General features: G+C 48.0%; 21 protein-coding genes and 1 pseudogene across 42 annotated transcripts; 8 read left to right on the top strand and 14 right to left on the bottom strand.

Annotated features, from left to right (window-relative positions):
- Positions 1-4,111: 4,111 nt before the first annotated feature.
- Positions 4,112-56,926, bottom strand: PCNX3 (pecanex 3). Its single transcript, XM_035098162.3, has 35 exons — positions 55,931-56,926; positions 49,728-49,921; positions 48,852-48,954; positions 46,390-46,429; positions 45,711-45,806; positions 42,548-43,846; positions 41,760-41,889; positions 41,488-41,657; positions 36,346-36,442; positions 34,656-34,791; positions 33,143-33,303; positions 32,356-32,509; positions 32,158-32,190; positions 30,549-30,720; positions 30,327-30,437; positions 28,784-28,875; positions 28,377-28,486; positions 27,328-27,433; positions 26,317-26,409; positions 25,243-25,393; positions 24,659-24,806; positions 23,054-23,231; positions 22,242-22,350; positions 21,384-21,513; positions 19,391-19,449; positions 18,028-18,243; positions 15,975-16,228; positions 15,011-15,241; positions 14,334-14,437; positions 13,419-13,566; positions 12,974-13,204; positions 11,226-11,500; positions 8,534-8,730; positions 7,131-7,558; positions 4,112-4,820 (listed from the first exon to the last, which is right to left on the bottom strand). The coding sequence occupies exons 1-35, from the start codon at positions 56,081-56,083 to the stop codon at positions 4,629-4,631; spliced, it is 6,501 nt and encodes a 2,166-aa protein (XP_034954053.2). The 5' UTR covers positions 56,084-56,926; the 3' UTR covers positions 4,112-4,628.
- A 12,366-nt stretch (positions 56,927-69,292) lies between these two features.
- On the top strand, positions 69,293-112,536 carry MAP3K11 (mitogen-activated protein kinase kinase kinase 11). The gene is made up of 10 exons (XM_035099353.3): positions 69,293-71,702; positions 97,084-97,264; positions 99,641-99,789; positions 99,963-100,138; positions 102,545-102,785; positions 104,113-104,226; positions 105,561-105,687; positions 107,004-107,089; positions 109,356-109,700; positions 110,741-112,536. Exons 1-10 carry the CDS (start codon positions 71,009-71,011, stop codon positions 111,178-111,180), a joined length of 2,553 nt encoding a protein of 850 aa, XP_034955244.3. The 5' UTR covers positions 69,293-71,008; the 3' UTR covers positions 111,181-112,536.
- LOC118076523 (large ribosomal subunit protein eL21 pseudogene) lies at positions 101,790-102,380 on the top strand (annotated as a pseudogene).
- Positions 112,537-114,993: 2,457 nt separating the features above from the next.
- KCNK7 (potassium two pore domain channel subfamily K member 7) lies at positions 114,994-130,706 on the top strand. The gene is made up of 3 exons (XM_035098829.3): positions 114,994-115,426; positions 128,693-129,088; positions 130,132-130,706. The coding sequence occupies exons 1-3, from the start codon at positions 115,099-115,101 to the stop codon at positions 130,347-130,349; spliced, it is 942 nt and encodes a 313-aa protein (XP_034954720.3). The 5' UTR covers positions 114,994-115,098; the 3' UTR covers positions 130,350-130,706.
- A 3,257-nt stretch (positions 130,707-133,963) lies between these two features.
- Positions 133,964-178,169, bottom strand: EHBP1L1 (EH domain binding protein 1 like 1). 4 transcript variants are annotated; one of them, XM_088659842.1, is made up of 20 exons: positions 177,258-178,169; positions 165,339-165,396; positions 165,014-165,109; positions 164,197-164,250; positions 162,818-162,996; positions 161,327-161,481; positions 159,441-159,476; positions 158,035-158,127; positions 155,483-155,822; positions 149,976-151,725; positions 148,441-148,610; positions 147,527-147,575; positions 145,677-146,939; positions 143,691-143,745; positions 143,414-143,490; positions 140,952-141,072; positions 139,334-139,433; positions 138,887-138,960; positions 136,456-136,570; positions 133,964-134,845 (listed from the first exon to the last, which is right to left on the bottom strand). In XM_088659842.1, exons 1-20 carry the CDS (start codon positions 177,359-177,361, stop codon positions 134,758-134,760), a joined length of 4,977 nt encoding a protein of 1,658 aa, XP_088515968.1. In that variant the 5' UTR covers positions 177,362-178,169; the 3' UTR covers positions 133,964-134,757. The 4 variants fall into 4 exon arrangements, with proteins under 4 accessions (XP_088515968.1, XP_088515970.1, XP_088515969.1 ...); XM_088659844.1 differs by lacking the exon at positions 149,976-151,725 and having other exon boundaries at positions 155,701-155,822; XM_088659843.1 differs by lacking the exon at positions 159,441-159,476.
- Positions 178,170-186,956: 8,787 nt separating this feature from the next.
- Positions 186,957-197,703, bottom strand: FAM89B (family with sequence similarity 89 member B). The gene is made up of 3 exons (XM_035099279.3): positions 197,498-197,703; positions 196,840-197,082; positions 186,957-189,778 (listed from the first exon to the last, which is right to left on the bottom strand). Exons 1-3 carry the CDS (start codon positions 197,534-197,536, stop codon positions 189,494-189,496), a joined length of 567 nt encoding a protein of 188 aa, XP_034955170.2. The 5' UTR covers positions 197,537-197,703; the 3' UTR covers positions 186,957-189,493.
- Positions 197,704-200,421: 2,718 nt separating this feature from the next.
- Positions 200,422-205,333, bottom strand: ZNRD2 (zinc ribbon domain containing 2). Of its 2 annotated transcripts, XM_035099455.3 has the most exons (4): positions 205,305-205,333; positions 204,999-205,147; positions 201,625-201,709; positions 200,422-200,954 (listed from the first exon to the last, which is right to left on the bottom strand). In XM_035099455.3, exons 1-4 carry the CDS (start codon positions 205,321-205,323, stop codon positions 200,560-200,562), a joined length of 648 nt encoding a protein of 215 aa, XP_034955346.1. In that variant the 5' UTR covers positions 205,324-205,333; the 3' UTR covers positions 200,422-200,559. The 2 variants fall into 2 exon arrangements, with proteins under 2 accessions (XP_034955346.1, XP_034955345.2); XM_035099454.3 differs by having other exon boundaries at positions 204,999-205,326.
- Positions 205,334-210,091: 4,758 nt separating this feature from the next.
- On the bottom strand, positions 210,092-222,182 carry LOC132591094 (uncharacterized). Of its 2 annotated transcripts, XM_035099452.3 has the most exons (3): positions 221,693-222,182; positions 212,982-214,335; positions 210,092-212,059 (listed from the first exon to the last, which is right to left on the bottom strand). In XM_035099452.3, exons 1-3 carry the CDS (start codon positions 222,039-222,041, stop codon positions 211,834-211,836), a joined length of 1,929 nt encoding a protein of 642 aa, XP_034955343.3. In that variant the 5' UTR covers positions 222,042-222,182; the 3' UTR covers positions 210,092-211,833. The 2 variants fall into 2 exon arrangements, with proteins under 2 accessions (XP_034955343.3, XP_034955342.3); XM_035099451.3 differs by lacking the exon at positions 210,092-212,059 and having other exon boundaries at positions 212,464-214,335.
- A 4,193-nt stretch (positions 222,183-226,375) lies between these two features.
- LOC148683114 (uncharacterized) lies at positions 226,376-228,039 on the bottom strand. The gene is made up of 2 exons (XM_088659885.1): positions 227,888-228,039; positions 226,376-227,716 (listed from the first exon to the last, which is right to left on the bottom strand). Exons 1-2 carry the CDS (start codon positions 228,037-228,039, stop codon positions 226,519-226,521), a joined length of 1,350 nt encoding a protein of 449 aa, XP_088516011.1. The 3' UTR covers positions 226,376-226,518.
- A 1,568-nt stretch (positions 228,040-229,607) lies between these two features.
- Positions 229,608-238,913, bottom strand: CCS (copper chaperone for superoxide dismutase). 3 transcript variants are annotated; one of them, XM_035099458.3, is made up of 8 exons: positions 238,693-238,913; positions 237,808-237,880; positions 236,272-236,409; positions 234,147-234,327; positions 233,987-234,047; positions 232,885-232,962; positions 232,186-232,289; positions 229,608-231,210 (listed from the first exon to the last, which is right to left on the bottom strand). In XM_035099458.3, exons 1-8 carry the CDS (start codon positions 238,735-238,737, stop codon positions 231,057-231,059), a joined length of 834 nt encoding a protein of 277 aa, XP_034955349.2. In that variant the 5' UTR covers positions 238,738-238,913; the 3' UTR covers positions 229,608-231,056. The 3 variants fall into 3 exon arrangements, with proteins under 3 accessions (XP_034955349.2, XP_088516239.1, XP_034955350.2); XM_088660113.1 differs by having other exon boundaries at positions 238,351-238,759; XM_035099459.3 differs by having other exon boundaries at positions 238,570-238,752.
- Positions 238,878-242,066, top strand: CCDC87 (coiled-coil domain containing 87). The gene has a single exon (XM_035099450.3). It carries the CDS (start codon positions 239,096-239,098, stop codon positions 241,700-241,702), a length of 2,607 nt encoding a protein of 868 aa, XP_034955341.1. The 5' UTR covers positions 238,878-239,095; the 3' UTR covers positions 241,703-242,066.
- A 2,516-nt stretch (positions 242,067-244,582) lies between these two features.
- LOC118076594 (RNA-binding protein 4B) lies at positions 244,583-257,314 on the bottom strand. 4 transcript variants are annotated; one of them, XM_035099456.3, is made up of 4 exons: positions 257,274-257,314; positions 253,365-253,787; positions 247,705-248,362; positions 244,583-245,159 (listed from the first exon to the last, which is right to left on the bottom strand). In XM_035099456.3, exons 2-3 carry the CDS (start codon positions 253,774-253,776, stop codon positions 247,713-247,715), a joined length of 1,062 nt encoding a protein of 353 aa, XP_034955347.1. In that variant the 5' UTR covers positions 253,777-253,787; positions 257,274-257,314; the 3' UTR covers positions 244,583-245,159; positions 247,705-247,712. The 4 variants fall into 4 exon arrangements, with proteins under 4 accessions (XP_034955347.1, XP_088516238.1, XP_088516236.1 ...); XM_088660112.1 differs by having other exon boundaries at positions 257,223-257,294; XM_088660110.1 differs by lacking the exon at positions 257,274-257,314 and adding an exon at positions 256,533-256,790.
- Positions 257,315-261,099: 3,785 nt separating this feature from the next.
- SPTBN2 (spectrin beta, non-erythrocytic 2) lies at positions 261,100-372,549 on the bottom strand. 2 transcript variants are annotated; one of them, XM_035099449.3, is made up of 39 exons: positions 372,302-372,549; positions 334,356-334,459; positions 323,152-323,338; positions 318,303-318,313; positions 314,887-314,980; positions 306,770-306,921; positions 301,754-301,927; positions 300,320-300,411; positions 299,954-300,034; positions 299,493-299,608; positions 298,575-298,687; positions 297,041-297,228; positions 294,124-294,241; positions 293,078-293,236; positions 291,957-292,259; positions 291,132-291,285; positions 289,922-290,792; positions 289,059-289,196; positions 286,025-286,781; positions 285,730-285,932; positions 285,014-285,104; positions 282,291-282,437; positions 281,548-281,811; positions 281,120-281,344; positions 280,132-280,221; positions 279,054-279,326; positions 278,098-278,228; positions 277,362-277,566; positions 275,948-276,322; positions 274,906-275,150; positions 274,272-274,410; positions 272,914-272,998; positions 272,270-272,466; positions 270,956-271,104; positions 269,937-270,012; positions 267,601-267,836; positions 266,564-266,737; positions 265,190-265,232; positions 262,662-263,453 (listed from the first exon to the last, which is right to left on the bottom strand). In XM_035099449.3, the coding sequence occupies exons 3-39, from the start codon at positions 323,306-323,308 to the stop codon at positions 263,220-263,222; spliced, it is 7,260 nt and encodes a 2,419-aa protein (XP_034955340.3). In that variant the 5' UTR covers positions 323,309-323,338; positions 334,356-334,459; positions 372,302-372,549; the 3' UTR covers positions 262,662-263,219. The 2 variants fall into 2 exon arrangements, with proteins under 2 accessions (XP_088516234.1, XP_034955340.3); XM_088660108.1 differs by lacking the exons at positions 314,887-314,980; positions 318,303-318,313 and having other exon boundaries at positions 261,100-263,453.
- Positions 372,550-378,382: 5,833 nt separating this feature from the next.
- On the bottom strand, positions 378,383-415,939 carry LOC118076589 (acylphosphatase-2). Of its 8 annotated transcripts, none has more exons than XM_035099446.3 (6): positions 415,659-415,937; positions 407,590-407,711; positions 387,343-387,538; positions 383,872-383,888; positions 382,628-382,737; positions 378,383-379,033 (listed from the first exon to the last, which is right to left on the bottom strand). In XM_035099446.3, the coding sequence occupies exons 3-6, from the start codon at positions 387,395-387,397 to the stop codon at positions 378,919-378,921; spliced, it is 297 nt and encodes a 98-aa protein (XP_034955337.1). In that variant the 5' UTR covers positions 387,398-387,538; positions 407,590-407,711; positions 415,659-415,937; the 3' UTR covers positions 378,383-378,918. The 8 variants fall into 8 exon arrangements, with proteins under 8 accessions (XP_034955337.1, XP_088516227.1, XP_060125727.1 ...); XM_088660101.1 differs by lacking the exon at positions 415,659-415,937 and adding an exon at positions 409,927-410,211; XM_060269744.2 differs by lacking the exon at positions 407,590-407,711 and having other exon boundaries at positions 415,659-415,939.
- Positions 394,173-414,819, top strand: TOP6BL (TOP6B like initiator of meiotic double strand breaks). The gene is given in 15 exon segments (XM_088660107.1): positions 394,173-394,413; positions 395,277-395,330; positions 396,760-396,860; positions 398,902-398,985; positions 400,609-400,664; positions 404,516-404,587; positions 406,328-406,520; positions 406,802-406,955; positions 408,366-408,503; positions 410,078-410,199; positions 410,425-410,535; positions 411,435-411,533; positions 412,360-412,483; positions 413,798-414,066; positions 414,691-414,819. Coding segments are annotated over 15 exon segments (1,857 nt in total). The 5' UTR covers positions 394,173-394,187; the 3' UTR covers positions 414,745-414,819.
- On the top strand, positions 415,799-426,337 carry RCE1 (Ras converting CAAX endopeptidase 1). 2 transcript variants are annotated; one of them, XM_035099444.3, is made up of 8 exons: positions 415,799-415,939; positions 418,853-418,955; positions 420,455-420,534; positions 421,687-421,765; positions 422,734-422,901; positions 423,953-424,024; positions 425,096-425,158; positions 425,742-426,337. In XM_035099444.3, the coding sequence occupies exons 3-8, from the start codon at positions 420,475-420,477 to the stop codon at positions 425,987-425,989; spliced, it is 690 nt and encodes a 229-aa protein (XP_034955335.1). In that variant the 5' UTR covers positions 415,799-415,939; positions 418,853-418,955; positions 420,455-420,474; the 3' UTR covers positions 425,990-426,337. The 2 variants fall into 2 exon arrangements, with proteins under 2 accessions (XP_034955335.1, XP_034955331.1); XM_035099440.3 differs by having other exon boundaries at positions 415,805-415,939; positions 420,451-420,534.
- A 585-nt stretch (positions 426,338-426,922) lies between these two features.
- Positions 426,923-473,695, bottom strand: ACTN3 (actinin alpha 3). The gene is made up of 21 exons (XM_035099438.3): positions 473,338-473,695; positions 451,142-451,256; positions 450,669-450,788; positions 449,532-449,618; positions 448,511-448,598; positions 446,528-446,606; positions 445,832-445,913; positions 444,470-444,555; positions 444,008-444,100; positions 443,377-443,607; positions 442,475-442,622; positions 441,203-441,353; positions 439,797-439,905; positions 439,553-439,693; positions 438,794-438,976; positions 437,376-437,510; positions 433,186-433,365; positions 432,246-432,392; positions 430,257-430,322; positions 428,989-429,147; positions 426,923-427,689 (listed from the first exon to the last, which is right to left on the bottom strand). The coding sequence occupies exons 1-21, from the start codon at positions 473,470-473,472 to the stop codon at positions 427,531-427,533; spliced, it is 2,694 nt and encodes an 897-aa protein (XP_034955329.1). The 5' UTR covers positions 473,473-473,695; the 3' UTR covers positions 426,923-427,530.
- Positions 473,696-479,026: 5,331 nt separating this feature from the next.
- On the bottom strand, positions 479,027-485,161 carry CHCHD10 (coiled-coil-helix-coiled-coil-helix domain containing 10). Its single transcript, XM_035099203.3, has 4 exons — positions 485,000-485,161; positions 481,515-481,731; positions 479,942-480,092; positions 479,027-479,328 (listed from the first exon to the last, which is right to left on the bottom strand). Exons 1-4 carry the CDS (start codon positions 485,044-485,046, stop codon positions 479,309-479,311), a joined length of 435 nt encoding a protein of 144 aa, XP_034955094.1. The 5' UTR covers positions 485,047-485,161; the 3' UTR covers positions 479,027-479,308.
- Positions 485,162-486,838: 1,677 nt separating this feature from the next.
- LOC118076325 (phosphatidylethanolamine-binding protein 1) lies at positions 486,839-496,840 on the bottom strand. The gene is made up of 4 exons (XM_035098989.3): positions 496,625-496,840; positions 494,137-494,246; positions 492,953-493,053; positions 486,839-488,715 (listed from the first exon to the last, which is right to left on the bottom strand). Exons 1-4 carry the CDS (start codon positions 496,757-496,759, stop codon positions 488,498-488,500), a joined length of 564 nt encoding a protein of 187 aa, XP_034954880.1. The 5' UTR covers positions 496,760-496,840; the 3' UTR covers positions 486,839-488,497.
- Positions 496,841-503,813: 6,973 nt separating this feature from the next.
- Positions 503,814-526,298, top strand: VSIG10 (V-set and immunoglobulin domain containing 10). Its single transcript, XM_035098819.3, has 9 exons — positions 503,814-504,069; positions 507,724-508,008; positions 510,621-510,926; positions 515,939-516,211; positions 516,344-516,637; positions 518,149-518,259; positions 519,325-519,337; positions 520,809-520,942; positions 524,282-526,298. The coding sequence occupies exons 1-9, from the start codon at positions 503,994-503,996 to the stop codon at positions 524,350-524,352; spliced, it is 1,563 nt and encodes a 520-aa protein (XP_034954710.2). The 5' UTR covers positions 503,814-503,993; the 3' UTR covers positions 524,353-526,298.
- Positions 526,299-528,549: 2,251 nt separating this feature from the next.
- On the top strand, positions 528,550-548,197 carry WSB2 (WD repeat and SOCS box containing 2). Its single transcript, XM_035098473.3, has 9 exons — positions 528,550-528,841; positions 531,427-531,598; positions 533,022-533,242; positions 534,381-534,515; positions 535,107-535,207; positions 536,023-536,195; positions 536,880-536,993; positions 544,238-544,345; positions 545,893-548,197. Exons 1-9 carry the CDS (start codon positions 528,763-528,765, stop codon positions 546,053-546,055), a joined length of 1,266 nt encoding a protein of 421 aa, XP_034954364.1. The 5' UTR covers positions 528,550-528,762; the 3' UTR covers positions 546,056-548,197.
- A 366-nt stretch (positions 548,198-548,563) lies between these two features.
- On the bottom strand, positions 548,564-561,946 carry RFC5 (replication factor C subunit 5). 3 transcript variants are annotated; one of them, XM_088660099.1, is made up of 11 exons: positions 561,841-561,946; positions 560,623-561,174; positions 559,761-559,897; positions 558,340-558,419; positions 557,081-557,154; positions 556,332-556,491; positions 555,048-555,129; positions 552,386-552,515; positions 551,330-551,407; positions 550,104-550,158; positions 548,564-549,552 (listed from the first exon to the last, which is right to left on the bottom strand). In XM_088660099.1, the coding sequence occupies exons 2-11, from the start codon at positions 560,762-560,764 to the stop codon at positions 549,456-549,458; spliced, it is 1,035 nt and encodes a 344-aa protein (XP_088516225.1). In that variant the 5' UTR covers positions 560,765-561,174; positions 561,841-561,946; the 3' UTR covers positions 548,564-549,455. The 3 variants fall into 3 exon arrangements, with proteins under 3 accessions (XP_088516225.1, XP_034954362.2, XP_088516226.1); XM_035098471.3 differs by having other exon boundaries at positions 560,623-560,687; XM_088660100.1 differs by having other exon boundaries at positions 559,761-559,892; positions 560,623-560,687.
- Positions 561,947-565,802: the final 3,856 nt, after the last annotated feature.

The raw sequence follows: 565,802 nt of genomic DNA, 5'->3' as shown, positions 1-565,802 counted from the left end.
TGGATGAAGAGGAGCTGAGACCACCCTGAAGATGGGACTTCCTTCTCCAAGAGGCTATTCCCTGCAGCTACGAGAGAAAGCAAATCATTCTGGTTTCTGCTTTCTTTTTTTAACCGAGACACAATCTAAAATTAATCTCCAAAAGATCCCTCGTTTCCCCCCTTTCCCCACTTACCAAGGAACATGCCTGTGCTGTCCGAGGATGGAAATAGAGCTAGGTAACAACTGGAATTTATGTTTATTTTTTATTTTTTTTAAAAGGGAGATCAACCTATTTTATGTGTCTCCTTCCCAGCTCACCTAGGTACAACATGAAACCTGCAAATCACCTGACAACACTTGAACATCTGTTTCAGACTTCCAGGTTCCATCCTATTACTGTGATCCCATCATGGCTCCAACATTAGCCAATGCGCCCCCCCCCCCCGGTTTAATCACCTATTCCATTCCACCAACGTGGTGCCCTCCAGGTGTGTTTGACTACATCTCCCATTTGTCCTATCCATGCTGCGCTGGCTGGGGCAGATGAGAGCTGTAGCACAAAAACAGGCCTCTGGTGAACCTCCAAGGAAGGAAAAGACGCTCGAATGAGAAGCCGCTACAGGTGTAAATGCATCTATAGCTATGTTTGGGCAATTATTAGCTCCCGTGTCCATCTCTCTTCTGACATCTGCAAGCATCTGTAGGATGGAGGCCTCTGCACATGTGCAAGTTCCCCTGAGATCTGAAATTCTGTTCCTGGGGAGACTTTGTGCATTCAACTATATGTGTGAAGGTGCAGAGAGATTTTCACACCTCACAGGCACAAAACGGGCCCAATTCCTTTGTACAGGATTATTGGCTATTTGTTAATTCAATGTTGGGTGTGTTTTGTTGAAGTGAGAACCAAGTGCACGGAATGGTGTGGGCAAGGAGAGAACTAAGTGATTGTGGATTGTGTGATTCATTTAGTTGTGTGCAGTGTGAATATGCAAGTGAATACGTCCAGCAACTCTTTTACATTTTGGGGGGTAATTATGACTTTTTATGCTATATTGCAATTCCATTGCATTTTGACATATTTGGAGATATTTAATTATGTTACTAGAAATGTGGAGTTCTTATTAGTAGCACTATCAGTCTTCTTCAGTTTTGAATGTGGAATTTGTATTTCTCACGAAGATTATTATTCCTTGGGATTTGCAAAACCACTTAGCTGCCGAAATATGAAGCGGTATATATCTATATCTATATCTATATATGGTCTCCTTGCTCCTGCACTGCTGAACTGTGCTGTGCGCTCTTGACACTTAAATTCCCAAGATCACTCAACATAAGATGATGGCCAAGCGCAAGATCTCCAAGCAGATGTTCTCAGACAACTGCAAGTAAGGACCATTAATAACTGAAGGGTATCAGGAAGGGAGCAAACCTAGAAGCAGAACACTTGCCCAACATGCAGGTATTTCAAGTTTTCATTCCCTGGTTTCTCTAAAGGTCGGAGTAAACAGGTGAACTTGCAGTGCTTGAGATCCTGGGTAGTTGCCATCCGTCAGGCAGACAATGCTAGGCAATGGCCAAATGATCTGACCAGGAATAAGGCAGCTGCCTATATTCTTAAGCACTGCCAAAGGCTGAAGGGTGTGAAGGAGTAGCTTATTTGTACCGGGGGGGGGGGGGCTCAAAATCTAAACACAGCAGCCAGCAGTGTCCTAGGGACGGCTACGGAGTTCAGGCCACTTGGTCTCCTTCCTAAACAACAGAGGCCTCTAGATATCAACGTCTTCCCAGTGTCCCTGCTCCCATCATTAAGCAGTAATTCCTAGATTCACTTCCATGGAACATTTCGGCCCCCAGTTTATATCCCCAGCATGGTGGACAGACTATGACTGCCTTGACTACAATTGGGGAAGATGCAGCTTCACAAAGCTCTCTGGGTGACCTTGGGCCCTTCACTTCCTTTTTGGATCTAACCGACCTCGCAAGGTTGTTGTAGGAATAAAAGGAGCTGGGAGCTCATTGAGGGAATCAAACACACAAAGGGAATCCTGCCTGCGAGTGGCTGCCCAACCATGGCCACCGGCTGGAGCGACAAGAGCACTCTGCACATGCTCTTGCGCCCCCTTGCCTCCTGTCTTGACGTATACCGGGAAGAAGCCCCCGCGCCCCGCCCGAAGCCGAGCTTAGGCACGGGAGAGTTGGGTCTTTTGTCACACAATAGCGGCGGGGAGCCGGGAGCCTGTTCTGCGGGTGAGCGCCTGCGCTGCGCGTGTGCGCGCCCCGTCTGCCTTGCTCTATGTAACAGCCCGGCTCCTGGCGCAGGTTGCGTCCGTGTGCGCGCGTGCCTCGCAAATGCCCTCTTCTCGGTGCTGGGATTTGAGGGCGCAACGAAGTGCAACGTACACGGTATTGTGTGAAAACGCCCGCTGCGCGCTTTACGACCGGGGAGTTTGCCTCGCTTGCATTTCCCGGGGCGGGGAGAGAGAAGGATGTCCTTAAAACGCTTCAATGGAGGCGATCTCTTTCCCAGGCAGCCAATGCATTAAGACTAGCACCCATCCATCTTTCCCCCGCCCCGTTAGAATCGGCAAGCCCTGATTTGGAGAAGCGGAGGAGGCTGAGCCTCTCTCTCTCTCTCTGCCCCTTCCAGCCCACCTCTACCCACCACGGCTTCTCCACCCGGGTTCAGTCAGGGCGGAGGTGCCGCCAGCTTCGCTTCCCTCTCCTTCCCCGCCTGCCGCCGCCTGGAGCCCGATCCACGTGCCGGAGCGCATGACGCGCGGCCAGGGCGCACAGGACGGAACTGGCCCGGCCGCCGCCGCCTGCCTACCTCTCCACGCCGTCCGCGCTCCAGCTCTGCAACCAAACCGGACGCTGCTGTTGCCGCTGCCGCCGCTCGCCCCGCGTGTCCCCTCCCGGCCGGGCGCCCGCCCCCGCTCCGCTCCCTGCGGCCCTGGCACCGCCCTCTCCTCCTTCCTCCTCTCAATCGGGGGCGGAGAGACCCAGATTGGGGAGGAAGGAGGGGGCGCTTTGCGGCGTCACACAACGCCAGGGAGGACTCACAAAGCGCGCGCGTGGGGGGGGGGGGAGTGGCGGGCGGCTAGCAGGAAAGCACGGCTTCTTTCGTTTCCAGGACAAGAGGAAGATTCTGAACATGTGCAGAGTACTTTTGAGAACCGCTCCCTCCCTCGCGGACACAACGCCAAGACTTGAGTTAGTGCCCTGATTTTGAGGATGATAAAGACAGAAAGAGCGCACACCACGTTGGGGGAGAGGACAGACCTCATTCTTCCCCCCCCCTCCCCCAAACAGTTTGTAATTAACTCACCCTGTTTTATCCATCTGGAATGTTTTATGTGGCCAACACAGCTATGTTTCCTCCAGGAGGCGAGGGCTTTGAAGTCACCCACCCTGAATACCCACCCCCCCCAGGGAGCAAATCAGCAGCACCATCATGACACACTAAGGGCAACGGGGTGGCTGGCGGGGCTGTTTTGGAAAGATGCTCAAGAGCGAAGAACAAGTGAAAGGCAAGTTCCCGAAACATACATGAAAGGTAAGGTCTCTAAGGTGCTACTGGAAGGATTTTTTATTTTTTGTTTCGACTATGTCAGACCCAACACGGCTACCTACCTGTATCTAGCACAGAAAACCACCTCCTTCTCGTCTTCACTTTGCCAAGGCATAGGTAGGTTCAGGTGCAGTCCTTCTCCCCCCACCCCCAGCAGGAAGACACTCTCTCCATCCATTCCTAGGCAAACAAGGCCCCCATCTTTGCAGCTGGGATAAAATTGAGGGTGGTGTGTGTGGAATCAGTTCTCAAGTTTCCCCTTCCCTCCACTTCTGCCTTGCATTTTCCATCGTACACGGCGGATTTCTAAAAAGGTCTCAGGTGTGAGCACCTATGATCTGCCTGTAAGAAGGGCTGACAAATCCAGAACCAGTTTGAAAGAGGCGCAGGAGGGGGGGCAGAACCCCACCCTGGAAGAGGAGGAAAGCAGCTGCTCTCTTACTCAAGGAAAGTGGGACCAGTGAAGGAGATGCAGAAACCACAACCCCTCTTTTCTCCATCCTCACGCAAATATCTGGCTCCCCGCCACCCACCACAAGGTTACAAAACATGATGCACAGGTGGATGGCTGTTGTCGTATTTTTTTCCTGCATTTTTAATTTTTATACCAACCAAAAATCCAGGATCCAGGGATGGGGGAGGGGGTGGTAAAGAGGAAAATAAAAACAAACAAACAAACAGAAATATCCCCAAGGAACAACGGCAGAAAAGAAAAGAAAAATGTCCTTGAGTGTCACTAGTACAAAGTTAGTGTCCAAGGTGGGTCCCTGTGCAGCGGTTGTGGGAGAGAAAAAGGGGGCAGTGCATGGGATCCTCCCCCCTCCTCTAACCTTTCGGGTAGACTGAGCCTGCCCCTGCAGGCAAGGAGGGAGGCGAGGCGAGAAATGGGGGCACAGAAGGCTGTAGCAGGGCATGAAAAGGAGCAGCCCCCACTCCCCTTATTGCTGTCCATGGTCCTGAATGAGGGAAAGCGGAATCAGAGTGCATTCCCCCCCCCCCAAAAAAGGGGGGGCGGCAGAACAAGAGTCAAACGGGACCAGCCCGTAATTCTGTAGGAGATGAAACAGCCCCATCCCACTCAGTACTGGTGTTCTAGGAGGGGCTGCACGGCCGCTGGGCTCTCCTCTTCCTCTCGCTGCCTCTCCCACTCGGCCACAACTGGGGCAGGTTCTGGGGGGCTGCAGTTCCCTCCGGGTGTCGCTGATGGCTCCAGAGGCAAGGGGGGCGTGGAGTCGCTGGTGGCCTCAAGGACTGGTCCTGGGGTAGAGGGCTGAGAGAGAGAGAGAGAGGCATCCATGTTAGTATATCAGATATTTAGAGAAACAGTACTCAAACCTGCCCAGGACAGATTAAGCCCCATTGAACTCAGTAGGGATGACCTTTGAATAGACCTGCATAGGATTTCACTTTTTATCTTAAACATCCTTTGGCATAAAAATCATCCAGTAGGAAAGGAGAACAACAGGCTTTGGTATTATTCCATTTTTGGGTTAAACTGGGGTGTGTTTTTTTTACCCTTTAATACCTTGCACTGTAAACCAGTACCAAAATTATTATACTTTCTGATACTTTACGCCGCTGGGGGGATTTGAATGGAAAGAATACCAGAATTCCAACTGGCCTCAGAAAGGGGCATGAGGTACAAAGAGTTGGGGAGGGGAGAGGATGCGGCTGTGGTTGGAGCTGGGGGGAGGGAGACAAGGGTTAGGACCCAAGGGATTCATCCAGACACCACAATGCACACTGTCTGCAAATGGCTGGCAAATCCTCTTCCTGACCTTCAAAATACACCCCCCCTCCTTGTTGTTTATGGGGGAGGGGGAGTTGGCCTAATAGCTTTCCATTAGCACTAAGAGGATTGCAGAGCTAAGGATGGCACCACGCTGAGCCCTGCCACCTGGCTGGGGTGGGGAAGGAAGAATATTGGTTTTTTTCTTCTCTCTCTCTCTCTCCTCTCATTAGCCATAGCCATCATATCTGAGATTAGGTCCTAAAGCACGAGTGGGGAACCTGCACTGCCCTCCAAGGGTTGTTTATTTGTCTTTATGTATGGGCCGCTTCCCAGCATAAATTCATCAACGCAGATGTAACTAAAGAAAGCTTTAATCGTTTTAACGTTTTGTCACTTTTGTGTCCACAACCCTGAGCTCCTTCGGGAGGAAGCGTGGGATATAAATCAATTCGATAAACAATGAGCACACAAAAGCATGAGCAATAAAATCGTTTTGACAAACTCTAAAGCCAATAAAGCCAACTTCACAAGTTCTAAAGCAATGAAACAACTTCTGCAGGTATGCCCCTCGTATTGCATAAAGGATTGGACCACACAACAGGGAAAGCTTCTTAAGACAACAATGTCTTGAGTTGGTGGAGATGTCAGGCGCCATCCTGGTGCCCGGGCATCTTCACTTGGTCGCAAGTGGCTGGTAGGTAAAGGTAAAGGGACCCCTGACCATTAGGTCCAGTCGTGATCGACTCTGGGGTTGCGACGCTCATCTCGCATTATTGGCCGAGGGAGCCGGCGTACAGCTTCCAGGTCATGTGGCCAGCATGACAAAGCCGCTTCTGGCGAACCAGAGCAGCACACGGAAACGCCGTTTACCTTCCCGCTGTAGCGGTACCTATTTATCTACTTGCACTTTGACATGCTTTCGAACTGCTAGGTTGGCAGGAGCTGGGACCAAGCAATGGGAGCTCACCCCGTCGCAGGGATTCGAACGGCCGACCTTCTGATCGGCACACCCTAGGCTCTGTGGTTTAACCCACAGCACCACCTGCGTCCCCAAGTGGCTGATAGCCAGGTGCAAAACGCGCCTGGCAAATTTTGAATGCTGGACCTAAGTGGTTGGGGGCTTTGTAAATTAATACAAGGACCTAAAGCCTGGCTCAGCAGCAGATGGGCACCCCATGCACGTGTTTTAACAATGGTGTCACATGCTCTTGGCCAGGTGCCGCCATATCGTAACCAAGCTTTTGCCTGATGGTTCCCCGAGATCAAGCAGCAGATTCTTGGATGAATTGGGTGCCATTTTGGCTTTCGAAATGGCACTGATCTTTCAGTTTCTTAGAATTCCCAAAGAACACCAGATATAAGGCTGCTGGGTAGAAGTTTACAGAACAGGCAGAAGGGACAATGGCTGAAGACCAGTTTCCATGTTATTTCAGAAACTCAGAAGAACTGGCTGTCTTGCAGAGGGACCAGACTGGCTATTTCCCACCATTTTATCAATTTGTTTATTACTTAATTTTATATCCCGGCTTTCCGTGCAGCGGGATCCAGGATGGTTCATAACAATGGAAGAAAACACAAAGTGCCTTAGCAGAGATTCCTGCGTCGCAGGGAGTTGGGACTAGACAACCCTTGGGTCCCTTCCAACTCTACGAATCCATGAGGCTATTAAAACATCTGCCTACTTGTGATATGTCAGGATACAAAGAGGAAGGGAAATAATTGGGAGGAAGGGAAGGGGGCAGCCTACTGAAATTCAGCTGAAGGGCAAAGCTTTCCTGCTGGCTCTCTGCAGGGCTGTAAAGGCAAGTCAAGTCTACTAAAAATGGATGGAGGTGAGCAGATACACACCTGAGGTTTAGGGCTCCCACCAACACCCAGAGTCCCCAGCACAGCCACAGCGGGAGATGTTAGAGCAGCGTTGTCCTTTGTGCGGGGTGAGGGTGTTCCGGGGGGGACGTCGCTCTCGCTCCCACCCAGCCCGTTCAGTCCCTTGCGGCTGGGCAGGCTCCATTTGCCACAGAGGCCCTCGTAGGCAAAGGCGGAGTGGGCCCCGAGCCCTGGGCGGAGAGGCAGAGGGGCACGTCCCGGCCCCTCAGCCACAGAAGCCAAGGAGCTGGCGCAGGAAAGCTGGCTTCCCAAGAAATGCGGACCGGGGGGCCACGACGCAGCCGGCGTAGGTGGGGGCCGTCCTTCGCCCTGGCTCAGCAAGGGGCCTGCCGGCTGGGGCTGGACCAGCCAGCTTTGGCTCGGAGGAAGAGGAAGGCCGGACTCTAGTTCTGCAGAGACAAATGAACAGCAACGTGGCCACCACAGCGATGTGACAGGACAAGCCCTGAGGGACGAGCAGCCCTGAGCATCTTATTGAAAGGGCATTGGACAAAATTCAGGGAGGATAAGGCTGTCAATGGCTATATGTTAAGAAATATGCCTGAACATTGAGCATGGATAGAACAAACATCATTACATGTACTTATGGATAAGTGTTTAATGGTTATATACCAATAATTTTTTTTGTTTTAAAAGGCTGTCAGTGGCTTTTAGCCATGTTGGCTATGGTCTTCTTCCATGGTCGAAGACAGAGAACAAAGGGAGTGACTTCTCCAGGATAACTCTGAGCCGTAAGGCACAAAGGAGATCAGGAATAACTAATATGGACATAGTATTTGATAAAGAAATAAAGGAACAATGGATGGAAATTAAAACCTCACACAGGAAGAAGAAAGGAGAACTCCATTTGCAAATTTACAAATTACTATATGTGTTAATGCGAATTGAAGTTAATCATTGCAGCTGTGGTATAAGGGACTTCATGAAGAATGGATTGTATTTGGTTTGAGCAACAGTTTGGAGGCAGAATTAAAGGGGATCAGACCTTGAAGTACAGCACGTGGGAAGCCACACAAAATTTATAATTGGCTATGTAATTTATTTGCATTTGAATTGGTATTGCTATTTGGTATTAATATAATATGGCACATATTGGATTTTTGCAATTTAAAATTAATAAAAATTATTTAACAAAAAAGAAGACGAAGAAGACAGTGTCTGCACAGGTGGGGGGGGGGGGGCGAGTGCTGTTGCAGGATTTCCATCCAGCAGGCTCTCCTTCTGCTGGAATCCCAGCCCTCCTCCCGTTTCCAAAACCTCGCCCTCTCTGACTCCCACCCATACCCGCCGTGTTTGCCCCTATTATGCCCCATCCTTTCACCAAAAGCCATGTCGCATCTGTGGGGGTGGGGAGTCCTCCTTACCTGCCTGAGGCTGGGCAGTGGTGATGACTGGTTCGGCGGGGTTTGCAGCCCCCGTGCCCACACTGTGAGCGGTGCTCCCAGGAGCCTGAGACCCGTGCACGGTGGGATTATTGCTGAGGGAGGAAGAGCCACCACCGCAGTCCGAATCCTCAATGTTCCCTCCGCTATTGCAACCAGCCCCACAGCCTTTCTGCAACCTGTGAAACAGAGGATGAAATTGGGACAGGTGTTGAGCAGGTGGGGGTGCAAGCAAAGGGAACAGCCCACCCAGTTCTTGTAGTTGCCAAGACCAAAGCAATGGTCAGACAACGACTCATTGATATTGAAAGACAACAGGACTGCTCAAGTTGTCCTGAATATAGATCTGGAGAAATTGAGAGATACATAGCCGCCCCGGCACCTTATTTCTCCTTTCTCCTGTCAAAAAACGCAAGAAGGGCTTTTACACTTGCCAGAAATGCGGCATTGCCCACGCCTGTGCTGGAGGGGCTTTACAAAAAAATCCCATACGCCCAAAGACTCTGTGTATGCCCTCTAGGGGAAATAGGAAGCCCAGAGCACTTCCTCTTCAGATGCCCCCTCTATGAAGAAGCTCGAAGGGAGATCCTGGATCCCATACTGGTGAAGTTCGCAAGCCTCCCGGAAAAGCAATTATACAACATGCTCCTGCTAGGCAAAGACCAGGAGATAACCAGGGCGGTCACCAGATTCTGTGCCCAACTATGCAGACACAGACTTTCTCCCGAGTCCGTCTGAATTTCCCAACATATGGTACCCGAGCGAGTTAGGCTCAGTTTTCTGCAGCTTCTATTTTAAGGGTTAAACTTTCAGCATTGTATATATAATTAACAATGTATTTTAAATGTTCCACAAAGTGTCATATATACGTTTTGCTCCCTGAAACTGTTCTTTCAAAAGGGACTCACAGTATTTTATTTTTATTTTTATCTGTATTTTATATTTTTCAATGAACTGGTCCTCGACCGTAATAATAAATAAATAAATAAATAAATAGTTGCCAAGACCCCCCCAACCTTGAATTTTATTTATTGATTGTATTTATTCTTGCCTTAGCCCTGCTGTCTTTGGAAATAGGCTCCACCCTGCGCCACAGAGAACTAGTAGGCGTCTTCCTGAGTGCCACATGGTCAGCTCAACAATGGAAGAGCCAGAATGAAATACCCCTAAACATATGGGAAAATAATATGTGGGATACAGTGATGTTTGAGGGTCTCGCCAGACACAGGAGGGCTATTAAAGGCATAACAAAAAGAGGCACCTTCCAAGAAAGTGGACCCCTTTTTTAAACTATGTTAGTGGCCAAAGTCAAGACTTTGTTATACCATGGCGGCTAACAGATTGAGATTAAATCCTGACAAAACAGAAGTACTGTGGGGGACAGGAGGCGGGCAGGTGTGGAGGACTCCCTGGTCCTAAACGGGGTAACTGTGCCCCTGAAGGACCAGGTGCACAGCCTGGGAGTCATTTTGGACTCACAGCTGCATGGAGGCGCAGGTTAATTCTGTGTCCAGGGCAGCTGTCTATCAGCTCCATCTGGTACACAGGCTGAGACCCTACCTGCCTGTGGACTGCCTCACCAGAGTGGTGCATGCTCTAGTTATTGCCCGCTTGGACTACTGCAATGTGCTCTACGTGGGGCTATTTTTGAAGGTGACCCGGAAACTACAACTAATCCAGAATGCGGCAGCTAGACGGGTGACTGGGAACGGCCGCCGAGACCACATAACACCAGTCTTGAAGACCTACATTGGCTCCCAGTACATTTCCGAGCACAATTCAAAGTGTTGGTGCTGACCTTTAAAGCCCTAAACGGCCTCGGTCCAGTATACCTGAAGGAGCGTCTCCACCCCCATCGTTCTGCCCGGGCACTGAGGCCCAGCACCGAGGGCCTTCTGGCGGTTCCCTCACTGCGAGAAGCAAAGCTACAGGGAACCAGGCAGAGGGCCTTCTCGTAGTGGCACCCGCCCTGTGGAACACCCTCCCATCAGAGGTCGGAGAGATAAACAACTACCTGACATTTAGAAAATACCTAAAGGCAGCCCTGTTTAGGGAAGTTTTTAATCTGTGATATTTGATGTATTTTAATGTTTGTTGGAAGCCACCCAGAGTGGCAGGGGAAGCCCAGCCAGATGGGTGGGGTATAAATAATAAATTATTATTATTATTATTATTATTATTATTATTATTATTATACCAACTGCTCCGTCTGTGAAGTGGAGAGGTTATGTTAAGTAACATGTTTGAGCACTGAATGTGTAAGCTTATGTCTAAAGTCAATGGATGGAACAAATGCCATCAGGTGTACTGCTGAGTGTTCTTGTATTTGCTTAAAAACCAGAAACAATTTTTTAAATAAAAATAATAATGTTGCATTTATATTCCACCTTCATCTCCAAGGAGCTCAAGGTGGAGAACAGGGTTCTCCCGCTCCTCACTTAATCCCAACAACAACCCTGCGAGGTAGCTTAGGCTGAGACACAGTGACTGGCCCAAGGTCACCCCGTGAGCCTCATGGCTGAGTGGAACCTGCAAGCCCCCAGAAGTTGCTGACCTCCAACTCCCATCACCTCCATGCTAGCTGGAGGCCCGCAGGATTTGGGAGGGCCACAGTATCCCCCATCCCAGCCGCAGGGAAACATGGAGCCTCCTGCAACACAAGGGAGAGCCTCACCTCTCCCAGCTTCTTATGAACCAAGTGGAGATATTGTGCAAGCTGATGGGGCCCCCCCACAGTGAGCGCAGCTGCGGGTGGCTGCCGGCGTACGAAGTGGTCAGGGGAGAGACGTAGATGGGGTATCCGATGGGCTGGTCGCAGGAGGAGTTGATCATGTTGCGCAGGGCCTGCTTGGCGTTCTGGATGCTGCCGCGCTCGGGGTTCCGGTTCCGGAGGAACACCAGCTCCTGTTGCTGCCCGGCCCACAGACCCCGCACACATTCCCGGTTCACCTGGAACAGAAGGAGGGAGGAAAGCGTTGCTCCGCAAGAAGCAGCACAGGAAGGGCAAGTTTCCAGCTTTGGGAGCGGGAGCTGGGTGCAGGACGGAGTCGAAGGGGCACCCACCAAAAGCCCAAATTAGCTCCTCAGCGTTCTCTTCTTTGCACAGTTTCACCGTCTGAACCTGGAATCTCTGCACAAGTCCCAGGAGAACCCAGGCCAATAGTAGAAGTTCTGGCCACTGCCTGAGCAATGGGTGTGCGTGTGCTGCAACTGCTTGGCCTTGCTGCCCCTGCTGGTTCAGTCAGTGACACACCCAGCTGCTCTTCTGGTCGGGATCCAGGCAGGTCTGTCTCGCCAGAGATGCCTCTTCCTGCAAAAGGCACCTCTGGGCATGTCAGGCATGCAAGCTCAGGCTGGCAAATGCTTGCAGGTAATCGAGACAGAGGCTCAAAGACTGGAATGGGGATAAGCAACACTTCCAGGCTCTCTCGCTTTGCAAGCCTCCTCACACCACCTAAAGCATTGTAGGAAAACCCTTTTGAGGTCATTTTAACAGACATTCTAGGGTGGGTGCGTGGGTGCGTGGGTACACACACAAGGCTGCATCCCTGCCTGTTCTACTTGCCAACCCCACCCTAAATATTCCACGGTATGAAGATACTTTACTCAAACCTCTGCCATTGTTTAAAACCACCCTTTTCTTTTCCCCAGCCCAGCTTTGCTCTAACTTCTGCTGCTGTTTTTCCCATCAGTGTTCCTCCCTTTTCACTCCCATGCCATGCCCACTAGTGTTGTGCGACTGCAGGCCTCCTCTATTGCTCCCCTACCAAACCCTGACTTCATGAAAATGCAGTAGTATTGTGATGTGGCGAGGCGCTACAAACCCTCCAACGAGGACTGCATGACAACAACCTTATATTTTTATGTATACAGAAAGATATAGGCAGTTTTGGGTGAGATGGTAACCGAGGCTAGGATGTTCTTCTGTAAAAAGGTGCAAGGTGGACAGGATAACTATCGCCAGCCAAACTAAAATGCTGGAAGGGGACTCAACAGAAAGCTTCCGCAAGTCAGAAAAACCCTGATGGTGAAAAAGATGCAAACTATAGGGACCGACTAACCCCAGCCCGCTGCCCTTAAGATGTTTTGGACCACAACTCCCATCAGCCTCAACCAGCATGGTCAGTGGTCAGGGAAGGTGGGAGCTGGAGTCCAACAACATTGGGAGAGCACCAAGTTGAGGAAGGCTGCTCTAAAGTTTATTTTTAGGAGCTGGAGAAACCAAGTGAAGTCAAACGCACTGGTCTGTCTTTGTTTCCCAGTGTGAATGCTTCAGGCTCTGCCCCGAACAATGCTAACGTGGGCAATCTTTTCTTGCTACCTGAGTCCTCACACTTCCCTGCCCACAGAGCTCAGCTTCTCCCGCACTTCCATGAAAGAGGAAAATCCATGCATCTCCCACAATCTCAGCCTTTTGCCCACCTTGATGACCCGGAATCCGAGGTAGCGCTTGTTGAGCATGATAATCTTGTACTCATCGCTGGCGTCGTCCATCACGTGGCGCAGGGCCAGCAGGGCGGGTGTGTTGGTGAGGATGGCACTGCGCCAAGCTGGGTCGCCCTCGTGCGAGATCACCATCTTCTCTTCGTTCGACCGTATGGCGTCGTACAACACAGCTGGGTCGTCGTACTCGTCCGGGGAGGTGAAATGGTCCTTGAAGAGGAGAGGCAATGCTGTATTGCAAGGGGCAAGACAGGGAAGGAGCACCCCTGGCTCTGAGCCTTCTTCCCCTGGGGGTCCCCTTGGGGGTTCCCCAGTTGGTTTCTCCCACCACTCCTCTGCCTCCAGCCAGTCCATGACACAGTCTGGCTCTGTAGGGCAGCTTCCGATGCTCCTACTTAATTACGTGGGTGGGGCAAAGGCACACCTGGTGTAGCTTGAGTGACATGCGCACTCCGGGTGCCACCACGTGATGCAGCAGGTCCATGTCAGCAAAGACCCACTCATCGCGGGGTGATGTGATTCGGAAGTCCCCCTTGAACAGTGCATGCAGGCCGTACAGGAAGGGCTCCAGGCTGCAAAGAAAGGAGGAGGGAGGAATCATGGAATTGCAGAGTTGGAAGGGACTGGGGAAACCCAGTCAGATGTGTGGGGTACAAATAATAAAAATTATTATTATCTAGTCCAACCCCCTGCAATGTAGGAATTGTTTTGCCCAATGTGGGGCTCAAACCTACGATCCTAAAATTAAGAGGCTCATGCCATGATTAAGAGCCTTAGATTAAGAGACTGAGCTTTGTTGTTCAGGCAGGCCACACAGGCAGGAGTCTTTAGCAGTTGTTCCCTATACAGTCATACCTCTTGTTGTGTTTGCTTCATGTTGCGGCTTTTCGGGGTGCAAATGGCACCGCAGAACGGGTCGTGTCCGCAACTAGAGGTACCACTGTACAGTCATACCTTGGAAGTCGAATGGAACCCATTCCAGAAGTCTGTCTGACTTCCAAAATGTTCGTAAACCAAAGCGCGGCTTCTGATTGGCTGCAGGAAGCTCCTGCAGCCAATCGGAAGCCAAGGAACTCCCATCAGATGTTCGGGTTCCAAAGAACGTTCGCAAACTGGAACAGTCAATTCCGGGTTCGTGGTGTTCGGGAGCCAAAACATTCAAGTACCAAGGCATTCGGGATCCAAGGTACATTATTATTATTATTATTTAAAAAATTGATATGCTGCATCACTAGGCAAACAGTAATATAAACCTGTGTGGCAAAGCATTGCAATCAAACCTACACTGGGGTTCTTAACACAGAGGGTGGGGAGGAGGCATGTGTGGGGCTGGTCTCACCTGGCTGACATGCTGTGGGAGGCAGTGCCCAAGGCCCGGCGCCCCAGGATGCAGAGCCCAAAGCACAGAGTGACCAGAGGGGAGTTCCACTCCCGGTCCACCGGCTGCAAGGAAAGAAAGAAAGAAAGAAACACACACACAGAGGCATGGGAGGCAGAACGGGGCCCACGCACAGAATCTGCATTGGTCAGGGCTGGAGTCAGATGCAGGTCAGCATGAAGAAGCAGAGTCAGGGTTGTCAGTGAAGTTAACGCTTTATTCAAGGAAACGGCATGCAGCTCAGCAACACTTCTTGCCCTTACAGAGCAGCTGCCAAGACTGAAGGTCCCAACCTTCCACCCCTTTGAAGGCTCCTCCTCTCCCAGATGTTTCCCAAGCAGTCTCAAACTGTGTCTGCAAACATCTGGTCTCTGTTCTGACCTCCTCATTATGCTGCTTGCTCTTGGAGACCAGGGTGGAGGACGGCTTGTTGCAGCAGGAGAGGGAGACTCAGATGGGCGGCATTTAAATAATAAAGTTATTATTACTATTTATTCCGTCTCTGGAAGACTCACACATGGGATTGGGGGTTTGGGAAGACTTCTAGGAGAACCAGGTGGAAACCTCCTTTTTTCAGAGAGTAAGCAACCATTTCTCTCCTACGACACCTCCCCTACCCACAACAGCCCATGACTCACCTTCTCCCTGCGGCTAGCACAGTACTGGATCCAGTCGAGGTAGATATTGCAGAAGGAAGCCAGGGTGATGCCTGCCATGCGGTGATCGTAATCCTCGTCTATGTTGAGGTTGAAGGTGGGGTCGCTGTCTGCGTAGTTCAGAGAGGTGCAGGGGCGGAGGGCCTCCTGGATCCCCTCGTTGCCCAGCCACTCCTCGAGCTTTGGAGAGCCAGTCACATAGTAGATGATGCTCTGCCAAAGGGTCAAGGATGATGAGAATTGAAGTCCCAAAACAGATGGAGACCCAAGTTTGGGAAACCCTACTTCAAACTTCTGTTTTGTTTATAAATCGATTCCAATGAAACATCCCAAACCAGTCAATAATAAAGACATCAATAAAAAAAACTATTCCAACATTAGACTGGGAGAAAAACCGCAACTTAAAAGGCTTGTTGGAAAAGGAAGGTCTTCAAGAGGCACCAGAAAGTTAACAGAGGCAGCATCTGTCTGATACAGGGATGGGGGAAAATTCCACGGTAAAGGCCCCATTCCTAAGACCAAAGTGACTGTATGAAGCTCATGCCTGTTGGCTTGTTAGGCGGAGATTTCACTGTCCAAATGCAACCGGAAAAGGGGACCCCCTAATACCAACCAAATCCTTTGGGAATTCTGTCTGGTAAATATTAGATATGCACTGTTTCCAGGGCTCCCCCCCCTGGAACTTAGTTCCACCACTTCTCAGGTGGGCGCCACTGCCCTTCTAAAAGAACGAGGGAGATGTTCCTGGTGAGTTCCGGCACCTCTTTTTCTAGAAAAACAGCACCGACCATCTCTGTTGCTTTTCCGGTGCCTGCTTTTCCGGTGCCTCTTTCAACCGACCTTTTGATTTTTAGAAAAATAAAATTATTGTGGCGTAACGTTCATGATGAGTAACAACCCAGAAGTGCGGTAGTACAGATCTCCCCTCCGGGGCAACGAGGTTCACCTTGACGTAATAAGTGATGAGGATCTTCCGAAGATCGAAGACCTGGAGCATGGAGGCGGCGTTGTTGTCGCTGATGCTGTAGCCCTCCAGGACGTACTTGGTGGCGGCCACTTCCCAGGCCAGCCAGCGCTGCCCAAAGGCCGCGTTGAAGCTCAGCATGCGCGGCAGGTGGCCCGGCTCGCAGCAGCAGCAGCCCTCGTCCTCCTCCACCCCCTCCGTGATGGCTTCCACCTCTCGCTGCTGGCAGTAGGTACCTAGAGAAGAAAGGGCAGCCCGCACATTGGTCTGCGGCAGTGGGCCCTGACCTCTCTGTGCCCCATGGGCCATAGTCACCAGTGGCCCATCTTGACAGCAGGGGATCTGACCCCACACTTAAACAAGAACACAGAGATCTTTGCCAATAAGTTGAGGACAGGGGCTATTGCCCCCTCCTTGCTCATGAAATAGCCAATCTATTGACTAGGGTAAAGAAGATAAAGAAGGCTGATCGCCGAAGAATTGATGCTTTTGAATTATGGTGCTGGAGGAGACTCTTGAGAGTCCCATGGACTGCAAGAAGATCAAACCTATCCATTCTGAAGGAAATCGGCCCTGAGTGCTCACTGGAAGGACAGATTGTGAAGCTGAGGCTCCAATACTTTGGCCACCTCATGAGAAGAGAAGACTGCCTGGAAAATACCCTGATATTGGGAAAGATGGAGGGCACTAGGAGAAGGGGACGACAGAGGACGAGATGGTTGGACAGTGTTCTCGAAGCTACGAACATGAGTTTGACCAAACTGCGGGAGGCGGTGGAAGACAGGAGTGCCTGGCGTGCTCTGGTCCATGGGGTCACGAAGAGTCGGACACGACTAAACGACTAAACAACAACAAATTGACTAGGGAGGGGGGGGGTCATTGGCGATTCGCATCACAGAACAGAGGGTTCCAAACCTCTCAACAACAGACTCTTAATTTTGTTTGCCTGTGCTGCTGCCATCAAAATTGATGGGGTTTTGTGCAGGGGAGGGCAGATTCCACCTCTGGGCTGGCGTGTTGCCTACCTCTAGCCTGCAGGCTAGATGCAGTGCCGGAGCTCAGTGGCAACTCTGGTATCTCCACTTAGAAAAGAACCAGGAGGGAGGGGATGGGGAAAAGCCCCTTCTCTGCTGCGGACCTGCTGCTAGTTAGCGACAGTATTTTAACTGTTCTTAATTCTGAATCTTAGGGTTGTTGTAACCCACCCTGGGACCTGCTGGCAGAAGGTGGGGAATAATTTTTAACAACAACAACAAAACAACAATATTAATAATAATATCATAGAAACACAGGGCTGGAAGGTACGCCGAGGGTCATCTAGTCCAACCCCCTGCAACGCAGGAATCTCAGCTAAAGCATTCATGAAAGACGGCCGTTCAACCTCTGCATAAAAACCTCCAAGGAAGGAGAGTCCATAACCTCCTGAGGGTGACCGTTCCACTGTCAAACAACCGCCAGCCTTCCACACCCTAGTTACCTACAGGTGTTTTGGACCTCCACTCCCATCATCCTTGACCACTGGCCAAGCTGGTTGGGGCTGATGGGAGTTGTAGTCCAAAACATATGGATGGCACCTGGTTGCAGAAGGCTGCAGTAGGCAATACTGGAAGGCTGTATGGGCAAATCAACTCTGACTTGATATAAAGAAGCTTCCTATGCCCAGAGGCCAAGTTCAGTCCCCAGCATCTCCCGGCAAGGCTTGGTGTGTGTGTGTGTGTGTGTGTGTGTGTGTGTGTGTGTGAGAGAGAGAGAGAGAGAGAGAGAGAGAGAGAGAGAGAGAGAGAGAGAGAGAGAGAAAATATGGACCAGAGACAGCCCCTGTGTCTCCACCCAGATGTTGGGCGTCCATCTCCCATCAGCTCCAGCATCAGGGAAGGTGGAAGCTGTAATCCAGTCTTCTGGGGCCCTCCAAATGTTTTGGATTACATCTCCCATCGGCTCCCACAAACAGCCCCAGGAGCAGTCTTCTGCCCCAGGAAGATTCAGCAGGAAGATTTTGGGCTTCCCCATCGCTTTGGCCTCCCTGCCGACTTACCGCGGAACTCGAGGCCCCGCAGCTGGAAGGTCACCAAGCCGTTGCCAATCTCGATGAGGTGCACGAGGGCGTTCAGGTAGTCCGAGGCCAGGATGAAACAGTCCCCTGTAGTGTAGTTGCCCCAGCGCCCCAGGATCAGGTCCCCGCAGAGTGTGTGCTGCAAGGAGCGTGTCAGGTGCTCGTAGAAGATGGAGTTCAGGTTGTTGTCATCGGCACCTGCGAATCGGGGCAAACCGCATGAGCACAAATATGTAGCAAAAGCACAGGGGAGGCAGAGAGGAGCAGATAATGTTGGATTCCCAACTCTGCCCTCATCATTTGGGACCCAGAAGGGCTTCCCTCCACAATAGGCAGGGTAGTGATTTGGGCAAAGGAGGGGAGGGGGCTTTCTTTGCCCGTGGTACATGACTGCTGCTGGCTTCCATGGCAGCTCAAGTGTTGCAGCACCTGCTTTGCACCCAAGAAACTCCCAGAAAGCTTCACCATTTAAATGAATCAGTCGATGAGAACTTATCTCTGCCCAAAACCACAAGGAGCCACAGCCAGCCAGCCAGTGTCACCGGGCTGACGGTCAAAGACCCTGACTCAGTGTATGGCAGTCTCCTGCCTTCAGGGATGGGGACTGCAGCTCAGAGGTAGAGCCCCTGCTTTGTGGGCAGAGGGCTGCAGGATCAGTCCCTGCCATCTGACGCAGCAGGACTAAGGAAGGTTCTCTCTCAAACCCTGGAGAGCTGCTGCCAGCCAGAATCAGCAATCCTGGGCTAGATAGACAATTAGTCTGACAGAATGTAAGTCAGCCCTTATGGCATTCACACTCCGAGACCATTTAAGCAGTGCACCGACTCCTTTATCAACCGTACTACGCTTTAGCCTGGGAAGGACCTATGTTTATAAGCAGAGGCAGAGGCAGCAGGCATAGCGGATGGTTCCTGCTCTTGCAGCAAGGAACTGCAGCCAAGGGACAGGTGACTTGTGGAAAAAGCATTAATCACCTCCCATCATTATGCCTATCAAATTCAAACTCTGTGGCTGCACTAAAGTTACATCAAATATGGCCTTTAGTCTTTCAAGCCCGCAATGTCTGGATACAAAACAGCACTTATTAGTCAGACCCACGCTTAAGATTGCACAGCAAAATTATTGTAAATGTGCAGGTTTACATAGAAAGGTGGGCAGAGAGCTGGAAAACAGCCACAGAACTAAAGCGCAAGATTTACTCTTATGGAATAGTGACTTTTTTTCCAGACCAGGTTGACGTAAGAAGTGCACTACCGGTAGGAGCCAGAGAAAAGAGTTCTGTGCCTCCACCCGCCCTGCGGCCAGCCTCAAGCTCTCCAGTAAGGGGCCACCCCTGGAAACACACCTGGGTTGCGGTCAAGCTGCGTGGCCAGTCGGGTGTTGGAATGGTCAACTCTCTTGGTGCTGAGAAGGAGAGAGAGAGATTAGACAAGGGGTGAGGGGAGCAACCTGTGGTCCTCAGCCTGACTTATAAATGTCTTTGCAAGTAATCACTTCGGACCTCCTGATTTTTCCCAGGGCAGGGAGGGGAGACAAAAGGGGGCAGTTCACCCACTTCTGGCTTTGGCCTGCCCACCCCTGGATCCAGTCCCACCCACAATCAGCAGGAATGTGGTCCTTGGCACACACAAAAAAGGAAAAAGAAGCATTGCCCACCCCTAGATGAGACCTTTCTCCAGAGTAAGGGAGACCAAGAGCATGGACCCTGTGATCCAGTGAGGAAGGGCGGTAGCTCAGTGGCAGATGAGTCCCTTTGCAAGCAGGAGGTTCTGGGTTCCGTCCCTGGCATCTCCAGGTAAGGCCGGGAATTGTCTCCCACTTGAAACTCTAAACAGACAGAGCCACTGCCAGTTTCCCAAACTTGAGTCTCCAGTGGTTGTTGGGACTACAACTCACATCATCCCTAGCTAGCAGGACCAGTGGCCAGGGATGATAGGAATTGTAGTCCCCAAACAGCTGGAGATCCAGGTTTGGGGAACTCTGGTGTAGACCAAGAGTGGGGAACCTGTGGCTTTCCAGACATCGCTGGACTACAACTCCCATGGGCCCCGGCCAGCATGGCCAGTGATGAGGGTTGATGGGAGTTCCCCACCCCTGGGGTAGACAATGCTGGGCTAGAGGGACCAATGACCTGTCTCCATACAAGGCAACGTTTACGTCCCTATTGCAGAAAGTTCACTCTGGAGTCAATTTGGACTCACAGCTGTCCATGGAGACGCAGGTCAATTCTGTGTCCAGGGCAGCTGTCTACCAGCTCTATATGGTACGCGGGCTGAGACCCTACCTGCCCACAGACTGTCTTGCCAGTGGTACATGCTCTGGTTATCAACCGCTCGGACTACTGCAATGCGCTCTACTTGGGGCTACTTTTGAAGGTGACCCAGAAACTACAACTAATCCAGAATGCAGCAGCTAGACTGGTGTCTGGGAGAGGCTGCTGAGACCACATAACACCGGTCCTGAAAGACCTACATTGGCTCCCAGTATGTTTCCAAGCGGGTGGTGCTGTGGGTTAAAGCACAGAGCCTAGGGCTTTCCGGTCAGAAGGTCAGCGGTTCGAATCCCCGCAATGGGGTGAGCTCCTGTTGCTCGGTCCCAGCTCCTGCCAACCTAGCAGTTCGAAAGCACGTCAAAGTGCAAGTAGATAAATAGGTACCGCTACAGCGGGAAGGAAAACGGCGTTTCCATGCGCTGCTCTGGTTCGCCAGAAGTGGCTTTGTCATGCTGGCCACATGACTTGGAAGCTGTACACCGGCTCCCTCTGCCAATAAAACAAGATGAGCGCTGCAACCCCAGAGTCGGTCACGACTGGACCTAATGGAACCTTTTATGTTTCCGAGCACAATTCAAAGTGTTGGTGCTGACATTCAAAGCCCTAAAAGGCCCCGGCCCAGTATATCTGAAAGAGTGTCTCCACCCCCATTGTTCAGCCCGGACACTGAGGTCCAGCGCCAAGGGCCTTCTGGCAGTTCCCTCACTGCGAGAAGCGAAGTTACAGGAAACCAGGCAGAGGGCCTTCTCGGTAATGGCACCCACCCTGTGGATTCCATCAGATGTCAAAGAAATAAACAACTATCTGACTTTTAGAAGACATCTGAAGGGAGCCCTGTTTAGGGAAGTTTTCAATATTTTATGGATTATTGTATTTTAATATTTTGCTGGAAGCCACCCAGAGTGGCTGGGGAAACCCAGCCAGATGGGCGGGGTATAAATAAAATAATAATAATAATAATAATAATAATAATAATAATAATTTATTATTATTATTATTATTATTAGCGGCTGAGTGGCAAGGGAGGTTGGCTCCAGGGTCTCCCTGCAACATGCTCAGCACTCACTTGTAGTCGCGCTCCCAAAACTTGACGGGGCGAGCGTAGGACATGATGAAGACGGCGCTGCCCAGCAGCGGGTTGAGAGGGGTGGAGAACAGAGCAGATAGGACAGCCTGGACAAACAGCATTGCAGAGTCTGGACAGGCAGGCAGCAGTCAAGGAAATGTCAGCGTCAAGTTCAAAAGGGACAAAGTCAAATACCCGGCTACTCTTGCTGCTGTCAGCACACCCCAGGTGCTGAAAGTTACAGCCAGCCACCTGCTCTCTGTCTCTCACATTCATCAAAATAGGGTGCCATAGGAGTGAGAGTGATGCACTGGGATCTGGGAGACCAGGGTTCACACCCACACTCAGTCAGGAAGCTCGCTGGGCGACCTCGGGCCAGTCACTGCCTCTCTCAGCCTAACCTATGTCACAGAGCTGCTTTGGAGATCAAACAGAGAGGCGGAGAACCATGCTGAGCTCCTTGAAGGAAAGTTGGGGGTATAGATAACAGGAAACAAGTAAAAATGTTGGCCGTGGCAGCTCCAATTCAAGCTACTGAGTCACTGATGAATCAAATCTTCCTAGAAGCAGCTTATGCTGCCCCCCAGAACATCATGTGGCAGTGAATCCCACTGGTTAAATGTGCAGTCCTGAGTCTGCTGCCACTCCTGTTGGATGACGGGGGTTGTGTTGAGAGCAGAGGGCAGAAACGGAGTAGGGGGAATTATTTCTGTTTGCAGCACTCATCATTTGTAAAACACTCGAGTGTTCCTCCGCCAAGTAAATTTCGTGAAATGAATGGAATATTACTGAGAAAAACTCTGAAAGCGCTGCCCCCCTCACCCCCACCCCTTGGCTGCCACAATAGGAAAAGGATACGAGGTACGGCGAACGGCTGAGCGAAGGCGTGGAAAGCAGAGCCCCACGTGATCTGCCAGGGGGCGATGTAGGTGAGCACAAACCGGAGCTTGTACAAGAGGTCCCATAGCTGGAGAGGGGATGGGGTGCAGGAAAAGAAGAACGGAGAAGTTTACCCACACGGAGCTCAGTTCAGCAGTAGAGAATAGCGGATTTGAGCTGAGAGGGAGCAGATTTGCCCCACTCCAGAGACCAGGATGGCTAAGGGTCAGGCCCCACCTGAATTTGATAAAGGAAAAATTGCCCATCAGAAGTCCTGGGTCACCTTCCCTATTCCCAATGGGCTGGTCCACAATATGGGGAGTCTCTGCCTGTCCTGCTCCCCTGCCCCTCCTCTTTGACCTGCACCAGACACTCCTCGTCAAAGACTGCCCTGCACGCCACTTTCCAAACTCCTTCCTTCCCTTTGTGATTTGCTATGCTGCCAGGGATTGGCTCTTTATTGGGTAAAAAAGACAAAAAGCCCTTCCAGATAGCGGGTGACGATGCAGTCCTCTGGACAGGGTAACCCAAAACTCCTGGGTTCCCTCCACAGAAAAGGAATGAGAGGTACAAATGGTTAAAAGCAGCAGCAGCAGAAACCTTTGGTTTGCCTTTGTTTAAACTGTAAGGCGGCTAATAGGTTTATTGCATTTTTGTATGTTGCGAACTGATTTTTTGAGTTTCACCTGTACAATCCCTGCATTGCAGGAATGATCCTCAGGGTTCCTTCCAACTCTATGATTCTAGGACTCTCCTCCTGACAAGAGAGGGGGGTTCAGGTCAGCACCCACCTTGCTAAAGAGGATGGACATGACAAAGTAGTCGGTGAGGAAGCCCTCGGAGTACTGCTTGTAGTCAAACTGGAAGAAGAGGACAGTGAAGCCCAGGGCGACGTACTGCTGAGGGGGGCAGCAGAAGGAGCAGCGCAGAAGTTTCATGCCTGCAATGGTAATGAGGAGGGCTCTGCAACTGGGGTTAGAGGGGAGGCGGGGAAAGGGAAGAGAAGAGAGAATATGTCACTCGTGCATCTGTCCTCCACCCCCAGCAGAAAAATAAATAAAAAGGGAAACCAAGGTTCATTGCACAAAGTTTATTGCTAGCCAAAGGCATTTGGAGGTCAGTGTTCATGATTTCTGATCACAAATGGATCGTGCAAAGCTTTTGCAAAATGTTTTTCTGCAGGCTATGCACACCGCCGCTCCTGCTATTCATGGGGAGAACCCAATAGCCAAATGCAGACACAAAAGTTCCCCCCCAGTCTCTCACCCTCCCGGTACGCTCTGGCTTCTGAGATTCTGCCAGGCGCAGCCCACTGACGTTCAAAGCACAGCTTCATAAATGCAACAGCTAGAAACGCACTTACCGGTAAACATGCACATAAGCACACACTTTCGGTTCAGCGCTAACTCCTCAGCCTGGGCAGTAACTGAAGTACACACACAAAAATCCAGTCTTGCCCCTCAACGGCCAATGCTATTAGATCATTCTGAGCAAATGGTGAGCAGGCACAGGATTTCATATTGCAAATTCAGTATGCTTAAGGATATTGGCTTACTAGGCTAATCGTTTGCTACCTTTTGCTTGGAAGTTATATGGACATCTCAGAAGTCAAAAAATGGTTGGAAGAAGCACGAGTGGAGTTTCTCAGTGCTCATGGCCCAAATACACACCCACACCCAATCCCTGTGATCAGCAAGCACACAACAAATTCTGAAAATGATGCAGTTACACAAGGGTTTTCTGATAGCCATAATTTAGAGCCGCTTTCCCCAACCTGGTGCCCCTCAGATACGTTAAGCTACAGCTGCCATCAGCCCCTGCTGGCATGCTGATCGGAATTGTGCTCTGAAAGGCACCAGGTGGGAAAAAACCACATTCACAACATACTTTTAAACACTATGGTACTGCTTTAAGCAGTCATGGTTCCCCCCCCCATCCAAAATCCCGGGAGCTGTGGCTTGTTAAGGGTGCTGAAGGTTGTTAGGAGACCACTATATTCCCCACACAGAAATACAGTTCTCAAGAGTGCTTAAACAATTTATCTCTCTTCACGGGGAAGTCTGGGAATTGCAGCTCCATAAGGAGAATAAGGAGTCTCCAAACAGCTCTCTGCACCCGTAACAAACTACAGCTCCCAGAATTCTTTGGGGGAAGCCATGACTGTTGAAGCTAGCATCATACAGCTTCGAATATATACGGTGCAAATGTAGTCTTAGGGAATCATGTTTTCCTGGTGCAAACATTTTTTGCACTAGAGAACCATTAAGACAGCTTTCAACCCTGAAGTGCAGAAGGTGACAGAGAGAAGGAGAGGAGGGAGAGAGGGAGGGAGAGAAAGTCTACCACAGCAGCCCCTCCCAATGTACAATGAAGTTGCAGCCCAGAGTGGGACTTACTAGATGCAGAACTTGTCCTGCCGTGGAGTGCTGACCGAGTGGGCATCGATGGTGAGAGCGTTAAGCACCACGGCTGGGTAGATGAAGTATTTCTCCACACACTGCAGCCAGGCATAGAGCTTCTCAAACCACATCAGCTGGGCAGCACCTGGAAGATGTTGAGTGGAGAAAGGCACACAGGAACATAAGATGATGCTCCATCACCTGCCTGGCCCATCTAGCTGAGGACTGTCTTCACTGACCGGCAGCAGCTCTCCAGGGTTAAAGGCAGGGGTGTCTCTCCCAGCCCTACCAAGAAATGGCAGGGATTGAACCTGCTTCGTGTGCAGAACCACTGAGCAACAGCGCTTCCCTGGGGGCTCAAGCTTGGCTGCACTGCGTCTCAAGCCTTACCTACTGTAGGAGCTCTGCTTTGTGTCACAGAAGTCCAGGTGCACAAAGGCATCATCCTGTGTCTGCACCACCCCAGGGCTGAGCCGAGGGCAATGGACCCTCCAAAGCCAGCCTCCCCCTGCTGCTCAAGAGCTCAGAGGAACATCATGTTCAGGGACGCCTGCCCGCGTACGTGTACCCGGGGTACTTACTCCGCACTTCGAACTGGCTGTACTCGCGTGGCTTCAGCACCGGCTGCGAGAGGCAGAACCAGGGCAGCTGCTTCCGCAGCTGGGGCAGCAGGTAGTGAGTGACGAAGCCCACCAGGCCGGCCAAAGCGTAGAGCACGTAACCTAGAACAGACTGGGGACGGCAGAACAAGAGGCGGGCAACGCAATAAAGTACACTGCAGGCACATAAAGGGTTACGCTGTTACGCATGTGAGCTCAGAGCACAAGCTCACTCACTATTTTTCTACTACCGGTATGTGTGCAGGTTTACCAGACTAAGTAATGCCTACCTGAGTGAGCAGCTCAAAGAACTGCTGGACTGCCGGGGGGCGGGGGGGGGGCGGCAGGGGGGCACTGGTGCCAACAAGCTGGGCAGAAAATAGCTTAGTCAATAGAGCATGAGACTCTTAATCTAGATCAGTGTTTCTCAACCAGTGTGCCTCCAGATGTTTTGGGACTACAACTCCCATCATCCCTAGCTAGCAAGACCAGTGGTCAGGAATGATGGGAGTTGTAGTCCCAAAACATCTGGTTGAGAAACACTGATCTAGATGACCCTGATTGTTCCTTCACACATGGTTCACAGGAGGTTTTCAATTTTCTCTCTGAAATTCTGTGGGGGGCGGGGTTGTCGCCCGATCCCCTAATCCTATTCTTTTTCTAGGCCTTCACAGCTATTCCCTGGATAGCTCAGTCGGTTAGAGCATGGTGCTGATAACACCAAGGTTGCAGGTTCAATCCCTGTATGGGAGACCTGCATATTCCTGCATTGCAGGCGGTTGGGCGAGATGATTGCCAGGGTCCCTTCCAGCTCTATGATTCTACGATTGCCTTCCTTCCTTCTGCCTCTAGTACCACCCCCACCACCCCCATTACTGCCACTGGGTCCAATCCACAGACATCGGCAAACCTGTGGCGATCTCAAGTTTTTGGCTACGGAGTGCTGGCCACCTCCTTGGCAACCCCTGCTGCTCCCTGCGCAAAGCAGAACCCAAGCTCCTTTGGAGCCACTGTCTCCCAAACCCACCAGCGCCATGCCTTTCTTCCCACGGGTACCTCAAGAGCAATGAAGACGGTGCTGGCACTGATGGCAAATGTCAGGACGGCAATGACGAGGCACATGACCAGGTCTGAGTGAAGGATCTCCCGCTGCGTTGGGGCGAAGAGGAAGAGGAAGTGAGAAGCTGGGACTTTCTCTGTGCCCGTCGCCCTTTGCTTTAGAGGTGGCCGGCTGGCTTGCGTCACAGAGAGACACAGACACCTGAGCCCCACACCCTCCAGGGAGCTCCCCTTTCTTCAAAAAGCCCATCACAACTTTCTCTTATGGATGGTCGCTACTATGTCGATATTTTAAGCCAGGCATGTCCAACTTTCAAGAGACTGAGATCTACTGAGATCTACTCCCACTATAAAATAAGTGGCAGTGATCTACCAAAGTTGTTGAGCTTTTTTTAGGAAATCAAAGTTGTTGAGCTTTTGTGGGGGAGGAGGATCCCGCGATCTACCACGGACACCTGTTGGACGGCCCTGTTTTAAGCTGATGGACCATTCTGGGACGGCCCGTTGCTAGGAAACCATTTAGCAGTGAAGAAGTAAAACTGCATTGGGCAGATCCCCTTCTTTTTCCTTTTGCAGGCTGCCCCACCCACCTCACCAGCAGGGATGGGCAGAGCAGCTGAACTTAAACCACGTCAATTTTGCACATGACCAACAGATAGCCCCTTGGCAAGCACAAGTCTTTTTTATTTAATCCACATGAAAGGCAGTTTACAGGCTGTATTTCAACTTCCCTACTCCTCCTACTTTTTAAATTTTACAGCTCATAGCCGGCTGGAGAAGTGAAGAAGCACCGTCACTTTAAAATGTGGGTGGAAATGCTCCTTGGGGTGATGGTGTGCTACCCTTCCCTGGGATGTTGCACAGAAAATAAAAATTAAAAGAGCAGCTCTCCTCCTGCCGCCTGGCTCAGTGCAGACTATGCCCAATTTGCAAATGAATTTGGGGGCTGAGCCTCAGGTGAGTGAGCTTTTGAACACCCACCCAAATTCCTCAAGCCTCCTTACTCACCAGGGAGCTGCGTAGTTTCTCAGGCAGCGGATCCTTAATGCCAAGTGGGGGGCTCTCCACATTGCGGTTTTCAAATTCAGGGAAAATCTTGCTTCGTATCAAAGACCTGTCCCGTCCGGGGGAGACAAACAGGGAAGAGAAGAGCTAGGGTTAGGAAATCCCCAGCAGGCTCATGCCTCTCCCTACATGAAGCCGGCTTGTGGAGTCATAGAATCATGGAATTGTAGAGTCGGAAGGGGACCCCGAGGGTCATCTAGTCCAACCCCTGCAAACGCAGGAATCTCAACTAGATCAGCGTTTCTCAACCGCTGTTCCGCGGTACACTAGTGTGCCACGAGACGCTGGCTGGTGTGCCGCGACGTGCGGCGACGAGAAAGGCGATTTGCATTGTCACGTGCCTGGCGGCCGCCAATATTCAACACTGACCTGCCGGAAAGGAAGCCGGCCGGGTCATGACGCAGGGCGAGCACAGCTCTCAACAGCCACCACCACGGGAGGGTGGTTTTAGACAAACTTAAAGAAGCTGGCTGGATGAGCTCAACCTGAAACTTGCTGAGCAAAGGATTGTGCTGGCAGAGAAATCAGCGGCTTGTGAAGCCTTATTACAGGAGATTGCAACCAACACAGCAATTGGCAAGTGTTTCTTACAGTCATAATTCTATAGTCAATATAGGGCGGCACAGAGTTAAATTTTTTAACTTTTTTAATGGTGGTGTGCCTCGTGATTTTTTTCATGGAACAAGTGTGCCTTGGCCCAAAAAAGGTTGAGAAACACTGAACTAGATCACACATAACCGACGGCCATCCAACCTCTGCTTCAAAAGCTTCAAGAAAGGAGAGTCCACCACCTCCCATAGGAATCTGCTCCACTGTCCCCAGCACTCCTCCCCTCTCTCATCCTTCCACCTCCCAGCAGGTATTGATTGCAAACCCTGCTCTCTCCCCACGCCCCCTGGAATTGTCTCCCTGCCACTCAGGAGTCCCAACTCCCTCCTTGCTCTCTGCTGCTGCAGGTTGCACTCCCGATCCATCCCGGGTGGGATACAGACCAGAGCACAGTCGGGTCACTGCTCTGGCGGCTCAGGTGATACGAGAGTGCCATGAGGAGGCCACAGAAGACGGAGAAGAGGACGGGCACGTGCTGGTCACCCCACGGAGTCTGGGAGAGAATAAAGAGGAGAGAAACTAAACCAATCAGACTCAGAGAAAACCGCAACACCCTCAAAGCCCCCGCCCGAAACCCAAAGCCAGCAATACACAGCCCTAGCAGGCAGCCAAAAGTGGAAACACCCCCCCCCCCCAACCTAGATGGCACCATTGCTTCAGACCAAAAGGTTGCAGTGTGACCAAAAAGCAAACCACCTGAACCTGCCCTGGAGCTCAATGCCAACACCCAGCCCCGGCCCATTCCCCAAAGGCAAGTCTGGCCCGTTCGCTCCCCACAGAGGTCAGGTACCTTGATGGCCCCAAGGCAGAAACCGTACAGAAGGGCAGCCACGAGGAGGCTGCGCAGGAGAGCAACAAGGGCAGTGAGGGGACTGGTGGCAGCTGTGGGTGGAGAGAGAGAGAGAAAGAAAGAGAGAAGGCAGCACCATAAATTATCATCATTACAGTCGTACCTTGGATCCCGAACGCCCTGGAATTTGGACATTTTGGCTCCCGAATGCCGCAAACCCGGAAGTGACTGTTCCGGTTTGCAAACATTCTTTTGGAACCAGATTGTTCGACGGAGTTTCCTGCAGCCAATCAGAAGCCGCGATTTGGTTCTGGAATGTTTTGGAAGTCGAACGGATTCCATTCGACTTCCAAGGTACAATTGTATTATTACACAATTAATGTATCAATTGCCTTCTAAACCACTGTCTCAAGGTGATTTACACACAATAATTATAGACCGTTAAAAGCACAAAAACAACAGGTAGGTTTAAAACAAGACTGAAACCCTAACAAAGTAGAAACTCATAGGTAAGACACACTTATCTAGCAGGGAGAGCTTGCCAGAACAAAAATGTATTCAACTGTTTCTGGACAGTGCAAATCATGGGTGCCTGGGTGTCATCTCTGGACAGGAACAGTCCACAGAACAGGGTCTACAAGCCCTGCTCCTCTGAGCTACTGCAGAGGCTGCTTCTGAGATCTTAGGAACTTGCAGGAGGAAATTTCCCTTCAGACCACAGCAATGTACTGGGTTGTAAAGGTGCTCTCTAAAGCGACCTGGGCCCTGAGCTGAATAGGGCTTTATTTGTCAGCGCCAACACCTTGAAATTGGCCTGGTAGCAGATCAGCACTCAGTGCTGATCTCACAAGCAGGGCGTCCTACGCTGGCTCCCTCTCATCTGCCCCATACCACTCCTGCAGCCACAACCCAAGCACAAGAGCACTCTCGCCTCCCGTGCCAGCTTCCAGCAACCGGTACCCCACCACGGTGATCCCTGCACAGTCATGATGAGGCGCGATTCCTGCATTGCAGGGGGTTGGACTAAATGACCCTGGGGGTCCCTTCCAGGCCCTACAGTTCTAGGACACTTAAGTCCTGTGGGCGGAGTGGGGGGAGAGGTGCAGCCCACTCCTCTGTGCACCTCTGACCCTGTTATTTCCACCTGCCTCTGCATTAACAGATCGGGAGAGTGGAGGGAGACAAGGGAGAGCTTTTAAAACATTTCAGGGGCTGACAAATTGGCTCGGAGGCAGGGTGGAATCACAGCTACGAGCGGATCGACCTCCTGACCCAGTTCTGAGCCCCTCCAACTTCTGTAGTGCCTCTTGCACTCTGCACTATGGGAGTCCCACCTTGGACCCACGGTTTGAAGTGCTACAGTCCATACCCGGCTCTACTACAGATGCTTAGCTCGGCAATGCATTGTCCCTTTCCCACGTGAACCGGGGAGGACGAAGAGGAATGTGCTCTGTACCTCCAGCAGAACCCCGAGACCCCATCAGCCCCACCCACCCCCAGCACTACCCCCGCCCCTTTCACCCTTCCCCTCTTCTCTCTGCACCTGTTCCACCAAAGATGTTCATGTCCACTTGCTCCAGAAGGTACATGAAGCAAGTGTTGACTTGGGGGAGGAGTCCGAAGAGGAAGATGGCCGGGAAGCAGAGGGTGAAAACTGGGTGAGAAAAGAAAAAAAAACGGAATCAAGCCACGGACGTTCAAATGACCCCCATGAGCTGCCCGGGGATTCTCTCGCCAGCCACGGGCCACCCCGCCAGCCACTCACCGATCGCCACGTCTCGGGCGCAGTAGAAGAAGCCGGCGGAGAAGAGGGTGAGGTCATAGAAGGAGACGGGTGGGAGGGGCACGGCGTGGGCGCAGAGGTCCAGAAACCAAATCAAGAGGCACGCCACGCAGAAGTAAACGGGGCGGCTGTAGGCGATGATCCAGTTGTGCCCCTGCCGGAGGAAGGGAAAGCAAAAAAGCCCCCTTGAGAGCAGGGGCCAGAGGTGCTTTCTCTTACAGACAGCAACTAGCACAAGGCTGTGAGGTCTTCATGTCTGCCTTCCAAGGCACGCAGCGGAAGGCAGCAAGGAGCAGGGGGCTGGTTCCACAGGCCAGATCCTTATCAGGCCCCCTCCCATTCTTCATTAGCATGCTGGATGATAGCCAGGTCATATGTCTCCGTCAGTGGCACCGGGAGGGGGGTAAGCTGGACTCCTCCAGTCAGTAAACATGCTTTTACTGAGATCTTACAACTCATCCACCTAGAAATATACTTTGCCTCTTCTGTGCTCCCCTTGTATTTCCCCACCCCACCCCCCTGATGCCGCTACCTGGCTGTTAAAATCAATTGTGCAGTGACTGGCATTGTGCACAGAAATCACCTGGCTGCTGGGCACTTGGGAACCTCCTGTGTCCAAACAAGGTAGGACTGACCTTCCTGCCTATCAACTTCCTGCAGGGTTTGATTGTGCGCCAGGTGCATGAACCCCCTTGCCCATCAGTGGGTGAGTCAAGCCTCCTTCAATAATAATAATAATAATAATAATATATTTATCTGCTGCCTATCTGACTGGGCTGCCCCAATCACTCTGGGTGGCTTCCAACAAATTAGACACAATAAAGCATCAAACACTCACATCTTCCCTATACAGGGCTGCCTTCAGATGTCTACTGAAAGTCATGTAATTGTTTATCTCTTTGATATCTGACAGGAGGGCATTCCACAGGCCCTCTGCCTGGTTCCCTGCAACCTCACTTCCCGCAATGAGGGAACTGCCAGAAGGCCCTTGGAGCTGGACCTCAGTGTCCAGACTGAATGACTGGGATGGAAATGCTCCTTAGGGCAGTGTTTCCCAACCTTGTGCCTCCAGATGTTTTTGGACTACAACTCCCATCATCCCTAGCTAGCAAGACCAGTGGTCAGGAATGATGGGAATTGTAGTCCGAAAACAGCTGGAGGCACAAGGTTGGGAAACACTGCCTTAGGGTATACAGGGAATAAGCCATTTAGGGCTTTGAAGGTCCATTCCAATGCCCAGCCTATCAAACTGGAAACCCTGGTGGAACAAGGTTGGACCACAGGCCAGAGGTTCCCACACCTGGCTGAGAGCAATTGCCCTCATTGCACACACCCCGGCGAATGGTGCTTCCTGTCCTGTCCTCCCGCTCCCAGCTCTTGGGTGCATGAGGCCCACTAACAAACCGATTCCACACAACATGCACAAAAGTGCATCCAAGGGAAGCATCCTTAATCAACCAAAGCCGTATCTGCTTTCCTTGTGTGTGTGTGCGCTCTCTCTCTCTCTCTCTCTCTCTCTCTCTCTCTCTCTCTCTCTCTCTCTCTCTCTCTTTCTCAAGCCTGCTCAAATTCCCAGCAGTTTGATACTCACATGCATTGGCGAAGCAGCATCAGGTTGGACACTCTGAAAAAGAAGAGGAAAGGGGGAGGGGGGTTAGATACATCAGGCCTCCTTGCAGAGAAAATGCACCCTCAGGACAACCGGGGGAGGAGGGAAGCAGTACTGAAAATACACTCATTGAATGGCAAAGCTACACGCTCAGCCGCAGACAGGGCTCCATGGACTCACCTTCAGCAGAGAGTATTGGCAGCTGGCAATGACCACGCAGAACTGGAATACCCAAATGTCCCGGAAGAAGCCCTGGAGGAGGAGGAGGTATCCAAGGAAAGCTACCAGGCTCACCAGCACCACCACAAACACGTTCTCTGCCACTTGCCGGTTCCTGGAGGGGTGGAGGAAGAATGGAGCATCACTGACCATCCACTGCCACCTGGCAGAAATAGGGAGCAGGGGAGGGAAGAGGAGGAAGGCAGGGGTTGCTCCCATCATCGCGAGGCAGCAGGGACTTCTCCTTGAACTGTTCCATCCCGGCTGGTCATTAGAAAAACGCGCAACTAAGATCTGCTTCCTTATGTTGAATCGGAAAGCCCAGTTTTCACCTTTCAGCACACTTAAGAGGCATTCCAGGGACACGGTGGAGATCAGAAACAGGCAGGGGGCTGCTTTGTTTTCAAAAGGGTTCTGCTATTTTTCTCAAAAGTATTGTCCAAATCCACCCAAGGGCTCATGAGCAAATCCGTATCTTGTGACTGCCTGGCAGATGTGGCCATTTGGGCTACAGCTTTCCAACGCTGTGAGGTTGCAAACAGGCTTCAGAAACCCAAAGATCTGGACAGCTTGTAACCAAAGAGGTGCCAGCCGTCCATTCAGCAGTTGCCTGAGAGACTTTGCCGGCCTCATCTTGCACCTTTATGGCTGGCATATGCCCAGTGGCACCTTTTGCAGGAAGAAGCATCACTGGGGAGACAGGACTGCCTGGATCCCGGCTGGACGAGCAGCTGCGTGTGTCACTTACCGGTCCAGCAGAGCCAGCAAGGCCAGGCGGTCGTAGCGCACTCGCATCCAGCGTCCGGGCAGCACCCAGAACTTGTAGTATTGGCGCGGGTGGCATTTGTCCTCAATCATCAGCGTGTTCTCCTGGGATTCGTGCAGCGATTCCTGGTCCAGAAGGTCAAACTGCGGAAAACAGCCAATTAACTGGATCGGTTCTGCCACTCCACTCAGGACCCATCCCATCACCCCCAAAACCGTTTAAAAGGAAAAGGAAAGAGACTTCGCCTCCTGGCCAGAAAGTAAAAGCAGAACCCACAAATAATGCCCCCTTTCTCAATTCTCCCTTACTTTTCAATCACTCTGCCCCTGCCTCCTTCAGTTTTTGTCCCAGAAAAATCGAATTCTGCTAAGCCCGTTTTTCACAATTGCAATAAACTGGGGGAGTATATTATTATTATTATTATTAATTTCATTTCTATACCGCTTTGTATTTTAAAGGAAGAAAAATCGGTTTGCAACACACGAAAACATCAATCCAGAATTAAACAAACTTCAAGTAAACTAGTTAAGAGGCCTCTAAGGTGCTACTGGAAAGAATTTTTTTTATTTTGTTTCAAGTAAACTATTTCAGATCCTTCTCTAATATCAGATCCCCATATTTATTTACCTACTTAATTTATAGAGCTGCCCTATAGCAGTAGTACTCTAGGAAGCCAGTGTGGTGCAGTGGTCTGAGTGTTGGACTAGGACTTGGAAGATCAAATAGAATTGTTGTTGTTTAGTCATTTAGTCATGTCTGACTCTTCGTGACCCCATGGACCAGAGCACGCCAGGCACTCCTGTCTTCCGCTACCTCCCGCAGTTTGGTCAGACTCATGTTGGTAGCTTCGAGAACACTGTCCATCTCGTCCTCTGTCGTCCCCTTCTCCTTGTGCCCTCCATCTTTCCCAGCATCAGGGTCTTTTCCAGGGAGTTGTCTCTTCTCATCATGTGGCCAAAGTATTGGAGCCTCAGCTTCAGCTTCAAATAGAGTATGGCTGCATTTTACACACATGTAACTTGTGCAACTCCAACCACATGTGGTTGAAGGCAGGTTGCTTGAAATTGCGCAGGTTACACCCAAGCAACGCAGAGAGATGCAAAGCTCTTTTGTGTCCAATTCCCCTCGAGTTACTCAGCACAGAAAGAGCTTTTAAGCTCTCTGCCTTATTTAGCGGGGAAGGCCTGCTGTGTGCAACAGCTCTCAGATGCTCTCATGAGATCTCGCAGGGCAATCTGAGTTCCTGCAAGATCTCCGGGAAGCACCCCTAGTCTTCCAGAGCTGGCATGCTGAGCAAGTCTTACCACCCAAGCAAGGAGGAGAGCTTAAAAGCACAAACAGACCCAGCTGCTTATTTTCAGGTTCATACCTCTTCTACCTGTAATTTCCCACATTTGAGGCCTTACAAAATTACAAAGCGATGCAACCCAACCAGGGCTCTTTCCGAGGAAGCCCAAGTGATTTCAATGTTGCCACCTGGGTCCCAGGGCCTCACCTCAGGGATTTCCAGTGGTACCCGGCGCACTTGCATGCCCTGAAGAACCACGGGGCGTGGCTGCAGCAGCGTAAGGGCAGGCGTCCCTTCCGGCACCTCTGCAGAGTTGAAGCTGGAGGAATGTGAATGCCTGTCCCTGCCAAAGCAAACAGAGGAGTGTGATGGGGCAGCGATCACCCGAGATAGGGTGATGATGGGAGGCATGTGTCCCAGGGCAACCAACAGGTCCTATAAGTGGGAGTTTGCTTACTTCAGGAATAGGGAAGCTGCAGGCCTCCAGATGTTGCTGGACTACAACTCCCATCAACCCCATGCTGGCTGGAGGCTGATGGGAGTTGGAGTCCGGCAACATTTAAGGGCCACAGATTCCCTACACTTTCACCACCAGTTACTTTTGGATAACCAACGCATGATACCAATTCAAGCTATTTCTTGATTAAGTTTACAGTCCTGCTAGTAGCTCCCTGGTTCTTGCCATCACCTACTGCAGGCATCCCCAAACTTCGGCCCTCCAGATGTTTTCGACTACAATTCCCATCATCCCTGACCACTGGTCCTGTTAGCTAGGGATCATGGGAGTTGTCTGCCAAAACATCTGGAGGGCTGCAGTTTGGGGATGCCTGACCTACTGTATCCTCACAACAACCCCATGAGTAGGTTACGCTAAGATCTGGTGACTGGACTGAGATCACCCACTGGGTTTCATGGCTAAGAGGGGGATTCGAACCTGGGTCTCCCCAATCACAACTAGAGGAGGAAGGCAGGAAGCTGGATTTCTTGGTTAAGACGGGGATTCGAACCTGCGTCTCCCCAGTCACAACCAGAGGAGGAAGGCAGGAAGCTGGATTTCATGGTTAAGAGGGGGATTCGAACCTGCGTCTCCCCAGTCACAACCAGAGGAGGAAGGCAGGAAGCTGTCTGAAACTGAGCCAGGCCATTTGTCGGTCTAGCTCAGTACTGTCTTGCACTGACTGGCATCCGGGCTCCAGGGAGCTCTCCCAGCCCTAACTGGCCCCACCAGTAATTGAAGCTGGGGCCTTCTGCATGCAAATGATGCGCCTTCCACTGAGCTATGGCTCCTGCCTGGCCTAAAACCATTAGACAAGGAACACAGGAAGCGGCCTTATAAAGAGTCCAGCCATTTATCTATGCAGCTCAGTGTTTGGGAAACCCTGATCTAGATAATGATTGAGAGTCCCCTAATGTCCATTGATTTCAACAGGTTTAGCCTGACTGTATGTCGAATGAGGGAAATATATGCTCCTGAGCTATCGTATCTTTAAAAGATTTACAAGTATTTCAACAAAAATCAAATGTTCCAGGAAAGCCTTGAATGCAGCAATGTTCAAACCACCCAAAAGTGCAATCATAAATGGCTACTGAGATGTAAGCTTCATTGAGTTCAGTGGGACTTCCTTGCAGTTAAGTGGGTATAGGATTGTAGTGTATCTTTCTTTAAAGAAGAGATTTGTTTACTAATGATTATTATGAGAAGATGATATTTACTAATGATTATTACAAGTGATTACCTCATTATAAACATGCTAACTTAGCCATGAGTTTAGGACCATGGCAAACTTTTTCCAGAATCTCCCCCACCCCCCACTCGCCGCAACTTTCAAAGCTTTCCAGAAAGCCCACATCCACATGCTACATCAGCAGCTCAAGTTTAGAACACAGGAGGCCTCACCAGCCACTGTTGGTTCCGTGCTCTGCACTGACTTGCTGTGCCACAGGATTCTCGTAGCCACCCCCGGCTAGTCCGAAAGTGTATGAGCGCCGGACCCCTGGAGAGAAAGGGGGAAAGGATAGGAATATTGAAGCTGGGACCTTCTACATGCAAATGCAGAGAGGCAAAGAGAAATGAGGGCATCCACTTATTCAGGGAGGTACATTCTGGCAGACACCACTTCCTTTATCATCCTGCCCTTAAATTTAAGATCTACAGGGGAGGCCCTGCTTGTAATCCTATCACCCAGCGATGTGCATGAGCAGGGCCTTCTCTTTGGTGGCTCCGTATTTTCATAACAACTTCCCCTCTGAGGTGTGTCATGCTTCAGCCATGTTGGCAGGTGAAGATGCACCTCTTTACCCGGGGAATGTGTTTTTATTCTGGTTCTCACTGCTGTGCAGTCATTCTTATTGAGATTTTATGATGGCTTCTGTGTTTCGGTTTCAGCCGATATTTGTTGTTGTTGTTGTTTAGTCGTTTAGTCGTGTCCGACTCTTCGTGACCCCATGGACCATAGCACGCCAGGCACTCCTGTCTTGCACTGCCTCCCGCAATTTGGTCAAACTCATGTTCGTAGCTTCGAGAACACTGTCCAACCATCTTGTCCTCTGTCGTCCCCTTCTCCTAGTGCCCTCAATCTTTCCCAACATCAGGGTCTTTTCCAAGGATTCTTCTCTTCTCATGAGGTGGCCAAAGTATTGGAGCCTGAGCTTCACGATCTGTCCTTCCAGGGAGCACTCAGGGCTGATTTCCTTAAGAATGGATAGGTTTGATCTTCTTGCAGTCCATGGGACTCTCAAGAGTCTCCTCCAGCACCATAATTCAAAAGCATCAATTCTTCGGCGATCAGCCTTCTTTATGGTCCAGCTCTCACTTCCATACATCACTACTGGGAAAACCATAGCTTTAACTATACGGACCTTTGTCAGCAAGGTGATGTCTCTGCTTTTTAAGATGCTGTCTAGGTTTGTCATTGCTTTTCTCCCAAGAAGCAGGCGTCTTTTAATTTCGTGACTGCTGTCACCATCTGCAGTGATCAAGGAGCCCAAGAAAGTAAAATCTCTCACTGCCTCCATTTCTTCCCCTTCTATTTGCCAGGAGGTGATGGGACCAGTGGCCATGATCTTGGTTTTTTTGATGTTGAGCTTCAGACCATATTTTGCGCTCTCCTCTTTCACCCTCATTAAAAGGTTCTTTAATTCCTCCTCGCTTTCTGCCATCAAGGTTGTGTCATCTGCATATCTGAGGTTGTTGATATTTCTTCCGGCAATCTTAATTCCGGCTTGGGATTCATCTAGTCCAGCCTTTCGCATGATGAATTCTGCATATAAGTTAAATAAGCAGGGAGACAATATACAACCTTGTCGTACTCCTTTCCCAATTTTGAACCACTCAGTTGTTCCATATCCAGTTCTAACTGTAGCTTCTTGTCCCACATAGAGATTTCTCAGGAGACAGATGAGGTGATCAGGCACTCCCATTTCTTTAAGAACTTGCCATAGTTTGCTGTGGTCGACACAGTCAAAGGCTTTTGCATAGTCAATGAAGCAGAAGTAGACGTTTTTCTGGAACTCTCTAGCTTTCTCCATAATCCAGCGCATGTTTGCTATTTGGTCTCTGGTTCCTCTGCCCTTTCGAAATCCAGCTTGCACTTCTGGGAGTTCTCGGTCCACATACTGCCTAAGCCTGCCTTGTAGAATTTTAAGCATAACCTTGCTAGCGTGTGAAATGAGCGCAATTGTGCGGTAGTTGGAGCATTCTTTGGCACTGCCCTTCTTTGGAATTGGGATGTAGACTGATCTTCTCCAATCCTCTGGCCATTGCTGAGTTTTCCAAACTTGCTGGCATATTGGGTGTAGCACCTTAACAGCATCATCTTTTAAAATTTTAAATAGTTCAGCTGGAATATCATCACTTCCACTGGCCTTGTTATTAGCAGTGCTTTCTAAGGCCCATTTGATTTCACTCTCCAAGATGTCTGGCTCAAGGTCAGCAACCACACTACCTGGGGTGTACGAGACCTCCATATCTTTCTGGTATAATTCCTCTGTGTATTCTTGCCACCTCTTCTTGATGTCTTCTGCTTCTGTTAGGTCCTTACCACTTTTGTCCTTGATTATGGTAATCTTTGTACGAAATGTTCCTTTCATATCTCCAATTTTCTTGAACAGATCTCTGGTTTTCCCCATTCTATTGTTTTCCTCTATTTCTTTGCATTGCTCATTTAAGAAGACCCTCTTGTCTCTCCTTGCTGTTTTTTGGAAATCTGCATTCAGTTTCCTGTATCTTTCCCTATCTCCCTCGCATTTTGCTTGCCTCCTCTCCTCCGCTATTTGTAAGGCCTCGTTGGACAGCCATTTTGCTTTCTTGCATTTCCTTTTCCTTGGGATGGTTTTCGTTGCTGCCTCCTGTATAATGTTACGAGCCTCCATCCATAGTTCTTCAGGCACTCTGTCCACCAAATCTAAATCCTTAAACCTGTTCCTCACTTCCACTGTGTATTCATAAGGGATTTGATTCAGATTGTATCTTACTGGCCCAGTGGTTTTTCCTACTTTCTTCAGTTTAAGCTGGAATTTTGCTATAAGAAGCTGATGATCTGAGTTACAGTCAGCTCCAGGTCTTGTTTTTGCTGACTGTATAGAGCTTCTCCATCTTTGGCTGCAGAGAATATAATCAATCTGATTTCGATGCTGCCCATTTGGTGATATCCATGTGTAGAGTCGTCTCTTGTGTTGTTGGAAGAGAGTGTTTGTGATGACCAGCTTGTTCTCTTGACAGAACTCTATTAGCCTTTGCCCTGCTTCATTTTGAACTCCCAGGCCAAACTTGCCAGTTGTTCCTTTTATCTCTTGATTCCCTACTTTAGCATTCCAATCCCCTGTAATGAGAAGAACATCCTTCTTTGGTGTCATTTCTAGAAGGTGTTGTAGGTCTTCATAGAATTGGTCAATTTCACTTTCTTCAGCACCGGTAGTTGGTGCATAAACTTGGATTACTGTGATGTTAAAAGGTCTGCCTTGGATTCGTATCGAGATCATTCTGTCATTTTTGAGATTGCATCCCATTACAGCTTTTGCCACTCTTTTGTTGACTATGAGGGCCACTCCATTTCTACTACGGGATTCTTGCCCACAGTAGTAGATATGATAGTCATCCGAACTGAATTCGCCCATTCCCTTCCATTTTAGTTCACTGATGCCCAGGATGTCGATATTTATTCTTGTCATCTCATTTTTGACCACATCCAGCTTACCTCCATTCATGGTTCTTACATTCCAGGTTCCTATGCAATATTTTTCTTTACAGCATCGGACTTTCCTTTCGCTTCCAGGCATATCCGCAACTGAGCGTCCTTTCGGCTTTGGCCCAGCCGCTTCATCAGCTCTGAATCTACTTGTACTTGTCCTCCGCTCTTCCTCAGTAGCATGTTGGACGCCTTCCGACCTGAGGGGCTCATCTTCCAGCGTCATAACTTTTATATGCCTGTTGTCTTTGTCCATGGAGTTTTCTTGGCAGGGTTACTGGAGTGGCTTGCCAGTTCCTTCTCCAGGTGGATCACGTTTAGTCAAAACTCTCCACTATGACCTGTCCATCTTGGGTGGCCCTGCATGGCATAGCTCATAGCTTCTCTGAGTTATTCAAGCCCCTTCGCCACGACAAGGCATTGATCCATGAAGGGGCCAGCCGATATATTGTTTTCAATAAGATATGTGTACCACAACCTGGGACCTTTGGACAACGGGTTGAGTTGTACATACCACAAAGAAAGAAAGAAATTCCAGAAGTCCGTTCAACTTCCAAAACGTTTGAAAAGCAAATCGCGGCTTCTGATTGGCTGCAGGAAGGTCCTGCAGTCAATCAGAAGCCGCAGAAGCCCCGTCGGATGTTCAGGTTCCAAAAGAACATTCACAAACCGAAACACTCACTTCCGGGTTTGCGGCGTTCGGGAGCCAAAAAATCCGAGTTCCCGGGTGTTCGGGATCCAAGGCACGACTGTATTACACTGAACAAAATCCTCCTGAGGTGAAGGGAACCTAGCCCTGTCCACAAAACACTGGTGAACGACCTCGAAGCAAGACCTGCCCTCCTGAATTACTATTATTGTTTAAATTTTACACCACTAATAATAATTATAATAATAATAATGGTAGTACTGGTACCAGTAGTAGTATTTTACCTTTCTTATCGCAGGGTAGCAAACATATCAATAACAAAATATTTTAAAAAAACATTCTATAAACAGTTACCATTAATTTAAAATTTTCTTTAAAAATTAGTTAAAAACTGTCTGAAAACAGTGATCTCGGGGTAAACAGGAACAACTTCAAATTCCTCCTGAAAGTCACTGATGAGGAACACAGGTGCACCTCTCCGAGGAGGGTATCTGTCAAGGCTCAGGGAATCCTATCCCTCCCCCAGTGGCAGCCAAAAATGCAGAAAACACGAAGAGTCCTCACCACATAATTTATTCAGTATTCACAGAGAGAGACAAAGGAATGTAGTATCTAGGCCATGATGGCGTTGCTCCAAATAACAGTCCCACCCACCTACGTCGTCCCTATTCTACGTCACCCCTGCACCGGTTAATCTGAGATTTCTGTCTCTGAGCTCTCTGCTCTACTACCCGTAATGCACGCCTGGTTCTGGGAGGCAGGGGTGGTCAGGAATGCTTTCCGAAGACTGAGTCTGTCAGCTGTCTCTCCCCTGGTGCTTGTTCTTCTTCCTGCGGTTTATCTTCCAATTATTTCCCAGCTTCTGCCTTCTGCAGCCTCTGAACTATGCCCCTCTGCAAACCACTGTTCTAAATCTATACTGTCCTCCCGTTCTCAGGAAGGTTCAGGAGAAGGGGGAGCGGCCCCCACCATTCCTCTTCAGTCCAATCCCTGACAGCATCCCACAAAAAAAGCCACTGCCGCTTCTAAGCAGTTTTCAAAGGCTGCTTCTGAGCAGCTTACAAAATATGACAACATGAACCTTTGAACATGAACACCAATAATTTAAAATTCAGAATAAAACAAAGGGAGAACCAGGAGGAGAAGCACCTCCTGTGGCTCGGCCCCCCTTTTCCCATGCAGTGTCCGCCCGCCCCTCGCTCACCGCTCTCGTCGTAGAAGTAGTGCACGGCACCTTCAGACGTGTCGTCGAAGTTGCAGGCTTCGTGGATGGCCCCTCGCGGCAGCAGGAGGGAGCTGGCGAACTGCAGGGCGGAGGGGAGGGTGAGCGCACGAGAGTGCGAAGAGGCCCGGCCTCGCTGCAGGTCCTGTAAACTGCGGGGAGAGGCAGGAGGGTGAGAAGAGGCAAGATAATAATTTTTTAAAAAAACACCAACTGAAAAAGGGGAAAGTGCATGCGTGTGCTGTGGTGCTTACCTGGGTGGGGACCCCATCACTGAGGATGGGGGGGTAGGGTTGCTGCCCGCGTTATGCCGTCGCCTCATGGCCTGCATGCGCTTGATGCTGCTGGACCGGTCAGGCTTGGGCCCGTCCTCTCCAGTGGCAGCTGCAAGAGAAAAGCCCAGGCGATCCTCTGCTGAAGATGTCCCATCCCCCCACCCCCCGCTGCCTCCAGATTCTGGTGACAGGCGACTCCCCACTAGGGCTGGGTGATATATCAGCAAATGGTCTGAAACCGGTATAGTGCTCAGGTTGTGATACCGGTTTCAGACATTTTGAGCTGGCGATAACATCACGGTGGCCAGGGAGTCACAATGTATTCCCTGCCCAAGTTGCCTGTAGAGCTGGGCAACTGGGCGCGTTGTCGCAGGAAGAGTTTGGGGGTCTTTGGCACGAGCCCTGGAATAGCTGAAATAAAGGGCAGAAGGATCTTGGCTGAAGGCAGGCTGGGAGAGATGCCTTGGGGAACCAAGGGGCAGCAGCGCTGCACTGCTGTAGGGAACCAGCCCCTCTTGAGATGACCATGCTGCAAGGTCTGTACTTCCTCTCCATGCAGACTAAAGGTGGATATATGCAAATAAACCAAATATCTTAAAGCTACGACAGCCTCCACCGTGTCTTGCTTCTCTTAGGAACACGGGCCCTGGGTTGAGTGCCAAGAACCCCCTGGAATCTTGCCATGGCTAGGCAGAGACTTTTCTAACAATGTTGTGAGCTCTCCCCTTGGGCAGTCAAGCCACACCTGGAATATCTCAGGGACTTACCTCCTCCGACGGCCCCTTCGGCCTGCAGCTCCCCCCTCCAGCCGGGCTGGTTGGCAGACTGGCTCCGCACAGCGCTGCCCAGTTCCTGCTCCGCTGTCAGCTTCCCGGCGTGGGACTCCAAGTCCGACTTGGAGACCGTGAGGCAGCCCGCGGGCTTCACTTCCATGTGGCTCCCGTCCATGCTGAGGACACGGGCATGGGTTTTGGCGCTGGCCGTGCTCCCGGAGCGCTGGGCGTAATGGGAATGTTGGGGCGGGAGGGTGGTGCCTTCGGGGGGCAGAGGGGGAGGGGGCTTGGTCTCGGCAGTGGGGAGACACTGCTTGCCGTGCTGGGCGGGCGGGTGGCGCTCGGGAGAGTAGCAGGAAGTGCTGGAGGAGGTGTCAGTGCTGTAGTTGTGCTGGGAGTGCAAGCTGGAAGCCCGGCTCAGGTCGCTGCAGTCGCTAGAGTCCTCGTCGGCAAAAAAGCCCTCGGCGTAAGCCTTGCTGTCCAGGAGGGTGCGCATGGGCAGGTACGAGCTGCCGTGCTTGCGGGAGAGGCGCCGGCGGCCCTTGAGGCCCAGCTCCTTCGGCCGGACCACTTGCTCCGGCTCAGGACACCCCCACAACTCGGCGTCGCCCTTGACCGTCTCCAGGGAGTTGAGGGTATTCTGCGTGTCGAAGCTCAGCTCCCCGAGAAGGCCCAGCTCAGGGGAGCGCAGCAGCTCGCTGTCGGAGAGGGCATCGGTGTCGCTGCCACCGTCAGGGGGTGGGGATATGCCAGGTCCACCCTCGTCTCCCCGCGCCCCTTCTCCAGGGCCGGGGCCGAGCGAAGGGCTGTCCAAGTGGGTTGAATTGGTCTTCTCGCTGCGGTAGCTGCTCAGAGTGCTGGGGGTCTCTTTGTCGGTGCCGCTGAAGCAGCTGTCCGAAGAGCCGGCCTTGAGAGGCCGCTCCGGGTGGGGTTCCAAGGGCTGGTAGTCTGTTCCGGAGCAGCGCTTTTCCCGGCGGCCATGACCCCCGGCCTCCGGCAACGCCAGGCTCAGGAAGCTCTGGCTGAGCTCCTCGCTCAAGCTGCTCTTGATTAGAGGGCTCAGCGGCGTGTCCCCCATGCTCTCTGTCTCGCTGGCGGTCCAGCGCGGTGCGGCGCGGAACCCTGCCCCCGCAGGGGGAGACTGCTCCGAGGAATCTGTGCTCTGCAAGGAAGTCTGCACTGGGAGGGAGGGAGGCTGCTTCCTCCCAGCAGGCGGGGGCTCTGCCTTTGGAAGAGGCAGCAGGCTACCGCTTGCACCTTCCACGTCAGCAGACACCATTGTGACATCACTGGCTGTAGAGAGGGCAAGGCAGAGAAGAGGAGGGCATTACACACAAGTGCACATCTCAAGACAGGGACATTTATTAGCTGGCTGGGATCTTAGCCACACCCAAGGATGTATGCACAGAAAAGCATATAAAATGGGTCAAGTAGCAGGCCTACATATTCGGGGGGCCCTTTGCAACCAGCTGTGAGGTCTGGGTAACCACTGTTATCTTCTTCAATGGGGTTGTTTACAACAATCTTTACAACATCTCTGCTACTGACGCTCAAACTCTGGGAACGAAAATTTAACACACACACACCCCTTTTTAAGCAATGTGAACTATTCACTTCTGGGGCCCGCCGGGAAACTTAAGCTTCATTCGTTTCGCAGTAGATCCACCCCTGAAATGGGAGTATGATGGGTAAAGATATGAATCTGGAGCAATGATATCTGAGTCGCTATGGGCAAGCAAAAGATGGTATGTACAGTTGATGGTATGCACACTGATGATAAGAGGAAGCAAAAATAAATAATCACAACAATATAAATAAAAAATAAAAGTGGAAAAACAACTTTTCTGCCCACAATCTCAGGCAAAACAGTGAAATCACTCCAGAGTGTGACTTGGGTAACTGGGGGGCTTGAGATTTGACTCTCTGTTAACAAAACATAAGAACGGAAACAGCATTGATTCAAAATGGTCCCGCTTCCAAGTGCCTTGGACCACTCTACCGTGGGAAGCAAGTCTTTTTGACATTGCTACAGGCCAGATCGCGTCAAGCTAGCTTTTCTGAGACAGTCTTGAATTGTTTCCCCATGAAGTGCTCTCAATGGAGTGCTATTTCCACTCACACAGCTGCCAACAGCAGGGCAACAAGTTCCTTGTACTGAACAAGAGATATCCAGCTCACTGTCTATTGATGGCAGCACTCAATAGGTCTACTCTTAGAAACAATCCTATGTGTCTGAAAAAGCCTGCAATCCACACATTAATCTCCAAGCAGGAAGATTAAAGACACTCCTCTTTTCGAGAAGCAGCAATAGGAATATACGAAGTTGCCTGAGACTTCTACCAAGTGAGCTGCCAGAGGGGGATGGATCACTCTGGCCCTCTTGCGCTGCTGCATTTCCATGCTGATCACGGAGAAAGAGATTTTCCTCCCTCCATGATTAGCAAAGAGGAATGGAGTGAACTGTCTCTCATCTGTCAGCCCACTCACTCGCCTGCATAGAAATTCTGGTCGCCTATGGCGAGTTGCTTCTCTTTTTGTATAACATTTGCCGGGGGTGGGGAGTTGCACATATTATCTATGAAAAAAGGCTCCCAAGTGACAGGGCTGGGAAAGATATTGACAAACAAACACACCAGAGGAAGGTAGCAAAAAAGGTGGTGATGGAGACCACGTCCCATGAGGAACAGATGGATGTGAATATGAAGGTGTGATTGAGAAGCGACATGTAAACCATCTCCAAATATTCAAAAGGACTGTCACACAGATGATGGCGCAAATGTTTTCTGTTGCTCCAGAGGGCAGGCCCCAAACCAAGTTACAGGAAAGGGGATTTTGACCAAACATTAGGAAGAATTTCTGGACAGGTCAAGCTATGCAACAGTGGAACGGTGCTATGCCTTAGAAGGTGGTGCATTAGAGGATTTTAAGCAAAGGTTGGATGGCCACCTTGCAGGGGTGTGGTAATCGTAAGGGATTGGACCATACGGCTGTTGAGATCCTTTGAAACCCGTTGCCAGTCAGAGCAGAAACACTGGGATAGACAGGCAAACAGCCCAGCTTGGAAGAAGGCAGCTTTGTAAGTCTATAAAACTACTTCTTCCCATCTCATTCAGGGCCTCCCTCCATCTTGCCCCACCAACCACAGCCAGGGACCTACCACGGTTCTCGGGGGAACAGTGCTGGAGCATGTCCCGGTCAGCTGCCGTGACAATGACGTTGTTGCTGCCTTGCTCACGCACGAGTTCTTTGATGTCTGTAGGATGAAGCGATAGGAGCTTGAGAGGCTTTCCCCCCTTCACAGACAACCCACCCCCTCGCCACACTTCATTCATGCCTCCAACCTCAGCTATAAAGCCAGGGTTCTTTGCTCTACGGCAGATGAGGGCATCTCTTCTCTACCGAGGTCCACGTTCTCTTGGGCGTAATCTGCTGGGGGCTGCATACTGGTCACAGGCACTGCAGCCCCACTTCCTCCCCCCTTACATGAAATTAAGCCAAGGGCCAGATCTAGACCTAGGGCTGCAAATTGCCCCGCCCCTGCTTTGAAGCACATGGCTGGAGAAACCCACCGCCTCCTGCCGAGCTTAGGAGGGTGAGATCATCGGGGCCACTTTCTGCCATTGCCACTTTCTGCCCCTATTCAGAAACGCATACGTTGGAAAGCAATCGGAAAACGGCAGAGTGCCCACAGTATTGTAGTGCTGGGAGGATCAGGTGCAAGTCCGTTCACTGCAAAGGGGCCTTACGCAGAGTGGATTTCTCCCACCCCCTCCCCTGCCACCGATTTATAACTGGTATCACGTTCTGCACAGAATCAGCAGAAGGAAGAGTCTCACCTCTTACAGGCCTCCCGTCCTCCAAGTGGGGCAGCAGATCCTAAAAGGCAAAAAGAAAGATCAAACAGCTCTTTCACAGAAAGATTATTGGGGGAGGGCAGGAAAGAAGCTTGGACCGCCACGCCTTTCAGAGCAGCCATAACTCAGTGTGAGTGTAGCTCGTGCAAAAAAATCCCAGGTTCGAATCCTGGCATCTCCAGACATGGTTGTAAGAGAATCCTGCCTGAAACTCTGGAGAGCCGCTACCAGTCACTGTAGGCAACGGACTGACTCAGTATAAGGCAGTTTCCTATGTTCATAACACTCTCTTCTCGACCATGTCTGAGGTCCAGCTGAAGGGCAGTGGAGGCACGCCTCGTGCAAGGATCTCTCAAGCAGCCCATGCCCTGAAGGGCCAAGCACCCGACCCCTTACCCTGCTTCTCCCGTGCAGCACTTCATTTCAACCAGAGCATTTGAGGGCTTAGCTAGAGTGCCTCCCTGCTGAAGGGCAGGGCTCAGATGCTTTTTATCATTGTTGCTGTTCCCGCTTTTCATTTTATTACACACTAGCTTGCCCTGCCACACATTGCTGTGGCTAATCCCTGTGACTGCCCCCACCCTGTGCCAATCCATGACGTATCCCGCCCCCTCCTCCCCCCACCCCCGGCTCATCCCTGTGACTGGTCCCACCGTGCCCTGACCTATCCCGTCCCGTTCCGTCCCCTCCTCTCCCCAACCCCCACCCAGGAAAGTCAGTACCTCCATTCAACCTAGTTTGTAAAGGCTTCGACCTAGTATGTAAACGAGAGCCGAGGTGCTGTTGAGAGGGAAGGTTTTATAGGTGCAGTACTAGTGTAGCCTCTGCTAGAGGGCGCTGATTTGCAACCTGGTTCTTTTCCCAGCATGCATTTTTGTCTGAGTGGTGTGTTTTGAAATACATTTTTTGGGGTTTTTACCTGGCACAGGTGTGACATCTGTCTTTGAATACGGTACGGGGTTACTCTCATATTCGCATGTGGCATTGTGTGAAAATTTGAATGCAATCAGTCAAGTGGTTTTGGTGAAACGTGGATACTAACGGACATGGCCTCATGGCCAGTTAACGTTTATATATATATAGATAAATAGATAGATAGATAGATAGATATAGATATAGATATATAGATTATATAAAAATTATGGTGCTGGAGGAGACTCTTGAGAGTCCCATGGACTGCAAGAAGATCAAACCTATCCATTCTGAAGGAAATCAGCCCTGAGTGCTCACTGGAAGGACAGATCCTGAAGCTGAGGCTCCAATACTGTGGCCACCTCATGAGAAGAGAAGACTCCCTGGAAAAGACCCTGATGTTGGGAAAGATTGAGGGCACTAGGAGACAGAGGACGAGATGGTTGGACAGTGTTCTCGAAGCTACGAACATGAGTTTGACCAAACTGCGGGAGGCAGTGGAAGACAGGAGTGCCTGGCGTGCTCTGGTCCATGGGGTCACAAAGAGTCGGACACGACTAAACGACTAAACAACAACAACATATATATACAGTAGATATTCTGCTTCCGCTTGAATGAGTGACCCCTGGGAGTCCTGGGCTTCTGATCAGGTTTGCACCTTCCTTGTGGGATGGCAGCATCAGCAACTGCCAGGCCATCCACTTGAAAACTGGGATGTCTCCAAGTCTGTGCATGCTGAGTTAACCTCAGCTATGTCTTTTACGTACACAAGATAAAGGAAAGGCTACAACATTGGGGGCTTTTGGGGTGGGGTGGGGCGGAAGGGAAGGGAAGCAACTATGGGATAACATGGTCACGGTCACCCCCTCTCTCACAATGCTATAACCCAGGGTCATCCAAGGAAGCTGAGTGGTGGGATATTCAGAGCATACCAAAGGGAATACATCTTTACAAAGCATGTAAGTTAAATGATGGCATTCACCTCCCATAAGATGCATTGCTGACCACTAGTTTAAAGGCCTGCAAAGGGCAATTAGACAGACCTAGAACAAGGCTGTCCAGAGCTACTAGTCCCATTGGCTGTAATCTGCCTCCAGGGTCAGAAGCAGCCTGACACCGCTGAATGCCAGTCACAAGTGGGAGAGGGTTAGCCGCTGGGGGAAGCAGGATAGGGCACTGATCTGATCCAGCCGTGCTCATACAAGATTCTGCAATGCACAATCCAGGCAGCAAGAGCCTGGCATCTGTCCTTCTGTACTCTGCAAATAAATCCTAGAGTCACAGAATGAGAAGACAGCAGGCAGTGCAATTCAGCCAGACACCTTCCCAGCAGCATCCTATGCCACCCCCACCCACCCCCTCCAAGCTTCCAAGGAAGGTGGCATGTCTCAGCAGCTCATTCTGCAGTGCCAGGTCCGGTGCTGCCCCCTTGATATTTTCTCCCGCCAAAGGGGATGACCGTGGTCCCGATAACGCCACCAGTGCTCTCAGCCCCCATTTCCCAACCCTTAGAGAAGCTTCCTTGCTCTTACCATGACCTGGTTGAAGCCAAACACAGAATGTTGGGAACTGCATCTCACAGGAGGCGTGGAGCTGACCTTCCGAAACACTGTCATCTCCACCCCGCCAGGGTCTCTGCGAGGAGAGAGGGAGAGGAATGGAGCCAGGGCCAAGTTTAAAATTAAAAACAATATGGATTGGTGAGGGGCTATAGCTCAGTAATACAGCATCTGCTTTGTATGCTGAAGGTCCCAGGTTCAATCCTCAACGGCGTATCCAGGTATGTCCCCTGCCTGAAACCCCCAAGAGCCGCTGCCAGACACTGTAGACCAGGCATCCCACAAACTGCGGCCCTCCAGACGTTTTGGCCTACAACTCCCATGATCCCTAGCTAACAGGACCAGTGGTTGGGGAAGATGGGAATTGTAGTCCAGAACATCTGGAGGGCCGAAGTTTGGGGATGGCTGCTGTAGACAATGCTGGCCTAGATGAACCAACAGTCTAGTTTGGTATTGGGCAGTTTCTTAAGTTCCTTTGCTGCTAAATGGGATTCGTTAGACCACAAAGCTAAATTCTGTCTCCAGCTGACAGAGGCAATAGGCTTCTGGATACTCACTGCTAGGAATCACAGATGGGGAGAGTGATGCTACACTTGGATCCTGCTTTTGGGCTTCTCGTGGGCATTTAGCTGTCTGCTTTGAAAACAAGACGTTGGACTATATGGGCCTTTGGCCTGATCTAGCAGGGCTCACCTTATGTTTTTAAGCAAAACTGTCACATCAAATAAGAATAAAAATAATAATCTCGCCAGTACAAGGGGGATGAGAACAGAGGCAGGGCAAAGGCGGTCCATGCAAGTCACCCAACTGCAAGAAGCTGAGACGCACCCTCTCAGACCCCCTGCTCACCTGGCCAAGTTCCCCTCGTCCGCTGCAGCGCCATCATCGGCCTTGGCACCTTCAGCAAGTGCAGAGTTCTTCTCTACAATCTCACCCTGATCAAACATGGTGTGCAGGCGGTAGTTGATGGTCTTGACTGTGGTGAAGAAGGTGGCAACCACCGCGCAGTAGACACCTGCCACCACGATACTGGGAGGCATCACCTGCCAGGGAAAAAGATGGCTGTGCATTAAAAGGACAGTTGTTAGATAAAGATACCACAGGTATTAGCATCCACGTTAAAGAAATCAACAAACCACTTTGAGTGCGCTGTTCTGAAATGCGCAGCTTTTTAGTACATGTATTAAAGTAGCCAGAAGGAAAAAGGTCTACATTATTGTAATGAAAGTGAGAGGCATGATCCAACTGGAAGGGAATTCCAGTGTTTTGGGGCTACCACTGGGAAGTTCCCATCTCCTGTGTACATCAGCTTAGTTGATCTGAAGAGCAGGCATTCAAGAAAGATTTTTGAAACAGATATTTAGTGCACAAACACAATAGTATCTAGTCCCAAGCCATTTAGGGTCTGGAAGGTTAAGACAAGCACTTTGAATTGAGCCCAGAAACTTGTTGGCAGCCAATGCAATTGGCACAAAAATCAGAGCTATGCATTCAGATTTCCTAGCCTGCCTTTTCCAGGCAGCAGCATTTTACACCAGCTGCAACTTCCAGTCTATTTTCAAAGGCAGCCCCGCAGGAAGTGCATTGCAGCAGTGGTGGCAGCCCAAAGCGCAGCATAGGTTGCATAAAGCACACACACACACAAACACTAGGCACCTGTTCTTTGCACAATAGAAACTGATTCAGAAGCACACCTGAATATCTGTGCCTTTGTAACTTCCGAACAAACACGGTTCAAATGGCACAATACTTCTTTGGAACCAATTCACGTTCAGAATGACAGAAGTGAGCTTCTGAGCTACACAGAACTCTTTTTCAGGTGCAGGTATTCGAAGCAAAACAATTTTTTTAATTGTGAGAACATAGAAGGCAGTGCTGTAACTTCAAGCTGGTGCAGACACCATGAGTGAATGTTTTAATGTTTATGTTCAACTCCCACGCCTGGTGAAAAGAGCTATGTTTAGCTAAAGAGCTCCACTGAGCCGGACTGAAGCTATCTGCACAAAGAAACTCAGCATCTTTTTCAAAAGAACACTGAGAGCATCAGGATGCTCAATTCCCTCACCAGATGCCGAGAGAGAGCTCTAAGGTTAACGGTCCAGAAAGAGGTATCACAGTTCAGTGGAGGAGCATATACTTTGTACCCAGAAGGCCTCGTTTTCAATTTCCAGCATCTCCCCTTTAAAGTAGATAGGAAGCACTCTTTTCTGCCTAAGAATGGGACAGCCACTGCCAGTCAGAGTTGACAACAACACAGTAATCATGGTCATCATAGTAATAACAACTTTTTGCTTATACCCTGCCCATCAGACTGGGTTGCAAGATTCCCAGTTTAGTACAGAGAGTCTTCTGAGCATTATTCAGACTGAGGATTTTGCTTTGCAGACTTGCAGCGGCAAAATCCAAACAGGACACTGGTGAGCAATTTGCTTTCAGTGGTGATGCTTTGCTAACAAGCCTATTTTAGTCCCCAAGCTGGAAAGAATCTACAGCAGGCATCCCCAAACTGCGACCCTCCAGATGTTTTGGCCTACAACTCCCATGATCCCTAGCTAACACGACCAGTGGTCGGGGAAGATGGGAATTGTAGTCCAAAACATCTGGAGGGCCGAAGTTTGGGGATGCCTGATCTACAGGAATACATCATCTGCGGCACTCTTGATTGGACCACTGAAATTCCCACACCTGAGCAACCCCATCATGTCTCACCCCAAAGACACTTTGCAGCAGTGACTCAGAGAAACCTGGCCATTATTAAGTGACAGCCATATCCCAGAACCCCTGATTTCCCTCCATTCCCAACTGCACAGAATGGGCCTATTTCTTTGGAACCACTGAAGTTCCTATTGAGTCTGTAGTGGGAAGAGTTGAGAAAAAGCCAGAGCCACAAACATAAAGAAGGGGCTGTGGTGGAGCCACAAGTAGAGCCCACACCTTCCAGGTCAACCTGGCTGCAGCCACGCAAAAACATGTGCAATAATTCCATGTCCTTTAGGCACCTAATTGGGAGCATGCCAAATTCCTTTTATTTTTAGGAAAACAGGCTTATACCGAGACAAACCATTGAACCATCTACCTCAGTATTGAATTCACGCACTGGTAGTGACTCTTTGGGATTTCAGATGGGGGTCTCTTCCAGTCCTACTTCAAGGTGCTGGGAACTGAACCTGGGACCATCCTTCTGCATGCAAAGCAGATGTTCTACCACTCGTTTACAGCCCTTCCCCTGTACTCTGTATAGGCACATAGAAAATACCAAGTAAGACCACTGTCCAACTAGAATTGCCTACACTGACTGGCAGCAGCTCTCCAGGGTTGTTACCTGAAAATTGAACAAGTAATTAAGACTGACGAAGCAGCTTCAGAAGTGGCGCTGACTCTCCACCTGTAGTGAAAACATTGCTGGGAGAAGGCATTTCAAGCTTCTCCTAAGCAACATGAACAATCCTTCAGGATTCAGCCTTCTGCAAAGATTTGGGGCAGGGGAGTCAAAGTCGTCGGGCACCAGGCACTACTAGCCATGTACATACACCCAAGCCACAAGGACCCAGTCCCCCTCCTCCGCACCAGCCGTCCAGCTCCAGTTTCACACAGCAACTTCCCCATTATGATTCTCACATGCTTGGCAAGGAGCAACTGCAAGCAGCGAGGCGAGACTGTGTCTGACACAATAACTAAATTCCCAAGGCTTTGGGTTTCTTTATTATTATTATTATTTACAACATTCTTATACCAGTGATCAAAATTCGCCAGGTGTGTTTTCAACTGGTGCGGGTCCAGCTACAATCATGTAGAGATCTCTGGATGTCAGGTTGGCAACTGACCTCTCCATCTGGCTGGCCCTTCCAGCTTTCTTAAGCAGGTAAGTAGAAGAGCTTATTCACTGTGTTTATGTCCCACCTTTTCCTCCAAGAAGTCCATGGTTCACCCCCCCCCCACTCCTCAGTTAATCCCTACAATAACCCTGTGAGGTAGGTTAAGAGGCTGTGACTGGCCCAAGGTCACCCAGTGAGCTTCATGACTAAGTGGGGATTTGAACCCTGATCTCCCAGGTCCTAGTCCAACACACTTACCACTACACCACACTGGCTTCCTAGAGGTCTTCTGCTATGGGACAGCTCTCCCTCTCTCTCTCTCTCTATATATATATGTGTGTGTGTGTGTGTGTGTGTGTGTGTGTGTTAAGTTTTCAATTTTACAATTACATCATTTTCCATTTTTATACAATAGATCTTTTAGACTTCCCACCCAGCGTTCCATGACAGTTCTTTATACATCTTGCGTAGCTGCGTATACATTAGTTCCTCGTCTCATTTTCTACATTCTCATAACCTTTATATTGTCAACAGTTGGTCACAATGTATCCCCTACCTGGAATTAAGTCAGTAAATAAATATGGGGAAAGCAAAATGCACTTAGAGAAGTATCTGAAATGTTTTCCTTGAAGCTTGAGTTTATTTTAATTTGGATTGTTTTATTTAAGGTTTTAATGTGTTGCAAACTGCTTTGAGATTTTTTTCTTTAAAATATAGAAATGAATTTAATAGTAATAATAATAATAAATGTCACTGTAAAAAGAAAAGTGACTAGGCATTCCATTGTGGCGACCGTAACCCTGGTTTAAGGTGCCATTTGGCGGTTAGCTTATATACCTGAGTTTCTAACACTGGTTTACATCACTCATCAACAAAGTCCTCTGGGTGTTTGCAAAATCGAGGAAAACTGGAAAGAGAAGTTGCTGAATTGGAACTAATTACCAAGCTTAAAACCATGGAGCCACCTGGGATGAATAGAGAAATTGGATTCTTATCTCATTATGCATGATCAAGCTTTCTTTAGCACCTCAGCCCTTGTCCCCCCCCCCCAGGACTAATTGCAGCCATCAGCAGCCGTTAACAGCCATCCACAGGTTTACCACTCCCATCAGCCCATCACCCATCCCCACCCACCCCCACCACCCTCTGTATATATATATAAGGGACTGACACTTCCGTTTCCAGTGTATCTGAAGAAGTGTGCATGCACACGAAAGCTCATACCAAAATAAAAACTTAGTTGGTCTTTAAGGTGCTACTGAAGGAATTTTTTTTATTTTGCAAAATCGAGGAATCAGCAAAGCACAAACATAAAATCAACCCATGCCAAAACATGTATTAAAAATAGTATCAAAGCAACCAGCATCAAACAGAACCCAGCATAAAGTTGTGCTCTCTGGAGGAAAGGTGGGATGCAAATGTAATGTAATAAATAAACAAATAATGACCGGCTGGAATGGAAGCAGTTCAGGAAGGGCTGGATTGGGCCCTAGTTCTGTTGCTCTCTCCAGTGTTCAAAACTCCCATTGTTCTAGGCGCATTTTGCAACAGGGAATTTCATTAGCGCGAGCACTTTCTGAGCTCTGGGCGCAGTACTGCACCTACGATTCCAGAATACAACTGCAGAGTGGAAGGAAAGGAGGACCTTTTTCTGCCTCCCCGTTTCCAGCCACTCTGAAGACTGGAGAAGAGACCCTCTTAAGAATATTAGAGGGGTGGGCAGGGGAAGGACTAGAGCATGTGAAAAATAAGCATAGTATTTTAGCTGGAATTCATTCATTTTCAGCTTTGTATTCTGGTTATAAAAAAAGCACACCTAGACATTCTGTTGTTGCGCCCATAACCTAGGTTTAAGGTGCCATTTAGCTCCTAGCTTTCCTAACTCAGTTTCTAACACTGGCTCCCTCTGCTGGCTCCTGATGGAATGGTTGGGGGTCACTGTGGTAAACAAGATGCAAGTAAGATCCAGCAGGGTTCTTCTTTGTGATAAGCTCCATTAACACACACACACACACACACTTGCTATTTTGCCTATGGCAACTCCCCTCCCAAAGTGCACAACGCTTGGAAGGATTTTTGCCAGAACCTGGAGTGTTCTGTAGTACAAATTACCACCATTACCCACCCACCCCACCCCCCAAACCTAGTTTTGGTCCTCAGAGTCTCTGCTCATTACACAGCAATATTATGTATCTACTAAAACCGCCGGGACTAGGCTCTGGCTTTTGGTTTGAACGTTTGCAACTAGGTTGGCAAGGGATTTGTAAATGTAGTTCAGTGCGGAACTATTGAGAAAACTGTCTATGTTTGGCTTGCAAAAGAGAAAATTAATGGGGAGAGGGAGGAGAGAGGACAGCATTTTTCAAATATCTGAAGAGCTGTCATGCAGAAGAAGATGGAGCAGGCTTGATCCCTGGTGCTCCAGCGGACAGGACTTAAACAAATGGGTAGTAACTGCAGGGATGAACATTAGAAACAACTTCCTAACAGCAAGAGTTGTTTGACGGTGGAACTGACTACTTCAGGAGGCAGTGAGTTCTCCTTTGCTAGTGGTATTTTAGCAGAAGCTGGACAGCCATCCACCAAGGTAGGCTGTAGTTGCATCCTGCAGCACAGATCCTGCAGGAATAGATGGCCTGAGAGATAAGTTCTCAGAGGACCAGGATGGCATTGCTTGGAAGCCATGAAAGCTAGAAGCTGGTCCAAAAAGAGAAAAGGCTGGTGGGGGGTGGGAAGAGAACTTCCACTCCATGTTTTTAGTTAAGTCACACTGATTAGACAATCAGTCAGGCATTGGACTCTTCCATCTTGGACCTGAAATTCTAGGCATTCCAAGCCAGTTGTCCATCCACCCATCTTGAAATTCAATCAGTAATTATTCCTATCTCTGGTTAAGCTTCTCACTTCAAGCTTCCCACTTTGCAAAGACAACACTATCTTAACGGCAAGATTCAGGCTGTAAAATGAAGAGCTGCCACTGGGATTACTTGATGCAAGAAGCTGAAATTTCAAGAGCTTCTAACGTTCTTGTCTATACAGTACCTTTGTGCCTTGAAAGAGGACAAAGAAATGAGTGAATAAATAAGGAGGGGAAGCTTCTTCAGGTATAAGCAGCAGCAAGGAGGGAGGCTCCTGCTGTACAACCCTTTGTACCCTGAAAAGTGCTACAGGACGTTAACACCAACATACCAACACTCCCCCCCCCGCCCCCCGCAGCCTACTGAGACCCAGACTCACCATGTACAGCAGGAAAGGGAAGATGAGCAGGAAGATCCAAGTATAGAGGTGGAAGCAGTTGGAGAAGGTGCTCTGGTGTGGGTCAAAGAACCAGCCACCGGTCAGTGAAGCCCAGACGCCCTGGCGTAGGATCTGCAGGACCTGCGACCCCATGTCCACGGTGGGGCCGCCTCTTCCTCTTCTTCTTCTTCCTCCTCCTCCTCCTCAGGGAACACCACTGCCCAGCTGGCACTCACAGATTCCTTCATCAAGGCAGCTTGAGGCCCATGATCCACAAGGCCTGGGGAATCCAGAACCCTCTCCTCCCCACTTTTGGGTCTTACTTCAGCTCTCTCTACAAACCCTTTCCTCTAGCAGCGGGTTGGGGAGAGGGGGGCAATTCACCAAAGGTCCATGCTCCCCTTCAGCAAGGCAGGTTCGCCACACCACTATCCCCCCTCCCACTCTGGGCAACCATACCCTACCCTCCCCAACCTCCACTGTGGAGAAGCTTCTTTCTCCACTATCTCCACTATGGAGGCTCACTATGGAGACTCATGCCATCTTGGCTTCAAAAGATGGGGCTCCGCCCGGGCACCTTGGTGGATCTTCGCAAGGGTTGCAGTGGGACTCCCCTGGAGGCAGGACGACGGCAAAATGGGACCACGCTCGATATAGCACAAGCTGCTCCAAAACACTAGTGACGGCGGGAACCCCAAAACCTAGCCAGCCTGCACTGGAAGTGGCCCCTGGGGGTGCCAACTGGGGGTGCCGGCCCAGGCGGGAGGAGACAGCCCCGAAATTGCTAGGGGGGCCCTCGGGTAAGTACAGAGCAAAATTAAGCTGGAGAACGGCCGCACCTCTCCAAAAAATAAAAAGGGGAGTCAAAGTCCAGTTTACTTCCGGGGTCGAAGGTCAGCCCTACTTGGCCTGAGCAGAGAGGGGCTCCCGGTGCCTCAACCTACTCAGGGGCTGGGGAGGCCGGAAGAAGAGCCCGAGAAGCAGCAGGAGCAGCAGCCACGGCACCGCGCATGCGCCATCCTCTCCCGTTTCCCCTTGCAGGCAGGAAGTAAAAGGGAAGGGTCAAGAGGGAGAGCATGGATGGGGGTGTCGCTCTTGACGAGATCGCAGATATATGAAAAAGGTGGAGAGAGATATTTCGGTCTCAAAACGGGAAGTCAGTGAGGTCTGTCCATATATATATATATATATATATATATATATATATATATATATATATATATATATATATATATATATATATACACACACCTCAATTTTAAAAAAATCCCAATACGTACTGTATTTTACTGAAAAGTCCCCTTTGACTTAAAAAAAAAGGAAGACAGATGCAAAGATAGGAGTAACTCGCTTTTTCTAGCTCGCGGCTTTCTGCACGTAGGATTTTTGGTTGTGTGAGTTTTTCAATACAGTATCTGTGAATGCTGCGAGTGACGGGGGGAGTTCCCGCTGAATAAAAATCGGACACGACTAAACAACAACAAGAAAAAAGCACGAGCTCCTTTTTGCTACTGCCCTTCGTTCTACTGTGGGCACTTTGTTCTCCAGTCACGGTCACAATCCTGGATTTCTCCAGCTCTAACTTCTGCGGCGGGAAGAGGACACTTGAAAAGCTTGTTCAATGGGAACCTGAAAGTGACTTATCCAGACAAACTGATGCTCCTCTTCCATTTTAGCCTCTATGAGACGAGGAGGTGCCTTACGCACACATTGACCTTCCTACGCATGCGCACATATGGAGCTCCCTGTGGCCGTTCAAAGGAAGCAGGGTCCTGCGCACGCGCCTAAAATCTTCAACGGCAGAGAGCGAAAGTGAAAAATACGCATGCGTGTCTGAAACCGGAGCTCGAGGGGGGAAGAGGGCGGACATTCAGCCAAAGAAGATACCCTAAGGACCAGTGCGCACGCGCGCATTGCTAGGTTCCTGTTTTTGTTGAGCGGGTTGAGAAGGCGGGGTTTTAGGTGACGATCTTCTCTTCGATTGGCGTACTCAAAAATGAGAAGCAGCCCTATCTCTCACTGAGAAACGGATCTCTATGCCCTAGCCTAGCCCAATCCCTCAAAGTTTAGGAGAGCAGCTGATGGATGGGAATTGCACAAAGATGCCAGAATCCCTACTCTCCTGCCATCATCCTATAATTTCAAGACGGGGTGAAGTGGGGTGTCGGGCCCATCCAATCCTGACTACATTGGCACAAAAAATAATAATAATTTGCAGCATGCATATAGATTTTTTCGAAATGTTCTGCTTGCTAAATCTATTATCATCGAAGTCAACCTTGCAAAATTGTCTGTAATTCCCAGACTGCCCTCCTAAAGTGACCACGGAGTAAGTCCCATCGATACAGTGGGACTTACTTTTGAGAAGACGTGCATAGAATTGTGCTTCAGCATCCTTTTATCAACCCTGTAAAACTGATTGGTCTTCTTATCCTCATATTGCAGAAAGAAGAGGAGGGTGGCAGGCTGAGAGATTGGGGATTGATGTGCCAGATTTACGTATAAAATAAACAAGCTATAGCTTAGGGCCCCACTCTCTTGGGGGCCCCCCAAAAAATTAAAGGGAAAAAAACCTGGATGTACATTTCCAAAATATAAGATTAAAATAAAACCTACATACAGCAACAGGGATGCGGATGGTGCTGTGGTCTAAACCACAGAACCTAGGACTTGCCGGTCAGAAGGTCGGCAGTTCGAATCCCCGCGACGGGGTGAGCTCCTGTTGCTCGGTCCCTGCTCCTGCCCACCTAGCACTTCAAAAGCACGTCAAGTGCAAGTCGATAAATAGGTAGCGCTCCGGCAGGAAGGTAAATGGTGTTTCTGTGCGTTGCTCTGGTTCGCCACAAGCAGCTTAGTCATGCCGGCCACATGACCCAGAAGCTGCAGACAAACGCCGGCTCCCTCGGCCTATAGAGCGAGATGAGTGCTGCTACCCCAGAGTCGTCTGCGACTGGACCTAATGGTCAGGGGTACCTTTACCTTTTTTACATACAGCAACAGTGTTTTGTGTTGTGTAGGCTCCTATGATGTACATATTTTGTTATGTGCAAATGGCTTTCAATACCTATTAGGTCAATAAATTACCATATAGCATATATTCAACACATAAAGACAGCTACAATTTGAGTGTTGACAAAGGACAGCTGGACATATAAATGGCCCCATTACTTTCAGTAGCTTAAGGCCTCATCAAACCTAAATCCGGCCCTGCCCCTATCACTGCTTCAATCCATATCAGCCCTAGAGGTGTTGGTGGAGGATAAGAAATAATTCAGACATAAAGGGGATATGGGTGGGCCAATGGAATTATAAAATAAAAGCCTTTGCAGGTGATGTGGTGTTTTCTGTAGAAGAACCATTGACAAGTGTACCTAAGCTATTGGAGGAAATATGGATGCAAGTCTTAAAACAAGTAAAACTAAGTGTTATGTCATGGTTGCTGTACCTATACAATTTCAGCTCTCCTAGTAATCAGCTCTGGGTAGTGATTCAGCATGCTAGCAAGGAAAAGTGAAAAGCCCAGTCTAACAAGAACAATCTTATTTATTGCAGGGAGAACTTGAACTTGACTCAGGAGGGAAAGGACGAGCTCCTTTTATACACTCATGAACAGGAGTTGGGGAAAGGATACATTAAGATTTTGGCGGGACCCAATCAGAATAAGGATCCAAGTGTGCTAACAAGTTTGTTGTTGTTGTTGTTTAGTCGTTTAGTCGTGTCCGACTCTTCGTGACCCCATGGACCATAGCACGCCAGGCACTCCTGTCTTGCACTGCCTCCCGCAGTTTGGTCAAACTCATGTTCGTAGCTTCGAGAACACTGTCCAACCATCTTGTCCTCTGTCGTCCCCTTCTCCTAGTGCCCTCAATCTTTCCCAACATCAGGGTCTTTTCCAAGGATTCTTCTCTTCTCATGAGGTGGCCAAAGTATTGGAGCCTCAGCTTCAGGATCTGTCCTTCCAGGGAGCACTCAGGGCTGATTTCCTTAAGAATGGATAGGTTTGATCTTCTTGCAGTCCATGGGACTCTCAAGAGTCTCCTCCAGCACCATAATTCAAAAGCATCAATTCTTCGGCGATCAGCCTTCTTTATGGTCCAGCTCTCACTTCCATACATCACTACTGGGAAAACCATAGCTTTAACTATACGGACCTTTGTCGGCAAGGTGATGTCTCTGCTTTTTAAGATGCTGTCTAGGTTTGTCATTGCTTTTCTCCCAAGAAGCAGGCGTCTTTTAATTTCGTGACTGCTGTCACCATCTGCAGTGATCAAGGAGCCCAAGAAAGTAAAATCTCTCACTGCCTCCATTTCTTCCCCTTATATTTGCCAGGAGGTGATGGGACCAGTGGCCATGATCTTGGTTTTTTTGATGTTGAGCTTCAGACCATATTTTGCGCTCTCCTCTTTCACCCTCATTAAAAGGTTCTTTAATTCCTCCTCGCTTTCTGCCATCAAGGTTGTGTCATCTGCATATCGCAACTGTCACCGCACCCGTTTGAAATACCCTGGAGCGGGAAAGGTAGTTACAGAACTAGCAGTGAAACTCATGTATACATATTAGATCAATACATTACACTAAGGTTTTAGCGAAAAATATGGATGCACAGGCAAAAAAAAGATTGGCAGATGGCCAGTGGGCTGACTGAGAAAAAGGTGAAGTACTGTATATGGAAATATGGTTAACAGCGAAAAACTCCAATATATTTCAAGATACTTATGTAAAGACATGGAAAGATATAAGAAAAAAATCTTGAGTTATGGGGAAGAATGAAACTCTCTCTAATGGGAAGAATTTTGACTATAGAAATGAATATTTTTGCCTAAAATGCTATTTTTATTTCAAACCGCTCCAATACCGTAGAAAGCAGAACAAGATGCTTCAAATAATGGCAAAAATATATTTCTAGGTTTGTCTGGCAAGGGAATAAACGGATAATTAAATACAAAATTAAAATAGATAAAAAGAGGTGGATTTTCGTTGCTAGACGTACTGTTGTATTATTAGGCGGCTTGCCTCCCCTTCTGCCCCAAAGTGTGCTGCAGTGAATCAGGCCAGAGTCCAGCTTGCCACCCGGTTTCCCAGGCGCTGCTGCCCGCCTTTTGCCAAGGCAAGGAGAGACCCTTCAAGGGAGGTGTCTGGATTTTCCCTGGTTGGAGGGGGGGGGGATGAACCAGAGACTGGAGGGAACCCAAGCCCCAAAGTCTCTTTCTTAGATGCCTGGGGCAAGGGGAGGGTGGGGGGAGCTGGGAAAAGAGGCAAGGAAAGGGGATGGCTTTGGGCTCAGAGCCTGACTGATGAGCAGGGGGGCAGTGGCGTAGGAAGGTCAGGTGGTACCCGGTGCTGAAAATTTCTTGTCGCCTTCCCACACAATGAAATTATGAAAGGAAGGAAAAATTAAGATACTTACAGTTGCAAGTGTTATTTTCTGGTTTATTTACTTAACATTGTGAGCATAAGCACTTAAAACCTTTTTTTTCCACTATGGGAATTTCTTATGAATGAATTTTTTTTTACTTAATTTCGCTATTTTGCAGCCTACTGTTGATGTGGGCTGCAGGAAGCTGAGGTGCTGTGCGAGTGCAGCTGGAAAAAAAAAACAAGCACCAGTGCGGATATGCCCCCACTCTTAAAGAGCTTACCTAGACGAGCCAGTGGCAGAGGAAGGGGGATGCGGAGGGTGTGGACCGCCCCAGGTGTCAAAAATATGAGGAGTTTTTTTTTTAAAAAAAAAAAGGGCTCACAAAACTTTTTAGTTCAGTCAACAAAGGTAACGAAGCACTGGGCACCACACTGCAGGGGCCGGCACTTACTCTGCCTATTTGGTAATCCAGTCCGGCCCCTTTGGCTGCAGGAGAGAGAAGAAACGCAAGTTGAGGGACGCCTCATGATGTGCTGCAGCTGTTCCCCACAATGAAATGGAAAGCCTCCAAGGAAAGAGAGTCCACCACCGTTCCAGAGAGTCTTACCATCAGAAAGTTATTCCTAATGTTTAGTCTGAATCTCCTCTCCTGCCCTCCTTTGTGACCTCTCTTGCTTCTCCCTTAAAAGCCACTGACTTGCAGGGGGCCATTGTGGGTTAGCAGTGAGGCGAGTTGAGTAGTAGAGAGAGGTGGTGGTTGGAGACAATAGGGAGAGGTGTTCATTTGATTGTTCATTTGATTTGATCTTATTTTATTTATTACTTTTATTTTATTCATTTGATTTTATTTTTATTTTATTATTTTACTTTTTTATTTTAACACTTTTATTTTACTTTTTATTTTACTTTTTGTTCTTTATTTTCATTTTCCCCCCATTTTTATTTTGTGCACATTTTGTATATGTTTTGTATATATTTATTTTGTGCATAGAGGAGTAGTTAGGGGCAAGTATACGGTTAGGGCCGGGCTTAGGTTAAGGCTTAGGGCTTGGGGGTGGGGGCTCAGAGTTAGGCTTGGGTGGGCATTTTAGATAGTTAGCTAGTTTAGAGAGGAGGGTGGGAATTTTTCATGAACAAAATGTGCAGTCTGTAAGTAGCATTCCTTTGCTTTCTCTTGGTCTCCTGGGGGGGGGGTGAGTCCTGGAGTCCCCTGCACAGCCTTAGCTCTCTGGAAATTGACTCGGCCAGTCTTCTCCAGAGAGCCCAGCTCCTTCACACTCTTTCCCTCCCTTCCCCTTTTCTCTCCCCTCTCATCATTTATGTTTTCTAGGACATTTCTAGCCCACTTTCCTCCCAGGAGCTCAAGGTGGCCTTCATGGTTCTCCTTGCCATTAACTGTTATCTTCACAGCAGCCCTGCAAAGTAGGCTAGACTGGCCCAAGGTCCAGCTTCATGGCTGAGTGGGGATTCGAACCCTGCTCTTCCAGGTCCTCGTAGTCCAGCCCTCCAACCGCTAAACCTCTGCCTGGCTCCATTTTGCATCTCTCCAACTGCCCTACGACATTGACCTTCTCCCCCTCCTAGGGGGTCTCCTTCCTCTCCTCCAGGAAGGGCAGGGCTGTCCTAAGAAGAGGAAGCAGAGCAGCCCTTTAACAGCTGGCAGTGCTTCTATTTCCTTTGGGCTGGAGCTCTTGAACCCAGAGCGTCTGGGGCCTCCTTTCTCTCTCTGCCAGCCCTTCATGCTCTGGGCTGCCTCTTTCCAGCTCTGGTGATGCCCTTTCAGGTCACTGAACTGCAGAGAGAGGGAAGGAATTGGGCCAGACGCCCCTCTTCACACACAAACACCCCCCAAGAATTGGGGCTGCCGGCTTCTGAGTCTCTCTCTCTGCTCGTCTCTTCTAGGTTCAGGTGCTTAAGACGCCTGATCAGCTGCAGCAACAGGGTGGCCCCCCCTGCAAGGCCCAGAGCAGCCTGTGGCGTCAGGTGAGCAAGTGGCCCTCCTTTTTGGGACAGAGGAGGGCAGGAATGGGCTAGGGGGGCAGCTAGTCAAAAGATACACAGAGCCAGATGGCTGCATCCGACCCAAGGTCCACCTGAGCCAGCGTCTGGAAACCCACCCACTCCCAGCAACCACTCCGTTTTGTGGGGTCCAGTGGAGGAAGCAGGGGGCTGGGCTGGGGGGTGAGGTGGGGGGAAGGTTGTCTGCAGGAGGGGCACCTTCCCTAGGGAGCCATGTTCTGGGGACAGGAGGCCAGGATTGGCCCCCAAGGCCTGGGGTGCCCCTCCCCTGTAGTAACTCTTGGAATCCAGGATAAAACTCTTGGAATGGCCTCACCAGGGGCTCAGGGACAAACTCACCTGTCCCCATGTCCTTCTCTTTGCAGATGTGCTGGGGATCCACATCCCTTCCCTAGCGGTGAGTATTGGATAAAACGAGAGCAGGAATCCCTTAGACCTGCCCCCCACTGCCTGGGCTCTTTGCCCCCCACTCTGCATTCTCAGGTGTGGAGGAACCTCCCACCCCACCCCACCCCTGAGGAACTGACAGCCTGACTTTTGCATTTCAGCTGCTGGAGGAAGATCAGCTATACCTCCTGGAGGTCATCCAGCTCGGCTCAGGGGGCTCTGAACCCTGAAGCGCTCCAAGCAGGAGACTGCCAAAGCCATTATGGTCAGTGATGGGTGGTGCGAGGAACCCCCAAGGGGAGGGAGGGGCAGAGAGGGGCTTTGGGGAAGGGCTTGTGCATTTGCTGGAGAGGAGGACCCTTCTGGCTTAGGGCATGGGAATGCCAATCCCCTGGAAAGACAAGCCTGGCATTTGGGGTCGGAGCCGTCCTCCGGAGACCCCCGGAAGGAGCTGGCTTTCCTCCTCTGCTCTCTTCCAACACATCTTTGACCACTTGGGGTGCTTTGGGGATCGCCCCCTGAGCCTGGCCCTGGCTTTGGAGGCCCTCCTCCAGCTGATGTGAGTGGGGTCTTTGGGGTGGGCGGGGTTGCGGGGTGGGGGGTGGGCAGAACTCCAGGGGGAGCTCTGGGTGGGCAAGAGCAGGCAGGAGGGAGAAGGGGGCAAGGGAGGAGGCAGTGTCTAACCCCTCTCCTTTCTCTCTCCAGCTTCATGAGACCCCATTTCAGCTGCGATATGGTCAGCGCTATCCTGCATAGGACAATGGAGGCTGTTCTTGGGGGCACAGAAAAGGAGGAGGACAAAGAGGTATGTCCTCTGCTTTGACTTCTCTTTGCACATCTCTTTCTTCTCACACCCTTGCAAGATTTAACATAGCATCCACCTCTCTCTCTCTCTCTGTAATATAATCTTCATTGGTTTTCCAAACTTCATACTTCCCATATACAGTCATACCTCGGTTTGAGTACGCTTCGGTTTGAGTACTTTCAGTTTAATCCGGACCCGTCTGGAACGGATTAATCCACTTTCCATTACTTTCAATGGGAAAGTTCGCTTCAGGTCAAGTACGCTTCAGGTTAAGTACAGACTTCTGGAGCCAATTGTGTACTTAAACCGAGGTACCACTGTACCTCCATCATTCTGCCCAGACACTGAGGTCCAGCACCGAGGGCCTTCTGGCGGTTCCCTCGTTGCGAGAAGCCAAGTTGCAGGGAACTAGGCAGAGGGCCTTCTCGGTGGTGGCGCCTGCCCTATGGAACGCCCTCCCAACAGATGTCAAAGAGGAAAACAACTACCAGACTTTTAGAAGACATCTGAAGGCAGCCCTGTTCAGGGAGGCTTTTAATGTTTAATAGATTATTGTGTTTTATTTTTCTGTTGGAAGCCGCCCAGAGTGGCTGGGGAAACCCAGCCAGATGGGCGGGGTATAAATAATAAATTATTATTATTATTATTATTATTATTATTTATTATATATAGAAGGGGACAAGGCAAAGATGCCCCCTGTGTCATGACTGAAGCTGCATTTGAAATAGAAACTTCCTTAACGCTATTATTTTAAATCACTTGGCTATACTAGATCGGAAAACAACAGATCTCTGCCTGCAAGGTGCTTACTAAGTAAGTGTGACAACATTAAGAGATGTGGGGGAGCAATTAGCAAAGGCGTGGTTCAAATCTGTGCTCTACCATGAACAGCCCAAGCTGCATTAAGCAAGGAGCTCAAGTGACCTATGTCACTCCTCCCCACATTTTATCATCACAACAACCCTGTGTAGTAGGTTATGCATTCCTGTGCATGCTTGGATACGACATACTCATTTTATATTATGTATTTATTGTATGCATTGTACCTTTACTGTTTCTTTATTTCATATTCACATGTATTAATGTATTAATTTCATATTCACATGTATTAATGTGGCTCACACTTTGGGTGGTGTATAAATAAAAAACCATGCCATATCATGCCATGTATAGGATGCATACATGTACATGCATAGGATGCCTAGGATATGTTGCTGCATGTTGGTGTGCATGTTAGCATGGGGTGCTGCTGGGAGGGCTTCTGCACATTTGTGTTTGTGTGTTTCAGAGAGATGGAAAGGGAAGGAGGAGCTATCATGCGGATCAGCCGTCTCTCTGGTTTGACTTACTCTGCTCCCTTGCCCTGCAAGGGAAGATGTTTAGGACCGAAGGACGAGAGGAAAGTACGGATACATGGAGGCAGGTCCGCACCATACACTTAAAACACATCCAGATCTCATTTAAGGCACATGGCACCCCTCCCCCGCCCGAGGGGGAGGGGAAAACTTCAGTTCTCAGGATCCTTTGGGGGAAGTAATGTGCTTTAAATGCACTTTGTGTTTTAAATATATGGTGTAGATCTGACATAAAAGTTGTAAAGCAGCACAATATGAGACTGTGGAACATGTTTTCTGCTTACACAGTGTAAAAGTTAAGCCAAGCCCCTGAAGTTTTACAATTTCCATGCTTTTTGTTGCATGCATAAATATATGCCATAACTCTTCACATAAACATAAGGTTTCAACGTTCCTAGAATAATTGATTCCTAATAGTGAATGCTATCTAAACTTCAGTCTTTTTTTTAATGCATAATGATTTGTATTCTACCGTCAAGTCTGAGAAGTGAAAATAAAGGCTGAAAAGCCATGCCTGCCTGCCGATTCCGAATCAGATAGTAATAAATCACAGTAACATGTCAGAGGGGTTCTGTGATCTTGAAAACATGGGTTGTGACACCATATTCACTTGTCCGTGTGCCGTAAGGTATGAGATACGAGGGCAGAAAAGTGCACTGTATTTGTAGTTCCAGTTTACTCTGCCAAAGATTATCCCTTCAACAGGGATTTTAACAGAAACCCAATGTACAATGTGTTTGCTGGAACTGGCTGCGTGACTACAAGCCTTACTGGTCTGAAAAGGATTCCCACAACTAAAAGTGTACCTTCCATTTTTGCTCTGTGGAGATGCCTGGTCTGAAGAGGATTCCCACAACTAAAAGTATACCTTCCCTTTTTGCTCTGTGGAGATGCCTGCATCTTAAGTGCTTTAGAATGCCATCATCTGTCCCCGCCAAGTCTCAGGCTGGTAGAAGCCCCAAATTGTCCTAGGTTTTGTGATGTCCAGCCCCACTTCAGCTTGGATGTATCGAGGATCAACCAGCAAAACTGTAAATAAATCATAGAATCGTAGAGTTGGAAGGGAGCTTGAGGATCATCTAGTCCAGGCACCCCCAAACTGTGGCCCTCCAGATGTTTTGGCCTACAACTCCCATGATCCCTAGCTAACATGACCAGTGGTTGGGCAAGATGGGGATTGTAGTCCAAAACATCTGGAGGGCCGAAGTCCATGGGTAGGCAAACTAAGGCCCGGGGGCCGGATCCAGCCCCAACACCTTCTAAATCCGGCCTGCGGATGGTCTGGGAATCAGCATGTTTTTACATGAATAGAATGTGCCCTTTTATTTAAAATGCATCTCTAGGTTATTTGTGGGGCCTGCCTGGTGTTTTTACATGAGTAGAATGTGTGCTTTTATTTCAAATGCATCTCTGGGTTATTTGTGGGGCATAGGAATTCGTTCATCCCCCCCAAAAAAAAATATAGTCCGGCCCCCCACAAGGTCTGAGGGACAGTGGACCAGCCCCCTGCTGAAAAAGTTTGCTGGTTGGATCTAGTCCAACCCCCTGCAATGCAGGAATATACAGCTGTCCCATATACCGTAGTGATTGATCCTGCAACTTTGTGTTAACAGCACCATGCTCTAACCAACTGAAATGAGTGCTAATAAATTCCCTTCTTTCTAGAAAGGAGAATTAGAGAGAGGTGATTCTCGAACAAAGATGAGCTGAGGGAATGTCTCACACTGGAATAGGACTAAGAGTGACTCCACGACTGGAGCAATAAAAGGAAAGGGACAAAGCCTAACCCTGAACTTGCGCAAACCAAAACAGCGCAGCCCAGCCCAGGCATTTGTATACAGGAAATCACTCACATGATCTGCTTCAGCCTTTCCTGTGTCTGAATGAAACCGGAAGAGCAGGGATAATAGCTCGTTTTCCCACAATTCCCTCCTTGATGATTGCCCCATCAATGCCCCAAGGCCACAGGTTCAAGGACTGCTGTGAGCTCTGTGCTATTTTCCAAAAAGCTATCAGAAAAGCTTGAGTCAAGGAAGCACAATCCTGCCGGAAACATCAACCCAGAAATTCTGCCCCCAAATGCTTGGGAATCTGGCAAGCAGAGGAGACATGGAGTTACTGCTTGATCAGTTTCAGAGAATGAGTAATGTCAAATCCTAAATGTGTGATCTCTCTTGACACATCTTCACTATGCTCAGAAGCATTAGAGGTTCCCATAAATTATTTTCCCTACCCCTTGTAATCACCAATTGTTATTTTTAGAATGTTCCAGGTCTGGGTTCATGCTCAATTTTTCCCTATTCCTTTCAGTATTTGATTGTAAGCCTGCAGGCTTCTTTTTTAAAGAAGAAATTCTGACAAAAACAGAACAATGAAGAACAGAACATAGGGTTGCAATATGGAGGTCCATTCTTAACCTGAAACTGTTCTTAACTAGCGGCGTGCTTTCGCTAATGGGGCCTCTTGCTGCCACTGCGCCGCCGGCACACGATTTCCATTCTCATCCTGGGGCAAAGTTCTCAACTCGAGGTAACTCTTCCAGGTTAGCGGAGTTTGTAACCTGAAGCGTTTGTAACCTGAGGCATTTGTAGCTCGAGGTACCAGTGTATTTCAAAAAGTAAAATTCCTGACACCCACAAAGTTAAAATAGTGATTTTAAGTTTCTGCTGCTTTTTTGATCGTGTGGCCATACACCTGAGTTTTCCCTGACATTTTGCCAATCCCCCCGATGCCATTTTTACACCCAAAAAACAGTACATCAGGAATTTACCTGACGTATGGCAAGCCTACCTAAATATAACATAAACATAAAAATTACATACACCTACAACCATTAGTTAAATCTCTCTTCTTCTTTACTTATGACTGGAATCCTCTTTTTGAGGGTCTGTGGTATCACTTTATGCAATTCCACAGGTGGTCGGTCATGCATGGCTAGTGGTTGCCATTGATGTTCCTTTTGTGCTATGTATTTAATAAAGAGATGCCATGTTGCTTGTAACTTTTCTTCTGTTTTTTTTAATTTGTTCGTTTTTCGCCTTTTGTGTTATTTCCCCCTCAATACAATTGCCCAAGTTTGCTGGAAGCATTCAAATAGCAAGTTGTCTCTCAGATCCAGGGGTGGTCAGCAAAATTTTTCAGTAGGGGGCCGGGTCCACTGTCCCTCAGACCTTGTGGGGGGCTGGACTATATTTTGAAAAAAAGAAGAAAAAAGAATTCCTATGCCCCACAAACAACCTAGAGATGCATTCTACTCATGTAAAAACACCCCACAAATAACCCAGAGGTGCATTTTAAATAAAAGGGCACATTCCACTCATGTAAAAACACGCTGATTCACGGACTGTTATAGAAAAATATTTTTTTTCTATGATTTCTGTATCTTCTTACAGGATCACAACATTGTGCTCCAAATTTGGTTTGGTTTATTTGATTTATTATATCTCTATGCTGCTTTCCATTCAAATGAATCCCAAAGCAGCGTACAAACAAGAACAGAACATGTAACTGAACATCACAAATACAATGTAAATTGTATAAAATAATTAAGAAATCACCAGTGAAACAATTACATTTTATAGTCAACTTTATAGTCAGTTTCAGGCTCTAAGTCTTGTTCCCACAGTTTAGAATCTAATAATACTAATTGTTTCTTGCAATATTGTCTTATACATTTCTAATACAGTCCACTTATCAGTGAAGGGTCCAATTTAGAAATAAACCATTATTTATTCAATTCAAGGCTGTTGGGAACCAAACCAGGAGTGGTTAACCTGTGATGTCCAGATGTTGTTGGAGGACTCATAACTCTCATCAGCCCCAACTAGCCTGGCCAATGATCACCAATGATTGGACTGCAGAGCAATAACACCCCAAGGGGCACAGGTTGGCCATCCCTGCCCTAATCCATCCCACAGTATTCAGTGTGGGCCCCCCCCCCCGCAAAAGGGAGCAGTGTTTGCATGCTCCCCCGATGTCCCTTCTTGTATATATTTTCAATTGTGGACCTGGTCTCTCAGAGGAGGTTCAGAGGCTTTAGAAGTCTTCCTTTGATTGGCGTGAGTTGCAGGAGAGCGCAGAGTTTCGATTTTCACAGAACGCTGCGTCGGGAGAGAGAAAAAAACCCAAGAGTGCTGTTGGACTCCAAAGCTTGCCCCGCGCCCCTTTTCACACCAAACGAAGCTGCTCCCCTGGGAAGGGAGACAATGGTTTTGTGTATCTCCTCCCACGAATCTGGAAAGCAAGAGCCCCCGCGTTCTGGAGGCCGGAGCTGACCCTTCGCTGGAAACACCCTTGCCTTTTGTTCCACCGGGGGGGGGGGGGAGGGAGAGAGAAAGAAAGAGAGAGAGACCCGCCTCCCCCGGGGCAGGCCGAGGAATTCAAACCCCTCCCCTGCCCTGCCTTCCCCGCCTCGCTCCGTCCGGCACTTCTGCCCAGGACCGAGCGAAGTGAAGGTACAAAGCCCAGGCAGGCGCGCCATCGGGGCTTCCTCCTCGACGGGACGGTTTCCTTGTGTGACGGGGGTCCTGCCTGCCCTCCACCCGTCCCAGCGCCGGCTTTGAAACGGGGGTAGCGAGCGAGTCCTTTCCGCGGAGCCGGGCGCCGCTTCGCCTGGAAGCTTCGAGGGGAGGGACCGGACGGGACTGGATAAGGAAGCTGATCGCGGCGCAGATCCGCTTGGAGAGCCTCGGACGGAGGGTGCCTTGGGAGAAGAGCAGGCAAGACGCCAGGGTGGGGACGGGGGACGACCACGATTGCCTACATCGGATCGCGTTGGCGAGTTCGACGGCGGCCCCCCTAGCGAGTTCCCCGCCCGCTTGGGAGGAAACCGGCCGTAGGGAGCGGCCCCCTGTTCTCTGCGGGAGAGACTAGACGGGGCTGTCCTCCCACCCCTGGTGTGGGCGATGGAGAGCCTCTGACCCCTGATTCGTTGAGAGGAGTCTATAAACTCAAAGGGCTGGATCCTGCTTCCTTGACGGGAGGGGGTTTGGGCAGGCAGGAGTCTTCACCCCACTTCCCTGCTGAACGCCTCTGTCGCCCCCTGCATGGTCTCGATCCAGTGGGAAGTGGCGAGGAAGGCAATGTTAGTGACCTAGATGTGGGGGGCCTTGGACCAATGAGGCCCAGAGGACCCCAAGGAGCCCCTGGGAAGCATGTTTGGGAAGGCCCCACTAGTGGCCTGGGGGCCAGGTTCGCGGAGCGGGGGCCCCACGGCCTACGCCAACCCCGTCTGGACGGCGTTATTTGACTACGAGGCCGCCAGCAGTGACGAGTTGACCCTGCGGAAAGGCGACTTGGTGGAAGTGCTCTCGTGGGATGCTGCCATCTCTGGGGACGAAGGCTGGTGGGCCGGCAAGGTGAACGACCAAGTGGGCATCTTCCCTTCCAATTACGTGACGCCCAAGACGGGGGGCTACGCGGGCCCCGAGAGCCCCCCTGAGGCCGACTTCCGGGACTTGAGGCTGGAGGAAGTGATCGGGGTCGGTGGCTTCGGGAAGGTGTACCGCGGCAGCTGGAAGGGGGAGTTGGTGGCGGTCAAGGCCGCCCGCCAGGATCCGGACGAGGACATCAGCACCACGTCGGAGAGAGTACGGCAAGAGGCACGGCTCTTTGCCATGCTGCAGCACCCCAACATCATCGCCCTCAAAGCCGTCTGCCTCCGCGAGCCCAACTTGTGCCTGGTGATGGAATATGCAGCCGGGGGTCCCCTCAGCCGCATGCTTGCGGGCCGCAGGATCCCACCCCACATCCTCATCAACTGGGCCGTGCAAATCGCTCACGGGATGCAGTACCTGCACTGTGAAGCCATTGTGCCCGTCATCCATCGTGACCTGAAATCCAACAACAGTGAGTAGGAGTGTTGAGCTTGGTGGTGGTGAGGGATTTGCATATATTTGCATATATTTTGCCTAAACAAATCTAGCTTGTTGGTTAGTTTGTGTCAAAAATGTGCATCCCTGCCTTTCGCTTAACGATGTTTTAAGATCAAACAGCGGAATGAAACACGAGAAAATGTAAGCGAGCCATAAACTGACAATACTGTAATGAAAAGAACAACAACCGAGGAGGGAAAATAAGAACAAAACACGGAAAATTAACTCGGAACATCCCTGTTGAAATAATGTCGTTTTTAAATGTTGGCTTGAAGATGAGCAGGGAAGAGGCCAGGCAGACCTTTTTGAGAGAGAATGTCATCTTCTGGGTGCCACGTTGAAAAAGGCTCTGTCTCTTTCCCCTCCTAACCAAACGGAAAGCCTCAGCAGCTTGACAGAGGTGATGGGCAATTCCCAAGACACCACCCTGCTTGCAGATTTTAGCACAATACTTAAGAAAACGAGGACACTGTAAGCCAGGAACAGGGAGCATCAGGCCTGGGGGCCAAATACGGCCCTCAGGACCTCTCTAACTGGCCATTGAACCTCACCCAAGGCCATAGCCCTCACCGGCCCTGCTCTGTGCCATAGTTTTGCTTGGTTTGCCTGTCTTCGGACTGTGAGCAGGTGTCTTGTTTGCCTGGGTGCAGGATGGAAATATGTGGGGGAAGCGGGAGCCATGCAATTGCCTCTGGCTTTTATGTGCCCAGAATGCAACCTACTGCACAAAGCTAAGCGTCTCATGTATTGCTCTGCCTACTTTTGCATCTGGCCCCTCCCACCCCTGGCATGCAGCACCTAGAGCATTGGCCACGAAGGAATGTGACCTTAATGTGGGGGGGGGGGACTTCCCCATTCCTTCCTTAAGCCTTGATAATAAATGTCAAAACTGCAATTCCAAGTTGCATCAATTTTACGGCCTAAGCTATGTCCTTCGTAATTTATTTTAGCTTCGGGGTACACAATCCAGCAGGTGGTAGAAAATAGCTTCCCCCTTGGGATTGTGCCCCACAGGGGGCAGGGAACCACGGAAAGCCTTCCTTTCAGCAATGGCACTGATCCTCACCTGTCTGGGGTTACAGGGAAGGATCCCATGGCTGACAATGTGACTTCTGGAATGGTGTATGCTCAGAGATGGAGGAAATATACAATACCAATGAAGGAAGAATGGCAGACAAAGTTAATAGGATATATAGAAATGGCGAGACTGACAAACAGCATAAGAGATCAGGATTTTTTTTAAAAAAAACCTATTTGAGGAAGATTGGAAAGGTTTTATTTAGAGACATAATTGTAAACATAGTAAGAAGTTAACAGTGACAGAATAAATTAAGCAGTAAAAAATACTGATATGTGAAGATGAGGAAAATAAGATACAGGGAGAAATTAGAATATGATGTGGAAAAGGATAATAAAATGCAGCACGGAAGGGGAGTCAATTATCAATTGTGTGTTTCTTTTATTTGAAATGTTGTTAGTGGTTCAAGTGTAAAATAAAAATGAAGGAAAGAAAAGGTGACTTCTGGTACAGGTATACTGGGAACAAACAGCGCCCTCAAAAGAAGCACCTGTTCCCCATAGAGAATCCTGGATAATGTAATTTAAGGGTGCTGAGAATTGTTGCTCTTTGGTAAACTACAGTTCCCGGGATTTTATTTGCTTTTAAAGCATGGTGTATATGCAGCAATAGGAACATAGGAAGCTGCTGTATAGCAAGTCAGGCCATTGATCTATCTAGCTCTGTATAGTATATAGAAACAAAGAATTGTAGACTTGGAAGGCACCCCAGGGGTCATCTAGTCCAACCCCCTGAAGCGTGGGAATCTGCACTAGCTGGCAGCTGCTCTCCCAAGATTTCAGCCACGGGACTCTCCCAGCCTAACGGGAGATGTTGAAGGTTTAAACTTCGGACCACCTGTGTGCAAAGCGGGCACTTGACCACAAAGCTACATCCCTTCCTGAAGGGGCAAGCTGCCCAGTGGACAGGAAGGTTTTGGAAGGCACAGGAAAGGAGCCTTCCTTTAAGCCAGAATCAGGCCTGGAACTTTCCTTCAGTTCTGGGACATGAGAAGCAAGGGTGCCCCTGAGCACATCCAGAGTACTGTCCCTCCCGCCCCCGCCAACTAAACACATTTTTTTCTCCTCCCACCTGCCTTAGTTCAAGAGGTGAACGAAGGTGGAGGCAGGCATGAGGACTCGCAGGTCCAGTTTGGGAATTGAAGTTCTATCTGCCACCCTCTCACTGTTCTCCTCCCGTAGTTTTGCCACCAAACAGCAAGCAGAGCGTGACCTCAGTGACCCAGAGCCAGAAGGAAGTGACAGCAACACACACACACACACTCTCTCCCCCTCCCAGAAACTAACTCTACACTGTCGTTTCCTCTTGTGAGGGCGAGATAAATGTTTTTCTTTCCATGCAAACAAGAGCCTGATGATTTGGAGCCTTTTCCTCTCTCTCCAGGCGCTGGGCTTCCTCCAGCTGTAGATTTGGGGAGGGGAAACCAGGGACAAGGAGGGGGGATTTTGTACCCTACCGTTGCAGCCCTCGCCCTAATCAACTCTTGCTTTGATCTGTTTGAAAGCAAATCTTCCTGTGGCAGAAGCCCAGATGGCCAGTCGCCTCCCTTGTGCCGGTTGCAAGGCACTCTCTGCACATGTTCAGAGGCACATTGTCCTCTAGATGTCGTGTCTTTTTTTTTAATTTTTAAAATAAGCTTCATTTAAATTTAGTTTAAAATGCATTCAGTACTTACTCACAGACATACCAAATAGTAATATACAAAATCATATGTAAAAAATAGTAATAGAGTAATCTAAACATAAGAACAATAAACTAACGTTGTAAATAATCAAAAGCGAAACCATAAGTGTTCTCAAAAATACTTAAACAATAAAAGAAGAAAGGAAGACAGAAAAGAAAAGAAAGTAAGAGAAAGAAAGAAAAAGGCAAAAAGAAAAACAAGAGGGAATATACATTCATTCCATCGTTCATATTCACAAATCCAATATTAAAGACTTCCACTTATCTCTACCCCAGATTTCTTTAGATATTTTTCTCTAGGTACTGCAATCCCAATTCTGTATAGTTAACTAGGCATTTCCAGTGATCATCCCTCCCAAAAAAACACTCATATAACATCCAAATTACAAAATAGAATATCCTAAAGTAGTATAATAAATTATCCTTTTCCCGTTGTAGATGTCGTGTCTTTCAGGCAGAGCACTGGTGGAAGGGTTCCTGTTTCAAAGCTGATCGGATGGTGGCTGTTTTCTTAGTCCCATTCCAACTGCCCGCCTCCATCGGTCACATGAGAATTTGTTTTAATTCTGGATTAATGAATTTAATTCTGGGTTAATGAATTTAATTCTGGGTTAATGAATTTAATTCTGCATTAAGGAATTTGATTCTGGGTTAAATGGGGAGCATCTGGTTGGCTACCATGGGGAACAAGACCACCTGCATTCATGTGCTGGACGCTTGCTGAGAACCAGCCAACACATGAATGCAGGTGGCAATTCAATCACGTGGACCTTCCACATCAAACACATTCCCTGCCTCAGAAATGCAAGCATGTGAGGGACAAGGGTTCTAGGCTGGTTTCAATTTAAGAAGGATAAAGCTGGAACATGGGAACAGGAAGGCAAGCAAGGTGATCAAGCAGAGGCTTGACAGCCATCTGTCCGGAATGCTTTGATGGTGTATCCTGCTTGGCAGGGGGTTGGACTGGATGGCCCTTGTGGTCTCTTCCAACTCTATGATTCTATGATTCTAAGACGCTGGAAGAGGTGAGCCTTGGCTCTTAATCCGGCAGCTCTGCTTCTTACGCTGCGGGAACGGTACCTAGCAATTTGTTCCCTAAATTGTAGTTATTACTGTTTGCAAAATGCCCACCATTATGTCAGGCACGGTGTGAGAGGAGGACAAGCCCGTATATGGCAGGGAGTGTTCACTGCAACAGGATTCCAGGACTAAATGGGAGCTGCCTTTGGAGGCAAAGTTAGGAAGGGAGTAGATCAGGGGTCCCCAGACTACGGCCCGGGGGCCGGATGCGGCCCAATTGGCCTGCCAATCCGGCCCGCGACAACGCACGACGCCCGCTCTTATGGCGCGCAGCGCGGCAGCGCTCTTCCGGGTCAGGAAAAAAGCGCCGAAAATCCTTTGTGCGCATGCGTATGGGCCTCTCCCGACCCGGAAGAGGTCATTTCTGGTGCACTTCCGGGTCGGGGGAGGCCCATACGCATGCGCACAACGGATTTTCAGCGCTTTTTCCACCCTGGAAGTGCGCCGCCGCGCCAGTAAGCACGCACTTCCCCGCCAGCCCGCACAGGCGCGCGCTCCCCCGTCCTCCGGCCCGCCGCGCGATCGGCGCGGTGGGAACCGGCCCAAACGCCGGTAAGTCTGGGGACCCCTGGAGTAGATGTTAAGCTTCCATCCTGCCCCTGTGTGCAAAGCACTGTCCTCCTCGTTTCTTGGTTGCCCCTGAATGTGACAGAATGCTGCAAACTGGCATATACTGTATGCATATATTTTAGGCCCGCAGATCTTCCTGGCTCAGGGGCCTCACCTATCCTAAGAATGATTACTTCCCCCAAAGCAAGGACAAATGCTGCTGTCATAGAATTGTAGAGTTGGAAGGGACCCAGAGGATCGTCTAATCCATGAGTAGGCAAACTAAGGGCCAGGGGCCGGATCGGGCCCAATCGCCTTCTAAATCCAGCCCATGGACAGTCCGGGAATCAGCATGTTTTTACATGAGTAGAATGTATGCTTTCATTTAAAATGCATCTCTGGGTTATTTGTGGGGCATAGGAATTCATTCATTTCCCTCCCCCAAAATATAGTCCGGCTCCCCCCAAAGTCTTGAGGACAGTGGACCGCCCACCTGCTGAAAAAGCTTGCTGACGCCTGGTCTAGTCCATGGGTAGGCAAATTAAGGCCCGGGGCCCAGATCCAGCCCAATCGCCTTCTACATCTGGCCCACGGACGGTCCGGGAATCAGCGTGTTTTTACATGAGTAGAATGTGCCCTTTTAAAAAAATGCATCTCTGGGGTTATTTGTGGGGCATAGGAATTCGTTCATTTCCCTCCCCCCCAAAAAATATAGTCTGGACCCCCACAAGGTCTGAAGGACTGTAGACTGGCCCCCTGCTGAAAAAGTTTGCTGACCCCTGGTCTAGTCCAACCCTAGGAATATGCAGCTGTCCCAAATGGGGATTGAACCTGCAACCGTGGCGTTATCTGCACCACACTCTTACCAACTAAGCTATCCCATTAGGGCACCAGATAGGGAATCTCTTCAGCCTATAAGCCATGTTCCCTTCTGTGGTCACATACCCTTTGTAGGCAGGGCTAGCAGCAAAAGTGGGCGGAGCAAAAAGAATGTTAACTTTACCATTGTATAATCAGCTAGTTTCTAAACACACTCAACACATCACTCTGTATCCTCCATCAAAGAAGCATGATCAGAGTTCAATGACACATTCCAGCCTGGCAAAAACACCCAAAGGAGGATGTGGAGCAGGGCCGTTGCTGGATTGGTGCCAGGGCCAGACAAATCTATCTTTTCCCACCCCATCCTTCTCTTTCATGGGTGTTCGCCCATTTTGTCACGTTTCCACCTTAATCTATTCTTGATTTATTTTAAAAATCAACATGAAAACTGGCAATCAAAATTGATTTTGATTGTTCGATTGTTCTTAAGGACCAGGAATGTGTCGTGAAGATTCAAAGAAGGTGACGTTTCAAACAGCACATTTGTTCAAAAGGTGTGGAGTGGATCAGTTTCAATTGGCCAGGATCAAATCCCTCAAATTTCCCCTATTTGAAGCATTATTATTATTATTATTATTATTATTATTATTATTATTATTATACCCCGCCTGTTTGGCTGGGTTTGGGTTTCCTCAGCCACTCTGGGCGGCTTCCACCACATATAACATTAAAAAAACTTCCCGATATAGGGCTGCCTTCAGATGTCTTCTATGTAATTCTTTATCTCATTGAGATCTGATGCGAGAGTATTCCACAGGGAGAGCATCATAATAAGAATAACAATAATTTTATTATTTATTACCGTGTTTCCCCTTTTTTAATACGTAGTCAAAAAGTAAGCCAGGGCAGCAATTTTAAGCATTTGCGAAGTATAAGACATACCCCGAAAATAAGACATGCCTGCCAACCCTGCCGAGGAGGCCTGCCACCCCACAGCCCAGAAATGTGAGCTTCTGGAATTTCTCCTCCAAGGCTTGTCACTCCGCCCGGCACTTTTGCAGTAGCTGTGCCATGGTGCCAGGGCCGAGCGCGCACTCCTCCCGCTGCTGCTGCTGTCCGGAAGAGCGACGAAGCCGAGCGAGTTCCGCCCCCCCCCCCCGACCTGCCGACCCGGCCAGAGGGCCGCATCGGGCCCTCCCCGCCGCCGCCAGCCTCTTGCCGCCCCACCCCCAGCTGCCGATCCGAGGAAGCCCCGCTGCCGCCACCAGTCCCAAAGCTGCGCTTCGGCTCGGGGGAGTGGCGGGGAAGGCAGGCTGGCAGGCGGCAAGCAGCGCCCGCTGAGCTTCGGCTCCAGGGCTGTTGTCGCCTGCCTGCTTTCCCTGAGGAAGCCCCGCTGCTGCCGCCAGTCCCCCGAGCTGCGCTTTGGTTCAGGGGACTGCCGCGCGCCTGACATCACCGGGGCCAGAATGCGCTCCCCGCGCGCCTTCTCCCGGGGAGCCTCGGTGCGGCGCTTCGCAGGCAGCCCCCGCGGGAAGCCTGCAGCTACAGCGGGGACCTGACCTGGCAGCGGAGGTGGCGGAGGCAGCCCTCCCGGGCCATTTGCATGCGCCGCAGATGGGAGCGCATTGATTCCTGCAGGTTGTGCGCGCACGCCCAGCCTGCTCTCCCCGCAGCCCAGAACTGGCAGCTGCTGCAGCGCGGAGTGTGCAGCAGCACCGGGCGGAGCACCCGAGCCAGCGGCCGGGCCTCTGCCTGGCCCGGCTGAGGAGGCCTGCCACCCCGCAGCCCAGAACTGGCGGCTGCTGCAGCACAGAGTGCTTGTAGAGCCCAGCAGAGCCACGGAAGCAGAGAGCCTGCGAGGAGGGAGGAGGAGGACTCCTCTGTGCTGCTTGGCGGTGGCACTTTAGCAGCATGGTCATGGACACCCCGGGGTAGGGGCCCTTCCTGGCAGGGTGGCTGCGGCCCCTCAGCACAAGCCGAGACCCAGGGCCGACGGGGTGCTCCCTCCCCAGCCCAGCCTGCTCCATCTGAACGTGGGGAGGGAAGGAAGGCATGGGCGTATGTGTATGTGTGTGTGCGCGCGTGCACGGTCTAGCCTGCCAAAAGTTCTGCGGGACAGTGAACCAGCCCCCCACATTAAAAGTTTGCTGACCCCTGTTCTGGACAGTGTTGCATGCTCTCCACCTGCTCTGGCTTCCCATATATTACCAAGCTAAGTTCAAGTTCTTTTGTAGATATACAAAGCCCAGAACAGCTGTAAGGTACTGTAATAAAAACAGTAATAATAATAATAAAAGACATCCCCTGAAAATAAGACACCGTGTGTTTTTTTGAGGAAAAAAAGTTATAAGACGGTGTCTTAAAAAAGGGGAAACACGGTATATATTTTATATTATTATTTGTGGTGCTTTTAGTTTGCCCTTTACTGAAGTTGCCCTGGGTGGCTGTACATAATTTTCCTACCATCACCCCTGAAATTTATATTTGCACCAATCCTTTGAGGTAGGTTAGGTTGAAAGAGAGGAGGGTGACGCATTATCATCCAGCAAGCTTCAAAGCCTAGCAGGAATTGGATCCTGGGGCCTCGGGTTATTATACTTCTCTTAATCTCGCATAGACGGGTTAACAGAGACTGAGATATTTGGGTGATGGGGAGGGGAGCTTTCTTGTCCAGTCACACCTGGAGCTGGACCCCAAAAGTCAGCCTTACCTGATGTACCAGATTCTGTGATTGGGACTTACTTTGAGTGTGTTTGTGCCACTCCCAGACCACTTTTCCAGCACTGTGCTCAGCTATGGCAGAAGTGAAGCAAGAAGCAAAGTACCCCTGAGAGCGTGCAGAGTGCATTTCTTTTGTTTTCTAACCAGCCCCAGCCATTCCATCCGGAATTTGACAATTTGACAGAAGGGCACCCTGTTCAGAGCACATAGCCTCTCCTAACAGGCTCAAAAAACCTTGGCACCTACCTTACCCTATAGAAATATAAGCTGCCGTAACAGAACGTAGACCAGAGCTTTCCAAACTTGTCATGGCGGTGACGCACTTTGTAGACATGCATCATTTTGCGACGCGGTAATTCAGTTTTGCTAGCAAACCAGTAATTCAGCTTTACCAGCAAGCTCTCTTTCCAGCCCACGCCGAAGCCGACACGATAACATGTCGCGACACACAGTTTGGAAAGCTCTGACGTAGACGGTCGTTTTTTAAGTAGTTGGAGGTGGCTTGAGAGAGATTTCGCTTCCTGTGATGTACACACACATGCAAACTTCTTTCTTCCTACTGTCACTGCTGATCAAACACGTTTTGCGGGGGGGGGGGGGTCGGATATGAAAAACTTGCCAAACCTGTTTATCACAGGTGAACATGGAAGGAGTAGGTACACCCCCCCCAAGCAGTGATCCCTCTTTCAAAATGCTTTTGACTCCTCTCAAAGAACAACAATTGCTTTCTTCAGGTTCTCCCTTCTTTATTCTTATGTGTGTGTGTGTGTGTGTGTGTGTGTGTGTGTGTAAATTTGTCACTCATCTCAGTATTTGACCATCTGGCAATATCTGAAAGCAGCATGAGAGTCGTCTTCAAATATCTGAAAGCTGTCCATCATGCAGAAGACCTTCACACCATGCTATAATACTACTTTATAGTCGTGACTTCTGTGCCAAAAAATCCTGGGAGTTTGCGTTTGTTAAGGGTGCTGAGAGCTTTTATTCCTCTATTTCCCTCCCAGGGCTACAGTTTTCTGAGTAGTTTAACAGTCAGCCTCTTTTACCAGTTAGCACTAGAAATGGTAGCTTTGGGAAGGAGAAATGGGTCTCCTCTCAGGGCCCTGAACGAGCTGCAGCTTCTTTCGGAGAAGCCATGACTGTTTAAAGTGGTATCATAGTGCTTTAAATGTATGAATGTGGCCTCTTGCTAACTGTTGTTCTGGAAGTCTAGGTGTAGAGCCCTAGGTCTGGGAATGGCGGGGAAGAAGGTTTTGGCTACAGATTAAGAGAAAGGTCCTAGTGGCAGAAGCTGTCCGACAGAGAACCAGGCTGCTTGGAGAGTCGCAGGTGGGCTCTCCTTTGCAGGGGCTGTTAAATCCCAGAGTGGCTGTCGGTCAGAGCTGTGGCACTGTAACGTCCTGCACAGAAGATCCTTTGTGGAGTTCATCTCGTGCAACCCCTTGCTCCACGAAGGATCTTCAGTAGATTTCAGGGCTTGCCATTAAGCCAAACCAACACTAGAGTTTTCATGTATTGATGACTTCATCAATACATGAAAACTGTGTTGGTTTGGCTTAATGGCAAGTCCTGGGGAGCTGACTGGGGGGAGGGCAGTTGCTACGGTATCTTGTGAACCGCTCTGTGATCTACGGATATAGGGCAGTGTACAAATTTAATCTAAATATATAAAAATGTAGAAAGGGCGAAATTGTGGGCTCCACTTTTCTCTGAAACCGCTTGACCGATTGTGTAGAAATTTGGACATAACGGTTCACGGCAATACCCGAGCGTTTGCATAACCTCGGATTGTACACATCTCATACCTAACACAGGTAAAAACGTGTTTTTACCCAAACAAAAACAGCGCCCTCCAGTGGCATAATCCTGACACCACCTCCTCCACCCCCTCCCTCCCCATGGAGACTAGGCCACACCCAACAGACCCCGCCTCCAACACGAGCCATGCTGCTCAGGGAGACCCCTCCGCCGACGGAGTGCACGCTCAGAGAGCCAGCCCACCCCAGAGACCAGGACACCCCAGACCCAGGCCGTCCCAGAGGTCCGGGAACCACTGCCACGGACCACCAGACAAGCCTCTCCACAAACACACACCCGTCCTCGAGACCCAGCCCGCTCCAGGAACCCCTGCCGCACTGCCCAGCAGTCCCCACAAAACACTCAACTACCTCCTTGGGACCCACCCCGCTCCGGGAATCACTACCCCGCCGACCACCAGACTCCGCCAAACACGCACCCGCCTCCTCAGGAACCAACCCACTCCGGGAAACCCTTCCACTCCCCGGGACCCGGTCCCCCCCAGGAGACCCTACCATCCACAGACCTACACCAACCCTCACCTATCCTAACCTCCATCAACTCTTCCATTCCAAAAAGGACCTCCCAGGTAAGAAAAAACATTTTAGACCCGCCATTATTCCCATGGCAACACGTGGCCGGGTACAGCTAGTAAATAATAATAATAATAAACACAGTTTGAGTCAAGGCTTGGCCCTCACCCCTGTTTCCGGGCTCCAGTTTGCTGTCAAACATACAGTATGCTAACAGAGAGGAGAGTTTCTTTATACCCAGGCAAAGTGGCACTTGCAGCTTTACATCACAATATTATAGAATCATAGAATCATAGAGTTGGAAGAGACCACAAGGGCCATCCAGTCCAACCCCCTGCCAAGCAGGAAACACCATCAAAGCATTCCTGACAGATGGCTGTCAAGCCTCTGCTTAAAGACCTCCAAAGAAGGAGACTCCACCACACTCCTTGGCAGCAAATTCCACTGCCGAACAGCTCTTACTGTCATGAAGTTCTTCCTAATGTTTAGGTGGAATCTTCTTTCTTGAAGTTTGAATCCATTGCTCCGTGTCCGCTTCTCTGGAGCAGCAGAAAACAACCTTTCTCCCTCCTCTATATGACATCCTTTTATATATTTGAACATGGCTATCATATCACCCCTTAACCTTCTCTTCTCCAGGCTAAACATACCCAGCTCCCTAAGCCGTTCCTCATAAGGCATCGTTTCCAGGTCTTTGACCATTTTGGTTGCCCTCTTCTGGACACGTTCCAGCTTATCAGTATCCTTCTTGAACTGTGGTGCCCAGAACTGGACACAGTACTCCAGGTGAGGTCTGACCAGAGCAGAATACAGTGGTACTATTACTTCCCTTGATCTAGATGCTATACTCCTATTGATGCAGCCCAGAATTGCATTGGCTTTTTTAGCTGCTGCATCACACTGCTGACTCATGTCAAGTTTGTGGTCTACCAAGACTCCTAGATCCTTTTCACATGTACTGCTCTCAAGCCAGGTGTCTCCCATCCTGTATTTGTGCCTTTCATTTTTTTTGCCCAAGTGTAGTACTTTACATTTCTCCTTGTTAAAATTCATCTTGTTTGCTTTGGCCCAGTTGTCTAATCTGTTAAGGTCATTCTGAAGTGTGATCCTGTCCTCTGGGGTGTTAGCCACCCCTCCCAATTTGGTGTCATCTGCAAACTTGCTCAGGATGCCCTCAAGCCCATCATCCAAGTCATTGATAAAGATGTTGAACAAGACTGGGCCCAAGACAGAACCCTGTGGCACCCCACTAGTCACTACTCTCCAGGATGAGGAGGAGCCATTGATGAGCACCCTTTGGGTTCGGTCAGTAAGCCAGTTACAAATCCACTGAATGGTAGCATTGTCTAGCCCACATTTTACCAGCTTCTTTACAAGAATATCATGGGGCACCTTGTCAAAGGCCTTGCTGAAATCAAGATAGGCTACATCCACAGCGTTCCCTTCATCTACCAGGCTTGTAATTCTGTCAAAAAATGAGATCAGATTAGTCTGACATGACTTATTTTTCAGGAACCCATGCTGACTTTTAGTGATCACAGAGTTTCTTTCTAGGTGCTCACAGACTGTTTGCTTAATGATCTGCTCTAGAATCTTTCCTGGTATTGATGTCAGGCTGACTGGGCGGTAATTGTTTGGGTCCTCTCTTTTCCCCTTTTTGAAAATAGGGACAACATTTGCCCTCCTCCAGTCTGCTGGAACTTCGCCTGTTCTCCAGGAATTTTCAAAGATTATTGCCAGTGGTTCTGAAATCACCTCTGCCAGTTCTTTTAATACTCTTGGATGTAGTTCATCTGGCCCTGGAGACTTGAATACATCTAAACTAGCCAAGTATTCTTGTACTACCTCCTTACTTATTCTGGGCTGTGTTTCCCCTGCTGAATCATCTGCTCCATATTCTTCAGGTCGGGCGTTGTTTTCTTTCTTGGAGAAGACTGAGGCAAAGAAGGCATTGAGGAGTTCTGCCCTTTCTCTGTCCCCTGTTTGCATTTCACCATCTTCTCCTCTGAGTGACCCCACTGTTTCCTTGTTTTTCCTTTTGCTACGGACATACCCATAAAAGCCCTTTTTGTTGCTTTTAACCTCTCTAGCGAGCCTGAGTTCATTCTGTGCTTTAGCTTTTCTGACTTTGTCTCTACACGTGCTGGCTATATGTTTGAATTCCTCTCTGGAGATTTCCCCCCTTTTCCATTTTTTTGTACATATCCCTTTTAAATCTTAACTCAGTCAAAAGTTCTTTAGATAGCCAGCCTGGCTTCTTTAGGCACCTTCCATGTTTCCGTCTCATTGGTATTGCCTGAAGTTATGCTTTTAATATCTCCCTTTTAACAAACTCCCAACCATCATGAACTCCCTTCCCTTTTAGTATTACTGTCCATGGGATTTCACCCAGCGTTTCCCTAAGTTTTCTGAAGTCGGCTTTCTTAAAGTCTAGAATTTGGACCTTAGTATGCTTGGTTGCTCCTTTCCGCTGGATAATAAACTCCAGAAGAGCATGGTCACTCCCACCTAATGATCCTGCCACTTCTACCCCACTAACCAAGTCATCACTATTGGTTAGGACCAGATCTAAAATGGCTGATCCTCTTGTTGCTTCTCCCACTTTCTGGACAATGAAGTTGTCTGCAAGGCCAGTGAGGAATCTGTTCGACCTTATGCTCTTGGCTGAGTTTGACATCCAACAAATATCAGGATAGTTGAAATCCCCCATTACTACTATCTCACTTCCTTTGGAATGCTTGGCCATCTGTTCCAGGAAGGCATCATCTGTGTCCTCAGTTTGGCTTGGGGATCTATAGTAAACTCCCACAATGAGATCACTGTTGTTTTTCTCTCCCTTAATTTTGACCCAGATACTCTCAATTTGGCTTTGAAGTTTTAAATCCTGGATCTCTTCACAGGTATACATATCCCTAACATATAAAGCTACTCCTCCTCCTTTCCTGTTTGGTCTATTTCTCTTAAATAGATTGTATCCCTCTATTACTACATTCCAGTCATGAGACTCATCCCACCAGGCTTCAGTGATGCCTATTATGTCATATTTAGTTTGCTGTACCAAGAGCTCAAGTTCATCTTGTTTATTTCCCATGCTCTGTGCATTAGTATACAGACATTGAAGACCGTTGATCATTCCCCCATGTCTCTTATTTAAGGATATTTTCGTCCCACCACTAGGTCTGCATGCTGCTTGCTCCATTTGGTCCTTGACATTTGGATGATCATCTTCAGCATTTGATAGACTCCTACCTTCAGGACCACTGTCTCCCTCCCCCACATAAGTCAGTTTAAAGCCCTCCTGATGAGGTTTTTGAGTTTTGTGGCAAAAACATTCCTCCCAACTTTTGTGAGGTGCAGTCCATCACTTGCCAGAAGTCCATCTTCAAGAAACTGCAGACCGTGATCTAGGAATCCAAACCGTTCCTGTTTGCACCATTTGCGAAGCCAGTTGTTCACTTCCCCTATTTTTCCCTCTCTCCCTGGGCCATGTCGTTCAACTGGGAGGACAGAAGAGATGACAATTTGTGCATCTAATTGCTTCAACTTCCTGCCCAGAGCCTCATAATCATTTTTGATCTTCTGTAAGCTATGGCTTGCAGTGTCATTGGTTCCCACATGCACCAAAAGGAAGGGGTATTTGTCGGTGGGTTTTATGATTCCTTGCAGCCGTTCTGTTACATCTTTGATCTTGGCCCCAGGTAGACAGCACACCTCTCGAGACATCTTGTCAGGCCCACAGATCACTGCTTCTGTACCCCTCAGTAGGGAATCCCCTATCACCACTACACGCCTCTTCATAGGCTTGGTTGGGATTCTTCCATGTGCTGTCCCTTCCAAGGTTACCTGCATATTCCCGGAGGACTGACTTTGCTGCTCGTCTTCATATTCCTCATCAACTGTGATGAGGGAGAGATCCTCAGGTGGAGTCTGTTCCTCGTCTTCCATGAGCACTTCAAAACGGTTGTGTAATTCTAAGCACTCAAAGCGATCCCTGGGCCTTCTACTTCTATGAGTCACGTTCCTCCATACATCTGGCTGCTGTGTTGGGGAACTGACCTCCTCCTCAGGGAGATCCCCTGTCTCCTCCTTGGTGCAGACAGTGTGCTCTGCTGCATCCAAGAAAAGCTCCAGCTCCTTAATTCTCTGGAGCGTAGATACACGCCCCTGAAGCTGCTGCACCTTCTCTTCCAGAAGGGCAACCTTGTTTTCTAGTAGGGCAACCAACTTGCAATTGTTGCACGTGTAGCTACCCACATCCTTTGGCAAGAAAACAAACATTGCACAGGAATTGCAGGTGACAACGGTTGTTCCCTCCACCTCCATCTTGAAAACCTTGAAGTCAAGGGGGAAAGAAGAAGAGGCCTAGGTCCACCCTAACAAACGTGTCAGACTTGCTGCCCTAGATCAAGAAGATGGGTCAAACTGCGCGCGCCGCTAGGCGCGCGCCGCTGCACTCCAAGCTCTGACTAGCTCCGCCCACAGCTAATCACCTGAACTTCCTGACTCACACTTCTAGGTGAAAGGTCACAGCCAGAAACAAACAAGGTCACAGCCAGAAACAAACACCCACACAAGCCTGAACAGTCACCCAAATCCAAGAGGCAGCAGCCCTAGAAAACCAGCACAAGCACACAAACAAGTAAGAAAACAGATAAGCACACAAACTTACTCACACACAGCCCCAAAAGACAAAGCCACAAAACCTACAGAGTGTCTCCCAAGCTCAGCTCACCTTCTGCTCCTTCCTCAGTCGCTGCACTCCAAGCTCTGACTAGCTCCGCCCACAGCTAATCACCTGAACTTCCTGACTCACACTTCTAGGTGAAAGGTCACAGCCAGAAACAAACAAGGTCACAGCCAGAAACAAACACCCACACAAGCCTGAACAGTCACCCAAATCCAAGAGGCAGCAGCCCTAGAAAACCAGCACAAGCACACAAACAAGTAAGAAAACAGATAAGCACACAAACTTACTCACACACAGCCCCAAAAGACAAAGCCACAAAACCTACAGAGTGTCTCCCAAGCTCAGCTCACCTTCTGCTCCTTCCTCAGTCGCTGCACTCCAAGCTCTGACTAGCTCCGCCCACAGCTAATCACCTGAACTTCCTGACTCACACTTCTAGGTGAAAGGTCACAGCCAGAAACAAACAAGGTCACAGCCAGAAACAAACACCCACACAAGCCTGAACAGTCACCCAAATCCAAGAGGCAGCAGCCCTAGAAAACCAGCACAAGCACACAAACAAGTAAGAAAACAGATAAGCACACAAACTTACTCACACACAGCCCCAAAAGACAAAGCCACAAAACCTACAGAGTGTCTCCCAAGCTCAGCTCACCTTCTGCTCCTTCCTCAGTCGCTGCACTCCAAGCTCTGACTAGCTCCGCCCACAGCTAATCACCTGAACTTCCTGACTCACACTTCTAGGTGAAAGGTCACAGCCAGAAACAAACAAGGTCACAGCCAGAAACAAACACCCACACAAGCCTGAACAGTCACCCAAATCCAAGAGGCAGCAGCCCTAGAAAACCAGCACAAGCACACAAACAAGTAAGAAAACAGATAAGCACACAAACTTACTCACACACAGCCCCAAAAGACAAAGCCACAAAACCTACAGAGTGTCTCCCAAGCTCAGCTCACCTTCTGCTCCTTCCTCAGTCGCGGCACTCCAAGCTCATAGGGGTTGGATGGCAATGCTTCAAACCCCGTTCTTTATTCTCGTTACAGGAATTCCAACCCCCTTCAGTGCATTCCCAGGGTGTCTTACCGTAAATGCAATTAAAGAGTTAGAGAAGCACCACCATTTAACGCAGCAGCTGAAAAGCAAAGCCAGGAGATAAAATTATTCTTAAAAGCTGCGGTTGTTGTTTGTAAATGCACATCTTTGCCCCATGCAGAAGCCAAACCAGAGTCAGCGCCACCCACACCTCCTTAAGGAGAGCATTTCACAATTGGGGCACCACCACAGAGAAGGCCCTTTCCCCGGTCACCACCCAATGCGCTTCTGATGGCAGAGAACAGCCGCCAACGAGACCTAAAAGCAGGGATGGGGAGCTTGCGAAAAAGAGGTCGGAATAGGCCGATAGATATGCAGACTGTCCCTGGATCAAGTGACTTTTCTTCTCAGAGTTCTTAAGCTAGCTCAAAGTTGTCAGCTGAACTAGCCAGATGTTTAATCAGTCACAGTGAGTCCATGAAAAAGAAGACTCTAGTTGCCCTAAAATGGCAACTAGACATTCTGTTTTGGCGACTGCAATCTCGGTTTAAGGCATGCATCCCCAAACTTTGGCCCTCCATTTTGGACTACAGTTCCCATCTTCCCCAACCACTGGTCCTGTTGGCTAGGGATCATGGGAGTTGTAGGCCAAAACATCTGGAGGGCCGCAGTTTGGGGATGCCTGGTTTAAGGAGTCATTTGGCACTTGGCTTATATACCTGAGTTTCTAACACGGCGAGTCTTGGCTTTCCTGCACACTCCTTTGAGGAATCTGCGTGGGGATTCTCAAGTGTCAACTTTTGAATTGGTAGCGGCAGCTGGTGTGCCTTTAAAGATCTTACCACTCCTTTTGTGGCGCTGGCACAGTTGTTCTGCACGCACACACCCCACCAAGGTGAGAATCTCAGTTCTGCCTCTTCTCTCTCCTGTCCTAGAATTGTGAGCCAGAACTCCCAGACAGTTGGGGAGGCCACGGAGTTGTGAAATCACGAGCAGAAAACCCCAGCATGCCAATTGTGCAATAATCACCATGGGAACTCTTTCGTATGTAAAGCAGCAGTCCTTGGCAGTATAGAATCACAAGTAGGGACCCCGAGGTTGCTTATGTGCATGTGATTGAATGTCCGTGTGAGAGGCAAGATGGTTTCTGTGTAACATACATCCTTATGTTCCAAGTCTTTGCTCCGCTGTTGCAGACCATCCAGCTAAGGCAGGCATACGCAACCTTGGCTCTCCAGATGTTTTGGAACTACAACTCCCATGATCCCTAGCTAACAGGGCCAGTGGTCAGGGATCATGGGAGTTGTAGTTCCAAAACATCTGGAGAGACAAGGTTGCCTATCCCTGAGCTAAGGCATAACTGTTTCTCTGTGTGTGTACTAGCTGAGGAGGGAAGGGCAATTCACTCTGGAGCTGCCCCAAGAACTCCCCCTGTATTATACTTACTAGTAATATTATTTGTTCAAGGTTGTTTTCCATCTGAGTCTTATTCTGTGTAGACCTAGCGGGAGGTTGTGGACTCTGCTTCCTTGGAGGTTTTTAAGCAGAGGTTGGATGGCCATCTCTCATGGATGCTATAGCTGAGATTCCTGCATTGCAGGGGGTTGGGCTAGATGACCCTTGGGAATCATTCCACGCTATGATTCCATGATTCTATGATCCAATGCAATCTATAGCCATAACCATAACTAGCTTAGGACCATTGATTCCTGTGGGTCTACCCTGATGAAAACGTACTTGTTGACGACAACCCTAGATATATTTATTTATTACCTGCCCTTCACCATGATGTTCCAGTGTATTAAAATCAGTTAACACTTTAGAGCACTATAGTACCGCTTGAAACAGTTATGGCTTCCTAATAATAATAATAATAATAATTATTATTATTATTATTATTATTATTATTATTATTATACCCTGCCCATCTGACTGGGTTGCTTCCAACTTATATAAAAACATAATAAGATATTAGAAACTTCCATTCACAGGGCTCCCTGTATACCGTATACCGTATATTCCGGCGTATAAGACGACTGGGCCTATAAGACGACCCCCAACTTTTCCAGTCAAAATATAGAGTTTGGGATATACTTGCCGTATAAGAAATACGACCCGGCGTATAAGACGACCCCTGACTTTTGAGAAGATTTTCCTGGGTTAAAAAGTAGTCTTATACGCAGGAATATACAATAGTTACTTATCTCTTTGGCTGGGGGGGGGGGCGTTCACATAACTCCATACCCTCCAACGATTCTCCAATGAAAATAGGGACATCCTAAGGAAAAGCGGGACATTCTGGGGTAAAATCAGAAACCAGGACAGCTTCTGTAAATCCGGGACTGTCCCTGGAAAATAGGGGCAGGTCTGAAGTGTGGGTGCTGCCACGCTAAAAGATGGATTGCTTACAAATGTGGAGTGAGTGTTACGTGGCACCTGAATGGGTGCCAGTTCCACAGATCAAAGTGATTTGGGTGGGTATGTAGGGAGAAGAGGCGACTTGTTAAGTTTTGTGTGTTTGTGTGACGGTGCTGGTAAGCAGACCTCCCTCCCGGGATCTCGTAAGAAGGCTGTGGATGTTGGTGGAGGGTGTGGCGTTGTTTTACAGAGGGCTTTCCTTGCGTAGGGTGTTCTTTCAAGGCAGAGGAGGGAGGGAGGGAGGGCTAGAGAGAGTTGTTCGCCAGCCTCTCTTAAACAATGGCCCAGTGGTTGCGGCAGATATCTGGTCCCTTCACTTCCTCCCCAGTGGCTTCCTGCCTGCTCTCGCTCAGGCTTCCTCTCTGTCCCAGCCGACCGGGGAAGGGGAAAACGTCTAGGTCTCAGAGCAACAGCAGCAGTTGGGGGCAGGGAGGGTGCCTTCTTGGGGTACTTCTGTCGGGGGAGCCCCTTCCCTACAGCCCAACGGAACAATGGACCGATTCTCCTGCCAGCGCCACACACAATGGGGCGCTCAGTGACGCAGCGTCCCAGGGAAATGCTTGAGTCGCCTACAGGTCATGGGGCCAAAGCCCAGCCAGAACGGCGGGGCCGGGATTGCCTCTAAGCCAGGGCTGCAGAAAGGGCTTGAGGGCCAGGGCTGAGAGGTATCAATGCTCCCAACTGGTACTAAAGGAACGTGGGAGGAAGTATTTTTGGGTGTCTCAGAGGGAGACACCCATACCCATTTCCCAGGATCTGGGAGGTACAAAATGGTAACAGCAGTGCAGAGTGCAGTCTTGGGTAACCGTATCCTGTGCTCACACAGCTGGATTAAGGAGACAGGCTTTCTTCTGTTTATCGGGTGGTGGTGTTTGTATTTATAATGCTCTGCAGCATCCGTCAGTCATGAGAGTGATAGACACTAATCCACTTACGCGTTAGGTAAGGCAGATAGATTGCAATTCCAAATATGTCAGATCAGAAAGGTATGGCAAGGCAGCTCTGTTTCAAGTAGCATTAGGGATTATTCGGTTTAAAAGGTAAAGGGACCCCTGACCAATAGGTCCAGTCGTGACCGACTCTGGGGTTGCGGTGCTCATCTCGCGTTATTGGCCGATGAAGCCGGCGTACAGCTTCCAGGTCATGTGGCCAGCATGACAAAGCCGCTTCTGGCAAACCAGAGCAGCACACGGAAACACCGTTTACCTTCCCGCTGTAGCGGTACCTATTTATCCATAGCTGCCAAGTTTTCCCTTTTCTCGCGAGGAAGCCTATTCAGCATGAGGGAATTTCCCTTTAAAAAAGGGAGAACTTGGCAGCTATGTATTTATCTACTTGCACTTTGACGTGTTTTCGAACTGTTAGGTTGGCAGGAGCAAGGACCGAGCAATGGGAGCTCACCCCGTCGCGGGGATTCGAACCGCCGACCTTCTGATCGGGAAGCCCTAGGCCAGGCATCCCCAAACTGCGGCCCTCCAGATGTTTTGGCCTACATCTCCCATGATCCCTAGCTAACAGGACCAGTGGTCAGGGATGATGGGAATTGTAGACCAAAACATCTGGAAGGCCGAATTTTGGGGATGCCTGCTCTAGGCTCTGTGGTTTAACCCACAGCACCACCCACATCCCTTTATTTGGTTTACTCATAACCAAAAATACAGTCGTACCTCAGAAGTCAAACGCCTTGCAAGGCGAACGTTTTGGCTCCCGAACTCTGCAAACCCGGAAGTGATTGTTCCGGTTTGCGAACGTTCTTTGGAAGCCGAACGTCCGTTGTGGCTTCCGATTGGCTGCAGGAGCTTCTTGCAGCCAATCGGAAGCTGTGCCTTGGTTCCCCAATGTTTTGGAAGTCGAATGGACTTCCAGAACGGATTCCGTTCAACTTCCGAGGTACGGCTGTAGTGAAATGGACCTAAGTCTAGGTGGACGTGTACAAAGGGCTTTTGCCTGTCTGTATCTGCAAGGAGGAGGGAAGGAAGAGTGTGACAGCTCAGGGCATAAGAGCCAACTCCTAGGGGCCAACGTCCCTCCCCTCCACACACAAATAAAGAATTTGAGGGGGCCAAGTCCCTCAAAGTTGATGGGCATTGCTATTCAAATGGTGTGGGTGAGCCCCAACATGTGATGCAGGGCTGGGCTTACCTCCCCCCACAAATGTTTCATTCAAGTTGGCACCCCTGGCTCAGTGGATATCTGCTCAGGAAGGATATCTGCTTGGCAGGCAGAAAGTCGCCATTTCAATGGCGTCTCCAGTTAGGGTTTTTGAGAGCATCCTTTGAGCACTGGACGTTTTCTTAATCTCTGTCTGGCAGCCGCTCAGAACAGGCAACAGCTTTCTAACAGGCAAGCTGCAGATTGTTAAATGCACGATCACATTTAATGTACCGCACCTGCTTAATTGCGCTCTATGTGGGGCTACCTTTGAAGGTGACCCGGAAACTGCAATTAATCCAGAATGTGGCAGCTAGACTGGTGACTGGGAGCGGCCGCCGAGACCACATAACACTGGTCCTAAGAGATCTACATTGGCTCCCAGTACGTTTCCGAGCACAATTCAGTGTTGGTGCTGATCTTTAAAGCCCTAAACGGCCTCAGTCCTATATACCTGAAGGAGCGTCTCCACCCCCATTGCTCAGCCCGGACACTGAGATCCAGCGCCGAGGGCCTTCTGGCGGTTCCCTCACTGCGAAAAGCAAAGCTACAGGGAACCAGGCAGAGGGCCTTCTCGGTAGTGGCACCCGCCCTGTGGAACGCCCTCCCATCGGAGGTCAAGGAGATAAACAACTACCTGACATTCAGAAAACACCTAAAAGCAGCCCTGTTCGGGGAATAATCTGTGATATTTTAATGTATTTTGGTATTTGTTGGAAGCCGCCCAGAGTGGCGGGAGAAACCCAGCCAGATGGACGGGGTATAAATAAATAATAATAACAATAATTTAAAAAGGTGGGGGTCAGGAAGCCGACTCGGAACCACAACACAAAGGGAACGGGGTTAAACCTCCTCTCTTGCCATGGTGAATACATACACATGGAAGTTGCTGGTGTAGATGCTTCCCTCCTGGCCAAAGAACAGCAGTCGGTGCGGTGATATTTATCAGAGGCCAGGCACAGAAGAAGGAAAAGGTTCAACAACCCTCTCCCTACCGCATGCCACTGTCTAGATCCCTGACCAACATCCCCCCCACCGTCCCCCCCAAATGCCTGCTCTTAATGAAATGAAACAAACCTGCCCACGCTTAGTGTTCCTAAGATTTGTCGTCTCCTATTCCGTGTGTGCCCCATTATATATTTAACATTGCCCCCAAACTGTTCTGGGGAAACATCCTAAGAAGTAAGAGCTGTCTGGAGGCAGAACAGGCAGCCTCGGGAGGTGGTGGGCTCTCCTTCCAGGGCCGGCTCATCATAGACCCCCGGTGGCGCAGGGCACCATGGCGCCGGCCCGCCAGGAGGGCGCCGCGAGCTGCGCCCACCCGCCGGTCCGCTGCGCAGCTGCGCGCGGCGCCCACCTGCCCACCGCGCTGGGAAACGGGGCGGGAGCGCGCCAGAGAGATCGCGCTGTGTCTGCCTGTCCACCCGTCGCGCAGCAGCACCGCGCCCACCCGCCCACCGCGTTGGGAAATGGGGCGGAAGGGCACCGGAGAGATCCGGCGCACCATGGCGACAGGGGCGCTTAAGACGGCGCTGTCTCCTTCACTGAAGGTGCTTAACTAGAGACTGTCAGGGATGCTGTCACTGGAAGATTCTTGCCCTGGGAAAGGGGTTGGGCTAGATGACCACTAGGATCCCTTCCAGCTCTAGGATTCCACTTCCCCTCATTTGTTGGGGGAACTTAGAGAAGAGCATTGATGACTAAAAACATCTAGATGCTCCTTCTGGCTCCTGGATCTCAAGTTGTATAGGTCTTTAGGGGCAATCACTACCATCTCAAATAGAGGTGTTTTTTTTTTAAAAAAAGGACCAGGAATTACAGTACATGTGCTTTTTAGGACGCGGGTGGCGCTGTGGGTTAAACCACAGAGCCTAGGGCTTGCCGATCAGAAGGTTGGCGGTTTGAATCCCCGCGACGGGGTGAGCTCCTCTTGCTCGGTGCCAGCTCCTGCCAACCTAGCAGTTCAAAAGCACATCAAAGTGCAAGTAGATAAATAGGTACCGCTACAGCGGGAAGGTAAACGGTGTTTCCGTGCGCTGCTCTGGTTCTCCAGAAGCGGCTTTGTCATGCTGGCCATATGACCTGGAAGCTGTACGCCATCTCCCTCGGCCAATAACGCGAGATAAGCGCTGCAACCCCAGAGTCGGTCACGACTGGACCTAATGGTCAGGGGTCCCTTTACCTTTACATGTGCTTTTTACAGCTTTGGCCTGTTGCATTCCTGACAGACAGGCATTAGTTTCTGATGACTGGTCCCAGGGCGCTAGTGTTGACCTTGGAGCATCAAACAGGTAGAGGCCTTAAATATGAGGACTAGCAACTTGAAAATAATGCCCAAAGCCATTGGAATCCAGCAGGAAATTGAAAACACACTTGCAGCGGCAGGAGAGAAGTATGAGTTCAATCCGGACAATCCACCCCGTACTGAGCAAAATTATTTCATCTCCCTACTTTGAAGAGTAGTGATTGGGGGGGGGGGTGTGTGCCAGCTTTTTGGACCATTGGGGCGCGGAGCCAGGACTCCTGGGTTCTTTTGCCTGTGAAGTTCTGAGTTGGGTTTAGTAGGTTAGCGCAGAGGAGCGTGACTGCTTCTGCCTCGCCCTGGCGCAGTTTCCATGCTCTGTGTGTGTGCCAAGTGCATGGAGGAAGCTTGGCAGCGTGGGCAGAAGCTGCCAGCACAGGAAGCTCCTTTTGTGCCAGGGAGGTGCTGACAAGGGTTCCTTCCCAGGGACCGATTGCCACATAGTGCAGCAATAAGAATTTCAGGACAGCTCTGCCGGATCAGGCCTATCTTGCCCGGCATCCTGTTCTCACTGCGGCCAACCAGATGTCTGTGGGAAGTTCACAAGCAGGAACCCAAGTGCAGCAGCCGTGATCCCCAGCAACCAGTGTTTGGAGGCATATAGTGCCCACAATAGCATGTGTAACATATCGCCATTGTGGCTAGTAGCCAAATCATAACCCCGTAGCCACCAAAAGGGCAGTACTGTACTCCAGAATGGCAACATAAGCTGGCAGAATATACGCAGCTTTGCAGACTTAACAAGGAGAACAAGACAACAAGGAGAACATACATTTAAAGAAGATTGGAAAACGTTTATTGAATATATTGGAAATAACTGTGTACAGCTGAAAGTGCTGGAAGCATTAAGATAAATTAAACAGTGTAAATAGGTTTTGGTGGATGCAATAATGGAATACGGAATGTTTTTGTTTTTGTAAGATATGCAGGGATTTGTGATGTGCAACATGAACCATGGAAAGAAGAATGGAAGTCATTAATATTTTAAGGATGTTTAAAGGCGTATTTAAAATTGTAAAACAGAAAATTATTTATATATATATATATATATATATATATATATATATATATATATACACACACACACACACACACACACACATACACTGTATATATACTTTATATATACTGTGTGTATGTATATATATATATATATATATATATATATATATATATACACTGTATATATGTATGTATGTACCGTATGTGCGCGCGCGCACACACACACACACACACACTTTATATTCCTGCGTATAAGACTACCTTTTAACCCAGGAAAATCTTCTCAAAAGTCGGGGGTCATCTTATACGCTGGGTCGTATTTCCTATACAGCGAGTATATCCCAAACTCTATATTTTAACTGGAAAAGTTGGGGGTCATATTATACGCCCAGTCGGCTTATACGCCGGAATATACAGTGTGTGTATACACACACACACACACACACAAAATAATAATAATAATAATAATAATAATAATAATAAACAAAACAAAATGGCAGTACTCCAGAGGGCTGTCACAAAAGGCTGTCAGCCTTTGTAATTTAAGTTCCCTTTAAGCCAGGCACCCCCAAACTTCGGCCCTCCAGATGTTTTGGACTACAATCCCCATCTTCCCCGACCACTGGTTCTGTTAGCTAGGGATCATGGGAGTTGTAGGCCAAAACATCTGGAGGGCCACAATTTGGGGATGCCTGTTTTAAGCTGTTGCTGTTTGTTTGTTTGTTTGTTTGTATCCCACCCATCTGACTGGGTTGTCCCAGCCATTCTGGGCTGCTTCCAGCATATACAAAAACACAATAAAACATTAAACATTAAAAACTTCCCTACAAAGGTTGTGTGATCCAGTATGCTGAAGTCCATTAAGCACCTTTAACTTGTTATTTACCCCTCCCCCAATATTTATTAAGATAATGTGCTAAAACCCAAATAGCCTTAAAAAATAAAAGTGTACCCTTAACTTTCCATCCCACCAATGTTGGGTCCATGTCCTATCTCAGCATTAAGACAAATTCCTATGGCCTAAGACATGGGAGACCAGGGTTTAACACAGCCATGAAGCTCAGCAGGTGACTTTGGGCCAGTCACTATCACCCGTCCTGGCCCGCCTCATAGGGTTGTTGTGAGAGTATAAGCTTGAGAGGGGAAGAAGTCCATATGTCACCTTGAGTTCTTTGGAGAGAAAAAGGTGGCGCCACACAAAATTATTATCATGATGGGGCAATGGTAGATGTCCGTGTTAACTGGAGAAAAAGTATTTCATTATGCTTGTGACAAAGGCACTCTGAGCATATGAAGGGTGTCTTATACTCACTCCTGATTAACCCCTCAGGTGTACATGGGGAATTTTAAGGAAAGGCTTCCAGGTTATGAGCAACGAGGGCCAGGGAAGTTTTGGCCCGGTTAGGCCTCTCTGATGTGTCTTCCTGGATGGAGGCCTCCAACCTCCTTCACTGGCTTCCCTCAGAATCCCATGTCTGTTTCTTTTCTCCCCTCAGTCCTGCTGGCGGAATATGCGGATGATGGAGATGTGAGTGGGAAGACGCTGAAGATCACCGATTTTGGGCTGGCCCGCGAGTGGCACAAGACGACCAAAATGAGCGCGGCGGGCACCTACGCCTGGATGGCACCGGAGGTCATCAAAAGCTCCACCTTCTCCCGGGGCAGCGATGTCTGGAGGTGAGAGGGTGGGGTGGGCCCCGTCTAAGGTTGGGTCTTGGCCTTGGAGCCCAAATGTGCAGGGAAAAGCAAGGACCCGTTTTGTCCTGGTACACCTCCCTTGCCAAAGCAGAACACCCTGTTTTGAAAACCGTGTCAGAGTCCCAGTTTACTAACACGCTCTTCACATTCTCGCTCAAAGTGTTAAAATTCCAAGGGTCCATGGAAGTCCACGGCAGGTAAAGGAAGCAAAATTCTGCATGTGTGTAAGAAAAGAGTCTCCCCTCTTACACACACACACACACACACACCTTTCAGGCGTGGTTTGGAGCTTCGAAAGGGAAGCAGCTCAGACTGAGGGTTCGTCTGGGAGCTGGAGGTTCCAGCCCTTTCTGGCTCTCAGCCAGGTCCTGATCCAGGCAGGTGCTGACATGCACTTCCCCCTCCTCACATGCAGCTAGCCAGGCACTTTGACAGCAACTCTGAAGCTGCTGACTGCCTTGCCATCTCCCGTGGCCCTGAGGGAGACTGGAGGGTCTGAGAGTCAGCCAGTTGGTGCGGGGATCCCTATCAGGTCCTCACGGTAATTGGTAATGTGGATATCTGCTGTGGGGCCGGATCTGCTCCCCTTGTTCCTCCGCCAAGAACACTCCAGGTCCAGGTTTGGGCAACGCTGAAGCCAGGCAGTGTACGTTTGTGTAAGATAGAGGCAGGCAGAAACAGGCCTCCTTCGCACCATACATTTAAAGCGCTCTGATGCCACTTTTAAATAGTTTTGTTTTCCCCCCCCAAAGAATCCTGGGAAAGTGGGAAGGGTGGCGAGCGTTGTTAGGAGACCTCTGTTCCAGAGCTACACTTCTCATAGCGGTTTACCAATCAATTCCTCTTCGTGGGGAACTCTGGGAAACTGTAGCTCAAGGAAGGGGATAGGGGCCTCCGAACAACTCTCAGCTCCCAGGATTCTTCGAGAAAAGCCAAGACTGTTTAAACTGGTATCCCAGTGCTTTAAATGTATGTTGTGAATGTGACCACAGGGGGCATACACAGGACAGGACATTGGGTAACAAGTGACTGAAACCATTTTTCATTGCCCATCATGGGTGTGGTGCAAAAAACCCCTTGTGAGCTTGCAGCTCGAAGTCTCGATCGCAAGCATCCGTCTCAAGTAAGCGTAAAGAGATGGGCTTCACTTTCCAGGTACATGTTTGCTTGCCGTTTAGCCCTGCTAATTAACTGAGGGGAAAGACCCCCGGGTGGCTTACAAATATCAATAACTAGCTGTACCCGACCACGCGTTGGCTGTGGCTTAGTCAGGGTCCCAGTTTCCCAGGAGAGGCTCATGACACCCCTCTCTCTGTTGCCCCCGGCGCGTGACATCATCTTCCCCCCATGTTACGTCACCCTCCACCCCGACCCCTCTCTCCCCCTCGCATATTGTATGCACATTTTGGGGAGGGCCTGGGCGGTTCCCCCGGCGGATCCCGGTGGGCGAGGGGGCAGGTGGTCCAGGTGCAGTCTCTTATCGAAGGTGGACATGTCGAGGGCGGGGGGGGGGAGAGGAGAGGCAGCGGCGGCGAAGGGACAGGATCCGGCCCCCACTCTCCCAGAAGGAGCCGCCGGCCACCCACTCCCAGTACCCTTTGCGCGCTCGCACCGGAAGGATGCCACCGTGTACCCCAAGGTGTCCTGGGAGTAAAAAATTTACTATAGCGTGTGTTGCTTTGACGTCCAATAGATGGCACTGTTCTTCCAAAAAAACCATATTTTTACCTGTCACAGGTGTGACATCTATACAATCTAATTATATGCAAACACTCCCGTATTCGACTAGAACGTGTCAAAATTTCAAAGCAATCGGTCAAGAACTTCGGAGATTTTGTACAAACGGACATTTACATTTTTATTTATATAGATAAAAGAGTCTCTGCCCTCAGGCTTACAAGCTAAATTGTTGTTGTTTTTATTATTTGTACCCCACCCATCTGACTGGGTTGTCCCAGCCACTCTGGGCAGCTTCCAACAAATCTAAAAGCATAATAAAACATCAAACATTAAAAACTCCCCTCAGAAACATTGCACAAAAGGAAAATAGATTGGGAAGGAGGAGGAAAAAGACATCCGGCACTAGTTCTTGGAGTTCTAGTATGGACCAGCTGGAATAGATCAACTGGAAGGGGACAGAGTGGAACGCTCTATGTCTGGATAAGATTCAAGAGGAGGGACTTTATAATTCCCACCCCCCTCCCCTGCAAAGACCAGGAGAGGAGGGAAGCCTAGAGCTCCACTGTTTGGCCTGTTTTGAGAGGGCAGCAGAATATCACCCTGCAAGCGGGGATTCTGGGTGGCTCAACAGCACCGTAGAATTTAGCCTGCTCTCCCTTGTCCTTTTCCCTCCAGCTATGGGGTACTCCTTTGGGAGCTTCTCACTGGCGAAGTTCCGTACAGGGGCATCGATGGCCTTGCCGTGGCCTATGGGGTCGCTGTGAACAAGCTGACACTTCCTATCCCGTCCACTTGCCCAGAACCCTTTGCACGTCTCATGGCAGGTAAGCAGGAAGCAGTAAAGGAGGCGGGACTAAGGGATTCCACCGCGAGGTGGGATGCCTTGCAAAGAAGGTGGGAAAGGGTTGACCCAGGGAGGCTACCCATTTCTGGCACCGGTTTGAGCTCTGTGTGCATTCTGTCTGTCTCCCTCCCGCTTCCTTGTTGGTCCCACCAGAGTGCTGGGAGCAGGACCCCCACCGGCGCCCCACTTTTGCATCCATCCTGTCCCAACTGACGGTGCTGGAGACCCAAGTCCTCCATGATATGCCCCAGGAGTCCTTCCACTCCATGCAAGATGATTGGAAAGTCGAGATCCAGGACATGTTTGATGAGCTCCGTGCCAAGGAAAAGGTGAGGGAGAGACGAGAGGAGCTGGAACGTTCATTCGGGGCAGGGTTCGGGCCTAGAATCTTGCCGTTGTACCAGAACGCAACATTTTTGAAGGCAGCCTTTGCCAACCTGGCGCCCTCCAGATGTCTGGGACTACAATTCCCATCAGCCCAATGGGAGCTGTCGTCCAAAACATCCAGAGGGCACCAGGTTGGCAAAGACTGCCTGGAGGTATCAGTCAATTCCCCCACTCCTTTTATTATACGGTCACAGGCCTGTTAAAACAGAACAAAAAGAGAATAAAAATATGATAATTGAAACGTTCGCTTATTTAAAATACAAAGGGTATAGCATACATATTTAAAATACCAATATGATGCAAGGATAATTCATCTTCTCCCAGAATGAGGGCACAGGATTCCACCCTGAAACTGGGACCTTGCACGTGTCCCCGTATTACTGACTGATAGCGCTTCTGAAAAAAACATAAAGTGTAATTAATGAGTATGAATGGGCTTTCTTTTTAGCTGGGAGGGAGGGTTGGTGACTGCCATTTATTTCCCAGAAAGCCACAGTACGGCGCCACAGCTGGGGCATTCTGGGACGATAAAATGTTGACGTCCAGGAGGCGGCAGCAGAAGACAAAGAAAGGTGAGGGTGGAGACAAAAACAAATGTGGGTAATTAAACCAGGGGTGGGGAACTTTGGCCCTTCATATATTACATTACTGTAACTCCCATTATCACTGGCCATTGGCCATCGTTGCTGGGGCTCATGGGAGTTGTGGTTCAGCAACGTCCGGAGGGCGAAAGGCTCCACATCCCTGAATTAAAGGAAGGCGAATTTACTCTCTGAATTGCAAGTCAAGTGAGGGGTTTACTAATGAAAATGGGTGGGAAAGCAATTTCTGTGCACCCCTTCACCCAGGTCAGTGGAAGGGCCCATATGCTGGCTGGGACTGATGGGAGTTGGAGTCCTGGGGAAGGGCCATACCTCAGTGGCCGAGCACCTGCTTTTGCACACAAAAGGTCCCATTGGCCATGCTTGTCGGGGCTGCTGGCAGTTGTAGTTCAGCAACATCTGGAAGGCCAAAAGTTCCCCATACCTGATCCACACGAACCAATGTTCTGACTTAGTACAGTCATACCTCGGGTTGTGAACGCTACGGGTTGTCTGTTTTCCACAGCTGTCAAGTTCTCCCTTTTTAAAAGGGAAATTCCCTTATGCTGAATAGACTTCCACGCGAGAAAAGGGGAAACCTGACAGCTATGGTGTTTTCGGGTTGTGCTCTGCGCCGAACCTGGTACAGGTTACTTCTGGGTTTCGGTGCTCGTGCATGCGCAGAAGTGCCGAATTGCGTCGTGCGCGTGCGCAGACGTGGCGCTGCGGGTTGTGAACGTGCTTTCCGCACGGATCACATTCGCAACCCGAGGTATGACTGTATAAGGCCATGTTCACACCATACATTCAATGTACTATGGCACGACTTTAGACAGTCCTGGCTTCCCGCAAAGAATCCTGGGAGCTGTAGTCTGTAAAGGGTGCTGAGAGTTCCCTGTGGAGAGGGGTGGATTGCTAAACCACTCTGGGAACTGTAGCTCTGTGAAGGGAATAACTCTCAGCACACTCCACTACACTTCCCATAATTCTTTGGGGGAAGCCATGATTGCCTAAAGTGCTTTTAAAGCTTTTTGGCCTCAGACGCCATCTTGCAGTAAACCGTCAAGATGACCAACACCAAGGGGAAGAGGAGGGGGACACGTTACATGTTCTCAAGACCCTTTCGCAAACATGGTGCGGTCCCTCTCGCTACCTACATGCGCATCTATAAGAAGGGTGACATTGTTGACATAAAGGGCATGGGCACAATTCAGAAAGGCACGCCCCACAACTGTTACCATGGCAAGACAGGAAGGGTATACAACATTACCCAGCATGCTTGGGGGCATTATTGTGAACAAGAAAGTTAAGGGCAAGATTCTGGCTAAGAGAATTAATGTGCGAATTGAGCATATTAAGCACTCAAAGAGCAGAGACAGCTTCTTGCAGCGTGTGAAGGAAAATGAAAGAAAGAAAAAAGAAGGGAAGGAAATTTGGTTTGAACTAAAACACCAGCCTGCTCCTCCAAGAGAAGCCCACTTTGTGAGAAACTATGGCAAGGAGCCAGAGCTACTGGAACCAATTCCATATGAGTTTATGGCATAGTGTATATGAACAAAATAAAAGACCATGTTGAGGACAAAAAAAAATTATAAAAAATAAAGTGCTTTTAAAGGTATGGTGCGAATGTGGCCTAGGTCAGCTTCTGGCCCCGATACTTCTCATTGGAGAAAGGAAGCTCCGTCGCCCGCAGGTTTACAACAGCCAAATACTCGCTCTCTTGCTCTGCCCAGACCCACACGCGTACCTTTCCCCCCTTCTTCGCAGGAACTGCTGAGCCGTGAGGAGGAGCTGAAACAGGCAGCCCTGAAGCAGAAGTCCCAGGAGGAGTTCCTGCGTCAGCGGGAGCACGAGCTGGCGCAGTGGGAGCTGGAAGTCTTTGAGCGGGAGCTGAGCCTCCTCATTCAGCAGATGAACCGGGAGCGTCCCTATGTCAAGAAGCGGAAGGGGACCTTCAAGAGGAACAAGCTGAAAGGAAGGGACAGTGAGCACATCAGCATGCCACTTGGTAGGGCCCACGGGGGGACCAGGCAGAGGGCAAGGGTTCCCGTCAAGGATGACTCTTGGTTGGAAGGGGTGTCTTGACAACAGGCCTTCTAGGAACATAGGGTTGTTGTAGTTGTGGTTTGTTTATTTATACCCTGACGGGACTCAAGGCAATTGTATCCAGTGCTAGTCCTACTTAGAGTAGACCCACTGAAGTTAATAGACACATCTAACGTATTACAGTGGTACCTCTACTTACGAATGTTTCTACTTACGAATGGAGCTCCGTCCGCCATCTTGGATGCGGTTTAGATAGGATTTTTTCTACTTACGAATTTTTAGATAGGGTTGCTTCGACTTACGAATTTTTTTCTCCCAACGCATTCCTATGGGATTCGACTTACAATTTTTTTCTACTTACGAATGTGCGTTTGGAACGCATTAAATTCGTAAGTAGAGATGCCACTGTAATTTCAACCAGGGTGGACTTGATTTAAATCAAATCATTTTAAATCACTAGTCAGTAAGAGTTGGTTTAAATCACGATTTAAATCACTAGTCAGTAAGACTTTGTTTTAAATCATTTTTTTTAATAGAAGGATTCGTTATTGTCGTTATCATCTTAATATTTACAACCAGGTAAAGGTTTCGTTTTTGGAATAATAATAATTTTCAGAGTGGTTTTTACAGTTATATCAAAAATTACTGATTTGGTTATACATAGACAGATAATTATGAAATTATCATGAGGTTTAATAAGTTAACTGTTTATATTTAGACAACTTTTCTGCTGTACTTTATTGGAAGGAGAAAAATAATAATTTCCTTAATAACAATTTAAACCATTTATTTAACTAAAATCTACTCACAGAGTTAAAAAGAGGCAGTGATCTACCCCATTTTGGGGGGTTCAGGTTGTTGAGGTTTTTTTAGGGAGGGAAGCCGTTTTTTAGGGGTTCAGGTCAAAGTTGTTGAGCTTTTTTTGGGCAGTCAAAAGTTGTTGAGTTTCTTTGAGGGGAGCCAGTGATCTACCAGTGATCTACCACAGACGTTCAGTGATCTACTGGTAGATCACAATCTACCTGTTGGACATGCCTGAACTAAAACAATAACATTATAGCATATGTATCCATGTTTGTTAACTGATGTTGTTAAACAATTTTCAAACAAAAACACCTGTTGCCAGTCCTAAGTTCAGTGATGGGGATGAAGAACCATGAGCCCAAACTTTGGAACATTGACAGAGCCTCGACTTCTGAGATGGCCTTTTCTAGATCAAATTCATTTTAAACTGTGCATTGTTACAGATGGTGCTACTGGGTAATTCATGCCCCCCCTCCTTATTTCAGATTTTAAGCATCGCATTACAGTAATGGCTTCTCCTGGATTGGACAAAAGGAAGGACTGCCTGGAGGTGGGGGCAGGTGGCTCCCCTCCCTTCCAACGACTCCGAGCTATCCGATGTAAGTAACATTTATTGGGGGGAGGTGTAGAAGTGGAGCAAATGGAATCAGGTGTGTTCAGATTTCCTCTAGTTAACCCCAACCAAATCCTGGCTGTTTGCGGGCGATTTTGAAGTGAAATGACATAAAGGTCTGCTTCTTGTCAGGTGAGGCATAAAGGGGCTGCCAAAATGATCAAGAGATTGGAGCAACTCCCTTATAAGGAAAGGTTACAACATCTGGGGCTTTTAAGTTACGAGAAAAGGCAAGTAAGGGGGCAGGGAGACACGTTAGCGCAGGCATCCCCAAACTTCAGCCCTCCAGATGTTTTGGACTACAGTTCCCATCTTCCCCAACCACTGGTCCTGTTAGCTAGGGATCATGGGAGTTGTAGGCCAAAACATCTGGAGGGCCGCAGTTTGGGGATGCCTGCGTTAGCGGGTGTATAAAATTATGTGAGGTGTAAAGAAAGTGGCTACAAATACTTTTTTCTCCCTTATTATAACTAAAATTCGGGAGCATCAAATGAAAATTGAACGTTGGAAAATTCCGGTCAAACCAAAGGAAGTATTCCACACAGTGCGTAGTTAAACCCTGGAACTCACTGCTGCAGGAAGCAGTGAGCGTCGGCTGCTTGGATGTCTTTAAAGGGGGATTAGACAAATTCAGGGAGGATGAGGCCATCAGTGGCTGCTAGGAACAAGGGCTATGTGCTACCTACAGGATAATCAGTCCTCTGAACACCACCAGCTGGTAATTGCAGGTGGGGAAGTGTGCTGTGGCTCTCAGATCCTCCTTGTGGGCTTCCAAAGGGCATCAGTTTGGTCACTGAGCAAGCAGAATCCCAAATGGGCCTTTGGTCTGATCCAGCAAGGCTCTTGTGATATTCTTCTTAGGGAACAGCTGAGCCTGGTACGTGGATTTTGTGCAAGCCAATAAACTGAATCTTAGCCATGACACAACAATTCTGTTTCAGAGAGGTGGCATATGACCAGTTCTGGATGGAGCTGCAATCCCCTGAGGGAGTGGCTTTCCCCCGAGGGAACTCTGGGAGTTGTAGTTCTTTAGTTTTGCAGGGCAGGCTCCAAATTCTAACTGTTCCTAAGAGGAGGAAGCAATTATGGTTTAAACCAGTTAAGGTTTGTGTGCAAAAGTGCCATTTAATACATGTACCCCTTTCTTTTTTATTTTATATTCTTTATTGAAAAATAAAAAAAAATGGCGTCCACGGAGTAAGATAAGACACAAAAAAGAAGAAACAAGAAATAGTAGCTATGTAGAAAACAGAACAACATCAAAAAAGGATAAAGTGGGAAAAGTTGTTTCTCTTTGCCCTCCCACCCCACCCTTTGCAGTGGAGCCAAGTGAAAATGATCGAAACTGGGGTCGCCAGTCGCCGCGTCGAGGGGACGAGATTTGCAATGGCCGCACAAAGAGCTCCAGTTCCCCCAAACCATGTGAGAGCAGTACGCAGAATGGCAGGTAGGGGGCAGCCTTTCCCTTCTCCCCCTATTCCCTTGCTTGCTTGCCCTGCCTGGCCAATTTTAGAGAATAGGGGTGCCTGGGTTAAAAGAAAAGACTGCAACTCAGTGGCAGAGTACCTGTTTGGCATGCAGAAGGCCCCGGGTTCAATCCCCCAGCCTCTCCAGTTAGAAGGATCTAGTTGCAGGTGATGGTGAAGACCCTTCTCTGCCAAGACCCTGGAGAGCAGCTGCCAGTCAAAGCAGACAATGCTGGCCTAGATGGATGAACAGGCCGACTCAGCATGAGGCAGCATCGTAGGTCTTAATGACGGGAGCAGGCTGTACTGTCACAGACTGGCTGGGTGCAGAGGAGCGGTGGGAGGCACCAGCTGGGGAACCTCCAGGGGAAGAAGGGGATTGGTGGTGGGAGGACAATGAATGGTCAGAGGGAGAAGAGGGAGCAGATGGGAGGAGGAGGAGGTGTCGGAAGCAGAAGAGGCAACAGGGTTTAGTGAGCAGGAAGAGGCTGTGGCAGAGAACAGCCCAAAATTGGAGGCAGAAGCAGAGTGGGGTCAAGAGGCAGCAATGAAGCTGGCTGCTGAAGAATCCAGGGAGTCTCCCCCTCCTGCTGTGACCTCCCCCCGGTCTCCCCAAACACAAGAGAGGAATATTGAGGGCACAGCAAAGACATGCAAGGCAAAGGAGCCTCAAGTTCAGGGGTCCCCAGACTTACCGCGCAGTGGGCCGGAGGGCAGGGGAGTGTGCGCGCGGCGGGCCGGAGGGCGGGGGAGTGCGCGCCCGTGCGCACACGCACACGGGCGGGGAAAAATCGCCAAAAATCGCTTGTGCGCATGCGTATGGGCCTCCCCCGACCCGGAAGTGCATCGGAAATGACCTCTTCTGGGTCGGGAGAGGCCCATACGCATGCGCACAAAGGATTTTTGGCGATTTTTTGCCGATTTTTAAGATCTTCGCCGCGCCGCGCGCCGTAAGAGCGGGCGGCGGCAGCGGGCGGCGGGGGTCGTCGCGGGCCGGATTGGGAGGCCGATTGGGCCGCATCCGGCCCGGGGGCCGTAGTTTGGGGACCCCTGCTCAAGTTGTTTGGGGAGCGGGGAGAGTCTTTGAGAGAGGTAGGAAGGCAGGGACCTTCACTCCTTGCCTCATAGAAGCAAGACTTATTGGGAAGGGTAACTGTGACCACTAGGCCTGTGCTGTTTTGATTTCTTTGACTGCAGAGTTAGTTTCACTGACGCCGGTGTTTTATATTGCTGACTTGCTCCTGACACGTACACATCCCCTGAACAGGTTGCAAACCCTTTCTTGTCCCCCTCGCAGGAGAAGGTCGCGGCTAGAAGAAACGACGTGGTACATGGAGCCAGAGGAGCTGCCCGTTCCTGAACAGACCCAGCCCAGCCCAAACGGTGAGCGCTTTTCAGGGTTTTTTGCCCTGTTCTGTCTCCTGAATTGTTTCCCCTGAGGAGCTGTAGCTCAGTAATAGAGCCTGTGCTTTATATCTGGAGTCGGGAACCTCTGGCCCAAGGGCCTTTTAGGGCCCACCAGGCCTTTCTCATTTGACCCATTTTGGCCAAGCATTGCCCAACTGCCCTACACCTCGGCATCATATCTATGAAATGAGGCAGGAAAAGTTGCATCTGGGCCAAAGGGGAATCGCGGGTGCCGTCCTTCAGCCCCACCTACATGGGCGAAAGAGGCGCCCCATCGCTGCTTTACATGCATTTCCCGTTACCTGGCATGTTTATACTGCCCCTGGAATAAAATGAACACCTGGAACCTGGGAGTTTCCCCCTTTTCTTTGCTGAGCTAAATCTGACACATAGGAGCTGCCCCAGATATAGTTTTCCCACAGCTGTTGCATGCCAACAGGACTTTCCAAACGGTAGTCTGCTGAATCACCAGTGGTCCACAAGAGCTTCATCCAGGTGGTCCAGTGCCATACCTGATGGGAATTAGAGCTCTCTAAGGGCTAAACTGCAACTCCCAGGTTTCTTGGAGCTATGTGCTTTAAACGTAGAATGTGGCGATGACTTCAACAGTTCACAGTCTGTGGTATTTTGGGTTCCCCTTACAAATTTTCTAAAGTGTTTTTTTTAAAAAATGGGGTACTTCTGCAAGACTTGAGGTGTGCCCAAACCTGTCGACACTTCCCTCTTCTATGTCAGGAGGTGTCAATTTGACTACATAAACCAGGGGTAGGCAACCTAAGGCCCATCACCTTCTCAATCTGGCCCACGGACGGTCCGGGAATCAGCATGTTTTTACATGAGTAGAATGTGTAATGCCAACTACATGGTCTGAGGGATAGTGGACCGGCCCCCGGCTGAAAAAGGTTGCTGACCCCTGACATAAACCATGGGTAGGCAAATTAAATCCGGCCTGCGGACGATCCGGGAATCAGTGTGTTTTTACATGAGTAGAATGTGTCCTTTTATTTAAAATGTATCTCTGGGTTATTTGTGGGGCATAGGAATTCATTCGTCGTCGTCGTCATATATATATACATACATACATACACATACATATATATATATATACACAGTGGTACCTCTACTTACGAATTTAATGCGTTCCGAACACACATTTGTAAGTTGAAAAAATTTGTAAGTTGAATCCCATAGGAATGCACTGGGAGAAAAAATTTGTAAGTCGAAGCAACCCTATCTAAAAATTCGTAAGTAGAAAAAATCCTATCTAAACCGCATCCAAGATGGCGGACGGAGCTCCGTTCGTAAGTAGAAACATTCGTAAGTAGAGTTATTTGTAAGTAGAGGTACTACTGTATAGTCCGGCCCCCCACAAGGTCTGAGGGACCCCCTGCTGAAAAAGTTTGCAAACCCCTGACATAAGCAATAGCACTCACAACCTTAACAATAGATACAGAGGGAGTGGTGTCAGCATATGCCTGTGAGAAGGGCTCTAACTCAGTGGAAGCACTCCAGCTTTGCATGCAGAAGGAAACAGGTTCTATCCTGGGCATTTCCAGGTCAGGATGGAATGTATGGACTGGCTGGAGGCAGAGGAGTGGTGGGAGGCATCAGCTGGGGAACCCCCAAGGGAAGAAGGCTCAAGGCCAGGGAATTGGTGGTGGGATGGTGATGAATGGCAAGAGGGAGAAGACTGGAGGGGGGGGGAGGTGTCAGAAGCTGAAGAGGCAACAGGGAACTTCAGTTATGTGTGACCCTGCAAAATTCCAGATTCCCCCCCCCCAAAAAAAACTGTTTAGTGCTAGTTTTAGTGCTGTTTTGTGCCGCAAACCCTGTGTTTCATGCCACCACCACCCTCCAAAAAAAAAAGAGTCATTGACAAATTGGGGTCACAAGTTAATGCCAACAAATCCAACTTTGTCCAGTTGACTTCAAGCAGGTGCCCAGGTATAGCGTCGGTTTTGTGCCGCAAGCCCCGCATTTTGTACCAGCCTACAAACTGAGCAATTGACACTCAAATCGGGGTCATTATTAAATGACCCCCAAACCCAACCTTTGTCCGATTGACTTCAAACCAGTGCCAAGACAGTCTGCTGGTTTGGTGCCGCAAACCCCACATTTTGTGCTGCCCCACCCCCAACTGAGTGGCGACTTAATTGGGTACTTAAGTGGGCAAAGTGGGGACTTAAGTTTGTAACACTATGTCAGGTTGTGGTTTGACTTTACAATTTTCTTACCCTAACAGGCAGTGTTCCAGTCGACTCCCCGGAAACCGAGGACCCAGTCCCAGAACGCCCCAGTGCCCCCCGACTCATCCAGCGGGCCCTGCTTCGGGGAACAGCCTTGCTTGCTTCTCTCGGGTTGGGCCGAGAGCTTCCGTCCGCCCTCCAGGAGCCCCCGCCACCCTCCCCTCCGCAAGAGTCCACCCCCACCGTCCAGGTGGAGCTGTGCAAGGAGGAACCTCCTACGGATCTCCTCGTCGATGTGGCCTCTGGGGGCAACAGGGGGACCTTGCCTCCCCTCTGGATCCAGATGTCACCCAAGATCCCGAGACTTGTGGAAGGCCGAGGGAACAAAACCCAGAAATGGGGTAAGTCCTGGCAGGAGAATTTAGGAGGCTGCAGAGGGGCGGGGTTGAGCTGGTGCAGATGAGGGCTGCAGCTCAGAGGCTGAGCAGACACTTTGCAGACAGGCAGGCAGCTCCTGGGTCAGCCCCCACTGTCATCTCCAGCTACATAGCTGCCAAGTTATCCCTTTTTTTAAGGGAAATTCCATTATGCTGAATAGGCTTCCCCGCGAGAAAAGGGAAAACTTGGCAGCTATGCAGCTAGGGCTTGGAATTGTCCCCCTGCCTGCGCCCCAGAGAGCTGATACCTGTCCTTGTAGGCAATGCTGAGCTAGATGGGTCAGTGGACTTGGACCACATTGGCGCAGTTAAAGTGCTATTCTACCACTTTAAACCGTCCCGGCTTCCCCCAGGGAATTATGGGAGTTGAGTATTGTTAGAGGACCCCCCTTATTCCCTTCACAGAACTACCATTCCCAGAATTCCCTGTGATTCTGTGAGGGGGAATAAGGGTCTCCTAACAACTCTGAGCATCCTTAACAGACTACAGCTCCCAGGATTCTTTGGGGGGTATCATAGCTTCCTGTTTTCGTAGGATGGAGGCCGTAGCCAAATCTCTGGGTGTTAAACCAGCGTAAAAGGTGGCAGCATGGCTGAATATAGTTTTTTGAAGTTTCACAACCAGATTCCAGTTCCCCCCAGGGTTTCTTTCCACTTGAGTTAGGCAGTGGCGTAGCAAGGGGGGGGCGGGTCGCCCCAGGTGCCACCCTGGAGGGGAGGGTGACACTCGGCGCGTGCTGGGGAACATTTTTTTAAAATTTTCTGTTGCATGAGATTTTTCAACTGTTCTTATATGTTCTTTCAATGCTGATTTCATATCTGGTCGGTTTTGTTCTGTAAGCTCTAGTGTTTTTTTGCAATTCATGTTTTTCACTTTGAGCCAGAGCCGTTGGGGGGGGGGGGTGACAAAAAAAATTCCGCGCCGGGTACCACCTGGGCTTGCTACGCCTCTGGAGTTAAAGGCACCATGGCTAACGTGTGCTTATGTTCTCTGTTCCTTACAGATGGTGCTCTCCCTTCTCCCTCCTCCCCCCGCAGCCCCCGCTCCCCACGCCCCTCCCCCCACGCCAGCCTCATCTCCAGGCCCCGCCCTTCTCCTGTCCGCAGCCGCATCGACCCCTGGAGCTTTGTGTCTTCTGGGGCCCGTTCCTCCCCAGTCCAGTCCCCTCGCCTGGGGCCGCGCCAGTTCAAGCCACTGGTTCCTGAAAGCACCAATCCTTTTGCAGCTCCCGATCCCTTTGCCTGTGGGGACTTTTCAGCCCCGAGGGAGCCAACAGCGCCAGCCACCCCCGACCCCTTCCTCGTTGCGTCCAGATTGGCTCCAGCGGGGCGGCTCAGCCCTTCTCCGTTGCCGCGCCAGACCTCCCGCCCGCTCCCGCCCGAAGAGGAGCTGCCGTGGTGGACAGCAGCTGCAACCGCTCAAGGACGGACGGCTCCAAAGTGAAGGGGAAAGCAAAAGAAGGAGGTCCCGCCTTCCCGAAGCACCTTTTCGTTCAGGAAGTTGGCGCCTTGAACTTTGAACCCCACGCTCAACTGTGATTGGACATGAGGCTGCACATGTAGTCGAAGGCTGGGAGCATGGGCTCGCTGTCGAAAGGGGAGGCGGGAATCGCTGTCAAAGGGGGAGAGGGGGATTTTCCCACGCTGTAGGGGGGAGGTGTGGGGGCATACCCCCACACCCCACACACCTGAGTACCTTCTTCCCTTCCTCCCCCCCCCTTTCCATTCACTGAGCGCCTTAACCTCAACAGTGTTGGGAAGACTTTGCTTCTTTCTCAGCCAATTCCTTCAGGGATGTCAAACCACGGGATAGTATTGAGTGCCCCACGGAAGTGATGAGGGGTTGTGTATATTGGGCAGGGGGTGGGGGTGAGGGAGAGCGGAGAGCCCTTTCTCACGCCCCTCCATGTAATGAACACTAACCGGTCAGACCCACTCTGGCAAGCCACTCTCCTCTCCTCCACCTTTGCTGGAATGGCTTGTGGGGCTTCCACGACCCCCGCGTTGGCCAGGCTCGCTCGCTGGCAGCTATTATCTTCATTGCGTACCAATTCTCCATTCACCTTGAGGGGCACAGCTCCACCCTGCCATATCTAGGCCTTAGTGGCTCTCCCTCCACTAAGGTGGAGCAGCTTTATCCAACCTGGAGCCCTCCAGATGTTTTGGACAACTCCCATCATCCCACAGCCAGCAAGTGCTGATGGGAGTTGTAGTCCAAAACATCTGGCACACTCCCAAGTTGGCCAAGGCTGGCATGGAGAGCCTGTGAAGCAAGCAAGACTCCACTCTCCTTTCTCTGTATCCTTTGTCCCCAAGACGGGCGTCGCGCCTCCCGGTTTATGCAAGGAGGGGAGCCTGCCACAGCTATCTTGACCCAAGCAGGTCTGAGGATGCTCTGCAGCATTCAAGAGCGAGCCACGTTACACAAGCATGAGAGGAGATAGCCCAGAGTGGGGGTACACACTGGAGCCAGATTGCCCCACCTGCTTGTGACTGTCTTTTGACGTGGACGTGTAAGAGGAAAGCAAAGAATGTCTTGCACTGGGCCGCACTTGCAACAAAAAAAGCAGTGCTTCTGCCTGGTTGGAGCCTGACAGCCACTAGCACTTTGAATGTGCAATTCTACTGTGTCCGCCTCTCCCCTCTCCCCACCCTACTTGAAATTCACACGTGAGTGCCAGGTTCCCTCGTGCCCCTTCTTCCGCTCCACGAGGGAGCCACCTGTGTCAGGCCCAATCTCAACTTGTGACGGGCCAAGCCTGTGAAATGAGACCAAATAAACCTCTGATTGCTGCCTCCATTCCGTGTGTCTCCCATGGTCCATAAAGGGGGTCTGCAACACCTCCCTAACAGTGGGTGTCATAGCTGCCAAGTTATCCCTTTTTTAAAGGGATTTTCCCTTATGCTGAATAGGCTTCCTCGCGAGAAAAGGGAAAACTTGGCAGCTATGGTGGGTGTGGGTCAGGGTGAGAGACAGAGAGCAAACTCCTTCCGTGTTTAATCTGGTGACTGGCATCTGCAAGAGTCAAAACAGCAGCCTTGTCTTATTCCATGCCTGCATTTGTGATAACTTGAGACTTCGGCCACATTCCCATTCAAAGCACTACGACACAACTTTAAACAGTCACGGTTTCCTCCCACAAAGGAAGGGTAGTTTGTTTAGGGTGCTCAGAGTTGTTAGGAGACCCCTATTCCCCTCATGTAATAACAACCAGCCACAGTGAGAGCCAGTGTGGTGTAGTGGTTAAGAGCGGTAGACTCGTAATCTGGGGAACCGGGTTCGCGTCTCCGCTCCTCCACATGCCGCTGCTGGGTGACCTTGGGCTAGTCACACTTCTCTGAAGTCTCTTGGCCCCACCCACCTCACAGGGTGTCTGTTGTGGGGGAGGAAGGGAAAGGAGAATGTTAGCCGCTTTGAGACTCCTTCGGGTAGTGATAAAGCGGGATATCAAATCCAAACTCTTCTTCTTCTTCACAGGGCACTGAGTATTGTAGCTGAGAATTGGGAGGGGAATAGGGAAGTTCTTTAAAAGCAGAGTGTTAGAAACTCGGCTGGAGTATATGCCACAGGCCAAGAAAGATTCCAAGAGTGGTTAAATATTTTGTCGGAGGAGGAGGGGGCGAAGGGACCTTGGCCCTTAGGAGTTGACTCCTATACCCTAAAATGACAGCTGGTGTTGTGACGCTGGATTTTATCCTGAGTGATGCCCAGGACTGGACTCAATTTGTGTAAGGTTTGCCCCTTAGCCTTTTCTCCTCCTGAAAATATCCCATAAGGCAGCAGAGGTTTAAGGGCAGAGTTTTCCTTCGCCTAGATGGGCTAGCTTCCCAGGCTGACGAGCCCCACCTGCCCCTCTTAACACTATTAAATTAAATATCCATGTAACTCTCCAATTGCCAAGAAAACCTAAGACAGCCACGTTTGATTTCAAAAGAGGAAGTTCCTCAAAATGAGGAAATTGGTTAAAAAAAGAAAGTTGAAGGGCCGGGCCAAGAGGGTCAAATCACTATAAAACGCTTGAAAGTTGTTAAAAACGAAGGGGTGAGTGTGCTAGCTACCCCCCCCCCCAAAAAAAATCACTGCCAGAGGCAAGTTGAGTGACAATATGGCCTTGTAGACTCCCAATACTCGAGGCTTCCTGTGTGTTTTATAACCATGATTTTCAGAGGTTCTGAAATACACAGAGGCCCCACCATGACTACAGAACACCCCCCTTTCATGAATATCACCCTTCTACTTGTGGAGGTGGGTCAGAAGGGGGGCGGGTAGCACAGTTGCCCCTTCCCTGGCACGTTCTAGGTAAAGGTAAAGGGGCCCCTGACCATCAGGTCCAGTCGTGTCCGACTCTGGAGTTGCGGCGCTCATCTCACTCTATAGGCCGAGGGAGCCGGCGTTTGTCCGCAGACAGCATTCGGGTCGTGTGGCCAGCATGACAAAGCTGCTTCTGGCGAACCAGAGCAGCACACGGAAACGCCGTTTACCTTCCCGCCGGAGCAGTCCCTATTTATCTACTTGCATTTTGATGTGCTTTCGAACTGCTAGGTGGGCAGGAGCTGGGACCGAGCAACGGGAGCTCACCCCATTGCAGGGATTCGAACCGCCGACCTTCTGATCAGCAAGCCCTAGACTCTGTGGTTTAACCCACAGTGCCATGCAAAATGTCTGAAGAGGGCTAAATTGCAAAATTGGCCAGTGTGGCTTTGGACTGCATTAATAGAGCATCTCCTTTGTGTGTAGACTCTCCCAGGTTCAATCCCTGGCATCTCACAGGTAGGTCTGAAACCCTGGGGAGCCACTGCCTGCCTGCCAGTGTAGACAACACTGAGAGAGATGGAACAGTGGACCTTGACTCCGTATGCAGCTGCTTCCGATGTTCTTTAAGTGACAGGAAGCAAGAGTTCTGCTAGTGAGACTTCATCTAGAATGCCGTGTCCAGTTTAAGACGCCTGGGGATGCGGGGAAATTGAGCTTCAGACTTCCCATATGCAAGGCTCTTTGATTATGGTGGGAAAAACACTGGCTGGCAGCTGCTCTCGTGTTTTTTTGTTTTGCCCAGCGCTACCCGCAGAAGTCTGGGATTGAACCGGAGACCCCTGGCCAAAAGGGTCATTTTTGCTTTTCTTACGACCTCTCTGGACATAGAAGCGCACTCTCGCTGAGGCTGGATGCCATGAGCTATGCAAAGTTAGACGGCGCGCCCGGAAAGCCGAGCTGCGAGGGTTAAAGCAGCTGTGCGTCACGGGGAGAAGGAACCGGTTGCCGCGCCCTGGGCTGAGGCCAGCTCACCTGGGACAGGTGAGAAGAGGCTGCTGGCTCGCTTGCTGGGAGAGGGAAGGGCCGGGCCGGGCCGGGCCGTCGAGGATGGCGCTGTGTCCGACCGTGCCGCCGTCGTGGCGCTACGGGTTGCTGCTGGGCGCCTACGGGCTCTTCCTGCTGGTGGGCGCCGCCGTCTTCGCTGGCCTGGAGAGGCCTCCCGAGCGAGCCCTGCTGGCCGCCCTGCGCGACGCCCGCGCCCGCCTGCTGGCCGAGCACCGTGCATGCCTGTCGGAGGAGAGGCTGGCCGGCCTCCTGGAGCGCCTCCTCGACGCCGGCAACTACGGCGTCTCCGGCCTGGGCAACGTCTCCGGAGACGAGAACTGGGAATTCACCTCGGCTCTCTTCTTCACCGCCAGCGTCCTCACCACCACAGGTAGGTAGGTCGTCGAGCTCAGCCCGGGCATCCCTTTCCTTTTGGAGCGGCGCGCTCAGCCCGGGCATCCCTTTCCTTTTGGAGCGGCGCAGGCAGGAAACCAACCGGGAGAGACTCCGGCTGCCCTAGGCTGCCCGAACAGCAAGGATGGAGGAACCGTCCTGACTGCCCAGCTGTTGGGAGGGGAGCCACTGTGGTGCAGCTGTTACAGGGTCGACTAGGACCTGCGAGACCAGGGTTCAAATCAGCACTTGGCCATGAAGCTCGCTGGGTGACCGTGGGCCAGTCACTGCCTCTCGGTCTAACCTACCTTGCATGGTGGCTGCATGGAGGAGGAGAACCATATGCACCCCCCTGAGCTCATTGGAGGGAAAGATGGGACAAAAAGGCAAAATGAATAATGATGATGCTACAGGAGAGCCACCTGCCCCGTGCCTGGCAGTGGCTGGCTAAAGTCCCCTGCAAACAAAGGTCTTTTTTTGCTCTCGCTTGCTCCCTGATCCTTTGAGCTGGCGATGTTGGGGATTGAACCTGCGGCTTTCTGTGTATGCCATGCCAGGCACTCTGCTCATTGAGGTTCCTTCTGCATGGCAAGCTTTGCACAGAGAAACAAAACAGCCCTTTTATTTATTTACCTAATGGCATTTTAAAGGCAGGTTGGCCATTTATGAAGTAGGTTGTTGTAGTCTTACAACACCTTACAATGTCACACAAGCAAAAAAACAAAAACAAAACAAAACACATTTATATATTGCCAGGACTTTGGAATCAGTATAAACATAACGTGGATATAAAATGTGCCAGCATTAAAACTGAAGAGCAGAAATAAAAATGCCCGTAAAAACCAAGACCATAAATAAAAACAGCTGCGTGGAGAAGGGTTGCCTCCACTGGATAGCTCAGCTGGCTAGAGCATAGTGTTGATAACGCCACAGTTGTGGGTTCAATTCCTGTATGGGACAGCAGCACATTCCTTCATTGCAGGTGGTTGGAACTTCCTAGCGGAATGAGCTGTCTGACAGTGGAACAGTCTGCCTTGGGAGATGGGGGCTCTCCTTTGCTGGAGGTGCTTAAACAGAGGCTCCCAGGCCAAGATGTTGCCTTGGGAGGTGGTGGCCTCAGTGTTTCAGCTGAGGCTCTCGTTGCAAGTTTCATGCCCTGAGCAAGGGGTTGGGCCTTGATGACTTTCAGGATCCCTTCCCCTTTTAAAAACTCTTTGGGTTAGAATCATAGAGTTGGAAGAGACCCTGGGGTTGTAATGTTAGTTATTCTTAGAGCAGACCCACTGAACACACTGGAATTACTAGCTTAGGCACCTACATATCAATGGGTTTACTCTGAGGATGCGGCCTAACCTTGGATGCGGTCTTCTGACTTTGGATATAGGGTTTGGGAAACCTCTGCTTGGGGGATTAATTTTTGTCTCCCTCAAGCAGAGATAAGCAGGAGTGAGCCCACCATTGTGACAACTCAAATGGAATAGAGTAACAGAATCATAGAACTGCATACCCTCCAACATTTCTCTGATGAAAATAGGGACGTCCCATTCCATAATTATAATTTTTACTATTTATAACCCACACATCTTACTGGGTTGCCCCAGCCACCCTGGGCGGGTGCCAACATATTAAAAAAAAACATAATAAAACATTTAACATTAAAAAAAACACTTCCCTATACAGGGCTGCTTTCAGACGGCTCAGGGGTCGGATAGCTCCAAACCCTCCAACATTTATCCAATGAAAATAGGGACATCCTAAGGAAAAGCGAGACATTCCAGGATCAAACCAGGGTGGCTTCTCTAATTCAGGGACGTCCCTGGAAAATAGGGACACTTGGAGGGTCTGGAATTGTAGAGTTGCAAGGGACCCTGAGGATCATCTAGTCCAGGCATCCCCAAACTGTGGCCCTCCAGATGTTTTGGCCTACAACTCCTATGATCCCTAGCTAACAGGACCAGTGGTCGGGGAAGATGGGGATTGTAGTCCAAAACATCTGGGCCGCAGGTTTGACATGCCTGTCTATCGCTACTACAAGCCGAATAAAGAGCGTGAAATTCACTCTCGACTCCGAGTATATTTCAGCAGGTCTGCTCGCTCTATCTTCTGTGAGGAAGCCCTTCAGATGTTTGAAGATGGCTATCATGCCTTCATCTTCTCTTCTGCAGACTAAACATAACTAGTTCTATTCCACACAATAATTTGTTTCCAGACCCCCTCACTTGCCTGGCTGCCCTCCTCTGGATGTGCTCCAGTTTGTCAACACCCTTCACAAAATGTGGTGCCCAGAACCGCACTCGCGACGCAGCCTGACCCGGCACAGAAGAGGGTGCCACAGTTTCTCCTTGTGATCCTGCCTGACCATGTGTATCTAGGAACACTGCCTGAGTCCAACTCTTAAAGGCAGTGTGCCATCAGGTCGTCATGGGCTAATAGTCATGAAAAGCCTTTATTATCCTAGAGGGCAAGTTAGATTCTCAGTGTCAGGAGGCTAAAGCAGAACAATAGCACACTGCATTACAGTTCCACAAAACAAATAGAATGGAGGTTGCTATTTCCTAGCTAATACCCATTTCATCTTCTTTTTCAAACTGGATACATCCATGGATGAGCTTTGTTCGGACATGTTATTCCGCCTTTCCAGAAAACATGAGCAAATATGTTCTTTGCAAATTATGAGCGGAGTTCCCAAAAACGTCATAGAAACGGTGGCCTGGGGTGGCTCCTTAATCACATGCAGAGGTCGGGGAATAGCATTTTTCCTGTGCCATAATGCAACTTCTTCTGCAAGTGCTGATCCTTAGAGAGCCAAAAACTCCTATCGCACTCCTACAAAAGGATGGGAATTATGGTGCAAATGCAGAGAGGGGAGAAAGGGCAACGTGCCCATTCGACCCAGTGTTGCCTACTCTGACTGGCAGCAGCTGTCCCGGCTGTCAGGTCCCAATACAGGCCTTTCCCCATCGCTGCCTCCCTGCTCCTTTGAACAAGGTCAAAACTCCTGCATGCAAAGTGGGACCGCTGTCACCTAAGTCACAGCCCTCCTGAATGACGCTAAACATCAGAAGAAGGTGGTGGTGGTGTTTTGGGGTGACGAATGGTGCTTGTTCCTCCATGTTTTATACCTGCAGCCGAGGATCAGCTGGGCAAAACCAAAAGCAGAAAAAGCCCCACCCTTGTAAGACTACAGACGCGAAGATAACACGACCTGGATCAGTTGCCCTTTAACATACTGTGGAATAGTTCTGCACACACAATCAGAATGATTAATATCTGAGACGTGGCCTGCCCTGGATGAAATTGCTCTGTCCAGGAATGATTAAATCTGCAGTTTGGGGTCCACCTGCACTGTCAATGGAGGCTCAATGGCCTTGGTGGCTAGAGTGCTTTTTTTCAGCTCTGGCCGCTTCGCCAGAGGGACATCCCAAATTTACAGAAGCCATCCTGGTTTTCTGATTTAATCCCGGAATGCCCCACTTTTTCCTTAGGACATCCCTATTTTCATTGGAGAAATGTCAGAGGATATGGCATTATGCGACTCCTGAGCCAAGGAAATAAGAAACTTTACAACCTTTAGAAGACATCTGAAGGCAGCCCTATAGAGCATAGGGAAGTTTTTCAATGTTTAATGTTTTGTTATGTTTTTTATATATGTTGGAAACAGCCCAGAGTAGATGGGGCAACTCAGTCAGATGGCTGGGGTTTAAATAATCAAATTATGATGGTGATGATGGAATAGGACGTCCCTATTTTCAATGGGAAAATGTTGGAGGGTATGAAAGACAACTCGGAAACTTCAACTGGTCCAAAAATTAGCAGCCAGATTACTGGCTGGTGTCCTCTTCAGATCTCAGATAGCCCCTGATTTAAAACAGCTGCATTGGTTGCCAGTTTATTTCCAGGCCTCACTCAAGGTGCTCACACTAGTGTTTTAAGGCTCTACTCCTCAGCTCCCAAGTGATCCACCTCCTTCCCTACAGATCCCTTTTGATTGATCTACTGCCCTCAGAAACTTGGTGGGGTGGCAGCCTGGGAGAGGGCCTTCTCTGGGGCAGCCCCTAAGTTGTGGAACTCCCTCCCCACAGAGTTAGGGTTGCCGCATTTCAAAAAGTGAAAATCCGATCATAAAACTGTTGAGCTTTTTCTTTTATTTTTTTGAAAAATCTCAACAACAACAAATGAAGCTATTTTAAGTAAATTAAGACAAAATCTACACTTCCAACATGGGAAGTCCTGGACATTTATGCGATTTCCGCCTGGACACTGTCTCCAACAGCCAGATCCTGGCTATGTCTGGGAGATTCTGGACATATAGCAACCCTATCACAATATTTAAAAACAGTTAAAAAACCAAAATTAAACAATAAGGTGAAGGGACCCAGGTGGCGCTGTGGTTAAACCACTGAGCCTAGGGCTTGCTGATCAGAAGGTCGGCGGTTCGAATCCCTGTGACGAGGTGAGCTCCCGTTGCTTGGTCCCAGCTCCTGCCAACCTAGCAGTTCGAAAGCACATCAAAATGCAAGTAGATAAATAGGAACCGCTACAGCGGGAAGGTAAACGGCGTTTCCATGTGCTGCTCTGGTTTGCCAGAAGCGGCTTTGTCATGCTGGCCACATGACCTGGAAGCTGTCTTCGGACAAACGCCGGCTCCCTCGGCCAATAATGCGAGATGAGCGCGCAACCCCAGAGTCGGTCACGACTGGACCTAATGGTCAGGGGTCCCTTTACCTTTACCTTACCTCGGTTTATGAACACAATTGGTTCCGGAAGTCTGTTCATAAACTGAAGCGTTCATAAACTGAAGCGAACTTTCCCATTGAAAGTAATGGAAAGTGGATTAATCCATTCCAGACAGTCCGCGGAGTAACCGTTCATAAACTGAAGCGAACTTTTCCATTGAAAGTAATGGAAAGTGGATTAATCCGTTCCAGACGGGTCCGTGAAGTACTTAAACTGAAGCGTTCATAAACTGAAACATGGGTGTAATTGGTTCCGGAAGTCTGTTCATAAACTGAAGCGTTCATAAACTGAAGCGAACTTTCCCATTAAAAGTAATGGAAAGTGAATTAATCCGTTCCAGATGGGTCCGCGGTGTTCATAAACCGAAAATTCATAAACCGAGGTGTTCATAAACCGAGGTTCCACTGTATTAATGTTGTGTTTTAATTGTTGTAGCATGCCCTGGGGCTCTAGAGTGAAGGGCAGGTTATAAATTATTGTATAAACAAATAAATAAACAAATAAATAAATAAATAAATAAATAAATAAATAAATAAATGGCAGGAGATGCACAATTGTCTCTCTAGCCTGTCAGCACATTGCACAGACAGACTGTTATTATGCCAGTTCATTCTTCCAGAATAAAAAAGCTCAAAAACACCAACACCCTGGAGTTAATCCAGATCACCCTATCTGGAAAATTCACCATACCGACACGCCTAGACTAGTGCTCAAATTACAGAGGAGGCCAGAGCGGCCCATCCCATTTTGCAGAAGACTTTTTTTTTTTAATTCTTTTTATTACATTTTCCATACATACATACAACATACATACATTTTCCATACATTCAGCAACCAAAATCGGAAAGGAACATACACCCCCAAACATGCGATACAGCTAGGAACGGATGTGAGTTTTTACAAATATACAAATATAAAAATTCCAAAATATGTCTTGTTATTTTTGAATGAACTGAAAATTGTTACAAATTCATCCGCTTCGTTGCGTGGTTTATTTCAGTTCCTTTTCCCATTTATAATCAGTCCTCTTCTGTTTCACCTGTGTTCGACTTCCACCTCTCTATCTTTTGGTCTTATTCTTCCTTTTAGTCGGTTTTGCGCTTTTTAACATTATTCCCGTCTTAAATTACCTTGCGATTTAAACATAAATTTCTGACTAAGGTTACTCAAACTTGTTGCATTTTGTAATAAGAACCAGCTGGCGTCTTAAGTTTTATCATACTCCTTTAAATATTTTGTAAATTTAATCCATTCCTTTTGGAACTTTTGTTCCTTCTGATCTCTTATTCTCCCCGTTAGCCTAGCCAGCTGCATGTATTCTAACATTTTATCTCTCCAGTCCTCTATAGTCGGTAGTTCAGTTGATCTCCACCTCTTGGCCAGAATAACTCTCGCGGCAGTGGTGGCATACATGAAAAGTTTTTGATCCTCTTTTTTTATATTCCTACTCAATATACCTAGTAACATCTCCTCAGGTTTTTTGGGGAAGGTGTATCTTAATAGTCTTTTCAATTCATTATATATTTGCTCCCAATAAACTTTGACCTTATCACAGAGCCACCATAAATGGTAATAGTCTCCCTCTTTAGTAGACCACTTCCAACAATTTCTATTTTTGTTTTTATTAATTTTGGCTAATTTGACGGGCGTTAAATGCCATCTAAACATCATTTTCATGATGTTTTCCTTCAGAAGAGTGCAGGCCGTAAATTTAATCTGGTTTTTCCATAGATTTTGCCATTGGTCAATGTTTATGTTATGGCCTAGATCTATTGCCCATTTAATCATGCACTCTTTAGTGATTTCGTCCTTTGTATTCCAATCCAAAAGGAGGTCGTACATTTTTGTTAACAGTTTATTCTTACCTTCCACAATTTCTAATTGAAATTTAGATTTAGTAGTCTCGAATCCGTGATTTTTATTGTCATTTTTGAACAGGTCTTGAATCTGGTAATACTGGAGCCATCCTATACCCTTTTCTTTCAGTTGTTCGTATGGCTTAATCTTCCAACCCTCTTTTGATTCAACAAGAATGTCCTCATACCTTAACCAATTCTGCTCCATGTTTGTTCTTTTTATTGTCAAAATTTCTGTTGGTGACAGCCACCTTGGAGTTTTTCTTTCTAATAAGTTTTTATTTCTGGTCCAAACTTCGTATAGTGGTTTCCTAATCACATGGGATAGGAAACCTCTCTGCGATTTAACTTTATCCTGCCACAAATAGCTATGCCAGGTGAATCTGTTATTAAATCCTTCTAGATCCAGAAGGTCAGGGTCTTTTAATGAAATCCACTCTCTTAGCCATATCATGCAGGAGGCCTCGTAATATAGTTTGAGGTCTGGCAACGCAAAGCCACCCCTCTCCTTCTTATCAGTTAGTATCTTGAACCTAATCCGTGGTGTTTTCCTCTGCCATATATATCTTGAGATTTCCTTCCTCCACTCCTCAAATATACCGACACCCTTTATTACTGGTATCATTTGAAACAGGAATAGCAGTCTAGGAAGTATGTTCATTTTCACTGCGGCTATCCTCCCCCACAGTGACAGATATAGTGTTTTCCATGTTTCGATGTCTTTTTTTATATCGTTCCAGGTTTTAATGTAGTTGTCATTATATAAGTTTATATTCCTTTCAGACAGCCAAATTCCAAGATATTTTACCCTCTTTACCGCTTCGATCCCGTACTTCTCTTGCAGTTCTTCCCTCTCCCTTTTTGTCATATTTTTAATAATCATTTTGGTTTTTTTCTTATTTAGCCTAAATCCTGCTAGGGTTCCAAATTTATTCATTTCTTTCATTAACTCGTCTATGCTGGTTTCAGGATCTTCTAATGTTAAGACTAGGTCGTCGGCGAAGGCCTTCTGTTTATACTCCTTGCGACCAACCTGTATCCCTTTTATCTCTTTATTTTTCCTGATTTTATCTAGAAGGACTTCCAAAACCAAGATAAATAGTAGGGGTGATAAGGGGCACCCCTGCCTTGTTCCTTTAGAAATATTTAGCTCTTCTGATAAGTTGTTGTTTATTATTAGTTTGGCCCTTTGCCTTGTATAAATTGCCTCAATACATCTTCTAAATCTTTGACCCATACCTTTCTTTTCTATTAATCTTTTCATGAATTCCCATGATATGTTGTCGAACGCCTTTTCGGCGTCGACAAAAATCAAAACTGCTTTTTTATCTATTATCCACTCCAGCAATTCGATGATATCAACCACATTTCTTACGTTATTTCTCATCTGGCGTCCTGGCAAAAAACCTGCCTGGTCGTTATGTATTATTTCCGATAGAACTTTTTTGAGCCTAGTTCCCATAATGTCTGCAAATAATTTGTAATCTAAGTTCAACAGGGAAATAGGTCTGTAATTTTTTACGTCCAGCAGGTCTGAATTTTCTTTCGGGATTAGGGTAATGAAAGCTTCCTCCCACGACTTCGGAATCTGTCCTCCCTCCAGAATATAGTTCATTAATCTCGTTAATATCGGTATGATTTGTTCTTGTAGTTCCTTGTAGTACTTGGCCGTCAGCCCATCTGGGCCTGGTGCCTTTCCCATTTTCATTTTTCTAATTCCCTCCTGTACCTCCTCTGTTGTAACTTGGGCATTTAGTATGTTGACCTGTTCTTCATTTATTTTCCCCACTCCACAATTTTCTAAGAATTTTTCTATTTCCTCTCCTTCTTCCCTCCCTTTCTGATAAAGTTCCTTGTAAAATTTTTGGAATACAGTTCTTATATCCTTTGGGTTTCTTATCATTTTGTTATCTCTTTCGATCTGGTTTATATGGTTTTGTTTTTGCCTTTTTTTAAGTTGCCAGGCTAAAAGCTTACCACACTTATTTGCATGTTCAAAGTTCTTTTGTTTTAGCCATCTTAATTTCCACTCTACGTCCAAGGCAACCAACGTTGAATATTCTGCTTTTAGCATATTTATTTTTTGTCCCAATCCCTTGTCTGTCGGGTTCTTTCCAAGCTGTTTTTCACTCTCCGCCAGATCTTTCATTATTTGTCCTATCTTCTTTTCCCTCTCCTTCTTTTTAATACTGTTCTGTTTTATTAGGAAACCCCTCATAAACGCTTTCCCCGCATCCCAAATCCAATTCAGTTCTGAGCCCCCTTTTAGATTTAATTCCAAATACTCCTTAAATGTTTTTCGGGCCTTATCCACAATTTCCTGATCAAAAAATAATCCCTCATTCATTTTCCAACGATAACAGGAGGGATATTCTTCCCGCAATTCTAAATATGTCGAGTTGTGGTCCGAGAGGGTCCTTGGTGAAATATCTGTTTTACATATTTTAGGTCCCAACTCCCTTGATACCCATATGTAGTCTATCCTTCCAGAGCTCTGATTGGGCTCTGAGAAGAATGTGTAGTGCTTAGAGGTGGGGTTTTTATATCTCCAGCTATCTATTAGGTCTAGCCTTTCTATCATGTTGAAGAAGGACTTCGGTAACCTGCTGTCCGTATTAATTTTCCTCGCCCCTGTTCTATCCATTAGTGGATTGACCACCCCATTAAAGTCTCCCATTAAAAGCATTTTTTCCTCTATAAACTCCATTAATCTTTTCTCCAGTTTTTTGTAAAAGGAGGCTTTCCTCTGGTTTGGTGCATATAAGCCTACTACCAGTAGTTTTTCACCTTGCACCATAATTCGGACTGCAATTACCCTGCCCTCCTCATCTTTGAAAACCAATTCCGGTTTAAATTTTTCTTTAATATAAAAAACCACACCTCTTTTCTTTTCATCACTTAGGGTAGCAAATTCTTGGCCTAATTTTTTGTTCACCAGGATCCTTTCGTGTTTTTTCGTAATGTGAGTTTCCTGTAAACAAATCAAATCTAATTTTTCTTTTGTTAATACATATTCAAATTTGTTTCTCTTACTTTTGCTATTTAATCCATTCACGTTCCAAGATTTAATTTTCAATGCCATAGTTTATATCTCAGTTAAATACCTTTTATTTGTTTTTATGGAAATACAATAAACCCAAATCCTTTATGTACGTTCCTCCTTATCAATATCTATATCTGAATTTTCACCTTCTCCTTCATCGTTACTTTTCTCTCCCCCCTCTTCTGGTGACTCCTCCTCTTTCTCCTCCCCTCCTACCGCTCCCTCTTCTTCATATTTTTCCATTCCTAAAATCTGCCCATACCTTCTACCAAATTTGTCAATGTCGCCTTGGTTTTTGAACGTGAATCTCATACCCTTGAAATGGAAAGTTATTCCATCCGGAATTTCCCATCTGAAACCTATATCATTTTTTCTTAATACCTTAATAAATTCCCGGAATTTTTCCCTTTTGCGTAACACTCTTGTGGGCACTTCTTTAAATATGACTATTTCCTTCCCGTCAATTACGAACTTGTTTGAATAACTTAGTTTTAGAATTTCGTTTCTTATGTACATAGAATTAAAAATAACTAAACAATCCCCAGGTACCTTTTTTGCCCTTGGTTTTATCGGTTTCATCTTAATTCTAAACGCATTCATAATTGCGGTTTCGATCTCTCCTTTATCTATGCCCATCCACTTTGCTAGCTCCACCGAGAGTTTCTCTTTAATATTCTCTCCCTGTTCTTCCGGCAGGCCCCTAAATTTCAGATTTTGTTGTCTTTGTCGGAATTCCATCAGGGCCATATTATCCAGCATTTCCTCTTTCTCCTTCTTTAATTTATCTCCTCTCTTAAACTTTCAGTTTCTTTTTTAACGTCTTTCACGTCTCTCTGCACCTTTTTGGCACCCTCTTCCAGGCCCTTAGTTTTCCCAGCCACCTCTTTAATTTCTTGAGATAGCTCCCCCACCACCTTCTCAAATTTTTGATCAATTGAATTCTGTATGTCTACTAATTTTTTTTCAATATTTTGCTCACTTTGTCTAATTTCTTTTTTGATCTCACTTAGGAGTCCTTCCCAGTCTTTACCATCCTCCTGTCTGGAGGGGCGTCTATCTGAAGGGGTTGCTATCGATTTCGTACCTCTTTTTTTCCCCATTTTCTTGTTTCCAATTAATCCCCTCTTTTATATCTCTCACTCCTATCCTTCCCAAGTTGTTTTCCTAAGGGGGAAACACAGAAACACTACTCTAGAACCCTTTCCGTTTCTCCCCCCTTTAATTAGTCCAGGAAACAATCGTTGTTTATCCAACAAAGCCCCTTAGAGGTGTAAGTCCGTTTTCCCCCTATCTGCTCCCAGTAAGTACCTTTAATATTTTAAACGAGTTAAATGTCTCTCTTTTGGCGGGGGGCCTTTTCTCCAACAGTAGATAGTTCTTTGTTGTGGGGAAAGACACACAATCTCTCCTCTTAAATGTTCCCAGTCGTCCTCTTTCGCAGCACGGTGTTTAAAGTTCAGGCGTCCTCTGTTTGACTCTGAGGAAAATGAGTCGAAGCGAGGTGTGGGTCCCAAGGTACCCAGTTAAGTTCATAAGAAACAATTTAGTGATTGGGCAGTCTATACGGACCGGAGTGAGTTGTTAGGTAACGTTGCACTTAGTTCAAAGTCTTACCAATAGCTTGGTTTCTCATTTTTAAGTCCGTACCTCTAAGCGTTTCTCCCCCTCCGATCTACAGGATGGGAGCGGCTGAGGCGGAAATCACTCCAGTGGGGGTTTCCCGTTGTTACTTTGTTGTTTTTTAGCAAGTTAGACTTTACGAAATTCAACTTAAACTGGCCAAGGGAAATAACTTTGTAAACTTGAATTAAATTTAAGTGTTTTAATCTAACACGCACCTAGTTGTTTCGCTGGCTTCCAGTCCGCGGAGAGGGTAGCTATATTTCTTCGTTGTTATTTTCCGCTCCAAACCCCGAGGCTTTTAAAGACGAATCTGCCTGTGAGTTTCTAAGAATAGATTTACTTTCTCTTCCCCCCGCCTTTCTCTGGGGGGAGGAGATTTCTACAGTCACTCTTTTCACAGGGCTGGTATTACGTTCCTCCTCGGCCGGTAAGTAAATTGTCCGCCGGTTGCCAATTCTAGTCGGCGTTTTCTTGCAACCTTTAGTCGAGCGCCATTTTAACTCCAAGCAGATAGAGCTGTCCTTGAAAGTAAGTTTAACCCCCTCTGGAGCCCGGCAAACTCCTTCTTCTATCTCTTCATTCAAGACATTAAAATGCCTGCCAGGGCTGCAGATAAATATCCCTGGAGGCAGGCTGCTTATCACGGGAGCCTGAGGCTGCGTGAGACGCGGTTGGCGATGCTTCCCCCCTCGCGTCCACCGCTCAATCCCCTCCTGAGACCACTATTTGGGTCCCGAAAGAGGGGAGAGTGGTTTAAGGACGCCGCTGGGTAGCCTATTTCTCCAAGGTAACTCCCCTTGGATCTCGGGTCTGTTAAGCCCTACAGAACCCGGTAAATTCCCCCGTCTCAGCCGAAGCGACGCAGAGCAGTCACTTCGCGCTCCCTTCCGTGTCCGCAGCTCGCCGGAAGACTTTTTAGAATGATTTTATTATAACCAGAAGAAGCACTTGGTGTGATGGTCTCTAGCACACCATGCATTTAAAACACCCTTATACCCAGAGATGTAGTTCCCCGGGGGGTGGGGTGGGTCAGTGGTTGGGGAGGGTCAAAGGCACATTACTATTTCTGCAGCAGGGACCCTCCCTCCAGGACCCTAGAGCAGGCATCCCCAAACTTCGGCCCTCCAGATGTTTTGGACTACAATTCCCATCTTCCCCAACCACTGGTCCTGTTAGCTAGGGATCATGGGAGTTGTAGGCCAAAACATCTGGAGGGCCGCAGTTTGGGGGTGCCTGCCCTAGAGCCACCAAAACAGTGCGAAAGGGGAGCTCTTTAGCCACTAAGAAGATGCACTCCCATTCATTGTGCTGACTGGAGCCCCTCAAAGTGAAAGGCGGATGAATCAGCCACTGAAGATTGGCTCCTAGGGTCACTCTGGAGGAGGCGCATAGGAAGAACATGAAGGTTGCCTTGTGTTCTATGTGTTCCCAAGCTAAGCATTTAGGAATACTGAAAATGCAGGGGGCTTTTGTTTCAAGAGGCTGGCGTGCAAATTCTGTTATGTACAACGAGGAAAACACAATGCGAGTCAATCTGACATGGGCAGGTGTCCCGCCCCAGAATAAATAAAATAAATAAATAAAAACACTTAACTAAAAGTAGAAACTATAGAAAGATTTTGACAGGTTTTTCTGAGCACTTGGGTTCAGAAGAAACAACTTGTTGAGACATTTCATTCCAAATCTGCTAGGCAGAGGATGGGGACAGGTGGGTGTCCTGCCCCCCCCCAGCATCAATCCTGGCTGCACCCATGCACTCCGAAAGCAGATATCGGTACGCTCCAAATCATTTGCACCAAACATAGCATATCTAGCTGAAAGGCAACACCTGGAGCTCTATCCTCCAGTCGTCAGAGTTCAAAGAAACATTCCCACCAGGAAAAAAAACACCCAAGGAACTTGCAAAATAGCAGGGTAGTATAGCCTAGCAGATGGGTCTGGCCTGTGTGAAGGCAGGCCACATAACGGAGACTCATGCAGCGGCGCCTGTTCCTCTCGCCCACAGGTTATGGACACACGGTCCCTCTCTCGGCTTTGGGCAAAATATTCTGCATCCTTTACTCGCTGCTGGGCATCCCCATGACCCTGTTGCTCCTGGCCGGCCTGCTCCAGCACCTTCTGCCCCTCCTCAGCCACCGTCCCGTCCGGTACATCCAAACACGCTGGGGTTTCCCGCTGGCCCGCGTGGCCCTTGTCCATGCCATGGGGCTGGGGCTGGCAACCCTGGGGCTCTTCATCCTCATCCCCGCCATCTGCTTCTGGGCCCTGGAGGGCAGCTGGAACTTCCTGGAGTCGGTGTATTTCTGCTTCATCTCCCTCAGCACCATCGGCCTGGGCGACTACGTGCCGCGAGGGAGCTCACAGCCGCCTCTGCACGAGCTCTACGAGCTTAGCATCACTTGTAAGTCACTAGGCGGCGCTGCTGCACATTAATTATTATTAATGCGTAATTATAAGATCACTGTTATCTTCTTAGTTACGGAATCTTAGAAGGGGGCATGGCTGTGCCTACCGTGAAGGGACCCTGCATATCTGAATTTGCCATTGCACTATTGGTTGGGAATGAAGTCTTAAGGTTAAAGGTTCAGGCTTCAAGGAAAACTTCCTTCCAAGTCTCTCTCTCTCTCTCTCTCTCTCTCTCTCTCTCTCTCTCTCTCTCTCTCTCTCTCTCTCGGAATTTAAACTAGCCAGAAGCTGTTCAAATCCCCACTTAGCTAATGGGCTCGACCAAGCAGATGGGCTCAGATTCCCACTTAGTTTTTAAAATGGGGACTATTGACCTTCCGCAGTGTTTGAAACAGAAGTGGAAGCAACTTTCACAATGCACTTTTTGCTGCGGATGCGAGCTAGAACATTGTTGTTGTTATTGTTGTTGCGCTCTTCATTCATAAGAGTTCAAGACTGTTCACTGAATCAAATGCAGGATAAAAATAAGTAAATAAGTAAATCAAAACAGCAAAACAAAAACCTCCGCCTTCCCGCAGACACATTTAGAAGGGTATAAAATATTAATCAGCCAAAGGCCTGGTTGAAGAGGAACGCTTTTGCCCGGTTCCTAAAAATATATAACAAAGGCGCCAGTTGATCCTATATGCAATGTTGTCTCTGCCCCAAATGGTCACAATCTGGATTAAGACCTCCATAGCAAACGTAGGGGAGACATGGCCATGGGAAAAGTAGTAAAGAGGTTGGGTAGGTGAGGCATGGGTGGGAGGTCAAAGGGAGAAATGAAAGAGGAAGCAAGGTACAAAATATTGTCAAATGGGGGAACTGAAACAATGAGGACTAGTGACTTGGTTTCCGGTGGAAAGGGCCTATAAAGGGGGGCATTGTGATTAGGAAATGCTACGACCATGCCCAAGATCAGGTGGGGAGATTTTTTAAAAAAATAATGCTGCCCCTCCCTCACTGACCTTTATTTTCACCCCCACACCGCCACACCAGGCTATCTCCTCGTTGGCTTATTGGCCATGCTTGTGACTCTTGAGACGGCCTATCAGCTACAGGAAGTCCGGGTTTTTGTGCATTTCTTCGCTCCTGCCAGTGACCCACCCCAGGACGACGATGACCGTCTGGAGATCTTGGCCAGAGACCAGCTTGCCTTGACCACAGTGTCTGGTTCCACTTCCCAAGATGTGCCTATGGAAAGAGATGCCACTTGACATCTCCTGGGGGGAGCCAACCCTCCCCCAGTCACTGTTGGTTTTAACTGGTGTCTCTGTTGATGGATGTCTTTATTTGCGTTCTTGCTGTTTTATTGTATTTTATTATATTTGTATTATTGTTGTTGTTAACTGCCCTGAGCGCCATTTGGCGGAAAGGCAGGGTGCAAATTTAATTGATGTAAAATTAGAAACTGCACTGTCAGCTCCCCTTGCCAATGTCCAGCCTCCAGTTTGCACCCTAGAGAGGAAGATTACATGTGATGGAGAAGCATGCAGAGAGGAAGCAAAGACTTTGCAGGGCATGGAGAAGTCGTAAGTAGGAAGCCCATCTTTTCTCTCGGGATGAAAAGGAAAGAGCTGAACCCTTTCCTCAAATGCAGCACTTTGTGATTCTGTGGGATGCCTCCATTCAAGTATGGTTGATCTATGTCCGATTGCTCTTCTAAAATGGCGAATCCAGGAAGCAGTGCAAATTTGACACCACCTCCTAGAAGACTCACATGGAACTCTCCTTCATTCTTTCTCGGTCCACATTCACAACATAAGTAAAAAGCACTACGATGCCACTTTAAATTAGAGTTATGGCTTCCCCCAAAGCATTATGGGAGCTGTAGTTTATTAAGGGTGAAGAGAGGAGACCCGCGTTCCCCTCACAGAGCTGCAATTCCCAGAGTGGTTTATCAGTCGACCCCTCTTCCCAGGAATGATGAGAACTGTAGTTCTGGGAGGGGAAACTCTCAGCATCTTTAACAAACTACAGCTCCCATGATTCTTTGGGGGAAGTCGCAGCTTTTAAAGTGGTATCTTACTGCTTTTAAGTATATGGTGTGAATGTGGTCACACACACGCAGCACATTAGGACCTGAGAGAGGCAGTAGCCATGAAAATCCCTCAACATGCGTAGCTATTAGGCTGCCCCACACATAGTAATTTTTAAAAAGCTTCCATTCCATACCTACAATGAAGGAAAGCTGTGGTTTGGATGGGGAGGCCCTGTATGCTCCTCCCAGTCAATTTCTAGGTGTTTCCCACTCTGGGTATGTTTAGCCTGGAAAAGAGGGGACTGAGAGGAGATATGAGAGCCATCTTCAAATATCTCAAAGGCTGCCGCATGCAAGAGGGAGCAAGCTTGTTTTCTCCTGCTCTGGAGGGTAGGACCCGAACCAATGGCTTCAAGTTGCAAGAAAGGAGATTCTGACTAAACACCAGGGAGACGTTTCTGACAGTAAGAGCTGTTCCGACAGTGGAGCGGTCTCCCTCGGCAGGTGGTGGACTCTCCTTCCCTGGAGGTTTTTAAGCAGAGGTTGGATGGCCACCTGTCATGGATGCTTTAGCGGAGATTCCGGCATTGCAGGGGGTTGGACTAGAGGACCCTGCCAACGATTCTGTCATTATGCTGTCCTTTCACTAACAGAGGCAGGGCGTATTGTGGAGACTGCTGTTGTGCTCAGGCCCTGCTTGTGGGCTTCCCGGAGACAGAAGGCTGGCCACTGGAAGAACAGGGTGCTAGACTGGATGGGCCTTTGGTGCGATACACCAGGCATCTTCTTTTTACGTCCCCTACTTTCTGGTGGTCTGCATCACAGACAAGAACCATTTTCAAGGGCCACACTCCCATCGTTGCAGCCTTCTGGGGGCCACATGCCAGAGGTGGCGCAGGGCCAGAAGCAAAAACAAACCAAGCAACGAATGCAAATTTTACCTTTGTACGGCAGGTGAGTTTCTACATCAGGCATCCCCAAACTTTGGCCCTCCAGATGTTTTGGACTACAATTCCCATCATCCCTGACCACTGGGTCCTGTTAGCTAGGGATCATGGGAGTTGTAGGCCAAAACCTCTGGAGGGCAGCCTGTTCTACATTCACTCGTGTATCCACCAACCAGGAAAGCACAAGGTGTTAGCAGAGTTTGAGAGCATATTCCAGTCTAGCAAAACACTAGGGTGAAAACCACAGCTGAGCAGAGGATATGTAGCCTGGGCAGATTCCAAAGGGCCAAACATAGAGGCCCCGAGGGCTGCATTTGGTCCCGGGGCTTCAGGTACCTGAACAAAGCCAGTGCAATTACGTTTATCTGGCTGTCTAAAGGGTAATTATTCCGGCTGTACGAGTAAGTCAAGGCACTTTATGTATCATTGTCAGCAACACTGGTACTTAAAATATAAGAATATATTTTTCCTGTTTTTCAAATTATTTTTACCCCACCCTGGGGTCCTTTGGGAGGAAGGGTGGGCAAACTAAATAAATGAGTGGTGATTTTGGAAACCACCCAGAGAATGTTGGGTTTGGGGCAGCACAGAAAGGCAGTTACCATAAATAAATAGTCTGTGTGACTCTTTCAGAGGAGGGCAGTTCCCTTGTAGCAATCAGTGAGGGTCACAATCCACTGGCAAGGGAGGAGGAGGGTTAGAGTAACATACTTATTTCTGTTATTTGAACAGCTTACACAAGTCAATTAGCACAAAGATGAGATTAGACAAGGAGTGGACAAAAGCAGGCTGATTGTAACAAGCCAGGAGCGAAAAATAGAGGTGGTACAGGCCACTTCCTAGAAGTCTTTGCTCCTGCCTAGTCAAGGGACAAGGGCTGTTTCTCAACCCAGCACCTGCATGCCAGAAATAACCCTCCAGCCATCTCTATTGCCCCTTGTCTTCTTTCCCATATTCTCTGATTCCTGCTTATTTATGTACCCAATTCCCTTTATATCCAGTCTTTCCTCCCAACCTAACTCTGTGAGGTAGGTTACGCTAAAACATGCCAACCTTTTTAGTCCAGTGGGCACGTTTGGAGTAAGGGCCCCCTCTGTTCACTTCTCCTCCCCCTCCCCCTACAGAGTAAGTGCATACCAACAAACTTAACTTTCCCCAAAAGATCTGTGTTAAAGCCCTGAAAAACTTGCCAAAGTTCAGAAGGAAGTGGGAAAGAGCCCCACTTCCTCCTTCAGCTCTATGTACTTTTCGAGGGAGAAAAAGGTAACCGGCCTCATGCCCTCATGTCCAAGGGGGCACTAAGTGGGGGGGGTATGCTCAGAGGCTTTGTGAGTACCACAAGAGGACCTCGAAAGTGTCACATATTTTGGTGACCCCCCTGGGCTAAAATGTGCTGAATGGCTCAAGGTTATAGAGTAAGCTCCACAACTGACTAGGGATTTGAACCATAGTTCCCCAGACCTTTGTGCAATACCGCCATACAGTACCTTTAGGCCAGGCATCCCCAAACTGCGGCCTTCCAGATGTTTTGGCCTACAACTCCCATGATCCCTAGCTAACAGGACCGGTGGTCAGGGATGATGGGAATTGTAGTCCAAAACATCTGGAGGGCCGAAGTTTGGGGATGCCTGCTTTAGGCCTTCATTCTGATAAGCCCTAGGCCTTCCTGCTTACTTTGTTCTAATAGCATACAGCATTTCCTGTTCTTTTGATACCCCTGCCAAGCTCTCAGTTGCCACACGGAAGGGGGGACTGTTCACCAACATTCTATAGCTATACCTCACAGCAAGTGTTCAAAGACTTTCTGTGACAGAAGGGCAGCTCAGCCAATGGCCATGAAGCAGCAGGCGATTTCCAGCATGTAGAGCGAACACACCACAAACAACCTTCCTCACGCACCTTGTGTCTTTTGATATATTTATTTCAAACTCTGGTACAAATTTAGTGCAAATAACCAGGGAGAGACTGGGCTGAGGGGGAGGTGCAAAACTGGGGGGGGGGGCGGCAGAGGGAAGTTGGCCACTGTCACATCTGGCTGTAGGAGTATTCAAGGCACTTTGTGGCTTTTGTACCATCGACCAACAACAAACATTGATCATTAAAAAATAATAATAATAGAGCCAAAGAAACTTTGTAAAAACGGCAGAGGTGGGGAGGAGGCACCCGTTTTCAAACCCCAAAGAGCAGCTCACATGCATGTGCGCACACACAAAAATCACACACACACACACACACATAAATAAATATCGTTCCTAAAATTTGGAGAGTGTGAATTTGAAAAGCTGGTTTCTTCCCTCTCCAGGTAAAGCAGGGTACATGGGCACTGCCCTTTAAAAGTGGCATCTTCTCTGGGGAGGGCATGGGCATAGGGTAAGAGAAAGAAAGAAGAGTTTGGATGATCTCCCTTGCCCCAGTGGGGGAAAACAAGCAAACACACACACACACACACACACACACACACACACACACCTCTTTGGTATGAGCAGTCAAGCAGCTGCCCCCCCCCCCCGAAGACTGTGGGCAATGACGTGCTCTAGCAAGGCTGTGGCATGGCAGGTGAGGCCCTCCCAATGGCTAGTGGGGATTTAGGGCTGGGGGTTGCCTTTGGAGTGGCAGAAGTGCTCTCGTGTGCTGTGCCTCCTGCCATCCCATGTATGGGGGAGTGTGGGGAGAAGAGGCAAGTTGCGCCGGCCCATCTCAGCTGACACGGCACTTCTCCTTGCGGCTGAGCTTGTGGCGTCTCTGCTGCAGTCCACGTTCTAACCGGGCATCCTCTTCCAGGGCTCTAAAGTGGTGTTGGAGGGGGGGGGCAGGTGGAAATGGGGAAGAACAACAACGAAAAACAGCATTAGTGGGTAGAAAGTAGAGCCACATCACCGACAACAACTGGTTGAGTTGTTGTCGTCGTCCCCCTCCCGCGCTCCGTAAGTACTTATCAAGAGCCCTGCTGGCCAATGGCCCATCTAGTCTAGCATCCTGTTATCACAGTGGCCAATCAGATGCCACAAATGGGAAACCGACAGGCTGGACCTGAGTGCAACAGCGACTCTCCCCACCTGTGATTTCCCGCATTCACCGAACACACTTTTTAAGGATCACACTTTTTAATTGTTGCACCAATTCTGTATATCAGCAAACTGCGATCCTTCTGAACATTCGCCCTCCTCGACTAGCAACCATCACCTTAAAACACATGTTTCCCTAGGGAGGCAAGTGTTTTGTTTTGTTTTTAGAAAGGGAGCAAGAACTTGGAAGTTTCGAGAGGGGTGGAATTACATTTGTCCTTCACTCGCTAACAACATTTATCCCCTCCGACCTGCTTTGAAGAAAAACAAAACAAAAAGGAGAATTGGTTCCATGAAAACGATTCAAAGGAAAAATCAAGGTTTCAGTCCTTACTAGTTTGTAAAACCCTCTCATCCTCCACCCTAATTTTTTAAAACAAATTATTTTAGATGTTCCATTCAGAAACAAACTCTGCTCTCCAATGTTTACGTTTGACGGGAGCATCAGTGTTTATTGGGGTGGGGCAGGGCAGGGAACAGGCTGACACAATAGCCAACCTACTTCAATGCAACGAGTCTCTCTAAAAGCTGGCATGATATCCAGGTACCTCATAACCCCTATTATCTTACTGTTTTCATTTCTATACTGTAAAAAAAAAAAGCTCAATATTTTAAGAATACTGTATATTAACTCTTCTTGTCAATACAAGTTTCTCTCTGCAGCTACATGGCAAGGACAATAGAGAAAATTTAGTGTTACATATTGAGCCTCAAGGACAGGGAGCCAAATGAAATGGGTGTGTGTGTGTGTGTGTGTGTGTGTGCATGTGTTTGGACAGTATTTTCATTTACAAAGGTCTCCTTCTCTAGTGTCATCACTGTCATTGAACACCCCTCCCTACAGCCCTTTCCCCAAATTCTGACCAAAGGGTTAATATCTAAAAAGGAAAAATTCTAACGCTCACGCATTCCTGGATCAGGAAATGTGGTTACAAAGGGGGGAAAGGTACTCTGCACATGTGCAGAGGCACTGGTGCCTTTGCTGTTGCTTGAGTGCTCAGAGGGACCTGGTCCTTGTATCAGGAGCCTAGAGTGTAGGAAAGCTTGTGCTTTAACTGCCAGCATCCCTCTTCCCTCACACTCCAAAGAAGAGATGAGCCACTCACATCCTCTCTTTGATGTGGCTTTTTGGCTGCAAACAGGAGGATTAACAAGCTTGTGCTTTAACTGCCAGCATCCCTCTTCCCTCACACTCCAAAGAAGAGATGAGCCACTCACATCCTCTCTTTGATGTGGCTTTTTGGCTGCAAACAGGAGGATTAACAAGCTTGTGCTTTAACTGCCAGCATCCCTCTTCCCTCACACTCCAAAGAAGAGATGAGCCACTCACATCCTCTCTTTGATGTCCAGGTCTCTCACCAGCTCGTCCCTCTGGTTCACCAGCGACACCAGCTCTTCCAGAAGGAGCTGCTCCCGCTGATGTTGAGCTTCTGTTTTGTGCCAGTCTGAAGTGGGGAGAGGCATAGCAAGAAAGGCTGATCCACCTTCCAATCCACAGATATACAAAGCCACATACAGATGTACAGGTGAAACTCGGAAAATTAGAATATCGTCGAAAAGTGCATTTGTTTCAGTAATGCAACTTATATTTTTTTCTTTTAATTTTTACAAATGCTTTCTTTTGGAAATTCCACAGTAATAATAATAATAATAATAATAATAATAATAATAATAATAATAAATTTTTATTTATACCCCGCCCTCCCCAGTCAAAAACCGGGCTCAGGGCGGCTGACACCAACAGAACCACAATAAAACATAAAAACAATTAATTAAAATACAGATTAAAATACAGTATTAAAATTTAAAGTGCAGCCTCATTTCAAGTAGGCCATAAATCCAAGCCACGAGGGAGAAAAACACAGGGGTCAGGCTGAGTCTAACCCAAAGGCCAGGCGGGACAGCTCTGTCTTGCAGGCCCTGCGGAAAGATGACAAATCCCGCAGGGCCCTGGTCTCCTGGGAAAGAGCGTTCCACCAGGTTGGGGCCAGTACTGAAAAGGCCCTGGCTCTAGTAGAGGCCAATCTAGCCATCTTATGACTCGGGATCTCCAGAATATTATTATTTGTGGACCTTAAGGTCCTCCGCGGGGCATACCAGGAGAGGCGGTCCCGTAGGTACGAGGGTCCCAAGTCGCATAGGGCTTTAAAGGTCAAAACCAGCACCTTAAACCTGATCCTGTACTCCACCGGGAGCCAGTGCAGCTGGTAAAGCACTGGATGAATGTGATCCCGCGGCCGGGACCCTGTAAGGAGCCTCGCCGCGGCATTCTGCACCCGCTGGAGTTTCTGGGTCAGCTTTAAGGGCAACCCTGCGTAGAGCGAGTTACAATAGTCAAGCCTGGAGGTGATCGTCGCATGGATCACTGTGGCCAGATCGGGGCGAGAGAGGTAAGGGACCAACTGCTTGATGCGGCGGAGATGGAAAAATGCCACCTTTGCTGTGGATGCAACCTGCGCCTCCATGGAAAGGGAGGCGTCAAAGGTTACACCCAAACTCTTGACAGAAGGCGCTGGTAATAAAACAAATAGTTACAATAATACAAAAATAAACAAAATAAACATCGCTATTACATTTCATTAATTACATTCCATTTATAATTGACCCGCCTAACGACAAATACAGTAATTACAATTACAACAAATAAAAGGCTTGACATATCTTGCTTTGCATGTCATGCATCTATCTCATATATTGGTTTCACCTTTTAAGTTGCATTACTGAAATAAATGCACTTTTCGATGGTATTCTAATTTTCCGAGTTTCACCTGTACATGTATATATTAAAGGTAAAGGGACCCCTGACCATTAGGTCCAGTCGTGACCAACTCTGGGGTTGCGCGCTCATCTCGCATTATTGGCCGAGGGAGCCGGCGTATGGCTTCCAGGTCATGTGGCCAGCATGACAAAGCCGTTTCTGGCAAACCAGAGCAACACATGGAAACGCCGTTTACCTTCCCGCCGGAGCGGTTCCTATTTATCTACTTGCATTTTGACATGCTTTCGAACTGCTAGGTTGGCAGGAGCTGGGACCAAGCAACGGGAGCTCACCCCGTCACAGGGATTCGAACCACCGACCTTCTGATCAGCAAGTCCTAGGCTCAGTGGTTTAACCACAGCGCCACCTGGGTACCTCATGTATACAGTGGTAACTCTACTTACGAATGTTTCTACTTACGAATAGAGCTCTGTCCGCCATCTTGGATGCGGTTTAGATAGGATTTTTTCTACTTGCAAATTTTTAGATAGGGTTGCTTCTACTTACGAATTTTTTCTCCCAATGCATTCCTATGGGATTCGACTTACAATTTTTTTCTACTTACAAATGTGCATTCGGAACGCATAAAATTCGTAAGTAGAGGTACCACTGTATATTAAAAACCACAAATAAACCTGGGCCTGCAACACACACACTGTAGGACGATTAAAACATATGAAGAAAACAATTTTGAAAACAGCAGTAGAGAAAACCAAAACATTGGAATAAAAACCAAGCACAGAATAAATGGCAGAATAAGCTTTTTTTTTTTTTTAAGGAACACTGAAACAGAACTTTCATCTTGCCACCCTGCCCTGCCACCAAACTTCCTAGATCTCTCCATACTCCCTTCTTCATCAACATCCCCAGTCAGGAAATGCTCCAGGGGGCACAACAGCCCAGCAAACCGGGCATGCTAGAGAAGCACTGACCCAGCCTCCCAGGCCCCCTTTCCCTCTGGGTTCCCTTTCCCAGTCCTCCACTCTGGTTTGCAAGTCCCCACCTTCAATAGCTATCATGGCTCTCAGCTCACGGCTCAGGAGTTCAAATCGCCGCTCCAAGTCTTGCTCTTCCATCCTGGAGAAGAAAGGAAGAGGCTGCGTTCAGACACCCAAAAAGTACCAGTAACTCCTCTTAGCAGAAGCTACTAAGAGTTACAATTCCCAGAGTTCCTGGGAAAGAGAGACTGGCTGTATAACCAATATAGTAGCTCTGTGAAGGGAACAGAGGTCCACCAAAGATACCTGGCACCCTTACTAAACTACAACTCCCAGGATTCTCTGGGGGAAGCCATGGCTGTTTAAAGTGGTACCACAGTGCTTTAAACATACGGTGTGAATGTCGCCTTGGATCACATGAGCGAGCCATCATGCTGTGTACTCCATCAAGCAGTGGAAGTCCCGCCCCCTTTAGTGCTGCCATTTCCTCTTCCCACCCCTCCTGCACTCACAGCAACTGCAGCTGGTCTTGCCGTCGGATCAGGGCATTCTTTTTATTCACCAGCGTGAACCATTCCTGGATCAGCTCCTCCTCCCTCAGTTTGTCAGCACCTGAAGTAGATCAGGGGAAGAGAGGAGGGTGAGGATCTCTGGTGATCTTTCTTCCCCAACATGCAAATATCTGGAGGACATTTGTCACTCCCGAGTTTTACCATTGTGAGCACCTTTCCCCGCCCTTAAAGCCATTTGTGTAGGGCGTAAAAAGGCAGGGCTGCAAAGGAAAAACCAGCGTGCTGCCAACTGTTCCATACTAAGCGGGACTTGCAAGTGTTTCACTTTAAAGGGCTTCATTTTCAGTACTGATCAGCATTGATAGCAAGCCCACTTTCGTGGCTGTGCTAGAGGGACTTGCTGTCAGCACCAATCAATGCTGAAAACGAGTCCCTGCCTGAGGGCCACACGCAGGGCCGGATTTAGGTTGATGAGGGCCTAAGCTACTGGAGGTAATGGAGCCCTTTATATGTCCAGCTGCCCTTTGTCAACAACTAATTGTCACTGTTTTTTTGTGTTGAATATATGCCATATGGTAATTTATGGACCTTATAGGTATCTAAAGCCATTTGCCACTGTTGCTGTATGTAGGTTTTATTCTATTTGTTTTTTATCTTATATTTTGGAAATATACATCCTTTAATTTTATTTTGGGGCCCCCAAGAGAGTCGGGCCGTAAGCTATAGCTTGCTTAGCTTATATGTAAATCTGCCACTGGCCACATGTGAGGTTGGATGAGTGCTTGACGGGCTTGTAGGGGTGTTGCATGTCACTGGACATCTGTGAGTGGGGCCTAGGGTGAGCAGGGACATATAGAAACACAGGAAGGGTGCGCCCAGGAAGGGGAGGCTTTACCCTCCCCCTCCCACCTTCCTCCCTATCACAGGAATGTACTTTGCACGGGCAGCATAGCTGCCAAGTACCCCGTTTTCTCCGGAAAACCCCCGATTTTACTTACCTTTTCCTGGTGGTCCCCCGTATCACTTCGTCTCCCGTTTTTCTCCATTATTTTCTCCTGCCGGCGACCATATTTTTTCTTTCCGGATTTGCCCTTCTATGGGCACCAAAAATGGCCGCCGCCGGCTTCAAAAGTCGCATCTACGCATGTCCGGAAGTGCATAGACGCGACTTCCGGTGTCGGCAGCGGCCATTTTTGGTGCCCATAGATGGGCGAAGCGACACCGGAAGTTGCGTCGACGCACTTCCTGACATGCGTAAAAGCAACTTTTGAAGCTGGCGGCGGCCATTTTTGGTGCCCATAGAAGGGCAAAGTGACACCAGAAGTTACGTCGACGCAACTTCCAGTGTCACATGGCTGCCGGTCCCAGATTCTGCAGTCCGGGACTTGGAAGGTAAGACGGGCCAGAATTGTGAACTCAGCACAGAGGTAGCAAAATGCGGGGAAAGTCTCTGCAGGCTTGCCTACTCTCGCCCATGAGGTTGCCCCCTCTCCAGAGTTTCAGGCAGGGGTCTTTCCTAGTTCTACCTGACAATGTCAAGAAAGGAACCTGTGAACTTCTGCATGCAAGGCAGATGCTCTACCCACCAAGCTGTGGCTCCCATCCCCAGTTTTCCTACCTGATTCCATAAGGCTCCGCAGGTCCTTCTCCACCACAGCTGCCCGCCCATCGATTTGCCGCTGTTCATTCTCTAAAGCCCGGAGTTCAGCAACCACATACTGGCTAGTGTCTTGGAATCTCTAGGGTGAAACCACAGCAGTCATTAGACGTGGTGTCTGTCTTGGGATGGGGGATGTGAATGCCACTCTGGGGTATGGAATGGGGCAGGGAAGAGCTAGACTGTTGCCCACAGAAATGATATCCCAGAAAGCATAAACACCTTGCTGGAGATGAAAACAAGACCCATTATACAAGAGGACATTCAAACCTGCTTCATTACCTGCAGATTATCCCAATCTGCTTCGTAGTGGTGAGAGTGTGACTTTCAGATCTGGGAGATCTGGTTGTTAAAGTCCCACGTCTGCCACAGGGTGACTGGGTGGCCTTGGGCAAGTTTGCATTCCGCTTCAGCCTCAGGTCCCAATCTAAAATTGGAGCAACAGTGGCCAGCCTCACAGGGTGGTTGTGTGCAGAAAAAACCCACACACAAAGGCTGTTCACTGCTTTGCCAATTTAAAGGAGCAGCAGAAAAACGAAGAAGGTGCAACTTATTCTCATTGAAAAATCTACTTTTTTGTTGGTGCAGAACTATTTAGGCAGTGGTGGCCACCAACTCAGATGGCATTAAGACTCTATGAATCGAAAAAGAAGATGCTATATGTACTTTTCCTTGTTTGTTTTGTAACACAATATTTTTTTAAATAAAAACTAATTAAAAAACAAAAGAGGACTGGACAAATTCATGGGGGAGAAGGCTATCAATGGCTATTATAGCCAAGGTGGCTGTTCTCTGTCTCCACTGTTAAAGGCAGCTATGCCAGTTGCTGGAAACCACAGCAGGGGAGAGGGCTCTCATGCTTCGGTCCTGCAACTGGCTGGTCACTTTGAGAATAGGATGCTTGCATAGTTGGAGCACCGGCCTGGTCCAGCAGACTCTTCTTATGTTCTTTGAGGAGAGGTTCTGCAGGCTTGGGACATTTTCATAATAAGGAGCAGTAAAGCACATTATGAGCAACTGATGAAGCAGTCTGGTAGGAAAGCAAGCCACTGATCAATCAAGCCCAGTATTAGTTATTTTTGACCGATAGCATCTCTCCCAGCTCTGCAACCTGAGATCCTTCAAATGTCAAGGATTAAATCTGTGACCTTCTGCATGCAAAGCATGAGATTTGCCTCTAGGTTACGAGGCCCTTCTCTTGTAACATGCAGAAAGAGAGGAGACCAGGAACTGCCTAGAAAACAAGCCCCACCCCATGGTTGGTAGAATTAGCTACCCAAATCTCTCCTGGGTTACTCATATGCTTTCTAGAACAGCTATGAGTGGCAGACAGCGAAGGGTAGGTAATAAACAACCAAACAACAACAATTGCTATATTAAAACTAAAGGGCCATTTCACACAAGCCCGGCTCCTGAAATTAGCAACATCCCCACCATCTTTGGGCACATATGGGACATTTTGAGGTTTCTGTTTCCAATAAAGGAACTTGGATGACTCACTCGCTATGAACATGGTTGGTCTGGGTAGGAACTGAAACGGCCTCCCGTGCAGCACAGCAGTCATATGGTTCCCCCAAGGCCATGCAATTTCCTGTGGGGACTTGTGCTCTTTCTTGAGAGCTAGAAACTTGTCAAGTGTTAAAGCCAAGTTTCTTAGGATTCTGAATGAGCTGCCCAACACAACTGCAGCTAAGAAGAACCTAGTCTAATATATGTTGCTCATCTGCTATTACTGGAGGACCGCTCTGGTGAGTTAAACCAAAGTTTTATCTAGATCAGGACACTTATATTCAGCAGTAGTCAGCCCAATGTTTCTGAGAAGCTCATGGACAAAAGGAGCTGAATTTTGACAATGGTTTGTCCCCATAATTTGGGAAATCAGAGGCAGATTGCTTTAGGACAGTCATCCCCAAACTTCGGCCCTCCAGATGTTTTGGACTACAATTCCCATCTTCCCCGACCACTGGTCCTGTTAGCTAGGGATCATGGGAGTTGTAGGCCAAAACATCTGGAGGACCGCAGTTTGGGGATGCCTGCTTTAGGACATGGAGGCTCCATTTACTGTAGTTATGTTTTACTAAACGGTTAATAATAACTGCAAATAGTCTCTGCAAATAGTTATTCATGCTTTTCATGCCATTGTTCAAGAGCTCTCAACCAGGCAAAAAGGGACACCCATGAGGGCAGAGGTGGATCAGATTTTAGGATTCAAAGTCTTTTTTTGTGTGGAAATGTGTATTTTATAAAAGCTGTGGTGTTAGGGGACTAGCTTCCTTTTTCTGGTGCGCCTTTTTTTTTTAACCAGCTGAAACAGCTACTAATCAGAGAAAGGCTGCTTTCAAATGAGGCAGTTTCGTTTTAAATCAGATCTTGCTCCAAAAGCGATTCTAAGCTCACGAGGCCCAATTCTTCCCGTATCTTACCGGAATCTCTTCTTCATTGGTGCTGATCTTCAGGCTGGTGTCCTGGGGCAGTTCCTGGGAGGTAGCAGTTGGAGGGCCTGTGAAGAAGAGAGCCAGAGATAACCAGGCTGAGCAAATTACATTTTTTTTGTGGGGCTGGGGTGGGTAGAAGGGATATTTAGACCAGAGCACCTGCTTATGCAGGGGACCCTTCAGAGACAGTTGGGAGATGAAGGGAAAAGCAAGCCACCCACCTCTTTAGTTCCAGCCTACCAACTCTGCAAGGATCCAAACTCACCTGGGTGCCGCTGAACTTTTGGTCGGGGTCTTGAGCCCCCATCGCTAACATCCTCCTGGGAGAGGAAGGAGGGAGAGAGAGAGAGAGAGAGAGGAAAGTGGGTCTCAGAAAGGAAACCGAGTCATGTAACTTTCATCTCTGAAAAATATTGAACAGTCGGGAGACAGAAGTGGAGAGGCTGCATCCTCTCCGCCCCCGCCCCCCATGTTGTGGGAGCCTGGCTCCCATCATCTGCGGCCATGTGCCATGTTGGCTAGGCTGGTGAGACCTGCAGTCTCAACCAGAGGGCACCATGTGTTGGCACCCCAACCTCCCAAACCCGATGTGCACCAGAAGATTTGGACTACAACTCCCATCTGCCCCAGCCATCCTGGCAGGTGTTGAGTCCAAGATATCTGGAGGCTGCTACAGAGCACCAGAGCAAGTGTTTAATTTGTACATTTAAACAAACAACAGGGTAGTATTGCCCTAAAGGGGTGGGGAACCTTTGGCCCTCCAGATGTTGCTGAACTACAACTTCCATAATCCCTGGGCCTGATGGGAGTTGTTTTAATGCAACATCTGGAAGTGAGAAATTGCAAGTTTTCGGTCAGCATTTTCACCTAGACAGATCTATGGTCTTTACCCTTTCACCATGCCATGGCACATTCGTAAATGAACATGGAAACATGGAGATGGCTGGCAAGCGAGCAAGCCCTGAGCAGAAACCAGCCAGCTAGGGGGGGTTGCCAGCTGCCCTGATCAGCTGCAAATGCAGATAGAGGTGAGGAAGACATTAAAAGAGAGAGGTCAGACTTTATCCGTCTGGCCTGATATTGTCTGCTCTGAGGGGAAGCCGCTCTCCTGGGTGTCTGCCAGAGGTGAATATATTTCCCATTACCTCCTTCCTGATCTTTTGAACTGGAGGCGAAAACATGACCTACAGCCCATTACTAGCAGGCTATTCTACAGCAGGTGCATCCCGCCTGGCTGCCTGCACTAAAATTAGCAAACCAAGCATAGAAGTAGCGCACGTAAAAGGCACGTACTTGGGAAGCGGAAGATCAGTGCTGGCTCCAGGTTTCCATCAAGATGGCCTCTGCATGGCTCCCCCCACCCCACTTCCTGGATATCGTGCACAAACACACATACCCCAAGTACGGAGAAAGAAGTTTTTATTTTATTAATTGCTAAAATGATTAGTAGTTCACCAGGACAACTCAAAAGTGAGAGGCACACGAAATTTTAAGCTTTCAATGCAAACACTGTTATTTGTGGACAGAGCAAAAACCACACAGAACAACCTGTTCACCAATGAGAAACAGAACAGAAAATCAGGTTAGGGCAGAGACAGGGAAGGCCTGCAGCTCTTCCAGATGTTGCCTAACTGCAACTCCCATCTGTCCCAGTCAGCAAAGCCAATGGACAATGACGGCACAAGTTGCTAAGAACATTTGGAGGGCCCCAAGGTCCCTAATCCCAGGGTTAGAAGGAATCAAAGGCTGTGCAGCTAAACTTCCAAGACACGGGGCAGCACCACCAACGCACCCAGTTTGATTCACGAAATCCAAGCAGTGTTCCAAGAGGAGGGCACCTGTTATAAAACACAGCCAAAAAGGCCCAGTTCTCGAAACCTGTCCATCGAAAGCAACTGCCAAATTTCGAAAGCAGGAGACCAGTGCCAGAGTTCAATGGTGCCTGGAAGCCAAATGGGCAGCTTTGGCTGTGCTGATGGAAATGCAACTCTGCACGTGCCCAGCAGCACTCTCTCCACAGCAGCATGTTTCTCAAAGCCAAAAGCTTGGATCTGAAGCCGTTGCAGGGCCAAAGCCAGGCCTAGGTTAGACCCTCCTAGATCAAGCATCCCATGCTATAAAAGCTCTTAGTTCGGCAGGGTAAGGGGTTAGCAAAACCAGAAGCGCAATGATAAAAAAGTGGCCATGCAACATTAACCCGGCAATGCGCCCAAGCAAGCTTGTCCAGTGTCTCCCTGGGAGTTCCACTCACCATGGCCAGCCGCCTGGCAGGGTCCTCAACCGGGCTACCAGGCTCCCCTTCATCCATCGACAGGGACTCGCTTTTGAGCCGTGAGCGCCGCTTCTTCACCAGGTCTGCATCCCGCACATGGGCGAAGGTGGACTTGGCAGCGTGGGGGCGTGGGGGGGCTACCGGGCCTTGGCTCCCTGTGGAGAGAGCGCGCTGCAAGGGGCGTTCAATGCTGCCCCGTGATGCAATCCGTTTCAGCCGCGGAGGGGGAACCAGCTTCTCCCCATTGCTGGTGGGCGGCTTCCCCTCAGGCCTTGCGGCTTCTGTCCCAGAAGCCTCTGCTTCCGCACCATGAGCGAGAGTAGCCCCATTGGCCAGCAGCTTCCCATCGGGCTTTGAGGCAGCAGTCTCACAGTCGCTCGAGGGAGAGACCTCTTCCTGCCGTTCAGGGTTTTGACTGGCCTCAGTGCCATTAGCCACAGCTTGTTCACCAGGCTGCGGGGCCTCAGTCCTAGAATCCAGTTGGGCCTGAAAACTGGCCCCACGTTCCATGGCTGCAGCGCCATTAACAAGTGTGTTCCCATCAGATTGGGAGGCCTCCGCCTTAGTGGGAAGAGACTGTGTGTCTGCAGTACTCTCAGCCACAGCCTTCTCATCAGAATTCGCACCCTCAGCTTTACAGTCCACAGTTCTGAGGGGCTCGGGTGTGGCTTCGTCTGCTGGCTTGACGGCTGCGCCATTGACAATTCCCTTCTTGTCAGCTTCCACCATGTTCACCTCCTCATGTGCCCGATCTAGTTCCACAGGCTGTAGCAGCTCAGCACTGTTGGATTCCGCCACCTTGTCCTCTGTCACAACTGCCTTCCCAGAATCCTTTGCAACATCTGCCTTCTCCTCACTCTGAGAATGCTCGGGGGCAGCATCCTCCAACTTTGGCTCCTGGCCTTCCTCTGGCATGGTGCTGGACGCCTTTGCCACCCCAGAGTCCTCTGCGCCTGACCCCCTGGGCTGCTCTATCTGGGAGGCGGCAACGTGGAGGTGCTGGGAGTAGAAGTCGGCGGGGTCAATGGAGCCAGACGAGTCTGTGTCGAATTTGCCCACCTTGTAGGTGGTCTGGTTGCTATTGGCGGCAAACTGCACCACGTTCAGCTCTTGCCCGGTGAAAAAAGCCCGGATTTGGCACAGGTAGGTCATGACGATCAGCCGGTCGGGCACAGCCAGGAAAACCATGTCGGCAGGGTCCATCACCCGGGAGATCCCCAGTGAGGCAAAGCCATCAAAGGCCTGATTACGGAAGGAGAGAACGAGAGAGGAACTTAAGCCTGTTGAAGCCTTTTCCCAACCATAGGGCTTTTTCCACAGCAGGGTTTTATTTATTAACATCATGCTCTCCTCCTCCTCCCCTACTTTCAAGGTGGCATATATAGTTCTCCCCATTTCATCCCCACAACAATTCTGTGAGGTAGGCTGAGAGTAAGCAACTGGCCCAAGGTCACTAGTGAGCTTCATGGCTGAGTGGGGATTTTAACCCTACCTGCCAACACTCTAACCACTACACCAACTTGACACTCTTACCCATTTTACAGATGGGAGGACTGAGAGAAACAGAGGCCTCCTGCATCTGTCCTGTCCTTTTCACTCTGGGCCACCCTCGAGTTTTCTGAATTAATTATCCCCAGAACAACCCTGTGAGGTAGTCTAGGCTGAGTAACTTTGACTTAAGGCCACCCAGAAACTCAATAAGGATGTGAACCTCTTCCCAACAAGGCCTTGGGACCTCCCTATATTAAAGGCATCCCTCTTTAGCATCTCCACTCAACAGCCTGGCCCAATTTCTTCTGGCTCAAGGAAAGCTGGAGCTACAGACTCACCAGTTTATTGTTCTCTTTGATATCAAGCGGGTCCAGGGCTTCGTAATTGCTGAAGGTGGGAAGGGGGAGAGGAATAAAGTCTGTGAGCAGGCTTTGACCTGGATCACCTGGGACCCCAAAACTTTCTATCACCACCACCACCACCACTGTCCGTACTTGGCCCTACTGTCACAATGACCCCCAACCTTTTCTGGTTACCTCTGTTTAAAACAGTCTCTCCCCAGGTGCCTTGATCTCTTTTCTATCCCTATGCTTCTGGAGGTTTCATTGCTCAGGCCAGGAGACACCCTCCTCCCCACCCCATTCACAGGGGGATCCCCTCCCTCCAACAAAGCCTTTTGCACTGCTGGAGCAACCCCTAGCCATTGGCTGGCCGGGTTTGAGGGGTGCATTCATGGTGCCCTGCAAGCCTAGCTTTGCAAGACTAGACGACCCTTCCAACTCTACAGTTCTATGGTTCTAAGGCAGATTCCCAAGTTCTTCGCATTTCCTGCAGCATCACTGCAAAGGCAGATTTGCTGAGCTTTCTGGAATATGCAAATGCATATAAATTCAACGGGGGAAGGCCCATAGTTCAGGGGCTTTCAATGGAGGAGGTCCCAGGTTCCATCCCTGGCGTCTCCAAGTAGGGTTGGGAGAGATTCCTGCTACAGGCAGTCTACGCATTACAGAACTAGCTGGACCAATGGTGTGACTTGATAGAAGGCAGGCTGCTTCCACTACACTGATCTACTCCTTCTAGAAGAGATAATGAATCCAGACAACATTCTTTAACTAGGTTAACTGTACGAGCCACAGGCAGGACACTAATCCTTTGGGTCTGCGATCAGGACAGCTCCCTTACGTGTCAGTTCTCAGCCGCCACCATGGGCTCCTATCAGAACAGGAGCTCTGCACGCAAGACAACAACTCACATCTTCTCTGGGTGGAAGTGATGCAGGATGGCACAGAACGCCAGCCCATTGCGCCAAGACGTGGTGAAGTTGGTGATGCGGACACCCCGGGAGCCTGCCGTCACTTCCTGACACCACTCCAGCAAGGATTGGCTGGAACTCACGAGCAATGGGCTGGTGGGGGAGTCAACCTAAAAAGGGTGGGGTAGGGGAGGGAAGAAGTTGGTCATGGGTCTGGGTGAGGGGACACGGGATAGCTCCCTCCCTGCACCCACAATGTGGCAAAAGTTTCTAGGTCACAGGTGGGGTGTTGCTGGGCCACAACTCCCATCGTTCTTGGGTATCAGCCACATTGGCCGAGGCTGGTGGGAGTGACAATGCCTGGGGAAAGCAGCAGTGAAGATGGCGCTTGCATGCCATCCAGCCACTGCTAATTGGGTCTATCAGCATTTCAGTATGCTTGTTCACGCACAAGGGTTAAGATGGATATGCAACTATTAAGGTCTGCTCAAGATGCTCAGCTCATTGTCCCAGTGTTAGCTTCTGCTGGGTGGATAGCAACACAGCCATTCATTCGTTCTCTCTCTCTCTCTCACACACACACACACACAACTCCCTTTCAAATAACATTCAGGTGCTCCCCACAATGAAGCACCAGGTAAAGGACCTTTCCATTTCCCCTGGCCTTTGGGATGCATCGAGCATTTAAAAAAATAAATTCTATTGTTTTTCTGCCTACTATTGTTACTCTTTTCTGCACACCTGTCTGTTTACGGAATGGCATTGACAACATTTTACTATTGTGTACTGCCATGTGTGGGATATGGTACTGTTGGCCAATCTGCTCTACTGAGCTTGTTGGAGCCAACACACACACACACACACACACACACACACATGTAGGACAGCTGTAGCTTTCTGCTTTGCACGCAGAGAAATCCCTGCTTGCCTGAAATCTTGGGAGAGCCGCTGCCAGCCATTGCAGACAATACTGAGCTTGATGGGCCAAGGGTCTGACTTGGTATAAGGCAGCTTTCTATATAGGCCAGGATGCAATCAACAAACCAGCAAATATCCCTGAACCTGCCCACGGTGACCATGGGGCACGCTGCTTCACCTGTCCCTCTGCAGCATGCTATGCTCGCTGGGAGCCCCAGCTGGGTCTCTGTAGGTCTCCTGCTCTACACTGTATTCCTGCCCCCCCCCAGGAGGAAAGGAGGAGCCATCATGAGCTCTGCCTCTTCTCTCTCAGCAGGACCCTTCTTGCTCCAAATCCCGCACCCACTTTAACTGGTAAGATTCAACACTCACTGCTCCAGAATCAAACACATTTAAAAGGAATGAGGTTCTGGGATCCCATAGTTTCAAGTTATCTTGCAACAAGGCTCCAACCACCATGCTCTGACCTCGGCCCTCCTATCACCACTTCCATATTTTAAAAAGCAGGGAGCGTCCCACAACAAAACCAGAGTTAGCTGCACATTGAGAAAGCAGGGGAGAGAACTGGCCATGGGTTGTCGACAGTAAGGAGGATGGCATGGCGCGGCCTTCTGTACCTGGGATTCGCCTTGAGCTCCAAGGTCTGTTGTTGTGCCACGGGGTGGGGGGACTGGTGCCAGAGTTTCCTGGCTGGACCGGGCACTCCTCTCCTTGAGGGAGCTGGGAGCTGGGAGAGGTAAGGCAGGGCCCTGAGGTGATGGAGGACTTGGGGGGTGAGGAGCTTCAGTCGAGACTACCGCTTGCTCTTTGTTTGGCAAATTATCTGCCTCTGTGCTGGATGTTTTTTCTGCCTTGACCTCTCGGCTGTCTGACGGACTGCAGCTCTTCAGCCATTCTTGGCCCATCCCTGCCCCTTTTAAGCTGGGGGCACTGCTCTCTGGAAATTCCAGGCCCAACGCCTCACTCCTCATGTCCCCATCTGGCTTGTGCGACTCCGCTGCCGCCGTCGTCTCCAGAACACCTTCCGGCCCTTCCTCTCTGCCGCGTTCTTCATTGCACTGCTCTTCTCCATCCTCAGAAGCCATACCTTCCACTTGAGCAGCTTCCTCTTCTGCTGCCTCCTCCTGAGAGGTCCCTCCGGAAGCTCTTCTCCCCTCAGCATTCCTCCCATTACCTGCCTCTCCTTCCTCCGGTCCTGAAAATGCTGAGCCTTCTGGCGGGCTTTGGAGACTGCTCTCAGCAGCTGCCATTTTGTCATCCACATCCCAACTCCTCTCAGGACTGGGTGAGGAAGTGAGGACTGGGGTGGGCATCTCTGCCATGCTCACCTCTGCCACCTCTTCCCTGCCCTCCCTTGCAGGAGACAGTGGTGACTCAGGCGAGGTTTGAAGGCCGCTGCCACCCACCCCAGCCAAATCTTCCTCTGGCACAAATTCCACCTGCTGCAGGGGCACTTCTGGGAAAAGGCTTATTGGTGGGCTGGGGCCTTCAAGCCCTTCAGACACTTGGCAACGGCCCATCTCTGTTTTGTCCCCTATCCAACTTTCCTCCTGTTTGGGAGCCTCCTCGACAGAAACAGCTTCACATGGCTCCTGGCTGGTTTCAGCCTCAATCTGCTCCCTCTCTGGTTCCAAAGGGTTTTCCACTGCACAGCTCAGCTCGTCATCAGGAAGCCCTCCTTTGAAAGCAACCCCCTCCTCCTCCTCCTCCACCACACTCCTTGCTGGGCCAAACAGGGGTACCTCAGGCAGGCTGCCATCTCCAGGAGTCCATGTCCCCCCTCCCCATTGCTCCATCTCCACCACAGCGCTACCCCCACCAAGTGAGACAGAAGCAACTGCTAACAGGGATGGATCTCCTGCTGCGCTAGTCCCTGCTTCTCCAAAAAAAGCAGCCATGGGGGGAGGCCCCATGAGGGGAGACAAGGCCATGAAGGCCGCATCCGAAGGCGACCCCATGGACTCTGCATCGTCGGCGACTAGGAGGGGCCTGTGTTCAGCGAGGGGTGAGTCTTCTGCAAAATACATCACCACAGAACCATGGGTGGGAGAGGAGGGTCCTTCTGCCAGGCTCCTGCAGCCTAGTCTTTCCCTAGGCGGGCTATCTGGGGCACAGGGCACGCTGAGGGGATTGGAGCTGTCCTCCACCCACGGTGTGGCCACCTCTGCCGAGGGGCTTGGAGACTCTGGGGACAGCGGCATCTTCTCCAGCCTGCGTTTCCGCACAGGGGGGGCCTCAGGTGCCAACGGAGGCGAGAGAGGGAAATCTGTGGGCCCTGGGCCTGGAGGTCCCCTGAGGGGGCTCTTCTTCCTCCTCTGTGGCACAGGGAGAGGGTCCTGCTCTCTGGGTTTCCAGATATCGCCAGGCCTGGAAGCAAGCAAGAAAGGGAAGTCCTGAGAAATTGGCCCCAAAAGGACAACACATCTTTCTTCAGCCAGCGAAAAGTTCAAACCCCTTCCTGGGTGAGAGTTGGGATGGAGCCACCACCGTCTCCCAGCCTCAACCTTTTCCTGTTTTCCTACCAGCATTTTCCCATGGGATCCTAACTCTCCATCTCCGCTCTGAGACCCACTTCACTGCCTGCATGTGCATGCATGCAAAAAACAACAACCATTACATCCCCAACACTGCAGCAGCCTTCTAGACTGACCCTGGGCAATAGCAGCCCTGTTTGTTTTTTTGCAGGTTAGCAAGCATTGGGAAATGGTACAGGACACTGCAAAAGTCCACAGAGAAATGGAAAGGACGGGCATGGTGGGGAAACAGGAGAGACAGGGGCAGAGAAAGCAAGTCAGAAAAATAACCTCAACGACACGGATAGGGAACCTGCAGTCCTCCTGTTTTTGCACTACAGCTCTCATCAACCCCTGACCATTGGATACCCCTGTTCTTTGTGGATGGAATTATTCACCCCAAGGACCCTCCGGATATTGCTGGACTCCAGCTCCCATCAGCCCCAGACCACACAGTCAAAAGTAAGGAAATACGGGAGTTGGGAGACCCACAATGTCTGGAGGGCCTAAAATTCCCCATTCTTAATTCAGAGCATTCCTATGGTGTAGAACGGACCCATCTAATCACTGTAAGCCACACTCAAATGACTACATCGGATGCCCTTTAAAATGTGTTGGAAAGTTTTTGTTCTTATTTTTAATATGTGTTTTTTTATATTGCAAGTTTATGTTGAGATGAAGGGTGGTGCACACATTTTAATAAAAATAAGAATAATAAGAACTTCAGGTTCTTTTACAAATGACCCCTGCCCCAAGCTAGCTCTAGATCACCCCTGCCAGTGTTTGAATTATGGAGGGAGATAAAGGGAACTTGCTTCCCACATCCTACATTAGTGACTGTTATTAAAAGCTAACAAGGGAGGGGTATGATATGACTGAGTTGGGACTTATGGGTGTCATTATGGGACCCTATAGCTCCTCCTCCAACCATAATATGAGCACTGATCCATGACAGGGGATTATGCTGCCCATCCATTTAGGTTATTAAACACTTTCTACATATTTATTTCAAAGCGCCCAGAGGACGTTACGTTATGAAGCAGCAAAGAAATGCTGCAAATAAAATAGCTAACTTATGGAATAGTTAAAACTTATGGAACTCACTGCAACAAGATGCAGTGACGGTCACCCATACAGGCACATTTAAAGTGGGGTTAGACAAGTTTGAGGAGGGTAAAGCTATCGATGGCTACTAGCCACGGTGATCGATGGCCACACCCTCCAGCATCAGAAGTGTCATTCCTCTCTGAGGAGCAGCATTGGAGAGGGGGTCCCTGCACTCACAACCTTCTCCCACCAGACTTGCCACTGGGACATCTGGCCAGATGCTGGCCACTAGGTAGCCCTTTAGTCTGACCAAGTAGCCAGGCTCTTCTTACGAGAAGGAGAAACTCGTGCAAAATCTGCTACCACAAAAGTGAATCAGAGCAACTGGCTGCCCTCTTGCACAACAACGCAGAACCCTTTGCAACAAAAGGGGGTTTGGCTTTGTTGCTGTTTTTTTTTGAAGTTCCCTACAGAGGCAAAGCGGGAGACCAGTGGAAACCAGCAAGCGTGACCAACTTCCCCTGCTTGTGATTCCCAGCAAGTGGCGTGCTAGAGGCATCCTGCCTCTGATCCTGGAGGCCACAGACAGCCTCCCTCTCCATAAATTTGTCCAATCCAGAATTTCCCAAACTTGGGTCGCCAGCTGGTTTTGGACTACAACTCCCATAATCCCCAGCTAGCAGGACCAGTGGTCAGGGATGATGGGAATTGTAGTCCAAAAAAAACCCCATCAACTGTTGGAAACCCTTTGGGAAACCTTGATCTAATCTAACCTGAAAGCAGGACCTGAGCTTGAGATCACCAACAACTGGTATATGGAGGCTTTGAAATTGCTCCCTCCCACACACACCTAAGCAAAGCCATGTATTCGAGACTCATTTTAAAGAAAAGTGCTGGGAAGGAGGGAATACTGTATGCTTTTTGCAACGGGGCAGTGCAGTGTCCCGCTTCCTTACCGGCCCCACCCTCGTCCTTCTTAACAGCCAGCGATTTCCCCTCTCCCCAACCCCTCCCTGCCCCGAGAGGCCTCTCACTTCCCGTTCTTCCTGCGAGCAAACTTCTCTTTTCTTCCTGCAAGTGGAACAATCTTACTTCTTCCTAGCCTTGGGGGTTGGGGTAGCAGGGACAAGCAGCTATATCTGGCAAGCACCTTCACACCCAAAGAAAGGAGAAGCAAAACTCGCAGCTGTCCGTCTCACTTTGCTCCTTTGCTACCCACATGCATTTCAGGCCCGCCCAAAATAAATAGAGGCGCCTTCCTCAGCAGATCAGGCAGACAACGAAGCACGGGGGATTCTGCACTTCCTGTGTCCAAGAAGAGCGTGAGAGAGAGAGAGAGAGAGAGAGAGAGAGAGAGAGAGAGAGAGAGAGAGAGAGAAAGAAAGAAAGAAAGAAAGAAAGAAAGAAAGAAAGAAAGAAAGAAAGAGGGGGCTATCTGCATGATTCATTTAAAATGCTATGATAATGCTTTAAGCCAGTGTTTCCCAACCTTGGGTCTTCAGCTGTTTTTGGACTACAACTACCATCATTCCTAGCTAGCAAGACCAGTGGTCAGGGATCAGAAGGTTGGCGGTTCGAATCCCTGTGACGGGGTGAGCTCCCGTTGCTTGGTCCCAGCTCCTGCCAACCTAGCAGTTCGAAAGCATGTCAAAATGCAAGTAGATAAATAGGAACCGCTACAGCGGGAAGGTAAACGGCATTTCCGTGTGCTGCTCTGGTTTGCCAGAAGCGGCTTTGTCATGCTGGCCACATGACCTGGAAGCTATACGCCGGCTCCCTCGGCCAATAATGCGAGATGAGCGCGCAACCCCAGAGTCGGACACGACTGGACCTAATGGTCAGGGGTCCCTTTACCTTTACCTTTAGTCAGAAAACAGCTGGAGACCCAAGATTGGGCAACACAGCTGCTTTAAGCAACCATGACTCCCCCCGCCAAATAATAATAATCCAGGGAACTGTAGTTTGTTTGGGGTGTTGAGAATTGTCAGTTGTCAAGCCTCAGAGAAGAGCGATTCTGAAAACTGTAGCTCTGTGAGGAGAGGAGGAGGGCTCCTAACGGCTCTCAGCAGCACCCTTAACAAACTACACTTCCCAGGATCCTTTGGGGGAAGCCATGACGGTTAAAGTGATATAAGAGTGCTTTAAATGTTATGGTGTGGGTGTGGAGGGAGAGACAGCGTGAAAGCAAGAGCACAGAGCAGAGCCCAGGGCCAAAACAGAAGTGGATCTCAAATGAAATGTATTTCCCCCCTTTTAACAATAGAAGTTGTAGCAGAAAGAAGAGAAGGCTTGGGACCGTTTCGAACACACGGAAGGGGGATTTAAGCCCATCCTCAGTTCCACAGTCCCATTATTAAAACAAAAAACCCACCCCCACCAAAATTGCACCCAAAAGGAAGCTTCCATCAGTGACGATTATTAAGACAGAGAGAAAAACAAGCAGCCATGAGAAATGCATGCAATGTCGCATCTTGTCCCTTTGCTCAAACCCAAACAGACGCTCCTCCTTTTAAATTCTGCGACACTGCCCAACTTCCCCCATCTCCCGATAAAGCAGCACTCACCTAACTTCCATGCCGTCCAATGGCGCCAGCTGTCCCCGGAGCACTTCGGGTCCTTTCTCTTCCTTCTCTTCTTCAGCCCCTGCCTGTGCCAACTCTGAGAAAGTCCCCGCAGCTTGGTTCCGGGTGTTTGGGTCTCCTGAGACGCCAGTTGCTCCTCCTGGCAACACACCACTTGCCCCTCCGTGCCCCACACTCCCAGCACACTCTGCACCACTTACTGCAAAGGGTGCCGCCCCAGAGATGGTAGGGGCTGGCTCTGCCGCAGGTGGAAGGCTGTCCAAGGGGGCAATGGTGCCACTGGGAACAGCACCGAACGGTCTCCTGGGAACCTCAGCAACAGCTACAGGGCAAGAGAGAAGAGCTCAGGTGTTGGGAGGGATGGGCAAATCAGTCAAAATCCATTTCTTTCAGTTTCTCTTTATATTTATTGAAAAAGTACATGTAAATAACACAAATACACATAAAAACAAATAACACAAATATACATATAATACATATAGTCCCTACAAACTCAAAAAAAGACACCCTACCCACCCCCGTGACCTCCCTCCACCACGGCTCGACTTCCTTAAATTTTTATTTGATTTATTTCATTGCATTTCTAAGAATCTTCATCTCTTACAACCATTCCTGATTTCATTCTCATCTTTGCTTTACCTACTTATTCATATTCTCACATCTACTTTACATATTTAATCTATCCATATTAACATATTCTTTTTAGAAGAGTGTTTTTCCACTTATTCTTCAAAGCAATTCCATTCTAATTTTAAATTTTGATTTGTTTGGGATCGTATGGCTGCTGTTAGTTTTGCTAACTCTATATATTCACTTAGCTTATAAATCCATTTCTCTCAGTTTCTCATTTACCCCATCTGAAGTTCTGTTTCCACATCAGTTTGCATTAACGATACAAAAAACAATGAAAACTCATTGGCATTTTGCACAAAATTTCTCCTAATGGACACAGTCTCGTGTGCAGTTTTGCCTAACACGGTGCACATTTTTCGCAAAGCAATCTTCCCTGATATAATGCTTTCTTCTGTGTTATTTTTGCCTGAAAGCCTGGAGAGCGGCTGCCTGCCAGTGTGGACAACACAGCGCTAAATGGACAGATGGTGTAATTCCATATAAGGTAGCTTGCTACATTCCTATGTTCTTTTTTAACTGGAGATGCTGGGGATTCAAACTGGGACCTTCTGTATCCCATTGGGGCTTCCTACCTGGACCCTTAGAGAGCCACACCGTGAGACAATGTAGAGCTAGATGGTCTAAGCTAGGAGTGCCTTTTCCCAGCTGGATCCTGGCTTCCCTAACGGTCCACTTGGCCAATCACTTGAAACCATCACAACATCAGGTAACCCATTTTCCCTTTGCAGTCCAGCTTAAGTTCAAAGGAAGATCCTAGCAGGGTTTGCAGTCACAGCTGATCAATGCTGACTTATTGGCTGTGCTACAGAGTGCCCAGGAGGTCACTCCCCAATGCAGCCAACCTCAGCAGGCTTGAAGTTAGTGCCCATCATCTGATTGGTAGTGACAGCAAGCCTCCCTTGCTAAGAAGCAACAGGGAGAACACTTTCAGGATGCCAATTGCTTGTTGGCAACTGCAACCCATGTGACAACATCTCAGGTGTGGGAGAAGCAGGTGTAGTTTTTGCAAGATAACACTGCAAGCTAAATGGGGACCTGTGCTGGACCCAGTTAAGGCCTGCAAGCAGGAGGTGCTCAATCACGGGTCTAGACCTGGCAAAAGACTGCTTCAAATATTTATCCTTTTTAATTCTCTCTAGCAGGGACCCAGGTGGTGCTGTGGGTTAAACCACAGAGTCTAGGGCTTGCTGATCAGAAGGTCGGCGGTTTGAATCCCTGCAACAGGGTGAGCTCCCGTTGCTCGGTCCCAGCTCCTGCCCACCTAGCAGTTCGAAAGCACATCAAAGTGCAAGTAGATAAATAGGGACTGCTCCGGCGGGAAGGTAAACGGCGTTTCCGTGCACTGCTCTGGTTCGCCAGAAGCAGCTTTGTCATGCTGGCCACAAGACCTGGAAGCTGTCTGCGGACAAACGCTGGCTCCCTCAGCCTATAGAGCGAGATGAGCGCCGCAACCCCAGAGTCGGACACGACTGGACCTGATGGTCAGGGGCCCCTTTACCTTTACCTAATCCTCTCTAGCACAAATGAAACCCCCTTCTTCCCTTACATCTGCTTCTCACCCTTGCCAGTAACGCACCCCTTCAGTCATCAGTCAAAGCATCACATCGACACCAATCACTTCTATCACTTTAACAGCCATGGCTCCCCCTGCAAAGAATTCTGGGAGTTGCAGTCCGTCAAGGTGCTTGAACATGTGGCTCTATGAGGAGTCCCCTAACAATGCTCGGCAAACTACCGTTTCCAGGATTCTTTGGAGGAAGCCTTGGCTGCTAAAAGTGGTGCAACGGCACTTTCAACATATGGTGTGGATGTGGCCGACTTCTCCCCTCTGCCCAGCCCACTCCCCTGCAGAACAAGGGATGCAGAAACCTTTGGTAGGCAGACTCCTTCCGCCCGCTTACCTTCCTTCCTGGAAGGGGTAGCTGTTGCCAATGAGCTCTGAACAGATGGGTCCTCCTCTTCCTCGGCCAGAGTGTTCAGATCCCGTGAAGTGTCTGCGTTAGGAGGAGGAGGAGAGATAAAGGGGATTAGATACAATTCGTGGAGGATAAGGTTATCCGTGGCTACTGGCCACAATGACCATTTTCTACCTCTGAATGCCAGTCACTGGGGGTCACAAGCTGCTGTTGTGCTCAGCTCCTGCTTTTGGGCTTCCCTTTGAGGCATCTGGTTGGCCACTGGGAGAACAGAGGGCTGGACTAGATGCACACACACACACACACCCCAGCCTTTGGCCTAATCCAGCTTTAGAGCTCTTCACATGTTCTAATCTTAATCTACTGCCTGTACTGAATGCCAAACACTACCAGAGCAGCCCCCAAACTTCCTGGTCCCTTTGTAGTCATTTTAGTCCCCCTGCTAGATGCAGGAAATGCGGAGCTAAAGAATCTCTCTGGAAACAACAATGACAACAACACAAGAACACACTGCTATTTGTGCCTGGAAGGCTGCCCGCTCTCTCTTTCTCCCTCTCGCCTTGTGAAGCCTCAACCCTTTAGAGCCCCTTCCCAACTGAAATGAAACCGCAACACAGGCTTGCAAAGGATTGACCCTTGCAATCCAGCACACCTCTCCATTTTGTCCCCTTCCTCTCCTACTACTGCCATCATTTGGACAAGGGATCACCAACTATGAGCACATTTGGCCTTTGGAGCGACTGCTGTGGTCACCTCCATTCGCTTCTCTCCCCCTTCCCCAGATCAGCCCCCCCCTCTTTGGCAGAGCATCAGAGAGAGCACATGCTCACATTTTGCTTTTTCTGGGTAAAAGCCAGATTCTGTGGAGTTAAGCTGAGCCTTGAAGAGCCCATAGAGCTGAAAGAGGAAGTGGGAAAGAGTGCCACTCTTCCAATTTCCTCCTTTAGCTGTATGTACTTTTCAAAAGGCCTTGCTAATTGACCATGGGGGAAGTCAAAGCTCAAGAGACTTTGTGGGCAGCAGGAATGACCTCAAGGGCACCACTGCACCCACAGGAACCATGTGGGCAACCCCTGATTTAGATTGCAATCTCTCTCTCATGCACACAAAATAGAACACCACCTCTTACGCTAAAACACATTCGCTGGCCTTGCTCTAAAAGGGCACCAGGTTGGGGAAGGCTGCATTACACAATCACAATCATTCTCTGCTGCATGCTAATCAACCCGCAACAGACAACACCCTCCAAATAAGCAGCCACAATTGTGAGCATGAGTCACAAGTTCCCCAGTACGCATTGGGAGAAAGTCACAGAGGTTGAGTTCCAGCCAAATTATGAAAACGATGGTTCAATGGTGCTAAGCAAACCTTGGGCGTCTGCCTATGCCTACCTGCAAAATAGCCCGTCAACACGTTTTGGAGAATTCCTGAATGGATGAAACAGTCAGACAGACAGAGAATAAAGAGAGAGAGAGACCGTGACTTAAAGGCAGAAGCAAATGCAAAATCACTGGCGGAGAAACACTGTGGGGGAAGGCGAGCAATGATACAGCAGATTCTAGGAAGAGGGCAGGGCATGCATGAGTAATTAAATTTGGAAAAGGGACATTTGAAAAGCACAACGATGCTCCCAGCCAGGCAAGAAAGACGCGGTATCTCTTGAGAAAGAAAAGCAAATTGAGTCCAGAAAGCCAATGGATGTTTGATGGGGTGGGAAATTCTGTGATTGTGCTGTCCAACAAGAGGAAGTGGGACATTGTACAGGGGATCAACGTCCTGAAAATTTCACCGGAATATAAAAGAACCTGCATTATACCCAGTGAGATTTTTTCCCCTCCATCTAGCCCAGTATGACCTGCTCTGACTGGCAGCGGCTCTTGGGGTCTCATCATCCTGTGGATCCTGACCTTCTGAGGGAAGAGGAAGCACAGAGTATACCCAGTACAACCAGCATCGAAACGCAGTGGGATAGGAGAAGATGGATAGTTCACTCCATCCCTCCTCTGCTAGTCAGCTTGGTTTTCACTGTATTTACATGTTTCTCCTCTTCCAGAGAAAGCATGGAAATGCAAGCAGGTAGCCTCTTAGCAGGCTAGTAAAAAATGGCAGGCTAGTAACTTTTATGAGCTTTTTTTTACTGAACAACGGTTGCAACCTTCCCTCTCTCCTCCTCTGGCACGGCACAAGTGATGAATCGGAAGTGTCCACTTCTGCTTTTAAACTAAGCAAAGTTCCCTGTTACATAGGTATGAAGTCAGGGAAACACCGGTTTGTTTAAACTATAGATCATGAAGAAGCCAGAGTCATAAACCACAGTTTGATCCTGATTTTTGAACTAGCCATAGACTAACCAGTTTTCTCCCCAAGTCCAGATGTAAAGAAGCTTGGAAGGAGAAGGAAAACATTCCAATCTCCCGAAGGGGAAGTACACAAGCCCAAGGCTCATAGATGTAACCCTAAACCAGCCATGGGAAACTTGCTGTCCTCCAGAAGTTGTTTGTGACTTCCGTTCCCACCAGGCCCAGCCAACAGGGACAATGGTAAGGGCCATCGGCGATAAGCTACTGTTTTTGTGCTGGTTTCCCATATTTATTTGTTTATATGATGCCTTTCTACCCAACATCAGGCCTCCAAGGCAGCTGACAGTAAGCAAGATTAATACACAGAAAAATAAAAGCATAATGAAAACAATAAAACCTAAACCAGAGAGTGGGAACCAGCAGCCCCACCCCACCCCAAAGTTGCCGGATGACAACGCTTTATCATCCCTGACCACCAGTCATGCTGGCTGGGGCTGATACGAGCTAGTGTCCAGCAACATCTGGCCACATGTTCCCCACCCTTGGGGAGTTTGGCCACCCTTTTGCTTAGGTTCGTTTTCATTAATTTCTCTTAAGCAACGGCACTGAAAATTCAAACTACGCTTGACAAGAGCCAAGTAAAAACATACGGCAAGACCTCAATGGTTCAGCAAGTTGATTATTTACAAAGAGTCTTGGAAAACCAAGAGGCCGAAGCTCCACAAAAGACCTCAGCTCATCTGCAAGTTAGCTAAAGTGAACTTTGACAAAACCCAAGCAACTCGCTCGCTCCAATTCAAGCTCTAGCAAGGAACAATTAGCTCTGGTTCCAGGAACCAGGAGTGGAGGCGGAGGGGGCGACTTCCAAGACTGGAGGGAAAATACTGGCACCCCTCTTTCCTCTTTCGTTGATGAAAGAGGTCTGCAGGGCTGGGCCCAAGAAATGTAAGGTTTCTGGCACAGAAGGGTCCCCCCACCTTTAGACGATGCCCCCTGGCTTGCACTATCCTCTTGGCGGCTCTTCTTCGGGGCTTCCTCTGACTCCTCTTCGCTGTCAGCAAAGTCCTCCAGGTTGGCGATATCGGAGGGTTTGACGCTCATCAGGCTTGCCAGACTTTGCATGTCCTCGTCCCTGCAAAGGCGAAAGGGTTAAAGGAATGTCACAAGAAGGCCAGCTGCTTTTCTGCCACCCACCCTCGCCAGGACATTTTTGGCCAAAAGTGACTCCCCTGAACGATGGATGCCAATCCAGTTATTGTAGATCTTACTACAGGAAGATAGGAAGCTGTTTATTCATCTAGCCAAGTACTTTCTTCAACCAATTCCAAGTGCTGGTTTTGACCTATAAAGCCTTAAACAGCTCAGGACCACAATACCTCAAGGACCACCTCTCCCCATATAAACTGACCCTGGACTCTGCGTTCATCATCTGAGACCCTTCTTCATGTGAGGGTCAGAGGGTGGCAACACAAGAACTGGCCATTTCTGCATTTGTGGAACGCCCTCCCCAGGGAGGTTCTCCTGGCGTCTCATTATATGTATTTTAGGCGCCAGGCGAAAATGTTCCTCTTCAAACAGGCCCTTTGCTAATTAATATTCTACAACCTTTTAAATGTGTTTGTGGGAAGGAGGAGGTGTTGTTTTGTTTTAACTATTTACTTGTGGTTTTTACCTTGCATTTTATCCTGTGGAGACCACCCTGATATCTTGTGATGAGGGGCAGTATATAAATCTAATAAATAATAATTTATTCAATTTTTTGTTTTTATATCGTGGTTTTATGTTGTGAACAGCCCAAGACCTGCAGGTATAGGGCAGTATGCAAAATCAGTAAATAAATAAATTTTATTCTGTCTAGTGGTGACTTTCCAAAATTCCTGTCTCGCTAACTGCTTTCCTTTTCCATCACCTACAAACCAAAGATTCCTTCCAGTAGCACCTGAGAGACCAACTAAGTTTGTCATTGGTATGAGCTTTCGTGTGCATGCACACTTCTTCAGATACCATGTATGAAAGCTCATATCAATGACAAACTTAGTTGGTCTCTAAGGTGCTACTGGAAGGAATTTTTTAATTTTGTTTCGACTATGTCAGACCAACACGGCTTCCTACCTGTAACTAAAACCAAAGACTGTTATCAACATTCAGAGGAGGTGCTCCGTCTCCTGAGTTAATAGGCCCCTGATGCGGAGCTACCTTTGGCCAAGTTCATCTAGCCCAATATTGCCTGCTCTGACTAGCAGCCATTCTCCAGGTTCTGTAGTAGGGAAGAGTCTTTTCCCATCTAATTCCACCTGATCCTTCCAACTGGAGACAGCAGGACCAAGGACAGAGGACCTTTTGGAGGCCAAGCAGGTGCTATGGTGCTTTGCCCAAAGAGAGGGCAACAAAGGATTCCAGGACAGCCTCATTTTTAAAAGGGAGGAGGTCCTCCCGCCACAACCCTCTCCCTGAAAGGCAGCACTCACGTGGCTTTCCCTTCACGGAGGAAGACGCAAGAGAGGGTGAGCTGCAGTGTGGCAGACACCACCTTCACCGACCGCGGCTTCAGATTCAGCTTCAGGTCCACTTGGGTGGGCGTGGTGCTGGCAAAGCGCTTGAGGTTCACATCCACAGAAGCCAGGACCTTCCGGTGCCCCTTCGATTCCTGGCGTGAGGGCATTAACAGTCACGATTTCCGCTTAGGACAACTGACATCCTCTCCGCGCACATATTCACAAACTCGCCTTTCCAGCTTGCCCTTTATTCCTCCCACAATGCATGGCTTTCAAGCCCCTTATCCCTGCATGCCTCCTACCCGCCATGAAGAACCCATACTCAGCCACAATCTCATGTCTCCGGCTATCAGAAAATTGCCCTCGTTGCCAGCATCTGCCTGGGATCAAGTCAAAATACTGCCTTTCCACCTTTAGCACTGGGGAATGTTTTCCAGCCTGAGGGCGGCTTTCCCTTTTGGGAAACCTCCCTTAGGGAAAATCTCAGTGGTAGGCAGGGCAAGAGGCAAAAGTGGGAGGAGCCTTGAATGTAAATATTACCTTTGTGCAGTAGTCTAGTTTCTACACATCCCTACCCACCTCTCTATCCTCCATCCAGGCAAGCAAGAGGCTTTGTCAGAGTTTAAAGGCCACATTCCCGCCAGGCAAGAACACTTGGGTGTGTGAGGGGCACGGCCTGAGGAGAATTCTGAGGGCCAGACAGAGAGGCCTGGAGGGCTGCATCCCATTCCCTTGAGCCTGAGATTGCCCATCCCTGCTTCCTTGCTTTGACTGTCTTTTTGGATCATGTAGTGGGGCCTTCAGGGGTAGAATCATAGAGTTCTATAGTTCTACGGCACCTTGGAGAAGTTGCAGGAATCATAGTTGCAGGAATCTTGCAACTATGACATCTCTCTGCCTAAAAACCTCGAGAAAATAAGAGCCCGGAGCCATCTGAGGCAGCCTGCTTTGCTGTCCAACAGCTTGGCATAGGAAGCAGTTTCTCTGAAAATTCCACCCATTCCACTTTGGAGCAGCAGGATGGAGCAGCAGACATGGCACTTTGGAGCAGCAGACATGGCAGCCCATTGGATAGTTTAAAATGGCTACAGGATCATAGAGCTGGGAGGGAGAGAGGGAGCACACACATCCTTGATGGACTTGCAAGCTGCCGGAGGGATTAAGACTGGCACGGCACCACAGCCACAACCTCAGAGTGAAAAATCAGTGACATAGACATAGGGCAAGGCACACTTATAGCAAGAAAAGATGCCCACAGCTTTAGACAAAAGGCCTGGACCCCTGCCTCCTCCCAGTTCCAGTTCCTAGGCCCACCATTTGAGGCTTCCAGAAACAGGTTCACTTCCACATACGTTTTCAATCACGAAGGTCCAGTCTTTGTCTTCATATTCCTCTACATGGGGATCCTGGAAAAGCAATGAGAAGAAAGGTCACCTGGTGTGGGGGTCTGAACATACAGTGCCTAGGGCTGCAATCTGATCACAAGCACCCTCCATCTAGGGATAATCAAGCCTCTTTCTAGGAGATCAGACCGTTTATCCATCTACCACAATATTGCCTGCTCTGACTGGCAGCGGCTCTCCATGGTGGGGAACCGAGTGCCACATTCCTGTCTAGGCAAACTTCTGTGAGGTGGGGAGTGGGGACGTGCCAGCAGTGGGCAGGGCCAGCGGGAAAATAGGCGGAAAAACAAACGTAAATATTAACTTTGTACAGTATGCTACAGTCTATGTACACTCGCACGACCCTCTTTCTTTTGCAAAATGCATTATCGAAGGCCACACTGACGCAAAACAAAAGCACTGTGACACCAGTTTAAACAGTAAATGGCTTTCCCCAGAGAATTCTGGTAGCTTGTTAAGTGATTTGGGAGTTGTTAGAAGACCCCTACCGTCTTCCCAATGTTACAATACCCAGAGTTCCCTGTAAAGAAGAATGGATAATTATGGCTTTGTGAGGGGAATAAGGGGTCCTTTAACAATAATCAGCACCCTTAACACACTAAAGCTTCCATAATTTTGGGTGGGGAAGCCATGACTGTTTAAAATGGTATCATAGCACTTTAAACGTGCGGTGTGGATGCGGCAGAAATCCTCCTCCTCCTCCTAAGGCCTTCCTTGTGTCAGTCATAGAGCCCACAACAGACTCCCACTCCTGTGGCTGCCATACCCGATAGAGCGTCACCATGATGTCCACATTTTCGGGTACCATCCACACCACGGTACCCCTATAGGGGTTCTTGATCCCTGGCTGCCAGCCATGAGCCTGCAGGTGGAAAAGCAGATAAGAACAAGCTAAAACATCAACCGGTGCCTCCAGAGGTGCAGCTTCTGCTGGGATTTGGACCCCGCACCTTAAGGCAGCCTTCCCCAACCTTGGCTTTGCCAGATGTTTTGATCTATACAGCTTCCATCCACCCCGGTCAGCTGCAGGAGGGCCCCAGGTTGGGGAAGGCTGAGGCCAAACCCCGCCGTAGTTGAGAAAGTCAACACACCTTGGAGCAGATCCGCCGGTTCCTTCGGGTCCAGACCACAACCAGCTTGTCGGGCTGCCTGGCATTGGGAGAGAAGACAATTCAGAAACAGGAACAAAGAGGCAAACGTAACAGAACCCATAGAGATGTAGAGGCTACGTACCTCTACCTGTTCTTAGGCCTAAGACAGAGATGGGGAACCTCTGGCTCTACAGATGCGCCTTGATTACTTTTATATATCCCTGTCCGGCTGGGGCAACCCAGTCAGATAGGTGGGGTACAAATAAAACAACAACTTATTTAAAGTATCTAAAAACTGAGAGCCAGTGTGGTGTAGTGGTTAAGAGCGGTAGACTTGTAATCTGGGGAACCGGGTTCGTGTCTCCACTCCTCCACATGCAGCTGCTGGGTGACCTTGGGCAAGTCACACTTCTCTGAAGTCTCTCAGCCTCACTCACCTCACAGAGTGTTTGTTGTGACGGAGGAAGGGAAAGGAGATTGTTAACAACACTTTGAGACTCCTTTGGGTAGTGATAAAGTGGGATATCAAATCCAAACTCTTCTTCTCTTCTTCTAAACATATCTAAACAGTGCTTTTTTTCTGGGGGGGATGCAGGGGTACGCATACCTCTAAACATTTTGTGAATCTAAGTTTGGCCTCATTGAAGGGCAGTAGTATTTCAATATGAGTAGGAAAATGAGAGTACGCCTAAACATTTTTTGAGGGGGGAAAGAACTGCATCTAAAACAAATTAAATTAACAGGTGGTTTTTTTAATTTACTCATTGCATTTATATGCTGCCTTTCTGCCAAGGTGCCTATTAAAGTACTAAGACACACACACACACACACACACACACACACACACACACACACACACTTGACCACTTCAGTCAATGGACCTGGCACGGCTACAGGCACCACGTAGTACCACTTGTGCATTTGTAAGTACTCAATCTTTTAGTGTGGCAGCACCTAACACGGGAACTCCCTGCCTATTGGTATTAGGCAAGCACCTTCAATGTACTCTTTTCAGCACCTTCTGAAAACATTTTTGTTCAGACAAGCCTACCCGGATATTTAGAAAGTTTATGCAAGTCTTAATCTGTTTTTAGTTTTTTTATTATTAGGAGGGAAATAGCATACTGGCAAAATCAGACGCTGGGCATTGCTTGTAATGGAACTGGGGAGTAACACCACTGCCCCACACCCCATACCAGGGAATGCAATAGCAGCAGCGGTGGGCTATTAGGCAGAAGAGATGACAATGTACCAAGTCATCCCCTAGTACCACCAGTACACTCCTGGTTGGCCTGGGGGGCAGATCATAGCTTCCCTTTTCTCCTGAAACCAACTTGGGGAAGAGACCAGCCAAAGAGTTTCTTCTTCAGAATGGCATGCAAGAGCAACTTTCCCAGAAGTCAAATTTGAACTGGAATTGGGGTGGGGGGTGGGGGTGGCACTTGCCACCACTGAAACAGAGCCCAAGAGTAGTAGCATTAAAATATTTTTTTAAAAAAATTGTCCAGTAGCGCCTTAGATACCAACTAAGTTTGTTCTGGGTATAAGCTTTCGTGTGTATGCACACGTATCTGAAGAAGTTTGCATGCACACGAAAGCTTATACCCAGAACAAACTAAGTTGATCTCTAAGGTGCTGCTGGACAAATTTTTATTTATTTTGACTGCTTCAGACCAACACGGCTACCTACCTGAATCTAAAATATTTTTTGTTAGCATTCAAAATACAAAGTCCTGTGTGTGTCTACACAGAAGCAAATTCCTCCGAGGTCATTGGGACTTCATACCCTCAAACATTTATCTGATAAAAATAGGGATATCCTATTTAACAACAACAACTGGTGGTGGTTTTATTATTTATACCCTGCCCATTTGATTGTGTTGTCCCAGCCACTCAGGGTGGCTTCTAACATACAGTGGTACCTCGGTTCTCGAGCGTCTTGGAGCGTTTTGGTTTTTGAACGCTGAAAAAGTAAATGTTTCCGTTTTTTGAATGCACCTTGGAAGTTGAACGGTCTTCTGGAACGGATTACATTTGAAAACTGAGGTACCACTATATATCAAAATCTAATAAGACATTAAACATTAAAAAAAGTTCTCTATACAAGGCTGTATCCAGATGTCTCCTAAAGTGTGTATCTTCCTGCCTGGGGGGAGGGGGGGTCGCATACCCTTCAACATTTCTCCAATGAAAATAGGGACATCCTAAGGAAAAGTGGGACATTCCAGGATCAAATCAGAACCTGGGACGGTTTCTGTAAATCCGGGAATGTCCCTGGAAAATGGGGAAACTTGGGAGGGTCTGCGACTTGTTCCAATGTAAGGCCGCATCCACACCTTACATTTAAAGCAATATGATACCACTTTAAACAGTTGTGGCTTCCCCCAAACAATCATTCTTTAAAGGGAATTCTATGAATTATAACCCTGTGAGGGGAAATAGGGGTCCCCTGACAATTCCCAGCACTGTAACAAACCACAACTCTAATAATTATTTGGGAGAAGCCATGACTGTTTAAAGTGGCTCCACACCGCTCTAAACATATGGTTTGATTGCGACCTACGTCTCCATATGGACCGAGGCCTTGACTGCCACTTTATATCCCACCATTTACTTATTTTAAACAGTTCCAAGTCACTTCCACTTCCAAGTCTTGAGGCAGCCTGAAACAATATTAAAAGGCATATCGAAACATGAAAATATACAGGAAGAAAACACAATTGAAAAACCAGGAGAGTGTTTAAGGTTATAATGCCCTGAGCCGTGGGCACCAGTGAAGGCTTAGGAGGGCTGTTCTAGCCATCCTCAGGCCTTCAAATTTGACATAGGGTTAGTATCTTGCACCAAAAACAGCATCTTATAAAAAGCCTTCAGCTGGGCATATGTCAGCCTTTGCCAACCTGGGATGGAGTTGACCAACGTTGGCACAAGCTTTTGTGGGCTGAAGCCCACTTTGTCAGGTGCACAAGCTTCAAGGACCACCACACCAGCCTCAAGACCTGATCCTCGGCAGAGAATGACTTCTTTGGTGGCATGTGGAAGGGAACCCGTGGCTTCCGTGGGGCAGCGGAAAGGAAGACTTCCTCATTTTCCTTTCCGGAGTGGGCTTTTGAAACCAAGAAGCTCTGGGGCCAGGCAGTAACTTGAACTCTGGGCTCAGCAGCACAGAGGTTATTTCGGTGGGAAGCTTTATCTTCCCCTTCCCAGGCTTCGCCGGGCGCGGCTCTGATCCTCCTCGGAGCAGGGCCAGGTCGCACCCAGCCAACACGGGTGTCAAAAGAGACCAGCCCCACGGCTGCCCTTCAGGCCTACCGCCTGATCACATTTTCCTTCATTTCTCAAATCGAATCAGGAGTATTTGCTCTTTAGCACACATCCCCCCCCCCTCAGATAAAGCTCCTCTCCCCGCCTGAAGTTTAGGATTAAACTGGATTTAACCCCAAAACCTTCCCCTGGTTCTGGATAGGACCCAAGTGTCCTGGCTTCCTCTTTGCCAAAGCAGTTTACAAGACGCTAAAACATCAAATAAGACAATTCAGAATAAAGCAAACCCAAGCTTCAAGGAAAATATTTCAGATCCTCTTAGTTACATTTTGCTCCCCCCAGTCGCCAACATGGCATCCACAGATTTCCACATGGTCGCAGCTGGACCTGTGCCAGTCGCAAAACGCGTCTAGCACCCGGCTAATTTCTAACACTGCCTACTATAGCATGGGGTGGGGGACTTGTGGCCTTCCAGATGTTTCAGGAGCCCAGCTCCTATGATCCCCCTGACAATGGGCCATGCAGTCTGGGGGCTGATGACAGCTGAAGTTCAGCAATATCTAGAAGGCCACAGATCCCCTGCCCTTGTATTAAAGTAGAGACTCCTGTGCTCCCCAATCACAACATACAGTGCACCACACACACACACACATCTCTTGATGAAAGTGATGCCCAGCTTCATCTTAATAGCCTCTATACGGTAATTCTCTGGGCTAGTGTCCAAAGGCTAATTTTAACCCCTGGGGGCTAGGAGTCATAAATCCGCTGCAGGTGCTGGGTTAAATCTGGGCGCAGCGAGGAAACTCAATACACCCACCAAGCTTCCTTCTCTTCATCACAGAACAGCCTTGCAGGACTCTCCCCCTTCACCTTCACCCAGAATGGAAAACCAGAGGGTCAAAGACCCCCAAGAGAGGAGGCCTCAAGGCATAGGATAATCTCGGAACGAGGGACTGGAGGTCAAGTTTACCCCCAAGCTCCAATGTGTAGGGACCCAACTAAGGCTACACTGTGTAGGTAAGATAAAGGTCAAGGACCCCTGGACAGCTAAGTCCAGTCAAAGGCGAATATGGGGTTGCGGCGCTCATCTCGCTTTCAGGCCGAGGGAGCCGGCATTTGTCCACAGACAGCTTTCCGGGTCATGTGGCCAGCAGGACTAAACCGCTTCTGGCGCAACGAAACACGGTGATGGAAGCCAAAGCGCAATGAAACGCCATTTACCTTCCTGCTGCAGTGGTACCTATTTATCTACTTGCACTGGCGTGCTTTCAAACTGCAAGGTTGGCAGGAGCTGGGACAGAGCAACGGGAGCTCACCATGTCGCAGGGATTCGAACCGCCGACCTTCCAACCGGCAAGCCCAAGAGGCTCAGTGGTTTGCACTACAGCGCCACCTGCATCCTACACTATGTAGGAGGGAGCAAGAGAACAAAGAACACTCTTGGCATTCCCACAGGCACTCTTGTTCTTCAACATTTCTTTTTCCATTTTGCAGCTGTGTTTGGCTCTGGTGCTGGAAAACAGGGTCTTGAGCAGACTATTCCCCTTTTGGGTGCTGCTTTGGGCTACAATTCCCATTGGCCCCAGCCTGCACTGCAGCTTTGGCCGGGGTGTAAACCTGTATCCTTTTGTAATGCCAACATCAGATAATTACAATTATATTTAAATGTTTCTGTAGTGTTTCAGGGTGGCAGGTGGATGCTTTGCCTCGCTTCTCCACCCCAAGTCTGCTAATAAACTCTACTTGACCTTCCACATCCTAGTGTTCTTCAGACACTGGACTACAACTCCCATCATCCCTGACTTGGCCAAGGCGACTGCAGAAGCGGGAAGATGGGAATCAAACATCTGAAGGGATGCAGGTTTCCTGCCCCTGTTCTAGGAACTTGGTTCTGTGAGCTCTGGAGATAGGTCAGTCAGTAGAGCATGAGACTCTTAATCTCAGGGTCATGGGTTTGAGCCCCACGCTGGGCATAACACCCCTGCCTTGCAGGGGGTTGGACTTAGAGGACCCTGGTGCCCCCCCCCAACTCTACAAATTCTATGATTCAGAGCAAGGGATGGGCCTCCAAAATCAACACAGCCTTTCAGGCCGCTGGCAATAAATTGTGTTCCTGAACATGTGCCGAGTGCCTAGTTCTGCACCGCAAGTGAAACTGAAGGTAAACACTCTTAAGTCAGGCTTTAAAAAGAGAAAGAGCAAGAAAAGTACTGGGGTTTGAGCCAAGTTCTGTGTGGCTGAATAGTCCCAACCCCCAAATCCTGTCAAGTCATGGGAATGAGGGTGTGGCTGAGGACCAGCAAAAGTACTGGAAATAACTTGAGCTCCAAGGAATCTGAGAGCTCTGAAGTCAGATTACCCCCAAGGGGAGGATATTGACTCCACACACCCACTCGGCCGGGTCCCTGCTCTTGCCATCTGAGACAACCCACATTCCCTCCCTCCTGTTTCAATTTTTTGCAGCGTTCCTGTTATCCTAACACACACACTCCCTGAAATTTCAGCCCTCCCTTTTCCATTTTTAGCTCTGCAATGACTAAATATTTATCATTTCCCGAGTCCCTTATAAGGCCTTTGCCATGTCAGAATGAGGGGAGGGGTGTGTGTCCTTATTCGCCTGCTCCTCCACCATATCAGTCTGTCTGGAACTCCCAAAGTCTGGCAAATGGCTCTTCTCCCAGTGGCATTTGTTGCAGGGAGGGGGCAGGGGGGCTAGACATGAGGAGTAGGCCTGACCTCCAGTATCTCACCTCCCTCCCCACCACTTTAAAAAAGAAAAAGTAACTATATCAAGTCAACCTTCTCCCACCTGGTACCATCCAGATGTTTAGGACTACAACTCCCATCAGCCCCTGTATTTCAGCACAGAATGCCAGATCTTGACCTTTCTGCCCTAATCTTCTTCCTCTTTCTTCCACTATTCTGAATGCAAACCTCCAGCACATCCTATATGCCAGGACTCAAACCAGGAATCATAGAATAGTATCATAGAATCATAGAGTTGGAAGAGACCACAAGGGTCATCCAGTCCAACCCCTTGCCAAGCAGGAAACACCATCAAAGCATTCTTGACATATGCCTGTCAAGCCTCTGCTTAAAGACCTCCAAAGAAGGAGACTCCACCACACTCCTTGGGAGCAAATTCCACTGCCGAACAGCTCTTACTGTCAGGAAGTTCTTCCTAATGTTTAGGTGGAATCTTCTTTCTTGTAGTTTGAATCCATTGCTCCGTGTCCGCTTCTCTGGAGCAGCAGAAAACAATCTTTCTCCCTCCTCCATATGACATCCTTTTATATATTTGAACATGGCTATCATATCACCCCTTAACCTTCTCTTCTCCAGGCTAAACATACCCAGCTCCCTAAGCCATTCCTCATAAGGCATCGTTTCCAGGCCTTTGACCATTTTGGTTGCCCTCTTCTGGACACGTTCCAGTTTGTCAGTATCCTTCTTGAACTGTGGTGCCCAGAACTGGACACAGTACTCCAGGTGAGGTCTGACCAGAGCAGAATACAGTGGTACTATATGGCATATAGGCATATAGGAACATGCAAAGCAAAAGAGGAAGAAGTGACTCAGAGCATGTGCAGAGTACATTCTCATCTAAAATCAGCATCCTAGGTAGGTTTGAGAGGCCCATCCTGTTTCTTTCAAGTCCCTGAAGCTTGAACAGATTATCACCAGCAGATTACTTTTCCTGGGGAGATGCTAGCTGCACCCCAAACTGGTGCCTGTCTGGCCGGCCAAGGAACCAGAAAGCTCACAGCTCAGCAAGTGAGAAACAGCATGTTCCCTGAGTGTTCATGCTGTTCCGCTGTCTGTGCTCGTTGAGCGCTTAGGAAGTTATCTTCTACCAAGTTCATCTACTGGGCCATCCTTCTGTGGCTGGTGACAGCTGTCCAGAGACAAGGAAGTTTCCCCCACTATTTACTACCTGATCTGCTGGAATCATAGAACTGTAGAGTTGGAAGGAACCACAAGGATCATCTAATCCAACCCGTTCCAATGCAGATTAAGAGTCTCGTGCTCTACCAACTGAACTATAACCTGGGCCCTTTTTGCAAGCATAGGCAGATGCTGTGCTGCTGACCTTTGCTTATCACCCCGAACCTAAAACAAGGTTCCAGCCCTCTAGTTCTGAACCTAGGTGGCGCTGTGGTTAAACCACTGAGCCTAGGGCTTGCTGATCAGAAGGTCGGCGGTTCGAATCCCTGTGACGGGGTGAGCTCCCGTTGCTTGGTCCCAGCTCCTGCCAACATAGCAGTTCGAAAGCACGTCAAAATGCAAGTAGATAAATAGGAACCGCTACAGCGGGAAGGTAAACGGCGTTTCCATGTGCTGCTCTGGTTTGCCAGAAGCGGCTTTGTCATGCTGGCCACATGACCTGGAAGCTATACGCCGGCTCCCTCGGCCAATAATGCGAGATGAGCGCGCAACCCCAGAGTCGGTCACGACTGGACCTAATGGTCAGGGGTCCCTTTACCTTTACCTAGTTCTGAACAAAGCACTGATTTAAAATAATAACCGTTTCTTTATTCTTTAAAGCCGGCACCCCCAAACTGCGGCCCTCCAGATGTTTTGGCCTACAACTCCCATGATCCCTAGCTAAGAGGACCAGTGGTCAGGGATGATGGGAATTGTAGTCCAAAACATCTGGAGAGTCTCAAGACAGGGATTTTGCAAGTGACATCAGTTAACCTGGAAGACAGACAGACGGCCCCAGCCAGTCGGATGGCACACACATTGTCTTGTGAAGTGGAGAGAAAGAATCAGCCTCAGGCAACTAAGCAAGGAGGTCAGGATCAGTTCTGCTTTCCCTTCCTGACCCCTGCAAAGAATCTTTCAGGCTAGCAATGTCAGTGTCTCATGTCTGTGGCTGTCCCTGGTGTCCTTGGCACGGCATGACAACCTGCTGCTTTCCTACTGCAGGAACGACCCATCCATTGAGGCTCACACCTTTACTAGACTGGCAAAGCAGGGGCCCAAATGAGATGACCGACCTCCTAGAAAGACCAGCAGATGTCAGGGACTGACTGGCCAGAGAACCCTCTAGGGAAGCCTCAGAGCCAGGGGAGTGGTGGTGGGACTCGGAAGACAGGTCAGAGGGGAGGCAGAATGGTTGGATGCTGAACAAGCAGCAGGCTTGAGTGAGAGAGGGGAAGAAGAGTCAGAAAGCACTGCAGGCGCAAGACAGGCAGCTGAGGAGGAGGCAGGGACTAAGGCTGCAACAGATTTACAGGCAGTCCTACTGTATTCAGCTCCATTCCTCCCTTGTCTCCACGGGCACAGAGGGCTTTGCATGTAGCAGAGCAGAGAGCTCAGAGACCAGCGGCGGGGGGGGGGGGGGCTCCCCGAAAGAGTTTAAGACAGCAGGGAAAACAGCCAGGCAGGGACAAGACCTAGGGAGAAGCAGGAGGCACAGATTGGCAATTCCTGCAACTGTGCCCATAGGTTTCTCTGTTTGTATTCTGTTTCCTCAAATAAAGAATCGACTTTACTGCTCCTCTCCGAGTCTGATCTGCAGCTGAACCAGCCCTGAAACCAGATTTTCCTAGAGTGCAAGGGAGATGCGCTTCCACCCTCCCCAACTCCTCCAGTGACACCATCTCTAATCTGTCCCCTTGCATTTGGACCAAGCCCCCGTCCTCGCCACCCTTTACATAGCCCCTTGTACAGTTTACAACAGGGGTAGAGGTCCTTTTCCCCTTCTGGGCACCTTCCTGGGGGCTGCATGCAATTGCTTGGCGGAACTGGAAACAAAAGTGGGCAGAGTAATGAATGTTAATGTTTACTTTTGTGCAACAAGGCTGGTTTCCACACACACACCTATTCTGGCAATAATAATAATAATATACCCCGCCCATCTGACTGGGTTGCTGTAGGAACTCTGGGCGGCTAGCAGCATATATAAAAACATGATAAAACATTCAACTTTAAAAAGCCTTCAGATGTTCCCTAAGTGTTATATACATTGGTACCTGGGTTCTCAAACTTAATCTGTTCCAGAATTCTGTTCCAAAACCAAAGCGTTCCAAAACCAAGGCACGCTTTCCCATAGAAACTAATGCAAAACGGATTAATCCGTTCCAGACTTTTAAAAACAACTCCTAAAACAGCAATTCAACATGAATTTTACTATCTAACGAGACCACTGGCCCATAAAATGAAAGCAATAAACAATGTACTGCAGTCACACAATCAACCAATCAATCAATCAGTAGTTGAACTGGGTTCCACACAGTCACGAAAACAAAACGAAAAGAGCGCAAAAATGAGAAATAAATAGCAAAAACAGACACACCTCAGCGTAACACTCAAAATGGAAGTGTGGCACTCAAAACGAAAGTGTGGCACTCAAAGCGGAAGCATGGCACTCAAAATGGAAGTGTAACACTCAAAACTGAGCATGTTTGGCTTCCGAAAAAAAGTTCGCAAACCGGAACACTTACTTCCGGGTTTGCAGTGTTTAGGTTCCAAGTTGTTTGAGTACCAAGGCATTTGAGAACCAAGGTATGACTGTAATTACTCATGCCAGTCAAAAGCACTCGGGGTGGGTGGCCAGAGAGGAGGGGCTGGGCCTGGAGCAATTCCTTCTTTTCCCATTTTTCCAATTCACCATTATTCCTAGCATCGTGGGTACCCAACCACCCTCATTCCATCCCCCAACATGCCAAGATACCATGGTCGCTGCAATTTCCAGGCTGGATTGCCTCAGCACATGCTCTGCATGGGTTTGCCCTTTTAGGACAGTGCAGAAGCATCAACGGTCCGCAGAGCGCAGCTCCCTGTCTTCCTGTTACAGCTACTGGGTGACAAAAAACAGATTTCTGCACAGCACCAATTGCATTGTTTACCCATTTGCTTCCGAGTTTGATTCTACATGCCAGAGCTGAAAGTTTAGCCCACCCATCGACAGAGGCCTAAAAGTCATGCATGTTATTATTTTATTTGCTTCCTTTGTTAAATTCATATCTCAACGTTCCACTAAACGGTGCTTAATCAAGGCAGCTAACAAAGTGAAAATTGAAACATAGAAAACCTAAACATAGAAAACACACATCCCCCACACACATGGGCCACCTGTGTCCTGCAGGTTTTCCACCTCTGACTGCTCTGTAATTGTGGCAGAATTTGCTAGACCTTTTCCAGATGGGTTTCAACATAGAATCGCAGAACCATCTTTTACTTCTAACAGGCATTTGTCCAATCTGGGTCATTTTCTGGGCTTATTCAGTACGTAGATTGCTTTTAAATGCAATTTTTTAAAAAATTGCCTCTCCTGTTGTTTTCATGATTGCACGGAGTTGTCGTTTTTTTATGTCACAAACCACTCTGAACTACTTGGAAACTAGCAACACTGTAAATGGGTTAAATCAATAAAAACATTATTCCCTTTCACCTCCATTCACCACTTCCTGCTGCACAAGCTTCTACCCGTAATCTAGAACACAACTTGTGAAATGCAAACTGGTTAAAAAGGCCTGCACAGGAACCGGCAGCCCCTGGCGCAAATCTCATCTTTGCCATGAAAAGTCTAGGTAGCCTTAGGCACGCAAAAGCAACACAGGAAACTGCCTTAATGCAGAGTCAGGCCTGCACCAGAGATGGGAAAACTTTGCCCTCCCCTCCCCAATGTTATTGGACTTCAACTTTCATTATCCCAATGCAGAGTTAGAGGAGTCTAATGATACCATTAAGGCCTTGGGCTCTCCTGGTCTGAAGACATTTCTCAGCCCTACCAGGAAATGATTGCAGTCAGTCCTAAGATCTTATTACGTATTTTAATTTTTTTTCTAAACCAGAGGAGTGTACAACTGTAAAAATACAGTGCTCTATCAAGCAATGATATAAACAATATGAATTAGGAAGCAATGAACAGTACAAGATTACTAAGCAAGGCAGAGACCACAAGCATATGGTCCTTCCCATAAAAGATAAATTAAGCTTCTAGTCCTCATGGTTGTGAAGAAAAGGCAGATTTAAAAAGGGACCTAGGAAAAAGCCTTATAGTACCAAGACAGGCTATTGGTCCATTTGGCTCAGTATTGTCCACACTGACTGGCAGCAAATCACACTGACTGGCAGCAAACACAAATCACGCCACTGCCCCTCACCTTGAGGAGCCCTTCCCCCAAACTGTCCTTCCTCTCGCAACCTTTTGCATCTACAATACAATACAGGTTTATGAACACAGGGCCGTTGTGAAAAATTATACCAAGATATAATATGAAGGCTTTATTGTATTCTCGTGGGTACAAAGTATGAAATAGAATAGAATAGAATATACTGTAGTTGGTAGAGCATGAGACTCAATCTCAGGGTTATGGGTTCAAGCCCCACGATGGTCAAAATATTCCTGCACTGCAGGGGGTTGGACTAGATGACCCTCGTGGTCCCTAACAACTCTACGATTCTATATGATAATATATTATATCCCTTGGGTTTATTAGCAACACCGGCCTACCTTACAAGGCAGTTGTGAAACCCTTCCCCGCCCCTTCACCATTGCTCGTGCATTCCCCGCCCATTTCTTCACTTCCTGGGTCCCGTTCCCCCCCCCCCAAAAAAAACCCTTCTCGTGTACTCACAAGACCCTGAGTCACCGTCTCTCCCTCTCCCCCCACCCCACGGCCCCGCTGCCCCACCCAGCCTCACCATTTCTTGGTGCACTCCACCACCAGCTCCTGGTAACAGGCCACGAAGTGGAATTTGGCCGCCCGCTTGCCGACGCGCTGGAGCCGCTTCCACACCGAACTCATGGCCGCCCCGTCGGTTTCCGCGGCTGTCGCCTCGCTGCTGCGGCCTCGGAGGGGAGCTGTGGGTCGCCGCCGCCTTCTTCACACCCCGCCGCCGCCGCCCCGCCGCTTGGCCCCCATCACCCGCTGCTGCTGCGTCTCCTCCTCGCCGAGCCCCGACGGGGCGAGCAGACCAGCCTGCAGTGAGCCTGCCTCCTGCTGCTGCCGTTGCCGTCTGAACGCCTGGCTCGCAGTCCGCGGAAACCTGGCCGGGAGGAAGTTGGTGCAGAGCGAGAAAGTTGCAGACATCGAAGCGGGGAGAGGAAGAGAGAGCGGGGGGGGGGGAGAGCCCGGTCTCCGTCCGCCGCTGGCAAACGGGCTGTGGGTGTGATCTTCAGACGGAGAGGGCGGAGCGCGGGAGGGAGAAGCAGCAGCAGCGAGGCAGAGAAGGGAGCGAGCCAGAGACAGCTGACGGCAGCTACAGCACCCCGGGACGTCGGGGGTGCGTGTCTGCAAAAAGAGACCTTCACACGAGCTGCCTCTGGGCCTGGGGCTTGCGCTCCGTCGTTTTGGCCATATCGAAAGTTCCAACCTCTGCTGAGTTGTTTCTGCCTCCTCCTCCCTTCCCCAACCCCGGCCAAAGTTCAAGACGCCTGCCTGCTGGGCCGAACAGCAGCGTAAGGAAGAAAGCCTCTCTTAGGAAATAGTGCCTCTGGGCACATGCAGAGTACCGTATTGGCCCGCCCCGCGCGCGGCTGCTCAGATAGGTGCCGTGCTTTTTCCCCCCTCCCAAGCCACTGCCGTATATAAAAAAGGGAAATAAATAAAGGAAGCACGCCACACTGAGCAATTCCTCTCCCTCTCCCCCTGGCCCTACATTCTCCTGCGCTGGCCATTAACCAGGAGGAGGAGGAGGAGGAAATTCTGGCCAGCTGGCAACCCCGCTTTGTCAACAGCAAAACCGGCAATGCTGCTTGGCAAGGACAGAAAGACAGTCCAGGGCCATGTGAATAAGTAAATAGTGGAGAGAAAGGTGCCTACTGAGCATGTGCAGAGTGCGTTTCGCTTTGCCATGAAATAATCCCTCCCATCAAGGGTTAGGGGGCTCCATGCTGAAAGGGTTGACCTCCAGGCACCACAGGCCGCTTTTGAACCTTTTTACATTTACGTCCAACTTTTCTTTCAAGCAACTTGGAGGGACCTATCCGGTTCTCCCTGGGTATGGCCCCAACACCCCTGTGAGGTAGATTAGGCTGAGGGAGCTTCATGGCTGAGGGGTGGGGTTTGAACCCTGGTCTCCCAGGTCCTAGTAGTCTGACACCCTAACCACTGCACCACACTGCCACATCCATTCATTTTCTCCTCACCACTGGGGCTGCTCTTCCACAGCAGATGATAGACAGATGACCTTGGGTTGTGCTAGTCACTTTCACGCACACACACACACAAAATCTAACCTACCTCGCAAGGTTGCTGTGTGGAAAAAATGAGAGGGGGCTGTGTGCGCCCCCTTGAGCTATTTGGAGGAAAAACAGGCTATCAATGGCATTAATTAATAAGCAGTAACATTCTCACTGTCATCCCTGGAGGGTTTGGAGAGGGAATGGGAATAATAATATCCACCCCTTCCTCACCATATTGCAAGCCAGAATGTATGACAGGATAGTTTTTTTAAAAAAAAAAAACCAAACAAAAACAAAGTAAGGATCCTCCCAAGCAGACAAGCTTTGAAGTTTTGTTGCCAGCTTCAAGCCCCTAATTCCAAGCCTCCGAATCTTTCACCTCAAATTCTGAGCCTTCATCACACTCCTCAGCCCTCCCTTCCTCACCTGCCATCTCTCCCTCTATCCCTTCCTTCCCTCCCTCCCTCTGCTTCTTTGGCTTTTCACATATTTGCTTTCTGCCTCAGAGGGTATAAATAAGCAACCCGTAAACTGATCCCAAACTGATCCTGGCATCATCCTGGGTGGGACGGGTTCGTCATGGAAATTCACCAACCCCAAATTTAGCAACCGAGGGACAGAATCTGTCCCAGAGGCTCCGGAAGGGCAAGTGGGAGGGACGAGGCTCGTGTAAAAGCCTAAATAATGTGACACCCTTCAAAAGAAGGGTTGGCTTAAAACGGGGTGCTCACCTATCCCCACGCGATCACAGCTGTGTGTAAGCAACACACAGAACTGCAAGTGACTTTTCACGTTGGGGTGTGTGTGTGTGTGTGTTTGTGCATATCCTGTTATGGTTCCACCCACACTAGTGATTTGCCATAATAATGGTGGCGGAGTAGCAATGCACCTGAGCATGTTCTTTTAAAATCACCCCAGTTTTTAAATTTGCACTGAAGTGCTTTTTTAACATTAGGTACTATTGCACAATTGCAAACTTTTAAAAGGGTGGTGTGTGTTTGTGTGTTAAAGTCTGCAATTCAGTGGTGGGGAACCTCAGGCCAAATGTGGTCCTCCATGCCTTTCCATGTGGCCTTCTGACTCTCCCAAGTCCCCAAACCTCCCTGGCTTTGTACCTTGAGAGTTTTTGCCTGGCTTACATGTCCCTGAACTCCAATCATGCCTCTTGCTTGCCTTGATGGAGGGCAGAGAAGGTTGTGTGGTTGTGTGTAGGAAACTAGCCTACTGTACAAAGGTAACATTTGCAATGATGCTCGGCTCACTTTTGCCTCCGGTCCCATAGAGTGTAAGGTCATACCCTCCAACATTTCTCCAATGATAATAGGGGCTAATAATTTTATTATTTGTACCCTGCCCGTCTTACTGAGTTGCCCCAGTCACTCTGGGCAGCTTCCAACATATATAAAAGCGTAAGAAAACATTAAAAATCTTCCCTAGAGTAGGCATGGCTGCCTTCAGATGTCTTCTAAAGGTTGTACGTATTGTTACTAATCTCATTGGCTCGGGGGGGTCGTATAACTCCATACCATCCAACATTTCTACAATGAAAATAGGGACGTCCTAAGGAAAAGCAGGACATTCCAGGATCAAATCAGAAACTGGGATGGCTTCTGTAAAACCGGGACTGTCCCTGGAAAATAGGGGCACTTGGAAGGTCTCTAAGGTTATCAAATCTGCTATTCATTATGGCTTTGTCCTACCTCCACTGCTGGAGGCAGCATGCTTCTGAAGGTAAAAGGTAAAGGTAAATGATCCCTGGATGGTTAAGCCCAGCTGAATTCGACTATGGGGTGCGGTGCTCACCTCCGCTTTCAGGCCGAAGGAGCCGGCGTTTGTCCACGGACGGCTTTCCGGGTCATGTGGCCAGCATGACTAAACCGCTTCTGCCGCAACGGGACACTGTGATGAGTGCCAGAGCACATGGAAATGCCATTTACCTTCCTGCCGCAGTGGTACCTATTTATCTACTTGCACTGGTATGCTTTCGAACTGCTAGGTTGGCAGGAGCTGGGACAGAGCAACGGAAGCTCACTCCATCATGTGGCTTCCCACAGGCCCTTTGCAAACAGGATGCCAGACCAAATGGGCCACTGCCCTGATACACTAGGTGCTTATGGGGTAGCTGCGAACAGGAAGGCTATTATTATTTATCATATTTGCACCACACCTTTCCTCTAACAAATTCAGATGATTGTCTCATTGTTTACTTCACAACAACTCTGCAAGGTAGGCTACGCTGAGAAACAGTGGCTTGTCCAAGCCCACACAAGCAAACTTCATGACTCAGGAGGAATTTGTCTGAATCCACCCAGGTCCTTTGTCCATGACATCACACCAAAATGACATAATCTGCCGGCAGAGCGTGTTTTCCGGTTTTTAGCATGGTTACCCACGGTTGAGCCCTTCCTTGGGAAGGTGGTGGCAGTTAGCAGCTGGAATTAATAAAGAATCCTTAAGGCTCATTTGGAATCTGTTGCTACCTGTTCCAAGGCAAGCATTTAATTAAGCACTCAGAGCTTAGCTCTGTGGTGCAGGATGCGAGCTTCAAGTCAAGAATGCTGTGTAAGCCAAAAGCTTTCATCATCCTTCATGCTAACAGAAGCTGTTCCAGCCCAAGGAGTTACCTGACCAATTTGGCATCCCTCGCTCCAAAGCCTAGTCAGGAAAGTGCAAGCATGCTCCGAAAGCCTGGTGCGGAAAAGTGGTTCTCATGGGAGCAAGCCTGAGCAGAGCTACAGGTTCCTGGTGGCTGGGAAAGTGAGTTCCTTGCTTTTCTTAGTGCGTACAAGAGCTCTAGAGGTGGGGAGTTCTTTGGGGGGGGGACAGCCCTCTCCGGGGCCCCACCCAGGGCAAACAGAGCCTTCCTGTGACTCAGCCTGGCAAGAGCCAGCTGCTCACCCTGACGCAGCAGGTGAGTGCGGCTGCCCCTGGGGCAAGACTTACAGGTGGCTTTGGCCCAGGGCCTGAATAGCAAAGAGGGATCTAGAGACGCCTCGTTTTCTGCTGAAGTTTCTGAGAAAGTTGCCCAGACAGAGCAGGCCAATTTGGGCGAAGAAGCAGGAGGCGGCGGCATTGGATTGCCAAGAGAGGCTGGCTGGGAAAGCCTGAAGTCCTATTTGAAATGAACATAGGAATATTCCCTCTTCGGAGTCAGTTCCATTTGTCATTTCTAGTCCAGTATTGCCCACAGTGGCTGGCAGGAACTCTCCAAGGTTCCGGTCAGGACCTGATCTGGACATGCTGAGGACTGAACCGGAGACCTTCTAATTGCAAGGCACATGCTCTACCATGGAACTCCAGACCTTCTCTAAAAGCTGCATGGAGTGGCCCTGGGACTGGGTTCTGGGACCATGGCTTTGGGGCTTTGGGCAAGTCACTCGCCCCCAGCCTCAGGTGCCTTTTAGAGGAACAGCAGAAGAGCAATTTGCAATTTTACAAGGTGCATTTAGCAATCAGGGAGGGACCATTGTGCAGGAGCAGAGAATATGTTCTGCGTGCAAAAGGTCCCAGTTTCAATCCTTGTCATTTCCAGGTAGGATCTGCGAACGACTCCAGTCCCAAATTCTGGAGTGCCACTGTTGGTCAATGTGGACCAAGGGTGGCTAACCTGTGGGTCTCCAAATATTGCTTGACTACAACTCCCATAATCTCTTGGCCATTGGCCACGTTGGCTGGTGGGAGCTGTAGTCCAAGAACATTGGGAGGACCAAGAACAGCCATTCCTGGTGTCAACAATAATGTTCCTTCTGCTGATAATGTGTGTGGATGCTCAGGGTCCTTTAACTGCATGCAAAGTATTACAATTGAGGTTTTTTACTGAGGGCAGGATTAGATAGCAGATTCCTCCAGGTTTTCAGAGTTGATCTTTTTGTACTTGATGAGAGAGAGTCCTAGCACCAAAGCCGTACGTGCCCTTGAATTGCTCAGAATTACCTTTTGCCCACTTCAAATATGTCCTGTTCACTATTTTTTATGTAAAGTGGTGAATGTTAACACCCAGCAGTGTTTTGTGCAATGGTATTTTGTTATCTCCATGAAAGAAGTGTGTTTGTGTGTGCACACAAAAAACCACCCCACAATTCTGTAAAGTAGCCTTGCTCTTAGAATCTCCTCTTCCCACCGTGTTGGATGGTTTCTATTCAGTACACCAATTCCCAGAAAGCGCTGAATTTGGGCTGGAGTTTTACCGCTGAATCTCTTTCCAGTTCCAGCAACAAGCATGTGCAAAATGTCCTCCTCTTCTCTTCACTGGTAACCCCCCTCTGCAGCTTCTGCCATGCTGCCTGGGGCTTTTGAGAATTGTAGTCTGGAGGGCACCAGGTTGGCAAAGTTCGGCTCTACACAAAGGCAGGGTTGGAGCTCACTGACTTTTCTCAGGCAGTAGGGGAAGGGGACAAGTCCTCCAACATGGGACATTGTTACCCAATACAGATTAAGTCATGGGTCATAAGGCTGGGCAGAGAACACTCATTCATTCCAGAGGCTGGCCTGTGTTCTTGTTCCTTAGTTCTCCTCGTTTCTGATCCTTTGCTTGCCACATTTTGTTCATTTCCTGAGTGCATCTAATGACTATCCAGCTGCCATCCATGCTCGAAAGCCTGAGAGCTGGCAGGCTTTTATCATGGAAGATAGTATTGTAGCCTAAACACCAGATCAAGTGAGATAACTGAAATCTAGGCAGCTCCTCGAAACTTTCCTCCTTCACCTTTGAAGTGAGCCTTTCTTCTTTTTCTTCTGCACTGCAAAATGCCTGGAACAACTGATTATCCTGATACACAAAGTCAGAGAGGCCCACAAGTCTAGCCACTTCTGAGATCCCTCTCAGTTGTGGCACCAGCAGCTGTTTCACAACTCAGCCCAAAGGAATATTCCAAACCCCTGATTTAAAGGAAGTGCATCAGTCCCTGGAAGAGTGTGGCAGATGTAAATAGGAAAGTCAGAAGCTGTGTGTGTGTGTGTGTTGGAAAAATATTTCAGACTTCTGGGAGCCAGCATCTAAATGTTTAGACATCTGTCACCCATGCTCAAAAGCCTGGGCGCATGCAGGGTTTTGAGGCAACACAGAGCACTGTGTTCATTTGTTCCAACCCAGCGAAAGAGTTCTTTGTAACTCCAAGAGACTGGGCAGATTCACACACTCTTAAAAGCACAACCAACTCACATTTAAAGCGCATGACTTTCCCCAAATAATTATGGGGCTACAGTTCCTAGCATCCTTAACAAACTACAGTTCCCAGGATTCTTGGAGGGGGGCGGGATGGGACCATGTGTTTTAAAGGCACGGTTTGGATCTGCCCCCACTCCCAATCTTGCTTTCCTTTTCTGCCGCCCTCGTTGTATAAGGAAACAAAAGCAGCTCAACTTTGCCGAGGAGTTGTGTATAGACTTGGTAGACATTCCCTGGCACGACGCCAGAGTCAAGAATGGGCGGAAACAAGGAGCTGGGGAAGCCCAATTATTGAGACAATCTGAAAACCAGACAGATTCCAGCAGCAGCCTCACAAACAGGAAGCAGGGAACAATGGTTGCCTCAGCGTGAAAGGGATACATACGCTGGGGTGTGTGTGAGAGAGCAAATACTGGGGCAATAGATCTGCAAGACTTCACCCAGAGCCTGTTTTGGTTGATATTTGAAGTAGTGGTGGTGCCTCTGACCATATGCAGAGTGGCTGCACAACCCGGGGGAGGGGGGAACCTGTGGCCCGTCAGATGCTGTTGAATCCTTACCCTCGGCATAAACCATCCCACCCACTCCCCCCCCCCAAAAAAAACTATGGATCAAGGCAGAGGTCAGTAGTGGTACCATTGGAACAGGAATTGGGGGGCAGCAGGAGTCCCTCTCCATTGCAGCCTAGCAACGTTTTGAAATGAACTAAGCAACACACGGGGCGCGGGTGGCACTGTGGGTTAAACCACAGAGTCTAGGGCTTGCCGATCAGAAGGTCGGCGGTTCGAATCCCCGTGACGGGGTGAGCTCCCGTTGCTCGATCCCAGCTCCTGCCAACCCAGCAGTTCGAAAGCACGTCAAAGTGCAAGTAGATAAATAGGTACCACTCCGGCGGGAAGGTAAACGGCGTTTCCGTGCGCTGCTCTGGTTCGCCAGAAGTGGCTTTGTCATGCTGGCCACATGACCTGGAAGCTGTACGCCGGTTCCCTCGGCCAATAACGCGAGATGAGCGCCGGAACCCCAGAGTCGGTCACGACTGGACCTAATGGTCAGGGGTCCCTTTACCTTTAAGCAACGCACATTGCCATAAAGTGGCGAATAAGACCATCACATCTAGAGTCTCAAACATACCTACCAGGATCCTTTAATATTCTGAGCCATGCAGTGTTTGAAATCGTAGCAGGAGGAGAGGGCATCCCTGCCAGTCTGCTGAGTGTTTCTCAATTTTTTTAGCTAAGTGGCCATCCATTTAGGATTTTTTTATACTTAGTTTTAAAATAACAATAACAATGAGTCACCCTTCCGGCTTCGGCAAGAGGAAAAAAAACCCCAAGGATCCTCCAGCTTCCTACTGTGGTCAGGCTCCCAGAAGACGTGTCTGGCTTCCAGGCAAGCAGCTGTCTCTTAATGACATCGGTGGTGGCGCTGCAGGAAGTGATGTGGGGCGATGCCCATCGCAGTGTGACACTGACACCTTTGCTAGCCTGCCTCCCAGGCTCTGCCTCCATGCCAGGGCTAGAGGAACCTTTTCTCAGCCTGAGGGCCACATTCCCTTCCGAGGGCCACGTGCCAGGGTCCGAGGCAGACGTGGGCAGAGCAGTGGATGTAAATGTGGACCTTTGCACACTAGACTATCAGGGTTTCCGAAACTTGGGTCCCCAGCTGTTTTTGGACTGCAACTTCCATCATCCCTTGATAGCAAGGGGCCTTCTCGGTAGTGGCACCCTCCCATCAGATGTCAAGGAAATAAACAACTACCTGACTTTAAGTAGACATCTGAAGGCAGCCATGTTTAGGGAAGTTTTTAATGTTTGATGTTTTATTGCATTATTAATATTTTGTTGGGAGCCGCCCAGAGTGGCTAGGGAAACCCAGCCAGATGGGCACGGTATAAATAATAAATAATAAATTTATTTTGTTGTTGTTGTTGTTTAGTCGTTTAGTCGTGTCCGACTCTTCGTGACCCCATGGACCATAGCACGCCAGGCACTCCTGTCTTGCACTGCCTCCCGCAGTTTGGTCAAACTCATGTTCGTAGCTTCAAGAATTTATTTATTTATTTTTATTTTTATTACAGGACCGGTGGTCAGGGATGATGTCTCAAGAACAGCTGGAGACCCAAGTCTGGGAAACCCTGGACTAGTACACAGCCCTCTCTCCTCCATCAAGGCAAGGAACTGGGCCAAAGCAAACAAGATGAATTTTAACAAGGAAAACTTGGGCAAAAAAAAAATGAAAGGCACATATACAGGATGGGAGACACCTGGCTTGAGAGCAGTGCATGTGAAAAGGATCTAGGAGTCTTGGTAAACCACAAACTTGACATGAGTCAACAGTGTGATGCAGCAGCTAAAAAAGCCAATGCAATTCTGGGCTGCATCAATAGGAGTATAGCATCTACATCAAGGGAAGTAATAGTACCACTGTATTCCGTTCTGGTCAGACCTCACCTGGAGTACTGTGTCCAGTTCTGGGCACCACAGTTCAAGAAGGATACTGACAAGCTGGGATGTATCCAGAAGAGGGCAACCAAAATGGTCAAAGGCCTGGAAACGATGCCTTATGAGGAACGGCTTAGGGAGCTGGGTATGTTTAGCCTGGAGAAGAGAAGGTTAAGGGGTGATATGATAGCCATGTTCAAATATATAAAGGGTGTTATATAGAGGAGGGAGAAAGGTTGTTTTCTGCTGCTCCAGAGAAGCGGACACAGAGCAATGGATTCAAACTACAAGAAAGAAGATTCCACCTAAACATTAGGAAGAACTTCCTGACAGTAAGGGCTGTTCGGCAGTGGAATTTGCTACCAAGGAGTGTGGTGGAGTCTCCTCCTTTGGAGGTCTTTAAGCAGAGGCTTGACAGGCATATGTCAAGAATGCTTTGGTGGTGTTTCCTGCTTGGCAGGGGGTTGGACTGGATGGCCCTTGTGGTCTCTTCCAACTCTATGATTCTATGGCCCATCATCAACTGCAAGAGATCTCTTTAGAGGTTGTTCAAAACCAGGATCCTCACTCCTGCCCCAGCTTGGAATGAAACACAGACAAGAACCTGGTTCTGCGAGGTCATTTTATTCCCTGGATTCACGCCACGGTTGCAATGGGCTCCGTTGCAAAAATGCCCCGTTAAAAATAAACAAAACAATATATTAACTTAGCCGTCCAAAATTTGTACCCAGTTATATAGTGCGGGATGGGGGGAGAAGCAGAGATCTGCCCCAACCCTAGTATTTCAAGGCCTTAAAATTAAAACAAAAAAGCCCAGAACAATCATATATAATTAAATATTTTAAAGAGGCCGCTTTTTAGGTAACGCGGCCGAGGCACTAATAATTAATCCAGCAAACGCAACTCTGCCTAGAAAAATCTAGCAAGTAAGCTTCTTCGTGCACAGCAAGTTCCTATTCAGCTACGCCGTTTTGGGATGCTTCCAAAGGACTGGGGATGGGGTGGAGGCCGGGACAGAGCTCAGCCTCTAGAGCAGTGTTTCCCAACCTTGGGTCTCCAGCTGTTTTCGGACTACAATTCCCTTCATCCCTGACCACTGGTCCTGCTAGCTAGGAATGATGGGAGCTGTAGTCTGAAAGCAGGGGTAGGCAACCTAAGGCCCGGGGACCGGATGCAGCCCAATCGCCTTCTCAATGTGGCCCGAGGACGGTCTGGGATTCAGCGTGTTTTGACATGAGTAGAATGTGTCCTTTTATTTGAAATGCATCTCTGGGTTATTTGTGGGGCATAGGAATTCATTCATTCCCACCCCCACCCCCACCCCAAATAATATAGTCCGGCGCCCCACATGGTCTGAGGGACGGTGGACCGGTGGTTGGGGAAGATGGGAATTGTAGTCCAAAACATCTGGAGGGCCGAAGTCTGGGGATGCCTGATCTAGAGCAGTGTTTCCCAACCTTGGGTCTCCAGCTGTTTTCAGACTACAATTCCCATCATCCCTGACCACTGGTCTTGCTAACTAGGGATGATGGGAGTTGTAGTCCAAAAACAGTTGGAGACCCAAGGTTGGGAAACACTGCTCTAGAGAGACACAGGAAGCTGCCTTATATTCAGAATCAGACCCTTGGTCCCTCTCTAGCTCAGTACTGTCTACACTGACTGGCAGTTGTTCTCCGTGGTCTCAGGAAGGGGCTGTTGCCTACCTGGGGAAGCGCTGCTAGGGACTGAACCTGGGACATCCTGAATTCAAGGGCTGAGCTCTGCCGCTTGCCCTGTGTAGTCTTCATCTCCCAAAGAGAGAAAGAGAGCCGATTTGGGGTGGCAGCCGTGGGGACACTAAGCGAGGGAGGTGGCCGAGGGAAATCCTGCTACCCCATCCCCAAGAAGTCTCTTTCAGCTGGAAAATACAGTGCCTAGTTGAGGTGTGAGCCATTCCCCAGAAACAAACAGTGAGGTAGCCACGGCCACGGCCTCAGTTATGCCTCAAGCACCATGTACATGGAACAGAGCTGCAGCTTTTCTTTGAAATGGAAGGACTCTCAAGAGACTTTCCCTTCTGGCACAGCTGCAGAGTCAGATCAATCGCTGCTGGGCAGCAATGCTGGGAGGTTTCTTCTAGGCTGGGGTGGGGAAACTTGGAGACACCCCCCCCCCAACGCTGCTCTCAGAGGCCACAGGGCTAGTGGCCACGGATGACAGCGGCTGTAGCCCAAGGAGGGCTAGAGGGTTCCCCTATCCCTCCTCCAGGAACCTGGTTGGCCCCAATGGGAAGCCAGATGCTTACATCCTAAAGATTGCAGCGGCTCATCTGTCCCATAAGCCCCTTTTTCTGAGTGAGAAGAGGATGGTGGCAGCTGCCTTTGGACTGGAGGCAGGCACTGTTTTCTCCTACTCCGGAGCACAGGACCCGAACCAATGGCTTCAAGTTACAAGAAAGGAGATTCCGACTAAACACCAGGAAGGACTTCCTGACAGTTAAGAGCTGTTCGGCACTGGAACGGACTCCCTCGGGAGGTTGTGGACTCTCCTTCCTTGGAGGTTTTTAAGCAGAGGTCGGAGGGTCATGGATGCTTCAGCCGAGATTGCAGGGGGCTGGACTGGATGACCCTCAGGGTTCCCTCTTAACTCTACGATTCTGTGGTTCTATGCCCTGGAGCGGAGGCGCATTTAGGGGACCACGGCCAGCTCACCCGCAACGGGTGCCAAGCTGAGGGGATGCTGCAACAAGGACTTAGAACAGAAGGCAAGAGGCGGATTTCGGCGTTGCACGGGGCGCCGCTGAAATCTGAAAGCCCCAAGTCCGCCATTTGCCCAGAGGACTAAAATGAATTGCACTCTGTTCCTGAACTGGCTGCACACACAAACCTCTTTTTCTCTCTCTGGAAAGATTGCTCTGTGACATCCCGGCGGCGATTGAATGCTAACCCCCCCCACAGGTTAATTGCAAAGCATAAGGTGGTAGTTATCCTCAGGGGTCGTTTGATTATGACGGAGCCAGCTGTAAACTGCCCGATGCGAACAGCCCTCCTCTCACTGAACCCCTCCATTGCCACCCTGAACGTCTTTTGCAAAAGATGCAGGAGTCAGGTTCGCCAGCTGACACACAAGGGGGGGGGAAGGCAAGTGTGGAGCGGAGGCAGAGGCTTCAGATGGTGATGTGGAAGGAGTCCTGGAGCCACTGATCCCGGGAGTTCTGGGGCTGGAGCAGGCGGAGCCGCTGGCCCAGAGGGTTTTCCTTGTGCCCGTCGGGGCTCATCTGATCCACCTCGAAGTCCTCGTCCTCATCCGAGAAGCCGTTTTCAGCAGCCAGGCTGCCTTCCGAGTGCAGCGAGGAAGACATGTCCTGGAAGAGGCCCTTGTATTCCTGAATGGACTCGTACAGGGACCACAGCTGGCAGAGCAGAGACATGTCCAGTTGCCGGAGCCCCACCTGAAACAAACAAAGAGCGGAGAGGGCTCAGCTGGAGAATCGGCAACACTTCCCCGTAGTGCCAGCCTGGGACACCCGGCAAGCAGGACATGACCACAATTGCTCTCTCCCCCATGTTGTATTCTCCAGTGACGGGCATTTGGAGGCATTCTGCCTCTGAGGTATGTAATACTGTGTTTTAATACTTCTGTTGGAAGCCGCCACAGTGGCTGGGGAAACCCAGCCAGATGGGCGGGGTATAATAATAATTAAAATAATAATATTAAATTTTTATTTATACCCCGCCCTCCTCAGTCAAAACCAGGCTCAGGGCGGCTAACACCAATAAAATTACAGTAAGACATAAAAGAAAAGAAAACAATGAATTAAAATACAGATTAAAACACAATATTAAAATTTAAAATGCAGCCTCATTTTAAGTAGTCCATAAATCCAAACCATGAGGGAGGAAAACACAGGGGTCAGACTGAATCCAACCCAAAGGCCAGGTGGAACAGCTCCGTCTTGCAGCCCCTGCGGAAAGATGTCAAATCCCGCAGGGCCCTGGTCTCCTGTGAAAGAGCATTCCACCAAGTTGGGACCAATACTGAAAAGGCCCTGGCCCTAGTTGAGGCCAATCTAGCCACCTTATGGCTCGGGATCTCCAGAATATTGTTGTTTGTGGACCTTAAGGTCCTCCACGGGGCGTACCAGGAGAGGCGGTCCTGTAGGTGCGAGGGTCCCAAGCCGCATAGGCCTTTAAAGGTCAAAACCAGCACCTTAAACCTGATCCTGTACTCCGCCGGGAGCCAGTGCAGCTGGTAAAGCACTGGATGAATGTGATCCTGCGGCCAGGACCCCCGTAAGGAGCCTCGCTGCGGCATTCTGCACCCGCTGGAGTTTCTTATTCTTATTCTTAGTATTAGTGAGACTGTGGAGCAAGACAGTCAGTGTCTTTCAAATTCAGGGAGCAACCAAAGCTCTGTGGCAGAGCTTATACTTTGGCACCTCCAGGTACATCTGGGAAAGAGTCCTCCTGCCCCAAACCTTGGGACCCCCACCCAGACCTTGAGATCATCTTGGGAGGCCCTTCTCTGTGTGCCCCCAATGCAAGGGGTCCGGAGGGTGGCAACAATGCTCTTGTTTTGTTTAAGCACAGAGGAGGAGGAGAACAAAAAGCCCTCAAAGTCACAAGGGTCGATTGGACATCAAAGGCCAGGAAGTTTAGACTTCTTTATCAGGCTGGCTCCCGTACAAAGAAAAAGAGAGAGTAAGCAATAATAATAATAAAAAAGGTGCCAGAAGACAATTGCTGCAAACTGAAAATGGGTTTCTAGTACAGTACAGTATGGGTTTCCCTGCAGGGAGAGTTGGTGCATTTTGAAAAGTCTGCTGTGTGTTTCTGCTGCTCCCTGCTGGAGGAGGAATGCATAGCACGTGCTTTGAAGCCATGCCAAGTCGCACTTCTCCTTGACTCCCCATTCGTTACATTTAGCGGTTACAGGCAACCAACCCAATTTATGTGGGGGCTGCGTTTAAGTGAAACTGCGCATATTTGAAACACCATTGGGAAAGCCTGCGAAGAACCTCCCAACCTCTGGAAAACCCTGAAAAAAACCTTTTTTAAAAAACCAGACTCCCTCCAAACTTCCTTGCTCAAACTCCAACTCTCTTGCAGGCTTCAAAGGTTGTTCGCAAAGGCTCCTGCGATTGCACTTGCAAAGGCTTCTGGGATTGCTAGGTGCTGTTTCCATGCCTTTTTTTTGCCCTTTCCGGGCTCTTCTAGGAACATTTTTGCCATTTTTATATTAACTTCTGGGTGCGGCGCAATGCCCACATGCACAATAGCCTGTGCTATTAAGCGGATTGCAGTTCCAAGGGTGGTTTGCAGTCTTTGTTGGGTTTGTTTTCACAACCACCTGGGGGGGGGGGGCGTGTCACTGTTTAGCCTCATTCTCCTCACACACAGGAAAAGCTGAAAGTTGCACCGAACCGTACAACATAGAAAGAGTCCTGTCTGGCCCAGCCTCCTCTCATCACAGTGACCACCCGGATTCCCCAATGGGAAGTCTGCAAGCAGGACCCGAGGGCAAAAGCACCCTTCCCCACTTGCGATTCCTGACAACTGACAGCCGGAGGCATACTGCCTCCAGCAGCAGACCAGTGTTAGAAATTAGCTAGGCGCCAGGCGCGTTTTGCAACGGTCCAATTGTGACCATGTGGAGATTTGTGGATGCCAGGTTGGCGACTGGGGAAAGCAAAATGTCACTTAAGAGAAGGATCTGAAATATTTTCCTTGAAGCTTGGGTCTGTTTTATTCTGGATAGTTTTATTTCATGTTTTAATGTGTTGTAATCCGTTTCGAGATGTCTTCTTTAAAATATAAAGCAGTATAGAAATGATGATGATAATGATGCTAATAATATATCATTGGGGGGAAAGGCACCTAGACATTCCATTGTGGCAACTGTAACCTAGGTGCCATTTAGCAATAAGCTTATATATCTGAGTTTCTAACACTGCAGAGGACATAGCCTTATCCTGCACAAATCTCACTTTCCTAGTCTTCATAGATGGACGCTCTAGGCAGAGATGGGAGTACCTGATTGCCCAGGAGCCCCTTCAGCCAGAATGACCAATGGTTAGGAATGATGGGAGTTGTAGGCCACAGGGTCCTCGTGCCCGCTCTAGCCACTGTACCAGACTCTCTCTTGAATTACCATCCTTTCAGTTTTGATTCACTTACTTTTAAAACTGTCAGTCATTACAAAATGGGTCTCAGGGCAAAACACTAACAATAGCTGTACTCTAGGAAATAACCTTAGGTTTTACTCTAGCCTATTTAGAATGGACTGCTAGAAGATCAAACCTATCCATTCTGAAGGAAATCAGCCCTAAGTGCTCACTGAAGCTGAGGCTCCAATACTTTGGCCACCTCATGAGAAGAGAAGACTCCCTGGAAAAGACCCTGATGTTGGGAAAGATCACAAGGAGAAGGGGACGACAGAGGATGAGATGGTTGGACAGTGTTCTCAAAGCTACCAACATGAGTCTGACCAAACTGCGGGAGGCAGTGCAAAACAGGAGTGCCTGGCGTGCTCTGGTCCAGGGGGTCATGAAGAGTCGGACACGACTAAACAACAACAATTTAGAATTCATTAACACGGAATGCCATTGGACACCACTCACCACTGAGTACTGCAATAATGTAGACTTTGGCTTATATCAAATGATCTTCACAGCCTGACATTTGATTGAGTGCACGTAACTACTTCTAATTTCCTGGGCACTGACTGCAAACAAAGATGTCTTGTAAGTAGCAAGTTTGTCCTGATCTGACGGCAGATAACAAACACTCTAAAGATGCATAAATCCAGGGCGACTGTTTTAAGGAGGCAAAATACTCTGATCCTAGTTGTATTTTACAGTTGATTATGTACTACCGTGTTTCTCCTAAAATAAGACACATCTTATATTCATTTTTCCTATAAAAAACCACATCGCGGCTTATTTTCGGGGGATGTCTTATTTTTTAATTAAGCATGGTACAGCATTGTTACCTTAACTATGATACGGGGCTTTCTTGCGCCGCCCGCTGAGCCCACTGCTGGGTCCCTGGGCTTGACGCGGTGCGGCGCGGTGAGGCTGGGGCTGCTGCCGGCTGCTGCCGGCTGCTGCGTCTTCGCGCGCCGCCCGCTGAGCCCACTGCTGGGTCCCGGGGCTTGACGTGGTGCGGCGCGGCGTTGCTGGGGCTGCTGCCGGCTGCTGCCGGCTGCTGCGTCTTCGCGCGCCGCCCGCTGAGCCCACTGCTGGGTCCCGGGGCTTGGCGCGGTGTTGCTGGGGCTGCTGCCGGCTCCTGCCGGCTGCTGCGTCTTCGCGCGCCGCCCGCTGAGCCCACTGCTGGGTCCCGGGGCTTGACGCGGTGCGGCGCGGTGCGGCTGAGGCTGCTGCCGGCTGCTGCGTCTTCGCGCGCCGCCCGCTGAGCCCACTGCTGGGTCCCGGGGCTTGACGCGGCGCGGCGCGGCTGGGGCTGCTGCCGGCTCCTGCGGCTTCGCGCACCACCCGCTGCCGGGTCCTGGGGCCCGTTCAGTCGGAGCTCGGCGCGTCGCTGTGCTGGGGCTCCCGCTGTGCTGGGGCTCGGCGCGGCGCGCGCTGCTGTGTTTGCCGGCTCCCGCTGGGTCGGGTAGGTACCGGTACCCCCAACATGTCTTATTTTTGGGGGATGTCTTATATTTTTTTGCCTTTAAAAGATCGTGCCATGGCTTATTTTAGAGGCACGTCTTATTTTAGGAGAAACACGGTATGCATGGTGCTGTTTTACTGAGCGCAGTCGGTGTATGCATGTCGATCCAAAAGCATTTTTGCATATTTACCATCCGGCTAAACTGATAATTCGGGGGGGGGGGCAGGGGAGAGATAGAATGATTATGCTTTTCTCCAGGAGGAAAATCCAATGTGGTATTCAAAAAGGTTTTTAAAGACAAACAGACCATTGGCATACAGAAAATACTTAGGTTTCTGCAATAAAGTCCATATGGTTGTCAATAAAAATGTAAGTGTGGTGTCGTAGTTAGAGAGTAGGAACACGGGAAAGTAAAGTTAAAATCATAGAATTGGAGAATTGGAGGGATGCCTTGTCCAACCTCCAGGAGGCCAATGCATGAAAATGAGAAGGAGAGCACCCCAAATCTATGCCTGTCCATGTCAAGCTGACTGGATGACCTTGGGCCAGCCACTCTCTCTCAACCCACCCTACCCTACAGGGTTGTTGTGAGAATAAAAGGGAGCAGAAACCATGGCTGGATCTAGACACATCAAAGAAGTGTTTCAGTTAAAACGTATTGCAAACTTTGTATGAGAAATCGGGTTGGCAAAAAACGGAACTCCACAGCGCCATCTGGTGTCACAGTGTTAGAATGCCTAAGCAACACATATAAAGCGCCTTTTCTTTGCCAATGTAGCTGAGTCCCGCGGGTATTTAGAGGAGAGATGGGATGGAAATGGATCAGGGCTGTGTGTGTGTACACCAGAGAGCACTAAGAAAAGCCAAATCTGGCCTCCTCAAGTCCAGAAAGTGGTAACAAAGCTTTACAATAATGTACCTTAGGGTTGAGCTACCTAGCAAGGAAGGTGGCTCAGCCAGGCAATCAATGCCTTTCCTTGAGAGAGGGGGTGGTCCCCACTTGTCTAAAGGAGGTGGTGGCAAAGACCACCCCCTTCAGAAACCCTCCCTGGGTTTGGAAAACCTATGCAAGGAACTTTTGTTCTGTTAGGACAAGGGTTTTGGCTTGCCAGACCAAACAATTCTCCTCTCCTGCCTTGTGGTGTTGCAGAGGTTCTCTCAACCCCCACCTCCCTGAGCCAATGGGGGAGCTGTGGGGGAAGGTGGAAGCCCCATTGTGCAACAGAACAGAAGTCCTTGGGGGAGGGCCTCCAATGAGTTGACTCCCACCCTAAATAATTATTAGCTGGTTCCCAATGCCCCCTTCTTGGGCAAGATCATTGCACCATGAAACCAATTTTCTAGAGCCATTTCAATCGGGGTTTAGGCTTGGAGAGTTTCAATCAGCCCCATAGAGCCTTCAGTGGCGAGTGCTGAAGGGCTCGATCTTATCCCCCGTGCCGCTTAACATCTACATGAAACGGCCAGCGCTTTGGAGTGCGTTGTCAGCAATATGCTGATGAAATGCGGCTCCATTTCTCCTTTAGGAGGCATGGCAGCTGATGTGCTAGCTAGACAGATGCCTGACCTCTGTAACGGACTGGATGAAAGCCAATAAACTAAAGCTTAATCCAGAGGGGCTGTTAGCTGATGGTTTCCTAGACCGGATGGGCGAGGTTTGGCCTGATGGGGTCACACACCCCTAAAGGAGCAGGCGTGTTGAATGGGGGTGCTTCTGGATCCACCAGCGTCATTTGAGCTGGTGTCTCTCGTCAGCTTCAGCCGATGGCCCAGCTTATATTTTTGTCTCTATCTGGACAGGGATAGCCTAACTTCTGTTGCCTGGTAAACCTCTAGGTTAGATCACTGCAACGTGTTACGCCTACATGGGAACGCCTTCGAAGAGAGTTCCGAAATGGTAGCTGGTGCAGCATTCAACAACCAGATTGTGGACAGACCGCTTTCTTGGTACAACTGCATTGACTGACAATTAGCTTTTCAGCTCAGTATGAGCTATAAAGTTCAGGACCACAGTGCCTCAAGGGCTGCCTCTCCACACATGAACCACCCTAGGCCCTGCATTCATCATCTATGAGCTCCCCTCCAAGCATTACAAAAACAGGCCTTCTCAGTGGTGGCTCCCCATCTGTGGAATGCTCTCCCTAGTGAGGCATGCCAGGCACCATCATTACACATTTTTAGGCACCAGGCAAAACCATCCTGATTTCACCCAGGCTTTTGGCCCTTAATTTTGGAAGTATGTTTGGGACCTCTGTTGTTGTTTTTTACTCATCTTTTTAGTGGAGTGGGCTTGTGCATTTTGGCTTTGTTTTATTCTTGATCTTAATGTTTATTTTGGTACATTGCTTTGAGTCACTTTTGTGAAAAAGCGACTAATGCTATAAGTAACAAAGAATATGCGTAACTGCGCACTCATCATTGCCCTGTGTTACTTATTCAGGTTCTGCTGGGGAACAAAATTAAGCTGCGCCCTGCCTTGCGAGCAGCTAGAAACCTTGTTCAGTCCCTTTCTGGATTCCTGCACACACAGTCATATCCTTGCAGTCAACGAGGACTAAAAACATGCAGAATTTTGTTGCCTAATGGCACTATCTATGCAGGTGGCTTGAAAGGACCTGAGAAATGTACATTCTGGTGCGACCCAAAACTTGAGTGGCCCAAGACAATATATTGCCCAAGGCAGAATAGGAAATGACAAGGGACACAGCATCCAAGGCTGGCCCAGTTATGTTGGCACCTGAGCTCGGAAATCCCACAGGTGCGTCTCCCTGAGGGCACATACACAAGAGTAATAATACATCAGATAACAACTTCCTCCTCTTTCATGCCATCCCAAACGGCCTGCTCCCTCTGCCCCAGTGCCCCCCCAGAACAGGTTCGCCTGAGGGTCCTGACTTACCATCTCCTTGCGCAGCACCGCCAGGGCCGAGTCGAGGTTGGCGGGCTTGGTCCGGAGCAGCAGCTTCTCCGAGGCGGCCTGGGACTTGCTCAGGTCGTCCTGGATGCGCGTCTTCTTGCTGTAAACTTTCTCGATCTCGCGCCACGAGCCTCCGCTGGAGTTGATGATCCCGCTGAGCCCCTTGGGCAGCGGGGGGAGACCCTCGATGGCGCACACGTTCCCCGCCAGGCTGTCCTGGGAGGACTGCAGGCAAGTCATGGCGAAGAAGAGGAATATGTTTGGGGGGTGGGGGGAGGAGAGGAGAGAGAGAAAGCGGGGGGGGGGAGGAGGAGACGAAATCAGCCCCCACCCGCGCCCGAGGATGGAGAGAAGAGGCCGGAGGCCGAGAGGGAGCGCCGACTGGACGGCAGAACTAGCCAGCCCCCAGCCATATACGGAGGTGAACAGAGATGGCGGGTGGGGGCGACGCTTCAAAAAAGAGAGGTACGGGGGCCCAGGCCTACCGGTCTCCACGCCGATTTGGCTGCAGAGAAAAAGGCACTCTGGCTATGCTCAGAGGCCCCCTCGAGACTGCTGGCTTAGGGACCTATGCAGGCTGGGCAAACAGGCCCGCGCTGTCCTCTCTCTCTCTCTCTCTCTCTCGGGCCGGCTAGCTTACCGAAGCCGGCTCGGAGGCGATCCAGCTGGCTCCCCACATCCCGCGGCCCTGCTCCGGCTGCGCCGGACACCAGACGGCGGTGCCCTCCCGGCCGACCCGCTCGGCGCAGGAGAAGTGCCCGGGCCGCGAAGAGCACAGCTCCGCCCGGCGCCCGTCTCCGCCTTTGTTCGCGCTCTGCCCGTGGCGGTGAAGGCAGCGGCCACACCCGCAGCGCCCCTGCCTGCCTCCCCGCTCGCCTGCCTGCCTGCCGTGGCGGCGCGGCGCGCACAAGAACGCTGCTTAAAGGGGCGGCCGCCGCAGCGGGAGGCAAAAGGACGCCGGGCCTCCTTCGCCGCTTGAGCCCGTTTTCAGGGCCGGGAAAGAGCTCTCGGACGTGGAGCACGTGCAGAAGCCGACGCCCTTCCCTCTGACAGGGAGAGCGCAGGTGCCGCGTCTCCAAGTTGGCAAAGGGGCTTGTTGAGCGCACCCCAACCTCCACGCGGCAAGGGACTGCAGGGGTGCCTGCGCTGACGCAGGGCTCCGTTTCCTTGGAATGAAGGTCAGCGGAGACCGTGGTACCTAGGGTGCCAACTTGAATAAAGTATTGGGGGGGGAGGTATAAGCCCCTCCCCGCATAATCGATCACAAGACGCGGCGCACGCACACCATTTGAAATACTTTCTGGGAAGGGGGGCGAAGGGACCTCGGCCCCTAGGAGTTGGTTGCTATGCTATTTCAAATTCAGACCCTCCAAGTGTCCCCATTTTCCAGGGACAGTCCCAGATTTACAGAAGTTGTATCAGTTTCTGATTCAATCCCATAATGTCCTGCTTTTCCTTATTTTCATCCGAGAAATGTTGGAGGGTATGGAGTTATGCGACCCCGGAACCAAGGAGATATAATTATACAACCTTTAGAAGCAGCCCCATATAGGAAAGTCTGGCCTGGTATAAGCAGGTTCTTATATTCCTAATAAGCCACTGAGGATGCACAAAGTACCCCAAACCCTAAGGCTGCTTCCAGCGCTAAACTCATAGTTCTGCCTCTGTGTGGCGCCAGAGCTCTGCTCTCAAAACCCCATGCCTGCAGGTGAATCACCCTTTTAAATATTGTCCTTATAATATCAACCTGTCTCCCCTCAGCAAATAATTTGCTTTATCAAGAATGGTCGGTTCAGAATTTCCCACCTGTTAACCATATTCACTATGTGCCATCTGTGACAGGCTACTTTGCCTAGCCAATGGTAGAGCCCACCCTGCTTTTGGCAATGGCTAATGAGCTAAAAAACTAAGCCATGTTCCATTTCTCCAGCACTGCAAAACTGGAGTCTGAGACCTAGTGAGAAATCCACCAGTTACCATATCCCAGTCCTTGTTGTGCCCTTCCAAATGACAAGCTAACATTTTTACCATTGTGCTTCACACATCCTGACCCTATGTAGAACTCTAAGCCTGCCGATTTTGATATGCTTAGGTCTGCCTAACTCTGCATAGGAAAAAATGTAGTTTGTGTTTATTGGTGGGGAGAGAAGCTTGGCACATTTCCGCTATCAGACTGCAGCTCTGGAAGACTGCCACTGACTGATCGTTTCTCAGTGTCCTTTCTCTTTCAAATGACACCAACTTCCCAACAGGAATCATGATAGGGCAGGATACAGTTGCCTGCTTGTGGTAACATTCTCTACTGGATTTGTTTACTTCCAGTGCAGAACACCAAGGTATTACGCCAGACTAGGGCTTACCAGTAGTGTTGCGTAACTGGGGAGGACCATACCTTGGTAGCAGAACACCTTTGCAAGGAGGTCACAGGCTCCATCTCCGGCATCTCAAGAGAAAAAGGATCAGGACAGTGACAGGAAATGCTGCTAGGAAGCAGCTCCTAGTCAACATAGGCCAACCTGGTGCCCTCCAACTGTTTCTGGCCACAGACCGGGGCAGCTTTAAAATAGGATTGGCCAACTTCAAGGACAAGGCTTTCAGTGGCTGCCAGCTGCAACAGCTATGTTTTACCTCCACTGTCAGAGGCCTTGAATGCCAGTTTCTGGGAATCACGTATGGGGGAAATGCTGCTGCACGAGGGTTCTGCTTGCAGGTTTTTCATAGGCATCCAGTTGGGACACTGTCAGAACAGAAGGCTGAATTAGATGGGCCTCTAGCCTGCTCCATCAGGGCTTTTAGGTACACAAGGCAGCTTCTTCTGTTCCTATTGCATTTGTCTGTTGTCATGAGAGTCCAACCTGAAGCATTAAAACAGACACATTCCAAATTCAGCCCTAGACTCATAATGCAAATGGAGAGAAACCTTTGGTTGAATACTGTTTCACATTAGGAAGCCCGTATCACTTTCCCAAGGGCCACATTATGCCAGCAACTATCTTTGGAGCAGGCAAGAACCCAGAATTCTCACAGCAAGATGTATGTTCATGTTTCTCTGCTGTGTATAAGGATCTAACTCTGCTGGTAGAAGAGGACTAGAACATGCTATCTTCAGCTCCCTCATAAAACCACCCAGGCATGGAAGATGCCAGATTTCTCCTGACTTTCTGCAGCTTCCATAAGCATAGATGATTTGGTAGCCAGAGTACTAAACCTTGGCTGCTTTTGGCATGATCTGCCATCCTAGAATTGTGTACTCTTGCAAATGTCTTGCATGTTCCTCCCAAAGGGGCCTGGCCTTCAGCTTGAGAGCTATTGGTTTAATTGACAGCTTGTGACTGTCCCCCCTCCCCTAAGCTAAACCCTTGACAATCCTAATTTTAGAGTATCATACAGGCAACAAGACCAGGACGTTTACTGAGTGGGCCCAAAGTTCTGCAGGATGGTTCTGTGCACCCTTGCCAGAGGGGGAAGTCTAACTCATTTCCCTACCTCATTCTGTCCCAAATGAGACCCACCAGTTCAACAAAGATCTCCAGGAACCTTTCCCAAACTTCAAGACAACCAGAATGAGACAAAATGCAACACATTTTAATCGGAAGAAAGAGCACAGTCTTGTTTGAACTGCTCGGACTCTAATTTAGCCTCTAAGGGACACATTGCTTGGTGCCATAGGCATGGCTGTGCTCCTAAGGCTTGCCAATGCTCCTATACATCAGGGCCACCTCCCTGCAACAGTTCCTTAATTCCTTTGAGGGATTCTGTGCAGGACCGAATAAGTGAGCAGAGCTGTATGCTTGTTTCAACGCAAGTGCTCTGCTGGAGCTCATGGACAGCCCAGTTGATCTTCTGCAGTATGGCCTCCTCCGCTGCAGCCAGGGCACTAGTGGGAGGTGGACAGGCAGGCACTGCAACAGGGGCTGGGAGTGCTGGAGCGATGGCAGAAGCTCTGAGTCCTGCTGCTGCTCCTTCACAGTGTTCTGGGCGTGGCACATGGCGAGGAGTTGGCAGAGAGGAGAGGTACTCAGGTGAAGTGGCATCATCCGAGTTAGTAGCTAGCTGTCGTTCACGCACTTGGGATAGAGCAGCTTGAGCATTCAGGGCTGCAGAGAAGAAGCACATAGGCATCACCGTGGGGCCCTGTTACTCCTGGGCCTCCTTGAGCCCCTGCCCCAGTCCTGTACACGCACAAGCCTCTTGCAAACATCCCAATGAAAAAGAACAGGCAAGTACCACTGGAAGATCTAAGCAGCAACTTAACACTAACTCTCTCTTGTTAAGTGAAGCAGAAAAGGTTCTTTCCTGGCACACCCAGAAGCCCACTATAATAATTTTACAATAATATTTTTATGATTTTTATGCCGTCCATCTGACTGGATTGCCCCAGACACGCTGGGCAGCTCCCATAAAACACAATAAAACATGAACCATTTAAAACTTCCCAGTACAGGGCTGCCTTCAGATGTCTTCTAAAGGCAGAATGAACAATAAAAACATGAATATAGGGAATCATCCAAGTTGCCAGAGCATCAATGTGTAAGCATTAAACAAGTGCTGCAGCACCAGTTATGGTTTATAGCAACTGCAGCATTTAAACTCCCAGAAATGGAATCAGGCTCATGAATTATTTCCAGCTAATTAAGAAATACCTCTCCCCACCAACACATAATGGGAGGAAAGCCCTAGATCCTAATCCCCACCCTCTAATCCAAGACTCTTGTCCTTCCCAATCCATCCCAGTGAGGCAACCTCCCCACACTATCCCAAGCATACCCGGATTGTCCTTGTCAACATCAGAATTAAGTTCTTGGCAGGCGACACAGTACAATTTCTTCTGCTTGTCTTGCAGCAAAATGGTCTGAAAGGGCAAGGTTATAGCAAGGAGAGAAAAGTGTCAGAGCTTGCAAAAGGAATGTGATGTGTGAGAGATGGGGGTGGGGGTGTGTATGGGGGTGGGGAGGTGAGAGAAATTACACCAGTGAAATAAATAAAAACCTGGATTCTAGGCACCAAAATTCTAACTGTGAGCTAATGTTTGATAGAGAAAAGATTGTCACAAGATGTCAGGTGTTGAGGAAAGAAGCAGGAGCTTCCTCCACTTTAAAAGACACAGATGCACAATTTACCTCATTATTTTACATTCAGGGACATATAAAAAAGCATTCTGCACTTGCTTAAGACCAACAGATATCCCTTCTTCAGAAAGACTCCATCTATCTCCAAGGAAAAGATTAGGGTAAAACAATTGTGTGCATGTGTGTGTAGTGGTGGGGATCACAAATGATATGCAGCTGCTACTTCCTAGATCCCTCCTATCTTCTACTGACCACATTATTGCATATTGAAACCAGTGCTCTGATTACTGGAGAGAGAGGAGCTCTCTTGGCTCCTGTTTTTAGAAAACTACAGGAGAAAAAGATTTGGCTAAAATCTGGGTGAGAACTCAAAGGCTTGTTGATCTCATTATTCCCACCTCAACTTTCTCCTCAAAACTCGAGCAACCTTTTCAACTCAAAACCTCAGGACTCATATTTTCTTCTATGGTTTGAGCATAACTTGCCGTTCCTCATGGTTGCTGCAGACTTGCTGAGCCTATGTGTGGCCCTCTCCCACAACCTCATACATAAGACCCAAAAGTCTTAGTTGCCGTCTAAAAAATAGCTGGCAGAGGCTAGCTAAGGAAGGGCAGAGAGCTCTGTTTCTCCCACAACAGCCTACTGCATTTCTTTGGATGAATGGCCTTTTCTCTCCCAATAGCCCACTTGCCTTTGATGCTGGGATCAGAGGCAGGATGGAACCTTCTGTTTCTCTTCCACCAGCCTGCTCACTAGCCTATGGCACCAGGTGAATGCTGAAATATGCTTTGCAGGCCAGTGACTGCCACAAAAACTGCATATACAAGCCGTAATAATACTCAACACTGCCACAAACTATTTCAAGCATTCAGAATGCTTCTCATATATTATCTCGCTGTATTCGACAGCCCTGAAAAATGGAGACCATATTGTAGATGGGGAATGAAATCCAGCTAGACTAGGAGACTGACTTACCAGAGGCCATTGAGGGAACTCATGTCAGTGCTAAGATTCAGACCAGTGACTCCGCAATTCAGAGCTCAACCTCAGCTCAGCCTTCAGCAACCTGCTACCCTGACGCCTTCGTGTAGGCGCCAGGTTGGCAAAGGCTGTATTTGCCAGTGGCTACACCAGCTCTTCATTATTATATAATACACGGGTGTCAAACTCAAGGCCCGGGGGCCAAATCCGGCCCGCCAGACCTCGTCATGTGGCCCGCCGAGCGCCCCAGCCAGCGGGACCCAGCAGCGGGACCTTGCTGCTGAAGCGCCGCGCCGACAATGCGGTGACAAACAGCTGGGGCCTGGGGGGGGTAGAAAGGCGGCCGGAGCAGCGCTGCGTGGTGCGCCCCAAGCCACAGCAGGAGAAGGAGGAGGCAGCTTGCCGGGTCAGCGCCCAGCAGCACCGCACGAAGAGTCCCGAGCCTCTGCGACGCAGCAGTGCTCTGTAGCACTTTGAATCCTCCTCCTCCTGCCACGGCTCGGCGCCTGGAAACGGCTGCTGCTGCTGCTGAAGCACAGACAAAGCACCCAGCAGCGCCGCGTGGAGGAGGAGGAGGATTCAAAGTGCTACAGAGCACTGCTGCGTCCCAGAGGCTCGGCACTCTCCGTACGGTGCTGCCGGGCACCGACCCGACAAGCCGCCTCCTCCTCCTCTTGCCTCACCTCCTCCTCCTCCTGCCGTGGCTCAGCCTCATGAACGTGCAACTCTGAGGCTTTACGCACGTCTGCTAAAATGGACACCCGCTGCCTCACGCTGCACGGGAAATGCTTTTTGCCCCTGGGTCCCTTCGCGCTCTTTTCTGGCGCTGAATCAAGGCGGTGACCCCCCTTCCCTTCCTTTCTTCCTCTCTCTCGTTCTTATTCTTTCTTTCCATCTCCTTCCTTCCTTCTTTATCTCTGTCTTCTCTCCGTGTTTTTTTTCTTTCCTTCTTTATTCCCTTCCTTCTTTCCTACTCTTCTTTCTCTCCCCTCTTTCCTTCCTCTCTCCGTCCTGCTCCCTCTTTTCTTTCTTTCTTTCTTTCTTTCTTTCTTTCTTTCTTTCTTTCTTTCTTTCTTCCTTCCTTCCTTCCTTCCTTCCTTCCTTCCTTCCTTCCTTCCTTCCTTCCCATCTTTCTTCCTCTCCCTCATTCTTATTCTTTCTTTCCCTCTCTACTTCCTTCCTTCTTTCTCCCTTTCCATCTTTTCTCCCTCTTTCTTTTTCTTTCCTTCTTTATTCCCTTCCTTATTTCCTACTCTTCTTTCTCTCCCCTCTTTCCTTCCTTCCTCTCTCCCTCCCACTCCCTCTTTTCTTCCTTCCTTCCTCCCCTCCCTCTCCCTCCCCCTCTCCCTAGAAACATAGGATGCTGCTTTATACTTCTGGCCCTTAAACCCTGGAACCAGGAGAGCAGCTCCAGTGAGTCAACCTCAGCCAGTCCCTTTGGTGAAGGGTGGTGGCTCACTGGCAGAACATTTCTCCTGCATGCAGAAGGACCCCAGCATCTCCAGGTACCAGTAGCTCTGCAAAGCTCCTGCATGAAACCCTAGCGAGCCTCCACCACCCAGTGCAGTTACCGAAAATCATTTTTCAATAAATTGTACAATAATTGTACATTTGAATATCTACTTGCCATTATTCTGACTATGTTTCTGCTTTCAGAGCTAGTTATTACTTACATCATTACAAAAAACCAGTAATAATTGAATGCAGTGACAATAATTTATGATAATAAAGAGTGGACACATAGTCCTACAGATACAACCGGCCCTTTGAGGGTGACCAAACTGCTGATGCGCCCCCCCCCCCGATGAATTTGAGTTTGACACCCCTGATATAATAGCACCGCACTTCAGGGAATTCTCCTGCCTGTTAAGGTGCTTGAGTTTAAGAATGGTGTTGTTGTTGTTTTTTTAAAAAAGCCCTAAACTCCTCTCAGTTGTGCTGCAGCTCCCACCTGCCCAGAAATTCTTCCTTGGCGGAGCAGAGAGAAAGGGATGACAGCAGAGATAGGTACTCTGAGCGTGCTCAGAGGTTCCCTCGTTCTCCCCCTCATGTTTCGCGCAAACATGACCAGGCGCCTTCGCCTCCTCTCACCCCGCACTCCTCGCAGGAGTCGCCCAGCATGCGGTAGCCCTTGAGGAGATAGTCGCTCATCAGCTTGCTGATCTTGTCCTGCCGTTCTTGCCGGGCCTGGATCACCTTCAGCTCCGCCTCCGACGGCGGCTGCCATTCCGGTTCGTCGCCTGGGCGAGGGAGGGAGAATGGGAGGAGCGGCGGTGGGTGAGGTGGGGAAACAAGCCTTCTCAGTCCCCGTCCCGCTAGCCGATTACTAGGCCAGGCTCGCCTCTCGCCAGGGCCTGCAGGCCCGGTTGCCATGGTTACCGCTCCTCCCTCACTTACCTGCCGCGTTCAGCGCCATGATGTTCCCCGGACGCCGCAGCTTCCGGCTTTGACCACGCCTCCTCCCTGCTCGTTCCTCGCAGAAACTCCGCCTACAAACCTCTCTGTCCTCTTTTCTTTCCCTCCCCCCACGAAACTGAGGCCTTAAAACGAAGGTTCCGGCGGGACGTTTGCTTCCACTTTACGTACACGCACGGAAATTGGCTAGCGGGCAGCGTAGAGTATAGTTTCAAGCTTGCCTGGAATCCGTAGATTCTGGCACGCACAGGCTTCCCTCCCATAAACCCACGATGTGTTTGCGGGAGGACTTTGCAGCTCCTTCAAGTTTGCAGCCGCTTCAAGGGAGAGAAGGCACTCTGCACATGCTCAGTGGGAGGCAAGGTTCAGTGGTAGAGCACATGCTTTCTATGTAGAGTGCCCCAGGATTTGGCAAGGCATTTGAATGAGAAAATGGAGAGCTGCTGCCCTGTGGAATACACAGTGCTGGTCTAGGTGAATTAAGTATGGGTGGGATCATAGTTCACATCTTTGCATGCAAAATGTTCTAGGTTCAATTCATGGCATCCTTGGTGAAATCAGTATCAGGTGGTAGGTGATGTAGAAGAGCAGCTGCCAGTTTGAGGGGGCAATAATGGGCTAAATCGTTGCTTCTTTTATGACTGGGGTTTCCCAGGGATACGGGGTGAGCTCCCGTTGCTAGGTCCCAGCTCCTGCCAACCTAGCAGTTCAAAAGCACATCAAAGTGCAAGTAGATAAATAGGTACCGCTCCAGCAGGAAGGTAAACGGCGTTTCCGTGTGCTGCTCTGGTTCACCAAAGCGGCTTTGTCATGCTGGCCACAACCTGGAAGCTGTACGCCGGTTCCCTTGGCCAATAACGCGAGATGAGCACCGCAACCCCAGTCAGTCACGACTGGACCTAATGGTCAGTGGTCCCTTTACCTTTTTAACCAAAACACAGATATCTTACAGTACGATTCTATGCATATGTACTCAAATTCTACTGAATTTAATAGGACATACTTCTAGGTATGTATAATATTGCAGCTCAACACTAATAATTCATTTACCTGCAGGACTTACAAGTTCCTCTGGGATGCCCTTATGTTCTAATTAAAGTGAAAACTACTTCTGGAGATGCTGGAGAAACCCAGGAGTTTATTGTTGCAGTCAGTTGGCAGCAGCCTGGGTATTTTGACCTCTCAGTGTCAAGTAAAGGCAAAAAGAAAAAAGGAGTTCATGCTATTAAAAATAATCTTATTTGGGATAGATGTGACTGAGGGTTAAAAAAAAACCTGAAATGCAAATATAGGGCATAGATCCCCCCCCAAAAAAAGAACCTCAGAAACGGTAGTTTTGTTGGGAGTTGTAGTACTGTAAGGTGAAAGTTTCAGTTCCCAGAACACTTGGGGGGGGGGGAGCCATGTGCTTTAATTGTAGGGCATGTATGCAGTCCAAGTGGTGGGGTAAGGAGACTGTGATGTTTATGACAATCCAACAGTGTAATCCCCCACTATGATCCCGTCTGCAGGCTGGGGATGAGGTCATAACCATCTTGTTTCATACTGATACCAACCCAGTATATGGGAGACTGAGCTTGATACTCTCTAATAAGAGACTTCATATTATTGCCTTTTTGCTCTTTATTGATGAAATGCAACAGAACAGATCAGGGTCTGCAGTGAAATATTACAGAGATCACTCGCTAGTAATTGCCAAATAGACAGAAACAATGATGTAGCAGGATATTAAAAACATTTCAAATGTACTCTTTCGGCTAGCTTTGTTCACATGGTTGTATCTTCAGACCCAGTTCCCGGGGTTCTTTTCTTTGCGGGGCGGGTTGTCCTGTTCAAATGAAGTAAGGAAGCAAAAACCAACTAATACCATGTCAGAGGCAGCAAAAGTAAAATTGCTTGGTGGTTTTCTTTTTATACCTTTCCCCTTCCGGCAATAGCAACGCCGAAACTCTTTCTTCGTAGTTTCTGATGTTCTTGCAATAGGAAGCCCTCGTGTCCCACGGGCGACTAGAAATGTTTTACTGTACAAAGCTACCCCGGAAGTTTAAGCTAATGACAATTCAGCAGCACCCACTAAAGGCGGGCTGACCTCGGAAAGGAAAATACAGGCTGGCCCAAAGCAGTTCTGTTTCTCGGTGGACTTTTCCCGCCCCCACTATACAGAAGCGAACACTGGGCATAGAAATCAATGGGAAAATCCAGAACTTTACTGTAGTTGTTGTTGGTCAAAGATTGTAGCAAATATGAGTATTTTTGCTCATTTCTTATTTTTTTAATCATTTCAGAAAAATGTGAAAGCGCAACTCTTCTGTGCGCGAGGTAGCGGAGCGTGAGACTTCTGTAGGCAACTGAGTGCTCCATTAGGGCTGAGACTGAACTAAAGCTTCAAGCAACGTAACCATCATGCTGGCATTTGCATTGGCAGGATGTTTAAAAGCAAGCAAAGAAAACAGTATTTTTTTTCACACGAAGACTCAAGTTGGAAAGAGGACGAAGAGGGATGGAGTCGCGCTTACAGTAAAACCCCAGATTTTGCCACACATTTCCAGCTCGGAATGTGGTAGCTGTTTAAAATCCGTGCGAGGTGCGCGTCTTCGTTTTGTAGTTCTGTGGTTACGACCAATCGCGACAAGGGAGCGCTGAATTTTAATACCTCCCCTCCCCCGCGCGCGCGCCTGTGGAAAAGAAAGCCGCTGAGGGCGATTGGCTTAGGTCTAGGAGAAAACTGGCTTCTACCAATCGACGCAAAATATGTTAAAAAGAGGGCAGAACTTCCTGCCACCGTTAAAAGTATCGTCCGGTTCCGCCTCTGAGGCGGTTGCTGTGGCAACGGGTGGTATGCGCCGCCGCCGCCGCTCTTGCCGGATCCGGTGAGGATGGCCAAGTGGCGGCGTCTATCTGTGCCGCCGCCAACTTGTCTCCACTCCGGCCTCGGACTCCCTCCAAGCGAGCACGCATTGGCCCGCCACGTCCAAATGCATAGCCCTAGCCCAAGAGGCTTTGCAGCGCTGCCGACTGCAGCGCCTTCCCGGCTGCCTCTCCTCTGTTCGCCGGCGGGGTGTGTGGGCGCCCAGCGCAACTGCCCCCTCCTTGAAGACGCATTTGGTGTGCGACCCGCGAAAGCAACCTCATTATCCGCCGCCACCCTCAAGAACTCCGTGTTGGCTCGCCTCTCCGACGGGGCCGCGCTCCACCAGCTGGGGGCGCAGGGCGAGGCGGAATTCTTAAAAAGGCCTACTATACCAGAGGGCTCGAACCTAGTTTTATGCTGGAAAAATTTCTCGCAGAGACTTATCAGAAGGGGTACAAGTCTGACGCCGCAAACAGGTTGACACTTGGAGCCGCAGAGACCTGTGCTCCATTTGTCCCGCAGTCGCAAAGCTTCCTGGGGCAAGTCGGTAACGGGTCCTAACCTCAGCTTAGGAAAGGCGGGTTCCAAAGGGATATGTAGTGACACTAGGGAAACTAGCTTTGATGATGTGTCTACTTAAGTGACCTGTGATGCACAATATTGACACCTAATCTGAGGTTTGCTGAAGGGTAAGTGTAAGCAGGTGTGTGACTGATCAGTCTTTCCAGTAACATTTGCTGAATCAATTCATGCTAGAGGAAGCAACAGAATTCTCCTCAACCCAGCAGGCTCCTCTGAAGGCTACAATTTCAGTGTTCTTTAAAAGGAAGCCAATTCAACCTACCAGTATATCAGATTATCTGATGAAGTGTGCATGCACACGAAAGCTCATACCAAAATAAAAACTTAGTTGGTCTTGAGGGTGCTACTGAAGGAATTTTTTTATTTTGTTTCAACTCAGACCAACACGGCTACCTACCTGTAACTAGATTAAACCTGAGGTTGGGACACAACCCAGGGATGGATACACTGCACTGAGTGAATGGGCAACTTATAAGGAACATACTATTTTAATATTTAATTCAGGACATCAAAGTGCTTATGGCTAGAAACCCCAGAAGGAAACGGTGGTTAAATTTGTGTTCAGGAAGCTGAACTGAAAATCCTTGGTTCAGCAAGGCTTGATCACTTAGATATAGGTCTTCTGCAATGCACTTTTTACACACTTAACACAGCTCACATTTCCTCTTCTGTCTGCAGAGAAATGGATCAGACTTGCGCTGTCATGAACTACTTCCCTGAGGCAGTAGGGAAGTGTTACATTGTTTTCCAGACCCATTTTTTAAAATGCCCCACCACACCATTTTTAATAAATGGGAGAGGAGACACGGTGCAGATGGGCAGTAAGCTCTTGAAGGATAGAAACTGAACATATACCAGGAGAAATGCTTGCTGTCTCACTTCTACCACAGTAAAATCAGAGATCTCTTCCCTTTGCATCGATGCACATCTGACCAGCCCATCAACTCTCAAGGCCCATAATTACCTTTTCCCCAAGGGGCACAGAAGGCAGATGATTGTGTAACTACAGGCAGCATAAAAACAAAGAGTGCTGCTCCTTTTACACAGTTCCATTTGTGGTCTCATTGGGAAAGTTCAATGTAGGCCTCACTAATTGAAGGGGAAAGTAATTATATGTAAGACTGTGCCCTTTGGTTTTAAGGAGAAATCCACTCTAGACTGGAAATGCAGCTCATCTGACACAAAGGGAACAAGCAAAACACTACTTAGAGCTTGTTGATGTGTTCTTGGGTGATTCTGTCTGCGCTGGGAAACTAAGAGGGCAGATCATGTCACAAGAAATATTTGCCCCAAAACTCAAGAACCTTAAAAACATGGAACAGATTCAGGCCAGGAATACAGCAAGTTTGCACATTTTAATCAGTTGCCCCAAAATCATAATCCTATAAAAAGCAGTACAGTTATTAATTAACTACCTACTTGGAAAAACACAGATAAGATTGGCTTCACTCCAAGCATTTTTGTCAAATTATTACTAGAAACTGAGCGAGCGTTCAGCAAACATTGTCAGTTGACAATGCTGCTTTTTGCTTTGTGTAGCCACGCTTATTTAAAACTCTGATTAGATTTTAATTGCTACTGCTGTTCATAGGGGGGGGGTCTCTTTGCAGTTGCACTGTGAGTTAACAGTGGCAGAAAAAAACATTCATTTAAAAAAAACAAAAAAAGTTATGCTGCAAGAGATGAAAACAGGTTTCCTCCTACAAAAGCAGCAGCACTTGGGGAGAGTACAACTACCTGCCAATAACATTCTGGAAGATGTCCAGCTGTCCTCACCCCTCAGCATTCTGGCACTCTATTTTGTGCAGAGATAGCAGTAGTAGGGCATGGCACAATCTAACAAATATAGTAGGCAACATCAAGCTGAACTCCACACTTGCTCCTGACAGAACCATCACTTCAGCCCTTCACAGCTTCATGAACATCTCTCTCGATTTCTCCTACATCTTGGGGTGTGGAGCCCTCACCTATCCTATGGCATTCCCCTACTTGAGCCCCTGTGAAAAACTTGACTGCTCCCACTATCTGAAAAACTTAACATCATGAAAGACAAATAGGGTAGATATATTGGTTGAGGTGGGGAGAGAGAAGGGAGAGGTTCCCAATAAGATTGTAAGGGAGCAGTCTTAAATATTGAAGGAATAACAAACACTGGAGACAGAGACCTCCCAGTTCTAGGCCTGAAGGGTGTTCCAGGCCAGTAAATATCCTGTGCAACTAAAAAGGGGAGTATTTTGATAGCATTGATCACTTATTATCATCACTGTGTGATGATCACCCACCAGCAGCGATGGTCCTGAGTTCTGCTGTTTACGTACACACTTCAATATGAAAGGAATAATAGCAACACACACACCCCACCAAAACCACCAGGCAGCTGGATTTCCTAAACTATCAGTCTGCCTACTTTTTATTTACAGTTAATACAAAAAATAAAACCTAAACTCACTTCTAACTTCAGGTTTACTTGTGCACTCTATATTAGCAAAAATCAAATGATGCTGTTACATAAAAGCAACTGAGCTCACTTGGAAAGGATACAAAGTGATCCTTTCAACAAGCACATTAAATGAGGATTTCAATGCTAGAACAGTTTCCTTTCTAACTGGTGGGACATGGCAAGAGGCAGGACCAAGGAACCAGAAGCAAATGTTCACCATGTTGCCACCTTCACCCAGGGACTTTGGTTTTAAAAAGACTGAATATACAGCAATTTACAGCAGTCCTGAGGCCGAGCACAGAGCCCTAACATTGAAATTAGGATAGCAACCACAAGACTCTCCTAGAAAACGGTTTGTCTTGGATGGCCCCATATGGCTCGCTAAAGTAAACAACACCCTTTACTTGGTATAGGAAAGGACAACAACAACAGAAGATACAAGAGCTACAATGACAAGCTGCTAAGGGCACTGTGACAAAGGGTGGGAAGAAATGTAGTGACTAAAAGGATATTCTGAAATCAAATGGCAAAGACTTCTCATCAAGGATGTAGCAGTTGGGGTTTATGCTAGACGTGTTACAACGGCGGGCGCCAGAACAATGACGCAGTCCCACCCCAGGAAAGACGGGGGAAATCCTTTACAGGCGGCGCTGGTAACTAGCATGCAGCTGCAGTTGTGCGTTACGCATGTAATCGCCATAGGCACCCGCATATCGGGCATAATCAGACTGTGTTTCTGGGAGACGGCGATAATCCAGTTGAGCTTTTGTCGGCGAATGGCGGTACGCGTGGGGGGAGTCTGTTAAATGGCGGAAATCTGAGAGGTCAGATAAACGGCGGTCATCTGAGAGGTCAGAACCGTACCTGGTTAAGAGAAGAGACATTAGATATTTGATAAATAAATAAAAACCCTCATGGCCGATGCCTTACATTATATACACACTATGATTGAGAAGGCCCCCTCCACCTGCACAGAAGATGACTGCTGTGTTGTAAGCACAGAAAAGAGCCTACTAAAGGAATCTAAACAATAATCTTTCCTCCATTGTCTGACTGCAACTGGGGCCGTTTTACTTCTCTCAGACATGGGGAATAATCTCTCAGTGGTTCAGCTATTCTGTAATACTCATTATACTTCATCATTTAAGCAGAATTTTGAGCCTCCCATCAGAACAGTGATAAAGCACAGTACCATGCAGGAGGCCCAGACCTCACAAAACTACACCCAATAGTTTCTAAGATGGATACAAGAGCTAAGGAGTATCAAGGCTCAAAAAGACTTGGAGATGTTGGAGGTGACCGAAAACGATGGATTATGCTCGTCATTGCCAGGAATTAAGCTGGTGCAACTCTTATTTGCAATCTCAGTCAAGTCTCAAAGGTCTAGTTTGCCTTCTGTGTGGTGGGATCTGGTCAAGTAGCAGAGCCTTCTCGCAAACACGTACTCACAATTATCCAGAGATATGTGCAGGCGGGGGGAAATGGTAACAGCGCAGCCCATATTTGCTCCCTTCCCCACAAACAGTAAAGCACAGAAAAGATTAGAAAGATCTGATAGAGAGAAACTAATGGCACAGCCAGTGTAGCAAAGGTTAAGCAAGCCCCACTCCTGACCCATCCTTGCTTTCGAATAAATGCAAATTTAAAGTCATAGCAGGAATTCTGCTCCCTCCCATGGAACCACAGAATGAAGTTCTCCTTTGAACCCCTCTGAAAAGTGCAGAAAAATCCTTGGGCAGAAGGTGCGATTGGCGTGAAAAGCATTACAACTGGTCTAGCTGCATACCTCTTATTCATTGCAGCTGCTTTTCTGTAGAGATCCTCACGGTTGCCACGCGGTGGAGAGAGGCGAGTGCGTTCATACGGCGGATGGAGAGCTGCAGCTTCTGACTGGGACAATGCTGTATATGAGGCTGCCTGTTGTGCAGATTGAGTCAGCCCATTGTATGATGGCTGAGCTCTGTAACCTGCAGCTAAGGGAACAGAAGTGGATTGCTGTGCAGCATAAGCCGTCTCCGCTGGGTTTGAGACTTGTGCTCTGTAGGCTGTTGACAGTGAAGCAGAGAGCTGTGTTTTATAGGAAGCAGCTGCTGCTGCTGCTGCTGCTGCTGCTGCTGCATCCTGTATACCATAAGCAGCTGCCAAGTTTGCTGCAGCCTGTGCGCCATATGCAGCTGGCAGGGCAGATGCAGCCTGGGCCCCGTAAGAAGCTGCATGGCCAACAGCTGACTGGACTCCATATGAAGCTGACTGTGTTGAGAGAGGGTGGGTACCGTACAAGGCTGCTTGGTTGGCTGCAGGTTGGGCCCCATAAGATGCTGAGAGGGCAGCAGCGGCAGCTGCTGCCTGGGCACCGTAGGAAGCTGCTGCATATGTTGCAGCAGCCTGGGCCCCATAAGTGGCAGCGTATGTTGTTGTGGGCTGGGCCTCATAAGAAGGGACTTGAGAAGCAGCCACCTGTGCTCCATAAGCAGCTGCTTGGGCACTGTAGGATGTTAGTGCGGAGGCTGCTGGCTGGGCCCCAGAAGTTGCCTGGGGAACAGAAGACTGGGCTCTATATTGATTTCCAAGCATGGCTGAGGACTGGGCTCTGTACATTGCAGCCTGCCCAGTTGTAGGCTGGGGTCTGTAAGCCATCCCAAGTGATGCTGCAGGCTGGTCTCTGTAGGCTGTCCCGAGGGAGGCAGAAGCCTGGTCTCTGTAGGATGCTTGCTGGGCTGCCATAGGAAGTATGTAACCTGCTCTTGTTGGTGAGCGTCTAATGGGGCTTCTGTCCCTTCCAAAATAGGAAGCAGGTACCTGCCTAGCCTGACTGTCTTGGGAATCAATTTTGGTTAAATTGTTGTTCCCCAGGTGCTGCTGATAGTCATACTCCAGTGAAGAATAAGTAGTTCCTCCCGCTGGGAAAGCAAGATTACCAGATCTCAAATTGTCATTCCTGGGCTGTAGTTTATCCAGGGTTGGTATTTTGTTCTTTTCAGCTCTGTTGCCCAACTGGCCGGTGTGCCCAGCTGGCCCCCTTTTATGAGCCTTATTAGAAAGTTCCACATTAATTCTCTTGCCCTTGACTTCCCTTCCATTAAGATGTTCAATGGCGGCTTTGGCATCCTCATCCTTCTCCATGTGAACGAACGCATAGTCTGATAAAGCAGCAGACAGAAGGTTATCAATACGGAACATATGACATTTAATTACTGGAACCCACTCATACTTTGATGTGCCCTAGAAAGGCTTCAGCCTGAAACACATCTGTTTGATACCAGAAGAATGCAGAATGAATCAGCTGATGTGGCTTGCTGGGCAATTCTTTAAGAGCCACAAGGAAGGAGCAGGCCACTGGCACCTATTAAGGTACAAGGAACTGGCCCCTGTCTTAAAAGTTTGAAGGCTAAGCATCAAACAACCCATCCTATACCACAGCTCACTCCGCCTCCTGCATGATTTGCACATAATTCACAGTGTGCCAAAGCATATCAAACACTCTCTGTGTTGCTTGATTTCTCATCTTCAGCGTATTAATCCTCAGCAGAGGACTTTCCCCCACTGCCCCCAGTCAAAATGCTGAGAACATTCCTGTTGCGCATTCAAATGTTACAGTTTCATTTATACCTGAACATCTTCCATATGGATACTACCATGCACAACAGTAAATATTTCCCTGCCCTCAGTAGTTGTGGCATTTTGCTTCTAGAAGCAATAAGAAAAACTGCATTTAGGATGGTGGCTTGAAACTGAGCTATCAAAATTTAAGGAAAAGATTAACTCTGATAAAACCAGAGGCTGGACTTGTAAAGCCAGTGAACCATGACATTTTATATGGTTTTAAACAAGAATTATGTACTACTTTAGCAAAGGTGGATTTCAAATGACAGCACAAAATATACAAGGACAAAGGTCACAATTTTATTCTGTATGGCAGGGGACCCCAAACTTACCCGGCTTCAGGCCGGTTCCTCTGGCGCCGATTGTGCGGTGGGCACACGCTTTTTTTGGTGCGGCGCCGGAAATAGCTTGTGCACGTGTGTATGGGAGCGTGTTCCCCCGCCCTCCGGCCCATGTGTGCGCACAAGATATTTCTGGCGCCGTGCCAACCCGGAGATGGGCAACCGAACCACGGTGTGCCAGTAAGAGCGGGCGGCGTCGGGGGTCGTCGAGGGCCGCACAATTGGCTCATGCGGGCCGCATCCAGCCCCCGGGCTGTAGTTTGGGGACCCCTGCTGTATGGTTTCCCTCCACCCACTGGATTCCACAAGTCATAACAGAATGGAGAACATGCTAACAGCTTTCTCAAGGTGTGTTCCCTACTGCATCTCTCCCAGCCTTACATGCCATAGCAGGCAAAGGACAAGCACCTCTGTTGCAAAGGTTGTTGACTACCGGACTCTGATAAGAAGCCTAAAGGACTCATGGTTACAAGAACTGCTGGAACAAACTGCCAAGACTGCTGAATACATTTAAGACTTTCTGATGTTTCAACCTAGTACTTATTATAAATCAACATGGCTGGATCCTGCTGATGCAAAAAAGCAATTTAAATCTAGGGAGCTTAAAATAAGCACCCAGTGGAATGAATCTGAGGTTCTATTCTCTAAAGTTGCTTCTTAGCTTCAATAAGCAAGTCTGTGCCAGTTTCACAAACCACACACTTTTCTTTCACTGCAAATCCAGAGAATGGAAACAGGCTGCTATGTGCACATCCCCTCATAGATCTGAAAAAGGAACTATGAATCTGCTGGTAGATCTCTGGGTGATTTGCAGATCAGCAAGGATTTCTGTGTTTAACTATAGAAGCAACAAAATTCCTCTCCCCCTAATTATGGCTGCTGAAATGAAGAAAACTTGGGGGTAACCAGGAGAGGATTTTTGTGTGGAAGGACTGTGTTCACATACAGTACAATCAAAATTCTTTTATTCTAAGTTTGTATCTTGCACCTGTTTCCTGGATCTCAGGAGTCTAGTAAAAAACAAACCCAAAATCAAAACAGATCCTGCAAGTCTGAAGTCTGCTCATCCCTTCCCATTCAAATAGCTAGAACAAATAAAGTTGAAATATTAGACCACTATTTCTTTAACTGTATGCTCTATGATGAGATCAGAAAAGTGATCAGGTTTTCAGTTTGGGCCAGTATGAAAAAAACGGGAACACTCATTGTTGGTGAAGACTGTGATGTACTTACTGTTATATGAATTTAAGGTCTCAAATATATAAATAAAATGTACAAGGCAAACACGTACATAAATATATAAACCACATGTCTGAAACAGTACAGGAAGACAGTCCTGAAACCATTTTGACTCTCCCAAACTGACCAAATGTTTCTCTGCAAGGAGGGAGGAAATGAAATAACCTTCCCCTTGTCTCTGTGCTCACAAATCATGCCTTAAGGGCACATTTAAGGTGTGAATACAGTGAGCCTGTGACCTGGATTCAGGAATTAAGAAGTGGCGCTGTGGGTTAAACCACAGAGCCTAGGGCTTGTCGATCAGAAGGTCGGCGGTTCGAATCCTCACAACGGGGTGAGCTCCTGTTGCTCGGTCCCTGCTCCTGCCAACCTAGCAGTTTGAAAGCACATCAAAGTGCAAGTAGATAAATAGGTACCGCTACAGCGGGAAGGTAAACGGCATTTCTGTCTGCTGCTCTGGTTCGCCAGAAGTGGCTTAGTCATGCTGGCCACATGACCCAGAAGCTGTACGCCGGCTCCCTTGGCCAATAAAGCAAGATGAGCGCCGCAACCCCAGTCGTCCGCAACTGGACCTAATGGTCAGGGGTCCCTTTACCTTTAATAACAAGTGGCCAAAACCCAGATAATGCAATCAGGTAACCTGGCAGACAGGAGATAAGCAACACACAGGATTCTGTTTTAGACTGCCCCTGATGTATTTCTGCTGGAGTCCACCTTTCTGTGATGTATGTATGATGTATGGGGTGGTGGTCCTGGGCTACACCCCTTCTGTGATTTATGTATGATGTTTCTTGGGGTGGTCTTGAGTTTGAGGGTGGGCAATTTCAAGTCTATATAAGGGCTGGCACACCTTTGGCACACCTCATCCTCTCTCCTGCGTGTGGGGGGAGCACCCTGTTGCAACAGTTTTAATAAAGATCAGGCTTACTAGCTGCTTTGCTTCTCAATATTCTCTGGTTGGCCTCTGTTATTTCCTCCTACCGATGGAGAACCTACGAAGAATTCTAAACGGGCAAGGAGCAGATTTTGTTTACAACATTACAAATAGATATTTTTTACATATCTAGCTGCAACAACTAGCGCAAATTTCTTGACAATGCTTGTCAGTTCTATGAGTGGTATTTCAGTGTTTAAGCAGCTACATTTTGAAAAATATAATAAAATGGCAGACTGCTAAACCCGCAAGCCATTCATTCTGCAGCACACAACAGATTCTGTTCTGACCCTCCCTATCAATTGGGATGGGGATACACACAAACATAGATGAGTATGTACTGTATCTGTTTTTCCCTGGTGAGATACATTGCTGACCTAGCCCAAACACAAACTGAATTTTCATAAGTCTTAGTGTTCTCAGCCAAAGTACTTAAAAAAAAAACTGATCCAGAAGAAGAAACACAAGGGAGGAAATGATTAACAGAGCTTACAGAGACACAACTGGAGTCAAGGAGATAGCATTAGACCAAACAAAAGAATGCATCTAATAACAGTTTAGAGAAAGAGAGAGAAGCAACCACTCCTGGCGATGTGAAACCCAAACCATCTCCTGAGGTGCAGTATGCTTCTATACACCCTAGCCTACACAGGAGATTAATGGGAAAACTTCAGTTCAGGATGGGTTTGCTGTCCTGGAACAAATGAGATATTGCATTTGATTACATGCTGCAAACAAGACCTGAAAGTGGCATTGAGAAGGATGTGTACACGTAAACTCAAATTAAAGACACTGTCATACGGCTTACTGGAAATACAGGAGAGGAACAAAATATGAACCTTCCTCCTGACCCACTTAAATGATAAAGTTGGGACTGAAGAGACAGTTGCCTCCGATTGAAAGCTCTGTACAGCACGATGCACCGCCGGGTCCTTTAAAATTATGGAAGATTCAGAAAAGCTCTAAAAGGAATGCTTGACACATCATAGCTCAAATGACAGAGAAGAGGAATATGCAAACTCTTCAAAGCAAATGCCTACCCAAAAAGCACAGGACGACGCAAGTGCATTTGGCAGTAATAGTTGGGGTTATAAAAGGAGAGAGAGGTGGGGCCTGCAGCTTGGGGTGACAGCTTCAGATTTAAAGTTACTTACCAGCCTTAGGACTAAACTACTTGGTGGGGAAAACCTCTCCAACCATACCATTAATTTTTTTAAAGCTCTGTCTAGCACGTGTTACTATTAAAAATTACAAAATAATGTCTTGACGAAGAAATGAAGTGAGGGTTTTTAGTTGCAAACCAAGTGGCTGAAAAATGTGTTTAAGAAACGGACATTCAAGCCACACAAGCTGTGAGGAACAGTTAAAAACTCACCAGCTACAATTGCGGCAACACCTCATACCTTGGTTCAGTTATCAGTTGGAGAACTCCCTCCCTATGGCTCTTGAGGGATACATTTGCCCATGACTGAAACACTGGTTGGCACTCACAGAATTTATTAGGTCGTTTTTTCATAAATATCTGTTTACTTTATCTATTTGGATTTGGAGATACAAGTAGTCTCCACAGGGGCCCCATCAGCTATGAATTTTATCCCCCCATTTTTGTTTGGTATCACTGGGGAAATTCTCCATATTTACAAATAGTTGCATATAAATCTTAAAAAGAGAGTGGGAGGGGAAAAGACAAAAGAAACCTAAACACTAGACCAGAAGAACCCTGGCTCATTAGAGGCTGCACATATGGGCATGGAGTCTCAGACCTGAGGAGTGAGGTGGGACTGCCTTAGGCACACCAGCAATAAGCACGACAGGGATGTTGACCAAAAGCAACATCCCTAAGGAAAATGAAGTGGGGTCTTTTCCTGCCTAGGCAGAGAATAGAAATGTTACTCCTTTCTAACACGGCAATAGGACTTTTATTTTAAGCACTATAAAATCCTGCCAGTGGAGACTTGGGCAAACAGATACCCATGACCACACCACACACTGTCCTAGCAGTATCCACCATGCAAAATTCTACCTTTGACTCTGCTCTAAGAACAGCACTTCTGGTATCCTTATAGTACAGAAGGAGTGTCTGTTGCAAATACTTATTAGGCAGTACTTCTCACAGCATGGGTGTACTGGGGGGGCGGGGAAGAAACTATAGTACTAGCAACAATAACTTAGAAGCAAGTCTCAGAGAACACAGACTTACTTTTGAGTAAAGTGGCATATGATGCGTCTGCTTATGTCAAATATAAATCTATGGTGCACCTGCATTTAGAACAATGTAAATAATTCTGGTCACCTGCTGTCAAAATGTATTCAAATTGTACAGAAAAGTACCCAATGAGAAATAAATCTCTCAATAACAGATGGGACTTGAAAGAAAATGTTCAGGGTTGAGTGCTGCTGTTCAGGATTCCAGTCACTCCATCTCATCTCATACAGAACCCCCATTTTCTACCCCTCACAGCAGTAAGTCAACACTGTGTGCCTACCAAGCATTGAGTTGTTTGGAGGGTGTGTGTAAGAACTTTCTGATGGAAAGAGCTGTTTGACAGTGGAACGGAAAGTGGTGGACTCTCCTTCACTGGAAGTTTTTAAGCAGAAGTTGGATGGTCTTCTGTCACTGATGCTTTAATAGAGGTTCTTGCATTGCAGGGAGTTGGACAGATGACCACTGGGGTCCCTTCCAACTCCACAATTCTATGATTCTACTGGTGCCCAATCCCAGATTCATTAAAATCTTGGATTTCTCCATTGATTTTTATGGGCAGCTTTAAAAATAGTTTCTCAGCATGAACCAAAAGACCGCAATTCAAACAAAGAGATTGTTCTCTCTACACTTTTTATGTTTATGTCTCTTCCTTCATTCTCCTTTTTCAGCAATTCCCATTAAATCTTCCCTCCCACCCAGTTTCTCCCATCAAATACAGCAAGTTCTCCACAAGCACAAGGCACACTCAGTTCTTATTGGACTGTTTTGGAACTTCTCCCACTTAGGCCTTTTCCCCTTGAAGTTTTTGTATTTGGAACTTTTGCAAGGGTCATCCAGAGTCTGTCAATACCTCCCTCTTGTGCTTGTCTGTTGCCATTTTGGCTATATAAGTGGTAGCTGTCGATGAACTAAATAGAAATTAGAATACAGGATATTTAAGAAGGAAATGTTCCTGTTTAGTGTTTTGGGATACTGAATCCTAGTGATAAACGGGGTCGCCACTTCCATGGTACTTTGCTTATGAAGTTCTCAGGGGCCAGCTGGGGCTGGAGAAATGTTTTAAAGTAGACGGACCAACTGTCTAATCCAGGGGTCAGCAAGGTTTACCTCGCCTGGGCCGGTTCACTCCAGCTGAGGTCCCTCTGTGGACCGGATTGCGGGCATGCATGAGTGTGTGTGCCCGTGATTTCCAGCATCTGTGCAGATGCGATTTCCGCCGTCTGCATAGACATGATTTCTGGCATCTGCACATGCGCGAATTCCGGCACAGTGAAACTTTGACCACCTCTGCTGGACAAGAATAGTGTAGCTACAATGATCCATGCTCTGGCAATTTCCCATTTCACTACTGCCAGATATTGTGCATGGGGCTGCCTTTAAAAAACAATCTGGAAATTGCAAGTGGTAAAAAAATGCAGCTGCTAGCTGAGCCACTGGATGCATAACTGGCCACATTTCTGAGCCTGTTCAACATACCAGCCTGGCTCTTTAAAATACTGCACAGCAGCTTGGGATAAACATACATTATGGAAAGCCCATGCTCCCACCATCCTGCCTTGAGAGTACTCCCCTTCTTCACATTAGCCCCACCATCAGGAATAAGGCTTCTGTCAGCGGTGTGCGCCAGTTACAGAATTGCCTTCCCAAAGCATGACGCTTTTCATTTAGGTGTCAGGAAAAGAACCCCAAGTCTACTGTCCCGGGCATTTCAGCTACCGTTAAGCGCAGCAAGCTAGTCCTTGCAATCACTCAACAGGAAAAGGCGCGCTCCGCATACGTTTACAGGCGCTCTTTACCTTCTCACTCAAACCAACTTTTTTACGCTCTCACGAGAACTAGGCGACTTCTCGCGGAACAAGCCTACCGATAAGCATTAGCAAGGGACAGAACCTCCCCAGCTAGAGACAGTCTACCTCCAAGTATCTCCAGCTACTGAGGAGGCGGGGGCGGGGAGAGATACAACGGCGGCAGACGGGGGACGTTGTCGCTTTCAACACCTGGCGGGCGAGCTAGGCGGATCAGGAGCGGCGGGGGCGACTTAGGAGGGGGAGAAGCGGCCTCTTTCGCAGCCGAGAGGGGAAGAGGCACACGCCGCCCGCCTCCCCGGCGGCACCGCGGTTCGGGCGGGGCGGGCGGTGGGGTTTCGAGGCCGAGGTCGCCTCCGCCTCCCGTACCTTTGACGACGTCGCACTCGACGACGGGCCCGTACTCCTGGAAGAGGAGGCGGAGCTCGCCGCTGGTGCAGGCGGCCGGCACGTTGCCCACGAAGATCTTGACGGTGTGCGTGGGCCTGGGGCGGGAGGGCTCCACGACGACGCGGTGCCCGTGCAGGAACTGCCCGTTGAGCTTGAGGATCGCGCGCTCGGCCGAGGCGTCGTCGCGCATGTGCACGAATGCGAACTGCTTCATGAGGGCCACCCGCAGGACCTCGCCCGGCTCGGCCGCCTCGAACAGCTCGCGCAACTCCACCTGCGAGGTCTCCTCGGGCAGGTTGCCCACGAACACCTTCACGCCCGGGTGCATCGGCTCGCCCTTCTCACCGAGCGGAGCCAGGCAGGGACAGAAAGAGAGAGAGAGAGAGAGAAAGAGAGAGGAGGGGGAAAGGAGGAGGGAGGGAGGAAAGACGCGCAAAATGGCGGCCGCCGCGCTGACTGTGGCGGCAGCGCTGACCCACAGGAAAGGAGGGGCCCAAGTCGCCGCGCGTGCGCAGTGCTCTGCTGGTGCCGCGCATTAGCGCGCCCCTCCCCCTCACAAACCGTAAGGCCCTGAACTCTGAGGAAAGGATGCGAGGCGCGTGCGCAGTGTTCAGCTGACGTCGCGTTGCGCGTGCGCACAAACACCTCCCCGGCGAGATACAGCAGGGTCTTTGAACATGCGAGTGTGGAGGCTGCAAATTTAAGTTTACATGAAATGCGTACACGTGTCTAAGGGCGACATGTTACATTGATGGGTCCTGTAGCCAAGGAGGGTCGGCAGTTGCCCCCCAGATCAAGTAGAACAAGAGAAACACTTAACTGACCAATCAAGTAGGTTCTGCCCCCCCTCCCAAAAAATCCTGACTATGCCCATGCTGTAGAGCAGGGATTTAGGGGAAAATATGAACTACACTATGGGACGCAGGTGGCGCTGTGGTCTAAGACTGGACCTAACGGTCGGGGTAAAGGGACCCCTGACCATTAGGTCCAGTCGTGGCCGACTCTGGGGTTGCGCGCTCATCTCGCATTATTGGCCGAGGGAGCCGGCGTATATCTTCCAGGTCATGTGGCCAGCATGACAAAGCCGCTTCTGGCAAACCAGAGCAGCACATGGAAACTCCGTTTACCTTCCCGCTGTAGCGGTTCCTATTTATCTACTTGCATTTTGACGTGCTTTCGAACTGCTAGGTTGGCAGGAGCTGGGACCAAGCAACGGGAGCTCACCCCATCACAGGGATTCGAACCGCCGACCTTCTGATCAGCAAGCCCTAGGCTCAGTGGTTTAACCACAGCGCCACCTGGGTCCCTAACGGTCGGGGTACCTTTACCTTAACTACACTGTAGGTTGCGCTTCTGGGTCAAATGGAGCATTTCCTCTCCCCCTTACCTAAATTCCCCTTAGATGGAAGTTAGAGCTCTAAATTGATGGTTATTTATCACATTTATATTAAGAGGCTTTTTTTCTGCACTGGTCCAGTAAAAACGCTTCCGCTGGGCAGACCAGAAACAGTTCTCTTTGCAGAGCATTAATCAAGCACAGCGGCTGGATTCTTGTTGCGGTAAAAGTCTTGTAGCTTTGCCAGTAACGACCCACGGAAGCCCAACTTTCAAAGACAGTTTTATTGCAGACAGATAATGAAGGGCCATGAACACTGCCAATACCTTTATTTTAAGACACACATAATTGATAAGAAAATAGTTGCATAGTATTTAGGATTCAAATACACAGCACATTGTATAGAGGGGCTTGAAGTGTGACAAAGCAAGGGGCCATAAACACGTAGCTTGCAAACTGTTATCAAATGCCTACACCCAGACACCCAGTAAGGCCGGATAAAGGAAGGAGGGGAATACAAGCTAGGCTCACAGGATCAGATAAGAAGGGAGTATGGCAGTTTGGAATGCATGTGCTTTTTGTAGTTAAGTTTTGTTTTCGAGGAAATCAGGTGTTGCCTGTTTGTGACTGTATAAAAGGATTGTGCATCCACCAGTCGGTGTGCAGGTTGCGAGCTTATTGCACTGCACCTTTGCTTAGCATATGCTGAACAAATAAATCTTGTTGTAACCTGCCTGGCATGTTGCCTCTTTGTGTTGGTTCCATTGCTCCTATTACCCGGGTGGGACTTAGGTCCTACAATAACAGAAACACCTCCAGAGCTTTCAGACATGGCTGCTCCACACCCCACAGGCAAACAAAACAAACACTCTATATATACTGAGCACCTTAACAACTTAAAATCACGTGACTTTGCTAATTTGCCAGCGTTTCAAACCCTAACATATATACCACCTTTTCCTTCAAAGAGCACACGGTCCCCATGAACCTAGTCAGGTAAGTTAGGCTGATAGGCTGGCCCAATGTCATCCAGTGCGCTTCACAGGCCAAGGCAGGATATGAACCTTGGTCAAAACCATTACAGCACACTGGCTTGTGATTGGCCTGCTCAAAAGTTAGTAGCAAAGATGGGAGATTCTGTTGTTTCAAAAATGGGTTAAATTTTTTAAAGTGCAACGTGTCCATTTTCAAGTTAATGTCAAACTAGGAGACTGGGTAGGCTCATAGCTGCCAAGTTTTCCCTTTTCTCGCGAGGAAGCCTATTCAGCATAAGGGAAAATCCCTTAAAATAATAATAATTAATAATAATAATTTTTATTTATACCCCGCCCTTCCCAGTCAAGACCGGGCTCAGGGCGGCTAACAACAAATAATATCAACACAAATATAAAAGAAACAATTCAGTTAAAACAACAGAATAATACAATGTTAAAATTCAATTTTTAAATTAAAAATCTACGAATAAGATAAAACCATTATAAATAAAACCTTAGGGGAGGGTAACCGTGGGGTCAGACTGCGTCAGTCCGAAGGCCAAACGAAACAGCTCTGTCTTGCAGGCCCTACGAAAAGATGACAAATCCCGCAGGGCCCTAGTCTCCTGGGACAGAGCGTTCCACCAGGTCGGGGCCAGTACTGAGAAGGCCCTGGTCCTGGTCGAGGCCAGCCTAGCCACCTTGTGACTCGGGATCTCCAATATGTTATTATTTGTGGGCCGTAATGTCCTCTGTGGGTCATACCGGGAGAGGCGGTCCCGTAGGTACGAGGGTCCTAAGCCGCATAAGGCTTTAAAGGTCAAAACCAGCACCTTGAACCTGATCCTGTACTCCACCGGGAGCAAGTGCAGTTGGTAAAGCACTGGATGAATATGATCCCGCAGCCGGGACCCCGTAAGGAGCCTCGCCGCGGCATTCTGCACCCGCTGGAGTTTCTGGGTCAGTTTCAAGGGCAGCCCCGCGTAGAGCGAATTACAATAATCAAGCCTAGAGGTGACCATCGCATGGATCACTGTGGCTAGATCAGGTTGAGAGAGATAGGGGACCAACTGCTTAATGCGGCGGAGATGGAAAAATGCCACCTTGGCTGTGGTTGCAACCTGTGCCTCCATGGAAAGGGAGGCATCCAAGGTTACCCCCAAGCTCTTGACAGAAGGGGCTGACACTAATTGGGCCCCAGCGAAAGATGGAAGTTGGCCCCCCCGCCCCATGTCATCCCGACCCAGGACCTCTGTCTTCGAAGGATTTAGCTTCAGCCGACTCCCACGTAGCCATCCAGCAACAGCTTCCAGGCACTTGGTCAATGTGTCCGGGGCCGAGGCAGGACGGTCATCCATCAACAGATAAATCTGGGTGTCATCAGCATATTGATGACAACCCAGCCCAAAACTCCGGACAATCTGGGCAAGGGGGCGCATGAAGATATTAAAAAGCATTGGGGAAAGGATTGCACCTTGCGGGACTCCACACACCAAGGAGTGCCGCGGTGACAACCCCCTCCCTAGCGCCACCCTCTGTCCCCGACCTGAGATAAAGGAACGCAGCCATTGTTGGACTGTACCCTGAATCCCCACGTCGGCAAGGCGGTGGTCTAAAAGCTCATAATCGACCATGTCGAAGGCGGCTGACAGATCTAGAAGAATCAGCAGCCCCGACCCGCCTTGATCCAGCTGTTTACGGAGGTCATCTGTTAGGGCGACCAGTGCTGTCTTGGTCCCGTGGCCGGGACGAAAGCCGGACTGGAATGGATCTAAAGCCAATGTTTCATCCAGAAACCTACCGAGCTGTGCGGCAACCGCTCTTTCAATTATCTTACCCAAGTATGGAAGATTTGAAACAGGGCGATAATTGGATAGATCTAGCGGATCTGACAATGCTTTCTTTAAGAGCGGACGCACCACTGCTTCCTTCAACTCCTCTGGGAAAGTCCCTGAACTGAGAGACAAGTTGATAATCTCAACCAGGGGGCCCCGTACCTCGTCTGGACACGCTCTAATCAGCCAGGACGGGCAGGGGTCTAGGGAGCAAGTGGTGGGCCTCCCAGCCTGGAGGAATCTGTCGACATCAGCGGGGAGTATGTGGTCGAAATGGTCCAATACTAAACTCGAAGACAGTCGAGGGGCCTCTAGTTCCGCTATTGTATCAAAATTGGCAGAAAGGTCATGGCGAAGTGTCAAGACTTTCTCCGCAAAAAAGCTCGCAAATGCCTCACAGCTATGGGTCGAATTTGTGCTTAAATTTGACTGTTAGAGACCTGATTGTTCGAAAAAGTTGTGCCGGGCAAGAGCTAGCGGATGCGATGGAAGCTGAGAAGTAAGACTTCTTTGTGGCTTTCACCGCCACCTCTAGGTTTTCATAAGCGACCTATAAGATGTTCTTGAGGCTCCGTCGCGAGTATGCCGCCATACTCGCTCAAGCCGTCTGAGGTCCCGCTTCATTTTCCGAAGTTCCTCGGTGAACCAAGGGGCCCGGTTTCAGCGGGGTTGCAGAGGGCACTTAGGTGCGATCTCATCAATGGCCGCCAAGAGCCAGTTATTCCAGTTCTCGACCAGCTCATTTAACGAGCCACCAGGGGGAGCAGGGTCCCGTAAAGCCTGATGGAATCTATCAGGATCCATCAGCCTTCGCGGACGAGCCCAAATCGGCTCACCACCCAAGCGGGGCAGAGGCGGTAAGTCAATCCTGGCTTTCAGAGCGTAGTGATCAGACCATGGCACTTCCATAATTGGGGACATGATCACATCTATACCTGCACCAAAAATCAAATCCAGCGTGTGGCCTGCTTGGTGTGTGGGACCCAAAACAAACTGGGAGAGCCCTAATGTCGCCATGGAAGACACCAGGTCCGGAACCCGTGAGGAGGGGGTGGCATCGGCATGGATGTTGAAGTCCCCCAAAACCAATAAGTTAGGGAACTCCAAGGCCCAGCCGGCCACCACCTCCAACAGGTCCGACAGGGTGGCTGCTGGTGCGCTGGGTGGTCGGTACACCAGCCAGACAGCCAAGCCCTCCTTGGTGCCCCACACTAGGTCAACACATTCAATGCCGGTGATTGATGGTGATGGCAGAGCCCTGAAAGAGCAATCCTCCCGGATTAACAACGCCACCCCTCCCCCCCGACCCACAGTCCGTGACTGGTGGAGGACGGAGAACCCAGGGGGTGTTATTTCATGTAATGCAACTACTTCACCTTCACGTACCCAGGTCTCCGTCACACAAGCCAGGTCAACCCCCAGTGAGATAAAAAAGTCTCGCATAGTGGCGGTTTTATTGCCTATGGACCTGGCATTGCACAACACCAGTGACGGAGGTGGATAATCCCTGCTCACCCTACCCTCGTCCCTCGGGATGGGGCGTAGATTGGAAGGGATTCGAGCATCACCACATCTCAAAACCCTTCGTCTGTGAAATCTACCCCCACCACCATACCTCCCTCGCCCATCGACAGTGGTGATCCCTAGCCCCGTGTCAGCGTCCTCCCCAAAGGAGTGATGTCCCTTCAATAACAGATCTGCCCTAGGCCCAGTCTCTTGAATAGGAAGGATATAATGATGATATGTAGAATCGGATGGACAGACATCTCCAATAGGTATAAGTATAGCCCCTCCCGCCACATCCCGGATTAAATTAAAGTGCACAGTTTGTCCATCAAGGCACCCGTCCCCTGGGTTCCTGTGTCAGTCTTCTGCCTGAATGGTTTCTAAAGTGCCAAGTTTGTCCACAAAGACTGAACCATTTCCAGGCCTAGGCTGCACCAGTTCAACTTGGTGTGTTGTCAATTTTGGTGTTGAAGGAAGTGTTGGGGGGCCCATTTCTTCCGGGGTCAGGTATTGACATGCCAACCACTCCTCATTAGATAGGGGCTTTGTTTTGTGATTGGCGTAATAATAATCCAAAGGGGCCGGAGGAGCTAGAAGGAAAATATGTTTTCTTAGGGCCGAGAGTTCATCGATCAGTGTATCCTGAGACTGCTGAAGTTGCTCTAGATTGGCCATCAGGCATTGCCCATTCTTTAGAATAAAATCATTTCCTTCCTTGCTAAATGATGTTTGGGGTTTTGGGGGCTTATTCTCATGGAGATGGGTTTTAACAGTGACTGGGTGTGGTGATTTAGGATTATCCTGGAGGCGGGTTTCATTTTTTGTAATGTCTGGCTGTGGTGGATAGGCAGCTATGGGTAGGCTGTATGCCCGGGTCCTCTCAGATTCCTGCACCCAGCAAGGATTCAATTACTGGAACAGATTTTTGTTGATGTAGTGGCCCCCTAGGTATGGGTCCTTAAGGTAATGGAGGAAGTGGCTCTGAGCCAGACTCGCTGGTAGTTAAAAAGACAACAGCCAGAGTTGAAGTGTGCATGCGAGCTAGAATCATAGAATTGTATACTGTACTGTACTTTTTCCTCTCCAGAGGAGTAGCTGTGTTAACATATTGGAGTGAAAAAGTGTTGTGATACCATAAAGACCAACAAAGTTATTATGGCATAAGCTTTTTTGAGTCAGAGCAGCGTGGAAGCAGCTTTACCCCACAAAATGAAAAATCCAAGAATGTAGCATACCTTTAACTGGGCAACTGCAAGTCCTCCCCCCACCATGAGACCATTCTTTGATGCACTTTATAATTTGCATCTTACTAGTGGGACCTGCAACAGAATGTTGCAATGCTCCCTTACCTCCTAACAGGAGGAGTTCTGCTCAAGGTTCTAGCCATGCCTTACCACAGGATTGTTGTTGTTTAGTCGTGTCCGACTCTTCGTGACCCCATGGAACATAGCACGCCAGGCACTCCTGTCTTCCACTGCCTCCCGCAGTTTGGTCAAACTCATGTTCGTAGCTCCGAGAACACTGTCCAAGCATCTTGTCCTCTGTCGTCCCCTTCTCCTAGTGCCCTCCATCTTTCCCAACATCAAGGTCTTTTCCAAGGATTATTCTCTTCTCATGAGGTGGCCAAAGTATTGGAGCCTCAGCTTCACAATCTGTCCTTCCAGTGAGCACTCAGGGCTGATTTCCTTAAGAATGGATAGGTTTGATCTTCTTGCAGTCCATGGGACTCTCAAGAGTCTCCTCCAGCACCATAATTCAAATTATAATTCATAATTACCACAGGATATTCCAGTCAAATTCCCAACCTCCCATTTTCACTGAATCAACATGACATTCCTCAGCTAGAGCGGGCACTGTCCTCAATGACATTTTGGGGTGCGGGATTCTTCTGCAAACATCAGGGTTCCTTAGGGCATACCAATACCTCCATCTTGTTTGGTTCTAAGTTGTTAAATGGTCTCAAACTCCTTCCCTTCCTAGCTCAAATTCAGTGTTCAGCTGAAAATCCCACAAACTTGAGTGACTTGTATGCAAGGAAATTCCTGATAGGTAGAGTTGAACAGGTCCCAGACCCTGCTTAGCTTTGCACATAAGGCAGGCATGTTATGCTTCTGTCCCAGGCCAAAGCATGAAAGAAAGAAAAAATGCAAACTTCAAGAATTCTCTGAATATACCACAAAACATTCCTCTCATGCCATATATACACACCAATGAATATGCCAAACCAAATAAGACTGGATAGCTACTAAAAAGAATTTTAAGTTTTAATGGCTCTATTAAGAGCATAATGGCATGGGTCTAGAGTATGTACACCTCAGAAATCATGGATTTCCCTTCCCATCTCCCCAAAACATGCACTGTAGCACATAAGGCAGCCACAAACCCAACATGACAACTACTGTGCATTTATTTATTAATTCACAACAACGCCCCCTCCTGTTTCCATACTCACAAATATTAAGCTGAATTAGTTCCCCTGTTCATGCAGTAAAAGAGGAGAGATAGCCACCCATTACCTTCCCCAGCTCTGTGTCCCAAGTAGGGTTGCCAGACTCAATAGACAGGACAGGACTTTGGTGCCTTTAATTGCCCTGCTCTCTTTCGAGTCTGGAAACCTTAAAGAGAAACCAGCAGACCCTTTGCTTGGAAATTAAACAAAGGGTCTGCTGGTTTCTCTTTAAGGTTTCCAGACTCAAAAGAGAGCAGGGCAATTAAAGGCACCGAAGTCCTGTCCTCTATTGAGTCTGGCAACCCTAGTCCCAAGGGCAAAGATGGGAAATCTGTGGGTCCCTTCAGGTGTTCTGGGACTTCAGCTCTCTACAGCCCCAGCCAGCACTGACCAATGGCCAAGGCTGATGGGAGTTGGGAGTCCAACAAGACCTGCAGCATCAGTGGTTAAGGGTTGTGTTAATTTACCTTCTATTATATACAGCAGGCATCTCCAAACTGCGGCCCTCCAGATGTTTTGGCCTACAATTCCCATGATCCCTAGCTAACAGGACCAATGGTCAGGGATGATGGGAATTGTAGTCCAAAATATCTGGAGGGCCGAAGTTTGGGGGTGCCTGATATACAGAATCAGTGAAGGTTTATTGCAGGAAACACCACCTCCAAAGTTCAACCAAGATCCTTAATTGGCAACAGAGAAGGTCAAGAAAGTGAGATGCAGCCAGCGAAGTCCTACCAGAGTAGACCCATTGAAACCAAGGGCCATGATTAACTTAAGTCCACTGATTTCCAATGGATATACTTGGGAGTAGGACTCATTGGCTACAAACAAAGTGAGTGTGTCTGAAAATAAGGCACTTGAAACACCCTAGGATAAAGCTAGCAGACTTTTTTATGGGTGGCCCAAAGACACTGAAAGAGTCTTTCCAACAAACTCTTTGCTCACAAAATGACTATTTTAGAATTAAGACAAGGGATGTAATTCATATGACACATACCTCACAAGGACTGATGCTTTACTATGTCACTGCAGAAGAGGCTACATTTCCTCTTCCTGTGCCTTTTAAGAACTTCACAATTAAGACATTCCAGGGGCTAAGTGCCCGCCATTACTACACCACTACTAAGCAGCACCCGTTGAACTCCTGCCTAACACATTGCACTTAGGAGACACAGGAAAATGAAAGCAGCTGGAACCCTTGGGACGTCCTAGCCCCAAGAGAGCCTAGGCAGAACTGCAAAGCCTAGAGATGAGGGGTGGGTTGACCCGCGGCTTTCCGATCTGGCCTGGCTGCAGGCCGCTCCCGTTCTTCCCACAGCGTCACTCCATCGCAGGTGCATATTTTCTTGGGGTTCTGGAAGAGGCCAGCAGAGCGCGCAATGATTCCACAGGCCACTCTGGGAAGGCAAGGAAAAGGAAGGCGGCTTAAGTCCTTAGCTGCAGAGAGGACCACTAGACCAGGGCTCTGCATCCCATTGTTAAAACCGTTTTGCAGCTGCCTTCGCACAGCTCAAGCTCTGGAAAGACTTGGGTAGCTTTAAAAAATGGTATTAAAAAACCAGCCACACACATAAAAGAAGACCCAGCAGACTAGACACAGTCAAATACAACTCCAGAGATGCATTGCATATCGTGGTGGGTGGGGAAACTGGATCTGGCTGGCAAGAACAGGATCCTTATCTCCCCTCCCCGCCAAATTTTACAAGTCGTTGGGGACACCTACTGGATGTCAGAATGTTATCAGGTAACCTGTTTTTGCAATGCAGAAGTTTGAAGAAGCACCCGTGGGAGGCTGTGTGTGTGTGTGTGTGTGTGTGTGTGTGTGTGAGAGAGAGAGAGAGAGAGAGAGAGAGAGAGAGAGAGAGAGAGAGAGAAGGAGCAGTCTTATGGGTGCACCTTGCTTGACCAAAGAAGAACCGGCAGCTTTAAGCTCCCGATTGCTCCTCTGAAGCCTTCCCTTTGCCCGTGCCATGTGGGTGGTGTGGCCTACTGAAAATGGCCTCATAGACCGAATGGGGAGGCCTGGAGGTCTACATGCTGACAGTTCCTCACCCCTGCTGGAGCTGTTTAAATGGAAAACCAGTTGCGTGATCAATCACTGGCTAACCTTTTCCTCAAGGCTCTCAGGAGTCCAGGCAAGCAACACCTCCAGGTAGCAGGAAAGACTTGGGTCTGCCAAAGACCCTGTTGGTTTTCAGTGAGCCAGAGTAGGCAATGCTATGTCCGATGGACAAAGAATCTGCCCTGGTTTTAGACGGCTTAGTCAGGTGCCCCACCTTGCAGCAGTGTAGAGTTCATGTACAATTACTATGAGGAATCATGAGTTAACTGGTCATTGTACCAGTTGAGTAGACAAAGAGAATCCTTCTTACCTCTCACCCGAATTTCCAGTGACTTTTGAGAGCGGGTGGCTTCCGCGGCCCAAGTCGTCCTGCCCTGCATCTACCACCAGTGAGCGGCCGATGATGTCATGAACCTGAAATGGAGGATAGCAATGCATGTGCAACCGATCCTTGTCGCTCTAGTGACGGTGGCAGCTCCCAGCAATGCTGGCTGTGCAAGGGGCACTATCGTACTTGGTCCTAAACTGAAAACAACTCTGCTCTAAACTATTGGGTCATAACAAAACCGTTTGGCCACTGTATGAAGTGCTGTAACATGGTATGTTCCCGACCCCTCTCAATGCTCTGAGAGATGCTGCCAACAACAGAAGAAAACTGACAGCAGCGCAGCTTTCATGAGCAACACCGTAGAAAGGTCATTTTGATGGGGAAGAGTGTCACACAAAGCTTTGAGGCAGGGGGGGGGTGTAGTGTGCATTAATGGGAGGGAAGGAGCTCAGGAAGGTCTGTTTAATACAGCACAAGATTTTCTCTGTGGAAAAGATAGTGGAGTTGATGAACAATCAAACTATAAAATATTAATTTTTCCTACACTGGAAAAAGGGACCTATTGTTTCTGAAGAAAGGGGAAGGGGAAAGGAATCAGCTGCCCTGTGTCCTATTGTTTCCATCAGTTTTTTGATCACAAGCACACTCACTGTGCTCCTTGCATCCTCTAGGAAGCCTCACCTTCAGCTGGTTGTCTTCCATCCGGAAGGAAGCCCTTCCATCATCAGCCGCCAAGATATTCCCAAGATCCCCAGCATGCTGCAAACAGAGCCCCAGGAAGCACAGTTAGATTCTGGGCAGCTCAGCCCAAAACCACTATCTTCGTTCCCTTTCTCCCTCCCTCTCCCACACGCAGCACAAACACATGTTAATCCCTTGCCTCCCTGCACACCTTTCTCCCCATCAAAACCATGCTCCCAGCCGGCCAATCGAGTAACTGTTGGAGGTGTGCAGTTTACATGGTGAGGAACCATGCATGAGCTTGGCAGGGAGGCAGAAAACAATTGTTGGTGGCAGTCAATTTGGCAGCCCAAGGGAACCCGCGAGCGCTACACCAAATTCGTCTGATTCTAAAGAGCTTTCACCAAATGTTGCCTTTCCTTGAAGAAGGCAAAAGATGCTTGCCTCTCAACCCTCACCCTCTGCCCACTTCTTGGGTTTTTTTAAAAGAAAAGCTGGACTGCTCAGAAATAAAAGTTCACGCCACTGGATCATGCCCACAAATGGATGCTTAGCCTGCCTTTAACTCCCAAAACTGGAAGTGGGTCCCAAATCAGGGCTGCAAACTTTTCATTTCATTCAGGTACTTTATTATTAATTGGTGGGGAGTAAATTTTAAATCACTACGGGCTGATTTTAATTGGAGACAATGAGAGTTCAGGACATGGTTCATTATTTATTTTTGAGGTTATTTTGGATCTGGAAAGTTACTGCAATAAGGAACGAAAGAGGGGTGCCCCTTCTAACAAATGAGCAATAGCTTGTACATTTTTTCCAATGCACTTTATCAGTATTCAATCAGTTACACACTTGATTCCCATAATTAATCAACTGAAAATTCTTTAAACTGGCTCATGGTCCTGGTTAACGATTAATTTCATTGATCAGTCACCTAGTTAAAAAAAGTCTTTACGTGACTTACGAGCAGAACAAAAATGCAGAGTTATAAAGCACAGCACTCATCAATATGAAAACAAAACCACCACGTCAACATCAGGAGGGACCTGGAGGGTTCCCACTCCTGCCTTAAGTCATTTAATACCTGGTGAAGCCACACACTCACCCTATGAACATCCTGGGGGCCCCCATGATATTCCCCATGAGGATTGAAGTGGTCTCCACAGCTGTTTCGAGAGACAAGTTTAGATACCGAGAGTCAGTGAAAGAAAGGGCTCCCTAAAGCCGAGGAGATGCCTCAGAAGGTGCCCATTAATGCCTCTCACCTGTCGCAGGAATTGGTGACATCCCCAAACTCATGCACATGCAGGCCGTGCAGCCCTGGCTCCAGACCGTCAATGGCGCCATCAATGAGGCAGCTTTGTGGGGATAGCTGCAAGAACCTCACCACACCCTGGACCAACCCTGGGCCAGACACCATTGCCACAGCGGCAGGACCGAGACTCCCTATAAAGGGAAGAGGTCGCACAAGTTTGCGGCTTGCTTCGAGGAGTTCCCTTGCACATGTCACTCTCGGAACCAAGAGACTTCCAGGGGAGTGACTGTCTCTCTGTCTACTCTCTGCTGACAGAAGTTAATTTTGTGGTGATTGATGGTAATCAGACTAAATCACAGTGGGATAAAGAGTGATCCAGGGAGTAACCTCAAATGCTCTGATCAAAGCTGTTTTCTGCTGTCTGAACTGACAGTGCGTCCAAACTCTTCATAAGAACCCTTCATGGGTATAAGTCAGGCATCCCCAAACTTCGGCCCTCCAGATGTTTTGGACTACAATTCCCATCATCCTTGACCACTGGTCCTCATAGCTAGGGATCATGGAAGTTGTAGGCCAAAACATCTGGAGGGCCGCAGTTTGGGGATGCCTGGTATAAGTTCTGCATCCTCCCTTAAACATCTTTGGGACAGGATAACCTGTAACTTAGCAAGATTTATTAGCCGGCTGATGAAAACTCACTGTTGGAAAACTTGCAAGAGCCACTTTCTGTCTTTAATAAGAGAGAGTGTCTAAGGCAGAGCAAAAAGCCCGATTTATGGTTGACAATAAAGATTAAGCAACTGAGGGAATTCATCATGTGAAAAATCTTTCTTTTTCTTCTTCTTGTGGCTGGGAAACTGAAAGTAAATCGGCCATCAATTCCTCTGTGGGAGGGAAATATTGTGGGAAAACCATGTTGCTGTGACTGTGATCCTAGGGTGGAACCTTAAGGCAGAAATTTTAAAGTTAAAGTTGGAACTTATAAAGAAACTGTGTTGTTAATGGTGCTTTTACAGATAAGCAGGGAGGGCGAGAGAATCTGCAACTCCTGCAATCAGGATGAACTCTCTAGAACAGGGGTGGGCAGCCTGTGGTCCTAGGACAGGGGTGAGAAACTTCTGACCCATGGGACACCCTTAGCTTGCTAGGGGGTCCCATTTTTGCCTGCAAGGCTGTTGTGGTTAAACTACGGCTACCTGTCAATCAGGTGACATTATCACAATGTTTGCTGGCTGCTGTCAACCCTTGTGAAAAGCCTATGGGTACTGAGCAGGGAGTTTCCCCTGCTTGACATTCCAGGACTTGAAAGTGGCACACAGAGTTGACCCCTGATGTCACAGGGCTGAACCTGCAGATGGGCAGAGGATTCAGTCCTACTAAGTTCAGCTGCATATGCCAGTTCCGGGGGGGGGGGGAGCTGACACATGCAGCCCATCTGTGTAGAAAGCAGAATTGCAACCCTCCACCCATCAGATGGTGCACAGGGAGTTCAACCCCGCTTGGTCACTATCTTCCCCATCCCCACTTGTTAATTTTGGTGGTGGTGGGGAATCATGGGTGGTATCCGACTAAGTTCTACTTAGAGTGGATTGTTAAAATTAATGGCCTTAAATAATTTCCATGAATCTACTCTGACCCAGTGATCTAGCCCTAGGCCTCGGGTCAAAAGTCCTCTGCAAGTTACCCAGCAAGGGTGGCTTGTTGATCCCCCAAACAGACTGATGGGTGGAGAAAGAGAGAAGATGGCAGCCAGCAACTGACAAGTTGCCCATGAGCAAATGTCACTCTCGATTGCAGGAGCATAGCTGTCAAGTTTCCCCTTTTCTCGCAAGGAAGCCTATTCAGCATAAGGGAATTTCCCTTTTAAAAAGGGAGAACTTGACAGCTATGGGCAGGAGGGGAGGTTGACAACTCCTGCTCTAGCCACTGTTCTTCTCTGTACCAGCACATTTTCTGATAAAAATCCTTAGCCCGCCCCTCCCCCAACCCTCTGGTTAACTAAAATCGCCAATATTTATTTGGGAGGAGATAAAGAAGCCATGATGCTTGGCAACCTATTGAAAACCAGTTTTGAAGTTTGTTGTGGAGATATTCTTGGTGGGAAGCTGGAAGGAGGTGAGGCAGAATCAGCTTACCAGGCACAGCAGCCCCCATCCCTTTCAGCACAGCACTGCGTCCGGTGCTCTCCAATAGGCTTTGGACCTTCTCAGCACCAAGGCTAGTCTCTACCAGCACACTCTGTGATTCCAGCTGGACGTTAAGCACCTGGAGGCCTAGGGGAGAGGTAGGAGGTGGAAAGAGATAGGGGAGGAGAAGGTGAAGTGCAAAGACAGAAGTCACTGCCATGATGCGACTGCTGTTTTCCACACTAGTCCATTAAACTGCCCTGCTCCCTGGGGCTCTTCCTGTGACAAGCCACCACTTAAACTCAAGAGTCTCCTCCTTTATCCTTAAGACAAATCCTTCAGAATACAATCCTGACGGCATAGGACGGTGTTCCGGCCGTGGAACCAACTGCCTTGGAAGGTGGTGGACTCCCAACTTTGCTGCAGGTTTTGAAACACAATCAGGACGGCCGGTGATCAGGGATGCTGTGGTAATAAATTTCCTACACTGGCAGGAGGTTGGACTAGACGACCCCTGAGGACCCTTCCAACAGTATGATTCCTCCCACACAAACCTGCCTGTCGAGTACCATCTATCTGCTATATATTTTGGAAAGTGATTTGTCTGTCTGTCCGTCCATCTGTTCTCCATAGGTCTGGCTACCTCAAGATACCATTGCTTGTCATTCTGAAGCAAGACAGCAGACCAAAATGTCACTTTGGCGTGACTTTGTCTGGATTTTTTTGGCATAGGTTCAGTGGCCTTATGAGGTACCTTTACCCCTGCTTCTTATTCTCCTGGTGGCATCTGTATAGCCACTGTTTCTTTTTTAAATGTATAGCCATCTGTTTTAGCAATGTCGCAAGGTAGCTAACAATTAAAATAAAAAACAGCACAAATCAAGAAAATGCTACAAATACCTGCCAGGGAGAGGGGGGAGCAGTTTATCAGAGAAAAGGAAAACAAGCCCAAAAGCTCAGGAATTAGCCTGGCACCTGAAACCAGGGAGTATCTAGGTTTGATGGACCTCCCCCAGTAGATTGTTTCATTAAAAGGCCCTTCTGCAAGGGGAGGTGTGGGAAACCTTTGGCTTTCCAGATATTGCTGATCAACAGCTCCTATCAGCTCCAGCAAGCACAGCCAGAGATGATGGGAGCTGTAAGTTCAGAGATATATGGATGGCCAAAGATTCCCCACACTTATCTTGGCAGATTTAGGCAGAAGCACCTGGAGAAAGACTTTTGATGTTGTATGGTAGCTACAGACAAGATGAAGACCTAGATGGACAATTGTGCTGATACTGTAACACCTTTTTTTTTTTTAGTACTGCTGTGCTTTCTGAGGAGTGTCAATTTGAGCAGTGGGGGGAAATAAAATTGCAGTAAGCCCAAGGAACCGGGAAAATGTCCACTCCCTGTACAGGGTTTAGAGTTGTCCCTTCAGATGTTCTTCAGCTTCAACTGCCATCATCCTTGCTGGACAAGGCTGATGGTAGTTGGAGTTCAACAGCATCTGGAGGGTCATAGGATCCTGACAAATGCCACAGGCCTTCATCATCTGATCACCTGGTATTCCCTGCAGAGATGACTTAATGGCCTCAACACAATTCTGACACACCATCTGGACAGCAAACTCCATCTGTAAAAAAGCGAGAGAAGCTCATGAGTCCAAAGCTGCTTATTTAAAAAAGGAAAGAAAGAAAAATGCCATTTTACGTAGAATGCAGAATATCTCTTACTGATCTCCAGCTAGAACATGATTTCAAAATACCAGACACTATTCAAGGAAAGCAGGAGGAACAGTGTTGAACCTGGTGGGCAGGTGGTCCTCCTTAGCACATTATATTCACAGAATAAGGTTAGTACTATATTAGGGGCAGTAGTTGGAATCCTTCACCCATTCAACAGCCTTTCTGCTTCATACCCTGTCCATGGACACCATCAGCCTGCATGTTTATCATCATTATCTTTATATCCCACCTTTCCCCCAAACCGGTAATCAAGGCAACTTAAAAGATAGAAGCATGAAAAGATATTCATTAAAAAGCAATTAAACACTAACAGAATTAAAGCCATATATCTATTATTTATATGCAAGCTGTATTTCACCAGGTCAGATTATGTGTGCATCTAGTTGAGTATTGTCTCTTCTGACTGGAAATGGCTTTCCCATGGCCTCAGGCAGAGGAGGGCCTTTCCATCCCTCGCTGCGCGATCCTTCCTAACTGGAGCTACCGTTGGAGGAGGACTTTGCACGTCTGTTCTGCCGCTGAATGATCCGCCGCCCGTTTCTCCAACCATCCGATAAAAGGTAACTATTGCACCCACCCTCACGGAAGGCTTCCTGCATGTTTGCCATAACAGGCAGAAACACAGCAGGGGCAGACGCGGCGAGAAGACGGCTGGGCAAAGGAAATATTGGCCCACCCCCGGCGGGGGATTCTATCCCACCTTGCAGCTGCTGCTGCTTCCACCGCCTCCTGGAGGTGCCTCCATCACCGCCGCCGCTGCCGCCTCCTTCCTTTCCCTTCACGAGGAAATGTTGCCCGCCGGACCCGCTTGTACAAACACAAAACAGGAACCCGGAAGACGCTGACCTGCCACTCTACCTCATCTCTATGATCGGCGACATGTAAAAAGGTCAGTAAACGGAGGTGATGCCGTCACTTCCTGCTCCCTCCTCTTCGGAGTCTGCGCGCCCTTTTACCAGGGCCGGAAACAAACTCTCGCGCTCAGCGTCCCTCCGGGAAGCCGATTGGCGCCGGGTAATCCGTTGTGGCGTAACCATGACGACCACTCCATAAGCCACCCTGGGGTTGCTGTCGCTGCTGCAGCTTCCGCCAACCACCCCGCCATGAATTCGTTTGTCCCGCTTCCCCGGCGCGAGCTGTACGCCCTAGACAACACGGAAAAGGCCAACCAGCAGCTGCATGACCACTACCAGCGGATCCTCGCTCCCCTGTCCCTCTTCCCGGCCACTGTCTCCAGGTTGAGGAGCTCGATCGACAAAGGGCCCTCTGCCACCTCGTCCCTGCAGAAGCCTGTGCCTGTGCCCATCTCCCTGACCAACCTCATGCAGTTCCTAAAAGGCCGGATGGAGGTGAGGACCCAGTGGCCGCAAACGCCTAACCCGCAGCAGCTGGCCTTCCAGCAGGTCATCCTAACTGAGGTCAAGCACATATTTAAGGATGTACAACGTTCCCTGTATGACCCAGCCTTCAGTCCCCAGGAAAATAGGGAACTCTACCAGTACCTGGTGACTTACATTGGCTTGGTATGCCAACACCTTTTTCGTCGCTATCTGTCTATCATGGAGCGCCATCGTGCACTGTCTGTCTTCACGGACTGTGCCAACCTAACTCGCTTCTCTGCCCAACTCTCTCTGGAATGTTCCAGGCTCCTCAATGTAGCAGCCGTCCGCCACCGCCTAATAATGGAGACGAAGACCCTGCAACTCCGCCAGACCGAAATATCCAGGAAGCAGGTTAGCCTGGTGGGTTGGAAGTCAATGCAGATGGACACGTGCAATCTGAGTCTCAGCATCGACTACTTCATCAGGCTCATGAAACCTCACGTACCAACGATGAAACAGAAGATAGCAAAGGATATCAAGGAACTGGAGGACTTACCTTTGTTAGACATGAACAAAATAAAGCAGTTAAATCTACCAAGACCGAGCTCTAGTAGCCACTTTAGACAAATGCAGTCTGAAGTGATGACAATGCCATGCCCACACACCAGTACTTTAGGAGATCGGGCTAAACTACAGCGGGTTAAGCGTGGCATTTCCAGCAGTCTCAAGAGGAGCCAGTCGTTGCCCAATATGAGAGTTGGACAGCTCCTAGCAGATGAACTTGGAATTCGTTTATCTGTGCGCCCTCTCAGCCCTGATCTGCCTTGTCATTATGGTGAGACCACTGAAGATGATGGGCTCAAGGGAATGGCCGGGCTGGCTGAGGACCTCCGAAGGCTAGCACAGAGACCAGTCCTGAAAAGCAGCCAGCAGAAAGGAGATGAGGATGAGGATTTAGAACTCCCTCCCCTCATTAAAGCCTTGACACGGCGCAAGACTAATGAGGTTCGCCTTGAGCAACTTCAGAGAATACTTTGCTCTCTGCAACGAGAGGAGTCCTTTGAGATGTCACGGAAGAACACCATGATTGCTGCCCCAGCCACACATCCTCAGGCTGCAACAGTGAACTTTAAAGTCAACGAAAGGATGGTTGTGAAGGCAGCTGATATGCAAGTGTCAGAAAGAACCTACGTAGAAGCTGTGTCTATGGAGCTATGCCCAGTAATTTACAACCACCTCCTTGGAGAGATAGATAATGCTACAATTAAGTCTCTGGATGCAAATCTTTCCACTGGTGAAGAGGTCAGGGAGATGTACAAGGAACTAATGAATACTATCCCAAAAGACCACCTGAAACTCGACCTAGGGCCCCTGACAGAATCCCCAGCAACCAACATTCAACTGGCTGGGTGCTTTGCTTCCTCGACATTGACTAGGGGGAAAAGTGAACAGGTCATTAATAAAGACCTGAGTAACATCCTGCCACCTGGACCATTTGTCCCTGAAGAAGTGTCGGAGAGTCCAAATGCATCCTTCAAAAAACATTCAGGTAAAAAAGAACGTACCTCTTGGCTTAAATGGTGGAAAGCAACATTCAACACTGACGATTACTTGAAATACATTGGCACCAAGGACTCTGATTATTTGCCAGTGATATTTCATTTATACAGCGTTAAGGAAGATGAGGAGCAACAGCCTGTATTGGATGAGGTGCAAATAATGAAACGAGAGAAGGCAAAGAGGGCTGTGATGAAGAAAGCTGCTGAACTTCAAACCAAGAAGGAAGAATTTGAGCATGGGAAGTGGAATTCCAAAAGCCCTATGCCGCGGGGGTTGGAAACTACTGTTTTTTGCTCTGACCACACATCTGAGGATCTCAAGGTCTTTCAGAGAAGGCTGGAAAGACTGTGGACAGTTCTTCATTTCTCTGAACAGGAAAGGCTGGATATGGCAATTAAGTACAGCTCCAACCCATATTACTGGCTGCTCCCAGACATGCTCCAAGCTTGGGAGACAGCAGCACGGTCTATCCAGGACAGAGAACTCCTGCTGGCTGATTTGGAACGGTTTGAAGAAACTGCTTCGAATCCAAACCGCTTGTTCAACTTAGCCCCCCGCTCCTTCATAACAAGAATGAAGGAATCCAGAACCAGGAACTTCTTGCGCTCTGAGTTGGCCCAGTATGACTCAGATCTCTATTTCATCCTGAACAACATCAAAGATTCTTACAATGACACAGTGACCTACAAGGGACGCCCATACCTGCAGAAGATGGCATGGGACACAGTGGAGATGCTCTATTGGCTACAGCAGGAGCGACGTGCCAATACATTGAGGAGAGTAGTCCAGAAAAGGGGCCTATTTAGAAGACTTCCTCCTATCACTTAAAGACCGGTACCACTGTTTAGCTCACTGGCCAACACACCAAGATGGCAGTGGAGAAGACATCTTTTCTGCACATGCACCAAATTCATCCACATACTTTTCCAGCAGAGCCAAAGGTTGAGAAACAAGGAGGCAGACCCCAACAACCTAGATTCAGTTTGTAGTGCCATGGTCTAGTGGTGGAATAAGGCAAAGAGCGCTAGTGGGGAAAATGTGGGCATGCACCAAACGGCTAGAATACATTTAGCTCATTCCAAATTTCAGAGTTGTCAGTTTGTGAGATGTGCCTTATCTACAAATGAATCGGATCCTATGAAGAATTTAAGGTTCCCGATATCCTCAAATTAAAAATGTTTCTTGTCCTCATGATTTGAAGTGCTGCCATGATCTTTGAAGTAATCGCTTACAGACCACATTAGGCCTGCTGTGGATTTCTTCCCTATGGCTTACCTTGCCATCTTATCTGGAATTCTATTCGACCATGATTTTGCAAAGAATCACGATGTACCTGCCATGTACATTCTCTTCAATCTCCCAGGGTCTCTGGCACAGGTTGTGTCCAGCCTGTGTCAGTGCCCCTGGGGGATGGAGGAAGCGGGATGTAGCAGTTTAGTGTGTCTTCAGTGTTTTCGCTACAGTACTAAAGGTTCTACTAAACTGCAAGCATACAGAACAGGTTGCCCTTGATGGAGTTGGGGTGGAGGGGTTCTGTTCCGTCCCATATTTGAGTAATAGGGGACCTGGCTTACCCATCAATCTCACACGGCAACTGGAGGGTAGATGTAGAGCAACGGTTGTTGTTGTAGTGGAGGATAGATGTAGAGCAACAGTGGTGGTGGTGGTTTTCCTACGGTAGTTTTCCTACAGTAGAAACCAAGACCACAATCCTCATTCCAGAGTGGTTTTCAAGTAGTTATGTTATCATATGAAACTATTCGTACCCGTTAGTAACAAAGAGGCAGCTAAAATCCTTTGGGGGGCTGGATTTGGCAGAGCTGCCGGTTGCTGATCTCTATACTGGACATCAAACTTTCTCCCCCCTCAGTCCTCTTCAGTCTTCTCTAGCTATTGCAAATGGCTTCTAAGAGAGGTCTGGAGGTTGGTGACATGAGAGTGGGCCTTTTCTGCAGTGGCTCCCCATTTGTGGCATGCTCTCCCCAGGGAGGCTTGCCTGGCACCTTCATTATACACCTTTAGGCACCAGGCAAAAACATCTCTTCAACCGAGCCTTTGGCCAATTAACATTCTATGTACTTTTAAATGTGTATTGGGGGGTGGGGGCGGGTTGTTTTGCTTTCGTTCTTGTTTGTGTCTTTTTATGCTGTGAACTGCCCTGAGATCTTTAGATGAAGGGTGGTATACCAATTTAATAACAGATAGCTTTGTGAGGTCTGCCTGAAAAGCAGTACAACTTACTGCACCCTATTGCCCTGTAGAAATTTTGGATTACAACTTCCATCAGCCTCAGCCCCCACCAGGTGATGATGGGTGTGGTGTATAAATGCCTTACGGCTTAATTATTCAATATTGGTGGCCAGTTTTAATCCTGGTTGAATAAACGCCTGCTGATCCTTCTATCAACTACTGTATCAATTGTTGCAAATGAAGCAGGATGACAAAATCACAGGCCCAAGTTGCTGGTTAGAAGAGGAAGACTGGTTAGAAGACTGCACAGATCAATCTGTGTACCAGATAGAAGTTTATCATTGACACCCAAAAGATAGCTCCGTTGGTTACAGCATAGTGCTGATAACACCAAGGTTGCAGGTTCGATCCCCATAAGGGACAGCTGCATATTCCTGCGTTGCAGGGGGTTAGACTAGATGATCCTTAGGGTCCCTTCGAACTCTACAGTTCTAAGATTCTATGAGAAAACAGTTGAGATGCCAGCAGAATAAAACCTCTGGTAGGTGACTCAGAACGAGTGACTCAGAACAAGCAGCTGGGGAAGCACAATAGGAAAAGGTCCAGTTTGACTTCAAGGAAAGTTGCTTTCTGGGTCCAAATGTGGCTTTTAGTACAGTGGTACCTCTACTTACGAATTTAATGCGTTCCGAACACACATTTGTAAGTCGAAAAAAATTGTAAGTCGAATCCCATAGGAATGCATTGGGAGAAAAAATTCGTAAGTAGAAGCAACCCTATCTAAAAATTCGTAAGTAGAAAAAATCCTATCTAAACCGCATCCAAGATGGCGGATGGAGCTCCAATCGTAAGTAGAAGCATTCATAAGTAGAGGTACCACTGTACAAGCAAGACCAGCACTCCACCCTTTCTGCTTTGCTGTCCCTTGTTGCTTGGAGGTGCCTCTCAGAACACCTACATGTTGTAAGCTCTCTTCTAATCCATCATCAAAAGCAAGCTACATAAAGCCAACAGTCCCCCATCCTGTGCTGTATCTCAGCAAAGACTACAAACCTAGTCCTGCTTACCTGGCAGTGAGCCCCACTGTGTTTTGAGTAGATGTGGTTAGGATTGCACTGTAACCAAGCCTTAGCATGAGGTAACTGGAAAATGGGACGGTGGTGGAACATGCATGTAGAGATCACTAAATCTCACACCCTGCAGCACCTTGCGGTTGCTATTTCACATCATAGCAGGGTTTCTCTCAAGTGAACGAGTGGCAGCTGGAAAGTGGGAAGGGTGGTCCCCACAAGGAACATTTTGCAATTTTAGGCTAAAAGAAATCAACCTTCAGTTTTGCAGGGGACTGAGCTTTGTGGCTGGTTTGTAGCAGAGGGAATGTTCGCTCATCAGGTGTCTACACAGCTACACTGTCCCATTTCACTTTAAAACATATCCTAGACCTAGGGGCTTCACAACTGCTTTAAGTTATTGTTTTGTCTTTTAGTCTATAGTACAGCAGACAAAAACTCTTAGGCGTCTGTTACAAATGTTTTATTTTACTGAAGAAATTTTTGTCAAACTTCAGAGAACAAGAGTCACAGGTTAATTATCAGTATAAGAAGGACTCCACAGGAGGGAATAAACTCAGGAAAATACCAAAAAAAAAGGAAAAAAAGGAAAAAAAGAAAAAAGGAGGGGGGGGGAGTACTGATTATTCACTTGCAAAATGAAGCCACAAATAGGGAGACAGAAACTGAGCTGGGAGGGAAGGCTGTGGATTAAAGTAGGCCCCAGAAGGAAAAGAACTTGCCTCCTGTTCCACCCAGGACCACCCTAAACTTAAAATCCAGGTCTAGGCAGGAGGGTGCAATATCGGTAACTGCCAAACTCCCCGCAACACCTCCCTCCCCCACCCCACCCCCGCAAAAATCATTCGGAAAGGTGTTCTATTTTTGTTTTTAAATGGGAAGTTAGTTGTCACTAAACTTTGAAGAGACACAAGATGTCCATTAGTGAGACCATGCTAAACACAAATTGACACATCGTGAAGCCTGGCACAGTTTTGTCGCGGATGTACCACAGGAACCCGACGTCCAGCCCTCAAATAGCCTACCTGAAAAATAAAAGACACAATTCATTTGAAGGCTCAAAGGTGGATCTCTGCCTAGAGTGAACCCAGGACCACGTTGCACAGGATTCCAACACAAAGATCTTCACTTCTAAGGATGGTGCATGAGTACCTACCCAAACTTCTGAATGTCAAGAAAGCTGTATGTGAATGAGGCTGGTGGAAGGAACAGGCATCAGGGATAGAAAGAGAAAGAGAACTCAGAATTGTAACTATTCCACAAATAGCTCTGGAAAGATAATTATCAGCATATTCCTCAGCGGTTTACAAAGCATCCCACTTTGGCTGGGAGACATAATACAGGACGAGCAGTTTAAGGGAACATTGGTTCCCGCAACCCCAATTAATGTGAAATATTTGTTTTGAAAAGCAAAAGAACTATTTATAGGAAATTCTCAGTTTGCTCATTTTAGTTACCGATTTCCTGAAATGTAAGCAACTACTGTAGTTAAAATGCACATTGGGGCAACCAATGCACTTTTGGGGCAGTGCTTCATTTGTTGGCATTTGCAGTCCATCCCTGAAGCAGGACTAAGACTGCCTTCTCTCAGCTTAGACCAGTGACTGGCAGTGCCTCCCAATCTCCCAGGCATAGGTCCTTTTTTCACAACCAGGGTTCCTTTTAACAGGAGATGAAAGGTACTGAACCCGAGACCTTCTGTATGCAGAGCTCTACCAGTGAGCTGTGGTCTCTTCACTGAACAAGCTGCCTTACACCAATTCAGATTACTTCTCCATTTAGTTTTATGTTGTCTACTCCGACTGGCAGCAGCTTTCCAGAGTTACACTGAGAAAATGGGTTTCTCCAATACCTGTTACTTAATCCTCTGGGGGGAGACTGCGCCTGGGACCTTCTGCATTCAAAGCACAAGTTCTACCAGTGATCTACAGCCTATGTCAACAGTACTGGTAGTAAATCCTGGCTTGCATGTGAATTGCCCATCCATTCTGACAGATTGCCGATAAGCCTCAGGCTATCCTACTATGCACTGGGGTCATACATAACCTACAAACAGCAAATGGTGGCATTTGCTGTTATTACAGTTCAATCTAACTTTCAGATGAATGCATGCCGACTACCCGAAAAGGGAGCTGCTGTGTATTTGCGTGTGTATGTGAGCTTAATTAAAATGTTGCAGTTAGAAAAAGGGAAGGAAGAAAAAACCCTCAATGTGTGGAATTATTAGGGTGAGATTGCAAACAGAATTACAAGTGTAATAATATGCATCTGTGGTATGGTGACATTTTATAATGCTGCATATTGTCCTATCCCTCAAAGGGTATCACACAGCTGGAAGAAATACAGAAAGGAAGCAATTAAGATATCAAGGGGGTGGAGTGCTTTCATTATAATATAAGGCTTTTAGTTTTCGTTTAAGAAAGAAGACAAATGGGATGGATGGACAGAGAGAGAGAGAAGTTTATAAAATAATGAACCATATGGGGAAAAGTGGAAAGAAAATTATTTACCCTCTCTCATACAACTAGGACTCTGTGTTACCTGCCAAAAATAATTTGCAATGGGTTTAGGATAGAGAAAATCGGAGTATTCCCTCATATAATACATGATTAACTGAATAAATTTACTATCAGAAGATGGGGAGATGGCTACTGGCTTATGTGGCTTTTTAAAAGAATCAGACAAATTCATAAAGGAGGATATCTTCTCAATGGCCACCTCCATGAATTGAGCAGGACAACTCTGAATGGTGTAGACAAGGAAAGCTCAACTTCATGCCCAGCTTGGGACGTACCTAATTATCCACTGCTGTAAGGAGAAGGCTGGTCTAGGCAGGTCTTGGTCTGAATCAGCATGGCTATTCTTGTGTAAGGAGATGTTGAAACTGCACGTTTGACAAGTTGTCAACTTTGAAAATTCACAGGCCCTCTGTGAATGACCCTCCCAGCACACAGCTCAGCGATGAAGCTGGGGAATCTTCTGGATGCTTGAAGCCTTGCTGCTTATTTCAGAGCAGTGTTGTCCAAAGGCCACTGCATCTCCTGCAAGCCAGAGTGACTGCTACACCTCAGCCCCAGCCTCTATAATGCATATCAAGCTACATATGCAAGGGGGATGTTGGCAGCCTTGTGGGCAGATGGCAAAGGTGCAAGGTCAATGGCAACAGCAGGGAAAGCAACAGAAGCACTTGGGCTGGAGAGCAAGAAATTGACAGACTGGGCCAGATTTTAAGAGCAGGAGAGTGGAGCCTATTCTTCCCACGGGGAAATACCCACAGCCCAGCTATGCAGCAAAACCCTCAAGGACACCTCACCTCTCCTCCCTCTATTGCCGGGCTGGCGACACTGGTCCAAACTACACCTCCCACACCCAGCTGCATCGCTTGCTCCAGGTTGCCTCAGATATCCTAAGTGCTAGGCCTATGCTGCTGCCAGCAGCTTTGCAATCCAGAGCACAGCAGATACCAGAAGGTATCCCTCAAGACACAGCGGACCATTTCCCCAAGTCTCACCAGCCATGCTAATGTGCCATCCCCCTCCTCCAAGCGACTCAGGAAAAAAACGCTCTCACCTCCAGACTCAATACGCGGAGTATCGCAACCTGTCCGCGCCTGCATCCCGCCCGAACCGCTGGACATCGTAGAGGGATGATCGCGGAACGGGAGAAAGCTGAACACGCTCGTATCCGTACACGTCTCCGACGGTGGAAGCCGCAGCTGCCGAGCGACGCAGGGGGCTTCTATCCCGGGTGTAAAATGAGGAAGTCGCGGCCGCCGCCGCAGCAGCTACTGCTGCTGCAGTTCCCGAGGCAGGCAGCAAGGCCCTCTCGTAGGGCTCTAAGGCAGTGGAGAGGCGATTGGCCATGGCTGTGGCTTGTGAGTACTGGGCGTACTGGGAATACTGGGCCATGGTCTGCTCCGCATAAGTGTCGTATGCAGAAGCCCCATACGCCGCGGCGGACCTCGCGCGATACCGTTTATAGTAGTCCACCATTCCGTAAGGGTCATCATAATACACGGGGTCCCCATAGCCCGTAGGGTAGGGGGTGCGCACCATTCCGTATTGCTCGCTATAAGTTTCGGCCAACTCGGGCACTTGCCCCGTGCGATCTACCGGGCACTCTTTAGACCAGTGACCCTCCTTCCCACACCGGTAGCAGCCACTCTTGTCTCCCATCCCGGGTGCGGTCCTGAGACGGCTGGTGGACAACTGCACGCGCATTCGTTTGCCTTGAAGAAACAGACGCAAGAAGGGCAGCTATAAAGATTTGTTAAAAACAGTTCAAAGCAAAAGCACAGCAGGTCAAGTTTGTTTGCTTGTTTATGTCACAACAACCAGCTGGCCCAGCCTGCACAGCTAACAGTACAAGAGGCAAAACAAAAAGTGTTTCTGGGACCAGTTGTCCCTGGCTGCAGGGAAAATGGAATCCTGCACTTTCTAACTTGGAATAGCCCACCAATTTACCTGAGGAGCAGAGCACACAGCAGCAGAAGAGTTGTTCCAGCCTGCTTATGAATGTGAACTATTTCATTCAATCCTCAAACATGGTTCTGGCTACAATAACACAAAAATATTTTGGCAGGCCTGCAGAATGCTATGGTAAAGCTGGAATGAGCCAGCAGACCCAGGAGTCTTGGGTTCAAAAACTTTGCAGCTAGCTTACTGTATGGCTGAATCGGGAAACATACAATATCCCAGTATGTGGTCCTGAACACTCCAGAAAAAACTGTTGCTGTTATTTTGTTTTAAAATAACATTTGTGACCCTTATGAGGGGATGAAATGCTTACAGGGGCCCAGCAATGTATGTGAAAGGTTCTGAAAGGATATGGGGAAAGTTCCAACTCTGGTTTCACACTGAATTAATCCTTACATTCTTGATCCACTCTTCCTAGTCTCTCCATTTTCCAAAGGGCACAGCACTTCCCTGACCCTGACGCCAATAAAGCATGCATATAATGAATCAAACGTAATCCATTCATTCTGCTCAGAGGGATCTTGCAGGATAAGGCTTCCTGAGCTTTCAAGACATGCAGTTAATTGAGATCCCTGACTATGGCCCTGTCTCTATTCCTGGCCTATCACAGACAGACAGACCTTTTCATGCCCAGAGAAACTACTAGCACAGCAACTACATGGAAGCCAGAGAGGTTGCAGGGCATCAGGGAGGAGGACACTGACCCCTTACAGATGTCATAAAAGAAGACCACCCATTTCCTCAAGCCAGACCAGAACCAGACATGCATCACAAATGAAAGATTTACATTTGGCACACAGCCAAACATAGCACGCCTTAGTTCTTACAAGGCCAGCCAAGTCTTTTTCTTTCTGCTGCCACCTGCCTTAGAATCATAGAACTGAAAGGGGCCACAAGGGCCACCTAGTCCAATCCTCCACAATACAGGAATCCTTCAGCCTTGTGGTCTTAACATGCACAGTGGCTGATAGCATCCACCCAGCAATGCAGGGCAGGTGTTGCTCACCAAACTAGCCTAGTCCACCTTTTAATTGAGGACAGCTGTTTACAGTCCGTGCCCTCATATTTCAGCAGTGAAAAGGTTTAATGATCAACCCAGCTGATTTCTGCCACATGCATCCAAACTGCTACTAACAATGGCTATCTGATACCTGTAGCGGCAGTCTGAATACCAGTCACGAGGAAGCATGAGTGGAAAAGGGCTCACTCAGGTTCCACCTGAGGGCTTCCGAGAGGCATCTGGATGGTCACTACGGGAAACAGGGTGTTGGTCTGACACAGCAGGGCTATTCTTATGTATGAAGCCCCCTACAAACTTGCCCCAGGATCACTGCTCCTTTTCAGCTCTCCTTTATTCCAACACCCCCCTGGGAACAGGGGAAACTCAATAAGCCCCCCCCCCCCATCTTGTTAAGATAGTGGAGAGGAAGGGAACCTTCTTGCCCCTGAGGTTTTCATGCACAGTTCAGCAGCTGCTTTTGCTCCTAGACAACAACCCCTGGATAAAACCAACCTCCTGATGGAAAGAGGCCAGGACATCCTAAGAGTAGTGTTTGAAATTTCCCAGGTGCCTTTTGCAACTGGCGTAGGTCCAACTGCGACCACATGGCGATCTCTGGATGCTGGCCCCCTCCAGCTATCTTAAGCAGGTAAGCAGAAGAGCTTATTCATTGCATTTGTATCCCACCTTTTCCTCCAAGGTGCACATGGTTCACCCCCCTCCTCAGTTAATCCCTACAACAACCCTTTGAGGTAGGCTAAGAGCCTGTGACAGGCCCAAGGTTACCCAGTGAGCTTCATGACTGTGTGGAGATTTCAACCCTGATCTCCCAGGTCCTAGTCCGACACTCTAGCCAATACACCACACTGACTTCCTAGAGTGGGGCAGCTATATAAATTAAGTAGGTAAATAAATATGGGAAAAGCAAAATGTCACTCAGAAAAGGATCTGAAATATTTTCCTTGAAGCCAGAATTTGTTCTATTCTCGATTGTTTTATTTGATGTTGTAATGCAGGCATCCCCAAACTTCGGCCCTCCAGATGTTTTGGACTACAATTCCCATCATCCCTGACCACTGGTCCTGTTAGCTAGGGATCATGGGAGTTGTAGGCCAAAACATCTGGAGGGCCGCAGTTTGGGGATGCCTGTTGTAATGTGTTGTAAACTGCTTTGAATGTTTTTCTTTAAAATATAAAGTGGTGTAGAAATGAAATGAGTAACAACAATAAAAATTCCACTGGGGGTGGGGGGGGGAGGGAACGGCGCCTAGACATTCTGTTGTGGCGACCGTTACCTAGGTTTAAGGTGCCATTTGGTTATTAGCTTATTTATCTTAGTTTCTAACTCTGCCTGGGAGTACATGTGGCTCAGCTTCCAAAGTTCTCCTTCTTGCCCACTTTTGTCCAATGGATCAGGTTCCACAACTTGGTTACTGGGAAACAGTTTCTATGTTCCTGATCTCACCTTGTGAGCATGCTCCACTGCATGTCAACCCACAACTCCAAATAAGAAGTAGATGGGATCCTGTGCCTTTAAAAGCTGCATGAACAGGACAGGCACTGCTCACCAGACCCCCCACTTTTAACTGAGTAACACCACTGAAGAAGGAACTTCAGCAAAGCTTCTCTCATCTTTGCATGATCAGCTGTGTTTGCAAAAATCCCTTCTTGTTCAGGCAATTTCTGCCTTTTTTTGCTGCTACTTACATTATCTCCTGGAATTCATCAACAATCACTGTTACTAGCCTGGCACTGTTCAGTGAGTATGAGTTTAGCACCTTGACACAGAGTGGCTTAATACTGCCAGATTGGGAGATGAAACAAGCAAGCACACAATGGGCATTGGTCTGCAACTCCTAAGATGCTAAAGCGACAGACTGCAAAGGTGGAGGCTTGCCTTATCTGTATGGATGCTTAATAGGTAATAAATATTATGGCTTATTTCAGCATATGTTTATCCCTGTCTTAACTCTATACAGGCTTCCCTGCCATGAACACAGCTCAGCCAAACTATTTCAAATGAACCAGGCCTCTGCTCACATGACTTACAATCCTACCAATTCCTTTCCTTGATCACTCCCTAGAGACATCTAACTTTATATACAGAGTTACATCTTACCTACCAGCATGATACAGCTAGATTCTAACCACTTTCCAGACAAGCTAAAAGGAAAATGAAAAAACTGTGCATTTTAATCGTACATTTTGGTGGTGGTGGTTGTTTTGGAAGAAAGAGCATTTTAATATATTATCATGCAATTCTCACCTGGAAGGTATCAACCTCAGCAAAAATTGGGGTGGATGGTTATTCTGGATTTCTTCCCCCACCCAAAAAAAAGCTCCAGATTGGAGAAATTTGTTAACACATTTTTGCAAACACTGTGCTGAAAAGTTTTGGTAACCAACTAAAGTACTACTCAGATGTTCAACATTCTCAAAATTAGGTATATATCCCTCTCCAAACCCCAAATAAGTGGAAGTAAAAAAAGAAATAAATTACTAGAACAGAAACAATAGAAATGGATCTTGGCTGCCTGTAGCCACCCGCCCCTAGCCATCAGATTTGCTATGTTGTCCTGGATCTAACAATGACATTCTAACTGCTCGGCAGGAAGCTGTTAGCAACAGAATGTTGATAAACACTGCAGCTTCTAAGAGAGAAGTAAAAGGTCATGCAGGCCTTGGGAAGGAGAAGCAGTTTGCTGTCAGCAATAAAGGGAAGGGGGGGGCGGGAATCAGTTAAGAAGGCCTGGAAGTAGAAAATACAGGAAGTGCAAAAGTAAATTGGCTGAAGGAATGGGAACAGAGCAGTCAGTGGGCTGGGAAGCATGGTGATTGATGGCTAGATAGCAGAGGTAGGAAGCGGAAAGAAGAGAGGCAGTTCTTGTTTTTAAAAAGGATCTACTTGCTGAAAGGAAAGTGACAGGTAGGTAAGGAAGCTGGGTGGGGAGGAAGGGTAGGATTGTGCCCTAGATTGCACAAGGTCAAAAGGCTGATTAGGTGGTGGGTAGGCTCCATAGATTTGAGCCGATCTTCAGTCATCAGTGCTGCATGCTTATAGCAATTCAATCAATAACCAACTAACTAAAAATTTAAATACACACTGAACATCCACAAACACCACATGACTAGTAGGGCTAACAAGAAGCAGAGACCTAGGAACTCTGAAAGACCTGGGGGCTTTTTCATTGCTGTTCTGAACTGGGTGTAAGAGAAATGTAAAGTCATTTTCACAGTTTGCGTGCAAAGTTAGAAAGCTTTTTTTGGGGTGGGAGGTTACTTTGAAAGTTTTTCTTCTAATATGCTGGCTGTTCGGCTAAAATCTATTTTTAAGGCATCTTTCTGGGATTTCATTAAATTTACTGGTTGAAAATATGTATTTGAAATTGTTCTGGCTCTATGAGTGGTACATACAAATTTGGATGCAAATGCATTGAGGAGGCCTTCCTTTTCAGAAAGCAGTGAGCTTTTGTTCATTAAATTTCTCACACAGAAAATAAAGTACCCACTTTCAAATCCTCAAACAAGGCCTTTTGCCAAGAATGTGCATGTATTTAACTTGAATCTATTTAAGAAAATCATTGGTTAGAAGCCAGACCAATCAAATATTAAAATCTAGCCAGCGGACAGCCCTCCTAGCTGCTGAACATGGCTGGAGTAGTTTGGAACTCTTGTCAGCCCCCGTGGGAGAGGCGAACCTGTACATGGGTCTTTTTGCTTCCTGTTCCTAGCCCACCCGGCTCCCCCTTTCCCACCTTGGAATTCTGTGTTGTCAAGGCCCCTGATGGCCTCCACGGCATCCTCTGCTCTCTCCATGTGCACAAACGCATAATCCTTAACAATGTCGCATTCAAGCACCGGCCCATACTCCTCAAACTTGGTTCGCAGCTCCAGGTTGGTGCATCCGGTGCTGATGTTGCCTACATGCAGTTTGGTGGAAGCCTTGCTCTTGTTCTTACTGGCCTCCACGTTGATGCACACCCCGTGCAGCTTGTAATGGTGCAGGTTGCGGATGGCATCCTCGGCTGCCGTCTTGTCCTCAATGTGCACAAAGCCGTAGTTCTTTATGATGTCACATTCCAGAACCCGTCCGTACTGCTCAAAAAGGGAGCGGATCTCCTGCTCCGTGGCCTCCCGAGGAAGATTGCCAATAAAAAGTTTCACCATGGTGGCTAATGCTGAGTGTGGGGGACAAGAAAGAGGCTGCATTTCAATGAATGAAGACAAACAGTTTTAAGACGCTTATGCAAAGAAAGAAAATCAAACTGGGATTTACTAGTCAAATTCCTCACATCAAGATCAAGAGTGAATTTCACAAGCCCCCTTCAAGTGCTATCTTCCAAGTGATCATAATCTTGATGAGAAGGCCCTCACTACTATTGCTCTACCCCCATGGGGGGGGGGGGGAGAGAGAGAATCTGTACAGAGAAGCAGACTCTAGGTAAGTAGCCTTCCCATGGTTTGCAACCCGGTGTGATCAGGGCTCTAAGTCACAGGTACTTCAAGCAGACTCTCCTCTTCACAAGTTCTTCTCTTATGTGTGTGGATGGCAGTGCACAGACACAACCCCCTCTTTCTCCATGCAGCAGATATTAGGCTTATGTACTTGCTTCCCTGAGCTCCTTTGGAAGGAAGAATATAAATTTTTATAGTAATAATAACTGAAGGATCTAAACCTGGATTTCCTATATCCAAAGCAAGTGATCTATTCTATTTACCACAAACTGATTTTCTAGGAATATTCACTTATTCAACAGATTTATATTCACCTCTTAAGCATTCAGATATTCAAAGCAGCTCACAATAATGTCTTAATTATGTTTAGAGTCTCTGTAAAAGCAGGCCTCTGCATACAAATCCAAAGGTGCATTCCACCCACACACTGCAACATTTATTTATACAGTCATACCTTGGATCCCAAAAGCCCTGGAACTTGAACATTTTGGTTCCCAAATGCCGCAAAACCTGGAAGTTATTGTTCCAGTTTGCAAACATTCTTTTGGAACCCAAATGTGCGATGGGGCTTCCACGGCTTCTGATTGGCTGCAGAAGCTTCCTGCAGCAAATCAGAAGCCGCAATTTGGTTTTCAAACGTTTTGGAAGTCAAACAGACTTCCAGAATGGATTCCATTCGACTTCCAAGGTATTACCGTATATCATAAGTGTTGCCATTCCCACTCTCTTTTTTCAGGCCCTTTATCTGTGACTTTAACAGCAGCTTGGCATAGAAAAATTTAGAAAGCGACTATTTTCCATTCACTTCACACAAGAAAAGCTTCCCCTACAGAATTTCTGGGCAACAGATTGTTGCTATAGCAGAAGATCAGAACATCTTTTGTGCGGTACATCCCTCTGGAATTACCTTCCACAAAGCAGCGTCTCTCCTAACCTTTGGGGATTAAGGCTGGGTTTATTATTCAATTTCTGCTGTTGAATTGGAGCTCCTTGTGTTGGTGCTGCTTTGTGGATTTGTGCCACACCCTCTTGAAGTGCACAGCTCTCTACCTTCAAATAAATCCCTTTTCAAAAAACCAGTCTCTCCTCAGGGCCTTTGGATTACCAACTCATCCCACATCCCCCAGCTTCACATAGATGTTGAGCAGCATGGCAGACAGGATGGACTCCCTACAAAGCTGAACAGCGCAATTACTATGGGGTCAAGCAGGAATCTCAAAAGGCTATTCTCTGAATCTGGTACCCAGAGTAGATGAACTACCACTGCACAACACTGTCTCCAATTTCCAATTTACAAAAACGGCCCAGTAGGACACCAGGGCTAAGTATATCAAAAGCTGTTAAGTGACAATCAACAGAGTCACACACACTCCCATCCCTCTCCTAATACAAATAATCGGTAAGGGCAACCAAAGCTGTCTCTGTGCCCAAACCAGGCTGTTGACTGAAATAGGCCATGATAACCTGCTTCTTCCAAGCACACCTGAAGTTGAACAGTTATCGTCTTCTCAATTGCCTTGCTCCCAAAAGTGGGTATATTTAACCCATTGCTCCTGCCACAGTCCCCATCAGAAGCAGACCCCCTCTACTCCATTTATTACCATGAGAGGAATGTAATACATAATGTTTAATCCCAAGCATAAAAGTAGCAAGCATCCATTGTACTCTGTCACAAAATCCCATTGAAATTAAATTGGATTTCACTCAGATGGTGCAAAAGCACAATACTTCAGTTTAGCAAGCACCTTTACATAGCTCGCTTTCAAATAAGGTAAGCTAAACAGTATACTGTAGTACAGGGGTCAGCAACCTTTTTCAGCCGTGGGCCAGTCCACTGTCCTTCAGACCATGTGGTGGGCCGGACTATATTGTGGAAAAAAAATATGAACTAATTCCTATGCCCCACAAATAACCGAGAGCTGCATTTTAAATAAAAGCACACATTCTACTCATGTAAAAACACCAGGCAGGCCCCACAAATAACCCAGAGATGCATTTTAAATAAAAGGACACATTCTACTCATGTAAAAACATGCTGATTCCCAGACCGTCCACAGGCCGGATTGAGAAGGCTATTGGGCCGCATCCGGCCCACGGGCCTTAGGTTGCCTACCCCTGCTGTAGTAGAAAGCAAATAAAATATTTTTGTCACACAGTGATTTAATTGCTTTTCTCTTCCCCCCACAACTTCACCACACTAGCTGAAGTGTCGTAAGTAAAATGAGAAGGGGGTGATTTCAGCCCCCAAATCTATTTATTGTTTGCATAGATTCATACTCTGCCTTGTTCATTTAATTGAAAGATAGGGTATAGATTTTAATAATAAACTTCTTGAGACACAGTCCTCCTGCCCTCTCTCTTTACACTTAAGACTTTGTAAATTTGCGTGTACACAGTGAAACTGATGCAAAGATAATAATAAACTGCAAGAACAATAATGCTAACAAAACCATTATTTTGTAAGCCACCTGAAGAACTTCTTACAGCTCACGAGAGTGCCCTCTCAGCGATGCCCCCAAGAACAGAAAATTCCTCCACAGAGGTACAACAGGCACCATGCCTTTACAGTTTCCATCCGTTGCGACACACCTCTATATCCTGGTCTTTCGAGTAATGCACTGTGTGGAATTATTTTGGCGGGGTTATGGATGATAGAGCTGTTTTACTGTATCATGTTATCGTGGGATGCTGCAATCCCACCCTGGGACTGCCTGGCAAGGGGTAGGCTAGAAACACAACAGCAACAACAATAGCGCACGTAACATAATACTTTCTTCATTATTTGCTAGAAAAGAACGCTAACACTGGAATATGCTTATTGTTAGGAGTATAAACACAATGTACTAACAATATATAAGCATGTTGTGGATAATACTAAGATCTTATTAAGTTTACATTACAGTAGTGAATCTAACGACACGTCAACAACATCAATTAGGATAAAACTGAAAGGGTTCATATTGACCACATACTGCTTTTTTAAAATAACTGCTAGGATTGTATGTTATCGTACTTCGCTGTTTTAGTATAAGCCACCCGGAGAAGTTGGTTATCGGATGGCATATAATTAAAAAATGCTAGATATTAAAGTATCAATATATAACAGATGAATAAGGCGAGTAAGAATCAATTAATGTCAATAACTTTACAATTATTACCAATTATATTATCAGTATTATTTAAATCCACAAAACCTTGCACCTCGTTACCTTGCCTCAGCAGCAGCAGCAACGGCAGCCCACAAAATGGCGGCAGAGACAACGGAAAAGCTTCTCACCCGCCCTCCGAACCCCCTAACCCGCGCTCCGCTGTACCCTAATTGGTCCCACGAGGAGCCGCCGAGCGTGGTGAGTGGGCCTGGGCGAGAGTCTATCAAGGCAGTCTAGCCAATGAGAGCCCTCTTTGAAAAGGCAGCCGTGGGGGTTGGATCCCAGCATCCGACGACGACGACGAGAAGGAGCGGGGGGAGGAATTCTCGCCCCCTGGCGCACCCACACCCAGCTTTCTCCTCTTTCCCCGCCTACGTCGGCTGATTCTTCGTTCGCAATGACTAGTCGCGTCATCCGAAAGCGAAGGGTCGTACCATTTTCAGGAGAAGCGTGGGGGTGCTCAGTTGGGAGGCGGGGCCGCCGAGTGTATGTTGCTGAATGGTAGGCGCGTGAATGTGGGAAGTTCCCCCCCCCTCTGGGTGATACCACGAAAAGGCGGGATGGTGTTGGAGTGAATATGGTTTGCTCCAAGGGAAGGTGGCGGGGATTTTTCCATAGGGGCTCATAGTGAGGTGGTGGTGGTGGATGAGAGGGGATAGAAAGTACTTTTGGGAAGGAGTCCCTACTGTCCCTGAAAATGGGGTGGGGACAGGAGCTTCGGAGTACCTTTACTAATGTTTCCCCATTTATCCGTGATTAACGCTGTTACCCCACCTATTTTATTCTGTTCCACCCCCCCCCACCGTGTTATCTTCACAACAACCCTGTGAGGTAGGTGAGGCCGAGCAAGAGGACTGGCCCAAAGTCACCCAGTGGGAGCTCCATACCGAATGGTAGAATACATACTATGCAGTTCCCAAGTTCAATTCCTAGCATTGCCTGGTAGGACTCAGGAAGACTCCTGAAAATTGTCTGAGAGCTAGTGTGGCATAATGGTTAGTGTTGGACAATAACCACGCTTTGGGTCTCCAGCCGTGAAGCTTACTGTGTCACTATATCTCAGCCTAACCTACCTCCCAGGGTCACCGTGAGGATGAAATGAGAACAGAGTATCACCAAAAATAGCTCTGATTGTGGGGATTCTCTGTAGGATGTCTGAAGCAGCATAGAAATTTTATTCTTTTCAGTTGTTCCACCCACCCACTCATTCATAGCTCACAGTATGGGCAGAAATCCAGTAGGGAAAGCTTTTTTCCAGTGGGCAGATGCAGTGTGTCAAAGGGAAGTATCCCAGATAAGGTCTGAACAAGGGGGGGATGGGGCTGTACTTTTCTTCTAATTAAGCATCACAGAGGAGATGCCCACTGAAGGCTATGGACAGTGATGGTTAAGTGGAACAGGTGCAACCTGAATATCAATTAGCAGACAAGACATAATTCATGCTGGTGAGTCTCCCTGGCTGTTGTTAAGATCTTAAAGAGTCTGGCTGCTGGATCAGGCCAAAGGCCCACCTAGTGCAGCATCCTGTTCTCTCATTGGACAACCAGATGCCTATGGGAAGCCTGCAAGGAGGACCTGAGTGCAACACTCCTCCCCCGCAATTGGCATTTAGGCATGCTATCTCTTGGCAGTGGAGGTAGAGCACAGCCATAATGGCTGGTAGCTATTGACGGGGCAAATAGAATCACAAAATTGTAGAGTTGGGAGTAGATGACCCTTGGGGTCTCTTCCAACTCTGCAATGCACTAGAGATGGACTCTTGTTTATCAGGGCTCCTTTTATGCTAAACTTTTGCCTGTGTTATGTCTGTTAAAGACACAGAAGCACTGTCAGCCTTTTTTTTTTAAAAAAAAGGTGGAAGCCTAAGTTACACTGAAGGAAGCTGATGGCAGTAGCCAGTCTATAAAGAAGCCTGAAGGCGGGGGTGGAGGTGGAGGAGTCTCCCCACTTTGGGTTAACAATACTTATCCAATTATGTTTCCACTTCAAATGATGGGTCTCCTCTTGGGGTGCAGTAAAGTGTTGTAAGCTGCAGACTCAGGGTTTTTAACAGGAGCAGCTGCCTTGGCCCAAGTCAGGCTTTTCTAGCTCAACACTGGCATTGACTCTCCAGGGAAACCCTTGGGCAAGCTGCAGTGCATGTGTCTCTCCTCCCTGCAGCCACTCATTCTGAGCCCAATCTTTACTGTTTCCCAGAGAGAAAGGGCAGACGAGTGAGAAGAGGTTTGTAGGTGACAAGGGTGAGAATTGCAGCAATAGGCTCTGGTGATCAGCAGAGGGGACCCTGTCAAGGTGCCTGAAAATACCAACTCCATACATGTCCCTGCATTATCACTTTTTGCAGCTTTTCTCCGCTTTGGAAAGCTTCCCCTGCCTATCATCAGGCAGCTCTCTCCATCTTAAAAAAGCAACTGACCAAGCAGACTTGTTTTAAAACTTTTTTGCTTTTAAATTTAACTTTTATTACCGGTATGTGGTTTTTATCTTTTTAATGTTGTGAACCACTGTGGTATATTTTTTTATCATTTGGTGGTATAGAGGTATTTTAATAAATAAATAAATAAGATCCTGCTCAGCCTATTTGCCTTTTAACGCAGAGACAGCAACACAGGGAGGGGATTTCAGATTTTGCTGCCGTCGGAACAGGTGGGCAGGAATGAGACAGGCTGGCTACTCTCTACACAGATTCTTTTTATTTGTCCAAAAAGATTGGAACAGATGCCACTGCAAACACATGAATAACCGTCTCCCACAAGCACGGATACACCACCGGGACGCTGCTTGGGAGCAGGGACCCCTGACAGGTGTGCTGGGAAGGCACAGAGTGCCCTGCTTTTAAAAGCCAGGCCCCCTCCCTCAGAAACAGAACCCTCTTCCCAAGTCGCCTCCTGTAATCCAGATTGTCAGGAGGCGGGCGATGGCTGCCCTCTGGGTTTTGTGCACCCTGCTGTGGGCCCTGCGCTGAGGCAGCCTCTGCATCCTTTGTGGCAAGGGTGACGGCGCAGTGTTATCTTCACATGGTAAGGGGGTGGGGTGGGGTGGGGAGCGGAAGTGTAGCAGGCAGGGCAGCATATGATTATGAAAAGGAAGGCACACACAGGTCAAAAACCAGAGCTAGAAAAAACGGGAATGGAGCAAGGACACAGCTGTGCAGGATGTGAAGATCAGCAGTGGGATTCCACGCCTGCAGAGATCAGGCAAGCTGGTGAGGTTTCGATGGACATCGAATCCAGGTAGACCCAACAGAGCAACCTCAGTTCCTACAACCGGGCAAAGCAATGCGGTTCTTGCAATACCCAACCACCACCACCCGAATACGCATGTGCCAGTCATGTAAACTGGCTCCCTTCAATATAGCCTTCAGGAACAACCTTTCCTGCTGCTTTTTCTTTAAAAAGGGCCCAGAGTGGAGTTATTTTCGGGACACTTTGCAAAATAAAATAAAATACAACCAGTGCCCAGAACACAATGCATTTGCTCCCTTTTGATTCCAAAGTCTTCCTTTTAAGACAGAACAGAATGACTCATGGCCACAGGATGTGGAGACTGGACCTGTGGCTGGGAAGTATAGAAGCTGCTATGAGCCACAGTAGTGCAGAGAGAAATGTCCATGTTCACAGGCAGGATACTTCCATGTACCGTAACTTCCTCCAGCACGAAGCCTCTAAGTGATTTGGACCCAGACTCCCATTAGCCCCAAGTAGCATAGACGTGTTACCTGGAGCTGATGGCAGTTGTAGTTCAAAACATCTGGAGGGCATCCAGTTGGAGAAGGTTGGTATAACAGATGCCAAGAACTTACAAGAGGTGCTGCTTGAGAGTTTTGCTGGATTAGATGTTTGAGCTCATACAAAATGAGGAAATGAAGGCCAGAAAAAGGCAGGGGTGTGTGAATGATCTTTATAACAGTGGCATGGATTACCAGAGCCATAGATAATTGTGATTGGCAGGAGGTGTCTCTTGGGATGCAGCTCTGCCCCACTGCTGTAGAACAAGTCTTTCCAATCCTGGTGAGCTCCAGGTGTTCTGCACTACCACTTCCATCAGTCCCAGCCAGCAAAGCATGTGTGTGAGAGAGAGAGAGAGAGAAAGTGAGAGTGAATGACAGAAGGGGATATGATCTAAAGTGGAAGTGATGGGTGCCTCTTGCAGATGGCCTATCTACCAGCAGCAATGCCTGCTTTGGCCCAAGTGGTGCCAACATATGGTTTAGCCCCCCGCAAACCATTGGCTTCTCTGGTGGTGTCTAGGAAGATGCCTGCCATTTTAAAATTTCCCACAATGCTCCAGGGGCACCAAGGGTATTGTGGGAAAATAAAAGTGGCTGCTGGTTTTCAAGAACCAGCTGGCCAATAAGCCTGGGTCCAGAGGGGTACTTTGCCAGCCCCCGCTCCCCAAAAACCTGGAACTGGCCTTGGTAGACAGAAGGCGGCTAAACTTGTCTCATGCAAGACTTTTGCCCCTCTCCTGTAACCACCTGTTTATCCCGGGTCTGCTCCCAGTCTGGAGGCCTGCGAAAGTGTAAGAATCACAGTGGAGGAGGCAGTTTCAAAGACTAGATGTAGGTGGGGGGGGGCTTAGTCCCCTACCTCGCTCACCCACAATGCCTCCATTTAAACACCCTCTCCCTGCTTAGGTAGCGTAACCCTAATCCAGGCCTGGGCAGAGTGTAGGCCTGAGGGATCTACTTTGTTTCCCCCCCCCACTACAACCCTGAGATCTACCACCTGGAGCCAGGTGCAACAACAGGAACTCAACTGAGCAAATGTACTGAGGACTTAATAAGAATTAAGGATGAAAGTGTGCCCTCTGAGCATGTGCTGAGTCCAGGAAGTAGTGATCAGTATCCAGTATCAAGATCACAAATCCTTTCATACAAAAATCCACTCCTGCTAACTCCCTCCCAAAGCAATCTGATTTGAGGCAGGAGGCAGTTGTTGCTATTGTCATTAGGAGTCAAAACCTCTTGCCGATCTACCACAAAACAGCCAGAGATCTACTAACAAGATTCCAATCTAACTTCTACCCATCCCTGATGAAAGCAGAGTACCGGGGTCCTTAATTAAAGGGGAACTCACTTCCTTACCCATTGAGAAGGTCGCTTAGCTACTGTTTATAGACAGCTGCTGGGGACATGATTTAGCTAAAAAAAATAAATTTGGAGGGGAAAGACAAGAGAGCAAGGGTTGGGTCCAGCAGTGCACTGAGAAAAGAGGCTTTTCTTCAAAACCAACCCAATCTTGTTCCTTGCTGTCCGGCTTCAGGACAGGGCCCATTTCAGGAGGCTGCAAAAATGTGATGGAGCATATCAGGTATCACAGGGAGGAAAATGGGGGTGGGGTGGTGGGGCTCCTCAGGCAGTGGGAGCATTTCCTGGCTAGGGATGAGATCATAGGAGAATATTCTCAACGACAAAACCCTGAACAGTCCATTTCACCTCCGACAAAGTTTTGATGGCACCTGGAAACGGAAAACTTTCGCACAGAGCCCATGCCGTTGCAATCCCAGACAGAAAGGTCAGGATCCCGCTGCTCCTATTGAATGGAAGTAGTGGGCCGTCCTCCTCCCTCTCCCCATGACCTGCGCAGCACCCATCACTCGATGACCCAGATGTGCACCCATCACACCCAGAGTTCAACAACCCCCCCTTCCCTCCCACCTCAAGGCAGCCTGCCCCCCACCCTCCAATGCAGCATCTCTGCCAGGGGCTTCTGCAAATGTGATTCGATAGAGGCAGCATGGCTTGTTTAGTTTTTTTTTCTTTTGTTGGAGGGCGGGGAGTCAGGAGGAGAGGCATTCCTCGTAAAGTTTGAAGATGCTTCATGCAATCTGCAGTACTAAAAAAAGAAAAACAACTGTGGTCTCCATCAGCTGTGTCATGCCCCGGCCCCTCCCTCCCTCCCCCCCCAGTCCAAAGCCCCCCGCCATGCCCGCTCTGATGATCAGTTCTGTACAGATTCGGCAGCTGCAGCCCCCACCCTGCCCCACTTCTCCGGGTGTGGCCCCTTATTTGTTCTTCTTGAAAAAGCTAAAGCGTTTCTCGCGGTCTTTTTCCTTGGACTCTTTGCTACGCAGAGTGACGGTCCCTTCCTGGGCGCTGTTAGGCGAGACGGGAGGCATGGTCAAGGCCCGGGTCATTCCTTTGCTGATGAGCGGCGGCTGGTCCTCTGCAGGGCCTTGTGGCGTTGCGGCACAGGCAGCTGCAGCGTTGATGACTCTCATCCAGCTGCTCATCTCAGCCTGGGATGGGGGGAAGAAGTGGGAGAGGGGGCAAAGCATGAGCCGATAGTCTTTCTGAGCATGTGCGGAGTGCTTCCCCCCCCCAGCATGCCCCTGAGAAAAGGCACCATTCCCCCTCTAAGGGGTATATAAGGGAGGGTGGATATTAAGGGCTTTGGAATTGGAGGCTGGGCTAGTACAGATGGGCGGCTCCTTTCATTTTATGGACTCTAATTCCCATCAGCCTCACCCAGCACAGCCAATGGCCTGAGTTGATGGGAATTGTAGTCCAAAACATCTGGATGGCACAACATTGGCTGCTGCAGGTTCAGACACAAGTGGGATCTGCAACTAAGTGTTGCTCTAAAATACACCCTTCCATTCCTCCAGTCACTTGATTTTTCAGTCAACATTCCATAGAACACCCGATCCTCATTGGGCTGTGCTGGGGTTGCCCCCCCCCCCATTTCTGTACCTCTGAAAACCTTAAGGCTCCCCCCTCTCCACCCCAATCCTGCTATGACCTCCTTTCTTGTGCATGGACAGTGCTCTTCTGGCAACTTAAATCGGTGGCACTTGACTCCTAGCATTGGAGGCAGAGGAAACTATTTTCCTCCTATTTCCAGGCATGGGTTAAAAAGAGCATAGAGTGAGGGCAAGAAACATCTAGAGCAGGCATCCCCAAACTTCGGCCCTCCAGATGTTTTCGACTACAATTCCCATCATCCCTGACCACTGGTCCTGTTAGCTAGGGATCATGGGAGTTGTAGGCCAAAACATCTGGAGGGCCGCAGTTTGGGGGTGCCTGATCTAGAGCCCGTCCCAATCCTGAGATCAGGAGGAGGAGGGGCACCCAAGTCAAAGGGTGTGGCTTTTGAGCAGCACTGGAACCTTTTGAGTAGCACATCCGCACTGTACATTTAAAGCACATTTGGCACACATTCAAAGCACGTGTCTCCCCCCCAAAAATCCTGGGAACAGCAGTTCATGCCCCACAGAGCTACAATTCCCAGCACCCTTATAAACTACAGTTCCTAGGATTCCTTGGGGAGAAGCTGCATGCCTTAAATGTACCCATTTTTTCCATACAGACTTTCAGAAAAAATCTAGGCATTCAGATGAAAGTGAGGAGGGGCCCCATAGCCATGTGCTGAGGAACATCCCAGGTTAAAATCCCCACCATTTCAAGGTTTGGCTGGGGAAAAGGCCCATCGGATACCCCAGAGAGCTACTGCCACTTGATGTGCGGCAGGGGTCAGCAAACTTTTTCAGCAGGGGGCCGGTCCACTGTCCCTCAGACCTTGTGGGGGCCGGACTATATTTTGAAAAAAAATAATGAACTAATTCCTATGCCCCACAAATAACCCAGAGGTGCATTTTAAATAAAAGGACTACATTCTACTCATGTAGAAATACCAGGCAGGCCCCACAAATAACCCAGAAATGCATTTTAAATAAAAGGACACATTCTACTCATGTAAAAACATGCTGATTCCAGGACCGTCCGCGGGCCGGATTTAGAAGGCAATTGGGCCGCATCCGGCCCCCGGGCCTTAGTTTGGGGACCCTGTGCTAGATGGACCATCAGTCTGATTCAGCAGCTCCCAAACCAGGCTGTTCCCGATGCTATTGTAGGAGGAAGAGTTGGGAGCTGAGATGAGGACCACAATTTGGCTTCATGTTGGGGAAGAGGGCCAGAAGCCTTGGAGCCGCCTGTCCTCTAGAAGCAGAATTTGCAGAATTGGACCTCTACTCACCTCATCCTTGGCCTGGAATAAAAATTCTTTGCCGTCCGCTAACCTGCAAGGGGAGAGAGAGAGAGAAGGAAGGTAAGAATCGCCCTGGTGCCTGTCTGTGGATCATATCCAAACTCCAATCCTTCTGCTAACAGGAGCTAGGAATCACAGCAGTGTGGCTAAAAAACAGTCACATTACTTTGTGCAAAACACAAAGTCCTAAACATACTTGCCTTTTCTTTTTTAAAAACATAATTATTGAGAAAAAGCCAGTACACAATCGTAAGATATTACTACAAGTAAACTACCAAAAACACCACCCACCTGCCTTCTTTACAGGAAACAGGACCCCCGCCCTCTGCAATTCAAGGTGCAGTATAAGACAATACAATAGAAACTGAATAAGCTGTCAAAAGCAGAGTTTGAATATTTAGGTGTCGTCTTCCCCCTCTGTTACCTTTTTACACGTTACTAAATTTCTCACTGGAAAATACAAATGAATGAATGGCTAAAAAATAAAGATAGCCCTGTATATTTCTGTATATACCGGTACTGTTGGGACCATCCTGCAATGCTCCTCTATGTTCATTTATTCAATGAAGGGAAACCAAATGGCCTAAAAGTGATCTGTTTTCTGTTGCCCCCTCACCACCTGTTAGACAAGCTTACCTGATATTAACACCTTCTGAATGCATGCATGGGACTCTGCCGTTAGAACAGCACTTTTGCACTGTAGTGGGTGCTGAAAATTCTGTGAACTGATCTGCAGTGGCTTTCGCTACAGTTCTGAAGATGCCCAGGGCTGAGAGCTACAACAAGATTCCCCGGCCCACAGCTTACAGCCCCCCCCCCCCCGGGGCTGTGAGAGACATTGCATTCAGTTCAAATTTAATGTTGAATTTTTCAAATTTGCATTTTCTGAAACAATACAAAAACCAAAGCACAGCCATCCTTCAAAATCTGCACTCATCCAAAATTTGCTATGCAGTGCTCCCACCAAAGAATGCATGTATTAGAGGAAAGGGTGCATAAAAGCAAATTATTTTAGCGAAAATAACATACAAAGCATGCACTATATTAGAAGAAACTGCTTGCGTATATGTGTGCTCTGGTCAAAGCTGTGCACAGAAGAAATGCTCACAAAAATGCTGAAGGATCTTCACAAAGATTTTAAAATAAGAATCGCTGTGGAAACGTGGAGAAGCAATTTTGAGACTGGAAAAAAATGAGAAATGGAGGGAAGCAAAATGGACAGATCCTCTCTCATCCACAGCTGTGAGTCACGGCAGTTAAGCTGCATGGGCAGAGAGTATCCAGTGGTACATTCAGAAACAAGAACACAAAATCAGGAAGTGTGGTCAATGCCACTTGGCCGAAAGAACCTTGCTGACCTACCCAAGCTTAAAGACGTGCTTGCGCTTCTTGTAGTCCAGAGCAACGTTGCACTGCACCCCTTGCAAGCTGATGGGCACTTCGCCATGGTAAGGGATGCCGTGACTGGCACTCTTGCTGTCCTTGTAGAAGCCCAGGCTGCCCTTCCGGACAATGCAGTAGATGTTCTGCCAGGACCTGGCAAGGTGGGGGTAAGAAGGGACCTGTGAGCATTTCTCAAGCACCCCTTTCACTCCCCTGCACTCCCCCCTCCCCACAGTGGGCTAGAAGCAGCAGAAGTTGTGTCTGTTTAAATCCGGAATGATTTGCAAACTTTATTCCTGTGTATGTGTTTTTATTTTAGGGACTTAAACCACTGTGACAACTTCTTTGAATTCAAGTCTTTTTTATTTTACTTCAGCAAGTGTTTTAAGAACGTTTTCAGACTTTATGGTTGGTTGTAACTTTATGTTTACCGTATCTTTTTAACATTACTGTACACTGACTTAGAGACTAACTAACGTTGAAATGAATAAACAAAATGATGATACAGTACTGTTTCATATAGGAAATCATTAGATAGGGGCACTGGAGCTGCCTTCTGGTCCATCCAAGCTCTGTATTGTCTACACTGACTGGCAGCAACTCTCCAGGGTCCTTCCCAGTCTAACATGGAGGTGTTGGGGACTGAACGTGGGACCGGCTGGATGCAAGGCAGGTGCTCTGCCACTGAAATAGGCAGATAGATAGGTTTTACTCAAGGTTTCAATGGCCTTGTCTTATGCCCACAAGTAGAATCATTCTCCAACACTAGGGTTTACTTTCAAAAAGTAAAATTCCGGACACCCACAAAGTTGTTGAGCTTTATTTTAGAGAGACCCCAATATTGTTGAGCTTTTCCCATCACATTGCCATACATTTCCCTGACATTTTGCCAATTCGAAAAAATTCCCCCAACACCATTTTTACACCTGAAAACCAGGACATGTACAGAATTTTCCTGACGTATGGCAAACCTATCCAGCACCCCAGGTTCACACACACAAACATGCGGAGCTCACCTGTTGGCTGCCTTTTTGCCGTGAGACTCCATTTCCTGCTTCCGACACAACATCCCTTCCATCTGCTCTGAGGCCGAGGGGTCTGGCGTGCGCGGGGCCAGTGTGGCCAACTGAGTGGGATCGCTGTAGGCAGGTGGTTTGGAATGGAGATGAGGTGATGGGGTTGGGCTGGGCTCCTTCCCCTTGGACAAGGAATCCATTCGTGACCCGTTTACCGTACCAGATGTCTCTGAAATCTGCATGAGACAGGAGGTGCTGAGTTATGGGGTTGTAAAAACACACACACCCTTTTTAGTTGTTGTATCCTTGCTACTGTCCACTTTTCCACCAAGATACGAACAAGCTTCGTGCAGCTGCTTCACTTCTTCCTTCAGGCAAGCAAAGAAACTAGAAAGCCACAGTTGACCATAGTTTCCTGTTGCATTTGAACTAGGAAACGATGGTCAAGTAAGAATATGAAGCCAGAGTTTTAAGCTGGCTTCCAGATCCTTGCGAGTTAGCCACTAACCTTAGTTAGTAAACAATGCCAAGATTTCATTTTCTGAACATGCCCATTGGCCTACAAAGCTATACAGGGCTTCAGCTGTGGCTCACAGGAAGAGAGGAGTGGAAGTAAGTAAGGATGTCTTTTCTCCTCATCTATTTCTGCAGAGCTGTTATAGCAGGCACCCCCAAACAGTGGCCCTCCAGATGTTTTGGCCTACAACTCCCATGATCCCTAGCTAACAGGACCAGTGGTCAGGGATGGTGGGAATTGTAGTCCAAAACATCTGGAGGGCCGAACTTTGGGGATGCCTGTTGTGAGGGGCAAGGGATATCGCGAAGCCCCTCCCCTCCTGAGTTCCAGCCCAGCCCTGAGCGAGGCTGAAAAGAGGGAAAGCTCCAGCTCAAGTGGGGAAACAGGAAGTGGTGTCCAAGGCTCTGGCAGGGTAGAAGAGCCATCGTCCCAGGTGGGACAGGAAGGGGGAAGGAAGGGGGGCAGACCAGTCCCCCCAACTCTGGAACTTCGCAGAAAGCGTCGGGGGAAGAGGATGGGTCTCCCCAAGTTGTTATGCTGGCGCAAGACGCGCCAAAAGCCACTTGGAGGTTCTGATTCAAGCTGAACAGATGTGTCTTTGTAAATAGCACTGCCATTAGCACTGTAAATACTCAGCACCAATAAAAGACAAAATGCAGAGCTGTGTAGAGTCGTTACTCTGAAGTAGCCTAATCCGGCCACCCTGACACCTGTGTTATATCTTTATTTGGTACTTTGCAGAGTAATGTAAGCTTAGATATATAAATGACAAGTCTCAGTCCCAAGGAGCTTACACTATAAATGCTGTCAGTGGGAGAAAACAACTGAGGAAGAGCAGCAAGTGGCAAGGGGAAAATGCAAACACTGCACAAATTCCTCAATGGGAGAAAGGTGGGATGTGAATAGAATAAATCATCATTATTATTTACAATGTTTATACTGTATATTAACAAAAAGTAATTTGGAAAAAGCATGAAAAATTAAGAAAATTAGTCTTGTACTGGATCCTGATCAGCAGAAGGGGACCAGGAATTCCACACCAGTGAAGACAGCAAATTCTATCCATGCATCCCTCTTCTGCCAGCCTATTGTACTTCTATAGCAGATGTCCAGGAGGTGAAACTACTTCCTGCACATCCAGCACAGCAATGGCATCAAGAGCCACAGATCGCAACATCCCACCACCACGGCTCTCCTGTGCTGCTCTGCTGAACAAACCAAGACCTGAAGCCATTTAAGTTTGGTTATAGCTGGGAAAGAATGAAGCCAGAGACCTTTCCGAAAGCTGGATTTTGAAAGGAAACACACCTGCATTGGCACAGGTGTTTGGTGGGGAGGGTAGGTCTTAAGAGGCAGCTTGGGACTTGGATAATTTATTGGTATTTGTTTATTCCATTTATATCCCACCAATACTTCTCTCCACCTTCCCCAGTTTTATCTTCAGAACAACCCTATGAAGTAGGTTATGCCCAATTCACCCATTAAACTTCCTGACTTTGCCCTGGTGTTTCTCGAGTCCTAGTCTGACATTCTAACCAAAGCGCCACACTACTAAGAGATCCTGTATTCTCTTTCTCCTTCTTCTGAGCCACTGGGGGCTTCCAAAACTACAGAACAGCTGATGAATGGTTCAGAACCAAATGCCATTTTTTTCTCTTGGGAAAACTGAGTGGAATTTTCTTTTTTTAACTCAGGGTTGACTATTCATCCCTTGCCACCCTATGGTTCTAGGATTCCACCTCAAGCCTTACTCGCCAACCAATCACCTCTGTGTCCCAGTCCTGTCCCCAGTCATCACTCCTTAGTATCCATGCCTCACCTGTGGAGACTCGGAATCGGGGTCAATCCCATTCAGAGATGGTAACTCCAGCGACAAGCCTCGCTCTCCAGGGCTCCTGGGGAAGACAGAAAGGTGTGTGAGTCTGTGCTGAAGTTCAAGCACACCAGGTCACAGTATATCTCTTTATCTCCCATGTTGTATTTTGCTGCTACAACGCTATGGCTTGCTGCCAGCATTTTGCAAATGCTCGTCTTTTGGGGGGCTCAGAGGGAGTACCTACAGAGAAGGTACAATAGTTTGACAATGTTTCATTTCTGATTCCTGCTCTATAATGCTGTTATCGTCCTTTCATACTGTGTGCAATTTTATTCAAAGCTTTGTACACTGACTTAAATCTCTCATCACAGAATTGCAGGGGAATTGGAAGGGACCCCAAGGGTCATCAAATCCAACCCCCTAATGACACAGGAATCACAGCTGAACAATTCTCAGGAAGATGGCTATCCAACCTCTGCTTAAAATCTTCAAAGGGAGGAGAGCCCACCACGTTCCAAAGTAGTCTGTTCCACTGTCAAATAGCTCTTACCACCAGAAAGTTCTCAATGGAAGCTGGTTTAAATAAAATAAAACAAATCTTTCCCCACCCACCCAGTTTATCTTTCCATTAAATATTCAGGTGGGTAATCAACCATTTTCCTTTAACAGCCTTTTCTTCTCTCCGCTATCCCCAGTTCCTGCAAATGTAATTTTCACGATAAATACATATACAAACACACTTTTCTCCTAATTCTTAAAAATAATATTAGGTGTTAGAACAGGCTTCCTCAACCTCGGCCCTCCAGAAGTTTTGAGACTACAATTCTCATCATCCCTGATCACTGGTCCTGCTAGCTAGGGATCATGGGCCAAAAACATCTGGAGGAAGCCTGTGTTAGAACAACAGTTGTGGAGTGGATTTAATTTTGCATTCTACTTTTCTTCTGTACTGAATCAGTCACAGCACTCTGCCTGCTCTGCCACTCCAAATGTCCTTCTTCTTCCCCTGAAACAACTCTCACCGGGCGTCATGGCCGGTACCGGGAGCATGTGGCATTTCCAGATGCTGGTTCTGTTGCATTGTGGCTGTGGGTTCTGGCAGAGGCGGAGTCAGGGGCCTCTTTTTCCTCGCTTCCTCCTGCTCACGTCGGCGACGTTCATTCTCTTCCAGCTGGAGGAAAAGGAGAAAAAACTGATGGAACAAGGTTGTCAAAAAGAAGCAAATGTTGGGTCCATTTTTTCCTTTTCAGTTTAGGTAAGGAGACCATTTTATTTATGTACTCGTATTTCTTGACCACCTTTCATCATTAAGGTCCCAGGAAGGGTTACAACATAGAAAGGCAACATTAAACTCCTTTAAAACAAATTACAATCAGAAGGATAGGGCGCGCCTGAAAAATATATCTAGTATTGCAGGCCAGGGTAAAGGCATGGCGCTACATGAGTATGTGGGAGGCGATAAGAGCCAAAGTTAGAAGGCATGGCAGTTTAAATAAGGGGGTGTGGATATGTTTTCTAATGTGTGCTCTGCCTGGTGTGCTTCAACTTCAGCCACGTTGGAAGGGGGACTAGGATGCCAGCTCAGAGTTCTGGCTGGGAAAAAAAGTCCTGCCTGCCATGGTGGTGCACTTTTAATTCACGAAGTTAGCTGCTTGAGGCAACCACATCTCTCTGCGTAAGGGGAGGCCTGGCACAAGTCCTGCCTAGAGGTACTTTCTTTGAAAAGGAAGCAGGCCAAAGCAGAGGTTGCCTTTGGATCATGATGTCTGTCCATAGCAACTGACCCTACTACAGGTCCACACATCAGGGGTGAGGAACCCTCTCTTATGGCAACTTTTTGAGGGCTGTATGCCCGGGGTCAGCAGGGCCAGAGGCAAAGGTTGGGTGGAGCAATGAATGTAAATGTTACCTCTGTACAATAGTCTAGTTTCTATAAGAGGTGTTCAAGGACATGTTCCAGCCAGGCAGAAACATTCAGGGCGTGCAGTAGGGCTGGAGAGGGGATGTGGCCTGGGAAAAGTTGTGAGAGCCAGAAACAGAGGCCTGGAGGGCTGAATTTGACCCCTGGGTCTGGAGCTGAGGAATTTAGAAACCAATTGCCTTCGCCTTATTGCCCTCATTGTGAGATGGGCCTTTGGGACCAGACAAATTCACGGAGGATTGGCCTAGGAAGAGCTGTTTGCTGAAAACAGAATCTTCATGCCTCTGTGAACCAGGCTGGTGTAATGTGAAGACTGGGGCCAAGGGTCAGTGGCTAACAGCTGACTCGGGCACTTCCCACAAGCCTCCCAAGGATTCACCTGACCCCCCCGCCCTCCCTGATCTCACCCACTGACCGTTGTGAGCTTCTCCAGTGCCAGGAAGCGCTCCTCCCAGGCAGCAACTGATTTCTGGAAGCCCTCGTGGCGCTTGATGAGGTTCTCCACTTCGTCCACGTTGCCACCCAGCTCTGCAGAACGCACAATCGGCTCTTGGCTGGAGAGCCAGGCCTCCGCCATGCTAGCATCCCGCCCAAACATCAGCACCTCCATGACTGTGGGCAGAGGGAGGGATGAAGGGAGAAAGAGAGAGTAGTCAGTGGTGAGGACCCCAAATCCTGAGTCTCAAATTCTTGCTGTTAGTTCTGGGATGGTGAACCTTCTTCGACCTGAGGGCCACGTTCCCTCGTGAGCAGTGCTATTTTTCTAGAAAAAGAGGTGCCAGAACTGACCATGGACATCTCCCTCGTTCTCTTAGAATGGCAATGGTGCCTGAAGCAGAACTTCGCTCTTGGGACCACGGAGGCCTGAGCTTAGCTATGAAGTTCTGCTGTGCCCTTGGTTTAAAGTCACCACCTCTCAGAAAAACCTACCCTGAAAATGTTGTTGTGGGGATAATGTGCGCTGCATCCACACATGCCATCCCCAACCTGCCCCAAAACTCCAGCCCTCTGAAGCCCCACTCCCCAAGTCCCCGGGCCCGCACACCCTCACCCACTTACCAATTTGTAACCAGTCCATTTTCTCCCGCCATTTGTCATTGATCTCCTTGCGTCGGTCCTGCAGCTGGGTCAACTTCTCTGCAATCTGAGCAAAACGAAAGCAGAGAGATGCGGAGGGAGCTTAGCTGGGGGGAAATAGTCATCCAGAGTCGTCCCAATTAATCTGAACGTTGGGGCAGTCTCCTTCACGCTGTACATAGGTTTACCTGTGGAACTCTCTACCTCAAGATGTGACGACGGCCACCAGCTTTGATGGCTTTAAAAGGGGATTAGCCTGCTGCTCCATGAATTTGTCTCTGTACGGCTACTGTGGGAAACGGAATGCTAGACTAGACAGGCCCCCTTTGGTCTGATCCAGCTGTGGAGCTCTTTTTAACTCCTTATGCTCACATTACCTCACTGCAGACGTATAAAAAGAGTACTTAAATGTTGGAAGGGCTATGTCTCAGTGGCAGAGCATCTGCTTTGCATGTAGAAGGCCTCAGGTTCAATCCCTGGCATCTCCAGGTAGTATTGGGGAAGACACCCTGGAAAGCCACTGTCAGTCAGTGTGCTCAGTACTGAACCAGGCAGACCAGGCATCCCCAAACTGCGGCCCTCCAGATGTTTTGGACTACAATTCCCATTATCCCTGACCAACTGGGAGTTGTAGAACAAAACATCTGGAGGGCCACAGTTTGGGGGTGCCTGAGGTAGACCAAGGCAGTTTTCCTATGTTCCTATTTAAATAAGCCATTTATTGAGCACTATGTGGACTAGTATCTTACTTTATTTCTAGGGGAAGGGTTACAGCTTATTGGCGGAGCACCTGTTTTGCATGCAAAACAGCGCAGGATTGTTAATTTGTGGCATCTCCAGGTAGACCAGGCATAGGCAAACTTGGCCCTCCAGATGTTTTGGGACTACAACTCCCATCATCCCTAGCTAACAGGTGGTCAGGGATGATGGGAGTTGTAGTCCCAAAACATCTGGAGGGCTGAGTTGGCCTATGCCTGAGGTAGACAGTGGCGGGCTAGATGGACAAATAGCTTGACCTAGGCAGCTGCCAATAGAGGACAAACATCCCCGATCTTTAATGATTATGGGGCTGCAGAACATCTCAGGAGGGGAAAGCTTATCATCCATCTGTGATGCAAGGCTCAGGGAATGCCAAAACTGAGCCCTGGTCTCTTGCTGCATCTCTTCATAAGGCTCTTTTTGTTTTATTTAAAGGCAAGAAGGACTTACCTTGCCTATCTTAAACTGAAAAAAAGGCCACAACCATACTTGAGCTTTAAAAAGTGCATAATTCCAAAATCAGTACACATTTCCTGTAAAAACAAGCAATAGCTGCATCAGTTCAGGGGCGGCCTTCTCACCTTGTCAGAGGCATAGTGTCCTTTGGCCAACAACTCATTGCCAATGGCGATGCAGGCGTTGAAGCTGTCTGTCCGGGCCTCAACTTCAGCCTTGATCCCTTGGTGGTTCTTAATGACCAAGTCTGCTGCCGAGACGTCCCTGTTGGGGAATGTAGGAAAGGCCAGCTACTAGACTTTCCCTTAGAAATCACATTTAAGCAGAGCAGGGCAAGTAGGGAGCTGGAGCGCAGGCAGGATGAGACACCCAAAGGCCCAGTCTGGTCCCAGCACATCATTCCACAAGGACACATCCAAGGATGGCCACATTCACACTACTTTAAACACTTACAGTTTCCCCAAAAGAATTCTGGGAGCTGTTCAGAGTGCCGAGAGTTGCTAGGAGGCCCCTATTCCCAGAGTGGTTTAACAAAGAATCTGTCTTCACAGGGATCTCTGGGACCTCTCAGAGGGGAATGGGGTTCTCCTAATACCTCTCAGCACCCTTAATGGACTACAGTTCCCAGAATTCTTTGGGGGGAAGCCATGACTGCTCAAAGTGGCACCATAGTGTTTTAAATGTATGATGTGAATGTGGCCTGGGTGAGTTAGGGACTAGACCTGCCACCTACGGAGACCTGCTCCTACTGACCCTTACCTGGGCTTCTCCTGGGCATCTATCTGGAGGTTGACATCATCCATCCACAGTAGGAGGTCACGCACCATGCGGAAGAAGCGGAACTTGTCAACAGTGTCAAGGAGGAGGTGTCGGCGGCCACTGCTGCTGCTGAGCAGGTCAGACCAGGCCTCACTAACAGACTGCTCATGCCTCCGGATGTCATCTGCCTTCTCGCCGGCATAAGCCTTCTGCAGCCGCGCCGCATCATCCTGCACCTGCTTCACCTGCCAAGCCAAACAAGCCACAGGTGAGACAGAGTGTCCCAGGTGCTCCCACCGAGGCCCTTGATCAAGGCAGGGCAAATGATGTTTGCATTTTGACCACTGGAGCTGGGAGAGACTTTTCTTGTAGAAACAAGGTTAAAGTGATGCTTAGTACAAATTGATCTCCAGATTTTTGGCTAAATTGTGTAATTCCTAATTGGCAATTACCCAAGAAACAATTTTGTTGTTGTCGTTCAAAAAAAATATTTTCGAGTGATGTGTGATTTTTTTTTGGTGAAATAATTTAAAGAAATAGTGGTTTAAAGGCAAAGGGACCCCTGACCATTAGGTCCAGTCGTGACCGACTCTGGGGTTGCGGTGCTCATCTCGCGTTACTGGCCGAGGGTGCCGGCGTATAGCTTCCAGGGCATGTGGCCAGCATGACAAAGCCGCTTCTGGCAAACCAGAGCAGCACACGGAAACACCGTTTACCTTCCCGCTGGAGCGGTACCTATTTATCTACTTGCACTTTGACGTGCTTTCGAACTGCTAGGTTGGCAGGAGCTGGGACCGAGCAACGGGAGCTCACCCAGTCACGGGGATTCGAACCACCGACCTTCTGATCGGCAAGCCCTACCTAGGCTCTGTGGTTTAACCCACAGCGCCACCTGCTGTAAAATAGTGGTTTACAAGTAAAAGCTCATTGGAGACTGCTCCACTCTTCTCCTGATGCTCCTCCACTTGGCTTCGGCCCCCGCGGTAGGCAGAGTCTGGACCTTGCACTGATTTTATTCCCTTTCCCAGTCCCCAAAGTGCACCTGGGTACTGAGCGCCTGGATGTCGTGCTCGTATGCGCTGTGCATCCGCTGCATGGCCTCCGCTGTGTTGAGGTCCCGGCCCACTTCATCGGGCAGCTGCTTCTGCTTGTTCTGGACCTGGCTGAGGGTCTCGCGGGCATCGTGGTAGAAACGGTGCAGCTCATAGGACGCCGCCAGCATCTGGCTCCGGGTGTCGATGAGTTCCAGGAGGTCTGCCCAGGCCTCATTCAGGCTGTCCTTCCACTCGGCGATGGTAGCGTTTTCAGAGTGACTGGCAGAGATCATCTCGTCCGCCAGCCGGTTGACGGCGTCCACACGCTCCTGACCGATAGTGCTGGTGTCACGTGAGAATTCCCGGAACTTGTCCCGCAGCATCTGTAGGGAAGAAGAGAGCACTGTAAAGGTCCCAATTGTCATGGAGTGGCTTCATGCAGAGGAGTAGTGGGAGGCACCAGCTGGGGAACCCCAGGGGAAGAAGGCTCAGAGCCAAAGGATTGGTGGTCAGACAATGATGAGTGGTCAGAAGGGAAAGTGGGAGACTGGGAGGAGCGGGTGTCAGAAGCTGAAGAGGTAGCTGGGTTTGGTGAGCAGGAAGAGTCTGTGGCCAAGAGCAGTCCAGAATCAGAGGCAGAAGTGGAGGCTGGAGAGGAGGGGGGGCCAAGAGGCAGAGATGACTCAGGCTGCCAGGGAGTCTCCTCCTCTTGCTGCAACCAGCTCCCCTCCCGCCTGGTCTCCCAGAACATAGAGAGGAATGAAGAGGGTGGAGCAAAGAGAGAAAAGACAAGGGAGCCCCAGATTGCCGGGGAAGGACCCAGGGGAGGAGCAGCCTTAGAAAGCAGTAGGAAGGCAATTGCCTCACTAGGGCAAGACCTACTAAATAGAAAGAGTTGAATAAAGAGTTGAATTCTCTGACACAGGGTGTTTTATTGCTGACCTGCTCCTGACTCCAGCTCCTGGCACAATGGTGGGAAACAAACCAAGGGTGTGTAGGGCAAAGGGTCAAAAAGGCACACAGGAGGTCCCTGGTTCAGTTCTAGGATCTCAAGAAGTAGGGGATCAGAGAGACCGAGACCTTGGAGAGTTGCTATCAGAAGACACAACAGTGGATAGTTGGACAAATAATCTGACTCTACAGCAGGCAGTTCCCTACGTTCCTATTTAAATCAGCCCTTTATTCAGAACCATGATGACTGGAATCTTACTGGGAAGGGATGTAGCTCAGTGGAAGAGAACCTGCTGTGCATGCAAAAGGGCAAATAATGCACCATTGATAGGAGGTTTCCCGGTGCAGAACTAGGATCACTTGGATGCCCTGTCCACCCTCCAGCCACCTCAGTGAAGGAGGTATAAAGATCTGGAGGGGTGATTCCTGCCTCTGGGTATGTTAGGGATCCCTTGGGAGGGGGAGACCCACCGTGACATGTTCGTAGTCCTGTCCAAGCTCATGAGAAGCAGCCACCACCTCCCGCTCTGAGATCCACTGCTCGAGATCGTCCACTTCCCTCTTCAGCTGGCAGAGGCGGAGCTGTTCCTGCAGCTTGGCCCGGCGCTCCTCAGCCAAGTCCTTCAGGCTGGCATAGAGCTTGTCCACTTGGCCCTGCCGGAGATTGATCCGTTCACTGCAGGAAAGGAAAAGCAAGAGGGACAGACATCATCCACGGATGCCAAGGAATTCAGGTCTCCAAAGCCGTGGGCAGTGCTGGCTGGCCCACCAGCTGTCGTCATTTTGCATGGAAACCCAGGCTCCCTGGTTGGCTTCCACCCCTACAAAAGAGTGATGCAATAAGCTGGTAAACTGGTTCACACAATAGGTGCATGCCCTGAGACTTCTAAGATAAATGACATCCCAACAGGACTGGGGTCAAGGAGATCAGGGCTCAAAAGCCCTGGCAAGTGCTGGCTGGCCCACCAGCTGTCATCACTTTGCATGGAATCCCAGGATCCCTGGTTGGCTTCTCCCTCCCGACAAAAGAGTGGTGTAATAAGCTGGTAAACTGATTCACACAACAGGTGCATGCCCTGAGATCTCCAGGAGAATGAGGGGTATAATGACATCCAAAACAGGACTTGAGCCACAGCAGGGAACTTGATGGGGCGTGTGGGGAGAGGCTCCCCAACTGTCTTGGTAGGGGAATGGTGGGCTTCCTTACCTCTCAGGATGCCCGTTGTTTACCATATCGCGGCTCTGGATGGAGAGCTGGTGGATGGTCTGGGCATAGTCTTCTAGAGCCTGTTCCATCACCAGATGTTTTTTCACCATGGCCTGAGCAATCAGTTCATCCTGGTGAAAAGAAAAAAGGGTGTTCCTGTTTGTTTGTTTGCTTCCCCCCACCCCTTCAGAAACAGAAGCAGGGGTAAAGAGGATGGGGTAGGCGACATTAAAATTTGAACCAGGATTGAGACCTGTTGTTCCACATCAGGAATGTTTATGTGAAAGAAGGGGTTCATCTGGGACTGTGCAGAGTGCCTTTCTCCCCACTGCTGAATAATTGCAACTAGCCTCTGTATCCCTGGAGTTGAAAGGGGGCAGAACTTTCAATCAGAGAGAAATGTGACTTCTGGCAAGTCCCAAGTCCTAGAACTATTCTTACTAATCATAAAGGACAACCCCAGAGCGGATTTGTCTCTAGTGGGAAAGAGGAGTTAAGCACAGTTCCCAGGCTTCCCCTCTCCCGCTCACTCCAGTTTTCAGCATGCAACCTTGGAATGTGTGGCGCAATAAAGAAGAGATTTGATGATTTGCAGAGTGCATTTTTGAATGCTACCAAATGAATTCTCACACATCTAGGATTAGTGAGAAGGGCACTGCTCTTCTGAAATGCAAGGCCCAGGTAAGAATGCTAGAGAAATGAAGTACTTTGCGAATTCCAATATGAACCAGCATGATCTGCACTTTTCCCAGCTAATATGTGTATCAGAATTCTGCAACGCAATTTTTGGCTCCAAATGTTTTTGAAAAAAGTTTCTTAGTTAAAATACATTAAGAAATGCTCCTTTAAACGAATGGGTATTTTTGCATGTTTTGTTTGGGTTGTTTTTTTTTAATGCAGAAATAGGACAGAATGGGTTTTTGAATTAAGACAGGCAAAAAAACAACAACACAGACCTTGGCCTTCTCCTCCAATATCATGTGCAGCTCTTGTTCGCCCATCCAGGCCTCGGCCTCCGCAACATCGAAGTAGAACTGTTGGGCCATCTGCGCTTGCTCCAGGCGCCCGTGCCGCTGCTCCACTTGGCTCTGCAGCTCCTGCCACATCTCCTGCAAAGCCTCCACGCGCCCCTGCAGCTCCGCTTCCAGGCCGCTGCATGCCAGCCCCTGCCACCTCCCCAGGATGTCATTGATTCGTGGCTGGTGGCCCTGGATCTCCTTCTGCAGGGTCTGAGAGTGTCAGGAAGAGGGAAGAAGAAGAAGAAGAGTGCACGGTTAAAACTCTGGAATTCGCTCTCCCAAAGAGGTAGCGATGGCTACCGACTCGGATAGCTTTAGGAAAGGATTAGTCAAATTCCTGGAGCAGAGAAGGCTATCAGGGGCCACTGGCCTCGATGGCTATGTTCTCCCTCGACCGCTGGACACAGTGTGCCCTGACTGCCAGTTGTTGGGCTTGCAAGCTTCTCATGATGGGTATCTGGTTAACCACTGTGAGAACAGGAAGCTGGGCTAGATGGGTTTTCGGCCTGATCCAGCAGGGCTCATCTTGGCATTATTTTGAGCAAGGGTGTGTGTGACATGACAAAGGCATGTAAGATTCAGTATGGTGATGTGCAGAGAAAGAGGAAAGAGATGTTTCTCTCCCTTTCTTATTTTACTTACTTATTTATTTTATTAGATTTACATACATAAAACGCTTTGTCATAATATCTCGGGGGTGTGTGTCCCGCAGAATAAAACACAAGATTAAAAACAACGCTTTGTCATAATATCTCGGGGGGGGGGGGGGTTCTGCAGAATAAAACACAAGATTAAAAACAAGGAAATGAGTTAAACAAAACAGCAAAACAATATCCCCCACTTCCCACAGGCACATTTAAAGGCGATAGAATATTCATCAGCCAAAGGCCTGGTGGAAGAGGAACATTTCTGCCCGATGCCTAAAAATATACAGTGAAGGCGCCAGGCCCTGGGGAGAGAATTCCACAAAGGGGGAGCCTCTACAGAGAACCCTCCACACCCAACTAAGCCTTACCTGATTTTTCTTGATCAGTAGTTGGACAGTGGGAAGATCTTTACCATGGTCAGTGGAGACTGCCATGGGCATCCGCTCCTTCACCCACAACTGCAGGACACAAGGAGAGAAAAGGGTTAAGAAATGCCAAGGGGCTCCATAGCAGAAAAACTCAGCGGGGCAATAGTCATCTTACTGTTCATTTGAGGGGGTTGGGGGCGGGAGTTGTTATTTTTTAAAAATAATAATAATAAATCACATACACAATATCCCATCAAAAATAACTTCCAGGGTGGTATACAATATATGAAGATAAAGGACACAATAACATAAAATATACATATAGAACCACAAAATTTGTCAAGCAATTCAAAGGCTGTGGAGAAGTGAAAACTATTGACTGCACATGAAGATCGCATAGGTGCAAATAAATTCGCCACTCTGCATTTGTGAGGGAATGCTTATAAACAGGGTTTTTCAAAGAAATTAAATAAAATATGGCAATGTTTTCTGCATGTACTTATGTTGATGCTTATTTTTGCTCTGTGAAATGCATATTACAGGCAACTCTCCATTGGCACTGGGGTTGCGTTCCCTTTCCAGGACAGAAAACGGCACATGTGCCAGCCATCGCGGACCAATCGAACGTGCACAAAATGGTCACTGTCTGTAGCGTGAGTGTGTTTATGCATTAGGCCTGGTTGCCAAAGAGCAATAAACTATTCAGATATCATGAAAATATACATTTTAAAAAAATTACATAAAAGCAGCATAAAGTCTCTGGCATCCTAAGACATTCTGGTGCCTGCAATGGAGCCCAAATGGGCCCCCTCTCCCACTAGGTCCAACTCTTTAAAAAGTCTGGCTGTGCCATTCAGGTGCAGTCATCTATCTGATAGCGCTGCCTGAAACAGGTTGCTTCTCCCTACTCGGTAGTTCTCGTTTCCCTGAAACCCTGGGCTCCCTGCACAGCAGCTCTCCCTCTCCTCTGATCCCTCCCCTGACTCACAATTTCATCCTCCAGGTCGCGGTTGAACTGGTGCTCCTCCTTGGAGGCCAGCAGCTTCTCGCAGCGCTCCCTGAGTGGTGCCCGCAGCTCTGCAAACCTGTCTTCCACTGCCTGCAGTTTGCCGTCCACCTCCACGGTGTTGGAGTCCTCTGGGCTGAGGGCCAGTGCTTGGGCTTTGAGGCCCTCCACCTCCTTCTCCCGCACGTCCATCTGGTTTTCCAGCATCTGGGAGTGGAGAAAGAAGGTGTTGGGAATGCAGAAGGATCGTGGGGTGTTGCAGCTCTGCAAATGCCTGCGACCTCATTACCGCTTCATCCCAGCAGCCTCCCTCTGCTTCTACTTCTGCAGATTTTGGCCCTTTCCTCCGAAGAGGCATTTGGTGCAGCCACAGCCAAGCCCTTCACTCCTGCCACACAGCACGCACTCACCTGCTGTTTCTTGAGCAAAATGTTGACGCTGGTTAAGTCCTTTCCGTAGTCATCGGAGTGCAGCTGGGCCTGAAGGCCGCTCAGCCAGGCCTCCATGGCGGAACAGCTCTGAGTGAAGAGCTCGGCGCGGTTGGCGTCGAAGAGGCACTGAGCTTTGCTCTGGGTGCTGGATTCCAGCTCCTCCCAGAGCTTCTGCAGGCTGTCCAGCTTGGCCCTCACCACGGGCTCCAGCTCTGGCTTCTCGGCCACCAGCTGCTCTCCCTCCTGCCGAAAGGAGGACACAGATGCTTACGGAAATGTTGCAGGGGGCGGAATGGAAAAGTGTGAGTGGAGGTGGAATGGGGTATCCTGGAACAGGTCACAGCAGATTAACTGGACCCCTGAGCAGCAGGAACACCCCACCCTGCAACATTTTGTTACAGGTCCCCCATCATCATCATCATCTGCTATGATTCAGCCTGCTTACGTGAAGTAGGGAGTGCTCCTTTAACTTACCACCGAAGAAACCACAGCCACCCACGGGAATAATAGAGATTGCTTCTAAGCTTTAAGGCAGGCTCAAGGCCCCAGCACCTCTCCGATAAAGAAGCCGGGGCGTGAAAACAAAGAGCTCCCCTGAGCATGTGCAAAACATGCATTTCTACACAGCCACATCTGTTATTAATTAGTGGGCTTCCAGGGCTGATAATGTCACTGCAAGGAGGTTTCAGCACCAGCTCAGGGCTTTGTAAGAAGAGACCCACCTTCTGGATCTTCTCCAGCCAGCCCTTGTTGGAAGCCAGCTCGGCCATGAAGGCCTGGTGCTTCTGCCACTTGGTGTGGAGGTTCCGGGCTTCATCATACGACATGTCCTGAGCTGACAGCATCTTCTCATTGATCCACAAGGTGAGCTGGAGGAAAGGCGGGAGGAGAGCATCATCGGGTGAGGGCCCCCTAAGGAGAACTGGCAACCCTAAGAACACCTAATGCTAAAGAACTTTCCCCTAAATGGATCTCAGTTCTCAGTGTAGGTGGGCAGGAGAGCCAGCCATAAGATGATGCAATTGAAGACCTGCCTAGCATGGCATCCTGTTTCCCACCACTGGCCCACTAGGTGTCCCTGGGAGGTCAACAAGAAGGAAATGACGGCCGTTAGCCCCCTCCCACTCATGTTCCCCAGCAACTGGCATTCAGGGACTTGCTGCCTCTGATCCCAGAGAAAGGATACAGCTATTCTGAGCTCTGCCTTTTAAAAATGGCAGTGGGGGAATATAACTCTCTGGCTGGGGGACCCATGCTGACCCCAAGCTCACTATGAGGTCACGCACCAGACATTTGAAGCACGATGATACCATTTTAAACTGCCATGGCTGGCATATAATGTGTTTATGAATCAACGCATAAATAAATGTAACTTGTATCAAGTTGCAGGGAACCAGGCAGAGGGCCTTCTCGGTGATGCCACCCGCCCAGTGGAATGCCCCCCCCATCAGATGTCAAAGAAAAAAACAGCTACCAGATTTTTAGAAGACATCTGAAGGCAGCCCCGTTTAGGGAGGCTTTTAATGTTTAATAGATTATTTTATTTCATTTTTCTGTTGTAAGCCGCCCAGAGTGGCTGGGAAAACCCAGCCAGATGGGCGGGGTATAAATAATAAATTATTATTATTATCAAATTCACATTGGCTGGGCATCCATAATCTGTCAAAGAGCACCAGCGGCAGGTGAGGTCTAGTTTGAGTCTTATTACAGGATGAACATTTTTAGTTAGGCCACATTCACAAACACATTTTAAGCACTATGGTTCCACTTTCAAGAATCATGGCTTCCCCTCAAAGAATTCTGGGAGCTGTAGTTCGTATTCAAAGTTGTCAGGAGACCCCATGTTCCCCTCACAGAGCTACAATTCCCAAAGAGATTTAACAATCTGTCCCTCTTCACAAGAGTGGAATAGGGGGTCTCCTAACAACTCTCAGCACAAACGACAACTCCCAGGATTCTTTTGAGGGAAGAAGTGAGTGCTTAAAGTTGTGTCATAGTGATTTCAATGTACGGTGCAGATGCGGCCTAAATGTACATGGATAAACAGCTGACTGCCACTACCTAATTTTCTCATCTTAAAAATGTGTGTGCCGGGTGGGTGAGATGTAGGGAAGCATCAGGGACAACCCCCACCTATGCCCAACTCTGGTGAATTAAGGGACGAAAAACCATGCTTAGCACATCGTTCTGCCTGGACACTGAGGTCCAGTGCCGAGGGCCTTCTGGCGGTTCCTCATTGCGAGAAGCCAAGTTGCAGGGAACCAGGCAGAGGGCCTTCTCGGTAGTGGCGCCCGTGAAAAACAGCTACCAGATTTTTAGAAGACATCTGAAGGCAGCCCTGTTTAGTGAGGCTTTTAATGTTTAATAATTTTATTTCATTTTTCTGTTGGAAGCCACCCAGAGAGGCTGGGGAAACCCATTCAGATGGGTGGGGTATAAATAATAAATTATTATTATTATTATTATTATTATTATTATTATTATTATTATTATTATTATTTCACTGCTGAATGCAAGTGAAACAAATGGCTTAGAAGGGGCTTCTGTGAGTGAGCGCGAAGCTTCTGACTGAGGGCTGTGTGGTCTTAACTTCAGGGCCAGGGTCCCCGCCCCCACCTCTTCAACATGCTGCCCACCTTGATAGCCTTTGGTCCCCATGAATTCTATGCAGCAGGGGCAATGAGGAACATGATCTAGGCAGAGGGCTTATCTAATCAACCCCAGCTGGGCCAGCTCTAACAAGTGGGCAGGGGAGCCGACCTGTCAATCACATGACAAGATAATGATATCGGAAGGCAACTTCAAAAGTGCTGCAGCAACTCCTGGGATCACTTGAAATCAATGCCTCTTAAGGTGCTTTTACAGCTGAAAGTGAACCCGATGGGGAACTCTCTAGTGCAGCCCATTCCGGTGAAGCTTGCTGCCAGGTCAGTGAGCCTGGCTTGCAAAGGGATAACCGGGAGCTCGCTCAAAACTCTTGATTGTTCTTTTCAAGCAGGGTTTCCAAAACTTGGGTTTCCAGCTGTTTTTGGACTACAACTCCCATCATCCCTAGCTAGCAAGTCCCATTGCCAGAGATAATAGGAATTGTAGTCCAAAACAGCTGGAGACTTGTTTGGCAGACACTGCTTTAGAGCAATGTCCTTACCTGACCCCCACACACCTGTAATCACATAGGATGCTGGGTATGGGGCAGATGGGCATGGTTTTTTTTGGGGGGGGGGACAGCTTGCAGGTCAAACTGGGCCCTGGCTAGGCCTAATTAGGTCTGTGGGCTGGAGGTTCCTGACCGCTGCTATACAGGAGCCCAACCCTATCACAATTCCCCGAGAATTGCTCTTCACTGATGGGTTGGTGCATGTGCACCATACCATCAATTCTGCCCACGGAACTGTCTCTGGGGATCCTCTCCCCCCCCCCAATTCTCCTAGGCGACCCTGCTTACCTCTTGACAGTCTTGTAGAAAATGCTGCAGTTCCCGATTGTCACGGAGGCGAGCCAGAAGGTCCTGAGCTGCCTGCTGGTTTTTCCTATGCCTGGAAGAGAGAGGGAAGACAAGGCATAAAGTAACCAGGAGGAGCTGCTTGGCCATACTGCCCACAGCCGTTTCCCTGGGAGAGGAAGCAGGGAGAGTGCCACAATTATTTTACGGATTTATACAGCCCACCCTTCAACACTAGTGTTACTAGAAAGGCCCACAAAACAACAGTTATAATGAAATAGAACAATGCAGAATAAAACAGAGGATTACAGTATTTTTAAAAATTGAGCAGAAAGTCAATGATCAACAGGGGGACAGGGACGGAAAGGGTGATGAGCAAATGGAAGGAGGAATCCTGGAAAATGGGGTGGCTGGCAAGCTGGAAACCTGAAGGCTGCAATATTTTGCTGCAGGTCTCACATGCTGTTTTACTTGCAACTCTGAGGAACAGAAAGCGGTGCCAGCACTCTTCCAAGTCCCATTTTACAGCCTTAGCTTATGGATAGGACTGCTGTCTGTCTGTCAGGAATCAGAAACTCTTCCCTATATCTACTGCAAACAACCCAAAGATCTCCCTCGTCGACCTTCTGCCCACTACCTGCTCCAAGTTGCTAGATCGTGCTCCCTTTTCCAAACCAGATTACCGCCACCAGTGTTTCTGCAAGAGTGATCCCCCTCACCTGCTGTCAATGGAATTGACCTTCTCCTGGATCTTGTCAGAGTGGAGCCCATTCTCCATGATAAGCTTCCGGCCAGAGTCCACCAGCCCCTTGATCTTCTCCCCGTTGGCCTCCATGGTGGTCATGAAATCCTCATGTTTTTTAATGGCAGCCTCAGCGGCTTGGAGGGAGCTGGGCATGCTTGTGTGAGTCAGCACATATTCCTGTCCAAAAAAGAAAAGGGGTGTGTGTGTGTTGGCCATCCCAAGAAAGCATAATCAGAGAACACCTTGGACAAGGAGAGGCTGTGCCTTACCTGGTTGCTGAGCACCCCTTCCACCTGCTTGGTGTCCCTCAGGAAGATCTGGAAGCTGTAGGCTTGGGAGAGCAGCTGGTGCCGGTTCTCCCACATCTGGTCCAGCTCATTCCAGCCAGTGTCGAGGGCTTGAAGGCGCTGCTGCAGGAACATGTGCTGGGCATCGGTGTGGCCTTGCGTCACCTCCTCCCCCATGGCCCGCAAGCGCCGGTAGTCGCCCCTGTAGTGCTCCACCTCGTTCCGGATGGTCTCATGCTGGTTCAGCAAGCGCTCTGCCTCCGGCAGGGTGGCTGGCACGTCTTCCGAAGCGATGGCCGTCTGGGTGCGCAAAAGCCACGCCTGGAAGTCGTCCAAGTCCCGCAAGAAGCCCTGAAGCTTGCTGGCTTCTCCCAAGGACTCCTCGCGTCGGCGCATGGTCCCCCGTAGCTCATCCCAGGTCCCGTCGACTTCGGACAAGCGGTCCAAAATGGCAGGAGCCTGCTCCGGGTGCTGGTCCGCCAGGCGGGTGGCCTCCTCCCGCAAGTCCCGCACTTTGCCCTGGATGGCTTCCAGGTCCCGCTCCATGCCCGCCAGCTTGCGCTGCAGGGCCATGACCCCTGCCAGGTCGTTGCCCAAGCCTTGGGTAGACTCAATCACTTTGGTTTTCTCCCGCATCCAAGCCTTGGTCTCATTGCACTCCAAGTAGTAATTCTGGATGCTGAGTGCCGAGGTCAATGCATCCTTCTTGCGGCTGGCCAAGGCTTGGAACTGCTGCCACCTGAGAAAAGGGGGAAGGAGGGGAGATCCAGTTCAATGCTGCCGTGGCCGCCACCTCCATTTTTAATGTGAAACTCGTATATTGAAAGATAACATTTCGTCTTCATTTCCCACTCAGGTCCAGGGCCCAGTGGTGGGGAACCTCTGGCTCATGGGAGGAATCCAGACCATAGCTGCCAAGTCTCCCGTATTCCCCGGGAAACCCCCGTTTTTCCAGCTGTCCCCAGCCGAAAAAACAGGTTTTTTTCTGTTTTCCCCCGGTTTATTCTGGCGTGGCGGCCATTTTGGAACTGGGCGGAGCATGCTCAGAAGTGACTTTTGATGCTGCTTTGCCCAGTTCCAAAATGGCTGCAGCGTGACTTCTGGTGTGGCAGCCATTTTGGAACAGGGCAGAGCTGCATCAAAAGTCGCTTCTGAGCATGATCCGCCCAGTTCCAAAATGGCGGCAGTGCTACTTCCTGTCTGCTACTTCCGGTCCAGTCCCTTATTTCTCAGGCCGGAACTTGGCAGGTATGATCCAGACTCCTCTCCTGTCAGGTGGGCAGAAGTTGGCTCACAGGGGAGGCAAGGATCTGGCCCACAGATCTAGTCCTCACCCCCAGCCTCAGTCAAAGTGAGACAGCAGTTGCCTTAGGTAGCTAAATACGATGTCATAAAAAGGCAGGAAATGGATAGCTACTGACTTGGACCCTAAGTTAGCTTACAGAAGTCAATGGAAGGAAAGCTTCTCGTTCCCTCTTGCACCCTGGAGCCACTTCAACCCCAAAAGGCCTTTTGGGAGGGGGGTTGGTCAGGGACCCTCCACGACAATGTGAGATGACAGGGCACAGGTGGAGGAGGATAACCTTTCCTTCGACAAACTTCCTTAAATTAACTTTAGGATCTACGGCTGAGGTTGGGTGATTCCTGTTTCCCCCCAGCAGCAGCCGCCACCCCAACCACGTTGTTCAGGTGTCCATCCAACCCACCAGAGAGGCATTATGGGGGCACAGAAGGCTGAAAGGAGGAGGCCAAGAAACTTTCCTTTTGTGCATCTCATTAATTCAACTTGTTTTTGGAAGAGGCACCTGTCAGATTTTCCACCCTAAATTTGCTAAAATCTCTTTGATTCTCTCCACCTTGACTTGTGGGAAGCTCAAGGGCTACTCCACATAAGGCAGCAAAATAATAAGGCAGCAGATTATTTATTTAATTATCAATCGTTAATTATTAATTATTAATTTTATTATTATATTGGAACCACAAAGTAAAAGATAATGCAAAACCACATCATTAGGTATATTTCAATGTCACTGTTATTTTCTTTATTATATTATTATTTTTCCTATTTTCTCATGCATGATAAATTGTTAATTTATATTTCCAATAGGAACTTTATGTGTCTAATATTTAAATTATTGATATATTGACGATTACTTATTGTTTAAAAAAATTAAATGAAATAATCTAATGTCAGCTACTTTCTACAAAATATTGTTGTTGCTGCTGCAAAATATTGTTGTTGCTGCTGCAAAATATTGTTGTTGCTGTACCCACCTTTCAATAGGCAGGTCACAATATTATTAATATATAATATTAGAATCAGTCAAAAAATGTTACAAATGAAAGAATAAGGTGGTCCTAAAAACATATCTCAGGGTTTTTGTTTTGTTTTTTTAAAAAGATGAAAAGGTCCAGACAAAAACAACTACGGGGTGCAGTGCTCATCTCACTTTCAGGCTGAGGGAGCTGGCACTTGTCCAGACAGTTTTCCGGCTCATGTGGCCAGCATGACTAAACCGCTTCTGGCGCAACAGAACACTGTGATGGAAGCCAGAGGGCAAGGAAACATCATTTACCTTCCTGCCACAGCGGTACCTATTTAACTGGCGTGCTTTCCAACTGCTAGGTTGGCGGAAGCTGGAACAGAGCAACGGGATCTCACCCCGTCAGGCAGATTTGAACTGCCGACCTTCCGATTGGCAAGCGCAGGAGGCTCATTGGTTTAGACCACAGCGCCACCCGCGTCCCTACAATATCTCAGGTAAGGAGCATATGACGAGAACTAAACAATGAAAGTGCCAGATATAGCTCTGCAGGAAAAGAATTCTAGTTTGGGGGCCGTCACACACACAAACCACACTTCTGAGGCCCTCCCCGCCACTCTCAACACCTGAGAAGGTCTGTAGGGAAGGAGGTGATCTTTCAGATTTCTTGGGTCAGGTTTGTCACTCAAACCATTGCACCATCTCCCTGTTCTCTCTCTCTCACACACACACACACTTTTCTTGATCCCCACCTGGCATTGAGCTGTTCCTGAGTGGCCTGGATGCTGTCCTTGTTCCTGTGGTCAGTTCCCAGAAGCCGGCTCGCAATCTCATTCACCGCTGCAATGCGGGAGGCCAGATTATTCATCTCTGGCTCCAGAGTCTCAAACCTGAGACAACAAGGACCGAACGAGAAGTGAGCGAGAGATTGGATTAATTTATTAATTAACTGCATTTACATTTCATCTTCTCCCCACCCCCAGCTCTGCCCAAGGATGGTCAAGGCAGAGTACATGGTGACCACACCCATTTTATCCTCATAACAACCCTTTGAGGTAGGCTAGCCCGAGAGACAAGAGCAACCTGGCGCAAGGTCACCCAATAAGCTTCAGGGACAAGTAGGGCTCTGAACATGGGTCTCCACTCTCTCACGACCACAGAATACGTTTAAAGTGCTACTTTTATCATTTTAACCATCATGGGGGAATCCTGGGAACTGTAGTCAGTTAAAGATGCTGGGAACTCTGTGAGGTCAGAACCCTTAACAAACTACGGTCCTCGGGATTCTCAATGTCGCCTAAAATGGTGTAACAGTGCTTAAAATGGATGGAGTCACATATGACACAATACATAATGCTGTGATGTCATATAGCACTGTGATGTCATGTATGATGTCAGGTGTCAGACAGTTGGCCGTGATTTGGGACACAGGGATTTGGGAAACAGGGACTCATGCTGGATCTACTTAAACCCATGGACTGGATATTCCCTAGGCCTGCCAGAGTTTAACTGCAAACAATATGAAGTATTTACTTTGAAGAACCCACCCACCGACCCTCCGCTCCTGGGCTATAAGGGGGAACAAGGTGGCTGCTGCTTGAACCTACTCACTCACCTTTGCTGAACCACTTCAAGGTCTTCCAACTTCTCAGGGACATCCATCGTTTCAATCCAGTACTCCCTCTCGCCAATCCAGAGCCCGCACGCATCTGCCTCGCTGAACATCTTGTAAAGGTTGAGAGCATCCTGCAGGGCTTGCTTGCGATGCTCGGAGAGAGCAACCAGTTCCTCATAGCGCTGCTCCAGCGCAGGGAGCCGCCCATCCACCTCGGGGGCATGGGCAAAGGCAGGGGGCAGGCTCCGGGCCTGCTCATGGAGGGCGTCGAGGGCAGGGCGGTGGTTGTGGATCTCCTCCTCCACATCCTTGTGCTTCTTCACCAGGCTCTGTGTGGAGTACTCGTCATGGCCCACCTCGGAGCTGGACACCAAGCGGAGTGCATCCAGCAACCAGGCCTCCATGTCGTTGGCGTCCGCCTGGAACTGGTAGAGATTGGAGGCCTGGAGAAGGCGCTGCTCCCGCTCTCGGGACAGCGCCTCCAGCTGATCCCATTGCTCCTCGATTTCCCGGATCCGTTCGGCCACCTCGGCAGCCCCAAAGTGGCCCTCGGCAACCAGCTGGCGGCCTTCGGCTATGCTCTGCTGCAGCGGGCCAGCACGGCCGCTCATCTCGTCACGGAAGGCGTTATGCTTGCTGGTCAGGCGCAGCGCACTCGTCAGGTCCTTGCCGAAGTCGCCTGACGACAGGATCTGGCTCTGCTCCCGGATCCAGGCCTCCTCCTCACCCATGTCCCAGAAGAACTTCCAAAGGCGGCGAGACTCTTCCAGTTTGGCACGCCTTTGTGCTGCCAATGCCACCAGCTCCCGATAGCACCGGTCCAGCGTTGCCACGCGCTCTTGGACAAGGTGGGGGTCACAGGGCTTGTAAGCTGCAAGCAGGAAAACCGAAATGAGGAGCCGCATTCCTGTCAAGTTTCGCAAAATCCACAGCAGAGAGTGACGCTCCCTACTTGGGCTTTGACCTGCTCCCTACACCTACCACTTTACCCACAATAAAGGGATGGTAATTTGTCACACTGATCATTTTAGCAAATCCCATGTTGCACAGAGAATCCTACAACTGCTGTGGAAGTCTCAGGGAACAGCAAGAAGGATAGGAAAGGGGGGGGGAATTGGGAGATAAGGTTTTGAAATGGGGATCCAAGGGCACTCCCACTCTGCTCCCCCCCCCCATTCATACTTCCTTCTCAAGCTCCCGAGGCTCTTACCTTCCCCAGGGGTGGCAAAGCGCTGGGCAGCGGCACTGATGGCTTTCACCCGTTCGGCCTGGACGGAGATGTCGGCCTCCACCAGAGCGTGGATCTGCAGCAGGTCCTCCACGCCATGCAGGTGTTTCCCAAAGTCCTGAGACTGAAGGCGGCCCTGTGAGGAAAGACAGCACAGGATGAGGGAGACTTGACGCCTGGCCTCATCTCAACCACCCTGCTTGGGGACACAGTAGAAGAGACAAAGGGGGTCCCTAGGCAAAGCTGCCCTTCCTTCTCCCCACTAGGGTCTTCCAGGGCAGGTGAGTCCCTAAACATGAAGCTCCCTCACTTCTCTTTCTCGGCCAATAGAAATAAAGCATAACCTGTGAATTCATAAGATCAGAATTGGAAAGGACCTCAGCAGTCATTGACTCCAGGACAATTTACTACGCTGCCCTAGACAGGGCCCAAATGCAACACTCCTGTTGGCTTCAGAGGTTTCTGCATCTGGTAGTGATAGGAACCCTGGAAGCTGCTTCACACCAAATCAGACCCATTGGTCCATCTAGCTATGTGTTGTATACACTGACTGGCAGCAACTCTCCAGAGATTCAGGCAGGGTTCTCTTCTAGCTCTACCTGGAGATGCTGGGGGTTGGAGCTGGGATCCTTTGTGTGCAGGGCAGGTGGTCTCCCATGGAACTATGGCCCCTTCCCCTATTCTGATGCAAGACATAGCACTGGACACGACCTCAAAGGTGGCTTAGTCCAACACACACACCCCTCCAATGCAGGAAATGCGCTCTCAAGCATCACCCCTCTTGTCCATTACAGCCTCGCCAGCTACCTTCATCTCTTCCAGCCAATCCATGAGGTAGGCCAAGTCCTGGAACATCTTCTGCAGCTCGAAATGGAGCATCAGGCGCTCCCGGCGGGCAGCCACCAGCTCGCGTAAGTAGTCCCAAAGCCTCGCCACGTTGTTCTTGCGCGCCAACACCCGCTTGATGTCGTGGTAGCCCTCCGCCTCCAGCTCGGCTGCCACCGCGTTCACAGCTGCCACACGCTCACTGTATGCCACGATGTCCGTCTCGATGGCTTCGTGTTTCCGCACCGCGGCCTCCACCGCCGAAATGTCCAAGCCAAAGTTATCCTGCAGATTGTGGAGCAGGAGAGAAAGAATCTCATTCTTCAGGATGCTGGGGTAAGGTTGTTTTCCCCCACCCCACGCCGCTCTCCCAGATCAGACAGAGAGAGACAGACACTTCAAGTTCAGAAAAGTGCCACCAAAATGATCGAGGGGGTGGAGTGATTCCCTTAAATGCATGGCATGGAGAAAGTGAATAGAGTACGTTTTTCCTCTAATTATTATTGTTATTAGTAAATTATAATAATATAAAATATAATATAATATAAAAACACACTAAAATATGAGACATTTCAAACTTCCCTATACAGGGCTGCCTTCAGATGTCTTCAAAAAGTCAGGAGATAGTGGTTTATATCCTTAACATCTGATGGGAGGGCACTCCACAGGGCAGGTGCAACTACCGAGAAGGCCCTCTGGCTGGTTCTCTGTAGCTTCACTTCAGAGTGAGGGAACTGCCAGAAGGCCCTTGGAGGCCGGGCTGAACGATGGGGGTGGAGACGCTCTTTCAGGTATGCAGAACCAAAGGGCTTTAAAGGTCAACACCAACACTTTGAATTGTGCTCGGAATCCTACTGGGAGCCAATGTAGATCCTTTAGCTGGGTCTGGGAAGCTGCTCCCAGTCACCAGTCTGGCAGCCGCATTCCGGATTAACCGTAGTTTCCAAGCCACCTTCAAAGGTCCCAATGAAGCTGAATGCAGTTCCCAAGATTCTTTGGGGGGCGTCATATGCTTTAAATGTGCATTGGATGTTGCTTTAAATGTATGGTGTGGATCTGCCCCTAGACACAACCTAAATGCTCCTCCTCCTCCTTTCACTGACCTGGGAGACGAGGCGCTGGTTCTCACTCAGCCAGGTCTCACGCATGGCTGCCTTGCGGTCGAAGCGTGCTGCCAGCTGCTCCAGCTTCTCCTGCCGAATCAGCTCATTGCGCAGCGCCAGCTCTCTCTCATGCTCCGCTTTCTCCAGCCGCTCCCAGCCCTGTGGAGGAGGAAAGAAGTCATGGAGACAAACATTTCCAAAACAAGTGTTTTAATTTCTTTAAATGGAGAAGGGATTCAGTTTGTTTTGAAGCTTTGGCTGCAGAATTTTCAAGGCATTCTGCACATGCTCAGAAGCAATGTCACTGCCCCACAGTGCTCAATTGGAAATGAGTTCATGAGCTGATCCTTGATTAAAATCAAATCCGGATTCCAGGAAATTGCCCAAATGAATGGACTTGCCTATTAATCATTAATCGTTGTTAGCTGACGGCTTCTATTTGGAATCGACAAATACCAGCTGAACCTGGGCATAACTATTTGTTTGCTTCATCGTATAATGTGTTTCCAGCCTGCATTTCTTTAAAATCAAGGTGGTTCTAGTAGACTCAGAGACAGATGCACCAAATACAACACACATATTGGTAAGCACTAGGCCTCCGCTACCCAGGAACACCAAGTGTGCTTCCTTGGGCAAATGGACAAGTCCTAAGTAACACCGCCCTCCCAACCCCACAGTTCTGCAGAGGAAGTTCAGTGGTGGAGACCAGTGTCAATAACCCTGGCAATATGAACAAGCTGCTGGACTCAGTCTAAGGCAGTGTCCTAAGTTCCAGTGGTGGGAGCACAACTTAGAGCACATGCTATGCATGCAGAATGTCCCAGGCCCAACCCCTGACCAGTCAGCACAGGGACCCAGAAAGTGGCCTTGTACCATAACAGCCCAGTTGCGCCATCAAGTTCAGTAGTATCAGTGGCTCTCTGACCCCCAGTGTTCCACCACCAATCCCTTGGCTCTGAGCCTTCTTCCTCTGGGGTTTCCCTTGGGGGTTCCCTGGCTGCAGCCTCCCACCGCTCCTCTTCGTCCAGCCAGTCCATGGCACTCACCTTGTTGATGTCAGAGATGAGCCTCCCCTCTCGTGGCGTGTAAACCTTTTGGTTATTGGCTCTCATCTTGCTCTGGATGGTGAAAAGCAGAACTTCAAGATTCCCTTTCTCTGTAAACCTGGGAGAAGGATAATGCATGCAGAGGAGGTGGGCAGAGGGAGAAAGGAGAACAGCAAGCCAGGTTTAGGAGCAAGAATGCACATTTCAAAACTACTTTGCATGAGGCCCCTTTCTCACTGCTAAGAGCATGCAGGAGTTTTCAGGAGACTTTGTAAGTCAGAGAATTCCACTGGAAATCTGAGCAGAAATTTCAACAGTTTATCTGGAAATCGCACACAAATGGCATTTGCTATCATTGTTTTCTTAGTCTGCAAATGTTACATTACAGTACACTATTTTCTGCATTGCTTTTGACGTTTCCCTTCCCTCGAAATTAATCACGCAATCAATTACGTTAGCTTCGGCATTAGCAAATAGTGAGATGAACAGTGTCGGTTTTAACAGAAGCCGAACTGCAACAGAACAGCAACAGCTGTGGTGAACATGGGATGGAAATCACTGCCTCCTGACATCCCTACAGAAGACGGACACACATTCTTCCAGAACCCACAATAGCACATGTTTTCCCAGCACTGTGGTGGAGGGGCTATGCAGGGCAAGCAGCTCTGGGACTTTATTTAGAGGTGAAGTGATGACACCATCTGTTGGAACACCACAGTAATTGATGGAACTTCCTTCTTCAGGCAAGTACATGGGTCTTTCAAGTTTGTTTGTGATAGCACAGAGCAGCAACAGGGAACCTCCAACCCATGGTTGAATTTAGGCTCACCAGATCACCCCATCTGGCCCATGAGGCCATTCTTGGCCAGCCACACACCACCTGTCACTCACCTGATGTCACAGGACACTTGATGCGAGACAGGTAAAGCTGGGGTTGCCCAGGAGCAACTGGGAGTTCATGGTTTAAGAGTGTGCCCTGTTCCTTTGTATTTAATTTAATTTGAATTTGGCACCAAATTTAAGACCCACACTTTTGAGGTGAGATCGATTATCTCCTGTGAAATGCAAAGGATTAGCCAGCTTCTGATCTGGCGCACTGGATGAAAGTGGTCCCCTACTCCTGGCATAGATAAAGTTAGAGAATGAGGAAATATAACCAAGCAGAGGCAGGATATTGTATTCCCATCCCCCAGGGGCGAAAGAAGGCGTCATGACACCCGGGGTCGGGCCGTTGCTACGTAGGGCACATGTGTGGCGTCGCTACGTACGACACATGCACCGTACGTAGCGACACCGTGCAGGCGCTGTACATAGCGGTTTGCGCCGGCGGTGCTCCAGCGCCGTACAGATGGTGCCAGGATCCCTCCGTCACCACTTACAGCCCCAAATGGAGGATCCTCTACATGTGGCTGTAGCAGCGACAAAGGGATGCCACTGCTGTCCGTACGGCGCTTGAGCGGCACTGGCAGCAAAACGCTATGTAGAGAGCACGTGCGGCGGCGTTACATACAGTGCATGCGTGCGACGCTGCACATGCACTGTACATAACTGTTTGCCACCAGCGCCGGGATCCTCTGCTTGTGGCTGCAGCTGTGAACGGAGGACCCTCCACATGCAGCTGCATGATGGCTGCTCGTGCCGCTGTGAGCCCCCGCGGGGTGCCTTCTTGTCACTCCCCCAGACATGGCACCCGGGTCGCAACACCGGCACCCCCCCCCCGTTGCAACACCACTGCCCCCCCTTGATGGGGTTCCTATTTCAGGCTAGCAGTTGAAAAAGCGGTAACACTTTTTTGAAAGATTGTTCACTTTCCTAATTAGAAGCTAAAGGTAGTATTTCACCTGGCTAAAAATCTTTTGTTAATGTTCAATGATTTTTACTTATTCTGTTCTATGACTGCCAGCTAATCCTAACAAATTGGGCACTGTGCTGTAAATTGAAGCTCTTGCGGGATGGAAGCTTGTGTGTGTGTGTGTGTGTGTGTGCGCCTGCACTTTGGGCTCTTCTTGTGGGCTTGGCTAGGGTGGCTGCCATGATGAGCTCTTGCACTTCAATCATTAGCTGCAGGAGCCTTTTGCAGCCCCAAGGGCCACCTTCCCCCTGGGCAGGCTTCCAGGGCCCACATGCCAGTGGAAGGTGGGGCCATGGGTGGAGCAGCAGGTGCGACTCCTGCCTTTGTAGAGTTTGCAAAGCCACAGACAAGTCACAGGTTTCTACACACACACACACACACACACACACACACACACCTCCTTCCTCCATTACGACAAGCAAGAAATATTACCCCAATTCAAGGACATATTGCATCCAGGCAAAATGCACTTGGGAAGGATGCAGGTCAGCAAGCAAGAAGCAGAATTGGTCAGAGAAGTTAACTCTTTATCCAAAGAAATGGCATTCAACTCAGCAACACTACCCAGCAAGTCTTGCCCCTATAGAGCAGTTGCCAGGACTGACAGTCCCCACCTTCAACCCCCTCTAAGAATCCTCCTCTGTTGGATGTTTCCCAAGCAGTCTCAAACTGCATCTGGGAACCTGTAATCTCTGTTCTGCTCTATGCATCATCCTGCATGTCCTTGGAGACCCGGGGGGGGGGCAGGGGCAGGAGGTAGGGAAGCTTGTTGCAGTCGGAGAGACAGACTCCTGGGATTCTTCTGCAGCCTCTTGTTGCCCGCCCCTCCTCTGCTTCAGCCTCTGAGTCTGAACTCCTCCTTGTCACAGGCTCTCCTTGCTCACTAAATCCCGTTGCCTCTTCAGCATCCAACAACTCCCCCGACTGGGGTGTGGCCTGGGAAGAATTCTGAGAGCCTGGCGGACCACATCTGTCGCCCTGTGCCTGAGGCACCCTACCTGTGATTTACCATGACCCCACTGAATATCTTCTTCTTCCTCCTCACTCACAAAGACCAGAACTTACTTGGGGGGTTTCTCCACAGTGCGGTAGGTGTTGAAGGCCTGCAGCTGGTTCTGCACTCCACTCAGACAGTTGGCCAGCTTCCGGTCGTTCAATGTCAAGATGGTCTGCTCAATCCATTGCAGAAGGTCAGAAGCCAGCGTCTCGTACTTCTCTATCAGCTTGTCGGCCTCGATGGCATGGTCCAAGACCTGTTGCGGGAACCTGCATCACTCAGACACCCTGGGAAGGTGGCTGGTGGCCAAAAGACCCGCAACCCTTCTTTGAAGCATGTTGGTCTAGACTTGCCTCACCTGCAATGGCTGCCTAATTTGCATCCTGGCCCAATCTGAAGTGCCGGCGGTTTTTGCTTACGTTACCTCTGGGTGCTACAAGCACCTTTCGGAAACGGTGACTAATGCTGCCTTCTTTGACCCAGCCTTTCTTGAGGGAGAATATGGGCAAGGGTGAATGTTTGAGCATGCCCAGACCTGGTGCTGTTTGGCTTTCCAATTTGTTTCATTCTTTTTAAATTTTATAATCCACTTTGGGAGTCGTCGGGCCAGAAAAGTGGGATTACATAATCCAATCTGATCTAAACCCGGCTCTCTTGCAGACCAGCTGCTCCAAACAGTCCCAAAATGGATAAAACGATCTTATCTTGCCTATAACTCAGCTCCCTATAGCTCAGCTGTGGCCCAGACCTGCCCTGGATAGATGGCAAAGCTGAGTTTTGAGACAGAGCAAACCACATGGCAGGGTACGGAAGGGGACCAGAGATGTGGGACTGTGTGTCCCTCTAGATGTTGCTAGACTACAACTTCCACCATCCCTGAACATTGGCTGCAGGTCCAACAACATCTGGAGGGCCACAGAATAGACATTCCTAGTATAAGATCTGGAGTTGTGCTTTTAAAAGCACCTAAAATATCCTTTTAATATTCTGCATTGTTTCCCGCCCAATCATCCCACCCTGAGGAAGAGTTTGGTGAAGACTGAAAGCTTTTTCTGCACTTAAGACTCATAGAATTTTAGAATTGGAAGAATAGTAGAATTTTAGAGTTGGAAGGGACCCTGAGGACCATCTAGTAAAGTTCAACCCCCTGCAATGCAGGAATATGAAGCTGTACCACATAGGAAAGACCTATATGGGAAAGACCCTGATGTTGGGAAAGATTGAGGGCACTAGGAGAAGGGGACGACAGAGAACAAGATGGTTGGACAGTGTTCTTGAAGCTATGAACATGAGTTTGACCAAACTGCGGGAGGCAGTGCAAGACAGGAGTGCCTGGCGTGCTATGGTCCATGGGGTCACGAAGAGTCGGACACGACTAAACGACTAAACAACCATATAGGTGTTGAACCTGCAACCCTGGCGTTATCAGCACCACGCCCTAACCAAGTGAGCTACCTCCTGCACACAGGCTGTCCCAGCAAAATATACCACCCATCTCCTCAAATGCCTGCCCTTCTTCCTGCAATCCTGGTGGCATTGGAATCCAAGTGCATTTCGGCTCCCAGCACTCCCCAGCTCCCACCACAGCCCTCTTCATGGTACCTTCCCAATCCGTTTCCCTTCCACGGCTAAGGCTTTCATCTTGGAGAAGTAGTGGTAGTAAGTGGCCACATAGGTGATGATGGACTTCTCATCAGGCTGGTCCACATTCACATCTAGGGAGAAACGGAAGAATAAGGAGGAGCAAGAGAAACAGGACAAAGAACGGCTCTGTTTTCAGATGGTCACCACCTTTAGTTTGTTCAGTGTCACTAGAGGCGCAGGAAGCTAGAGGTGCCTTTTACAATGGTTGGCTGGCATGGCAGCTGCAACTAATTTCTGGACCAGGAAAGCTTGATTGCAGTAGTGCAGCCACTGATAACTTTAATACTGGATTACTGCAATGTTCTCTCTGTGGGGCTTCCCCTGGGCTTTGTCTGGAAACTGCAGTTAGCGCATGAAATCCAGTCAGCGTATAATACCCCAGCTCAGAAATCTGTACTCGCTGCTGATTTTTCGTGGTCCAAGTTCAAGGTGCAACTGTTAATATATAAAGCCCTTGGGACCAGTTTAACTCCTATGCGCCCACTAAACCACTTTCCTATGCAGAAATAGCACTTTTACGAGTTCATTCTGCACTCGTAAGGAACCAATTCTAGACTGTGGCAGTTCCTACACCCTGGAACTCCCTGCCCATTGACATATACAAGCTGGCATGTGTTATAAGTTGCTATTTTAACTGCTGGTTTAAATTCTGTTTTGCCAGTTTTAAATTCTGCTTTTAATTTTCACTTTTACTGGTAATATATATATATATATATATATATATATATATATATATATATATATTGCAAACCACTTAGGAGGTTTCATTTACAGTATTTTTTAAAAATACACAAACAAACAAACAAACAAACATGTGGCCAAGCCAACAGAGACAAACGGGAACAGAGATCCAGGTGTCCTCCCAGCTGAGCTCACCTTCGGGATCTAAAAGCTTGGTGAGGCCCAGTTCCTTTTCGGCAATGTTGAAGGCATTCTGGAGGTTGTAGTGTGCGTTGCATTTCTTCAAGGTGTCGATGTCTATCAGGTCTGGCCTGATGAGGACACCAAAGTAAGCATAAGAACATAGAACAGCCTGCTAGATCAGCGATACTTGCTCGCAGAATCACTACTTCATGACAAGGCCAGTGGCCCATCTAGTGCAGGACCCTGTTCTCACAGTGGCCAGCCAACGGGAAGCCCACAAGCAGGACCTGAGCGCAGCAGCACTCTCCTCACTTGTGATTCCCAGCAACTAGCATTCAGAGGAGTATTGCCTCCAACAATGGAGCTGGAACATACCCTTTGTGGCTGGTAGCCATTGATACCCTTCCCCAAAGCATACAAGAATGAGCGAGCTGCTACCAAGCCATGACAGGCCCCAACCAACCTTCACTGACCTGTGTTTGTGGACAATTGCGTTGAAAGCCAGGCCATCCCTCCAGCTGGTGGTGAAGTTGTGGACGTTCACATTTGGGTACCTATAAACACACAGGGGGGGGGCAGGGAATAGGCTTGTTTTTTTTTTGCTTTGTTTCGCGTTCTTGAACCCAGCCCTCCCTCGAACGTTCGAGACAGGTCACTACAACTGAAATGTATATTTCCCGTACTGGGTTCTTGAAACATCCAAGTGTAGTAATATTAAACCTTGGTTGTGTCACATCTAGCTGAGCTGGATTTAGCCTCAGAGGCAGCCAGCTCCTAACCTCAAGCCCAAACAGGGAAGGGGAAACCCCTGGCTCACAGTCCCCCACTTATTCCCTTACCCAGCTGTTTTCATCTGACACCAAAGCAGCAAGGCATCCTTGGCGGATTTCTTCTCCTTGTTATCCTCTGTCTCCACACTGATATCCTGGATCTGCAGAAGAAGGCAGAATAACAATATCTCAGTTCTCCTTTCACTATTGGAGGCAGAATGCGTATACAGGGGTACCTCAGGTTAGAAACACTTCAGGTTACAGACTCCGCTAACCCAGAAGTAGTACCTCGGGGTAAGAACTTTGCTTCAGGATGAGAACAGAAATGGTGTACTGGCGGCACGGCGGCAGCGGGGGGCCCCATTAGCTAAAGTGGTATCTCAGGTTAAGAACAGCTTCAGGTTAAGAACGGATCTCCAGAACGAATTAAGTTCGTAACCAGAGGTACCACTGTAAATATCATTTGCTGGGAGTCACCAATGGGAAGAGTGTGCTTGCACGTGGGCTTCCCATTTGGGCTTATGGTTGGCAACTATGAGAACAGGATGTTGGACTAAAAGGGCCTTTGGCCTGATCCACCAGGGGTTTTCCTATAATTAATCAGAGCTGAGGATGACCAGAGCTGCATTTATACATGTTACATATATTCAAACTGTGGTTTAAAAAAATAAAAAATAAAACCTGTGCCAAACCAATCCAAATTCTGCACCAAAAGGTAATTCTGCAACCTGTGTGACTTATGCAAATTAAGGAACGCTGTACACGTCTCTTACTTTGCACAGTAGGCCTGAAACTTGTGCGCAATTCACTTACAAGATTGCATCCTTGCATGCTTCATCGATAAATAAATAAATATGAAGGGAGCAGGAGAGCAAAGGAAAACTGTCAAAAGCGGCTGTGCAAGATCTCACAAGAGACTCCAGAGCCCAGAAAGGCAAGAGGGCTTTAAAAATTCTTTCCAAGCTGGGTTTTCCTGCTTCAGGAAGGAAAGCCCTCTGCCTTGCTTACTGTGTTCTGGAAGGTCCTATGAGGCTCTTGCCGCGCAGCAAGCCAGTTTGGACAGACCCCCAGAACATAACTCCTGTATAAGTTTCAGGCCTATTGCAGAATTTGGCTTTTTTGCTAGCTGCTAGGCAGAATGGGAGAACAAGACCGATGCCCCTTCTGCTGCCTGCCAACTGCTGAAATTATTATTTAGCTGTTTTTCTGCACACATGCTTCTAAGATAGTATTTGAAGCCATGAGGGCTAGAAACCTGCTCCCCATCCCCTTTCGAGAAGAAGGCGGAGGAGCTGAAGAAGTGGAATTCTGCATCTCTACTACAACAACCTGCTCTTTTTCTGCACTTCCATGGATAGGCAGTATATGGGTCACTCTAGTTGCAGGGAATGGACAGCAGAAGAGAGGGGTCCTTCTTGAGGCTGACATTTCGGGGAGCCAGTCAAGGGGAAATCAAGGAAAGTTCCTTAAGGGAAAGGGGAAAAGGCATAACTCAGGTTGTACCTGGAAGCGGAGAATGATGGTCCATATGAGGCCCAGGGTCAATCGGTGGTTGCCGTCAACAATATCGTGTGAGCCCATATTCTCCAGGTGGACACGCTGCTCCTTTAAGAACTGGAGGGCCTTGTCCACGTTCTCCAGGCAGTGTATGCGCATCCGGCCCTTGGTCGGCTTCGGCTAACAAAAGCAGGGTGAGAGGAGAAAGAGAGAGATTTTAACCGGTAACTCTGCCAGGGGATGAGTGTAGTACCCATGAGCTGGTGCAGAGTGCTTTTCCTCTGCTACCAAGCACAACTAGGGTACTGTTTCTAATCCCAAGGATGCAAGACCACACTCACACCAAACATTTAAAGCAGCACACCATCACTTTAAAGAGTTGTGGCTTCCCCCACAGGATTCTGGGAGCTGTAGTTTGTTAAAGGTACAGAGAGTTGCCAGGAGGCCCCTATTCCCCACATGGAGCTACAATTCCCTAATTTCCCTGGAATCCGGGATTGATTGTTAAACCACTCTGGCAATTGTAGGTCTGTGAGGAAGGGCTGCCAGAGAACCCAGGAGAGATGCTGCCAGTCAGTGTGGACAATGCTGAGCTAGAAAGTTCACCCGTCAGACAGCTTCCTGTGTTCCTAAGGTCTTTCCCAGTGCTACATGGAGATGCCAGGGATGGAGCCAATGAGTTTTTGCATGCAGCTTTTGCATGCAGAACAGGTGCTCAGCCAGTGGTGGTGTTGGAGGTTAGAGTGTTGGGCTATGGTTTAGGAGAGTAGGGAGCAAATCCATGCTCAGCCACGGAGCTCATTTGGTGACCTTGTGAAAATCATTGCCTTTCATTCTCAACTATCTTTCAGGGTTGGTGTGGGGATGAAATGAGGAGAACCACACACATCGCCTTGAGCTCCCTGGAGCAAAAGGCGGAATATAAATGCAATGGATAAAATAAATAGGGCCAGGGCCACCCAGTCAGTCACAGAGACCTGTCTTTCTTTCATGTTCATTAGCTCATGCCAGCTGGGATACCGTAGCTCGTGTCAAGGTTGCAGGTTCGATTCCTGTATAGGACAGCTTCATATTCCTGCATTGCAGGGGGGTCAGACTAGATGATCCGCAGGGTCCCTTCCAGCTCTACAGTTCTATGATTCATTAGGCACCAAATGTGAGATGTTTTAGATGCCAGTCTGTTTGTTTTTTTAACTTATTGCTTTATTTAAAAAACAAGAAAAAACTAACCAGCTTTTAGTAGCTCACTTATTATTTGATCTGCCACTTTTATCTATTTGATTGTTTTCATTCTAGTTTACTCTTTAGCACATATACTGCAATCCTGTAATGGAAGGTGGGGCAAAAAGGATACTTTAAAATAGTTAGCTAGCGACTGTGTATGCAAGAGAAGGTGCACCTCCCTTAGCCAGGATGCTGCTGGCATGTACCAACCCACCGCCTCCGCCTCCTCTTGGAAAGTCCTCCTTGTTCCTTGCAACCCAGTCAGGTGCTTCCACCACCACCCCTCCCAGCATGCTTCTGAGTATACCTGGCGCAAAGACACCAGGGTTGCACCTGCCAGGGAGCCGGTTGGACTGGCACCGGAGCTGCCTTCCTACACGACATTCCCAGACAAGAGTTGCCCGAGGAGTCGCCGAGGTTCAAAACCCCTGAAGGAGGGGCAGAGAAAATGCCCTGCCTATGAGAAGAATGTCCTCTCCTTTTGCAAAGCAAACCTCCTGCCCTTAAAGAGGCTGTTGCCTGGGCGGGTGGAGTCTGAGGGGAGAAAATGACAGCGCAGGCCTTGAGGATGGGAAGAGGAGCGGAGGTTGGGACATGAAAGGGAGGCTCACTGGTGCCATTTAAGAACTTTGCTTTTCATCTCGCGCCCCTTCTATTTCTCCCGTCCCCAAGGGTCATTTTTGGATGCAATGCACTGCTGATTTCTCTCCGATTAGATCAGGATTATGCCTTTCATGGACTAAAATGCATTCATTGGTCCTCTGCTGATATTGAAATCTTTCCAAGCACGACTGGCGCCAAGGGAGGGGAAACCCACTGGGCCCTACAGAGCTTGCTTACTGGACAACGACTCCCTGACCACTGCCAACGCCTTCTCATCCCTCCTGCAGCCTCTCAGGTATCGTTAGGCCACCGTCCTCTCGCCCACTGCAGCAATCTAAGCACTTCACTTTCAGGATACTCAGTGCCACCACTATCCTTTCAGTGTGGTGTAGTGGTTAGAGTGCCGGACTAGGACCTGGGAGAGAGACCAAGGTTCAACTCCCCACGCACTCAGCCATGAAGCTCACTGGCTGACTTTGGGCCGGTCAGTCTCTTAGACTAACCCACCTCACAGGGTTGTTGTGAAGATAAAATGGGGAGGAAGAGAACCGTGTACACCACCCCTTGAGTTCCTTGGAGGGCCCAATGCTGGCAGCAGACTCTCCCAAGTCCTTTCTAGCCATAACTGGAGATCCAGGGAATTGAACCAGGGCCTATTTGCTTGGAAAGCAGGCGCTCTGCCACTGAGCTGTGGCCCTTCAAAGCCTTGGTTAAACCTGCTTAGTTCCCATAATCCCTCAGACCTCCAGCATCTTCTAGCATGCTTTAGTGTCTCTCTGCTAATACTACCCAGGGAATTCAGCAGCCATAACAGAAGCACCTGCCAAGCTGCCAGGCAGGGACAGCCTAGCTGCCAGGCTGCTTGGAAACCGGAAAAACTGCCTCACTTAGGCTGGGAACGAGCTGTTTTCCTTTTGGCTGCGAGGGAGGCGAAGCGTGGAATTCTGGGAACAGGTGCTTGGCTCTCTATTCAGGGGTGGGTGGGGGCTGAGGTTGGCCTAGCCTGGAGAGGTTTAAGGAGACGTGGCAGAGACATGGGAACCAGTCATCACCAGGCTTTATCCCAACAGTCTGGAGAGATCTGTTCCCATACAGCAAGCCATTCAAAGGATCCCCTATTAATTCAACAAAATAATACATTTCTCTGAGACGGTGCAGCACAAATAATTTGCCACACCTGTGGGCATGCACAGTCACAACCACTGGGTGATGTCATTGTAGTTCACCACTTTGTGTGCGCATTGTAGACACGTGGTTTTAAGATCCTCGTCAGTAATGGGTGTCTTGAGCATGCGTAGGCAAACTAAGGCCCCGGGGGCCGGATCCGGCCCAATCGCCTTCTCAATCCGGCCCGCGGATGGTCGAGGAATCAGCGTGTTTTTACATGAGTAGAATGTGTCCTTTTATTTAAAATGCATCTCTGGGTTATTTGTGGCGCCTGCTTGGTGTTTTTACATGAGTAGAATGTGTGCTTTTATTTAAAATGCATCTCTGGGTTATTTGTAGGGCATAGGAATTCGTTCATTCCCCCCCCCCAAAAAAAAAATACAGTGCGGCCCCACAAGGCCTGAGGGACAGTGGACTGGCCCCCTGCTGAAAAAGTTTGCTGACCTGGTCTTGAGCACAGTATTTCTATGAGTTGGCATTTAGGAAATGGAAGTTTTTTTGGGCTATGAATCTGTATAATACACCTGAACTGAGTTTTCCAATAATTAACTGTATTTGAGGAAACGCCAAGGCATTCTGCGAAATTATTTATCCATTTTGTTTGACGCACACCAGCACAGCTGGAGGCTGCTATATTCATTTCTATTAAAGCATAAATCTTCTCTCAGCTAGATGTGCACACACAAACACAAAATTACAGTCAAGGCCTCAGAATAGGAGGAGCCTCTAAGTACAAAATGATGACTCCATGTCAACTTTTACACAATTAAAAAAAATAATGGGGAAAACAGACTCAGAAACAGATGTTCTCATACGTACGAATAATAATGGTGACAATGATTTTTCATATTGTGTTTATGAATCGGTGCAGAAATAACTAATTTATATCAAAATTTCATTAGGCTGGGTGCCCATAAGATGTCAGACAGCATCAATAGCAAGTGAGGTGTATTTTTAGGAAAAGTACAGACCACACTAGCCTTCTTACAAGATAAACATTTTAGTTAGGCCACATTCACACCATACTTTTAATGCATTGTGATACGACTTTAAACAGCCATGGCTTCTGGGAGTTAGTTTGTTAAGAGTGCTAGAAGTTGTTAAGAAAAACCCTATTCCATCCCCTCCCATCCTTCCACAGTGAGGACATAGGTTTCGGGGCGGGATTTGCTCATGGTGAGAGTTTGCCAAACGTGCCTTCTTCTTAGCATGTTTCTCCCTTTTGTCCTGAGTTTGAGCGCCTTCAAAGTCCATGGAACCTTTGGTAAAAGCTGTTCTCCAACTGGAGCGCTCGCACGCCAGTGTTTCCCAATTATAGGTTTTTATACTACATTTTTTTTAGATTAACCTTGAGGGAGTCTTTAAACCTCTTTTGTTGACCACCAAGGATTACGCTTTCCATTTTTAAGTTTGGAATAGAGTAGTCGCTAGAAGATGAAAATCAGGCATCCAAACAACATGATAATACCAGCAAAATGGCTGCTCTGAGAATGAGGAGCATCAATGCTTTGCATTCTTACTGCCAACTCACACACAAAATCACTGTCAGTGAAGGACAGGCAACCCCCTGGGGAGATGACACATTTTCACGCCTATTGTTGTAACTTAAAACGTGCTTGCAGAAATGTTGATATTCTCCTTGTTAAGTCATAAAAAAACAACCCTAATTTTATTTTTTAACCAGTACTGAATTTATTGCCTATCACCTTTCCTAGGAGGAAGCCAGTAAATAGATGAGTGGATAGAAAGTTTAGGAAACGAAGGGGAGGAACGGATGTAAAGTACTGGATTTGGCACGTTATTACTTTGTACTGCTGCTTCATTTTTGTTCTTTGAAAATATATCAATAAGCCCTTGAGAGGCACCATCTTTAAAAAGAACCCTGCCAAAGAACTTTTTCTTTGAATGAATCCATTGACACTTAATTTTTCTTACTGCAAGTTTGAGGTTTTGGTGCACTGTGTTGCTTCAGTTCTAGGAAGCTGGCCCCCAGCCCCAGCCTGTGACGCTACTGCTCTGACCACTCACCAATTGCTCCCCTGAGAGCACCTCCAGCAGGCGCAGCAACATCCGCCCATCTCGCAAGTCGCTGTACAAATCACTGATCCGGCACGTGACCCGAGCCAGGTGAGAGTTGACCCATTTGGTGAAGGTTTTCTTCTGCACGGCCTCTCGCTCATCTGCAAGATAAAGCATGTGATGCTCAGAGTAGGAGAGACTTCACTGCAGCCTTCATGAGAACTAGCTGCCCCAGGGCTCCTCACAACAGGCTGCTTCCAGAGTCTTCCTTCTCTACAATACAAACCCCTTCCCAGTAAAGAAGCTCATAACTTCAGTGCCCCTCTCCAAATCTGCCTTTTGCCTGCAAGCCCCCAGCAGCCATTGGATTAGCTGCTTCTGATGTCACAGAATGTCTGCAAAACATTCCATCTGCCCAAGAGGAAACTCTCAGCAACAGAATGTTGAAAAATGGAACCAAGAGAGCATCTGGAATGGAAGAACCAACAACCTGGGATACATGGTGGAGGATCAGTGGAATGCAGGTTGCTATTTTAAATGACAATGTTGGGCTGAAACTCCCCACAGATGTACCTAATTCTATTTGCAGGAGGGGACTGTAGCCTTTGCATGCTGAAGGTCCCTGGTTCAATCCCTTACACCACCAGTTAAAACAGTTGGGTTGGAGGTGAAATACCGTTCTCAGCCTGAGACCCTGTACAGATACTGCTGGTCAGAGTAGACAATACTGGTAAAAAAAAAGTCAGATCTGGCCAGTGGCAGTTTCTTGTGTGCTCTGTTGACTAATAGCAGGGATGCAGACCTTGTGGCCCTTCAGATGAAGTAAACCATGGAGTTCAATGCAGCTTAGACTCAGATAATGTGAAATCAGAAAGACCAATAAATCCCTTAATCCCCAAGCTCTGTAAGTGGTGCACGTAACTATTGATCAAAACAAAGCTGAAATGAGCAAAACAGTTTAAAAAAACAAGCATACATGACATGAGTATCAATAAAAACACGGATAAAATCAGTAAAGCTTTTCAAAAAAAGGGGGGATAATGAAACTATATGTCTGGTTAGGCTTGCTAGAATAATAAAAAAAAAGGTGTGACAGCAATGGGGAACCTACGTATAGCCCTCCAGATGTTAAACTACAACTCCAATCAGCCCCCACCAGCACAGGGTAATGGGAGCTATAGTATGGCAACATTTGGAGAACTTCAGGTTCCCCACTCTTGGGTTAAGTTTATCTGATTGAAGCCTTTGGCATCATTTTGCACTATGCAGGAAGAAGAAGAGCAATCCCTCAACTTGTATTTATTTCTGTTTGTGTATAGGCTGCCCTTGATGGTCAAATTCTAATAGCATGCATATCCAGCTGTGTCCTCCTTTTTGAAAAAATGAGATTCCCTGCTCACTGTTTGCATTGAACTGCTCATGGTGTCATAGCAGTTTCTCTAGTCTACACCAACTCCCAGGCAACGCAGTGTGGTTCACATTTAAATAAAAGTGGGCAGGGGCCAATCAAATGTTCCCTTCCCTTCCCTTCCCTCCCAGTTACTGACATCCCTGGCGATATGGGCATTTCAGAAAGAACCACACACTTGAGTCCACTCACTTGGTCCCTGTATTTGGACACTTAACAGCAGTGACAGAATATCTGCTTTGCATACAACCTCTGTCTAAGGATTGGGCCCAGAAAGGGGGGGGGGGCATACAAATGGAAAGCAGTGGTGGCGGCAAGGAGGAGAGGGTCCACACAGAGAGAGCCCTCCAAGCCACCCCACCCCCAAATAAACCTGGAGCTGGCACTGGTAATTTCCATACTGTTTGCAGACTATCTGAACAAGGCCTTAGTGTGACCCAGAACAAGAGATAAAAGTCCTGCAAGGATTTATTCTGCTGAACCAACCACATGTGACCATCGCTGTGCATATTTTAACAGATGCCCTGTATCTGCACGATAGCACAGAATGAACCTACATTATGGAAAGTTTTCTGTAGAAAGAAAATGGGGTGGGGGTGGGGTGGGGTGGTCTGTCTTGTCGAGGAGAGAAGCTGCCTTCTCCAGAACAGGGAAGGGGAACCTGGTACCTTATCGACGTTGTTGGGCTATAATTCCCATAAGCCTCAACAGACAGGGATGATGGGAGCTGTAGTCCAGCAACACATGAGGTTATCCATCCCTGCTCTGGAGGAAAGCCCCAACGTTGTAGAAAGCAGGTGATTAAAAAAAATACAACAGCCTAGCTATCAATAACACACAACTCGTAAGAACCAGCACTTATATGGATTTAAAAGCTTAATTTCATCATCTGAATTAAAAATAATCACTTTTTTGGGGGGGGACATGGCATTGAGGACATTCTTTTTAAAGAAAATGCACAAACACGCACACACTGAGAATTTAAGAAAAGGATTTGAACTGCAATCCTATGCACATTATCTGGATGTAAGTTGTGCTGGAAATAGAGCTTACACCTGAGTAGGCATTTATAAGAAGAAGAGAAGAAGAAGAGTTTGGATTTGATATCCCGCTTTATCACTACCCAAAGGAGTCTCAAAGCGGCTACCACTCTCCTTTCCCTTCCTTTCCCACAACAAACACTCTGTGAGGTGAGTGGGGCTGAGAGACTTCAAAGAAGTGTGACTAGCCCAAGGTCACCCAGCAGCCGCATGTGGAGGAGCGGAGACACGAACCCAGTTCCCCAGATTACGAGTCTACCACTCTTAACCACTACACCACACTGGCTCTCACTACACCACACTGGCTCTCATTTATAAGATTGCACTAGGAATTTCATTTATAAGATTGCACTAGGAAAAACAAAGTAGAACCGCAGGCTTCTCCATTGGTTCAACCAGCAGGTTAGCTAGAAAAGCTTTTCTTGATTAATGGAAGGGGCAGTTTAATTGCGACATGAATTTTAATCTGTGTGTCTGGAGAAGGGTACACTTTTTGAAGCTATTTTGGTTCTGGTACATCACAAGCCAAAGAAAAAGGGGGGGGAGTTAATTGTGGTACAGTATTTCCTTCTAGCATAGGCCATGTACACATTTCTGTTGATTGTGCACTCACAGCATTTCCAGTCCTGGGTTTTTAATCTGGGTTCACATGATGTTATCCAAAATGCATATGTATCCTGTACAGCATAGCTGCCAAGTTATCCCATTTTTAAAGGGATTTCCCCTTATGCTGAATAGGCTTCCTCGCAAGAAAAGGGAAAACTTGGCAGCTATGCTGTACAGTACTATAAGATACTACTGTTTGAGGAGATGTTTCTAAAACCAGCTTCACACCAATTAGAGTCTGTAAAGGTGTGAACACCTTTGCATAGGGTAAATACATCCTCACTCCCTGATGTGTACACAAACAGAAAAGGAATTGAGGCCAGTCTCCGCTGATGTGAACAGCTGGGGAAGGAAGAAGTATGAAATGCAGGGGGGGGGCGGGTCACACACACAACTTCTTCACTGTGCTCTATGGCAGTAATGTGAACATATTCATAGTGTGGCCATTTAGTAACTTCTCGCACAGTTCCTTCAATATCTCCATAAGGAATCTGTTGATGATTTTGTAATACGCAGGTTTACTTTATCTGCCTTTTAAGCAATTCATTGATTATCAGATCAACTAGAAAAACAAGTTAATTGGTTGGCAGCCCACGTTGCTAACATCTCTTGGCTTGCAATCTCAGCGTTCCCAGTAATCGTTAACTAACTTATCTGGAAGGGCTTTGGTGCTAACTTTTAGGAGCCACTAAAGGATATATTCTGTAAGTCTTTATACACCAGACAACCCCCCCCCCACATCCTCTTATTCCCCACCCCCTAGTTCTTTTGAGCAAGCTAGGCCTCGTTCTGCTGTTCTGCTTTGTTTTGCTGTTCAGAACTGGTTCAAATCTTGCTCCTTGCCTTAAGCTAAGAAGGGAACCTTAGGTAATATACTCTTTCTCAGCCTCTTCTCTCCCCAACCCTCAATAATATCAATTTACTTTGCAACAGCCCTACAGATATTTTGGGCTAAACCTCCCATCATGTTTGCCCTGCTACCAAAAAACACAAGTAGCTCCAGCCTGCCCATCAGTGCCTGCCTGTTTCTACTCCACCCTGAGCGTGCGCGCGCGCACACACACACACAAGCTTTGTAGAAGTTCAGAAGCAATTATACTAGTACACAGGAGAAAGTTAGGAAGAGAAATTAAGTGGTAGCCAGGACACCTGGGTCCTCTATAGTATTCTGATTTTTCACAATACATTAATAAAACCAACTAAATGTACTGCCAGCGTTTTGTCAGAAGGTCCCGTGGCAGGTTACAGCGATTTAAAGTTTAAGAATAAAAACAGTTAAAGCAAATTGCATTCACATGAATGGGGGAAGGAGCGCCTCTGAAAAATGCACATCTTGGGTGTCAAATGGCAGGGTAAAGAGATGTGTCTTCTGCATTTGTTGAAATCTGCACAGGGGATACTCCAGAGATACCTCTGCAGGGGGAGAGTTTCAAAACTTAGGGGCTGCCACAGAGAAGGCCCTGTCCTGGGTCATGCCCTAAACCAGGCATCCCCAAACTCGGCCCTCCAGCTGTTTTGGGACTACAATTCCCATCATCCCTGACCACTGATCCTGTTAGCTAGGGATAATGGGAGTTGTAGCCCAAAACAGCTGGAGGGCCGAGTTTGGGGGTGCCTGCCCTAAGCTTATGTGGGGAAAGGAACTACCAAGAGGGCCCCCTCTGTTGATCTTGACACCTGGGAGGGTGCGTAGGGAGAAGCGCTCTTTCAGGTATTTGGGGCCTAAGTCATTTAGGGCATTAAACACTAATGTGGACACCTTGAAGTAGCAGCTGATGCAGACCTGGAAAGCTCAAGTCCAAGAGGGGTGTAGCAACTAGAAAAGGAGGTGCATTTTTAACCCTATAGAAGGGAGAAAGAGCTTTTGCTTCTGCCCGCACATCACCTTTCTGGACATAAGCCTTGGGCTGAGAGACGCCAGCAGTCCTGCCTCCAACTCCTCTTTCCCCGTCCACCTTCTTTGCATGCAATGCAAAGCAACCCCAGCAAGTGTTTGGCTCCAGGGCAAGAAAAGCGAAGGAAAGGACACAGGCAGGCCTCAGTTACTCCACCCCTCCTTGGCTTATCCATTAGAGGGTAATTTATTTATTACATTTACATCTCTCCTTTGCTCCAAAGAGCTCAAGGTGGCACACTCGGTTCTCCTTCTCCCCACTGTATACTCACAACAACTCTGTGAGGTAGGTTAGACTGAGTGATAGTGAGCTTCATGGCTGAGGGTCTCAGTCCTACACTCTAACCACTACACCACACTGCCACTGGTACATTCTCTCCCACACCCTTCTCTCACATCCTCCAGGGCCAAAACCTCCCGGCCACTGCAGAAGGAAGGACCCTAAACTGAGTCCTGGCTCAAATTAGGGCCACACCAGCCTTTGCCAACCAGGTGCACTTTTGGCCAAGATGCGTCTTGGCCAAAAAGTCCAATCAACCCCATTCAGCACAGGATGATGGGAGTTGTAGTCCAACAATCTGGAAGGTTGGTGAAACATGGCCTGCACAGTGGTCCTGCGTTTGGGGTTTGCTGCTGTTGTGGGCATGTGTTGTTGGGTCGTTGTTTTTAACTATCTTCTCTGCAGCTGGCATTTGCCCTACAGCCCAGGCAGGTGCTGCTCCTGTGCTTCGACCCAATAGACATTATGCATGCATGCACGGTGCATGCAGAGGCAATGGAGGGCTCAGCCTGCCCTTCTGCCTGAGTCACCGGGACGTGTCAGAGCAGGGCTTGTTTGCTAACCCTGAGCCGAACGGCATTTCAAGAAGCCTCAGCTGTCGGCAAGCTGCTGCATACTCCCCCAATCACCCCCCTCACCCTAGAGACTGATAAAGGACCCCCTCCAGCTGTTAAGACAGAAGTCTATTTAGTGATCCAAGCATCCTGGACAATGATCCTTGCCTCTCCCCAGTGCAAAAGGTGGGGAGGGGACGCAGGAACATTCCTTACAGAAGTCAGATCACTGGTCCATCTGTCTCTGTGATTTCTACACTGACTAGGAGCAGCAGTCGAGACTGAGAGTTGGTGAGATATGTGGGTTAGAGCACTGGGAGACCAGGGTCACATCCCCACTCGGCCAGGAAGCTCACTGGATGACCTTGGGCCAGTCACGTGCTCCCAACCTACTGCACAGGGTTGTTGTGGAGATTGATTGAGGGGGAGGGGGGAGAAAACCACACATGCCACCTTGAGCTCCTTGGACAAAAAGGAGGGATATAAATGCAGCAAATAAATAAATTCCAGGCTGTGATCTCCCTCAGCCCAACCTGCAGATACTGGGGACCACACCTGGGACTTTCAACAGGCAAAGCTATGACCTTTCCCCAAAACGAAACAAATGTAAGACTCTGGTCATCAAAGTTCAGAAAAATGGCCAATTTAAACAGGAACATTAGAAGCTGCCTTTTAATGAGTCAGACCTGTAGTTCATCTAGTTTAGTATTTGACAGCAACTCCCCAGAATCGCAGGCAGGGAGCCTCTCCCAGCCCTACTTGAAGATGCTGGGGATTGAACCAGAGACATTTCAGCAGCCCCTTAATCTAAAACAGCTTCCCACCAGCAATTCAGTGACTAGATGCCACAGCAATCCTTGATACCAGTTCTGTCCCCCATTTCCAACCGGGCAACAATATTGCAGGCGCTAATAAAACCAGCCTTATACCATCTGGGACTTGTACACCAGGTCATCCTCCAACATGATATAAGCCACCACTTCAATATGGGCCCATATTAGACACTGGAAACGGCAACATTCAGAAACCAGTGGGAGACAACTTCCCTCTCCCAGGATACTCTGCTGATGACCTCAGTCAGCCACCAGGCTTCAGCATAAAAGACTTCCAAAGGGAGGCTGCCAGATGAAAGTGCTGAATGAGAATTGATCAGCAAATCTGATTCTATTCAATTTGGGCTTAATCAGAACTCCGGGTTTCTTTCCTACCGCAGGTGTTGAATTAGCACAGTATATAGCTGGTAATGTACCGTAGTATTACTGTCAGTAACCGCTGCTGCGAAAAAGGACCCTTAAGTTTGTGTAATTTCGCGACAAAGTTCACAAAAGCACATCTTTGTCCTCTGCGATAACTAAGCAGTGAGGGAAAATAACACTGACCTGTTTTGCTCACATAGAATAAAGAAGGGTAGATAACATTTCAGGGGAATCCAACACCAAAAAGAGCTTGGGCCCAGATCATACTGTGGTGGTGGATGCTGCCCCAGAAACTTGGGGGTGAAACCTTGGCAAGGTAAATAGGCTGGGGGTGACCAGGGGGGGCTGCACAATGTGGGACAACAGCCCTACCCGGTGGGCGATAACTTTTTCAGTTATGTGGACTACTCTTCCCAGAGACACACAGCCGGCACTTACTTTGCTCGCTTTTTTGGTATCGAAAGGAGGTCATTTTGTGGCTCCCCCAAGGAGGATTTGTTTTACTTTTTTAATGCTGTTTTTACTGCAGTTTCACTATTTGGAGATTTTTTTAAAAATTACAATTTTAATGCAACACAAGTTTTTGAATTATTCTGGTTTTTTATTATGGGTAGCTGACCTTTGACTGAAAGGCAGGGTGCAAACCTTTTTAAAAGTAAATGAAAGATATTGTGACTGTGTGTGTTGAGGGGGAGGGGGAGTTGGGGGTCAAGGTGAGCATTCCCAGAACAGCGCTTCCCACCGAAGAGGGGCAGGGTATAAGACAGAGCAGTCCTTGGAGCCACAGAGGCTGTGTCTGTCGGGTGTGTACTGTGGACGACTGCCTGTCAAGGCTCCTCTCTCTCTTGACAAGGTCTCCTGCCCTCAGCTTCCAGGAAAATGGGGAAGAAGGGTAGCTTTGGCAGGGGGCAGCTGGGCACAGCCCCAAAGAATCTCAACCACGTCGCTGTGTTTGCCCCATGCAAATCCAGCGTGCGTTCAGCTAATTCCTGGCATCACTGTGCGGATTAGGGTCCCTGCAGCCACCGCTTAAGTCAGGCCAGAGAGATCTTGCAGGTTGGGGGGGGGGAAGACTCCTGGTCAGGAGCTTGCCCCCCAAATCTCTACCGATCACCGCCCCCCCCCCGGCAATTCTCCAGAGTGCCTACCTTGAAGCTGCTTGAACCTGCCCTCCAACACGTTGGCGTACTGGACTGCATTGATAAATGCGGCCGGGGAGAGCTCAGGAGGGGGAGAAGGACCCTGGATCACCTCCAGCAGTTCTGGATCAGGTTCGTACATCCTTGCGTCTCGGGTACCTCCACTTGGACCACCACGGCAGCCCCCTGCCCGCCCACCCACCCCGAAAAAAAACCAACCGCAGTTGGGCCCAGGTAGCAGGAAGCGAAGCTCCAGCACCTTGGTGTGAGTTGAGTGTTTCAAGAGAGTTTTGCTGCCCCCTTCCAGGCGAGGGCGGCAACCCTGGGAAATTTACATAAAAACAGGTTGGGTTGCTCTGAATGGTGTGTGTGTGTGTGTGTGTGTGTGTGTGTGTGTGTGTGTGTGTAGAGTACATTCACAGAGCCCAGGCAGACATGGAAAGGGGAGGGGAACGGGTTGGGCAGTCTGCCCACACACACACATACAATTCGATAGTCTGAAAAACTAGCAAATCTCAGCATTGGGGGTTAGCCAAAGCTCTTATTGAATAGGGCTCAGGGCTCTACCCTCAGCACCAGACCAGGATGGGTGAAAGGGCACTGGGGCTCAGGACTACTGGATCCTTTCTCTACCCCCCCCCCTTCTAAGAGGGGACTAATGATTCTGGATCTTGCCGAGGTAAGTTTATAAAAAAGATAAGATAGGGTTGTATCTAACTAAAGTTGATTCCGAACCAAATTTAGCCATACCCGTTCATGTCAATGGGTCTACTAAGAGTATGAATAACATTGGAAACAGCCCATGGGGGGGGGCGCTGAGGTCTCTTCTTCTCTTGCTTGACTTATCCTTGACCTCCAGCCTCAGGTGTGCAGTTTCTTTTTCTTTTTAAGATATCACTACTACGTTTACATCCCTCTTTTCCTCCAAGGAGCTCACCCCGCCCCAAACATTTAATCCTCACAACAATCCTGTGAGTTAGGTTAGGCTGAGAGACAGGGAGTAGTGACGCAAAGTTACCCTGTGAGCATGTTGGGTGAGTGGGGGCAGGATTTGAACCCTGGGGCCCCCAAGTCCTAGTCCAGGGGTCAGCAACCCTTTTCAGCCGTGGGCCGGTCCACCATCCTTCAGACCATGTGGTGGGCCAGACTATATTTTTTGGGAGGGGGGAATGAATTCCTATGCCCCACAAATAACCCAGAGATGCATTTTAAATAAAAGCACACATTCTACTCATGTAAAAACACCAGGCAGGACCCACAAATAACCCAGAGATGCATTTTAAATAAAATGACACATTCTACTCATGTAAAAACATGCTGATTCCCGGACCGTCCGTGGGCCAGATTGAGTAGGTGATTGGGCCGCATCCGGCCCATGGGCCTTAGGTTGCCTACCCCTGTCCTAATCTGACATCTCTAACCACTGCATCACACTGGCTCTCATGCAGTACTTTGTAAAAGAGCAAGTAATAATCTCTAGTCCTGTCTTTGTCTCCTGTATTCTCCTGTATTTGGGAGAGCTGGGTTTAAAGACACCTAGAGCTATCCCATGGCCTAAGAGAAACCCCTCTCCCCCTCTTTGCCTGGTCCTCTTCCCCAATCTGTAAAATGGGGAGGGTTAGCTGGCCATCATAGTTTAGTCCCTAGAACTGTTTTATCTGCAGAACCTACAGGTGAAACAACAGAAACACAAAATCTTTTGAGCATGTGCAAAGTACCTTATTCTGAGACATGAGGTGGGACTTGGGGATCTGGGACTGTGGGTTTTTGGCCTTCATAGCAAGAAGCAGGTGATCTTGCTGGCACACAAATGGGGGAAGATAGAAAGCAGGGTAGGGAAGGAACAGGACAGCTGGTTTCCTAGCTATTCCAAAAAAGAGAGGGGGTGCTAGACAGGGACGGATGAGCTCACCCAGCCGCCAGGGTCAAACAATGCAGGATTTGCATCCCATTGTCTGTTTTGTGTGGCTGTCAGGCTGGGCCATGAATCCTCCAGGCCTGCCATTACCCATGTGGGGCCAGCAAAGTTGACTCTTTGGCCCTATATCTGCCTCCCTGTTTCCCCCTCAGAAAGCTGTTTCTCCCAGTCATCCAAACAGGGACAAGGCTGCAAAGGTCTAATGCAGATTCACAGTTTTGTTGTGTATGCTTCTGGAGTTACGCAGGGCTCTTCTTCAGGTCAGATGTGGAAATTCGACAGTTAGGAGGCATGGCCATCTGCTAAGTTTCATCTGTCATTAGTTGGGGCCTTATTCATCTGAACCAACCCTGCACTCCAGAATGGGCTTTTCAAATGCAAGGCCCGGCTTTTGAGCCCTTCACATAATCAGTAAGAAGAGAACATCTCTGAACAAACACTCTCCACACCCAGCAAGCACAGGACGCTTTCACAGGGACTTAGGAGGACAGACATTCCAGGTCAGGCTGGGATTTGGTTACGGAGAGCAATGGGTGGTTGAAGTCTGCCAGTCCAACCCCCCACCCCTTCTTGATTATGTTCTCCAAACTCTCCACAACAACCCTGGTTCATCTGTTTTATATTTTCTTGCACGATGGTTCCCCCACCACCACTGTGAACATATCTGCTTGCAAAAGAGCTCTGTGGAACTCAAAGCAGTTAGAACGGCAAGCCATATTCACACTGTACATTTTAAGTGCTGTGATACCACTTTATACAAGACTTGTTAGGAGACCGTCGTCCCCGTCCTCTCCCACAGCCACAATTCCCAGAATCCCCTGTGAAGAGCCATTGTTGGCGAAACCACTCTGAGTATCATAGCCCTGTGAGGGAAATAGGGATCACCTCACAACTCTCAGCACCCTGAAACAAGCGACATTTCCCAGAATCCTTTGCGGGGTGTGTGTGAAAGCCATCACAGTTTATGAAAGGGAAGCATAGTGCTTTAAATGTACGCTGTGCATGTGGTCCAGGGTTTCAATCTCCGCTCAGCCACCAGGTGACCTTGAGCCGGTCACTGCCTCTCAGCCTAACCTACCTCACCGGGTGGTTCTGAGGGGGCGACAGCCATGTAAACCACCTTGAGCTCTTTGGAGGGGAAAGTGAGATACGGATGTAGTTAAACGATTAAGAACAGAAACAATAAATTCCTCCTCCGGCAACCCAAAGCAATTTGACAGAGAAACAACCGCCTTGCCCTTGATCTTCAGCAATGACTGGAACTCCCCACACGCATTAAACACACACCCAGGGTGCCCCCCACCCCCGCCGCCACCACTGGCTTCCAGTATTTCCTGCCTGCCTGGCCGCCCCACCCTGCTTGGTATCATCCCAAACTGTCATTAAGCGACTGTTTACTGACTCTCCCAGGCCGCCTTTCCCTCGCAATCCGCCCCCCAGCCGTTAACAGGGCTGGAGAGGCTGAGGTAGCGGCAGAGTTTAGCAACTGCAGGAAACTGCTGGGTACGAAATCAGGCTCTTGGTCCATCATCCAGCAGCTCAAGGTGTGGGGTTTGGCAGAGGCCCTCAGGATGGGGGGTGGTTCCAGATGGGGAGGCAACCCCACCTGGAGATGCCATGCCATTGGGGATTGAACCTAGGACCTTCTGCAGATGCTCCGTTACTGAACTGTGGCCCTTCCCCTGGTGCTCATTTTGGGATTACTCAAGGCTACACTTGTCTGTGCCAGAGATAGCCTTTGGTAGCCCAGCTCCAAGGCCGGCCTGCTGCGTCCTTGGCTTCTGCCTCCGTTTGGCTATCTCGTGTTTGCTGGCACTTTCCCCTTGCGGGTTGTGGTAGATAACGATCCCAGTCCCTCATAAAGCCAATCTACCCTTCGCAAAGAAAGGGGGGGGAATCCCAGCGTCTAAATGCAAATCACAACGCAGCATCAAGAGCAAAAGGCTGCAAGTTGGAGGTCTGAGGCACCAAAGGGTTGGGGGGGGGAGTATCCCTATCCCAGCAAAGTATTGGGGTTGCTTTCAAAAGGTAAGGGAGAAATGTGATTTTCATCAAAATCAGGGTGCAATGCTAAGCATGCTTACTTGACAGCGAATTAGGTTGAGATTTGATCTAGAGAAAATAAATTTAGGATGGGAGCATTCATTTTAAATCTTCCATTACTTATCATTCAGAAATTTGGGGACACCTCTACCCTAAAATGCCCTGTTTCCTCTCCACAGTCACCCCCCCCAAAAAACAGGGAACATTTTACATATTGCATCTTTGCTGTTATTATTTTGGGTGCTCATAATGATTTTAAACAATTTATTGTAAGCATTGGGAGCAGTTTTGTTCCATTGTTTTCCAATGTTTTGCTAGTTGAACTTCTCTTGTAATGGTTGGATAAAAATGCATTGTTATATTTTATGGTAATTGATTTTAACTGTTTTGCAATTGTACTTTTCATCATGAATTTTTCCCACTGAATTGAACTGTTATACCACAGGGTCACAAATGTGGCACCCATAGAGGCCTTCTCTGGTACCCACAGGGAGCAACCCCCCCCCCTCAACAAAAAACCTGGCTTGAAACAAGCATTCCAAGCATTCCAACAGAACAGGATACACTGTGTGAATGCCAACAATTTATAGTGTGCAAATGTCCCCATGGGTCCAAGAACAATGGTGACCCCTATTTTCCATGATTTCCCATTGTATAATGTTGTTGTTTACGTGCCCTAGAAAAGTAGTATACAAATGAAAAAGCAGGCAGGCTGGGTTTTACATAGTTTCTGTTCACTTCAGTAGGGCTTGTGCAAGGAGGTAGAGGACCACCCTGGGGCATTCTGCCTTCAGGGAAGGGCTTTAGCTCAGTGGTAGAGCATACAGTGGAACCTCTACTCACATACGGAATCCGTTCCGGAGGTCCGTTCATGAGTCAATCTGGGTCGTTGGGAGAAGCACTGTTCTGCACATGTGCAGACGGCAGCAGACGCTTCTGTGCATGTTCAGTCGGCAGAAGCCACTTCTGCGCGTGCACGAATCACGACAAACCCATTATTTACTTCTGGGTTTGCCGCGGTCGCGAGTTGGATTGTTCGTGAGTAGGGGCAGTAGTAAGTCAAGGTTGTACTGTACACCAATTCATAGACAGGACAAAACAATATACACAGATCAGTAAGCGAAGTATCAGAATTAATTAGACAAAACCACTACCAACAATTACAATCAATCATTTAAATCAGGGGTTTCCAAACTGTGGTCCACGGGCCATTCAGGAGGTCCACGGTGTGTCTGTGGATTCGTGATTAAAGAGTCAGCACATCCATCACATTAAATGTTCATATTGCTTATTAACTGTATTCCTATGGCTTTTGAATACTGTGTACTGCTGTACAGTGGTACCTCGACATACGAATGCTTCGACTTCTGAAGGTTTCGACTTACGAAGTCGACAACCCCGGAAGTGCTTTCGCCGCGCCTGCGCAGAAGCAGCGCACGGGGTCCGCACATGCGCAGAACGGGCACTTCGACATCCGAAAACCTTGACTTACAAAGAGCGCCATGGAACGGATCGTCTTCGTAAGTCAAGGTACCACTGTACAGTATTACAATTTGCATTATATGGAATCAAACTGTAATCTAAGATATAATAAATAATACAATTAAAAATCACCCAGAACCTAGCACAGCACATTATAATCACTACAACAGGCAGACAAATCCTCCAGACCCTCAGCAAATGTTCAAGTGGTCCATGGCGGGGGGTTGGGGGGGTTGGGAACCACTGAAACTGGGAACCACGGATAAATCATTATAAGCAGCTAGTGCAATAATGGCAAAAACATGATATATGAAATGGTTCCACCCCAAGTTAGTGGTTACACACACACACCCTGAAATAGCAAGAGCAGGTGGAGAACTGGGGTAAACACACTGCAATTAGGAGTTAACAATGGAAAGCTGTAACAAAATGCTACAGTGGGGAATGCTCCTGTTTAGCATTTCTGCCAGTGTAGGTGGTATGGTTTTGGCTATGTACTGTAGTGGCACTCATCCCTGAACATCACCAATAAATGGAATGCCCTGCTGATATTCCTGTGGGCCCATGTCCCTGTCTTCCTTAAGGAAAGTACCCCCAAGCTGAGACTTTGACTGGATTCATGCATGTAGGAGGTGCCTCATTCTTTGGAGCTGGTCTAAGCACAGCAGCCACCCACCCAGCCATGTAAACAGAAAAGCAAGGCCATCTGCACTGGGAGCAAAGTGCAACAGGCAACCAAGAGTGACAGGCAAGAGAAAGGAGAGAAGGAACACCACTTTGGGCTCTTGGGAGCCAGCTGGATTCAACTGCTGTGTGTTTCAGTTTTCCCCAAGAACGAACAGTACAGCACTGGGATTGGATCTGGAGAACCTCCCTTCCACGTCTCCAAAGTCTCTGCCACAGACTCTTGGTATAAAATTTGGGCAAGCCAGCCTCACTTTCCCTATCGGACAAATGGAAGGAAGAGAAACCTGACTTTCTGGTGCTAGGTGAAAGAACAGAGCCAAGAGTGCTAGAAAACTGTTTCAATTAAAAGGAAGGGAAAGCACCACTGATATAAGTGATCAAAAACATTTTAGCAGTGCCAAAGAAGCTGTGTGAAATATAAGAGCCACGATTCATTGAATGGTGCACTGGAACATGAGCTGAGTGCCTCTCCACAATACAGCAGTACCTTGGGTTACAAACGCTTCGGGTTACAAACGCCGCTAACCCAATAGTAGTTGCTCCAGGTTGCGAACTTTGCCCCAGGATGAGATCGGAAATTGCACGGTGGCGGCACGACAGCAGCAGGAGGGCCCATTAGCGAAACCAGGCCTCAGGTTAAGAACAGTTTCGGGTTAAGAACGGACCTCCGAACAAATTAAGTTCGTAACCCGAGGTACCACTGTATAAGCCTAGGAAGACTCTCTACCTAAACGTCAGTTTGCAAGCCCCTGCAAAGGTGGAGAATATACCCATAGCTCTGCCTAAGGAGTTCCTTCCTAGGAACACGTGGCAGACTTAACATTCAAATCATCCTGTACAATGGTGTCACTCTGCCGTTCCAAAGGCTGCCTACAACTCCCATCAGACTTTGGGGCACTGTGTGCTTGTTACAAGGCTTCCCCTTGCAGCTGCTGTCAAGACTATTCTGTTCCTGTGCTGCAACCACTATGACGCAATAACTTTATTTGTGTGTTTAGGAGAGAAGAGGACAGAGTGGCATGAAAGTTCAAGAGCCAATGGGTCGAAATTTATTTTACTCCTTGGATACTTTTCAGTAAAAGCTGGACGGAAATATCTCCCCCACCTCTCTCCTTTTCAGTGTCCTTGACTATCAATGATGCCAGGATTTTTCAACCTACTTTTCTAAAGTTGTCCTGCAAGTATTCCCTATTTTTCCTAGTTAGCATGCAGCCTCCACTCAGTTGCAGGATTTTAAATTTTGTATCTGTTTGCTACCCTGGGCAACTTGGGGAGGAAGGATGGATATCAATTCAGTAAATAAAATCATCCTCACCCATTCTTACCTTGCTCCTACCCCAATCCACATTCCAGCCTTCAAATGAGTGAACACAGTTGAGTTGTTAACCTGGCTTGCACTAGCAAAGTATTGGGGGGGGGCTCTCAATCAACTTTTAAAAAATGGTTTCTGACTTTGCTTGATTTCCCCTCCATAAGAACCTAAGAGGACCCCTGAAGCTGGATCAGACCAAAGGGGGTTCACCTAGTCCAGCATCCTGTTTCTCACAGTGGCCAAGTAGGTGCCTGCAGGAAGCCTGCAAGCAGGACGTAAGGGCAAGAGCACTCTCATTTTTATATATAATTTTATTTTTCATTTTCAGCTTTTACAAATATTGTGACAAGAAAACCCTAATCTTTACAAATCTACTTTACCTTCCCATTGACTTCATTCCCTTCCTTTCTGCCATTATTTTATGCCTTTTTCTTACTGCATCTCCAATTCAAACGTATTTACAAAAAATTCTCTTATTTTCTCTTAATTGCTGCAAGAGCACTTTCCTGATCGGGTATTCGGAGTCATGGCGCCTTCGATCCTAGAAGTAATACACAGCCAGTATGACTAGTAGCCTTTGACAGCCCCAGCCCCCATGTATTTTGGGGAAGTACCATGTACAAATTTAATAAATAAAATAAAACTAAATAAGCCCACCCACTTGCCTCCATTTTATCCTCACAGCCACCCTGTGATGTAGATTAGGCAAGAAAAAGTTACGCTCTGCACATGCTCATTGCTTCCCTTGTCAGAAGGCCAAACTGTCGCAATGCAAACAGTGCCAGGGAAGCTCAGCCTTGGCAAAACAACAAGCTCCCTGGCACCCCTTTACCTGCCAGCGCCTTGATGCGAGAGCGCTCGAAAAGCCGGGCCGAGCTGTTCTCATTGTCCCAGTCTTCGTCGGCCACTTCCCAGCGGTTGTTGATGTCATTGTACTGCTGCTGGATCTCCAGGCTGTCGTAGTCGGTAGGGGAGAGGGTGCTGCTCATGGCGATTTCGGCAACGGGGCCAACGTCCACCTTGAAGTGAAAGAGGGAACAGTGAGGGCCTTCAGGCACAAGGGCAACTCATACCTAACCAAGTATTCCTTTACGTTCATTCTAAAAAAATGTATATACAGTGACACCCCGGTTGTTGAACATAATCCGTTCTGGAAGACCGTTTGACAACCGAGGCTGCGGCTTCTGATTGGTTGCAAGAGCTTCTTGCACTCAGCGGAAGCCGCGTCGGACGTTCGAGTTCTGAGGAACGTTTGAAAACGGAAGCATTTACTTCCGGGTTTTCGGCGTTCGAGAACTGAAACGTTTGACAATGGAGGCGTCCGGGAACCGAGGTACCACTGTACGTTGATCTCTAACCCTTTAGGAGCCACAGATCCTCAGCTTTCTTAGGTGACATACATGCTATCCCGTTAAAGTACATTCAAACCATGTTCCTTCTCTCAAAGAAGTCTGGGCATTTTAGTTTACCCCTTAGAGATTTAAAATTCCCAGCAACCCTTAACAAACCTAGTGCCCAATAAGATACCTATCTGCGGGTCACTGACACAAAAGCTCCGCTCACATACAGTACTATGTAAGAGAATGAAAGTTCACTGTTTCCCCTCCCTTCTTTCAATTTCCTCCCCCCTTTCTCCACACTTCTCTTTGCCCCTCAACAAACTGAATGCCATTGACCTGTAAGGAGACACTGCGATTTGAAAACAGAGACACTGAATGTACATTGGTCACTCATGAAAAATAAAATATACTAAATCACAAAACTCAGAACTCTTGTTGTGGGCAGGGAGTACTTTGAATGTGCTTTAAAGGTAGAGTGTACGCAGCCTTATAGGGAGTCACCTTATACCTGGTTCCTAGCTCAATTACACCCACACTAATAGCAGCAGCAGCTCTCCAAGGTTTCAGGCAGGCAGACTGACTTGCCTGGAGATCTCAGGGACTGAACATTGGGGGGGGGGCTTCTGGCTGCAACACAGATGCTCTACCACCGAGTCACATCCCTTCTTCCCCTGGCATAGTATTTTCTACGCTGACTCTATCCTGAGGACAGCTTGGTTCGTTAAATCTCAGGGTCATGGGTTTGAGCCCCACATTGGGCAAAGGATTCCTGCACTGCAGGGGGTTGGACTAGATGACCCCGTGGTCCCTTCCAACTCTACAACCCTATGATTTTTCAGGAGAGAAAAAGGAAAGGGAGCCTGAAAAGCTGCCTGCTAAGATTTAGGGGGGAACAGGAGAGTAACAGTCATAGCTTCACCCGAAGAATCCTTGGAAGTGTAGTTCATTAAGGGTGCTGAGAATTGTTAGGAGACCCTCATTCCCCCCACAGAACTACAATTCCTAGAGTCAGGGGTGCCAACTTGACTAAAATATCGGGTGGGGTCCAGTAAGCCCCGCTCCACATAATTAATTACATGATGTGGTGCACACACACACACCATTTGAATGGCAATGCCCTTTTTTAATTAAAAAAACAATTTTCATTAGATTTTCACTTACAAATCAATCATATCAAACCAATTATTCCAAATTATACAACTATATATCTATTAAACCAAATATTATGCCGAATTATTGAATGGCAATGCCCATTATTGGTGGGGGGGGGCCTTACTTCTATAGGCCAGGTCCTTGAAAGGGTCCCTATAGGCATCGCAGCGCATAGGTGTTAAGATCCATAGGAATCTTATCCGTAACCAACTGTAGGGAGAAAAAGGGCAGAGGAAACCTGCCCTACACCACATCGAGACTATTCATCCGCCTAGCTCAGTTCTGGCATCAGCTCTCCAAGGTCCCAGCAGAGATCCTTCCCACCACCAGATTCACTAACGGAACGGAAAACCTTCAACATGCAGAACAGGTGCTCTGCTAATGAGCTGCAGTTGCTCTCTCCAAAGGCCCTTTGTGCAGTTTTATTATTAATATTAATTGGACTTGTTAATTGCTTGTTGCTCAAAGGTCTCCAAGCAACTTACATTTGAAAACATAAGCATAAATATGCTCGGTGCTTCTACTTGGGATAGCGTCAGTGAAGGTGCCAGGTGGATCTTACTGTTTCCAATCTCTCTATCTATCTCTCTCTCTGCCCCTCCCCTGCCTGCATTTAGGAAAAATGACTAAGGTTTCCTGAAACACCTTCCAGATGAGCAAATTCATCATGTCATGCAGCGCCGTTCATCAGAAGCATCAGATGAAATGGACTCTTATCCCACAAAAGCTTATTATGCCATATAAAAGGTTTTCTCGTCTTCAAGGCGCTACGGGATTCTCAGTTGCTTTCGTTGCAGCAGAGAAACACAGCTAGTCCTCTGGAAGCCTTTTAGACTGTGCACATTTTTTTTAAAAAAAGTTGTAAAATCAGCTTTTGGCGAAGAGAGAGAGTGAGAGAGAAAGAGAAAATAGAGCTTGCAGTGATGTGGAAAATGTTTAAATCCAGCCAGCATGCATAGGGATTTTTGTGGTGCTGCCACAACCCCCCAAAGTTAGAATATTCTCAGACGGACACACACAAACACAGAATACTCAGTGAAATTTTTAAAGGAAAATTCTCAAAATGCAACATAATCTCTCTGTGTGCGTTCACAAATCCAAACGTGCTTCAATTTTATCTGCACTTAGTACTTTACAAAATGCTTTCCATAGGCCTCAGCGCATTGCCAGTAATTCTTTAAGCCGGGGTGGAGAATCTCTGGTCCGGGGGCCAAATGTGTCCCTCCAGGCCACTCTACTTAGCCCACGGTGGCCCTCCCTCCCTGGGCCACATCCCCTCCTCAACCACATCCCTCTCTCTCCAGGCTGCTCCCTTAATCAGCTATTAACCACCCCTTGGACCAATCCAACCAGTCTGCTCCTACTAATTTCATCAGCCATGATGTGCAGGAATCAAGAGGGCACGGTGTCAGCCTCACTGCCAAAAACATTCTGCTCACATCCTCCAGCTGCAGCAACTGAAACTGAAGCTGTCATAAATTCTTTGATGGTGCACCAGCGACCTCCAATGGACCGGGCCCAATTGTGGCATCCAATTCAGCATGATTCAAAGTGATGTTGCCTTCAAAATGGCAAGCAAATCTCACACACAGGACTGGTTTCCTTGTCCGAACCAGCCAGTTTACTACTCTAAACAGCTCTGCTGGGCAATTCCCCAGTTGACGCCATGTAGCAGGACCGGCTGTGTGTTCATACCTGTTCGGTCAGACTGACTGCGCTCTAGCCAACACCCAGTCCAATTCATTGCCTGAAGCTCCTCAGAAAACCAAGCAGCATCCTGGACTCCATGTGGCTGGAGCGAGTCCTTCTGTGCAGTCCTGTCTGTCTGTCCCCAGGCCACACACCCAACCAGTCTTGCTCTGCACCGTCTTCAAGGGTTTTTGCCTGGCTGGAATATGTTCCTGAATAGCCCTGGGCAATGTATCAATACATTGCCCAGGCGTCCCCAAACTTCGGCCCTCCAGATGTTTTGGACTACAATTCCCATCATCCCTGACCACTGGTCCCGTTAGGTAGGGATCATGGGAGTTGTAGGCCAGAGTGCCACAGTTTGGGGATGCCTGAAACCCGATTAGAGTTAAAATCACGGGACTAGTTTCAGAAATTTCCCATCAGGCAATGTATTGCAAATCCCTGGCCCCGCTTGCTGCCAGCATTGCATCCTTCAAAAAGGCCACCTGATGCTCGCCCACTCCCTCTGCGGCCCAGCTGCCGGCCTCGGGAGTGGGGCTGGCCTGCCTGCCTAGCCAGAGCCTTGGTTTCCTTCTCTGGCCACACAAGCATTAGCAGGCTGCTTCCTTCTCACACCGAGCAGAACAATGGCTCCTGGCAGCTGGTGCTTGCGCAGCAACAGATTATCGGGCTGAGTTGCAGCTGGTGGTTCTGGGGAGAATGGCAGTTCTGCGGTGTTGTGCCATGTGGCACATCGGCTGATGCGCTCTGCCTGGGGCAGCGCAACCCGCCCAGTCTCAACAGGCAGAAGCTGCGCACGGTGACGCTAATCGTCTCCGAGGCCAGCAACTGCCTTCTTCCTTCCCGACATCGCAATATGCCACCATATTGTGAAGTTTCGCTGGCAAGGCATTACGATGCTGAAAAGCAGGTATCGCCCAACCCTGCCTTTGAACTCTATTAACACCCCCTTGCTCGTCTGGATGTAAAAATCTGCCCCCACTCACCACTGGCTCACGGACTCCGGAAGGTTGCCCAGCCTTAAGGGAATGCAGAGCTCAGGCTGAAAATGGCTCCTCACCTCTGCCTTGGAGGAACCTCTCCTAAACCTCCCCACCTCCCCAGGTCTGCTTTGCATCTGTGGCTCTCATCTGCTATCTTCAGACAGGCCTCGTTTGTCATGACTCCTCTGCTGAAACAGACAGCTTTTCTATTTACACTTTCACAGGGGGGTGGGGGGACAGGACACCGTGACCATCTGGCCTCCTGTCTGTCTGGTCTTCTTCAAAATGATGGATTGTGACGCTGCATCCCAAGTCCACCCAGAAATTCTCCAGCAGAATGACTTTTGCTTTGCTTCTATTCAAGCTCTCTAACCTGCTCAGATTTTGGCAGGGAATTTTAAGATTTACCCGGGGGGTCTATGTTGTGACGTGGGGTTTGTGATTTCAGCTCTCTTGACAAAACATGCTGGAGACAGTTCTCTAGTAACAGCTCTTTATTACAGTGAACAAGACTGAAGACTGAGGAGAGGAAAGCTACATTTATAGGGACAGGGGACTAGCTAGGAAGGGATACATTTTGGAGGGAACAATATCAAGCAATCACAGTGCTGCCTTTTGGAGGAAACCAATAAGACAGAGGATCCAAATACAGCAGCTTAAATGAACCAATAGTAGCTGTACCCTCTGGAACCAAAAGGCAGTTACTTTATCCTAATGCAAATACAGACAATAATAATACAGATATAAAATCCTTTGACTCAATACACAACACCCCTCCCCCCCTAGTGAGCACAGCAGACGTAATCCCTCAGGTACTGTGGGGTCCTACAACTTCTACCTGATCTCCTGACAACAGGTGTTGCAGGTTCTGGATTGGGTGTTACCTGTGGTGGAGGGGCTGCTATAGGGGTTTCATCAGGAACAGATGGAGTCCCAGACATCTCAGGGTCCCCGACCTGTACCTCGTCATCATGAGGACTAGCAGACCCTGGTTCTTTTGCTGAAGCCCCTGGTGACTGTACCTCTGGACCATTTTCACTCTGGTCTTGCAGCTGTGCGTCATTAGCCAGGGATGAATTATCTGACTCCTCCCTGCTGAGCGCCCGGCGCCTCAGCTGATCTATATGTCTCTTCCAAACTTGCCCATTTTCCAAGGTCACATAATAGGACACAGGTCCACTAGCCCGGGTGATCACACCAGCCACCCACCGCGGACCTCGTGAATAGTTCCTCACCCAGACCAGATCTTCAGGGGCGAGATACCTTGTTGTGTCAGTCTCAGCCTGGGGGGTTGCTCTTGAATTACGGTTTGGCATTTTATCTGGGTGGACATAATCCAGCACCGTTACCAGTCTTCTACCTAAGAGCAGCTCGGCTGGCGACTTGCCCGTCGCAGTACACGGCGTCGCATGCTGCAAAAATAACATTCGCGCAATGCGAGCCGACCAGTTACCCTCCATTAAGCGCGCAATGGATTCTTTGGCTGTTCTTACCATGCGCTCAGCCTGTCCATTGGAGGATGGGTGAAAGGGCGCGGATGTGACCCCTCTTATAAAGTTATCAGCCAAGAATGCCCTGAATTCTTGGGATACAAAAGCTGCCCCATTATCTGATACAATGGTCTCAGGTAACCCGTGGGTAGCAAACAGCTGCCTCAACACCTTGATTACGGCAGCTGATGCCATGCTAGGGACCATCGCCACTTCTAACCATTTGGAATATGCATCAACGATAACCAAAAAGACCTTCCCTTGGAATGGCCCAGCAAAATCTATGTGCAGACGGCTCCAGGGAGTCCTGGACTGCTCCCACCAGTGGACTGGTGCTCTGGCCACTTCTGGCCGCACCTCTTGGCATGCCTTGCATGTTCGTACCCATTGTTCTATGTTCTGGTCCATTCCAGGCCACCACACATAACATCGGGCTAGCGACTTCATCCTGACCATTCCCGGGTGTCCCATGTGAAGCGTCTCAAGAACCCTGTTTCTCAGTGGTGCTGGGATTATCACCCTATCTCCCCATAGGAGACAACCCTTATGCATGGACAATTCGTGCTGCCTTGTCGCATAAGGCCTGAATTTTTCTTCATGCGGACCACCTGGCCACCCCCTCCCCACCCAAGTGAGCACACGGGAGAGAACAGCATCTTTCCTAGTTTTCTCAGCTATATCCGTAGCTGTTACAGGAGCCCCCGGAAGTGTTTCTAGCATCATAATGTGCTCCGCCGGAGCAGGATCCTCATTGCTCCCGCCAGGAAGGGGCAATCGACTCAGCGCATCAGCATGGCACAACTGTTTCCCCGGCACATGGGTCAAGGTGTACTGGAACCCATTCAGGAATATTGACCAACGCAACATTCTGGGGGAGAGAATTTGTGGCGTTTGTTTGTTTGGGTTGAACAACCCTAACAGTGGTTTGTGGTCCGTTTCAATGGAGAAATGGCGACCGTACAAATAATCATAGAACCTTTTGATTCCGGACACAATAGCCAGTGCCTCTTTATCAATTTGAGCATAGTTGCGCTCTGTGGGCGACAACGTACGGGAATAGAAAGAGATGGGCTTTTCCGACCCATCCGGTTCCCTATGACTCAGCACAGCCCCCAGACCGTATTGAGAGGCATCACATGCCAGGACCAGCGGCTTTGACTCATCATAATGAGCAAGGACGCTCCTGCTACTCAGCATTCCTCGCAAGGAGTCAAAAGCCTTCTGCTGCTCCCGCCCCCATCGCCACACATTCTTTTTCTGCAATAGTCTATGTAATGGTTCAGCTACCGAAGCTTTCTGGGGTAAGAACGAATGATAAAAGTTAATAAGTCCCAGGAATGACTGCAACTCCGTCTTGTTCTGTGGTCGTGGTGCCTCGATGATGGCCTTAATCTTAGCATCTGTGGGGTGGATGCCTGATGCATCAATTTTAAACCCCAAGAAATCCACAGTTGGCACCCCAAAACTGCATTTTTCTTTTTTCAGTTGCAACCCCACCTCCTTGAACTTGAGCAACACTGCACGGACACGCGCAACCAGTTCCTGTGGGTCTTTTCCAGCAATCAAAACATCATCAAAAAATGGCAAGACCCCCGGCAGACCTCTTAACAGGCGTTCCATGAGCCCTTGAAAAATCCCTGGGGCCACACAAACTCCAAACTGTAATCTGTTAACTCTGAACGCCCCTTTATGTGTGACAATAGTCTGTGCTTCCGCTGATTGTGGGGTTACTGGCAGCTGTTGGTAAGCTTGTGCCAGGTCAATTTTGGCGAACACCTTGCCCCCAGCCAGTTTAGCCAACAGATGTGATACGACTGGAATGGGGTATGAGTTTCCCCTGAGTGCCTTATTGATAGTACATTTGTAATCTGCACATATCCTGACTTCCCCATTTGCTTTAAGGGGTGTGACGATTGGAGTCTCCCACTTAGCAGAGTCCACGGGTGAGAGAACTCCCTGCTTGACCAATTTATCCAGCTCTGCCTCGATCTTGGGTTGCAGTGCAAATGGCACTCGCCTTGGTTTGAGTCGGATTGGAGCCACCCCGGGGTCCAATTCGAAGTCAACTGGGGGCCCTTTATAACAACCCAGTTTTCCATTAAAGAGACCAGCAAATTCCTTGCATAATACCTTACTCATCTCAGGGCAGGTTTGGATTGAATTAAGCCCTGAGATACTCAGTCCCAGGGCAGGGAACCAGTCAGTGCCCAGGAGACTGGGGCGACTGCCCTTCGCAATCACCAGTTTGAGTACAGCCTGTTTGTCCCGGAACTGTACTCTCACAGCACACATTCCCATAACATGGATGCGGCCTGCTGAGTACGACTGCAAGGTTGCCGGAAAGGGCTCCAGAGGGGGCAACTTACCCCTGGGGAAGAATGTCTTCGCGGTCTGGTCCGACACGATGGTGAATGCGGATCCGGAGTCCACCTCCATGTCGCACTGCTGACCCTCAATCTTCACCTTGACGTGTGCCTTGCCTTGCGCTGGAAACTGCACGGCCCTCCCGTTGATCTCCGTTACGTAGTGGCAGTCCTTTAGAAAACGAGTTGCTGTGGGCGGTCTGCGATGCTCCAGTCTAGGTGCTCCTGTCGCTCCCGACGCCGCCGATCTACAGACCCTGGCGATGTGACCCGTCTTTCCGCACGTCCGGCAGATAGCATCCCTGAAACGACAACTCTTCCTTTCATGGTTTCCGCCACAACCTGGGCAACTGCCTCGGCGATCTCTGTGCACTGTGCAGGCCTGACGCACCGACTCGACCCCACGGACTGGGCTCTGGCTCGGAGTAGCCTCTAGCTCGCCCATGGCATGCGCAACTTCTATCTGTGGCTTAGTGGCCTTGCGACTGGCATCAAGCTCCTCTCTTTCATAATTCTCCGTGGCGGTGGCCTCTTTCAAGGCTGAAGCAAGGGTAACCTCTTCTTTAGCCACGATGCGTCTTCTGGCTTTCTTGCTGCTCAGACCACCAATAAACCGATCCAGGAGAGTCTCTTCCAGATTTTGGAAGCCGCAGTGCTGAGCGAGCTTCCGGAGTTCAGCCAGAAATGTGGATACAGACTCCCCAGCATGCTGCTGCCTCTTATGGAACTCCATCCGCCGGGCCATCTTGGTCTCAGTAGGCGCCAAGTGGCTTGTTAGGCAGGCAAGAATATCTTTGAGAGATGTCTCACTCAGCTTCGCTGGAGCAAGTAATGCCTTGGCCAGCTTGAAGGTCTCGGGCCCACAGTAGCTCAGGAATGTGGCCCTTCTTTTGCTGGCATCGGTGATCCCTTGAGCCACTGCAAAGAACTCGAAGCGTTCGACGTAGTCTTCCCAGGTGTGGGGCTCTGATGGCTGGAAGGGCTCCAATACCCTTGGACTCTCCATTGTCCTAGCGGGCAGGGTCGTCTTCTCAGCTGGCCAGTGAGTCTTGTTCTCAGCTGCAATCCGGACTCTGAGGCAGGGTTGTGTTTAACCGCTCCTCAGCATTCCGGATCCCACCTTCGTCGCCAGTTGTTGTGACGTGGGGTTTGTGATTTCAGCTCTCTTGACAAAACATGCTGGAGACAGTTCTCTAGTAACAGCTCTTTATTACAGTGAACAAGACTGAAGACTGAGGAGAGGAAAGCTACATTTATAGGGACAGGGGACTAGCTAGGAAGGGATACATTTTGGAGGGAACAATATCAAGCAATCACAGTGCTGCCTTTTGGAGGAAACCAATAAGACAGAGGATCCAAATACAGCAGCTTAAATGAACCAATAGTAGCTGTACCCTCTGGAACCAAAAGGCAGTTACTTTATCCTAATGCAAATACAGACAATAATAATACAGATATAAAATCCTTTGACTCAATACACAACAGTCTAAATGAATATTGTCAGTTCACAGAAGTTGAATTCGGTCACTCTCGTCTTGCAAATTGTTAACATGAAATGGAAGGGGTTCATTACAAATCTCGTACAGGCATCGCCACCCCACCCCGGTTTACGCGTGTTCAATATGTGCGCAACCGTGAATACAAACATTGCGCCGAACTGGGAAGTGACCCAAAAATGTCACAAAAAAGAATGGAAGGGGGTGGGGCGGGGGGCAGAAGAGAGTGTTTGCAAAGCTCTTCCAATGGTGTTTCAAATATACGCCTTTTCCTTTGGCGGAACAAATCCCAAGAAAGGTTATCTTATGATAACCTCTGGCTCGGGTATCTCAAAATCTGATGGTTTGATTACATCAATATAACGTACAAACAAAGTCATTTGTTCAGTATTGCTAACAGTGCAGAATAATTCTATACCAACCTGTATAAAACTGTTCCCCTCTGAGGTCTGCACCCTAGGTGGTTGCCTAGCTGGCCTAAGGATAGCACTGGCCCTGGCTGCAGTTGAATCCTACACTGAGCAGGGTATTGGGCTTGGTGACTTCCCAGGTCCCTTTCAACTCTTAAGATTCTTCCACCAGGTTTTTAAGAGATAGATGCAGGTATGGCTCTTCTATGGAGGTGTAGCGGCTGCGGGGAGGGTGGGGAAGAGACGCTTCAACTGCCAAATTTCTCTGCACTGCAACTCTTATAAGTTCTGTGAATAGCTCAGTCAGGAGAGCATGAGACGTAATCTCAGGGTTGTGGGTTCAAGCTCCATAATGGGCATTGCAGGGGGTTGGACTAGATCAGGGCTCAGCAAACTTTTTCAGCAGGGGGCCGGTCCACTGTCTCTCAGACCTTGGGGGGGGGGTAACTCAAGCAAAGCGAGGGAACAGCAACGAGAGAGGCCAGCAGCATCTTTGGTCTTCCCGATGTGGCTGAACTACAACTCCCATCATCCCTGGCCTCTGGGCATGCTTGCTGGGGCTGTTGGGAATTTTAATTCAGCAATGTCTGGAGAGTGAAATGTTTACCACTCTTAAGGTAAAATGGTCAGGAGCCACGACCATGACAGTCCCACGTTAACAACTCCCAAAGAACTTCAGTTGTCGCTGATAGACTCTTGAAACAAAATACCCAGGCTGGACCTTTGCTTAATACTCTCAAAACCCACGAAGACAACCGTTCTTCCCTATTCCATCTCTGGCAAGATAGGACAGATGGAGTTCCTCAGCAGGAAGCTGGCTCTCTGCTGGCGAGTGATCCCCATTTTACAGCACACGCCTCTTTAATACTCCCAAAGGCCCAGAAAGAGTTAGCAGCCCCTCGGCCATCCCATGAGCAAGAAAGGGATTGACAGCTAGCGGGCCATTGTGGGGCCGCCCTCCTTGTATGGGGTGCTGCGGGATGGGCCATACCTATTAGGGATGTCTGTCCAGCTGATTCCGTACTTCATCATTCATCTTTAATAAAAGAAAAGCATTGTTTCGTATCCACCTCATCCAGGTTTAAGGCAAAGCTGCCAGACCCCACTTACACAGAAAGTCAGCCTGCTTCTGCCAATCTGAATGCCACGCTGTCAGAGGATTCAGCTCCCCCCGGCTGGGTGTCTGCTCGAGAGCTCGTTCTTTATACAAGGACCTGTAACACACAAACACAGAGAGGAGAAATGTGTAGCCTCTTTACTTTATTAACCCGCACCATTCTCAAGGCCCGGAGGTAGGCAACAACGCACTTTAAACACATGATGTACAATGCCCAAATTTGTTTGCTTCACAACGGTTGTTGTCTGCAAGCCCCTTCCTTCACTCGCCGAACTGTGGACGTCACAGAACATCCACAAACATTGCAAGACTTCATGGGGAAGATGTCAGCAAAAGAATGTTAACAAACAGTATTGCTTCTGTGTGGCCAAGTGAAAGGTCGGCTGCCCACAAAAGGATTTGTTTTGGGGCAGGAAAAGAGAAGTCAGGCCTGTCTACTCAGAAGTAAGTTCTAATTAGTTCAATAGAACTCACTCCCATGCAAGTGTGTACAGGACTGCAACCTTAGAGCTTAAGAGAATGGAGGTCAGGAAACCAAGAAGATAATGTTGCTGTGTAAGAAAGTACTTTTCATATTGGAGTACAGTGGTATCTCAACTTACGAACGACTCAACAACCAAATTTTTCGACTTACGAGTGGGGCAAATGGCCGCACGCTTACGAATTTCTCGACATCTGAACGGAAACCACGGCAGTTTTAGATAGGGTTTTTTCGACTTACGGATTTTTAGATGGGGTTGCTTCGACTTACGAATTTTTCCGTTTCCAATGCATTCCTATGGGAAATCGAGTTTCCAATGGCGCTTTTCGACTTACGGATTTTTCGACCTACGAAGGTGCCTTCGGAACGGATTGAATTCGTAGGTCGAGGCACCACTGTACTGTGTCCAGATATGGTTAGCACATCTGAAGGAGGACCACCACAAACTAGAGCAGGCATCCCCAAACTCCAGATGTTTTGGCCTACAACTCCCATGATCCCTAGCTAACAGGACCAGTGGTCGGGGAAGATGGGAATTGTAGTCCAAAACATCTAGAGGGCCAAAGTTTGGGGATGCCTGAACTAGAGTGTGTCCAGAGGATGATGACGTATATGGCAAGGAGTCTGAAAATAAGGCCCTAATGGTTAAAATGTATTGGTACATTTAGCCTGGGGAAGAGAAGATTAGGCCTAGGGGTAGGCGATAGCTGTCATCAAATATCTGAAGGGCTGTCACATAAATGGTGGAGCAAACAGAGCCCTCCCTGCTCTAAAATTCACCCATGCTGAATGGATCCAACCAAATATTTACCTGCAGATTTGCAGAATATATTGATCATATACAGAGACCAATAGGCTATGTAGACATTATGAGCTTAAACGCAGCTAGGTTCCTTTTCTCAGCTTGGATCTGATCTCATTTGGGGTGGAAATGCATCAAACTGCAAGTATTCCATTAAAAAACAGCAGGATAAATATAGATTGTTGCTAACATCCTGGGTCTGCTGCCTCCCAAACCAGCAGTGGAAGCACACTGGGCGCAGAGAAAACAACAGAGTCTGTGCACACATACGAGGAAGGCAGCCGTTATATACACAGGAGGCATGTAAGAGGAAGAGAGCCATTAAAATATTACAAGTCGATTAAGCAGCATCATATCTTGCATTGTATGAGGAGTGGCTTCCTCCCTGCAGGGCTCACAGGCGATGGTAAGCAAGGCTGCAAGACTCAACAGGGCAGGGTGCCTTTTTACATAAATGATGGGAGGAGGGCTCAACCACACTTCCAGTTGTCCCGTGCCTAGAAAGCACAGTCAGAACAATTTTCTGCTTTCTAGGCAAGGGTCTGAGCAGTTTTGCCTTTGACCAGCTGTTCCCCCCCCCCAGAAAGCCCGCTCTTTCATGATAAATTGGAACAAACAGCAGTCCATGGAAAACCCAGCATTAAACTGCGAGTTTCCCCGGGGGAAAGTGGTTTGGCAAATGGAAGTACGGGTGAGCCCAGAGTGTGATCTGGGTTCAGCTGTTCTGGGAAGCAATCCCAAAACAAAGAGATTCCCCTAATTCTACTTTCGCTGTTTTAAGCATCACAGATAATCCGGCAGCGCCAATAACTGATGATGATGTTGCTGCTGCTCAGAGGAAGAGAGCATCCCAATGGGAAATTGCAGGTGGTCTCTCCACAGAGAGGTGGGAGGACATGGCTTGATTATCAGAGAAACCAACACAGCACAGAAAGATTGTACACGGCTGGCTTTGCCGCGACAAATTTGATTCCGTTTCGTATCTTTTGCATTTAAAACGCCAACAGATCTTTACCCTCACCCCAAACCCTGACTTAAATATCTGCTTTGGCGAAGCTCAGCAATAGACCTGGGATAACTCACTCGGTAAAGCATGAGACTCTTAATCTCAGGGTCGTGGGTTTGAGCCTGCATTGAAAGGATGGCACTTGTGGTCCCTTCCAGCTCTACAATTCTTTGATTCTATAAGGCAAATTGACATAAGAGGAAGTCCCAGTACGTTTCCGAGCACAATTCAAAGTGTTAGTGCTGACCTTTAAAGCCCTAAACGGCCTCGGGCCAGTATACCTGAAGGAGCGTCTCCACCGCCACCATTCAGCCTGAGGTCCAGTGCCGAGGGCCTTCTGGCGGTTCCCTCACTGTGAGAACTGAGGTTACAGGGAACCAGGCAGAGGGCCTTCTCGGTAGTGGTGCCCACTCTGTGAAACGCCCTCCCATCAGATGTCAAGGAAATAAACAATTATCTTGACTTTTAGAAGATATCTGAAGGCAGCCCTGTTTAGGGAAGCTTTTAATGTTTAACAGACCATTGTATTTTAATATTTTGTTGGAAGCCACCCAGAGTGGCAGGGGAAACCCAGCCAGATGGGCGGGGTATAAATAACAAAGTTATTTATTATTCTTATTCTTATTTAGTAGTAGTAGTATTCATTTATCATTCTATTTTACAACACATGTTCAGTACAGGATTTTTGCTGCTTCTATGCTTATTACCAGTATTTCTTGCACTACAGGTTTGTATGTATGATTTTTTTTAAAATCCTAAAAAAACAATAAAATGTACCGGTAGTTAGGAATAAAAAATCAAGAGGGCAGGGCAGGGGGCATGGACTTATCAGATCTTTTTATTTGAGTCCCAAGATCTAGCAACCACTCCTTCCTTCTTATAGCTACTACAAACTGCAGATCAGGGTTTCCATCAACCCCATCATTTTTTCCATTCTCCTGGCTGCCTCTTCCAGGTTTGGTTTCGTTGCTCAACCAACCAACCAACCAACCTGACGATGAGTTCCAATTCATCAAAACCTTGCATACACCCTTTGCAATTGCCTAATGAAATAACCGTGTTGCCTAAAAAACAAAACACCCATTGCTACCCCAACAGAGCCAGCGCCTTCCTTCCGCAGAAATATCTGACCATCGGAAGGTTTGACTGCAAAGGATACAATGGGGCTGCCAATCGGCAAACCAACAAGCAGTGTCCCGTCCCCATCCCCCTCCGGAAAATGGGGATCTGGGTCACAGCCCCGATGACTCAGACTCCCTGTGGCAGTTGTGGTGCCAAATCCGGGTCAAGCAGCCAAACCAGGTCACTTGGCTTGCCCTGCCTTCTTATCTTCTGGGGGCTCATGTGCCCGCCGACTCTGCTCCAGGCAAGAAAGAAATCAACGCAGAACAGACGGCAGATGCAGGCTTTTGGAAAAGTGACAGGCGGAAAATGTACAGCTGAGGCCAGAAACCGCCGCCTGGGAGTCCGGAGGAAAGATTTAAGCTGTGATGAAAATGCAGCCTTTGCACAAAGGCCTGGTGTGACAATGCAGCCACGGCGCCCAAGCATTTACAAAAACATTTGCTATATTCCCATGTTGCATGTAGACAGAACCCTGCCCTGTTGCAGAGAACATTTACTGAATTCATCGCAATACAGTGGTACCTCTACTTACGAATTCAATGCGTTCCAAACGCACATTCGTAAGTCGAAAAAAATTGTAAGTCAAATCCCATAGGAATGCATTGGGAGAAAAAATTCGTAAGTAGAAGCAACCCTATGTAAAAATTCATAAGTAGAAAAAATCCTATCTAAACCGCATCCAAGATGGCGGACGGAGCTCCATTCGTAAGTAGAAACATTCATAAGTAGAGTTATTTGTAAGTAGAGGTACCACTGTACTAGAATTTGGGGACATCCCATGGAGCTAACAGCGAAAGATTCAGAACAGACAAAAGAAGGTAGTTCTTCACACACAGAGGTTCAACTACAGCAGTGCTCCCCAACCTTTTTATCGCCGCGGACCAGTCCACATTTGATAATTTTACCGCGGCTTGCTGAGGGGGGGGACGTTGATTGTTTATATTTTATTTAGATTGTTTTGATCTAATAATTTTAATTTAATTGTATTTAAATGTTCCTTGAGCAACCCGGTACCAATTGATCCACAGACCGGTACCGGTCCATGGCCCGGGGGTTGAGGACCACTGAACTACAGCATTCCCTCCCCTAAGACGCAGTAATGGTCAAAAAACCATCCTGCAAAAACAGGATGCTGGGACCAATGGGCCTTTGGCCTGGTCTAGCAGGGCTTTCTTTCATATGCTCTCATTTAGGGTTCAAGGGTGCCTAAAAGAACTCTTTGCCTGCAAGATGACCCCAGGTTCTATCCCCGATATCTCCAGTTAGGGCAGAGGAAGAAACCACCTGGGGTTGGGGCCAACTAAGTTCTACTCGGACTCATTGAAATCAATGGGCCTAAATTAGTCAAATAGAACTATCGTTGGCTACAGCCCCTCGCCTCAAGCTCTGGGGAGATGCTGCCGGCCAGTGTGGGAAATGCTGGGCTAGAAAGACCGATGAGCTGACTTAGTAGAAATCTTAAAACAGTGCAGCCGATGACCCAGACTCAAATACACCACATTTTATTCCAAGGCCTCACCAGGATCCAAGTCCCTGGAGTCCTGTTATCAATAGCTAGGCTAAATCCTGGAGTATGAATAACATATTGGGAACTGTATTGATGAAGGGCGGTTTAAAAATGTTTTTTTTACTTTAAAAAAATGAATAAATAAGAAAGCTACCTCTGAGCATGTGCAGAATTCCTTTACTCCACCCACCTCCCTCAACCCCAAGCAGTCCCCTGCCTCAGCACACATTTTGGAGTTCAGGGGCAGCCTGCTTCTGACAACATGCTTAGGCAGGATTTTCAGTTTAAGGATTAAGTCCACGATCCATTACCTAAACCCATATACACAAATCTGATTTCTTCCTTCCCACTTCACTTGTTCCAGCTAATTCCCAAAGTAGTTTAAAAATATATATATATGCTTTTTTTAAAAAGCGCACCAACACATTTTTAGCATATTCACCTTGAGATTTTATCACTAAGGGCTTTAAAAAAGGAGGCGAGGACTTCCCTTTTCCAAACTGTTCCCACCCTCTAGACTTCGCCTCTGCAAACTTCCGACTGCAGGTCCAGTTGGGCTACTTGCTCCCCACCTGATGTGACCCACCCCACTAAAAAAAAAAAACTTTGAGGGCAAGGCAAGAGAGAAAGCTAGCCAACAGTCAAAGCACCCAATTTGCATTTTACACTGAGGATCTGGGGAGGAAAATTCAGAGTGGGAGAAGCAGAGACAGGAAATCAGCAAATGTGTTCAAAACCAAAAGTTTAAATGTCAATTTCTTTGCTTATGTTACCTGATCAACAATTAGTTGGTCTTTAAGGTGCTACTGAAGGAATTTTTTGATCAACAATTACTCTTTCTGAAATTTGCACAAGGCAATTGGCTTGTGATGCCTTCCCTGGATTTCGGGTTTAGCTGCCTTGTTGGGGGGTCATGGGGGGGTTGAAGGAAAACATGAATGTAACCTTCCACACCTTTGGCAATAAGAAATGAGATTTCCCGCCAGCCACTATTGTGCTCTGGACCTCAGAAGCATCCCAACACCAAACCTAGGAGCATCAGAATGGCTAATCTGCAGATTACGTGGGCCAATTGACTAGTTTATTCTTAGCTTTGGACTGCCAAAGGGAGCTTATACTCTTAAGGACTCCAGCTACGGACCTGTACACTGCCTGTGTTTTTTCAACAACAATAAAAAGGACTCCTCCCCACCCCTACCCCAACAACAATGAGGACTAGAATCCTTTTGTTTGTTAAAACAAATAATAAAAAAATAGGGATTTTGATTTCATAGGCAGCCAGATTCTATATAGAATGGAAAACCTGTACTTAACTTAGGACTCACAATGCACACCTGGCTTTTAAAATGTAGGGGGTTCCTCTCACAGCAACACCTGCCCCCCCAAAGTAGGCTTTTTAAGGGTTTTTTTTCTGGGGGCAGGACCTTGAGTGCCAGCCCAAAGCTTCTTTTTCAAGGTCTACAACACAGCAGGGGGGAGAGTCTCCTGAACATGTGCAGAGCATAGCTGCCAAGTTTTCCCTTTTCTCGCGAGGAAGCCTATTCAGCATAAGGGAAAATCCCTTAAAAAATGGGATAACTTGGCAGCTATGGTGCAGAGTGTCCACCATCAACACTTAGTGAGCACTTTAGGGGGAGCAAAGTTACCAGGCCAAAGAGTACGGCTTTCAAAGGAAGGCTTTAAGTTCCAGCACTCCTTTTTGCAGAAACTGTGCATTAATTGAAGCCTCATTTGATATTTTGCATAAAAGCTACAAGCAGCACATATGTCGCCACCCCAGCAGAGCGGGATTTATTAGCTATGTCCAAACAAATACGGGGATTTCTGCCAATATTCTTCATTGCTGCGCCCCCCCCCCATCACCCTGAAAAACCCTTCTCCTTGCACTGCTAATACCATGAAGACTTAATCCAGACACTGATTGGATTGAGAGCCAACAGCAGAAGGGGCCTAAACAGGCACATGAGCCAAGAAAGCAGGACATGTTCGCACCGCAAGTGTGAACTCTGCAATCATTTGCACTCCCCACTCCAGCAACCTCCAAAACCAAAACCAATTTGATTGGTGCTGCTGGCGCCTATAAAATGAAATCCTTCCCCACAACGTCATATATACAACGTTTAATGCAAAAGGGAACACCAAATCGAAGTGTAAACCCTTTTCAGGAGTGTCCAGCTCTCCACTGCCAAAAATTTCCTGAATATCACCCCCCACCACCCAAAAGAAGGGAAATAGCACTCAACCTCAGAACACCTGGAAAGGCAAAAGATTCAAAACCTCACTTGAGGTAAGGGGAAATGGTTATTAGCCCATTTTCTGCCACAAATCGAGGCCTGAAGGAATACTAAGATGGGCTCGTCATGGCACATGTCAGCCCATATCCCCAAGGAAGACATGGCGCAAATGTCTGAATGATTGTGGCAGTTCAAAAAAGACTTCAGGGAAGAATGGCTGGCTATAGATACGAGGTTTGTTCATTAAAGATTTCCCCATGGACTGAGAGAAACGAAACTGGGAACAGTTTTTAGTCCATCTTTACATAGCTACCAGCAAAAGTCACACACTTCTCCCATCGCTTTATGCAGCTGTGGAGACCTCGTCTGCAGAAGTCAGCAGGTTGCCTCAGAAGCCACAACTTGACCTCAGAAATCAGCATTTCATCCTCTGGAAAAAGCTTGCCCTTCAAAAATAACTTCATGGTTGGAAAGAGGTGGGAGTCCGATGGTGCGAGGTCGGGAGAATAAGGAGGGTGAGGAAGGATTTCATAGTCACAGGACCGTGCTTCCATTGGAGCAACGTGTGAGTTGTGAATCAAGGCATTATCCTGCAGGAGGCAGACACCTTTGGTCAGCATAATAATAATAATAATAATAATAATAATAATAATAATTTATTGTTTATACCCCGCTCGTCTGGCTGGGTTTCCCCAGCCACTGTGGGCGGCTTCCAACCGAATATTAAAATACAATAATCTATTAAACATTAAAAGCTTCCCTAAACAGGGCTGCCTTCAGATGTCTTCTAAAAGTCTGGTAGTTGTTTTTCTCTTTGACATCTGGCGGGAGGGCTTTCCACAGGGTGGGTGCCACTACTGAGAAGGCCCTCTTCCTGGTTCCCTGTAACTTGGCTTCTTGTAAGGAGGGAACCGCCAGAAGGCCCTCGGCGCTGGACCTCAATGTCCGGGCAGAATGATGGGGGTGGAGGCGCTCCTTCAGGTATACTCCTCTCAATTTTGATGGCCTTCCGCAATTTCTACAGCAGTGAAGCGTAGTATGTCCCAGTAATTGTGGTACCCTTTGCCAGGAAATCCATCACCACTACTCCACGCTGGTCCCAAAAGACCGTGAGCATGACCTTGCCCGCTGGCGGTTGGACACGTGCCTACTTTGAAGGTGGTGAGGCACGAGTGCTTCCATTGTTTGGACTGGGATAGACCCATGTTTCGTCCTGAGTAATTAGTCTGGCGAAGAAGTCATCATGGTTTTCGTGACCCATGGCCAAAAGAGCCCGTGAGTATGTGACTCGTTCCTGCTTCTGGAAAGGTGTCAGCAGCTGGGGTACCCACCGTGCGAACACCTTTCCCATGTGCAAATGGTCATGGATGATTTTTTTTTTAAGAGCCCACACTGATCTTGACTTCTACAGCTAGTTGGCGAATGGTTATGTGGCGATCCTCCAAAATGGCGGCCTCCACTTGCCAGATGGTGTCTTCATCAATGATGGACTGTGGTCGCCCAGGAATGGGAGCTGTTCCACCACACTTGTCCGACCACACTTGAACTGACAATGCCAGTGCTTCACTACGTCATATGATGGGGCATCTTCCCCATAAGTCCCTTTCTTTGAACGTCTCCCGTGGCGTGCGCCCTTTCAAGTACAGGAACCTGATGACCGCTCGGCTTCAACTGGTTCCATTATCAGACATTACTCCACATTAGCACCAGTAACAGAGAAACTGTTAGGAGTTCAGTGCTACAAGTTACCACATTACCTATGGAGAGATGGGTCATTATACAGTGGTACCTCGACTTCCAATGGCGTTTTTCGACTTACAATTTTTTCAATTTACGAAGGTTCCTTCAGAACAGATTAAATTTGTAAGTCGAGGCACCACTGTACATGTGCAATTTCATTCTCCTACAATAACAGGAAGTGGGTCAGGGGAAATCTTTAATGAACAACCCTCGTAACCTCCTGAAGGTCAAGATCAGGCATCCCCAAACTGCGGCCCTGCAGATGTTTTGGCCTACAACTCCCATGATCCCTAGCTAAGAGGACCAGTGGTTGGGGAAGATGGGAATTGTAGTCCAAAACATCTGGAGGGCCGAAGTTTGGGGGTGCCTGGTCAAGATCATGGACCTTTCCTAAAAGATCGGTTGGGGGCGGGGGCGGATATTTAAACTGCAAATTGACCCTTAATCTTGTCCTAAAGCAAAAAGTGCCATTGCAGGACTGGAAAAAAGCAAGCCCAGAAATCCAAAACCAGGCAATGGACAAATGGGAGAATTGCAGCTGGTGAAATAATCTGAGGGCGAGAGGGTTGCCCAAATCTGCAGGAAGCCAGGGCCGCTCCTCCTCATTTTTATATCCTGGGCTAATGAGACTTTCACTGAGCTTCAGCGGGAAAGCAAGGATATTGATCACATTCCTCAGGCAAAGGCAATTATAATTCCATTTCCATTCAAAGAAAATTTAACACAGTTCTTCACCTTACATGGGAAAACCAAATGAAAAATAAAAAAAAGTCTATTTCAGGACTTGAGTAATGAAACCCTACAAAGAAAGGCTCGAGTTCAATATATATATATATATATATACTGAAAAACTATGAAACGTGGATATTCAATACCATTTGTTTTTCCTTTCTAAACCAGCAGTAATCAAAGAAGGAACCATACCAACTGCTACTACTCATGATGAGGGAGCTAGAAAAACGCTTACAGTCCTGAATCTGGGCCAGGATGAAGTGGCAGAACTGGAAATAATGACCAGAATGATCCAGAGAAAGCACAGAACCATCTCTACAGCTGGCAGAGGAAACCAAAGAAAAACAAGAAAGAAAAACGGAGAAACAGCAAAAAAAAATGGCAACCTGAGGAAGCCATTCTGTCTGAAACCCAAGCATTTTTATGTCTTCCTCTGAACTGGAGAGATAAACTACTTTCTCTCGGTCAGTAAGATGTACAGTAATGCAAAATTTATTAAATTCTGTTGAAATAATGGTAAAGCGTCCCTGTAAGTTGACAAGGGACAGAAGAATTGTGGGTACTTCTATCGTTGCTGCCGCCGTTGGCCTTACGTTCTTCATTGTTGTAGCGTGCATGCAGCAGAACCTTGCTAAATTTTGGTTAAAAGTACATCTGTGTCATACTTGCTTTTATGGGGGTCTTGTCAACCTAAGAAGGCAGCCCATCCAGGAGAAGGAAAACTCTGATCCAACCTCCACTGCCTTGTGAGAAAAGCTTCGGGAGTAAACCCTGAGGAAAAATCCATACCCTCATCCAGTAACGGTGCATTGCAATTGCTACAAAAGGCAGGAAAAATTATTTAGGGGCCCCACAAGACTCCTGGTCCCATCACCTCCTGGCAAATAGAAGGGGAAGAAATGGAGGCAGTGAGAGATTTTACTTTCTTGGGTTCCATGATCACTGCAGATGGTGACAGCAGTCACGAAATTAAAAGATGCCCGCTTCTTGGGAGGAAAGCAATGACAAACCCGGACAGCATCTTAAAAAGCAGAGACATCACCTTGCCTACAAAGGTCCGTGTAGTTAAAGCTATGGTTTTCCCAGTAGTGATATATGGAAGTGAGAGCTGGACCATAAAGAAGGCCAATTGCCAAATAATTGATGCTTTTGAATTATGGTGCTGGAGGAGACTCTTGAGAGTCCCATGGACTGCGAGAAGATCAAACCTATCCATTGGAAGGACAGATCGTGAAGCTGAGGCTCCAAGACTTTGGCCACCTCATGAGAAGAGAAGACTCCCTGGAAAAGACCCAGATGTTGGGAAAGATGGAGGGCCCAAGGAGAAGGGGACGACAGGGGACGAGATGGTTGGACAGTGTTCTCGAAGCTACCAACATGAGTTTGACCAAACTGCGGGAGGCAGTGGAAGACAGGAGTTGCTGGTGTGGTCTGGTCCATGGGGTCACAAAGAGTCGGACACGACTAAACGACTAAACAACAACAACAAGACTCTCAGTGATTTTGAAGCAGTCCATGGGGAAAAAACATTTGGGAACCACTAATGAAGATTACTCCACCCGCACAATCACATTATAATAACATGCTACTCATCATGGGTGTACCCAGCATGGGGCAGGGGGGTGCAGCTGCCCCCCCTAGAAGGCCAAACCACGGGCCCGACTAGGGAAGCAAATACCCTGCGCAGGCACCCCGCTTGTTGACACGGGAGGGGAGGGGGAGAGGAAACGCTGCTGGTGCTGCGGCTCCTCGGTGGCGGCTCTTCCTCTCAGCCCGCCCTGCCTACATTTGCACCAATTCCCGCCCACTAAAGCCTTCGCGCCTTCCAATGGAAAGCCCTGCCGGGCGGCAACCTCTCTTACCTAAGAGTTCTGCTGGGCTGGCAAGCGAAGGAGACGCGGCTCCCTGCATTGGTTGTAGCCGCTGCCGCACTTTGCCTCCCGGTAGGCTGCACTGCGATCGTCGGCGCCGCGGGCTGGGAATCACCCCCTTTCCCCCTCCGTACCCCCTCGAATTAGGAGTTGCTACTGAGACTCCTCCTGGGCCGGGAGAGGAAGTGCACCAACAGGAGCCAGTTCAGCCTCGGTGGGCAGAAGCCCGCAAAGGAGGAGTAGGGGGCGGCGCCCGAAGGTGGTGGTCGTGGCTGCTGCAAGGAAGCTGCGTGGGGGCATTTGTGCCGGATTGTCGGCGGCAGGAGTAGCCCAGCGGCAGTGACCCTTCCTCGCCGCCCCCCACCCCCGGCAATAGGAAAGGAGCTGCCTTGGGGGGCGGCACAGCTCTCTGCTCCCCCTGCGTGCATTGCCCTCTCCGGGCATTGGCTGCTGTTTCCTTCTTTGCAATGCGCCCCCCCCAGCCACTCTCCCTTGCTGCCCCTGCCGAGAGAGGGACATTGAGGGCGGGGGAGCCGCTGCCGCCGCCATAGGGTCGCAGCTGGGGGGGGCGCTCGCCTGCGCTGCGCCACCCCACCTTTCCCATCTTTTGCTCCCTTGCGATGGGGAGGCGGCGGTGGCAGCTTCTTCTTCTTTGAGGGTATCAGCTTGGCGGGGGGGTCCCCAGTATCCTCCCAGGCCACGGGGAGATGGCCCCCCAGGACTAGCAGACCTCTGAGCTCCTTCCCCATCCCAGATATATAGGGTGGGAACTGGCAAGGCTTCGGGGGGACCTGGAGGAGGGAAAGCGGGGCCCAAAGGGATTTTTCAAAGGGGTGGCTAGCCGTAAATGGATGGGAGCGGTGTTTTCAGAGCAGGGCCGTCTTAAGCATACCTGACGCCCTGGCACCGTGGTGTGACGGATCCCTCTGGCACCCCCACCCCGCCCCGTTTCCCGGCGCGGCGGGCACAGCTCACTGCGCGGCTGCCGCCTGGAGGGCCAGAGCCCTGCGCAACCCAGCCTGGCCGTAGGGCCGGCCCTGGGCCAGGGGGTGCTGCCCGCCCCCTGTTGCGACGCCCCTGCACAATACATAGCTGACCCAATTATAGGGTTGATATAGTTCATAATACCAAAAGAATGAAGAACCAATCTCTATTGCTTCATTGGATTCCAGCAAGGTGTTTGACAAGTTGAGCTGGGATTTCTTGTACACCTTGCTGGGAAAAATGCATTAATGGTCTTAAAACACATCTAGGCCAAGCTAAGGTTAGGTTAAATGAATGGGACACACCTAGGCTCCGGGAGGGGGGCATGAAACAGGGCTGCCCCCTATTCACCACTGCTTTTCTTTCTCGCCATGGTAAAAAGGTAAAGGAAAAGGACTCCTGACAGTTACGGTAAGTCCACTCGCAAACGACTCTGGGGTTGCGGTGCTCATCTTGCTTTACAGGCCGAGGGAGCTGGCGTTTGTCTACAGACAGTTTTTCTGGGTCATGTGGCCAGCATGACTACTAAACCGCTTTTGGAGAAACCAGAGCAGCGTATGGAAATGCCGTTTACCTTCCCACTGAAGCGGTACCTATTTATCTACTTACACTTTTTTGGCGTGCTTTCGAACTGCTAGGTTGGCAGGAGCTGGGACCGAGCAACGGGAGCTCACCCCGGCGCGGGGATTCGAACCACCGACCTTCCTGATCGGCATGCCCAATAACAGGCTCAGTGGTTTAGACCAGAGCGCCATGGAAGCAATAACTAATTAAAAAAAATGATAAAATGGCTCAGTACAGGAAGTAAAGTCTGTTGCACCGGCATATAAAACAAACCTCTTTGTGGACAATGTAGCCTTGCTGGTCAATCCCAGGACCTCCCTATTTTCCAGGGACAGTCCCAGATTTACAGAAGCCATCCTGGTTTCTGATTTGATCCTGGAACGTCCCGCTTTTCCCTAGGACGTCCCTATTTTCATCTGATAAATGTTGAAGGGTATGGAATCCTAAAACCTCTTTACCAACCGCTCTTGAGGAAATTACAGAGTGTTGGGAATGGAAATCAATGGTTTGTGGGGGGGTTTTTAAGGAAAATTATGTACATCAGTCTCTCCCCCTCACAACAATTACATTTTATAACATCAATCTAAAGTCAAACTTTGTCCTAAATAAAGAGTACCTCAGCAACACTTGAGAGTATTGAATTAAACATGGTGCCACAATGCAGCACATAGCTTCGGTCCACTATAAATAATGTTAACACTTGTTACAACCCACTTGGCTTTCCTTGGAACGAGGCGCTTTTAATTTAAAAAATGTAATAGCAGTATAGGGTGGCAATGACCAGGGCCAGAATAATCCTGGTCAGGCCCTAAGAGCAAGAGGAACTCCATTTTGTATATTCAATTCTAAATCTCTCTGCCTCTGATAGAAAGCAAACAGGCACAGCATGTTTGCACATCTAATGCAAAGATCTAACCACACACAGCACTTCTAAGAAATTCTAGCATAAACCACAAGAGCAAGAGGATGTAGCCCACCGCAAATTATAAGTAGAGCACAACCACAATTGTGCCTGTAAAATTCCACATAGACACGTGTATGAAGGTACCAGGTACATAACGCCACCTAGTAGAGTTGGGCGGGTGACTTTGCATCTTGGGGTGCTCTCTCTTGATTGGTTGATGAAGTACTGCAGAAAGGCTGATCTTCACTTCACTCTGTCAAAAAGGTATAAAAGCACTCTGTGTATGCCCATGGGTCGGGCAGAATGAGAAACTCATTCTCACTGCCACCATTTATTGCAATAAATGTTTTAATAAATCTGTTTTATAATATGTACAACTGCCTGAGATTTCGTCTGGTCAATTTGGGAAGCCAATCATCCATATTACATTTCTGGTGACCTTACATTTCTGGTGCCGTGACTCGGATGAGGGCATTTCCCTGAACCAGAGGCAGTCCCCTTTTGCCCCACTGGACAGGGCGCAGATTCCTAACGGCGCCTCTGGTCTGGTGCACACCGGCAGACTTTTTCCGGAGGATCAGAGGTGGCCCTTGAGTTTCCGTGCCCTGGACGAAGAGGCAAAAGGACCGAGGTTGGAAGGGAAGAACAGGAAAAGCCGGCTGGGGTAAGTAGAAAGGGAAAAGGTACCTTGAAGGGAATTGGCCCCCTTTAATGAGGGGAAGGGAGATCCTGATCACATCTCCAGCGTGTTGGTAGTACTCAGTTAATCAGAGGTCAACTGGGAAAACCAGGCGCTTTGGGTAAGAGGCAAAAGGGAGGAGGAAAATGTGTATGTTAGTAGTCAGTAGGGAGGAGGTCCCTTGACAAATAGATACTTAGGAAACAAGGAAAAACTGGGAGGTAGAGTGTGGTAAAGTGTCCAATGCATGGTATGTGTGGCAAAGTTTGCAGTGTGTGCTGTGAATGAGGGGATACTTTACAGGGCCATAAATGGGAGGAGTATGGTCAAGAGGAGGGAAAAATGTGATTTCCCTAGAATTCATGATAGATAAATTCATAATGCCATAAAAGAAATTTAATTTACAAGTCCTGCCAACAACAAGTCCAGAGAAAAAGGGGGTGTGCAAACCAGTATCCCCCCCCCAGAGAGAAGAAAGGCATTTTGAGAAAGAAGATGAAGAGAAAGGCAGTGGTTAAACAGCAACAAATAATGGCTCAAGGACCAGTGAGGAACCAGAAGGGGTTCAAAGGTCACTGGTGAAGGTCAGTTGCTAGGACGGAGATGTCTTGGTCAATGTAAAAGAGGAAGGAAGAGTGTTCGGAGAAAGATGGGACAAGGGGGTCCCAGCAGAAGAGAGTTCGTCGGTTTGGCAGGCATGGCAAGGAGCCATGGTCAAGGTGACTTAAGAGTTACCTGCATCTGGACTTTGTTATAAACATAGGCACCCAGTATTCTGTTTTTAAATATCCTTGAAACAGCCCCAAAAAGCCAAAAGAAGCATCAGACTGATTTTATGCCTAAAAGGGCTGTACAAACAGACAGCGGAGGATTGGTTCAGAAAAATCATCTCTGCAACCTTTAAAATGCTATTCACCACACTAGAAATGAGGCTACCGCCGCACAGGATACTGACAAAATGCCAGTAACGGTGCTCAGAAAATGTTTTCATATGCTTCAGCTGGCTTCAAAAGAAAAGAAAAGGAAAAAATCATGTACTTAAGTAGTTCACAACGCAAGAGACAATAGATTTTATTTGAACAATTAACATCTTTTCCCCAAGTCCTGTTGGAGCTGTGCAGATTTTAATTTTGGGGAAACTTACAAGAATGGGGAAAAAGAGACATTTGAGTCCTTCAAAAAGCAAACTACGTTTAAAAAGGGTTTTACCCTCCTACCTGCAACCCCATTTCATATGTCTTTGTGACAGCAACATGTTGGAAAAAATTGTAGAACTGCATATTTTAATGAAATGAATGTCTGTCAACTAAAGAATTCAGGATAAGGTAGAAGGAAGTTATACTGAATTGAGATTTGTGGGTAAAGACATTGTTTGAATCTAACACTACGTTGGAAGACAGGCTGCAACATCTTAATAACTCTCAAACCTCCGGCAGAGATGTGTGGCGTAACCCCCCTTATTTGGTTACACAAGCGATTCTGCATGATTTGTATTTGCACAACTTGTTTTCTCCTGCAACCTGCACTTAGAGACTGTGGCTGTGCCTGGCTGGTGTTGCCATTTCGGACATTCTATTGTGTGACATTGTGTGACCAAGACCGTTGCTGTGAAAGTAGGGAGAAAAAGATGTTATGCTTTGGAGGTCCACGTTTCAGCTTACAAAAACACTACTGCTCTAAATGCTTTGACTTTAAAAATTTTATGTCTCACGGAAACAGCCCGTTGCTACAAAGCAGCTGTAAGTTTTTCTTCTTCTAGAAACCACAAGACTTTGCATAATTTGAAAAACAGGCTTCAGTATCCTAGCAGAACTCAGCCGTCGGCAGCTGGATGGGAGGCAAATACGGATTTAAAGCGCCCCCCTCGACCCTGCACATGCATGAAGTTCTGTGGAAGGAAAGAGAAATCACGGGAAGATCCTGAAAGATGGACCAGACGTGGAATCCTGTTGCAAGCCTTGTGAAATTCTGCAAAGACTGCTGTAAGGCACTGCTGCTACATCCCAGAGATGACTTCTGTGTGCCAGACACACCTCAATGTCCAATACGTGGGACGCACTACCTCGGAGAGTTTGGTGGTGGACTAACCAGCAAGAAGTTCTAAAACAGCAGCGGCAGCTACAAGGACAATCTCTCTCTCCCCCCCCCCTCCTTTGTTTTTTATCTACAGGAAATCACTCGAGCGAAGAGCGTGTAGCCTTGCGGAGCCTGACACGATGGTTCCAGCCTGACGCTAGCGAGTCCCTGAGTGAATCCTTGAAGGAAGGGAGACGAGACCCTCTTCATTCCTAGGTGGTGAGGTATCCATTCCATCCGGTGAAAGTGCCTGAGATGACCCCCTGGATCCACACCCTGCTGTACCTAATCAGGAGTGGGTACCCAGCGCACGGTGCACCAGTTTCCCCTTGCAGCGTCTGACCGGCAAAAGACGCCCAGCGCATGGGAAACCGAAGTAGCCCCTGCTGTGACACTCCGGACGCTGTCACTCGACGCACGGGTTGAGGAATGTCCATCTTATGCAGCACCAAACATCAAGGAGACAAGGAGACGCAGTAAATCTTAGACCCTTATATATGTATGTATGTATGTATATTTGTATGGGAGGCATCAATTGAGTGGGACCCACAGTAGAAGTCTACCTGCCCCCAAAGCAGTATCCTTAATTTGGAAGGAAGGGCAGTGTACCTGCCTCACTTGAGCGAACAGACCCAAAACAGTTTCAGAAATTGAACCATGGGGTGGGTTCCAGCAACTCCCTAGGTCATACAGATATGGGGAGGGTTCCAGCAACTCCCTAGGTGATACAGGGCTATAGCTGGGTTGGGGATGTAACTGGAAGAGCTGGCCAGGTGCACCCCTCAGTTCTGGCTTTGGAAATGATGGGAGAAGCTTCTGGTAGCCCACTGATATCTAATGCAAGCCTCTCCTGATTCTGGCAAACTGGAACAATAGCCATTCTTTCTGTAGCCAAATGCTCAGCTAGGACAAACCTCCAATTGTTATATATATATATATATTCCTGGCCTTTAGAGCTGTGTAGGAACTTTTGAAACCCACTGATTTGCATTGAAGCCCAGTACTGAGCTGAGAGAGAACTGTGTATTTTCCTGCTGACATAAAGTTTTGGAAACAGTGGCTAAAGCCCCTTGGCTTTTAGATTTCCAGCAACTATAGTATCCTAGTATCTCTGAAGACTAGTGTGGCCATTATAGATTCATGGCCCACCTGAGAGAAAGAACCCTTTGTTGCCAAAAGTCTGTATTGCGATTTTTTTGTTGTGCCTCAAATGGAAATGCAATGTAGTAGAAAGTGGCACTTGTGCTTCGACAAAAATGATGTTTGTATAATGCAAATATGTGTTCCCAGTTAGGTCTAACACGAAGGCTAAAAACTTCAACAGAAAATGCTTAGGAGTTATGGAAATAGATTAATCAAAAGCTGAACCAGGCTTAAATTCAGCAAGCATTTTTACTCTGCTTTATAGCATCAAGCTGAAGCAGGAAAAAAAAAACTTTCATGGTTATTTTACACTGACAGTTCTGCAGACTGAATGCCTTAATCTACAGGCTCTCAGAGTTTGTGTATAGCCCTATGAATTAGCTGATGGTGTCTATCCTAACAATGAATTATCCTTTCCCCCTTAGGAAAGATTTCCAACCCCATGTGTATGTGTGGTAGCACTCTTAAGAAACTGTTTTGTGATGCACGTTATTCACTTGGATAGCATAATTCACAAGTTTTAGAAACACTAGCTTGTATACCTTAAGTTAAGAAGTTTCAAAATGAAGGTCTGAATGTGCCAGGTAACAAAATTTAGGTCAGTTTGTAAAATATTTTGCTATTTGATTTAAGAAAAGCAATGTACTATGTCTTTAATGACTGCTAGTTCCTGATCACAGCCGGAGGTTCCTGGAACCTTTTTAGTTCTGGTGACACTAAGAAACATTTAACAGCCTTGGTCAGGTATTTTAACTGTTCAGTAGAAAAGGCAGCCCCCACCCCGAAGTTCTCTATCTGCCTTGCACTATTTCCCTGGAAGTCAAAAACCTAACATTTGAGCAAGCTTCCAGTTAGCCTTCTTCTGCCCTACATACTTCTTTGAAGCCCAGCAATCTTCTGAGGGCTCTGAAGTCTCTCAATAAAAAAGCATGAGGTTTTGGCCAGACTCTCAGGACTAGACGCAGCTGGCCAGGTAGCCCTTCTGAACTCCTCCTGCTGTGTGTACATCAATCAGGCTCAACGCGTGGTGACCGATATTGGACGGATCAGGGAACTAACATCGGTATACAACCAGAGTAAACGTGTTGAGACTGATGTTAAAAACATTAAGAAGCAGGCTGATCTGTACCACAAGGTTAGCCTAGACGGTGAAGGTCTGCCCAGTGTATGGAGTTAGATTAGTTCTTGGCTCCCAGGTTGGTCATAGTTAAAAGAGATTCTGCTCATAATATTAATTTTCTTTCTTATTGTCTTAGCCCTATGCAGAACCTTGGTCTGTATAAACCTTCTGGTAACCCTTCTGAGACAAGCTAAATAACAAGCCTGGGAAAAGGCAGCAGAAGCTTCCTCACTTACTTTGCTCTCTGTTGCCCATCCTTTGGCCTAACATTGGAGCATGGGAAGCTGCTGGCTCCTCTGTAGAATCATAGAGTTGGAAGAGACCACAAGGGCCATCCAGTTCAACCCCCTGCCAAGCAGGAAACACCAGGAAACACTGTAGTGCGATGGGTCAATCAAATGGAGATGCAGAAACACACCTGTTCTTCATCTCCATATTGAAGAGGAGGGAATATAGGGTGGCAATGACCAGGGCCAGAATAATCCTGGTCAGGCCCTAAGAGCAAGAGGAACTCCATTTTGTATATTCAATTCTAAATCTCTCTGCCTCTGATAGAAAGCAAACAGGCACAGCATGTTTGCACATCTAATGCAAAGATCTAACCACACACAGCACTTCTAAGAAATTCTAGCATAAACCACAAGAGCAAGAGGATGTAGCCCACCGCAAATTATAAGTAGAGCACAACCACAATTGTGCCTGTAAAATTCCACATAGACACGTGTATGAAGGTACCAGGTACATAACGCCACCTAGTAGAGTTGGGCGGGTGACTTTGCATCTTGGGGTGCTCTCTCTTGATTGGTTGATGAAGTACTGCAGAAAGGCTGATCTTCACTTCACTCTGTCAAAAAGGTATAAAAGCACTCTGTGTATGCCCATGGGTCGGGCAGAATGAGAAACTCATTCTCACTGCCACCATTTATTGCAATAAATGTTTTAATAAATCTGTTTTATAATATGTACAACTGCCTGAGATTTCGTCTGGTCAATTTGGGAAGCCAATCATCCATATTACATTTCAGCAGCACTTCTATTCCTGACTCACCACCCAATTGCTCCCCCAAATATACTGAACACTTGCTAATTTACAAACCTGAACCAAAAATCTAGCACCAGCCATTTCACCAATTCTTATTCCCTTTTGTCACTGTCCCATTTGTTTTAGAACAAAATATTTGTAATTTAAACTAGGGAACAGCCGTTTAAAGGCTGGAAACAAAAAAGGACTAGGAACAGTCGGGAAATTATATAAAGATATGGCACCTCTCTGACATGTATGCAACTGAAAGGAACGCTGGGAAACGCAGAGTGTACAATTTTACGCCCAATTCTACAATTTTATCTCAAGCCACCAGAGTTAACATGGAGCAGCGAATCCTAAATACTGTTCTCAGGAACTGCTGTCAAACATACATATAAGCTCCCTATGTGATTCAATGACAAGTGGCCTTAGCTCCTTATAATCAATATGGCGAAGAGACCTCGGTTGCAACACAGAAATGTAGGACTGACAAAAAAAAAAAATCAGAGGAAATGGCTATTCAACTCAGTGTCAGCAAACACAGGAGAAAATACAGTAGTGTTAATTTTTTAACACAGATAGCATTATGGGCTCATAAAATGCGAAATGTCCTCAATCAAGCCTCCTGTCTGAGAGGCTGCCTACAAATGGGGTCCTACAATTCTAGTTAATGGAGTCAACAAGAAAGGTTTGATTTTTTAGGTAGCTAATTATGAGCAAGTCTCATTACAGGCCAGGAAGTACCTTGTGATCCCAAAACTGCATTGTTAAACTTGTTTCTTGATTATTTAAAAGAACTCATGTTTAAAGACTTATTACTCCTCTTCATGACAGCAGCCAGGCAAGTTCTAGCTCAGTTTTAGGAAACAGCAAATTTAACACCGGAGGCTTGGCTGGAAAAAGGTATGAACATTGCTCTCGTGGGAAAACTGTCAAAGCAGCTTAACGCTCTAAAAAAAAATGCAAATGTCAAAAGACTGTTTTGAGGAAACATGGTATATGTTTATTTCATACATTAGGAAAGTTGACACAATGACAAAACCACCAGCAACTCACAGTACTCTCTGGAGCAAGATGGTAAAACGAAAACAACAATATTCAACAATTACAACCGGTCATGATCCAATACACACTTATATGGATCTAGTATAACAAGGAATCACTTGGAGGGAAAGGGGGAATTGGAGAAATGACCTTGTGTTCATTTGTACTTTTGTACAAACGCGGGTGGCGCTGTGGGTTAAACCACAGAGCCTAGGGCTTGCCGATCAGAAGGTTGGCGGTTCGAATCCCCGCGACAGGGTGAGCTCCCGTTGCTCAGTCCCAGCTCCTGCAGTTCGAAAGCACATCAAAGTGCAAGTAGATAAATAGGTATAAATAGGCAGGAAGGTAAACAGCATTTCCGTGCTGCTCTGGTTCGCCAGAAGCGGCTTTGTCCTACTGGCCACATGAACTGGAAGCTGTACATCGGCTCCCTTGGCCAATAATGTGAGATGAGCGCCACAACCCCAGAGTCGGTCACAACTGGACCTAATGGTGAGGGTCCCTTTACCTTTTTAACTATTATGAAAATGGCAAAAATGAAGACTATCAAAAAGTGTTCCCATGCTCAAATACTGCTAGTGCAGCGTAGAGAGAATGGTCGTGAATACAGACATGGTCTTGCTTATTCTCAAGCTCAACAGCTGTGCATCTTCCAACCATTTTCTTCCTTCAAAGATGATGCCAAGACCAACTCCAGGATTTTTTTAGGGGTAGGGTGGGGGGGTGGAACGCTTGTGTTAGACCCCCTGCCACAAAGGTGTCCCCCTGTTCCTGAGGTTTGTAGGCATTCTGGGACTTACTCCGTTTCCCTTTTCTCTCTACCCACAATGCCATGGAACACTTCAACTCTAGGTCGTAAGAGGGTGAGGATGAAGATGGCTTTCTAAAGCCACTTATTGCCAGAGTGTTTTGTAGGCCCAGAACGGGCATCAGTGATGGGACACCGGGGGGGGGGCTTTTATTCTGCCCAAAATGCTATATGGGCAGCCTTTGCCAACAGCTGTGCTGGCTGGGATTGATGGCAGCTGTAGTCCAAACTATCAGGAGGGTACCAGTGGCAAAGGCTGTTGTATGGAACGCCCCACAGACAGAGATACCCCCTAACCATGGGGCTAACTGAGGTGGCCACCTCAGATGGTGTGCTTGAGGGTGGTGGCCGCAAAGAGTGTCACAATGGGAGACAAGCAGATCTATTTTTATTTAATATAGTTTTTACTGAGTTTCAGCACACGTACAAAATATATACAGAATAAAACCGTACCGTATTCAGAACTCAAAAACATCTGTCCCCCTTCCTTCCCAGCATCCACTCTCACTCCCTCCTCTCACTTCCCCAGATAGTTTAATGCCACCAGCACATTCTAAGCAGATTCACAATACTTGGTTGCAGCACACAGACTCAGGAAAGAAATCTAATGCACATACCTAAAAGAGCCAAGTAGATTTGTATTGGGTTGCAGGAACTGGTCTATTGCTGCCTTGCGTATTCACATACTAAATCAAGCAGTGAAGTTGGGTTCACTTTGTGGGGAGGGAGTTCTCTCAAGCAAGTCTCATTCACATGACCCAGAATGCACAGAACAAGGCCATGCACTCAGGAAGGGTGATGGGTGCAGCTGCACATGCTAACACCCCAAAAATCTGCATGCACATAACAAGTGCTTCTTTCTCCATCTCTCTCTCTCTCTCTCTCTCTCTCTCTCTCTCTCTCTCTCTCTCTCTCTCTCTCTCTCTCACACACACACACACACACACACACACTTGAGATCTTGGAAATGCAATGTTACCAAGAGATCAGTACATTCACATTAGGGTCAGCAATCAGCTCAGCATCGCTGGGCATCTGCTGAGGCCCACAGCCCAGCAAGGGGCCTGCTGCTGACTTTTGCAGCTGCTCCTCTTCCTCACAGCACCCTGGAGAACCACTGCCTATCAATGGGAACAATGCTGAACTAGAAGGATCAAGCAGTCTAACCCGGTAGAAGGCAGCTTCTTATGTCCCAGTTTAAATCAGCCCTTTATTTAGAATCATGAGGACTGGAAACTTTCCTTTCATCAGCTGAGCACTTGCTCTGCATACAAACTGTCCCAGGACCAACCCCTGGCATCTCCTGTGTGAAACCCTGGAGAGATGCTGCCAGTGTTATAAGAAAACAGGAAGCTGCTTTATAGCGATGCAGACTGTCGACCCATCTATATTGTCTAAAGTGGCTGGTTTCAATCTTCTTCAAGGTTTTAATTTAGGCAGGAAGGCTTTCCCTGTCCTCCTTGGAGAGACCAAGGATTGAACCAGGGACCAGTGCTTTTTTTTCAACCAGAGCGCAGTTTTGGCACCTCTCAGGTGGGTGCCATTGCCAGCCACCACTCCCTTTGCCCGCTTGCCTTTACCTACTTCTTAGAAGCCCAAAATGGCTATTTAAAGCCAAAACAGAAGCTGGCCAGCATATGCAAATCAATCATTTGTATTAGATCTATGACCCCACCCAGCTCCTAGCCGCTCCTAGGCATGACTGGTCAAGCTACGGGGAGGGGCCAATTCATATTTCCTTTTCTTCAGTCAGTCTCCCATGTAGCAGTGGCAGGCTTTAAACTTTCCAGCCAGGTCTCTCCCGTTGCAGTTGCACGTGTGTGTGTTTGTGCGAGGGCCCTTCTGAGCTGCTCTGTCCATCTGAATTAAGAGCAGAGGGAGGCAGGGGCGCATTTATTTTACCTGCATCAGAACCTGGGATGCCACCCCCCAAACCAGCTAGTGAGGCGGCTTGCTGTAGATTTTAGCACCTCTGCGGGCAGTGAATGCAGCTGTTGTCACATGGGCGTAGGCAGGGGAGCAGGGGGGCAGTTGCCCCCCCTAGAAGCAGGGCAATAGGAGGGGCGCTGCCAGCCTGCCCACTGCCCACTGCCCGCCGCTTGCACTTGCTGGACCCCGGCGGAGCGCGCAGCCGTGGGTGAGAGCAGAGCTGCCGGCGGGGCTGGTGGGCAGAGGCGGAGGCAGAGCCCAGCCCGGCAGAGCTCGAGTTTGCCGTTCCTGCCCACCGCGCCGCGCCCTCCCTCCAGATCCCCGTCGCGCCCCCCAGCAATGCCAAGCGCGGCAGGGAACCAGAGAGTGTGACGGGAAGCTGGAGGGCTCAGCGCGTGCCCTCCTGGATCAGAGTGCACTTTGGGGTTCGCAGTGCTTAAGCATGAGTTCCAGCTTGCTAAATAAAATGAAGAACTGCCCTAGACAGAGGGGCGGGGGGGGGGGGGCAGAAAACCCAGGAGTTAAATGTGTGCCTTCAAGAGAAGATACATTGCACTTCTGCTGTGGCTTTAATTATTATTATTATTATTCTGATCAGAATTGCTGGATTATCGGGAGGGGGAGGAAGAGGGGAGAGAGAAGAGGGTGAAGGAAGGATGTCAAATCTCTCCAAGGCCTTAAAAGCTTTTCTTGGGGGTCTTGAAAGCACCCTCTCTAATAATGGGTGTCATTCAATCTTTTTTTTAAAAAAAGATGGGGAATTCTAAGCTGACGTCTTAAAAAAAAAAGGCTTTGTGACAATCTTAGTGTGAGGCTCCTAATGGCAGGCAGCAGAGGAACACTTAGAAGTCTGCAAAAAGCTTCGTGGAGCCTAGGTGAGACTGGAGTCAGTTTCACCTGGGTTCCGTAGCCCCGCCCACATTCCCACTTTGTGGCCCCTCCCCTCCCGTGCCTTGGGCCCCCCTTGCCCCCCCCTAGTTTTGATCCTGGGTACGCCCCTGTGTTGTCAAACCGGCATCCGTTGGGGGCTGCTCCGAATCGCCTGTCAACACTGTAAGAATTTAATGGTGGATTCCGGCACCTATTTTTATTGGAAAAAAGCACTGCCAAGGATCTTCAAGGCAGGTGCTCAACCCCTAAGGCATGACTCTCCTAAGCTAGACGGACCAATGATCTGACTCAGGTAAGGCATCTTGTTCCCCGAGAGACCCCTAAGATCTAGAGCAGGCATGGATTTAAAAGGTCAAGGACCCCTGGACAGTTAAGTCCAGTCAAAGGCGACTATGGGGTGCAGCCCTCATCTCGCTTTCAGGCCGAGGGAGCCGGCGTTTGTCCACAAACGGCGTTCCGGGTCATGTGCCCAGCATGACTAAACCACTTCTGGCGCAACGGAACACCGTGACGGGAGCCAGAGCGCACGGAAATGCCGTTTACCTTTCTTCCACAGCGATACCTATTTATCTACTTGCACTGGCGTGCTTTCGAACTGCTAGGTTGGCAGGAGCTGGGACAGAGCAATGGGAACTCACTCCATCGGGGGGATTCGAACTGCCAACCTTCTGATCGGCAAGCCCAAGAGGCTCTGTGGTTTAGACCACAGCGCCACCCGCGTTTGTATACTCAAATACACAGAGGACGGTATTCCACGCCAGTCCTCCTCACGGTAGACCCACTGAAGTTATTGGACATGACTCATTTCAATGGGCAGGGCTCTGCTGAACACAACCTGTAGCATCCTGGAGGGAGGGTGTGCAAGGGTGCATGCCCGCAGACTTATATGTGGGGCACCAATCCACATCTACACACAGAGAGACCAGTAACCACAGAGGCACAGATCTAAAGGAGCCACAGGTACAAATCCAGACACCCAAGAAGACACATAAACATCCTCGCCCTCTCGGAGATGAGGAGAAAGAGTTAAAAGCCCTATTTGCATAGGCATCAGCTCCTACAAGAAGGGACCCAGGTGGCACTGTGGGTTAAACCACAGAGCCTAGGGCTTGCTGATCAGAAGGTCAGCGGTTCGAATCCCTGTGACGGGGTGAGCTCCCGTTGCTCGGTCCCAGCTCCTGCCAACCTAGCAGTTCGAAAGCACGTCAAAATGCAAGTAGATAAATAGGAACCGCTACAGCGGGAAGGTAAACGCCGTTTCCGTGGGCTGCTCTGGTTCGCCAGAAGCGGCTTTGTCATGCTGGCCACATGACCTGGAAGCTATACGCCGGCTCCCTCGGCCAATAATGCGAGATGAGCGCGCAACCCCAGAGTCGGTCACGACTGGACCTAATGGTCAGGGGTCCCTTTACCTTTTACAGCTCCTACAGGTGGCTAAGTGGTTTCGCCACTGCAACCCTGATCCATTTGCCAATGGGAACCAATCCTTTCCTTTCCCCTGCATTCAAGTGGGGTGGGGGTGGGGGGGAGAGGAGAAAGCTTCTTTATGCCTGTATTACAAGCCATCCTTTCGCAGTGGGGAAGGGGGCAGGTGCCGAGTGGGTTGATTTTAAACAGAGCAGGCAAGCGGAGAGCTGGGCGTTTTGCAATGGACAAGGGACTAAGACAATAGCATGCGTCCCAAGGTACCCCCAATGGGTGTCCACCACAGAGAGGCAGCTGGAGCAAGACAAAGCTGGGGTGGCAGAGAGCCCTCGTAAGACACACAAAGAGGAAAGGAGCCAGCAGGACAGGATTTCTCTCCTCTCAGCCCCCTCACCCCAATTTCATTGCCGGGGGGGGGCATCCAGTCAGGGCTTTTGGAGATGCACTGTAATAACACAAGCCAAGCTGGGGGCGGCTACCAAGATCCCTGCCACAGCCACAGCCGCAATGGATAGCTCAGGACACGGCATGTCTACATTAACAATCGGACTCAGCGACACATACACAAACCCTCCAACCTCCGAGGCTTCGCCCAGCAAGCGGGATAGTTAATACAAATAAATGTGAACAAGCAACTTTGTGAACGGATGAGCTGGACCTCACAGTGGAACCCCGGTGCCTGTGGCTGCCCCCAGTTCGTCTGTTTACCTAATGCAATGCATCTCCTAATCTGTGCTAGCATATGCCATGCAATTGGACCCCATATGAAAAGGTCACATTTATCAAACGGCTGCAAATTGTCACGGTGCTGGCTGGGGCTCGTGGGAAGCTGTAAGCCAAAAGGTACTTGGTTGGCAAAGGCTGATTTACGGTCTGCTGACGTCACCGATGCAGACTCACTCCTTTGGCTTGGCCGCGGGTTTAGTTTTTTTTTTTTTTTTAGCCAGGACGCACCAGAGCTGAGCTCCAAGGCATGTGAGAAATAAAAGTGCCTTGGGACATGTGCAAAAATGCATTTTGTGGCGTCTTTTCATTTTCTCAGTTATGTACTGGTGAACATCAGACGAGCCGCGCTGAATGAGGCCACGGGGGGCCCACCTAGTCCAACATCCTGTTCTCACAGTGGCCAACCAGATGCTCCGATGAGAAGCCCTTTAGCAAGACCTGAAGACAGCATAGCAGCTCACCCTGGGATTCGCCCACCACTGTGGCATTAGCCCCGCCCCCACTTGTTTACACACCCATTTCTCAAACAAACACTGAAGAATTCGCATTTTGCAGTGGAATAGCCCAATCCAAGTAAGCAGAGTCTGCTGCCAACAGAATCAAAATCATAGAATCAGAGAGTTGGAAGAGACCACAAAGGCCATCCAGTCCAACCCCCTGCCAAGCAGGAAACACCATCAAAGCATTCTTGACATATGGCTGTCAAGCCTCTGCTTAAAGACCTCCAAAGAAGGAGACTCCACCACACTTCTTGGCAGCAAATTCCACTGTCGAACAGCTCTTACTGTCAGGAAGTACTTCCTAATGTTTAGGTGGACTCTTCTTTCTTGTAGTTTGAATCCATTGCTCCGTGTCCGCTTCTCTGGAGCAGCAGAAAACAACCTTTCTCCCTCCTCTATATGACATACTTTTTATATATTTGAACATGGCTATCATATCACCCCTTAACCTTCTCTTCTCCAGGCTAAACATACCCAGCTCCCTAAGCCGTTCCTCATAAGGCATTGTTTCCAGGCCTTTGACCATTTTGGTTGCCCTCCTCAAGACACGTTCCAGCTTGTCAGTATCCTTCTTGAACTATGGTGCCCAGAACTGGACACAGTACTCCAGGTGAGGTCTGACCAGAGCAGAATACAGTGGTACTATTGTCGAACCCCATTGTCTCCCTTGCTGTTTTTGCCACCCTTCAGCCTTTTACGAGATCCTGGAATGCCCTCCCTTCTCACTTCCCCCTTCAGAGCAAGTTCCTGCACAGTGACTGTAATGCCAAGTGCCATCTGCATGTCTCAAACAGCCATTGCAGGTCAAACACCGCAGAGTAGGTAAGCTTCTGTATCACCTCAACACACAAGGCTAGTTCTCAGTGGCCGGTCACCAAGGGAGGAGACACTCAATAATCTATGTGCAACCGTGAATCAGCTTTAAAATCCATTGCAAGAATGCTGGGGCTTGGGAGGGGGGGGGAGAACATGTTCTAAAGAGGTTCCCAACCACTACGACTCTCAGAAGAAGAAAGCAAAAATGAGGAAATTTTCTAAAAAATGAGAAAATTGTTCCATGTTGGAGTCAATTCATTGGGGAGGGGAGAAAGCATCTATGTCCCATGTATATGTGTTTACACACCACAGAAGATTATGTATGAATGTGCATATATAATGTACACACAGGCTATATTTGTGCATCTCAGTAAGCCACGTTCCTGGCTTATTGTGGTTAGCCATAAGTGAACAGCATTCTCCTGCTTGCTGCCCAATCGCTCCTTCCCTGGCGCAAGCAGGAGGAACCAACCAGGAAGGCTTGGCTTCCTATTACATCCAAACTCGGGGTCGTGGTTGGTTGCTCCCTAACAAGCCATGATCAGCAAGCCCCAACAAACCGTGAGTTCAGCTTGGGCAGCAACAACAAACCAGGATCGACCGTTGGATCAGGTGCAAGAGGAAATGGAGGCTTCCTGGTTTATTTACCATGTTTGAGCCAGCAAAGCAGCAGAAATGAGGTGGCATGCCTCACGAGCAAGTTACTATTCCACAGCAAATCAGAATCAGCTAGATGGCTCATGATGTGCTAAAACAGCTGTGCAGAGAGGGGAGGGGAGCAAACAGACAGAGAGACACAAGACCCTTTCTTCAGATTTTGACTAGTTTAACTGACACGGGGAATCCTGGAAATGAGAGTTTGGTGAGTAGGCCAACCAGGTGGAAAAGTCCAAGTGGGCTCCAGTTTTAATAGATGTGCTACACCCTGCTGAAATGCCCTCTTCCTTCCACGTTATTATTATTATTATTATATACAATCCTACACCCGTAGATCTCAGGGTGGTTCACAACCTAAGATTACAATTTACTGTTGTTGTACTACTAACCTATTAAATCTGCAGGAGCCCCATTCCCTTTTAATTTTATTTGTATATAAATATATTTGTATGCTGCTGTATCATTAAAAAAAGCCGTTTACAGCAAAAAAGGCATAAACCCATAATTCAAAATGCAGGCCCCGTGACCCCAACACAAGGAGCACTCTCAATCTTAGAATCATAGAATTGGAAGAGACCACAAGGGCCATCCAGTCCAACCCCCTGCCAAGCAGGAAACACCATCAAAGCATTCCTGACAGATGGCTGTCAAGCCTCTGCTTAAAGACCTCCAAAGAAGGAGACTCCACCACACTCCTTGGCAGCAAGTTCCACTGTTGAACAGCTCTTACTGTCAGGAAGTTCTTCCTAAAGTTTAGGTGGAATCTTCTTTCGTGTAGCTTGAATCCATTGCTCCGTGTCTGCTTCTCTGGAGCAGCAGAAAACAACCTTTCACCCTCTTCTATATGACATCCTTTTATATATTTGACCATGGCTATCATATCACCCCTTAACCTTCTCTTCTCCAGGCTAAACATACCCAGCTCCCTAAGCCGTTCCTCATAAGGCATTGTTTCCAGGCCTTTGACCATTTTCGTTGCCCTCTTCTGGACACGTTCCAGCTTGTCAGCATCCTTCTTAAACTGTGGTGCCCAGAACTGGACAAAGTATTCCAGGTGAGGTCTGACCAGAGCAGAATACAGTGGTCCTATTACTTCCCTTGATCTAGATGCTCCTCACTGACCCATGTGGTGGTGGTGGGGCCACAAACCCATCCTTGGCTGATGCACCAACAGCACATAAGAACAGCCCGTCTCTCAATTCCGACCCCCCACTCCTCTTGCAGTCAGCACTGCGCATGCACACCCGACACACTGCACCAGGGTGCTACTGTTTACACACGTTTCCATGCCTTCTCCTTTGCTTGCCAGGCCATAATTCAACAGATGCTGCACTTTGCACCCACCATGGATGCCCCTCGTGTTGAGATGCAGCCTTGTGACCCATCACCCACACCCCTTTAGGGGAGCCCCATTTCAAAGTGCTCTCACTCTCGTCTCTCATCAGCGCATGGGTCGCAACAGCAAGGGAGATCACATTGCCACCACTGGGACCTGCTGTGAAGCATCCTTGGACTCTGCCTCTGGACCACAACTCCCAGAAGCCCAGCAGGTTGGAGAATCAGTAGCAGCAAGGGTGAGGGAGCAGCCATCCAGGACATGTAGTTTTGGGGCTCTGTCTTCTTTCTCTGGGGTGCTGCTTCTTGTTACCCCAGGAACGGGGATGGTTGTTTGCCCTAGGAGTGGAAGCAAGAAGCACACAGCACACCCTGTTGGAGCCCCAATGCTATAATACGCCCCAGAGACTAGGGCAGTGATAGTGAACCTATGACACGCGTGTCAGATGTGACACGCAGAGCCCTCACTGCTGGCACGCGCCCCATCGGCCCATTCGCGCTGTTGTTGTTGGTCCCCCCCCCATTTCTTCTCCCGCTCCTTCTACAGCTTGTCTCCGCTAGAGTTTGTCTCCGCTACAGCTTGTCTCCGCTGTTAAAACCCAGGTCCTTTGTTGTTGTTGTTGTTGTTGCTGGTAGCCAGAGATTGGTTTTTTAACCCTTTCTGTGCTGTTTTTTTTCTGGCACTTTGGCAGACTATGATTGGGTGTAACAGCATTCGTTCTTTAACCCGTTCTGTGCTGGTTTTTTTGGCGCTTTGGCAGACTATGTCGGTGCTGCGTGTTAGTTCCAGTGAAGGTATTATTCGTCACTTATTTCTGTTCTCTTTCCCCCCAAAAAGCGCAGCAGCTTTGGGGCACCCCCCCAAAAAAAGCAAAGCAACTTTTACACCCCCCAAAAAACCTCCAAAACTTTGGTCAGCAGCTCCCCCCCCCCAAAAAAAGCTCAACAACTCTGGGCACTTTGTGATAAATAAGGGGTTTTTGGTTTGGTTTGGTTAAATAATTAGTTTTTGGTTTATTAAATACAGTTATATATTACAATTATACACTTTTGTTATTTAAACTATAAATATCACAAAATTATGATTTTTTTTCCCTCAAAGTGACACACCACCCGAGTTATGCTCGGTTTTTTGGCGAATTTTGACACACCAAGCTCAAAAGGTTGCCCATCACTGGACTAGGGGAAGGAGACGTAATTGACTCATAGGGACAGGAAGGCAAATGGCTGCATTGCAACTGGAGGAAACAAAGGGAAGATCAGGGTTCAAATCCCCACTCGGCCATGAAGCTCACTGGGTGACCTTGGGCCACTCACAGCCTCTTCACCTACCTCACAGAGCTGTTGTAGGGATTAACTGAGGGCGGTAGCAAACCATGGAATCCTTGGAGGAAAATGTGGAATAAAAACACAATGCACAAGCCCTTCTGCTTACCTGCTTTAGAAAGCTGGAGGCGCCAGTCAGATGGAGATGTCAGTCGCCAACCTGGCATCCAGAGATCTCCGTGTGGCTGCAACTGGAACTGGACCCATGCCGGTCACAAAACACACTTGGGGGATTTCTGGCACTGTCTGTCTGGCCGTTGCCATGGATGCTGTGTACACTACGGCACCCATCTGCATTCTGGGCCTGGTGACTGTGAGGTACAAGTGGCCTCGCGGTTTGTACACATCCGACCCAGCAGGCTCAGGAATGCTCCCCTGCGTGTCCACAGGTGACCCCAGTCCCCATGGGGACACCAGCCAAGGCGGCTCTGTGTTTTGGTGAAATGTCCCCCCATTCTGCTGGGCTGTGGCCAGCGCAGCCAGCATTTCCCTCCTCCCCCCTCGGCCTCCTGGGCAGCTTCTTCATGTGCCATATTTATGCCAGCTTGATTTACACTGGCATAACTCGCACCAGGTACCTGTGCTCAGGATTGTTCCCTCAAGTGCTGGTGGCATCCTATGGGAAACGGGGGTTCTGCTAAGACAGGCATCCCCAAACGGCGGCCCTCCAGAAGTTTTGACCTACAACTCCCATGATCCCTAGCTAACAGGACCAGTGGTCAGGGATGATGGGAACTGTAGTCCAAAACATCTCGAGGGTCGAAGTTTGGGGATGCCTGTGCTAAGGCCATGCCAGCAGGCCTCAGGCTTTGCAACTTGTTGGGACAGCGGCTACTCCTACAATTGGCTCAGGTCCCCATCCCTCCCTGACACTTTCTGGACGGCTCTGAACAAGCTGTCATATCTTACCCCAATCCCATTTCCAGCCTAAAGTTAGGCACCGACATCCCACTAAGGGGGACATTTAAGCAGAGGCTAAATAATCGAGGGAACGTGTGCACGACAATCCTAGGTGTGTTCCAAATAAAATGTTATTTACTAGCAATTTACCGTACTTTTCTGTGTATATGACTATATTTTATTGAAAAATCATGCGAAAAAATTGGGTCGTCTTATACATGGGTAGTGAATAGGCTGGACGTTTGATTGGTTGTTGCTGCAGCTGTTATGTGTGTTATTGGTTGCTGCGTCGATGGGTGGTGTTGATTGGCTGACGCTGCGGCAATTAGGTGGGCGATCGGCAGCAATTGCAATTTTTGGCAATCCCCCCTAAAAAAAGCTCATCAACCCTTGGTCATTCCCCCCCCAAAAAGCTCAACAACTCTGTGCCATCTCCCCCCATTTTCTGAAATTTGAGTCCCCCAAAATAGGGGGTGTCTTATCCATGGGGCATCTTATAGACAGAAAAGTACGGTAAGTGTGTTAAGCAGGGCAGCGCTGAATTCCAGTGAATATACAATGAAAGTAAGGTCCAATACAGCAGCTAAGCAGGTAGCAATCTAATCACCCCCTTCAAAGAGTGAAAGAATAGTTGCTCCCCATTTCTGACGTTCTTACGCAACCAAGAGCAATATTCACACACAAGAGGGGAATATCATGAAGCCAGAGGAGCGGACTCCAAGGTTTGCATTAACTACCAAAAGAAATCATTACAGACACAGAATATTGATAGTTTTCAAAGGGGAATCTCCTGGAAAGGGGCATGGGTGACTTGCACAGAGCACTCAACACTGCAATGTTTCGTTGCAGCCTGCATGCTAATAGCTTTTTAAAGGATTCCAGCCCGATCCTATTTATGTTGACTAAAGGTAAGCCACGTGGTTCAACGGGATTTACTCTTAAGCACATATGCATAGGCATGCAAGCACCCTTTAAAATCTTTAACATTAGGGCCGGATCGGGCCCTCAATAAAAATTCTAAAGGGCTCAGTACCGAAAGGTTATATAGAGAATATGATTATTAATAAGGGACTGATGGAAGGAACTAATTATATGTTCATTCCCTCTAAGAGCAAAATCAAGTGGCAGAGGACCTCAGTATGGAAGTGAAATGGAACCATGCAAAAACAGGGCAGTGGTTTCTGCATACTTGGGGGGGCCTTCCTAGGCAAGTATTTCAAACTATTTACCGTATTGACCTGAATATAAGCCACACCTGCAAATAAGCCACACTTTTAAAATTGAAAGCGGGGGTGAGAGAAAAGAAAAACAATACCCGGGCTGCTTCCTGGGGGGGGGGGAGCCACGCCACTGTGTCAGTGGCATACGGTCACGAATATAAGCCACACTAACTTTTTAAGGTCAGATTTTTTGGTGCGGGGGGGGGGAGTGTGGCTTATATTCAGGCCAATATGGTAAGTGCAAGAATTGCAAGAATTTTAAAAAAACTTCCAAATACCAGCCTGACAAGGAACTTCCAGGCCAAAATAGGAAGAACTAGTAGAAAGTGCCCAGTGTTGCTTGGGAAATGAAAAAATGCTAATATTTATATTTATAGATAATAATAATAATGTAATGTGTTAGTTTCTAGGGCTGCGCACTGCCACCTTGACCTGACCCAGCGGACACACCCAACCAGAATCCTGCCCTGACTCAATCTGGGAGCATGGCTCATGTTTACTTAAAGAGTTTTTAAAACCCTGTGTGGTCGGAAGGGGGAAGATGATGCTGTTTCTTCCTACCATTGCCCTGATGATGTTGCTGAGAGAGGGACAGTTCAATCCTGCTGGGAACACGCAGGAGACCAGCAGGCCCGCGTCCTTGCTAGGTACATGCTACAGCTCTGTGCAACTCATGCCCCAGCAGTCGTTCCTGGTGCTGCCACTACCTCTCAACCCATGGCTGCCGCTTACGGAGCTGCCGCAGCACTGTAGGAAGTACCGCCTGTGCCAGACCCACCTCACTCATCATTGCCCGCCTGCCCCCCAAAAAATCATCTTCTGCTCCAGCCATCACCATGGGGACTATAACCAACAGACCCCAGACACTGAGTCAACACAGGTACAGTAGACAGTTCTCCTCTTCCCCCAGCCCCCTGGTCCTGGAGTTAGGTCTCCTCCTCCCGCTGTTTGACCTCTGTGGGTCAACGTGCTAGCAAAGCTTAACCCTGCAACCAGCAGGATTGCACCCTCTAATCACTAGTGGCTGAGCAAAGAGCTCGGTCCTGCTCAGTTTGACAGCATGTGTGTGTTCCCCTGCTGGAGAAAAGTACCGTTTATTCCGGCATATAAGACGACCGGGCGTATAAGACGATCCCCAACTTTTCCAGTTAAAATATAGTTTGTAATCCCACCGGGAAAACAGCTTTCTTGGTGGCCAAATTTCTCTTCCTAGCTCTCAAGCGTCGTGAGAGTAAAATCGACTGCATTGATGCAGGTTTGTCTGTATAGCCTTTATTAGCGCTGCCCATATTTTATTTTAGTTTTTAGATGTCTTAGATGTTTTAACTTTGTACTGAGAATTGTATCTTTTCTGACTGATGGTCGAATAGAGAATGATGATGATGAAATATAGTTTGGGATATACTCGCCGTATAAGAAATACGACCCTGCGTATAAGACGACCCCCGACTTTTGAGAAGATTTTCCTGGGTTAAAAAGTAGTCTTATACGCAGGAATATACAGTATGTCCCATCCTGCTCTTTGCAGAAACTGCCTCCCCTTCTTCCCACCTGGTTCCCCACCTGCTGAGAGCCCTTGACCGCTCCCAACCTTGAACTGCTTAAATTGGCCTGATCCGGTTCAACTTTGCCATATTAGCTTCCTGCCAAATTTGGTTAAAATCAGCTTGGAACAGTTCAGTCCTCCATCTTGATTCAAAATGGCATCCAACAGTATCCAAACATAGAGATTATGCATCCTTAATCTCAGAAACCATCACACCAAATTTGGTGATACCTTCCCAGGTGTCCAAAGCAGTGTAGTTTGGAAGGTTCTGGTGTGCCATCCTTGATTCAAAAAAATTGTGTCTGGGGGTTCCAAACATAGGCCGAAACCTGCTCCTCCATCTCAGGAACCTTCATGTCAAAGGGGAGAACGATGTATTCAGGTTTCCAAACTGGCGCAGTTTGGAACATTTCAATTCAAAATGGCATCCAATGGTATCCAAACATAAAACCCAAAAATGGCTGCTCCATCTCAGGAAACATCGTGCCAAGTTTGGCAACAATATCTCAAGAGGCATCCAAATGCATAGAGAGCAGGCAAACAGGCAACTTAAAACGTATTTCAATATATATACAGTAGTAGAATAAGATGCTGAGATAGCACTTAAGGGAGGGAGGGAATAATCACCACCACTGACTGGCCTGCAAGGCCAGAAAAGGTCTGCAAGGCTCAAGTTTCTGGCTGGTTAAAGCTCTTAACATGAGCAAGATTCTTAGGGGCTGTGGGATACACTGTTAAATTTTGCTGAAAGTCCCACTTGTTCTCTAATAGTGCTAAATAAGCAGCTGATTCTTTCTTATATACAACAACATAGTCCAAAATCCTCATCCTTTTTTTTAAAAAAAAACAAGCCAAGAAGGCATTACTCGGGACTATTAAAGATTGCCATTAAGGGATAAACACAAAAGCCCCAGGTTTAAAATTCTGATTCAGTTATATTAAGCGTCCCCCCCCCAACACATATTTGGCATTCCCCCATCTCTCAATGAATTTTCACTGATTTTTCCATGTTTCCAGGTGTAATCCTAAACATATTTACCAAGACATAAACCTCAATGAACACAATTAGCCTTATTTCCAAGTAAACATACATAAAGATTGGTTTTGTAAGAAGCAAGAGAAAGGGGGTTTTGGGGGGGGAAGGGGGGAAATTACATAAATTGCAGCATCAAATTTTGAATAGTGATTGCATTTTAAGTTATATCACCCAAAAGCTGACTTGTTGTTATTGCTGGCATCAGTCTGTCTGGTACTGGGGGGGAACCTACCCTCCCTTCCAATAATTTTTTGTTATTTTTTGCAATGGCCTGAATTTATCCTTCCAAAGAATGTAAGGCATCTTGGGGGAGGGGGTGGAACTTCAAAGGAAAGGAAATAAGCCTTAGAGTAAGAACACTGTTGATATCATTGCAGTGTAGCCTTCTTATGAGTTGGGGCTAGATCAGATCACCTTAAGCAGCAAATTTGGGGTACCAGCAAATGGCATCATAACGGGAAGGCACCAAACCTGACCCATGGCATGGGTGGTGGAGATACTGTAATTTGGATTTTCCGCCTCAGGCACCAAACCCAAATTCTGTATTTCCACAGCCTCTCCCTACGGTAACTGACAGAACAATTGCCTCCATTCTAAAAGAAAACAAACACCTACCGTACCTGGCCTCTAAGGTCAAAGCTTTGCCTTATATCTAACCCCACAATAATCCCCTGCCCACGTGGCCCTGGGGGGGGGGTGAGGGAAAGAGGTTTTTTTAAACACCTTTGTAGGCCAAAGTGGCTTCTTCTCTTTGATCCTCCTGAAAACGCAGCAGCAACTTGGAGCAGCCCCACCACGTTGTGAAGAGGGCATTTCTTGGCAAAACAAAAACCAACAAATTACTACATACGTATGGGGAACACACAGGTACCGTAGAATCAGGAATCACTCCAGAGGCACAGGCCGAGCATAATAAGGATGAAGAGATCCCCCGCCATTGGGAGCATTGGGAGATCCTCCTGCCATTGGGAGCATGGAGCCACTAACTAAGCGGTTCTCCACCAAGCCTCGACGTCAGCCAGGCCTCCGTGCCCTCCATACACACAAAAAAACCACTCTTTCGAACGCCATGCCTTGGGGTGGGGGCCGGGTGGGTGGGTGCAATCTGCCACGTGATAGAAGCTGCTAGTTCTCTGAGCATGTGCAAAGGGCCCCCACCACTGACTTTCAACTGCAGCGCATTAGGTGGCGCGGTTATATGCTGGGGATGGGAGGCCTCCAGCAGCAGAAGCCTCCATTCCCAGGGAGATCCCTTTTTTCGTTTGAAACGGCGAATCAGAGCCCAGGAGCTGCTCCATGCTGCTGCTGCTGCAGGGCGCGGAAGAGACCACGCTATGAGAGGAGCGGTCTCGCTGCCCGCTTCCCTTTCTCTGTCTAAAACAGGGGCCATCTGGCCAGGCGAGCGGGGGATGGGGCTGAGCCAGGCCGGCTGTCCGTCCATCCCGGAGCGCACACGCCCTCCGCCCCAGGGTTTGGACGGCGGCGCCCGCGCGCTGCGCTACCGGTACCTCCAGCATCGCTTTCCCTCCCCGGACTCAGTGGCTCCAAAGCGGCCGCCGGCCTCGCCACAGGTCTCCGAGGAGAGCGGCCGCGCGCCCCAGGCGGGCCTTAGGCTCGCCAAGCGCGGCGCTTCTCGCCAGCCAGGTGCCGCACTGGAGAGATGCGCCCCCGGATCGCGCCTCCTTGCCGCCAGGGCCCCGGTTGGTTGCCCGGCAGGATCCCACTGCCCTTGTTGCGGAGACAATAAACAGCCCCTCCTCCTCCTCCTCGCGATCGCGGCTCACCGACCTCCTCCACCTCCTCCGGCAGGCGCCCGGCGTCTCCGTCGGCTCAAGGCGCGTCCGGTGCGCGCATCGCCGTCTCCCGTCCGCTTCTCCAGCGTCAGCATCACAGGTGGCGCCGGGGCGAACCCAGGCGGGCGAGCAGTGTGCAGCCTCTTCCTCCTCGCTGCCACCGCCGCCTCTACCCGTCGATGGAGGAGCAGCAGCAGCAGCGGCCCCGGCTGCGGAATCGGCTGCCCAGCCCCGGCTTGGCTTGCCGAAAAGCCCCCGCCTTCAGCCACGATGCTGGATCAGTCATTGGGCGCCTTCCCCGCCATTCACGCGCAGCCGCTGGGGGAGCCCGATGCGCACGAGGTCCCTGCTGTCGGGGGTGGGTGGTGAGGAAGGGGACGCAAGGCTTCCAGGGAGCGAGGCCGGCTCTGAGCTCAGCCAGGGAAGGGGTGGGTCTTGTCCCAAAGGAAGACCCATTTTCCTTGTCGGGGCAGCCCTGAAGTCGCGCAACACCGACCAGGGCCTTCTCAAGGCGTGCGCTTTGCGCCTAACTGTGAGGGTCGTCTAGGGGGGATGGAGATGTGGAAGATTCTGCGCATGTAACATCGGAGATGCTAAAGTATGGTCAAAAGAGAGGTCTCCCCACCCTTGGGTAGGGGGCTGCAATGCGAATTCTGCTTTGCTTCCAGTGTTGGAGGCAGGATTGCTTCATAGAATCATAGAATTGTAGAGTTGGAAGGGACCCCAAGGTTCATCTAGTCCAGTGATGGCCAAACCTGGCCCTCCAGCTGTTTTGGGACTACAATTCCCATCATCTCTGACCACTGGTCCCGTTAGCTAGGTATGATGGGAGTTGTAGTCCCAAAGCAACTGGAGGGCCAAGTGTGGCCATCACTGATCTAGTCCAACCCCCTGAAAGGCAGGAATCTCAGCTAAAGCATCCATGACAGGTGGCCATCCAGCCTCTGCTTAGAAACCTCCAAGGAGAGACCACCACCTTCTACGGGAGACTGTTCCACTGTCAAACAGCTCTTAATGTAAGAAAGTTCATTCTGATTTTTAGTTTGAATCTCCTTTCTTGTAACGAAGCCATTGGTTCGAGTCTGACCCTCCAGAACAAGAGAAAGCAAGCGCTCTCCATCTTACATGGGACAACCCTTCAGATACTTCAAGATGGCTATCATATCTCCTCTCACTCTCTTTTCCAGGCTAAACATACCCACCACCTTCAACCATTCCTCAAAAGGCTTGGCTTCTGAAGACTAATTGTTGGAAATCACATTCCTATTTATAGGGAATGTGGCAGGTTCCCCATCCCTGCTGTGGAGCCACTGCCAATCACCCCGAGTAGACAATACTGAGCTAGATTTGCCAGTGACCTGACTCTGTGGACCTTGCGGTCTGATATTTCAACAGTGCCCTGTGTGGCACTAAAATTTGCCCCCCCCCCCTGTGCTCTTTTCCACAAAATAGTTGTAGTGTCTATGGTGGCTCCCAAGGTTCCGCACTTAGTGCGATCAAACCAGTCTTGCTCCCCTAAATCTGCTTCTGACATTGACCAGCTTTTTATGCTCTTACGAAGGGAAACCAAAGTGTATTAAGACCCAAAGGAAGTAGTCTTTCTATTTCAGCCCCTAACTCAGGCATCCCCAAACTGCGGCCCTCCAGATGTTTTGGCCTACAACTCCCATGATCCCTAGCTAACAGGACCAGTGGTCGGGGAAGATGGGAATTGTAGTGCAAAACATCTGGAGGGCCGCAGTTTGGGGATGCCTACCCTAACTGTTCTGCAGAACATCACACTTGACTCTTGTTTTTGCAAACATGTCAGACTTTTAAAGCATGTAGTTCCCCCCCAAAAAAAATATATCATGGGAATTGTAGTTTACCCCAGGGCTACAATTCCCATACCCTGAACAGACTACAGTTCCCAGGATTCTTTGGGGGGGGGAGTCATGTGCTTTAGATGGATGATATGTACGCAGCCGCAAGTGCACATTTATGTTCTCAATGCTTATAAGTTAAATCTTGATCCTGCAACCCACCACCTCTCTTTGCCTATACCCCACAACATCCAGAGTGCCAGGGCAACATCCTGTCCTTGCTCTAGATAGCTGGCTCCACATCAAACCACATTAGATATGCTGACCCTACATCAAACCATGATGGATGTGCAAGTATGGAAGGTTTTACTTCCTCGACAGCAGCAAACAAAATCTTTAAAAAGGTGGCACTTTTCAGCCACACTTCCGTTTGCCCTGCCACTTTGTCTGTGAAAACCTGCAGTTTAGTGCTGAATAAAAACAAACAGCAACTGGGTTTTCCGTGAATTGACGTTTGTGCCGATTTAGCACTAAAGAGCAGTTTTTCCAAGGGAAAGCAGTGGAGCAGAAGCAAAACCACTTGGACTTGTCTAGGCATGGGACAAGTGGAAGTGTTGGCAAGCTCTCTGTGTAATTCCCTGGAATAAATAGAAAGGCAGCAGTTTACAGAAAGCAACCCATAACGGATCTTTGGAACTCCTGTCCAGTGATGCTGAGAAGGCAGCTAGCAGAAACAACTTTACAAAGAATTAAAGTGGAATAATTTACGTTTATGTACATTTCAGTCACCCTCCGCTGCTGGAACGCTCTCCACTGCTTCAAATGTGATAAAATCCACAGAAGCTTTCACCGTTATAAATGGTTCTTAAGGTGTTACAGGACTCTACTGATTTTGGCATTAATCTTTCTCTTCATCTGCAACATTCACACTCGGGACAAAAGGAGGAGAAAAGCACAAGCTTGCTTTTTAGTGCGAGGTGTGAAAAAACTATGTTTGCTGAATTGATGGATGAGTAATGGTGCAATATCCATGTTCCTAGACACAGGATTACTGACTTCTAGACACTGGGGACTAACGGCAAGAGATGACCATTGCCTTAAGTTGGTGTCTTGTTAATGAGCATCCCTGGAGCTAGCTGCTCAGGAAGACAAGACGCTGAGCCGGGTGGAGGGTGGGGCTGACCCATTCATTTTACCCAGCGGGAGGATTAAACTTCCTTTCTTGGTTTTGTTGGGAATCCATCTTTCAAGGTTTCATGATGTGTTAAGATTCTATCTTAACATGTTACTTTAAATGCATGTTTTAATCCCATGCTTCTTTGTTGTTACCGATCCGTATTGGGACAAGTTTAATCCTCCCCTTAAAGCTGCCCTTTGCTTCAGAAATGGTTGGACTAGATAGAAGATTATCAGTTTTTGTCCCTTTCCTATATTGCAATTTTGTACCATGTCTTTGTTTTATTTATGGCTGGGCAAATTTACTACTTCAAAAAGCCAATAGCAAACCCTGACTAATAAAATGAAGTACTCAAAGTGTATTATTCCACAAAGAAGCAAATTCAGCAAAAATCTGATAAAGATGTATTTCAACATAAACAATCCTATAGAGCAAGTTGGGTCCTGCTCCCCATCGGACATCTTTGCTAGGCTGTCACCCTGTGAAAAAAGTGTGGATCTTTACTGAAAAATGTTGTGCCAGTTAAAAACCTTCCATACCCATATAACTGAGAGTTAATTCAAAAGCATCAATCTCTACCTGCTCAACTAGCCTAAGCAACACCCACAGCCCATGTCAAGAGATTCCAAAGAATGTTTGGCATTCATTTTACCTTTGATTCTTCTTGCCGCCTTGGCAACTTCTAAGCTTTTCTCCCCAAGCAGCAAGTCTAATATACTCATTTTGTTATTTCAGGCTTAATGAAGAAAGACCCTAAAAGCACAAGACTTGGAAAAGAGAGCATCAGCAATCATTGTGGCAAGAATTGTCCTGCTATTGCAGGGAGTTCACACAAAACTTCTGTGATGGGTGTGCAAATCTTCACAATGCTATGTCTAGTATCAGAGAAAGCAGAATATAAGCAGCTGTCAAGAAACAGTTTGCTAGTTGGGCTTTTCTGTTATTACATCAACTTCTTGTGGGCAGAATTTCTTGCCCTACGCTCATCAACAGGGACAGCCCACCAAGGAGACAAGGTGAGATGATCACCTCAAGCAGCAGGATTCACAGGGGCAGCAGATCCCGATGTAGATCTTTATCGTTTCCTTGTTCCTGATCTTAATTTACCCCTTCTTCCCAGCAAGGGGGGGGCATCATTTGGTGGCATGCTTGGGCCAACACTCCTCACCACCATCACTTACCAGTTGGCACAGGTACACTGTGGCATTTTGATATTTCTTTCCTTTTCACATTGTAGTGCAGGCATACCCAAACTTCAGCCCTGCAGATGTTTTGGACTACAATTCCCATCATTCCTGACCACTGGTCCTGTTAGCTAGGGATCATGGGAGTTGTATGCGAAAACATCTGGAGGGACGCAGTTTGGGGATGCATGTTGTAGTGAATAGTTTAAGTTCACCATTGTTCAAAAGCACCAGCAATCCAGTAGTTGCAGAAAACTATGCACAATTATCCAAGTATGTTTTACTGGCACAAGCAGGGATGCACAAAGACGCTTGTGTCCTAGCATACAGATATTCCAAGGAAAAACCTCTTTTATATAGAATCATAGAATCATAGAGTTGGAAGAGACCACAAGGGCCATCCAGTCCAACCCCCTGCCAAGCAGGAAACACCATCAAAGCATTCCTGACAGATGGCTGTCAAGCCTCTGCTTAAAGACCTCCAAAGAAGGAGACTCCACCACACTCCTTGGCAGCAAATTCCACTGCCGAACAGCTCTTACTGTCAGGAAGTTCTTCCTAATGTTTAGGTGGAATCTTCTTTCTTGTAGTTTGAATCCATTGCTCCGTGTCCACTTCTCTGGAGCAGCAGAAAACAACCTTTCTCCCTCCTCTATATGACATCCTTTTATATATTTGAACATGGTTATCATATCACCCCTTAACCTTCTCTTCTCCAGGCTAAACATACCCAGCTCCCTAAGCCGTTCCTCATGAGGCATCGTTTCCAGGCCTTTGACCATTTTGGTTGCCCTCTTCTGGACACGTTCCAGCTTATCAGTATCCTTCTTGAACTGTGGTGCCCAGAACTGGACCCAGTACTCCAGGTGAGGTCTGACCAGAGCAGAATACAGTGGTACTATTACTTCCCTTGATCTAGATGCTATACTCCTATTGATGCAGCCCAGAATTGCATTGGCTTTTTTAGCTGCTGCATCACACTGCTGACTCATGTCAAGTTTGTGGTCTACCAAGACTCCTAGATCCTTTTCACATGTACTGCTCTCAAGCCAGGTGTCTCCCATCCTGTATTTGTGCCTTTCATTTTTTTTGCCCAAGTGTAGTACTTTACATTTCTCCTTGTTAAAATTCATCTTGTTTGCTTTGGCCCAGTTGTCTAATCTGTTAAGGTCATTCTGAAGTGTGATCCTGTCCTCTGGGGTGTTAGCCACCCCTCCCAATTTGGTGTCATCTGCAAACTTGCTCAGGATGCCCTCAAGCCCATCATCCAAGTCATTGATAAAGATGTTGAACAAGACTGGGCCCAAGACAGAACCCTGTGGCACCCCACTAGTCACTACTCTCCAGGATGAGGAGGAGCCATTGATGAGCACCCTTTGGGTTCGGTCAGTAAGCCAGTTACAAATCCACTGAATGGTAGCATTGTCTAGCCCACATTTTACCAGCTTCTTTACAAGAATATCATGGGGCACCTTGTCAAAGGCCTTGCTGAAATCAAGATAGGCTACATCCACAGCGTTCCCTTCATCTACCAGGCTTGTAATTCTGTCAAAAAATGAGATCACAGAGGCGTGGATAGGATTATCATAATGGGGATAACTCTTTCACAAAAGCATGCAGGTTCTGCATTTTAGCTGCAGCACAGAAGAAAGGGGAGAATACATTACTTAATCAGAAAAATATATAACGCAGCTGAGCCATAATGTGTTGAAAAGCAGGCCATGCCTTGACGGGGGAAGGCCTGCATGTTGCCAACACTAGACCATTGCATTCCCCCAGTCACCTTCTGCCTCCTAACTCTGTCTTCAGGTCTTTCAAAAAGATTTTCCAGAAACATAAATTATCTTCCTTATCCAATGATGTCCTGCACACACCTGACCTTACCCAACTCCCAAAAAAGAAGAGACCATTCGTTTTCTTTCTTAAGATAATATTTAATGAGCCAATATTCTTCTGAGTGGGGCACTGATGTGAAGGGGAGGACAGCCTGTCTCTAGTGAGCAAGTGTGTAACTGAGGAGCTACCTGTTATTCAAAAGCCTTTTATCCCTATGGTTGTCCGAAAGAGGGTTCTAAGACCAGGCAATCGTGCTTGTTAACACATTGTGAAAGTAACATTGTGGAAGGTCTCCTGGAGAGACGGATGTAGGCAGGGCCCCTCCAATTGATTTTTCTCTTTTCTGCCTCCGCCCCCCTCACAAGTGATGGAAAGCAACAAAAAGAGCTTACAACCTCTTTATAGACACCAGTGGGCAACTGGTACTTTCCAGATAGCTAGCAGCTGGAAGGATCCAAAAGGGTACTTGAAGTGCCATGGGCCTAGAACAGAGTGGAATTCGGTCATCAGCAGCACAGCCTGTCCCAGAAAGGGAGAGTGGTGCTTCCTTCTGAGCTGAGGATCCTTCCTTATTCTTGGAGGTGGACATCCCATCCTGACCAGCCAGCAGGCTCTAGTATTTGGTGGTGAAGGACTGGAACTCAAGGGTGCTGATCTCCCTCTCATTGGAGAACACAGCCTGGTCAATACGAGACATGGGACTTCCTACACTGCGTAGCCAGTTCTTCCTAGGGAGGAAAGGAACACAAGTTAGCAACCCACCCATGCTACCTTCCTCTCTCTTTCAGTTCCACCTGTGCTCTCTGCGTAGTTGTAAAAGGAACATGGCTGTTGATGGAACCAAAGGGTAATCAAATCTAGTGTGTACACACACACACACACACACACACACAGAGAGAGAGAGAGAGAGAGAGAGACAGAGACAGAGACAGAGACAGAGAGAAACACACACACACTCTCTCTCTCTCTCTGCTAGAAAGAACGGGACTTTCCCATATGCATCTGATTGACTGCAATGAGAATTGAAGGCCTTTCGTTTGATCCTGCAGAGCTTTTCTTATGTTCTTGCATTAGGTACACTAAATAAAGAGTCAAGCAGAGCAAATGGCTCCAGCTGACACAAGAAACTAAGCCACGCTAGGGCAGATGAGGGGTAGATTCATGACAGGGTGACTAGCCAATCTGGGTAGAATAAATTCATTTCCCACTCCAAATTTAGGGCCCAATCAGGCTCATATCCTGAACAGTTAGAGCAGGGACTTTTTGATAGTTGCCCCAAAACAGTGGAATCCTTTCCCCCTTGAGATTAGGCTAGTATGTGATCTCTCTTTCCAAGGGGAATAAAGACCTTTCTACTTTACTGTGCCTTTCCAGTTTGGAGCATATTCCATAACTGTTTTCCTCTTCTGTTTGCTCTTTTGCTTCCTTTAGCTGGTGATAGTTCTAAATTACTTTAATTAGTATTTTACATTATTTTTTTATTACTGTTGCATTCTTAGTTTGAAATATTTCAAAAAACCATTATGGTAAAAAAGCATAATGTATACCAATGTCGTAGATGAATAATAATATGCTGGACAATGTCTATGAGGTATGTGGTGCTTTGCTGATTAAAATAAAAAGATAGGCCCCTGACCCAGTGAGCATTCAGTTTAAAGTAACTGCTTCCAGAGAGGTACCTGCATTAGTCTGTTGCAGTATGAAGAACACACAAATGCTTGCAGACTAATTCAGACTATTATTGCAAGTAGGTTGTTCAGATATCACAAACAGGTGACTGGCAACAGCTTTTTTATTTTTATTTTTAAGTATCAGGTTTTTCCAGGAAAGGGTAAATCCAGATTAATGGGGGTGGGGCATTTTCTTGCCAACAACATCATGTGGACACTACAAACAAACAAACAAACAAACAAACAACACCTTGCCATTGCATGCCTTTGAAGTATCTATTCCACAATAAACACCTTTCTAGAAACACTCAAAAAAATCTGCTGGGAATTTTAACAGTTTTCCAGCTTTCCAGGCCTATGGTCATCTGACAAAGCAGACTCTAATCCACGAAGGTTTATGCCAAAATAAAACTGCTAGTCTTTAAGGTGCAACAAGCATCTATTTGTTTCAGTTTAAGATGTAAGCTGCCAATTGCCAATTTTGTTGTTGTTGTTGTTGTTGTTTAGTCGTTTAGTCATGTCCGACTCTTCGTGACCCCATGGACCAGAGCACGCCAGGCACTCTTGCTAATTTACCCAGCCTCTAATGGGAAATAGTTGCCCACAGTTGGCAAAAAAATAATAAACATTGTTTGTTTGTTTAGTCAGGAAGGAAGCATCTGAGGAACCTGGAGGAAAGCTTTTTCATCTTCAAAAAGTTAAAACAAAAAACAAAAAACCATGAATGAAGCTCTCCCGTTAACGAAAAAGAATGCTGTTCTAACACTGCCTACGCACAATAAACTTACTCAGCTGCTCTTCCATTTCAAAAATTGAAGTGAGTGCATATGTGGGGTGGGGGGTACACACGCATGTGTGGGCACTACAGATTGCCACCTGTACCCTAATTGAAAAGGGGTGAGGGCTCAATAGATGGCTGTGCACTTTTGCTTTGTTATTCCCTGCCAGGATCTGGAAAAAGAGAGCAGGAGGAGGAGAGAGTAAATGTGGTGTGGTGTGGGGGGAATACATGTTGCTATGGATTATCTCACTTCTGCTTATCTCCTGCAAGGGATGGAGTAGTATGGTTGCTATGGAAGCGGCCCGATTTCCCCCTCCCCCCTCAAAGACATGAAGGTGGAAGAAATGGAGAAGCTGGTTGCTATGGAAACTGTCCCAGTTTCCTTGCATGTTCCCTCTCTATGTAACTTCAAGGTGATGGGGGGAAGACTTGTCGCTATAGAAACTGCCTCTGGTTGTCATCTCTCTGAAGGTGACAGAGCCCGTTGTTAGAGAAGCTGTCTCACCATCACCACAAACCCCCAGGGTCGCCCTGGGAGCCCACCATCCCTCTCCCCACCCCCTTCTCCACTCCCTTGCTCCACCCCACCCGCTGCTGCTGCTGCTGCTCACAAATTCATAAAGCAATTTTCTCCATCTCCTCCTGGACCAGCTTCCTAATTGCAAGCTGACCCAAGTCCCAAATTTACAGGGTGTCAATTCACTGTTGAGGGAGAGTCTGGGGAGGTGCCCTATTTAGACACTTCAGATGGAGAGGGGGAGGGAGGGAGGGATGGAGTGGGATTGAAAGCTGTACAGATTGCCAATGCCAGGCTGTCCTCAGATAAGGCTAATGGAAACCATTATTACGGGCCATTTATCCATCTTCATCCCACCACGTTTCCTCCAGATAAGAACCAGGGGTGCCATTTTGGAAGGACAAGGGGGCAGTCAAACCCCCCCCCACATGTTTCAGATCACAGCAGCACCAACATCTCTGGATATTAGAAAGAATATACAAGTAACCATGACAATCACTTTTAAGATGAAATGCTCCCCCCTCTTTTCTTCCTTTGCAATTTAATTTTGAACATGACAGAGACCAGGCTTTTGAATTTTGCTATAAATCTTGCCCTGTCTCTTTCAATGGGGAGGGTTATTCACCTGAAGTGGTACATTAGTTCTGTATTCAGGCAGGGCACTAGATATTTAACAACAACAAAAAGAGATGGCTAAAGAGAGACTCTGGTTACGGGAGGAGTTTGCCTGACCTCTATATACTATGCCCAATGCCTTTTGCTTCACTCTGCTGAGTAACATTAAGAGTCAGTGTTGAAACCTAGATGTATGGGGCCTGATGTGGTAGATTCAGGGTGCTCTGTATGATCACGTCCAACAGCAGCCCTGTTGGACTTATTGGATTTTATGGGGCGCTCATGTTCCAAGGTTGCCTCCAATTTCAATCTTGTTAATGCCAAGAACAAAGGAGATTCCGCATGATGCACAAAGTCGTGCCCCTTTCCCCCTCTCCTTCACCCTGACCTCTTCTAGTCAGCTAAGCAAATTAAGTGGTTCCCCTTTACCCCTTTATAGTCTGTGCTTAGCTGACGCCACCCCTCACTCAACCCCCAAAATACAGGCCCTGAAGCAGCACAACCCAAGCCAAAGTGCATAGTATCCAGGGCTGGTCAAGTTATTTTAGCACCCAATACAGAAAATTCCACAGGTACCAGTACCTCTCCCAGGCAGTAAAAAAAAATATACTGTATAGCAACAATAAATTAAATAACTAATGATTTTGCAGCCCTTTCATAACAAACCGAATTAGCTGCCCAATTGTAAGGTCAGCCCTTCCCTCAGCCACTGCCGAAGGAGCCCAGTTCACATACTTACATGATCTCCACTTTCTCCTTGGGCCCTTGCACTTGTCCGGTCACTGTCCCTTGGGCAGTGTTCTTCACCCAGCCAACCACTCCCAACTTTCCCGCCTGGTCTTCTGTGTACTGGTGAAAAAAGCCAGATAGTGGTCAGGGAACGCTTGCAAGGCTGATTCTCAATGGCACATACATTGCTCAGTCTCTTCATCTGATGACTGGTGACTGAATGAGTGAGCAGCCTTCATTGAGTTTTGTGATTATGCCAGGTGACATGGAAGCTCAGTCTGTGAGGTCTCTTTTCAGATGGGCAAATGTTTTCATTCCTGGAAATGTTGATAGAGCAAAGTGAACAAAGGGCTCTGCTTCATTTCCCCATAGCATATGTGCATAGTACCTGTGGAATTATTATTATTATTTTATGCACTGTGACTTGCCTTTGTTTTATTGATTATAGTTTAGAAATTCTTTATTATAATTGTTAAGAGTGGATTCCTGTTTAATTTTTATATGCTGATATTTAATATTATTCTATACTACAATATTCTAATTGATTGTTTAATATTACTTTATTTGGTATAAGTTGCTTAAAGTTATGTTTTATTATCACATTTTCGTATTGGATTAGATTGTTATAAGGTGTACATTCTTTGTTTCTTCCGCTTGTAAACCGCCTTGGGTATTGTAAAATAGAAAAACGGTATACAATTTAAAAGTGAAATGAAAAAATGAAATGAAATAATATCCCTGCCTGTTTTGTACCCTGGTGGGAACAAAACCAACAGTACAGTACTATGGCAAAACCAAGCAGCCTGCAACATCAACAGCAATGAAATCTTTCTCTCTTCCTACAGAGATTTCTAATGCCCAGTCTTGACATCTCATTGGCTGGAAGAGGTACCATATAAAACCTCCTAGGTTCACACTGACATGGATATTTGCTACTACCGTAGCAAGTCAGGAGTCAGACTGCTTTGTTCCTTACAGTTTAGTTTGCTTGAGTTTGCTTCCAAATGCCATACTCTCCTCTCTGCTCCTATGGGCAGCCTCTCTGGGTATCCATTACCCTACACTAGACTTGGACCTATATCAGGAGGGGTACAAGCTTTGGAAGCTGGCTTGAGAAGTGCTCTCTCCAGCTATTCCAGTAATGTACCATCCAAGCAGAAACATCAGCCTTTGCAGTCTTAGTTTGCTAAGCACTACAATTTGGTTATGTGCTGTAGAATGCCTCGCCACATCTCACATGCAGATATATCCTACCTTTCTAAAGAAGACACCTAGAAGATGAAAGAAAGAGAAGTCAGTCAGTGATCACATCCATAACAAGTATCAACGATCAAAGTCCTATAGCTACATACAGTTGTACAGTCGTACCTCGGGTTACGACCACCTCGGGTTGCGAACAATTCGGGTTACGAACTCCGTAAACCCGGAAGTATTTTTTACCACACGCAAGTCCCGCGCATGCGCAAAATGGCGGTTCGGGTCGCGTTCGGGTTACAAACTTTTCGGGTTACGAACTGCGACCCGGAACGGATCGTGTTCGTAACCCGAGGTATTACTGTACCTCTACTTACAAATAACTCTACTTATGAATTTTTCTACTTACAAATGGAGCTCCGTCCGCCATCTTGGATGCGGTTTAGATAGGATTTTTTCTACTTACGAATTTTTAGATAGGGTTGCTTCGACTTACGAATTTTTTCTCCCAATGCATTCCTATGGGATTCGACTTACAATTTTTTTTGACTTACAAATGTGTGTTCGGAACGCATTAAATTCGTAAGTAGAGGTACCACTGTATTTAGTGTGTATCTGAAGACATGTGCATGCACATGAAAGCTTATACCAATGACAAACTTAGTTGGTCACTAAGGTGCTACTGGAAGAAAAAGGGGGAAAATATTTTAGTATTTTTATAGTCCAGTCTTCTGTTCCCTCCAGTAACGATTGTGTCCCATCTAGACCAGCATCCTGTTCTCACAGTGGGCAGCCAAATATATAGCAGTACAGCAGCACTCCTCATGGCACACATCCTTAATGAACAGGCTGTGTTACATTGTCTCTCTCTTCCCAATCAAGCCATGTGGCTTCAACTACCAACGATGTGTTGAAATTTAGGGATTTTGGAAAGGGAACTCATAGGACACACACAAGTATTTATCACACCTGCAAGTATACAATTGCTAACTGGCCTATGCTTCCATGTGATCTAGTGACACACCTGTGATGGACTGGTCCCTTACTCTGAAGGAAAGCAGATTTTGTAATTAGCATAATCTTCATATAAATAAAGGTAAAGGTACCCAACCGTTAGGTCCAGTCGCGGATGACTCTGGGCTTGCGGCACTCATCACGCTCTATAGGCCAAGGGAACCAGCATTTGTCTGCAGGCAGCTTCCGGGTCATGTGGCCAGCATGACTAAGCTGCTTCTGGCAAACCAGAGCAGTGCACGGAAATGCCGTTTACCTTCCTGCCGGAGTGGTACCTATTTATCTACTTGCACTTTGATGTGCTTCCGAACTGCTAGGTGGGCTGGAGCTGGGACTAAACCACGGGGATCCGAACCGCCAACCTTCTGATCGGCAAGCCCTAGGCACTGTGGTTTAGACCACAGTGCCACCCGCGTCCCAATCATCATATATATTGCCTTAATATAGATTTTGGAATTCTTCTCTTCTTCTTCACCCCCCCCCCTTGTAATAAATTGGTGATTTAAAAAAAATATGCTTGATTATTTGATAACATTTGAATGGTCCATTGCCCACAATTTTATTTGACTGGTCAAATACTGACTTTCATTCTAGATTTAATACTTTCTCATTAGTGGTGATTATGCTTTTGCCTTCAGCAAACCGTGTTTCAATCTTTATGCCTGATTTCCCCAGCTTTTCCTCCTGATATTTATGTATTAGTTTATTCCCTATTACACTTCTATCCTACTTTTCTTCCAGGATGCTCAAGACATCACACGTCCTTCACCCTCACAGCCCTGGAAAGGTTAAGAGAGTGCCTGGCCCAAGGTCATTCGATGAACTTCATGGCCATAGCTGCCAAGTCTCCCGTTTTTCATGGGAAACCCCCATATTTTAATCCGTTTCCCACTGTTATCCCAAATAGAAAAAAATCCCGTAAACCCCCCGATTTCCTACCTGCCAGGGAGGCTCCTTCTGCGCATGTCTGGACTTAGGCAGAACCGATTTCGGGTGCCGCTCTGCCTATGTCTGGGCACCAGAAATCGGGCAGAGTGGCACTGGAAGTTGCTTCTATGCATGTGCGTGGAAGTGACTTCCGGTGCCGCTCTGTCCTTGTCTGGGCACCAGAAATTGGGCAGCGCTGGCACCGGAAGTCGCTTCTACGCATGTCAAGACATGTGTAGAAGCGACTTCCGGTGCCACACCGGTGCTGATCCTGGATTTTTCAACGGGAGACTTGGCAGCTTTGTTCATGGCTGAGTAGGGTTTGAACATAGGCCTCCCTGATTCTTCCCAATGTGCTAACTCTAGCGCTCAAAACATGTATGTTTTATTTGTTTTAGTGGTAAGTTTTCATTTTTTTATTACTGAAAGGGGATATCTTGTTGTGCCAATCCAGCACATCCTAATCTGCACCTTCTTGTTCCTCATTGTTGTACCTGCCACCTGAATCTCCCTGTCCTATCATTTACCCATGAAATCATGACCCACTTGGCAGTTAATGGAGTGCCTTCAATCTGAAACTTTGCTCATATCACCTCTGTAGCTTTACTTCCCCCTTAGTTCTCTGACCTCCCCCACACCCTGCACCTTTGCTTGCCTATGTCCTTTCTCTCAACAGCACACATCTCTTTTTGGTGTGTCCACGTGAAGTTATTCCATTCAAAATTATCTTCCCTTAGGGAAGCTGCATTCTTTTTTACATACATGTTCAATTTGAGGAGTTAGATCCTGCAAGGATATTGTTGAACATTCCATTAAATCACAGTAACTCAGCTAATAGCTAGGGCCTAGAGCTAACATGCTTCTTTTGCCCATTGTATGACCGATAATGTGAAACTAGCTCTAGCCTGCACTTCAAAGGACTGACAGTCTAAAAGGCAAACCTACCGCATCCTGTCACTAAGACGTAAGTGACAAAGGATGCAGCACAAGAACCCAAATTTATCCCTTTTTGCCACAGAAACAGCTCTTCCGAGTTCTAATTTCTGCACTATGGTGGCTTAGGCTATGCTCCATCCTGAATGTTACAGATCACGTTACAAAATTACTATTTTTTAAATAGAGCGGGGTGGGGGAGTGGATTAAATCAAGTAAACGAGGTTGAATCAAGGATGCTCAGCTTCCCTCCCTGTAATGGCCCAGATCTCCACACCACAAAGATACAACACCTTCCTACTGTGTTCTAGGATATGCAGATCCAACACCCAATTGCATTAATGTTCCCAATTAGTCTCCTCCATATACACCCCGTGTGTATTAGCTTCAATTAAGTTTCTCTGGAGTCCTTGCGAACTGTCATTCTAGCTGCACAGCAGCTCCAGCCAACCTAGCTGCAGTTAGAGCCGAATAAAAATTTTTGCAGCTAGAAGAGGAGAGGGCTCTGCTGCTTGCATCTTATTTCGAGGGCTATACTATTTGCAGCATGAGCCACAGGGGAACTGAGCAACCATCTCCATAGCCCATGCACAAAAATCCCACCGAGAGAGCAGCACAATAGCAGTACAAGGGGTGGGGGAAACTAAACAGACTCACCCTGGACTTCCCCAAAAACCTCATAGTCGATTGCCCAGAGAACAGAAGAAGCCATGGTTCACTGCAGGCCACGGGCAGTTAGGAGCTTCCACGGAGACAGAGAGGGGTGTGCTATTCGATCTGCTTCACACTGCAGTCAGTTTGGCCAGCCTGTGTTACTACATTCAGCCGCAGAGAACCAGGGGATGTGGCCTACCTGGAAAAAAGAAACAGGAAGAGAGTCTCTCTCATCTTTCAGCCAGACAGGTACATACCTAGAATCCTCAAGCCCATAGCAAAAGGGTTTGGGGGGGTGAGAGAGGGTTAAAAGCTGAAGCATAAATCAGGTCCTCAACTCTCCTCTCCTAGGTGTCATCTAATGTGAAGGAACCTGATCTTGTGTTACAATTGGCTGTTGTACCTACAGGTGACATTAACTGGGCAAGCAGGCCAAACCCTACGCCAAAGGATAAATGGACATAAATCTGACATCAAGAACCATAAGACTGAAAAACCAGTAGGAGAACACTTCAATCTCCCAGGACATTCTATACAAGATCTCAAAGCAGCTGTTTTGTTACAGAGAAATTTCAGGAACAGACTGGAAAGAGAAGTTGCTGAATTGGAAATCATTACCAAGCTTAAAACCATGGAAGCACCTGGGATGAATAGAGACATCGGATTCTTATCTCATTATGCATGATCAAGCTTTCTTTAGCACCTCAGCCCAGGACTAATTGCAGCCATCAGCAGCCATTAACAGCCATCTACAGGTTTACCACTCCCATCAGCCCATCACCCATTCCCACCCACCCCCACCACCCTCTGTATATATATAGGGTCTGACACTTCTGTTTCTAGTGTATCTGAAGAAGTGTGCATGCACACGAAAGCTCATACCAAAATATAAACTTAGTTGGTCTTTAAGGTGCTACTGAAGGAATTTTTTTATTGGGCAAGCAGAGTTAGGAATACCTCTGGTGCCTTGTGTTTTATTCGAACAACTAGGATTTTGACATTTTTTCAACCATCCATCCATAGGACACAAATAACAACATTAGGGAGAGGCAGAAGGACAACAATCTAGCCTGCTTCCGACTAGTATTGTAGTATTCTGCAGTAGATGCATTTTTAAAAAAATGCTAATGAAAATTCATAAGCAAATTTCTCCTCACTTATTTTTATATGAGATTTTGTCTGATTTACACATTATTCAAGCAATTTTCCCCAGCACAATGCATTTTATATACTATTTTCACTACTATATACATTTTTGTACACATTTCCCCCTGATGTTTGCATTTGACATGTATTATTTTATTGTAGAACTGCATCACAAGATTTGGAGAAGTCTGGATTTTGAAGGATAGCTGTGTTTTGATTTGCATAGTGTTTTGGAAAGTGCAAATTAGGTAGGTTTGCAATAAAATAAAACTGAACCAGATTAGTACCCATCCATAACTGTAGCCCATGATGATACGTTAACAAAAAAACAGAACACACAGAAAAACAGAACATGCCATGCCAAACTCAACCCCCATGGAAATGTATGGCTCTTTCACGAAGGGTTGCCACATCAAAATGCAAAATGGAAGAGGATCTATTTTTATGCATTATGAAAGAAGCAGTGTACATTCTGCTTTATGAAGTAGTGAGTCTGCAAGAAATGGAATAGTTTAAAGGGGGGGGGATGCCAGGCTTCTTTAGGCCACATTTGCAGCTTCTTCTTTTCCTGCTGCCTTGACATAGCAGAAAGGGTAAATAACCAATTCGAGGTGCTTTATAGTTTACTGTAGATCATAAGATGTAATGATGAGACACAGCAAAAACCCCAGGGGGCAACACTGCTTCTGAAACTCAGGAGACCTCGGAGGGCTGCTGTCAAAGCAAACATTACTGCACTCAACAGACAATTAACCTGACCTGGTATAAGGCATTTTATTATATTCCTATTTAGGATTCACATAGCACATTTTAGGTGTTCAGGGCTTATTTTCTGTAGTGCCAAACTCTGTTTTGGCATTATGTATGATTCAGCCAATTGTTTACAGTATTCCTCTTTATTCCTGTTTCTAGCCCTCTGGAAGAATGCTGAAATTAACAGGGTCAACCCAATACATTTCAATCATCTATCTCAGGCATCTGCACCTGCACAATCCGAACGCCTTCTTCCCAGATTCCTTGCATTGTTACAGGGAACAATGGTTGCAGGAGCACCTGGTTGGCATGTGTGATCATGTGGTACAGATGACACTAACAGCTTCACGGGTGATTTGTATGCTGGTGTCAGCCTTGGAAGTCAGATATTACCCTTTTTTCTTGTTCTTTTTAAAATTAGGAATCCCAAATGCCATAGTTACAAACAGAAGCCATCTGCCTGCCCTAACTAATGCATTTGAGATTCCCTCTCAGTCCAGTCCAGTTATTGGCCGAGGGAGCCGGCGTATAGCTTCCAGCTCATGTGGCCAGCATGACAAAGCCACTTCTGGCAAACCAGAGCAGCACATGGAAACGCCGTTTACCTTCCCGCTGTAGCGGTTCCTATTTATCTACTTGCATTTTTGACGTGCTTTCGAACTGCTAGGTTGGCAGGAGCTGGGACCAAGCAACGGGAGCTCACCCCGTCACAGGGATTCGAACCGCCGACCTTCTGATCAGCAAGCCCTAGGCTCAGTGGTTTAACCACAGCGCCACCTGGGTACTTAGGAATGCAAACAACCTTACAAAGAATTGCTGCCATTTAAACTACTCGTGTGAATTAGGAACCCAATATAAGAAAATGGGAGACGTATCCAGCCTCTGCTTGATAATTTCCCTCATTCCCTGGCTTCCTTAGTTTCAAACAAACTTGAAAGATGCATTCACTTTCCAGGTGCTTCAGCATACGACTCCATTACTTAATCTGACCTGGAAAAAAAAAGTCCCGGAGTTCTGCTACCCTTCCTTCCAGCACACCACTATCAATGAGCCTCACTGCCCCATCTTGTTTCCTCCACAAGGTTTGGGAAAAAATACCCACTTTTCCCTTCAATGCCAGGAACCCTATGTTTCAACCCACACACAAAATTGACCTCAAACTCCTTACCTTGTCATTTTAAGGGGCGTGGGTGGGCACCATAATGATCAAACAAGGTTGGCAAGGAAAACAATGTCTGTACACCCAGTAATTTGAATAATGGGAATGTGGTAGGAGTGGGTAGGTGTGCTTAGCAGGGGTGCCCAAACTTTTTTCAAAGAGGGCCAGATTTGATGAAGTTAACATGTGTGAAGGCCGACCAAAGCTGCTGAGCTTTTTTTTTATGATTTTACCCCAAAGTTATTGAGTAGGCCCCCAAAACGGACTTCGGGCATGCCTGATTTAGGTGGAAACTGAGATGGGGTTAAAAGTGGCTGTGTAGAAGGGGAAACAGAGGGCAGCTTCGATGAGCACAGACCCTAGCAATCTGGAAATTGTATATAGGAAGACAGCCCGCTGTTGTAGAGGTTAAAATGTTGGGCTAGGTTAGAATGCTGGACTAGGACCTGAGAGAGACTGCAGTTCAAATCCCCACTTGGCCATGAAACTCACAGGGTGACCTTGGGCAGTAGCTCGGTCTCAGCCTAACCTACCTCAAAGGGCTGTTGTGGGGATTAATTGAGGGGAACCAGATAGGATGCCTCCAGCTCCTTGGAGAGAAAGGTGGGATATAAATGCAATCAATCAATCAATCAATCAATCAATCAGGAGTGGGTGTTACTGAGATTGCTGGATCAATTCTTGTGAGGAGGACAAAGCATCTTTAGAGATAGGAAGGGGGGTATCTGTTGAAGTCCTTTTTAACCAGGCTTTTGGTTGATTGGATTGACATCCTATGCCCTTTTAAAATGTGGGGTGTTATTGGGTTGTTGTTTTTATTTTGTTTATATATTTTTGTGGTTTTATATTTTGATTTTGTTCTGTGAACTGCCCTGAGACCTCTGGGTATAGGGCAGTATATAAATTCAATAAATAATAATATAAGGCTAGAGGTGGAATTAAAAGTGTGTTGCTGGAGTGCGGGCGGGCGGGGAAAAATGCTCCTGTGAGAGAGTCAAAAAAATGGGGATAATTATAACCGGGGAGCGTCACCGAACTTAGCAATATCGCAAGGACTGATCGATATAGTTACAGACAGTGAGGGCTGGAAGCGAGTGGACTTGAAGGGTCAGTAAAGATAGTAAATCATTACTATCACCATCGCTATTGTACCTGGAGGAGGGGGGGGTGAAGGGAGAAGGGGGTTTGAAGAGGGGGAAGGAACGGGTCTGACTCTTGACTGAAACGGGGAGGAGCCGGGGACGCGCTTGGCGAGGGCGCGCTTTCCTGTCTCCGAGTTTGGGGGGGGGGAGGGATGGTGTCCAATTTTGCGCGGGAAAAGAGACGGCCGCGCGCCTAGCCATGGGGGACGTGGCGCTGGCAACTCGCACGGTGAGCGCCCCCCCTCCCGCGATGGGGCGGGAAGGCGTTTCATGTGGTTGAGATGTGTGATGGATTCAAGTGAAAAAGGAAGGGGGGGTTGACAGTAGTGAGCTATGAGGGGGCTAATTTTAACACACACATACTCTCTGCCTTGCTAATTAACCCCCTCATAGCTCACAACTATAATAAGTATCACAAACAACCCCCCCACCTCAAGATGTATGAGGATGGGGAGGTTGTTGAGGGTGCTGGGAACCAAGGAGGAGCAGGTGGGCTTCTAGCTGCGAGGTGGTGTTGGGATGTGGAGGGAATGGGAGGCCTGGCTTGAGGTATGAAGAAAAGGCGGCAAGGGGATCATAACATTGGGAGCAACAAGTTGACTTAAATTTTTGAGGTCAACTTGTGGCAGGGAAGGCAAAGAACTGTGGAAGAAGGGGGCAGAAGTTTGGGGTCAGGGGTTTTCCTTGTTTGTTGAAATGCACATAACGGGGTTTCCCCACAGATCTGCGAGGGAAAGAAAAGCGAACATCACATCGTTTCAGGGATATACTGCATGGATAGGCACCAGGACTAAATAACAATGGAAACTATCTACAGTAGTTCCCTAAATTTCTGGCTGAAATCCACATCATACATTTAAAGCTTATTTGGTGCACATTTAAAGCACATGACTCCCCCCAAAGAATCCTGGGAAGTGTAGCCATAAGAGGGAAAGTACTGTTCCCAGCTTTCTTTGGGTAAAGTTGTGTGCTTTAAATGTACATTGTTTAGCTTTAAATATAGTGGAGGGGATCTATACATTTAAAGAAACCTGGGAACTGTAGTTTACCTCTCACATATGAGCAATTCCCAGCACTTGTAACAAACTACAGTACCCAAGGTTCTTTGCCCAAGTGGTTTGTATAGTATGGATCCGTGGATGTGAGCAGATGAGTTTCTTCTGCAGAGAACTGGAGCTACAGGAGATAGTATTTGCATGTTGTTGCAGTTGTTGTATTTGCATGCTGCTGTTTTGTTTTGTTTTGTTTTAATTACCTATGGCTGGTCATCAAGAAGAACCCAGGGCATCTTACAAGAAATTAAAATCATAAAATAAATAATTTAGAAATTAAATAACAAAGCAACAACAAAACACTAGATGTACCGTAGTCATGTTGAGGTTTCTGGGGTGAAATGGGCACTGGAGTTAAGGGTTCTTGAGAGGCCTGGAGAGCAAATCAGCATGGGGCGGCTTGGATTTAACTTTAACTTCATTTAATGTCTCAATTTCCCTTTCTGTAAAGTCTGTAACCTACATGGCCCAAGTGTTCTAGTGCTGAAGACCAAAACAGATAATCCGAACAGCATCTTTTAGTGGGGGAGACTACAATAATTGCATTTGAATGCAATTTCTTTTTATCTGACCTATGAAGCAACATGGCCCAGAGTCAGCATTATATTATAATCTCTATGCTTAATTGATGTACTACAACATGCTCTTATTCTACCCTCTAGTGGCCACTGAGAACACCTGCTGTATATTGCTCAGGGCCTTGTGGCTTTCACGTTGAGGGAACCTTCTGTTGAGCAAAATTTTCAATTGTCAAAGTAAAGCTAGGGTGTTTGTATATCGTGTAGAGAAACATTAGGGGCTAAAACAATGGCATTCAGTTGATGTGGGGCATTTGGAAACCTCCCACCTGAGGGGAAAACTCTGTGAAGAGGTAATGATGCTGGCAGTGGTGCTGCCTGATACATTCTAATCTAATCCACTTTTTACCTTGCTGCCAAGGATTACAGAATCTAGGGCTGCTGGAGGAGAAGGGCTTTGCTATTTCAGTGTACTTTGCCAGTACACAAACATTTTCTTCCCCTAGGACAGACAACATTTGTTGTTGCAAGCTGTTTTCTTCCAAAGGACTTTCTCCCTCCAGCTTTGCTGTGATTCCCCAGCCAAGATTTCAGAATTTACTCCTGGATTAAGATCGCCTGATCCATTCAGCAGTTTCAGGAAGCAAAAGGAGAAGAAAAAAAACCCCAGTAGCAGATATTTATTTCTGAGACTGATAACCTTTAGAACTGCTGTGGATGAGACCTCTATCCTAAAATAAAACTGCCTTATATTTATTTCTGATTTTCAAACCTTTTAGAGAAAGAACCCCACTTGGAAATTCAAAATAGACCCAGTAAAAAAATCATACCACAATCCTTGGGACAAAAGAAAAGGTTTGAGTAACATTGGCATTCTAGAATTGTGTGGTTGCAGTAAGAGAAACTGAATGCTGCCTTGGACCCAGAATTGCCTGTAATCCCATTGAAGCTTTTAGGGCATGACACCAGACCATCCCATTTCCAAGGCCAGGTGGTGGTTTCAATCCTGCCAGTACTCAAATTAGTAGAACAGGATAGTGTGTGTCCACACTCCTCTTTCAGGACAGAATTTGTGTATATGATTACATGCTTTACTGCATGTTTCACAGTGCTCTTTACTGCTTTACTGCATGTTTCACAAGGCTCTTTACAATTTCAGATTCTAGAATATCTATTTGTTCGCCTTCAGTATGCAAAAGAAGAACAGTCAGAAGGATTTTCCACATTAGAAGGAATACTTGTAGTTTCAGTGGACATTGAAGATTCTTTCCAGCGTGTGCATCATTCCCACTGTACTACTATTAGTGAGTATAGTTTAAATGGTGCCTTCAGGACTCTTACAATGTCTATATTTTACAGAGGGGTAAAAAAAAGCAGGTAGAACTGGATAATGCCATCATATTTACCAACTAGGAATACCCCCCCCCAGCGACCATTTTCAGGCCCACATGCCCTCTTAATGACTACCAATAGTTTGGATGACTATTTGCAGCTTTCCCATTGTACTCTCATTTTACTCAGCAAGGTTAAACTGATTTGTGTTTTAATCACAGTGCCAGACCAATATGTTTTGCTATTTGGAGCAAAGGACAAAATGTCACTCCCTCCTATTTCATACAAAAAAGCTGACTTGACTGGCAGTTAAATCTTACTAGAACACTGGCTACAAGTCTGCATTGTTCACTGTACATGTAGGCAGGAAGCTAGCTTAAGGGGTACACTTGGCACACATAGTCCTGTCCTTCTAGCACTTACCACTTGAGGTACTCACTCTCCCTCATGCTACAACCAGTCTTGAATCTCCTATTACTGCTGCCGTGAAGCAGATTTTACATACATTTCTGCTGTAATTGAGTTGTCACAGACCTTACTTTTTGCATTCCGCTGCCATTTAACTCTGACTTTTGCCTTTTCCCCTTGACACCTGACAACGGAGGATCACACTCCATGCATCAGATGAAGAGGGCGCTCATCCACAAAAGGTTATACTGTATGGCATAATAAAAACGAGTTAGCCTTTAAGGTACCACAAGACTATTTGGTGGTTTTGGTGCAATAGACTGCACGTCTGAAAGCTGTATTTTGATGTGTCATTATTCATAGAACTTAACAGAAATCTTAAATAAAATACAGACAATAAAAGTTGTCACTTGTTTGTTCCTTGCAGTTTCAGCAAAAGGTGACTTCTGCTACAAACTTCTCAGTGATCAGATGTGTAGAGGTAAATAGCCTTTCAGTTACCAATGTCTGAAGCTTCTAGATTGTGGCTGTAGATTTCCTTATCTTGGAGACAGCTCAGGCTTAAGGCTTGCATCCCATAATAATGTCCTAAGTAACAGGTAGCTTTAGAAGGCCCAGGCAGTGCTTGAATTTATGGCAAATCATGCCCCACTACAGGGGTGAGGGGAATCACGAGTTGAGCCTTGTGGAATCAGTTCAGGCCTGTCCTACCTTACTCCACATAATATAATCATGCCTTAGGTAGGAAATTGTTCACATGCTGTGCTAACATCAGTGTGGGAGAGTTAATGTCTAGTTGCTTTTCTTCCCATAATGAAGTTAATTGGTGCCAGGTAATTTCACAGTTTCTGCGCAGCAAGAACAGCAGTGTTCCCCTGCGATTTATCTGTGTCTCCTCCTTCAAACTAATAAAACATGGTAAAGCTGTCCTAAATATGAACCTTGCTAGTTTCATTTTAGAGCCAGAGTTGGAAGCAACTAAAAAAGGTCACTTAGTTTAGTCCTCATATACCCAAAGACAGGACCACCCACCTCCCTTCCCCTGACCCATACAATCCTGACCACCACCCACAGAACAGTAACTTGGGATGCTTCAGGCAAGTGAGCAAAGCCACAGATTGCTATAAGCCAGGCATCCCCAAACTGCAGCCCTCCAGATGTTTTGGCCTACAACTCCCATGATCCCTAGCTAACAGGACCAGTGGTCGGGGAAGATGGGAATTGTAGTCCAAAACATCTGGAGGGCCGAAGTTTGGGGATGCCTGCTATAAGCAATCAATCAGACATAGGGATTCCCTCCTGAGCTCTAATATTGCAAATTCACTCAGCGCTTACTGGTCCAGACATAATACTGGCTCCCTTTTAAGCACAATTAAGAAGCCAACTGTGTGAATGTGTGCTCCATCCTCCCACCCATTCCCTTCACAAGACTGAATCCCCCCCCCCCCCGGTCTATCTTATTAGGGTGGCTAGGTGTTGTACTTTGTAAGCCAGATAAAGCATTGTCTTCTGTAAAAGGCAGACCTCAGTTTGAAAGATTGCAAAGAGTGATAAGAAGGGAGGGGGGCTTTGAAATTATCCTTCACCAGTTAGCTCCTGGACAGCAAATTGACCACTGGTCACTAAATCTTTCCAAATATAGTGGTCATCTCCCTATGGCTTAAGCACCATTAAAGAAAAAGCGAGTATCAGTCTTATTCACTGTTAATGCTAGGTTCCTATTAACCAGCACCTGGAACCAACATTAAAAGGTCTGCACCATCCCTGAATCATTGTAAGGAAGATGTATTGGGGACAGCTACATACAAACCACCGTTCCATGTCTTCTAACCATAGTTTTACCCAGGGAACAGGATTTATTTGCTGGCTTTACAATGTTTGTCTTACATTAGTAATTCTCCCTCCTGCAGAAATAAAAGATTTGCTGCCTTTATGCCAGAGCAAAGCCTTGAGTGGAAGAGGGTGTCCCCATGAATGTATAGACATCATGCCTTTTCAACTCTCCTTTGAGGTTAGACTCTTCTGTGGGCTTGGCTCTTAATTCTCAAACCTGGTGCAAATTATCCCGCAGAGCCTGGATGATACCTTAGGTTGTGCACATATTACCACCTTAAAACAAAGCTAGGTTGTTCTTTTTCTCAATTTGGATCAAAACAGGATGGGAAAAACACACATCAAAATGCAGTATTTCATTAGAAACTAAAGGAAAGATATGGATTGTGGCTAATGACTTGTGTTCACTTCTTCCCAAACTAGCAGTTGGAGTACACTAGATGTGTACACAATGTGGACAACCCGGTGGCATTGGACATGCCAGCCCTGTGAACAATTATGAGGACATATTGGCCTGTCTGCAGCTTTGTTAGCTATAAATCTCTCTGAAATCCCTGCTGCTGCTTTTCCTCAAACACTGATGCCCTATAAGATCTGGCCTGCAAAATTTCAATTACCGGTAGATTTCCTGTGAGGCATCTGGTTAGAAATTTACTGCAACTGCATCTAACAGCAAGGTGTTATATCTTTCCATGTAACAATGAAAGCTTCATAGCTCTTTGTTGTACTATCAAGCCCCAGGAGGGTTTGCTAGTTTTCTTGGGGGGGGGGGATTTCTTTTTTTGCAACTGCTTGAACTTGAAAGTTGTCTCTAGCTTTTTTACTAATAGTTGCTTGCAAATAAATATGCTACCTCTGTTCCTGCAGGGGGATTGAGGGCCAAACTAGAGGTGATATTAACAGGGTTTTTTTTTTCTCTTTTAACAACCATAGTCTAAGTCCATGTTTTCATTTCCAAGAGTCTCGGGACTCTGAACTCACATCTCCAAAAGCCTCTGGCTTTTATGGTGCCAGTCTTCACAACTGTGAGAGGGTGGGAATCTGCAGCTGTCCCTTTTTCATGTATCTTGGCCTCTTGCCTTCTCTTCAGAGAGATGTTTAGGTGGGACAGCTTTGTAGACCAGTCCTACTTATCTGCCCTACAAAACTGAAACCTGCTCCAAAACTGCCGTTGCTGTCGCAGTGTTTTTCTAGAACATGTGTATACTAAAATGGGCTATAAAAGGTAAAGGTAAAGGGACCCCTGACCATTAGGTCCAGTCGTGACCGACTCTGGGGTTGCGCGCTCATCTCGCATTATTGGCCGAGGGAGCCGGCGTATAGCTTCCGGTCATGTGGCCAGCATGACAAAGCTGCTTCTGGCAAACCAGAGCAGCACATGGAAACACCGTTTACCTTCCCGCTGTAGCGGTTCCTATTTATCTACTTGCATTTTGACGTGCTTTCGAACTGCTAGGTTGGCAGGAGCTGGGACCAAGCAACGGGAGCTCACCCCGTCACAGGGATTCGAACCGCCGACCTTCTGATCAGCAAGCCCTAGGCTCAGTGATTTAACCACAGCGCCACCTGGGTCCCAATTAAAATGGGCTATATAGATGCCTAAAATCCACAGAAAACTGCTGGCAGGCAGGGAGGTATTCCCGCACCACCACCATAAACGTAAAGCACATTAGTGCTTCTGGTACAACTACCTCAAAAATTAAAGTCAGTGGCCTGGTTCTTGTTCACAACACAATGACAGTTCAAGCACCTAGATTCTGATTTGAACTAGCGAGTGAAGAAAATCCCCTTGCACAGTCTCTCTTATGTAAGGTGGTGGGTTGTGCCATGTGCAAACAGATGTATTAAAAATTTATTGGTTCCCACATTTCACAAAACAGACAGTAAGAGGAAACGGGAGTCTTGTTTGTTTGAAATATAAAGTGCACTTCCCAGGTCCTGGTTGGCTTAAAATGCTTTACAGTAACAAAGAAAGAATTGCATGCCCTCTCCTTTCCCTTATCAGTGTTTTCAGTCTCTAAATTGAAACTGAGGATTTGATGGCCACGCAAAGCGGTGACATGAAATAAATTGAGATCTTTGGTAGCTTACGGAATAAAATACAGCTTTAAGGCAAAGTTTTTGGAAAAGGGCTCTTGGGTTGGACTGGATGGCCCTTGTGGTCTCTTCCAACTCTATGATTCTATGATTCTAACATGGTGCATCTTGTCGCTTTTCAGCTTGATGAGAAATCTGGAGCTATTGATGAGGACTGTTTGGCATTGAAGCAATTCATCCACCGGATCAGCCTTACGCACACAACAGTAAGATTCCACTTCTGCGTTTGGTTTTGTAGAATATCATTCCATCGGAAGCCTCCTTAGGACTAGTTGGTTGAAAATGGGGGTGCTAACTTGGGATCTAGGAAGATGTTCAAGGAGCTGAATAAGAGGATAGTTCTCATCCTTGACCTTTGAAGCAGTCCAGATGCTAGACCGCCCTCTTTCTAGATGTCGTTTGGCTTGATTTTATTCATTTTATTTTTATACAAGGGAGGAAATGCATATTTTGCAGTTCTTATGCAATATGAAGAATGCCGCCATGGGGCTTGGTGTGTACACATTGTGTCTAAAGGTATTTAAAAGGGAATGAGATTAAATGGGTTTAGTGCCTGCCACATCTGCCGTGCTTCATTGGTTGCTGGCAGAGCTAGGGTGTGAAGTAGACAGAACTAGGCATGCACACAGTCATTGTCTGCATGTAAACATATTGTTTACTCTGGGTTTCATGCAAAGTTTACTCTGCATTTCTTGAGGAGTGATTGCTTAATGATAGCATGCCAATAAGCACAGGTGCAAAGTTAATTGGAATTTATGAGGGCTGTAGGCTGATTGACAAAAGAACAGGCAGGGAGGGGAGAAACATAGCTAGTGCTTCAGTATTACTCCCCACCCCCAGTTAACACACCACCTGGACACTGAAAACAAATGTGCACCAGCCAAAGTGTGTTTTGCAAAAGTAGAGATTGTTGGGGATGAGAACCTCATGGAAGCCATATCTCCAACTCAGAAGCCATGCCTTCCAATGTCAGGATTGAGGACTAACATAGCACTTTCTGAGAGATATTCTTCCTTCAGCCAGCCCGCCTGCCCAACCACTTTGCTGCAGGAAAGGTGTGTGGGGTGGTGGTGGAAATACTTGCCAACATTTTCAGATTAAACTCTTGGACATAGGTCATACTGCAGGATGTAAAATTGCTTTGTGTTTCATATGGCTCACCTGTACTTAGTTATAGCTACAAATATATTGACTACTGTGCAGATCCCATCTCTTCTTACCCAGTCTTGCAGGCAAAGGCTGTAGCTCAGTATACCATGTATGCAAAAGTTCCCAGGTTCAGTCCCTGCCATCTTCTGGTGGGGCTGGAAAAATCTCCTGTCTGAGACCTTGGAGAGCTACTGCCAGACAGTGTAGATGAGGGATGGTTAACATTTTCCAGGGATTGACAGATGGCAAACCCTCTGGGGCCACATCGAAGTGTCCATGGCTGAAGTGCAAAAGTGAGTGGGTGAAGTGCAAAGGTTGGGCATGGTAGAAGCCAGTATTTCTTGCTGTTACAAATAATTTTTATTATTTTTCACCACTTATTCATTTCCCCTTGTTTCTTATGAACTTCCATCACAGCCCCCATATTCCTTATTAATATTCACTCCTTCTTTACTAAAACATTGTGCTTTTTGCCTGGCTTACCATGGGCATTGCAGTCTCTCAGCACTTCTCCATCCTAGCACAGATGGGGATGCAGATCTTCCCTGCCCCCCCCCCCCGATGACACAAGCGGCAAAACTGAGCTTAGATGGACCCATTGTCTGTCTTGATAGAAAGCCACTTCCGGTTTCTTTGTTGTTTTGAGTTTAACTTGAATTCTCTACTGCTCTGCTCTGTAGGTAAAATTTCATTATTGTGTAAAAGTGAATGGCTCAATCTTTGCTGAGACCTATAAGTAAGTAAATGTTTCCTCCACAAAGTAATATTAACAGCTGTAAAAGGTTTATAAGGTTCAGTTGTTCAGCCAGTTGACACGAAACAATAGTTATCACGCCTGCTGAAAAGGGGGGGGGGAAGAACCCATTCCCTGGCCTAGCAACAAGAGAGCTGAGGCATGCCTCTTCTCTATATGTGTGGCAGATACCTGAAACACCTGCTATCCATGACTGAGTTAACCATGACTCAGTATAGCATAATCACTGTATGATACTACAAGGGACCTGAACTCCCCAAACCCCCCCCCCCAAATAAAAACAACATTGCAGTGCATCCTTTACCTGCTAGGAGGGCAGCTCCTGCTCAGGGTTGTAACCCAAACATGTATCCTGAGGTAAAGGTAAAGAGACCCCTGACCATTAGGTCCAGTCGTGACCGACTCTGGGGTTGCGCGCTCATCTCGCATTATTGGCCGAGGGAGCCGGCGTATAGCTTCCAGGTCATGTGGCCAGCATGACAAAGCCGCTTCTGGTGAACCAGAGCAGCACGTGGAAACGCCGTTTACCTTCCCGCTGTAGCGGTTCCTATTTATCTACTTGCATTTTGACGTGCTTTCGAACTGCTAGGTTGGCAGGACTGCTAGGTTGGTACTTGGGGCTTTCTTTCATCAGTGTAAGTCCAAACTGCTAAACACAGATATCTTTATTGTCTTTTGTTGTCACTTCAAAAGCCTACAGGCACACTTCCATCTCACATGTATATATGGTTTCTAAACTAAACATTTTAGGGCCAACGTACTTACAGGTTTTCCTTGAGAACAGGAGAGATTGTAAGAATATCTATCAATCTCATTTGGTTTGCAGAATTGCCTGTGTTGAATTCTGCAGGCAGGTCTGTCCTGGTGGCTTTGCTGTCAGTTCCTACTCAGTGTGTGCCAAGAACAAAGGATGTCCTGTTCTCCTTTCACTGGCTTCAGAAGAGTGTGAAATTTAACTGCCCTGAATAAGTTTGGCACTTGGCAGTGTGGCCTGTGTTAGGCTGAACAGGCTCTTATTTAACATTGAGGCTGTGTGCGCACTTCTGTTTACTCTGCATCCAGTGTGCGCCTGTTGCTGGTTTGTGAAGTGTGCACACAATGTTAGCCACAACCCACAACTATCCTGTCATTTCTTAAGAATACTGCATAAGGAACACCATTTCAGATAAAACCACAGCGGACTTTGCTACCAAACTCTGCCACTTTGTCCTTACCCACAACCACTTCAAATTTGGTGATGACCTGTTCCTCCAGATCAGCGGCACAGCCATGGGCACCCGCATGGCCCCACAGTATGCCAACATCTTCATGGCAGATTTAGAACAACGTTTCCTAAACTCCTACCTACTCAAACCTCTCTTGTACCTGCGATACATTGACGATATTTTTATTATCTGGACACATGGACAACAGACCCTGGAAACCTTCCACCAGACATTCAATGACTTTCTCCCCACCATCAACCTAACAATGAACCAATCTATGCAAGAAATAATTTTTTTGGACACTACTATAAAAATACAGGATGGACATATAGACACCACCTTATACAGAAAACCAACTGACCGACAAACATATCTACATGCTTCTAGCTACCATCCCAAACATACCAAACAATCCATCGTATACAGCCAGGCCCTACGTTACAACCGCATCTGTTCCAACTCTACAGACAGAGAATCTCACCTAAGAGATCTACAGCAAACCTTTTTAGAACTAAAATATCCACCTGATGAAGTTAAACAACAGATCAACAGAGCCAGACTGATACCTAGAGAGAACCTGCTGCAAGACAGACCCAAAAAAGAAAATAACAGAACACCACTAGTCATCACATACAGCTCCCAAGTTAAAACAGTACAACGCATCATCAGAGATCTACAGCCTCTCCTGGACAATGACAGCTCCCTTTCTCAAGCTCTGGGAGGAAGACCTTTCATTGCCTACAGACAGCCACCCAATCTTAAACAACTCCTCACCCACAATAATACAACCACCAGACTTAACATGGACACTGGTACCAGAGCCTGCAATAAACCCAGATGCCAACTTTGCTGCCACATACACCCGGACAACATCATTACTGGCCCCAACAACATCCAACATACCATCTCAGGACTATTTAATTGCTCATCTTCTAACATTGTGTATGCCATCAAATGCCAACAGTGCCCTTCAGCTCTCTATATTGGACAAACAGGCCAAACCCTACGCCAAAGGATAAATGGACATAAATCTGACATCAGGAACCAGAAGACAGAAAAACCAGTAGGAGAACACTTCAATCTCCCAGGACATTCTATACAAGATCTCAAAGTAGCTGTCTTACTACAAAAGAATTTCAGAAATAGACTGGAAAGAGAAGTTGCTGAATTACAACTTATCACCAAGCTCAAAACCATGGAGGGACCTGGTTTGAACAGAGATATCGGATTCTTATCTCATTATACATGATAAGCGATCTTCAGCCATCTCAACCCTTGCTTTTTCATGCAAAACCATTTGCAGTCGTTTTTGGTCATCAACAGCTATCAGTCAGTCAATCACCCACTTCCACCACCCTTCTGAGTGATCCCCCCTCCCCTCCCCATCCCCACCCCCTCCCCACCCCTTCTCTACATAAGTGCCTGGGGACTCCTATTTCACTGTATCTGAAGAAGTGTGCATGCACACGAAAGCTCATACCAAAATAAAAACTTAGTTGGTCTTTAAGGTGCTACTGAAGGAATTTTTTTATTTTACTTCGACCCAGACCAACACGGCTACCTACCTGTAACCTGCATTTTGATGTGTTTTGCTCCACAACAGCTTTGATCTGAATTGAGAAAAAGAATGACCTAGCAACATTTTAAGGCAACAATATGTACATAGCTCTAAAGCCCAATCTCTTTTCGGGTAAAAAGTGAGGTAGCGAGGGGAGATGGATGGTACTGCCCAGACTTCCTTCATCTTAAATTGTTTGTGTTAGCATTTTTGTTCCTAATCCCAAAACATAATCTTCATCTCCCTTTTATCAATACCTTTAAAATATCATACACCATTTTGTTGAATATAAAGGACAAAGGAAGAGCAGCTTTGATTCTCTATTTTACCTTAAAAAGAAAAGGTCCATAAGAAAAGACTGCAGAATCCACAGTTTGCAGATACTTCTGGATTTTTCTGTGTCTTGCCTGCAGGTCAGAGTGTTTTCATTTAGTAAGCTCCTTTTCAGGGAGGAATTGTTATTCACTTTTGGGAAGTGGCTATCAGCAGTGAAGTTGTTACACCCCAGTGTAATTTGTATGTTAAAGGTCCTGAAACTATCAGAGGAGTCTAAACAGCATTAGTAACTTATCTTGCGCTCTCTTTAACTGAAAACGAATGAACTTCCCAATCCTGGGAGAATATGAAAATCAAAGCAAAACCCAAAGCAAATCCGCTGCTGCTGTTTCAGTTCTCTTCAGTGCCCTAAATGGTAGCACTCTATTCTGTGACATGTTGTTGTAGGTCCCACTTATTTATATTATTTATCTCCATTTCTCTCTCTCTCTCTTTCCCCTTCGAAAGATGGATATGGTGTCCAGGTTCAAGCTATTATTCCTAAAGTTCAAGTGTCCTAAAGTTCTTGAAAATTGATTGGCCCAGTCATATAACTTGGTCATGCTGTGGCATATTCTGTGTTGCTCCTTTTAGAATGTGTGCAGTGCTAATTGAAAATTGTGAGCATTGCTTGCTAAGGAAAGGGTGTAGAAGGGAGTCTTGTTTATTTTTTTTATTGGCGCTCTGTTTCACGATAAAACAAAACAAAACAAATGCTGTGATTGTTCAAAATATATATTCCTTCTGTTATCTAGCACAGAGAGGGGAGCTGCCACATGTTTGCCAGGTGGGACAAGACTACTGAGTGAAGGAAATCATTTTGTGAGGTGAGGAGTTGGAGGAAGGGTTCTGTAGTGCAGGCACTAAGTTAGCAGTTACTGGTATATGTTGAAACAAAATTAAAAAATTCCTTCAGTAGCACCTTAAAGACCAACTAAGTTTTTGTTTTGGTATGAGCTTTCGTGTGCATGCGCACTTCGTCAGATACCACTGACGAAGATATCTGACGAAGTGTGCATGCACACAAAAGCTCATACCAAAATAAAAACTTAGTTGGTCTTTAAGGTGCTACTGAATGAATTTTTTAATTTTGTTTCGACTCAGACCAACACGGCTACCTACCTGTAACTAGAACTATGGTATATGTTCAGCATTAATAATGGAGATGGGATTCAGGAACACTAGTGGAATGTTTGGGATTGTATGAGGCATGATGAAAAGATTAAAAGGGGGTAGATTTGTTACTCTTCCTGTTTTATAAAACTGGAGCCAAAAGATTTTGGGCACAATGGACTGGAAGTTCTCCTGTACAAGCTGTGTGTCAGTTTACAGGAACTCTACTACAACACTGCTGTAGGTGACCTTAGTAAGTTTCCATTGCTGAATTTAGGATGAATGCCAGACATTGAGAGGGTTAAGCAATGCTGCTGCAGGGTGAAGGAGTCTGGGCGCCAGAATATTTCCTTCATCTCCTTAATCTTCTGGTCACAAAGCCCTGCTTTAGGCACCTCAGTTATTTGCTTGCAAAAATACTGGCTGAGATGGGGTTTTTTTAAACGAAGTGGAAGAGAACACCTTATCTCATAAGCAGTCTGTGTTGCCATCTGGTGGACATGGGAGCGGAGAGCTGGATGTGTAGTAAGGATCCCTGGCTTTTGTCAAACAAGCACCTTAGAAAAACCAAAGCTAGCCGCCAAGTGGGACCTGTCATAGGCAACTATGAGACAGTGCCACATACCCACAACCCCATAAATAAGTATGAAGATGGAATGTCTTCAGATGCCCTCCAGGTGGCCATGGAAAATTAAGGGACTCTGAGTGGATAATTGGGGGGGGGGCATGCATAGCTGCCAAGTTATCCCTTTTTTAAAGGGATTTTCCCTTATGCTGAATAGGCTTCCTCGCGAGAAAAGGGAAAACTTGGCAGCTATGGGGGCATGGCAGGCTGGATGGGTTGAAACCCTAAACAGAAGGATTCCCATTAGAAAACAAGGATACACTGCAACATTTTGTTGCAGGCTACACTTGTCTTACTGACTGTACCGCTTGAAAGAGATTTTCACCATGCTTTGTGTGTGTGTGTACGTTAACCTGTAGCAAAAAGAAGGTGCTATCCAATCCCATGTATGTTTGCTCAAAAATAAATTACAGTGTTCTAATGAAATTTATGTGAGTCTGTGTAACTTGAGCAAATTATAACCAGTCACAAAATGTGGGTTTCCCCCCCTGATTGCATAATTTGAATTTGTTTAGCTCACAGATGTGACAAACCTAATAAGAGTGCTGATTGATACAAATTTATCTGAACCGTCAATGCAGTACAGATCCCGCTGTTAGCTGCAGGTGGATGTCAAATGTGGCCTGAAAACACGATGGTATAGCCCTGCCTTCCTCAAGCTGGTGCCCTCCATGCTGGCTGGAGCTGATGGGAGTTGCAGTCCAAAACACCTGAGGAACACTAGGTTGGAGAAAGCTGGTTTAGCCCATGGCCAGTCTTGCCTTCCTCCTGCTATTTCCTTGTTTTCTTCCTAAGCCCCTTTATGCCTTTCTTTTGTGTGTATGACCAGGTCAGCAGCCAGGGATGTGCCTTCATCTTGTGACAAAATCCACCCCATGACTGGTGAACCAATTTGCCTCTTAATTCCAGATGAGGTAGCTGAAAGAGGCTTCAGTGGAGAGCTAAGGCTCATGCCTGTTGTTTCCCTGTGTCCCTGCCAGAAACCATACCCTAACAAGCCAGCACAAATAGCAGCTGTCTCTGTATCCTTTGCTGTGATCGGTGAGTGGAAGGTCAAAGTGAATCTACATGGAGTAAGGTTCACTGTTTGCAGGTCTACTGTAACATAGTCGTAGCTGCCCCCCCCATCAAGTAAAACAATAGAAATACTTAACTAACTGACCAATCATGTTGGTTCTGCCCCCCCAAGTCCTGCCCGCCCTAACCAAGTCCTCCCTCCCCCAACAAAAATCCTGGCTACGCCCATGTACTGTAATATCAATACCACAATTCATTTGCTGCCAGGTGTTTTTTCCTTAGCTAGTAATATATCTTTCTTTATGACCCAGCAGGTCTGCCTGTATTGTTCTCCACAAAGGAAGCATCATGTTCTTTTTTAAAAGATCCTTCATGTCTAATAGCATGGGAGAAATATGGCTATCAGGCAACACTGAATTCAGATCCCCATTGGGAAGAAGGTAAAGGTGATATATTTGTCACTTGCACAACTACGGTACTTATGCCCAGTGTGAACATGAAAAATATATGCTATCCATGTAACTTCTCTGGGGAGTCTCATGAAACCCTGGGACTGAAAGCAGAAATATTTTGTATATTATATTTTCAGTGCAAATAACAACTTTCCTATTTACCCTCTGAAGAACTACGTAACTTAGGGTTGCCAGCAACTCATGTCATGCATAGAAGTAACAAGTAAGAAAAGAAAAATGTTCTGGTGGTATCTGGTGAACAGAAATAGCCAATGCAAGTTGTTTTTTTAAATGAAATGCAAGAGAGAAGGAGGGATTATTTGGCTAGAATGAAAGAAATTAAGCAGAAGGTTGATGGGATATAATCACTGGTTTAGGAAGAGCATATGGATATTTGCATGGAAAAGCGTGATTGGACAGTATTCGGGAATAATAGAATTGTAGAGTTGGAATGGACCCTGAGGGATAATCACACATATGACCGAACAAGCATTCATCCTTGGTGAAAACTCATGCAACAACACTTTTGGTGATGGGAAAACTAGGGAGCATGCAAAGAAGCATGCTACCAATATAACATGTAGTTAGGTGTCTAGGTATAGGTGAGAAATGAGTGGCTCACCTAAGGCCATCCACTTAGCTTCACAACTTGAGGATAGGAATCTGTGTCTTCTGCATTCAAACTGAACACACTGCTTCTTGGTCAGTGGAGGAGTGGAGCACAGAGGCAAGGGTTAAGTCCTCCTGGAGGCAGAGTAAAAAAAAATCAGTGGTCAGCTGGAGCAGGAGGTAGCCTTCCACTGACTTCCGGTTTGTGATACAGCTTGACCATAAGAGGCCAGCCACTTTCTTTAAACTAAACAACTTGAAACATATAACAACAGAACAGGTTAGAAATAGAGGGACAGGAGGGTGGTCTCCCTCCTGCAGACAACATTAAAAAACCTGCTTTGATTATTCACTTCGGCTTGGGCTATAATGACAGTGACTATTCAGGATGAGGCGGAGCTTGAGGGCTTGTCAAATAGCCCTGAACTCCAGCCTCCTTTTAAAAAGAGATGCTGGCCCTACTTTATTTTTTTATATCTTTACAATACAAATCTAAATAATTTTAAAAAAAATTCTTGCACAATCATTACATCATGCAGGTGGACATAAGTACAAAGATGGAATGTCTTCAGATGCCCTTCAAATCTGCCATCTTGCACAGCAGGGGTGTTAAACTAAAGAGTTTCAAAACAAAAAGATATGTACTGGTATTTTAAAAACGGGGTGAAGTACATACTGGGGAATTAGTTCTCCCCCACATAGTTCACCTGACACCATCCAATTGCTTTGATACAGTCATTCATCCCTGGTGCTATCTATATATGCCATGTGATGTGTTCTGTCTCTTAGATACTGCAAAACCTGATGTCAGATACAAGCTTCATACCAGCCACCAACAGGACTCAGATGCTCAGGAACAAACGCTGCTGCTCTTCCTCTTTCTCAGCTACTCAGATCAGTTTAATGACAAGACAGTCTATAATTTCTGTAAACACTGCTATTTATTTATATTTCTACATTATTCTGAGGAGTATAATCTAATAATGCACCAGATGAGTTTTGGAATGATCTGCCATCTGAAGACTGGCCAGAGATGATGAATTATTTAAACTGATCTTTAGGGTCATGTTTAGCCCACACTAAAAATACAAATTCTGTGCAGATGTGGTTTTTAGAACATTTAGTGGGGCCTCACAGCTGTTGTCTCTAGAAACAAAGCTTCTTCTTCTTCTTCTTCTTCTTCTTCTTCTTCTTCTTCTTCTTCTTCTTCTTCTTCTTCTTCTTCTTCTTCTTCTTCTTCTTCTTCTTCTTCTTCTTTATACACTGCCCTTCTTTCTGAAGAACCCAGGGTGGCAGACAAAATGCAAATTGCCAGGATGGAGGGAAGTGGTTTAGAGACCATTTCCCTCAAATAACTGCCCAGTTAAAGAACAATTTGCAACAGTGGTTGTGAGCAGAAGGGCATGCACACAGATTCAGAATCCAGGACATTGGAGAAGCAGAGCCAAACCAAGTGTGTGCACTCTTTTAGCTTTCCACTGCTTTTGGCCCTTAACATGCTCTGATCCTAGAACAGAAACTCGTCAATTGTTCTGGATTCCCTACTATGCATCATTATACAATTCTCAACATGTAATCCCCTACTTGTTTTTTCATGGTTTTAAAAAGCAGACCTTCATACATATTTGAAGAGGAGGATACTGTCTTTGCCATGGAAGTTTCTGCTTTGGGCGATTTGCTGAGAGGAACAGCTCCACAATTAACAGTTATATTTTTAATAAACACAAGGAACCTGCATGTTTCCCCTGAGGATGGAGACAGATCTGAGCAGTGCTTTTTTAAAAAATATGTTTGGGGGTACTCTCATTTTCCTACTCATATTGAAATGCTGCCCCTCAATGAGGCCAAACTTAGATTCACAAAATGTTTAGGGGCATGCATACCCGTGTCCCCCTAGGGAAAAAAGCACTGGATCTGAGTAACCCACCCAGAAATGGGGAATCAGTTTGTGTTTCTCCTCAAAGGTGCCTTGGTGCAACCTGAAACATGCAGAACTTCGTTTGCTTCCTCCTCCATTACATCATAAGGCTCTTAAAAGATGCAGACTCATGGCCAAAACGCCCCCCCCCCCAGCACTCTGATGAAGAGTTCTGGAGAACTCAGAAGCTTGCACACTATTTTGTGACATTTTAGTTGGCCTAACAAAGACATTGCCCTTATACCGGTAGGTATTTTTGGGAATTCCAACCTTTTCATTTGCTAAGTATTCCTACATTCAAACAGTATAAAGCTCATGAGTAAAAGGTTGGTTCCTATCTGACATCCTGTTTTCTGGTTCTTCTGTAGAGGACCAGTCAGGTCAATTTGTCTATATAATATCAAAGAGTGTATTTGTTTCCTTAAAATATACCTTGCTGTGATCTCTGAGGTTTTGGTACATTCCTCTTGTACTAACTTTTGCATATAATATTTGCAGCTTGGCCACTTGGCGTCCACTGCCCTTTGCCTAGATGTAATCCTTGATTTAATCCTTTGTCATTTTCACTCTTTGTGTGATGAAGGGGACCGGCAAGTGATCCTATCACATCTCTCTCCTATCCTGTTGTGCAGCAAGCAAGCTGTGAAAGGCTGCATCCAAGAAGTGGTTAGTAGGATCCTGGAGCAGCATTACAAAGTGTCCCAGGTGAGAGTTCCCTGCAGAAGACAAAGACCATTGAGGCCAAGGGTTGTGGTGAGGGGCATGAGGCAGAGAGTCTGGGATCTTCAAATTCTTGTCACAGATCTATCTCTGGAGAAGTGGTATGATTTCCATTGCAGTGAGTCGGGACTGAGGATAGGGATATATTGCTCTGGTTTTTATAGGCTGTGAGACATCCAAATGCCATGCAATGTTCTTGGGTCTTCACAGGAACAGCAGAAACTGGCACAGTCTTTGCCCATCATGGCAGATGCCATTTCAAGTATAGTTTCAAGCAGCACTGACAGCGAGTTCAGAAGGAAATGCTTCCAGTCTTTGCAGGTATGGCCAGAGTGATTTATGTTACTGGTACCGTTACAATGCGCCTCTTCCACCAAGCTTCTTTTGGGGGGTGGGGTGGGGTGGTCTGGATGAATTTTATGAGTTTCCCCTTGTGGAACTGTTGTTTTATTATGTTTTTGTGTCGTCTGTAATTTTAGTTTGGTATATAGCTTATTAAGTTTGTCCTTGTTTTGTTTCCACACACTGTCCTGTAACTAAGGTGAAGGCCAGTATATTCATATAAAATAAATAAATGTCACTGAGCCGTTGGGATTGGTGGTGTAGCAACTGTGCAAATAAGCATAGAATAAGGAAGTGAGATTTTCAAGGTTTATGCCTTGCACTTACTTTAGAAAGGCATATGTGGAACAAGGGGGAAGTGAAGTGATGAACTGAAGAAACACATGTTCAAGCTATATTGCTCAGAGTTAAAATACAATCTGAGAGGAAGAAGTGGTTAGCACATCAAAGGCAACGAGAAGCTGGTTGGTGTAGTCGTTACAGTGTTCTTCCTTGACTGGGAAGACCTGGATACAAATCCCCATTGTGCCTAGTCACTCTCTATCAGCCTAACCTCCTTCCCAGGGTTGTCAATATAAGATGGTGCCGGGGGGGGGGGCGTGTTGTTGAGGAAATCATGTATATTGCCTTGAGCTCCTGGGAGGAAAGGTAGGAAATAAATGTAATGAATAAATGAATTATGTTAATTTAAGCATGCTTCCAGATTACTCCATTTAAGTGACTCCATTTTACCTTGTGAACCGCCCTGAGATCTTTTTGATAAAGCGCAGTATATAAATCTAATGAATAAGAATAAAGTGACATGCTCACTTCCTCCCTCATGGAGAGTAAAAGCTACAACTGTTTCTCTCTTTCCCTGTGTTTATATTTATTTGTAGGTTGCAGGTACCCAGAAGTTCCAAGTGACCATCAAAGATACCTTCAATAAAGTCATTCTTAAACAGTGGAAATGTAGCAGCGCATGTGACGCCAGAAGGGCACGTTTCTATGTTTAAGCTTGTTTGCTGGCCATCCTTAGATCCTTGTGCTATCTCCACCCATCTTCTGTTCAGAACAGTCTTTATTGCAACTATTAGCAGCAAAGAGTTAATCTTCCACCAAAATATCTATTCTAGAATCCAGCTCAGATCTCAGTCTAGCCCATTTTGTGTAGAAATGTCTTTTAACGATGACTGGTGACAGGTGCACCACCTTGCCCCCAACGACAGAGGGTGCCTGGGGTGTGCTCATTGAAAAATTGTGAGTGCCTGGGCCCCCATGGCCCTGCATAGATGGCACCTATGTCTGCTGGTGGGCTTGGGTTCTCAGTTCAGCCCTGGACTCACAGTGGGCTTGGCAAATCAACAAGCTGAGCCTCATTTGTCCTTCCCATAAAAGGGGTATAATAATAGTGACTGATTTCATTAAATGCCTTATCAGGTCAGGCCTGCAGAGTGAATTTGCTGAGAGAGTTCCAGCACTGTTGATCTAACACCTCCCTTCTTGACTCTCCTTCCTTGGAGGTTTTAAAGCAGAGGTTGAATGGCCACCTGTCATGTATATGCTTTAGATGAGACTCCTGCATTGCAGGGGATTGGACTAGACAGTGCCGGCTCTAAGGGAAGGGCGCCGAGCCGCCCGAGGGCCCGCGCCCACCAACTGCGACGAGAATCGGGGCGGGGCGGGGGGCGCCGGAGCGATCTCCGCACCACAGTGCCAGGGTGCCAAAGGTGCTTAAGACGGCCCTGGGACTAGATGGCCCCTGGGTCCCTTCCAACTCTTAAGATTCTATGGTCTGTGGTGTATCCCTTTCTTCTTTTGCAGCCATTGCCTAAAAACGATGAGGCAGGAGTAGGGCTGCTCAGTGCAGACCTTCCTTTACCCACCATTCACCAGAAGTTATTGGACTCGAACCTCAGTGCTGCACAGCTGGAGCAAAGAGGAAGAGGTACGTTAGAAAAGTGTGTTCGTGAAGTCAAGACAGAGATCCAGTTTGTTGTACATTGTTGGAACACTTGTTTTATCAAATGTACTTAATGTAATTAAGAGAGAGAGAAAGGCAGGGCAGAGATCCTGGAGTTTAGATGATGAGAGACACTGCCCCCGCCCCCCCGGATGCTGCTGCAGGTTTCCCTATAGGCCTTGGACACACACAAAAAATCAGTAGTGGCTCCTTAACAATCTGAAGCTCATTTAGTGAGTTATTGTCAGCAGTAATTATATTATATAATGCTCAAAACACAGTCCTAGCACCAGCTGGTTCTTGTGATGTTGAGAATGAAATGTCTTCAGGTTCTTTTTAAGTAGGATTTTGAAGGGATCAAAGGTCTGGAATATTAACCTTTAGTCTCCTTGTCTGTCTGAATTATATGGAGCTTTGTTATATGTGGTATCTGGACTCCTGATTAAACCTATGAGAAACATTCCATCAGCTAGTCACCTGCCTTACTTTGGCTCCCAAGGCATCCAGATGAGACAACTGAAAGCCAGGGTTGAAGCTCATTATCTTAGGAACAGATTATGCTTGGTGAAGACCAGGGTGTATTTAAACCGGTAATTTGGGTGTACTTGGGGTGGCTGAGGTGGATTGTACAGTCATTTCTTCACCTTTCAGTAGATGAAGCTATTGGGTTACAGTGTAAATAAGAAATTAACCAGTTGAAGAAAGGGCATTGGTGGGTAGCCCCTATTTAATAAAATTTTAAGTCAACTTTTGACTTGCCAGGAACCGTCGAAGCAGCAATACAACCATCACAAGATAATTCAAAAGCAGCATAGAAATAGTAAGAATATTTAAAGTAACACTAGCGAGTCTGTAGAAAAATCAGCAGAGAACAATTCCATCTAAGGCAGGCATCCCCAAACTGCGGCCCTCCAGATGTTTTGGCCTACAACTCCCATGATCCCTAGCTAACAGGGCCAGTGGTCGGGGAAGATGAATTGTAGTCCAAAACATCTGGAGGGCCGAAGTTTGGGGATGCCTGATCTAAGGCAAAGGGACTGTGAAGGCTGTGAAGGCAAATCTGGCTTTAGAAGGCAAAGAAATCCAGAATAGACCCTCACCAGATGCTCTAAGTGAATTTTGCATATGTGTGACATGAGATTAATGAAAGAACGAGAGAAGCATAATGGTAGTTCTGTTTGTGTGTGCTGTTTCAGCATTGTTTGTTGCACCTGTACATGTTTGTGGTTCACAAATTGTACTTGAGTGTGTGGCTTTATGAACACCAAGGGTGTCCTGCCCTGGTTTTATATTCTGCAGGACTTCTGCTTGTCAGTTCAGACTGTGGTGGAATGAGCCAAAAAGGAAGCAGGGAGATCCATGTGGAGGATTCAGGACACCCACCTGTCACTGGGGTGGCTAAAAGCCAGGAAAAGAACAAGAGTCTGTTAGTAGAACCAGGCACCTCTTCAAGCTCTTTCTTCTCACATCCAACTAAAATTGGGTGTGGTGCTCTCCAAGATAAAAGCCAGGAGGTGTCTGCAGGTCCTTCAGTGAAGAAAATCCGAAGCAATGAAAATCTATGGCAGGTTTGTCAAGAAATATTGCACTATGAAACCAAAGCAGAATGAAAAGACCCATCCCAGTTCCAGTTAATAACCAAAAGAAAGCAGTGTACGGAGTAGGTGCCACTAATCATATGGTTAATTGCCAAAGATCCCCAATACGTTCTCAGAGGAGTACCAGTGAGTTCTATCAACCCATCTGCAAAACAAGGCCAAGAGTGGAGAAGCAGTATTCACAGCTGGTTTGCAAGGCATTTTGAGAGGCCCTTTCCAGTTTTCCAAACTGGGTAAATACAGATCTTCAATGGAATCAGTTTCAACAACTCTGTTTTCAAACCTGTTTTTAACATGTAATGTAAAAAATGTACAATATATTCTGGAAAGGCTGGGAAAATAACGATTTCAATGGGGAATCAAAGGGCATGATATCTAGCACCAAGCAAGGCTCTCTGGGGAGCACATTCCATTACATAGGGCCCTGCATTTAATAATACCATACTAGCTCCCTGGCCACCACCCGCCTAACTTCAGAGTGTGGGAACTCAGAGGGACTCTGAATATGAACATAATATTAGGACAGACTTCTGTTTAAATCTGAAAATAGCCTTCTCTCTGATGTCCTCATTTGATTTCACTTTTGTATTACAGGATGATCACTTTTGGAAACAAGAGGTCTCAAACTTGGCCAAGTGGACATCCTGAAATGGTTGCAGCCTGAGGACATTGTCTTTCTGCATTCTGGAATTTCTGTGCAAGCCAATAAAAGGGGGGAAATCATTGATGGTCTCACTTCCCTTCTATTACAAAGATGAATTGGAGAGCAAATATGTAACCTTGGCAAATAAATATCCACCACTACTGCTGGACCAAAGAAAAGTGAAATCTCCCACCTGCCTAATTTTGGAGACACCAATTCACTGGAGTGCAGAATCCTGAAAAATTATTGGCAAAGCATTGTCAAAGAGCATGCACACAACTGCATAAAACCACCAGAAGTGCAAGGCAGGAATGTAGTTTGTAAAGGCAGGTTCCATATTTGCCAGAGGAAAAGGGATCAGGTGGAGAAATTTGCAATGATATTCTGGGCAGGAAAGCTCTGAGAGACAGGGGGAGGCACAGAGCAAAACAGTTTGGGGATTTTTGTCCTTACCAAAGAGACAAGAGTTTAGGAGGAAAGTTTCAAAAGAAATACACAATAAATTATGGGGAGCCTTTTGGTTGTTGTTCTTCAAAAAGTGAGGGGAGCTCCTGCCTTTCGTAGCTGGATGAGACAGAAATTCAGTAGGTGAAGCTCTCCTCACTATTGTGCATTTGCTGACTTGTCTTCCAATTAATAAAAAGAAATGGAGGCTCCCCTCTTCCTAGGAGGAGAAGTTGGGCGAATGAATACTGGAAAACGAAACCATTCCGCTTATCGGCAAGAAGGGGAGGGGGAGGGAGAGGTACCAGTCTGTTCGCAGCGGGGAACTGGGGAGGGGGGGGTGAGAAGCGGTGCAACCGCTGCAATATGGGGAGGGGGTGGAGCTTGCCGTGGGAAACGCTTGCAAGCCGCGAAGTGGGCGGTGGGTGGAGCCCCCGCCCCAGCGCCCCCGCCTTGCCCCGGCTGGGGGTCTTACCGTCGCACTTGCTTGGCGGGCTCGGCCCGCTCCCCTGCCCTTGGCTTCGCCGCCCGCTCAGCTGGCTTCCTCTTCCGCGGCCTGGAGGCGGAGGCTCCTCCACGCGGCCCAGCCTGCCTTGCCTGGGCAGCCGGGCTGTTCTGATCTCCTATGTCGGAGGAGACGGCGGCGGGGCCGGGGGGCTCCGGCTCGGGGCTCTGCTGGGCCTCGCTCTTTTCCTGCCTCAGCCTGGCCTGCTGCTATGTGGGCAGCCTCTACGTGTGGAAGAGCCACTTGCCCAGGTGAGTGGAGGAGAGCCGAGATGCGCCCCCGTGGAAAAAAAAAAGCCCCGCTCTGCTCCCCGCCGGGCCAGGCGCGCTGCGTCTTTGCTCGCAGGTTCCCTTGAAGCGTCTAGGCTCCCTCGAGAAGCGGGTAACCTTCCCCGCTCGTTGGGGGCTGGACAGGGAGGGGGTTGCACGAAAACGCCGCGGCCCAAACGGGAGGCGAGTGCTCCAGGTGAGGCAGAAGTTGCTCTGAGTGTCAGTTGCCATGGGTGTAGACAGGGGGGGGGCAGGAGGGGGCAGCTGCCCCCCCTAGAAGCAAAAAATTATTGTATTTTACAGACCATAACCAATACTTTGCCCCTCCAAAAACTGAAGTGGAAAGGGCTTTGCTTTAGCAAGAGCAGCTCTCCACTTGCTGGGGGCGGGAACACAGCTGTAACAAAAACACATCAAATAAATAAAGCAAAGTGGCTACCAGTACTTAAGCAGTTAAGACAATGGAGCAGAATATCCCTTCAGGCAAGGTCCACCCTATTCACCCTATTGTTATTCAGTGGGAGTTGTTAATGGGCATTCAGGGATCGCATTAACAGTTCTATTGGCGATTTAATGAGGGTGCAGAGGATTCAATTTGACTAAGGTGGCCCTGCAAGGCTAAAAGGAAGTGAATAAGAAGGGGGGGGCTGTAGCTTTGATAGACACAGTGATGTTTATAAAAAGCATTGGTGTTCCAGTCTGCCCCTCCTCCTGCATCTGTATACTGTAAATCAGGGGTGGCCACCTCCCAAGAGACTCTGATCTACTCACAGAGTTAAAAACTGGGAGTGATCTACCCCCTTTTGGGGGGTTCAGGTCAAAGCTGTTGAGTTTTTTTAAGGAAGGGAAGCCCTGTTTTGGGGGGTTTAGGTCAAACTTGTTGAGCTTCTTTTAGGAGGGAGGGAGGCCCATTTTTGTTTAGGGCTTCAGGTCATAGTTCAGCTTTTTTTAGGGAGGAGGAAAAATTTGGGTGAGCTTTTTTTAGGGGTGCCAGTGATCTAGCAGTGATCTACCACAGACATCCAGTGATCTACTGGTAGATCACAATCTACCTGTTGGACGTGCCTGCTGTAAATCAAGCAGAGAGAAAGCTGCTTACAAGGCTCCTGTACAGGTGTACCGGTATCTTCCTCTTGCTGCAGAGTTCTAGCATCACAGCGTCACCCAGAGGCACCCACAAATATGAGTTATCCCTCTCTCTATTTCTTCCTTCCTTTCCTCCCTCTTCCATCCTCAATAAAATACTGGGGGGGGGGGCAGATAAGCCCCACATAGAAAGCCCATCAACATGGGGGGGGAGGACTCTTTAAAATACAGTATTTACCAGTAATTTCTTTTGGGGGGGGGGAGGCACCTAGGCCTCTAGGAATTGGCTGCTATGCCTAGGACAATTCAAGAAAGCAGAATCATGCATATGCTATGGTAATATATCAATAGAATCATGGAATTGTAGTCGGAAGGGACCACAAGGGTCATCTAGTCCAACCCTCTGCAATGCAGGAATTTTTCCCCAATGTGGGGCTTGAACCCACAACATGGTTGAAATATTATGCTGATATGCAGCAACGCCTCGGAGCCATCGAGACTGTGGCCCTGTCTTGCCTCGCCCTCGCCTGCCCTGCCACCCCCTCTCCCCTGCCCGACCCTCCCATCCTCTTGCTGCAGAGTTCCAGCTTCACAGCATCACCCAGAGGCACCCACAAATATGAGGTATCCCTCTCTCTATTATTCCTTCCTTCCCTCCCTCTTCCATCCTTAATAAAATACTGGGGGGGGGCAGATAAGCCCCACATAGAAAGCCCATCGAAATGGGGGGGTGACTCTTTCAAATACGGTATTTACCAGTAATTGGGGGGGGGGGGAGAGGCACCTAGGCCTCTAGGATTTGGCTGCTATGCCTAGGAGTAGGACAATTCAAGAAAGCAGAATGATGCATATGCTATGGTAATATATCAATGGAATCATAGAATTGTAGTCGGAAGGGACCACAAGGGTCATCTAGTCCAACCCCCTGCAATGCAGGAATTTTTTCCTAAGGTGGGGCTTGAACCCACAACATGGTTGAAATATTATGCTGATATGCAGCAACGCCTCGGAGCCGTCGTGACTGCGGCCGTGCCTTGCCTTGCCCTCGCCCACCCTGTCACCCCCTCTTGCCTGCCCGACCCTCCTGTCCTCTCCAGCCAAGCAGGGTAGCCGCCGCCGTTGCCAGCCCCAGAAGCACAAGGTGGCCGCTGCCGCCGCCACGATGTCGTCAGGCCAGCTGGCCCTGTAGCCCCGCCCACGTTCCCACTTTGTGGCCCCGCCCCTGAATGATCATGGCTTGCCCCCCCCTAGTTTTGATCCTGGCTACGCCCTTGTCAGTTGCAACATTTAATGCACTAGGAAAGATTGTAAAATGAGTCCCCCCCCCCGCCCTCAAATCCGACGCTGCACTCCAAACGTGGGCGCTTAAGGTGGCCGGGCTTCTTTGAAGTCCGCGCTCAGCGATGAACGCCCGTCAGCAAAGGGTAGCAGGAACTTCTGGGAGTCAGTAGTATCCAGGCGCCTTTGCTGGCGTAGCCTCCCCCTCCCCCCCCTCGCACTATATAACTTTGCTTATATAATAGCTTTCTTCCTGGATTGAGACATGGGTCAGGCAAGAGTCTGTGGGTTTCTTTGCAAACACTTCAAACGGGCAGGAAACTCTGCGTTGAATGGGGGAAGCTGTTGGGGGTTCCTATCCCAGGGTAAAAAAAAAAAATGTAAGAAATAAACCCTGTGAATACTGTAGCTGTGCTCCTGCTGCAGTCTTGCCTTGTGGGGATTTGCATCTTTGCTGGGTGGGCAGCCTCAGCCAGGGCCTCTAGAGGTCCAGCTCCTGCAGCTTCTCCTGCTGGGCCTTTCTCCTTCCAGGGACCACCCAGCTGTCATCAAACGGAGGTTCACCAGCGTCCTCATTGTCTCCAGCCTCTCACCGATCTTCATCTGGGCCTGGAAAGAGGTGACAGGCATTAAGGTGAGATCATGGCCAGGTCTGGAAAATGCCTGGCCCAAATAAGCAGGAGATTTCTGTCACTTCAAGCTTCTTTAATTAGTAAGGTCATTTATATGCTACCTTTTAAAATCCTAAAATCAAAACAATAAAACATACAAAACGGCCAGCATTTAAAAGCCAGAGAGTTTAAGATGCTGAAGGCGCTAAAATGTTTTAAAATATCTGGGTATTTTTTGAAAAACCAAAACGTACCTGGTACCTAAACAACTTGGTACCAGCACAAGGTTGAGCATCTACTTTGCATGCGAAAGGTTTTAGGTTCAATCCCTGGTATCTCCAGTTACTGAGCTGGATGTGAGCTGGTACCCTTTATGTGCACTCAGGTTGGTACAGGAGGAGGCTCTCCTCCAACTACTTGGGTCCTAACCTGTTTAGGACTTCAGTGGGTGAGCACCAGCCTTTTGAATTAATTGGGCCTGGAAACAAATAGGCAGCCAGTGACATTCTTTCGAAACTGTTTTGGTGATCAGCATAATCAGTGCCATCCAAAACTCTGACTGCTGCCTTCTCCCCTTGTTCCTGTTCCGATGCCTCTGCTGTGCCCTGTACATTTTGGAACGATCGTTTGCATAGTATTATGGAAAAGAAAATTGTCCTGGGGGACAGATTGTCAGTTATGTAAGAGTGTCTGTATGCGTGTGGTGTCTGCTTTTAGCACAATGTTAGAGCTTTGCATTCAGGAAGGCACCATGCTATTTAAATCAGCCCTTTGTTCAGAACCATGAGGCCTGGAACCTTAATTTATTTTTAAGGGAAGAACCATAGCTCTCTGGTAGATCACCTGCTTTGCATGCAGAAAGCCACGAGTTCAATCCCCTGATATTTCCATGTAGAAAGACCCTTTCTGAAACCCTGAGGAGCTGCTGCTAGTCACTGCAGGTGGCAGTGATCTGGATGAGCCAGTGGTCCGACTTGATACCCAGTGGCTTCCTGTATTCCTATGCCTCCAGTTGTGGCTTGGCTCGCTTGTGCAAGCCGTCATTCATTTCATAAAATGTATACACTGCTTGATTGTACAAACAAGCAAACCCCAAAGCTGTTTATAAAAAGATAATAGAATCAAGGGGAAAAATACAAGACGTTAAAACATGCACAAAGTTAAAATACTAAACCGAGTTAAAATTCACACCAGCATTTCTAAGATGCTTGCCTGAACAATAATGTTTTTAGCAGGCGCCGAAAAGCTATCATGAGCTATTTGCTATGTAAGCACCAGTGAGGAGCCCATATTTATTAACGTGTATAAAGGACCCTAGGTTCAGTTTCTCCAGTTAAAGGAGCTCCAGTAGCCCTGGGAAGACAGTCCTCAGCTGGGCAGACCTGTGGCGTGAATTGGTGTCCGGTTGTGCTTTGTAACTTATATGCATTGCACCATTGCAAGCTATGGCAGATTATGGGGGGTGGGGGTGGTTTGTGCTTCCCCAGGGCTAATGAAGGCGTTTCCTCTTCTGCTCAGCCAGATGCATCCCTTCTTGCCCTGATGGGCTTCCGGCTTGAGGGCATTATACCAGCAACCGTGCTGCCTTTGCTGTTAACCATGGTAAGTGCAGCTCTTGATCAGCCAGCGCTCTGCTAGGATTCAGCAGGGCCCATTTACTCCCACATATTTAAGCCGTTCTCCCTTCTGGGGACCACATACAAGTTTACCTTTTACCTTTGTACAGTCTTACCGTTCACCCTAAGGTCCCACCGCAGGTTACGACATTAGGACGCAATATTAAAAGCAGCTTAAAGCAAATTACAACCCCCAAAAAGCTATATACCTCAAGTTTCAAAAGCCAGAGTGTTGTTGTTGTTTAGTCGTGTCCGACTCTTTGTGACCCCATGGACCAGAGCACGCCAGGCACTCCTGTCTTGCACTGCCTCCCGCAGTTTGGTCAAACTCATGTTCGTAGCTTCGAGAACACTGTCCAACCATCTCGTCCTCTGTCGTCCCCTCCTCTTAGTGCCCTCCATCTTTCCCAACATCAGGGTCTTTTCCAGGGATTCTTCTCTTCTCTTGAGGTGGCCAAAGTATTGGAGCCTCAGCTTCACGATCTGTCCTTCCAGTGAGCACTCAGGGCTGAGTTCCTTAAGAATGGATAGGTTTGATCGTCTTGCATTCCAGAGTAAAGAGGTTTAAAGGATAGCTCTGTTGGTAGAGCATGAGACTCTTAATCTCAGGGTCGTGGGTTTGAGCCCCGTGTTGGGCAAAAGATTCCTGTACTGCAGGGGGTTGGACTGGATGACCCTCGTGGTCCTTTCCAACTCTACAAAAATAGGACAGATAACTTTTTTGACGGAGGGCAATCTCCACTCAATGTACTTCATTTCAAGAAAGATGGCGCGGAAAGGCTGAAGAATAGTTACGGAGATTGGGATGGAATAGATTCTTGTTTATTCTGGAACAGGTGTATCAATCAAAATGTTTTGCCAGGAAAATTGTTCTGATCTTTCATATCTGCTTTTAGTTTATGCCCCTTTTTATTATGCAAAATTTTGAATAATGATGTTGATTTATAGCAACTTACACTGGTTTAAAACTTTTCAATAAAAAGCTTTTTTAAAAGGAGGAGGGGGAAAAGACAACCCTCAATGCCATGCTGACCGATGCGGCTCTTCCCTATTTACACACCAGGTGCAGAAAATGCAAGGCCTTATTTTTGCATGCGCTTGTGAATGTGTTCTTTGCTCCTTCTCCCTCACCCCACAGGTTCTATTCCTTGGTCCTCTTATCCAGCTCTCGATGGACTGTCCTTGGGACCTGGTAGAAGGTTTGAAAGTTGCTTTCGGTAAGACCACGTAGGTTGGCATGTGATGGCAGGGCTTGGAGAGCAACTGCAAGAGACTCTAGGTGTGGGGCTGGGGAACTTTTACAGGCCCGGGGCCACATTCCCTTCTGGAGAAGCTTCCAGGGGCCACATGCCAGGGTGGGCGGAGCCAGAGGCAAAAAGGGGCTGGAGTAACGGATGTGAGCATTACCCTTGTACAGGAGGCTAGTTTTTACCTGAACGTACCCACCTACCTGCCTCTGTCTTCCGTCCTGGCGAACAGAAAGCATTACCAGAGTTCACAGACACATTCCAGCCAGGCAAAAATACCGAATGGGTGGGGGAACGTGAAGCAGGCCTGGAAAGGGTTGCAGCCGGAGGATCAGATACAGTGGTACCTCGGGTTAAGAACTTAATTCGTTCTGGAGGTCCATTCTTAACCTGAAACTGTTCTTAACCTGAGGTACCACTTTAGCTAAGGGGGCCTCCCGCGATTTCTGTTCTCATCCTGAAGCAAAGTTCTTAACCTGAGGTACTATTTCTGGGTTAGCGGAGTCTGTAACCTGAAGCATCTGTAACCCAAGGTACCACTGTATACAGTAAAGGCCTGGAAGGCTGCATTTGGGCCTTGCTGTAGGGCAAAAAGCGAGTGTCTCCTTGTTTTCCCTCATGACGCCGAGTATGCAGTGCGCTCGTTTCAGGAAGCAAGCTTTCCATGCTGGCTGGAGTGATGGGAGTTGTAGTCCAAAGCAGCTGGAAGGCTCACAGGTTGGCAAAGGCTGGTTGATGGGATGTCATCCCAGTGCCTGCTTTTCCATGCCTCTGTGGAGTGTGCGCTTTAAGCTCCTGGCAAAGTGGTTATAATTGCCCTCCTTCTTGGACACCCATTGACATGATACCCCCCCTTTTTTTGCTACTGCTGTGCCTTCTCAAGAGACCAAGGAGGGGTGGGGTGTAAGTAACACTACTCCTCCTCCTCGCCCCCCCAGACCCCAGCTTTTGGGTTCTCTGTCTGACTGACATGCGCTGGCTCCGCAACCAGGTCATTGCGCCCTTCACGGAGGAGCTGGTCTTCCGGGCTTGCATGCTGCCCATGCTCGTCCCTTGCACGGGATTGGGGCCTGCTGTCTTCACCTGCCCGCTGTTCTTCGGAGTCGGTGAGTGCCGTATTTCTCCCCGGCAAGAGGAGACGGTTTCTTCAGGCGGCCCCAACCTTCACCTAATTGCCTGGACTTTCTTAGCACGAGGCTGACACATGTTTGTGGGCCTGAAACCAAGGATGGTGAACTTTTCAAACTGTTTGGAGGTTACCAGACTCCATCTCCCATCATCACTTGCTGGCTGGCTGGGGCTGATGGGAGTTGTAGTCCAGTGAGGCCTGCAAAGCCGCATATTTCCCAAAGCCGAAACTGGACCGTTTGTTTGTACTACAGAAAGTTTGGGAGCACTTCCTTCCTACTCTTTCTGCGGTTTCTTTAATTTTTTCAATCATTTCCTGCGTATTCTAAATTAACTTCACTTAATCTTTTATTCAGCTACTTTAATTATTTACTCTTATGAAACTGCAGGTTATTACAACAATCCTGCCAATGTCCTTATCTGTTTACAACTCCCCTCTGAAGAAAGGTTGCAGCGTTTGGGCCTTTTTAGTTTAGAGAAAAGGCAAGTCAGAGGCAGCACGATAGGAATTTATAAAATTACATATGGCATATTGAGAGCGGAGAGAGAGAAATATCCCTCTTTCGTGACACTAGAACTCTTGGGCACCCTGTGAATCTGAATGTTGGGAGATTCAGGGCAGACAAAAAGTATTTCATGCAGCTCAGATTTAAACTATGGCGCTCACTTCCACAGGAGGCAGTGGTGGCCACCAAGTTGGATGGCCTTAAAGGAGGATTAGATGAATTCACAGAGGAGAAGTAGCTATCGGTGGCTAAAACTTAGCCACAATGGCTATGCTCCGCCTCCACTGTGAATCCACATTGCTGGGAATCACAGGATGGGAAGTGCTCTTGTGCTCAGGTCTTGCTTTGGGGATTTGCACAGGCATCTAGTTGGCCATTGTGAGAACAGGATGCTGGACTGATGCAGCTCTTCTAACGTTGCGGGAAGAACCTTGGCGTTTTGCAGGGAGATGATGTGGGGAAGGAGAGGGCCATTCAGAAGGCCGTTCTGCCACATGTGCTGAGATGTGTCTTTGTTTTCTAGCTCACTTTCACCATGTCATTGAGCAGCTACGGTTTCGCCAAGGAAGCACAGCCAGCATCTTCCTCTCAGCAGGTATGGCTTGGGCAGTCTCTTATTTTCCCCACCATCAGAAGCCAAGAGCGTGGCGGGACATTGGCCACAGGGTCCTTTTGATATATACATACACATACAACAGTGTTACCATTTCGGGAGGAGACGTAAGCTGAGTGGCAGAGTGCACACTTTGCACCCAGAGATTCAATCCGCAGCTCCGATTCCTGGCACGTTCCTTTGGAGGAATCAGGCGGGCCTGTCTCTGCTGGAGAGCCAGGGGAGCTGCTGCCTCTCAGAGTACAGTCGTACCTTGGAAGTCGAATGGAATCCATTCCGGAAGTTCATTCGACTTTCAGAACGTTTGAAAACCAAAGTGATTGGAAGCTCCTGCAGCCAATCAGAAGCCACGGAAGCACCGTCAGACTTCGGCTTCCAAAAATGTTCGCAGACCGGAACACTCACTTCCGGGTTTGCAGCATTCGGGAGCCAAAACGTTTGACAACTAAGCTGTTTGAAAATCAAGGTACAGTGGTGCCTTGACTTACGAATTTAATCCGTTCCAAAGGCACCTTTGTAAGTCGAAAAACGCCATTGGAAACGCGATTTCCCATAGGAATGCATTGGAAATGAAAAAATTCGTAAGTCGAAGCAACCATATCTAAAAATTCGTAAGTCGAAAAATCCCTATCTAAAACTGCCGCGGGTTTTTTCGGATGTCGAAACATGCGTAAGCGCACGGCCATTACCCCCATTCGTAAGTCGAAAAATTCGGTTGTTGAGTCGTTCATAAGTCGAGGTACCACTGTACGACTATACAGGGCCAGATGGACAAAAGGGTCTGACCTGGGCTAAGGAATTTGATTGTTCATTCTGCACAAATGTATAGATTGGCGTTTAGCTGAAAGGTGTAAATGGCGTGGGCCAATCAAAGTGGTTTGTAAGCCAATTTCATTATGTGGTGTATCAGTTTCATTATGTGGTGTATCACTGTGTGGGAGACTTGCTCATCCAGAGGATGCTGCCTGAAAAAAACGATGCTCCCCCCAGCCCCCTACTACCCTCTTCCCACCCCTCCGCCAGCTTCTGACGGACTGCTTCCTCCCCTTGCAGTGTTCCAGTTTTCCTACACAGCTGTTTTCGGAACATATACGGCCTTCATCTTCATCCGGACAGGTAGGTGGGGAAAGTGAATAAGGGAATTGCACCAGCTGGGGTGGGGTTTAGGAATGAGAAGATGCTGCCTATGTTATCGAGGGTCCCGCTGTCCCTCTCCTGCTCAGTTGCTCCCCAGGGGAGCAGGAATGAAAGTCAGAGGGTCACTTCCACTTGGCCACGAATCTTTCAGCGACTGCTGTCTTTCACCCTAACCTGCCTTTACCAGGTTGCCATAGAGAGAGGTGCTGTGGAGGCAGAGGGCAGAATAAATAGCCTAAAATCAGTGTGTGCTGCTTCTTCTTTTTTACTTTAGAACACTGTTTTTCCCCCTGATAAGCAGATTTAAGCAGATATTATGAGCAATTCAGATTTCTTAGGGCAATAGCATTAAGGTACCATATAGGTTAATTGAATATTCAGTCTCTTGTGTGTGTGGTGAAAAGAATTAGGATGTCTTCAGAGAGAACTCGTAGCCTAAGCCACTTCTCTTGCAACTCCACATGAGTTTTCTCTCCAGCCCATAAGGAGTAGGGACTTAGGATTTTAAATGGTCTCTGCTGGAGGCATCCTGCTCAGCCCCTCCTCCTCTCTCCCCCCACAGGGCACCTCATTGGGCCTGTGCTCTGCCACTCCTTCTGCAACTATGTCGGGTTCCCTGCTGTCGGCGCAGCCCTGGACCACCCGCAGCGCTGCCTGGTCGTCTTCTTCTACCTGCTGGGAGTGATCCTCTTCCTCCTCCTCCTGCACCCCATGACGGACCCCGCTTTCTTTGGCCACCTGCCCATCTGCTCCCTCTCCAGACTGACTTCGCACACCAGCAGCCTCAGCAGCTTCTCTCTCTGCTCTTGACACCTGCCTGGGACCTTCTCCCAATCTCCCCCCACCCCATGCACCCTTGCGTCCACAGTGGCACACAGCACTGACGCTGTACACTTGCGCCGGTTTCGAGGCGGCTTTCTCCTCATGGCCCCCACCCCTACCCTCCTTGTCCTCTTCTGCAATTGTCATGGGGAGAGTGGGAAAAGCCATTCTCTGAAACCCGTTTGCAGTGGAAACGTAGCTGTGCCTGCGTTCTTGCACACATCTCCGCCTGAGCCAGCCAGCCAGCCAGCCCTTTTTATAAACCCCTGGGGGGGCCTTCTTTTCCTCCGGGCCCCAAAGAGCTCTATTTTTTATTATTAAAGGACTTTAACGAGGCCCTGTTGGTGTTTTAATTGTGGCCGAGGTTTGAAGGTGGCCTGTCCTTCCGCTCTGCCGCTTGGTTATAGACGTGGTGCTTGCATTTTATTCAGGGATGGGAGCTGTGGGTGCTTGGCAAAGGGGCAGAGCTTGCCGAGTCTCTGGCAGAGGGTGTGCCACAAGTACTTGCGACCAGGCAACAACTTCATCGGATGTCAAGGGGATGGGGAGGCCGACCAGCCAGGTGTCGGGAGATTCCAGCTTCCGTCATCCCTAAGCCTTGGCCACATTCCATTGTCTCTTGAGACAATAGGTTCCCCAACAAGAAGGGGATGGGGAACCAATTATCTTCCAGATGTTTATTTGAATTTGTTTTTGCTTAACAACTTCCATCATCCCTGGCCATGCTGGCTAGGGCTGATGGAAGCTGGTGCCCAACATAATCTGCAGGGCTACAGGTTCCCCATCCTTGTCTTCCCATCTATTCCTACACAAAGGGGCACAGGTGAGGCCAACCAAGGTCCAACCTTTCCCTCTCCTGTACATGCCATTCCATATACCTGCCGAAGTGCAACAGGGTGGGGGAAAAAAAGACTTCCATGCTGGTTGGGCCTCCAGTGGACACAGTTTATTGGTACAGCATTCCTTCCAAGCCAGCTCTCCCCTACCTCCTCTGGTACCCGCCTCCTCCCCAGTCCCAGCATAAATCCCAGGAGATGCACTTGGCGGTGGCCCGTCTGGTCAAACGGTGGCCCCTCTCTCTAGGGCAGCAACAGCACTTCCCTCTCCTGTGGGGGTGGGCCAAGGGAAAGAGGGGGGTTCTGGGGAAGAGGGAAGGGAATGCGTGGGGCAGAGGGGGAATGTGTGCAACTAGCTCAGCAGCAAAGAACAGACATGACAGCTTCTACAAAGGGGGAGGGGGAACCTTGAGAGACTGTTTCCTCGCCAAGACCACCCTGGATCCACCAGCTGCAGCATGTGGGTGGAAGTGGGGGGAATATCACAGCCTCTTGCTCAGCAGCAGGGGAAGATATTTGGTGGTGGGGTTGGTAGCGGCAGTGCCCTCCCCTCTTCCATGGTGGGCGCAAGGCTCTCAATGGCGCCAGTTCCCCACAAGCGAGTGTGTGGGGAGTCGCTCTGCTCCCACGTGATTTTTTTTGTTTCTGGTGAGGTGGGGGTAGGTGGGCAGGGTGGGATGGGGAGCAGGGAGATCACAGGTCGCTCTCTCCGTACAGGGCGCTGGAGAAGGAGACATAGTCCAAAGCGCCGGACACAGCGTCAGCTCCTGAGTACTTCGTCATCCTGCTGATGCAGTATTCGGCCTGCTCTGGTGGCAGCTCCCGACGTAGCTCTTCTATCGTGATGTAGTTCTGCAGCAGGGAGGAGGATCAAACAAGGAGGGACAGCCTGTTACTCAAAAGACCAAGGGTGAGGCATCTCAGGCTTGGGGGCCAAATGCGGCCCTCTGAGGTTCCCTGTCTGTCCTCCCCAGACTACACATCCTTAGCCGTATTTTATTTCCCTTGACTGCATCCTGTGGTGGCGTACTTTGCACCCTCCACTAGCATTTTTGCCTGTCAGGAACATGCCCTCAAACTCAGACAATGCCTCTTCTGAGGCTGGTTGGAGGGTAGAGATGAGCTAACAGAAACTAGCCTTCTGTAGAATGGTGTTGTTTTTTTAAATTACTTTGGTTGCTCTGCCCACTTTTGTCTCTGGTGCTGCCCAACACAGAAGATTGCCCAGAATGGAATGTGGTTGTAGGTCTGAAAAAGTTTCCTCACCTCTGAGGAAAGCCCAGTTTGGGAACTTGTATATTATCCAATTCTGCATAATAGTTCCTTCTTTGATGGAAGTCCAGGGGCAGTGCAAAGCTCAAGGTTTGCTAAGCCCACCTCAGCGAGGCCTACAACCATTTGTTACTTTGTGGTGTGAGAGACCAACCAACCAACCGACCTGGAGTTCCATATGCCTCCTGTTTCTGCTACCAGCGCAAGACTGCCCAAATGTGGGAGGGTTGTCATGAAGCAACTGCCATTGTGACGCAGTGCTCAGTCCTTGTGCACTGTGGAGGCCTGTTCTAGGTTGCAAGATTCCACTAACAGAATTCGGGAGCCTTCCCCCCCCCATCAACCACTGTGTTATGTTAGGGCAGCTGTGGGGAACCTTGGGCTCTCCAGCTGTTGCCAAACTACAACTGGCCATTGGTGGGCTATGGCCCCAGCAACACCTTAAGCACCAACGATTCCCTGCATCTGCCTTAGGGGCAGTTTGTCAAGGGCTGCATGCCAGGGGCGAACAGGGCCTGAGCCTAAAATGGGTAGGATAGACTTTCCTTTTCTGCGACCCCGCCCCGCCCCCCTTTTGCCACCTGAATGGAAAGAAGCCATCTCCCGCTTCCCCCCTGCAAAAAAACTTTCTAGGCCTGCCAGGAAAGGCTTGAAATGTGCCAGGCGGGAGGAGAGGAGAAATAAAGAAGAGAGGAAACAGATTATTGGCAGGCTTTGAATTTTGCTTCGATGCCTAGAACTTAATTTTAACTGTAGAATATCGCTCAGCCTGGGCATAATGTTGCAGGGTTCTATGAATAAAACGAGAGACACCAGCTTTGCTTCTGTGAACAAGAGACAACTCCACCGCCTCTTCCGTTCTTTTGGTGCAATGCTTACCTTGTCTGAAGCCAGGATCTTGAAGGAAGCCACAACTTGCTCAGCAGTGTCTGTCTCGGCTGTTTCACGAGTCATGAAGTCAATGAAGGCTTGGAAGGTCACCACACCTGTGTTGTTTGGATCCACCAGGGTCATGATGCGTGCAAACTCCACCTCGCCCTGTCAGGAGGAAAGAGCAATAGGGATGCGGGTCAAACAGGGAGGGATGCTGACCAGTTCTCCCACCCAGAGTCACCCTTGGATCACGGAATGGGGCTGGAAACTGCCTCAGGGCAGACCCTACCCATTTCTACCCAGGTTTTGCTGTCTAGGGATGGTGAAGGATTTGGTTCAGTCACCATTTTCAAGCAAACCAGGCCTGATCTGCACATCCTGGACTAATACACGAGTTGGCAACCAGGCAACTTCCGTTTTAGGCACAACCAATCTGTGTGCAATCGCACACATGTGCATAGCCCCGATCCCGGAATAACTTGGAAATGTCATCACTGAAACGTCACCAGAAAGGTGGAATGGGCAGGGGCAGAATGAGGTGTTTGCCGGTTTTCCCCATGGATTTCATGCAATTTCACACACAAGAGTGCAATGACCAAGAATGCAACCCCCACATATATGGGTGGGGTGGGGTTTTGCCTGTATTTGCTTTTAGCAGTGTGGGTAAGTGTTTTGCCTCAGGGTGGGGGGCATTTTGCACATCACCAGTTTTTTCTTCTGTGTAAAGGGCATTTTGCACTGACCACAGTTTCTCCGATTTCCAAAGGGGTCCACAGGCCCAAGACAAGGCTTGGGACCCCCTGGCTGGATAGTGGGGTGTGCAATGGGGGCCGCCCACTTTGAGCTTTCAGCTGTAAGAAACTTAGAAATAGCGTTGCCAGACTCAATAGAGGACAGGACTTCTGTGCCTTTAATTGCCCTGCTCTCTTTTGAGTCTGGAAACCTTAAAGAGAAACCAGCAGAGCCTTTGCTTGGAAATGAAACAACGCGTCTTCTGGTTTCTCTTTAAGGTTTCCAGGCTCAAAAGAGAGCAGGGCAATTAAAGGCACAGAAGTCCTGTCCTCTATTGAGTCTGGCAACCCTACTTAGAAATGGCAGGGGGCCAGCAGAACAGACCGGGAGCAGCAGGGCAGAGATAAAAGGCAGGAGCCCATCAAGCTGCTAATTTCATACTTCAGAGAAGAAGATCCTTGTAATATTAAACTACACAGAATTTTCCCTCCAACAGATGTTGTGAGTGAGAGGAAAGCTATCCTTTGGGGGCAACTTCCTACCAAGTCATATCCCATGGAGATCAAGCAGGCCCGGAAGTCGTCAGGATCCATCATTCCATTTCTCTTCTGCAAAGAGGGGGAAAGAAGCTGTTGATTTGGAAGGAGACACCCCCAGCCCCAAATTCCACAGTTCTGAAGGGAAACGCTCCATAAACACAGGAAGTAGCCTTACACCAAGACAGACCATTGGGTCCACCTCACCCGCTATTGTCTACACCAGCAGTAGCCAACCTTTTTATACCTACTGCCCACTAATGCATCTTTCTTGATGGTAACATTTCCTTACCACCCACCAGTGCTCGATGGACGGAGGATTCAGCTTGTGCCATAGAACCCCCTACCGCCCACCTAGAATCCTGAAACGCCCAATAGTGGTTGACAACCCCTGATCTACACTGACTGGTAGCCATTTACCCAGGTTTTGGGAAGGAGATTCTCCCAGCACTAGCTGGAGATTGAACCTGGGACCTTTTGCAAACAAGTCGGATGCTCTACTTGTGAGCTATAGCCCTTCCACACCTGTGAACAAGCCCCACACTCAGCCAAGTCCTCCTTTCTTGGGGCTCGTTTGGAGGGGTCTGAACAGTTGCTGAGAGAGAGAGACCAGAGCCATGTGTGGCGGCTCAGGAGTCCCAGCGGCCTCACAGATGGCCTGCATGCCTCTCACGACTCCTTCAAAGTTTTTCTGTTGGCCAGGCTGGGATTAGCCAGCCACACCCTCTTTGTTGCTGGTGTCAAGAGCAGACGTGGGCTGGCAATGGTGGCAAGTGAGCCTCTAGCTAGGCCATGTGAGGAAAATCTAGTCAGGCCAAGGGGAGGAAAATCTAGCTAGGCCAAGGCAAGGAACCTCCAGCTTGGCCAAGGTGAGGCATCCCTAGCTAGGCCAAGGTGAGGAAAATCTAGCTAGGCCAAGGTGAGGCATCTCTAGCTAGGCCATGTGAGGAAAATCTAGTCAGGCCAAGGGGAGGAAAATCTAGTCAGGCCAAGGGGAGGAAAATCTAGCTAGGCCAAGGCAAGGAACCTCCAGCTTGGCCAAGGTGAGGCATCTCTAGCTAGGCCAAGGCAAGGAACCTCCAGCTTGGCCAAGGTGAGGAAAATCTAGCTAGGCCAAGGTGAGGCATCTCTAGCTAGGCCATGTGAGGAAAATCTAGTCAGGTCAAGGGGAGGAAAATCTAGTCAGGCCAAGGGGAGGAAAATCTAGCTAGCTAGGCCAAGATGAGGCATCTCTAGCTAGGCCAAGGTGATGAACCTCCAGCTTGGCCAAGGTAAGGCAAATCTAGCCTAGCCTAGGTGAGGCATCTTTAGCTAGGCCAAGGCATAGCTGCCAAGTTATCCCTTATTTTAAGGGATTTTCCCTTATGCTGAATAGGCTTCCTCGCGAGAAAAGGGAAAACTTGGCAGCTATGGGCCAAGGTGAGGAAAATCTAGCTAGGCCAAGGCAAGGCATCTCTAGCTAGGCCAAGGCATGGAACCTCAAGGCCTCTCTACCTGGCCCTCGGGACTCTCCCTGAGGCATGGCCCTTCCCTTTCTTCGCTGCCCCTGCTGCATGCCCCCCTCGAGTGCCCTGATATATGAGCATGCTTCTTGCATGCCTGTGTGGGCTTTTGCCCAGCTGGAGTGTGACCTCTTGCGCAAAGGTTGCACCCATTGCCTCTTCCACTTTTTTGCCTCTCATGCTACCCAGCACTGGGTTGCCCATGAGGGAATGTGGCCCTCAGGCTGAAAAAGGGTCCCTCAGGCCCTGGTCTAGGACAAGAGACCAGACTCCTGACTCCATCCTTTGATCAGCTCTAGATTGGCCTCCATGTCTGGAACAACAGCAGGGATCAGGTGTGAGGGCTGCGTGAGCTGGAGGTGCAGGCAAGATTTTGGCAGGAGGCTGCCTGTTGCAGGCTTGCAGTTGGATTAAGCTCGGGAGAAGTGTGCAAGCGAGAAGCGGCGGTGAGTGTGCGAGTGGTCAGGGCTGGGTTTGCAAGAGGCCACCTTACCCGGTCGAAATGGTTGAAGGAGGCCCGGAACTCGTTCATCTGTTCCTGGCTGATTCCCTTGGCATCGCGGGTCAGAATCTGGTTCTCGACTTCGTTGATAGTGCGGGCAATGGTGGTCAGCAGCTGTTCCCAGCCCACCCGGATGTGCTGCATGCAGTCAAAGACAGTGGGGATGAGATCCGGCAGCACTGGGGAAGGAGGTGGGGGGCAATCACACCCACCCAATCCTTCACCTACTTGCTGGAGATCCATTCTATTGGGGGGGGGGTCCAGCCAGGAATTATTCCCCCCCAACACACACACACTTTTTAATATTTCACTTATTGAAAATCAAAATAGTATCAACAAATCAGCAAAAATGCTGTCAATAAATTCAGCCTGGTACAATCCCACACTTTGTACAGTTTTGCCTTTTAAGAGCTAAAAGAAAGATAAAATAATTAAAGGAAAGGAAACGACCCTAAGAAATAAAACTACCAACGCACTTGTAAATAGGTTCCAGTTCGAATTTCAAATTGTCACGGAATAAGTATCTGCCTCAATTTCACATTTTCCTCATGGTATTCCTTGTAGATTACTACTACTACTATATGTATTACTGTATTTATATGCTGCCCATTTGACTGGGTTGCCCCAGCCACTCTGAGTGGTTTCCAACAAATATAAAACCACAGTAAATAATAATAATACTCATATAGTTCTGTAATCTTGCATGCTTTAAACTGCTTATATTTACCGGTATGTGCACGAAGGCGAGCTGTTAGTTGGAAAACTAAGCAACTACGGTAGTCTTTAAGTTGGCTGGTTTTCACAAACGTATGAAATTTATAATTTTTACACCCATGCATCGTGGAATTTGACTTTTATGTATCTTAACAGCCCACCCGGGAATTATTTCCAAAAATGCCCCCCCCCCTGCAATGCACATGCAGAACCCCACCTCCATGGTGTAGCTGGTGTGCTTGTTGTCAAAGATAAGGGCCTCTTGGATGAGTTGGTGGTCTCCCTCCAGTTTGTCAATGTTGACCTTGTAGTTGATGATGTTCTGCTCATGCTGCTTCAGGTGGTTCATCTGGTCCTCAAGAGACCCGCTGATGTCCACAGAGATGTGGCCGATCTCCTGCCAGGGGACGGCAGAAGGGAAGCCTCCTGTTAGCTTAAGAGCCCAAAGCCTAGCTCTGATCTCATGTAGCCCACCCCCCCCAGGTGTGGCTGCGTGCCAATTCTTAGTGGCCTCAGAGAACACGGCCAGTAGTCAGGGTGGTGGAAGTTGCTGTACAAAAGCACCTGGGGGAAGGACAGGTTCGCGATCTCTGCCCTACAAGTGATGGTTTATCACTGGCAAAGACAGATTCACTATACATTAGCTTTACGTAGCCGCCGCATTTGGTCAGCACTTCTTGGCTAATGAGAGGAGCCATAACCTGTTGCCTAGAGGGCCATTTCACCAAGACTCTTTCCAAAGCCATTTGTTGGATCCGTCCTATGGGTGGCGTCCAGAGGGTTGTGAGGTGGAAGGGTCAAGAAATAGCAGTAAGATTATGCCTTAGGGAAGCAGTCCAAGCATCCTGGAGTATCAAGCCTGCTCTGATGCTCCAATGCCCATCCTGCTTCTAACCCACTAGACAGCCCCCTCACCAGAGAGAGCTAGTAATCTCTCCCAGAGGATGTAGGTAGAGAGGGGTGTAGGTAAGGAGCTGCCATATATGGAGTCAAATATTTGGTGCATCGTATACTGACCAGCCCCCTTCATGGATCAATGCCTTGTCGTGGCGAAGGGGCTTGAATAACTCAGAGAAGCTATGAGCTATGCCATGCAGGGCCACCCAAGATGGACAGGTCATAGTGGAGAGTTTTGACTAAACGTGATCCACCTGGAGAAGGAACTGGCAAGCCACTCCAGTATCCCTGCCAAGAAAACTCCATGGACAAAGACAACAGGCATATAAAAGTTATGACGCTGGAAGATGAGCCCCTCAGGTCGGAAGGCATCCAACATGCTACTGAGGAAGAGCGGAGGACAAGTACAAGTAGATTCAGAGCTGATGAAGCGGCTGGGCCAAAGCCGAAAGGACGCTCAGTTGCGGATATGCCTGGAAGCGAAAGGAAAGTCCGATGCTGTAAAGAAAAATATTGCATAGGAACCTGGAATGTAAGAACCATGAGTGGAGGTAAGCTGGATGTGGTCAAAAATGAGATGACAAGAATAAATATCGACATCCTGGGCATCAGTGAACTAAAATGGAAGGGAATGGGCGAATTCAGTTCGGGTGACTATCATATCTACTACTGTGGGCAAGAATCCTGTAGAAGAAATGGAGTGGCCCTCATAGTCAACAAAAGAGTGGCAAAAGCTGTAATGGGATGCAATCTCAAAAATGACAGAATGATCTCGATACGAATCCAAGGCAGACCTTTTAACATCACAGTAATCCAAGTTTATGCACCAACTACCGGTGCTGAAGAAAGTGAAATTGACCAATTCTATGAAGACCTACAACAACTTCTAGAAATGACACCAAAGAAGGATGTTCTTCTCATTACAGGGGATTGGAATGCTAAAGTAGGGAATCAAGAGATAAAAGGAACAACTGGCAAGTTTGGCCTTGGAGTTCAAAATGAAGCAGGGCAAAGGCTAATAGAGTTCTGTCAAGAGAACAAGCTGGTCATCACAAACACACTTTTCCAACAACACAAGAGACGACTCTACACATGGATATCACCAAATGGGCAGCATCGAAATCAGATTGATTATATTCTCTGCAGCCAAAGATGGAGAAGCTCTATACAGTCAGCAAAAACAAGACCTGGAGCTGACTGTAACTCAGATCATCAGCTTCTTACAGCAAAATTCCAGCTTAAACTGAAGAAAGTAGGAAAAACCACTGGGCCAGTAAGATACAATCTGAATCAAATCCCTTATGAATACACAGTGGAAGTGAGGAACAGGTTTAAGGATTTAGATTTGGTGGACAGAGTGCCTGAAGAACTATGGATGGAGGCTCGTAACATTATACAGGAGGCAGCAACGAAAACCATCCCAAGGAAAAGGAAATGCAAGAAAGCAAAATGGCTATCCAACGAGGCCTTACAAATAGCGGAGGAGAGGAGGCAAGCAAAATGCAAGGGAGATAGGGAAAGAAACAGGAAACTGAATGCAGATTTCCAAAAAACAGCAAGGAGAGACAAGAGGGTCTTCCTAAATGAGCAATGCAAAGAAATAGAGGAAAACAATAGAATGGGGAAAACCAGAGATCTGTTCAAGAAAATTGGAGATATGAAAGGAACATTTCATACAAAGATTACCATAATCAAGGACAAAAGTGGTAAGGACCTAACAGAAGCAGAAGACATCAAGAAGAGGTGGCAAGAATACACAGAGGAATTATACCAGAAATATATGGAGGTCTCGTACAGCCCAGGTAGTGTGGTTGCTGACCTTGAGCCAGACATCTTGGAGAGTGAAGTCAAATGGGCCTTAGAAAGCACTGCTAATAACAAGGCCAGTGGAAGTGATGATATTCCAGCTGAACTATTTAAAATTTTAAAAGATGATGCTGTTAAGGTGCTACACCCAATATGCCAGCAAGTTTGGAAAACTCAGCAATGGCCAGAGGATTGGAGAAGATCAGTCTACATCCCAATTCCAAAGAAGGGCAGTGCCAAAGAATGCTCCAACTACCGCACAATTGCGCTCATTTCACACGCTAGCAAGGTTATGCTTAAAATTCTACAAGGCAGGCTTAGGCAGTATGTGGATCGAGAACTCCCAGAAGTGCAAGCTGGATTTCGAAAGGGCAGAGGAACCAGAGACCAAATAGCAAACATGCGCTGGATTATGGAGAAAGCTAGAGAGTTCCAGAAAAACGTCTACTTCTGCTTCATTGACTATGCAAAAGCCTTTGACTGTGTCGACCACAGCAAACTATGGCAAGTTCTTAAAGAAATGGGAGTGCCTGATCACCTCATCTGTCTCTATGTGGGACAAGAAGCTACAGTTAGAACTGGATATGGAACAACTGATTGGTTCAAAATTGGGAAAGGAGTACGGCAAGGTTGTATATTGTCTCCCTGCTTATTTAGCTTATATGCAGAATTCATCATGCGAAAGGCTGGACTAGATGAATTCCAAGCAGGAATTAAGATTGCCGGAAGAAATATCAACAACCTCAGATATGCAGATGACACAACCTTGATGGCAGAAAGCGAGGAGGAATTAAAGAACCTTTTAATGAGGGTGAAAGAGGAGAGCGCAAAATATGGTCTGAAGCTCAACATCAAAAAAACCAAGATCATGGCCACTGGTCCCATCACCTCCTGGCAAATAGAAGGGGAAGAAATGGAGGCAGTGAGAGATTTTACTTTCTTGGGCTCCTTGATCACTGCAGATGGTGACAGCAGTCACGAAATTAAAAGACGCCTGCTTCTTGGGAGAAAAGCAATGACAAACCTAGACAGCATCTTAAAAAGCAGAGACATCACCTTGCCGACAAAGGTCCGTATAGTTAAAGCTATGGTTTTCCCAGTAGTGATGTATGGAAGTGAGAGCTGGACCATAAAGAAGGCTGATCGCCGAAGAATTGATGCTTTTGAATTATGGTGCTGGAGGAGACTCTTGAGAGTCCCATGGACTGCTAGAAGATCAAACCTATCCATTCTTAAGGAAATCAGCCCTGAGTGCTCCCTGGAAGGACAGATCGTGAAGCTGAGGCTCCAATACTTTGGCCACCTCATGAGAAGAGAAGAATCCTTGGAAAAGACCCTGATGTTGGGAAAGATTGAGGGCACTAGGAGAAGGGGACGACAGAGGACAAGATGGTTGGACAGTGTTTTCGAAGCTACGAACATGAGTTTGACCAAACTGCGGGAGGCAGTGCAAGACAGGAGTGCCTGGCGTGCTATGGTCCATGGGGTCACGAAGAGTCGGACACGACTAAACGACTAAACAACAACAACATACTGACCAGCAGCAGTTCTCAAAATTTTGGGGGCCAGAATGTCACCCAGTCCTATCAGGAGATGCCCTTGGCGACTAAACTTAGAACCTTCTTCTTCATGCAAATCTCTACCACTTGGCTGAGGTCCTTGAGGGCATTTTACCCTGGCGGATGGGGCGGGAGAGGACCTTACCTCCATCTTTGTCTGGATCCAGGGACCAATGATGTTAGCCTGGGCTGCAAACTGGCGTCGGAGGCGTTCATTGGCTTGCTGTCTTGCCAGCTCTTCTTGCAGGGTTTGATCACGGTGCGGGACCAGCTGCTTCACCTGGAGGAGCAAGATAAAAGAGACTCTGCACGTAAGAATTGGGGTTTAGATACCCTACTGGAGGGAGATGGGGGTTGGTGTGGTGTTGGGTGTATTCCTGGGAGGACAGGAGGGACTCTGCCCCCTCACTTAGAGCCTTTCCTGCCTAGGATGAAAGCAGGACTTCCAAAGCACATGCATCATCAAGGCAGCTGGAGAACCTCAAGGTCTTTTACACCTCCAGATGTTCCTCTTCTTGGCATTTGGTTTAGGGTAGGGGACCTGAAAGCCTTCCAGATGTGGTTGCACTACTGTTCCCATCATCATTGACCATGCTGACTATGGCTGATAGGAGTTGGAGTCCAATGACAGCAGGAGGGCCCAACAGGTTCCCCACATCTGGTGTAGAGGCTCAATTAATTAATCAGCTACTCCTGGAAAGAGCTCTTGACTTATTGTCACTTATTGCATCAGGGATGAAGGACCACAGCATTGTTTAGCTTCTGCATCAGCCAAGGCCCCAGAAATTTGGGGAAAATTCCCTCCTGAACCTGGACAGGCAGCTACAATTCTGATATTTCATCCCTTGCTGAAAACATGGATTGCTTGCTAAGCTTTGTTGGAGAATTAATTTTCTGCACTGTTGGGCACTTGTTCTTCATTTTATTATGCTTTAATGTTTTTAACATCTCTTTTTAATGAGTTGGCATTTTGTAAATCATCTTATAAACAAATAGGGGATGGGCCTTTGCCTTGGCAGCGGACTTTCCATTCCTCCCTAGAAAACAATCTGGAGCTGGCAGAGGGGAGGGTGTCTGCTCAGGTCCCCCATAAGAACACCAGACAAGACCTGCAAACTAAAGAGGGCCCATCTAGTCTAGCATCCCAGATGCCCCTGTGGGAAGCAGGCAAGCAGGATGTGAGGGCATCGGAAGGCAGCCCTATTCAGGGGAGTTTTTAGTGTGACAGTGATGTTGTATTGTGTTTTTACTATTTTTTGTTGGGAGCCATCCAGAGTGGCTGGAGCAACCCAGTCATACAAATGAATGAATGAATGAATGAATGAATGAATGAATGAATGAATAGCCCTCTCCTGCCACCATAGCCACACACCCCATCTGGACGTCTCCTGTGTCTTTTGAGAGGAGGAGCACAAGCAAGGGAGCAAAGACAGCATCCCCAGGAGGCTGGGAGGAACATAGCACCTTGTGGATGACCCGAACCAGCAAAGGCCTTTGCCAAAGACCCTCACATAGCTCCCGCAGACACACCATGGTTCCGGTTTCTTAAAAGGATGCTCTCACCCTGTCCCACTTGTTGGCGATGTCGAGATGCGAGAGGTTGGTGTAAGGGTTCAAGCCTGACAGCTTGATGCCGTAGGTCTGCGCAATCTTCTGGATCTCGTTCTGGATGCCCAGGATGGCCATGCGCTCCTTGTCAGCCTCAGGCAGGGTGGCTTTGAACTGCTCATGGGCTGTAATCAGACTCTGCTCGGGGAGGAAGGGGTGGAAGTTAGCTGCTGATCAGGTGAGCAGGGCAGGCAGAGGGAAATGAGCTCTCTCCACTCTAGTCAGTAGATACTTCCTTTTGCTTTGCCTAAATCTATTGCTCTTCGTAAGAACATGAGGTGAGCCTCCTGGATCAGGCCCACAGCACACCTAGTCCAGTATCCTGTTCCCCCAGCAGCCAACCAGGTGCCTCCAGGAAATTTGTGATCTGGACACACGTGCATTGGCACCCTGCTCAACTATGATTCCCAACAACAGGTATTCAGTGGAGGTAGAACACAGCCATCCATCAATAGCTTTCTCCTCCATTAATTTGTCTAATCCTCCTTTAAAGCCATCCATGTTGGATGGCTCTCACTCTGCATGATTCATACTGTTATAAACGTGTATCATGTTCCTCCTCCATCATAGCTAAGAGGCCTTTCCCCCCCCAACCTGAAGTTACTTCCACCACTCCTGGTTGACCTGTACTGTACCATCTCCAGCTCTAATTTCAGGCTCAATGTTATCGCTTGGAGTTCTCGAGAAGCATTCAGCCTTGCTGATGCGCCTCACCTGGATCTCTTCGATGCTGTGCACAATGAACATGTCCTGAAGGTCCTCGATGGCCCCATCCATCCAGTTGTTGAAGGGGGCAGCTCTCTTGGCGAACTCCAGGTATAGCTGGTCAATGGTCTCCAGCAGCTTCTCCACACGCTGGGTGGCGAGGAGAGGAAAGAAGGTGAGGCTCAGAGAATAAAGTCACCTCCCTCATGCCAAAGAAGAAGGGACCAAATCCTGCCAGAGCCCCTTTCCTCACCTCCAGGGCATCTCTCCTCTTCTGAGTGAGTGTCCCCAGGGTGTCCCACTGGTCACAGATGGCCTGGCAGCGGGAGTTCACAGAGGCTGCGTCGTGGTAGTCCAGTTCACTGTAGTGATGGGCCAGAAGGATTAGGGGTGTATCGCTAAGCCTATGGGCTTCCCCACCCTCAGGAGAACATCAGAACGGACACCTTCCCTTTCCCATCACCCACCCGCAAGTCTGGAAGAGGAGGCTGACTTCACCCCAACCAAGGGACTGCGACAAATGGGAAATCAGCCACCCAAAGGCCATGCAACAGGAAAACCAATTTAAGCATAGAACCCATCATTGCTCACGCCAAGGTTGTCTTTCAATGGAGCACAATAGTGAAATTTAAAAGGTCAAGAAGGCATACACATTTGTAGAGCTGGCAAGACAAGCATTTTGCAACCTGAGAATCTCGGCAGTCCTTTAAGAGAAGGATGAGGGACCTGTGGAGGCCCTCCAAAGACTCTCTTTTTAAATTCTTGCAGCTCTTCCCAAAAATCCCCCCAAAAGGATTGGTATGAGAGGTTGAAAAGAGGAGACCCCTGTTGAAGTCAAAGCTCCTCATAGAGTCAACCTTTCTTAACATATCCTCACAATCACAGGAGTTATTGTTGATCGCCTTTGAAATACTAGTTGCTGGCAGGGGTGTATTCTGGGGACACCTCCCCAATTTTCAAGGAAGGGGCTGGGCTCCCACAATATTCTGTGATCTGTGGTGGGCTCCGCCAGGCCTTCTCGCTATGACAGGCCCTGCCAGCTCTACCTGCGGCTGCAACGGGTCTCCTCCCACTGTGTGACATCACACATGCTTGCTAGGGTCCCCCAAAGTTGGTTGGAACCCAGCACATTTGGTTGCTGGATATAACCAGGACTTTTTTTCAGCTGGAATTCTCCAGAACTCAGTTCTGGTACCTCTAAGGCGGACACCATTGCCATTATAAGAGAACAAGGGAGGTGTTCATGTTGAGTTCTGGCACTTCTTTTTTTTAGAAAAATAGCCCGGGGTATAACAATTGGAGAGAGTTTCTGCTGTGCTCATGCAGGCTTCCTCAAAGAGGCAACTGGTTGGCCACTGTGAGAACCGGATGCTGGGACAGATGTGCTTTTCTTAGGTGAGTCAAAATTTGGAGTTTTCCTCTCCTTTCCTTTCCACCCCAATGAAATCAGACATCCCTGAGATTCTGACCAGACATGCAATAGATGTATTGCTGTCCCAGTCCCACACGATAACTAAGCCATGAACCTCCAGCCTTCAGGAAGTGAGAGGTTGGGGGTGGTGGCCAAGGGTTGAAGTGGGAGCAGCCAGGACCCCTCGACCAGCACCCAACTTTCATCTCAAGGGGGAAAGGGTGATGTTCTCTCTCCTTGGCACCCACTTGAGCTCCTGCGCAATGGCTGCGATCTGCTCCACACGGTCCTGGTGGGCGGCCAAGTCGCTTTCAAAGGCCTCGTGCTTCCGCATCAGGGCTCGGATCTCATACAGCGATGCCGATTCGTAGTCCTTCTGTGACAGCATCTCCTCCTTCCCTGTGGTGGGAGGAAACAGAGCAGGCTGTGTCGCTAAGCCTATGGGCTTCCCCACGCTCAGGAGACCATCAGAACGGACACCTACCCTTTCCCATCACCCACCCGCAAGTCTGGAAGAGGAGGCTGACTTCACCCCAACCAAGGGACTGCGACAAATGGGAAATCAGCCACCCAAAGGCCGTGAGCAGAGCAACGAAGAGTAAAATATGAAGAGTGGGATGGAAACAGGAGGAGAGGGGATCTCTACCTTGGGATGTGCCCAGTGACCTCAGGCTCCAACCCTCCCCCACAGGCCCCCTGTCCCCAAGAAGTAGTAAGAGAGAACCTTTCATTACCTTTTGGGAAGAGGTAGGTGAATCCTGCCACTACTTGTTAAGTAGAGTAATTTAATTCACTGGAATTGTAAATACTTTTACGCATTACCATGTGCTTAAATTTGATTGGCTGGTAACTGAATTCTAGAGAGTTCTCTAGTAGTTCTCATGTGATTGACTAACACTGATCACATGGGAGGTATCTAGTGAAGAAGAGACTCAATTTTACGTGAAGCAAGATGACTGAGTTTTAGAATCCACTGTGAACACTGCTAAGTTGAATAGAGTGTTGGAGCGCTTCTTCTCTGCTTGAAAGAAAGGGAGCAAAGCTGCAGGAGAAGGCGAAAACTGAAATCTCTCATAGGAGCTGTAAGACGTGGTCTAACTGAAAACATGTTTTGATTTATCTAAAAGTTTCTGCAAGTGAAGCTTTAGAATGTTAAAGTCTGGGCACTGGTTTAATTTCCAAAGAAGGGTGTTAGTCATATATATGATTTGAGCTTCTTAGCTGCGTTTTTGCTACCCTTACTTCAACACTACTGCCCTGAAAAATCTACCCATAATTAGGCTTAAAAAACATGTAAAAGAGAATGTAAGTGTGTGTGGGGGGGGAATAAAGGATAGTGGATTGGGAGGCAGAAAGAAAATGGGTGGCCCACTGCTAGGTCTGGCCCCACCTACTTTTGGCCCCACCCACCCCTGGCATGTGGTTCCAAAGAGTTTTCTCCTAAGAGAACAGAATCCTTGATATAAAAGGAGTTCCCTGCCCCTGGAATAGAGGGAGGGGCTCAATTGTGGGCAGGTTACCTCTGGTCCAGGTCTCATGCAGGGTGGCTTTCTGCTTAAATTTCTCAGCCAGGTGGTCCAGGCGCTCCAGGCGCCTGATCTCGGTCAGCAGCCATTCCTCATAGCCTTTCTCAACCTGCTCCAGCCCCTTCCAGGCGTTTGCAATATCCTGCAGGCAAACACAGGGCAGCTTCAGCCTAGCTCAGTCGGTAGAGCATGAGGCTCCTTAATCTCCGGGTCGTGGGTTTGAGCCCCACATTGCAGGAGGTTGGACTGGATGAACCCTCACAGTCCCTTCCAACTCTACAGTTATTCGAATCTCCCCTCAAAGTGGCAGGACCTGCAGCTGTGCCCACCAGGAGCTGGTGCCCAGGCAGAAACCTGGGTAAGATATCCTTCCTGGCACTTGGGCTCACAGCCTACAGCCACATCTCTGGCCACTCTTGACACCCCCTTGCTCAATGGACGGCATTGTAAACACCTGTTGGGGACCAGGAGCATGTGCACTCACCCCAATTTTCACCCTCTGTTAAACAAACGTTTCAAAACCTTACAATACCTGTTTGTGCAGAGCAGGGTAGGGAACTGGATCTGGCCCATGGGCTTGATTCTTAACTTCCCCTTCCTTTGTGAGCCAAGTTTTTGCCTGCTTTGTTGGGAATCAATGGAATGACCCCCCACCTCAAGCCACTTTCCACTCCCTTGGACACAGTTTACTGTCTCCATTGGGACCCCAAAGCTTAATTAAGATCCAATTGACTAGCTATCACTTGGAACAGCCTCCCAAGGGAAGACTGGCCCTGTCACTGCTTTTGCTTTTTTAGACTGGCAAGCAAGGATAGTTTTATTTCAGCCATCATCTGTGGAGCTTTGTTTCTCATCCCCCCACCTGCTCTATGCCCATCTGCCGCCCTGTGACTTACAGAGACCATCTTCCCCTCAGAGGGCATGAAGGCTGGGCGGTTGCTGAGGCGCAGCTTCGTCTGCAAAGTGTTGAAGTTGATCTCCAGCTGGCATTTCTCCTGCACACGGGGGGGCTTGTGCACGCGCCGGTAGTCCCGGAAGTCCTCCAGCTTGCGCTGCATGGCGCTCATGCTCTTCTCTGGCACGCGGTTCTCCAGCCACGGGATGGTGCGCCGGATCCATTCCAGGAGCTGACCGGGAAGAAACAGAAGGTGGCCTTAGTTGGCTGTTTGGGGCTGCCTGTATGCCTCCAACCTCTTGAGACCTAGAAGCCCACCTTTAGCCCAAACAACCATTTTGGGGGCCCACGTCTTAATCTTTTACCATATATTTGGGCTGCTGCCATGACCCAACTTGGATGCAACAGCAGTGCAAGGTTGGATCTGTGATTCCCCTCCCACCAACCCATGAAAGCTTCAAGGGAAGTAAGCAAACAAGCATTAAATGCTGGGACAGATTGGGCCCTGTGAACTGAACCCAGGAATTCTGCTTCTGAGTTCAGTGCTCTGTCTCCTGGTAGGAAGGGATTGGCCTGGAGATGTGAAAGGGGCATTGCTTTTGGGGACTTCCGCGTGGGTAGTTTCAAGATACCTCACTGGCCAGCTTCTCGTACTCCTGCATCAGCTTTTCATTCTCTTGATTGACAGCAAGCACCTTGCAGATCCTGTTGGCTGCCGTCTCAGCCTGGAAGAGAAATGCACTTGCTGGTTAGAAATGGGAATAGTAAATAACAACACCAAAGAGCTGTGGGCAGGGAGGAAGCATAAAGAGATCATCTAGATTAGACCGGGAGTTGGTGGGCATCAGGTGTCCAACCACTGGTGCAGGCTGCCTTGAGAGAGAGAGTGAACTCTCCTTTGCTGGAGGCAGTTATGCTGCATCTGAATGGCCGCCTGTTAGGGATGCTTAATTTGCATCCTGCACTGAGCAGTGGGTTGTCATAGAAGACCCCCAATTCAATGATTCTAAAAGGAAGAAGGAACTGGACTAGCATAGATCTCTGCTGATATGTAGACCCAGGGGGAAATGCTGCTACTGCTTCTTTTTGCTTACCTGCTCTGCACCTGCAAAGGCGTGGTAGAAGCAGGAGACGTAGGTCATGATGGCTTTCTCGTCCGGTTTGGGGGTGTTGACAATATCTGTGGAAAGAAGACAAAAGCTGAAGAAGGAGAGCAGCAAGGTGCTCAATAGAGAGGGCCACTCGCTAATGCTGCTGAATTATATTGATGGTGCAAATGGAGATACATTGCCAAGAGAATTGGTCTTAAATACGACCCTGGCAGTTCAAATTGGTAATTGCAATTCAATGGAAAACAGCCCAAAATCTTACACTGAACGCTAGGTACCACTCACTCTGGAATACAGCTATAATGGAGAAAGATCACTCATAATTTGATATTTCGACAAGGGCTAGGGAGCTCAGTTGGCAGAGGTGAGGCTCTTAAGCTCAGGGTTGTAGGTTCGAGCCCCAAGCTGGGCAAAAGATTCCTGCATTGCAGAGGGTTGGACTAGATGACTCTCATGGTCCCTTCCAGCTCTAAAATTATATAATTCTATGCTCACTTTCAGACGCTTTTTATATGATTTGGCATTCCTTTACTACGTATACATCACCATTTTAAAGACAACCCTAATCAAAAGCCTGACAAATCTGGGACAATACTTGACAATCAAATTGCACTAATATAAAACAGCACTTTACGAGAATACAACTTTAATTCTCACTTTTTTCTATCACAACTTGGGCTTGGTTACTTAACCCATGTGTAACAGCACTTATTCTATGTGCTTATTTTATGGTCTTGCTTCTCATCTTTTAATTTTCATCTGCTGCTATAACTGCTCTCTCTGCTTTATATATATATTATAAAATAAACAATCTTTACCAAAAAAAATAGAGCGGGAACTTCAGAAGAAGGCTACCTGGCAAGTGGATTGCAAGCAGTTCCAGCAGGAACCAGAGATGGGTTTGGCACAGCAGATTGGTCTGGGGAAGGTAAGTCTTAATTTGCTCTTGGGCCCTTTGGGAGGCTGATTTGCCTCCCTTACGAAAGACAGGTGCTTATCCCACTCCAGACGCATTTCATTACCCTTCATCCCTGAACCTCTCTCTTTCTGTTGGTTAGAGCATGGTGCTGATAACTCCAAGGCTGCAGGTTTGATTCCCATATGACACATATTCCTGCATATTCCTGCATTGCAGGGGGTTGGACTAGAGCAAGGTTTCCCAAACTTGGGTCTCCAGCAGCTTTTGGACTACAATTCCCATCATCCCTGACCACCGGTCTTGCTAGCTAAGGATGATGGGAGTTGTAGCCCCAAAACAGCTGGAGACCCAGGTTTTGGAAATCGTGGACTAGAGGATCCTCGGGGTCCCTTCCAACACAAACGCACACACAGTGCCTGGCTCCTCACCTTCTGCATCCAGCATCTTAGGGATATCCAGATACTTCTCAGCCACCTCAAAGGCTGTGTTGAGATTCCCAATGGGGTCATCCTGTGGACAGACAGACACAGTTGCTCAGAGCGAGTTGCTACACCATGGCAAGGAGTAGCTGGCAGGGTTACAGGTGAGGATGAGTCGGAAGGTGGACAGCTCCTAACTGATACACTACTTATTGCTGCTCATGCTGAACTTACTATGGCTATAAAAAGCTGCTTTGTGCTGCCAAGTCTTTATCTATCAAGACCAGTCTCCATCTCCTCTGACAGGCGGAAGCTCTCCAGGGTCTTGAGAAGGGTCTCCCCCATTCCTTTCTACCTCATCTTTTAAACTGGTGACACCAGGAACTGAACCTACAACCTTCTGCATGCAAAGCAGACTCTCAGCCACTGAGCTACACCCTTTAGCAAAATGCCCACCATAATGGCGGACAGGGACGAAGCAGTGGATCTTTGGGCCCAGACACACAGGGGTCGGATTCCTGGCAATGAGAGCCACGAGAAGAGTCCTATTTGCTCTAGCTGGGTGATTGACGGGGCAGGGGGGCGGGTGCTGGAAATCACAGGTTGACTCAAAGGACAAAGATGCCAGCAGACACCGCAGAGATTGCAAGCGGAGAGCCTGAAAGGAATGGGCGCAGCCAGGAAGACGCAAGAGGAAGACAGCACCTTTCTGAGCTTGGCGTAGTCAATGAGGTCAGGGCGGTGCCTGTGGATCAGGGCGCAGAGTGCCAGGCCATCCTTCCAGCTGGTGGGCAGCACACGGGCATGGAGAGAGAAGAGGGAAAGAGTGACTGAATGAGTTCTGGGTCTCTTCAGCTGGGTCTGGGTGGCCTCCAGCTTTGGTCCAACATCCTTTGTCAGAGAAATGGCGGCTGCCCCATCCAGGTATGGAAAGGCACAGGGTGCAAATGAAGAGGAACAGAAGCAGACATTGCAGAAGAAGCAAATCTAGTTCATAGAGGGGAGGGGAACCTCAGGCTCAGGGAACAGATGTGGCCCTCCAGGAGTCCATGCCTCTCTATGTGGCCCTGGGAACTCTCCCCAGGCCACGTCCCTCAAGAGGCCTGCTTTGCGCCTTCCTTGGATACTTTTGTCTGGCTGAAATGTGTCCCTACATAACTTTAGGCAGCAGGCAAAAACTTTCCTCTTCTCCAAGGCCTTTGGCCAAATAAACAATCAACAGTCTTTTTTAAGCTGTAGGAAGAGGGCATTGTTTTCCTTTGTCACTATATTATGCATTTTTTGTGTTTTTATATTGTAAACCGCCCTCATATGAAGGGTGGCATAGAAATTTTATTATTATTATTATTATTATTATTATTATTATTATTATTATTATTAACAACAACAACAATCCAATGCTCCAGCCACATTTGCCTCTGGCTCTGCCCAACATGAGTGTGTGACCCTCAGAAGGTTGCCCTGAAATGAATGTGGCCCTCAGACTGAGAAAGGGGGTCCCCTGGCCAGAACTGGCTTCCTTCTTCCTGCAGGAATATTGGTCCTGTAGCCCTCTGGGCAGAGGAGGCTGGTTGCAGGAAATTAGTCTAGGAGCCAAGTCCCTTTTGGCACCCAGCTCTGGTGTTGTTCCTCCATGCCAGGGGACTGTGCTGCATCAGTTTCAAGCCAACAGCCAGGCAAACAAATGCTGAATCCATCTGGTAGGTGTGGTATTTATTTATGTTTAAATGTCCCTATTGCAGAGCTGGGGTTCTGCAAAAGCTCTTTTGCCTCAAAGCAGGCAGAACTGGGAGCTGGGGGAGGCTCCTCACACTGAATGGAACCTGGGGCAAAGCCCTGACTGCCCCGCCTCCAATCCCACCCCGTTTTCCATTAGGAAATTCTGCCCTCGACAGACAGAAAGTTTATTTATTTATTTTGTTTCATTTTTATCCCGCCTTTTTCACCCGAGGAGCTCAGGGCAGTGCAGATGGTCCGCCTCCTCATTTAATCGCCGCAACACCTCCCTCCCATTCCATTAACCTATCTGGCAAGTGCCATAGAATCATAGAATTGTAGAGCTGGAAGGGACACTGAGGGTCATCTAGTCCAACCCCCTGCAGTGCAGGAATCTTTTTGCCCAACGTGGGGCTTGAACCCTCAGCCCTGAGATTTAGAGTCCCATGGCTCTACTGCCTTAGCTCTGTTTTTATATATGGAAGGGTTTTTAAAATATTGGGGTTTGTTTATATACAGAATTGCTTTTCATTTGAACTATTTTCATTTGAACTTTTTCTTGTTCTGCCATTGTAACTATTGTATTTGTTTCACAGTTATGTGTTTTATTAATGTAAGCCGCCCTGGGGAGGGTGGGCAAGAAATCCAATTCAACAAACTACGGTAACAAAAATCATTTGTCATTGTTTTATTTGTCAGATAAAAGCATCTGCCATTGATGCTTTGGCTGAGATTCCCGCATCGCAGGGGGTTGGACTAGATGACCCTTGGTGTACCTTCCAACTCTACAATCCTATGATTCAATTCTTCCTATTCCTCCTCCTCCTCTTGTATCCTGGCTGCGTAGAAATCTTGTCGCTCCAAACCCTCTTTCGCTGTGCACAGCCTGTGCACTTGTAAGCGTGTAGCAAACAATGAATGCAGCTGACCCCAAATTGTGTGTGACCCCACTCCCCCTCCCCTGCTTCATACCTGATGTGGAAGTTTTGCACGTTGACATTCCGGTAGGGAGCAGTCTTCCTCTGGCACCACAGCAGCAGCCCCTCCTTGGCTGACGTTTCTGGAAAGAAAGAAAGGAAGGAAGGAAGGAAGGAAGGAAGGAAGGAAGGAAGGAAGGAAGGAAGGAAGGAAGGCTCAGGCAACGAACCCTCTGTGCTGGCTAAGATCCAGGAGTTCCTTCGATGCCCGGCAGGGACACTGGCTCTTGCCTACTCTTGTCCGCTCAGAGTAGATGACATTTTCTACTCTTGACTGACAGCAACTCTCCAAGGTCTCAGCCAAAGGTCTTTCCCATCCTGCAATGCACTTGCACCAGCACCACTAAGCCATGCCAGCCTGTCCACCTATTGCAGGGCGGCCCACTCCCATTGTCAATGGCTTTTCATGATTCCCAGCAGAGGACACCCTTTCCCATCACCTGACAGCTGGCGGTTTTAACTGGTGGTGCAGGGAGTTGAGCTTGGGGCCTTCTGCAATTGAGGGGGCAGGGAGACCAGCACCAGAGACTGTCATTATTGGTCAGCTACCTGGGGGAGGGGGGGCACTCCAGAGCAGGAGGCTCCCCATTCTGGCCTGGTTGTTGATCTGCCTGGCCGTTGCTCCCTTTTCTGAGCAGAGGCCAGAGTGAGAGAAGCAGAAGCCACTGTCTCTACCTTCCCTGCCTGCTCCCTCTGGGCAGCACTGCATATTGTGGCCAGAAGAGGACAAGGAAAAGGGCAGTGAGGACCATGGCAAAAAGGACGAGGGCATCTTATCTATGGGACTCTAAGCTGGTCCTGTTCTCTTCTCCACTTGGGTCCTAGGAGCATAGGAAGCTGCCTTGTACTGAGTCAGACCCTTGGTCTGTGCGGCTTAGTATTGTATGCACTGACTGGCAGATGCCACTGGGGATTGAACCCAGGTTGTTCTGTATGCAAAGCAAGTGAGCCAACAGCTCTTCGCTTAAAAAAACAAACTGGGATGCCGCGAGGGGCTTGTGTGCCCTTGTGCTCACCTTCCACGGAGATGTCCTGGATAGCAAATCGAAGGATGATTGTCCATATCATGCCCAGAGTCATCTTCAGGTTCCCATCCACGATTTCTGGAAAAGCAGGAGGGGGTGGAGGGAGCTTAGAGAATCACAGTGTTTGGGGTCAGACCTGCATCGTTTCAGTTGTCTCAACGAAACCACACAAATGAGAAATGGATTTTCACCAAAGGGATTCCAAACATGTTTGGAGATATAATCTCCTTCTGTAGAGGCACAACCTGGGGAAGGATGTCTGTCCAAAACATCTGGCGAGCAAGTCTGGATTCAGTAATTCTTGGGCTTATTTATGTACCACTTTTGGGCCCAATTAAGACCCAACAAATAAAGCAAATTCATGAGGAGGCCTATCTGTGGCTCTGTTAGCAGCAATGATAGCTAAACTGAGCCTCCAAGTTCAGATAAAGTGTATCTCTGAATATCAATTGCTGGAAGCAAGCAACATGCAGGAGCTAGACAGCTAGTTCAGCCCCCATCCATGCAGATGTTATGTTGGGATTTCTTTGCTCCAATGCATTTTATTTACCAATCCTAGTTTTGTTTTGGCTGCCTTCTTGTAGTCCATTTGCCTGCATCCTTCAAGAGCTCTTGGCAGCCTACCTGAGTTTTGCCAGGATGAATAATTTGGTACTATCCACTCCTTTACCCATTTCGCTGCTCACCCTGACTCAATATTGTTTATGAATAAGCTAAATTGTACCAGTTCCAGTACAGATCTCCTCCCCCCCAGTACAGATCTTTGAGGGGACCTTGCAATTTACTTTAACCTATAAAGGTAGCATGGTTGAGTGGGACATCCATCTGTTCAGAGGGTTGTACTGGTTGCCAGTATGCAGTTCAAGCTTTCATTTTTAGCATTTAAAGCCCTCAACAGCTTGTAGCCAGATAACCCAAGGAATTACCTTATCCCCATGCACACCTGTTGTTCAGCATCCCTGACCTTTGGCTGTGGATGATGGGAGTTGGAAAACAACATCTGGGTAGCACCATGTTGGCTACTCCTGGCTCTTAGAGCACTGCACGCCCCACAGATGTGTTTACAAACCAGGCTTTTAGTGTTACATCTCCAGCCCTCTGGAATGAGTTCCCAAACTAAACACTCACCCTCAGCACCAATAGATACCAGCTTGACCCCCTTGCTGGCGATGAAGTCTAGTGCCTTGTTGACATTGGCGATTTTGTGGAAGCGCATCTTCCCTTTATCTGGCTTTGGCAACCTTTCACCTTTGGGGAGAAGAGGAAGAGGAGGGAAGATGGAGGACGAGGGAAAGTCAAATATAAAGTATCCGTTCAAAGCAACACAATCAACAGGAAACTAATATATTATCTTAAAGATTTCAAAATGAAACACCACAAAGGAGGTCGCAATGGACCTACTGCTAACTCCTATTAAATGTAGCAGATCCTGCCGCTTGGTGATTTGGAGTCTTAGGCAGAAGTTGAACAAATTATGAAAGTTTTATTGTGTCTGTGGCTTGTGAATTTTGCCTCAACCTCCCCACTCCACATTTCTTGCCCCTGGGCAGCTCCACAGATCATCACCCTCCCCAAAGCTCTTTTTGTTTTAAAAAAAATACCTGAAATCACCTCCAGCAGAAGCATGAGCTTCAGGCCATTCCGGAAATCTTCCTCAATGTTCTCGATCTGTGTTCCTGCCTTCCTCAAGTGAGAGTTACACCAGGCTGTGAATGTCTGTGGGGAACACGATGGCAATGGTCAGCTGAGTCACCAAATACCCATACACATCGCATCTCAACGACTGCATTGAAATGCTAAGGCATAAAGATGCTTTAAACCAGGGGTCAGCAAACTTTTTTAGCAGGGGGCCAGTCCACTGTCCCTCAGACCTTGTGGGGGGCTGGACTAAATTGGGGGGGGGGAATGAACAAATTCCTATGCTCCACAAATAACCCAGAGATGCATTTTAAATAAAAGGATACATTCTACTCATGTAAAAACACGCTGATTCCCGGACCGTCCATGGGCAGGATTTAGAAGGCGATTGGGCCGCATCCAGCCCCGGGCCTTAGTTTGCCTACCCACCGTAATTACTGAGGGTTTTATTCAACTAAAGAGCGACTCAGCCTCTGCATATCAGTTTCTGGGGATCTCCAATGCAAGAACACTGTTGCACACAGGCCATGCTTGTGGACTTCCCTGGGGGGATCTGGTTGGCCACTGTGAGGACGAGATGCTGGACCAAATGGGCCTTCTTAATGTCCTTTTCCAGCTTCGCTAAAGCTGCCAATCTGTTGTCCTTTACATACAGACTCCTTGCCTACTTAGAATGGGGTGGAGATGTGGGAAGGAATACCTCCCCCCTTCTAGGAGGAGTATCTGGCTATTTCCAGGTAAAGATACTGCACACTCCATTTAGACTGCAGGTGAGCACTAAACCGACACTGCCATGAGACTAGCACAGCTTGGGTGTTGGAGTGCTTTGTTTCTAAATCACCGTAAAATAGGGTTGCCATATTCCCTAAAGTGAAAATCTGGATAAAGTTTTTAGCTTTTTTATTTTTGGCCTTAAATTTTTTTTCAAATTATATATATATATATATATATATATATATATATATATATATATATATATTAACACGCACACACACACACACACACACACACACACACACACACACACACACCCTTTCATGTGTCTGGGTTTTCCAGACATTTTGCCAATTTGCTGAAAATCCACCCAGACACCATTTTCCTGCACAATTTCCAGACATGTCTGGGAAAACCTGAACGTATGGCAGCCCTAGGTAAAAAATAACTACATCTAGATATCAGACCCTCCAAGTGTCCCTATTTTCTAGGGACAGTGCTGGATTTACAGAAGCCATCCCAGTTGATCCCGGAATGCCCCATTTTTCCTTAGGACGTTCCTATTTTCATCAGATAAATGTTGGAAATTATGAGCCAGCAAATGAATAACATTAAAAGACATCTGAAGGAAGTGAAGGAAGATTTTTAAAAATGTTTAATGTTTTATTGTTTTTTATATAACGTGTTTCTCCGAAAATAAGACACCATCTTATATTTATTTTTCCTCAAAAAACAAACACTATGGCTTATTTTCAGTGGGTGTCTTATTTTTTTCCTCCTCCTCCTGCCTCGGTCGGCATTGCTGCTGCGTCTATCACTGTCTTATTTTCGGGGTATGACTTATATTCCTTGAATGCTTAAAAATCCTGCTACGGCTTATTTTATGGCTACGTCTTATTTTTGGAGAAACAGGGTATGTTGGCAGCTGCCCAGAGTGGCTGGGGCAACCCAATCACATGGGCAGGGTATAAATCATAAAATGATGATGAAGATGATGATGGAATAGGACACCTCTATTTTCATCATAGAAATGCTGGAGGGCATGCGAGCATTCAAATAAAGATACTGTACACGACATTTATACTTGGCAGGTGGGTGTTAAACCGACACCACTATGAGACTAGCACACCCTGTGTGATTGGTTAATAAATACATCTACCTATTCGGGGAAGCAGGTGACTGGCTGGGAGTTCCCTGTTTTTGGAGAAGGTGTGTGTGTGTGTGTGTGTGAGAGAGAGAGAGAGAGAGAGAAATACAACTAAGCAGGTCCAATTGGAGTATATGCGATCACACATTGGCCTCAGTTCGTTCCGCAGCATCCTGATCTTGGCTCCCCTGCCTCCCCCCCCCCCAGTGCCTGGCCAAATTTAGACCTGGCCCTCAAGGTGCCTGCAATGAAGCAAGTTTCATGCAATGCCCTGAGTCTGCAGAATATATTTATGGCCGGCCACCTGGCGCCAACAGAATGGGAAGGATGGGGGAAGAGCAGTGCTTGCCGACCATCCCAGGGCACTGAGCTTATGTACAGCAGAGAGCGTACAGTGCAGGACGTGGCGGTGGCAGGTACATGGTGGGCTGTCACAACAAGCCGCTCCAGCTGGCAATTGGATCGATTGTTGCTGCATTTTGTTTTGTTGTATCATTTTACATGTACTGTATCGTAAGCCACCTTGAGTGGGCCTTTTGCCCAAAAAGGTGAATACGCTGAACAATCTGAACAAACACACACTTGGAAGCGAGAGGGCAGCCACATATGTTGCTTTGTGTGACTGCCTGGTCCTGGATTCAGTTTCAGGTTAAAATGGGTGTTCAGGCGAGGACTCTGAATCCCACCCTTTCTCCGCATTACCTTGTGTGCACTCCCTTGAAACTCTTACCTAGGGACTGACTAGACTTCAAGGATTTAACAGAGGTCTCCTCAGTCCAAGGATATTGTGGGGCCTACAGCGGTAGTAATGGGGTTAGGGGAAACTTTCACCCAATTCAACAATTCCCAGAATCCTTTGGGAGAAGCCATGGCGATTAACCTGGCAAATAGCCGATACTGTATACACGTTTGTGTGTGCATGTAACTTAGGCAGGCCTCTAGAATTGCACGTCCAATGACCAGACAGAACAGAATCTGGAAAATCTGAACTGAGCAGCAGTTTGAGATGGGAACTCTCGGAATCCGGGGCCAAATGCAGCCCTCCCAACTTCTCCCCTATTTATTATTATTTTATGAATTGTGTTTACATTCTAGCATTTCCTCTGAGGAGCTCAGAGTGGTGCACGTGGTTCTCTCCCTCCACAATTAATCTCCACAACAACCTGTCGTAACACACATTTTTCCAAAACAGGTCTGGGGGGGGGATATGGGAGGGCAACTCATAAAGCGCCAGAATCAGGATATTGTCTGGATTCTCCAAAAAATGCACATGAAAAAAGGACGGCAGTTCCGGAGAACGGGCAAATGGGTGGAAACCACATTAGAATGGTCCTTCCAACCTGCTGTTGTGTTTTTCTTTTAAAACGAGCAGCTAAACACCAGAAGATGGCTATGAAGCGCTAGATAGTAAAAATGGGTTCAGCCTCAAATTCTTCCTGCCCCCCAAATGCAATGGAATTTGGGATTCGTTTTACAGATATTTCAGGTTGGGGGCAATTTATTTATTGGAAACAGCAACGAGGGCTAGAAACCAGGAAGCTACTTTATCCCATCAGATTGTTGGTCTGTTTAGGTTGGCAGTGCCTACAATGACTTGTCCGTGACCCTCCAAGGGTCACAGCCCTGCTTGGAGATGCCTGCTGTTACTCGTCACCCCAATATCCAAGCAACAACAAGGCATTCCAGGGGTGCCTGCACTTACCCGGGGTTCAGTTTCCTTGGAGTGAGGGTCAGTGGAGACTAGGTTGTCTTTAGGAGACATGGTTTTATTTATACTTATATACAAACTGAGCATAGGATGGAGGGTCTCACAACAACACTCCCATCTTTCTCTCCTCTTTAGGTTTCCAGGGGGAGCTCCAAGTCCACAGAGCAAGGCATGTCTCTTCCAGCTTCCGGCTCTCTCATTCAAAACTCTGGCTTCCAACTACCAGCCAGGTGAGAGGTGGCTACTTGTGATTTATCTTGTATTTTATTCTGTGAACTGCCCTGAGATCTTTTGATGAAGGGTGGTATATAAACCTTGATACAGTGGTACCTCGGTTTAAGTACACAATTGGTTCTGGAAGTCTGTACTTAACCTGAAGTGTACTTAACCTGAAGCGAACTTCCCCATTGAAAGTAATGGAAAGTGGATTAATCAGTTCCAAACAGTCTGCGGAGTACTTAAACTGAAGCGTACTTAACCTGAAGCGAACTTTCCCATTGAAAGTACTGTAATGGAAAGTGGATTAATCCGTTCCAGACGGTCCAAGGAGTACTTAAACTGAAGCGTACTTAACCTGAAGCGAACTTTCCCATTGAAAGTAATGGAACGTGGATTAATCCGTTCCAGGCGGGTCCGCGGAATACTTAAACTGAAAGTACTCAAACCGAGGCATACTTAAACCGAGGTATGACTGTAATGGTAATGATAATAATAATTTGCTCTATGGCACAGAGCAACTTCTTTGGATATGCTAAATCTCAATGCTTAACAAGCAGCCAAAGTCATTACCTCGAGGAAGGAACTGGTTTGGCAATCTTTTTCTTGCACTTTCTTGTACCCCCATAGATACAGGATTGCACATTTGGAAAAGGAGACTTACAGCACCCAGAACCCTCTTCCCCCAGCTCAGAACACCAGGAATTGAACCAGCGACATTTTGCATGCAAAGCAGGTGCTCTGAGCCAAAGTCCTTCCTCTGTTAAGATTTGTGGGAATGGGACAGAGTAAGCTGAGCATGGAAAGGAGGCAATTGGCCTGTTTAAAGTAGTCACACAGCATGCCCAAGAGCTCAGTCCTGCTTTTCTAGATGAATTAGCCTAATCTGCTCCCTGGGGTTCTGGTGGGGAAGAGCAACATTCATTACACACACACACACACACACACACACACACACACACACACACACACAGCTGCCTGCCTCAAAACAACAACAACACCATAGCACTTTGTCCTCTCCACAGATCTTTACTGAATCCCCTAATTCCTTCTCCCTCCCAGTCCCCTTTCCTTTTGAGTCGTACCTGGCTAAAGGGAGCGACAACATTATTATTACCTATTCCCCCCCCCCAAAGTGCAGACATGCACTTTAAGTGTCAAACAGAATGGAAGGCTCTCCTAAAAATAGGCAGTTTTACAGATACATGGGTTGTCGTCGTCGATTTAAAAAAAACCACACACAGTTGAGCTGCGTCTGCGCTTTAGTCTATTTCAAGAGACTCCTCGGAGGCAAGAATTTCGAGACAGGAATGTTGCAGGAAGCTTCCCAGCAACCACTGTGTAACCTGAATTAGCTGGTTTTTGAACCCAAAATAAATTAAGCTCCAAGGCGACCACTTCTGCTGAGCTTCCAGTTGAACCAATAATGAATTTAATCCTGTTTTATTTTTAAACCCAAGTCTAAACCTTTTTTAAAAAAAAGTGTTAAACTGTCAGCCTTCGGTGGAATCATGTGTAACTAGAAATGGCTGCCCTAAATATTTGCAGTTGTGCTTTGGGACACCTGTAGCACACAGCCTCCCCCAAAGAATCATGGAAACTGTGGCTTGTTAAAGGGTGTTGAGAATTGTAGTTCTGTTAGGGCTAAACTACAGTTCCCAGGATTCATTTTGGGGGGCACCATGTGCTCTAAATGTGTTTTAAATGTATGGTGTAATCCGTTATATCTCAAAAACTCCAGCAGGAGAGAGAGAGAGATAAACACATGCTTAACGCCTTCTTCCCATTGAAACCAATTGGAATTTAAAATGTTTCACTTCAGCTAGGATTCTACTCTATGTGGGGGCAGCATGCTCCAGTGGCTAGCCTTGGACTGGGGAGATCCGGGTTCAAATCCCCACTCAGCCATGAAGCTCACTTCCTCCTTGGGATCAGCGACCTAGGTCACAGGGTTATCGTGAGGATAAAATGAGGGCAGGAAGAGAACCATGTAATCTGCTTTGAGCTCCTTGGAAGAAAGGTACTATTACAAATAATAACACAATAATCATATTTACGGCTGCATATTCAGGCTTCAACAGATTTAATCGTAGCAGGCTGGGATCTCTCATACTTCCTTTCAGGGAGCCTCTCTCACTGTTCAACACAGGCGGGGTGGAGGAATCACAGAGCTTGGGTTGGGGGCCAGATATGGACCTCCAGGCCTCTCAGGCTCTCATTCCTCAGTGATCCTGCTTGGGGCACTCCTGGGGTGCCTTTGCATACCTGGAAGTGCCCTTGAGCTGGAATGATGCCCCATCAATGCTAGCCTGGATGGATGTGCAGGTGTGTAGAGGAGGCACCCCTGGATTATGTGGGGCTGGAATGTGGGGCCGGATTAAAGTGATCCAGACACTTGGATTTTGGGGTGTTAACTACGAACCCCAGGTTGATGTATCAATTACTCGTTTTGAGGGGTGCTGCAAAAACACAGGGTTTTCGCTGCAAAAAGACTGCAGAACTTTGGCACAACAGGATCATTGGGAGGGAGGAGGAGAGACAGCTTAAAATTCCCACTAGGCTACGGAATCTTTTTCACCCCCTTCCAGCTTCTTGGAGGATATAAATCTAAATGCCTGCCTGCTTTCCGTAGCCCAAGAATGGAAAACCTGTGTGGCCCTTCAAAGGTTGGACTCCAACTCCCATCAGCGCCAACCGGCATGACCAATGCTCATAGGTGATGGGGGTTGGAGTCCAACAACATCTCAAGGGCTGGTGGTTCTCCCATCCCTGCCATAGTCCCTGAGTAGTTCCCACGGGAATACAAAAAAAAAGTCCCACGACAATTTCAGCTGCAGTCCTAACCTGTCTTACCTGGGAGTAATCCCCACTGAATTCAACAGGACTTGCTTCTGAGTAGACATGCTTAGGTCTGCAGCACTGCACAGCCCTGCTTCCTGTTTGCTCAGCTCTTCACTAGACTGGATCGCTGTGGGTGGGGAACAGGACTGCCAGTTCTTTCCTGCCCGCCAGCAAGTGCGGTGTATACCACATGCTGGATCCTGGTTATGATCCAGAGAGCCATGCATGTGTAACAGCCATGCTGTTACAAAGAAGCGCAGGAGGATACATTGCAAAACCAGCCAAGGGCCTCTCAACCGATCCCTCTTCCCCTTGTCTCTATCATAGCGTGTGCTCAGCAACCTGCTCTTAAGGGGCAGTTCTGGAAGTCTGTTTGGAAAAGAAGGCAGAGGGGCTGCTTAACAGAAGTTCAGAGGAGGCCTACATGCTTGTTTTAAGCCTGTTTTCAAGAGTTACAGATTTATCCAGGTTCCTGCTCTACTACCAGGTATCGTAGGATGCAGCAGAGAATGCCTGTGGGAAACTGTGAGCATTATCTTGATCAGAACATGTACTTGGAACTTCGAAATCTCTTGAAATGTTAGATCTTTCATAGAATCAGAGTTGGAAGAGAGCACAAGGGCCATCCAGTCCAACCCCCTGCCAAGCAGGAAACACCATCAAAGCATTCCTGACATATGGCCGTCAAGCCTCCGCTTAAAGACCTCCAAAGAAGGAGACTCCACCACACTCCTTGGCAGCAAATTCCACTGCCAAACAGCTCTTACTGTCAGGAAGTTCTTCCTAATGTTTAGGTGGAATCTTCTTTCTTGTAGTTTGAATCCATTGCTCCGTGTCCACTTCTCTGGAGCACCAGAAAACAACCTTTCTCCCTCCTCTATATGGCATCCTTTTATATATTTGAACATGGCTATCATATCACCCCTTAACCTTCTCTTCTCCAGGCTAAACATACCCAACTCCCTAAGCCGTTCCTCATAAGGCATCGTTTCCAGGCCTTTGACCATTTTCGTTGCCCTCCTCTGAACATGTTCCAGCTTTTCAGTATCCTTCTTGAACTGTGGTGCCCAGAACTGGACACAGTACTCCAGGTGAAGTCTGACCAGAGCAGAATACAGTGGTACTATTACTTCTCTTGATCTAGATGCTATACTCCTATTGATGCAGCCCAGAATTGCATTGGCTTTTTTAGCTGCTGCATCACACTGTTGAATCATGTCAAGTTTGTGGTCTACCAAGACTCCTAGATCCTTTTCACATGTACTGCTCTCAAGCCAGGTGTCACCCATCCTGTATTTATGCCTTTCATCCCCTCCCCCAAAAGTGTAGTACTTTACATTTCTCCCTGTTAAAATTCATCTTGTTTGCTTTGGCCCAGTTGTCTAATCTGTTAAGGTCATTTTGAAGTGTGATCCTGTCCTCTGGGGTATTAGCCACCCCTCCCAATTTGGTGTCATCTGCAAACTTGCTCAGGATGCCCTCAAGCCCATCATCTAAGTCATTGATAAAGATGTTGAATAAGACTGGGCCCAAGACAGAACCCTGTGGCACCCCACTAGTCACTTCTCTCCAGGATTAAGAGGAGCCATTGATGAGCACCCTTTGGGTTCAGTCAGTCAGCCAGTTACAAATCCACTGAATGGTAGCATTGTCTAGCCTGCATTTTACCAGCTTCTTTACTAGAATATCATGGGGCAGCTTGTCAAAGGCCTTGCTGAAATCAATATACAGTAGGCTATATCCACATTGTTCACATTGTTTTTCTTTTAATATAATTGTAGAGCTGGAAGGGACCCTGAGGGTCACCTGGTCCAACCCTCTGCAATGCAGGAATCTCAACTACAGCATCCATTTCTTCATTGTTTCTCCAGGGCAGACATGCTGAAGACGCCTTGCCACTCTGCCTGAGCAATATTCAGTAAGTTGTAATTTTCTATATATACGGTATATATCCATGCATCTGTTTAGCTTTTAAATGATTCTGTGATAGTGGATGTGTTGGTGCAACCCTAGATGGGAGGTCAGACTGAATGATTGATGAATAGTGATTACGGTTGTTGAGCTTTCTTTTCAAAATCACCAAAAACAAAATCCCCGAAGTTCTTAATCAACACTTCCAATATGGCTGTCATAGACTGGGGTTTTCCGGATAAGATAGGCAGGCAAGGGGAGAATTAGGTATGCATAACAGCTTCTGCTGCAAAGCTGATTCCCACCTGGCCAAGCCTGATTTTTCTCCACCAAACTTCTGAGGATGAGCCAGGGCAAAGTGCCACCCTTGGCTGGAAAGTCCATGACATCTGAACTGTGGGAGTGTGGTAGATCAGTGGGAGAGGCTGAAAGAGAGGGGGGTATACCCCTAACCTCTCGATGGACATCTTAAAAGTCTGAAACCAGGCACCTGGTTACCCTGCCACCTAGAAATCTGAAGCTGGCACATAAATGTGCCGTAATTCTCCTGCACCTATACTGCTGCTCACGAGGGCTGTGGCATGTAAAACATTGATTCTGGCACTTAGGCAGTGTTCTGCACAGTTTTGCTTAGAAATTGGATGCGCTATAAGCTTATGCAATCAACAGACCAGAGCAGGGGTGGGGAACCTTGGGCCCAGGGGCCAAATGCGGCCCTCCAGGACTCTCTGTCTGGTTCCCAGGAGTCTCTCCAGGCCACACACACTCCTGCCCTGTTCCATGCCCTCCCTGAATGCTTTGGCCTGTGAGAATGGCTATGATGGAGGATGCAAAGAGGTGTGTGTGTGTGTGTGTGTGTGTGTGTGTGTGTGTGTGTGTGTAGAAACCTCTGGTTTTTGTCTGGCTGGAATGTGGCAAAGGTCAGATTTGCACCTGTTGTTCTAGCCCTGCCACATGGCTCCCAAAATGTTGGCCATGAGAGAATCTGGCCCTCAAACTTGAAAAGGGTTCGTCATTCTGCTGGCCTAAGAGAGTACACAGTACAATCCTTTTTGCATGCCTACTCATAAGTAAATCCCATTTAATTCAATGGCATGTACTCACAGAGAGTAGGGGTTTGCACTATTAGGGAGAGGGCAGACATCAGATAGAAAAAAAGCTTACACCCTACCCCTAGGTCACGGGCTCGGCTCAGCTTCTCCTGTCTTCTCAGTTGTATTGACCATGGTTCACACCAGCAAATCAAATACTAGTTCAGCTACTGCCCTATGTTTTGATTTTGTTTTTCCTGGTTTATTTACATCCACAATCCATTTATTCATTGCCTTAATACATATTTAACTTTTCAGGTACAGAACTGTGGCAGGATGCAGGGGGTGGGTTTTTGGTGAGAACATGATGGATATTAGCCAGTCCATACTGTACCCCTGATCATTTTTATTGTGCGTCGATTTCTGCTCATTATACTATCAAGGCAGTCACACATGATCCCGTTTTCGATACTCTTCGGGCCTGCAAATGTTTTGGGGCAGACATCTTGCTTCATTTCCTAGCAGTGTATATTCCATAACTTCCTAGTGAAACCCTGTGACTTTCTAATACAGTACCACAAATGTTCTGGGTAATTTTTGTCCCACTTTTGATGCCTTAAATAATGGCAATAATGTGGCATTATAATGTGGCAGCATCAGGGAAGTGTCACTGAACAAACTTAAGCAGACTCAATCCACCACTAATTATTGTGCCAAGAACATGTTGCGGAATAAACCTGCAATAAAAGACTTGTCTGAAGAGGGTCCCCAGGCTGATTTTGCTGCAGTTATTTGGAAGATTCAGGACAAATAAAAATCCTTCATCACACAGCACATAAGTTAAGCTATGGAACTCCCTCCCACAGGAGGCGGGATGGCCACTAACCTGAATGACTTTAAAATTAATAGCCACAATGGCTATGCTCCACCTCCATGTTCAGAGGCAGCCATGCTTCTGAATACCAGTTGATGGAAACACCAGGAGGGGAGAAGCTTCTTGTGCTTATGGGTCCATCTTATGGGTTTCCCACAGGCATCTAGTTGGCCAGTGGCTACTGTGAGAGAGCACACTGCTGCATACCCTCCAACTTTTTCAGACCAAACACCAGGGATGCACTCCTAGGCAAATCACATGACCCACACAATGATCTTGCCCCGAAAAAAGCACTTTTTTGGGTGTGTGTGATTGCAACACAAGAACATGGCACCCAAATGGCTATTATGATCTTGCACGAAAACATGGGATGTCCTGTTTTTTTCTGGGACAGTTGGCGGGTATTCTGCTGGATTGGCCTGATCAAACAGGCTCATTTTACAGTAATGTAAATGTGGGGTTTTAGAGCTCAACCCGGGAGAGGAAGAGTACATTGGACTGAGCACTCCCAACTTGGAGTTGTTGCTCTAAAATGGCTGTGCATGTGCATACACAGGAGACTGAGCAATCTGCAAAAGACAGTGTTTGTGAAGGTTCCAGCAGATCGGGCTTGAAAGATGTTTCAGATGCCAAGGGGGGGGGGCAGCTGGCTTCTAGAGTAGGGCAGCTGCCCTAACTTGCCCCGTGGTGGGTACGCCCTTGCCAAGGCACATCTAGAAGCCAGAGCAAACAGGCATTAGATGTTTCTGACAGCGCCACTAGACAAGAATAAGTTCTCATTCACACTTAGGGATTTCTGAACTGGCATGGATACGGACCCAGCCATGCACAACAGGTAAGGATTGCCTCAATGAGACTTGGGCTTGCAGGGTCAGGCTGCAGGCTATCATTTGCTGGATCCCACTGGTCTCCATTTCCCAAGCAGAAACTAGGCCTCTCTCTCTGGTCCTCTGGCCTTTCCCAGGCTACACCATTCACTGGGCCTGCCAGGTGCGCCAACTCTTGGGGGCTGGTGTGTTTCCGGCCCCCTTAATATTTGTTGGAAAGGGACCAGAGCCCCTCTATGTTGAGAGGGCCCAGTGTGCGTTGCGCATGCGCAAGAGCAGATGATGTGCATGCTCACCATTTGCACATTGTCACACATGCGTACAATCTGGGGGGGCAACCTGGCACTCTGGGCCCAGCTTTATAATCTTCTTGAAATTATTGGCTGGAAGTTGTCCTTGAACTCCAACAATGGTTACCAGGATAGAGGCTAGGGAATGTGTAGAAGCTGGCCTCAGCAGTGGGCCAACATTTTTGGGGCCCTGAAACTTGAAATGTTATGGGTGCCCCTTCGCAATCAGCAACAAGGTCGGGGCAACCACTGTTACCCCAGCACAACATTAAACAACAACAACAACAACAACAACAACAACATATCTGATTTTACTTAAAATTGCTGTCCTGGATTATCTCCCGTGTCAAAGTCACCTTTACAGCATCTGTGGTACTGACTCTCAAACTTTGGGATTGTGGAAATACATACTAGACCTGATTTTTTTTAAAAGCAATGTGAACTTAAGTCACTTGTGGGGCCCCTCACGGATTAGGGGCCCTGAAGCTGAACCTTCGTTAGTTTCATAGTAGATCCGCCCCTTACTAAGCAAAATTAAAATCCTCATTCATTGCTCTGGTTGCTTTTGCCTCTGGCCCCGCCCACTGTTGGTACTTGGCCCCCAGAACGTTACCTAGAAGGGAATGTGGCCCTTGAGCTTAAAAAAAGCTCTCCCCCCCCCGATGCAGAAATTTTTTGAAACATGTAGACCAGGCATCCCCAAACTGCGGCCCTCCAGATGTTTTGGCCTACAATTCCCATGATCCCTAGCTAACAGGACCAGTGGTCGGGGAAGATGGGAATTGTAGTCCAAAACATCTGGAGGGCTGAAGTTTGGGGATGCCTGATGTAGACAGTATGGGTCTGGTACCTCCTGGCAGTGTACGCAGAGATATCACAAAGAGCACCTGCTTTTTCATTTCCTACACTAGTTCAGTGTGGTTTGTTAGTGTTCTGGACTACATCTGAGAAAACCCAGGTTCAAATCCCCCCTTGGCTCTGAAACTCATTTGCTTTCTTCAGGCCAGTCACAAAACTGATTTAGATCACGTATATTGAAAGCACATGGCTTCCCCCAAAGAATCCTGGGCACTGTAGTTTGTTAAGAGGGTGAGGAATGGTTGCTCTGTGAGAGGTAAACTTCAGGTCCCAGGATTCTTTGGGGGAGAGCCATGTTCTTTAAACATATGGTGTGTGTGATCTGAGTGCAACAGTGGTTGCCAGCAACTGCAGACCCTGCAAGTGTCCCTATTTTCCACGGACAGTTCTGGATTTACAGTAGCCATTCCTGTTTCTGATTTGATCCCAGAATGTCCCACTTTTCCTTAGGACATCGCTATTCTCATCAGAGAAATTCTGGGGTGTGTGTGTGGAGTTTTGTGATACTGAGCCACCTAAAGGCAGGCCTGTATAGGGAAGGTTTTTTAATGTTTCTTATGTTGTTATCTATGTTTGGAAGCTGCCCAGAGTGGCTGGGGCAACACAGTCAGATGGGTGGGGTATAATAATAATAATAATAATAATAATAATAATAATAATAATAATGGAATAGGACGTTCCTATTTTCATCAGAGGAATGTTGGAGGGTATGCAACTGGCATTGAGGGACGTTCTATGTTTTTCTTGGTTATATTGTTTGTAAAACAGATTTTTCAAAAATGATCTTACTGTGTTTTATATAAACCGCTTAGGGAGTTTACATATTAAGCGTGTTGTTGTTGTTACTCAGCAAGACGCCATGCGGTTTGTCTTTCTGCTCTCAAATAGTTCGAGTAAAGTGGTTGGGATGCTTAGTGTTTATCACATCCTTTGTGTGACTATTGTTCTGGCTTTGGCCCAGATTGTACGTTTGCCAAACGGTACTCCACCCAGTATGATGTGTGTCTGGCACTCACAATGGAAAGCTATTTGCAGCCTCACGAGAGTGCATCTCCTCACAGGTGCTTTTGGCAACAGAGGTCTGGAATGGCCCTGCCAGATTCACTACCCCTGTTTACTAGGCTTAACAGAGCTGGCAGGAGCCCACATGACAAACCCATTCAGTGTGCATTGCTTGCGGAAGCCAAGAGATGATGAAATTGAAAGCAGAGGGTTCAGGGCCCCGAGGAGAGGGTCAGAGGTGGACTCTCCTTCCCTTCAGTGCTCAAAAGTGTCTGCGTGGAACGGATTCACTAGGCAGTTTTGTATATTGCGAGCGTACCACCACTTAGAGATGCTTGAGGATTCCTGTACTGTACAAAGTTTCCTCATCCACACCTCTCGGGACTAATATGTGGATCAATACTAAGTTGTTGAGCAGATTTTTTTCACATGTCCAAATGTTGTGGGCTCCTCCCGACAAGGCAGCATTCATCCAAATTCATTCCAGTCAGAGCTTTTTTTCAGTCAGAACTCTCCAGAACTCCTTTTCTGGCACCTCTCAGGTGAGCGCCATTGCCATTCTAAGAGGTGTTCATGGTGAGTTCCAGCACTTATTTTTTCTAGAAAAATATCACACTAATTCCAGTCTTTAGGGAGCATTTCCTTCTGGTTTGTTTGCAGCGCAACAAATGGTTTGGAAAGTGTTTGGGAAATGCATTTATTTATTTAATGTATTGATATCCCTCCTTTCTCCCAAACGGGTTCAAGGCGGCTTTCAGCATTTAAAAACATCATTATCAAGTACAAAGTGAAATAAAAAAAATTCCTTCAGTAGCACCTTAAAGACCAACCAAGTTTTTATTTTGGTATGAGCTTTCGTGTGCATGCACACTTCTTCAGATACACTTGAAACAGAAGAGTCAGACCCTTATGTAAATACAGAGGGTGGTGGTGGGGGGGTGGGAATGGGTGTTGGGCTGATGGGAGTGGTAAACCTGTAGATGGCTGTTAATGACTGCTGATGACTGCAATTGGTCCTGCGGGGGGAAAAGCAAGGGCTGAGGCGCTAAAGAAAGCTTGATCATGCATAATGAGATAAGAATCCAATGTCTTTGTTCATCCCAGGTGGCTCCATGGTTTTAAGCTTGGTAATGAGTTCCAATTCAGCAACTTCTCTTGGATTCTTATCTCATTATGCATGATCAAGCTTTCTTTAGCACCTCAGCCCTTGCTTTTCCCCCCGCAGGACCAATTGCAGTCATCAGCAGTCGTTAACAGCCATCTACAGGTTTACTACTCCCATCAGACCATCACCCATTCCCACCCACCCCCACCACCCTCTGTATAAGGGTCTGACTCTTCTGTTTCAAGTGTATCTGAAGAAGTGTGCATACACACGAAAGCTCATACCAAAATAAAAACTTAGTTGGTCTTTAAGGTGCTACTGAAGGAATTTTTTTATTTTGCTTCGACTCAGACCAACACGGCTACCTACCTGTAACAAGTACAAAGTGATAAAACAACAAGTTAAAGACAATAGTTAAAATCCATTAAAACACATTTGAAACTAGCATTAAAGTACAGTGTGCCCTGACAGGAGGACTGTCAACACTGTCTGCAGCTTGGTTTTCAAAGTCCTCTCTGAACAGGACAGGCTTGGCCTGCTGCAGAAAGGATAACAAAGATGGAGCCAGTCTAACCTCTCTTGGGAGGGAACACCATAACATGGGAGCAGCCACAGCAAAGGCTCTCTCTTTGGTGTCACCGCAACTATGCCTCTGATGGTGATGGGAACAAGAGATGGTGCTCACCTGAGAATCTTAATACCTGGCAGGGTCATATATATATAGAGGGGTGTGTGTGAAAAAATGACTAACGAACACCCTGGCAAGCAAATTGGGATGAGTGCTCAATAAATAGACCATCTGGTGGACCTCCTACTGGCCCACAAAGTCAGCCCCTGGTGGGGTGCACAGGTCAGTTTATTCTTCTCCCTTTCAGTTTCACATGTTCATTTGTGAATCTAGTCATCTTGTTTCCAAATTAATATGCATCGAAAAACAACAGCACAAACAATTGTACTTAAATATGTATTTGTGTATTTTCTTAAAAAACAGAATTACAGGTGTGTTTTATCATAAAATATACGTTTAAAAATGCACTTTCGCATGTTTCTGAGCTGAAATTCAGTTATGTTCTGATCCGCACACTGATTCAGAAGGTTCTGTTTGCATCAGAATTTGGAAAGATTGGATCCCTCAAGAATCCCAATGGATGTCACATGTAGATGTTCCACAGAAGAAGAAGCCTACATGTTTTCTCGTTTTTCAAACGAGAGCTGAAAAGTCATGACAGGAATCTAAAGTAATTCTGGGGGAGAGGGCAGGCCCTCACAGTGCTTTCCCACCTTCCTCTTCCTCCCCCCCCCCCGGTGGGTTCCTCCACCCCCCCTTTTCCTCTTGGCCAGCCCAGGTGTGGGGCGCACCCTTCCAAAGGCCACAAGGAAAAGGAGGCACTGGTTGTGCCCTCTCAGAAATTTGCTCCCGGGGCCCCAGCCCCCCCCCCACACACTACGCCACTGGGACTAGTCAACCTCCCAACAAATTGAACCACTCCATCCAGCCAATGAATCATAGCCCCCAGCCATGGAAGCCTCTTTAAATAGCTACAGTACTTTGTTCTTGAGGAGGCCTGGCCTTGCCATCCGCCTGCCCATCCATCTCTCATGAAGGGTGGGGGCAGAGGAAGACCCTTCTTGTACCCTAAATAAGTTCTGCCCTCTTCCAAAATACTGCCATTAGCTCATCTCCTTGCCTCCTTGCAGGGAGCACAGGCACCGGGCAGTTTTTAGAAGCAGCCTTATAAGGGCAAGGCATCTGGAACAGCAGCAGCTACCCGATACCCCATTGCTGTGAAACCACCCCCACAGATCTCTCGCATCAGCAGGAAAGGGTGTCCCTGGCTCCCTGCAGGAGCAGAGGAACAATCCCATATCAGTAAAGCTGGATGGGGAGGAAGAAGCTCCCAGGGAGGGAGGAGGAGGAGAAAGTTGATTTTCTCAGGGGTGATCGTTTGCAAGGGGGGGAGATGGCCTCTGTGTTCTTGTTCACACCGGGTCCTCTTTGCCAGTTCGAATCTGAACAACTCAACAGGCGTGGAGTTACTGCCTTCCTTAATTGGCAGGCGGCAGCTACGTCTCATTCGCCTGCATTAAAGCACATTCAGCATGGCCAGGGAGGGACATTGGGATTTTTTTGCAGGAGATCCATATTCCCCAAATCCCTGTTTGGACACGGAGCTGTGTTCAGTCCTTTTCTCTCTGCCTTACTATGACTCGTCGTTGGATGGATATTCATGCAAGTGGGGCATAAAAGTGGACGACACACCACCATTGGGTGGGGGAAATATAGGCTGGCGGGGTCTATTTTGTTTTTCACTAGGATTCTGTGGCTCAGCAAGGCGGATGTAGGGACCCACAGGAAGGTGCTTCCAAGTGCATGCGCTCGGCCCAAGGATTTGCTTTCAGGAGCAGAACTGGAGCTCGCACGTAAATCCACTCCTGTTTTTCCATAAGCTTTCTTGAATTCAACAGGAGTGAAGAAAAGGCTTTTTGCTGGTGCTGCTCTTAAAGCAAGGGCGGTCAACATGGTGCCCACCACATGTTGTAGACAACAACATCACCCTCAACCAGCATGATAGGAGTTGTTGTCCGGGAAATCTGGGGGGGGGGCGCCATGTTGCCTGTCCCTGAGTTAAACCACTGAGTTTGCCAATCTACTGCAATTGATTTGGAAATCTACCAGTAGATCCCAATCTAAAGTGAAAAGCTGCTTCAAACAGGAGTATGTGTGAGAGAGTGGGAGCATTTAATCATGTGAGGTTGGTTAGTTCAGCACAGGAACACAGGAAGCTGCCATTATCTCAATATGTCCACACAGACTGGCAGGAGCTCTCCAAGGTTTCAGGCAGGCTTCTCTTCCAGCTCTACCTGGAAATGCCAAGGATTTAAGTTTAACCCAAGGGTTTCTGCATGCAGCTGGGCCACTGGGCTACAAGAATGCCTTTCCCAAAAGCATCAGCCATCCATTGGGAACAAGCGCTGCAGGAAATGCTGCAAAAAATAGAACAGGGTTCTCACCCACCCAAGAATAGGACAGCAGCTTAGCCTTGGCCCAAAACCTTGATCCATCTGGAAACCTCAGTGATTTTACCCCTGTTGCAAAGTTTGCCACAATCTCATTAACTGCATGTGTTTCCCTAGCATACACATGGCTTTGTGAAAGAGGAGCAAAGCTGAAGGTGCAAAATTTTCCAGTTTGGGGAAGGAGACCAGCCTGTAGGAACTTCACATGAACCTGCTGAAATCAGCGAGAACACCAGAAGAGTCTGGCTGCTGGATCAGCCCCAATGCCCATGTCGTCCAGCATCCTTTTCTCACACTGACCAACCAGATGCCAATGCGAGGACCTGAGTGCAACAGCTAATCTTCCCACTTGTGATTCCCAGTCAATGGTATTCAGAGGCACGCTGCCCCCAATGGTGGAGATGGACATGGGACCAAGCAGCCCATCCCCAGAAACATGTGCTCCCTCTTATCTCATGTGATGCTCAAAACCTACTGGGAATCCTGTTCCGCTCTAAGTAGCGGCTGGTGTCCAAGGATGGTGTGCAACTTTGTCATGAGGTCTTCCTCTCTCTTCTGGTTTTCCCCGACACTGCAGTGGCTGCAGGATCAGCCATGTCGCAGGCCCAAAGGAACAGGTGTGGAAATACTGTCAGCAATGAGATAAGTGGGAACGGTGCCCAGGCCTCAAAAGTGCAGGGTTAGACAGCCCAGCAGAAACCCCTGGGAAAGGCCAGTCTGAGTCATTTAGGGAGGCCATAGCTGACGTTTTAACCAAGGGAGATGTTCAGCTAGCATTTGCCTGCTGGTAGATTAAACAGACCCTCTCAGACTTACCATGACCCTGGGGATGAATTGGATCTGATAGTTCCCCCCTCAAAGCCAGAAGCAATGGAAAAGGACTTCTCAGCCTGGAGGAACTGTAACATGAAATTTAGCTCGTTCCTAAGGCTAATTCAGCCTTAGCAATGAGCAACATGGTCATAAATCTAGTGTGATCAGGAGGTCTCAAGCCACTTAGGTTTGAGTCCCCCAACATAGCGGGAGAGGCTCTGTCCTTAACTCTTAATACGAAAATGCCAATCAAATACTGTGTAAAAAATCCTCACTGTCTCTGTCATTAAAGAGATATAGAAAAGTGGATATGTGGTCCATCTTGCTCAGTATTATCTACCACTGACTGGCAGCAGACAAGAGTTTTCACCTGGACACACCAAGGATGAAACCAGGGGCTGTTTGCATCCACAGCAGACACTCTACCAATGAACTACAGCCTTCCCCATGAACTTGAACCAAACTAGGCCATTACCCTTTCGCTTGTTGATGTTGCAAATGTTATTTGGCACAGAACATGATCTGAGAGGAAGGGATATCCTTGAGGTACCACAGCCCCAATTTACTTGCTAACTGCCCCTGATCCAGAAAAATGTGCAGGATGAACACAGCAGAGCTGGATTATTGCATATTGAAGTAAGTTACTACTTTCTTAAGACAGGGACAACCCCCCCTCTCATAAAACAATTAAGTCCAGAATCTGAAATGACTTGTGCCTAGATAAGCATTGTTCACTCTCTAAATCCTACTTAGGAGCAGAAATTACAACACAGTATCCCCCACCAAGGGTTTCCTTCAAAGTAGGTAGGTAGATGATAGATAGATAGATAGATAGATAGATAGATAGATAGATAGATAGATAGATAGATAAAGGTAAAGGGACCCCTGATTGTTAGCTCCAGTCGTGACTGACTCTGGGGTTGCGGCGCTCATCTCGCATTATTGGCCGAGGGAGCCGGCGTACAGCTTCCAGGTCATGTGGCCAGCATGACTAAGCTGCTTCTGGCGAACCAGAGCAGCACACGGAAACGCCGTTTACCTTCCCGCTGTAGCGGTACCTATTTATCTACTTGCACTTTGATGTGCTTTCGAACTGCTAGGTTGGCAGGAGCTGGGACCAAGCAACGGGAGCTCACCCCGGTACGGGGATTGGAACGCCGACCTTCTGATTGGCAAGGCCTAGGCTCTGTGGTTTAACCCACAGCGCAACCCGTGTCCCGATAGATAGATAGATAGATAGATAGATAGATAGATAGATAGGAGGGAAAAAATGTTATAATCTTGGACAATTACGTGCCATTTGTTCCTCCACATAGCCATTTCTGCATTACACATTTAACATGCAGCAAGGCTTGGTTCACTTGCACAACAACAGTTCTATGAGGCAGACCGTTCTTTCCTCTATTTTAACAATTGGGGAATTGAGGCTGAGAGCCAGAACAAGATGCCACCTCAGTCCATGTGGAAACAAAGCAAGAATTTAACCCAGAGCTCAAATCTAGCACTTTATTCTCTGGATTGGACTCGCGTACTTTGGACCTACCAATCAATGACAGTGAGTGCCTTCTTTGTGTCTGTTTAGGGTGCAGAACACAGTAAGAATACATTACGTGGAAACCTGTGAGAATTTAAGTGGGCACACCTGGAAGACAGTGAGTTAATGTTTTTCTGGATGAGGCAGACTTGGGGGGGGGGTGTCACTTGGCACATGACTGAAGCAGTGGATTGATACTTGTGATTAGCCTTTCTCTGTGTCAAGGGGGAGGAGGTTAAGGGGGGAAATCTATGGGCACTTCGAGATGACCCGCTTATTGAACAGTCGTCCTAATTTCCTTGCGGCAAGCTTACATTGAAGTTATGCAATGCCTGCTTTTTATTGAGCATTTGTTCTGAATTGTTTGCCTTAAGATTATACTTCTTCCTGATTATCGATCATTTTTTGCACTATTTCAAAGTGGACCAGTGGTGCAATGGGTCAGTGTGTCTGACTGTCAACCAGAAGGTTGGTGCTTCGAGCCCATTCAGGGATGACTGTAGGCAGGATTCCTGCATCACAGGGTATTGGGCCAGGTGGCCCTGAGGGTCCCTTCCAACTCTACAATTCTACAATCTATGATTTCCCCGTCACTTTCCTAACTGCAAGCAGTTCAGCTTGATTTTAGAAACATGGACTTGTTGACTCGCGGTGTTTTAATTGCAGAATGTGCTTGAATCCCTTTGATCATAGTGGTCACAGGAGCTGGGCAAATGATGGTCTCCTTGGTAGCTCACATGGGCTTGCAGAGCGGTTCTTCTACGTTTAAGAGTTGCAGAGAAGGCAGAGCCAAAGGGCCCTTTAGCTACTGTTCTTATAATACAGGGCTTGTGAATTGCCTCCTTCCCAGCCCAGAGCAGCGTCGTCACATGTGGATTTTTCAGTTGCGGTAGCGTTGGGATGGGAAGAGATAAGCCCCAACACAACGTCAGCCTTTGATGCAAGTCTTAGAGCAGTTTTCTCTGGGTGGGGCACTGAAAGGCTTACGCAGATGCTTTTCTTTTGACAATGGGGTGAACGAGTCTGATCTCTCTTTGCACCTGCAGACCTGGCGCTTTTTCTGCACTCAGAACTGAAGGCGCCAAGAGGCGCAGCAGCAGAATGCAGCCCTGAGTTAGGCTGCCAAGGTGGAGAAAGGGCCTAGGGTTGTTCCGCCTCTGAACATTTGCGATTAGGACATTCCCCCATCTGTGGTATTATTTCAAAGCTTAGCTTAGGACATGTTCCCCACTGCCACGCACGGATATATTTAGCCGATTCCTTTCCCTCTCCCTTGGGTCTCCATCATTCCAGGCATAGCTCAGACGCAGCCCAGGCCCTCGGTAGATGCCTCTGCACTGACATATACTCTCCTTCCCCCCTTTCTTTCTGGACCCACCCCTGGCCCTGGTGCGAGTCTCTTCTGACGTACTCTGCCCAAAATGTCACTTGTGGTTCCATATAGGATAAGGATCTGGGTGATGGCAAGGAACAGCTGCAGCCAACGGCATCAGATGCTCTCTGGGGTGGCAGCTGGCTCCAAGGGGCTGCCCCCTCCCCTGCCTGCACTGCACTGCCTGCTTGTAAGTTTACAGGCCCGCTGGGTTCTCAAGAACCTCAACATGGTGCAGAATCGGGCGGCAAACACGAAAGAAAGCACAGTCTTTGGGGGGTAACGATTCATTCCGGAGAAGCAAAGACCTCCTCACACACTAGGAGTAAATTTCTCCACCCCCCGCCTTCCAGCTGTTTGGGGCTACCACTTCCATCAGCACCAGCCTGCTCGAGGAGGTCATAGTGCTTCCATCGTGACAGAAACCAATTAAATTTGGGAAGCATTGATGCCCATCTTCCATCATTTCCATTGAGGCCCACCCAAGGCCTTCCGCCGCCCCACAAGGGAAAGGGGCGCCCTGGAACCCCTTGCAATCTTTTACTGGTGCCTCAGGAAATAAAACAACCGTGCAGGGTTGTCCTATTCAGACTGACATCTGTGGAGAGCTGCCCTCTGCGTTTTTAGCAGCTATATGGGATTTTTTTTTCAATCACTCTCTAGCCACACAATAACTTATTTAAATATATGTGAATGCAACATTGCCACCTTTCTTTTTTTAAAAAAAAAAAAGCACGGGAACCAAACAGAAACACAGAACCAACAAAGCAAAACGTGCCTTGGTAAAAAGTTGGCGGCGTGACCATACTTGACGCCTCTCCTGGTGACAGAAAGTCCGCTACGGCCTGGTCCTTGGTCCAAGCCTGCCCACCCCGTCTCTTATCCCCTGTCCCCCTACCTTTCGCTGTTGCTTCTCCCAGGCTGGGTCGAGCAGCATGTCGCGGTCCCAGTCTTCTTCCTGTGCCATGTAGTCCTCCGTCATCATGTACGAGTGGTTGTACTGGACGTGGGTCTCTATGTGTGTGGTCGACATGTTGCCTTCTGCCTTCTTGCGCCCCCTTTCCTCTCTCCTCTCTTGCTCTCCCTCACGCTCTGCAGCAGCCCCCTTCTTTCCCTTTTGCTCCCCTCAGCTCCTGTCGGAGGACAAGGCTCCCCCCAAGACTCTTCAGGCTGTGTGGTGGTTGTCTGCCTGCTTTGCAGCTGCACCTGTCAAAACCAGCCCACGTGACCAGTCCTCAATAAGTATTATCAGCCCTGGGAGGGGGGATCAGGTTCCATCTTAAAAAGGCCAAGGGGAGGGGACAGCACACATGTCCCTACCAACCAGATGGGGGTGAAGACAGCTGCTGGCAAGCCAAGGACCCCCCCTTTAAAGCACAGCCGGTGGGCTCTTAAAGGAGAAATAGCCCCACCAAGGTGTGGGGAAGCCCACGTCTGACACCAGCCTTGCTGGACGGAGGAAGGATTGAGGGAAAGGTGGAAACTGGTTCTTATTTGGTCCAAATGTGTCCGAGGTTCATGGGTGGTGGGGTGGGGTTATTTCGATCAGTTCCTACTGAGATACCAGGAAAAATTCCTTGGATGCCATCTGCTTCAAGAATAAATATATGTCCTATGAAGAAAAGGTTTTGTGAGACTCTGTTTTGGGAAGGAAGCAAGGTCCAAACACTTGGGGTCGTGTTTGGACCTGGGTTCCAATCCCCACTAAGCCATGAAGCTTCCTGGGTGACCTTGGGTCTCTCTCTCTCTCTCTCTCTCTCTCTCTCTCTCTCTCTCTCTCTCTCTCTCTCTCTCTCTCTCTCTCCCTAGGCTGCTTCACAGAGTTGTTACTGGTGTAATAGAAAAATGAGCAAAAGGTTCCTAGATGGACTCCTGTGACCTTGGGGTGTTCCTTGGTTTCCCAAGCACACACTGAAAACTGCATAGTAAAGTTGTTTTCCAGAAGAAAAGGCAATGGGCTCAAGGCTGGAGCCTTGCTTGCTTCTTTTGAGTTTTTCAGTAGTGGAAGAAAGGCCCCGTGCATAGAGTAATAGAATTGTAGAGTTGGAAGGGACCCTGAGTATCAAGACCTGCAATGCAGGAATATGCAACTGTCCCATATGGGGATTGAACCGGCAACCTTGGCGCTATCAGCGGTATGCTCTAACCAGGCAGAAATGTCCAGATGCAATATCCTTTTCACCACTGCTTTGCATGTTCCGGGACTGGAGTCCTGGTACTGAAAAAGAAGTTATGCTGAACATTTGGGATATGAAAAGTGGTCCTGAAAGGGCCATTGCATCACCCTTCTTATTTATATAACTATTCATTAAGTTGCAACCTCATCAGTTGCAATCCCAGTGCAGTTTATGCTCCAAAATCAATACATTAAAGCAATACCATCCCAGTAATACCCGGTAGCAATGGCTAACAAATTAAAACTTATATTAAAATACAAGCAAAATTAACAACACAGTCATGGGCATTATTTCATGGTTGGTTTTCTCGACATTAATAAACCTTGTGATGCTAATATAGCTCAGTCAGTAAGAGCATGAGACTCTTAATCTCAGGATTGTGGGATCGAGACCCACATTGGGCAAAAGATTCCCGCTTTGCAGGGGGTTGCAGGGCTAGATGACCCTCGTGATACCTTCCAGCTCTACGATTCTATGTCTTTATTTTACCTTATTTTGTGACCACTTCTGGTCTAGAAATCTCTCAATAAATAAATAAAACAAATCCCCTCCAAAAGCCTGGTTTAAAAAAAGTGCAGCAACCAAATAATTGTTGCATGCCACCCCAATCTCTGCGTGGTGCAAGATCCCCGGGGTCTTATCCAGATGCTTACCCAGATTTCATGTTTCCTTTTGGAGTGAGACACAACAGAGGCTGTGACGTCTTTATGATATATGATTTATTTACACATATATATGATGGAGGGGTTCACAGCATTAACACCCCAAAAGCGTCTTATTTCTCCCATAGCCGCAGCCTTGGATTCAAACAGAAATTTAACATTGCTCTCAAACTTTACCCTGACTCTCTCTCCAGCTTGCTGCTTTACTTCACCAGTGCAAACTCTGCTCCAAACACTGGGCTTTGTCTTCACAAGCTAGTCTCACCTTTTCATTTGTTTCCCTTAATGGCCCATCTCCCAGGCTATCACCTCAACACAGGAAGCTAACCTGGCTTATATTTCAACACTTGCTGGGTCCAGGGGTAGAAAGGTCTTGCATACAGCCTACTTCCTCTCCCCCAAACTCATAGCATAATGAAGAAGCCAATTGTAGTACCAAGGAAAGGGAGTTTCATAGGCAAGGTGCCACCACAGAGAAGGCTCTAGCAGGCTTCACCCAACACGCTCCTCCTCTGCCAAGCTCAACAAGCCTGGATAAGTAGAGGCCCTTCTTCCAGTATTTGGGTCCTACATCATTTAGGGCCTTGCAAGTTAATGTTGACACCTCCGGTAGCTAATAATAATAATAATAATAATAATAATAATAATAATAATAATAATAATAATTTATACCTCGCCCATCTGGCTGGGTTTCCCCAGCCACTCTGGGCGGCTTACAACAGAAAAATGAAATAAAACAATTAAACATTAAAAGCCTCCCTAAACAGGGCTGCCTTCAGATGTTTTCTAAAAATCTGGTAGCTGTTTTTCTCTTTGACATCTGATGGGAGGGCGTTCCACAGGACAGGCGCCACCACCGAGAAGGCCCTCTGCCTGGTTCCCCGCAACTTGGCTTCTCGCAACGAGGGAACCATCAGAAGGCCCTCGGTACTGGACCTCAGTGTCCGGGCAGAACGATGGGGGTGGAGACACTCCTTCAGGTATACTGGACCGAGGCCATTTAGGGCTTTAAAGGTCAGCACCAACACTTTGAACTGTGCTCGGAAACGTATAAGCAATCTTCTTCTGACAGAAGGGCGATAATCCTTTCCATCGTGCTGAAACCAGAACGAATAAGCCCCCTCCCTCCCTCAAAATTTAAAAGCGTCACCTCTCCACGCTCATCTGCAAGCAATAAGCTCCAAGCGCATTAGCGTGGACGAAATGATTATGTGTCTCTCACCGAGCTAAAAACCAGCCCTATTAGCACAGGGCAATGGGAGAACCAGCCTAGGTGACATTTCTAGGGGGCAGGAAAACAGCCCTGCAAAAGACTCATTCGTCCTCTCCTGTCTGGGATAGGCGATGAACCCACATTTGGGACAGATTCCAAAGAGGTTTAACCTCTTTTTACTCTGCTAGCATTTCCATAACCTGGTGAAGCCTCTGTGCTTCAGCAGGGGGCTGCTCCTCCTGTTACACTGTGGCTATTCTTAGGAGCAGTGGGAAAGTGCTTAAGAGAAGGACAAGAGGCCCAAAGAACATCTCAGGTTCGGGTGCCTGAAAGCAAAGTGACTTCGACCCGTGCCTTGAAAACCCAGATCCTGCCCCAGGAAATTTCATTTCTTTATCACCTTTCCTTTCAAGGCGCTTATACAGAATGCTCCAACTCCCACGTTATCCTCACGACGACCCTGCAAGGTAGGTTAGGCTGAGGGAGAGTGACCGGCCCAACATTTTAGTCTTCATGACAGCTGTCACTCAGCTAACTGAGCTACAGGACTAAGCGGGGATTTGAGCTGCATTGTATGCTCTAAAACAGGGTTTTCCAAACGTGAGTTTCGAGCAGTTTTTGGACTACAACTCCCATCATCCCGGACCACTGGCCTTGCTAGCTAGGGATGATGGGAGTTGCAGTCCAAAAACAGCTGGAGACCCACATTTGGGAAACCCTGCTCTAAAACAACCCTGCAAAGTAGCTGGGCTGAGACAGAGTGGCTGGCTATGGGAAGATTTCAACCTCGTCCTTAAGCATGACTCTAACCCTGGGGTTCCCAACGTGGTGCCTGTGGGCACAGGAGTGCTCACATGGATCTCTCATGGTGCCCAGAAGGCTCTTGCTGAGAATCACTGTATTTACTAGAGTCTAATGAACCATCGATTCCAATATGCATGCTAATTTTTGCAACATAATTTGGCAAAAAAGGTGCACCTTAGACTCGAGTAAATACTGTAGAGGTTTTAAACATGTTACTTACTTCTGGTTCCTGGGAAGTTGGAGTGGCAGGTGCTTTTCTCTCCCTTGGAACTACATTTCCCAGCATGCACTTGGCTCTCAGCTGTTCAGAATGGACTCAGGCATTTTCCTTAGGGGCCAAATGAGTTTATAGCACATTTAGAGTGGTTCTACGCTAATCATGGAGGAGACCAGAGAACCCTCTTGTGGCAAAGAGCAGCCATGACGGTTTGTGTGGTTTTTAAGTGAGGGAGGGAAGGAATTGAGTGGATTGCTTCAAGTCTACCTTTTTGAGATCAGCCAGAGAAGAAGAAATACAAAAGAAAGAAGAATTAAGAAGTGGGGGAGAACAAGAGAGGAGTAGGAAGGAAAGGGGGAGCAGGGAAGGAAGAAAGTATCAGAACCTGAAATATCCACCCAGTTCTGGGATGAGATTTTTTTTTATAGAAATAACAAAAGTACTGGGGAAAACCTGTTAAAAAAATTCAGTATAGACAACAAAGGCTAATTGCATAAACATTTATTTGCTTATTTATTGGTGGCAATAGTATTCTAGCTAGAAATTGGAAAGAAGCAAACGATTTAAACGTACAAAAATGGTATAATGTAATTTGGGAACTAGCATTTTCTGAAAAACTGATGCAAAAACTTTTCCCAGAGTGCAAAAAAAACCCAAGAGACCTTAATGGCAGACTAGTGGTCAGCACACGAACGAAGACTAATTTTACCTTCTGCATTCAATAATACATTTTCCTTCATATTGATATCAGCAACTTTCTGTCTCCCTCCAGTTCTGTGTTCGCATGAACTTTACTGTTATAGTTTACATTTGAGCGATGCCTTTGGGTTGGGAAAAGCGGGGCAGGGCTGGGGCAGGTTGGAATGTTTGATTGGTAATCTTTTACTTCTAGTTAGGGGGGAAAAAGTGGAAATATCTAGCAGCAGTCCAGACAAGCCTTTTTGAAGACCAGGAGCTGAGTATTTCCCTATGTTAGAAAGCCTTTCTGTTGCGAGTCTGACCTTGCAATGGGGGTCACTTGCTGCTCCTGTTCCCCCCAGCCACCTCCGGAAGGCGGCAGCCCCAATTGCAGGAACTGTTGGCTGACCCTGGCCTCAGTTTCCCTTCCCATGTTGACTCCATCACATCCGATTTTAGATCAGGGATCGTAGGAATCGGCCTCCTGGGCCAAATTGGAGAGTTGGGCAGTCACGGCTTGTAATGCTTCTGAATACCAGTTGCTGGAAACTGCAGGAAAACAATTTTATAGACTGTATTTATATCCCACCTTTTCCTCCAAGGAAACCAAAGTGGAATACATGGCTCTCCCCTTCCTCATTTAATCTACCACAACAACCCTGTGAGGTAGGTTCGGATGAGAGTAAGTGACTTGCCCAAGGTCACTCTGTGAGCTTCACAGAGGTCTTTCCAAGGTCCTAGTCTGCCACTCTGACCACTACAACACAGAGTGGTTAACGAAAATGTTTATGAGCGCACATGTGTGTTTGAATCAACAGAAACATATAGACAAGTTGTAGATTAAAATAAAACCATCTCCTTTTATTTTACATTTCTCTACAAGAATTCAAGTGGGACACAGATCCTTAAAACTCTGCTATAAGAATTTCAGCTAGAATTCTCCTTGTTTGCCAGCCTACAACTGAGAACAACACTAGAGAGCTTTGGGTCCCCCCCCCCCCAATCTGATCAGATCCTTCATCTTTCTCTGTCTTCCAGTCCACAGCCCTTCTGGGCTCCTTTGGTTTGTTGCTCTTTCCAGGTTCTTCTCATTTTGCGGCATTAGTGCTAAAATGTCCTCATGGGAGGGAAGTAACCCCTGCAGAAAGGAAGAATAACAGACTCAGTTTCAGCACAGAGTAGACAGTTGGCGCCTGAAGGTGATGCCAAACATTTAAAGCACATTTAGCGCATACTGCTTGTCCGCTAAGAATCCTGGGAACTGTAGTTTCCCTCCCCCTGCACAGAGCTGCAATTCCCAGCACCCTTAACAAACAAACAAGCCCACTAGGACTGGTAAGGTGGAAGGCAGGGAGGCCAACAGTAGGTGGCGCCACAGTGAATGGCAAGCAGAGCCAACTAATTGGAGGAGGAGGAAGAAGCTGATGATAGGCAGTGCCAACCCTTGGACTGGTTGTAAGTCAGAAGGTAGACTGGTGCAGGCTGCCTGAGGTTGGTGGGGCAGTGAGTGCCCCATTTGCTCTTATGGACCTGTCTCCATTGGTTGGACTTTATGACCTCCAAATCCCCTCTAGGACCCTATGCTCTTGCACAGGTTTGTTCCGTTTTGACAGGGCTGGGTATGCTCCCAGCGCATTGGCTTCAGAGCAGTAACAGGGACCCTTCTCAGGGTTAGGAGACTCGCAGCCATCTCTCAAACCCCAATGGAGAACCAGGTGATGAGGCGCTCGCCTCCGTGCTGAAACACTCACCGCTGTTGTACTTGCACTGCTTCAGGGCCTCGTTGAAGCCCTCGCACAACGTTAGGTCGCTCTGGTTGGTAGCGCAGTCGAGGAACTGCTTTATCTCGTAGTGGCAGGGGCCGAACTGGGATCCCTGATAGGCTGGCTGCGGCCTGGACTCCTGCAGACAAGGAAAAGAGAGGAGCAAATAACCGCAGGTGAACCTTTCCGAGAAGGGACTTCACCCGGGAGGAAATGGTTTTGCAGATGTAACGTCTCCCGATTAACCAAGGACAGCTCTACCAAGCTAATCTTCCAGGCAGGCTTTGCCTTTAATTAAACCCATAGCCAAACGGCTTAGCGTCAAAGTGTCTACTTTTAGCTAGCAAGAGTCATCCCATGGAGGTCAAGAGGATGCCAGGCTCTCTCCATCTCCAATGATGGCCACTACCCCTGTCCCACCTTGCATAAAATAGGTCTATACATGCACAGACATTCCCCCCCCCCCAATTGCTGCTAGAGAAGTGTTTCTGCTGAGTGTGTGGCATGCAACAATGCTGGGAGGGCAGGTGGGTGTGGCTTGGCTGGAATGGTCTCCTGGGCGAAATGGAGGGGCCTAGCAGACAGAATTAGGCCCATGGCTGGTGGTCTGAACCCAACCAGAGATGGCTGTGAGCAGGATTCTTGCATGGCAGGGGGTTGCAGTTGTTGTAATAATAATAATAATAATAATAATAATAATAATAATAATAAACCACCCTTCATCCAGGGCATTTCACAGAATAAAATGTCCGTTGAGGTACCATCCAACTCTTAGATTCTATGAACACTCTCCTGCATCAGATTTTAGACTGCAATCTCCTCGGGGCGGGGATTTATCATCTTGTATGCTGCATTACAGTGCATAACCATAAGGCAGATCAGCGGTTCTCAAACTGGTATGGCAGGAGAGGATGTGAAGTGTGGCAGGAAGATTCAAGAACAATAAAAGAAAATGTCAACATTTCAGTACAGGATAGGATACGATAGGATAAAGATTATTTTTGGGGAATGTACAACCAGTAACAGCATCCACAACTCTCAAGAGCACTGGCTATTCTTCTACAGTTCTCCACAGCATATTGTTGTGAACAGGGATCTTCAACTCTGTCAAATATGAACGATCAGAAAAGAGAAAGGCTTCTCCATGTTGATGAGGAGGTGAGAAAAAGCAAGCTCACGCCTCTCATTGAATTTGTACACACACTCAAGGTACGGTATATATCTAAGAAGCTTGATTATAATTATATTCTGGGACTGATTCCTGTTCTTATGTAGCTGCATTGTTTTATAGTTTCCGGATGCCCCATGATCATATCATAAAGTGGTTGTGTTCGATGTTTTCCAATGCATTTTGTATTGATAAAAAATTTGGTGCGGCACAAACAATTTTTTTATCCTGAAAGTGTGGGCGCAGAGGAAAGTTTGAGGACCACCGATATAGATGAAGAAGAATGCACAGAAAATTGCACTGTTGTGCACTTAGAAGGCTAGCAGTCATTCCTACCCCCTTAGTGACACAGACACACACACACACAGAGCAACTTGACAATTACAGCCTCACCTGGACAGCACCGCTGGCTGGCTTGGCCGGCTCGGAGCTGCTCCCTCCGCTGAAGGCCCCGGTGAGTGCGCCACCAACCACATGACCCACCGCAGAGCCAACAGCCACTCCTGCCGCGGTCGTAGCCATCTGGGCCATTAAGCCAGGCTGTTGGGGCTGAGCTGGAGCAGCCATTGCCGAAGGAGGAGGGTGAGCTGGGGGGTGGGCATGAGATGGGCTGTTGAGAGAAAGAGAAGAGGAAATAAAAGAACCAATGAAAACTTGGTTCAGGGGTTGCCAACAGAGTGGTCTTCTCCAACCTGATGGACTATGACCGCCACCAACCAACCAGGTGCATTTTGCACCTGCCTGCCAGCTACTTGCCACCAAGTCAACATGCCCGGGCGCCAGAATGACTGACACCTGGCGTCTCCACCATCTGGAGGTGCATGCCTGGAGATCCTTGGATCTGGACTGTGCTCACACACTAGGGACACGTCCTGTGGAATTCTACCTGTCACATTTTATCTGCACAACCAGAATGAAATTCAGGAACCAAAAAGTCGTATTGAAAAATGGCAACTAGGCATTCCGTTTTGGCGACTGTAACCCTGGTCTAAGAGGCCATTTGGCACCTAGCTTACCGTATTTTTCGTTCCATAAGAAGCACTTTTTTCCTCCTAAAAAGTAAGAGGAAATGTCTGTGCGTCTTATGGAGCGAATGCGTGGTCCCTGGAGCCGAATTGCCCAGGGGCATCGTGCTTTTTAAATACTTTTTTAAAGAAAGAACTAAAGGCTAACAAGAGGAAAAGAGAAAGGAACCAGCTCAGCAGCTGATTACAAGAGATCAGAGAGGGAGATAAGGGAGCTAGCTCCTTCCCAGTCCCTCCCGGCCCCTTGCCTAGGCCTCAATAGTTGTCTGCAGAGGGAGACATGTGACTGGCTGATTAGATTATCTGTCTGGAAACTGTAGAAATGGGTCCCTTTCCTAGAGAAGCTGCAGAACTGTGAGTTGATTTTTCCCTTTGCAAGGATTTTTTCCCTTTGCAAAGAAACTCGGCAACTTTGAGCTGATCCTAAAAAATGGCGCTTTCCCCCTTTGCAAAAAAGATGCACAACTCTGAGCTGACCCCCGCCCCCCCAAAAACGGGGCTTTCCCCATTTGCAAAAGAAGCTGCACAACTTTGAGCTGACCCTAAAAGAAATGGAGCTTTCTCCCTTTGCAAAATAAGCTTCCTCAAATATTTAATTTGGGGGGGGGGGGCAAAGGCACCTAGGCCTCTAAGAGTTGGCTGCTATGCCTAGGACAATTCAAGAAAGCAAAAAAAAAAATTCCCTTGTTTTCCTCCTCTAAAAACTAGGTGCGTCCTGTGGTCAGGTGCATCCTATGGAGCGAAAAATACGGTATATATCTGAGTTTCTAACACTGCTCTCAATGGCCCCCCCCCGAATCAATTTTGTGGGGCAGACAGGGGGGAGGGGAAAGCCCCATTGTGCTGGCAAAAGCCCTTGTGTTCAAATCTTCGTGGGTTCCTGCTGTCACAACCGGCTAGCTGAATCTGGCACAGCTTTTGGTTTACTTCTGACCCACCAGGGAGCAGAGTTCACTTTCTTTCAAAACAATCTAAACACAAGACCGACGTTAACACAACCAGCAATTCCAAAAGGTCACCTTGGGATGCTCGCCGATTTTTGCCATCAAGTGAAACAGCAGGTAAATACAACTCAAATATTAGATTTGTATCCAGAACGTTCTAGTCCAGGCACCCCCAAACTCAGCCATCCAGATGTTTTGAGACTACAATTCCCATCATCCCTGACCACTGGTCCTGTTAGCTAGGGATGATGGAATTTATAGTCCCAAAACATCTGGAGGGCCGAGTTTGGGGATGCCTGTTCTAGTCCTCCCTCTTCCTCATCCCAAATCCTTGTAATGTATTTATTTATTTATTTACAGTATCTCTGGCCCGCTCTCTAGTGAATATTTTCAGTCTGCAAACCTGGAGAGCTGCTGCCAGCCAGCGTAGGCAATACCGAGCAAGGTGGACCAATTGTCTGACTCTGTATTAGTCAGTTTCCTGTGTTCCAATATCCTGACCTGAAGGTATCTTAGCACCTCCACGAGGCAACAAGTTCAATGCTGGAAATTGATGGGGGAAATCTAAAAACCGTGTGTGTGTGTGTTTCCCAGTAAACTATTGAACTGCTTGCTGCTGCCTTTACCAGGGAAGGGAGAGGTTATGGAAACAAAGCCTTAGAATGTTCCAGAAAAGAGCACCTTGCAAAAACACACACCATAAAACCGAAACAGCCACATTTTTTTAGAAAGGAAGAAAAAAAAAAGCAGCATCCTCACTACCAATTATTATTTTGCAGTTTAAGACTTCCAAACAGCCTTTTCTCATTCTAAAAAGTGGAATCTCATTATTTTAACCAGGCCTGATCTCACTGATAGCCTTCAGATCTACGAGCAAACCAACAACCTTCAGCTACCCACACTCAAAAGCAGTGACGCACGACAGAACCTTCTAGGTGTTGGTTCCTAATTTGTGGAATGCCCTCCCTGCTGAGTTGCCTCTCCTACCCTCCTTAAAAACATTCCTGTTTTCCTGGGCATTTGATGGCTGAAAGATACTGTTCCTAAGTGACCTTGAAATTATTACTATTTTTTTTACCAACCCTTCACCCTAAGGTCCTGGGACAGGTTACAACCCAGCAAAAAACTCAAATCGGTAGAGCCTGAGACTCTTGATCTCAGGGTCATGGGTTCGACACCCACAAAGGACAAAAGAGGGTTGGACTAGATGACCCCCATGGTCCCTTCCAACTCTACAATTTGATGAACTTACAATGACGGGAATAAGGTGCGTCCATTTATAAGGTGGGGGTCCTGATTAGTGGTAAGCGCGACAGTTTTATGTTCAATTCACTGCTACTGTCTTACCCCTTTGGTGTCTGCTGCCCTGGGCATCTCTGGGAGGATGGGCGGGAAAAAAAAATTAAAATCAACAACCTCCTCCCCAAAGATTATTTTATTTTATTTTATGTGAATTGGGAGCCACCCCAAACTTCCCCACCTATTTCCAGTGTCAGAACTCGGCATTTTTGACCCACAAGACACACTCTGGTATAGTGGTTAGAGAGTCAGTCTGAGGCTAGGGAAAACAGTCAAAAAGCTCATTGCATGACCTTGGCTGGGCCAGCTGTTCTCTCTTAACCTGGCCTACCTAACAGGGTTGTTGTGAGAAAAAAACTGAAGGGAGTGAAGAGAGGTCACCTTGAGGTCCTTCGAGAAGCGACAGGATACAAACGCTATAACACAAATACATAAAGAAATGTGCGTGTACAGAGAACGATTTTCTTCCCTCCTGGTATGAGGCGGGGAGTGATAGGGGTTTTTCCCCAGGACAGAGGGAGGGCCCTTGCAACTGCTCCTTTGAAAACTAAGCCCTTTCTTATTTAAAGGTGACTTTGCCAACCTCGCTGCTTAGACGCTGCCCTCGTACCTGGCCACGGTCGACCGGGATCCCACGCTCCGGCTGCCCCTGGGCATGTTGATCTTGGGTCTATTATATCAGCGCTGCTCCTGACTGCCGGCCGGCCTTCTCCTCCTCCTGCTGCTTCCTTGCAAAAGACACTCCGAGTCTCCTTGAACTCGATCGTTGCGCAGCTAGTTTCAAGAATGGAACCCACGTGGTTCAGCATCAATCATTAGAATTAGAACGTTCGCTCTGAGCAGGCGCAAAGCCGCGCAGCCAATGAAGTCTCTGCCCTCTTCTTGCCGACGCTAGTTTGGAGACACTTCCCCCCGCCCATTCACAGACACCTGTCCTCCCCCTCCTCATAGAGCTATAAATTGTAGAGGCGCAGCAACGCCGCCTATTGACGGAGCTTTCTGGTTCCTTTTGACGATTAGGTAAATATATTGTAAAATTGTTTTGAACCTGGAGGTTCTCTTTACCTATCATATCTAACAGCTGCTGGCGACGCTCTGTCAGTGTCTCTAGCTCAGGCATCCCCAAACTCGGCCCTCCAGATGTTTTGGGACTACAACTCCCATAATCCTTGGCCATTAGCTATGCTGGTGATGCTTGATGGGTGTTGGAGTCTGATAGCCTCTCCATGAATGCATTATCTGGATCACCTCACTCTAATACAGGCATAGGCAACCTTGACTTTCCAGATGTTTTGGAACTACAACTCCCACCATCCCTAGCTAACGGGCCAGTGGTCAGGGATCATGGGAGTTGTAGTGCCAAAACATCTGGAGAGCCAAGGTTGCCTATGCCTGCTTGAATAGCTGCGCAGTTTAACGTCTTCCAATGACTAGAGGGAGGGGGTGAAATCTCTGCTTGCTTTCTCTCATGCATAATCCGAGTGTCTTTGACTTAAGAAAACCATACAGGGGAGCACAGTGGTGTTTTCTCCATGTTACTGGGAGCAGGGTGGGTGGGAAGACACAAAAGACAGAGCGACTTGTGTTCAGGTGATTGTCACGTTGTCCTGACTACTCTAGCAGAACAACAGAGATGCTGCAGAATAGCAAAAAAACCCAGATGGCACTCTTTTCTCTGTGTGTCAAGTAACTATTATGCAACTAGCGAGAAGGTAGCCTTCATTTCCCTCCACAGCACTTGCGTGGGTGTGTATTTCACTGAAAATCAATAACACTAAAGTCCACCTGCATTGGAACATCTTTCTCGAGTTTTCCTTTGCAACCAGCTTCCCCTTGTATAGCTGAATCTTAACAGACACAGTGGGACCTGGAACACGATGTTGCAGCATAGAATGCTATTGGGTGTTTCAGCCTCTCGGCCATACCCGTTTCCAAAACTTTGTAGCTCCATTCCCAGGGTTAAGGATGAGCAAATACGCAAACTTTTGTTCCCGTGTTCTAATTTTTACAAGATTTCCACATCAGTTTGTGATTTTTTTTAAACCCCTCATGAAAATTGATCAGCATTTTACTGCTAAGTATCTCCTAATATTTTAATAATTTATTTTCCCCAATATAAGCCATTTTTGTGTGCTATTGTCCCTAATGACTGCCAGTGATGCATGGATGGATATATCTATATCAATCTAAATACATTCTCCAACAGTGGCTGGAAATACGCCTATGAAGCTAGGAACAGACGATGTCTCCAGCCTCTTCTCCACATGGAGGCTCCATTAAACTAGCGGAGCCTAAGGCTGGATCTACACTGATCAGTAAAACGCAGTTTAAAAAAAGGTTACATAGCTCTCAAATGCAATGTCCCATTGATGTGTCACTGTTCTACAGTGCTCTCTAGTGTCATATTTTTATAATACATTTCTACAGCTATAAAAAGCAAAGGACCACCTTCAATTCCAAGCTTTTAATTCAAAGAACGAGAACAGAGTCAAAGCATAAACCACAGCCCCTTGTCAACAGAGGGCTATAAACGCAAGTGACAATGTATGTGTGCAGCATTCAAAGATCTCCCAAGAACATCAAAAGGCCTTGTTTACACATTGGTTTAAGAGACACATTTTGGGGGAGGGGGTGGGGCAGAGGAGAAACATTTCCTACATTAGATATATTGGCAAAATGAGACTGAAGGCAGTGGGGTGAACCTCATAAAAAAAACACATCACGGACAAAAGAAAGCAGAGATTTCTAAAATCGACTGCTCACGAGGACACCAGGATCCTGTGGAGATACCAAGAGAAACTAAAGACAGCCAGGATCTAAGCAGAGGACCAAAGCCCGAGAAGCACCTTCCAGCATCCTGTATCTTAAGCACAAACGATGGAGCTGCCTCAGGGGATCGTCTCTCTTTAACCACATACTAAAGGGGAAGGCGCTCATCTTGGCCTCTGCTGGAGGTTAGGTGTGTTGTCTCCAAAGGTAGCAAGTACAGGGAAGCAAAGACCAAAGGTAAAAGTCCCAAATGCGACCCCTTGTAACACATGGAACCATTTCATGCATTGCCTTTGTGGTGTTTGTGACTTCACGCGGGTTGGCACCGCCAGGCAATGGATAAAGCCCACATTTCAGTCCCCGACTCTGCTGGTCTTTCTCCTCGCTGTCAGCACTTGTCCTGGAAGAAAACTTCCAACATGCAAATAAAAAAGGCTCCCATTTGTGGTTTAGTGCAACAATTTTTGGTTTTAAGGAGAAAAGTGGCTGTTTGTGGTTTTGTTTTCCGAGAAAAAACTGGACAGCCAGCAATTCCTGCTTAATGTTATCCCACTCCCTTTGAAATCCCAGTTTCATAGCTTGCAAGCAATTCCGGGCTAAGTAACTCAACAGTCCCAGGAAAGGCCTCCTTGGAACTGGGCTGAGCTTACGAATATTTGAAAGCCTAGAGTGATTTGTTTTGGAGGGGGAGAACACTGCCCCTATGCATCTCGAGGTGGTGTAGGGAAATTTCAACAGCAGGGTGGAAAACTCAACAGCATGATCCCGGGCAGCTCCATGCTGCTGACCGCATTGTTTAAACCCCCAGAATTTATGTTATAAGGTGATGCAGCTGTTTTGAGGGACATGGGAATCTAAATAGGTTTGCAGCAAAGAGGATTCTAAAGGAGTGTGAGTTCTGTGCATCCCTCCAATCCAAAAAACATCACCACACCGCTCCAAAAGTAGATAAAATGCCACACACAAAAGAGAGATGTTTTGCCACAGTTCCTTTGTTGTAACAAATTCATTTACTGCACCTCTGACTGTCACCCCACCAGAAACTGTCTAGTATGGCCAATCATCTTGCAGAATCAATCTATCCCTGTTGGAGTTTCAGGAGCAGGGTGTGTGTGTGTCACTTATTAGTCTTCAATCCAATTTACTTAACACTACAGGAAATGGGAGTGCTAAAGACAGCCTCCTTCCACATTGTGCCCCTCTTGGAGTACAACTCCTATCTGCCCCAGCCAGGTTAGCCAATGGTCAGGGATAGTGGGAGTTGTAGAGGGCTTAAGATCTCCGTTCTAGGAGAAGGAATCAGAGCAGGGGGAGGGTGGGGGGTTGGAAGAGGCGGGTTTTATTTCCCAGACAGCTGATTGTAGAGCAACGGCACATAGTTGTCCCACTCGGCCTGGTAGCATGTTCCTGCCACGGGGCCCCCCAGCTTATACTTCTTGCGGAAACTTTCCACTTTGAAATTGCCCCGTTTATCCCCGGACCGGTTGCTGAGGATGGGCTCGTTGCATTCCAGCTCCTGGGCTTGCTCGTAGACCAGCCACACGTAGCGATGGAGCCCTGCAGCGTGCGAGAGAGAAAACAAGGGTTGCGCACCTGTGTCAGGAGGAAGCGATCGCGAACCTCCCCTCCATCACACGCAAGTCACAGCCATCCAGTAACACAGTGGATCCCAAAGTGGGGCCAAGGGATTACCTTGGGGGGGGGTTGCTTAGAGGCAGGGGGGGCATGAAGGTGCTGGGAGGTGTAATAGCTTATCAGATTTTGAAAAGCTGGTATCACTGGATCAAGGCCATTAATTTTGCAGAAAAAAACTAAATCGTTTGAATTGGATTTTGATGAAATGTGCAACTCATAGTAATTTTATTATCTTCCTTAGTGGGTGATGCAAACCACTATTCTGAATAATGCTTTTTAATAGGGTTGGTGGGCACTGGAGATGAGTTTATCAAACCAAGGGGCATGGTGGCCCAACCTTTGCGGGGGGAACCATGGCAGTAGCATATGCAAAGGATTCTAATTTTATTTTATTATTTTGCAAATAATTTGTGTTGCTTTATTGGAACAAAATACAGTCGTACCTTGGTTCTCAAACAGAGTGCATTCTGGGCAGGGTGGATAAAAATCAATGATTTTTTTTTAAAAAAATCGGATTTTTTTTATTTCAATCAGATTTTTTTGATTTAAATTGATTTTTTTAAAATAAAATGCTTTTTGAGGAAAATATATTACCATCCAAAGGTTATTCCATCATGAAATAAAGATTAGTTTTTTAATTATGTAGAATAAGGTTGTATATGTTTAATTTTTTGGGTAAATAAATTCCATTAATCCATTCACAATGTCATGCTCTTCCAGAGGTTTTTGTAAGATTATTGGGCAGTTTCTCTGCCTACAAGATGATATCACAGATGCTTGGTTTACTTTTGCAGTTCTCAAAACTGAATTTGACTCAACAGAGATCACATGCCTCTTCTTCACAGCAAAAATGTTATAACATGAACAGAGTTGAGAGAAAAGACCTTAATCCTATTGTTCTACAAACCTATGAATACAGAAACAACCCCTTCAGTGCTAAGTTTCAAGAAGTTCAGTGAATAGAACAGAAACAATATTTTTCTGATTGTTTGGAGTGGACAGTATTTAAGTTTTTCATGTGTAGGCTGGGCTGACAGTCTAAATTTCTTAAAATATATATATTTTGTTTTTGTTTAGCCAAATTAGTTAACAAGCATGGATGTTTGTTTAAGCAAATAACATATGCTGTAATGTTATTGTTTCAGTTGAATAAATCTATTTAAATTGTTATTAAGGTAATGATTATTTTTCTCCTTCCTAAGTACAACAGTAAAGTTGTCCAAATATGAATGATTAACCTATTAAACTGGGGATAAAAAACTAATATGAAAAGTTGTTATTCTAAAAATCTTCATCTACTTGCATATTAAAGTTATACCAGCAAGAATTGGTAGTATACCAGCAATTCTTGCTGGTGTCTCCTTCTTTGGAGGTCTTTAAGCAGAGGCTTGACAGGCATATGTCAATAATGCTTTGATGGTGTTTCCTGCTTGGCAGGGGGTTGGACTGGATGGCTCTTGTGGTCTCTTCCAACTCTATGATTCTATGAATTAGTCTTTATGTAGAAAACTATGATTTAAATCAAGCCTTACTGACTAGTGATTTAAATCATGATTTAAATCGTGATTTAAATCAGTTTGATTTAAATCAAATCCACCCTGATTCTGGGAGTCCATTCAACTCCCAGAACCGTTCAAAAACTAAGCGTCCTGCAGCCAGTCGGAAGCCACGGCGGACATCTGGCTTCCGAAAATCGTATGAAAACCGGAATAATAATAATAATACAGTGGTACCTCGGTTTAAGTACACAATTGGTTCTGGAAGTCTGTACTTAACCTGAAGCGTATTTAACCCGAAGCGAACTTTCCCATTGAAAGTAATGGAACGTGGATTAATCCATTCCAGATGGGTCCACGGAGTACTTAAACTGAAAGTACTCAAACCGAAGCATACTTAAACCAAGGCATGACTGTACAGTGGTGCCTCGCAAGACGAAAGCAATTCATTCCGCGAGTCGCTTCTTCTTGCTATAATTTCATCTTGCGAATCGCGGTTTGCTGTGGCAAAAAACAAAACAAAACCCCACCGAAAAGCTTTGTCTTGCGATGCGCGGCCATAGAAAACTTCGTCTTGCGAGTCACCAAAAACATCCCAAAACGCTTTCGTCTTTTGAGTTTTTCGTTGCGCGAGGCATTCATCTTGTGAGGTACCACTGTATATTATTTATACCCCACCCATCTTCCGGTTTTCGATCGTTCAGGAGCTGAAACATATGTGTTACAAGGCGTTCGGCAACCAAGGTACGAATGTATAAGCAGACAACTAAAACGTAATCTACAATCGTAACAGTGCGAAAGAAAGGGGGAACCCCCATACACCTTTAATGCCATCCGGTGGCCATTTATTTCATATAAGGGTCTACAAAAAATGCAATGAGCTGAATCACTATAAATCTGAATATATATTTCTTGGTACTCCAATTGGAGAAGATGACTGGGCTGTGGATTGATGTTTTCATATTGTCAACACCAACCAGCAGCTGTTTCCGGGGTATCAGATTTGGGGATTGTGGGTGGGTGGGCATTCCCAGTCCTATCCGGACATGCCAGGGATTGAATGTGGGACCTTACCATATCAGGGAGGTACTCTTACCACTAAGCCATAGTCCTTCTCCTTTCTGGGCTATTCAAAGCGCTATTGTCCACAAGGGATAGTGCTGCTGTGTTAGTATGGGTGGATTAATGGCTAGACAACAAAAGTGGATTTTGCAGTCACCAAGAGACTTCTACTTTGAGCCTGGAAGGTTAAACACCCACCATCAATGACGCAATAGTAGTCTGAGGAATTTTGTGTGTTCTTATGCTCAGGTCCCGCTTGCGGGTTTCCTATAGGCACCTGACTGGCCACTGTGGGAGCAGGACTAAATGGGCCACTGGCCTGATCCAGCAGGCTCTAACAACAACAACAACAACAATTTTATTATTTATACCCTGCCTATCTGGCTGGGTTGCCCCAGTTACTCTGGGCGGCTTCCAACATAAAATAAAGACACAATAAAACACTGTTTGATGTTTTATCGTGCTTTTACTATTCTGTTAGGAGCCACTCAGAGTGGCTGGGGAAACCCAGCCAGATGGGCAGGGGTATAATAAAGTTAAATAATAATAATAATAATATCCATAAAGAATAAAATTATTATTATTACTGTCAGGGAGGTTGCTGGCTACCCTCGAGCAACGACACTCCAAATCATCTTGTCTTTAATACATTTATCGTGAACGTTATTTACAGTGCAAGAGCTTCATGAAAACATGTCTCCTCAGTACTATCGGATTCTCCCAATGGCGCTTTTCGGCTCCTCCCCCAGCAGAGTAGTTTGGGGACCCCCAAATCTCTGCCCCCCTGCGTTTGCGAGCTGCTGATTGCCTCAGTTCCGGGGTGAATTTGAAAGGACACCCCTCTGCTGTTTCCCCGCTAGAACTCTCTGCTGGCCCCTCCTTCCTTGCTGGTATCACAGGCTGCAGGTAGTGCTCTTGGAGGCTGCCTGAACCCTGGCCCGCTCCGCTCACTTCCTCCTTCCTGTCTCCTGTCCCGCTGTTGTCAGAGCCGTTCGAAGAGCTGGATTTGATGAGGGGTGGCTGTTCCCTGTAAGCCCACCCCCTTACAATTACTAATATCCAATAATAATAATAATAATAATAATAATAATAATAATAATAATAATATCCATTAAGAACTTCCCTGAACAGGGCTGCCTTCAGATGTCTTCTAAGTCATATAGCTGTTTATTTCCTTGACATCTGGTGGGAGGGTGTCCCACAGGGCGGGTGCCACTACCGAGAAGGCCCTCTGCCTGGTTCCCTGTAACTTGGCTTCTTGCAGTGAGGGAACCGCCAGAAGGCCCTCGGCTCTGGACCTCAGTGTCCAGGTTGATTGATGGGGGTGACAGGGCTGAGGCCATTTAGGGTTTTAAAGGTCAGCACCAACGCTTTGAAATGTGCTCGGAAATGTACCAGGAGCCTGTCTCCTTATGCTCTTATTTCAGCCATGCAAATTACTGAAGCAGAATTGTTTAGCTTTGCAGCTTTTCTTTCGCTGTTTGCAGCCTGCCCTGATCCAACAGGTCTGCTTCCCCCCCCCCCCAAAAAAGTGCAAACTGAGTTGAGACACTCCACAGACCTTGCATTAAAGCAATGGTACCAGCATTACAGGTGCTTACCTGTTCCTTTAGGTGGTCCAGAGCCCACGTAGTCCGACAAGACTTTGCCGCTGCTGATGTCATTGCCTTTCATATTGACCACTAGGAAGTGGTGCCACTCCCTAGAGAGAGCAAGAGAGAGCAAGAGAGAGAGAGAGAGAGAGAGAGCACCTGCCTCAGTTTCCCCAGAGTAAATCTTGCAGGAACACTAAAAAAATAGAATTAGCAGGGTTCCAGCTTCTGTGAAGCTAGGCCCGATCCACGAAGACTCTCAAACCCAATTCCGCATAAGCTCAAGGGTCGCTGGTTGTTCCCCAAATTTATTTATTTACCTAATAAATTGTTTGATTGTAAAAAAAAACCTCAAAATGGTTTAGTAAAAACATAAAACAAAAATCAAAGGTGGGGGGGGGAGATCAAACCCATACTTTAAAGCATACAAAAGTTAAAATACTCAGCAGATTAAAACTAGCTCAACTTTCTAAGCAACTGGCTGGGCTTGTCTAAACAAGGACATTTTTAGCAGGAGCCAAAAGGAGGGCAGCAAAGGTGCCTGCTTCATCTCAATAGGCAGGGAGTTCCAAAGTGCAGGGGCTGCCAGAAGCTGATGAGGCTTTTTCCGACGGCAAGCTACCAAGCCTTTACTGCTATCAGCCCAGTCCTGTGGAACTCTCTGCTGAGAGATACAGCAGGAACCTTCTGTTTCCACTTTTAAATGCCTGCTGAAAACTTTTCTATTGTGTCAGGCTTATGCAGGCCATCAAGCAGACATCTAATAGTTAACCGATTTCCAATTTTAGTTTTTTAAATTAGTCTTTATTGCTTTGTTTTTCTGTATAATGGATGTAAGCCGCTCTGATTTTTTTTTAGGAATAGCGACATTGATTTTACAAACAAAATATAAATAAAAGGCCTTTGTCAGGCATCGGAATGGATGGTTCAAATTTTGCAGCGCAGCCACAGACATCTCTGCATAAAGGAACAAGTGTTGGAATAGAGGTGAGGTCTGCTTTTCCCTTTACCTCCAAGGAAGACCCCCCTGCAACCTCCAGATCACCTATCAATTGCCTCATTTGACCTTGAAAGGTAAGAAATCTTTATATATTATTAAAAACAACAACACACTGCTTTCCTGCAAATCCCGGATTGCCTTCTGGATCAAATCCGGCATGGAAATTCTGAATCTCACAGCCTGCCCCTCTCACCTGAACTTTGGGTTTTTCCTGCTCGGTGCATCAGGGTCAGTAAGGACCAAAGTGTACAGCTTTTCTGCATTGCAGTTCTCCCAGTCGATCTTCGTCGGGCGATTCTTGACCTGCCAGAAGCAAAAAGGCAAGACCTTTAGAACCTATTCAAAAATATAAAAACGAAGACAACGCATTCACCATCATCCAGCCAATCAAACCATGCCTTAACCAAAGTCACATTCACACAATACCTTTAAAGCACTGTTACGCCAGTAGCAATGGCTCCCCCCCCAAAGAAAAATCAGGGAACTGTATTTGTTAGGGGTGCTAAGAAATTCAAGGAGGCCCCTATTCTGGTCTCAGAGCTACAGTTCCCAGTGGTTTAACCATCAAATGCTCTTCACAGGGAACTTTGAGAACTGGGAGGGGCGTCCTAACAACTCTCAGCACCTTTAACAAACTACAACTCCCAGAATTTCACACGGGACAGTTATATACAGCAGGCATATCCAACAGGTAGATCGTGATCTACCAGTAGATCACTGGATGTTTGTGGTAGATCACTGGCAGATCACTGGCTCCCCCCAAAGAAGGTCAACAACTTTGGCTCCCCTAAAAAAAGCTCAACATTTTTGCCCTGCACCCCCTAAAATATGGCTTTCTTCCTCCCTAAAAGCTCAACAACTGTGACCTGAACCCCTAAAAACAGGGCTTTCCTTCATAAAAAAAAGCTCAACAACTTTGACCTGGACCCCCAGTTTTTAACTCTGTGAGTAGATCTCAGTCTCTTGTGAGTTGGCCACCCCTGATATACAGTTTTCCTGCAGGGGCACCAAGCAAAGGCCTGCAGCTGGGATTCACCTAGTTCAGGGATGAGGATCCTGCAGCCCTCTGGAAGTTGTTAAGAGCTGCAATCTGTGATTGGACTGAAAGGAGTCAGCTGGGGTTGATAGGAGTCAGAAGATCATGTGTTCCCACCACTGTCATAGTCCAAAGGGAAAGAGGGAGAGTTAAGGCTGGATTTTATCTAGGGGAACCGAGAGACAGCCCACCTGTCATTGAATTATGTGTTCATTCATAAGTGCACCACCGGGGACTGGTGTTTTCTGACAGCAAACATAGGAAGCTGCCTTCCTTCTTCATCAGCTTCCTATGTTTGCTGTCAGAAAATACCAGTCCTGGTGGGATACTTACAGAGTTAACCTAAAAGAACATTGTAAACATTTAAATTCTTTGGCAGGTTTGGATTGACCCCTGCATGACAGTAGGAGATTTTACAAAACCAATACAACTGAGACAATTTAGTAGAGACAATGGAAACTGCGCAGTTGAAAACGTAAGTAAGGAACCACATTGGGGTGATCAGAAGTCATAATGGAATCTGTTATGTATGAATCTATTTCTTTTTCTTGGCAGTATGTATCGATTTTTGACTGTTTTGTTGATTGGTTTTCTTTGTAAAATTAATAAAAGCATTAAATATTTTTTAAACAACAACAACAACATAGGACTTTGCCTTATACAGAGTCTGGCCATGGACCTATCTTTCTCAAGCTTGCCTGCACTGACCGGCAGCAGTTCTCTAGGGTTGCAGGCAGGAGTGCTTTGCCAGCCCCACCAGAAGATAGGAGGGATTTGAACTTGGGACCTTCTCTAGGGCCGCAATCAACTTGGCTGCAAGCAGCAGCAGCTCCGCTTCCGTTGCTGTATACGCCTCTCCCGGAGGGTGCAAAGGGCGGCGGGCAGGCTTTGCTCTGCTCCGGCGGCGGGTGCCCGCGCGCTCCTCCCCTTTTGCTGCAGGCCAGCCCCGGCACGCGCTCCAGGGGCTCCGACAGCAGCCTGGCATCGGAGGAGGCGGGGCAGGTCAGACCTGTGCAGGCCGCTTGCAAGTCCCAGCCTCTCTCAACGGTTGCATTTTTGGCACAACCCCTCCGACCCTTTGGGGGGGGGGAAACAACCCCAAATCTTATCGTTCTGTCTATTCTAAAGGAAACTCTCTTTCTCTGATGCAGCGAACAGATGGATGGCAAATTAAAAAACTCGGGTGTCTTAAAATAAATTGCAGAAGTGACGCATGCAGACCCTTCCAATTGGGATTCCTTTGCCATCATCCTAAAGTGCACATATTCCTCGGTGAAGGCAAAAAGCGCCCTGCGGCTTTTCGAAAGCAAGGCGCTTTTAATTTTTATCTGCTTGCAGCGGATCACCGGCGCTAGACGAGGGAGGCCATGCACAGCGCGCGGGCCTTGCCACCTCGCGTCGTTGCAAACGCAGGATATATTTTATTTTCTGCAACGGGGAGAGGTCCCACTGCACCGAGCAGACGTTTTCTTGGGTGATCTCGACCCAAGGAGAGATGGACGCATGCAAAACAAAAACAAAAGCAGACGCCGCTTTTCGCGTTGTAGGGGGAAGGCAGGGCAATTGCAGCCATTGTGCAAAAGGCTGGGAAGCGTTTTGCATCAATTTCTTTGCACGGAAAGGGATTGTGGCTGGAGTGGATTACCTGGGTGGGAGTGAGGACTTTGCCCAGCTCGTCGATCTCCACCGACCCGTAGTTGACCGAAAGAGGAACCGCCGGCTTCTCATCCACCTCCAAGAGTTCTAGGGATACCTCCCAGTCAGCGAGATCTACCGCCATCTTCGCAAAAAGAAAAAACCCAGAAAGCCGCCCCTCCGCTTGATCTCTCCCGGGCAAAGATCCCGCGCGCAAGCTCCCCGTCCGAGCAAGAGAATCTGGCGCTAGATAAGTGACAGCGACCTCCTGTAATCCTAGAGGAGGCGGGACCTATCTGTTTTATGCCCATTGGCTCTTGGTAGAGGGAGGGGTGTGCCGGTGGGGGTGTGCTCTTTGGAGAGGGGGTCGAAGGCTCTGGAAATGTCATAGAGCAGAGATGGGGGGTCCTGGCATCCTCAGCCTAATGTGCCCCCCAAGCTCCCCATCCACCCCTCGAGACCCATGACGCCTATGGATGCCTGCATTAAAAATAGATATTAAAATTTAAAAGCAGCCACCTAATTAAGGGCCACCTTTTCTAATCAATCAAAATATTATAATCACCTAAGACGGACTGTTTGCTCAGAAGCGACTTCCCAGGTTTTAAGGGCGCAGTTAAGGGCTCAATGGGGCTTAAGGTAAAGGTAAAGGGACCCCTGACCATTAGGTCCAGTCGTGACCGATTCTGGGGTTGCGGTGCTCATCTCGCGTTATCGGCGGAGGGAGCCGGCGTACAGCTTTCAGGTCATGTGGCCAGCATGACAAAGCTGCTTCTGGCGAACCAGAGCAGCGCACGGAAATGCTGTTTACCTTCCCGCTGTTACAGTACCTATTTATCTACTTGCACTTTGACATGCTTCCGAACTGCTAGGTTGGCAGGAGCTGGGACCAAGCAACGGGAGCTCACCCCATCGCGGGGATTCGAACCACTGACCTTCTCATTGGCAAGCCCTAGGCTTACTTCTGAGTAAATAGAAATAGGATTGCTTTCTAAGGACTGCAATTAGAGGGCACAGGTGAAAAATAGTTTGGGGCTTCTGCACCTTTAATTGTTGGTTAGAAGAGGGAATTTGGTTTTCTACACAGCAATTAAAGGTGCAGGATCCCCAAACTATTTTTCATTTGGTCACCCTGGCTGCAATCCAGAACCCACTTACCTGGGAGTAGGTCCCACTGAACACAAGGAGGCTAACTTCTGAGCTACAATTTCCAGAGAGGTAATCTCTAAGGTGTCACAAGTCTCTTCTCCGTTTCTACTTCTGAGCAGGCAATGATGCAGAAGATAGTTTGGCCACTCAGTGAAGTCTGGGATTCCTACCAAAAAAAGAATATCAACATTATTGATGTACCTGTTGCATTGATGTCCTGCATTTCCACAAAAGAGCTTACATGGTTCTCTTCCTTCCCACTTTATGTTATCCTCATAACAACCCTGTGAGGTGGGTTAGGACAAGAGTTGATTAGCCCAAGGGCACCCAGTAAGCTTCTGGGCTGAGCAGAGATTAGAATCAAGATTTCTGCAGCCATCATAGCTCCAGGCACCTTCAGTCTTTTGCAAAACAACAACAACAACAACAACAACCCTTAAATATCTACAGTGCAATCCTAATCATGTCTGCTCAGAAGTAAATCCTACTGAATTCAATTACGTAAACTTATTCCCAGGTAAGTAGGGTCATTATTACATTCATTTTCTTCAGGCACACCATCTATGGGAGGGCCCTTCCACATTCTGCAGCTGGGTGAGCCCTGAAGGGCTTTTTGGAGGGCATGACGGGCCCTGTTGGGCCTCCTCCCAACATTTTGCTGCTGTTAGCTCACTTCTGGGCCTGCCGCTTGTTCTCACCCCTTCCCTCCCTGTTCCTTTTACACACACAAATATGCCTGCTACATTTTGCTGCTGTTAGCTCACTTCTGGGCCTGCCGCTTGTTCTCACCCCTTCCCTCCCTGTTCCTTTTACACACACAAATATGCCTGCTACAGTTTCATGCTGCAAGGGGCTTGGCCTCACTGTTTCCATATCCTGTTTCCTTGTGTATCCTGGTCCGTTAGGGCAAATGAGGCCTTGCCCTACCAATCTTCAGCTGCCTCCTGCCAGCTTTCACCTGCCTGCCTTCTTTACTGACAACCAGCCCAGTGGGTTGCCCTGCCTGTCAGTTCCCTCCTCCTCAGTCTTAGTGCTGCCCCTGCAGAACTCAACAAGAAGGAGGATGGGGACAAAACCAGAATATGTTGGCTCCAGCAATCATTTGATCTGGCACCACCTACTGTGGGGCTCCCTGCCTTTCACCCTACCAGTCCCAAAGGGCACCAGCCAAAACAACTCTGCCTATGAATGCGGAGTACAGTCATACCTCGGTTTAAGTACACCTTGGTTTGAGTATTTTCGGTTTAAGTACTCCGCGGACCTGTCTGGAACGGATTAATCCACTTTCCATTACTTTCAACGGGAAAGTTCGCTTCAGGTTAAGTACGCTTCGGGTTAAGTACAGACTTCCGGAACCAATTGTGTTTGTAAACCGAGGTACCACTGGGTTATGTGGCTTGGGGCGGGGCTGGTTCCTGTCAGGTTGGTGCTATGGTCTAAACCACTGAGCCTCCTGGGCTTGCCAATCGGAAGGTCGGCAGTTTGAATCTGTGCAACGGGGTGAGCTCCCGTTGCTCCGTCCCAGCTCCTGCCAACCTAGCAGTTCAAAATTTTAATATTGTCTTTTAATCTGTATTTTAATTAATTGCTTTTTTATGTTTTATTGTAATTTTATTGGTGTTAGCCACCCTGAGCCCAGTTTTGACTGGGGAGGGCGGGGTATAAATAAAAATTTATCATTATTATTATTATTAAAAGCACATCAAAGTGCAAGTAGATAAATAGGTACCACTGCGGTGGGAAGGTAATTGTGTTTCTGTGTGCTCTGGTTTCCATCATGGTGTTCCGTTGCTCCAGAATCGGTTTAGTCCTGCTGGCCACATGACCTGGAAAACCTGTCTGTGGACAAATGACGGCTCCCTCAATCTGAAAAGTGAGATGAGTGCTGCACCCCATAGTTGCCTTTGACTGGATTTAACCGTCCAGGGGTCTTTGACCTTGACTTATGTGGCCTCTAAAGAGGAGAAACCATGCCTAATAATTTGTCTGGGATACCTTATGCCAAGGATGGAGAGCCAAAGGCCTACCAAGTATTTATTGGACTCCAATTCCCATCAGCCCCATTATTAATATTAAGGAATTTTAGGGTTGGTACAGGTGCGGTGCTTGGGGCAAACTTTGAGGGGATAGGCGATGGAGTGAGTGAGGTCTAAAAGGAAGGGGTTTGGCCAGCTGTGGGGGAAGGCGGTTTGGCAGATGGTGAGCAGAGCGGGCAGGAGTGATGGCCCTTAGAATATGCATATGTTTTAGGACCCACTGATGCTTCTGATTCCAGATGGTTTAAGCAGGTTTTCATATTGGATTTTTCTGCCCTGGGACTTTACAGTCAAAGGTGGTCAATAACAATAATGGGCAAGGGCAGTAAATGGTAGGTGCCATGCAGGCCTCCACATACATGCTGCTTGTAGGAAGCAAGTGGTGCCAATTTGTATGTTCCCTCACACCCTAAAAAAATAAACGGGCAAAGGGGGATCCTGAAAACTGAGTGTATTTGCACACTCACGCACACACACAATCCTATATTGCTCCATCCTCACGCATGTTGAAAAATGGTTCTAAAAACGAGCCTTTTGCCCCAGAGTGATTGAACAACTGGGATGTGGGTGAGCAGGTCTCCCCTGTTCTCCATTCCCCCAACTTAGCTTTAAACACAGCAGCTATTGAATCAACCTGGAAGGTGGCAAAAAACAACAACAAACTATTAAACACAGGATCCCAAAAACAGGTGTCAAGTCTTTATACCTTTTGAGCTCAGAATGTTTCCTGGATGTCGTCTTCCTTGGTCTGGATTTCATCCGGTGGCCTTTTCCTCCTTCCTAGTATTTCTTGAGTCATCTCCCCCTGCTGACCCCGCACTTTCTTCTGACTTTCCTTGCTTGATACATCGACCATCCTCAATAAGCAGAGGCTTGACAGCCATCTGTCAGGAATGCTTTGATGGTGTTTCCTGCTTGGCAGGGGGTTGGACTGGATGGCCCTTGTGGTCTCTTCCAACTCTATGATTCTATGATTCTATGATTCTATGAATATGTTGATCTCCATGGCATCGTCTGGGTGTTGGCTTTTTGCCCTGCATTTCTTCCTTCCCTTCTTTGGCTTTTCTCTCCTTTTCCTCTACTTCCTTCTCCAGTAGTCTGTTACCTTTCTGCCAAGTGTGCTGTGATGAGATGCTCCTAGAAGTTTCAAGCATGCAGAATCACACACAATCAGCTGCGTTCCTTATTTGTCCAACTCCTCTTAGTTGTAAACACCCTTTACCACTCTTTGTTTATTGCTGCTCAAAATGGTAGGTTTCTCCTGGTTATCTTGCATCGCATAGGTTGCTTAGCTCCTCCTCTGACACCTCTGGGTTGGCCTGACTTCCCAGTGGACCTGTGCGGGAGGATGTTTGTTTGCAGAGAATGGTGCTATTACAACTTTCCCTCTCTGTGGGTGTGTTATGCGTGCGTACAGTTGTTGCTGATATCTTTGCTTAATGGCATCTGTTCTGTTTTCAGTTTCTGGAGAGCATAATCCTTCCTCTGTGATGGGGAGGAGACTCCCTCTAGGAAGCCTTTCCAAATGCACTCCCGTAGAAAGTGGGGAAATACTATATGTTCAGTGGATTATAATTAACTTGTGCAACAACAGGTTGGTTGCTTGGTACATGGGGAGGAGCAGCTGTGACAGGTGGCGCTGCCAGGTGTGGAAACAAAGTCCTACAGGGATGGAGGAGAAACGAGATTCAGTGGGCATTTAAAGTCAAAACCTATCTGATCCACACTTTTCAAAACACAATAAAAACTCAGCCATTTTTCAAAATTTGCACTGAATTTTGCAAGGCAGTTCTTCAGCCAAGTAACATATACAGTGGAACCTCGGTTTATGAACACCTCGGTTTACGAATTTTCGGTTTATGAACGCCGCAGACCCATCTGGAACGGAGTAATTCACTTTCCATTACTTTCACTGGGAAAGTTCGCTCCAGTTTATGAACGCTTCAGTTTAAGTATTCCGCGGACCGTCTGGAACAGATTAATCCACTTTCCATTACTTTTACTGGGAAAGTTCGCTTCAGTTTATTAATGCTTCAGTTTATGAACAGACTTCCGGAACTAATTGTGTTCATAAACCGAGGTACCACTGTACAAAAATGCATATGCTGATGTAAGGTTTCCATAGAACTGCATCTATTGGTGAAAACAACATACACAATTGCATTATACTTGGGGAAGTTGCTTTGCAATCGTGTGGCTATTAGGCAAAACGGCATACAAAACTGTGCAATTTAGGAGAAATTTGCATTCATACGCTGATGAATTTTCATAAGGACATCTTTTTTAAAAAAATAAATCACAAAATGATGTTGAAATGAAGTGAACTGAAGACTGGAAAAATGAGAATCGTAGGAATTGTGGAGTTGGAAGGTACACCAAGGGTTATCTAGTCCAGTGGTCCTCAACCCCCAGGCCATGGTACCGGTACCGGTCCATGGATCAATTGGTACCAGGCCGCCCAAGGAACATTAAATACAATTAAATTAAAATTATTAAATCAAAACAATCTAAAGAAAATATAAACAATCAACGTCCCCCCCCCAGTGGGCCGCAGTAAAATGACCAAACGTTGACTTGTCCGCGGCGATAAAAAGGTTGGGGAGCACTGATCTAGTCCAACCCCCTGTAGTGCTGAAAGAAACTGAAATTGACAAGATTCACCCCTCCTACAAGGCAGCCATGAACTCTCTTGGCAGGATCATCATTAGATGAACCATCACCTCTCCACTTCTCTTGCTCTTTTATATGCACTTGTATGTTATTTACTTAAAATTTACTTAAAACTGATTTGCTGTTGTAATGATGACCAGAATAAGCGTTAGTGCAGAAGGCTGCAGCACGATAGCTGCCAGGAGTGAGACCAGAGGTCTGTGCCGGTTGCCAATCTTATCTGCTACCGAGCCAAGTTCAGGTTGTAACTCTCAGCGTAAAAAGCCCTTAAAAACTTGGGACCAGTTTACCTACGAGATCGCCTTAATCTACATATGCCCACTTGACCGCTTTGATCTGCAGAATTGGCACTGCTACAGATGCCACATTATAGCACCCCTTCCGTATTTGTAAGAACTCAGTCGTTTAGTGTGGCAGTCCCTACACTTTGGAACTCCCTGCCTATTGAGATTAAACAGGCTCCTTCACTGCAGCTCTTTTTGACGCCTGCTAAAAAACATTCCTGTTTAGACAAGCCTACCCCGATGCTTACAGAGTTGAGGTAATTTTAATCCCTTTTAGTATTTTCACTTTTCTATGTTTTAAAGTAGGGCTGTGAGTGTTTCTTGATTCTATCTTTTGTAAACCGTTTTGAGGTTGTTTTCCCCCCAATTAAGCGGTGTATGGATTTTATGAAATATGAATAAAAACAAAAGCATAGCAGTGTGTGCATAGGAGCCAGCTCTTTCGCTCCTCCCAATAAAATATTTGAGGGGTCCAACCCCCCCCCCCAACCGTTGATGGGGATTGTTATTCAAATGGTGTGTGTTTGCCGCATATTGTGATCGATTATGCACGGAGGGGCTTACCCGGGCACCCCAATATTTTATTCAAGTCCGTGCCAGATTACCAAATACGCAGAGTAAGCACTGGCCTATGGGCCCCATGGCTTTTGGGGGGGCCCGTGACAACGGATCAAAATAATATTGATTTGATCTTGAAATTGATTTATTAAAATTGTTGGTTGGTAAAACCAAAAACGTATTAGGAGATCATTTGCGAGCCCCACCCCCACCCCCGATTTCGACTGCCGCCCTAGGGGCCTCCAAGGGGTTTAATCCGGCACTGATACACAACCTCCCCTGCATGTGTGTATTTATCATTTATTTTTTCATCTAATAAATTGCACGGGGTTGGACTAGATGACCCTTGGGTCCCTTCCAGCTCTACGATGCTGGGACTAATAAATTTGTATGTCGCCCTTCACCCGAAGATCGAAGGGGGTTCACGACATAAAAGCGTCAGATGAAGCGCACATCGGAGTTCCCCAGTAGCTGCGTCCTTCCCCAGAGCCGACGCTAGGCGGAGAAATGTAGCCGAACATCGCTGCCTTTAGCAAAGCGGGTCAAGGCCCGGATCCGCCCCCGACGGGGCGGGGAAGCCGCCGAAGGCCTCCCCCCGCCTCCCCTTCTCCGTCCCTCCCCATCGCAGCCTCCGAGTCCGGGGCACCGCCGGGTCGCTTCGGCTGCTGCAGCCAAGGCTGCCATGGCGTGTGGATTGGCCGCCAGACTCCTCTCTTACTTCTCGTTGCTCCTCTGCTCGGCTCGAGGCATCGCTACAGGTCGGTATGCGAGGTCCGGGCTTGGGCGCACGTGGGGACAGGGCGACCCGTGTCCCGCCGCGGGGCTTGTTTTGCGCGTTTGTTGGGCGCGCCCGGGGAATGCGAGAGGTGCCTGTAACAAACAGTCCGAGACGCCTTCCCTACTTCCGAAGTTACTAGTGGGGTGAGGGGGATAAGTTGGTTCCCTCCTACCGGTATTAATAGCCTAATGTCCCAGGGCGCTGGTTGCAAAAATGTTAAATACAGCATTAAAACAATTGACATCGACCCCCCTCCCACTTCAGCTGGTAGCTGATTTAAGGGTAGTGGCCCTTTGTTTTAAAAAAGAAAGAAAACTTCCCTCATCTCCCCCCCCCCACAATTTGCAATTGTAAGAGAAGGAAAGAGGAAAAAGAAACAACAACATTAATCTTTCTGACAATCTGGCACAAGCTCTGTTCTGGCCCTGCCAACGATCTGGAACGACTTTATGTATCGTTATTAATTTTAATGTAAAGAATGTAAATAAACCCCTGTGATATACAGTCATACGATACATAATTTGATACTGTTGTGTATACTGCTGATTTGTCATCTAGATTGCCCAGGTGCAGTCAGTTAAAAACAATGATTTGTAAATAAAACAAACAGTGGTAAAAATTAACCTAATCCCAACGCTGGACTGTAGGAACTATCCATAAACAAAGTAATTGCTTTTGAATAACAATAACAATCATCATCATCATCCTTTAACTCAGTCATGCTCCCCACCTCTAGATTCTACCTTCTTTAGTTCATTGCAACCACCAAGTATGTAAGAACATATACAGTCCTGTACTTAAAAGTACCGGTACTTGCCATTGGATTCAGCAGGACTTCTGCCTCTCAGTCATAGCTGCCAAGTTTTCCCTTTTCTCGCGAGGAAGCCTATTCAGCATAATGGAAAATCCCTTAAAAAAAGGGATAACTTGGCAGCTATGCTCTCAGTAGACCTGGGATTGTGCTGTTTTTGAGTTTAATATCTACTGGTATATTCTGCATTTCTGCCAAATAAGGTAAAGGTAAAGGTACCCCTGACCGTTAGCTCCAGTCGCGGATGACTCTGGGGTTGCGGCGCTCATCTCGCTTTACTGGCCGAGGGAGCCGGCGTACAGCTTCCAGGTCATGTGGCCAGCATGAACTTAGCCGCTTCTGGCGAAGCAGAGCAGCGCACGGAAATGCTGTTTACCTTCCTGCCAGAGCGGTACCTATTTATCTACTCACACTTTGACGTGCTTTCGAACTGCTAGGTTGGCAGGAGCTGGGAACAAGCAACGGGAGCTCACCCTGTCGTGGGGATTCGAACTGCCAACCTTCCAATTGGCAAGCCCTAGGCTCGGTGGTTTAGACCACAGTGCCACCTGCGTCCCAGTGATCAAGGTAGTTTACAGTAAAAAGGAAAAAGGAAAATGTGGTAGGTAAAAATTAAAATTAAAATCCAAAGTTATAACCAACAAACTGATGTCGATGAGTGAGCTTTGGGGCTGGGTAGGGAATTGGACCCAGAACTCTGCAGTAAGGCCAAATTTCTGCCCCAGGCACCCCGCATTGATTGACCATCAAAACACTGGCAATAACTGGCTCCTGCTAATTGGAATCTGTCGGAATTGTTATTGGACTGTTGTTTTTAACTCTGGGGCTGCTGCTGCTGCTGTTTTTTACCGTAAATACAACATTAATAATCAGCAGTGGTTGGAGCGAAATCCTGATCAGATTTAGGGGGTGCATGGGGTAGGATAGGGGGTAAAACGCTATTGCGCATTAAAACACAATATGAACAACAGTTTAATAGCACTTTTACAATCACAGAAATAAGGTGGGTTCCCCCAAATGTACTTCTCTAGTGTCAAAGGCAAGGGGTAAAAGGTTGCATCTTCAACATCCTCTGACAGCTACATGATGAAGGTTCCAGATGCATCTCTGTGGGGAAGGAGTTCCACAACTCGGGGGACACCACCGAGAAGGCCCTCATTTAGGCACCAACCCACTCCAAGATTTTGAGGGCGATCGAACTACCAAGCGGCCCCCTCTGCTAATCTTAGCACTGAGAGGGTTTGTAGGGAAGGGGGTGGTCTTTCAGGTATTTGGGGCCCGAGTCGTGTAGGGCTTTAGGTACTAACATGTGCACCTTGAATTGGGCCTGGAAATGAACTGGCAACCTGATTTAAAACAGGGGTTATGTGAGATCTTGAAGGAACCCCTGCCAGGAAACTTGGCCGCTGTGTTTTGGACCTGCTTAGCATTACTTTGGAGATGAGTCACTGTCCGCCTGGTCCGCTGCAGCCTTTGAATCCACGTACGCAGCAGGGTGGGCGCTTTGTAAATGTGAAATGATGGTTTGGCAATCGCAGGGCAGCAGTCCAAGGAACAGCAATGGGTCTGCTGTGTTGAAAGACGGTGCCAGAAATCCAACAGCACGATAAACGAGTGCCCTGAGATGATTGTGCTGAGGAAGAGAATGGGTAGATGCAAAGTCATGTTTCAGTGGAAACCTTCTCCACCCATAAGAAGTGTCTTGATGTAGAAGACCCAGGAACGATTTTGGCCTGTATCCTGTTCCTCAGACTGGCCAAGAAGTCTACAATCTGTGTCTTCTTTGTTGTTTGCCCTCAACACCTTTGCTTGTTTGTTTATTTAGAGCAGGCACCCCCAAATTCGGCCCTCCAGATGTTTTGGGACTACAACTCTCGTCATCCCTAGCTAACAGGACCAGTGGCCAGGGATGATGGGAATTGTAGTCCCAAAACATCTGGAGGTCCAAGTTTGGGGGTGCCTGATTTAGAGCATTTACATCCCACCCTTTAGAGTAGACAAAACAATTCTCAGTGTGGCTTACAAAAAACAGTTCCAAGACGGTCCTTGTCCTCAAACTCAGGATCTTCAAGAAAATAAAATAGAAACATGGCACACAAGGAAAAAAGGAAGGGCAGGGAGGAGGATAAAGCCAGCTTAAGCACAAGTTCTTCAAGTTATAGTTCAATAATAATAATAATAATAATAATAATAATAATAATAATAATAATAATTTTATACCCCGCCACTCTGGGTGACTTCCAACAAAATATTAAAAATACAATAAAACATCAGACATTAAAAACTTCCCTAAACAGGGCTGTCTTCATCCGTCTTCTCAAAGTCAGACAGTTGTTTATTTCCTTGACATCTGGTGGGAGGGCGTTCCACAGAGCGGGCGCCACCACTAAGAAGGCCCTCTGCTTGGTTCCCTGTAACTTCGCTTCTCACAGTGAGGGAACTGCCAGAAGGCCCTCGGAGCTGGACCACAGTGTCCAGGCTGATTGATGGGGGTAGAGACGCGCCTTCAGGTATACTGACAGGTATAAAGACACTGCTGGACTCCATGCCTCCTCAGCCTCAGCCAGCATGGCCAATGGTCAGGGATGATGTGAGCTGGAGCCCTACAAATCTCTGGAGAGGGCCCAGTCTCTCCTCCCCTGTGGCGTTGCAGCTAATCCCATCTTGCAAGATGGTAGAGCTGGTTTCTACCTTTTTCTGCAAACTCCCTGTTGCATGAGCTCCTCAGAGGAGATGGTGGCATACAAATGTAGGAAATAAATACGCCACTGCTTTGCATGAATGAATGCAGTGATTTTTCTTTTCCCCTTTGGCCATCCACAGGGACGGAGGAGGTGGTGATTGGGGAGGTGGAAGGAAACGTCACCCTCATGTGCCGGAATGTGTCTCCGCGAGCGGTCAAGGTGGAATGGTTTCACGGGGACCCGGGACAGATCCCCATCCTCTTCTCGTCAGACGGCAGCCTCCCTTCCGACACTCGCTTCTCCCTGGTGAAGAACAGCTCCTTCCACATCTCAGGCTTGCGGCTGCAGGACGAAGGCAACTATACCTGCAGAGAGGTCCTAAACGAGACAGACCACAAACACAGGATTCAGTTGCTCGTTGCCAGTAAGTTGCTGTCTTCATTGTTTGCTTGGCCAATAACACGAGATGAGCGCCGCAACCCCAGAGTCGGTCACGAGTGGACCTAATGGTCGGGGGTCCCTTTACCTTTACCTTTATGTATATGATTAACAAATCAATACAGCATTTATAATCTATAAAATGATATTAACAACACTAATAAATTAGCAACTAAAGAATGAATTAAGCACTGTTAAGTTCATACACACACTCGCCACATGCCCATGACTCATAAACTTTCACTCCATTCATTAAAATACACATGATGCCTCTGGCAGCAACTCCCTTCTGAATGTTCCTCAGGTGGGGCAGCCCAGATGAAACCAACCACCCCCTCCCTGATGGCAGACACGAGTCTCTCTTCCCTCAGGGTTCTACCTCTGGAAGCTGCTCCTTTTTGAAGGCTCCTGGGGTTGAAGGGTAGGGCAAGGCAGGTGGGAAAAGCCATTACCTGCTGGCCAACACAGTTTCTCACGCCTCGGGAGAGGAGAGGGCTCTTGTGCTCGCGTCCTGCTTGAGGGTTTCCTGCGGGCATCGGGGGGGGGCAGCATGAGAAGAGGTTGCTAGATGGACCATTGGCCTGGTCTCACAGGCTCTTCTTGCATTTTTCAAGCAGCTTGCTCGGTTGACCAAATACCGGAAAATAGGTCGGATGATTTGTTTTTATCAGATTATGTTTGTATATGCATTGGAAGCTGCCCAGAATGTCTGGGGCAACCCAGTCAGAAGTGCAGGATGCAAAATATATTATTATGATGATTATGATTATGATTATGATTATTATTCCAATGGCCAGCAGCCTCTTTTGCACAGATGACTAGATTGCTCTAGAAAGGTCTAGTACCCAGCCCTTGCAGAACAGATACCCATTACAACTGTACAATGACGTCTCTTCCTCATCCTTCCTCAGCAAAGTCCACCTAACTGCCACCACCCTTGTGGGAGCTCCGATATTTTCTTACTAACCGGTTCACCTCTTCCTTACTTCCTGGCTTCGTTCCTTGCACAGCACCCTGTTTGCTTTCGAGGTGTGCTTTGTTGGTCATCGTGAAGCATGAGTGAGCTGAACAGAGAGTGGCACCTTTTTCATTGCAGGACGTTACAGCTCTGAAAGGCTGTGACCTAGAGGCTGGGGGGCCAGCATGGGGAAGCGTGTCAGTGCAGGCTGGACCAAAGTCCAGATATCTGCCGTGCAGGGAGGGGCAGGGAGAGGGCTGCTTGCCTTCTTTCCAAAGGCCCTGATGAACCACTGCAGCAAAAATGGAAATTGCTGAACCTTCAGGAATCTTTGCAGATGAAAGTTGGTATCCCCTCTTAGGGCAGAGTGGCTGTTTTGCATGTGGGGTGTTTGTGTGTGTTAACCCTCCGCCCCCCGCCCATATTTCCAGCTAAAAGGAGCAGGATTTGGGAGACAGCTGCTTCCTATATTGCTTTGTTTCTAGCCCGCATGTGGGGCAAACCCCTCCTCCCCGCCTGTCAGCAGCAAAACTCACTGGGGGAGATCAGTGGTAGAACAGCTGCTTGGGATGCCAGCACAGCCAGTTCTGAGGTTGACGGACCAGTGGGTTGACTCGGTGTAAGGCAGCACCCTATGCTCCTGTTTAATCCTTAATTGGAGCCATGAGGACTAGAATCCTGCTTTATTTCTAGGGAAAACAGAGTGCAAGAGTGTGTGCTTTGTCACTGGCATCTGCAGGCAGGGCTGGGGAAAGACTTCTGACTGAAACCCTGGACAGCTGCTCCCAGGCGATGCAGTCAATACTGAACTTTAAAGGATTTTTTAAAAAAAAATCGTGGATGGGAAGGCTATCAATGGCTGCTAGCCACAGTGGCTATGCTCTACTTCCACTGCCTGAGTTGTGGGTTCAAGTCCCACATTGGGCAAAATATTCCCGCATTGCAGGGGGTTGGACAAAATGACGCTCGGGATCCCTTCCAATTCTATGATTCTATGATTAATTCAGTTTGCACTTACAGCCCAGTGGAGGGAGAGCAAGGTCTGGGTTCAGGACCACGGACAGTGCCCTTTACAGCCAAGGTCAAACCTCCAAGGTTTCTCAGAAAAGTCCTGGAGCATCTGGCTGAGTTTTACAAAAATTATTTGCAGGTGGTGATACGGACTTGAGAGATAATCCCCTGATGGGATACTTATTGGCAGCTGTAGGTATCCCTTGATAAAGTTCACTCCAAAATAAAGCACCCTGCATTCCCACCAGAAATAGGAAGCTGCCCCCTTTGTTCCCACAACCTCTCTAACAATTTGGTGATTTCTTGGAAGCAATATGAGATAGTTAAACAGCTTTTAAAAGCATAGTCGTTCCTTGGATCCCAAACGCCTTGTGAGTCAAACGTTTTGGCTCCCAAACGCCGCAAACCTGGAAGTGAGTGTTTGCGAACGTTCTTTGGAACCCAAATGTCCGGCTCGGCTTTTGATTGGCTGCAGGAGCTTCCTTCAGCCAATTGGAAGCTGCGCCTTGGTTTCCGAACGTTTTGGAAGTCAAACAGACTTCTGGAACGGATTCCGTTCGACTTCTGATGTACCACTGTATATCCTTTTTCTTTTTTTTAAGTACCTGTCTCTTCCGCCTGCTTTCCAGGTGGCCCCACCAAGGTGAATGTCAACATCAGTCCTGTCACGGTGTTACCAAATGGCACCCTCTATGCCCAGAGACATGGGACCCTCAACTTCTCTTGCACCAGCGACTCCCGACCAACCTCTGCGACCAAATGGGATTTCTCCCAGTCTGGCTCCGGGCAGGAGCCCTTCACGGAAGTCAACAGCTCCCTGAGTGACTTTACCCTCTACAACTTGTCGCCCAGGTTGCAAGGAAATTACTCGTGCTCGGCAACTAACCTGCTCAGCCACCGGCAGCAGACCGTCACCCGTGAACTCCTGATCTACTGTACGTATACCAATAGGAAACGCTTGCATAGGGTTTTGCCTTAAAAGCACTCAGTGTGGTGGCCTGCATCCCATAAAACATGATGGCCCAGCTAAACATGGGGATACATCAATATATCACCGTGTCTGAAATAAGGATGGAACTATGTAGAGGTGAACAGTAGGGTCGGGCAATATCTGGTTTTCAGCATCGTGATAATCACCAGCTAAACGTGATATTCTGATATATCACAATGTCTGAAATAAAGATGGAGCTATGTACAGGCATGGGCTGGCTTCATGGTTTTCCCCACATTGTGATTTTTTGCACAGTGCGCACCCACCCACACCATGATTTGCGATCAATGCTTCTTTTTTCCCCTGGAAAAAAGGTGGGGAAGCTCACAATGAAGTAAGCTTGTTTGTTGGTTTGTTGCAGGCCCAGTCACAGTGCCCCCTGCCCTCCCAGCAGTGGCAAAATGTAGTATGTGATGAATAAATTGAAGCAGAAAATGATCTGGGTTAGAAGTGGCTACAACTTTATTGATTACAGATATAGGTGGATTTTTGGCTCAGGCATTGGGTGTATATCCTTTCCAGCTTCCTCCCTGCTCCCCCCCCCCCAGACAAAAAATAATTATTTAATTTTTAAAAGCTTAGGGAACTCAGTTTCCCCCCAGTTCCTGCTCATTGTGATACATTGCCAGGTCAAAAACTATGAAACCGATATTACGATATGGACTTCAATCCAGTTTTGGAGGCTATATCAATATATCGGGACACAGGTGGCGCTGTGGGTTAAAAACCACAGAGCCTAGGGCTTGCTGATCAGAAGGTCGGCGGTTCGAATCCCTGCAACGGGGTGAGCTCCCGTTGCTTGGTCCCAGCTCCTGCCAGCCTAGCAGTTCGAAAGCACGTCAAAAGTGCGAGTAGATGAATAGGGACCGCTACAGCGGGAAGGTAAACGGTGTTTCCGTGTGCTGCTCTGGTTCGCCAGAAGCGGCTTTGTCATGCTGGCCACATTACCTGGAAGCTGTACGCCGGCTCCCTTGGCCAGTAATGCGAGATGAGTGCGCAACCCCAGAGTCGGTCACGACTGGACCTAATGGTCAGGGGTCTCTTTACCTTTATCAATATATCACCCAGCCCTAGATTGCGAATTGCCCTTTCTTGGAACCCTGGAGGGCTGCTGCGGTCCCTACGGACAATAGGGAAATCTCCTAGGACAGGAGAAGTGATTCAGTAGCAGGACATCTGCTTTGCCATGCAGAAGGTCTTTCATTCCTCTCCAGGTAGGGCTGGGAGAGAGGCCCTGCCTGGAAAGATGCTGCCGGTGTTGATGGTACTGAGCTTAGATGAAGCAACAGTCTCGGCATAAGGCAGCTTCCTCTGTGTGCCAGGAAGGAAAGCAGATACTGGACCACTGAGCTCGCCAAGTAAGTTGAGGGCAGCTTCCTATGCACCCCCCAGGCCTTCAGTTTAACCACAACACTACCCACCTAACCTCTGAAGGCAGGGAGGCTGCCATGGGCCCCCCAGTGATTATCTCCGTGGGCTGTGAAGTTCAGCCTCAAAGATGGCGTTTTCTCATATATCCTGATCCTAAACTGCTTAGGCCTTGAAAGGGTATTTTGAGGCTCCTGGGGGAATGCAGCCCTTGAGGGACTTCTCTTGTGAAACAAAAGCATAGGGTGGATGAAAGCAGAGCCAAAAGAGGAAGGGCTTCTGCTTCTCTCTCTCTTTCTGTCTCTCCCCCAACATCCCCTTTCCCCCCCTCTCTCCTTGACACCCCTCCTCTCTCATCCTCTCTCACCCCAACACCCAGATTGCTCTTTTTGGAGGTCTTGATGTGGGAAAACCCCCACCTAAAGTCTGTTGCAACCGAGTGCCTTAGTCACTAACAACGTTGAGTGACGCCCGAGGATTCTCTTAAAGCAAAATTTTATTTCTTGCAGGAAAGGTTACTGCAAGCGATCAGGGAAGCGACCGGAGACAGAACCCAGATCTCTGTTTACACACAATTTAGATAGTCGTATAGATTAGACCGGCAAGACACCCAGTGATAAGAGTCGTAACCGCAAAGGCTGATGTTTCCACACTTCAGCTAGCTAGGCATTTTTCCTGTTTATACCCCTGTTTTAAAGGTCATGCCCTTAAAATTTTCCTTTACACACACACCTTGTGGTTTGCACTTTCCTTGTCCCTCAAGCTTGCATGATTTCAGCACGAATACCAGGAGAATACATGTTGATGGTGCCAGCCTGCTACAAGATGGCATTAGTCTTGCTTCAGCTACAACAAAGATGGCGGTGGTCTTGCTTTGATTACAACCGTCTGAACTGTTTGCTTGCTGAGGGGCATGTGAAATTGGTGGGGTGCGGATTGCTCGTGCCCGCTTCAAGCCTGAACACCCCAGCCTCCCATGGCCAGCCATGTCTTTACCTGCCCTGCTCCAAAAACATATATAACCTGTAGGGCAGTTGGACATGGCTTGGCCCAAACATCCTGCTGAGAAGGCCCAGCGGGCCTGTGGGCTGTAGGTTCCTAACCTCTGCTTCAAGGGACACACCGATGAAAATTAGGCTTGGGAGAACGGGGAATGAAATGGGCAGGGGACCTTCATATGTGAACACTAGATTATTTTGTACATGCACAATGGCCCCAAAATAAAAAAATCCTCTCAGGCATATATATATATATCCTATATAATAATGTGCAAGTGTCTCTGCGTCCAGTCCCTGTGTCCCTATGTCCGCACTACTGCGCATGTGCCCCACGGACAGGGATTGGACGCAGAGACACGAGGCATTTGGCTCCCTCCCCTTACCAGCTCCAGGCTTGGGCTCCTTTCCAGCCTCTTCACTCTGGCCACAGGCGACAAATGTGCGGCCGCCTCCTCAGCTCCCTCTTTCGGAGCACCGGCGCCCAAGTGGAGCAACGTGCGGGGGGAGGAGGAGCGGGAGATGGCCACAAATTCGGTCACAAGATGGCATGATGGAGGCAGAAAGATCCGCTCGGCCTCAGTGGCGTCGTCGTCATCCCCCGCCCGCCTTTCGAACTACGCTTCCCAGCAGCAATTAAAAACTAACAAGGGGGGTTGGCGGGCTGGTGTTGGTGGTGGGCCAGCCACGTTCCTGGCTAGCGAGGCGGCCACAAGTGTTTTCCCTCCCGCTCTCTCCATTCCTATGTCTCTCCCCTTAGAAACCTCCCCCCCCCCCGCCCAAGGAGAAATGCTGCCTGGGTTCACTTGCAGGGGGGCGGGGCCTACAGTTTGAGTCTGCCTCAGGCTGGCCGAGGGAGGCGGGCGAGGGGCTGAGGTGACCCCCCCCCGGTTTGTCTGAGGAGAAGCGCTGCGCTGTCCCCCCGCCGTCTTTGGCAACGGGCGGCAGCCTCTGTTTCTGGGCTCCCTCGGGGAAGGAGCGAGCCGATGCAAGCAAATCCCTTCCTCCCTCGGCTCGATCTCCCCCGGCACCTGTTGCTGGAGCGCTTTCCTATTTCCTCCAGCTGCGCCCTAAAGCGCATTCCGGCAAGTGCGTTGCCTCTCCCCCTACAAAAAAGGACCCAGATATTTGAATGAATGAATGAATGAATGAGCCAGCCCCCCAAAAAACCCAGGCGGTTTTGCCTGTGAGCGCAGCCCGATCCTGTCACTGTTCTAGCACCCGTTAATTTAACAGGCTTCAGGATTCTAGTGTATCTATATCTATATCATCTATATCTATATCTATATCTATATCTATATCTATATCTATATCTATATCTATATCTATATCTATATCTATATCTATATCTATATCTATATCTATATCTATATCTATATCTATATCTATATACAAACAATGGCTTTACCTTGGTTGCCAAACACCTTGGAACTCGTACGTTTTGGCTCAGGGACGATCAAAAACCGCAAATGAGTGTTTTGGTTTTCGAACGATTTATGGAAGCTGAACGTCCAGCACGGCTTCCTCGGCTTCCGATTGGCTGCAGGATGCTCCTGCAGCCAATCGGAACCCACGTCTTGGTTTTCAAACAGTTCCGGGAGTCGGACAGACTCTGTTTGAGAACCAAGGTACGACTGTATAGATATATTTTTGCGGAAGAGAAGGTGAATGTTTGGTCTCCTTGGCTCTGCCCTTTACCCAGCTTCACCTAGAGAGCCCGCCCTGCCCATCCCTTATACAGTAATGCACACTGGAATCCTTATTTGTTTTGCCTGTGGAACTTTCGTGTTGAAAAACAGGTTCTTGGGCTAAGCCCAGGGAGGAGGCAGCTCAGATTCAGCTCTTTCATTCTGTCGTCTGCCTTATTTCTCAAATGCCCTGTCCAAAGCCTCTGAAAGTCATTCTGAGATAATAATATTTTTTTAATGCGTTGCAAGAATGAAGAAAAACAATCCTGAACTTTTGCAGACATCCAGACTTTTTGGGTGGCACGAGGTTAAATCACATCCTATGCTATCGACGGCTGACTGTGTTAACATGCTGGATTTTCACTGCATATTTTGGGATTTCAGCTGGGTGCGTGCATGTGCAATTTTTTAAATTTTTTGGAGGTTATTACAAAAACAAAACAAGAAATCGTACCCCAGTGTTAAGGAGAGGGCTGAATATCTTCAGTTCTGATTTCCTGTTAAATTTGGAGGCAGGTTTCAGAAACAGCAGTGCAGAAAAAATGAAAAGTGGGGAGGGACACCAATTGTAAAAAAGCAGAAGACCCAAATTAAACCATTGCATCGTTTTTTTTTTATTAAAAAACCACACAGTGTGCTATGGATCTGACACAGATCCAGATGTTCTGCTTAGCTGCCTTCCAATGGCCCATCCAGCTTAGTATTGCCTACACTGACTGGCAGCAGCTCTCCAGGGTTTCAGGCAGGGAGTCTCCCCTCACCCCCGGCCCTACCTGGAGATGCCACCGGGGAGTAAAGCTGCCCTGCAAAGCAGATGCTCTACTGCTGAGCTGCGGCCTGTAAGGTTCTAAAGATTGAATAACACCTCCACCTGTTAATCTCGTGAATTTCTACGCCTTCCTCAGATCCTCCACCATCACCGCCTCGATGTTGGGCTCAAACCTCCGCGGAAGGCTCTGGAGGGGTGCAGCTCCTTTGCAGCTGGACCGGGGGTTACCCGCACCCCACGCTTCAGTGGACCAATCTGGGGAACCTGAGCCGGGGAAGTAACGTGCCGGGCATTGCAGACACCAATGTGGCTGCTTTGAACAGCTCGCCTCTGCTTTCTGGGAAGGAGTTTGTTTGCCGCGGGGTCCACCTGCTGCAACAGACCGGCCAGGCCTGCACCGTGAGGCTGGGTGAGTCAACAGACTGATAAAACCCTATTTGAAAGCCATCCCAAGTCGACCACCACTGCCTTCCTTGCTTTCTCAATATGTCTGTTTCAGTTACTCTTCCCCCCCCCCCGCCTTGTGTTTCCTCTGGTTTAGAGGCCCCTTCGCTTGTGTCCGACCCCATGAGGAACTGCTTCGTAGGGGGGGCCACCAGGATGACATGTCAGGCCAGTGCCGGAAACCCCCCTGCCAATATTTCCTGGCTGCGCAACATCTCCCGGACCCAGACGGAGATCCGTTCCGGCGGGAGGTTTCTGGTCAGCCAAAAGGGCAACGTCTCCACTCTGGTCATCCAGAACTGCTCTCATGGTGCGGACAGCGGTTTGTACATTTGCAAGGTTGAAAACCCCCTGGGGCTGAAGGAGGCCTATGTTTACCTCACCGTGATCGGTAAGCAGATAACCTTTAAAACGGCAGTCCGCTGGCATGCTAAGGAATGAGGCGGGGTGAAGGTTGTGTCAATTTTTGGATGCTCTCCAAGCATCAGACATCGCCAGTAAAAGGGGGGGGGGGAAATGCTTTATTTATTTATTTATTCATTCATTCTTTTAGAGCATTTGTAGCCTGCGCTTTGGCCAAAAAGGAGCACAGAGTGTCTTATGTACAATCAACTAAAACAGTGTTTCCCAAACTTGGATCTCTAGGTGTTTTTGGACTACAACTCCCATTATCCCTAGCTAGCAAGACCAGTGGCCAGGGATGATGGGAACTGTAGTCCAAAAGCAGCTGGAGACCCAAGTTTGGGAAGCCCTGAACTGAAACCAAGGCAGTGCCTCCACAACTACCCATAATATTAGCACTTGGGGCTGTCCAGGGAAGCTCAACATCCAGGGAAAGAAAAACAGCACATAGTTAAAACGATGGTATTTGCTCCCACAGTGTAGAATGATGGCCTCCAACTTGGATGGTTTTTAAAAGAATAGGCACATTCACAATGGAGAAGGCCGCCAATGGCCGTGTTCTGCTTCCACGGTCGGAAGGCAGACAGTTTGCCCCTGGATACCAGCTGCCAGGAGTCACAAGTGGGGAAGAATGTTATTTCCCTCAGGTCCTGTTTGTGGTTTGGCCATTGTGAGAACAGGATGGTGCACTAGGTGGGCCTTGGGCCTAATCCAGCAGGTCACTTTTTAAGAATTCTTCTTGGCGGTTTTTGTTTCTTAAAAGAGTCTAGACCTGAGAAGTAATATGAGCTCTGAGGAAAGGCAACGTGGTACTACTGAATGTTGGAAAGGGATAAGATCAGGCATCCCCAAACCTCGGCCCTCCAGTCCAGATGTTTTGGACTACAATTCCCATCTTCCCCGACCACTGGTCCTGTTAGCTAGGGATCATGGGAGTTGTAGGCCAAAACATCTGGAGGGCCGCAGTTTGGGGGTGCCTGGATAAGATGATAATAATAAAGGGATACAATAATAATAATAATAATAATAATAATAATAATAATAATAATATTTATTATTTATACCTTCTCCATCTGGCTCGGTTGCCTCAGGAGAGAAAAAACATACGTCAGGGGAGAATAAACTCTGCCCCATTTGGGTGAATAAACTGCCTCATTGGCCCATAAGGTTGAAATCAAAAGTTGAAAGGAGCAGCATTTTGGAAGCTGCTTTGCACTGCTCCTTTCAATTATTATTATTGACAGGGATTGATTGATTATATTGGTATTGATAATGTTATCAGTAATAATTACTGCCTGTTTATTTCTCCAGAGTTTTCTAATTTTTTTTAAAAAAATTCTTACACTCTTGTGGTATTTGCCGTTGGGTTGCTGTGTAAGCGTCCCTGAGACATTTAATTGACGGTGAGTTATTGATTTTAAATGAAGACGTTAAAATAGGCCAGAACTGTTATTGCGCTGCTTTTCTTCCCACCCCTCCAAACCACTCCTCCCGCCACAGAGCCAGTGAACATCGCAGGCATAGTGGGTGCAATTGTGGTCCTTTTGCTGCTGGGCGTTCTAGTCCTCTCTGGAGTCCTCTTATACGCTGGACCCCGTTGGTGCCTAAAAGGTAAGAAACAGCTAGCTCTAATAACCCTTCCAGGCGACAATTATTATTATTATTATTATTATTTTAAAAAAACTATGAAAATTACAACTCCCATTATCCCTGACCATTGGCCATGCTGGCAGGGGCTGATGGAAATTGTAGTTCAACAACATTTTGGAGGGTCGTAGGTGCCCCCCTCCCAGTCTAAAATTTGCTACAGGGGTATTTGAACGGTATGCAGGCAGAGCAGTCAAAGACGTGGTCTTTTAGTGATGGCACCCCAGTTTATGAAACTCCACTTAAGGCAGGATTGAAATCTGTGCAATGAATCTCTTCATTCCAGTACCAAAATCTGGGCTCTCTTTTTAATTTTAATATTTAATTTTATATGATACCTGTCACAGTGGCCGGATGGGACTACTTCAGAGTAACGACTCTACACCGCTCTGCATTTTATCTTTTTATTGGTGCTGCGTATTTACAGTGCTAAAAGTAGAGCTATTTACAGAGACACATCTTTTCAGCTTTAATCAGAACCTCCGAATGGCGTTTGGCGCGTCTTGCGCCAGCATAACAACTTGGGGAGCCCCATCCTCTTCCCCCGACGCTTTCTGCGAAGTTCCGGAGTTGGGGGGATGGGTCTGCCCCCCTTTTTTCCTCCTTCCTGTCCCACCTGGGACGCTGGCTCTTCTACCCTGCCAGAGCCTTGGACCCCACTTCCTGTTTCCCCACTTGAGCTGGAGCTTTCCCTGCTCTCAGTCGTGCTCTGGGCTGGGCTGGAACTCAGGAGGGGAGGGGCTTCGCGATACCCCTTGCCCCTCACAATACCCATTCGGCGGCTTTCAGCACATACAAGAAAAAGATTTAACAGAAGCCAGTTCTGGGCCTTTAACCCACCGTATCTCCTGTGATTTGGGTTCTCTTGGATTGGGCCAGAATTGTAGAAACACCACAAGTTTAATGTAGCAAAACACAAGCTCTATGCGCTTTGATACCACATCAGATGCATGTTGTACATTCTGAGCAAGTGCATTTTTACCCATTGATCAAACTGTCTCCTCTTTCTTCTCTCTCTCTCTCTTCCAGCCAACATGCTCAGGTGAGTGTCTCCTTTTCTTAAATGGGCAAGTCCTAACCAGCGTCACCCAGTAGGACTGATGCTCGGTATTAGAGCGTTTGTTTTGCATGCCGCACTTTGGTTTCCAAATGTTTTGGAAGTAGAATGGACTTCTGGAACAGATTCTGTTTGACTTCCGAGCATACCTGCCATGTTGCTGTCAGAGAAATAAGGGACCGGCCGGAAATAGCAGACCAGAAGTAGCGCTGCCGCCATTTTGGAACTGGGCGGAGCATGCTCAGAAGTGACTTTTGATACTGCTTTGCCCAGTTCCAAAATGGCCGCCGCGCCAGAAGTCACACTGCAGCCATTTTGGAACTGGGCAGAGCAGCATCAAAAGTCGCTTCTGAGCATGCTCCGCCCAGTTCCAAAATGGCCGCCGCGCCAGAATGAACCGGGGGAAAACAAAAAAATCCATTTTTTCAGCTAGGAACAGCTAGAAAAACAGGGATTTCCCAGGGGAAACGGGAGACTTGGCAGCTATGCTTCCGAGGTACCACTGTATCTGCATCCAAAACCACCTCTCTATCCTCCATCCGGCAAGTGAGAGGCATTATGGGAGATTAAGCTTCCAGCCAGGCAGAAGCCCTTGAAGCTGTGAGCCAGGGCAGTGCATGGTGTGGCTGGGGAAAGTTCCGAGGGCCACATTGAGAGGCCTGGGGGTCTGCATTCAGCCCCAGGGTCTGAGGTTCACCCAGCGCTGAGTTAAAAGAGTTGGGTAGCAGGCTGTGTCAAGAACCTTTCAATGCTTGAGCACCTGGAGAGCTACAGCTGGTCAGAGTCACAAATGTGGAGCTGGATGGACAAACAGACAGCTGACATGCCTGGGGTGTTTTCTGGTGGCCAGGTCTACCCATTGAATTGTGTGGGGGTTCTCCCAACCCTCTCCCAGAACAGATTCAGAGGAGACTTGGGGAAGTGGAGAAATCTCCATTGCGTTAGCCAGTCCTTGCAATGGCTTCCATTAACACATGGACTTTTTTCAGTGGTCCGGTCTACCTGTTGAAATGCATTATTCAACAGAGGCATCTGTGCTGATGGGGAAAACACCTCTACCAAGATCCCCACCCCCAAGTCGTAATATAGCTGCACAACAACCCCAGCAGAAGCGGATTTAGGGGAGTGCAACTGGTTTGGTCACACTGATTGCAGAGCCTCGGGGTGCCATAGGGGCCACCACTACAATGCAGAATGGAGGGTGAGAGGCAGGGGGTGCTGAGTTTTGGCATTGCATGGGGCACCATTGAAATGTGAAACCCCGAGGCCTGCCACCGACCCCAGTCCATTTCCTTCTGCTGCGAGGGATAAACCCTGGGAGCTGTTTGTAGATGCAGTCGAGAGGGCAGACAGCATAAAATCCCTTGCCTGTTGAAGAGGAGGAGGAGGTGTGGTGGTGGTAGGGAAAGGTCCCGCTGACTGTTCTCTTAACTTTCCGTCCTTCTGACCACCATAGGAATCGAGATGCAAATGATATTCTTGTGCTGATGGATTCGGAGGAAGAGGATCCGCTGGCGGAAGCAGCCGGGGAGCCTGCTTCAAATCAGGGGGTTGCCCTGGCTAGTGGAGAGTCTGCCACGCCTCACCAAAGTAAGCTGTGAACCTTTGCTTAATTTCTTTATTAGCAGACAATTGCAGAATTTTATAGCAATCGACAATTATGCCCGGTAGATGACATTAATAAAAATGCACAGTAATGCAGCCACAGAATTCTAGACAATAAGCATCTGTCCGTCTCTAGGCATCTATCTGTCTCAAGAGTCAAAGGGGTGCCCCTTGGGGGGGGGGTGAAGTCAAACCGCTGTGTTAGCAGCACTGAAGTGACCTCCCCGGGGCGCAAGGAGACCTTGGGCTCGCTGATGTAGTCCAAAGGAAAGCAGAGTAATCCATTTGGCACCAGTTTGGCTGCAGGAGTAGCCGGAAGGAGGTGTACAAGGCACCATCCAACTGTCTTAGGGACTCTGCTCCAGATTTGTATGGTTTACTCTTTAGCCTTTTCTTCACCCAAAGCTGTCCCGCCAGGCAGCAGAGGTTTATGACCAGTGTCTTCCTTCTCCTAGATGGGCTCGCTTCCCAGGTTGACGAGCCCCGTCTGCCCCTCCCCTCTATGCCACATGCAGAAACCACCTTCTGGGCCATTGGTCCCACTACAGTGGTACCTCGACTTACGAACGACTCAACAACCGAATTTTTCAACTTACTAATGGGGCAAATGGCTGCACGCTTACAAATTTCTTGACATCCGAACGGAAACCGCGGCGGTTTTAGATAGGGTTTTTTCGACTTACGGATTTTTAGATGGGGTTGCTTCGGCTTATGAATTTTTCCATTTCCAATGCATTCCTATGGGAAATTGCATTTCCAATGGCGCTTTTCGACCTACATGTGTGTACACACACACACACACACACACACAGAGAGAGAGAGAGAGAGAGAGAGAGAGAGAGAGAGAGAGAGAGAGAGAGAGAGAGAGAGTATATATTGTCCAAATTCATGAACCACTTAAAAGAGACACAAACTGTTACCAGGCTTTTATTTACCTTCTTTGGGATTAAAATACCCAACAGGTAAAATGCAAAAGAATTGAGCGGCAGGTCCCAGAGGTGGTGTTCAGCTAGGCAGGTTAAACTAACAAGATATTTATAGTGACTGGGAGGGGGATCTGGCGCGGCGGCAGCAGGATGCCCCATTAGCTAAATTGGTGCTTCAGGTTAAGAACAGTTTCAGGTTAAGAACGGACCTCCGGAACGAATTAAGTTCTTCACCAGAGGTACCACTGTATAGTGAAGTTTTTTTTAAATGTTTAATGTTTTATTATGTATTTATATATATGTTGGAAGCTGCCCAGAGTGGCTGGGGCAACCCGGTAAAAATGTGTGGGGTATAAATAGTAAATTTATCATTATAGGATGGGACGTCCCTATTTTCACCAGAGAAATATTGGAGAGTATGAGAGAAAGTGTTCCTATATATTTAGGAATAGTTAACCACCCCCGGAATAGCATTACAAGGGAGGCATGGTCACCCCAGTGCATGATGGGTAGAGGATTCCAATGCAGTTCCTTGAAGCTCTCAGAAATCTGTAACCAAAAGCCTCTGTTTATTAACAATCTCTTCAGATCCATGGTTCACAGTTACGAGGGTGGTAGACCTGCTGAGGTAATTGTGAACCTTCACAGCCTGAGTCATGCCTTTAGTGGGCCGCTATGGGCTGTTTTTGCCATTGCAGCCTCTAGTAGTATTCTGGATCATAATTAAAACATGCAGTAAAACTTACAGCGACGGCGTGACTCTGGAAAAGGATTGAGAAAAAGCAATCAACCTTATAGCGGTTGCAAAGAACATGATAGCTAAAAATTGGAGGGAGAAAAGTTTATCTCCTACTCTACATAAATGGTTTTTTTTGGGGGGGGGAAAGGTCTATAGCAGGCACCCCCAAACTTTGGCCCTCCAGATGTTTTGGACTACAATTCCCATCTTCCCCGACCACCGGTCCTGTTAGCTAGGGATCATGGGAGTTGTAGGCCAAAACATCTGGAGGGCCGCAGTTTGGGGATGCCTGGACGAGAGGCTATTGCAGGCATTCCCAAACTTCGGCCCTCCAGATGTTTTGGACTACAATTCCCATCATCCCTGACCATTGGTCCTCTTAGCTAGGGATCATGGGAGTTGTAGGCCAAAACATCTGGAAGGCTGCAATTTGGGGATGCCTGGTCTATAGTAACAAAGATTAAGTTAACTTATTATAAAAGAATACATATAACCCAGAGGTATTCAACCTTTTTGAGTCCATGACTCCCTTGACCAACTACATTCGTTCTGCGGCACCCCTGTGGGGCTCAGGAGCCCAGTTATGTCACCCTTTGCCTGCAGAGCTGGCAGCCTCTCACCCTTTTTTGAACACCTTCCCTTGTGGAAACAAAATAAAAATAAAATAGAAAAATTCCTTCCAGTAGCACCTTAGAGACCAACTAAGTTTGTCATTGGTATGAGCTTTCGTGTATCTGAAGAAGTGTGCATGCACACGAAAGCTCATACCAATGACAAACTTAGTTGGTCTCTAAGGTGCTACTGGAAGGAATTTTTCTATTTTATTTTTATTTTGTTTCGACGGCAGACCAACACAGCTGCCTACCTGTGACTTCCCTTGTGGAGCGCTCCCTCAGCCTCCTCTCCTCTCCCCTCTCCTTGGGAGTCCTCCGGGCAGCTCCTGCTGCCAGCCCTGGTCTCCGAGCTGGGGGCCCCCTTGCCCCAAAGAGAGGTGCCTCCATACACTGCCCCACAGGGTCTGGGAAGAGGATGCCCCCAGCCTTAATGGGCCAATGGAGACAGGTCAAAGGTGAACATGAGCCCAGCCCCTTACCTTGGGAGGCAGCAGTGGCAACAGTGGGTGCTGCCAGGCCAGCATGGTGGAAAGGCTCCCCTTCGGCACCGGGCACTCAGCTCCCAGGCAGCTTGTAGCCAGGGCTGCTGCAACAAACAGCTGTGCAAGCCTTTGGGAGGCAGAGATGTGAGAGGGCATCAGAGGAGGGAGGGAAGGAAAGAGGGACAGAGACCAGTGTTGCCTGTGGCACTCATGACTATCATTCAAGGCACCCCAGGGTGCCATGGCACACTGGTTGAAAACCACTGATAAAACCTAATAGGTATTTTGGGGAAATTGCCATTTTTTGGGGGTAATGTTTTGGAATAGTAAGTCTTTAACAATAATGTTTATGCTGGTTTCAGCTTGTAATGCGGTGATTATTTCTTTAATGATGTTTCAGTTTACTTTATGGAATCTACATTAAATTTATTTATTTTTTAAAAAAGCCAGCCTGCAGTAAACTGACCCTATGAAAATAACCCAGCCATTAAAACAGGAAGCTTGGGGCAAGAGCTGAAGGCGATGTGCTGGTGCAAGTTTCACTCCCTTGTGCTTTGTTTCAGGCCCCCAGGTAGACGTGCCTAGTGAAATTTCCCCGGAGGACACCAACAGAGAAACCGGGTCCAAAATGTAGAGGGAGCTCTCTTCATCGTTGCCTTTCCGTGTGTGCTAGGAACCAAAGCTTCACCGCAATGTGACTCTGCTCCGATCCTGACCGGGGAGAAGGAAGGAGTTCATTCGGCAGCCAGATCATTCTCAGAGGCCTTCTTCATCTTGATCATGCCCTTCCACATTTTTCATAATTCTCCCGCCTGCTCCCCCGCCCCCGGTCTTCCTTTAAAGAAAAAAAGACTGAGCTTGAAACTTCATGGCAGCGATACAGGAAATGTGCAGGGAGGGGGCAGGAGCAGGGCAGTTTCCTTCCTTAGGAGCAAGAAGGAAAGATTAAGGCTGTGTTAGGAAGGAGCTTCGCTGGGCGTCCTCCAGGGCAGCTTGAAGGGCTGGAGGGAGGGGGTTGTCTTGAACCCGGTTCCGTTTGCCCAGCTTGGATCTTCCTTGGCATGAAAATGAATTGGGTTATTCTGATCCTTGTCCATAACTATGGGCAGGATTCTTGCATTGCAGGGGGTTGGAATAGATGAGCCTTAAGGTCCCTTTGAGCTCCACAATTCTGTGATTCATTGGCTTGCATATTTACAGCAAAGTGGAGGCAGCTGGCACAACTATGCTTCCTCTGTGGCCTTAAGCAAGCTGAATGTACCCCTCTTAACTCCTTCTGTTCTGGGATTCTCTTTTGGGAAGGGCTTGTAGCTCAGGGGCTAGAGGATCTGCCTTGCATACAGGAGGTCCCTGGTTCAGTCCCTGGCATCTCCAGTTGGGACTGGAATAAGACTCCTTGTCTGGAGAGCTGCCAGTCAGTGCAGGCAATCCTGAGCTGGATGGACAAGTGGCTGTTTTCCTATGTTTTTTAGAGAAAGAGATGTAGCTCAGTGGAAGAACATCTTCATTGCATGCAGCAGGCCCCCGGCTCAATCCCAAACGGCATCTCCATGTAGCTAAGAAAGAACCCTTGGCCGAAATCCTGGAGAGCCACTGCCGGTCTGTTTAGGCATGATTCTGCATTAGGCTGCCTCCTGTGTGGGGTTGTCAGCAGTAAATGAATTTAAAGCTTAGGGGCAATGTAAACCTGAAAAGGTACCAGCAGGCCCGGCTCTAGGGGTAGTCTCGGTGGCACGGGGCACCAGGCCAGCGGGGGGGGGGGGCGCTGCGCATTGAAGCCGTGCGGAAGCCGTGCTGCACACTGCGCCCACCCACCAGGGCGGGGGCGCTGGAGCGATCTCTGCGCCACGGCGCCAGGGCGCCCGACCTGCTTGAGATTGCCCTGGGTACCAGGCTACTGTGAGTTGCTGAGTGGTACAATAAAGCAAGCCCTATGAAGAAAGAATGAAGTCTGTGGGCTTCTCAGATCTCCTTTGTAGAATCCTAAGATCATAAAGCATTAGATGCCCTGGTCTAAAAACACTAGATGGGAAACTGATTTATGTATTTCAGACAAAATTTGGGGATGTCGTGGATCTGGGTTATGCCAGTGGAGGCCTTACCCGATAAAACACTGGATGTAGTTAATATGAAATAAATATTGTGCCCTATTGCTGCATAAGCCCATTCTGCAGATGGGTTAAGACCGCCCCCCCCCCAATGATGTCGCCAGTTCATGGTAGCTGCAATCCTCCAGGACAGTTTCCTGAGTATGCACAACTGAAGCAAATGGGAGCCATCTAGGAGTACAGTACAGATCAGCTCACAATCATTTTGGTGGGGCCTGTTTGAGTAGACTGTGCCCTCTTCCAAAATCAATTTTCCAGCCCATCCAGTTACTTGGTGTGTTTGTGTGTGACACAGGCTGGCTTGGGCTGTGTGGTTTGGTAAGCTGATTGCTTAAAAAAGAATTGTTACCTGGAGGCAACAGCTGGTCCCAAACTCAATTCCAAAGAGTTGTAGAAACAGGTTTTTCTTCCGGAGAACAACTGTGCAGGTGATCTTTTGCTTATGGAATAAAAATGTGTATTTTGCATCCGATGTGTTTGCACATGTTTTAACTTAAATAAGAGAGGTCTGGATATATGTCCCCAAATTTTGGATAGCCAGGGCAGTTTATTCCTGGTTTGCTATCTAATGACGTAAGAACGTAAACATTGGTGTTATCTGCACCTGCAAAAGTTCTGGGATGGTCATATTTGCTTTGCAATCAATGCAGACTCTGCAACTTCCAGCTGTAACTTTTTCCACTGCAAGCATTCTATGTTTTCCTGTGTCCCCATTTTGTGGCACTATAGCGTACAAGTGCCCCTCCAGGCAGCAAGAATTTGGGAACATGTGAGGAAGCATCGCAGAAGAACTAATAAAGCTCAATGATGTGTGGACAGTCAAGGCAGCTTACCACATGGGAAAAATACATACCGGTAACTACAACGGTACAAAAGCAGTCATAAACAATAAATTAAACATTTAAAAAAATCCAAAACCAAACTGATTAATTTCCACATAAAATGTAAAGGGACCCCTGACCATTAGGTCCAGTCGTGACCGACACTCGGGTTGCGCGCTCATCTCGCATTATTGGCCGAGGGAGCTGGCGTATAGCTTCCAGGTCATGTGGCCAGCATGACAAAGCCGCTTCTGGCAAACCAGAGCAGCACATGGAAACGCCGTTTACCTTCCCGCTGTAGCGGTTCCTATTTATCTACAGTACTTGCATTTTGATGTGCTTTTGAACTGCTAGGTTGGCAGGAGCTGGGACCAAGCAATGGGAGCTCACCCCGTCACAGGGATTCGAACCGCCGACCTTCTGATCAGCAAGCCCTAGGCTCAGTGGTTTAACCACAGCGCCACAAATCAAAAAATTAACCACAGCGCCACAAAAACTAAAATGAAGATAAAAAAACCAAGAACCACAACCCTCCTGCAACAACAACACCCTCCGCCAAAAAATATCCCGGCTCAATCAACTTCTAATGCATCATTACTGCCTCAATGATATGTTGAAGACCAGTCTGTAGGGACCCCAAAAAGCCTTTTTGAGTGCATGATTGAATGTGGCTTCCTTCAGCAGTTTATCATTTTGTGGTGTAGCGCTTAAGAGTGTCGGACTAGGACTCCCTGGGTGACCTGGGGTCAGTCACTGCCTCTCAGCCTAACATGCCTCACAGGGTTGTGGTGAGGATTTGCAGGAATAGAGCCACCTGCACCGAGCCCTCAGCCAGTTGTCATGTGACTTTTCTTCTGGATCTGCATAAGGCGAGGGCAACCCCACACAAAATTTCTAGTGATAAGAGCCTCAGTGATGCCCTTTTGTGTTTTGAAGCATCTAATTCTTAATTTACTCTGGCAATTGCATCCGCCTAGTTGTTTTTATAAATATTTGCTCCCCCCCCCCCGTCACTGATGACAAAAGCGACACTATGTTTAGCCTGGAGAAGAGAAGGTTAAGGGGAGATATGATAGCCATGTTCAAATATATGAAAGGATGTCATATGGAGGAGGGAGAACTATTGTTTTCTGCTGCTCCAGAGAAGCGGACACGGAGCAATGGATTCAAACTACAAGAAAGAAGATTCCACCTAAACATTAGGAAGAACTTCCTGACAGTAAGAGCTGTTCGGCAGTGGAATTTGCTACCAAGGAGTGTGGTGGAGTCTCCTTCTTTGGAGGTCTTTAAGCAGAGGCTTGACAGACATCTGTCAAGAATGCTTTGATGGTGTTTCCTGCTTGGCAGGGGGTTGGACTGGATGGCCCTTGTGGTCTCTTCCAACTCTATGATTCTACGTTTTCTCTGGGTGCATGTTTGGGTGTCTCCCCATTGCATTTATGTGCCATCTTTTTCTCTAAGGAGTCCCAAGTGGCTCCCCCTCCTCAGTTCTTGTTCACCCCCCCAACAACCCTGTGAGGTAGGTTACAAGTGATGACATGTTGCAGGAAGCACCAGCCAAAACCCCACCCGTCTGGAGGGGCCAATGTTACCCACAGATTTAAGCAGTGCTACTCATTCATTGACTTGGAAGTCAGCCACATTAAACTCGAGTCTGATCTGTGCACTGCAGCCACAGAGAGAAGGCGAGAGGCTGCAAGCTGCGTCAACGCAAAGCATTTTTATTCTGAGTAAATTTCCCGAGGAGAGCCCGCCCATCAACTGAAACGCACCTATCTTAAAATGCATTAATTGCGCTCTCTCTGTCCGTGTATATATGTGTCCCGGGGCGGGTTACTGCAATTAAAACACAATAATAAGAGTCACCGACAGTCCAGGCGCGCCTCGCCTTTCAGTGGGTGGTGCGCCCAGGGCGCAAAGAAGAAAGGCGCGGCGGCGGGCAATCGAGGACCTAAAGGGCGACCCCTCCCACGCGCTTGGATAGGAATGACTCCCCCGCGCGCCCCTCCCCCTCCCCACAGAACGGTGTTGTCACGTGACTGGTGACGGCCGTCGGAACTGGAAGAGGAAACCTCCACCTTGTCGCCGGGATCGGCCGCTTCCGATGCGGTCCGGATGGAGGCGCCTCCGGGGGAGCCTGGGCAGCAGCGGCCGCTGCGGGAGCCACCGGCGGCGGAGAGAGAAGCGGCAGAGGGTGAGAGGGTTCGGCGGGCGTTCGCAGCACGCGTGTTAGGCCGCCTTTGTGAAATCCCCAACCCCCGGGGGGTTGGCCTTGGTGGGGGGGAAAGGGAGAGGGAGGGAGGGAGAGAGAGGAAAAAGCAGCCGCGGCTCCCTTCCCGCTCCGTCCAACATTTCGCCGCCGAAAAATGGGGACCCGTTGGCATCTCCGTTCTAGGGTTGCCAGACTCAATAGAGGACAGGACTTCTGCGCCTTTAACTGCCCTGCTCTCTTTTGAGTCTGGAAACCTTAAAGAGAAACCAGCAGACCCTTTGTTTAATTTCCAAGCAAAGGCTCTGCTGGTTTCCCTTTAAGGTTTCCAGACTCAAAAGAGAGCAGGGCAATTAAAGGCGCAGAAGTCCTGTCCTCTATTGAGTCTGGCAACCCTACTCCGTTCTCACGCCCAGGGATAACTGCCCGCTGCCGCCGGTATATTACCCGGGAGTCAGTCCTGTTCATTTAACTCAGTGGGGCTTACTTCTGAGTAGGCATGTCTAGATTCGCGCTGTACAAAAAGCATCCGATGAGCGCGTCTCAAGGGGAGCCGTCAAAAGTAAGATCAGCTGGGCAGTGTTCAGACCTGCGCAATTAACGTAAACTGCTATAGTGTAAGGGAGCGCCGGACTTGGGACCTGGGAGGCCAGGGTTCAAATCCCCACAGATCCAAGAAGCTTCCTGGGTGACCTTGAGCTCGCCACCCGTTTCTCAGCTTGACCCACCTCACAGGGTTGCCTGGAGGATATGATGGGTGGGGGAGAGCTAGGAACATACACCTTGAGGGAGGAAGGGGAGGATATAAATGTAATTAAAGTGAATTGTTTATTGATTCAAATGCTTCAGCTGCGAAAGGTGCATTTTGAACTTCTGAAAGGCCAGTTGGTTCATAGGAACCTGCCTTATACAGAGACCAGTGCCCCCATCAAGCTCAGTGGTGTCTACACTGACTGGTAGCACACCTCAGCCTCTTCAGGATGGGAGCTCTTGAAATGGGCAGCGAACAGCCAACATTTATGATTATTAACAGCAGAATTTATAGACTGCTCTTCACTGTATGTTTTCAATCCCAGAGCAGGTAACAAAGTTATAAAAATAAACAGAGGAAAAGCACGCAGTGTGGTGTAGTGGTTAGATTAGGACCTGGAAGAAGTGGGTTCAAATCCCCTCTCAGCCTAATCTACCTCGTAGGGTTGCTGTGAGGATTAAATGAGGAGGGGGGGGGGAAGAACCTTTTTGGATCCTTGAAGAAAAAATTGAGATAGCCCAACAAAGGAAGAATGGCCAAAAAAAACTTATGGAATATGCAGAAATGGCAAAACTTACCAGAAGAATAAGAAATCAAGATAACAAACTTTTTATAAAAGAATGGAAATGGTTTATTGAATATTTACAGATAAATTGCAAACAGATGAAAACATTAGCAGTTTCATAAGAGTATATATTGAAAGTAGATAATTAAATGAGCAAATTAAATAAATTTGGATATGCAGAAAGAGGGGGAAGGAAGTCAAAATTTGAAATGTTATGGTAATTTGATTGTAAAACTAATGAAACGTATAAACTTGAAAAGTATAAATAAAATTTTTTAAAAAGAAGAAATTGAGATAGATATGCGATAAATATACAGATATGCAAAAATCACACAAACACACCCAATAAATGACATAATCATTCTGTCATCAGGGAAGCGAAAATTAATATTTCCAATTTAGCCAAATCCCTACGGTAGGTTAAAAACAAGCAGGGCATTCAAACAGATGACGCCACCAGTGGTTTTAGTGACAATTCTCACCCCGTGTTTCACCTGTTGTTGTTGTTTGTTGTTGTTGTTGTTTTGGCAGTCCACTGCCTCTCTGTCTCTCACACAAAGAGGGCCCCACTCTGTGCCAACTTACTTTGCAGCCCCCAAGTATCTCAGCATCTTTCTCCCCTCCTTCTCCATTCCATCCAGCTCTCACCCTGGGGTGGTGGTATGAGTTGTTGCCTACAAGCATCCACACAGCAGGGACCCTCCACCCAGGGCCGGCTCTAGGCCTGCCCCCGGTGGCGCGGGGCGCCAGGCCACCAGGGGCGCGGCTGTGCCCGCTGAGAGACGCGGCTGAGGCTGCCCCAGGGGCGCCTCCGCTGTTCAGCGGCTTCAGCCCGCTCTCCGGAGGCGCACGGGCCTGGGGCCACCTCCGCCGCGCACAGGGGCATCGCAACAGGGGGCGAGCAGCGCCCCCTGGCCCAGGGCCGGCCCTATGGCAGGCTGGGTGGCGCAGGGCAGCTGCGCCCGGTGCCCGCCTGCCGCGCTAGGAAGCGGGGCGGGGGCGCCGGAGGGATCCGCCGCACCACGGCGCAAGGGCGCTGGGCATGCTTAAGACAGCCCTGCCTCCACCCCTTTCTGACAGCAGCAACAGAGCAAAAATCATAGCCCCTCCCCCCAAAAAGAGTGGGTGGGAGGGCAGTAAGCCGCAGGTGGCGTTTCTCTCCCCTTCCCAGTCCTGAGGCCTCCAGCAGGTAATGATGGAAGCTCCCCCACCCACCCACCCACCCACCCACCCACCTTCTGTCTCCTGCCTTAGGAGAGCCCATCCTCTTGGCTGAGCTGAAGCCAGGGCAGCCTCAGCAATACGACTGGAAATCCAGCTGCGAGACGTGGAGCGTGGCCTTTTCCCCGGACGGCACGTGGTTTGCCTGGTCTCAGGGTCACTGCATTGTCAAGCTGCTCCCATGGCCTTTGGAGGGAACCCAGCAGTGAGTAGCCACATTGACAATGCCTGCTGGGTCAGGGCGGGGGTGGGTTGGGTCTGGAGATACCTTTGGCTGCCCAGCTGTTGTTTCTTTGCTAGCTGAAGCCCCTATCTACATTATACATTTAAAGAAACATTGTTTCACTTATACAATCATGGCTCCCCGTGCCCCCCCAAATCCTGGAAGTATAGTCTGTTACGGTTGCCCGTTCATGTGGGGGGGGGGGCGGCGGCCAGTTTCAGGTGCTTAAAGCCATAAATGACTCGAGAGAGGGACTTTAGGTTGTTCCACCACTCCCAGAAGCTCATGGGGCTGGCAACTCCGAGAGAGGGCCTTCTCTGTGGCAGCCCCTAAGTTGTGAAACTCCTTCATTATATAGATTACATTATATATACCGGTTATATAGAATGCTGCAGGCACACCTCTTTGTGCTGGCTTCTTTTATTTTTAGGGCCCACTTGATTTCTGTGGGTGTCGGTTGTTTTTTTAAACTGTTCTTAATAGTGTGCTTTAATTGTCGTAACCCGCCCTGGGATCTTAGGGTGGGTTATGTTGCTGAGAATTGTTAGGAGACCCTATTCCCCTCACACAGCTACAGTTCCCAGCAGGGGTGGAATTGGTAATACGGTGCCCTGAGCGAGGACAGAATTTGGTAACACCGCCCCCCTCTCCCCCTTTTTACATTATTTTCACAATAATTCCTTTTGGTTCAGTTGCTATTTTATGGATCTTCTCATAGGTGGTATTTATTTATTTATTTATTTATTTATTTATTTATTTATTTATTTGGTGCCCCCTCAGTTTGGTGCCCTGGGCAATTTCCCTGCACCGCCCTAAATTTGGTACTGTTCCCAGAATTCCTTGGGAAGAGGGATCGCTCACTAAACTACTTCGGACATTGTAGCTCTGGGCATACCTGCTAAGTTCCGGCCTGAGAAATAAGGGACTGGGCCGGAAGTAGCGCTGCCGCCATTTTGAAACTGGGCGGATCATGCTCAGAAGCGACTTTTGAGGCGGCTCTGCCCTGTTCCAAAATGGCTGCCACACCAGAAGTCGCGCTGCAGCCATTTTGGAACTGCGCAAAGCAGCATCAAAAGTCGCTTCTGAGCATGCTCCGCCCAGTTCCAAAATGGCCACCGCGCCAGAATAAACCGGGGAAAAACCGGGGACAGCTGGAAAAATGGGGGTTTCCCGGGGAATACGGGAGATTTGGCAGCTATGGCTCTGGGAGGTGAATGCGGGTCTCCTAACAACTCCCATCCCCTCTTAATGGACTACATTTCCCAGGATTCTTTGGGGGAAGCCGTGACTGTTTAAAGCGCAGCTCTAACTGCATTGTGCAGACGGGGCCTATGCTAGACTTGCAAGCTCCTTGGGAACAGAGACCAATACTGCCTTAGGTGACCCGCCGGCCTGCTCCCCACAGGAACTGCAAAGCTTCGGAGTGCATGAAAGCCGAGGCCAGGGGCCGTGGCAGGGCCAAGGAGAAGACGCTGGAGTGTGGGCAGATCGTCTGGGGCTTGGCCTTCAGCTCCTGGCTGCCTTCCCGTTCGAGGAAGCACATCCTGTGGGCGCCGAGTCCTGCGTGTTTGGTCCTCGCCACTGGCCTGAATGACGGGCAAATCAAAGTCTGGGAGGTTCAGACAGGTAACCTGGCTCTGATGTTCTTTGCTGGGAAAAAAACAAAGATGGTCTTTGCATTGCTGGGGGTTGGACTAGATGACCCTTGGTGTACCTTCCAAGTCTGCAAATGTAGGAGTCTACGATCACTCCCCTTTAGCCCATAATGTCTGCTGAACCTGCCGCCCATTCTTACCAATGTGAGGTCTGAATGTGAGTGCGAGGGAGCGAAGGAGATTGGTCCATGCACAGGCTCCTCTCCTCTCCCCAGTGTTATTTAACATACCTGAAAACGCTGGCAATGGTCATTAGGAGTTTTGGAGCAAGGTGTACACCAGTACACTGATGACGGGCTTCTCTGTTTCTCCGTAACATCTGAAGCAGGAGAAGCTGAATCAGCTCTGGATAAATCCTGTGTTTGTTGTAAACCGCTTTGATAAATAAACGAGAGCATCAGGGGTGGTAGAACCTATGTCCCTCCTGGTATTTATAGACTCCGGTTCCCATCAGTCCCTGCCAGCGTGGCCAAGGGTGGGGATGATGGGAGCATAGCTGCCAAGTACCCCGTTTTCCCCGGGAAAGCCCCGTATTTACTTACCTTTTCCCGGTGGTCCCCCGTATCACTTCGTCTCCCATTTTTCTCCGTTATTTTCTCCTGCCGGTGGCCATTTTTTTTCTTTCCGATTTGCCCTTATATGGGCACCAAAAATGGCCGCCGCCGGCTTCAAAAGTCGCATCTACACATGTCCGGAAGTGCATAGATGAGACTTCCGGTGTCGGCGGCGGCCATTTTCGGTGCCCATAGATGGGCGGAGCGACACCGGAAGTTGCGTCGACGCACTTCCTGACATGCATAGAAGCGACTTTCGAAGCCGGCGGCGGCCATTTTTGGTGCCCATAGAAGGGCAAAACGACACCGAAAGTTACGTCGACGCAACTTCCGGTGTCACACGGTTGCCGGTCCCGGATTCTGCAGTCCGGGACTTGGAAGGTAAGGATGGGAGTTGTATTCCAACAGCATCTGGGGAGCTGCAGGTTCCCAACCCCTGAATTACATCCTCTTTAGGCCCATCAAGAGCAATTGACCCATCTTCTTTAGAGCAATATGGTTCTGGTTCTGGGGTGGTGGTAATCATGTCTTGCCGCCGTCTGCTGCTCCTTCCAGGGCGCTTGCTGTTCAGCCTCTCGGGACATCAGGACGTGGTAAGAGACTTGAGCTTTGCGCCGGGTGACAGCCGTTCAATCCTCATCTCCGCCTCGCGTGACAAAACCCTGCGCGTCTGGGACCTGGGTCAAAACGGTAGGAGCGAGCGGTGTGGTCCTTTTGTCTGGGTCTAGGGAATGGGCATACTGTACAGCGTAAAGCACATTTAAACCACATTGGTTTGCCCCGAAGAATCCTGGGAACTGTGGTTCACCCTTCTCAGCCCCCTTAACAAACTACAATTCCCACAATTCTTTGGGCAGGGCAGCAGAATGTGCTTTAATTGTATGCTGTGCAGGGCAGTTTGGCAGGAGACTTAGTGGCATAGCAATTGAGTATATAGATCACATTTTCAGAGGTGCCTTCTGGGTTATTACTTTTTTTTACAGGCCTGTAAGCTAAACTCCTTTGCATTTTGCTGCTTCTCTTCAGACTGGCTGAGAAAAATTGGGAAAAGCAGATTACGCTAGGAGAGCCAAACGTGGCCCTCCAGGCCCCTCTGTCTGGCCCCTGGAACTCTCTCCCTAGGCCATGCCCCCTGTCTCCAGACCACTCTGGATCATATCTGTTTTTTCCTACGTTGGCTTGTAGGAGTCATTGTGATTTGTCTTCTGCATGTAGATGGGCTCCCTCCCAGCTCTACGATTTATGACTCTAACGTGCTAATGCTTTTCTCAATTTTCCCAGGGAAACAACTGAAGGTGTTGTCTGGACACATGCGGTGGGTCTACTGCTGCTGCACCTCCCCTGATGGTCGAATGCTGTGCTCCGCAGCTGGAGAGAAATCGGTGAGTTTTGCCTGAGTGGCAAAGGAGGCTGCTGCTGGTGGGGGGGGGGGGCGGTGACAGTGAGTGGCCCCTCTGACCCCATAGCAGCAGCAGTCAACCTCTACCTAGGGTGTGTTCTTACCAGGCCATTTTTAAAAGAAACAGGCTTTCCAGCAAATTCCCCATCAGTACGAAGCAAACAACAGCAAAATATCTTAAGTTCAAGGTCAGGGGTGAGGGTCCTTTTCCGGCCTGAGGGCCACATTCCCTTCTAGACCACATTCTGGGGGCCACATTGGGCAGTAAGTGAAGGCTGTTTTTATCCCGGCAGGCCTTTGAGAACAGTCTGGTTTGTTTTTTTAAAAGTGATTTTAGTTGTGCTATGCTCTTTTTATTATCTGTATTTTAATAGATTTGGCTTTTTAAATAAGTGTTTAAAATTTGATTAGGGTTTAAGTTCCTTTTCTTTCACCAAGTACGTTTTTAGATTTTTGTCGTCTCCATGTGATGTTTTAATGTGTCGAAGCCGCTTATAAGTCCCAGTCTGAAGGAAAAGGCAGGAACGCGCTCTCCCCAGTAAGGTTTGCCTGGCACCTTCATTACATATATATTTAGGAGCCGGGCAAAAACATCCTTCTTCTCCCAGGCCTTTGGCTAATTAAACTGTCTGTGTGGAGGGTTATTGTTTTTGCTTGTTAGCATGCTATACATTTGCCCCGCCTGCTCCTGGCATGTGGCCCCCCCAGAAGGTTGCACAGCAAGGAATGTGGCCCTCTTGTCTGGAAAAAAGATTCCCTGCTTCTGTGGCTGCGTCCTGACTTTTGCCTCCCTTGCAGGCCCTGCTATGGAGTATGGATTCCTACAGCCTCCTCAGGAAACTGGAGGGCCACCAGGGCTGCGTCGTGTCCTGCGCCTTCTCCCCGGACTCTGCGCTTCTCGCGACTGCCTCGTACGACACCTATGTGATCCTCTGGGATCCTTGCACAGGGGAGCAGCTGAAATCCCTCTGGTAAGGGAGTTAGCTATCGGAAGGGGCGCAGGCCTCTGGCTTTGCCAAGGAAGCAGTTGTTTTGCTTGGCACTTGTTGCCTGCCCCACCCCTGTTTAGAGAAGAGAACACTGTTCTGCTCCAGGTGAATGCTGGTTTTGACTGAGTGATATTTGGTGTGCAGGGAGAAATGAGGTGGTCTGGGGTTGTGGGGGTGTGTGTGTCAAAACACCCTTGACTGTTTCTGCAACAGAGTCCCTGTGCCCTGGGTCCTTGAGATGCCCAGCCAGAATGAAAGAGGATGTTTTTAACCACTGAGAAGAAATCTTAGGACCTTAGGAATTGTAGAGTTGGAAGGACCCACAAGGGTCTTCTAGTCCCGCCCCCTGCAATGCAGGGACCTTTTGCCTTGGACAATTCATTGTATTTGAAAGCTTAAGTGTGTGCAAAGGGAGCCTTCCCAGCAGCACTAACTGGCGATAACACAACAAACCGTAGCAGGACAGGAAACCATGGTTTCGATTCAGACTTGAACAGACCTTTTTGATAAACTGCAGTTCCACCGTTTCATGCTGGATCTTCTCTTCAAAGTTTTTCTTCTGGGATAGCCACCTTAAAAGATGGGTAACAGGACGACCCCTTTAGGCTGAAGGTATCTCTCCTGACTTCTGAAGGGGAACAGGCCAACCTTTCCTTTCTTCTGCAGCCACGTTCCGCTGCAGCCGGCCCTGGACCATGGCGCCGACTTCCACGCCAGCTCCCTGCGATCGGTCTGCTTCTCGCCTGAAGGCCTCTACCTGGCGACGGTGGCAGATGACAGGTGAGTTTCTATTGCCTTCCTGTTCACGGCACGCTCTTCATGTGAAATGATGGCTATTAGTGATGGCCAGGTACTTTTGCCTGGCATGGGGGGGGGGCTTCAAGTCAGGACCAAGATGCTTGGGTTAGGGTTGAGAGAAGGGAGAGGCCCTATACCTTGTTAAAATGTGTCTTGGGGGTAGTGCACACAGTCTTTGAAATTATCCAGGTGCATTTTTGCACCTGGCTATTGGCCATTTGTAACCAAGTGAAGCCCCTTCATGGATCAATGCCTTGTCGTGGCGAAGGGGCTTGAATAACTCAGAGAAGCTATGAGCTATGCCATGCAGGGCCACCCAAGATGGACAGGTCATAGTGGAGAGTTTTGACTAAACGTGATCCACCTGGAGAAGGAACTGGCAAGCCACTCCAGTATCCCTGCCAAGAAAACTCCATGGACAAAGACAACAGGCATATAAAAGTTATGACGCTGGAAGATGAGCCCCTCAGGTCGGAAGGCGTCCAACATGCTACTGAGGAAGAGCGGAGGACAAGTACAAGTAGATTCAGAGCTGATGAAGCGGCTGGGCCAAAGCCGAAAGGACGCTCAGTTGCGGATATGCCTGGAAGCGAAAGGAAAGTCCGATGCTGTAAAGAAAAATATTGCATAGGAACCTGGAATGTAAGAACCATGAGTGGAGGTAAGCTGGATGTGGTCAAAAATGAGATGACAAGAATAAATATCGACATCCTGGGCATCAGTGAACTAAAATGGAAGGGAATGGGCGAATTCAGTTCGGGTGACTATCATATCTACTACTGTGGGCAAGAATCCCGTAGTAGAAATGGAGTGGCCCTCATAGTCAACAAAAGAGTGGCAAAAGCTGTAATGGGATGCAATCTCAAAAATGACAGAATGATCTCGATACGAATCCAAGGCAGACCTTTTAACATCACAGTAATCCAAGTTTATGCACCAACTACCGGTGCTGAAGAAAGTGAAATTGACCAATTCTATGAAGACCTACAACACCTTCTAGAAATGACACCAAAGAAGGATGTTCTTCTCATTACAGGGGATTGGAATGCTAAAGTAGGGAATCAAGAGATAAAAGGAACAACTGGCAAGTTTGGCCTGGGAGTTCAAAATGAAGCAGGGCAAAGGCTAATAGAGTTCTGTCAAGAGAACAAGCTGGTCATCACAAACACTCTCTTCCAACAACACAAGAGAAGACTCTACACATGGATATCACCAAATGGGCAGCATCGAAATCAGATTGATTATATTCTCTGCAGCCAAAGATGGAGAAGCTCTATACAGTCAGCAAAAACAAGACCTGGAGCTGACTGTAACTCAGATCATCAGCTTCTTATAGCAAAATTCCAGCTTAAACTGAAGAAAGTAGGAAAAACCACTGGGCCAGTAAGATACAATCTGGATCAAATCCCTTATGAATACACAGTGGAAGTGAGGAACAGGTTTAAGGATTTAGATTTGGTGGACAGAGTGCCTGAAGAACTATGGATGGAGGCTCGTAACATTATACAGGAGGCAGCAACGAAAACCATCCCAAGGAAAAGGAAATGCAAGAAAGCAAAATGGCTATCCAACGAGGCCTTACAAATAGCGGAGGAGAGGAGGCAAGCAAAATGCAAGGGAGATAGGGAAAGATACAGGAAACTGAATGCAGATTTCCAAAAAACAGCAAGGAGAGACAAGAGGGTCTTCTTAAATGAGCAATGCAAAGAAATAGAGGAAAACAATAGAATGGGGAAAACCAGAGATCTGTTCAAGAAAATTGGAGATATGAAAGGAGCATTTTGTACAAAGATTACCATAATCAAGGACAAAAGTGGTAAGGACCTAACAGAAGCAGAAGACATCAAGAAGAGGTGGCAAGAATACACAGAGGAATTATACCAGAAAGATATGGAGGTCTCGTACACCCCAGGTAGTGTGGTTGCTGACCTTGAGCCAGACATCTTGGAGAGTGAAGTCAAATGGGCCTTAGAAAGCACTGCTAATAACAAGGCCAGTGGAAGTGATGATATTCCAGCTGAACTATTTAAAATCTTAAAAGATGATGCTGTTAAGGTGCTACACCCAATATGCCAGCAAGTTTGGAAAACTCAGCAATGGCCAGAGGATTGGAGAAGATCAGTCTACATCCCAATTCCAAAGAAGGGCAGTGCCAAAGAATGCTCCAACTACCGCACAATTGCGCTCATTTCACACGCTAGCAAGGTTATGCTTAAAATTCTACAAGGCAGGCTTAGGCAGTATGTGGATCGAGAACTCCCAGAAGTGCAAGCTGGATTTCGAAAAGGCAGAGGAACCAGAGACCAAATAGCAAACATGCGCTGGATTATGGAGAAAGCTAGAGAGTTCCAGAAAAACGTCTACTTCTGCTTCATTGACTATGCAAAAGCCTTTGACTGTGTCGACCACAGCAAACTATGGCAAGTTCTTAAAGAAATGGGAGTGCCTGATCACCTCATATGTCTCCTGAGAAATCTCTATGTGGGACAAGAAGCTACAGTTAGAACTGGATATGGAACAACTGATTGGTTCAAAATTGGGAAAGGAGTACGACAAGGTTGTATATTGTCTCCCTGCTTATTTAACTTATATGCAGAATTCATCATGCGAAAGGCTGGACTAGATGAATCCCAAGCCGGAATTAAGATTGCCGGAAGAAATATTAACAACCTCAGATATGCAGATGACACAACCTTGATGGCAGAAAGTGAGGAGGAATTAAAGAACCTTTTAATGAGGGTGAAAGAGGAGAGCGCAAAATATGGTCTGAAGCTCAACATCAAAAAAACCAAGATCATGGCCACTGGTCCCATCACCTCCTGGCAAATAGAAGGGGAAGAAATGGAGGCAGTGAGAGATTTTACTTTCTTGGGCTCCTTGATCACTGCAGATGGTGACAGCAGTCACGAAATTAAAAGACGCCTGCTTCTTGGGAGAAAAGCAATGACAAACCTAGACAGCATCTTAAAAAGCAGAGACATCACCTTGCCGACAAAGGTCCGTATAGTTAAAGCTATGGTTTTCCCAGTAGTGATATATGGAAGTGAGAGCTGGACCATAAAGAAGGCTGATCGCCGAAGAATTGATGCTTTTGAATTATGGTGCTGGAGGAGACTCTTGAGAGTCCCATGGACTGCTAGAAGATCAAACCTATCCATTCTTAAGGAAATCAGCCCTGAGTGCTCCCTGGAAGGACAGATCGTGAAGCTGAGGCTCCAATACTTTGGCCACCTCATGAGAAGAGAAGAATCCTTGGAAAAGACCTTGATGCTGGGAAAGATGGAGGGCACAAGGAGAAGGGGACGACAGAGGACAAGATGGTTGGACAGTGTTCTCGAAGCTACGAACATGAGTTTGACCAAAGTGCGGGAGGCAGTGCAAGACAGGAGTGCCTGGCGTGCTATGGTCCATGGGGTCACGAAGAGTCGGACACGACTAAACGACTAAACAACAACAACAACAACCAAGTGAAGACGCCTGGGCTCCAGGATGGCTTCTGACATCTCCAACATCTGGAAGTGCAGGCCTGGGGATCATTGGACCTTGCCCGTTGACACACACTAATACCCCATCCTGTAGAATTCTATCCGTTATATTTTACCTGCACAATCAGGATGATTCTCAGGAACCAAAATGCTTTTTCTGTGCAGCCTGAGCATGCCTGTTAACTGTTGCAGCTTGTCTTCACTTGCCCCACCCCAACACCCTGCTCACCGTTGTGAAGAACATTCCTACGTTATGAATGGTCCATGTTACCATTAAAAAAGAGAGAGGTTGAAATAGGCTGATAGATACGCGGACTGTCCCTGGATCAATTCTTCTTTCAGTTCCCAAAGTTCTTAACAACTTAGCTCAAGTTTGTCATCTGAACTAGCCAGATGTTTAGCTGAGAATCAATAACACCATCAGTCCATCCTTTGAAAAATAATACTTTCGAGCCGTCTTGCCCCCAAATGGTAACTAGACATTCCGTTTTCGTGACTGTAAGGAGCCATTTGGCGCCTAGCTTATATACCTGAGTTTCTTTCTTTTTCTTTTTTTTGCTGTTTAAACACTTTATTTGTTTACTTCCAAACATTACAAAATCATATAAACACAGACAAAAAAAGGAATTAAATAGAAAGGAAAACAAAACAAAAGCAAAACAATTTCAATTATGATTGCAATAGCTACACACACAAAAAATAAAAAATAAAATCACGTCTAATAACATCAAATCAAATCGAAATAATACATCTTTTCAGCATCCCACCACCCTCCCCTCCACCCACCCTTAGTGATTACATACTTCCAGCCATTCTTGTCCTGCGCCTTTCATTTTCTAACATACATCTGTACTGTATACCTGATTTCTTATTTTCTCAGTTAAAAACTCTTTTTCCTGAGTCTTCATATACCTTCTGCAAGAGAGGCGTTTCCCACCATTGTTGCTATATAATTTCTGAATTTCCCCCAATCTTTATCCCTTTTATCCTCATTTATCCCTTTAATTTCTGCCATTTTCGTCGCTATATTACAATATATTAACATTTTATTATGCCAATCCTCCTTGCTCTTCCATTTCCCCCCCAATTAGTATCCTGGCTGCTGTCGCTGCATACATTACGATATTTCTATCTTTTGGCTGAATTTCATCATCCAGCATCCCAAAGGAGAAATAGTTCAGGGTTCTCTTTTTAAAGGAATACTTAAGTATCCTTGTCCCAATAGGGTTTAATTTCACTACATTTCCACCAAATATGAATATAGCTGCCAATCTCATTTTGGCACCTCCCACATTTCTCATCACTTCCTTTCTACATCTTGGCCAGCTTTTCCTGAGTTTCTAACGCTGAGTGGAAATGGCTTGTGTCAGAGGCTGTTGTTGCGACTACTCTAGAGTAACGACGCTCCACATTCTTGTCTTTAGACAGTTTTATTTAGTGCAGTCTATTTACAGTGAAATGGGGGTGCAGAAACATGTCTGCTTAGTCCGAGCCAGAATCCGGGAATGGCGCGCCCCTCGTCTTCTTCCAGCATAAGAGTCTCGGGACGCCAAACCTTCTTCCCCGCCTTCTCCTGCGTAATTCCGGAACCGGAGGAAAAAGGGGCCTGCGCTCCATGTTTTCCTTCTCCCCCTTTCCCCCCTCTCTTTCTTCCTCCCTCATGTGTAGCAGGGGCTCTTCTGTGTTGCCGGAGCCCTGCATCCCTCTTCCTCCTTCCTCACTGGACCCCTCCCCCTCCCCGCTGGCATTGCTGCTATTGGAGGAGCTGCTCTTGATGATGGGAGGGGGATCTCTCTATTCCCTTCCCCTTACAGGATAAAGTGGTCAGTGGCCACAGTGCTAGAATGGCTACAGCCCACAGGGGCCAACTTTTACCTTCCATTGTTGAAGGCAGTGCATTCCTCTGAATACCAGTTGCTGGAAACTGCAAGTGGGAAGAGATGTGGCACTTGGGTCCTGCTTGGGGGCTTCCCACGGGCATCTGGCTGGCCGCTGTGAGAGCAGGATGCTTGCTTGGCCTTTGGCCGGATCCAAACAGCCAGGATTTTCTGATGCTCTCACAACAGCTAGCGGGTTGCCTCTGGGAAGCCCACGAGGATGCCATGAGAGCCACAGTCTGCCCTGTTGCCTGCCTTGCTGGGTTTCCCTAGCCACTCTGGGCAGCTCCCAACCGAATATTAAAAACATGAAGCAGCATTAAACATTAAAAACTTTCCTAAACAGGGCTGCCTTCAGATGTCTTCTAAAAGTAAGATAAATTGCTTATTTCCTTGGCATCTGATGGGAGGGCGTTCCACAGGGAAGGCGCCACTACTGAGAAGGCCCTTTGCCTGCTTCCCTGTAACCTCACTTCTCGCAGTGCGGGAACTGTTAGAAGGCCCTCGGAGGTGGACCTCAGTCCGGGGTGAATGGTGGGGGTGGAGACACTCCTTCAGGTATACTGGGCTGAGGCCGTTTAGGGCTTTAAAGCTCAGCACCAACACTTTGAATTGTGCTCGGAAACGTACTGGGAGCCAATGTAGGCCTTTTAGGACCGGTGTTATATGGTCTCGGCGGCCACTCCCAGTCACCAGTCTAGCTGCCGCATTTTGGATTAATTGCAGTTTCCAAGTCACCTTCAAAGGTAGCCCCATGTAGAGCGCATTGCGGTAGTCCAAGCGGGAGATTATTACAGCATGCACCACTCTGGTGAGACAGTCCGCAGGCAAGTAGGGTCTCAGCCGGCGTACCAGATGGAGCTGGCAGACAGCTGCCCTGAACACAGAATTGACCTGCGTCTCCATGGACAGCTGTGAGTCCAAAATGACTCCCAGGCTGCACCCCCCCATTCAGGGGCACAGTTACCCCATTCAGGACTAGGGAGTCCTCCACACCATCCCACCCCCTGTCCCCCAAGAACAGTACTTCTGTCTTGTCAGGATTCAACCTCAATCTGTTAGTCGCCATCCATCCTCCAACTGCCTCCAGGCACTCACACAGGACCTTCGCCGCCTTCACTGGTTCTGATTTAAAAAAGAGGTAGAGCTGGGTATCATCCTCATACTGATGAACACCCAGCCCAAACCCCCTGATGATCTCTTCCAGCGGCTTCATATTAATGTTAAAAAGCATGGGGGAGAGGATGGAACCCTGAGGCACCCCACAAGTGAGAGGCCAGGGGTCTGAACACTCATCCCCCACCACCACTTTCTGAACACGGCTCAGGAGGAAGGAGCAGAACCACTGTATAACAGTGCCCCCAGCTCCCAAACCCTCTAGATGGCCCAGAAGGATGTCATGGTCGATGGTATTAAAGGCCAGCCTTATCCAGCAGGGGGGACCCAGGTGGCGCTGTGGTTAAACCACTGAGCCTAGGGCTTGCTGATCAGAAGGTCGGCGGTTCGAATCCCTGTGACGGGGTGAGCTCCCGTAGCTCAGTCCCAGCTCCTGCCAACCTAGCAGTTCGAAAGCACGTCAAAATGCAAGTAGATAAATAGGAACCGCTACAGCGGGAAGGTAAACGGCATTTCCATGTGCTGCTCTGGTTTGCCAGAAGCGGCTTTGTCATGCTGGCCACATGACCTGGAAGCTATACGCCGGCTCCCTCGGCCAATAATGCGAGATGAGCGCGCAACCCCAGAGTCGGTCACGACTGGACCTAATGGTCAGGGGTCCCTTTACCTTTACCTTTATCCAGCAGGGTTCATCTGATGTTCTTTGGACTAGTTTTCCAGATAAGGGTACCTCTCTCTTCTCTTCTAGGCTCCTGAGGATCTGGGCCTTGGAGCTGGGGAGCCCAGTTGCCTTTGCCCCAGTGAAGAATGGGCTCTGCTGCACCTATTTCCCCCACGGGGGGATCATTGCTACAGGGTAAGTTCTTTGGCAGGAAGCCAAAGGGCAGCTTCCTTTTTCCAAATCGTAGAATTGTAGAGTTGGAAGGGACCTTGAGGGTCATGTAGGCCAACCCCCTGCAATGCAGAAATACACAGGTGGCCAGGGGGGGGGGAATCAAACCCACGGCATTGGCATTAATCAGCACCACGCTCTAGCCAACTGAGCTAATTGCCAACTGGGGCATGGATCCAAGAAACTGGCATCTCACTGACCTGGGAAGAAGGAGCTTCGACTTGGAAAGAAGTCATGCTTCTAGCTCTCATGGTTAGAGCGAAGTGAGTGTCAGTTGCCCGTTAAAGCACATTTTCGGGGAGAGCCATAGCTCAGTAGTATAACATCTGCCTATCCCTGTCCCAGGTTAAATCCCCGGCATCTCCAGACAGGACTGGAAATGTCCGCTGCTTGAAACTCTGAAGAGTTGCTGCCAGCCAGTGTTGGCAACACTGAGCGAGATGGGCCAATGGTCTGACTCAGTAGAAGGCACCTTTCTGTGTTCCAGACTTCTCGAGTCACCTCTGCACTATTGTACCACTTCAACAGTCACTGTGTCCCTAAAAGTATCCTGGGAACTGTAGTTTGCCCCTTACAGGGCTCCCACTCACAGAACCCAGAACAAACTACAGTTCCCAGGATGCATTGAGAGGGAGCCATGTGTTCTAAATGTGTGGCGTAGATGTGACTTCGCCCTCATGCTTGGAGAGTAAAGGGCAGGATGGCCTTTGCCTAGTGGCAGAACATCACCTTTGCATGGAGAAAGGCTTAGGTTCAATCCCTGGCATTTCCAGGTACCGCTAGGAGAGAACCTTCCCTGAAACTTCAGAAAGCAGCTGCCAGCTAGTGTAAACCAGTGGTCTCCAAATTGGCACTGGGGAGATGTGGGGGTGCCTAGTGGGGGTGCTAAGAGGCAAGGGGGCAGCAGGGGGATGTAAGTGGCTGGCAAACTTTGCAGATAGCTGGTATCGCTGGATCAAGATAAATCTGTTTTGTTGAATTAATTAAACTAAATAGTTTTAATTGGATTTTTAACAAACGTGCAATTCATTGTGACTGACTTGAATATTCTTGTGTCAGTGGGTCTCGCAAACTGCTATTCCGAATAATCCTTTTTATAGGGATTTTATAGAACCCGCAGATGCAGATGTTACTGAGCTAGACAGATCCAAATCCCCCCATATATAGCAACGTCTTACATTCCAAAAACAAACAGTGGAAGACTGGCTTTTGGTAGCCATGGGAAAGGGGGCTTTCCCCAGATCCCATCCATCGTTTTGTTAATGTTTTCTATCCCTGCAGATCGATTTAAATTGCATGGTGTTAGCTTGTTGATGTTTGCCACCCTGGGCCTCCTTAAGGAGGAAGGGCAGGGTAGACAATGAATTGATAGATTATGAAAAATGGGTGATTGTGATAATACGCATCCTTAGCAGCAACCTGCTATCACCTGGCCTGATGTTTGCACCGCCTCTTTGCTCAGTGAACAGTTTCTGCAGCCTCCTTTCACCCCCCCCTTCCTCTCGTCCTAGAACAAGAGATGGCCACGCACAGTTTTGGACGGTCCCCCAAGCCCTCTCCTCCCTCAAGCACTTATGCCGCAAGGTTCTCCGCAGCTGCTTCACGACGTACCAGGTGCTGAAGCTGCCCATCCCCAAGAAGATGAAGGACTTCCTCACCTACAGGACTTTGTAAGCCACCTACAGGATGCGGGTTGACGGAGCTGTGCCTGCGTTCCACTGGACGGAGGGGGCGGCTGGCCTCGCCGATCGCTCGTGCGATAAGCTCTGGTCTTTTGCAGTGCAGGGAGGCCCAAACGGTCTGGTTGCCCCCTGCTCCTTTTGTGTGGGTTTCTGTGGTTAAAGAGACTTTTTATATCTGGACAAACACAGATGGGCTATAGGAAGAAAATCTTTTGTGCGTCAGCCCTACGGAGAGCGGTGCAGCCAATTTGACTGCTGTAGCCCTGTAGAATGTGGACTTCTGTATTTAAATGCAGCCGCTCCCTTTTGGACACCGGGAGCTGAAACCTTACACGGGAGCCACCGGGGAAGAACTGTTGCCTGCAGGTGACTTAGTCTGCAAATCATAGAATTGTAAGGGACCACGGGGGGCGGCGGGGGGGGATCTAGTTCAACGCTCTGCAATGGAGGGATCTTTTGCCCAACCTGGTGCTTGAACCCATGACCCTTAAGACTAAGCGTCTCATGCGCTAACAACTAAGGTATCTCAGGCCTGGATCTGGCTGCTGTTCTTTGGATCTGGACCACTGCCTTCAACATGAATGGTGAAGCCAGGAGGTCCTGCTACATCCTGGAGGGAGATTAACCTTTTGTGTCCTGTTAGGGACTAAAAGTGATGCTTTGAATGTCTCTTGGTTTAGGATGGAGAGGAACAGGTTTGGAAGAATGTCCTCAACGCAGGTGCTATGGCTGTAGAGGACTATTTCAAAGCTAATAGTTCATTTTGGAGCAGATTCCCACCCCCTCCAAAAAAAGACCCTCCCCCAAAAAGAATTGAGGTTGAGATGTGGCAGGAGGTTCCCTTATGTTAGTTTCAACAGAATCATGCAGGAAGCTGAAGTAATAATTCAAGTGAATTCAGTGTGTGGAAGAGGGAGAAATAGCAGAGGGGTGAGGAACATGACTCAGCAGCTGTTGTTGTTGACTTCAGGTCTCTTGAGTTCCAGCTAGCATAGAGACTGGTCAATGTTTATGGGAGATAAAGGCCTAGGGCACACACTTTACATGCAGAAAATCCCAGGTTCAACCTATCCAGTCGAGGAGATTTTGCATAAATAGGGTCAGGGGAAACTGTGGCCCTCTGGAGGCGGCCTGGCCCACAACTCCCATCATTCCCTGGCTGTTCTTTGAGACGACCCTGAACAAATTATTTCAACCCGTGTTTGGAAGAAGGGATTGGATTCAGATCTCCGCCCAGTCGCGAAACGTTTTTGAACCATGGAGGCGGTGATGGCCAGCGCAACTCAGATGGCTTTGAAAGAGGATTAGACAAATTCACGAAGAAGGCTTATCAATGGCTTCTACCCATGATGGCCTCCACAAGTATCTGCTTAGGCATTGCGAAAACAGGATGCTGGGTGAGAAGGGCCAATGGCCTGATCCAGCTGCCTCTTCCTACGTTCTCAAGCTTACTGGCTGACCCTGCGCTAATCACCCATCTCTCAGCCCAGGGTACCTCACAAGGCGGCTGTGAGGATAAAAGGGAGAGGCAGAACCGTTTATACTAGCTTGAGCTCCTTGGAGGAATGGTGGGACTTTAAAATGTAATAATTAAAAAAATTAAAAATGCTGGCTAGGGCTGATCGAGAGAGAAGAGCTTCTGAGAGCCACAGGTTTATTGTCGCTGCTATACAATTTGCGCCAGCTGCTCCTAGCCCTGGATAAAATTATTTTGAAAGGGCAAGAGGCCCGACAGGGTGGCAGGTCCCCCTAAAGATGCAGAGGTGTTAAAAGCGTCAGTTTGAGACACTATAATGGTGCAAGACGTTTTAAGGCATTGATATGGGCTGTCTCCTCTTTATGTGTGTGATGCGTTAGGCAGAGTCCTTGTCAAAGAGATCAGAGTTCTGGACGCGGCTTGGAAGTATGTGGCTGGCTTAGGAGCTGAAGGCGAAAGCGGATCTCAGTTCATCTGGAAGCAATGTTCCTTATGCAGCCACCTTCCAAGGCTAGTCTCCTAGAAATGTCCCCCCCCCCCCTGCACACGACATAAATGTTGGACTGAACGTGAGTTAATTTATCAAGATTTCTAGTGAATGTATTGTTGTGGGGAGAATAAATGAAGCCGATTGATTTCCACGCCTAACTACAGAAAGTGTGGCTAGAGGCTAATAAGAAATCAAGTCCTATAAGGAAGTGGTTGGAAGAACGGAGCATGTTTAGCACGGAGAAGATGACATCGTTAAATATCTGGAGGGCTGACATGGTGGAGCAGATTCTGCTCTGGAACACACAAGAAGTCAGTGGGTGGCAAGGTGACTTTGGCTCCCAGCGCCTGGATTGCATCTCTCCTGCTGCTCAAGCCTCTCTGCAGCTTCTATTGATGTATCTTAAAGCATGCCTGCTATTTGCAATTCACACAACTAGCAGCGTGTTTGGCCTTGCATTGCCAGGCAGAAAAGCTAGGTGAGGTTACTTAAGACCCTGGATGTAGAACTGTATTGAACCAAGACACTTTGGCTAGGTGCTGATAAAATCGGGTTTTATTACAACACACACACACACACACACACACACACACACACACACACACTGCATTTCATTAGGAGGAGGGCAACACTTCCAAGAATCTCCTTTCAAGAGATGCTTTGAAGCAACCTGGGGGAACCTGTCGCTCTCTATATGGTACTGGACCTGGATTTCCCTCATTTCTGATTGTTGGCTGGGGCTGACGGCAATTAGGTGGTCTGGAAGCATCCAGGGAGCTACCGGCTCCTGACACAGGCAGGTGGTTTTTTTACTTTTTGCCGCACTCTGGAAGCCAAGGGTGCTCACCCTCTGTTCCTCCATGGCACCTTGCTGCACCCATCTAGATCTGGAGACCATGTTGAATAATCGCCCTCCTCTGCCCCAAAGCACATTTCTGTTTTGTGAACCGTGGCAGGTGGGTGAGGCTACCCACCTGTCAATCGCCTGATGTCGTTGTGACATCATATGATCGACTGGTGGGGGTTGTCCTGTCTACCTGGCAAAAGTTTTCATTGGAAACCAGCTGCTAAAAGGGGTGGGTGGGAGGGTGGGGGAGTCAGCCTTGCTCCAGGGAAGAAACTGAAGCTCACTTCAAGCTCCTGACTGCTCCTTTGTAGCCACTTAGGTGCCTGTCTCACATTTGATGGCAGGTGAGGGGCAGGTGGCTGTGGCTTGCAAGGAATTGTGTTGCAAGGCCAAATCTGGCCTGCGGGGTAGAGGTTCCCCACCCCTGCCTTAAGGCGACCCTAAATTCGGAGGGAGCTCGGTAAAGATCTACCATAAACGCCAATGGACAGCCAAACAGGAGTTCTGTCTTTTGGAGCTGCAGAAGCGGAAGCTGTAGACCGGACAGCAGGTGAGAAGCTGGAGAGAAGGGGGCTTTTCTAAGCCTCTGCTGTGATCAGGTCTCTGGTGACCTGGAAGGCACCAACGAGGGCCCCCAGCTGAATCTTCTCGCTTGTCCCTGCAGCCAGGCGGTGCCTGAAAAGGAGAGGGTGGTAGGATGAGTCTTCCTACTGGCCAGTTGTATTTTCAAAGCGGCAGGCAGATGTACAAGAAAACAGCGGGATGCTAAAGCAGTTTTTGGTTGGAGGGGGGAGCTGGTTAAGGACAAGCCTGTTAATAGCAGCTCACCCAGGACCTTGCCAATTCGTACAGTGAGGAAGAGCGCATGCAGGGTTCTAGCCCTCATAGGGCAGAGAAAATATTTAATAAATGCAACTTCACCCACGTCTTCCAGAAACTGCCCACTGCTAACGTTGCATGTTTGTATATACCCCTTAAGTTTACAACTGGAAAACAGTTGATTGGTGCTTTTAAGTTTAAGCAAGCCATGCCTATTTTACCCTAAAACACTTTATTAAAAAGAAAGAAGGGGGGAAGGGAGTTCTGGGCTTGGGGAAAATGAGTTTAGGGCTTTGAACACTAATGGGAATGTATGCAATATTCTGGGTCACAGCTCAAGAGCAGCTACCCCCACCCTCCGTCCCCGCCTGCCAGAGATGACGGTTTTATGGTCCAGTGACACTCACTCAACATCCGCCATCTTTATCAGCAACTGGATTCGTACAGATGATGGGAAGTCAACTGGAGGGCAAAAGAAAAGGCAATCACTGACATTTTCCAAAAGAAGCTTGCAAAACTCTCTAGCCTGCTGACAGCCGGCAGAAGATGGCCGTATTTCTGCGCTGGACTTGGAAGAATGGTGGCGGGGGGCTCGCTTTCTATGCTGGCCGTTCAGGTCCTCATCCACCACCCCATTCACTTGCCTGTGAGCTATTATTTGCCACCTATAGCTACTAGGCTAGTGGTTAAACACAAGCCTGATTTATTGGTGATCATAATTTAAATCTCGCGCAGGAGAATGCAGGCCTGCGAATATGGCTTTCAACGCTCAGTTATTTGATTTCTTTCTTATACTGATTTTTTCCTCCAAGGGGCTCAAGGTGTGTGTACATGCTTCTTCCCACTCTGTATTTTACCCTCACAACAACCCTGGGAGGTAGGCTAGGCTGTGAGGCAATGACTGGCCCAAGGTCACCCAGTGAGCTTCAACGTCTCAGTGGGGATTCGAACCCTGGTCTCTCAGCTCCTAGTCAAACACACTAACCCAGAGCTTTCCCAACTTTTCATGTTGGCGACACGCTTTTTTAGACATGCATAATTTTGTGACACAGAAATTCAGTTTTACTAGCAAACCGGAGGTTAAACCAACCCTTTCCCACCCCCGGAAGGAGCACGGGGAGCATTCACACACCGACACACTGCAGCTGACACGCTAACGCAGTTTGGAAAGCCCTGTGAGCATTACATCACAATGCTTCTAAGTCAGGCATAGGCAACCTTGGCTCTCCAGATGTTTTGGAACTACAACTCCCATGATCCCTAGCTAACAGGGCCAGTGGTCAGGGATCATGGGAGTTGTAGTTCCAAAACATCTGGAGAGCCAAGGTTGCCTATGCCTGTTCTAAGTTCTCATTTAGGACCACTTTGCTGGGAAAAGGTGCTACCTTCTTAAGGTCTCTCTCTGCCAAATACAGGACCTGCACACATGTGCAGACAGCACAGTCACACGCAGAGATGTTCCCCTTTCATCAGGATCTACAGTGGCAGTACCACAACAGAGCTACTGGGGGTGCTCAGCAGTCACGGTTTCAGCACCCTGAACCACTTGGCTTTCTTGGATCAGCCTCTCCAATCTGTGTCAGAACATAGAGAAAGCCTCCAACCCCCAAGTGGTTTTTTTTTTTTTTTTTACCTCGGTGGACAAACAAGTGGATTTCTGTCAGGATGTCCTGAAGAGCTAAACCCTTCAACGTTTTCAGCTCCATGATATCTGGGCAGTGTGTCAAGGAAAGGTACTGTCAGGGTAGGAGTCATCAACAAAGCAGTAGCTCACCTGAAGCCAGTGAAGTTAACCCTTTATTCAAGGAAACAACACATCTCAGGTCTAGAGCAGTGTTTCCTAACCTTGTGCCTCCAGATGTTTTGGGACTACAACTCCCATCATCCCTAGCTAGCAAGACCAGTGGTCAGGAATGATGGGAATTGTAGTCCGATAACATCTGGAGGCACAAGGTTGGGAAACACTGGTCTAGAGGTCTCGGCAACTCTTTCTAGGTCTTCCACCAATGAAGCTTTTGCGAGGATTGAAGGTCCTTGCTTTCCCAGTGTACACCAGGACTCATCCTCTCCAGGGTCTTTCCCACACAGTCTCGGGCGGCGTCTGCACACAACCAACTTCTGCTCTGCCCATTTCATTTCTCAGAGTTCTTTGAGACCAGAGGGGAGACGAGCTGCTTGCAGCAGGAGGGGGAGGCCCCATGGCTTCTTAAGCAGCCTGCCTCCACTCTGCCTCTTCACCACCCTCCACTTCAGCCTCAGAGTCTGAACTGCTCTCTGGCTCAGCTTCTTCCTGTTCACTAAACCCTGTTGCCTCTTCAGCTTCTAACATCTCCTCCTCCCAGTCGGCTGCTGCTTCTCCCTCTGATCTCTCAACGTCCCAATCCCCTGGCCCTCAGCCTTCTTCTCTTGGGGGTTCCCCGGCTGGTGTCTCTCACCACTCCTCTGCATCCTGCAAGTCCACGACGGGTACATTCTATAGAACGGATGCAATTCACTACCCGGATCCCTGCTTACTGAACTGGAGTGCCCACGGAAAACCCAGATCTGAAAGCCCCCAAGGGGGGGACCAGTGCAGCTGGAGAAGGAAAGGGCAGACAAACACAACAGCCCATGTCAGGAATATAGGACACTTGTTTATGTCCAGTGCTTTGCAGGTGGGTTTCCGCTCGGCATGGGGTTCAAAGGATACTGCGATAGGCGGTGGTGAAATCTTGGTTCAGCATCCAATCGAGGATGTTGGCAATGTCAGACTTGAGCGGCTGCCCCGTGCAGGTGTAGACTGTCTCCTCGGTCACCTTTCCAAAGGCCATGGATGTGCTCTGGCAGGGAAAGAGAAGAGAAACTGTTGTGCAGCAAAAGAACAAAGGCATTGACACCGGCAACCAAAGCTGATTCAGCCTCCGCTTTTAAGACCAGGGCAGGGGAAGCTGTGGCCCTCCAGAGGCTTCTGCACTCCAATTCCCGCCATTCCTGACCACTGACGGCTAAGGTGAAACTGCTGGATCAGGCCAATGGTCCATCTAGTCCAGCATCCTGTTCTCACGGGTGGCCAACCAGATGCCTGTGGGAAACTGGCAAGCAGGATTCGAACACAAGAGGCCGCTCCCCTCCTGGGGCTTCCAGCAACTGGTGTTCAGAATAATTTACTGCCTCCAACTATGGAGGTGTGTTTGCCACACACTCTTCGTTAGGTGGGCTAGTGAATCTGTGTCAATACAAAATGCTGTTAAGAACTAGGAGGAATCTGGCAACTCCAGTTGAGAGGGAGGGAGGGAGGGAGCTAGATGCTACTTGGGAGGGTGGGGAGAGGCACCAACTGGGCGCTGCATCCAAGGGGTGAAGGAGGAAGCAGGCGGCTGCAGATGAAGTCATGGCTCTAAAAAGAAACGATGAGCCTCTACCACAGGCTGCTGCAAAACAAAAGAGGCTGCTGCAAAGATGCAGGGGAGTTGCAGGGCAGGCACTGATCTGCAAACCCTCAGGCCCATTTTCACCTTTCGCTGACTCCTCTTCACATATTGTCACAGGGCAGTGTGTATTTTGAATTCAGAGAGCCATATGCTATTTCCAGAGAGAGTATAATGCATTTGATGTTGCGCATGGGCACACACACACACACACACATGAACGGAACTGTGGGTTTCAGAAGCTACTATATCCTGGGTAAAATCACTGGTCTATCTAGTTCACTTTTGTCTACACTGACTGGCAGTGGTTCTCCATGGTTTCAGAACGGACCTTAGAATCATAGAATGATAGAGTTGGAAGAGACCACAAGGGCCATCCAGTCCAACCCCCTGCCAAGCAGGAAACACCATCAAAGCATTCCTGACAGATGGCTGTCAAGCCTCTGCTTAAAGACCTCCAAAGAAGGAGACTCCACCACACTCCTTGGCAGCAAATTCCACTGCCGAACAGCTCTTACTGTCAGGAAGTTCTTCCTAATGTTTAGGTGGAATTTTCTTTCTTGTAGTTTGAATCCGTTGCTCCGTGTCCGCTTTTCTGGAGCAGCAGAAAACAACCTTTCTCCCTCCTCTATATGACATCCTTTTATATATTTGAACATGGTTATCATATCACCCCTTAACCTTCTCTTCTCCAGGCTAAACATACCCAGCTCCCTAAGCCGTTCCTCATAAGGCATCGTTTCCAGGCCTTTGACCATTTTGGTTGCCCTCTTCTGGACACGTTCCAGCTTGTCAGTATCCTTCTTGAACTGTGGTGCCCAGAACTGGACACAGTACTCCAGGTGAGGTCTGACCAGAGCAGAATACAGTGGTACTATTACTTCCCTTGATCTAGATGCTATACTCCTATTGATGCAGCCCAGAATTGCATTGGCTTTTTTAGCTGCTGCATCACACTGCTGACTCATGTCAAGTTTGTGGTCTACCAAGACTCCTAGATCCTTTTCACATGTACTGCTCTCAAGCCAGGTGTCTCCCATCCTGTATTTGTGCCTTTCATTTTTTTTTGCCCAAGTGTAGTACTTTACATTTCTCCTTGTTAAAATTCATCTTGTTTGCTTTGGCCCAGTTGTCTAATCTGTTAAGGTCATTCTGAAGTGTGATCCTGTCCTCTGGGGTGTTAGCCACCCCTCCCTTCTCCCAGGCCAAGCTGGAGATGCTTAAAGCAGATGATCTGCTACTGAGCTATAGCTGTTCTCCTAAAGGAAACCTATAAACCTTCCAGTAGCACCTTAGAAACCAACAAAGTTTGTCATAGGTATGAGCTTTCGTGTGCATGCACACTTCTTCAGATACACACGGAAGCTCATACCTATGGCAAACTTAAGTTGGTCGCAAAGGTGCTACTGGAATGAATTTTTTTATTTTTTGTTTCGACTACGTCAGACCAACACGGCTACCTACCTGTAAATAAACCAAAGTTTCTAGTTCTCATGGTTCCAAAGAAAGAGTTGAATTAAGTAGGAACATAGAAAGCTCTTATAACCAGCCATAACATTGCTCCATCGAGCTCAGTATCATCTCCATTGACTGTCAGCCACTCTGCAGGGTTTTCAGACATCGGAGTCTTTCCCAGTCTAAACCTGGAGATGCCACACACTGAACCTGGGACCATTTGCATGGAAAGCAGGTGCTCTACCAATAAGCGAAGGTCCTCCACCTCCAAATTCCACTGCTGGGGACAAACAATAGGAGGGGGATGCACAGCACAGCCGTTTTCTTTACACCCTGCTTTAGCTTTCCCAGAAGCAACTGTCTGGCCACTGGGTGAAAACACACCAGGAGCTGGCAAACCTTTGGCTCAATCCAGCAGGACTCGTTCTTCTGAGAGCAGGGTATTGATCTGATGGCTGGCTCTTTACGGTTTGCCGAAACCATACGTACCTGTAAGATGTTCAGAGACCTGCGCATATCGCCATTGGAAAGCGTCACCAGGGCTTTCATCCCATCCTCGCTTACATCAACTCTGAAAGAAAAAAGGACAGAATAAATCAGCAGGAAAGGGAACTTTTCCCAGCCTGAGGGCCACAATGCTTTCTGGGCAACCTTCTGAGGGCCACACGCTGGTGGTGGGCAGGGGCAAAAGCAGAAGGAGCAAGGAACGTAGGGGGAGAGCTGAAAAAAAGCCAAAGTATTTCACTTCTGGCAACCAAGGCATACCTTCGGCTTCAGATAGTAGATGAGTCTAAAAAGCACGGGACAGAAATTTTCACTGCCCTCTAGTGGCTATTACTTATTTTGATAAGTACAGTGATGCCTCTCAAGACAAATTTAATTTGTTCCACGAGTCAATTCGTTTTGCAAAAAATTTGTCTTGCGAATTGCGGTTTCCCATAGGAATGCATTGAAATTTCTTTTTTTGCCCATAGGAACACATTAATTAAATTTCAATGCATTCCTATGGGAAACCACGGTTCGCAAGATGAATTTTTCGCAAAACGAATTCGTCTTGCAAGGTGCCACTGTAATGTATTTAGCGTTAACTCCTAGGAGGCTTAGCTAAGAGGCTTAGTTTGGTCACAATCGACTATACATCTCCAGAGTTAATGCTAAATACATTACTTCTGGTAAATGAGCCACCATGGTGGCTAGAGGGTCATGAAAATTTGTGCCCCAAGCTTTTTAGACTCATCTACCCATGTACTATCTGAAACCAAAGTGGCACATTGGTTGCCAGATGTACTTTTTCCCCAGCTCTCCCAGCCCACTAATGTGAATTCTACCTTTGTACAGAAGGCTAATTTCTACAAACACACCATCTGGGCAAGCAAGAGGCATTATCAAGAATTCAAGGACACATTCCAGACAGGCAAAAACTCTCAAGGAGGGTGTGGAGCAGGGCTGGGAAGGGGCATGGCTGCAGAGGCAGCTATGGTCGGCTCTCTCTCTCTTTCTCTCTCTCTCTCTCTTTGTGTGTGTGTGTGTGTGTGTGTGTGTAGCCTCAAGGGTCAGAGAAGGAAAGGACTTTCTGGTCCCCTCCAACCTCGCAGTTCCTCAAAACTAAATCAATACACATGAGATATCGGAGCTGTAATCAAGTACTCTAGGGCTGATGTTCCCAACACTAGATTGACGGTTCCAACATTTGCACAAAACAAAAGACGCTTGCCAGGCACAGTCCAAGGGGAAGAGCCACAATGCCCCCCCCAGCTGCGCTTTTTTACTCACTCCTCCTCCTCGATGACGTGCTGCAGCCGAGGAACCATGAGCTCAGGAGTCAGGGGCCCAAAGCGGAATCTGGTGCACCTGGACTGCAGGGCTGGGATTATCTTGGAAAGGTAGTTGCAGATTAGGCAAAACCTGGTGTTCTCGGTGAACTTCTCTATCACTGGAGAGGTGGTGCAAAGAATTGGGAAGAGAGATGAGCCCACGCGAGGCTGAAGCAGGGACAGAGGCCTAACTGAATGCAGTTAAGGCTGAGAACATAGGAAGCTGCCTTAGACCAAAGTCAGACCACCGATCCATCGAGCTCAGTATTGTCTACATGGACTGGCAGCAGCTCCCCAGGGTTCCAGGTAGGATGTTTCCAGCCCTACCTGGAGACGCCGTTGGGGACTGAACCTGGGACCTTCTGCATACAAAAGATGCTCTTCCCCTGCACTGCGCTTTGTTGCTTAATTGCAGTTCCCATCGTTCCTGACTGCTGACATGGTAACTGGGGCAGACAGGAGTTGTCGTACAACTTCTGGAGTGCCGCAGGTTCCTCATCCCTACCCTGCAACCGGCTTGTTCGCATGTTACACTGAACACAGGTGCTCCACATTTAGGAGAACCTTACACTGACTGGCAGAGGCTCTTCAGGGGGCCAAACAGGAGCGCAACCTGGAGATGCTGCAGAACAGCCTTAGGAACTGCTACCCTCGTGAGCTCGCTGTACCTGCAACACTGTGACTCCCCCCAGCACAAGGTAAACTTACCGCGCCTGAGGGCATTCTGGGCATCCTGCGTCATGGCATCTGCTTCATCCAGAATCACCAGCTTAAAGCCTTTCCTAGCAGGAGGGAAGGAGAAGGTGACTGACGTTTGACACAGAACTTCAAGCAAACCACAAAGACACAGATGCAACCCACCTTCAAGAAACAAAAGACGGAGTCAAGCCGGGCAAAGAGGTTTTTCTACTGATACACCTCAGCTTTCAAGCAACATCTTTTGAACAGCCCTGGCTAAACCTTCAGCAGGCGACTGGGACAATGGCTCCGGTAGAAAGTGACGAGCTTAGGTGACAATGTGGCAAGGTGAAGTTAAAAAACACTGCACAGGGTATGCAAAATGCCACCTTTCAGAATCTTTCTGCAACAGACCTGGAGACCAAAGACTCAGGTTGGGGTCTAAGACAGGAGGGGCCAACATGGCGCTTCACAGATCTTTGTGGACTACAAATCCCATCATCCCTGGCCACGGACCAAGATGACTGAGACTGATGGGTGCTGTAGTCCAGCAAGCTCTGCAGAGCATCACATTGGCTGCCCTGCCCTGGCCTTGAAGATTAGCCCAGGAGTAGCTAATCCTGTTCCCTCCAGATGTTGCTTAACTCCAGTTCCCATCAGCCCCAGTCAGCATAGCTAATGCTCAAGGATGACCAGACTGGAAACATCTGGAGGGCACCACGTTGGCAACCACTGGATTAGCTTATTCGAGTCTTTTCAGGGCAAGAAATGGATTTTTCTACTTTGCTGTTATAACTGAAAGATGAACTAGAGCCCTTTTAAGAAGTATTCTCTGTATTGGGTTATACAACCATGCTTCAACGTTCTCCTTTGTAAAAGTTCACATTAATGTTATTTCTATCAACTGTGCAAGTAATTTTGAGTTTTTTACTTACACGGTATTAGGGAGGGGCTTATTATGAAGCCTGTTCTGTCCCAGTTTTAAGATGGGACAGGGCTAAGCTTTTGAATGGAAAATCCTTAAAAACCAGTCTGGAAGCACCCAGTTAAAAGCATTACTTACAAAGTGGTCCAAGTATGTTTTTCTATTCAATTCCACCAGGAACGCCAACCCATGTCACTCCCAGGGGCACTTATTCTATGTTCAATTAAGGCGCATGGTGGCAAGGAGCCCTATGTGCTGGCTGTTAAGGCTGTGGGTGGATTGACCACACTATTTCAAAAGGTTGGGTTTTTTTTGGGGGGGGGGAGAACTTTCAGGAAGGGCTCGGAGGGTCCTTGGCACATACTTAAAGATGCTCCTCGTGCTGGCAAAGTTCAGGATAGGCCCTCGGACAATGTCAATTCCCCTGTCGTCTGAAGCATTGAGCTGAAAAGCGAGGAAAGCGGGATTTAACAAACTAGAAGTAAGGATACAGGGAGGAGGCGGGCAGGAGGAAGCTGTTTTATTATCATATCAAAACAATTAAATAGATGTGAACACCATATAGACGCCATTGCAACCGACTGCGAAACAGCAGGGCTCTCGTCCAATTAATGAAATCTTTGTGGATTTAAAATCATATGAGCGTTAGTCAACTGTTTTGTAGGCAAGAAAAAACCAGTGGTTCTAAAGCAAAAAACAACAACCCATCATTTGTTTTCAGATGATACAGGTATGCAGCAATTCTCTCATGGAGGGTGGGTGACATTTCTGTTTTTGCGTTTTAGTTCAGGGTATCCCAATGTGATCTGTATTGACCTCCTCACCCCAGGAAGGTGTAGGGGGTGAATAAAGACCGGGGGGCGTGTCAAAAAGGGTCTGGGGACAGAGAGGAGTTTGCATGGTACAGTGTGAGAAATAGAATTAGGAGCTATGAGTCTCAGAAATAAAGGGCATGTACAGAGTGTCCCTCCCTTGCCACTAAGAAACTTCCATATCTAATAATTCCACAATTCAATAGTATTCTCAGAACATGCTGTTTTATTGTTTTACCTCCTCCTTTTTCACATTTTGTGATTCTTAGTAATGATGACTGATGATTAATAAATGTTTATAATATATACCGTATATAGATATATATTTCTTGACTTTATTGCATTTACATTCCTAAGAATTTTGGCTGGAGTCAATGACAACTTTATAAGCTCATCAAAGGGTCAATGAACTCAGAAGTTTCGGAAACCCGGTTTTAGTTGAGGAAAGCGCTTTTTAAAATCAGTTAATTAGTGCAGCTCTGCTATGAAGGACTTCCTCTTGCCAGAAAAGATGGAGCGATTCAACCCATTTCTTCTCTTACACTCTCCTATCCTGTAGTTCAGATACAAGTATTTTAAAAATTTGCTTCAACAATGTGTTGTTGTTTAGTCATTTAGTCGTGTCCGACACTTCGTGACCCCATGGACCAGAGCACGCCAGGCACGCCTGTCTTCCACTGCCTCCCGCAGTTTGGTCAGACTTATGTTCAACAATGTATATACCACTTAACACAGTATGTTGTCAGCACTCCTATTTCCTTTGTTACCAAAATTTACAGTGGTACCTTGGTTGTCAAATAGTTTGGAAGATTGTTGGAAGATGAGCAACAAAGAAAAGTATTGTCACTCCTGAGTGGTGGGATAGGGCAGGCTAACAAAATATAAATTGTACAGAGTGATTTCTTCACTTCATCTGCACAGAGAATGGGCACAAGAGTCTAGAGAAGATGATGAGCTCTTTCGGTTACCTTACCTCGAGGACCATTGAGCCAAACGCTTTGTCTTTGTAAAGCTGTTTAGCACAGGCCAAAATGGTGGAAGTCTTGCCAGTCCCTGGAGGCCCATAGAGAAGGAGATGAGGCAGTCGATCTTCACTGATGAACTTCTGAACTGGTAGGAGAGGTGAAAGGACATTTCTGACGCTCAAGGTAACAATTTAAGAATTTAATTTTTATAAGTTGATAGGCATGACACAAGAGGCAAAAGGGACAGGGAGGAAAGAAATAACCCTTAAATCAAGTTAAAATTACCAAACGACCAGGTGGTGAAAGGCCAAACAGCTGTTGGTCCAAGTCACTTGCTATATGAGAGCAAAAGCTTCTGCTTCTGTTTTATTTTATTAATGGAGCTTGTTTGAAATAAACGAAGTTCAAACCATGCCAATACAAGTCAAATCAAGCTGACTTGTTCAAACGAAACATCACTGAGATTAAACAAATATGATTAATCTGAAATGGGTAAGTCTGATCTTTTTGTGGCCATGCCAAAGGATGAGAGGCTTGCAAGGCTTGAGAGGCTCCTGTCACAATAAACTGTGGTTTGTTGTAATGTCCAAAGGCAACAACTGCATTTGCAACGTACTGCAAATAAGGAATACGGATATTACATGCTTTTTCACAGCTCATGCCATATAGTCCTCTTCCTTTCTTGTCACACACTTGTTGTTATCACAATGTGTATCACAAGCTAAACAGTCCTTCTTTACTTTGTTACTTTTCGAGACAGCTTGACTTGGGGATGCTCACTATCAGAAACACCTGCTTTAAGAAGAGAGTATGTGTTTCCCAAAGGCTTTGAGATGATAAATAAAAGTACTGGAAATATGTGATACTTACTGGTACTCAGAATGTCCTGATGAGAAATCAAATCACTTAGTGTCTGAGGTCGGTATTTTTCTACCCTGCCAGTAAAAGATAGAATGCAGATTAAATCCTCTCTAATGTGGTGTAGGCTTGATCTACACATACAGGAGAACATGAGAAGGGCTTTGTTGGATCAGACTAAAGGCCTACCTAGTTCAGCATCCTGTTCTCACAGTGGCCCCCAAGGGCAACAACTCTCCCCACAACTTGCGATTCCCAGCAAATAGAATTCAGGGGCATACTGCCTCTAACAGTGGCCTTGCCAGAATGAAGGGGCCACAGAGTGATGGAATCCAGGACGGCTCAACTTCAGATTTCAAGTTAAGTTTGGAGGTGAGGGTTGTCTACGTTGGGTGGGTGGAGATAGAAATCTTATAAGATGCACACACACAAAACAGACATGGGAAACCTGTGGGCTTCCAGGTGTGGCTGGGCTCTCATCAGTCCCAGGCAGCATGGCCAGTCTCAGGAATGATGGGAGCTCTAGTCCAACCACATCCAGAGGGCCAAATGACGAGAAAATACCTGATGACGAGAAAAAAACAGTTGCCTAAGGCCCTAAGAGATCAAAGGCTGCCTTGCTTGCTTACCACTTTCTACTCACCCCAGCAGAGATTGGCCCTGCGCAGACCTCCCAGACAAGAATCCCCACCCCAGACACTTAGCTTACCACCATGTCAAAATGTGCCATTTTATCCCTTGAAGCTGGCACCTGCCCCCTCATTCTTTGGCACTGCACATATTACTACCTTTTGACACAAGATCCCAAGTGTGGGAACGAAACGAATCCTACAATTTATGACTGCAGTTATTATGTATTCGCACAACACTTTATTCTTATTGTTATTATTATGACCACCACTACCACCAGGAAGAAGGGGTGGTGGGAAGAGAGCACCGTGCTCAACGCTTCCCTGAGCTCCGTGGATGAAGATGCAGCAAGGTGAGCGAGAACACTCTGCACATGCTCTAGGGCACTCTCGGCATGATTTACACAGAACACCCCCAACGGAAAATCCTGGCTTGGGAAAAAGGGTTCCGGAGCGGAGTCCTGGCGCAGAATATGAGCCCCCTGCCCTCCGGAAAAGAAACTGGGGGAGTGGGGGGGGGAACTAATGGCCCCTATCATGCAGCCTCCTAGCAACAGCAGCACACTTCCCGCCCGCCCTTCATCGATTGATATCGCTATACCAGGGCAAGTTCGCATTTCTCCCGGCCACCGTCCTCCCCGCAGGCGCCGCCGTCACCGCCGAGCGCTCCATCACGAACCTTCGCGCCGCTTCACTTCGCCGGCGCCAAAGCGGCCCAACCCCGCCTCTCGCGAGATGTGTAATTTAAAACGAACAGCAAGCGGCAGCACGCGAGACTTCCGCCCCGAGAGGCATCTGCGGCTACGGCTGCCGGGCCGCCTCCCTCCCTCCCTCCCTCCGTGTTGCTAAGGCGCCTCTGCTTCTTCTGGTAACTAAGGGGCGGGGCCTTGCTGCAACCTCTCGGGGAGAGAGAGAGAGAGAGAGAGAGAGAGAGAGAGAGAGCTGCTTCACGGATGGGCACCCATCCCCACCCCCTCCCCGCGATTCACACGCGCACGTGTCACCCCCCCCCCACACCTCAGAAGCATTTATAATTCCTGGTTAATACATCTGCTTTTTGTTCAGTTTTTGTGTGTTTGGCACCATTAAGAGTGGATACAGTCATATTTATTTTGAAAACCTGGGGAGCTAGCAAAAAACGACAGTCTAAACATCACCTCTTGCTTCGTTCTGTTTTTGTGTGTTTGGCACCAATGACTATAGCTAAGAACACTTTATTGTTAATTATTATTATTATTATTATTATTATTATTATTATTATTATTATTATCTTTAAAAATGGTGGTGGGGAGTTGTTGTTGTTTAGTCGTTTAGTCGTGTCCGACTCTTCGTGACCCCATGGACCATAGCACGCCAGGCACTCCTGTCTTGCACTGCCTCCCGCAATTTGGTCAAACTCATGTTCGTAGCTTTGAGAACACTGTCCAACCATCTTGTCCTCTGTCGTCCCCTTCTCCTAGTGCCCTCAATCTTTCCCAACATCAGGGTCTTTTCCAAGGATTCTTCTCTTCTCATGAGGTGGCCAAAGTATTGGAGCCTCAGCTTCACGATCTGTCCTTCCAGGGAGCACTCAGGGCTGATTTCCTTAAGAATGGATAGGTTCGATCTTCTTGCAGTCCATGGGACTCTCAAGAGTCTCCTCCAGCACCATAATTCAAAAGCATCAATTCTTCGGCGATCAGCCTTCTTTATGGTCCAGCTCTCACTTCCATACATCACTACTGGGAAAACCATAGCTTTAACTATACGGACCTTTGTCGGCAAGGTGATGTCTCTGCTTTTTAAGATGCTGTCTAGGTTTGTCATTGCTTTTCTCCCAAGAAGCAGGCGCCTTTTAATTTCGTGACTGCTGTCACCATCTGCAGTGATCAAGGAGCCCAAGAAAGTAAAATCTCTCACTGCCTCCATTTCTTCCCCTTCTATTTGCCAGGAGGTGATGGGACCAGTGGCCATGATCTTGGTTTTTTTGATGTTGAGCTTCAGACCATATTTTGCGCTCTCCTCTTTCACCCTCATTAAAAGGTTCTTTAATTCCTCCTCGCTTTCTGCCATCAAGGTTGTGTCATCTGCATATCTGAGGTTGTTGATATTTCTTCCGGCAATCTTAATTCCGTCTTGGGATTCATCTAGTCCAGCCTTTCGCATGATGAATTCTGCATATAAGTTAAATAAGCAGGGAGACAATATACAACCTTGTCGTACTCCTTTCCCAATTTTGAACCACTCAGTTGTTCCATATCCAGTTCTAACTGTAGCTTCATGGATCAATGCCTTGTCGTGGCGAAGGGGCTTGAATAACTCAGAGAAGCTATGAGCTATGCCATGCAGGACCACCCAAGATGGACAGGTCATAGTGGAGAGTTTTGACTAAACGTGATCCACCTGGAGAAGGAACTGGCAAGCCACTCCAGTAACCCTGCCAAGAAAACTCCATGGACAAAGACAACAGGTGGTGGGGAGTAGCTACCACAAATGCTGTGAAATGTCACCTGCTTTGTTCTGGTTTTGTGCTTCGCGGCGAATTTAATGGTAAATAATTTATCTCGAGAGCTGGGTCTTTGGGAATCGTGCTTTAATTTTTCCTATTACTATACTGAGATTAATAACATCCAGCCACACACCAATGTTTGTTTGTTTGTTTTAACATAGAGGAACCTTAATTTTATTCAGGAATATGTTTTGTCTGGTGCTTAATTGTTGTTATAACTCTTAAGACCTGGCCTTTGGGATAATGTTTTAATTCTACCCCCCTGCCCTCAGTTACTCAACATTGATAAAACACACACGCACCAATGATTTTCCCCCTTTAATATAGGAACGTCACCTTTATTTAATAACGTAAAAGGTACTATCTTTTAATCATCCTGTTTTACCTATTTTCACCCCATTTCTCTCCCCTCACTTTAAAGGAGCCACTACATTACACGATTTGTTTTGATTTTGCATTTTGACGATATAATGATAAATATATCTCTTAAGATCTGGGCTTTGGAATAATGCTTTTACACCCCCCCCCCCATTACTCAAGAATAATAAAACACATACCCACTCATTATTTTTTTAAATATATGAATGTTACTTTCTTTTTAGAATACAACAGAGCTTCCAGGCAACCTGTTTATCTGATTTTTCATCCTTTTACCTATTTTATCTCATTCATCCTTTTTTATTGTTTAAAGGTAGCTAAAATACTATTAAAATGATCTGCTATTTTCTGTTTTTCTGTCACACAACTTATCTCTTAGGTCTGGGTTTTGGCAGAATGCTTTAATTTTTGCCCTCTCCCTAATACTCAAGATTAAATTGTAAAGCATATACATACCCCAATTATTTTTTACAGTATAGAAAAGTTACTTTTATTTCAGGATGTAAGGGGGCTTCCTGGTGACCTGGTTACTAAAGTATTCTTTGTGATTTTTTTGAAGTTAGATTAGATGACACTGGCTAATTAACGAGCCCTCGTTATGATTTGTTGGTGAGGAGGTTATATGACGTTTCCCTTATCACAAAAAAAGTTTTATCTTTAGGGGAGAGGATTTGTTGCCCAAGATCTCCCAAACAATTATAATTGCAGAACTGGAATTTACTTGTATGTGATTGAATCCCATCCAAAAATAGGTTCAGAAAAGGGCAACCAAGATGATCAAAGGGATGGAGCAACTTCCTTATGAGGAAAGGTTGCTGTGTTTGGCACTTCCTAGTTTAGAGAGAAAAAAAATGAGTAGCAGGTTACATGATGGAAGTTTATCTACCGGTATGGAGAAAGTGGATAGTGAAAACTTTCTCTCTTTCATAACACTAGGACATTTGAAAGAAACTGAATGTTGGAAGATTCAGGACAGATAAAAGAAAGTACTTCTTCATGCAGCACATACCGTAGTTAAGCTATGGAACTTGCTCCCACAGGAGGCAGGGAAGGCCAACAGCCTAGATGGCTTTAAAAGAGAATCAGACAAATTCATTGAGAGGGTTATCAATGGCTACTGTAGCAGTATGTTTCTGAATATCAGTCGCCGGAAACCACAGGAGGGGTGCAGCTCTGTGAGGGGTAAACTACAGTTCCCAGGATTCTTTCATGCGCGTGGCGCTGTGGTCTAAATCACTGAGCCTCTTGGGCTTGCCGGTTCAAATCCGCCTGATGGGGTGAGCTCCTGTTGCTCTGTCCCAGCTCCTGCCAACCTAGCAGTTTGAAAGCACGCCAGTGCAAGCAGATAAATAGGTACTGCTGTGGTGGGAAGGTAAATGGCGTTTCTGTGCGCTGCTCTGGTTTCCATCATGGTGTTCCATTGCGCCAGAAGTGGTTTAGTCATGCTGACCACATGACCCGGAAAAGCTGTCTGTGGACGAACACCGGCTTCCTTGGCCTGAAAGCGGAGATGAGCACCACACCCCATCGTTGCCTTTGACTGGACTTAACCGTCCAGGGGTCCATTACCTCCTCCTTCTCTTTTTACCTTTATGTGGCATACAACACAGTAATTTCATTTGGGTTAAACTTCCAAGAAAAGAAAGTGCGTATTGTACCTGGACAGTTTGATCCTGCATTCAGTTGTATCTAAGGAT

The sequence above is a fragment of the Zootoca vivipara genome, chromosome 16 (assembly GCF_965207765.1).
Source record: "Zootoca vivipara chromosome 16, rZooViv2.hap1.1, whole genome shotgun sequence".
In the NCBI taxonomy this organism is placed as follows: Eukaryota; Metazoa; Chordata; class Lepidosauria; order Squamata; family Lacertidae; genus Zootoca; species Zootoca vivipara.
The sequence above is the reverse complement of the archived record's forward strand: the minus strand, read 5'-3'. Positions and strand labels throughout refer to the sequence as shown.

What these genes read in the sequence shown, in the direction of transcription:
- RCE1 (XM_035099440.3), top strand. Translation starts at nt 415,809, where the DNA reads ATGTCGGAGGAGACGGCGGCGGGGCCGGGGGGCTCCGGCTCGGGGCTC. An exon ending in CCCGCTGTTCTTCGGAGTCG is followed by an intron (nt 422,902 to 423,952) that starts GTGAGTGCCGTA and finishes TTTGTTTTCTAG; the next exon opens with CTCACTTTCACCATGTCATT. An exon ending in CAGCATCTTCCTCTCAGCAG is followed by an intron (nt 424,025 to 425,095) that starts GTATGGCTTGGG and finishes CTCCCCTTGCAG; the next exon opens with TGTTCCAGTTTTCCTACACA.
- ZNRD2 (XM_035099454.3), bottom strand. Translation starts at nt 205,280, where the DNA reads ATGGCAACCGGGCCTGCAGGCCCTGGCGAGAGGCGAGCCTGGCCTAGT. An exon ending in ACTCCTGCGAGGAGTGCGGG is followed by an intron (nt 201,710 to 204,998) that starts GTGAGAGGAGGC and finishes TTGCCCTTTCAG; the next exon opens with ACCATTTTGCTGCAAGACAA. An exon ending in TGTTGACAAGGACAATCCGG is followed by an intron (nt 200,955 to 201,624) that starts GTATGCTTGGGA and finishes TCTTCTCTGCAG; the next exon opens with CCCTGAATGCTCAAGCTGCT.
- WSB2 (XM_035098473.3), top strand. Translation starts at nt 528,763, where the DNA reads ATGGAGGCGCCTCCGGGGGAGCCTGGGCAGCAGCGGCCGCTGCGGGAG. An exon ending in GGAGAGAGAAGCGGCAGAGG is followed by an intron (nt 528,842 to 531,426) that starts GTGAGAGGGTTC and finishes CTCCTGCCTTAG; the next exon opens with GAGAGCCCATCCTCTTGGCT. An exon ending in AGTCTGGGAGGTTCAGACAG is followed by an intron (nt 533,243 to 534,380) that starts GTAACCTGGCTC and finishes TGCTCCTTCCAG; the next exon opens with GGCGCTTGCTGTTCAGCCTC.
- CCS (XM_035099458.3), bottom strand. Translation starts at nt 238,737, where the DNA reads ATGGAGGCACCTCCAGGAGGCGGTGGAAGCAGCAGCAGCTGCAAG. An exon ending in GAAGCAGCAGCAGCTGCAAG is followed by an intron (nt 237,881 to 238,692) that starts GTGGGATAGAAT and finishes GCTTTTTTACAG; the next exon opens with ATGGAGTTTGCTGTCCAGAT. An exon ending in GCCCCCAGGATGTTCATAGG is followed by an intron (nt 232,963 to 233,986) that starts GTGAGTGTGTGG and finishes CTCTGTTTGCAG; the next exon opens with CATGCTGGGGATCTTGGGAA.
- MAP3K11 (XM_035099353.3), top strand. Translation starts at nt 71,009, where the DNA reads ATGTTTGGGAAGGCCCCACTAGTGGCCTGGGGGCCAGGTTCGCGGAGC. An exon ending in CGGGGCAGCGATGTCTGGAG is followed by an intron (nt 97,265 to 99,640) that starts GTGAGAGGGTGG and finishes TTTTCCCTCCAG; the next exon opens with CTATGGGGTACTCCTTTGGG. An exon ending in AGCAGTACGCAGAATGGCAG is followed by an intron (nt 105,688 to 107,003) that starts GTAGGGGGCAGC and finishes TCCCCCTCGCAG; the next exon opens with GAGAAGGTCGCGGCTAGAAG.
- VSIG10 (XM_035098819.3), top strand. Translation starts at nt 503,994, where the DNA reads ATGGCGTGTGGATTGGCCGCCAGACTCCTCTCTTACTTCTCGTTGCTC. An exon ending in GATTCAGTTGCTCGTTGCCA is followed by an intron (nt 508,009 to 510,620) that starts GTAAGTTGCTGT and finishes CCTGCTTTCCAG; the next exon opens with GTGGCCCCACCAAGGTGAAT. An exon ending in GTCTGCCACGCCTCACCAAA is followed by an intron (nt 520,943 to 524,281) that starts GTAAGCTGTGAA and finishes GCTTTGTTTCAG; the next exon opens with GCCCCCAGGTAGACGTGCCT.
- PCNX3 (XM_035098162.3), bottom strand. Translation starts at nt 56,083, where the DNA reads ATGGGGTCGCAGGTCCTGCAGATCCTACGCCAGGGCGTCTGGGCTTCA. An exon ending in CAGCCAGTTCGAAGTGCGGA is followed by an intron (nt 24,807 to 25,242) that starts GTAAGTACCCCG and finishes AACATCTTCCAG; the next exon opens with GTGCTGCCCAGCTGATGTGG. An exon ending in GCAGCTTGACCGCAACCCAG is followed by an intron (nt 18,244 to 19,390) that starts GTGTGTTTCCAG and finishes CCCGATTCGCAG; the next exon opens with GTGCCGATGACAACAACCTG.
- FAM89B (XM_035099279.3), bottom strand. Translation starts at nt 197,536, where the DNA reads ATGTGGGGAGCCAGCTGGATCGCCTCCGAGCCGGCTTCG. An exon ending in TCGCCTCCGAGCCGGCTTCG is followed by an intron (nt 197,083 to 197,497) that starts GTAAGCTAGCCG and finishes ACTTGCCTGCAG; the next exon opens with TCCTCCCAGGACAGCCTGGC. An exon ending in CGGTGCTGCGCAAGGAGATG is followed by an intron (nt 189,779 to 196,839) that starts GTAAGTCAGGAC and finishes TGTTTGTTTCAG; the next exon opens with GTGGGGCTCCGGCAACTGGA.
- LOC118076594 (XM_035099456.3), bottom strand. Translation starts at nt 253,776, where the DNA reads ATGGTGAAACTTTTTATTGGCAATCTTCCTCGGGAGGCCACGGAGCAG. An exon ending in TGACAACACAGAATTCCAAG is followed by an intron (nt 248,363 to 253,364) that starts GTGGGAAAGGGG and finishes TGTTTCTTCAAG; the next exon opens with GCAAACGAATGCGCGTGCAG.
- LOC118076589 (XM_060269744.2), bottom strand. Translation starts at nt 387,397, where the DNA reads ATGGCTTCTTCTGTTCTCTGGGCAATCGACTATGAGGTTTTTGGGGAA. An exon ending in AAGGAGAAAGTGGAGATCAT is followed by an intron (nt 379,034 to 382,627) that starts GTAAGTATGTGA and finishes TTTCCTCCCTAG; the next exon opens with GAAGAACTGGCTACGCAGTG.
- RFC5 (XM_088660099.1), bottom strand. Translation starts at nt 560,764, where the DNA reads ATGTTCTCCTGTATGTGTAGATCAAGCCTACACCACATTAGAGAGGAT. An exon ending in TCAGGACATTCTGAGTACCA is followed by an intron (nt 559,898 to 560,622) that starts GTAAGTATCACA and finishes CTCTCCTACCAG; the next exon opens with TTCAGAAGTTCATCAGTGAA. An exon ending in GGTCTCTGAACATCTTACAG is followed by an intron (nt 552,516 to 555,047) that starts GTACGTATGGTT and finishes TTTCCCTGCCAG; the next exon opens with AGCACATCCATGGCCTTTGG.
- LOC148683114 (XM_088659885.1), bottom strand. Translation starts at nt 228,039, where the DNA reads ATGGCCAATCTAGAGCAACTTCAGCAGTCTCAGGATACACTGATCGAT. An exon ending in CCCCTATCTAATGAGGAGTG is followed by an intron (nt 227,717 to 227,887) that starts GTTGGCATGTCA and finishes AGACTGACACAG; the next exon opens with GAACCCAGGGGACGGGTGCC.
- CCDC87 (XM_035099450.3), top strand. Translation starts at nt 239,096, where the DNA reads ATGAATTCGTTTGTCCCGCTTCCCCGGCGCGAGCTGTACGCCCTAGAC.
- KCNK7 (XM_035098829.3), top strand. Translation starts at nt 115,099, where the DNA reads ATGGCGCTGTGTCCGACCGTGCCGCCGTCGTGGCGCTACGGGTTGCTG. An exon ending in CAGCGTCCTCACCACCACAG is followed by an intron (nt 115,427 to 128,692) that starts GTAGGTAGGTCG and finishes TCTCGCCCACAG; the next exon opens with GTTATGGACACACGGTCCCT. An exon ending in CTACGAGCTTAGCATCACTT is followed by an intron (nt 129,089 to 130,131) that starts GTAAGTCACTAG and finishes CCGCCACACCAG; the next exon opens with GCTATCTCCTCGTTGGCTTA.
- ACTN3 (XM_035099438.3), bottom strand. Translation starts at nt 473,472, where the DNA reads ATGTCGACCACACACATAGAGACCCACGTCCAGTACAACCACTCGTAC. An exon ending in GGTATCTATTGGTGCTGAGG is followed by an intron (nt 449,619 to 450,668) that starts GTGAGTGTTTAG and finishes CTGCTTTTCCAG; the next exon opens with AAATCGTGGATGGGAACCTG. An exon ending in CCTTCAACCATTTCGACCGG is followed by an intron (nt 430,323 to 432,245) that starts GTAAGGTGGCCT and finishes CCCTCTTTGCAG; the next exon opens with AAGAGAAATGGAATGATGGA.
- CHCHD10 (XM_035099203.3), bottom strand. Translation starts at nt 485,046, where the DNA reads ATGCCCAGGGGCAGCCGGAGCGTGGGATCCCGGTCGACCGTGGCCAG. An exon ending in TCCCGGTCGACCGTGGCCAG is followed by an intron (nt 481,732 to 484,999) that starts GTACGAGGGCAG and finishes TTCTCTCAACAG; the next exon opens with CCCATCTCATGCCCACCCCC. An exon ending in CAGCCAGCGGTGCTGTCCAG is followed by an intron (nt 480,093 to 481,514) that starts GTGAGGCTGTAA and finishes CCTTGTCTGCAG; the next exon opens with GAGTCCAGGCCGCAGCCAGC.
- EHBP1L1 (XM_088659842.1), bottom strand. Translation starts at nt 177,361, where the DNA reads ATGAGTTCGGTGTGGAAGCGGCTCCAGCGCGTCGGCAAGCGGGCGGCC. An exon ending in GTGGAGTGCACCAAGAAATG is followed by an intron (nt 165,397 to 177,257) that starts GTGAGGCTGGGT and finishes TCCCAATGCCAG; the next exon opens with GCAGCCCGACAAGCTGGTTG. An exon ending in CTCCGTGAAGGGAAAGCCAC is followed by an intron (nt 161,482 to 162,817) that starts GTGAGTGCTGCC and finishes TCGCCTTTGCAG; the next exon opens with GGACGAGGACATGCAAAGTC.
- SPTBN2 (XM_035099449.3), bottom strand. Translation starts at nt 323,308, where the DNA reads ATGAGCAGCACCCTCTCCCCTACCGACTACGACAGCCTGGAGATCCAG. An exon ending in TTCTACAAGACTGTCAAGAG is followed by an intron (nt 282,438 to 285,013) that starts GTAAGCAGGGTC and finishes CCTTTCCTCCAG; the next exon opens with CTCACCTTGTGGATCAATGA. An exon ending in TATTGGAGGAGAAGGCCAAG is followed by an intron (nt 278,229 to 279,053) that starts GTCTGTGTTGTT and finishes TCTTTTCACCAG; the next exon opens with GATGAACTGATTGCTCAGGC.
- LOC118076325 (XM_035098989.3), bottom strand. Translation starts at nt 496,759, where the DNA reads ATGGCGGTAGATCTCGCTGACTGGGAGGTATCCCTAGAACTCTTGGAG. An exon ending in AAGTCCTCACTCCCACCCAG is followed by an intron (nt 494,247 to 496,624) that starts GTAATCCACTCC and finishes TGCTTCTGGCAG; the next exon opens with GTCAAGAATCGCCCGACGAA. An exon ending in AGGAAAAACCCAAAGTTCAG is followed by an intron (nt 493,054 to 494,136) that starts GTGAGAGGGGCA and finishes TGCTCTCTCTAG; the next exon opens with GGAGTGGCACCACTTCCTAG.
- LOC132591094 (XM_035099451.3), bottom strand. Translation starts at nt 222,041, where the DNA reads ATGCACCCGGGCGTGAAGGTGTTCGTGGGCAACCTGCCCGAGGAGACC. An exon ending in CGAGTGCGACGTCGTCAAAG is followed by an intron (nt 214,336 to 221,692) that starts GTACGGGAGGCG and finishes CTGCTTTATCAG; the next exon opens with ACTATGCGTTCGTTCACATG.